Here is a 576,716-nt window from a genome sequence, read left to right as displayed (position 1 = left end):
TGTACAAACTGGATTTAAAAAAGGCAGAGGAACCAGAGATCAAATTGCCAACATCCGTTGGATCTTAGAAAAGCAAGAGAGTTCCAGAAAAACATCTACTTCTGCTTCACTGGCTACACTAAAGCCTTTGACTGTGTGGATCACAACAAACTATGGAACATTCTTAAAGAGATGGAAATACCAGATGACTTTACCTGCCTCCTGCAAAACCTACATGCAGGTCAAGAAGCAACAATTAGAACTGGACGTGGAACAGTGGACTGGTTCCAGACTGGGAAAGGATTATGTCAAGGCTGTATATTGTCACCCTGCTTATTTAGCTTCCATGCAGAGTACATCATGAGAAATCTTGGGCTGGATGAAAAACAAGCTGGAATCAAGGTTGCCGGAAGAAATATCAATAACCTCATGTATGCAGATAACACCACCCTAATGGCAGAAATCAAAGAGGAATTAAAGAGCCTCTTGATGAAGGTGAATGAGGAGAGTATAAAAGTTGGCTTAAAATTCAGCATTCAAAAAAAGAAGATCATGGCATCCAGTCCCATCACTCCATGGCAAAATAGATGGGGAAAAGATGGAAACAGTCAAAGACTGTTTTCCTGGGCTCCAAAATCACTGTGGATGGTGACTGCAGCCAGGAAATTAAAAGATGCTTGCTCCTTGGAAGAAAAGCTATGACAAACCTAGACAGCGTATTAAAAGCACAAACATTACTTGGCCGACAAAGGTCCATCTAGTCAAAGCCATGGTTTTTCCAGTAGTCATGTATGAATGTGAGAGTTGGACAATAAAAAAGGCTGAGTGCCAAAGAATTGATGCCTTCTAACTGTGGTTCTGGAGAAGACTCTTGAGAGTTCCTTGGACAGCAAGGAGATTCAACCAGTCAATATTAAAGGAAATCAACACTGAATATTCATTGGAAGGATTGATGCTGAAGCAAGCTCCAATACTTTGGTGACCTGATGCCCAGAGCTGACTCATTGGAAAAGACTCTGATACTAGGAGAGTTTGAAGGCAGGACAAGATGTTTGGATGGTATCACCAACTCAACTGACATGAGTTTGAGCAAACTCCAGGAAATAGTGAAAGACAGGGAAACCAGGTGTGCTGCAGTCCATGGGGTTGCCAAGAGTCAGACATGACTGAATGACTGAACAATACAACAAAGTTCCAGGTGAGGGAATATGAGGCCTAAACTAGGGATGGCAATTGACAAAGAAGGGTCAAACTTAAAAAATTTTGGAGACAAAGTCGGATCTGTATGAGCAACTGAAAGTAAAGGGTGTGTGAGAAGGAATCTAGGGTGATTCCTGGATTTATGGCCAGAGTGGGCGGAAGTGCTATTAACCATCTAGAAAATACTGGAGGCCAGATAAGCCTGGGCATCTGTCAGAAACTGAAGGGAGACATGGAGTGAGAGGTGCTTCTTAAGCTTTAAATCTGCTGATGTGAAGTGCAGAGGGGCATTGAAGTGGAGATGAGAGAAGTCATGTGGATAGATGACTCAGAAGCTGAGCTAAGACATTAGACCTGGAGTATCACCCACATAAAGTTAGTAATTAAAACCATGGTAGGGGATGAAGGTCTCAAGGGAGAGCAGATGGAGGCCTAGAGAACACCTGCATTTAAAGGGCAAACAGGGAAGGGAAGCTGGAAATTTGTCCATAAAAGACATCTAAGAGGTAGGAGAACAATTTTGGGGAAAAAAAATAGAACCATAAAAGTAGAAATGAGGGAGCAGAGAGTTTCAGGAAGGAGAAAGTGGACATTACATTTAACAAAACAGAAAATTCCGGGAAAAGGACCTAAAGCATCACTTGATTTTGTAATATGTAGTCCCTCACTGACTTTTGACAGGAGAATTCATTGAGGTCATGGGGTAGGGAGACAGAGAGAAGTAAGTGAGGTACCAGCGAAAGGAGTGAATAAGAGGCATGAACACCACTGTAGTGGTTTTTCTTCCAAGTGAGTTGTCTAGACAGGAAAGAAAATACAAAGGACCCAGGATCAAGGGAGAGTCGTTAAGGATTTGAGAAATCGATGTCTCTTAAGGATGAAGAGAAAGACAAAGAGGAAGACGTTGGCGATGGAGGAAAGAGAAAGAAGAACAAGGGAATGAGGTCCTAGGCTGATGGAGATGCGTAGGATCAGGAGATGGTGAGGAGTTGGCCATGCACAGGATGATTCCTTTTTCTGACAGTGAGAATGGATGGGGGGAGAGGAGCATAAATCCAAATGATGAGGACGTCTGAGAGATAATACTCTATCACTTCAAACTTCCTAACTTCTAAATGAAGTCATGATGATAACGGCTTAGACTGTGTAGGAAGAAGGCTGGAAGGATGCTTGAGAAGAGAGAAGAGGATAGAGCAGGGAGTGGGGAGAGTGAGCACTGCCCAGTGACCAAATAACTGACCAAAGCGTCTATGTGCTACTGAACCGGGTTAACACTGGTGACAGGATCTCCCCTTGGAATTCTCAACAGTTCAAGTACAGAGGCAAAGGCAGTAGTCTTCTGGGAGTTTGTCAGTGAATGGAGTACAGAATAGAGCCCATTAGATACATCAACCCCAAGGTGACCTGGCCATGCCCTGGCATACAAAGAGCTAAAACATGGAAGGCACCAAACACGGACACATAGCCCTCAATAAATGTTGGCTCTTCTTAATAGCCATCTGTTGGTGATTTGAAATTATGGAGCCTAATATTCTTTTATCCTGTTAAGGAACAAAAAAATGGAGACCCAGAGTATCGTTTTAACAGGAGAGCTTTCAAAGATTGAAGCCAAAGAAATATCCAACAGGAAGGGCTATTAAAAAGCTCTAAGGGCAATTAAAGAAGATGATAGAATCCTGGATGAAATTAAGATCCTGACAGATTCCTATGTGTCTGAGACAGGTTAGATGCAGCCCTTCCTTGAGACTGGGAGCAACCCCCAATCATCAGAGTGGGTCGTTTCTTCTTTGATGACTCATGATGTTACTACATCCAATCCACTAATAAAGGCTGCCTAGAGCCCTGTGAGGATTCTCCTGGTGGCTCAGATGGTAAAGAACCTGCCTGCCAATGCTGGAGATGCAAGAGATGCAGCTGGGATCCCTGGGTCAGGAAGATCCCCTGGAGTAGGCAATGGCACCCCATTCCAGTATTCTTGCCTGGAGAATCCCATGGACAGAGGAGGCTGGCAGGCTACAGTCCATGGGGTCACAAGAGTCTTGCAGGGCTGAGCAACTGAGGACACTCACAGAGCCCCATGATGATCACAGCTCTCAAGGCGGGAGATGGATTGCTATGTCTGCCACGGGCTTAGGACTGGGAGGTGGCGTGTATCCTCCCCCATCTAGCCCATACCCCTCACTGAACACGAGAAAACAGGACTATAGAAAGCAGATGCCTTGGCTGGCTCTTCAGTGGAAATCTGGACTACTGAGCTTCCCTGGCGGCTCAGCGGTAAAGAATCCACCCACCAATGCAGGAGACGTGGGTTCGATCCCTGGGTCAGGAAGACCCCCTGGAGAAGGAAATAGCAGCCCACTCCAGTATTCTTGCCTGAAAAATCCCATGGACAGAGGAGTCTGGCAGGCTACAGTCCATGCGGTTGCAAAGAGTTGGACACGACTCAGAGATTAAACTACCACCATCACCACCAGACTACCAATCAGGTTTTCCAACTTACAGCCCGGAGTTCTGTCCAACACACACACGTTGCCATTTCCCAAACATTTGCAAGCAATGCAAACCTCACACTGATGATCACTAATGGCCTACAAACTGTAGCGGAGACCAAAAAGCCCGAGATTTATGAATCAAGGCTGTGTTCTCACGTCTGAGCACGGGAGAATCATCTTTTAGCATAAATAAGTCAGAGCATAACCTAGAGTAATCCTCAGCAAAAAAAAAGTGCTCAGAGAGCCTGGGCTCCTGCTGAGAAACACTAAGTTCGCAGTTTAAGTTTATTTGAAGCATGTAAAGGCCTGAGGGCCTACACATGGGCACCAATAGCTTTGAGGAGAGGCTATTTCAGTTGGAACAATGTTGTTTGGCACCTAATGCGTATCAAGCACCCAGGGTGGTCGGCCCAATTAGAGAATTAACATTGCTCATATCTGCTCAGCCAAATAGAAAGGAACTACTCTATAAAGGGGCTAAGCATCCAAAATTAAACAGGGGAAAGCGAGGCCTCTAATTGCTCTCATTTTTTGCCCAGCAGCGTGGTGCCAGTCCCCGAATCTCCCAAGCAGATGGAAGGAAGGGAGGGGTTGAGAGGAATAGGGAATCTCTTCACTTCATCAACTACCTCCTCCCACTCTTGGGGCACCACTCCCCCCACCTCTTTCTCTCTTTCTCCTTTTGTTCAACCTATTCTGTTGCATGCTAAGTCACTTCAGTCATGTCCAGCTCTTTGCGACCCCATGGACTATAGCCCGCCAGGTTCCTCTGTCCATGGGATTTTCCAGGCAAGAATACTGGAGTAGATTGCCATTTCCTCCTCCAGGGGATCTTCCCGACCCAGGGATCAAACCCAAGTCTCCTGCGGCTCTTGCATTATAGGCAGATTCTTTACTGCTGAGCTATTGAGGAAGCCCTTCAATATTTCTGCCCTACTCCCATCAGCCAAGGCACAGGTACATTTTATGTCAGTTTGGTGACATAAAATGAGCATCGGACTCAGAGAAACATGAATTGGAATCACTCTTTTTCTCTAATACAATCTGTGTGACCTTAGACAATTTACTTAACCTCTCTGAGTCACACTTTGCTCTTCTGAAAATAAGAGCTAATACTCTAATGTTTACCTTTCAGGGTCATTCTGAAAAATAAATGATATCTATGAAAGTCTTTAGCAGACTGACTCTTGCCCAGAGCATGCATACACTGATGTCAACAGCAGTCAACTCTGTCCTCCAAGATTCAAATGCAATTGGCCCCCACCCCAACCTTACTTATAGGAGAAAACCCAGGTTTTTCAAAGATGCTTGGAGGAGGCATTTACAGTTCTCCTTGTCACCTCTGAACTCCTTCAGTTTGGAACTCATTTTATCATATAAAGATAAGCAATACCTTCTACTCCAAGCAAAGTCACATTGGACACCACCCTGATTCCTTCTTTCCCCTGAATCCTCTTGCTGAGAGTATGGAGGCAGTGGGCTTTGACTTACATGAAGGAGCAGAGAGCATTTGCATTGTGGTACCCCAAAGAACTTTAATTGATAATGATATCACTCCTATTTTCAAATGTCCTTCAACCCTCCCCAAAGTTTGCCCCGAGGTTTCCTCACTGGCCAGTTCTCTGCACAAACTTCAGTCTCTGCCATCTTCTCTCTCGTTTCCCACCTCTTCCCTTTCATTACCCTCTGTCTTCCCTCTTTACCCTCATGAAAACCGAAAGTGTTAGTCACTCAGCCATGTCTGACTCTTTGCAGCCCCATGGACTATAGCCCAGCAGGCTCCTCTGTCCATGGGATTCTCTAGGCAAGAATACTAGAGTGGGTTGCCATGCCCTGAAGGTCAGATCTTCCCGACCCAGGGATCAAACCTGGGACTCCTGCATTGCAGGCAGATTCTGAGGCACCAAGGAAACCCCGTTCTCCCCAGCCCAAGCTCCAGGTTCATATAGTCTCCCTTACCCAGAGCATTTTGGTTATCTCTTCATGTCAATGCATCTTCCCACACCAGTGTCAGGAGCTTCATTTTTCTCATCCAAAACACCATGTCAGTCCAGAATAAAGTCAGTCCTCCCCCTCGCAAGTCTGGTGCCAGTTGTTAGTGCAACAATTATGTTCTTCCTTCTACATGGAATCTTAGTCAACAGATGTTAGTAGCTCATTACCCCTTCATACTAAAGAACATGTTTTCTGAGACCACCTTTCCCTCCCATGATCTTCTCCCAACTTTGGTAAGACTTAAAGAAATAAACCATCCTTTCCTCTAGACCATCTCTCATTCATTGTTCAGGGGGATGCTCCCACCACTCTTCTGAGACTGCTCTCTGAAAGGTCAGCTTGAATCTGCCAGAACCACTGACCTTATCTCCACTCTCTGTAGCAATTGGCACTGTTGACAATGAACTCTTTCTGACTGGTGTCTTTCCAGTGCTGTCAGGGCTGGTTCTCCTCCCGTCCCTGGCCATTTCTCCTCCACATCTCCCTTCTCCTCTTCCCACTTTGACATCCTCACCACTGGGCTTCCAGCAGTAAACACCTCTCTCCTCTTGTTGTACATGACCTTCCCCATCATCTTTTTCATTCCAACAGCCCAACCTCCCAAGTTGCCTGTAAAGCCCATGTTTCTCTTTAGCTGAGATTCACCCCAAAGCACACAGACACATGTGTGAACACCTGCTGGAAATCTCTGACTGGGTGAGGCGCAGGCACCTCCAGCTCACAAATCCAGACCATGCTCATCATCCCCTCCATCCCCACCAGCAAGCCCAGGCTTCGTTCAGTTAGGGAATCACCAGCCTCCAGCCGTCTCCTGGCATCCATTGATTCATTCAGTAAATGTTGATTGGGTCTTTCTCCCTATGTAATTTCATTCATTCCCTTGGCTCTAAATAACATCTATATGCTGATGACTCCAAAATTTATATCTCAGCCTGAAGCTCTCCTCCAAGCTATAGACTCAAATATCCTACTGCCTACACAACCTCTTCTCCTGTGACTTACCTCACAGCCACCTCAAACTTAACTTACCCAAAATAGAATCCTTACCTCTCTCTACCATGACTGTTCCTTTTCCATTTGAACCCAAATGAGTAAATAGAAACTCCAACCATTCATTTATTTAAGCCTCAAACACTAGCATCTATCTTGAATCCTTCCTCTTCCTCATTCATGTAATTCAGCCTAGCAGCAAACTTCTTCTTCTAAAATGTATACAAAATCTATCCTTTTCCCCTCACTTTCACTTCCACTCCCATGATCTAGGCCATCATCATCCTTTCTGTTGAAAATGCCAATGGCCTCCTGGTAGTCTTTTCCTCTAGCCTCTCTGTCCTCCAAACTCATCCATACCCTGAACAAGACAATAACTTTAAATGTATAAACATGTTTATGCTCATGTCATCCTCCTACTTGAAACCTATCTGTGGCCTCCCGTTTCTTTGAGAATAAACTCCAAATTCTTTCTCATGTCCTGTAAGCGTGTTGCCTCTCCAAAGTCCCTTCATGCCCTCAGGTCTCTCTGTAATCACTACACTTCTTCAAGTTCTTCAAGTAAGGAACAAGCCAAGCTCTTTCTCATCCTGAAGACTTTATTCTTCCTTTCTTCTCTGTGATACTTTCCCCAAGATTGTTCCTTCCTGACCTTCAGTCTCAACATAAATTTGAGCTCGTCATAGAAGCCTTCCTGATACTCCTAGATAGTTTTGTACCTGCTTACCCACCATTATCTTTTTTTTTTTAAACTGTTTATGTTACATTGGAGTATAGCCAATTAACAATGTTGTGATAGTTTCAGGTACATAGCAAAGGGATCCAGTCATACCTATACATGCATCCATTCTCCCCTAAACTCCCCTCCCATCCAGGCTGCCACGTAATATTGAGCAGAGTTCCCTGCCCTATATAGTAGGTTATTGTTAGTTATCCAATTTAAATATAGCAGTGACCCACCATTATTTTTTATTACCTTTTCCTCATAGTATTTAACACAGCAGCATAGTATTTAGCTTCTTTCTGGATTTTTTTTCCTTACTTGTTTATTGCCTGTCTTCTCCATGATAGCAGAGATCTTGTCTGTTTTTTTAATCACTGGATTGCCAACATTGAGAACAATGACACATAGTAATTGCTCAGCAAATATTTGGTGAGTGAATGAATGTATGCTTGGAAAAATGAATGGATCTTTAATATGCACAGTATGTTGGAGAAAACACAGTCCTTGCTATGCAAGGATGATCCACTCAGTAGAATATAAACTCATAATTATAACACAGAGTTATTTCTTCTGTGAGGAGCATAATCCAAATGGTATGGAAATGCAGAGGTAAGTATAACCAGGCCTGCCTGGGGAATTTGTAGAAGACTTCACATAAAACTGATAAATAGATGGGAAGGGTACTGCACAAGATAGAGATTGGGTAGATTTTAATTTTTTATGTGTAGTCGATTGAATCAAAATTGTAATTTATTCTTGTATTTTAGCTTGACGTCAACTCAGGTAATCACCTGATATTGAAGATAAGAGCTGGAAATTTTGAGTATCTGTGTAAAATACAGTCTCAATATCTATAACAAAATTGTTAATCGGCTGGTATATAAAATGCATTTCCCTTCCTCCACCCTCCAAAAAGATAGTCCAAAAATTTCACTCAGTCTGAGGTACCAATATTATGAATGGAAAACCACACACTGCAGGTATAAATTAATGAATTAAGAATGGAACAAGTACCATGTCATATTCAGTACATCTCCTTCTCAGCATATATGTCAATCATCTTAGGCTACATCATGCTGTGGTAGCAAATGATTCCAAAATTTTAGTGGCTTCCACACTAGGAATTTATTCTCACTCCTGTTATGTGGGCTTTAGTTCACCTTTATCACTGATCCAGGCTGAAGTATCAGCTCCTATAATGTTGATCTGGAGGCAGAGGGGAGAAAGAGATGGCAGAACCCAGTCGCGGCTCTTAAAACTTATGCTTGAAAGCAGCTAATATCACATTTCATCGATCAAAGTCGATTACATGGCCAAGATGAGTACCACTGATCAAGGATGTGAAATTCTTGCAAATACTTGGTGATAAAAATACAACCTACCATGACATATATAAGTCAAGCTCATTGCTAACATTATTCCCATTACTATAAGGATGCTAAGAAATATATTATCTACATAGGAAATGCACTTAGAGACAATAGCTGATGGTCTGATAGAGTCATGCAGCAGGAAATATCCTTACAAAGATACAAATTTCAAATCCTACTAATCCCTCAGAGCCAGAATGTCAGATCTCCTGAAATATTTCAGTATATAATAGCTATATGCACAAAGCAACTATCTCCTTTATAAGACTAAATAAAAATAAATTTCAATCCATAAATAAGTAATACTTAAATTTTTTTCAAAACACAAAATTTTTTTTAAAAACTGGAAGCATTTTGTATGCCTATGTATTTTATAAAGTGGCAAATACTGTATACAGATTTGGTTGGCTTTAAGAATTTGAAGGTTTTCCCTGTTATGCCATAGACATATTAAAAAAAAATTTAAGGTCATATCCAGAAGCTTCTCAATCACATTATTAAGTGAAAATTCAAACAGACATTTTAGAGGGGGAGCAGGGGTCTACCATTTAGTTAAAGCAAATTACAAACTCCTTAATAACAGGGAACACATCTTAAAAATTTGGAATCTCCAAGGTAACTAGGTACCCAGTAAGTTCTCAATAAATGTTTCATGTTAACATGTTATATCAAATTTCAAAATGCTCATCAGCTTGACCCTGAAATTCCAATTATAGCAATCCATCCTAAGAAAATAATTGGAGATGTTCACAAAGAAAATAATTGGAGATATAGGCAATGTTTACCTCAGTCCTATATGCAATAGCAAAAATACTAACAACTAAGATAGCCAGAGTACTCATCAAATATATAATAGTATATCATATAATAAATGTTATACAATTATGAAAAACTATATTTTAAAATAACATTGATGGTAAAGGAAAATGAAATATACTATGAAGGAGAAAGAGCAGTTAAAAATGAGTAGGTATAATAAAATCTCATTTTAATAAAATGCAGATATAAATGTACACCTGTATTCACACACACATACCAACATGCATATATGCATATGTATCTGAATGAAACAGATACAAAAAAAATGATCTGTTATATGGGAAAAAACACTTGTTTCTTGCAAGCCCCTTCTGGCTTATAAAGATGGGGGATCTTTTATTGACAGGAGAGATTCACGTGAAGATGTGGAAAGAGGTGAGGCTGGGGCTGGAGACAAGGCAGACTGTCTGTGGCAAGACCCAGAACAGGTAAGGAATTGAGGCAGTTGACAGCTGATGACAGAGAACTCAGATGCCCCTTGAAGATGTTTTATTCCATGTTGCTGTGCCGTATATAATGCATCCTTCTTTACCTTTCCCTGAAAATTTTGGCAAAATCTCCATTTTTCTCTTCTACTTTGTGAAGGTAGATTTACATTGAAGGGAGATGTCCATAGGGTGACTTTCGGTCAGGCGCAAGACACAAGAGTACTAGAGGACCCAGCACTCCTAGGAGATCTTTATGAAAGAAAATGCACCCTAAGCATTAAACAGTCATTAGCTCTGGGTTAAGAGAGAAAAAGGTGATTTTTATTTCCTCTCGGTACTTTAATGGATTTTCCAAATTTATGCAATGAATATGCATTGCTTTTATAATCAGGAAAAAAAGTTATTTTTAAAAAAATAAATTGATGTCAAATGAATGAAGAAGTGAGTAAATCATTGAATGAATTAGCTAATTAGTGAAATGATTGACCTGGGCAACAGAAGCTCAAACTGGATTCTAATAGACAGATTTGTTTGTTCTTATTTCCTGCTGTGGACATTAGTCAGCCTCTATCTTTAGATGAGACATCTTTAAAAAGAGAGAGAGAGAGAAAATAGTCTTCAAATGGAAGCAATATTTTCATGCCTTCTACTCTCTGACATTTGCAAAATGCCTCCATCCCAACCTGGGTCAAGCCTGACACACCTCTTATCTTTTTCCTCAGGGTCTGTGGCCAATACCCCCGGAATTCACGAGCATAGAATTTCATGGAAATCAAAGAAAACAGGAAATGGTAGGATTTACAAAGAAGCCCACTGCCCCATGACTTTGAAATGTTGCGGTTTTGTGTTTATGTGGCCTCATAATATCTGTGTGCTTGTGTATGCATGTGTGTGTGAGACATGGACAGGCATGAAACCAAGACTGCAAATTGAAAATGTACTTAACACACATCCAGACACATTCACCCTGAATCAGTGCCAAACCACATGTGCTCAGCATGTCAACAAACTGTCCGATTTGTTTGAATCACCCACGTAAACACCGTCAGGCAGGGCTGGAAATGGGGTGCGCTGCGCTGGATGGAGCTACAAGGGCCTCTATAGAAAGCATATTGTAAACCCATATGGGCCGGTGGAGATGGCAGCTGGATGGGGACCTTGACGCCTGCCAGGCCGAGAGCAGAGACGTCCGCCCCAGAGTCCCAGCATCCAGGCTGAGGACGGCTCAAGGGCACGAAGAGCTTTCTGGAATATTTGGGGAGGACAGTTACTGGGTGGACTCTTGGAGAGGAGAGGGAGTGTGAGGGAAAGTAGAGCCTCCCTGACCAAGCTGATTTTTTTTTTTCATACAGATGCTGCTGGCAGCAGAACAGGGTGGGAGAGCGTGTTCAGCTACATTAGTCAGGGATAGAGTTTTAATAGGGCTGCAGAAGGAAGTGATGACGGCAAAGTTAGGAGCAGTGAGTAACTCAATTTGAGAGAGCCGAGCTCTCTGGGAGATGACGGTAGAGGAACCATTTTTCTGTTTGGCCCCATGGGGGCTGGGCCATTGTCAAGGTCAAGGCAGACGCTGGCATCGGGTGCTTTTACCTGAATAAACACAAGCCAGGGCGTCTGGGAGGTGACCCCACAGCAACTCCCGCTGTGATCCTGAGACATCCCGGGGCTCATCAGCTATGCCAACCTGTGCGGAGGTGATCCTGAGCAGCAGAGGACAAAGGTGTCATTTATGGTTAGAGGAGGGAGGGGAAGCTGTACCCAGATGGGCAGGGGGAGCCTTTTAATTGCTGCAGATGTAAGGGTGGTGAAGGTGCCACCAAAGGGTGCCAGTGGTCAGCAAGTCTGGTAAAGAGACAAACTGGTGACCAAGCTGTCAGGGCTCAGGCACCTTTGAGTTAGAAAGGCATTCTCCTCCTGGTGAAGGATGCATGGCTTGGTGGAGAGGAGGGAGGGATGGAGTCAGCCTCCACTTGGCCCCCTGGCTGGGCACCTATGATCAGAGTACCATCTGCCCAGCCATATGCAGCAACCCTGAAAACCAGCCTTTGATAACAAACTCCTTAGCCTGGAATTCCTGGCCCTCCCTGAGCCAGCCCCACTCTGACTGTCCAGCTCAAACGCTCATATCCCTTGCCAAAAACCCACCCTCCAGCAGAAGGCAAGTCCTAACCATTCTCCTCGCCTGCCTTTACTTTCTCACATTTATTTATACTTTTGCTACTATTGTTCTTTCAGGCCATAATGCCCTAACCCATATCTTTGCCTAACATTACCATAGGCATATTATACCTCTTATACTCCCTCCTCCAAGAAGCCTCCTCTGATTGCCTCCAAATCAAAACAATCTTGTTGTAACTTGAATTCTTGCAGGACTATCTTTGCATCCTCATGTCATCATTTTGGGATCACTGTTTACCTTTTTCTACCCTGTGCTGTAGTTTTTATGTTTCTTGTCTTCTCTATTAGACAGTGAGCCCCCTGAAGGTAAAACCTGTTTCTTGTTAATATCATATACACCCCACAGCATCAAAGTGGTGTACTTGGTATAGGGAAGATGCTCCCTAGGCTGTCTTACAAGAGTAAGACTTGTAAGAGTAAGACTCTTACAAGAGAAAGAGTATTGGGTAAAGCAGGTTTAGATTCCAGCTCTTGTCATTTGAAGACAATAATAGCTAACCATCACTTATTTTTAGGCATGTCAGGTTCTGTTGAAAGTGCTTAACTTGTAGGAAGTTACTGAATTTCCCTAACTAGTCTAGGTAAGTTCTGTTTTTAATCTTCAAGGGCAGAATAAGAAACAGAGACACTAAGAAGTTAAGTGTTGTAAGGGGCAGAAGTAAGATTTGACCCCAAACCAACAGGTCCTGAGTATACACCTATAACTATTGCTGGGCTATCCATTACTCGTTGATGGACCTTGGGTTTCATTAACCTAATTGCCACCTTCTTTATCTGTAAAATGTGGATAATAATACTTATAAGTTATATAATAATTATAATAATTATATATTAACAGTGTAGATTCCTGGAACCTAATATAGCTCCATAGTCACTATTAATAAATATGTTTTGAATGAAAGAAATACAGAATTTGTCATCCAGAGTAGAATACCCAATAGAAATACAATGCAAGCCACACATGTTATTTAATAAAGGCAAAAAAGATAAAATTAACTTTAATAAAATATCTAATGCAATATATCCAAAATTTTATTATCTCAACATGTAATCAATATAAAAATCACAATAAGGTATTTTACAGTATTTCTTTATAGTAAGTCTTCAAAACCTGACTTGCATTTTACACTTAGAGCATTTCTCACTTTGGACTACACATTTCAAATAATCAAGAGCCACATGGGGCCAGTAACTACCATATCAAACAACACAGATCTGGCAGATCTAAGAAAAAATAGCCCTCTCTGAAAATCCTGTGAGGAAATCAAACTTCTGTTATTTGAGTTATAATAAATTTTCTCTTTTCAAGAGCTCATCACTAAAATGTAAATACCTTTGGGAAATATCAGTTAATGCTGAAGCTGGGCTAATGTTGCATCTCAGACTAGCGGAGATGCTCAGAAACCCCATTTGGTGCTTAAAAGTGTGAATCTGAGACCTGAGTTCAAATCATGGCTTTGCCTCTTAGAATTCCTGTGACCTTGGCCGAATCCATGAATATGACTGAGCCAAGTTTCCTTATCTGTGAGACAACAGAACATTAGGATGGAGTAAGAGGAGGCTTGTAGGGCCAGAACAGGGCTCCAAAAGCATCGGCTCACCTCCTTTTATATTGACTTCTGTGTCCTTGTATGTCCCTCTCCCGGCATGCACGTTCTGTCGCTTCACTCATGTCTGACTCTTTGTGACCCATGGACTGTAGCCCACCAGGCTCCTCTATCCCGGGGATTTTCCAGGCAAGAATACTGGAGTGGGTTGACATTTCCTACCCCAGGGGTCTTCCCAACCCAAGGGTCGAATCCACATCACCTATGTCTCTGGCATTGCAGGTGGATTCTTTACCACTGAGCCAGCCTCTCCCTACTCCTCCTCTATTGCACAGAAACACCCTTAAGGTTTGTTTCAGAGGATTCACTAGGACTGAGTTACTCCACTCAGACTTCTTGAGTATTGATGTCCCTAAAACATGAGGCAGCAAGGAGTCCCCGCAAAGTGCATCATGCTGATAATGGTTTTTCCATGCCAGTACTGACCCCATGATTTTCAAGTCCATTATGACTCTACTTCCTTCCTCCTGAGCCTGATCTCAGTCTCTGTGCCCTCCTCTCCCCATGCCTGGGCCCCTGCTCCTGGGCCGTGGGGTAGAGCAGGCTGGCCTCAGTGTGCTGGGCCATCAGACCCAGTCTGAGAAGTGACTCTCTCTGGTCTGTCCATGGATGCCTCTTCTGATTATCTGCCTCCTATAACCTTCCTCTCTGGGGCCCAGGGCTTGTTCCTGGGCTTGTTCTTGTCACTTGACTTTGTCTTGTTCCACTGACAAGGCAAACTGTGTGAGGGGCCTTCGTGGAGGTGAGCACAGGTGGAATTGCCCTGGGAGCTATGTTCTACACGTTGGGTGTCATCCGAGGGTCAGGGTGGATTTCTGGGATAAATAGTATGGCCATAGCCAAAAGGAAAAGCCCAGAAAAGAGAGCAGACTGCTCTGCGCCACGAAGACCACTGAGGGCCCGAATGGCACAGGAGAGGCATGAGCAGCAGTCTGGGCTCGTCAAGAAGGGAATGCCCCGTGGATGGGGGGTGGCCCTGGAAGCTAAGTGTGCAGTGAGGTGTCAGTTCGGACAATCGTTTCCCTTGAGGCCCATGTGGGATCTTGGGGGTGGGAGCTCCCAGAGTCCCCTTGATTGTTTGCCAGGGATTGCGAACACTTTGAATGCCTTGCAAACACATCTACCCACATGTCCAGAGCAACTGCCCTTCATCCTGAACTTGTCCCCATCCCTGCCAGTCAGGCAGCGAGCCGTGGAAGCTCAGTCAGCACACGTGGCCATCCTGACGATAGTGCCTGTGCCTCCCAGTCCCTCCTGCTGGCAGCCTCGCCAGCCTTGCTCTAATTTACAGGCTGTGTCCACTTAATCCTGAGTCATGACATCATATGCTGACCATTTGGAAGGGTTACATCGATCCAACTAGGAGATAGCATAAGCTATCAGTGAAGGGCTTCATAGTCAGGAAGACCCAAATAGAAATCCCAGCCCTAGCCACTTGTACAACCTTAATCATGTGGTTTCATTTCAATTTTCTCTTCTGTAAAATGGGTGCAACAAGATCTATCTTACAGAGTTGCCAGAAGATATAAATGAGAGAATAATATATGTAAAGTGAGCTTAGTTCCTGGCATGTAGGAATCAGTCTATCCATGGCAGCTTAATTCAAACACAGACATGAACATCTCCAGGGGCTGACAATGGATGGAGTGCAAAATGCTCAGCCTGACCCGAGAGGCCCTGAGCAAGCTGATCCTACATCCCTCGCAGCTCATCTTTCACACTCTCCAGAGATCTGCTTCCCTCCAGTCATGCATTGTTCCAGAATCAGTCACGTTCCCTGCTGCCTCTGAAACTTTGCACAAACCACCTCTCCTTCTTAGGATGCTTTCTTCATGCTTTTCACCTACCTGGCTCTGACTCCCGCCAAGCCATGTCCTCTTAAGCCTTCCCTAAGGGACTGAACTGAACCGAACTGAACCTTATGCCTAAAACTCAGGTTACCCTTCTGCAGAGTCTAAAGCCCCTTGTTGGCCCCTCGGTCATATCTCTGCTCTTTATTCTGAACCCTGTAACCCCAAACTCTGAGAGCAGGGTCACAGATATTCCTGACACAGGAAAAATAGTTAAGAAGAGCAAATATGTAGTGAGATGTAGTGAGTGTTACCCTGTTTCCAAGAAGGATGCTATGCTCTTTACATACATTATCTCATTTAACCCTCCATCACCTATGAAGTGGACACTATTATCAGCTCTGTTTTCCAGCTGGGAAAACTTGAGGCATCCGGACATTAAATAACTCATCCTGGTAAAACCAACCATGTGAGGAGGTGGAGATTCTGAACTGGAGTCTTCTGACTCCAAAGTCTGGACACGTAACCCTGCCACACAAGGACCAATGAAGGAATGAATGAATAACACGATCAAGTTCAATTGGTAGAGCCGTGAAGTAGAGAAGTACCCTCTTTGAACAATCATTTGTGGGCTTTTTATTGCATATTTACAGTTTATGACACATATCATCACTCTCGATGGTGATATATTTAACAAAACAAAAACTCAAAGAGAAATAAAACACTGGATGGTGAGTTTCACTGTCCCTCTGCTCACAGAACACCTGCCCAGCACCTTGGTCGTCAGCAGGTCACCCATGGAGGACACAGTGTGGTGACCAGTCACCTCCCGCCTGTTTTCCTCCTCCTCCTTCCTGTGGGCTGGTGCTGCCTACTGTATCCCTGCAGAAGCTAGTGAGGCACTGGGCACCCACTAGGTCCAGGCACAAGCTGTGGGGATGCCGACTGGCCATCCCACCTCCCTAGGAGGAGACAGGAGGCAAGAAAGAAACATCTGGAAGCTGCAGCATTCCGTTCTGGACCTTGCGCACATGAATGATGCACTAAGACAATTCTCTGCCTTATCATAAATTCTGCAAACTCATGAACTTTGCAATCTCTGAAGCTCAGCGCTGTATGGGAGCCACTTATCTTGTGCTGAAAGCAATATAAAAACAGATGGCAAAGAGTGCATCAGGAGATAAATCAGTGGCCTGGCTGCCAGGAGTTTGTGGACGAACCCAACATGGCCAGACTCTTGACTCTCAGACATGGGGCCCGCTGGGTGGGGCACCTCTAGTGAGGGGACCAAGCTGCAAAGAAAGTGACTGGTGGGGGAGGCAGAACAGAGTCCCATTGGGAAGGGGGAGGGGACAGGGCATTTTCCTAAGCAGCCTTGAGAGCATGGCCAGCCCTTTCCTGGGGAGTAGCTGGAGGATAACGGGCTCTGTCCACAAAACTGCAGCTGAGACTCGAGCTTCCACATTTACAAGTCACTTTCCCATGGTTGACACCCTGAATCCTCACTGCAACACTGTAAGATATTTAAATTTGCAGATAGGGGAACTGAGGCTCAAGGACTGTGACTAGGTGAAGCCACACAGCAGAGGCAGAATTTGAGTCAAGATATCACGCATCAGTGTTTCCCAAGTGGTGCTAGTGGTAAAGAACTCGCCTGCCAAAGCAGGAGACATAAGAGATGCAAGTTCAATCCCTGAGTCGGGAAGATCCCCTGGAGAAAGGCATGGTGACCCACTCCAATATTCTTGCCTGGAGAATCCCATGGACAGAGGAGCCTGGTGGGCTACAATCTGTAGGGTTGCAAAGAGTCAAACACAACTGAAGTGACTTCACAAGGACGCACATCACAGCCCCCAGGGCTCTGCCACTCACATTGCAGGGCCTGCTTTGGCCACATTTGGCTCTCACCATAGTTCTATGAAAAGGTATAACAAAAACGAAAATAGGACTTAGAGTTGAAGTGCCTGCCTGGGGTCTGAAGGCTTGTGTGCAGTTTGGGCAGAAGAATGCCCCATTCGGTATTTCTTCTACCTCTGAGGGCTGCAGGCCCGCCTGATGCATCGTCCACAGCTCCCAGAGCAAAAATGAGCACCCTAGGCTAGGCTCAGACCTGTGGGAGACAGGCCCCAAGCAGAGAGACAGTGAGGAAAGAGGTAATGAGATTCAAGGAAGCCAGAAGAGTTGGAAGAAGATAAAGGGCAAGAGAAACATCAAAGGGCAAGAGTCTGTGGACAAGAGAGTGGGAGATGAAGGGATGAGAGAGATGGAGGCTGCACAGGAACCCAGGAGGTGGGAAGCTGGCTCTACCACGGCCAGAGGGCTGACTCGGTGACACTGGGCTGGGGGCAGCTCGTCCTTGGAACGTGTCTGATGGAGCCAGATAGTAGGGACACGGACTTATGTACCCTGAAGATGCCACAAGTGTTAGAAAGACAGAGCAAAGGGTACACGATGCTTGCCCGTGTGCAGCGTAGATGTAGTCAGCGAGCATCTCCTGGGCGCCCGGCTCCGCTGATATGGAAACGGGATGCTGATACAGATGAGTGTGGTGAGGGACCACAGTAAGCCCAGAGTTTGGACTCGCTCAGGTTCACAGATCCAAAGCCTGAGTAGAGGGGTTCCACTAGGAGTGAATTAGAAACGGAAATGCAGAGACAAGTACTCAGGTTTTGGAGGTGGGGTGAATCCCAGCTCCGTGCTGCTAAGGGTGTGAACCTGAGTCATTCCAGAACCTCTCTGAGCCTCCTCAGTTGCCACCTTGGGCTGGTGCCACCTCTTCAAAGACTTGTTGAGGGATTAGCTGAGGTGACAGATGAGAGCACACATCTGAAGGACAGCCTGCTCCCTCCTCCCACACGGGCTTCCCTGGTAGCTCAGATGGTAAAGTATCTGCCTGCAATATGGGAAACCTGGGTTCAACCCCTGGGTCAGAAAGATTCCCTAGAGAAGGGAAGAGCAACCCACTCCAGTATTCTTGCCTGGGAAATTCCATGGACACAGAAGCCTGTTGGGCTACGGTCCATGGGGTCGGACACAACTGAGCAACTAACACTTTCTTTTCTCCTCCCACATCTACCTGACACGTGCCCTCTTCTGGGTCTTTAATCCTCCCCTCACGCCCATCCTCAACCCCTTCCTACACTGATAACGTCTCCCATCTGCAATGTTCAGCCTTAAGTACGAGGCTCAGCCTTGCCCATGCGTAGGGGCTTGAGATCCTCGAGTCTTTAATGTATTTCTGTTCCTTTGGTTGAACTTCCCCAACATGGAGATGGTACCTCCCATCCCCTTAAAACCTCTGCAGTACATCCCCCCTCCAGGCCTCTGGTCCTGGGGGCATTTGTGCTGAATGACTGTGTCCGTCCAGTGCAAATACTTGACATCAGATCCATCTGATGCCTATGAAGTCCCTGTCCTGCTCCACATACTGCCTGCGTAGGACATGTCAGACTCAGTGCCTTGTTTAATCTTCCCCCAAACCTCAAGAGGGGAGTATGACATCTCTCTTACCAATGAGAGAACTGAGGAGGTCCAGAGAGGTGGGAGTCATTTGCTCAAAACCACACAGATTCTAAGAAGAAGCCAAGCTGAGATTGCCATACTTAACAACAACCACATGATAATGATAATAATGGTGAACATGTAGCATTATTGACATTATCTCATTTGGATCTCTCAACAAACTTATGATATAGGTACTCTTATTTTTCCTCATTTTACAGATGAGGAAACTGAAGCACAGAGAAATAAAGCAATTCTCCCTAGGACTCATGTGGTTGAACCCTGGTGGGGCTGACTACAGCCTGAGGAGGTATTTGATGTCCAAAGACTTCACACAGCCTAAGTCAGGCTTCTGGGACTCTGGATTCAGTGGTGGGCCCAGGATTGCAGAGGCAGGTGCTTCTGGAGCCTCTCTGCACAGAGCGGTGGTTTGGGGAAGGATTCCGCTCTGCTCTGCCCACCCAGCCCTCTCCCAGGAAAGGCTGACTCCAGTTTGGGAAGCAAAGCAGAGAAAGACCAGATGTGGGGAGGGGCTGAGAGGCGCCTGCCTTTCACAGAGGCAACAAACAAGATGCCTGCTCTTGTTTTTGCAAAACATCCCTCCCTTCCCCAAAATGAGCAGGCTTACAGCCACGGCTGTGCCGAGACAATAATCACTAATCAAGTCGAAGTTTCCTTCTAATCAGTTCAGTTGTTGGAGGAAGGAATGCAGCCGGGCTGGTGCTGGGAGGCTGGCCGTTCATCACCGCCGCATGACAGAGGGCTGATGGGTGGCGCCACTGCCCCCGATCATCCTGAGCCCCCAGCCTCTCTTGACATCACTGGGCATCCGACACTGCAGCTGCTCTGCAATGAAGCCTTTTCTGGGTGCTTCTGTCTCCCAGGCTCAAAGAAACTGCAAGAATGAAACCACAGAAGGAGTGTTGCTTCTGAGGTCAGGCGCCTAAGGTTCAAGAGTGGCTCTGCCATTCTCAGCCGGGACCTTAGGAAACATGACTTGACACTGTGGCCCCTCTACTGCAGGAGAGAGAGTAAAAACAAATTGTGAGACTCCCCTGGTGATTCAGTGGTTAAAAATCTGCCTTGCAATGTGGGGGACACAGATTCAATCCCTGGCCAGGGAACTAAGATCCCACATGCTGCAGGCAACTAAGGCTATGTTCTGCAATGACTGAGCCCAAGTGCCACAACTAGGGAATCTGTGCCCTGCAACTAAGATTGGATGCAGCCAAATAAATAAATAAATATTTTAAAAATGAAAAATTAAAAGGTAGCTTAAAAAAATAAAAACAGGTTGTGTCTTCCCAGAAAATTCAACTCAGCCTTTAAAATGCAGTTCAAATATCACTTCCTCTGTGACTCCTTTCCCAACCAGCATCATGTCCCCTGCCTGAATTACTTGTCCCTCTTCTTCGTTTCCCAAAATATGTTGCTCAAATATCTGCCAGAGTACTGTTTTCTAGACCAAAAGCACTTGAAGGGAAGAAGACAGTGCATTCATAACTGTGACCCCTGCACGGGCTCCCCACAATACCCAGCACATAATAGATACTTATTAAATGTTTGTTAAATGAATAGTGAATGAGGAGTAAATCAGTGGTATGTGTACTTGAATCTGTCATTTGTATTCAAATAGGATGCTTCCAGTCTTATCCGATGTTTTTATCAAATGCAAAACCTTTTACAGACTCTGGCACTTTGGCAATAATAATCCACAGGACTTGAGATATGCAGGAAATAAGAAAACTAGGTGATGAACAACTCCCACAAAATTTCATCAAGAGTTTTTCCAGTTACTGGCAAATGCACAGATCCTACTTTATTCAATCTAGATTAAACCTCTTATTGGGAAGACTTTAAATTAAGTGTGACTGAATTAGCTGCTGTTAATTTTTTCCCCCCCAAGATCTGCTAATCTCTGCACCCGGCGGGGCCCTCTCCTTCCGGCCTGATCTGTTTCCTCTCTGGTGTGCTGGGATCGATCTCTATCTTCCGGGATATTGAGTGGCGGGGTCTCAGGCAGGCAGAGATACTGAGCCTGCTGGTGCAGCCGGGCCCTCTGGGCCAGGAGATTCCCCTGCGGGAGGACTGTCTGGCGTTCGGAGAGCCTGGACAATAGGTACAGTGCTTGTGAGGTGCTATCGCTAATAGTAATCTGTGCGCTCGGCTGAGCTTCCGCCGCAAACCCTCATTTCATAAAATGGAGATGCTGGGGAGTTAGCGAGGCCACAAAGCCTCTAACGGCACTAACTCTCCTCAAGGGCAGCAAAGGGCAGATGGATTTGCTGCCTTTCATCCCTTTGCTGCGTTTTCTACCTCCACCCTCCAAAAAGAGGCCCGTGTTCCTCCTCTGTTGATGTTCTGGAGGCTGGAGACCTAACAGAATGCTTGGACATCTTGGCCAGAAGCCCAGGGAGTGCAGCAAATGGCAGTCTGGATGCATGCAAGGGAAGCTTTTATGGGTTGAATTGTGCCCCCCAGAAGGTTGTGGAAGTCCTCACCCCCTTTTTTTGTTGTTCTTTAGTCGCTAAGTTGCATCTGATGTTTTGTGACCCCATGGACTATAGCCCACCAGGTTCCTCAGTCTACAGGATTTCCCAGTCAAGAATACTGGAATGGGTTGCCATTTTCTTCTCCAGGGAATCTTCCTGACCCAGGGATTGAACCGAGTCTCCTGCAGTGGCAGGTGTCTTGAGCCACCCTTAGTTTCTGTCAATATAATCTTCTTTGAAAGTAAGGTCTTTGCAGATTATCAAATTAACATGAGATCATTAGGGTGAGCCTTAATCCAACAGGACTGGGGTCCTTGTTGAAACATGTCCTTACAGGAAATTTGGACAGAGACCTGCAGACCAAGAGAACACCATAGGAAGATTGGAGTTATGCTGCCACGGTCAAGGAACTAACAGGAGGTGGGAGAGAGGCCCAGAACAGAACCTTCTCTAGCGCCTTTGGAGGAGCAGGGCGCTGCTGACAACTTGATCTTGGACTTGTAGCCTCCAGAGCTGTCGACAAGGACTTTCTGTTGTTTAAGCCATGCAGTTTGAGGTGCTTTGTTACAGCCACTCTAGGGAAAATAGTACAGAGCCTAACCAGGTCACTCCTGAGACAGAGGGGCCAATGGAAGCCACCACAGAGGATGTGAAAAAGATGTCTATCCAATCTGTTTCACAGCTACAAAGGCGCAGTAGAAAGGGCTCAGGCACTGTGCTTCAGTTTATCCACCTGTAAGACAGGACTGAAGACTGAGCTTGCATTTCTGCCGAGAAGACCAAACTAGAAAATAAATATAAAGCCTGATTTGACACAAGCACCTGATTCAATCAATTGAAGCAGCTAATTCCTGTTGCTGTGATTTAACTATTAAGCGAATGCTAAAGAAAGATGTCCAAAAGACAGGCATATGTGAGTACTTCACAGAGACCTTGCTGAGAATCTCTGATTCAAAACTGTTGGGGCCTGGCTCCCAGAAGGTGGTTTCTCCCACCCACAGTGCCTCATCCCGCTTTCTCACAGCCATGGCTCCAGTGTCCAGCGTGTAGGAGCAGTTCTGGCGCCTGCCCGTGCTCAGCAGTGTCCTTCGGGTCCTCTTTGGTGGGAGCGGGGTGATGTGGCATTGATGATTCATGACTCGGCCGCAGTAGCGCAAGGACTCCGGGCAGGTTATGAAGCGATCAATCTTGAACTGAGATTTTCTGGAATGCTACAGCCAGCGAGAAAACGTAGCAGAGGCCTGGGGGGTGGGGGTGAGAGACATCTTGCCCAGGAAATGCACACGAAGAGGAAGGAGGCGCCATCAAACCAGAGTCGTTAGAAACATGTTCTAGTCCCATCTTCTCCCATCCCAGCCGCGCCTTCTTTTTCACTTCTGCAGATTTTGTTTTAATTGTAGGATAATTACTTTACAATATCGTGTTGGTTTCTGCCTTACAACAATCTGAGTCAGCTGTGTGTGGTGTTACTTCCTCAGTCGTGTCTGACTCTTTGCAACCCCAAGGACTGTAGCCCTCCTGGCTTCTCTGTCCATGGAATTCTCCAGGCAAGAATACTGGCGTGGGTTGCCACTCCCCTCTCCAGGGGATCTTCCCAATCCAGGGATTGAACTCGGGTCTCCTGGGTTCCTGGAGGCAGATTCTTTACCATCTGAGCCACCAGGGAAGCCACCAGTGAATCAGCCCTAAGTGTACATATATCCCTTACTTCTTGAGCTTCCCTCCTACTACCCCCATCCTACCCTTCTAGGTCATTACCGGGCACCAACCTGAGCTTCCTGAGCTCTCCAGAAACTCCCCACTACCAGCTTCTAATCCCCATCCGGCCCACCCCAAAACACACATACACATACCCAAGCTTGATTCATCTCCCTCCCCCACGGCTAGTGTGGCCCCTGAGAACCTGGCACCCTTGCCAAGCAATCACTGGTTTTGATCATTTGAAAATTTGGAAAATCTTGAGACTTCTCAGCCTTGCAATTAACACTGTCCTCATCTGATTCCAGAATATCTTTCTCCTGCCATTTGCCCACCAAGCCCCCCTCCCTCAGGCCACACACTGGCCTCCAACTCATTCCCACCTCTGTGCTCACAGGTGACCCCCGCTAAGAAAGAATCTAGGCTTTAGAATCAGACTTGGATCGGTGGGGCCCCAGCACAGAACAGGGTGCACTGAAATCAAGGTAATTGATGAGAATTCAATATAGTCCCTGTCTACACATGTGAGGGCAGCCTTGGGGAAACCAACAAGAGGTGGTTAAGATAAGGGCCAGCAGCAACAGGGAAGCTTACCAGCCCGAGGACAGAAGGGCAAGAGAAGGGAAATCTATGGAAGAAGATGTGAAAGGGAAATGAGCAGACCAGCGCTGTGAGATAAGTATCCTGACCTTGCTGCCCGCCCCCCTGCCCCCAGGCAGCAAACTGGCAGAGCCTCCCAGGGCAGGACTCGATAGGAAGCTGAGGGCAAGGAAACACACTGAAGAAACTCCTGAGTCTGATTCCGCAAGGAGCAAAGCAGGGGAGCAAAGCGAAGAGGGGATCCACCTGAGCAAACGGAAGACACCCAGCTTAAGGCCTGAGCCCAAATTTCAGTTGTTCCACTTACCAGCTGTGTGATTTTGGACAAGCAACGCAACTACTCTGTGCTGCAGTTTCTTTACCTATTAAAAACATGGAATAAAGACTTTGTGCGTGTGTGAGAGAAAATAAGGTAATATTTTCTCACTGATTATTTTTAATAAATGAAATAGAAGGTATTTTTTTTTTCACAATCTGAATGTTTTAACCAGCCATTTGCTAAATTCTTTTTTAGCTGTTAATAGTTTTTACAGTGCTGCTCTTACTTTTTCTAGCTTTACACATATCTAAAAACAGTTATTTTGCAATTTCCTTTTCAAAATGTATAACTTCTTCCAGTATGCACATCATTGTCTCCAAAATAATGTTGAATAATCATGGTGACAGTGGGCATCCTTTTCTTATTCCTGACGTTAACAAAAATGATTTTATTTAACTTTTAAGCACGATGTTGGCTTTAATTTACGTGAAGGAAGTGCCCCTCTATTTGGAAGTTAAATAAGGAACAGGTATTGCATTTCGTCAAATGTGTTTTCATTCAGCATGTTTTGAGATAATCCCGAGGAGGATTATCCTGGTTTGACTGCCCCCCTGCTGCAAGCTCACCTCTGAACTCTATCAAGAGTGCCTCCAGAATTCCAGGCTGTCGAAGTTAAGTCTGCTCACCACTGAGCAACCCAATGTGGCTGTGACACAGTCCTCAGAAAATTTAAGGGAAGCCCCTAGGGCTCCATCTAACCCTGATAAGACACCCTGACCCTGTTGTGAAGACATTGCCTGGCAGAGCAATCCCCAGAGGGGCCTACATGTAGACCTGATGAGATATCTTCTGCTGGAGACTTTCAGAGCGAATCTCATCAGACCCTACCACCCCATTTGCCTCCTTTCCCACTCACCTCATTTGCCCACACAAAAATGTTCCAGTACAAATGCTGCTCAATTTCATACCTCTTCAGAAACATGAGACCCTTCCATGTACCTCTGGAACCCATAGTATAGATCATTGGCAATATCCCCATAGGGGATGTTCAAGCTCTTCTCTACTTGCCCAGGGAATCTTGGCTCATCACCTTCTAGCTTGATAAATCCTGGCACAAAACATCCCTTTCCAGGAACACCTCCAGTGGTGGCTGCGGATGGTGCTTCCATAACCCACAACCCACCTACCACAGTCTGGAATGGGGCAAGGATTCCTCCTTTCTCCCTTGATACTTCCAGACCATCACTATAAACAACCAGCTCCTTTGAAGCACACATTATCTGTTGGCCCCAGTTGCCGGCACCTGTTAACCATCCTCACTGGAATAATTTGCTTCACTGTTCTTGTCATTGTTCTTAACCAGTTCAGCATCCACATGGATGATTCACACAACACCCACTCTTTTCATATCCTTGAACCTTTCACTTCCAACAAAGTGAGGAGTGTTCCTCCAACTTCACTCATGCCCTAGACTTTGTCCTTCCAAATAACTGTTCCATCCTTCCACTCTCAGACTCCCAGCTACTCTCCTATATACTCACACCAGAAGCTCTCCTCCAAAATTATTTGAATCCCATCAAAAACATCTATGCATTGACTTCTCTGGTTTTGTTTGCTTGTTTGCTCTGAAACTTCTTCCCATTGTCTCTTGCTCTCTCCTCCCTTGTTTCCCAGCTTAGATCCCAAATCACATCCCTATAATCTCTCCCTTGTGCATATCCTCAACTCCCTTGTTCTCTTCCTCTGTTAAATTCATCTGGCAAAACTCTTAATGCTCCCTACTCACTCATACTGAAGCCATAGGATCTGTCTACTTGAAATTTTTACTATATCTCCTTAATTCTTTATCCCTCTTTCCAAGATAACCCTTTCATATCATGGTACCAACAGGGGGTCATCCCACAATATCTGTAATAACCTTCATGATAAAATCTTTAGTTGGATAATGGTTGCCCAGAAGACGACATTTCCCCATTTTCCTTGCAGCTAGGTGTGGGGCTGTGGCCAAACTTTGGCCCAGTGGAACTTTTATATGGCAACTTTTGGAAACTTTCTTTATATGACTGCAGAACCCAATCAGATTGCATCTTCTCCCTCCTTTATTTTGCTGCTTGAAACATGTACTTGGCAGCTGGAGCATCATTTCAGACTATGAGCATGAGGGCTATGTTCCAAGAATGGTGGAGTGAAAGCTGGAGAAGGGCTCCCACAGCAGCACTGGGTAGCCTACTTCTAAATCTCTAACTTGTGTAAGCCATTGTTGAGTGTCTGCTACTCATAGAAAAATAAAATCTCAACCAATACACACTCTCTCCTTAACCCCCAACATTCCCTTCTTACTCTTGACTCTCAACTGATAACCCTGCTTCTTATTTTTCTGAGGAAATAGAGGCAATCAAAAAGGAATTTCCACTTTCACCCACCACCAGCCTATCAAACTACCTTCATCTGTGTATATATCCTCTCTTATCCCTTCTTGACAGTGGATGAGCCCAGTGGCTCCTGTTTTTCCACTGATGCAAGAGAACTTACCTCTCATCTACTCAAGGATTCTGGTCCTACAGTTAGACATCTCACTCTTGCATCATCCACATTTCCCATTTTAAAAGATCATTCCAAATAACATTAAAAAATGCTTCACTTTCTCGCGTATTAAAAAAAAAGTGCAAAAGCTCTCCAGCCATTTTCCTCTGTTCCTTTACAATAAAACCTCTTCTTTACTAGACATCTGTTCTCCAAGTCTTCTCTCTTCCCATTCTCTCTTGAGCTTCACTCCACTGGGCTTTCACCTCCATGATGTCATGAGAATCCTCTTTTCAAAATGGCCACAACCTCCACTTTTCCAAATCCAAGAGTCAATTCTCAGTCCTCCTGTCTCCTGACATCTCAGCAGTGAGTCAGCATGTGAATTAGCACTTCTAATTGCAAACATTGTCTTCACTTGGTTTGGTGGCACCCCTCTCCTTTCATTTCTTCCTGCTTTACAGGCTGGTCCTTTTCAGTCTCTTGGCTGATTCTTTCTCATTTCTTTGTCCTCTAAGTGATCATGTGTGCTTGGACTCAGGCCACAGACCTTTTCTAATCTCATCCAGCCTGATGGCTTTAGTTACCATCCATATACTGATCCTTTCTCGTTTCATTTCTGTAGGTCTGACCTCTTTTCTGAACTCCAGACTTCTATATCCATCTCCTTATTCCACATCTCCAATTGGATGACTAAGAAGCATTTCAAACTTAATACAGCCAAAATCAAATCCCTGAAAATGCTAGACTTGTGTGAGGAGGGGAAACCAGGCTGGTCTTAGATGGATATGACCACATGGACATCAGATACTCTTCTCCATGGCAGGACCATCTTAAAAAAGCAGTCCCTCCATTTGTTTAGCTGCCCAGGCTCAAAACACTTGGAGTTATTCTTCAATTCTCTTTCCACCCCCCTTTCTTTTTTTCATCATTGGCTCTCTTCTTGACTCCCCATCTAATGTGTCAGCAATCCTTTCAACTCTGCTTTAACAATGAGGCCAGAAATTAATTGCTTTCCCAACTTCCTTGGCTACTACCTTTGTCCAAGCCAGTTATCCCTCTCTGGGATAGCCACATAGACACCATGATATTAGGGTCTGTTTCCTGGCTGCCTCTGGGATCTCACCTATGACTTTTCTGCCCATCTCCCACTCTGCACTAGCCACAGTGCCTCCCTGCTTGTCCTCCAACCTACTGAGCATACTCCTGCTTTAGAACCTTTACCCATGCAGCTCCTGATGCCTAAAATGTTTTCCCCAGATACTCACATTTCCCTCCTTTTGCCTAGGTGTCTGCTTAATGTGTTCCATGTCAGAGAGGCTTTCCCTGACCATCCGATCCAAAATAGCACCCCACTCCCTCCATTATTCCCTGTCTCTTACATTGTTTTACTGTCTTTACAGAATTTATCACTGCCTGATATTATATTATTCATGTATTCATTTCTCTGTTTATTATATATCTCTTCTCACTGAAAATACAAGTTGCATAAAAACAGGCACTTTGTCCCCCTCTCTTCTTGTTATCCTCCAACACCTAGAATAGTGCATGATAACTGAGGCATCAGGAATATTCTTCATTCCTAAAGAAGATATCCACACCCCACTCTAGAATTCTTGCCTGAAGTATCTCGTGGATAGAGGATCCTGGCAGGCTACAGTCCATAGGTCCCACAGAGTCAGACATGACTGAAGTGAATGAACATGCATGCATGCCAAGAAGATATAATATATATTTACAATGGTACAATTGTACAATAAGTACAATTCAGCCATAAAAATAAGGAAGTAATATCACTTGCAATAATATGGATGCAACTAGAGATTGTCATACTAAGTGAAGTCAGACAAAGACAAATATATGGTGCAATCTAAAATATGACACAAATGAACCTATCTATGAATCAGAAACAGAATCATGGGTGTGGACAACAGATTGGTTGTTGCCAAGAGGGAGAGGTTTGAGGAGGGGATGGAGTTTGGAGTTAGCAGATGTAAGCTTTTATATATAGAATGGATCAACAACAAGGCCCTACTGTATGGCACAGAGGACTATATTCAATATCCTATGATATATGTAAAATAGATAGCCAGTGGGAATTTTCTGTATAACACAGGGAGCTCACACCCACTGTTCTGTGAAAACATAGAGAGATGAGATGGAGTAGGAGGTACAGGGGAGTTTCAAGAGGGAGAGAACATATGAATCAACCTATGGCTGATTCATGCTGCTGTATGGCAGAAATCAGCAATGTATTGTAAAGTAATTATCCTCCAAGTAAAAATTTAAAAAAAATTTAATCTTATGATAAACCATAATGGAAAGAATATAAAAAAGAATATATATACATATATATATCTGAATCACTTTCTGTACAGCAGTAATTAACACAACATTGTAAACTATAATTCAATAAAAGAAAAGAATGTTCCTTATTCTTTTTATTCTTTAAACTAAGAACCGTGTGGACAGAAATCAGCCTCAGTCACAGGGCGGGCTGAGAAATGCTGATGACCAGTCCTTCACGAGAAGCTAGCCCCCCGACTGGGAGCTGAGGAGGGAGCCCTGTGTTTTTGGCTGTCCCAGCCTGGAGTAGAATTTCTGTCTCCCCGCACTGGGAAGAGGGAAGAGGTTTTGATTCAAATACCAAGACATCCACTTTTCTTAGAGTTCAGTAGATTTTCTAGAATAAATATTTCTTCATTTGTTATATCCCCTCAGGACCATTTCCAGAGAACTTAATATTTTTTTAAAAATAATTTTCACCAGTTTTGTGAGGGGGCAACTCCTTGGGTCTCCTCATACTGTCATGCCAGAAATGAAACTAATAGTCCATATAGGTCATCCTGCTTTTATCACAGGACCTGCCAATCTATTCCCCTTGCCATTTCTTTAGATGTAGAGAATTGAGTTAATCATAGTTCTCAATGAGTCATCTGCCTATTATCTGTGCAGGGCCCCTCTATATTGATATATTTTAAAGATTTTGTCTCCTTTAATTCCAACTCCTCACTCCCATTCCCATACCAACCTCACAGCCAGCCAGATTATTGTGTTTACTAAGTGTTTTTTGTCCTTTGTGTCATGTAAAATGTGTAGTGCATTATATATCAGCTCCTTTTTTGTTTCACTTGGCACTGTTTTAGGATCTAGCCATGTTTTAGCATCTAACAAACCATCCAGTTTGTTGCTCCTCAGGGCTGCTGGTACCCCGGGGTGGGCACCCTCTCCACTGTATCTGCGCACACTCCCAGCAATGGACAGCAGATTGCCTCAACGCCCCTGCCACAAACAGTGTTGCAACGGATTACCGACCTGAGTCCTTGGGCTCTTTCATCAGGAAACTGGTAAGAGGTCAGATGAGAAGTTCAGGCAAGGCTTTACTGGGACTTGTGCTGCAGCACAGGGAAACGAGAAGAAGAAACAGGTACCCTTGCTCACTCTCCAAGGAGCGTGGACTGGTTTCTTCCATGGGGTGAGCGTAGGGGCAGATGGGTGCATTGGACTGGATCGGAGGCTCAGGGGGTCTGCCCACCGCTTTGGTGGTGCCCTGTGCAGGAATCATCTGCAGTACCCTGCTTTCGCTCCTGCACCTCAGAAGAGGCAGTTGGGTTTTGGGCTTTTTGTATCTTGTTGTCATAATTTGCCCCAACCGCTCATGCATGTAGTTATTTTCAGTCCCTTAGAGTTTCTTTGTATTCTGTTTCTCAAGGAGATGTTTGTCTAAGTGCAAGCCCTACAGTAAAGGGTCCCAGGTCCCACCGTGCTCATTCTTATGGATCTGTGTAAGAATCTGTCTCAGATATATTCCACAAGTGCTGGACGTAATTTACTAGATTGTAATTGGACACACACTAAGTGTGTCCGGACTGCTCTTCAGAACGGCTGCCCCACTCAAGAGGCCTCCAGCCAGGCACAAAGACTCTGATAGCACTCCTTCCCACCAACACTTGGCATTATCCTCATTTTGCCAGTCTACTAGATATAATTTCTATTTCTTTGACCATTAATTTGGCATCTCTCCATATGCTTATTCATCTTTAGTTTTTCTCTATAAATTGCCTATTCATGTCTTTACAGCTAACATTTTTTTGGTGTATAATATGTGTTTGGTACCATATAAGTGCTTTATATTTTCTATATCATTTAATTCTCATAACAACTCTGTGAAGCAAGTAGTATTATTAGCTCCCTTATTATCAAGACTGAAACTGTGATTTAGAAAGCTTTAATAACTCTCCCAATGTCATATGCATTTAATTAGCTGCTGAGCCATGACTCAAACCCAAGTCTCCTTGGCTCTCAAACTTCTGTGCTTATTCCAACACTGTACTGGACTTTCCTGGTGGTTAAGCAGTAAAGAATCCACCTGCAGTGCAGAAGACTCGGGAAACTCGGGTTTGATCCCTGGATTGGGAAGATACTCTGGAGAAGAAAATGGCAACCCACTCCACTATTCTTGCTTGTGAAATTCCATGGACAGAGGAACCTGGCAGGCTGCAGTTTATGGGTTCACAGAGTTGTACACTGCTGAACCCACACACATACACTGCCTAACAGAGGCATCTGGTATTGACTGATGCCTGGACAAGACAGTGTAGTCAGAGCCCATGAGAGGAGAAGCCCCAAGTCAACAGAAGCCACTGGGGACAGAGGTGCGGAGAGACAGAGGCAGGAAGAAGTCTTGAGATTACTGCTGTTGATAGTGTTTATTGACATAACCACTTTGGAAAACAATTTGACAATATCTAGTAAAGCTGAAAATACATACTCTATCGTCTAGCAATTGATTTTCTGCCCACAAGCCCTAAAGACACTGTCACACACGCATACAGGGATGTCATTGCATCAGTGCTTATAATGTGAAATTTTTTTAAGAAAACAAAATGTCCATCAATAGAGGAATGAATATATTGTGATATAGTCATATACAATGGGAGGCAGTACAGTACTAAAAGAATATGTTAGATCTATGTGTATTGACATGAAAATATCTAAAAAACATAAAATAGATACACACAATATAAAAGATTTATACAGATGCTGAAAACCCAAAACAATGCAACATTTATTTTTATAGACATTCTTTTAAGTGGAAAAAGTATAAAAACATGGACTGGAAGGATATGAAGAAAATTCATGATGGGTGTTTTCTCTGAAAAGGAGGGTGAAGAATGGAAAAGAGATGAGAGAAGAAAGGAAACTTTAGTTTCATCTTTATTGTTCTGCTTATTTTATTTAAAAATTTGAAGCAAGATTTGCAAAATGTTAGCATTTAAAAATACTGGATAGTGGGTACATTAATGATAGTTTATTTTCTGAACATTAAAATTTTTCTAGACATTTTGGAAAAAATATGAAACAACAAAATAACCAAGCTTAGTCCATTAAAAATGGTGTAACATGTAAAATGTTAATACCTTTGTCAAAGACACCACAAGTACATCTTTTCCAATAGCAATTCTATTGCTACTGATGAAACTTTTCTACAGGGCAAAGCATCATACTGGCAGAAAGTAATCTTTGGCATTTGTTAGGTTCTTTCAAATTTCAAAAATGATATCCAGGCTATTTTGATGACTGTAGCTTATTGCACTGGAGAAAGAAAGCAGCAATAAGTCACTTGGCATGTCTGGAACAATATAGTTGTAGCCCCCTGTTCTCAGGGTCATCTTCTAGAACCAGCATCTCTTACTTCTTCCTCTATTGCCTCCCTCACAGCTAGTTAGGCTGTTAGGACAATAAGGATCCATGCCTCTAGCAGGATTAGTCCTTGAGATGTTGCACTAAAACATAACAATTGTGAGAATTAGATGTATGAGTCTTAAAAACTCTGATTGATCATGAGACATTGACCATGTCATGAAAACTGAGTACCAAAGTGTAACTGGGCAGGACCCTATGAGGCCTTCCTAGGGCAGACTAGCTTTCCTTGGCATCCTCATATCAGCCTGAAATCCAGACTCAGACTTCTCAATCTCATTCTTGCTAACATTCTAGGCCCTGCTACAACCTGTCCTCCTAAAGCTCTTTTTGTAACCCAGCATGACCCTGTGGGGCCTTTCCAGGACAGACCCCTTCCCACATCCTCTGCTGTGGTTCCTCTCAGTCAGCTCAGTCGCTCAGTCGTGTCCGATTCTTTGTGACCCCATGGACTGCAGCACGCCAGGCCTCCCTGTCCATCACCAACTCCTGGAATTTACTCATATTCATGCCCATTGAGTTGGTAATGCCATCCAACCATCTCATCCTCTGTCATCCCAGTCTCCTCCCACCTTCAATCTTTCGCAGCATCAGGGTCTTTTCAAATGAGTCAGCTCTTTGCATCAGGTAGCCAAAGTATTGGAGTTTCCGCTTCAACATCAGTCCTTCCAATGAATATTCAGGACTCATTTCCTTTAGGATGGACTAGTTGGATCTCCTTGAAGTCCAAGGGACTCTCAAGAATCTTCTTTAACACCACAGTTCAAAAGTATCAATTATTCAGCGCTCAGCTCTCTTTATAGTCCAAATCTCACATCCATATAGGAAAAACCATAGGCTTGAATAAACCGACCTTTGTTGGCAAAGTAATGTCTCTGCTTTTTAATATGCTTTCTAGGTTGGTCATAACTTTCCTTCCAAGGAGTAAGCATCTTTTAATTTCATGGCTGCCATCACCATCTGCAGTGATTTTGGAGACCAAAAAAATAAAGTCTGTCACTGTTTCTCCATCTATCTGCCATGAATTGATGGGACCAGATGCCATGATCTTAGTTTTCTGAATGTTGAGTTTTAAGCCAACTTTTTCACTCTCCTCTTTCACTTTCATCAAGAGGCTCTTTAGTTCTTCTTCACTTTCTGCCATAAGGGTGGTGTCATCTGCCTATCTAAGGTTATTGATATTTCTCCCAGCAATCTTGATTCCAACTTGTGCTTCATCCAGCCCAGCATTTCTTATGATGTACTCTGCATATAAGTTAGATAAGCAGGGTGACAATATACAGCCTTGACGTACTCCTTTTCCTATTTGGAACCAGTCTGTTGGTCCATGTCCAGTTCTGACTGTTGCTTCCCGACCTGCATACAGATTTCTCAGGAGGCAGGTCAGGTGGTCTGGTATTACCATCTCTTAAAGTATTTCCACAGTTTGTTGTGATCCATACAGTGAAAGGCTTTGGCATAATCAATAAAGCAGAAATAGATGTTTTTCTGGAACTCTCTTGCATTTTCGATGATCTTGCAGATGTTGGCAATTTGATCTCTGGTTCCTCTGCCTTTTCTAAAACCAGCTTGAACATCTGGAAGTTCACAGTTCATGTATTGTAGCCTGGCTTGGAGAATTTTGAGCATTACTTTACTAGCATGTGAAATGAGTGCAATTGTGTGGTAGTTTCCTCTCTAAAGTACCTACATAACAATATCTGATGCACATTTCCTGAGTTGTTTTAAGGATGCAAAAACCCCCACCAAATGGAAGATGTTAACTACTTGATGATCATGAGCACATAGTCCTCAGACCTACTGGTGCCTAAGGATTGATAATGTTAACCCCTGTGACACCTCCCTGTTATCTCACTATCAATCAATCAGAGAACTGTGCATGAACTGATCACTTATGTGGCAACTTGCCTCCCTCACCTGGCCTTTAAAAATGCATTCCTAAAACCCATCGAGGAGTTTGAGCCCTAGCTGCCCCAGACTTCTTGTTTGGTGCCTTGCAATGAACTCTGTACTTTCCTTCATCACTGCCTGGTGTTATTAGATTGGCTTTGCAGTGCACGGGCCAGTGGACCCAAGTTTGGTTGGGTAACAAACTGAGTCTAGGTTGCACTCAGAAAGGGAAAACTGGCAAAAAAACATTTAAGCATGGATATACCAGTAGCTTCTCAGTGTCCCTCCAACACCATGCAATTCCTCCCACCAGGGATGGCACACACTACCTGCCTTATTTATAGGATCCATTCTTTGGTGTGTTGAGCTTGGTTATGCCCTCTGAAGACCACAACTTATTCAAAATTTATATAAACCTGGATCCAAGTTTTCTACTGGAAGCCTTTGAAAAAGTTACAAGTATTCTAAAGAAATTACCTAAGAACACAAAAAAGAAAAGAAAAATCACTATTAAATATATGGTCACTCACAGCTATTTTGTTTTGAGGAGATGAAATTGGTGGTTGGTAGAAAACTTGAGATGATGAAAATTTGGTCCAGCAATTCAATTTCTACCCATGAAGCCTACAGACACTGCCACAGTTGTCCCTCAAAATAGACTCATAAACTGAATTAGGTAGAGAGATCGATCTATTTTGATGTTCTGGGACAGTTCATGTAACACAAAGATTATGTGTTTTCTTGAAAGTTGAAAGTATCCACTGGTCAAAGTCCCAGGATTGAGAATCTTTATATCTGAGAAAACAATCTATTGGTCAAGACTTCTTGAAAACTTGAAATGTTTACATACGTTATTCTGAAATAATTATAAAAATGGATAGTCTCAGTTTTCCTCATTTCTAGTTATTTAAGCTATATTTAGTTATTTAAGCTAGTTATCTAGTTATTAGTTATTTAAGCTAGTTATTTAATTATGTCTAAGGCGTTTTGATGTTTATAAGGTTCTTTTGCATAATGAAGTCTTTATTCTTGAATGTATACTTTTATCCCCTCTTAATCAAATGAAGTACATCCTCAAGTAGTTTTCCCAATGAAAAATATTATTATTATTACCAACAATAATAAGAGCTAACACTTTAGAACTGATAGATATGCAAGACATTCCTCTGAATGCTTTATGTGGATTATACCTTTTAAGATTCAAAATAACTCTAAATAACATTGAAATTCTATACAAGGCACTTAATATTATTATTGTCCCCTCTGTGCAATTTACAAGCCCCTGAACACCTGAGAACATAAATAACAACAAGCCAGGGTATATAATTCTTGAGTCAGTCACATTCTTGACTCAAGCAATCCAAATACAAAGGTCCCTATTGATTTTCATATTTAATGTTGCCGAGAGGAAGTCAAAGGTCAGCAGGGTTTTTGTCCCTGGGCAGAAGCTTGTCTTGCTGTTGTCCCCGGGGGTGGTGGCTTGTTTTGTTTTGTTTTCCTTATGCCGCTTACTTACGGTGGCAGCATGATGCACCTTCCCACGGAGCACTTTGTTTCCTAGAACAAAGTGAGCCCCTGTGATCTGCATGTGTAGAGTGTCTTCATTTCTGGGAAGTTTTCTCCCATTCTGCCTTGTTTATCGCTTCTGCTACAGGATGTTAACTGCAGAGCTCTATTCTCTCTCTTCCACATCTAGTCTATTCTCTTTAAACTTTCTCTGTAATAGAGAAGAGTTTTTTTTTAATTGTAATAACGATTGCCATTTTAATTTTCCAGAAAGTCAGATCTACTCCTCATTGCTTCCAATGGGACTCTAATTGTTCCATTGCAATTCTAGTATCCTTGGAATCCGCCCCTAACTCAGCCTGTTTCCTTCTTGGCACATATCTTTATTTAATCTTCTCACCCAAACTTTCTCTTTCCCAGTGACTTTCTGGTCCTATTTCAAGGAGTCCGTGTCATTATATCCCAATGAAAACGCAAGTAACTTGTAGCCCTTTGGATGCTTTGGGTTGCAAATAAGACAAAACCAATTTACACTGTAGCAAAGTATTCCAGGGACATTTTGGACAGCGCTCAACTCCAGGCCTCAGCGCTTTGCTTGTTCTGCCCTCCTTCACATGTCAATTTGTTCATCAGGCTGGCTTTCCGAGATGCCTGCCAGAAGCGACCTGCACAATCCCTCCCAAGCATCCACGCAGAAAAAGAGCATCACTCCCCACACTTAGTGGAAAAAAAAAAAATCCTAAACTTCACTCTGATTGGCCACCTTTGAGCCAATCACTGTGTCTGAGGAAATGCCTGGCTTAGGTCTCTTAAAACAATCACTGTGAAAGGGGATGGTACCCCACCCCCTCCACCCCTGCACCCACAACCCCTCGCCAGGGAAGGGATTAACAGCCTGAAAAATAATCTGAGTATGGTTAGGAAAAGAAAGGAGAGAATTATCTAGAGTTTGTTGATATTTGGTCTAGGTCTTAGTTTTCTGCAGCATTTTGGGGGGTGGGGGTGGGGGGGGTGGAGAATCACAGGTAGCTCTTCTCTTTTTCTCACCCCTCCCACGCCATCCACTGTAAGAACTAGCAACAATAACTCCCAAACATTTCCCGAATCTGACCAGTTGCTACCACAGCTTCTGTTTCCTCTAATTCCAGCTACTGTCATCTCTCACCTAATCATGACCACAGTCGTTTTGACACTCTATTCTTCAGCAGGCAGTGAGAGTACTGTTTTAAAATAGTATCTGGGACTTCCCTGGTGGTCCAGTGGATAAGGCTCTTTGCTCCCAATACAGGGGCCCTGGGTTTGATCCCTGATCAGGGAACTAGATCCCATGTGCTGCAACAAAGACTGAAGGTCCTGCATAAGACCAGGTGCAGCCAAATAAATAAATACATGTTTATTAAAAAAATAAAAAAATAGTATCCAAAATATTCACTGCATTTAGAATAAAATATGGTATATTAATAATAGCACACAGACCCTAGCTAAAATGTAGAACTTTTCACTATATTTTAGCTACAACTGCTTTCTTCTGGTGCCAACTTGAATTCTACCTTGGGAACTTTGCACTGGTTATTCCCTGTATCCCATGGGTCCTCTCCACAGAAAGTTAGAGAGGCTTTTCCTGATCATTCTGTATAAAATCATACCCACTCCATCACTTTATATTCATCTTGTCTTCTTCACAGCATTTCTCCCTTACTGAAATTTGTTTTGCCCCAACGTAGTAAAAGCTTCACTAGGGCAGGACCTTTTTCTATCTTGTTCATTGCTGCGACAGCACCTGGCACATAGCAGTCACTCTACAAATCTCTGCAGAGTGAATGAGTAAATGACAGAGGACAGATTCTCTGGGAGGTTATTGGCTATGCAGAGCCAAAGGAGAAGAAGCACTTACTTCTGAAGTGTATTGATAAGGGTGGGAGGTGAGTGGGGTGGGGGAGAGGGCAGCAGATTGTGGTTACATCTCAGAGAAGGATTTGTTATGTTCAGAATCACTCATCAAGGCAGGAAAGACAGGTGGACCAGAATCCAAGTCTCTTGAACACCATCATGTTCCTCTCCTGCAAGAGGGAATTGTCCCTAACGTGACATGATCAGCATTTGTTCAAAAACAAGAGACAAAAGGCATTAGACAGGAACTCTGATTCCTAGAGCTTGTTTTCCAAGAATGCATGAAATATATAAAAGAAATTGATATGAGGCTCCATGGGGGGGAAAAAATGGTTACAAACAATTCATATAACAAGCCCTGGAAGGCTCCTATATCTTCCTAGATTTATTAAATTTCATTTCAAAAGTTGGTTATAAATCAGCCAACAAAACCCCTTTTCAAACCATCTCCAACATCCTCCATTGCTGTTATTTAGAAACTTAACTGCCATTTGCACAGAAGACATAACACTTTCCATGGCCTTCAACAGCCAATAACCTTGGCTGATTTAGACTCTCCATTTTGGCAGTGGACTTGAATGAGCCCCCAGGAACTTAACACCCAAAAGGCTGAGGAATGGATGGGGAGCATGGGAGGGCTTCCAAGAAGTGGGAGAAGGCAGAGAGCGGAGAAAGCATCGCCAATGCACGTGGAGAAGCATGGAGGGCAGCCCTCGGTGCCCCCTGACCTGCCCCATGCCCTGTGGTGAAGAACAGGAAAAAAAGCCCTAGACAGATCTGGGCTGTACTCCCTGTGTGGCTACGTCTTACAAGCATGTCTTGGTTGGATTAGCAAATCGTTTTGCGCCTTTGTGTTATCATCTGAAATGGGTAGCATCACCTAAATCATTGTGTTGTTGGGAGCATTAAATGAGATCATGCATGTAAAGCACTTAGCTAAGTGCTGGCACATGTAAGCCCTCAATAAATACAGTTTCTCAGGAGCCTTCCTGTCAACTGCACATCTGCCGTCTCTCGGGACAGTCAGCTACTATGGCCCTGGATGAATTTATAGTAAAGCCTCATTAATCTGGACCTTACTCACTTAGAATTTACAATAATTCATCAGTGGTCTAAGCTAAAATTTACTTTTATAAGTGCTATTTAAAAAAAGTAACAGGGAGGTTTGAACGAATTTATGAGGGGACTGTTTAAGTTAATGAACCATTCACTGTTTCTTTAGAAATAGTCATTTACATACAAATAATGGATGTGCTAATTACAAATGATTCTTATCTACATAGGAGGAAAGTGGGCCCTTGATTTGAAGTATAATTCAAATTATTTAAAGTGTAAAAGTTGCTTAAAAACCTAGTTTATCAGATGATGCTAAGAAATTGATATGATTATAAGGTGATAGCAATGTTTTACCAATTTTTAATATAATTATCTTAATATTCAAGTATTGGCCATGTTTAGGAGGAAGTTCTAATGAAGCCCTGTTCAAGTACATGTGGAATAAAGGAGGAAGGGAAGAATGCAGAAAAGGACATAATTCTTCCCTCCAGACTCCCTCTCATTGCTGGTGTCACGTTTTCTTTGCCATTAGAGGAACTCCATTCTCACAATTACAATTTTCCAAGTAAATAATGACCACTTCTCCACTTCTTGAAACTCTACAGCACATTTTATTTTTATTCTGATAAAAACTGACATTTTTTTTGTAACTCTCAGCTTTTATAAGAAAACAATTTATCATTCATCTTTTGAGCTAGAGTTGTTATGAATAAAGAAGATAGTGAATACAGTAAGTCCCTACATATGAACGAGTTTCATTCAGAAAGCATCTTTGTAAGTCCAATCTGTTTGTAAGTCCAATAACGTTAGCCTTGGTACCCAACTACCACAATTGGCTATACAGTTCTGTACTTCAATAGGTTTATAATACTTTTCACACAAGTAATACATAAGAAACAAACACAAAAAATAAGGAAAACATTTTAATTTTACAGAACAGTACCTTGAAAAGTACAGTAGCATAGTCAACAGCTGGCATACAAGGGCTGACATCAGGAGACCAGGCAGGAAGAGTTACTGACTGGAGGAAGGATAGGAGGCGGGAGATGGTAGAGCTGAAGGGAGGTCAGTGATGAGAGACGGAGGGCGAGCTGCAATTTCACTCACGCCTGACACTGATGGAACACATGTTCACATCTTTGAAAGTTCACAACTTGAAGATGCATAGGTAGGGGACTTCCTGTATATATAAACACTGATCATTTGAAAGCATTGATTTGGAATGAAAGAAGCAGGAATAACAAAAAAGATAACGTGGTCAGTTGAAAGAAAGCTTTCATTTTGAGAAAATAGAATCCTGTGGCTTCTACCAACAAGTATTTAAGGGTAAAATAAATCCTTTTTTTCTTCTGACAGAAAGATTAAGAGACCTAGGAGTAGAGGAGACTGTGGAAGACATAGCCCATTTCAACAATATTTTTAAACATAATAAACATTTGGTTAAGGAATTTCGTTCGGGCTAAGATAATGTAATAGGATTGGATTTATCCTCCTACTGAAACACTTTTTAAAAACAACTAAATATATGAAACAACAGTTTTCAAGACAATAAACATCAGACAAAGAAGGACAGTGATCCTTTAGAGATGGGAAACAAACCAGAGCCTTGGGATTGCCCCAGCTTCCTGCCTTAGATGCAGCCCATAGGCGCAGCGGTGGGGAGTGGGAGAAATCCCAATGGGAGCCCAGAGGTGTTCCTGAGGCTTAGTGTCTGGGTAGGCAGAGGTAACTTAAGTTCAAGGGCAGAGTAGTAGAGAGGAGACAGTGGCACAGACAGCCCCTCGCAGATTGCAGAGGATCCCCTTCCAGTCTATAGCTGAGCACTGAATATCCATGTGAAGAAACTACCCGAGGCTCATTCACTAAACTGAAGAGTTGGAGGGCTGGGGAGGAATTTAAGGAGGGATGAGGACAAGAGCTCATGAATAGGTCTCACCTGGAAAGCTATTCAACAAGGTAATCCATGAATATTGCCAGAACCATGAGGCAGAATCACAGTCTAGAGGTTCTGGTTTGTAACTGCTGACGTTCAAGAGGATGATCAAGATCGTGAGAAGTATACACTATTGATATTATGTGTAAAATGGATAACTAATGAGAACATATCATACAGCACAGGGAACTCTACTTAATGCCCTATGGTGACCTTAATGGGAAGGAAGTCCAAAAGGGAGGGAATATATGTATATGTGTGGCTGATGCCTTTTGTTGTATAGTAGAAACTAATAAACATAGTAAAACAACCATGCTCCAATAAAAATTAATTTTAAAAAAAGGTGGTGAGACAAAGGGCAGATAAGCAGATGATGCTGGGCATCTTCCCTTGGGGTCTCTGGTGCTCTGTTGCTAGACTCTTTGTAGAATCATGAATGGTTACTTTAAGGATTGCCCTGGGCTAAATACCTGGAAGCTTCTAATTCTTCAAACTGTTGTTCTGTCACTAAGTCATATCCAACCCTGTGACCTCATGGGCCATAGTCTTCCTATATCTTACCCAAATCAATTGCTCTAAGCAATGGAGAGTGATTAATCTCCCAGGACTCCCTTTTTTCTGCTGGTCAATTGTATCCCTCTCCTTCTACGACCTGGGGCCTGAGTGAGAGTAGTCATCTTCTTACACGAGCCCATAGAAAGTGGACTCTGGGTCCAGCCAAGCCTCTGTGCCAGCCCTAGACCAGAGAGACTCTTCAGGAGGTGGACACGTGGTCTAAGCCAGGATAATCAGAACTCTTCCTTGGAATTTTATTTCACATTAGAACTGCAAGAAGAACTTCTTTCTTCTATGGTGGTAAACCTAGAATGATGGGAGCTTATAAATTCCAAGTGGCCACATCCTCAAGCAGGGCTTTGCAGGTGGCACTAGTTTATAAAGAACCCGCCTGCCAATTCAGGAGACTAAGAGATGTGGGTTCGATCCCTGGGTCAGAAAGATCCCCTGGAGGAGGACATGGCAACAATGCACTCCAGTACTCTTGCCTGGAGAATCCCAGGCAGAGGAGCCTGGTGGTCTGCAGTCCATGGGGTCGCAGAGAATCGAACATGACTGAAGTGACTTAGCACGTAGCATATCCTCAAGGAAAATGCTTTTAATGATTAGAAAGAAAAGATAACAGAAAGAAGCAGAAATGATAAATGGAGTGAAAATTTCCTTCAGGGTTTTAAGTTACTAGATTTGGGCTTTTCTGATGTCATCATTATGTGAGAACAAATTCCCCTTTGGCCTAACCTAATTCAACCTGGCTTTTTAAAATTGCATCAAAAGAAGATACAAGGAGCAAACTGTAATTTCTTATAGCTAACTTCTGGAGTAAGAGGGAATCATTTTTTTCTTTTTTTAAAAAAATTTATTCTTTAATTTGAGGAAAACTACTTTACAATGTTGTGTTGGTTTATGTCATACAACAAAGTGATTCAGCCATAATTACACACATATCGCCTCCCTCTTTTTTTTTTACATTTTTTTTTATTAATTACTAATTTGAGGCTAATTACTTCACAACATTGAAGTGGGTTTTGTCATACATTGACATGGATCAGCCATGGAGTTACATGTATTCCCCATCCCGATCCCCCCTCCCACCTTCCTCTTCACCCGATTCCTCTGGGTCTTCCCAGTGCACCAGGCCCGAGCACTTGTCTCATGCATCCAACCTGGGCTGGTGATCTGTTTCATCATAGATAATATACATGCTGTTCTCCTGAAACATCCCACCCTCGCCTTCTCCCACAGAGTCCAAAAGTCTGTTCTGTACATCTGTGTCTCTTTTTCTGTTTTGCATATAGGGTTATCGCCTCCCTCTTGAGCCTCCCTCCCCTTCCCCAATGGAGACAGTAGCATCGACATATATATACTACCATGTACAAAATATATACTGGTGAGAAATTGCCGTATAACACAAGGAGCCCTGCCTGGCACTCTGTGATGACCTAGAGGAGAGAATATCCTTAATCTTTGTCCCCCGTGGCAATTTCTTTAGATATTTGAAAATTAGTATTATGCTTTTCCTAAATTATGTTATTTTTTTTTCAAGAAATATACTCTAGTTCTTTCAACTAGTCCTAATACCTAATATACCATGGTTTCCAGGTCCCTCTCTATGCTGGTTACCCTACTCTGGATATTTTCTAGTTGCCTATGATCATCCTGAAATATGTAGTCCTGATAAGTAAGGTGCGCCAACTTGGTCTTATCAGTGACTGAACCACACCCTGGGAACAAGTTCTTCTGTTAATGTAAAATAAGACGAGGTCAATATTTTAGGCAACTGCATTATTCTTGGCTAAATTGAGATTATGATCTTTTTGAAATTCCAGTGTTCACATGAATTACTGCAAAGCCAGTTGTTCCCAATCCCACAGTTGTGCAATATACTTTTAAAGACTTTATAGATTTTCCTGTTCGGTTTCATCTCACTTTCTTACCTTTGCACTAAGACAATTAAAAATCTGATTCTTTGACCTTTAATATTAGCTATCATTCTAAATATGGTGGAGCCAACCTTTCTTGTCTAGGATAATGGACAGAACTTTTAAGGTGCCATAGACATACCCTCTGCCTAGCCATACGAGCCCTTAAAAGGTAAACTCCAGATGGGCAGGGGTGACTAGTGTCTTCTCACCATTCCAATGATAAAAACCAGAGCTGCCTGATCTTGTATTTAATCCTATCCACTATCTATTAAAATTCACTAAAGCTTCCTAAGCCTCATTTCCTTGAAAGCCTATCAGGTTTCGGTTTCATCAAAGTCAAGTGTATTTAATTAACACAATCCAATTCATTCTGGAAGTGGTCAGGTTTTCCGAAAGGTACTCAATAGAGCCACTGGTATTTTTATAGGAATTAAGTGTATGATACAACAGACAAAAATAAACATGCTTCATATATGCCATTCCTACCACCTCTTTTGCATACAATTGAATAAATTATCTTTTGTTAGGAAACATTAATCCTCTTTGCTAAGTGGAGTAATTCTCATCTCAGATTCAGCCTGCTAAGGAGTGCCTTGGGAGTCAAACTTTAGTGATCTTGTACTGGCATAATGAGAAGGGGACATAGTCCTTTGGAGAGCGATGCCCATTTTGTAATGTCAAAATTTTGCCCTCTGGCCTGATCTGGGGCGATTAAATCCCTCACTGGTTTTCCCTCCCTGGTACTCCAAATTCTAAGATGAGCTCAGACATGTAGGTATAAGATTGCATGTAGGAAGCCCAGGTAGTTACAATCAAATTAGCCCAGTAGGACTTGGTCAGCAAGAACTGTGTAAGGAATTGGTGTGAATATTTCAGCCCCCAGGCTTCAAGAACTTTTCTGTAATAAATTACCTAAGTAACTTGATAAAGATGTGTCCATGTCCTAATCACTGGAACTTGTGGATGTCATCTTATAGGTTAAAAAGTCAAATGCTATCTTTTTCAAAAGGGTACTTTGTCGATGTAATTAACTAAAGATCTTGAGATGAGGAAACCATCCAGGATGGTCCAAGTGGGTCCTGAAGTCAGTGATGGTGTGCTTATAAAAGAAGAGCAGAAGAGGTGGGATGCTGACAAGAGAAGAGAAGACAGCGGAGAAGTGATATGAAGATGAAGGTAGAGATAGGTGTGATGCAGCCACAAGCTAAGGAAAGCTGACAGTAGAAACTGGAAAAGTCAAGAATGGATTCTCCCCTAGACCCTCCAGGGCAGTGAGGCCCTGTCAACACTTCTTTTCTGTCTCCTGACCTCCAGAACTGTGAGAGAATAGTTTCTGTTGTTTTATTTTTTCTTAAGATTTTTTTTTGATGTGGACCATTTTTGAAATCTTTATTGAATTTCTTACAATACTGCTTCTGCTTCAGGTTTTAGTTTTTTAGCCCTTGGCATGTGGGATCTTAGCTCCCAACCAGGGGTGGAACCTGTACTCCCTGCATTGGAAAGCAAGGTCTTAACCACTGGACCACCAGGAAGTCCCTAATTTCTGTTGTTTTAAAGCACCGAATGTGTACTAGATTGTGACAAAAACTTCAGGAAACTAATAGCATTCCCCTTAGGTGGCTGAGTAATATCTGAGAAAATGTCAAAAGCTAGAATGGGGTGATGCTTCTATCATGTGTCTCCCAAACTGTACATTTCATATTTCATACTCAGCCAAACCTGCCCTCCCTGTTGCCAGCAAGGTCAATGTGTTAAACTGCCCTTCACTCTATGCTGAGATTTCAAAGGCTGTGCACAGCCATCCTCTGACTTAACCCTGCTCAGAGCTGTTAGCTGTTGCTGTTTATGTCAGCCAGTATTCGTATGAAAATACATTTGGGGAGGGAATAGAAGAGACCATTGAGGGGGTTTCCCTAATTTAACTGGCTCTAGGAATGGAAGGAATGGAAGTGGCATCAACTAAGAGCTGGCCAACCAAGCTACGAGTTGCCTGGAACTCCAGTCAATAAGGGCTCTTAAAACATAAGTTGAACTCATTGGAAATACAGGGTCATTTGGGGCTCCTCAGGTGGCTCAGTGGTAAAGAATTTGCCTGCCAAGTGGGAGACGTGCATTTAATCCCTGGGTCAGGATCCCTGGAGAAGGAAATGGCAATCCACTCTGTGATTCTTGCCTAGAAAATCTCATGAACAGAGCAGCCCAGCCTACAGTGCATGGCATTGCAAAGAGTTGGACATGACTTAGCAACTAAACAACACAACTCAGGTTTTTCACACCAAACTCCTGTCATATGTGCAGAAATGTACACGTATTCCTCTCTCACAAGAATAGACAAATTCATTGAGAAGAAATATAGAAAGCTCTGTTTCCACACACCTCTCTTAGATGTGGTTGTCTGTTTCTTTTTCAATGCATACAAACAAATGCAGCCCAGGTCAACATTTTTTTCTTTTAATTTCAGCACTCACTTTTTGTATTTCAAAAGTTCTTTCCTATTTACCCTCCTGTCTCATAACACTCAATTCCTTTTTCTATGGATGTAATATTGCCTTGACTTTGAGCAACACTTATAAGTTTTGAAGCTTTGATCATTTTGTTTTGTTTCATAGAGACTTTCTACTTTTCGAAGAATCTTTATTTTCTCCACGATCTTTAATTTTCTGCTTCTTTCTCTTCATGTTCCTTCAGTTGCAGGTTTTTCTCAAGGGCTTGTAATAATTAACGTGGTAAATTGTGTTTTCCAAAGATGGCTGCAATAATATCCTACACCCTACATGCTTTTCTACAGCATAATCCACTCTCCCCATCAGTCTGGATCTGAATCTGGATCTGGGAACACACTGTGATCACTTTGACCAATAGAGTAAGGCTCAAGTGCTCTGTGACAGTTCTGAGTACACCCTTAATTGGTCCAGTACCTTCTGCTTTCTTTCTCTTGAAAACAAGCCTCCAGGGAATATATGTGGTTACCCTGAGACTGCCATACTATAGAAGGCCAAACCATAAATGCACAGAGAGGAAAGCCATGGAGAAGCAAATCACTAGGCTTGTAAGTAGGAAGCCATTTCTTAGACACTCAGCCCAATAGGAGCACCAGTTGACTCCAGTCCCATGTGCTACTTGATTTCAGTGATATGAGAGACTTCACGGAAGAACCACCTACGTGAGCCCAGGCCAAGTAGAGAGGCAGGAGAAATAAAATAAGCCACTGAATTCTGGAGTGGTTTGTCAAGCAGCAATAGATCGCCACACTTGGTTTCTCATTCATATTTAAAATGTGGCAAGATGAAGACTGAAAGTATCTGGGCTGGGAATATTGAGCTGATGGCCTTCAGCCTAAAGATATTGATTGGACCTTGTCTTTGAGAGCATCAATATATAATGCGGAGAGCTTAGCTCTAGAGTACCAACACCCATACATAGCAGTTGCCCTAGTTCTTCTCCAAGTGTTCTTTAGAAAAGAACCTCATGACTTTTTTCTTTTGGCCTGAGATGAAGGGCCTGCTGCAGTCTTCTCTTTGGGCAGGTGAAGATGAAGGAAGGATGAGACAGGGCATGTAAACTATTCCATACATACACCTCAACTCTGCCTCCAGCTGTCATATCTGCTACTTGGCAAGACTCAGTCCTAAGACTGGAACACTGAAGAGCAGACATACTCGCTTCTAAACAATAGTCACTTGGGTGGATTGTCTCAACTTCATCTTCTTACTTCCGCTGCTTTTCAGCATGACTGTCAGGGGGTGGGGGCCTGGGTTTTGCATCTTCCAGAAGTGTGCTGAGTTCTGTCTCTGGTTAATGGATCATCTCCAACTCTCTGTTTTATTCTTTCTTACATGTGATGGTGGTGGTTGGGTGTGGGAGAGGGGTTATTCATTGTTTTATTCTTTAAAATCATTTTAAATTTGGTTTTAGGTCATTTAAAATTTAGATTAGAAGAGATGTGTTCATATCTACATCCTAGAATCTATGTTTTATCTAAATTTAAAACACTTTAATATGTCTCCTAAGAAGTTTTTTGGCTTGAATATTTGAAAATAATTTTTTAAACTAGAGACCAAAAAATAGAAAAAAAAAAATTTTGATTCTACTTCTTGTTTGGATATAGAACTTTGCAAGAGTCTCCCTTTCAGCCCAACCACCAAAACAGCCCAGGTGATATATGAAACCATAGATTTAAAAAGACCCCAAGAGGAGACCACAAAGAAACCCAAATAAAGTAAGTTCCAGGATACTAGGAATCCTTTAAGGAAAAGAAGATATTTGCTGCTATTCTCATCCCTGGTGAAACTTCAGGAGCCAGAGAAATCCATCATGGTGGGGTAAGGAGAACTCTAAAGGAAAGACCAAAGAACTTGTTAAGGCCATGTGTGCACAAGCATGAAATCCTTAAGAACCCCAGCCACAGAGCAAGGCCTTCCCGTCCTAATTGTATAGGTCTTCACAAAGCACTTGCAGACGGTATGCCAGAAAGAAGGGGCAAAGAAGAGCTGAGAGAGATCCACCATAAGACAGATGAGACCACCACCAAATGTAAGGCATTCGCCAATTGAAATCAGGAGGAAAAAGAAAATAAAAGAGCTGAGAGAAATGCAACAAAAACATTCTAAACACTCAGGCTTTTTTTTTTAATTGAAGGATAATTGCTTTACAGAATTGTGTTGCTTTCTGCCAAACATCAACATGAATCAGCCATAGGTGTTCATATGTCCCCTCCTTGAATTTCCCTCCCACTCTCAGGCTGAAGGGAAGGAGAAGGGTTGAAACAACCAGCATCTTAGGTATTCCAGACTGTAACCTAAGGGAGACTGGAACAGAAAAGAAAAGCAAAAAAAAAAAAAAAAAAAAGACCCTCAGGCAGTTAAGACTTTCAACTACCACAGACTAGGCAAGAGACAGAATTTCTGAAAGAAACCCCTTTATTCAGTCTAGGTTTTTGCAAAAGGTTGGGACTCTGCCCTAAGAAGACCCAGGGGTGAAATAGCAGGACTGATAAAGATATCCCCAGGCTCAGAAAAATGAGGGTTAAACTCAGGAGGAAAGAGAACACCTCAGAGACCCAAAAGACAGGCAGTTGGGTTGTAAACCAAGGAGAGATTTTGCACAGTTCAGAAAGCTTTTATTAGTTTTTAGAGCTCAGGGACTATTGAAGAATATGTCCTAATTTCATCCTCAAAATATTTGAAGTCAGTGATGAATTGAATCAAACCCAAACCACAACAAAGACCAGATCCAGTTCAACTGCAGATCTGGTGGTCTGACATAAAACAGGGTATGCCTTTCCCTGAAGTCAAACATTATTTGTCAAGTTGTTGCTTTGCTTTCATGCAAAATGTCCAGAAAAATTTTTAAACTCACAAAAAGAAAAAAAAAAAGGAAAATGATACCCTTGGTTAACAGAGTAAATAGTAGTCATGGAAGCAGAGACAGAGATGACCCAGAGGACAGAGAGGAATTTTGAAATAACTCTGATAAAAATGCTAAAAAATCTAGCATAAAAGGTGGATAAGATGGATGAAAAGATGGTACATTTCAGTAGAAGCATGGGAACTATAAAATAAAGTAAAAGCAAGAGAAATGATAAATAATATATATATAAAAAGAGATCATTAGAATGGGCTTAACAGAAGAATAAACACAAACAAGGAAGGGATTGTGAACTAGAAGACAAATTAAAAGAAATTATACAAACAAATATAAATACGCACACACACACACAAAAAAAGAGTAGAGGGAAAAAGCAAAAAAGGGCATTCAAGATCAGTGGAGCAATGTCAATAGTCTAATATGTGTAAATAGACTAGAAGAAGGAAATGAAAGAGAAACAAATATTTGAAGAAATAATGTCAGTGGACATGTACCTGGGAAACTGACCTATATCAATGAACTCTGAGATACACACTGTTAATAGTATTAGAAAAACTATTTTAAGCCTACAAGGAACAAAGAATGTTATACTTTTTATTAGCCTTGAGTGAAGTCTACTCAAAGACAATCTTATCCAACAAATAGATGACTGGAGAGTCTTGAGCAAAATGACTGATGGTAAACATTGAATATATTTAAGTATAGAACTAAGGCTAAAACACAGGCTTCCCTGGTGGCTCAGCCAGTAAAGAGTCTGCCTACAACACAGGAGACCCAAGTTTGATACCTGGGTGGGGAAGATCCCCTGGAGAAGGGAATGATAACCCATTCCAGTATTCTTGCCTGGAAAATCCCATGGACAGAGGAGCCTGGCAGGGTACAGTTCATGGGATAGAAAAGAGTCAGACATGACTGAGCAACTAACACACATACCCACACACACACAGCTAAAACAATGATGAAGACAAGAGTGGAAGAATAGTATGTATATGTTATAGATTTTGAATAAGAAAAGAAAACAAACCATGAAAATGGGGAGAAAGGGGAAAAAAATAAGAGAAACAGAATAAACTCGTTGATTGACATATAAACATTAAGTAGGATACAGAGGATAGTATTTAAATATTATAAACTCAGCAGTAGTAGCCCATGTAAGAAAAAAGGGAACTGCTGGCATTAAAATTTATTGGTATAAAGGTAAATTGTTGAACAAATAAAGTGAAACTTTCTAAATAACAAAGGAATTACAAAACAAAGAAAAAAATGTCACATAGAGAAAAAACTTAAATCAGTGAGAAGACATACTAATCTATTTTTTTAGGGGATGAAAGTATTAACAAATATTTTGCAAAAAAAAAAATCCAAATGACCAATATGCATATGAAGAGAGGCACAACAGCAGTAAACCACCTATATAAATGCTTCAGAATGACGAAAATTTAAAAACGAGTGGTGCAAAATGTTGGAGAGACGGAGGAGTAAATTAAAATTGTGTACACTGAAGATTGGTGTGTAAATTGGTACAACTACTTTGAAAAGCTGTGTAAGCAGTGTCTACTAAACCTGACCTAGCAATTAGGCTCTTGGAATGTATGTACCCGACAGAAATGTATCATATGTGCACATATTGACATGAACAAGCATACTTATAGTAGCTTTACTTAGACTGAAGCTGGAAGTAATACAAATATCTACAACTGTAGAACACCTAAACCAGGGGTACTATAGTCATTAAAAGGGAATATATTACAGTCATGATGCGTAGCTAAAAGTAGTCATCACTGAGACATAAATTTGGAGCACAAAGGGGGCTCAGTGGTAAAGAATCTGCCTGCCAATGACATGGGTTCGATCCCTGGTCTGGGAAAATCACGCATGCCATGGAGCAACGAAGCCGGTGCCCCAGGACTCCGGAGTCTGTGCGCTGGAGCTCAGGAACTGCAGCTACTGAAGCCCCGGGGCCAGAGCCTGCACTCCACGACAGGAGAGGCCGCTGCAGAGAGACGCCCACGTGCCACAACTAGAGAAGAGCCCCCTTCTGCCGCAACTAGAGAAAAGTCCATACAACGAAGGCCCAGCACAGCTAAAAATTAATAATAAAAAAACCACCTCATTTTGAGTCAAAAGGCCAGATATGAAAGACTATCAACCGTATCAGTTCATTTACATGAAGTTCTAAAGTAAACAACACTAACTTATAGAACTAAAAGCAGAATTGGAGAGAGATTGGCTACCAAACAATATTCTGAATGCTTCCAGGGTGCAAGTAATAGCTTAGATATTGATCTACCTGGTAGTTACCAGGATTTGGCCACTTCTAAAATTCAGTCTTGTAAAATATGTCTGTATATTTCTGAGTTCAATTAAACTTTTTTTAGAAATCAAGACTGAAAATAAACAAAATGCCCAAACTCAAATGGCAAGAAAAAGAATAATAAACAAAAATAATGCAGAAAGAAGGAAATGGTAATGATAAAACCAGAAATTTTTGAGGTAGAGAGCAGAGAAAGCAATAAATAAACAAATGCTTTTTGCTTAAAAAAAAAAATCAATGTAATGGACAAACCACCACCTAATCTAATCAGTAAAAAGGAATAAAGCATAAATATAAAAACTAATGATTAAAATGTGGAACTAACCATAGAAACAGAGGAAGTAAAAATGAGAGTGGCAAATAAACTGAAAAGTAAAGAGGATAAATTCACAGGACAAGACAATGTACCAAATTTGACCTCAGTGAAAATAGAAAGCCTACATAAACTAATTTCCATAAAAATTCTAAAAAATGATTTTACAGGTGAACTCTACCAAGCCTTCAAAAATCAAAAAATCTGAATGCCACTTAAATTGTTTCAGAGCACAGATTCAGCAATTGACTCAGACTGAATGTTTGTGTCTTCCCAAAATTCACCTCTTGAAGTTCTAATCCCTAAGTGATGGTGTTAGGCGATGGGGCTCTTGTTAGGTGATAAAGTCATGGGGACAGAGCCTTATCAAATGGGATTAGTGCCTTCATAAAAGAAACACCAAAGAGCTCTCTTGTAGCCCTTTTCTGCCGTGTTAGAACACAGCAAGAAGCTGTCTGTCAGCCAGGAAGCAGGCCTTCACCAGATACCAAATCTGCCAACACCATCATCTTGGACTTCCAAGCCTCCAGAACTGTGAGAAAAAAACTCTGTTGTTTAAAACCCATTCAGTCTATGGAATTTTTTTTATATCAGCCTGAAGGGATTAAGATAACATTCAAATTCTTTTTATAAAGCAAATATAACATTTATACCAAAATCTGGTAAAGGCAGTACTCCCACAAAATTACAAACCAATGTCACACAAATACTGATGTGAAAAAACCTAAATAGCATATTAGCAAAGAGAATTAAAGATTACATTAAAAATTTAAAAAGAGAATATGTCATGACTAAACAGAATTTATTCTAGTAAGGAAAGAATAGACCAATATTAAGAAATCTGTATAATTTAACATATTAAGAGAAGCAAATAGAAAATGAGTATGATTTTCTCTAAAAATCCTACAAATGCCTTAGGTAAAATTCCAAACACAATCCTGGTAAGAGTTGATGAATCCTTTCTTAACAAAATTTACAAATGCTTTTCTCAATCCTGAAACTAAATTCTTACTCATTGTGGAAATATCAGAGGTATTGCCTTGAATGTCACGATCAAGGCAAGATTGCCCACTATGAATTAAAAGCATCAAGCAATACAATCAGATAAGTGAAAACCTTTAGAGTTGAAGAATTAGAACTGGAAATGAATGAAGAACTAGAGCTAAAAATACCTGTCTCTCTTCATGTGCTAATCATCTGAAAGTGTATGTCAAAGGACAATCAACACAAAAAATAACATACTTCATTAAGATATCAAGACATTAAAATAGCATACAAATCAATAGCTTTCATGTATATGATCAATTCAAATATATAATGAAGGAGCATAATCAATTCACAAAAGCAATGGAAAAAATCAGGAATTACGTTCAACATAAAATGTGCAAAATGTGTATAAAGAAAACTTTATTTCAGAAAAGAGCCCTGAAATCACAAAAATAGGCTTAAACAGTGGAGATGTCACTTTTCTTGGATAGTGTGGTGGATAGAATAGTTGCCTCCCAAAGATGTCCATGTCCTAATCCCCAGAGCCAGTGATATGTTACTTGATGTGGCAAAAGGGACTTCATAGATGTGATCACACTAAAGATACAGAAGGGAGATTATCCTGGAGTTGTATCTGGGTGGGTCCAACATAATCATAAGAACCTATCTAAGATAGAGGCCCTTTAGTGAAAAAGACCCCTCTTTTGGGTATTAGTTCTAGAAGGTCTTGTAGGTCTTCACAGAACTGTTCAACTTCATCTTCTTCAGCATTACTGGTTGGGGCATAGACTTGGATTACTGTGATATTAAATGGTTGATATTAAATGGTTTGCCTTGGAAACAAACAGAGATCATTCTGTCATCTTTGAGATTGCATACAAGTACTGCATTTAGGACTCTTTTGTTGACAATGATGGCTACTCCATTTCTTCAAAGGGATTCTTGCCACAGTAATAGATAAAATGGTCACCCACTCCAGTCCATTTTAGTTTGCTCATTCCTAAAACAATGAGGTTCATTCTTGCCATCGCCTGTTTGCCAAGAAAGATGTCATTTCATTATAGGGGACTGCAATGCAAAAGTAGGAAATCAAGAAATACCTGGAGTAACAGGCAAATTTGGCCTTGGAGAACAGAATGAAGCAGGGCAAAGGCTAACAGATTTTTGCCAAGAGAACACAATGATCATAGCAAACACTCTCTTCCAACCACACAAGAGAAGACTCTACACGTGGACATCATCAGATGGTCAATACAGAAATCAGATTGATTATATTCTTCACAGCCAAAAATGGAGAAGTTTTATACAGTCAGCAAAAAGAAGACTGGGAGCTGACTGACTCAGATCATGAACTCCTTATTGTCAAATTCAGACTTAAATTGAAGAAAGTAGGGAAAACCACTAGACCATTCAGGTATGACCTAAATCAAATCCCTTATGATTATACAGTGCAAGTGACAAGTAGATTCAAGGGATTAATCTGATAGACAGAATTCCTGAAGAGCTATGGACAGAGGTTCATGACAATGTAGAGGAGGCAGGGATCAAGATCATCCCCAAGAAAAAGAAATGCAAAAAGGCAAAATGGTTGTCTGAGGAGGCCTTACAAATAGCTGTGAAAAGAAGAGAAGTGAAAGGCAAAGGAGAAAAGGAAAGCTATACCCATTTGAATGCAGAGTTCCAAAGAATAGCAAGGAGAGATAAGAAAGCCTTCCTCAGTGATCAATGCAAAGAAATAGGAAAAACAATAGAATGAGAAAGACTAGAGATCTCTTCAAGAAAATTAGAGCTACCAAGGAAATATTTCATGCAAAGATGGGCACAATAAAGGACAGAAATGGTATGGATCTAACAGAAGCAGAAGATATTAAGAAGAGGTGGCAAGAATACACAGAAGGACTGTACAAAAAAGATCTTCATGACCTAGATAATCACAATGGTGTGATCATTCACCTAGAGCCAGACATCCTGGAATGCGAAGTCAAGTGGGCCTTAGGAAGCATCTCTATGAAGAAAGCTAGTAGAGGCGATGGAATTCCAGCTAAGCTATTTCAAATCTTAAAAGATGATGCCATGAAAGTGCTGCACTCAATATGCCAGCAAATTTGAAAAACTCAGCAGTAGCCACAGGACTGGAAAAAGTCAGTTTTCATTCCAATCCCAAAGAAAGGCAATGCCAAAGAATGCTCAAATTACTACACAATTGCACTCATTTCATATGCTAGTGAAGTAATGCTCGTAATTCTCCAAGCCAGGCTTCAATAGTATGTGAACTGTGAACTACCAGCTGTTCAAGCTGGACTTAGAAAAGGCAGAGGAACCAGAGATCAAATTGCCAACATCCGTTGGATCATCAAAAACGCAAGAGAGTTCCAGAAAAACATCTACTTCTGTTTATTGACTATGCCAAAGCCTTTGACTGTGTGGATCACAACAAACTGTGGAAAATTCTTTAAGAGATGGGAATACCAGACCACCTCACCTGCCTCTTGAGAAATCTATATGCAGGTCCGGAAGCAACAGTTAGAACCTGACATGGAACAACGGATTGGTTCCAAATTGGGAAAGAAATGTGTCAAGGCTGTATATTGTCACCCAGCTTATTTAACTTCTATGCAGAGTACATCATGAGAAACGCTGGGCTGGATGAAGCACAAGCTGGAATCAAGATTGCCAGGAGAAATATCAATAAACTCAGATATGCAGATGACACCACCCTTATGGCAGAAAATGAAGCACTAAAGAGCCTCTTGATGAAAGTGAAAGAAGAGAGTGAAAAAGTTGTCTTAAAGCTCAACATTCAGAAAACTAAGATCATAACATCTGGTCCCATCACTTCATGGCAAATAGATGGGGAAACAGTGGAAACAGTGACAGACTATAATTCTGGGGGCTCCAAAATCACTGCAGATGATGACTGCAGCCATGAAATTAAGACGCTTGCTTCTTGGAAGAAAAGTTATGACCAACATAGACAGCATATTAAAAAGCAGAGACATTACTTTGCCAAGAAAGGTCCATCTAGTCAAAGCTATGGCTTTTTTTTTTTTTTTTTTAATTTTATTTTATTAGTTGGAGGCCAATTACTTCACAACATTTCAGTGGGTTTTGACATACATTGACACGAATCAGCCATTGAGTTACACGTATTCCCCATCCCGATCCCCCCTCCCACCTCCCTCTCCACCCGACTCCTCTGGGTCCTCCCAGTGCACCAGGCCCGAGCACTCGTCTCATGCATCCCACCTGGGCTAGTGATCTGATTCACCATAGATAATATACATGCTGTTCTTTTGAAACATCCTTTTACAGTAGTCATGTATGGATGTGAGAGTTGGACTATAAAGAAAGCTGAGCACTGAAGAATTGAGGCTTTTGAACTGTGGTGCTGAAGAAGATCGTTGAGAGTCCCTTGAACTGCAAGGAGATCCAACCAATCTATCCTAAAGGAAAGAGTCCTGAATATTCATTGGAAGGACTGATGTTGAAGCTGAAACTCCAATACTTTGGCCACCTGAATCGAAGAACTGACTCACTAGAAAAGACCCTGATGCTGGGAAAGATTGAAGGCAGGAGGAGAAGGGGACGACAGAGGATGAGATGGTTGGATGCCATCACTGACTCAACAGACACGAGTCTGAGTAAACTCCAGGAGTTGATGATGGACAGGGAGGCCTGGTGTGCTTCAGTCCATGGGATTGCAAAGAGTCAGACATGACTGAACGACTGAACTGAACTGAAGATAGAGGCCAGAAGATCAGAGTCACAGAAGGTAACATGACCACAAATGCAGAGTGGAAATGGGATCTAAAGCTGCTATACCACTGGCTTTGAGGATTGAGGAAGATCACAAGCCAAGAAAGAAGGAAAGGCAAAGAAACAGATTCTCTCCCAAATCTCCAGAAGTAACACAGCCTTGTGACATTTTGATTTTAGCAGAGTGAGACTGACTTAGGACTTCTGAATTGAAGAATCATAAGATGATATATTTGTGTCATTTTAATCTACTAAGTTTGTGATCATTTTTACAGAAATGTTTCATAAGAAAACTAATAAAGACTTAATGACTCAACAGTATTAGAAATACTAGTTCTCCCATATTAACATACATTTTAAATGATCCCAATAAAATATCATTAAATTTTTATTTTTTGAAATTAGACAACTTGAGTTGAATTTATTCACTTCATATATATGTGAAAAACTGAAAAAAGCAGCAAGAGGAAGCCATCCATGACAAAAACTGAAACATACTATAAAGCCACAGTAATGAAAACATTGTGGAAGTGGATTACATAGTAAACAGACCAATAGAAATAAATAGCAAATCAAGAAATAGATCCTAAATAAAATAAATTTTAAAATAAATATAAGTTATTTTTCAAAAAAAGAAATAGACCCAAGTTCATCTAGAAAATTAGTACATGAAAAAGACTTCATTCAAATGACTGGAATAAAAATTATTTTTTAATAAATGATAATGGAACATCTAGTATTCATTCCTCAAACCATGTATAACATAAACTCTAAATGGATCAACATTCCAAATTTAACCTCTTTAAGAACTAAAAGAAAATAAGAGTGAACTCCTTTATAACCTAAATGTGGAGAAACACTCCCTAACCTATAACTCAGAATCCAGGTAAAATAAATTCACCTACTACATTAAAGAGTTTTTGCATGAGCAAAATGAAAAATCAATAAACAAATTTTAAACTAATAAAAACAATTGCAAAATGTATCATGTGTAAAAAGTTAATCTCCCTAATATGCAAAATATTATTTAATTTCAAGCTAAAAATACCAAAATTCTTTAAAAAAAAAAAAAAGATATGAAGCAAAAGGCATGACAGACAGTTCACAGGAAAAGATATACAAATGTCCTTTAAACATAAAAAAGTGATCAGATTCACTCAAAAGAAACTCACAATAAAACTATATCAACACACCTTTTCTCACCATGATTTCCAAGAATTCAGAAACTTGACATTCTGTTAGCAAAGCTGTTGGGAAACCAACAATCTCACATATAGCTAGTAGAAGTGCAAAATAGTATAACCTAGTGATTGAGGAATTCATAATATCAAAAAGAATTATATATATCTTAACCCTTTGACTCTGTAATATCATTTCTAACATTTTATCCTTAAGATATGAAAGAATCTGAAAAACACCATGAAACTCCCTGGCCTGTGTAAATTTTCCACTTGCGCAGAATTTTCCGTTTGCAAAATAAGGATAGAGAAATGTAAACGGAACGTCTATAGGTTTCCCAATAACTGCACAAACAAGCCTGCTGTTTTCCGGAACCAACTGACATCAAGCACCTGTACTCACAGATAAGATGACCCCATATGATACACATTATGTTACTTTTATGTTACTCATTCACTGTACTGGGTGTGCTAACGGTATACATTATGTTATTCATTCACTGTACTGGATGTGCTGACAATGTGACTTCTGCCTATAAAAGTCAGCTTACACTGCTATACGGTGCGACTCTGCCTCCGAGGAGACTAGAGTCGCCCGGCTTGCGCAAACCGACAATAAAGCCTCTTGCATATTGCATCTGCTGGACTGTTTATTGAGTCGCGGGAGCTCCTCTCCGGAACAGAGACCTGACGTTTGGGTCTTACAGATAAACCTTAAGAATCACTATTTAGGTGACGGATGTTAGGTTAACTTATTGGTCATTGTTTTGAAATTTTTTCATCTCTCAAATCATTATGTTGTACACCTTAATGTGATGTTATCTGTCAATTAGATCTCAATAAACTCAGGGGGAAAATACACCTCCAGAATTTATATGAACTTTTGGTTCCCACTGACATGTAAGAAGCTTGAAAATATCACTTTCATCCCCACAATAAGAAAAAATGCTGAACAAACTGAAAATAAACAATTTTTCCTAAGTCCATCAGAGAATTGAGGTCAAAGGAGAAACAACTGCCCTGAAAACTGAACAGGAAAACACAGAGGACCATAGCCTACAGGGAGTAGAAAACAGTGTTGGAACCGGCAACTGGTAGGAAATCAGTAGGAAAACAAACATGACTGACTAATTGCTGGGGACTCAATGTGCACTAGCTTGAGAAAAAAGTCTTAGAGGACATCCATAAGGTTGGCTATATTTTCCTGAGTTTCATCTCCAAGAGGCTCACTGGTTCTGAGTGTAAAGAATTGAGACTAATCCTCTTGTATTTCCAGGAAGGGGGGGTGGGGGTGGGAAATTAACCATTTAAAATATACCCAGTTGTTTTTCTTTTTCTTTAACAAAGGCCTGCCCTCAAGGAAAAATGTTTTGTTGGGGCCTAATTGACAGGAGCTTCCCTGGTGACTCAGAGGGTAAAGAATCCACCTACAATGCACAAGATCTGGGTTCCATCCACAGGATGGGAAGATCCTCTGGAAAAGGGAATTCTAAAGTAAAGTAATTTAGAAGCTGGGAGTAGAAGGATGTGTGCTCATCTTCTCCTGTGAGAACTCCCAAATTGCAACTTGCTGCTGAACAACCATTGACAGGAGAGTGTTGGATACCACCAAAAAAAGATACCCCACGTACAAGGGCAAAGGAGAACACCCCCAACAAGACTGTAGGAGGGGCGAAATCTCATTTAGAATCAAACCCCATACCTTCTAGAGATACTTGGAGGGCTCAAATAAAACCTTGTGCACACCAGGACTCAGAGGTCCCACAGAGACTGAGCCAGACCTGCCTCTGAGTGTTTTTGAGTGTCTCGTGCAGAGGCACGGGTCAGCAGTGGCCTGCTAAGGGGAGGGGCTCTGGCTGCAGCAAACTTGGGACACGCAGCATGTGGCATAAGCTGTCTTGGTTGCCATTAGCCCCACCATAGAGCCGCCAAGCAGATGACCCACAAACTGCAAAAGAATTATACCAAAGAAATCCTCAAACTGTTAAGAAAGTTCTTGGACCCACAATGGATTTCCCAACCTGGGGATCCAGCAAAGGGACTGAGAACCCCAGGGAATCTGACTTTTTAGGCCAGTGGGATTTGATTACAGAGCTTCCACAGGACTGGGGAAACAGACTCTTGGAGGGCACAGACAAAACCTTGTGTGCACCAGGAGCCAGGAGAAAAGAGGAGTGTCCCCACAAGAGACTGAGCCAGACTTGCTTGTGAGTGTCCAGGAGTCTCCAGTGGAGGCATAGGCCTCGGGACAAACAACAGGGAGGGAACAACAGAAAACTGGATTAAAGATTTACTGAGCATGGCCCCACCCATCAGAACAAGACCCAGATTCCCCCACAGTCACTCTCTCCTACCAGGAAGCTTCCATCAGCCTCTTATTCTTATCCATCAGAGGGCAGACAGAATGAAAACCACAGTCACAGAAAACTAACCAAACTGATCACATGGACCACAGCCTTGTCTAACTCAATGAAACTATGAGTCATGCCATATAGGGCCACCCAAGATAGACAGGTCATGGTGGAGAGTTCTGATAAAACATGGTGCACTGGAGAAGGGAATGGGAAACGACTTCAGTCTTCTTGCTTTTAGAACCCCATGAGCAGTATGAAAAGGCGAAAAGATATCACAGTGAAAGATGAACTCCCCAGGTCACTAGGTGCCCAATATGCTACTGGAGAAGAGTGGAGAACTCCAGAAAGAATGAAGAGACAAAGCCAAAGCAAAAACAATGCCCAGCTGTGGATGTGACGGGTGATGAAAGTGAAGTCTGATGCTGTAAAGAACAATATTGTATAGGAAACTGCAATGTTAGGTCCATAAAGCAAAGTAAATAGGAAGTGGTCAAAAAGGAGTTGGCAAGAGTGAATATTGACATTTTAGGAATCGGTGAGCTAAAATGGACTGGAATGGGTGAATTTAATTCAGATGACCACTATCTCTACTACTATGGGCAAGAAATCCAACAGAAAAAATGGACTTTCCCTCATAGTCAACAAGAGTCTGAAATGCAGTACTTGGGTGCAATCTCAAAAATGACAGAATGATCTCTGTTCATTTCCAAGGCAAATAATTCAATATCACAGTAATCCAAGTCTATGTCCCAACCACTAATGCTGAAGAAGCTGAAGCTGAATGGTCCTATGATGACCTACAAGACTTTCTAGAACTAACACCAAAAAGATGTCCTTTTCATCATAGGGGACTGCAATGCAAAAGTAGGAAGTCAAGAGATACATGGAGTAACAGGCAAATTTGCCCTTCAAGTACAAAATGAAGCAGGGCAAAGGCTAACAGACTTTGCCAAGAGAACACAATGATCATAGCAAACACTCTCTTCCAACAACACAAGAGAAGACTCTACACATGGACATCACCAGATGGTCAACACTGAAATCAGATTGATTATATTATTTGCAGCCAAAGATGGAGAAGCTCTATACAGTCAGCAAAAACAAGACCAGGAGCTGACTATGGCTCAGATCATGAGCTCCTTAGTACCAAATTCAGACTTAAATTGAAGAAAGTAGGGAAAACCATTAGACCATTCAGGTATGACTTAAATCAAACCCTTTACAGTTATACAGTGGAAGTGACAAATAGATTCAAGGGATAGAATCCCTTACATCTGATAGAATACCTGAAGAACTATGGACAGAGTTTCATGATATTGTGCAGGAGGCAGTGATCAAGACAATCCCAAGAAAAAGAAACGGAAAAAAGGAAAAATGATTGTCCTAGGAGACCTTACAAATATTTGAGAAAAGAAGAGAAGTGAAAGGCAAAGAAGAAAAGAAAAGATATACCTGTCTGAATACACAGTTCCAAAGAACAGCAAGGAGAGATAAAAAAGACTTCCTCAGTGATCAGTGCAAAGCAATAGAGGAAATCAATAGAATAGGAAAGACTAGAGATCTCTTCAAGGAAATTAGAGATACCAATGGAACATTTTATGCAAAGATGGGCATAATAAAGGACATTAACTGTATGGACCTAACAAAAGCAGAACACATTAAGAAAAGGTGGCAAGAATACACAGAAAAATGACACAAAAAAGATCTTAATGACCCAGATAACCATGATGGTGGTTATCTAGAGCCAGAAATCCTGGAGTGTGAAGTCAAGTGGGCCTTAGGAATCATCACTACGAACAAAGCTAGTGGAGGTGATGGAATTCCAGCTAAGCTATTTCAAGTCCTAAAGTTGATGCTGTTAAAGTGCTGCACTCAATATACCAGTAAATCTGGAAAACTCAGCAGTGACCACAGGACTGGAAAAGGTCAGTTTTCATTCCAATCCCAAAGAAAGGCAATTCCAAAGAATGTTCAGACTACCGCACAATTGCACTCATCTCACATGCTAGCAAAGTAATGCTCAAAATTCTCCAAGCCAGGCTTCAATAGTATGAGAACAGAGAACTTCCAGATGTTCAAACTGGATTTAGAAAAGGCAGAGGAACCAAAGATCAAATTGTCAATATCCACTGGATCATCAAAAAAGCAAGAGTTCCAGACAAGCATCCACTTCTGCTTTATTGACTACACCAAAGCCTTTGACTGTGTGGATCACAAAAACCATGGAAAATTCTTTAAGAGTTGGGAATACCAGACCACCTCACCTGCCTCCTGAGAAATCTGTATGCAGGTCAAGAAGCAACAGTTAGAACCAGACATAGAAAAACCGATGGGTTCCAAATTGGGAAAGTAGTAAGTCAAGGCTGTATATTGCCATTCTGCTTATTTATCCCATATGCAGAGTACATCATGTTGGATGATGGGTTGGATGAACACAAGCAGGAATCAAGATTGCCAAGAGAAATATAAATAACCTCAGATATGCAGATGATACCACCCTTATGGCAGAAAGTGAAGAACTAAAGAGCCTCTTGATGAAAGTGAAAGAGGAGAATGAAAAAGCTGGCTTAAAACTCAGCATTCAAAAAACTAAAATCATGGCACTCAGTCCCATCACTTCATGGCAAATAGATGGGGAAACAGTAGAAACAATGACAGGCTTTAATTTTGGGGGTTCCAAAATCACTGCAGATGGTGACTGCAGCCATGAAATTAAAAGATGTTTGCTCTCTGGAAGAAAAGCTGTGACAGACCTAGACAGCATATTAAAAAGCAGAGACATTACTTTGCCAACAATGTCCGTCTAATCAAAGCTATGGATTTTCCAGTAGTCATGTATGGATGTGAGAGTTGAACCATAAAGAAAGTTGAGCACCAAAGAATTGATGCTTTTGAACTGTGATGTTGGAGAAGATGCTTGAAAGTCCCTTTGACTGCAAGGAAATCAAACCAGTCAATCTTAAAGGAAATCAATCCTGAATATTCATTTGAAGGACTGATGCTGAGGCTGAAGCTCCAATACTTTGGCCACCTGATGTGAGGAACTGACTCATTTGAAAAGACCCTGAGGCTGGGAAAGATTGAAGGCAGGAGGAGAAGTGGACGACAGAGGATGAGATGGTTGGATGGCATCACCGACTTGATGGACATGAGTTTGAGCAAGCTCCAGGAATTGGTGATGGACAGGGAAGCCTGTCATGCTGCAGTCCATGGGGTTGCAAAGATTTAGACATGACTGAGTTGAACTGAACTGAACTAACAGGAAGTAAGGGAAGTACCCAATTTCAGCCTCCTCTGTCCTTAGTGTTCCACCTAAATGTAGGGAAAGGAGAATAAACTGAGAAACACTTATGAAGGCCCCAGCCTTGGTCAAAGACTCAGTAAAAGACTGAGACCTTATCATAGGATTATAGAAAAATTTCCCTCTTTCCCTTCCACCTCTTCACAATTCCATCAACAGGGCTACCATATAACATCAGGGGAATAAAACTGGAAGAACTGCAAGTCTCTGATATTGTTTAAGAAGAAGTCTCTGGGGAAACCCAAAGACAAAGGAGGAGACAAAAGTAGGACGCCTGGGGAAGTTTTAGCCTTTGACACCCACAACCACAGCAAATAGTAAGCACAGCCTAACTCTTAGCCTGATAAACATAAAACCTTATACTAATGGACTGTTTATATCAGTTTCTTTTACTTAATAGAGGATGCCCAATTTTCAACAACAATAGAAAAGAATAAGAAAAGGGAAAAGCATGCTAAAAAGCAAAGCAGACAGTCTGAAGAGACAGAGCAAGCATCAGAACCAGACTCAGATATGGCAGATTTTGGAATTAATCAACCAGGAAGCTAAAATAACTATGATTAATATGTTAAAAGCTCTAAAGGAAAAAGTGGACCACATGTAAGAACAGATGGGCCGTGTAAGCAGAGAGATGGAAGCTCTAAGAAAGAATCAAAAGGAAATGCAGGAAATCAACAACACAGTAAAAGAAACGAAGAATGTCTTTGATGGGCTCTCAGTAGACTGGACACAGCTGAGGGGAGAAACACTTATCTTGAATATATCCCACCAGAAACTTCCCAAATGGAAAGACAAAGAATTAAAAAGAGAGAGAGAAAAAAAGAACAGAATAAGCCCAAAACTAAGGGAAGACATTTACTAAAGTATAACATATGTATAACGAGAATGCCAGGGGAAGAAACAGAGAAAGGAACAGAAGACATATACCTTCACAAATACAAAGCAACATATGCGCACAGCCACTCACTGAAGCACTATATGTAGCAGCAAAATATTGGAAGCAACCAAAATGTCTATCTATAAAAGACTGGATAAATAAACTATGATTTATCCCTTGATGGTGCTGTCCTGCATAGCAGTAAGAAAGAATGGGAAAAATCTCCATTAACTGACATGGAGAGATTTCTGGAATATGTTGTTATATTTTTAAATAAAAAATAATTTATATTTTCTTTAAAAAGCACAAAACATCTTTAAAATAATTTATATCTTTATATAATTATATTATATATTATTCATAGTGTATAGGTATACAAATAGATACAGATATTAGAATATTATTTTTTGTAACAAAGAAGGGCTGATTTTTGCAAAAAGAAACACAAGAAAGATGAATTAGAAACAAATAAAAGTTGTTATCTGCCTGGATGAGTGAGAAAGGGGAGGAAAAGATGGGGATGGAATTAAGACTGTTCTAAATGCAACTTCTGCATGATTTTGACTTTTGAGCCATGTAACAATTTTGCATTCCAAAGTAAAATAACATCCAAAAAAAGATGAAAAAAGTGGATACTCAAAGTGAATGCAAACAGAAATGGATGAACCTAACAAAATATTGGAAGCAACCTAATTGCCTTCCCACAAAAGATTGGATAAAAAAATTGTGATCCTCATAGTGTATCCTATGATCCTCACATAAAAAAACTGTGATCCTCACAGCATATCCTGTGATCCTCACAGCTGTCCTCACAGTATAGCCCTATTTAGCAGTAACATGACCACACACAGAAAAATAATTTTTGAAGTAGCTCTGGAACATAGCACTTTGGTTGTATACACCTTGTGGAATATATTGTAAGATTTTTAAAGAAACAAAAATACCTGAACATTATTTCATAAGTTTGCTATTAGAGGTCATGTTGGTATAGTAAGTCTGAAACTCTATATTGTACATAGTGAATATACAAATGAATAAATATAGGTATGTTTAGGGGAATGAGGTTCTTACTGTGGACAAGAGAATCAAATATGGAAAGAGGGAAAGTGGGTGATGTTTCATTTCCACTGTAGATATCAATGTAAACTCACAATTTTGTTCTGTCCACTGAAAGGGCCTAAAGAAATGACACTCAGCAGATTAAGTGATATCCTCAGAGAAGCCTCATTTCCATGCCTAATTCTCTACTCCATTCCCACCCACTTACCATAAGTGATCATTTCCTTTTGTTTCTGATTCATCCTTATTTAGTTTCTTTTTGCAAAATAAGCAAAGACATATATAAGTATACAAAATATTCTCCTTTCTTACACAGAAGGTGGGATATAATAAAATTTCATGCCCAGAACTTGACTTTTAAATACCAGTCCTCACTAAAAGAAACTAATTCTCCTTGAAGAAATGACCATTTCCAGATCTGAGGTATAAAAGTTACAAAGTGAACTTAGAACACTCTGTGCTAGAAAGCAAGGGAGACAAAGACTTAAGAGGATATATACAAAGGACATAGGAGCGGGATTGAAAGAGCTCTGATTAGAAAAATTTTGGATAACTTGAACATCAAAATTACTAGTGAAGGTAATAGGCCTTAATACATTGACTTTAAAAATCCATAAATTCAGAGTGATACTCAAAAAAGAGACAGAAAAGGTAAAGGAGGTGAAGAATAAAGTTCTTTATGGAAGCATGCCATCTAAGAATGGCATAAAGGATGAGAATTAGAAAAATCAGGATTTTGCAGTCATTGATACAATAATTGCTTCTGGCAAGGATTGTCAATGGATGCTAAAACCACTGAGTTAAAGATTATTGGGGCACAGCATATTTACAAGACTTCAAAGTCTCACTCACTCCTCATCCTCCACCCTAACACCTCAGTTTTACTTCTTAAGTATAAAGATAATGAACTACCTTTAAAATAAAAAAGATCTGGAACACACCACCTTACCTAAATGATCAAATTCAGGAATACCAATAGTAAAACTGTCTAATGTTATATGCCTCCTTATGTGATGCATGAAAGGTATATCACATCAATCATTCAGTACTTTTGCTAAATATATATTCAATATGTATTTTATATTCAATATATATCATGGAATCAGTGACAAACTTTTTTTTCCTTGGGCTCCAAAATCACTGCAGATGGTGACTGCAGCCATGAAATTAAAAGATGCTTGCTCCTTAAAAGAAAAGTTATAACAAACTTAAAATGTATATTAAAAAGCAAAGACATTACTTTGCCAACAGAGGTTCATCTAGTCAAAGCTATAGCTTTCCCAGTAGTCATGTATGGAAGTGAGAGTTGGACCATAAAGAAAGTTGAGCACCAAAGAAATGATGCTTTTGAACTGTGGTGTTGGAGAAGACGCTTGGGAGCCCCTTGGACTGCAAGGAGATCAAACCAGTCAATCCTAAAGGAAATTAATCCTGACTATTCATTGGAAGGACTGATGCTGAAGCTGAAGCTCCAGTACTTTGGCCACCTGATGTGAGGAACTGACTCATTTGAAAAGACCCTGATGCTGGGAAAGATTGAAGGCAGGAGGTAAAGGGGACAACAGAAGACAAGATGGTTGTACGGCATCACCAACTCAATGGACATGAGTTTAAGCAAGTTCTGGGAGATGGGATGGACAGGGAAGCCTGGCATGCTGCAGTCCATGGGGTAACAAAAGTTGGACACTACTGAGCAACTGAACAATGATGATGGTGCGTGTATATATATATATATATATATATATATATATATATATATACACACATACATATATTCTTGCTAAATATATAGACTGAAAATATATATATACTAAACTAAATATATATATGTATATATATGTATATATACACGCTCAACCCAAGTCTCAGCATGAGGAAATAATCATACAAATCCAGATTGAGACACTCTACCAAAAAACTAGCTTAAAATCTTTAAATTGTCAATGTCATAAAACACACATATACACACATATATAGGTGGGGGAGGGTTCTAGATGAAAAAAGACTAAAGATAAATGATAACCACATTCAGAACCTGATCCCTGGTCGGATTTGCTATTAGGGAAGGAGCAACAGCTCTAACGGAATTGCCTGGATCAATCAGAGTAAGTTGAAAATGGGCTATACATTAAATAGTATTATTGTATTAACATAAAATCTTTTGGGTATAATAATGGTGTTGTGGTCATATAGGAAAATAGTCTTATTCTTAGAAGAATCATGCTGATAGTTTAGCGATGAAATGTCAAGTTGTCTGCAACTTACTTGCCAATGATTGAGAAATAAAACTATATGTGCATATAGAGAAAGACACAGAGAAAGCTAAATAAAGCAAGAGCGAGAGGAAGAAAGAAAGTACAAATATGGCAAAATATCAGCAACTGAGAAATTCAATGTGAGTATATATATTGATGTTATTGCAATTTTCCCTAGATTGGAAATTTTTCAAAACAAAATCTTAAGAAAATACAGAAAAGTTAGAAATAGTTTGTAGAGTTGTAAATGAGTAAAAACAGGAAATTTAAATATATTGTATGCATGATTTATAACTATAATCATGTAAATTCCCTCTACTGTAAATAACTGAGTAGTGGAGCTACAGCTAGGAATGAAGGCAAAATTACAAAAATCTAAAAAAAAAATAAAATAAAATGTTCCATGATTTTGAGCATTAAGAAAAAGTGTACAGTTTTAATAAAGGAAATTCAATTTTCTCTTATCTCCACTAATGAAACAGTGAAAAATGTAAAAACTATCATTTGGGGCTTTTAGTTCAATATAGAGGATTTAATGTATGCATTTACCTCTGCTTTTCTCCAGATTCCAGATTTACTTTATTTCAGTTTTTCAAATGAACCTGTTGAGGTCTTAACCTAGAGAGGAAACCACAATAACAAAATTCTGAAAGCCAAAAATGTAGTGCTTGACTCAGCAGTTGACAAGTCACTGCATCCCAAATCTTTGTGATGGGGAAAGCCACAGAGCAACTCCACTCACGCTGCAGAACCCATACAAAGGGCTCAGAAACGACCACCACCAGGTGTTTTGGGAAGTAGGGAGTGAAAGCGGCTAAGAGAGAGAAGGAATGGCTACATGTCTACTTTAAAAAGTTGAATCTCTTTTGCACTCTTAATAATAGTAGCCATGAGTCTGTCCCTTCCCCGTAAACTGAATGTTTATTCTCTGGAAAGCATAAAACAGTCATACTGAGGGTAAAAGTACCATACTGAGAACAGAACCTTTAAACAAAAATTTACATCAGACTATTGAGAACTAGCCTCCAACTTGCTTTTTCCACTCAACTTCCCATAAGCTCGGAGTCAAGTATTTAACCACCAAACAGAGAATCTGAAGTCTATGCTAATGTAAACAGCCCCCAAAGACATTTAAAGATAGTGACACGGGGGGGTCCCCTGTGCTACCGTCCAACAGATCACACTAACAAAAGAATTATAGTTGACAAGTTCCACCACATAAGCAAAGTGATCCAGGCCTAGATATAAGCAACCAAGGATCATGAACATCTGAGAAAATATTTAATGTGAAAAAAGGAGTTCAAAAGAACAGATGGACAAGGGAGGGGGTGACTAAGGAAACAACCAATTCAAGACTACAGACCTTAATTTAAAGAACTATCCTTAAGCTCCTCAGAGAAATAGCAAATGTATCCATGAAACAAGAATAGAATGCTAAGAGAAAGGAACATACAAAAAATTTAAAACTCAATAGAAGTAAAAGATACAATTGAAGGAAAAAAAACCAGAAATCAGAACAGAAAGGCAAATAGAAAATAGGAAGGGAAAAATATAAGAAAACTGGAGAACTAATCCAGCATTCAGAAAATGGAGTTTCAAAGATGACAGAGGGCAGGAAATCATTAAGATAATAATAGTAATTTAAGAAAAATGTCCAGAATTTAAGGTTTTGAATTTCCAATTAGCATGAAAACCTCCTAGTATTTCTCTCAACTTAAAAAAATAAATAAGCTTAACTCCACCTCCTCTGCAGTTACCATCTCATTTCTCTCTATTTACAGTTAAACGATTTGAAAGAGTTGATTTAACAGATTATGATTTCTCCTGGCTCATTTTCCCTTGGGTGCACCCAATCAGAGCTTTGGCTCCACAGCTCTACTGAAACTGATTTTCCTCAAGAACAGCCATGACTTTCAAGTTGCTCAATCCAATGGCCAACTTCCTAGGCTTTATCGTCCACTCCAGATCTGTGACTCCTCAAATCTTGCCTGACTCTTCTAATGACAACTTCCTCTTTGCTGTTGCTCAGAAAAAGAAATTGCCGTCAATTTCTTGTCATTCAATTGTAATCTATTGAATCAATTTCCCTACCCCTCGGAATTCCTTTTCCATCCTCCCCATGTTATTCCCATCCTCCATAGCATTTCCCATGATGTAGCACACCAGCTGTTTTACTGTTTTTATGATCTTTCCCTTTGGGCAGAATGGAAGCTCCCTGAGGGCTAGGAGTTTTCTCTGTTTTGCTCTCTGTTGTGTGACCAGCATGGAGAACAGTGTATAGCTCTTAGGGAGCTCTCAATAAATATTTGAGGACTGCATTACTGAACAAATGATTGCTTACTGAGTGCACAGCACAAGGGATGGAAGTAGATCTATGCTAAAAGTATGATGAGGAGGAAGGGGAAAAACTTCCATAGAGAAAAACACAGGTCATTTATAAAGGATAGAGAATCAGAATGGCATTGGTTTTTAATAGTCATTGTTGTTGTTCAGTCACTAAGTCGTGCCCTAGTTTTTGTGATCCCATGGACTGCGCATGCCAGGCTCCCTTTTCCTTCATTATCTCCAGAGTTTGTTCAAATTCACGTCCACTGAGTCGGTGATGACATCCAGCCATCTCATCATTCTGCCCTCTTCTCAGAAGGTAAAATGCAATGGCATAATTTTTTCAAAACTCCTAAAAAAATTCTTTTCTAGAAATTTATACACAAACTGTCAATTAAATGTATATGTGCACTAAATACACTCACAGACATGCCTTAAGGCCTTGGCACCTGTTATCACCTCTATATGAAACACTCTTCCCCCAAATACCTTTATGGTTAATTGCTGCATCTTCTTTAAGTCTTTGTCAGCTTCTCAACAAGGCTACCCTGAACACCTCTAACTCTGTCCTAGTGCCCCTGATCCCACTACTCCTCTAAGATCCAAACAAGAAAGTCTCTGACCTGGGTGCAGCTTCTGTAGGGCCTTTGGCATTGCAAACACACACACACACACACACACACACACACACACACACACACACACACACACACACACAATTATTAAAGATTATATGCACACCTCTGTCAGTTGGAGTCTGGCCTTCCAAGCTGGCCCAGCACTCTATCTGACTGTAAATGCCCATGCTCAAGACTAACACCATTCAGGCCCCAGAAAAATGCATTTCTCCCTCTCTTTCTTGCTGTCCTTGAAATAAAAGGAAGCTATATCTGAATACGAAGTTCTGTGGATAGGGCCACTGCTGGCATCAAAGAGGAACACTGCTTTGGAGTTTAGGGAGGATTTGAGCTGTAGACACACCGAAACAAGAAACAAATTAATTAACTTGTCAAATCTTTTCTCTCGGATACCATGAATGCAGTAGATTCTTACATAAGCAAGCAACATTTTCTAGCACAAGAGTCTATTACTTTCTTTGAATTTCAATTTTGTGGTTCTAAGGTACTCATAAACTCAAGAGATACCCACAGCAGTTGCATATGACAGCTGAAGAATATTTTGCAAAAAGAAATGATCCATACTGCTCTTAAGTTGGTCTATATCTAGGTCTAGAGAAAACATAAATCAAGTGTGATGCTAGTTAAATGGTTCTCATCTGATCTCCTTACTTCAGGTTCCACATATGTCAGGAGCAGAACTGATTCCCTTTACCCTTCTCTACTTTTTCTTTCTCCTTGGCACTTACCACTTCATATATTAATAATTGACATATTCATTATGTTTGCTTTTGCCATTAGCCTCTCTCTGCTAGAATATAAGGTCCTCAAAGGCAAGCATCTTAGAATATTATTCACTGATGAGTCTCAATACCTAGAATAGTGCTCAAGCCTTAAAACATATTTTTTGTAGAATTCTTAATAAGTGCTCAGTGAAATTGAATTTGTGTGTGAATGAATGGCTTAATTCTGTATGTTTTCTTTCAAGAAGCAACTGGGGCACACGCACTCCTACACAAGAGCTATATCATGGCAAGACATCGAGTTCAGAACCCACGGATCACATATAAGAGAGACTCAAAGGGCCCTTCCAGGATGGTGAGGAAAGAAAAGCCCAACAGCTGTGCAAAAGGCAGAAGGCTAACCAGTCCACACTGAAGCAACTCACAACTCCCAAGAGATATGAAGATGAAACTGACTCAGTGACTAAGATGGTGGAATATATCAAAAAGAAATGTATGCCACTGAGGAAGTACTTGACATTGAAGTATTTGACAATAAGAGGGGAAAACAAACAAGCAAGACAATTATTAACTCCTGGGAAAAACACATCTGACAGAAGAGGAAGAGTTGGCACAGAGTACCACAAGACCTATAATAGTCATAATAACGCAAGCACAGAGCATCAGTAGGAGCATGTCATGGGGAGACCAGAGAGGAAGGCAACCAGACCTTCATATTCCATAAGGGAATTATGCTTAAAACGAAAAGCTCGAGAAGCAGTAATATGAGAAATGTATTTGGTGATCTGGAGATAAATACCCAAAGAATCGGCTAAGAAACTAGAGATTGTTTCCGGAAAGTGCGAAATGGAAGGGTTGGTGTGGGGGAGGATTTCAGTTTCTCATAAGCCTGGAGGAACAACTGTTTCTCTCAACTATATACATAGAAGACTTTGATTAAAAAAATGAAAACTGTTAAACACAAGCCAAGCTCACAACAAATCACACAGGCGTGCATAGACATATAGATGTACGCGGATCAAGAGCAGGCGGGCATGCCAACCATGGGCAGCAGTCACTTTCCTGCTTCCCTCAGAGAAGGGAGTGAGATGTGGACGTGGGAGGAAGGTGGATGGGGAGGAGGTGGATGACTCATGTTTTGCTCCATTTACTTCAATATTGTTTTTCATCTCAATGAGAGAGCACTCATGAGAAATCAAACAAAAAGATACAGTAGATGTGGGCAATAAGAATGACATTTTGAAGAAGTATCAAGCTAACAGTCAATCTGGGGCCACTTCTTATCTAACTGTAGGTTGAAATACGAGACAGAAGAGGGGAAGAAGGAAGAATGTTCAGTGGTGATTGGAAAACGAGAACTAGAGTTCTTCAGGGACTAGCACCCGGGAGAGGACTTTTAACCCTGAACAGAAAATGAAACTTCTATAGAGGCACGGTGCTTCTGCAGAGAGCCTGGTACTCAGGCTGTATTTTAGATAGAAACCAAAATCATTCCCTCCCAGACAAATGCAACAGCAAAGCAACCTCCCTCCCCACCCTATCCCCATCTCCAGAACTTAGGTTTGCCTCACTCTGTGGGTTGGGTTTTTTCTAAAGCAAGGAAAAAGTGCTTTCCTAGGAATAAGCTGTCTGATGTCTGCTTCCTGCCCTCTGGCCAGCCTCACAGATGGGCTACTCTGGCCGGCAGCCACCCAGCGCTGCCCTTGAGTGTTCCTAGCCCACTCGGCCCTGGCCTGCTCCCTTACCAGAGGCCCCCGGGAGCCGTAATGTCGTGGGTCATTACAGCAGAACATTGCCTCTGCTGCAGGGGCAGCTGGCTCGCCCCTGGAGAGCTGGGCTTTGGCAGATGTTATACCTCCCTCCCCACCCTCACCAATGAGCAAGGGGACAAAGGCTCCTACCGGATAGGTCAGGGCCATCCAGCAGGCCAGCCGGAGGCCTGAGAGGTGGTACCTTCGCCTAAAAGAGCACTTCTTACAAAATGGTAGGTCGGAAAAGAGAACAAGATGATTTGTGGGCTTTGCCTGATTTTTGTTTGGGGTGGGGAGACAGAGGAGGAAAAGGAACTGTCAAATCACAACAAATTGTTATCCATCTAGGCCTGCATTAAGCCTTGCTAATTTCATGTATGGACTCAATCAACCCTAATTGAGAACTAGTGTCATAATAGCGAACATTTGTTGAACTGTGTTCTGTCTCATACTGAGTCTCCCTATCTGTTATCTCAGCTAATTATCAAAACTTATGAAGTAGGTGTTGTGATCATCCTAATTTTATAGAGAAGGGCATGAGACTTGGGTTAAAATAACTGGCCCAAGATGACAGAGGCTGTGCCAGGACTGACCCATTTGTCCCTGGTTTTTGGATATACACCCTACCACCTCCCATATGTTAGAAACCAAGTTTTGAGCTAGACACTCTGTGTCAATCGAAAAAGCTTATGTTTACTTTAGACTGTTGTCTTTCCAGGCCATTCGGGGTTGAGGACAATGAAGTTAAGTATACATGGTTGGGATTGGGGAAGAAGAAAGGCACTGGTTTGGTGATAGCCCAGGTGGACTTAGGGAAAAAGGATGAGTCCAGACTCTCCTCACTGGTGGAAAAGGAAATCCATTAACTGCATCCTAGTCCCTCATTGCTTTAGAAACCATGCCAGTCTGAGCACATCAGAAGCTGGCCTTCAGCCCCTGCAGCAGGGCAAGGTGAAGGCAGGGGAAGCAGTGGATGGGAGGGGTTGAAACGGTCAGGGAGGGAGAAGAGAGTCTTAGAGGGTTAGTCAGAGAAGGCTACCTGAGATGCTGTCAGAGCCACTGAAGACTTTTGAGTAGGGCAGAGTCATGATTTAAATTGCTTTTGCCTATCAACTCTGCATGTATAGCATTTGTATGCAGAATGAACTGGAACAAGAAAAGATGGGAATTAAGGAAGAAGTTCAAAGGGTCATGAAGCCATTCTTCTAAGCCTTAAAAACCTCATGGCTATGAAAATCATGGAAATGACATTTAAAATGATCAAAACAGCCTTGCAAAGGAAGGAGAACCTCAGCTTCCACCACCTTCTAAGAGATAGCCTCTGAACTGCCTCCTTGCCGGCCTCGTTCTTCATTCCGTCGCTCCTCCTGCAGGAGGGTTCTCCGTTGACAGTGACCACAGACGGGGCCGAAGGCCAAGGAGGATTTTTGTTCCGTGTGGATGGCTTTGCGATTGCCCAGTGCCAGCAATACACATGCAGTTCTGTGTAGAGAGGAGTTTGCATTGAATTTGGTAGAAAGGAAACTCAAAAAAACCTCTGTCGGAAATGACAGCTCTTGACAAGATGAAAGGAGGTGTCTTGCTCAGATCTTCACTTAAAACAATCTGGAGTTCCATTAGTATTCATGGAGGAGAGGCAGCGTGGAACAAGTGCAGCCCCATGAATAAAATTAAAACTGGTATTGACTCTCTGCGCAGAAGGAGGGTGGGAGGGGGCTGCTGGGAGCTGGCCGGGCTTCCACAGCCTTGATTCTTAGTAGACAGATGGGACCCATTCAAGGCACTGCATGTACATTTCAATCGGGCAATTTATCGCTGTCAACAACTGCCCATCACCGTGCCTTTCAGCCAGTCGCATCCACCTTCTGACTTTGGGGAGTGAACTCGGCCTCGGTCCCTCCTTTGTTCTTCACACCATCATGATGTGTACTCTGTCCGGGAGCTGCCTCCAGCCGGCTTCTGACTCGAGGCTCCATTCTATGTTTTGATTCTTACCTTGACCTTTGGGGTCCTTGCTGGAATTTGTTCTTACAAATTCTAATGCTTGTCTCTTCTTAATGCCTCTCTTTCATGTTTTCCCTTCCCCATCCTGCCACCCCGTTTTACTCCAGAGCACAGAATACCCAGGCCTGGTCTGTCCGCTGAGCTCCAACCCCCAGCTCCAGCCCCACCTGCTTCATGTACCTTAAGCTGACACTTTCTGAGCAAGTGAACAGTACGGTAGGGTCATCCTCCCCAAGCTGTCCCTTGTAAAACCCATCATGCTGGCCCTGCTCAACCTCAGGCATGTCACACCCACCTAAGAAGGATCAGGAAGGAAAAAGGAGATTTTTCCAGGGGGAAAAAAAGTGTTGAAAACGTTCACTTCTCTTGGCTCTCTTTTGCGGTTCCTACAGGGTTAGGGTGACCTCGCTCTTTGGAGGTCTGCTATGACCTCAGCACTTATTTGCAAGGCTGTGTCAGCCCCTAGTTGTGTTTGCAGCTGCAGCTCTAGACTCCAGAAGGTCCTCTGTTCAGAAAAGCACCTCCGTCTGTCGCTGCCACCCGTATGTTTCCCATTTCCTAGACCCGCCTGAGCAGCTGTCTCCAATGAGCCGCAGACAGAATTTCTGCTCCGGAGAGTTCAAGCTGATCAGGGCATTCCTGAGTGCAACGTCCAGCACGGGACATGGGCGGGGGCTGTGAGCACTGGGAGCCTGGGAGAAACAAGCACCACCTGGAAGGAGCCCAGCCCCACTCCAGAGGGACCTCACAAGCTAACTTCCAAAACGACAGAGGCACCATTTCCAGCCACTCTTAATACAATTTTCAAATTTATTTGATGCAAAGAAAAAAAAAATGACTCTCTCAATAATATTCAGGAACTCCAGAAATTTGCTATCGTAGACCCAGTGGGCCTCACCCCCCACCCCCGATTCTCCCTGCCTTCTTACCTGGCTTTACTCCCTGGCCTCCTATGCATATTCTCTTCATGCTACAGCATTCCCCAACTTCTCCTCTGAACCTGAACAGAATAACTGGTCAACTCGACCATGGCTCTGCTTTTCAGGTGACGTGTACGTGGCTCTTGGGCTCACCGAACCCAGAGGCTAAAGCTGTCCATGATGGAATGACAGAGACCCTCTAAAGGTTAAGGCTCAAGAACCCAAGCCCTGGAGGTGCTGGGACTCTGGAGCTCTGTCCAGGTACTGTGCACACACAATTACTCTCACCAGGACTCTCCCATTGCCTGTAGCCTAGACATGAAAAGGATGGATTTGGAACAAGTTTGGAAGGAATGACTAAATGTCTCTCTAGTGGGATCTGGTTAACTTCAGATGTCCTCAAGTCCTTGAAAAATGATTCAGGTCTAATAGATGCCTCTCTTAACTAAGCTGCATTTAACAAGATCACTTCTGCACCCCATCACCTTCCAGAAGCTGCTACCAGAAGACACAGCTGGAAAAGGTGAGTGATGGTCATTTTGGTGATAGAGGTGGAGACGTTGGTGATATCCACCAATCATAAAGACTGAATCTCTCCTCTGAATGATGTAAATACTCTCCTAATGATGCAGATATTTCTGTGGAGCTTACTATGTGCCCTGTACCATACTGCATGCTTTACAAGTATTGTTAACACATTGGATCCCCACAAAGGCACTTCGAAGCAAGTTCTATTACCATCATCTCTATATTTTAGATGTAAAAACTAGCAGAGAAGGGAATTAACTTTCTGTTCTAGCAAGCAGTGATGCCTGAATTGAAGCCTAGCTTTACAGTCTAGGTCCCACAGGCATCAGAATAAAATTCTTTCTATGACAGCTTGTCCTAATCCATTTATTATGTGTTGCTGTTTATTCATTTTTGGTGTCTATGTTTCATCTTTAATGAGATAAAAAGATACTTGAAGGCCAAGACCATGTTTGATGCATCTTTGTATTTCTCACAGCATTATTATTATTTATTATTATTTCTCACAGTGTCTCACATCTATAATTGCTTAATAAATGATTACTATGAACTTGGTGAACAGAAAAAAAAAAAGAATTTAATCTAACCAATTTCAATCTTTTCTATAAGTTATTTTGCCTCCTAAGAATATACTTTACTCCCCCAGGAGAAGTTATTTTAAAAACTAAATAACTCAGTACTTAAGAAAAATTCATCCCTCCTGATGAACTGATGCTCATGCTGTTTCCCTTTTTATTTCTTCTGCCAAGAAGCTCAAGGCTATGTTTTTTTCTTTAGAAGACTTGTTATATTTAGTCTAAATATTCTGGTACAATTATACCCCCCTTTATTATTTGACCTTAAATATATGTTATTCTTGTATTCTTATATTAAGAGCCTTATGAATTTTTTACCCATGTATTTTTTTGTAAGTCACTTCACTTTCTTTTTAGAAGTCTGATAGTAGTCTGGAGTTGGTAGGCCTCAGTTTCCTCATCTGTAAAATGGAGAATACAATAGTCCCTGTATCATAGGGTTGTTGTGAGGATTTTATGGAAAGCTTGAGAAAGAGCCTGGCATGCAACACACACTCACATTTAAGGAAGATGAAGAGAAGGAGGAGGAAGAACCAGAATATCCTTCTAGGTGTCCGTAGAACATTTATGAGCATGTGTGTTGAAAACAATTCATATCTCTAAGTCAAGACTCTTCCTGAATGCCAGGCCTGTTTATCTAACTACTTGTTACCTCCACTACTATATCTAATAGACACCTCAGATGTGTCCCAAACTGATCTCTTTATATTACCATCCCAAATATTTTCTTCCTACAATCTTCCTCTTTGCAGGCAAAATGGTAACCCCACTTTTCCACTTGGGCCAAAAAATTGAAATCATCTTTAACTCTGCTTTGAGAAAAGCACCCCATGTTTAATCCATCAGGAAATCCCTTGGTTCTACCTTCAGAATAGACCCAGAACTCAACCATTTCTCACCTCTTTGTTCCTGCCACCCAACTCAACAATACATGGATCACTGCAATAGCTTTCTAGCAGGTTTCATCTTCCCTGGTCCTCAGTCCCATCCATTTCCAAAGCAGCACCCAGAGTAATCTTACCAAAATATAACTCAGCCTCTCATTCCATTCATAGTAAAGCTTCGGCTTCTACTGCCTCTACTGTGACCTACCAGGCCCTGAATGACCTGCTTGTGGGTCCCTTCTGACCCTCGCTCCTTCCCCGCCACTCACCTCCTGCCCTTTCCGAAGACAGTGAGGCTTGCCCTCACGTCAAGCCTTTCTCTCTTCCCTCCTCCCCAGCTTGCTCAAGGCTCTCCTAAATCACCTTTAGATCTTAAGTATTACCTCATAGGCTCTTCCCTGACCACTCTGCTTAAAATGACAGCCCCCCCAACTCAACCCCCCCACACACACACACCCTACCCTCTGTCCTGCTTTGACTTGCACTTAACACCACATAACATTCTATAGGGAGACAAGATAGAGCTTACTGATCAATTTCACAACCTCTAGAGCCAAATTACCTGGTGGAGCCACAACTCCACCCATTTTAAGCTGTGTGATCTTTGGCAAGTTACTTAACCTTCCTGTGCTTTCATGTCTTCATCTTTAAAAATAGGTTGTTTGGATGATTAAATGAGTTAACACATATGAAGCATCTAGAACAATGCCTGACATAACGTAAGCCCTCTAAGTGTTAGCTACTATGTCATTTGGTTTATTATGTGTCTCTTTCACTAGAATGCAAATTTCCATATAAGAGGCAGTGTGTTGAGTTTGGTTCTTGAATTAGTGTTTATAGTGTTTTTGGATATATGCTGAGGAATACTGGAGGAGGAAATGGAAACCCACTCCAGTATTCTTGCCTGGAGAATCCCATGAACAGAGGAGGCTGGAGGGCTAAAGTCCAAAGAGTCGGACACGACTTAGCAACTAAACCACCACTGAGGAATAGAACTGCTGAGTCATATGGTAGTTCTATTTTTAGAACTACCTTTTAGAGATATACCTCTATTATATACCTCTTAGAGAGGTACATATTAGGGAACTATCTATTTCTCTATTTTTTTAGAAACTTCCATACTGTTTTCATTGTTTCGTGTCTTGTTCATCGCTCTGTTACCAGTATCACAGAAAAGTCCTGACACTTCTTAAGTGCTCAATAAAGCTTTGTCAGATAAATGGAGTTAGACCCTGGGAAAGGGTCATACAGAGGGTCATACACAGACTTTGTAGTCAATTTTTTAAAAAATAAATGACATGAAGTTTAAAACTAAGAAAGAGAGTAGAGTAAAAGAAACTAGAATGTAAAGAGAAATTAAGATCTGAATTTTCATTTCTTTGACATCTACAGTCATGGGACAAGTAGACGAAGAATCAACAAAGGAGGCCAAGAAATGGCCACCAAGCCTGGATGAGACTTGAGATGGTTGAAAAAAAGTCATAAAAGATAGGGAAAAGAAAACTGTAAGAAGCGGGAGGTAAGAACTGTGTTGAACATTAACAAGACTTGGGAACATTAACAAGGGAACAGATGGGGACCCATGTACCACCCCTGGGTCCGGTGTGCAAAAGAGCACCGGTTCCTCTCAAAAGAGCAAAGTTAGTAACAAGGTCGGAAAGAAGCCAAGGCCAGACTAAGCCAAGGAGAAATGGCAGGTTAGGAAGAGGGAAGCAGCAACTATCGACTATTTTTGACAATAAAGAGTGAAAGCAAATGGAAACAAATGGAAAAGGAAAGCTGTCAAAAGAGAACTCTTCTCACTTCACACAAATTTGAAGCCAGGGCTTCACTGTGACTTTCCATGTTGTTTTCAAGGGAAACATTGTGATAATTTACTAATTACATATTCAATATATTTATAGATCACTACTTATGTACTGTTTTTACATGTAGAAACTCTCTCCCTCTCTCTCTCTTTCTAGTTGTATATTAGAAAAGAATTTTTTTTTTTTTTTTTTTTTTTTTTAGGAATAGGTGCAGTCTGGGTATATGGGTATATAACTGGCTTCCAAACAAGATTGGTGGGTAACCTCAATAAACTCTCATTGTCTTTTCCCTCTTAGGACTCAAAAATCTCTTTGTGGATTGAATCTGCTAATAAATGAATATGTCCAGATGGGGAAAAGAAGGGGCTTGGAAGAATACCCGGTCCTCACCTGCCCTACACTGGTTTGTTGTTGTTTAGCTGCCCAATCTTGTCTAATTCTTTGGTGAACCCATGGATTGGGATTCTCCAGGCAAGTGGATTGCCATTTCTTTTCTCCAGGGGATCTTCTCAACCCAGAGATCGAACCCACGTCTCCTGCATTGTAGGTGGGTTCTTTACTGCTGAGCCACTAGGGTACTAACTGGCTTTATAAATCCTTTCGAAGCAACAGAAACCAGCTCCAGGCCATCTTTCTCCATGTCTGTCCTGTGCTACAATCATTGCAACAGTGTTGGGAAGTAGTGTCTCCCACCTACCAGCACCAAGGGGGCCCATGGGCTCCCTGTAATGGGCTACAGAGACCCGGGAGAATGCAGAAGCCAGATCCTGGAAGGCCTCTGGCCTGCACAGAGGCTGGAGGAGTGTGCCAGCTCCCCAGAGTTGTACTCCGGAGTTAAATCCATAACACGGCCAGGTTGTAAATTTCAGGCCATAGTTCATTAACTCCAGAAGTTCAAAACGATACCCCCTGCTTGCCCAGTCAATGCAGCTGAGAGTTTTCCCGGCGTGTGATGATCCATCAACAATTGGATTCCAATATCTTTTGCTTCATTAATAGAGTCACACGGGCCCCTCCTACGGAGCTGAAGAAGGTTCTTGCCTACACGCTGGCTTGTGGCTGCATTTGTGCAGGGCTGTATTTTGAGCCTCAAGCTCCAGGCAGACCCCAGGTGCATATTTTCCTGAACTCTGCTAGCCCAGGATCTCCACTTTGACCAAAGTGGACATGAAAATGCCTTCCATGGGGCTGGTTTAGCTTTAACAAGATGATTCCAGTGCTGATTCAAGGCAACGCAGATCTTAGAAAACCCTATGCAGTTTTAGGAATCTGTGTGTGCATGTTCAGTTATGTCTGACTCTTTTTTGACTCCCAGGGACTGTAGCCCACCAGGATCCTCTGTCCACAGTATTCTCCAGGCAAGAATACTGAAGTGGGTGGCCATGCCCTCCTCCGGGGGATCTTCCCGATCCTGGCATTGAGTTCGCATCTCCTGTGGCTCCTGCATTGGCAGGCAGATTCTTTACCACGGTGCCACCTGGAAGCCCTTAGGAATCTGTATTGCCTCCTACAACTTATCCCCGTGACCTAGGTGACTTTTAGTCCAGTGGGTTTTTATAGTCTAAGAGGCATGTCACTGACTCACTGGACCCCTTGGGAAGTCACCTCCTCTACATGTGTTGAATAAGCAGAGCTCATCCCCCAGAATGGGGCTGGACACAAATCCTGCCAAAAATGGCCTCGTGAGCCACAGCCAAGAAGGGGAGGCTCGGCTCAGAGTTGGTCAGGCCAAGTGTGAGCAAGGGCAGCTGAAAGCGTGGCGAACCCCAGGTGTGAGTACCATCCGTGTGCAGGGGACAGTGGTCACTGTCAAAACAGGAAAACTACAATCTAGCATTAAGTCTAAGGACAAGCTTGAACTTGGAAATTAGGCCAAACCAAAGCCAGAAGCCAAACTATCCAAGATGAAGGGCGGCAGTGGAGACAACGAACTCTAGCTCAGTTCAGTAGCTCAGTTTTGTCCAACGCTTTGCGACCCCATGCACTGCAGCACGCCAGGCCTCCCTATCCATCACCAACTCCTGGAGTCCACCCAATCTCATGTCCATGGAGTTGGTGATACCATCCAACCATATCATCCTCTGTTGTCCTCTTCTCCTCCCACCTTCAATCTTTCCCAGCATCAGGGTCTTTTCAAATAAGTCAGTTCTTCGCATCAGGTGGCCAAAGCATTGGACTCTAAGCTCTGCTATGCTGCTGCTACCGCTAAGTCACTTCAATCGTGTCTGACTCTGTGTGACCCCATAGACGGCAGCCCACCAGGCTCCCCCATCCCTGGGATTCTCCAGGCAAGAACACTGGAGAGGGTTGCCATTTCCTTCTCCAATGCGTGAAAGTGAAGTCGCTCAGTCGTGTCCGACTCTTAGCAACCCCATGGACTGCAGCCTACCAGGCTCCTCTGTCCATGGGCTTTTCCAGGCAAGAATACTGGAGTGGCGTGCCATTGCCTTCTCTGAAGCTCTGCTATAAACATCGCTTATCGGCTTGTGATGCGCACAGAATCACAAGGCTGCCTCTTCTCTTCCCCAAATCCCTTCCCCTACCGCCAACAGTCCTTGAAACCATCAGGGTCCCCAATACAAACAGGAGGGCACCACTGCCATGATTTCCAAAACCTTTGTGAAATTCAAATGAGGTTCTTTTCCTTAGCAACCCGCTCCCACTGGGAATTCATTTTTTTTTCCCCAGCTCTTAAAATCTCTTGCCTTCTAAGCCGCTGAAACAGCATATATTGTGGACCCCATAAACCTCCATTGCCCATAAGCAGTAGTAACATTTTCTGCCTCCTGTTAATAAATTGTTCCTCTCTTTGCACAGCAGAGGAAAGATGAAGACAAAATTGGGGGGAATTATTTCCCAAGTATTGTTTCTCTAACAATAGCAATCCCTGCTCCTGAGAACTCTATTTTGCTTAATACGTTCTTTCTGCAAAGTGGTAAAATGTGACAGTGTAATAACCCAAAAAGCAGCGTGAAGGGCCTGATTCCCCAAGTGTCCACTGAGAAAACACACAAGTGTTTCCATCAAGAAGGAATTGTGTGTATTGAGAGAAGGTAAGTGCACAAAATAAGGGTCTGCTTCAAGTGGGGTCCAGGCGGCAAGGATTAAATGTTTGGATACTTTGCTTCACAATAGAAGCATTTGCAGAAAGAATGGGGCTCCATTTCTTTCCTTAATGGGGATATCATGCGCATACACACACAGCAAGTGCAGTCTTCTTCAGGATAAAAAGAAAATTGGCTGGTTTAAACATTAAAAAAAGCACCTGGCCAAAAAATACACCAATAATGCTGAGCAAAATCAGAACAGACTTCTAAGTGGGCCTCAGAGTTAGATACTGGGGAGAATCTCCGGACGTCATATGTCTGAACACCTGAGACATACAGCCAAGAGGAATTTTGGAGATGGATCCAAGGTGACCTTTGTAAGTCAGTTCAAATAGCTGCCGTCATCAGACTGATGGCATAGACTAGATCATCAAATCTGTGGATTCTAGAAAAGACTTTCTTTTCCCAGTTCCTTATGAGTTTCCCCTTTTCTGGTTCCTGACTCCTCCTCAACATACTTTTGGACCACAACATTTGCTGGTTTCTTCCAGATAGGAAGAAAGCATGTAGGGATAGAGAAGTGATAGAGAGGTGGCGATGCTTCCTAATGGGGGCCGAAGAGTCCATCGAGGAGGAATGGATAGAGATGTGGTACAGTGGATTATCACTCAGCCAGAAAAAAGAATGAAATAATGCCATTTGTGGTGGCATGGATGAACCCACAGACTGTGAAGGGCAGACTGTGAGGGAAGTAAGTTAGACAGAGAAGGCAGATGCTATTCCTTATGGTATCACTTACATGTGAAAACTAAAAAAAAAAAAAAAACAATACAAATGAACCTATTTACAAAACAGAGTCACAGATGTAGGAAACAAATTTATGCTTACCAAGGGGAAAGAGTAGTAGAGGGATAAATTGGGAAATTGGAATTGACATATACACACTACTGTGTATATAAAACAGATAACTAATAAGGACCTATTGTGTAGCACAGGGAAATCTACTCAGTACTCTGTAATGACCTATAAGAGAATAGGATCTAAAAAAAGAGTGCATGTATATATATATATAACTGACTCACTTTACTGTAGAGCAGAAGCTAACACAACACTGTAACATCAACTATACTCCAATAAAAAAATCATTTTAAAAAAGTGGTCAGAGGATGATTTGCCACGAGAGAAAGGCAGGATACTGGTATGAAAAGACGAAAGTCACCAGCAGTAAGACAGGAGTTTGCATCACATCTTAAGTGGTAAAGGTAACTGCTTTGAGGTAGATCCTGATGAAAATTCAGGTTGGGCCTAGAGAGAAGGGCTGAGAAAGAACCTCTGTGCCAGGCAGGACTGCAGGGTCTGGTGAGGTGTACTGTGTCCAGTACACAGTGCCTGTATGTGTTAATGCTACCACTTCACTCTGTACTTTGTGACTCTCTAGTTCCTCTCACCAAAGGGTCCAATTAGTTCCCTACGCCTTGACTTTGGATTTGGCCATGGGACTTGCTCTGGCTGGTGGAATGTTAGCCAACATAGGGGCCAAAGCACTTGGGTCTGCTCTCTGTATTTGAACACTGTCAGGCACAATCTAGCCTGTTAGTCCCAGGAGGATGATGAGGCATGCATCTAACAGGGGTGGACCGCCCAACAGAGCCCTGCCTAAACGCCCACCCCTGGCCACAGCAGCCATGCAAGTGAACCTCTCAGGAGAAGAGCAGAGCCCCTCAGCTGAGCTCAGCCAACCCCTGATTAGCAGCTGGATTCATGACAAGACTGCTGTCTCCGGGTGTGCTCCGTTACATGTCATTTTGTGGCAATAAGTAACTGATACAGAGGTCCAGCTGAGGAGGCTAAAAGGGGGAAAATCCAGCCTGCACTCAGCAGCTGCCTTGCCCTGAAGCCGTGTCACCCTGGCCAAAGACTGTTTTCCAGCTCACACAAAGGATCTGTGTAGGTGAGTGGTAGTCCCTGTAAACTCCGTGCTGACCATTCCCCATCTTCTTCCCCATTTTCCCAGTCTACAAAGCCCCCCTAGCTTTCCTTGGCATCCTCATATCCACTTGAAATCCAGACTCAGCCTTCTCGATCTCATACTAACTAACACTCTAGGCTCTCCTCCTACCTGTCCTTCTAAAGCTCTTTCTGTAACTGAGCAGATTCTACAGGGCCTTCCTGGGACAGACTCCTCCCCTAAAACCCCTCCCGTAGCTCCTCCCTGATGCACATTTCCTAAGTTGTTTCACAGAGGCTGAAACCTCAACCAGATGGAAGAAATGAATTACTTGATGACCTTGAGCGGGAAGCCCCCAGACCAACTGGCGCCTGAGGACTGACATTGCCCTATTACCTCACCATCAGCCAATCAGAGAATCGTGGGTGAGCTGATCCCCTCAGTGACGCCCCTCCCTCACCTGGCCTGTAAAAATGCTTCCGTGAAACCCATCAGAGAATTCCGGTGTTTTGAGAACTGGCTGCCCTTCGATAAACACTGCACTTCCCTTCACCACAACATGATGTCAGAAGATTGGCTTTGCTGAGCACCGGCGAGAAGACCCAAGCTTACTTTGATAATATTTCTGTGTCCCTCCCCAGGCTTTGCTTTCTTTTCCTGCCCCTGCGCAGCTGGATGAAAGGTGTGGCTGACGACTCCCCCGCACTCACCATCCCACAGCCTGGCAGGGCTGTTTTAAGCTGCTCTTTGCAGGAAACCGCCATCAGCAGCATGCCTCTTTCCTTGTCACTTACTAAAGCGGTATTGTATCTAACTTTTAACCAGGCACCCCCATGCTCTACTCATTTTCAACCCGAGCACACCTTTCAAATCTTTTAATCTCACAATTCCTTGCCTAACTTGGTTGTTTCTGTGGATCAAAGAAATAGGAAGGAAGATAAGTAATTAGCAGATGAGCAGATCTCCTCCCTTGGAGAAGGAAATGGCAACCCACTCCAGTGTTCTTGCCTGGAGAATCCCAGGGACGGGGGAGCCTGGTGGGCTGCCGTCTATGGGGTCACACGGAGTCGGACACGATAAAGCGGCTTAGCAGCAGCAGCAGCAGATCTTCTCCCTAGCTTCCCCTTCGGTAATCTCACAAACCAAGTGACCAAACCGGGTGATCAAGATAACATCTAAAGAAAGGTCTTGAGGAGTCCTCCAACCTGCAGGCAGTGGGGGATGTGATCACTCTGAAGCCCTAACTCAGTGATTCACTGACATTACTTCCCTCCTTTCCTTTAAAACTTTCCTCCTCGAACAGATACTTTGGAGCCGGTGTTCATGGGACAGAGTCCACCATCTTTTCAGACTGCTGGCATTCTGATTAAAGACAACTCTCCCCTCCACGGATGTTTGTTTATCAGTTTGACTTTGTAAGTGGCAAGCAGCAGGTTCATCTGGAAACACTGTCCCCGTGCTGAGCAGGCCCTGGGCTGCCCTGGGTTGACTCCCCACTGCCCTGGCCAGCTTCTGTGCCCCAGAGGCCAAGGTCAACCACGTCCTAAGAGCAAAACAGGTCTCAGATGCCCGGTAGGCAGAATGCCAGCACAATTCCTCCCGTTACCTGGGAGGAGAGGCAAGAGGACCCAAAAGAAAGCATTAGTTTATCCATGAGCTCCAGATGAAGGGCTGCTGGCATTCTGGGGAGAAGTTTACTTTTAATTGAGGGTCTCTGGGGAGCTTTCAAAGAAGAGGTGACTTTGAAACTGATCTTGAAGGATGGAAGGGCTTTGCAGATGCAGAGAAGGGGGCCTGGGGCTTCAGGCAAGGGAAGCAGCAGGAGAACAGGCATGGACCCTTCCTCGAAGTTCCAGAATCACCTTAGTGCCGCAGAGAGCTCTCTGGCGCCTGGCCACAGGCAGCATTGGCACATGGGGATGGGGAACCTCCTTCCGGAAACCTAATTTGTCAACACACTGGGCTCAGAGGAGAAAAACAGGAGCCAGAGTCTCGTTAGCTTTGAACGTGCACGGTCCCTTGGCACAGAGTGGCTGCCGTGATGTGGACGCAGCCCGTGTAAATAGCGCCGGACAGGATTGCAGCTAATAGGGTTATTAATACCTGTCACAGCCCCGGATGGCAGAAGAATATGGAGGTTTTCCACTGTAGATTAAAACCAACCAACAGGGACTTTTCCGAGTCTGGCCATCACAGCTCTCTCTTCAGACATCTTTTCCTGCAGCCACGCAGGCTGGGGTAAGTAATTGTCCCAGGGAAGGATTGTCACCGTGGTAAATGCAAAAGCAGGCACAGACTTGCCTCCCTTGGCTTCAGGCAAGAACAAGCATATTTGAAATTCAAAAAGGTCAGTGCCAACCCTGGCTTCTGCGGGCAGCTTTGACCTCTTTCCTGGTCCAGGCAGTCACCCCACAGAAAAGCCACCTTTGTCTGGGCTTCTTGTCCCAGTTCCTGGGAATAATCTGAGCAAGGTGGAGAGCTGAAGGGAGAAGGGAGGAGAATGTAGCATCTGGAGGGTCTGCAGAAAGCCGGGCTCTGGAGCTGGGGCTCAGGCGGGACAGCTTCTTAAGGACAAGATCACTCCTGTCCCCTCTGGGTCCTCAAATAGTGATTGGAGTCTGGTCCTCTCTATTGCACAAAGGTGCCCCAGAACCCCCAAGAAAGGGCTCCGGTAGCAAACAGGCCAAAGTTGTAGACCCCTGCTGGAGGCTTTTCCTTAAACAAGACACACCAGCATCCCACCCCCCACCCCCCACCGGCCACAACCTGAGTGAACTTGCATGTGCAAAGGCACCAGGCGGGGACACAAGCTCCCCTCATTGCTGGGCCCCTGACCGGAGGGTCACCAGGCATTCCGGGAGAGATGGCACATAGCTGCACACAGCTTCGTCTTGCTTCCCCTTCCAGGTCTATGTCACTCCTCTTCTCAAACAGAAAGCTCCGGACACTTATGACAGGGACTTAGGGACCCATGCCACCCTCACAAGCTCTCTGCAGGGTGTCTGTCCCTGGCAGGGCTCCAAGCAAGCCCTGGGGTAAATGGGGCTTGCTTTGGAGAGGGACACTTGGTTCTACCTCTGTTTTGGGGTCCTCCCTTCTTTTCCCTTTGCATTTTCAACTACTCCTGCGAGTCCAGCTCTTCACTCTCTACTATCATGGACTGAATTTCATCATTCCCCCACCCCAGTTATCAATGGAGCCCTAACTCCAGTGTGACCTTATAAACATAGGACCTTTAGGGAGGTAATTAAGGTTAAGACAGGTCATAAAGACAGGGTCTTACTCCAATATAACTGGTGTTTTTATAAGAAGAGATACCAGGAGTGCATATGCCTGCAGGAAAGGCCAGGTGAGAACATGGTGATAAGGTAGTCGACTGAAAGCCAAGGAGCGTCCTCACGGGAAACCGGCTCTGCCGGCACCTTGACCTTGTGTTTCCAGCCTACAGAATTGGAATAAATATCTGCTGTTGAGGCCTCCCAGTCTGTGGTAATTCTGTAAGGCAGCCTGAGCTGACTAAAATACCTGTCTTGCCTCTCTGTTTGATGTCTTACTAGAGAGGAGGGGAAGTCATTCTGACTCTAGAAACCACCCCAGATTGGTGTGGAGGACACAGTACTGCACCCTGGCTTCCAGGGCAGTATTGCCTAATGGTTAAGGCCATGCGCTTTGAATCAATACACTGGGCCCTCGAGAGGTTAATCTTCTATCCTATGCCCAAGGATCCTCATCTGTCAAATGGGATAATAGTTGTTCCATTATCACAGAGTTGTAGTAAAAATAAAAATAAATAGCAGCAGAGAGTAGGAGTTCAATAAAATATCTGTCATGCTTATTGACATCTTGCTGCCTCTGATATACAGTTTGACCTTGGTCCTACTAGGTTCTCCACTCATAAATGATGACGAGAGAGGCTTCTCAGCTCCCAGGTTTGGTGAGAAATTGAAAAGAAGCAAAGATAAGGAAGAGCCAGGGAAGAAAAATGCCTCAGAAATTTAAGATTGCCTCTGTCACCATCCTCACCATCACCATCATCATCACCATCATCACCATCACCATTATCATCACCACCATCATTATCACCACCATCAATATCACCACCACTGTCATCATCATCATTTGGCCCTGATACTACAAGTGATGCTCAGCAGTCTCTTTTTGAGACTCCACCCTATACTCTGGTTCTCGTTCCTGCTGCAGACTCACAGGTATGTCCCAATGGAGGTCTGATGATCTGCTGCTTGCTTCCACAGCCACTTGCACACACAGACATGCCCCCTTCCCCAACTTTCCTGCACCACCCAGCTTCCAGCCACACAAACAGTAGTCAGTGGGAGGGAGGCAAGAAAACAGAGTGAGACCCTCTTGCACCTTCCCACCCCTACCCTGGTGGAGCGTGGTCCCATGCCCACAGGGAGGTCATGCCTTTGCTTCTTCCCCTTCAGCGATGTGAGATAAATGAGGTGGGGGCAGGGGCTGTTGGGGAGCATCCAGGGAACCCACAGGGCACAGTCACCCTCCAAACGTAAGCCAAAGGGCTGGGAATCGAACGACAGGCCTGCCCCCTCTGTGCCCCCACTTCAGCAGGGCTCTGGGAAAACTCTGCCCAGCAACCAGTGGCCCTGAGAGCCATTGTGGGTGGCCACTATTTAGTGGCAGAGAATAGCCCAGCCCATTCCTCCTTTCCTGGTAATCCTTCTGCCCATCCCAGTAGCTGCAGCACCATGCCAGCCCAGGTCCAGCTGAACAGCCTTCTTAGACATTTCCATGGCTTATGGCTCGTGGAGTGGTCCAGAAACTGAAGCCACTGGGTGGGCGGGGTGGGGGCGGTTCCAGGTGCCCTTGAAATCTCAGGAATGAGATCTGGGCTGGCTTTGTTTCCCATGGCCATTTGGCCTTTCCTCCCCCTCTCTCAGAAACTGGGAGGCCCAGAGCAGAGGAAAGCAGGGCCTGCTTGGAAGAACTTTCTAGAATGCATCCTCCATGACCAGGACCAGCTCACCATAAAAAGCTACCTGGCCCCCCTCCCCCAGCTCCTCTCAAAAACAAAGGAAAGAAAGGAAAGTGGTGAGAAGCATGATCAAATCAGCAGGTGACACTGGCATTAATCCCCGGGACCCAGGCACAGGGAACAAGGTAAGAGCTGGTAAAGACGCCCAGGAGAAGTGTCGATTCTGAGTGGGGACTCAACACTGTCGGGATGAGCCAGGCCCACTCGCTGCCCTCCGCCCGGCCTGCTGTTTACAGTAAAACTTCATCACAAGATGCTATTAAGCTTGGCAGTTACTGTAAATGCTCCTGTCGCTGTTGACTTCCACAGCCCCAGGAAATTTTATCCAAGACAGAGTGGCTTCAACAGAGAGGCCCCGAACTACCACTTGTTTCTCTATAGCAAGTAGAAAGTGCCCTGGAGAGAGATGAACCCAGGCTTGGGCTGGAGCACGGCAGCCCCTCCCCCACACTAAGGGCTGGAAGGCCGATAATGAAGTCAGCAGGGCTGGTGGGAGAGATTCCAGAGCAAAATGAAAAGCGGTTTGTCCATTATGAGGAGGCCAGAGAGCATGGTCCAGCCGCTCCTATCTGTCTTCTCGGTTACCTTGATGGAGGCAGAGAAATTGCCTATTCTGGGACCAATAAATAAAAAATGGACACAGGGCCAGTCTGAATTATCTGGGGGAGGGAGGCAACAATAACTGCACTTGCTTGAATGTTGGTGACAAGACACAAGGACACACCTGAATTTGTCAGCCACCCACCCCATTTCCCACCTCCCTTCCCCGAAGCAGGTACAACCTCCAGATATAAGCCACCGAGGGACTTGTTTAAAATTCTCTGATTAATTCATGGCATTTATCTTACTTTCATCTGATTTTTAAAAGGGAGGAAAGCTTTGGTGCCTCACCCAGCTTCCTGAAGCGAAGCCTTATTCATCTCCATATCTCGGGTGACACATCTCCGTGTTCGCTAAACACTGGTTGGTTGGGTGGTGTTGCACATTTGAGCCGGATGTGGAAAGAGCAGTGGAGTTTTTAACAAGAAAACCTGGGGTCAGATCTTGGCTCTGTGATTTGCAAGCTATGTAACTCTGAAGCACAGGTCCAATTTCCTCTTCAGTAATTTGGGAATAATAATACCAACATTAAAAGGCCATTGGGCAGATTAAATGAAATAAAGGTGTTAAAGTGCTTATCACAGTGCCCAACACGTCAATAAACCTTGTTGAATCTGAATCTGAGGGATCAAATCTTGACCTCACCCAGACCCATAGCGAAATGACCCCATACCTCTGAATGGGGCACAGCCAGCTCCTGGGATTATCTGCTACAAATCTAAGGTCAGGAACCACTTCCTCCCAGTGTCTCTGAGCCACGGCTCTCTATTTCCTTCCACCCACTCCCCAGCAGATGTAGGCTCGGGGAAAGCTAACGAATTTTAATAACATCCTAAGTCAAACATCATTATGAAAGTAAACCTGCTGGAAAAAATCATATAATGCATCCCAAGGCCAAATGTAAATGCTTTTTTTAGATTTTCCATTATTTTAGGTTACCTGTGCTCAGGAGAGACCGGGAAGATAGCTTAAATTCATACAGATAATCAAGAACTGATTATTCTCCTAGATGACTTGCTTGTTCTAGATTCTAAAGCAAAGATCTTCAACCTGATCCCACAGAGAATCTACTGGTCACCTCCCAAAATGGTCCCTCAAGTCAGGGATAGTAAGTGATGTGATGACTGCAGCTGTTAAGTGGTGTGATGACTGCAGCTATTTGGTGGTGTGAAAGATACTTTAAGCAGGGGAGGGGTCTCAGGTTCTGGAAGCTTTTGAATGAAGTAATTTACCTAACTCCTTTAATTCTGCATAAATCCTTCTGCAAGCTCCATTCTGCCCCAGTCTCAGAAGATCAGTCTGAACTGTAAACAAGGGAAGACTGGCCCACGTTGGTGGTGGTGTTGTTTTGTCGCTAAGTAGAGTCCAACTCTTTGTGACCCCATGAAGTGCAGCATGCCAGCCTTCACGGTCCTTAACTATCTCCAGGAGTTTGCTCAAACTCGTGTCCATTGAGCTCGTGATGCCATCCAACCATCTTATCCTCTGTCGCCCACTTCTCCCCCTGCCCTCAATCTTTCCCAGCATCAAGGTCTTTTCCAGCGAGTCAGCTCTGGGCATCAGGTGGCCAAAGTACTGGAGCTGCAGCATCACTCCTTCCAATGAATGCTCAGGATTGATTTCCTTTAAGATTGACTGGTTTGATCTCCTTGCTGTCCAAGGGACTCTCAAGAGTCTTCTCCAGAATCACAATTCGAAGGCATCAATTCTTCAGCACTCAGCATTTTTTGTGGTCCAACTCTGAGTTGATCTCTCCCTATCTTGCATCAACTGTCTGTCTCTTCCATGTGGAGCAGTTCCCGAGGCTGGTTTCCTACCTGATAATGTAGCTATGGTGGTGTTCTCCAGTCTGAGCCAGGACCCTAACTCTCCTGTATGCCTGTAGACTGCCACCTCCAGGTATGCCCTGGGAACCTCTGCACATTGTCAATGAGGAGTTTAAATAGACACCCTAGATCTGACATTCAGCTTGGCTCTTGCTTGGTACCACTCTACAGATGATAAACTGAACAAAGGCAAATTTTTATTCCATGCACTTAGGACCATATACCTCATAACTATGATACTAGAATACTACCTTGTACCGAAGAGATCTCAATAAATATTTACTGACAGGATGTGCTTGCTACCTGTTCCTTTCTTTAACCTCCTGGTTTCTCCCAGCCTTTGAACATAGATTCTTGTTTTCCTGTCTCTGGAACAGCCAGTATCTGACTTTCCCAAGAAAGAAGGTGTTAGATACAGTGGAAAGTTCAGGACTTTACAGGCAGAAAGCTTTAGATTTGAGTGTCAACTCTACCACCTTTAAGTTATGTAGATCTGGTAAGTTGATTAATTTTTAATCTGAGATTCCTTGTCTCTGTCTCTAACATGGGTATAATTGCACTCATTAACTTGTTTTAAAAGATTAAATTATATACTTAAAGTCCCTAGTAGAATTTCTGGACCAGAGATCAAGTTCAGAAATTGTTATTCCTTTCTCCACTTTCCCACACACAGAGATGTCACTGACAGTCAATGGATAACTTAGATAACATTCCTTTCATATTTGTGTTGCCTAATAAATGCCACTTCCTTTGTCCCTGTGTTCTTTCAATCATGAGAGAAAGTGTTCACTGGGTCCCACGGCATGCCAGGCATTGTGCTGTGTGTTGGGGTATGATGATGAAAAGACTTAAGCAGGGGAAATTTCCTGATGGTCCAGTGGCTCAGACTTCGAGCTCCCAATGCAGGGGTGGAGCCCCGGACTGATCCCTGATCGGGGAACTAGATCCTAAATGCCGAGACTAAGAGCTCCCATGCTTGGACTAAAAAAGATCCCTCATACTGCACTGCAAGGAAGATCAAAGGTCCCGTGTGCTGCACCTTAAGACTTAGTGCAGATAAATTAAAAAAAAAAAAAAAGGAACTCTTGATCAGGGGTAGGGAGAGGAGCCAAGTCAGCAGAGAATTGCATATGTCTAGGTCAGAACACCAGGAAATGCAAAGCATATATGGAGGTCCTGAAAAGGGTACCCTCCTCTGACCATCTGACTCTACCTGTGCATGAATCTGTGATCTGGCTCAGGCAGCCAGCACCCAGCCCTGACTGTGGAAATGGAGCCGATGATTGACAATAACTGGCTCCATTGAGGTCCAAGATTCACTAACAGCTTCTAGACCTGTAGACATTCAAAGGCAGAGTTTTCCAAAACCCACGGAGCAGATCATTCCAGACAACTGCGACCCCTCTTTCCATTCTCCCCTTGCCTTTCCGTAGAACAAGGGACGGAGGCCAACTCCTCTCTCTTCGTTTACCCCCTCCTGGGGGTAGGTGAGAAGTTTAAAGAAAAGTCTCCAATATTATTTTGTGTGGGAAGAAGAAGGAAACCACCACTTACTATGTGCCTCCTTTATGCCAGGCATTCTGTTGGCATTTCACGTTTGCTGGCTTCCTTCTCACAGCAGCTCTCTAGGACAGACAAGCATCGCTTCACCCATCCCACAGATATGGAAACTAAGAGTTTAAAATACTCCTTTGAAGTTAGTCACCAAGTTACAAGGAAAGCCTGGTCTGGGCAGACCCAGCTGGCCCACACGGTTGTGCAGGATGTCCAGTGGCCAAAGGCAACGCATCTGAGGGGCCAGAATCCAGGCTGGGTTCTGCTCACTCTGATAAGCACCTGGCCTGTGTCTACAACCATTTGAGCGAAAGGAAGCCTGTTTGCAGTTTCACTGGGGCACTATCTGCTCCCCATACCATCATCCATCAGGCTGCACCTGCCTTTATCTCTTTCAGACAATGGTGCCCTATGGGGGAGTAGCAGCCTCATTTGGGAACCCACTTAGCCCATCTCTAGAGTTTGAGAACACCCCACAGTTCCCTGCTGTCTCCCCAGACTTCGACAGCTTCACTTTATAGGTGAGGACACCCGGGGGCTGCCACACACTAGGCATTACCATGCGCCAATTCTTAGCATTAACACTGCAAGTGAGACTTACTGCCCCCACCTAACACAAGAAAACAGGGACTGGAAAAGGCAAAATGGAATGCCCTCCAGTCACATGAGTAATGCCAGAACAAGGATTTGAACTTGGATTTCTTTGGCCCTGAAGCATAAGTTCTTTCCCTTGTTCCAGACTGCCTCAAGAAAAGAATTATTTGCTCAAAGAGCTACCTAGCAGCCCAACTAGCCTTGGAACCTGGTCTTCTGATTCCAGATTCAGTGAACAATTATTACTGAGTGGTTGGGGACAGTCCTGGGCATCTAGTGGTACATAACAAGCCACCCCAAAACACGGCGAGTGAAAACAAAAACAAGGCTTGATTTTGCTCAAAAGCTTGCAGTTTGGACAGGCTTGGTGGAAATGGCTGGTCTCTGATCTATGTGGCTACAGCAGGAATAGCTTGATAGGGGTGAGAGAATGCCCTTCTAAGATGCTGTCACCTGGGAGCCAAGGAGGACTGTCAACCAGGGGTCAGGATTCCAGGTCACATGGACCTCTCCATTGGAATGACTTGGGCTGCCTCACAACACAGTGAACAGGTTCCAAGAACAAATGTCCAAAACTCCACAAGGTTTCTTTCCACCTCGGCTTGGAAGTTCCAGAACATCATTTCCTCTGCCTTCTACTGATCAAGTAAGTCACAAAGACCAACCCAGATTCAAGAGGATAAAAATTAGACCACACTTCTCAAAGGGAAGGTAGAAAAGAATTTGCAGTCATCTTTAATCCACAGAAGGACCTTGGTTCTGTTATTGTTCAGTGGCTAAGTCAAGTCTGATTCTTTGAGACCCCATAGAGCCCAGGGACACCATGGTCCTGGAGAAAGATATCAATGACATTTTCCAAAAATGGGCTTCGCTCAACTGTCACAGCATCAAACTGCCTTAATAAACAGCCAGTTCAAGGTTCATGGGTAAACCATGGGTAAGGATATGGGTGAAGACTGGACAGGCAGCCTCACCCCTGACTTACAGGGAATGTGATACCTGGAGAAGCTGAGCGGATTCTGAGCCCAGAGCTTCAGGGCATGTCACAATCCTGGCTGGCCCTCACTAACAGCGAAAATCACCAGAGCAAAATCAATCCACACAGCATCTGGTCTCCATACACTGGCTGACTCCAGCCAAGCCCTGGGCCCCCCTCACTGTCACAGGTACTAAATTCCCCTGGACATGCATGCCAGAGAAAGCCAGGGTTGAAAACTACTAATAAATCCATCTGAACACTGTGCTCTCTTGGGGCTTATCAGTATTTCAGTTCTAGTCACAAAAATAACATACTGTAAAAGACTGATTAGTCATCGGATAATTGAGTTCTTAAATGTCAAAAACAATATTGTATGAATATTCAACAGATCATGCTACTGAAACTTACCTGTTCCATCAACAATGACTAACATTTCTCCCCCATTTTTCTTTCCCAGAAATTATGTTAATATGACTTTTCCGAGGTGATGAATGTGGTTCTCTTTAAAACATATTGTCTTACAGGTTAATGCATAATGAGCTGGTTAAAGGAAAACAGCTTAGGGGTCAGGCTGGATTTGCATCTCTCTGCATTAGCTTCACCTCCCTGTACAGACAGAGGGGGGATCAGAGCACAATTCCTTCCAGCAACGGATCAACTTCAGAGCTCAATTCTTTGTGGATTTTAGTTCTTATTTATTTATTTACTAGTTGGTTGGTTGGTTTTTGACTGAGATCTGGGAATGATGCACTGTTTTCTTGCAGCTTAAATTGAAACAAGTACTAAATTTCAAGTTTGGTTGGAAGCTGGCATGTAACTGAATTCGGTGGGATGTTAGGGTGCATGCGTATCCGACTCTTTGCGACCCCATGGACTGTAGCCCGCCAGGTTCCTCTGTCCATGGAATTCTCCAGGCAAGATGACTGGAGTGGGTTGCCAAGCCACCCTCCAGGGAATCTTCCCGACCCAGGGACTGAACCCACGTCTCATTATGGTCCCTACATTGGCAAGTGGGTTCTTCACCACCAGCATCACCTGGGAGGTCCGAGAAGTTAGGGTATGGTGGGTTAAATGTATTTGTAAGAACTTATCTATGTTTCTCTGAACTCTTGTGCAAACAATACACACACACAAACAGCCAGGCTGGGAGGGTGTACAGTGTAGCTGAAAGGAATTTTCTGAGCCTAGAGTCCAGCGAGGAGAGAACTCCCCCAAGCAGATCGTCCTTTCTGTTCACCTGGCCTCAGCAGATGCTGCAGCTGATGTTGGGGTCAGCGTGCAGGCCCTGCAGCATGTCAGAGGCCTCGCTCTTGGTGGGAGCGACAGGATATGCCAGGCACTGTCTACTCCTCCAGCAGACTCTGTCGCCCCCGAGGCTGTTCTAGCTCTTTCTAGCCAGAAGCATGAGACCCTCTGACTGGAGTTTTTCATATCCAGCCCTCAGCCAGTCCCAGCCTCAGCCCAGTCCCCTGGGATTATTAATAGAATGTGCACAAATGAAGATGTTTGTTGGTTCAAGAATTTACAATCACGCCCACCATCCTAAATCTCACTCCTGAAAAATCCCCAGCCTATCTCTGCCGGTTCTAATCTTGTTACAGCATCATCTACCTAATAAGCCTTCAAGAACTTTATAATGCTTCTGTCCTCCCACTCCTGTTTCTCCCGGAAGAGCCTTTATTTCTCCCCCAGCCATCCTGGCAAACAGTTATTAAAACTCACACAGATGGAAAAGTGTTTTCAGGTTGGACGATAGGTATGGGCCCAATGGTGGTTTCCAATCCGTCCCCACCCAACTCCACACTTTCCCTGTTCTTCCATCCTACAGATGCCAGCTCCCTGATGAGAAGAGCAATTAAAACATCTGCTTACAACAGGAAACTCTGTTCAGTGTGGCATGGCAGGTTGGCTGGGAGGGGAGTGTGGGGAGAATGGATACATGTATGTGTATGGCTGAGTTGCTCTGCTGTACCCCTGAAACTATCACGACTTTATTAATCAGCTGTTGTTGTTCAGTTGCTCAATCATGTCCCACTCTTTGTGACCTCATGGACTATAGCCCTTCAGGCTCCTCTGTCCATGGGATTTCTAGTCCAATATAAAATAAAAAGTTTTTTTTAAAGATGTTAAAAACAAACAAATAAGCATCTGCTTACAGAAAACACACTGAGAACTTCTTCCCCTGCCCAAGATTCTAGGAGCTCAGAGAATCAAAAGGAGACACTAATTTTTAGTCATTCATCCCAATGCTTCCACCTGCTTCCTGCCCAGTTTCACAGGCACAGGCCCTCCCTGCTTTATGTACAAATAAACTGCTTGACCAGGGACTGTCAGGCAGGCCTTGAGCATTGAGTGCTGACCCCAAAGCTCTCACACTAGGTCATCAAGAACTGGACAGAAGATTCTTCCTGCCCTGGAGGGGCTTACAGCATGGCCCTGCGCAGAGTGACCCTAAGCAAAAGGCAGGCAGATTCCTCCCGCCTCCAAGTAAGGGCCTGGGCTCGGCGGCCAAAACAGAGAGCTGAACCTGGGCCCTCACTCTTGCCAGCCACGTCTTAGAAGCAGAGGGCTCGTGTCTCCCTTAAGCATGTTTTTAATTACTGCAAAATTGTGTCCTCTGAAACGCCAGTGTGGTTCTCAGTTACCCCCATGCAGACTGATGCTCTCAGTATGGAGTGGGGAGCAGACATTTAAAAACAATTAGGATCGTGGTGAGGCGGCTCCAAAGAGCTCATTAGTTAGGTAGGGGAACGGGGAAGGGAAGCCAGTATGCTCACCAGATAACGAAGTTATTTGTACTTTTGATGGGGAGGAGGGAGATGATTGGTTTCTTTATGATTTCCCTTTTGATGTCAGATGGGCGCTCTGGACACACGTGGGCACAGGAAGACACACACACACACACACACACACACACACACACACACGAGCAGCATTCCCAGATGACGAGACAAATGTAATCTGAATGGTTTAGGAGGCACTGCCAGTGAAGAGAGCTAGAGAAACAGCTGATGTCTCTTTGGCAAACCCTCTGACATCCTGCCATGCCCAGCAGGCCGAGTGGGCGCCAAGAGGGAGGGCCAGGCCCAAGAAGAGCTGGGTTTGGGGTGTGGATGAGCCTATGGTGCTGAGAACACCCTCCCTGTACAGGGACCACAGGGAAGTGAATGGCACCTGCCTTCTGACTTGGCTCCTGAAGCCAGGAGCGTGCCTTGCTGGGGGTCGTCTTTAAAGGAGCCAGGTGACACCAGCCCCGCCTCCTCGCCTGTGTCCTTGGTTAAGGCCATGCTGTCCTGCTGTCCTCAGGGGCTCAGGCGTGTCTGACTCTGTGACCACATGGACTGTAGCCCACAAGGCTCCTCTCTCCGTGGGATTCTCCAGGCAAGAATACTGGAGTGGGTTGCCATTTCCTTCTCCAGGGGATCTTCCTGACCCAGCGATTGAACCCACATCTCTTGTGTATCCTGCGTTGGCAGGCGTATTATTTACCCCTGTGCCACCTGGGAAGCTCAGGTAATGCCATGTGTGACCCCAGCCCCCCGGGGGTTCTGAGATGTGGCGGCGGAAGGAAGTGAGGCATCTCTTGCCAGTCTCAGTATGGAGCTCCTCTGTTACTCCAAGAGTCGTCATAACAAGCCTCTGAATCCTGATTAAATTTCTCCCCTCACCCCCCAAATTTCCAGGGGGCAGTGAGCTTTGTCTACCCTGCACAGCACCTAGGCTGACTCTTACTTGCCCATGGGGAGGCCTCATGTTAACCCACTTTGTTCCCATGTATATTCACTCAAGCATTTGCTGAGGGCAGCAGTATGCCAGGAAGTGTGCTAGGAGTGGCTGGAAAGACCCAGAAAGAACTCAGTGTGGTCAACAGACCCAGAAGCTGTGAAATGCCCCTGCTTCAATGCACCACACTCCCCCTGGCCTCCTGATCATGCTCTGTCACTGCAGGCTGTTCCCTGAGGTCCACCCCATGGAAAGACCCCAGTTCAACCACATACAAGCTGTGTGCTGTGGTCAGTGGCCCAGTTGTGTCTGACTCTTTGCGACCCTTTGGACTATAGCGTGCCAGTCTCCTCTGTCTATGGGATTCTCCAAGCAAGAATCCTGGAGTGGGTTGCCCTTTCCTCTTCCAGAGGATCTTCCCAACCCAGGAAGTGAACTCATGTCTCCCCTGTCTCCTGCATTGCAGGTGGATTCTTTATCAATGAGCCATCAGGGAAGCCCATACGAGCTATGAAATCTGGGGTAATTACTTGGCCTGTCAGAGGTTGTTTTCTTGCCTCTAGATAGGCAGCTGTTGGGAAGATGAACTAAGATGATATATAAAATGTAGCGATTGTAATAGTAATGATGAGATGCTGTGTGGTCTCTGCTGCACCTATGTTTTCCTCACTGATGGGAACTCATCGTCCACAAAGATCTGTTGAACTCGTACCTTCCCCAGCTCTGCGCCACATGCCACAGTTCTCAGTCCTTCTGATCACAGGTGAGTGAGACCTCTTGGCCTATCTACTTACATTTTCCATTTACTGGGTATTTTTAAAGGTACCCCAAAATATCAAGTACGTGATGCACATTAACAGATTATTCTCTGATATGCCAGAAATATTATCCCAGCGAAAGGAAAGAATGGTGCAGTTTAAAATAAACACCAGTGCATTTTCAACTCCGCTCTTGCTTGGCATCTGAGTGCACCACAGACCATGCTTCTAGATTTATTTCTAAAAGGTCTCTCTTGGAGCCTTAGGCCAGAAGCAGAGAGCTCCCAGCAGAGGGCGCTAAACCAAGTGATGGGATCCCTCCCCAGGGACAGACCCAGACCCCAGGCCTCCCGGGTGGTCAGCCCCTCTACAGCAGGCCCCCAAGATGTTGGGAGTATTTTTGAACGTTGATGATCTTGTAATTTGCAGAAATGTTGATATCTCCATATGCCGCCTCAGAGTGGGATTGTCTCACAACAAGCATGAGAGAATCACACCTCGGCAAGGAGTTCAGTAAATTCATCTGTGAAACATATTTCAATTCCAAAGGCAATTTTCTAATTAGTAACGACACGCAAAGCCTTGGCAATCTGAAAGCAGTTCTCAGCAGAGCCGGTCTTGAGCTAATCTAAGCCTGAGAATGAGGTACCAGATGCCTCCCTGGTCCACGACAGGCTTCTGAAAACCCTTAGGCCTTGATTTGGAATGAGGTGGGGGCACACTCACCACCAGGCAAAGAAGTGGATCTTCCCCTCCACCAAGACCCTTTATCTTACAGCCAGGGCTGGCAGCCACAGGGGCTTAGAATAGGCAGTGCAGTGTATTTGTTCACTCAGCATTTAATGAAGACTTGTAAAAAGTTTGGACCAGAAAGACATCATTCTTGTACTCCTGGAGCTTATGGTGTACAGGAAAATTCAGACATTACTACACAAATAATTAAGTAACTAAGGAGTAGCAAAAAGGACTCTTACCAGTATCCCAGTTCATCTTCAAGGTGGAGAAAATTTTATCAAAGGACATGATGTTTAAGCATACTAAAGTGGATTTGAATTCCAACTATATGATTTATTTTAGAATACATTGTGATTAGCTGGTCATACTCTCTGGGTCTCTGTATCTTCACCTATAAAATGACTACATAATAACTACTCACAGATTTATTATAAGGATCTACTAAGGTAAAGTACTTAGAGTGCGTGGCATCATTTAAGGCACTTAATAGATGCTCAATAAAAAATACCTCTTGTTACCATTTCAGGAGGACTCCCGACCTGTGGCTGGTGGGATGCCCAGGAAACACAGCTCACTCTTCGATACTCTCCTCCCGAAATGGGGCTGACAAGTTATCTGAGCAGGTTTTCAGGGACCTGGCCGAGAGAGCTAGCCTTGTTTCTAAAGTGAAACTGCGCGACCTTATAGGATGAGCAAATAGATGCAGGAGAGGGCACGTCATTAAGAAGCCCAACTTGTTGATGAATAAAATCCCACCAAGCCTTCCAAGCCTGGAAATGAGGTGAGCACTGTGAGAAGGAAGACCTGGGCCAGGACAGAGGACAGCATTTTTGCACCCAAGCTGCAGGGGTAGATGCCCCTGGCTTCACAGGAGCAGGGCTGACTGACATCCATAATGGGGGATCTTGGATCCTCAGGCTACACTCCCTTGGGAGATAGGAGTTTTAGTCCCAACTTTAATCCTTACTCAATGGTCTTTATCACTCCCCCAACCAGCTTCCCAGGTTCTCAGCTTCCCCATCTCTAAAGTGAAAAATGATCCTTCCCGATTTTGTCCAACATCCTAGGCAGACTGTTAGACAATGAGATCTTGAGTAGAAATGTGTTTTATGCTGGAAAGAAGAAATCCCAAGGAGTGTCACCTGCAACCAATAAATCTTTTCTCTCCAGGTGAAGCAGCTGGCAGCACTGAGCCCCCCAGGGATGGAGGCGCGCCCCCCCACCCCCAGCCCCCGCCTACATCGCTGAGATGCTTGCCTCGCTCGACTGCATCCCGGGCTTGGCATCTCTGGAAAACCTTCGGAGCACTGCCCCCCTCTCTCCTTTACATCTCATTTCATCCCATCTCCCTTCCCCAGGCTGCACTCTCACTCACGGATCCCAGAGCCCCGAGTCCTCTCGAGCTTCTGGCCGCCCTCGTCCGAGGCCCCCGGCATTTGTTTTCTCACTGCACGAGGTTGCACGCTGATACATTTGTACCACAGGAAGCAGAAAACTAGTTTAACATCTCATTTATTTCATAGATGAGAAAGTAATTCCCTGCTGAATGACTGTCCCGAACCAACAATTCAGAGAGGAGGAATTTACAGTGCTGCCAAGGACCGGCCTGCATTACTGTCACGCCGTTATATAACAGAGCTGGAACCTTTTTCTCTCTCTCCTGTTAGCCTGAAGAGAAAAGCCATTAAATATGATTAAGGTTAAGAGATTGCTAAAATTACAAACAGCCGCCATTCAATTATTTTGCTCTATAAAATGCAACACAGATTGGAGTTATTTCTCTGAAATGTGTTTTTAGAAAATAACATAACACAACTAATGTGGTTTGATCTAGCAAATCAGGTTCCAGATACCACTTCTAATGCAAAGCTAAAAGGTTCATAATTTAACTCAAAGTTTGTAACTTAAAGTCGTCAGGTGCTCACTTTATAGAAAGCTTTATAAAGAGAAAAAAAATCAATACCATCCCAACTAATATTCTGAAGTCGTCTACAGCCAGAGATTCAATCAATTTTATCACCTATTAAAGGGACAGACAGAAAAAATTTTTTAAAAAAATTTAAAGAACCAGCAACCCCTTGACCTAATTTGGGGGGCAGGGGAGGAGGGGCAGGAGGTAGTGTTAATCTCTCAGATATTTTCTGGCAATTTTCATAGGGCCAGAGTGGGATACTGAGGGTGTTGGTTTTACAAAGAAGTGGCAGGTAAATGGGAAAGTAACTCTTCTAAATCTGTTCCTCCCAAGAGCAGTCTCAGGGCAGGGAAGAGTCCACAAGGACAGCCTCACGCTGTCCTTGGACTTATAGTCACATTGCAGATGACTTACTCTCAGTTTAGAAAGAATCAGGAGCCCAACTGCATTGAAATGAATTTTCTGTCCAGTTTATATTGAATGCTGAAATAATTGGAAATTTCAAAAAAAAAAAAAAAAAAACCCTCTATGCAGATATATTAGTGGCTGGAGACTTCTGGTTATTATGGTTAATAAAACACAAGAATGATATTACACGCTGCTCACAGACTCTAGCCCGGGCCTCGCAGTCCCTCTAGACAGAATATAAGCCATTTATGAGAGTAAACTTTGTACACAAGCTAAACACATAAAGCCATGTATTAGAATTGGACAAAACATTGCAAGCCAAATAAAAGCTAGCTAAATGCCATATTCCCAAGGGCAGCCGAGGCGACCTCCTGCTTTCATGAACCACACATGGATTTTTCTCTCAGCTGTTGCAGCAACTAGAACACAGCAGCCTCCCACAGCTGATGGGCCGATGCGGAAACTGACAGCTTCTGCCCTCTCTGATCATTTTTTCAAGCCTAGATTCACTCATACCCCAAATCCCAACACAGTGGACAATGTACAGACCTCTGTGAAATGGAACTGGGATTAGGAGTGTCAGAGTTTGTGAGAAAGAAGGCATCCGGGAGGAAGAACCGGGCTGCTCTACAAAGGCTTAAATCACCTTGTTTACAGTGATGATGTTATCTGAAGCAGAAACAGAAGCACACACAGTCAAAGGACTTGATCTGCCTTGTGCATGTACGTACATAAAAAGAAAACAGGAGTAAATGCCTTAAGAGAGGTATGAAAATCAATGACAGGTGACCAACAGGAGCATTGCAAGAAGGCAAATCCGCCTCTTCCAGGCTCCACTCAGCTCCCCATGGACCCACCCCCACATACCCTTCACTTGAATCCTGCAAACTTCCTGTGTTTATTCAATACTGTTGGCTAAGCTACAATCTCTGCCAAGTATCATGCTAGGAGTTGAGTTCCTGTACCCAAGAAGCCCTTTATTTAGTGAGAGAGAACTATACATGAACAAATAATTACAAATCAATGTGAACAAGATGCTACTGGAGCCCAGAGAAAGGCGCCCGGACTCCCAGGCTGGTCCACAGAGGGTTCAGAGAGAAGGGAGGCAATCAACCTAGTCTCAAGGGTAGAGTGTCAGGCAGGTAGGGGAGATGGACGGAGGGAGGAAGGGGAGGGGGTGGAGGACAGAGATGTACAAAAGGCACCTCGATGTGAACAGGAATGGCATGTCAGGAGATGGTGAGGAGTCCAGGGTGGCTAGAGTGCAGGATGGGAATGGGAGAGGGGAAGAAGATGAGTCAAGAAAGACAGACTGAAGCCCAATTGTGAAGGCCCTCAACAGAGACCCCACTAAGGATGATGGAGAGCCACTCAGAGTCTTCCGGCAGGGCAGTGACATGATGAGGTGTGTTTGAGAAAGACAGCTCTGGAGGCGATGCGGTAGATTGAAGGGGGCAGGATGAAGGCAGAGAGACAAGGTGGGAGGAGAAGAGGCGATCACCCTGGAAGGAAACCACGAGCAAAGGCTCTGAGCAGAGGCTGTGGCTGGAGAGATGATCAGATGGTGATTGATTTAAGAGGATTTCAGACAGTAGAATCTATAGCACTTGGTGTTGATTGAATGTGAGCAATAAAGGAAAGGGAGACTTGGAGAATGAATCTGCAGCGGAGATACCCAGCAGGCATTTTGGAAATAAGCGTCTAGGACTCAGGAGGAATTTGGGGCTTCACAGGTGCCATGACCTCTGCTTAAGGTCACAGAGACTCAGGATCATCATCTGTCCTGCAGGACAGTCATAGTTCCCAGAATCAAGGCCCCCCAGGCACCCTGTGCTATGGGTCCAAAGTCCCTAGCTCCAAATCAAAGCAGAGATTGCTGTGAGATGAAAGAGAAAAAGAAATTGGGAAACACAAAGGTCTTCGTGTCAACTGCCTTCTCTGGGCCTCAGTTTCATTTGTTGCTGTTGCGTTGTTCAGTCACCAAGTCATGTCCAACTCTTTGTGACCCCAGGGACTGCAGCATGCCAGGCTTCCCTGTCCTTCACCATCTCCCAGAGCTTGCTCAAACTCATGTGCACTGAATTCAATGATGCCATCCAACCATCTCATCCTCTGTCACCCACTTCTTCTCCTGCTCTCAATCTTTCCCAGCACCAGGGTCTTTTCCAATGAGTCTCCTCTTGGCATTAGGTGGCCAAAGCACTGGGGTTTCAGCTTCAGCATGAGTCCTTCAGCTTCACTTATAAAGGAAGGCAACCCTAAGCCACAGAGGAGGTATACTGAAGTATACTGAACTCAAAAGTAAGGCCCCTTAAAAGTCCAGATGCAGAGTGGAGTGTGTGAGGCCAAGGGGAACACGAGAACAGGGGTGATGTGGTCAGAGGCTCCCACATTCCCCACAACACTGACACAGCATTGACACTTGTTCTGCCAGGTGAGTTCAAGATAATCAGACAGAAAAGACCCTTAACAGAAACAGGTAGGCAAGTGAGTCACAGGGTATTCAGCTTCATGCCTTAGGGAGATACCCTAGGCTCTCCTATGTCTCTCTATAGATTTATCCAGAAAGTCTCCAAGGACCATGCACTGACTCCTTAGCAATTTCTGCCACATTCCACCAGCTCAAGGGCAGCTGGACCAACAAGAGGTCTCACTTCCTGGACCCTGCCTTACCCTTGAGATGCCCAGACTTTGCAGCAACAGACACCTGCCTGAACCTCTGAAAAGGCCATGTCTCTCCTCCGACTCCTTAGCACCTTCCGACTGACAGAGACAGCTGGTGCTGATAAGGCGGGCATGGTATGATCGGCCATGAAAGTCTTGCAGGCATTGGTGCACTCTCAGAAGGGACAGAGAAGAAAGCAGCGTGTGCTCCTGTGGTATCCACACGGGAGAGGGGGAAAGTGTGCTGACCTAGGATGCTGGGCATCCATTCACCTTTGGCATCTCTGTCTGACCCCAGGGCTCTCTTAAAAGCACACTCTCCAAATTCCTTCTCCTTCTCGAGGCTTAATGAAATGTTTTGGGGGTAAAAAAGATAAACAAAGAAGTGTTGCAGCCATGGGTCCATCTGAAATATAGTCAGCCTCTGTGAGAAAACTTTTAAGATGCCAGCATAGCTAACCTGATATGCCTATTTCTGATTTTATTTTGCCCCCAAAGCATCACCCCCCTGCTGACACTCTCCGTGACCCTCCCCACACCCTCCTCCTCCTCCACACTTATCCAGCTTGAGCCAAGGACCCAGCATCACCCACACCATGACAGGCAGGTCTCCCCCTCACCAGGAACGCAAGCGAGAAAAAAAGATGCTCACATCGCCAAGGCTTCTGTTGCATAATGTTGTGGCAGGCAAGGCTGGGGCTTCTTTATATACTTAATCATGTTCCATTTCCAGCTGACATAACTCAACGGTTTATGACACAGCACCACTTAATAAGACTCACTATCAACTTAGGAAGGGGGATGATGAAGCTGGGGGAGGAAGCGATGAGCAAAGAAGCTGAATAGAGAGGATGAAAATGATACGACTTTAAAAAAAAAAAAAAAAAACAGAAAATCTGTTGTCAGTTTAGATTATAGTCTAAGCAACCAGGGCAGGTCCTTGGAGGTTAGAAACATCTCCCAAACAGAGCAGAGTCTTCTATACAAAAGCACTGAGATGGAAGAAGCTAAATTCTTTCCTGAGAAAATGGGGTAACTCTGGGTATAGGGTCAGGATGGCATTTTTCTTGGCTTCTGAGAGCAAAACAGACCAGGGTCAGCAATCGTTCCTTTTCATCATTCCTGGCCTGGACAGTTGCCCAAACTTCTCTCTCCAACTAAAGAGTAATTTCACCAAAGGCAAGAAGGACATCCTTTTCTTATCTTTATAAAACTGTACACCATCAAACAGTTGCTGGCTTCACATTGGGCCACCAGTAAAGACTTGTTGATCTGACAGAAAACACTGTTTCCACCCATAAAGAAGAAAGTGAATTTGCTCAGTCATGTCCGACTCTTTGCGACTCCATGGACTGTAAGCTACCACACTCCTCTGTCCATGGGATTTTCCAGGCAAGGGTACTTGAGTGGGTAGCCATTTCCTTCTCCAGAGGATCTTCCCAACCCAGGGATAGAACCCAGGTCTCCCGCGATGTAGGCAGATGCTTTACCATCTAAGCCACCAGGGGAGTCCACCCAAGGGATGGTCTTTATCTCCCTTGATGAGAGAACAAGTAGAAATTTAGAGTGCAAATGAGCCTTCAAAATCAAATCATTAGATTTTCTCATCTCACTCATTGGAAAAGTGAGCACAAAGAAAATTGCAAACCATGACACAACTCAGCCAGACCCCAAACCCAAGTCTTCTGAGTCCTTATCCCACTGCTCCTTCCATGACATCTGGTTGCCTCTTCATGCATCTGTCCAGGACTTCAGAGGCATTACCTCATCCATCCGTCCATCCATCCATCCATCCATTCTTCCACTTACCCATTCTACCCTCTCGTCTACAAGTCACAGCTGGGTTATGCCTGGGGTAGTGCAAGAGCATAAGAAAATGACTCTAACCACATCACACCCAGTTCCCTGCACCCCTCATTCCTGAGAGGAGAAGGCATATAGACATGAAAAATACACACCAGCCTGATATGATGAGAGTTAGCTTAGGTTAGGTACAAGTGCTATTTAGCACAGAGTGTAGAGTAGGTCAGGTAGAATGAGGGTGGAAGGATTGGGAAAGATTTCATCAAAAAAAGGTCTAATTTTATTTTCTCAAATAAAGAATAGTGGTGATCATATAGAGCAAAGTAAGTCAGAAAAAGAAAAACAAATATTGTATATGAACACATATATGTGGGATCTAGGAAAATGGGACAGATGAACCTATTTGCAGGACAGGAATAGAGCACAGATGTAGAGAACGGACTTGTGGACGCAGGGGCTGGGTTCGGGGAAGAAGAGGTGGGATGAATTGGGAGATTAAGAGTGACCTGTGTGTAAAAGAGACAGCTAGTAGGAAGCTGCTACAGAGCACAGAGCGCTCAGCTCGGCACTCTGTGATGACCCAGAGGGGTGGGATGGGGGTGGTGGGGTGGGGTCCCAGAGGGAGGGGATGGATGTAAACATGTGGCTGATTCACTTCATTGTACAGCAGAAACTAACACAATGAAAAGCAACTATACCCACCCTCCCCCACCAAAAAAAAAAAAAAAAAAAAGAATAGATGGTGCTGGCCAATCACAGGAGGGAAGGAAGGTGATCTGGGCAGAAAGAACCCAGGAATGCCTCTCCCCGCCTCAGCTTCAGGTGAACCACTCTGTCACGGCTCTTCCCCTGCCCTCTGAGCACGCCTTGCCATCTCTCTCAAGGGCAAGCTCACCGTCATCTCACTCCTGTAACGCGTCTGTTGGATTTGGTAACCAGTTGGCCGCTGGACACTGTCCCCGGCCCTCTGGTAGGTTGTGTCGTTGTTGTTGTTATTTAGTCACTAAACAACAAGTTGTGTCCGATTCTTTTGCAACCCCATGGACTGAAGCCCGCCAGGGTCCTGTGTCCATGGGATTTCCCACAGGCAAGAGTACTGGAGTGAGCTGCCATCTCCTACTCCAGGGGATCTATCCTACCGAGGGATTGAACCCACATCTCCATTGCCATTGCCTTCTCCGAGGAAGCACCTAGTAGGTCTTATTTACCTGTTACTTGCTCTTGCAGTCCCACACCCCATGCCTTCTCAGTACTTATCACTGTTGCCATCTGCCATTTGTCTGTCATCTGTCTTAATGTCTGTCTGCCCTCCTAAGTGGGAGGAAGGTCCTAAAGGCAGGAACTGCTTGGCTGTGTCCCCACTACCTGGGTGTGGAGGCTGGGGAGCACACAGTAGATGCTCGGTCAATGTCAGCCAACTGAAGCAGGCATGAACAGTGGGAGCAGAAATTCACTTTCATGAACCACAGAGCAAATGGAATAAAAATGGGGGTAACAAATGTTGATCCCTCTTCCAAGGAAAGATATGCTGAAAGCCAAGAGAGAGTACCGAAGGAAAAGGGAATGCAGGATCTAGGGAGAGTCTTAGAAGGAAAAGACTTTCTAAAGATTGAGAAGCAGCTGCAGTGGCAGGTAGAAGCAGAATTTACAAGGTGATACAAGGTGGGGTGATAACCCTGGGCCTGGTTTCCTGAGGAAAGAGATCATAAACACTGATGAAAGGGGAGGTTGAGGTCAGCAGATGTAAGTTTTCATTCATGGAATGGATAAACAACGAGGTCCTACTATATAACAGAGAGAAATATATTCCATATCTTATGATAAACCATAATGGAAAAGAATATTAAAAGAATGTTTGTATATATACCTATATATGTATGTATAACTGAATCACTTCGCTGTACAGCAGAAGTTAACATAATATTGTAAGTCAACTATACTTCAATAAAAAATAAGAAAATAAAAGCAAAGTCACCAGGTTAAAGACTGAGAGGGGATTCAAACTGAAGTGTTCAGGCTGGTAGTTTATGTGGCCCTAAACCACCAGGAGGGAAAGTCAACCATTCATTAAATAATCAGTAAAAGTTATTGCGCTTCCCAGGTGGCTCAGTGATAAAGAATCCGCCTGCCAATGTAGGAGACGCAGGTTCAATCCTTGGGTCAGGAAGATTCCCCTGGAGAAGGGCGCGGCAACCCACTCCAGTATTCTTGCCTGAGAAGTCTCGAGGACAGAGGAGCCTGGAGGGCTACCATCTATGGAGTTGCAAAAGAGTCAGATACAGTTTAGCTACTCAACAATAACAGGTTATTAACTTGTCATTTCTATAGATTCTTATGTTGGAAGATATTAGCCATGTTTGCTGTCTTCTCAGTTCTTAGGATTGAAAGTTATCAAAGATTGTACTGCTATGTCAACAAGAACCAGAAATCTTCATTTCTGAATTTGTTATTAATCCTAAGCTATTGCATGGCTTTCACTTTTTAAGGTACATGATATTTGAGAGAATAGAATTTAATTCATGGTTCTCATTTTTCTCTTCCCACTCAGTTCCTCAAAATTATTCATTTTATTGTTTAACTTTTTTGTCTTTAGAGAATTTCTCTATTTTTTCACTAATAATAGTTACCAATACAATTTTTAAAAAACACACACACAGATGAGGGCTTTTGCTTAGAACAGGAATGTCTCTTCCAGAACAGAAAGAAGCAGATACAGTACTCCCCACAACAGTTAGGTATCCATAACACCTGTACTGCTATCTTCTCTGTCCTGTCTTGGAGTACTTTTTTCTACTTGAATTTACAAAAAAAGAAGAAGAAGGAGGAGTTATTTGTGGACTTTTTCAACCTTGCTCCCAGAGAAGAGTAAAAAGTGTCTCTCCCCTGGAAAGCCCTGGTCCTCCATCCAATGCCTCGTGGGAGCAGGGCGCATCCTCCCCAGCCAATCAGAAAGCCCTGTCTCAAGGTCCCTCCCTCCCTCCCTGTCCGCTACCTGCCCCACCCGACTCTGCATGGAACCAACACCCTTGGGGGTGAGTCCCGGATCTCAGTCAGTTGAAAGCAAGGCTCCAGGCTCTCGGAGGCCAGAGGTTTGGGATGCTGAAAATCCGTCGTGCCGTCTCAGAACTGGGCGCTGTCCTCCCAGGATGGGTTCTGGGTCCTCCGCCTTCAGTCTCACAGACAGCTCTCTGACCTGGGAGCAGGACCACACTGGATGCCCCCGCTCCTCTCCGGCTTTGCCGTGCAGGCCCCTCTGCCCTGTATCCACATCCCCATGTGACCTGGGCTGCTCCTCAAGAGTGTTTTTATCCAGAGCCATCTCCCTGCTCTTGACTAGAAGAGAAAATGGATTCTCTGCTCAAGAGTCTGGGAACCATGGCGATGGCATCGCTAAGGCGCAGGAAAAGAGGGAAGCTGGTGGGGCCTCCTACAGAACGGGACGTTGGCGCCTGCGTCTGGGCCCACAGAAAAGCCCCACTGGCAGAAAGCGAAAGGACCCCTTCTCCATCCTGCTGTGAAGACAGCATCGTGCGTGCTAACTGTCTTCACTCATGTCCGACTCCTTGTGACCCCATGGACTGTAGCCCACCAGGCTCCTCTGTCCATGGGATTCTCCAGGCAAGGAAACTGGAGTGGGTTGCCATGCCCTCCTCCAGGGGATCTTCCCGACTCAGGGATCGAACCTGCGTCTCTCACGGGCAGGCGGGTTCTTTACCGCTAGTGCCACCTGGGAAGCCACGGGATGAGGGTAAGGATGCCAAGTTGCAGAGTCGCTGGGAGGATTGCAGATAACGTAGGGGAAGCATCCCTCGTTGTGTGTGGCACCTGGTGGGGATTCAGTGCCTGGGAACCAGTTGTTCCAACGGGACTTGGGGGGTCTGCGTGAGAGTCAGACAGCCTGCGTGTGAGCAGGCTCACAGATCCACACAGTCCGTCCTTGGCTCTCTTCTCCCTGATGTGGCTGTGTGCTTGGGAGGGAGGCTCCTTACCAAGGGCCTCGGGGGCGGGTGGGCGGCGGGTTGGGGGGTGGGGGTGGGGGTCAGGACCGGGAGCCACAGCCGAGGATATGGAGGAGGGAGGGCGGCTCCCCCCAGCTCCTCCTTCCCTCACAAACACGACAACAGCAATCAGCTTCTTCTCTTCCCTAACCTGTTTCCATGGTTCCCGCCCAGACTGCCTCTGAAATCTGACACACACTTTTAGCATAATGTGCAGCAAGCGCCGCGGCAAATATCTCTGTGTCGCCCATGGGGTCTGGGCCGAGCCCCGTCCTCCTGTGTCCCGGGGACGCTTCTGGCCCCGGGTGGGGGCGGAGGGGTCAGGCAGGGCAGCTGAAGCCTGGGTCTCCTTTGAGTGCACCACTCTGTCCAAATTGCCCGTGCTCGCCAGGTCCCTCTCACAGGCGGACCCATTAGCAGCGTTGCGTGTGCAGCCTGTCAGCTCCCTAATTACACCTTTCGGTGGAAGGCTGGCTGGGAGAGTTCCAGGCTTTCTGTCGGATACCTTGATCCGTGCTGTTGTCGGAAATCCCTGGGTGGCCCGCCTGTGTTGGGGGAGCGGCTGCCTCTCTTCAGCTGGTGTCTTGTTTGGGTGTTTGTTTTCATTTTTTGCCCTTTTCTGCCTTTAGCTAAGGTGGATTTTGAACTGAAAATGGCAAGCAGAAAGAACACACAAAAGAAACCAGAAAACATGAGTTTAAACCTCGCATTCATCGTTTGTTTGCTGGGTGATGGTGAGCAGACCTTTCTGGGTCTGTGCATCGGGCATATTAAGAAGACCTACCCCGGCAGCATCACTGTGACAATCAGATGTGATAGCACATGAGAAAGTCTTTCTTAACTGTGAAACAATCCATAAGTGCTTATTATTCTTGCAGAACCATGAATTTTGGGCCAGAACAGCTAGTTACCTTGTTGAATGTTTCAGATAAATCACTTAACCTCTCCAAGACTCTGTTTCCTCATCTATGTTATTGTTTAGTCTCTAAGTCCTGTCCAGCTCTTTGCTACTCCACGGACTGTAGCCTGCCAGGCTTCTCTGTCCATGGGATTTCCCAAGCAAGAATACTGGAGTGGGTTGCCATTTCCTTCTCCAGGGATCCTTATCTATTAAAAAAAAAAAGTTTAATATATATACCCTATCTTCTAGAATTTTTGTGAGGACCAACAAAGGTTCAAGACAGGGAATTATTTGAATGTGATTCATTTCTATATTTGAAAAATATGTTTGAAACAATAGAACACGCTCCATTCCTATAAGGCAGTTGTGTTACTTAAAGCAGGCTTGCAAATCAGAATAGGAGGTCTGGGGAGGTGGGGGAGAGATGGGCTGGGAATTTGGGGTTAGCAAATGCAAACTGTTACATATAGAAAGGATAGACAAGGTCCTACTGGATAGCACAGAGAGCTAGATTCACTATACTGTGATAAGCCACAGTGTGAAAGAATATGGAAAAATTATATATATATGTATGTATATACATGTATAACTGAATCCCTTCGATGCACAGAAGAAATTGTTAACCAACTATACTTCAATAAGATAAATTTTTTAAAAAGAATGGGAGACCTCCAGGTTTTGAAGACCTGACTGATGCCACTCTCCCAGGCATGCACCAGTGTGTCTGGGAGTGAATCCCAGCAGGCAGTGCAGGGATCCCTGCATAATACTACACAAAGTAGAAGTTTTGCTGAGTGTTTGCCATGTTCCAGACACTGTTCCACGTACTTCGGGTCCATCGGATCTCATCTAATCCTCCTCCCAGCCCATAAGACAGTCCCATGAGTGTGACCATTCAGCGGATGAGAAACTGAGCCTTAGGGAGACAGAGCAACAACCCAATTTGCCACATCTAATTAGTGGCAGGGCTGGAACTTGATACTTGGTTCTGATACCAAAGCCAAGGAACAGTAATAGCTGCTAACATTTTGTGAGCACCCACTGCATTCCAGTGGCTCCCGTGTACTAACCCAGTTAGTTCTGGTCCAGGTTATAGGGATTGTATGGTCCCCATTTGATAGATGAGAGAACTTGAGGCACGAACAATACAGGTAACTCTCACAAGGTTTCACAGCTGGTGAAACCACAGCATCCTTTATGTCAAATTTGTGTTAAGGGCATCTCTAATGTCACAGAAGGGGCTTCCCAGGTGGCTCAGCGATAAAGAATCCACCTGCAGGAGACTTGAATTCGATCCCTGGGTTGGGGAAATCTGGGGAAGGAAATGGTAACCCACTCCAGTATTCTTGACTGGGAAATCCCATGGACAGCGGAGCCTGCCAGGGCTACAGTCCATGGGGTCTCAAAGAGTCGGACACGACTGAAGTGACTAAACAGCAACAACAAAAAGCCCTGCCTGGACGGGGCAGAAGTCAGGGATTCAGGATTCTGGCTGCTTCCATTCTTCTTCCCAAAGTGAAAATAGCTGCTTACTCAGGATCTAACACAAAAGCTTTGTTACACAGATAAGAGTTTGCTCTTAGCAAAGATCCATTGCCTATGGAAATCATCCTTTCTGTCACACTAGTAAATACTACAAACTTGTGAATGATGATTTAGAGTTAACACATATTTTTCAGCCTATTGCCTTTTTTTCTTTGCAAATGCTCATAAGGACCTTTGTTGGGAGGGCTTCAGGCTAATCTGGAACTAGTTTAGGAATAGGGGGACCACCATTTAGTTAATACCTTGTTATGGTCTGTGTCATGGGATCACCCACAACAGTCCCATTATACAGATGGGAAATCTGAGGCTCAGAGATATTAAGGTCTTATGACTAGTAAAAGGCAAACCAAGGATTTTAATTAATTCACGAACTTTCCACTAAACCCCAAGATACACCGCTGAAAGCACCTCTGAGGTCTGTTACTTAAATCACCCCAGGAGATGGAGGGGATTCAGCCTGGGCACAAAGCTTCTGGGACGGAAGCTAGTAACAAATGCCTGAGGAGGCTGGGAAATCCTTAGCAAAACATGTAGTATCACTCCTCATGGAGAAGCAGCAGATCATGGCCACTGTCCCCAGGGCTGTGTCCCTTCCTCTAATGCGTGTGCGCATGTGCAGGCCAGACAGAGAGCATCCACTCCACGTGACTTCAAGCCCCAGCCTCCGCTAGCCACCTCACCAGGATGTCACCTGCAGAGCCATCGATCAGTGGCTCAGCCCTCATCCTCCCTGACAGCAGGGCAACGCTCTCCACTCACCTCCGAGAGGCCTGTCTCTCTCAATGGACTCTGCCGGACACATACAGAAAGTGAAGTCCACAGCAACCTCCTCGCCCCCAAGATTCCCACTTCCTAAAGAGAGCATTTCTTTTTTAAAAAATTTATTTATTTTTAATTGCAGGATAATTGCTTTACAATGTGGTGTTGGTTTCTGCCATACACCAACACGAATCAGCTCTCAGTATACATACATGCCCTGACTCTTGAACCACCCTCCCAACTCCCCTTTCATCCCACCCCTCTAGGTCCTCACAGAGCACTGGGCTGAACCCCCAGTGTCATGCAGCAGCTTCCCATTAGCCGTCTATTTTACATATGTAGGTGTTTCAATGCTACTCTCTCGACTGGTCCCACCCTCTCTCACTAAAAAGAAAGCTGAGCGCCGAAGAATTGATGCTTTTGAACTGTGGTGTTGGAGAAGACTCTTGAGAGTCCCTTGGACTGCAAGGAGATCCAACCAGTCTGTCCTAAAGGAGATCAGTCCTGAATATTCATTGGAAGGACTAATGTTGAAGCTGAAACTCCAATACTTTGGCCACCTGATGCAAAAAGCTGACTCATTTGAAAAGACGCTGATGCTGGGAAAGATTGAAGGTGGGAGGAGAAGGGGACAACAGAGGATGAAATAGTTGGATGGCATCACTGACTCAATGGATATGAGTTTGAGTAAACTCCAGGAGTTGGTGATGGAGAGAGAGGCCTGGCATGCTGCAGTCCATGGGGTTGCAAAGAGTCGGACACGACTGAGCAACTGAACTGAACTCTCCTTCCCCTACTGTGTCCACAAGTCCGTTTTCTATGTCTGCATCTCTATTCCTGCCCTGAAAATAGGTTCATCTATACCATTTTACTAGATTCCATATATATGCATTAAAATATGCGATAATTGTTTTTCTCTTTCTTAATGCAAAAAAGAGAGCTGGGGAGAGCACCGTCCAGAAGAAAATGCACCCTTTCCTAGGTCAGCTGCTGAACGCCCGTCTCCTGTCTGTCATCAAGGGTGCACTCAGCCCCCATAACTGGCAAAGCAGTATGAAAAGAACCACGCACTCAGGGTCTAGAGAGCTGAGTGCAGGGCTGGGCTTTGCTGCGTGCCATCAAGTAGTTTAGTTGCCCTCTCTAGCCTTCTTTTCCCTTCTCTGCAAAATCAAGAGATGGGACTTTGAGCTGTAAACATCTATACCCTTGGTCTCCATCAGAGCAATTCATTTCCAGTGCCCTGCTTGGAGTGCCAAGGAGCATTCAGGGATGACGAGAAGGCCAGCTTCGCCTCAGAAGCTGGGTATTTGAGACCTTGAAGAGATGCCACAAGTCCCATATTGGGACATATCACACTGATGCCATCCTGAATGGTGGTGAATCCAGCTCCTGGCAAAGTGACAGACTCAGAAAGACTGGCTGGGTGGAAGGATGAGGAAATGAACATACATCTTTGGCTTTTTGGCCCCCTCCCTCCATTATCTCCTGATCTACTCCAAGGTTACCACTTTCCGGAGTCCTCTTGGAGACCCCACCTGGCCCTACGGCCTGCCCTCGAGTGATTACTTCCCCGCAGAGCTGTGGCCCTGGCCTTGCCCATGTCCTGATGGACAGATGCCCTCTGTGCAATGAGTAACCCTTTACCTGACAAGTAATTAGCTATGGAGAAAGCCAATTAAAAGAGACACCATATGAATAAGAGGGTGGGTGTATACTTGACTACAGATGCATATGAATTACTTTAATATGCCAAGAAAACTCTTCTGGTCTGGAGAGCTTGTTTTTGCTGCCAGAAAGATGGAAACCGCCAGAAGATGAGCCCCTACACTTACTCTGCTTCTTTAACCAGGGTTTTAGTCCAACACCCGTACAGCTGCCTGGGTGTCACCGTTCCCAAGTAGCTTGCAGCACCCAGAGGAGCCCCTGGCTGCCCCACCCCCACCAGACCTCAAGCTCTGTCACTACATGTTTATTTCTGCAGGCAGTGCGCTTAGGAGAGGAAGTGAGTCCTGGGAGAGTCTCACCTGGACACTAGAGGATGCCTGAGATTCAAATTGTGTGCATTTCTCTGGGAGTGTGCTCCCCACTCCCCACTCACCACCCCCCATCTCCAACCACCTTGCTATTGAGCTGAACAAATCCAGTGCTTCAGAGGACTCAGCTAAGATTCTGAGGACACCAGAGGACTTGCCCCTTTGGAAGGCCTCCCCTGACTGCCTAAGCTTTGTCAAGAAACCCAAAGCACGTTTGATATTGTTAGTTATCTAGAGGCAGCTGTGGTAAAGCGTGAGCCTTAAGTCTAGGTATCTGGGTTCAAATCCTCGCTCTGTATAACTTGAACCAGTGACTTCTTGGTGCCTGACTGTTTACATCTGTTAAATGGGCCAACAGCATCTTCCTCACTGAGCGGTTATGAAAGCTAAACAGTGCACTAAGGCATCTGGAACAGCATCTGTCACTTGCTAAGTGCCTACTATCACCCAGCCTCATTTTCTGCTAGTTCTTATTAATACCCCTCTGGGAACTTGCCAGTTCTGAGAAGGCAGGACACACACACACGTCTTTCTTGTAGCTCCAGTGACAAAAGGAAGGACTGGGCAGTCTGACCCACCATATCAGAGGCCACCCAGGCTTCAGGAAGCTCACACTTTGCAGGAGAGTCTGACTTATCCATCAGGCTGACTCTCCATCCCCACCTCCTTCCCTGGGAGAGCCGGTTCCTTCCTCCCTCCCTTATAGGTTGTATTTAACGCACTAAAGCAAAGTGAGGAGGAGAGAAAGAGAAACAGCTGAGGTAAATGGCTCTGAGATTCCCAGCCTCCCCAGGAGGGCTGGGGCCTCTGGGGAGGGACTCCAAGGCAACAGCCCCTGGGTGTGGAACCCAGGAGCTGCTGGAAACATTAAGTGCCGATTGCCCCCCGGGCTTGTGGTTACAGCGCTGTGGGAACCCACCCCCTGAAGTGCCTGATTGCTTAAGCATCTCTTTGCAGAATGTTTATTTTATTTATTTTTTCTCCATGAATGTTTAATCAGGTACCTTGACGAGGAGCACAGCGGCCCTCTCCAGAGCAGCTGGAGGCGGCGTGATCAGCCCTGGTTTGTACCGAAGGGGGCAGAATGTGGCCACCACCCGGCACTTGCCTCCTGATTGTCCCCAGCCCATGCCTCCGGGTCCCCCATCCTGCTGTGCCCAGCTCAGGGCATCCAGCCCCCTGGCCAGCAGGAGGACTTGAGGTGCAGCCACTTGGACCCCTGCATCCCAGTCTGGTGGTGATGGGGGTCCTTGCTCTCCCCCAATCTGCTGCCTGCAGAGCCTGGCCTCCTGCAAGGAGGAGGCGGGGGTCCCTCAGGCAGCCCCTCTACTTGGACAACTCTGCCCAGACCAGGCAGGGGAATCCCTGGGGCCTGCCCACTTGAGGATCTTGAAGTAGTTTAATCTCCTTTTCTCCTGGTCTCCCTTCAGTTTTTATCTTTGTCCAAAGCCATCTGCATAAACAGGGGGCTCTCTCTGCCTCAATCCTATTCTGGAGGGAGGTGTCCCCTAGGTGGCTATTTGGACGTCTTCCAACTCCAAGGGATGGGACGCTGGCTTCACTGGGGACTCCCAGATGCAGGGGCAGCCGACATTTCCTCCCTCCTTCTTCCATCCCCGTTCACTCCGCGCTCAGCTCCAGGCGGCCTCCTGGATTCTGCCTCCCCCTCGCTTATCCCCAGCCTCCTGGGATTACGGGCAAAGCCATTACCTCAGGATTAAGCTGCAGTTTGATTCTCATCAAAGACTCTGGTCACCGAGTATTTGCTTAACACCAGACCTTTCAGGCCCCATCAAATTTAACAAGGCCTGACAGATTTGGGATTAAACAGAGAAACCCAGACAAATCCATACTTTCATAGGAGCCCCCGGTGACTGCGGCAGGACAAGCAGGATTCTTGAAAGCCAGAGGCCCTAAAGTTAGCGTGTTCCTCCGGTGACCGCGGCAGGGCCTCTCCTCCCAGGCTGGCAGCCCTCACCTCTGCCCACCTGCCCTGAGACTGGATTTCATGCTTTCACTCTCTCCAGTGAGAAGGTTCGGCATTGATTCAGGAACCAGAGACTGCGGGGGGAGTTGGAGGGGTGGGATGGGCAGGGGACAGCATGGGAGAAACTCCCCTCTGTGGTCCACTCAGTCTGTCCCTACCTCGACCCTGCACTCCGCATGGTCCTCTGGTCTCCGAGGCTCCTCTGGGGTGGGTCTCCCCCACCAAAGATCTGCTCCACCAGCCACAGACCTCCACTATCATCACCCCAATTCCCAGTTCTCCATCAAGCCAGACATAGAACAGCAGCAGCATCAAGCTCTGGGCAGCAGACCCTGCGCAGCCTTGCAAATTGATTTCAAAAATCACTTTGTGACACATGTAATCAAAGAGACAGCAGGATGATGTGGAAAGCTTGGAGGCCGCAAAGCAGGTTTTAAATCTGACCCACTGGTCATGTGGCCTTAAAGCCTTCAGTTTCCTCGCCTCTTATATGAGAGCTGATAGGAAACACCCTCCTCTGAGAACTGTTAGGTGAGCTGGGAGAAGCTCTGTAAAGTTTCCCAGGGCGGTGCCTGGGCAAGCTTGCATGTAGATGCTTTCTGACTTCCTCTCTCCTTTACTTATACTTTGATTATACGTGCATGCGTGCCAAGTCGCTTGGGTGATGTCTGATTCTTTTATGTAGCCCGCCAGGCCCCTCTGTCCATGGAATTTTCCAGGCAAAAATATTGGAGTAAGTCACCATACCCTCCTCCAGGGGATCTTCCCAACCCAGGAATCAAATGGATTCTTTTACTTCTCCTGCATTGGCAGGAGGGTTCCTTACCACTAGCACCCCCTGGGAAGCACCACTATTTGGTTATGCAATTTGATGAATTAAAAAAAATAATAAAACACCTTCACCTCTTGCTTCCTCATTTAGTGTTTCTACCAGAAGCACATACAATAAGCTTTTCCCGTCTCAGCTCCTAAAAGGTGCAGTGTTGGATGAAAATTCTACACCATCAACACCAGAGAATTAACACCAGCGCATTTCTCGGAGGCCTGTTACCGGGTCTCTCCCAGGCTCTCTGCCCAGTTCCTTTGGCCCTGCCTAACTGCTAATTTGCCCTCCTCCCAGTGCCTGGCTTAAGTTCAAACTTCATCCTTAAAAGCCAGAGAGAGGTGGGGGGCGGGGGGCAGCTATGGAGGCTTCGTTTTAACTTTCATCATTGATACAAAGGAAAACAGTGGCTCGTGTTTACTTGAAAATTAATTTTTGGGGGAAATTACTTTGTCATTTGTTTTACTCTTCTTAATTAAAATTTACTTGGTGAAGAGAACACCCCATAAATTAACTCAAATGCAACAGCAAATTAATTAGCATTTAGTGACTAGACATTACTCACAGGCCGGACAAATTGTTTTCAAGCTGTCGTGCAGGGGCGGGGCTGGCAGGGTGCTGTGGGTTACTCTGGCTGGTTCTCCAGACAGTACCTCTTTGTCACCTTGCCCTTCCAGGGGCTTAGGTCACTGTCAGAGCAAGGGCTCTCTGAGTTCAGGTTCAGGCCAGACCTCTGTATCTTCACATGGAGGATACTCACTCCCCACTGGAAAAATCAGGACAAAGGCATCATCGAACAGAAAGGCTGAGCTGGAGCAGCCCTGCCTGGGGCCGGAACACAGCACAGTGACCTCTGGGAGCCCCTTCTAGTCACAGGAACCTGAGGATCTCTACTCGGCTTAGAGGATCCAGGACCAACCACCGTCTAGTCCTAGATCACGTGTGGGATTCCTGGATCCGAGGAAGAGCTTCCCAAAGGAAAGAACTGGAAGGACGGCAGGGAGTTAATACAAGAAACAAGCTGGACCGAACTGTTTCTGATGATGAACTGCCCTTATTTCTTGCAAAAAAGAATTGGAAGCTTCACGTCAGCCAGTTAAAGACCTAGGCAGACTGCCTGGATTGGAATCCCAGCTCATCTTGCTGCTTTGTGACCTTGGGCAAGTAACCTAACCCCTCACCTTTGGTTTCCTTGAACAGGGATAGTTTCTATCTTAGCTGCTGGGCAGAATCAACCAGAAGGAGCATGTAAGGCCCTGAGGAGGAGTCTGGCATGCAGCAAGGGCTTGGGAAGCATTGGCAATGAGTTTGGAACCCAACCTGGCCACTTACCAGTATCTCAACTACTCTATGCCTCAGTTTCCCCTGCATAGTGGACACAAAAGGAAGTTCTTGCTTTGAGGAATAAGTGATTCAATACATGCAAAGTGCTTAAAATAGTTAAATAGTGTCCAGTGCATAATAAATGTTCAATAAGTGATTATTATTATGATTTCATAGATATGTTTTTTGTGACCAAGACAGGGACATGCAACCAGAGGCTCACAAGAGGCCAGTTCTCCTCCATTATTTTCCAGTGTTCAGAAAGCTCCTTGTGAGAGGGAGTAGTCTCCAGGAAGCACCCGGTCCTGCCAATGAATGGACAAGTCAACCCTTGGCTGGTGACAGCAGCAATGCCACCACTAATGCAGCCTGACTCCTTCCTAGCTCTGCAGAGCGGCAGCCCCATAAATAGTCCCCCCTCCTGACAAACAGGAGGAATGGCGTTGCTGGGATGCTTGCTCACTGATAAGTGGTGATGTATGGCGGGTTTCTCCAGCAAAGCAATGCTCCCAGGGGAGGGAGGTGGGCATGGGGGTGACCTGACTCTGTGATCAGAAGGATTGTCACAGGGGGCTCCTGACCCACCCAGAAACTTTCCTCCGCCACCATGGTCTCCTTCATCCACTAGTGAGCTGTGGGGTCCATCAGAAGCAGCTTGAAGGAGTAGCTTTGCTGCGTACTCTGTTAAGAGCAGGTACCCTGAGTCCCCCTGAGCTGGTTCGCCACCTATGAACCACCTACATTCTCAGAGCAAGGCTTCTGTGTCTCAGTAGTTCCAGCTGTAAAGTGGGAATAATTATGGTAGCTAACTCACAATTATAGGAACGAATACGTATAAAGTTTTTCCTTATCCCAACATCTGGAATAGAAGCAGCACTAAGGGAAGCATCTGTGATCATTATTAAATAATAATGTCTTCCATAAAATAAGTGCAATCCACTCACATTTTTGTGGAGCATGTAGGGTGTAGACGATGTTGTATCCCAGGCAGGGAGCATGAGAGTAAGTGAGAACACAGCCCTGACACTCAGCAACCAGTGACTGTTACATAGTGAGCACGTCCACCTAAGGGGTGGTGTCCCATCATATCTCGCTTTTCCTGTGATCTATTTCATTCAACAAATATTTTAGTGGCATCTACAGAGTCCCAGGCACTGTAAAACAGTGGTCCCCAACCCCCAGGCCACAGAACAGTATCAGTCCACAGGAACAGGGCTGCAGAGCAGGAGGTGAGTGGCTGGCAAGTGAGCAAACCTTCATCTGTATTTACAGTTGATCCCCATTGCTTGCATTTTCACCTGAGCTCTACCTGCTGTCAGATAGGTGGCGGCATTAGATTCTCATCATCAATCATAGCGAACCCTACTGTGAACTGCGCATGTGAGAGATCTAGGTTGCATGCTCCTTATGAGAATCATCCCCAAACCATCCCCCACCCCAGTCCATGGAAAAATTGTCTTCATTGAAACCAGTCCCTCATACTAGAAAGGTTGGGGACCACTGCTATAAGAGGCACTGGGGATACACAAGGCCACACAGAAACAGTCCCTACCTTCAGAGCATACAGTCTAATGACAGTAATGATAATTATCGGTACTAGATGCTATGGTATCTACTCAGCATTCATCACCCAGTTTTCTTCCTGTTAGAGCCCCCATGTTCTTCCATACCATCCGGCCTGCAAACCCATGAATTTGACTGGCCCAAGGTTCCCCTGCCTTTGATTGTTGTAGGAATGGATCTATGAACCAATTTTTATAGAAATATGAGAGGAAGGTGCTGGAGGGCTTGGGATAAACTTCCCCTCTCTCCCAAGAGAGAATCACAGGGAGAGAGAGTCTCTCTCCTTCCTCAGAATAGCATTGTCTCTGCAGGTGATGCCTGCATCTGCTAAGTCATTTTAAACTAGGCTACAGATTAAGCTGACATCCAGGATGGCAGAAGAAAGAGACAAAAAGAACCTAGGTGCTGAAGACACCGCTGAGACCTTGAGCCCACCCACCCTGAAGCTTGATCTACCTTTGAATCTCCTGTTATAGGAGATAATAAATTTCCCTGTTGTTAAGCCAGTCTGGGTCCTTTTTTTTTTTTTTTTTTTTTTTTCTGTTCTTTGTTGCTGGAGCATCCTGTGGAATCATAGGCTAATAATAATACATATTACTATTAATAACTAACATTAAAAAGCACCTGACATTTTGCAATATGCTTTCACATTTATTATTTTATTTGATCTTCAAACCAACACCGTCAGAAAGGTCTTCCTTTCATCCTCATTTTGCAGATGAAGCAGCGAAGGCTCAGGAGGTTTGATGACTTGCCAGGTTGTGTTGGCAAGTGAGGAGCTGGTTCTGCCTGCCTGCACTTAGGTATGCTGATTCCACTTTCTGCTTCTTGCTCTTGTCTTTGCTGAGCTACCATTGCTCCAGCATCTTTGGGGAACATCTCTCCTGGAATGCACTGTCATCAATCTAATAAACAACAAACAGCTCCTAAAGGGGCTTTCTGCTGTTTCTAGAGGAATCCAGGCATGCTGGTTTGAACCACTAGGGTCTTTCCTTCCCTAAGGCTTCAATAGATCTCATCAGAAATATGAAACTTTGGAGCCATCCAGAAGGCAGACAAAAGACTGAACCTTAATGTCTTGGGCAGTGACCTCCATTGACTTCTCCCAGTGGACAGATGGAGTTCAGTCCACGGACACTGCTAGATCATTGAAGAAGAGGGATGATTCACTGTTGCCCTTAGCAGTGACACTTGTGTTATCGCTCAGCATGGTTCCAGAGGGATGTGGTGTCAAGTTCACGAAAGGGGGGCATATAATATGAAAGCAGGAGCCACATGAAAGACTATGAACAAGCCCTGGCTCAGAAAGAAGCAGGGGACACAGTGGAGCCAAGCCTGGGCATGGGGGGAGAGTCTTGGGACAAGAGTTGTCGAGATCAGGATTGGATAAAAGGTGCAGCAGGCCAGAGGCCTGCACATGTTTGTGAACAGAGGGAAGCAAGTAACAGAGCAGAGACCAAGGCTGAGCTCAAGGGAAAGACCAGAATCTAACAGTGGGTCTGATGCCAGGAACTCCTCAGATAGTGAGAGGCAGGCCCTGCAGGGACAGTGGAGCTGAGGTCAGTTGCAGGGGAATGAGACGGTCCAGACAATGGCCCTTTTACAAGTAAAGAGCCCAGGCTATCTACTCTCTAGCCTCTCGGCATCTGTAGTTGTCACAACTGTGACTTTTGATCAGGCAGCCCTACTTCATCTTATTTTACGGTCTGGTACCTCTCTCCAAGAGAGGGTCATTTCTGTTTTCTCTTTTGGTCCCTAAACAGTCCTCACCTCCAACAGGAGAGTATCACCCCTTCCTCAGCACCCACCCCATTCCCAGGACTAATGATTCAATAGCAACTCTAATACCCCTTCTTCTAAAACTTTCAGAATCTGTGCATGGCTCCTTTAAGAACTAGAGGAAGATAGCAAATTGGCAATGTGGTCAAAGGGCCACATCAATGAGATAAATCAACATTGTCTTCACTTTTGGTCTTGGTTCACACTTTCTGTAGTCTGAATGGTATTGAAACTCTCCAGGGTATTCGTGGGCTCGTAGATTCCAGCTCAGAGCAGAAATGGCAGCAACAGAGAACACTAACCAGGCACCTTCTCTATGGAAGCTACTAAACTATTATTTGCAGCTAATTTTATGTAACCTTCCCAGCAGGCCAGTGAAGTAAGAATCCTAATTTCCATGTTCTAGAAGAGGAACCCAAGGCTCAAGAGGGAAATTAACTTATCCATGGTTACTTGGCTAGTTGTGGGAAAGGCCAGAGTTAATTCTAATTCCCTCTGGTGCTAATGTTGATGTTGTTGTTCAGTCACTCAGCCATGTCCAACTCTTTGCGACCCCATGAACTGCAACATGCCAGGCTTCCCTGTCCTTCACCATCTCCTGGAGCTTACTCAAACTCATACCCATTGAATCCAGTGATGCCATCCAACCATATCATCCTCTGTCATCCCCTTCTCCTCCCGCCTTCAAACTTGCCTGGCATCAGGGTCTTTTCTAATGAGTCACCTCTTCACATCAGGAGGCCAAAGTATTGGAACTTCGACTTCAGCATCAGGCCTTCTAATGAATATTCAGGATTGATTTCCTTTAGGATGGACTGGTTGGTTCTCCTTGCAGTCCAAGGGACTCTCAAGGGTCTTCTACAGCACCACAGTTCAAAAGCATCAGTCCTTCGGCATTCAGACTTCTTTATGGTCCAACTCTTATATCCATACATGACTACTGGAAAAACCATAGCTTTGATTAGACGGACCTTTGTTGGCAAAGTAATGTCTCTGCTTTTTAATATGCTTTTTAGGTTTGTCACAGTTTTTCTTTCAAGGAGCAAGCGTCTTTTAATTTCATGGCTGCAGTCACCATCTGCAGTGATTTTTTTCCCCATCTATTTGCAATGAAGTGATGGAACCAGATGCCATGATTTTAGTTTTTTGAATGTTAAGTTTTAAGCCAGTTTTTTCACTCTCCTCTTTCACTTTCATCAAGAGACTCTTTAGTTCCTCTTTGCTTTCTGCCACAAGGTGGTGTCATCTGAATATCTGAGGTTATTGATGTTTCTGACAGCAATTTTGATTCCAGCTTGTGCTTCATCCAGCCCAGCATTTCACATGATGTACTCTGCATATAACTTAAATAAGCAGGGTGACAATATACAGCCTTGACATGCTCCTTTCCCAATTTATAACCAGTCCATCGTCCCATGTCTGGTTCTAACTGTTGCTTGTTGATCTGCATATAGGTTTCTCAGGAGGAAGGTAAGGTGGTCTGGTATTCCCATCTCTTTAAGAATTTCCTACAGCTTGCTGTGATCCATACAGTCAAACACTTGACTGTAGTCAATGAAGCAGAAGCAGATGTTTTTCTGGAACTCTCTTGCTTTTTCTATGATCCAGTATATGTTGGCTAATGTTGATACTCTTCTTCAATGCCACACAGCAACCCAAGTTAACTTTTTATATCTCAACACGTATTGTTTCATCTGTCTTCTTAAAATAAAAGTCAGAAATAAAGGCCAAGACTTTATTGTTTCTCTTCATCATTCCAACTGTATAGTAGAAGTAAAAAACTTCTCTCCAGTTCAGATTTCCTTTCAAGAAGAATCTGTCCCTTTATCTAATTTTAATTCTTCAGCCATCCTTTTTCTGAATGTGCAAAATCTCTGACTTTTTCAATATTTCAACTGGGCCATGGGACAGCTGCTCCATGTATCACTATGGACAGCTAGGCTTTGGTCTCCAGAATGTGGGTGCCTTCCCAAAACTGATGCTGACATGATTCCATCTGCCTATGCTGCTTTCAACTTGCCAAGGGTCTCACCTGCAGATTTATTTGCCCTCATCCAAAAACGTGACTTGAAACTTTGGTAAAGCATCAGCCATGTACTTTCTTGTCAACACAGGACAAGATACACTTCTGGTCACCAAAGCTACTTCTTCAAAGACAAAGTGATCTACCATATTTCAGCGAGGGTCTTCATCTTCCACAAACCACTCAAAAATTTCATCTCAGCATTCTAGATTCACAGCACAGAGTGGTACCCAGATCTCTTCACATAATAATGACTCTACTCTCTAATAAAATACAAGCTAAACATCACCCTTTGACTCAGTAATACCACTTCTAATAATCTACCCAAGGAAATAATTGAAATACAGACAAAGATTTATGTGATGTTCACTGCATGTTATATATAACAACCCAAAACTGGAAACCATCTCAATATTAACAGTAAGAGAATAGTTAAATAAATTATAGTATATAACTACAATGGAATAATAGGAAGCTTTAAGGATCATGTTTTCTAAGAATATTTAAAGACACAGGAAAATAGACACAATATAGAAGTAGGGTTTTTTTTTTCTTTTAAAGAAAGAAAACCACTTTCAGATATATAAGTGAAGAGGAAGTTGTAGCTTATTCTGAGTGGTTCTTTGAGGAGAGATAGAAGTAGTAGCAATATGAAAAAGCTACCTAGAAACATATTCGGGGGCAATTATAAGTGTTTACAGTTGTTCAACATTGTAGATTTCCTGGGAAAGAAATGATTTCCCAGATACAGGAGGAATTCAAACCAAGGCTGGGCAATCATTTGAAGGGGACATTGAAAAGCAGACTCGGGCACTGAGTGTGAAATTGACCCAGATAACTCTCAAGGGTCCGTCTTCCCCCGACACTATAAGATTATGTTAGAGATTTTGTATTCTAACTGTGTATCTGAGCATGATCGGTGTTGGAGAAGACTCAACAGAGAAGGCATAAATCAAGGCATGAGCAGGGCAAGCAGGAAGTCCCCAAAAGTTCCCCAGATGACAGCAGGTGGGTCCAGCTTAGAGGCTGCCCTGGGCTGTATTTTATGAAAGCATGGCTGCCCTTCACTCAGCCCACGTGGGCCAGTCTTTGATTCTTTCAAAGAAAGACATTCTTTTCTCTTCCTCAGTGACCTGTTTTGTATGGAACAACCCTCTCGCTCCTGTCCACTTGGAGTCTATGTTCTCCGTTCCAGCATGGAGAGTTATGGTCTTCATTGAAGAGACTTGCAATATAGAGTTGGAGGCACAGCAGTCTGTGGTGACCACTGTTCTTTCTAAACACAGCTTCACTGTGATGTGGCCCACTCCTTCATTAGCGTATACCAGGCTCATTGGATGTATGCTTAGTTATACCAGGGACTTGGGAAAATAGCGGATTGTGAGGCAACTTTAAGTTGATGACAGACCACTGTGATAGATTGGAGAAGTTAAGTTGGAAATGCAAAATAGAGAAGATTTGCATAAGACAAAGAGGGGTCAGTCTGAGCTTTCAAAAGATCTAAGGAACACCCAGCACCCAGATCTTGATTTTTAATACCACTACCCTGTAAAAGGAATGAAACCTCCTTGGAAAAATGGTCGATTCTAAGGCTGGTGCTGGAAAGATGAGCCCAGAGCATCTAATATAGTATCAGAAAATAAGGAAAAGCACAAAAAAATAAAAAGATGAGCAGATCAGAGGGATACAGGAGCCAAGCTGAATAATCTCCCATTGGCCAAAACTGAAAAAAAAAAAAAAAATTGAGCAACCCAATAAATAAAATAACATGCTACTATAACCCAAAATAAACATATAAAATAAATATCCATGAGTCCATACTGGTATAAAGAAATGATTGAATAAATAAACAAATGGGGGAGGAGAGACAAATCTCCCGAGGGAAAGAATTCCAAATAATTTATGTAGATGCTTTCCCTCATGAGAGAATGAGCAGAACTCCTCACTCCCTAAGTGTCTGTTGCAAACAGCAACTCCCTTCCAAAGAATGTCGTGTGGGAAGAAAGAGGACCTTTACAGTGAAGAAACCCGACAAACACGACCTCAGCCAAGGGATCAAGGTCAGCCTCAATGGGGATAGTATATACCCTTGATATAGTTGATAAGAAGGCTCCTTTACCTCTGTGGTCTTCCTCCCCATAATCCCAATCTAACCACGAGGAAAGTGAAAAGTGAAAGTGTTAGCCATTTAGTTGTATCCGACTCTTTGTGACCCCATGGACCATAGCCTGCCAGGCTCCTCTGTCCATGGAATTCTCCAGGCAAGAATACTGGAGTGGGTTGCCATGCCCTTCTCCAGGGGATCTTCCTAAACCAGGGATCGAACCTGGGTCTCCCGTATGGCAGGCAGATTATTTATTGTCTGAGCCACCAAAGCGTAAGAGAAATCCTAACAGAGGCACATTCTACCAAAGAGCTGGCCAGTACTCTTCAAAACTATCAAGGTCATCGAAACTAAGGAGTCTGAAAAATTGTTATAGCTGAGAAGAGCCTAAGGAGATAGACACCTAAGGGTCATGTGGTGTATTGAAAGGAATTCTGGAACAGAAAAAGGACATGGGTGAAAAAAATAACGAAATCTGAATATAACACCAACTCTAGCTAATAACAAGGCATCCACTTGCTTGTTAATTATGACAAATGTTTCACCCTAATGTAAGATATCAGTGGGGGAAATTGAGATGGAGCATGCGGGAACTCTTTGAATTCTCTTCCATTTTTTCTGTAGATCTATAACTATTGGACAAGAAAAACGATTTTTTTAAAAAAGTGTAAAGAAGAAACAGGAGAGGGTTTGACCTTCGTGAGCACTTTGTAGAAATTGACTGAGGCCAAATGCTCAGAGAAAGAAACAAATTGGATGGATTTCCAACACTGGCAAACCAAGAAGAACAAAGCAATAGGCAAGGAGAAGCAGGGTGCTTGGGGGAGAGCTAGTTTCATCCTGAACCTGGGGTTTTGCCCAGCTCCTGCCAGAAATGCTCCAGCTTACTCTGTCCTCTAGATCTGAAAGAGATTGTCTGCCTGCTTATGAGGAAAGCTGGAGCGAAGATCAGAGGCTTTGTGCTAAGCAAGACAAAGCCATGCTCTGAAACCCTGTCGTACACAAGCTATTTGAAAACCGGTGTTGTTCTATAGTCCAAACTCCAGGGCTCACTTACCTGGAATGAAGTCACTCTTTCATTTTTAACAAACAGTGAGCAAGTCGATGGCTCAGACACCTTCCAACAGAGAGGACGGGGGTATAGCCCAGAAGCCAGAGCAAGGTCCACAAGGCATCATTTGGAGTGGCACCAGGCATTTCTTCATTTCCTAGATGCCAATTAGTGATTCTTGGAAGTGGAAAAACCAGGAGCCAAAGGGGATGGATAACAGTCCCTGGCTTCTGCCTTCTGGGAGCTTGAGTGACACTGAAGCCAGAAGACATTCAAGGAATAGGGGACCCAGTAATGAATGAAACACTGGGAAGCCAAACACGCTCCTTGTTCAGAAATCTTAAAGGAAGATTTGCAAAAGTTTCCTGTGATCTAAATGTCTGTGTACTTAGCCCTCGACTGTGGGCTTCCTACTGCCCATTGGGTCAGCCCCGCCTCCCCATCTGCAATCTACCAGGCCTGGGGATTACCACCCTACAGAACACCCTCCTCCCAGAGGCTGATCCGGGGCTGGCTGGCTCTTTGAACCCAGACGGTGCCCTCTGGCAGCACCGCCTCATTTCCCCTGCTTGCTTACATCCCAAGGAAAAGTAGTAGAGAGAAAGTTTGGGGGGTCTTATGATTAAAAAATTGGCTAGGCGATGTTTTATGCATGCATCTGTTATGCTAAAATAACCATCCTTTCTAACCAGGCCCACCTGCTGTCTTTTTCAATTTTAAGTATTTCTAAGTAGCAATCAAATCAGTATAATTTGTTCTTTATCTCGGCAAAACCATTGTGAAAGAAAAATGTGACCATTATGTTACATCAGGGAAAAAATACAAGCCCTTTATTTGCAGCCTTCTCTATATTCTATCAGATCTCACAGTTGTCATTATGCCAGTTGTATTTAATGTTGTTCAAATGAACAGAGCTTTCTTTAATCACTACAGCCTTCTTTCCCCTAAATGCTTTTTTCCAAGGTTATGGTTTTCAGAGATAAATACATAAATACCAATGTTATGAATACGTTAAGGGTATCCAAGAGACAGCTTTCAGGATTTGTAGCAAGAACCTGCTGTCATTGGAGTTACACAATAGCTGGCTGATGTTTTGAGTATGAAGTTACTGGGTATTAGAAGTCCTGATACCCGCACAGAGGCGGAAGGCTATTTTGAGCCGATCACAATAGACCACTCAGCAAATGCTGACTTTATAAAGCTGGTATCAGGATCCTCGCTGCTAATAACCAAAGCCAGCAAGTCCAGACCTGTGAACGTCCATCCTTCAGATCTGGGTTGGGGTGATCTGTCCTGCAGGCTTCTGGACCAAACCTGTAGGCATGGTCCCCCATGACCCCCTGACACCAAAGGCAGGCAGACAAGAGGACTGATGTCAGCCTTTTAGACTGTGATATAATTCCTTTCAAATTAGCAATCAGAAGCATGAAGAAGTTAATGACTTGCCCAAATGCATATGTCTAGTTGGAAGCAGAACTGGGATTTGAACTCAAGACTGTTCCCTGGTGACTCAGACGGTAAAGAATCTGCCTGTCATGTGGGAGACCAGGGTTCAATCGCCGGGTAGGGAAGATTCCCTGGAGAAGGGAATGGCTACCCACTCCAATATTCTTGCCTGGAGAATTCCATGGACAGAGGAGGCTGGCAGGCTATAGTCCATGGGGCCGCAAGGAGTCAGAAATGGCTAAGCAACTAACACACACACAGTTCAACATGCATTTTTCCTTTACTGCCATCTCAGGCACTCTAACTTTTTAGCAGACATTACATGGGATGATTCTGAGGTTATGTGAATCCTACATTTATTCATTTATTCATTCAGTCATTCTGTTAGCAAATATTTACTCTTTGCTGAGATGCTGAGGACAATAGTTACAATTATCAATAGCTAATACTCTTGAGTGCCTGACACCAGTCTCAGCACCTAATATAAATGAGAGCATTTCTCCCCGATGGTAACCCTCAGGGGTAAATGCTGTTCTACTCCCATTTTACAGATGAGGGAGGAAGTCCCCGCAAGGTTAAGACGCTTACCCAAGGTCACACATCGAGGAGACCATGTCATCCACAGCCTGGGTCCAGAGTCAGCACTCCGACTCACTACAGAGGAAAAATGTGCCCATATCATTGCAAGTACTGAATAAATGTTTGCCGAATGAAGCATTGTAACTTGCCCCTGAGAAGCTTACAAATACAGAGAGGAAACATTTATGTAAACAAACAACTGAGATGCAGATATGATATAATGTGTTAGAAGAGAAACATAAACAAGTATAAACCGGAGGCGTGCTGAGGATGGCGTGGTGAGAGCCAATCAGGAAAAGCGGGGAGGAGCATAGTGCAGGGAGGGCGTGGCAGTGGGACGCAGTGGGCGGGGCCAGGAGACCGACCTTCCCTTTGCACAGTCTGTCTGTCATCAGGACAGATCACAAGGTGTCTACGCCTTCCCATGTCTAACAGGAGAATAATGCCTGTACTTTTTATCTCAAGGGGTTAGGTCCAGATTTATAGGAGAGAGTAGAAGCAAAACTGATGTATTGATATAAATTGCAAATGTCTTATCGATTTTATGCATAACTAGTGGTTGGCGAGCTCCTTGAAGGAAGGAGAGACATCTTTTTCACTGATCGTATGATCTTTGCTCAGAGCAGTGTCTGACATACAACAGGCATTGTTGAACCATAGAGAGAAAGTTAGGAGGGGAGAAGGATGGAAGGAAGAAAGGAAGGAAGGGAGAGAAGGAAAAAGGGAAGGAAGGAAGGAAAGGAGGGAGGAAGAAGGGAGGGAGAGGAGGGGGGAGGGAGAAAGGGAAGGAGGGACAATTAATCAAGAGGTCAGAAAAGATGCTGTTCCAGTCAGGGCTTTCCAAAGAAACAAAACCAATAGCATCACTCATTAGGCATCAAATTTCATTAAGAAATTTATTTCAAGTTCTTCATCCAACCAATTGAAGGGGCTGGTAACTTCAAAATTCATAGGGCAGGCTGGCAGACTGGAATCTCAGGCAGCAGTTAATGCTATAATCTGGAGGGAGAATTTCCTCCTTTTTGGACAAGTCTCACTTACTTTTTGCTCGTAATGCCTTCAACTGATTGGATAAGGCCCACCCACACTATTGAAAGTCATCTTTTACTTAAAGGTAACTGTTGATGTTGAGCCCCATCTACAAGTTACCTTCACAGCAGCACCTAGAGTAGCATTTGATTAAATCACTGGGTACTGTAGCCTCGCCAAGTGGACATGAACAAAAACTTTCAAAGAAGCTCTTCCCAAAGAAACTGGAAGAGGGAAGCACAGAGGCAAGGAACAGATCTCAACATTAAAAACTAACTTTTACATTGGGATTTTGGCTAAGGAGCATGGACTGACAACTGGAGACCGTCTCCATCACGATCAGTTGGAGACATCTGAAGGAACATTAGCAGTATGGGTTATCTTCTCTTCCAGAGAGGGGTGGACTCAAAAAACTTGTTAAAAGCACAGCTAGGAAAAATAAAAAAACAAAGCTAGAGACCCCATTCCAAAACTACTTAATCTGAATTGCTAAAGTGAGCCCAGCGATAAGAACTGTAGAGCTTCCAGGTGATTCTAATGTAACCAATGAACACTATTCGGTGAATCACAGATTGGGGAGACTTCCGGTTTCTTTAAGGGGATGGATTGAGGAGTCTCAAATATGTGGGTTCACATTTTGCACCTACCACTCATTAGCTATTTGCCCCTTGGAAAGGTACCTTCCCTAAGCCTCAGTTTCCCCATCTGTAAAATGGACCTTTTCACAATACTTCTGGGGTTGTGAAAGTGAAATAACACATGTAAGAATAAGACCTAGTCCAGGACCTTGAAGGCACCCCTTGGACATTGTGGGACTGGCATTTGGCATCTGGGGACAGTCAGTACCTGGTGCTGCAGGTACCCCACAAAGTCTGCTCCTGAAAGGCTCGGGGATTAGGAGTGTTGGGGGGCATTTGCCCCAACCCAGCACCACAGCCTCCACTGTGCAGAGCACGTTGGTCGTGGCAGAGGATTTGGAGCCCACGCCCAGCTTCCTTCATGTCGCCCTAACCCAACCCTGAGCCCCCTGTTCCCAGCAAACTGCACTTCCCAGAGGTTGGCCTGGCTAGAGGACTTCTCAAAATCTCCTCAGCACTAAAGGAAATTCTGCAAAACACAAAACCAGCCACTGTGAGCCAGAAATCCTTCACTTGTTTATGAATTCAGCTTGCCCACTGCACTTCTCACTCACCTCACCGTGCATTCATATACCTTTGATTCTGAGTTTTCTCAAGACAGAGAAAGCTGGCAAGCTAACAAGTGGGTGTAGGCTTTATTCTGGAATCCATCTTCCGGAGCAGGATATGCTCAGCTCAGAATCTTCCACTCTTTCTATATAGCTCTGTGCAGTGTTTGGAGAGGGGCAATGGGTCATCGAAGAGACAGATAGCCTATTTTGTTGCTTGCACTACTTGCTAAGGTGGGAAAATAGATTATACTCTGTTTTACAAAGATGTGTGGCTGCCCTGGTGAAGACAAAAGGAGTTTTCTCAGTAACATTCAGTTAATCAGAGAATTCAATTCACCGCCACAGACATTGCCACAAACATTGTGTAATTGAGATGTTAGACCCAGCGATTAAGCACTGTCTGGGAGGTGAAAGGGGGGAGAGGAGTGGGATTCATCTAGTTAGATGGTTCTCAGAACTAGGGTGGAATGTGTGCGTGCCTGCTAAGTCACTTTAGTCGTGTCCAACTCTCTGCGACCCCATGGACTTTAGCCCTCCAGGCTCCTCTGTCCATGGGATTCTCCAGGCAAGAATACTAGAGTGGGTTGCCATGCCCTCCTCCAGGGGATCTTCCTGATCCTTGGATCGAACCCCCATCTCTTACGTCTCCTGCATTGGCAGGCAGGTTCTTTACCATTAGCGCTACCTAGGAAGCCCAGGTGAGATAGGGAAATCTCTTAACATAGCAAGCCCCATACATATGAAGCTTGAAGCTGCAAACCTTCAAAGATGTGAATGTGCATTCCATTTCTGGTCATGGAAGTTAGTTCACTGGCGTACACTGCCACATGTGTGCATCCTCTATAAGTGGTTGTGCTTTGGGTACTTTACTGTACCATACTGTATATGGTACAGTAGTACAGTATTTTATTTCAAGGCCAGGATGTCCAGAAGCAAGCATAAAAGCAGCAGTGATGTAGCTGGTACAATACTACCCAGACATCACTGGATTATCTTTTCAAGAGGGTAAATAGAATTAAATCCAGCAAGGAACCAGAACCTCTGCCATCAATGTCAGGCCTGAGTGACATTGCAAGTCACCCTCCGTCTCCTGTTGCTGACGATCCGTCAGCTCTACCATCTCCCACCTCTTCTCCCTCCTCCAGTCGGTAACTCTGCTTGCCTGTTCACTCGATGCCAGCTTCTGTACTGTACTACTGTACATTTCAAGGTACTGTACTATAAGGTTGAAAAATGTTATCTCTGTTTTTACGTTTGTTTTTAATGTGCCACTTGTGTGAAAAGTATTATAAACCTCTACAGTACAGTACTATATAGCAGACTGTGTTAGTTGGGTACTAGGTTAACTTTGTTGGACTTATGAACAAATTGGACTTAGAAACATTTTCTTGGAATGGAACTTGGCTGTATGTAGGAAACTAACTTTAGTAAAAAGAAGACTTCTTCACTGAGCTCCTACCATGCACCAGACACTGCACAAAGCACTTTGGGGATGAGCACATTTGCTTCTGGCAACAAGTCAATCTGCTTTGACTCCCATTGTAAAGATAAAGAAACTGAGGCTCAGAAAGGTGATGTGACTTGCTAAGGTCACAGAAACAGTAGAGTTGTCTGACACCAAATTTCCATATTTTATCCTAGTGATGGAAATGTCAAAGCCAAATAGCAGTTTTCTTCATACTGAATACTAGAACTTTATACAGTGAGAGACTCCATCACAGTTCTTCCAAGTTTATTCTCAGATGCTGTTCCAGCTGAAAAAGAACCAGTTTCAGGGCTGAGGGTCCTTTGTCTGAGGCCCTAAGAGGATCATTGGACCTGGTGGATTGAAGGGAAGGGAAGCAGAGGGAACTCAGCTCAGGAGTAGGGAGGCGGTCAGGTTCAAGAAGAAAAGAGGGGATCCTCTCCCCCTTCTTCCCCAAACCTCTCCGCCTCCTCCTCTGGCTCCTGCTTTTCCAAAATCATCCGTCACTCTCCGATGCTAAGAAAATTCCTTCAGGAACCTCTTGCAGTTGATAAAGATCCAAACTGACTGTGGAGAAAATACAAATCATTAATAACCACAAGCAATAATGCCCAACTTCACTTGTAATACTAGGAAATGGGAATACAAATGAAAATAAGATGCTCTGGAAGATTTTTAAGTGAGGAAGGATATAGTAAAAATGCTCTCTCAATAATACCTCTTTGATTAGGAGTTTTAATGCAGCAAATCCTTCCCAGATGTCTCAGGATGTGAACAATTCCAATTTCATATTTTTCAAACTTTTGAAATAATAGTGCTCAGTATTTATTAGAATATAATAATAATCTCTTTTAAATTTTTTTTATATTATATAAACATTATACTAGTATGTAATAGCATAAGATTATATAAATTATAATAGTTAAATCCTATGATTTTACTATTATAAAAATAACAGTATTTCACACCAACAAAAATACCAGTACTTTTGTACTTAAAAATAGTATAGTACCCGTAATGCTGGAATACCCCAAACCAGGACTGCAGTCATGAATTATATTCTTTTTCTGTATTACCTCCCGTGAAGCCAGTAAATACTGTTATAGCTTCTGGAGAAACACATTAGCTCATTCACTCCTCATATCAATGGTGCAAAGCAGGAGTGAGTTTGATACACATTCTGCAGAATGTGTCACACAGTTTGAAAATGTCCAAGCCGAGCGAGACTTGAACCCAACTTGGAGAATTCCAGACCCCAAACTGTGACTCTGCTTCCCCTGGGGTCTTCGATCCGTGCTTTCTTCCGACACTGGGAGACCCTCTGTCTGAGACTTCCACGCACCCACTCTTGTTATCCAACTGGCTCCATCCCCGGTCCAAGAGCTTTTCCAGGTGGAAAAAGAAAGCAAGAAGAACAGGAGCAGCCAGGCCCCCTGGGTCTGCAGACGTTCCGGACCCTGGCTGGCAACCAAAACCTCCAGATCGCTTCCAGCCAAAGCAGAAGGAGGGTCCCGCTGCTGCCAGGGAAGAAAGGTTACAGTCATTTTCCTGCGAAAGGGTAGAGTGATGGAAAACATGCAGAAATACTTTCTCATGTTGGGAGACCTCTTGACAAGCGCTGGGAGCGGGAGATGCAGATACACTGGGCGGGAAAACATTCTGCTCACCTTTGGCCCCGGTTCCCAGCTGCACACCCACAAGGAGGCTGCACAAGTATAGACAGCGACCCCTTAGGCAGGATTGGGCAGAGGCAGTGGGGGCAGCAATAGGTCAGCCCTTAGGGATTCTGCCCAGCACCCAGGAGTGGCTGGGATAAAGATGGAAGGTCTGGGGGAATTCCCTGTGGGTCCAATCGCTAGGACTTCACCGCGCTGGGTTTGATCCCTGGTCTGTGAACTAAGATCCTGCATGCCACACGGTACGGCCAAAATAAATAAATAAATAAAAAGAGGAGGACGAAGGCTGAGCCAGCAACAGTGGGCTCATGGAAACAGCACTCAGCAGAGTTAGAAGCAGGGTTGGTTCCACACGACTTTCCAGGGACCTGGGCTCTGAAGGGTGCCCCATACTTAGGGTTTCATGCTCTATACTTGTCACCTTGAAATTCTTAATAATTTTATCAATGAATTTGCATTTTATAAGAAAGTCCAGCTGGACCATGGAGCATGTGATGGGGTCTGGAGTATCAGTTCACGTGTGGTCCCAACTCCCCCACCTCCTGCCCCCCCAAGACCAGTTCTCAGCAGCCAGATCCCCCAAGGTGCAGGTATGGGAGGGTCCAGAGAGCCTGCCAAGTCACAGGCCAGGGCCCCGTGTGACTGTGAAGATCTGTATATGCTGCAAATGTTAACATCATGTGTTCAAGTATTTTGTTTAGTCGCTAAGTCGAGTCCAACTTTTTCAACCCCATGGACTGTAGCCTGTCACGCTCCTCTGTTCATGGGATTTTCCAGGCAAGAATACTGGAGTGGGTTGCCATTTCCTTCTCCAGGGGATCTTCCCAACTCAGGGATCCAAGTCGCATCTCCTGCATTGGCAGGCGGGTTCTTTACTGCTGAACCACCGGGGAAGCCATGCCCAAGTGAGCACACACTATACAGCAAATAAAAACACCATGACATGCCCAGAGACAGGAAAAAGCTTTTGAACAAGAAGCACACATTTTTATATCTCACTCATCCCTGGAACTATGTCACCAACCTTGTAAGTGGAATGGACATTAGACAGGGAACCTGAGACAGAGACAGCATCACTCCACAAGCCCCATACAGCAGATGTGACAAATGTGAAGGACAAACCATCTTATTCTACACACCCCCACATCCTCTGGGGATTCCCTGATAGCTCCATTGGTGAAGATTCTGTCTGCAATTCAGGAGACCCTGGTTCAATTCCTGGTTGGGAAGATCTGTTGGAGAGGGGATAGGCTACATCCTCTAGCCAGCACCCTCTTAGCCCCAGGCTTCTTATCTCTAATTCTACTTCTCCTCTCCTCCCCTATCAAAGTCAGATCTTAGCTGACCTCACACTATAAAAGATGTAGTTAGTCATACTCTAAAGATATAAGACAATATTGAAGATGTAGATGATTTCAGATCTTTACCCTTCTCAGGGAAACTAGGGCATTTTTCCCATAAACAATGCCTTAACTCAAAGAAGTGAGTTACTACTAGCAGGATTTCAAATCCTTTAGAAAGTCAGGATGATAATAATGATAATAAAGAGTCATGGTTTATTGAATGCCTATATTGTCAGACACTGATTAAAAACACTATCTTTAATCTTCACATTAACTCTGGAAGGAAGATAATATTGCCTCTATTTTATAGAGGAAGAAACTGAGGTTCAGAGAGGTACCTTGCCAAGAGTCATGCAACCAGTAAGTAGTAAAATGGGGTTTGAACTTGCTTTTCTTCTGACCTTGACAAATTTCAGGCAGAATAAAAGCTTTTAAAAAAATTTTTTTAAACTGGAATATAATTGGTTTGGGCTTCCCTGGTAGCTCAGTGGTCGAGAATCTGCCTGTCAGTGTAGGAGACAGGGTTTGATCCCTGGGTTGGAAAGATCACCTGAGAAGGAAATGGCAACTCACTCCAGTATTCTTGCCTGTGAAATCCCATGGACAGAGGAGCCTGGCATCTGCAGTCCATGGGGTCCAGAAGAGTCGGACATGACTTAGTGACTAAACAACAACAATAACAAAAAATGTCTTACTACCCCTATGCATAAGGATGATACTGGATTTAAGAAGGCCAGGAGGGCCTTGATGAAAAGAAATGGTCCTTCCAGCTTCTAAGCCCAGGCCCAGAGGCCTGCTGAGATGGTAGAGAGCTGCCCAGGTTCATTCAACCTGGTTTAGGAAGCAGGGGCAGTCTTGGCATTGAATGTCTCAGCCTGCATCTCCTCATCAAGGGAAACGAGACTGACAAGTAGCTCACGCCATCCAGGCTGCTTCTAATTAAAGTCCCTGGTAGCTCAGATCACTGAGAATTCATTCATAAGCTAATTTTTTGAAAGCTCCTTGTGCAAGGCACTGTGATAGGCACTGATGGTCCAGGATAAATGAGACTGACTAGCCCCAGGCCACATGGATTTCACAGACCTAGTAGGACTGTCTCTTCAAACAACCACAAAACAGATTAAAAGGTACATTTTACACGTCAACCTATACACAGGACCAATCCACGGACTAAAACAAGCTTCACAGACCTTTACTAATCCTTACTATATATCATATACTCTTTTGTGTCCTAGTAGTTTCAGTTTTTAAAATACTAGACAGAAACAAGTGGACTGACTTTGATGCATCACCAAAAAAACTTCTTGTAGGAGATACAGTCAAGAAAGTTAGTAATGTGCTAAGAGGTTCCAGGTTTATGGAAGCACATGGGATGAAGAGCTCTTCAACCAATCAGAAGGATCAGGGAGGGCTTCCTGGAAGAAATGACCTCTAAGCTGAGATATGAATCTAAGAGAGATAAATAAGAGCCAGATCATGCAGAAATTTTTAGTTCTGTAAAGGAATTTGGACTTAATACCATGAGCCATGGAAAGCCACTGAGGACTATTAAATAGCATGGTCATCATTGGATCTATTAACAGCTCTCCTCCTAGGCTCAGGTTAGCGATGCATTTTCCTCTCCCTTTCGAAGTTAGATGTAGCCATGGACTTATTTTGTCCAATGAAATATGAGGCTTTAGAAGCCAAAGAACAATTTACATATCTATCTCTTCCTGTCATGGTGACCCTCAAGATGGAACTTAGCAATAATACCTGAAATAGAGCAGTAAGTGACCTGATTCACTGAAGTTCATGCTGAGAGCTAAGAAAAAGGTAACAAAGCTTTGGAAAAGGATATCAAAGTGTCTTTTACACGTGAAGGTCCCACTGCAAAGGTAATTTGCAGTAAAAGATTGAAGATGAAGAAGGAGTTGGCCATGTAGCTATCTGGAAGAGGGCACACCAAACAGAAGGAACAGCAAGTGCAAAGGTTCTGAGGCAGGCGTGTGCCTGGCATGTGCAGCAAAGAACTAAGGAGCCAGTTTGACTGGAGTGAACCAAGCGGAGTAGAGGGGACAGTGTTTCCCAGACCTCCTGACTACACAGTACTTTCTCCAGGAGACACAACTTCTGGAACTAACCAGGAACCCTTGCAGAAACAAAGACCTACGCTCTCTCAGTTCAGAAAAGAGGTAATGATATGGATGGATCTTGAAGGCATTATGCTAAGTAAAGGGCTTCCCTGATGCTCAGTGGGTAAAGAACCCATCCACAGTGCAGGAAACATAGGAGACACAGGCTTGAACTCTGAGTCAGGAAGATCCCCTGGAAGAGGAAATGGCAATCCACTCCAGTTTCCTTGCCTGGAAAATCCCATAGACAAAGGAGCCCAGAAGGCTACAGTCCATGGGGTCGCAAAGAGTTGGACATGACTGAGCAACTAAGCACATGTTAAGTGAAATAAGTCAGAGAAAGACAAATACTGTATAAACTCACATGTGAAATCTAAAAAAACAAATTCATAGAAAACGAGATCAGATTAGTGGCTGCCAGAGGGGGCAGGTGAGCTGGTAAAGGTGTTCAAAAGCTGTAAACCTTTAGTTATAAGTAAGTACTGGGGATATAATGTGTAACAAGATGACTATAATTAATGCTGTTTTATGGTATAGTTGAAAGTTGCTAAGAGAATAGGTTCTAAAAGTTCTGATCACAAGGGGAAAAAATGTGTAACTATATGAGGTGATAGATGTCAAGCATAATTATTTTGCAATATATGCATGTCAAGTCATTACATTGTCATCCTTCAACTTACATAGTGTGTGTCAATTACATCTCAATAAAACTGGAAGGAAAAAAAGACACGAGTGGTTGAAGGACTCATGAGAACAGAACACTCCTCCTCTTTCAGAGGGGTCCCCGGAGACTTTCCTGCCAGGGTCAGGACTCTTGGGTGACTTCTGCCAAAGCGATATTACCTCCTTTGGTCACCTCTCTCCTGAAGAGGAGCATGCTTTAAGCAAAAGAGGTTGTACCGAGTTGCTGGGATTTTTAAATCTTTCCTTGCTAAAAATACATCTATTGTGGAAAAATCCCAAAAGATGAAGCACATCACTAACCTCAGGGGGTCGAGCGGTCCTTCCTCACACGCATGGAGCTGTGCTTCCAGCTCTTATCATTAGCAGTAATCTCAGGTCAGGAGGGGTTGCCTGGCTGTTCTCAGCTACGTGGGCTGCTTGCTGATTTCCTGGGGCCCTTGAGAGAGAGAAACACAAATTCTGCTTTAGAACAGTGCCTGTGTTTGTTTATTGGTAATGATCCTTTTCTTAAGATTCTTGAATGCATGGTTGTCCCTATAGTCCCCAAACCTCCACCTCCTCCCTGATCACTCATAATGTCTGCAGTCCGGAGGGTCTAGGAGATCAAGGCCATGCACCCCTCCCTCCCAGCCAGCACCAAAGGGAAAAACAAAAACAGACCCCATGGCTTCTCTTGGGTTTCTGGAAAATAAAGACAAGCAGCTTCTTCTCCCAGAGGCAATCTCCAGTGACAATGGGGCCCAAATCGCCCCTGCTCCTGCTGTCCCAGACTCTGTGGGTACTCACCAGCCTGAACATGTGCGTAATAGTAGGAGCGGCCATGTGTCTGGGCCAGGCTCTGTATGAAGGGTCCATGTTATAGTGATCTTTCTTGGCTCCAAAGCTACACACTTATTCCCAAGTGGTCTACTGGTCACAGCAGGGACCTAGAGCAAGAATACAGGTGGATCAGAGAAACCCCAGTACTAGAAAAGGAGCTTAAGGCACATGTACCAACAGGCATTTAAGCCATTCTATCCTCGCGTATAACATCAATAGAGCAGCTGCTAGATGCTAAAGACTAAATTACGAATGAGGCATAGTCTCTGCTCACTACTACAGATATAGAGGCGTAGATATATATGTAGAGTCAAGATATACAAATATCTATGTATATATGTATGTGCATATATTATGAATGAATGAATAAGTATGATTCATGCCATTCAATTCATGCACAAAAAACTTGAGGAAGGAACAGTTAGAGGTAAGGGGATGTGAAATTGAGGGAGAGAGTCAGAAAGAGCCAAGAAAGCAGCACTGGATTGGGCCTTAAAGGAAGAGAAAGGGTGGGCATCTGAGAGGGAAGAGCAACTTGTTCAAAGACACAGCAGTGTACAAGTCCTTGACCCATGTCACTGGACAGCATGTACTGTTTCCCAGTAGCCAATGTTTAAAGTATATGGGAATCAAGGAACTATCACAAGTGCCTGAACTCTAACACCTCAGAAAGGTTAGCTGCATCATCCTATCACTGTGTAAAAGACTCTTGTCATCACCACACAATTACATATACATCTAAAACCAACCATGTTCAAGGCCCATGCCAAGTAGGGAACCTACAAATACATATAACAATACTGCAAGGAGATCCAACCAGTCCATCCTAAAGGAGATCAGTCCTGGGTATTCATTGGAAGGACTGATGTTGAAGCTGAAACTCCAATACTTTGGCCACCTGATGCGAAGAGCTGACTCATTGGAAAAGACCCTGATGCTGAGAAAGATTGAGGGCAGGAGGAGAAAGGGATGACTGAGGATGAGACAGCTGGATGGCATCACTGACTCAATGGACATGGGTTTGGGTGGATTCTGGGAGTTGGTGATGGACAGGGAGGCCTGGCGTGCTATGGTTCATGAGGTCACAAAGAGCTGGACATGACTGAGCAACTGAACTGAACTGTGCTTTCTCCATTGCATATTCTTGCGCCCTTGTCATAGATTAGGTGACCATGGGTGTGTGGGTTTATCTCTGGGCTCTCTATCCTGTACCACTGATATGTATTTCTGCTTTCGTGCCAGTACCGTACCGTCTTGATTACTATACCTTTGTAGTATAATCTGAAGTAAGGGAGCTTGATTCCTCAAGCTCTTTTTTTTTTCTTTCTCAAGATTGCTTTGGCACTTCATGATCTTTTATGTTTCTATATAAGATGTAACTCACAATGATGCTTAACATTTATTGAGCATTTACCATGTAGCCACTCATAACAATGCCTAACATTTATTGAGCACTCACTTACAATGTTATAGGCGTGGCACCAAGGATTTCACATGCATTAGCTCATGAAGCTTTGCAATGTCCCATAAGGTCGACACTATTATTATACCCATTTCCCAGAGAAGAAAACTGAAGCACAGAGTTCAAGCAGCTTGCCCAACATTACACAGCTAGCCCAACTCTAGAGCCCATGACTCATAAGCTCCTAAGTGTAACTCCTGTAGTTCAGTTCCCCCAACCTCCGCCATGCTCCGGGTGCAGAGAGCAGGTACAATGGAACTTATATGAGGAAACACAGGTTGTTAGCTTTACCAGTGTGCATGGCTAAGCTAAGCCTTCCAGAAGGACAGGCTTTAGATACAAGAAAAAAGCTGGAGTGGGCAGGAATAGGGCACCAACTCATCTTGCTCCAAGTTGGCAGTCTCCACAGGGCTGCTCGGGGGGCATCCATGTCCTTTATGAGTTGCTCCCATCCAGGGTTTGATTGTCAGTCTTGCAGGCTGGAGCACTCGATTTCTCAGCTCACTAAGAAAAGAGTCGTATCTCAGAGGTGAGTTTAGCATATTAGAATCATATTGTCTTGAGACAGAGTAGTTCTGTTTATTTGACTAGTACATCCTCTCCATATGAAGAATGTCAGCTCATAATCAGAATAATAATAACATCTGGTATTTGTTGAGTTCTTACTCTATAGTATGTGCATGAAGCATTATGTAAATAATGAAACAAAAGGGAGTTAAGATAAATGTAATATATAATGGCATCACACTAAGACAAATTGATGTACCCATTTCTCCAACATGGAGGGTCTGGCCAATGAGATGGAAATACTTGAAATATAATGATCATGATGCCTGCTTGAGTCACCATAATGGGGCTCTTGGCCCAAACTCTGTCCTCTTTGTATGGTCATTACCTGGGTGATTGTCTTTTCTTTATGCATTAGGCTGAGCAGTGTCACTTCTGATTAACACATGCTTCCTGTAGGTGTGTTAATACATTCAATCAGGTTACTGTCAAGTCTTACTGCCCAGGGAACCATTCTGTCTCCTGAAGGTGACTTTGCATATCTCTGCTCTGTACAGATCTTAAAGTTTAATCCTCAGCAGACAATCCTAGTTCCCTTATCTACAGATGCTTGGGAGATGCCTCATTTCAGCCCCCACATACAGGCAACATTAAAAAATGATACCAAATATACGAGGAAGCAATGTGTTTTACTGAGTCTTCCCAGGTGGCTCAAGTGGTAAACCTGTCGGCTAATGCAGGAGATGCAAGAGACTCAGGTTTAGTCCCTAGGTTGGGAAGATCCCCTGGAGGAGTCAATGGCAACCCGCTCCAGTATTCTTGTCTGTAAAATCCTATGGAGAGTGGAGCCTGGTGGGCTACACTCCATGGGGTCACAAAGAGTCAGGTACAACGGATCAACTGAGCACACAATGAGTTTTACTGAGGCAGAAAAATTGTGCAGGTGAGTTAAATTTGCAGAGATAGGTTGGATTGTGGAGCGCTGAATGCCAGAATCATCACTGCCCAAACTTAGCCCCAGGGTCCACCATTGCGTTGGACATGTGTGTGGCGGGGGGGGGGGGGGGTGGTTTGGGTGTTTGCTCAGTCACTCAGTCATGTCCCATTCTCTGGGACCCCAAGGACTGTAGCCTTCCAGGTTCCTCTGTCCACGGAATTCTCCAGGCAGGAATACTGGAGTGGGTTGTCATTTCCTTCTCTAGGGATCTTCCCAACCCAGGACTAGAACCCAGGTCTATTGTGTCTCCTATATTGGCAGGTGTATCCCTTACCCTACAAAGCACAAATAAAAGTATCTGTCTGTCTGTCTCTCTCAGAGCATGAGTGTGCACGTGCACACACACACACACACACACACACACACACAGGACCTGCCCTTTATGAACTTCTATTTTAGAGCAGATATCACTGCATTACCAACAGGATTATAAATTCATTCATTCATTCATTTTTACTTCATTCACTCATTCTGCACATATTTATAAAGTGCTTCTTGTGGGTCAAGAACTATTCTCAGAAAGGTATCTTTTGGTCTCACAGAGGCTCCATCTCCTCCCCAGTCTTAACCCTGATAGAATAGGTGCAGAAGAGGGAGGAGGAGGAGGAAGTGTCTACCCTTTGCCAGACCAAGCTCACCTCCTCCACTCCAAACAAGGTTTTGAAGCGGGGAGAGCATGAAAGATGAGGCCATATATCATTTCTGCTCCAATTCCAAAGCCTGGTTAGGACTGAGGGAAGTGGAACAGATGAAGTTTGAGTCTGATTTGGGATTTGAATTTTAAACTCGATTGGAGTTGTTTTTTCCAAAACCAAAGGTCACCGTAAAATTAAAGATTTTACCCAAAGTATCAAGGGGAAGGAAAAAAGCCCAACTGAAAACAGGCTCTACAAAATAAGAAATTTAAACCAACTCCATAAACATTTACATGATTTTTTTAAATTGGTCCGATTCTTCGCAACCTCACTCCCTTCACTATGATTTATCCCCCATCATTTCTCAGGGGGATTCCTGCCAAAGCCTCCCCACAGATTGATCTTTATCCACTGTTGTCCTGATCCAATTCCCTTTCTAGCAAGAGTCAGCCTGATTTTTGAAAAGCCTTCTGATCATGTCAACATCTTGCTTAAAAACCCTCTACTGCATTCCCATTGCTCTGGATAAAGACAAATCTCAACAGTAGAATTTTTTGGTTAAAAGGACATAAAATTTAACAAGCCAAAAAAAAAAAAAGGACATATTTGGGAACCGGATATACTAAGGCATATATTAAATCCATATATGAATTTAGTCATGGCTCTGCCATTCACTAGTTGTTAGTTGGTACCATCTCTGTGCCTCGGTTTCTTCAGTAAAATGGGGATAACCACGGGATCACCACATCATGGGATAGTCACAAGGATCAAAGGAGTAGATACGTGTTAAGATCTTAGAACACTGGCTGGCTCACAGCAGTGAATGTGAAGTGTTCCATGCTGGTGTTTCCTTGGGGAGCTGGAGTGCCGCAGCTTAATTTACAAAGAATGGAGGGAGCTGCCAGCTAAGACTGGAGATCACTCCTGATCCCTCACTACCTGGCCTGGAGCCTGGCATGCAGGAAGTGTTCACTGAATATTTGTCGGATGGAAGGATGGATGAGACAGAGTCCTCCTCCTACTCACATAGGGCACTGAGCCCTTCTGTGCCTCTCCCCTTCCTCAGCTTGAATGGCTGCATGGAAGGGGCTGTGGTAACTTAGCAACAAGGGTTTCTGTAGAGATGAAGCCACAGACAATAAGATCAGGCCCCTGGTCCCACCCTGCACTTGAGAACAGGGCATGTGCAAACAGGCACCTGTACCTCTTCCCTTGCCCCCTTCAGGCCTTGACTCAGCTGTTAGGAGCAGTCCTGGCCCCAGTGATATTCTCTGGGAGGTGAAGGGACAGGATGCCCTATAGGATGTCCCACCAGTCCAGGGGATCTGTGACAGGATGGGAACCTTTGGTACCCTGGACTCAATAGAGAGAAAAACTGAAGGTGAGGGTATTATGGGAGCATCTCCCCCCAAACCCTATTTAAGCCATGATGTGAGGTCCAGGCTGGTAGTCAAAAGAAGGATCCAGGATTCTTCAAAAGCCACAGTTAAACAGACAAGATGATCTCAGGATGAGGCGGCCGAGGCTTGTTATGGCAGGCGGGGCAGAAACAGCATCAAAAGACAATAGGGTGGAATGTGCCAGATAAGATGCCTGCACACAGAAGGTAAGATTCTGGCCTGGGAGTGAAAGGACTGGGGTTCTGATGCTGATTGGCTGTGGGTGTGCCACCACTTTGTTCCAGGGCTCATTCTTTCCTTTGTAAAATAAGTAGCTGGACAAGATCTAGGTCCCTCTAGAGCTATTGGCCACGAATCCAAGCCAATACCCACCCCACACACCCCAAAACAGCTCATTTGTATTCTTTTTTTAAAAGAAGCATGCCAAGTTGTTTTCTCCAGCTCCAAGTTCATTCTACATGTACCGTGCTTGGAGGATACGAGCAATGGCAAAACCAGTTCCCCCATCCTCCCTGCCCACTCCCCAACCTGCACCATCACCAACCAGCACCACTCACTGGAGTAGGAGATGTATTCAGAGTGGCTGCTCCAGAGCCCAGGGTAAGAGAGAGAAGCTGTCAGAACCAGGAGGTGACAAGGTGTCTAGAACCTAAAGGACCCCAGACGGGCCCTTTGACCCAAGCCTTTGAATCAGGAAAGGTCTAGGATCAGATGCTAAGGAGACTCCTGGTGGAGCCATGGCCATTGTGATGGAGCCAGGAATCAGGAGATGGGCTACCATTAAAGGGTAGGAAGTGGTCCTCATACGTCCTACCCAACCTAGGTAATCATTAGTGAAAGTGGAGGCGGAGGGCTTGGTGCGGGGCCAGGAGCAGAGCAAGCTGCGGTGGCGTGAGGGTGACTATGGGGGTGCAATTCAGCACGGCTGCACACCAGAACCTAGCAGGCCTGCCTGCTCCCTTGCCGGTGCTGAGAAGCCTGAGCTGGGAGGAGACCTTCCCAGGGAAATGCCTGCCAAGAGGTGGTCACCCGTAATGAGGCAATAAACGGGGTAATTACTGGGCAATTACTGGCCCTCCAAGTGTCTGGGAAGCTGCAGGTGAGAGAACCTGGCCAACTTGAGGCTCACACATCTCTCGGGAGCAGGAGGCCCAGCTGATAATTAGACAGTGTGGATGGGCGAGGCCGAGGCTTTGAGAACATGCACTTCATCTTTTCTTGCTTCTTTTTTCCTTTCCCTCTCCTTCTGGCCCAAATTCAAGGCAGTCAGCAAGTGCCCGAGGCCTGGGTATTGGCCAGGAGACAGAGCCTGCTGCAGATTTTCTTGGCATCTTTGGAGACCAGAGTCAACCCCACCCTACTTGCTTCCACCCACTCCACCTGCTCCATCCCACCGAGCTGAGTCCCTGCGCTCTTGGATGGAGGCTTCCGGGAATCCCTGTCCAGGACCAAGGCTGGGACAGGCCCAATGAGGCCCCACCTGCCAGCGGAGACAAATTCAACTGTCCCGCTGCAGCCTAGCAACTTGACGTCAAAGTGCAGTTTCTCCGGAGGCCTCAATGGTAAAGAATCCACGTGCCCGTGCAGGAGACACGACTTTGATCCCCGATCTGGAAAGATCCCACATGCCAGGAGACAACCAAGGCAGTGTTCCACAACTATTGAGCCTGTGATCTACAGCCCGGGAGCCAGGACAAGAGGAGCCTCTGCAATTACAGGCCTGTGCGCATCGCAACTAGAGAGTAGCCCCCCACTCACCACAACTAGAGCAAAGCCCACACAGCAACAAAGACCCACCACGGCCAAAAATAAGTAAATCAATAGTTTTTTAAAATGCCACTTCTTTGTAAATGTCTTTTTCTCTTTTCTTATTCAAACTTGGAGGTCTCACCCCTCATAGCTCCTTTCTTCTAGTTAACCAAGTTGGACTAGTTACCCCAGGAAAAAAAAAAATTGAAGTAGTTAAACATGCAAAATGTCTGGAACTGTTGAGGCTATTGAATAAAATGGGTTTGTTTGCTCTGGCTGAGGGCAGGGTGGAGATTTGGGGGGAATGTGAAAATGAATGAGAAAATTTTTTTGGTCTCTTTTATAGATTTCATGTCACTGTGTTAGTTTAGGAGCATTAAAAATGTATAACATAAAGCTTGTTCTGCTCATAAATGATCCTCTTTGGCATATTAAAATTTAAAGTATAGTTTGTTCAGGCAGTAATTACACTTTTACTAATTGAATTTATCTTTAAATATTTCAAAGTTTTGTAATAAGTTGAGCTACAAGATACTAAGCCTCAAGATATTTGTATTCAGTGGTATTTCAGAAATAGGCAAAAGCTGGAGAACAGAAGAAATCACTAGCATTAGATTAAAATGAGAAAAAGGGTTTGTTTTCTGGCATTCTCTAGTGCCCAAAAAGACAACAAGCCAAATAATACATGACACGGTGCTTTACTTTATAAAGCTCCTTTACATACATTACCTTATTTGATTCTCACATCAGAAGTCTAAGCAGGAAAAGAAAAAGTTATGCATCTACAGATAAGGAAAATGAAACTCAGAAAAGCTGAGTGACTTGCCCAAGGTCACACAGGAATGGCAGAGCTTAGATCTGTCCCCTAACCCCAAAGCCCTGGCTCACTCACCCTTAGAAAAGATTCCTGATAAAATGTCCTCAGTGGATGACTGGATTGACAAAATGTGGTCTGTACATACAATGGAATATCGTTCAGCCTTAAAATTCTAATACTTGCTATAACATGGATGAAACCTGAAAGCATCATGTTCAGTGAAATAAGTCAGCAGGAAAGGACAAATATTACAGATTTCCAAATATATGAGCTATCTAGAATAGACAGATTCATAGAAACTGAAAGTAGAAGATGGTGGTTGCAGGTGCTGGTGGGGTGCAAGGAGTAGGAAGTTGTTTAATGGGTGCAAGGTTTCAGTTTGGGACGATGAAAAAGTTCTGCAGATGGACATGGATGACGGTTGGCATAACATTATGAATGTGCTTAATGCCACTGAACATTTTGAAACCACTAAAGTAGTAACTTAAAAGAACATGTCCTGAACACGAATTTTGCCTCCAAGAAATTCATTTAATTTGCTCAACTAGTCTTTTCAGCACATTCTGCTGCCTCCAAACCACCCCCAACTTCCTTCCCATTCACTCACTTCTTGAGAAAGAAAGTTTTGCCTTGGTTACTGTAAGATTCTCTTCCGTGACAAACCAAGCTAAACCAATTTGGTTCTTTAGGTAGATAGTCGAGGGCCGTGTTCTCATTTGCAGATAGTATGTCACAACAAAAAAATAGTTTCAGGCTGGCTTCTCCCGTGCAGACAGATTTATTAGCAAACTGGCCTCAAAGAGCCTGTCCAACAAATTCAGTGAAGTCCGTCTTCTGACCTGTGAGGCCTTGTGACCGCACACTGGATGAATGTGTGGCCAAACTCTAGTGATGGGTTAGGAACTAGGCTTTCAAATCCTGTAAGTGGCTACAAGCAGAACTTGTTTTAAATCTTAGCAGACCATTCCAAAGAGCACACGTTACCACTGGCCTTGGTAAACTGATAGACCTTTCCCGCGCAGGGTGGGGAGAGCTCCTGTCTGATAGTTTGCACATGTCAAAGCCTACTTGTTTCACCAAAGAGAACCATTTCTAACATCCATTATGCTAATGAGCAAGGCCTCTAGTGTTGATAGGAGATAAAAATAACTGAAAGTCTTGGAGTAGCTGCCCAGAGAGTGTGGTTTCTGCTTGGAGTCTTTCAAATGTTAACTAACCAGCCCTGAAGTCTGTATTCCTGATTAGAATTCTTTCCATGTTAACTAACTGGCCCCTAGAATTTGGATCAAAAGCATATCTCACAGTCAGGCTTTGCCAGATGAAATATACATAATATTTGGGACATACTTCCACTAAGAAATTATTTGGTATTTATCTGAAATTCGCATTGAACTCTGTGTTCCATATTTTTAATTGCTAAATTTAACAACTCTGCTCATACTCTATACAGCACCAAAGTATTTTGAAATGAACAACAGACAATATAACACATACCTTTGAGAGGTAAAAAATATTATAAGTTAATGTTTCTCTTGACTTGATTGTGAACATTTCTAAGCCTGACTCTTCTCGGACTGCAGAAGGCAGACAGTTCTGAGCAGGTGTGACAATAAGCTGCTTGTTTTAAAATCCACAGAAATGAAGGGATGTTCCTATCTCTCTCCATGGTCCTTCACTTTCAATCCTCAATGCCCAGGAACACATCCACTGACACTGAGATCAAAATACAGCAAGAGCAGACCCACAAGCAGAGAAAGAAATTCCTGAATCTCCTCTGTGTGTCTGTGTGTAATGGTATTGCCCCTGGATGCAGAAATGTTTCTTTTACTCTTGCCTGTGAGAATGATACTACACTGCTTGTTCCTGGTGGACAAGAATTATAATGATCTGATAGTCCAGGTAGTTTCACATTAAAATCTTTCCCTTGCATCAAGATTTAGAATTCATTGGTAGAAGGTGGGGAGGCAGAGGAATAACAAAGACAGAATAATAGCACCTTATCTGAAAGATTATAGTCATCATTCTAAAACAAAATGAACATAATTTTTGCCCCTAAAATGAATTTTACTTTCCAAAGTGTCACTAATTTTCATTTTTATCATTGCTAGGGTGGGGAGGGGAATGCTAAGAGTAAAAATAAAACAGCATTGTCCCCCATTCCCACCACTGAAGTATTTGGGGAAAGAACAGAGGCAGGAAAGAAACCTTGTCTTTTCTAATTGAGGATTCAATGACTCCTCCTAAAGCCCCCAGAGCAGGTGAATTGTTAAAACAAAAAAACAAACACCCCTCTCTGGCCCCTGTACCTCCAGAGCTCCTGGGAAAGGTCGCCCAGCAGGTCAGCCCCTCTGCGGGGCCCAGGGAGCCTGGACTCCCACCACCTCACTCCCTGCAGCTGCAGCTTAATAAAGCTTAATAAAAGGTGTGATTGCCATGGCAACCTCAGTAACACTTTCAAATAGATAGCCAATTATTATTCACTCATTTACTGTTTATTGTGGCGATGCCAATCACAGTGAACACCGGGAGTGTATTAATGGAGATGTGAGTGGAATTGGGGCCCTGGGGACTGGCATTGTAATGCCTCATTCATTAGCAGCATGGCTTCAAGATGGGTGGGCACACAACCACTCCCTCTGGTCCCTCAGCCCCCAGCCACCCAAGCACACACACAAGCACACACACACACACAGAGACACACACAGAGACACACACAGCACAAGGGACTCGGCCTAGAGGTCGTTGAAGGACTCAGTCCCCTTCAGGGTGGCCCCCAGTGCACACTTAGATCACAAGACAAGCAGATGGACCCAGACCTTGGCTCAGCCCCAGAAGGTATTTTCAGTAGTATTTTTTGTTATTTTTCACCCTTCCCTATGAACCTGTTCCCCATTTCACACCTGATAAATACAGTGCCTCATTAAACTCCACCAAGCTTTTAGGAGAAGATAGATCAGCCCAGGCCCCTTCCAGGAGATCTTAACAGTTGGAGGTTCAGGAGACTAGCAGGGGAAAATACCAGGAGTCCTTCTTTTAAAAACTCTCCACTCTACTCGGGTGCCTGCTCCTTGCAACCTGCCTGCATCTCCTCCCAGCCCAGCAAAGGGTCACAGACCTTCATCTCATTCTGAAGGTAGCCAGGCATTTCCTGAAAGCAGAAGATACAGGAAGACAACTTCCATCCTTGGTTCCTTGGATGGATTTTGCCAGGCCTTCCCAGGTGGGAAGAAAGAGGGCTGGGGGCATAAGAAGAGGGCGTTGAGGAATTTCCAAGGCTAGCAGGGGAGAGGGTCTTCTAGGGCAGGCTTCCATGGTGTAGCTGCAAGCCTCCATAGGTTTCCCTGCTTGTCCCTAGATCTGATGTGAAAGCAACAGGATCACCTACCCTCCCAATCCATGAGGGCCTGGAAATGGCTGTATCAGTGGACCCGTGGGGAACAATGGTGGAAGGCTTCCCATAGCTTCCTTTGTGCCTGACCCTGGTCCAAGGGAAAGAAGGATGGGAAAGTGTCTCTGCCAGGCTGGTGGGATGGGACCCAGCATCAGATCCCCTTTGATTTAAAAAGTCAACACAGCAGAGGGTGTGGTAAAACCCAGACTCACTCCACAGGCTGGCAGCTCCGGTTACCAGGGAGACACCACCCCCAGGCAGCCTGCTTTTCAAGCCAGCAGCTTGTTCTTGCCCTGGCCAGCTCCTTTCTAGGGTCCCAAGGCTCCAGGCCCCACCCCAATGCCTGCAGCAGCTCCCACTCACAGCTCCCGGGCTCTGGTGCCAGGCGGGACCAGAGACAGACGGGGGTGGGAAGGTGTGAGCATGACTCACTCGCTTCTGCTTGTCTCTGTCTTTGCCCAAGCTCAGAATGTGGGGGCAGTGTTAAAGAAAAACATTTTTTTTTCTGACACTCATTAAAGAAAGACTTTATTCAGGACTATCCTGAACCAGTCAGTCCTAAAGGAAATCAACCCTGAATATTCATTGGAAGGACTGGTGCTGAAGCTTCAATCCTTTGGTCACTTGATGCTCAGTGGTAACTCATTGGATAAGATGCGGATGCTGGGAAAGAGTGAAGGCGGGAGGAGAAGGGGATGACAGAGGATGAGATGTTGGATGGCATCACCGACTCAATGGACATGAGTTTAGCAAACTCCAGGAGATAGTGAAGGACAGGGAAACCTGGTGGGCACAGTTCATGGGGCTGCAAAGAGTTGGAGACAATTTAGCAACTTAACAACAATCCTGATAGGAGAGACTGGGACTCAACTGGGAATGTGGCCAGGACAAGTGGGGGTTTGTAGTTAAGGAGCACACTAAGGGGGATCAGTGCGTGAAAAGTTACTAAGAGGAGACTTCCAGGCTCAGGGTCACACCCCGTGGCTTTGGGGATGGCAATTTCCCTACCAGGGATGGAACCGAGTCCTAACCACTGCACCAGCAGAGAATTGCCCAGAGCAGGGGACTCTTGCTGAAGGTAGGCCAGCAAGATCAGAGACCAAAGGACTTGCCCAGTAGTCCAGTGGCTAAGACTCCGAGCTCCTGCAGGGGGCCTGGGTTCAATCCCTGGTGGAGGAACTAAGATCCCACATACTGCAACTGAAGATCCTCCATACCACAGTGAAGACCCAGCACAGCCGATTAAATAAATAAATCTTATTTAAAAACAGATCAGAGATCAAGAGTAAGGGGATTTTCTGGAAGTTGACTTAGCAGCATCCTTGCTAAAACTGAACTCTGCAAGGGACAGACTCGGAAGCCCCAGTGGGGCTTAGAAAAAGAGAGGGCCCAGAGGAGCCTGACTAAAGTCTGGTCAGGAGAGGCTTCATCTCCACCCCTGGGAAGGAGCTGGGGGACAGGTGGGGGAAGGGAGAGCAGAAAGAGAAACCAGATGGGCAGGCAAAGCCATTCAATGGGCAGCCAGCTCGGAAGAGTGGGACTGTGAGGGCAGCTCTGAGAGGGCTGGAAAAACTCAGGGAGCCACTTCCTACAACTGTGTGTAGATCAGACTTGGGGATCTTGGCACCTATCAACATCATAAGTCAAGTCATTTCTGCTACCCAAGAGATTTGATGCCCTAGGCCCTCCCTCAGAAAGGGATTCTAATCCTACCTCAACTTTAAATTTTATTGATACTTATCAAAATTGGAAAACTACAATTCCATTTAAATAGGAGTGTACGTGTGCATGCTCAGTTGCTTAGTCATGTCCAACTCTCTGCTGACCCCATGGACTGTAGCCCTCCAGGCTCTTCTGCCCAAGGGATTTCCCGGGCGAAAATACTGGAGTGGGTAAGCCATTCTGTTCTCCAGAGGATCTTCCCAACCCAGGGATCAAATTCAAAGCTCCTGTGTTGGCAGGCGAGACACTTTACCACTTGGCCACTTTAGCCACTTTACCACTGAGCCACCTGGATTCTCTTCCACTAAGCCTTAAATATGGGTAGAAGGACCCTATTTCTTAACAAAAGTTCAATAATAACATATCTAGATTCTGAACTTTTTACGCAAATGACACCAGAACCTATTGTCCTGCAATGTTTCCTAAAGACTTTTTCGTAAAACACCAATAAACTCATTAAAAGTTTAATATTCTATTTCTTTTTTTAATATATATTATTTTTTAAGTGTAGATGTTTACAATTTGCTAGGTATACAGCAAAGTAACTCTATTATACTCACACACACACACATATATATATATGTTCTTCAGATTCTTTTCCATTATAAGTTATTACAATGTTGGGTATAGTTCCCGGGGCTGTACAGTAGCTCCTTTTTTCTCTATTTTATACATAGTAGTGTGTATCTGTTCATTCCAAACTTCTAATTTATCCCTCTCCCCCTTTCCCCATAAATTCATTTTCCATGTGTGTACGTCCATTTCTATTTTTGTAAATAAGTTCCTTTGCATCATGTTTTTAGACTTTTGCTCTCTGGGGACCATGAGCACCCCCTTCCAGCTCAGTTTCCCTGTCACAGAGGCAAGGTGATGGAGGGACCGCCCTTGGGGTTTGAGTGTATGGTGTTTATGAAGCCCAGGAGAGGCGCTCAGTGAACGTGACCTCTCCATCCTCACCTAGACAGGGAGGACCCAATGAGTCCCAGGGAAGACCTCCAGCCCTTCCGAGGCACAAAACCTTTGTCTCAACAATGAGGGGCTGGACTGGGAAGATCCCCTGGAGAAGGGAAAGGTTACCCACCCCAGTATTCTGGCCTGGAGAATTCCATGGACTGTATAGTCCATGGGGTCACAAAGAGTTGGACACGACTGAGTGACTTTCACTACCACTGCACTACATGTTCATAAAAGATAAAAATGCATGTTCCCTTCTGCTTTCCACAGTGGACGGCCACACTGCTATCTGGTGAAGGTGAGCGACCCTGTCTGGTGAAAGGACTCAGAGAGGCCAGAGTCCCACCACTGCCACAGAGCAACACGGTGGAGCTGCCAGGACTTGACTTTCAGTCAACAGCTCCAGAAGGAATGAGACCCTGGGGGAGGTCTGGAGGGCGCATGGGTGGGCTCATGTATCTCACAAAGAGCAGTGCCCAGAAAGCAGACCACGGCGGGGAGTGTGTAGGGGAATAGCTCTGACAGTCTGATTTTAACTCAGCCCAATAAGCACTCACGTTCTGGCTCCAACACTAGCTCATCATGTGCTGCTGGGCAGGTCCTGGAGTCTTGCTGATCCCCAGGAGCCCTGTCTGTAAAATGAGGATCTCGATAATACCTCCTTTGTGGATGGGCTGAGGATTAACTGAGAGAATATTATCAGCTGCCCAACAGGGTGGTTCTGGCTCACATGAGGCGTTCAAAAAATGATGGTTCGCCTTCAGGCAAAATCATAGGAGGGATGTATTTGAAGTCAAAGTGAAGGATGTAAACGAGTGTCAAGCCAACAGTAGGCTCTCAAAAAAATATTTGTAGAAAGAATAACAAATTAAATCTGAGCGAGGGGGCAGAAAGGAGTCGAAGATGATTCTGAAGGTTCTAGAAGGGTCTCTCGGCTGGGCGTTGAAGGTAGACAGAAGGGGGCTGACACAGCTGCCGGGGGTGTCTCCCCTCCTGCCCTCCTGACTCCCCCCACCCACGCCCCCCAAGGCGGCCTCATCCCGCCACCACAGCCAGACTCGCCCGAGGGGCGATTCCGCCCCATCAACATTTAGTTCCCTTCGGGCTTCCCTGGTGGCTCAGCTGGTAAAGAATCCGCCTGCAATGTGGGAGACCTGGGCTCGACCCCTGGGTTGGGAAGATCCCCTGGAGAAGGGATAGGCTACCCACTCCAGTATTCTTGGGCTTCCCCTGTGGCTCAGTTGGTAAAGAATCCACCTGCAATGCGGGAGACCTAGGCTCCATCCCTGGGTTGGGAAGATCCCCTGGAAAAAGGAAATGGCAATCCACCCCAGTATTCTGGCCTGGAGAATTCCACGGACTGTATAGTCCATGGGGTCGCAAATAAACACAACTGAGTGACTTTCACTACCACTACGCTACATGTTTATAAAAGATAAAAATGTGTGTTCACTTCTGCTTTCCACGGTGGATGGCCACACAGCTATCTGGTGAAGGCGAGAGAGGGCAGAGTCGTGATCAACAGGGGAAGGGGTCAAGGGCATCCATCACATGGCCTCCATGTGCTAGACTTGGGAATTATTCCACTTAATCCCAACAGTAAATTTTAGGTGTCTGGTACTATTACCATCATCCACATCTCACCGAAGAGGAAAATGAGGCTCAGAGAAGCTAAGGGGCTAGCCCAAGATCACACAGCTAGAAAGCAGGGAAGGCAGGGTCCAACCAGGTTACCTGGCTCCAGAACCTTCACTTTTCCATCATCCCTTCTAAAGAGGCAGAGACTGAAAGAGAAAAAGATAGATGATAGTGTCTGAGTCCATTTGGCAGCTATAATAAAATACCATAGACTGGGTGGCATATGAACAACAGAAATTAAATTCTCAAAGTGCTGGAGGCTGGGAAGTTCAAGATGGAGGCACTGGAAGATTCAGAATCAGTGAGGACCCTCTTCCTGGTTCATAGCCCGTGCCTTTTGCTATATTCTCACACAGTGGAAGGGGTGAGGGAGCTTTCTCAGGCTCCTTTTCTAAGGGCACTAATTTCATTTGTGACCTAACCACCTCCCAAAGACCCACCTCCTAATTACCATCCCCTCTGGGGGTAAGGATGCAACATGTGAACTTTGAGGGGGACACAAACTTAGCAGATAATAGCACAGATGCTAAAAGAAGAGGCAGAGTAAGAAAGATTGTAGAGCGGATGTGAAGGTGGTAATTTAGGATGAGTCCTACCTTCCAGCCTTGATGGGGGCAGCTGACACCCACTCACCCTCTTCTTGACAACAGGTGCAGACTGAGCCCTGCACCATCTGCCTGTCTGTGTCATTCTGCTCTGAGTTCATCCCCCGTCCTCCTCCCACCAGTTGTCCCAGGGCCCATGGGAGGCCCACCCTCTTCTCAGAGGCTCCTCCTACTTTCCTGGTCCTAGGGAGGCCAAGTCCATAGACCTGGAACTAATCCCCAAAGAAAAACAGGCTGGAGGAGTCCACCCAGACACCTTGGTGCCCATCTCCTAATATCTGAATGAGCTTCTGGGGTCTCTGAGTCTCAAGAGGCCCCTTTTTGGTGAAGCCCTTGCTGACTGCAGTACCTGGAATAATTATTACTGTTACTATGTTGTTGTTGAGGGTCTAGTCTGCACCAGACATTCTATATATGTCCTTATTTAAGGTAGGTGAGATTGATTCCACCTTAGAGGTGCAATGATAGAGATGTGAAGAGGTTAAATAGGTTAAGAGGTCAAGGTCCACATCAGTTAAGAGGGGCAGAGACAGCATCTGAACCCAGGCTGACCTAACTCTGAAAGGTGCACTCTTGTCCTTTATAATGTACCTGTTCTTACACGCAGCTCTGGGCCCCCCTAGGTGACTGGGCATAGAGTAGATATTTTAAAAAGAAACACACTGTTCTTTTCTACCCACAGGATACTTCTGACACCAATGTGTGGATATTTTCCGCACATCAACTGATTCTCCAACTCTTCAGATGCTAACTGGGTGTCCGTCCATTCAATGCAGTTAGGACACTAACTACCTGAGTTAGTCCAGACCCCACAGGTTAAGGCTCAGCCCCAAATGCCTCCCTCCTCTTCAGATGCCAGCTGCAAATCCAGGTTGTCACCTGAACACCAACCTAGAAACCAGGCATCCCCAGACTCTCTCCTCAGGTTCAATACTTTGCGGTAACGGCTCACAGAACTCTAACCCTTCCATCTGCCTTTGTTATAAAGGATTGGCCCAGCAGCTAAAGAATCCACCTGCAATGAAGGAGACAGGAGATGCAGGTTCGATCCCTGGGCTGGAAAGTTCCCCTGGAGGAGGACATTCGACCCACTGCAGTATTCTTGCCTGAAAAATCCCATTCAGAGAGGAGCCTGGAGAGTTAAGGTCCATGAGGTATCAAAAGAGTCGGACACGACTGAACGGCTAAGCGCACTAAGGATACATAGAACAAAGAATACAGATGAAGAGTCAGATGAACAGGCAGAGAGGATGAGGTGAGAAGAGTTCTGAGCCCAGAAGCTCCTGTCCCTGTGGAGTGGGAGTCCTTCATCCTCCCAGCATGCAGATGTGTTCACCAGTCCAGAAGCTCTCAGTCCCTCTTTAGGAGTGCTGATGGAGGCTCCATCACATAGGCATGATCAGTGATTAACTCCAGCTCCAGCTCCTCCCTGTCCCCAGAGGTCAGGGGGTGGGGCTGGAAGTTCCCACTTTCTAATCACACCGTGGTCCTCCTGGCAACCAGTTCCCATCTTGAAGCTACCTATGGGTCTCCATCCACCAGTCATTCATAAGCTTATAAACTCAGAGGGACTTAGGAGCTGTGTGTCAGGAAATAACACTAAAGGCTAAATACATGTTTCTTTTGTTGCCACGTTATTCAACAAACGTCTGATGAGTGACAAGCTAATAGGGCATGTGGACGGTGGAGCCTCACCATCAGCAGGGGTGACGACTGGGTCCCAGGAAAGAGGACTGAGAGTCCTGCTCAGCCCTCCCCTCATCTCAGCCACTGCCAAGGACGCCAGGTGGGACAGGGTCCCTGGAACAGAACCAGGTGATGCCCTTATCCTCTACCCTGGTGGGCATCCACAAAGCTGAACAAGTCACTTAAATGCTCCAAGTCTTATTTTCTTCATCAGAAAAAATGGAAGTGATAAGACGCACTCTACGTAAGTCACAAGGTTTCATGGGGACTTAATGGGATAATGGATGTGAAACACTTTATAAACTGTAAAGTACCACACAAATGTGAGGCTCTTTCATTAATTATAAATGAGCACACACAGGCCCACACACCCACATCCACAGGCACCCATTCACTCAAAAGCACACACTCTTGCTCCAAAGAGAAATCAATATTGTACTGCAACCCCCTGTGAAATCCCATGCTGGGACCTCCCCCTGCCCTCCATCCTTCCTGGGCCATTACCCACTTAGACTGAGTGGGTTAGGAAGGTTGAGGAGGGGCTGAAGAGCTTTGAGGAGAAGCAGGTGAGTCTGGAGCACAGACTGTTCAACCCACACCTGCCTGTTCTCCCTGGTGTTTGGGTTTGTTTGCATTTCCTTGACTAAGAGACATGTGGGAACCAGAGAAGCAGCCCACCCCCTGGGAGAAAATGCTTGGCGGTGCAGGGCTAACTCTGGGTAAGAGGCTCGGATTCAGCAGCTTTCTTTGGGGGCGGGGGGGGGGGGGGGGTCTACCCTTCATTCATTCACTCTTCCATTCAACAAAATTTATCAAGCATCTACTATATCCCTAGAGAAGCACTCTTTCTGGTGGGAATCCAACGACAAGCAAGTCATCCCTGCCTTCGAGGGTCTCACAGGGGCAGTTACAGAGGAGGACCAGACTGAGGCATACTGTGAGCACATTCGGAAGTGGTCGGCGGCTCTGACTGGACAGAGTAGATGAGTCAAGTCAATGAGGATGATGAGGTCAAAGGCAGGGTCCCGTCCGGAGAGGCCCTGGTGCCAAACTGATGAGTTTGGAGTCTATCCTGTGTGCACTGGGAGCCACTAAAGGAGGTTAGGAAAAGAAGTGACAGAACTAAGCAGATTTCCTTTCTTTCTTTCTTTTTTTTTTGTTTTTAAAGTATCTTTCCCCTCTCTTTGACTGTATTTCTTTTCAAAACTGGTAACATGGCACTGATGAATCTATTTGCAGGGGAGCAACAGAGACGCAGATGTAGAGGGCAGACTTGCAGACACACTGGGGAAGAAGAGGGTGGGACAAATTGAAAGAACTGCATTGAAACAAATACACTACCATATGTAAAGTGGATAACCAGTGGGAATTTGCTGTCTCACACAGGGAGCTCAAACCCAGTGCTCTGTGACAACCGAGAGGGGTAGGAGGTGGGAAGGTTCAAGAGGGATGGGACATGTGTATATCTATGCTGATTCATGTCGATGTATGGCAGAAATCAACACAATATTGTAAAGCAATTATCCAATTAAAAATAAATTAATTTTAAAACACTGGTAACAATTACCTAAGTGTACGAAAAGTGGTGAAAGAACAAAATGCTATGTGAAGAAAATTTTCATCATTTCTTTCACTTCATTTCTATTACTCCTCTACACCAGCGATTCTCAAAGTATGTTCCCTGAGAGAATAGCATTCCATCATCCAGGAGGTTGTTAGAAATGCAATCTGACTGCAATTAACAATTCTGTCTCAAGCACTGGAAAGTTGCTAAGAAAGTAAATCATAAAAGTTCTCATTACAAGAAAAAAAATTATAACTATTTGTGGTGACAGGTGTTAAGTAGACCTATTGTCAGCATTTCACAATATATACAAATATCAAATCACTGTGTTGTACACTTGAAACTAATATAACGTTATGTGTCAATTACACCTCAAAACAACGGAGTAAATGCAAGGATTACCACCATTCAGATGACTTGCAGAGTTGAGAACTGTTGCCCTACACACAGCAATTTTCCACACCGGTCTCTGTGTTCATCAAGCAAATATGAGCATGTACACATATAATGCCATTTTTTGCACTGATTTTTTTTTAAAACTACATCATATCCTTTACTAAGAAAACTGCTTATAGCAACACACCTTCTAGTCAATAGACAGAGAACTAGCTCATTTTTTAAAAATGTCTATTTAATTCTCCAGTTCATGGATGTAGTAAACTTATTCAACCATTTACTGTTGGACATTTAGATCATTTACAATTATGTTGACACCTACAATAGTGCTCCAATAAATAGTCTTACCCACGTAGTAGTACATATAGGTGGTTTTATTCCCATAGGATAGATTAGCAAGAGTGGGAATGCAGAATCAAAGATTACAGTATTTTAAATTTTTATAGAATCACTAGTTTACTTTTCCTAAAATTGTAGCAATATAAAGTCCTATCAGAAAAATAAAGGATATCTGTTTCATCTCATCCTCATCAGTCCTTGATATCATAGCTCTTCACATTTTAGAAAGCTCAATATAGCAGTTCTGTTTAAAATGGATTTGAGCCAATGAGGGGAGGCACAAAATTGGAAGTCAAGAGTCCAGTTGGAGGGCTACTGGATTATTCCAGGTGAGAGATGGGAAAGGCCTGAATTAAGAAAGTGACTATGGGCACTATTTGCAATAGTCAAGACAGAGAAACAACCTAAATGTCCATCAACAGAGGCATGGATAAAGAAGATGTGGTACACATACAATGGAACACCACTCGTCACAAAGAGGAATGAAATAATGCTGTTTGTAGCAACATAAGTGGTCCTAGATATTATACTAAGTGATATAAGTCAGACAGAAAAAGACAAATATCATATGATACCACTCATATGTGGAATCTAATTTTTAAAAAATGATGCAAATGAACTTATTTATGAAACCGAAAGAGACTTACAGATACTGTGAACAACCTTATGGTTAATAAAGGGGAAATGTGGGGGAGGGGGATAAATGAAGAGCTTGGGATTATCATACACACACTACTGTATGTAAGACAGACGATCAACGAGGACCTACTGTATAGCACAGGGAAGTCTATTCAATATTCTGTGATAGCCTACATGGGAAAAGAATCTAAAAAAGAATGAATATATGTATATGTAGGACTGAATCACTTTGCTGTATACTTGAAACTAACTCACAGTTATAAATCAACTATACTCCAATAAAATGAAAAAAAAAAAGAAAGTGGATATGGGGATAGGGAGGAGGGACCTGATTTACCTTGGGCACTTTACTGACTCATTTAATCTACATAAAAATCTATATAATCTACAGATGAGAATTTGGAGAGTTTGGTATTGAGACATTATGACTTCCCTACATGTCTGATGACTGCTGATCACTTCCTAACCCATCTATAGTCCATTCTAAGGGAACTTGCCCCACCTTAAACCCCCATCACTTAAGAAGCACATGACTCCACTCTTCCAGCCTAAGATGAGTCCATAAGAAGTGGGCATGGAACCTAAGAGAAACTGATCCTTAGGCTAGTGATCTATGGTATAGGGGAATAAGGAAGATCAGGTTCTTCCTGGGGTTTGAGCAAAGACTTTCAGAGGAAAACCGCCACTGGTGGTAGTGAGTGGTATAGCAGAAAGCTTGTGCAAAGACAGGGCTGAGGAGGCCATGGGCACAAGTAACCTGAAATAGTTAAGTGAGGAGAAATGATTCGTGAGTAGTGTAAGGTGACTGGATGGAGAAGGAGCAGAGCAGGTGCACAGAGAAAGGCCAGAAGGCTGAGAGGGAACACCAGGCTGCCGAGGGAGACAGGGAAGCAGTTCCCAAGGGCCTCTGTGAACTCAGACTCACCATCACCTTCGTTGCCCATGCAGCCTTGCAGTACTGCAGGCCCTGCCCTCCGACACCTATGAGATGCCTGTTTCCTCAATAACCTTTCCCCTCCCCTCTACACCACTTGAGTGTCCGTTCAGGGATCCCTGCTCTGCCCCACCTAGTTCATAAGTATTTGAGTATATTTTGTTATTATTTAGCTGCTCAGTCGTACACGACTCTTTTGTGACCTCATGGACTGTAGTCCTCCAGGCTCCTCTGTCCATGGGATTCTCCAGGCAAGAATACTGGAGTGGATTGCCATGCCCTTCTCCAGGGGATCTTCCTGACCCAGGGATTGGAACTTCATCTCTTGCGTCTCCTGCATTGGCAGGTGGATTCTTTGCCGCTGAGCCACCAGGGAAGCACTAGTTGAGTATTTACTGAATATAAAATTACTTCACTTCAATCAAAAGCTATGCAAAGCAAAAAATAATGCCTTAGTATGTCATTTACAAAGTGCATTTTTATCTACAATATCTATTTCAGCCTTGCCCCAAAGAGAAAATAGAAGTTTAGAGAAATGAAATACCTTCTCCAAACATGTACCATTAATAGATGGAGGCAATCCTGGAATCTGGGTCATCAGATGCAAATCCCATGTATGTCCTACCTGGCTCTGCTGAGATGGTACCCAGCCCCTGGGGACCTGTTGCCCTGTCTCATTTCAACCCCCCAACCTGTGTCCCCTTTATCACCTAGCTGTAGTTCTAAAGCCTCCTGCTCCATGTTTCAGCTGAGGAGTTCTAATTCAAATCAGGACTGACAGACAGATCCAAACTTCAGCTGGTGATCCATCCCTGGAGCCTATGATGTGCTGTGAAGTTAGCTGAAAGTGAAGTGAAAGGCGTTCAGTCATGTCCAACTCTTTGTGACTCCATGGACTATACAGTCCATGGAATTCTCCAGGCCAAAATACTGGAGTGGGTAGCCTTTCCCTTTTCCAGGGGATCTTCCCAACCCAGGGCTCAAACCCAGGTCTCCCACCTTGCAGGTGGATTCCTTACCAGCTGAGCCACAAGGGAGGCCCAAGAATACTGGAGTGGGTATTCTTCTCCAGTGGATCTTCCCAACCCAGGAATCAAACCAAGGTCTCCTGCATTGCAGGTGGATTCTTTACCAACTGAGCTATCAGAGAAGTCCTTTGAAAGTGAAAGTGAAAGCTGCTCAGTTGTGTCTGACTCTCTGCAACCTATATAGTCCGTGGAATTCTCTATGTGAGAGACACCACGACTCAAAGTGGTTCTGTCCCAGAGGAGTGTCTTGGGACTAAAATCTCCATCTCTTTCTGGTAAGGCCTTTCCTCAATTAGATCTCTGGAAAAACACATCTATTTTAACTTTGGAATGAGTGAATCATTAGCCTCCACCCAAATAGGAATATGAATAGGTTTAAAAACTAAAAATAACTAACATTTATCGAATGTTTATTATGCCTCAGGCATGGTGCTAAGTTCTTTACATAAATTCATTTAAACTCCCAATAACCCTATGAAGTAAGTATGATTAGTCTGTTTCTCAGATAAGGAAACTGCAGCTAAGCTAGGTTAATTAACTTGCCCAGGGATATAGGGCTAATACTTGGTGGAACCCGGATTTGAACCCAGGCAGTCCACCTTCACTAAGCCTGTCAGATTAGTTGGATCCTCTTACAGAGGGCAAGACTTGAAGAAATGGATCAGGAGAGAAGGAAGCTTGCCTGCAAGCAGAGAGGGGTGGGGGATGCCCACAGTATTTGCTGCTCCTGGCTTTCCAGGTGGCATTGGTGGCAAAGAACCCACCTGCCAACACAGGGAGTATAAGAGACATGGGTTCAATACCTGAGTGGGGAAGATCCCCTGGAGGAGGGCATGGCAACCCACTCCAGTCTTCATGCCTGGAGAATCCCATGGAGAGAGGAACCTGACGGGCCACAGTCCATAGGGTCACGAAGAGTCAGGCACAACTGAAGCAACTTAGCATGCAAGGGCACCTGTGAACAGCCTAGAGAGTAAGTATATGGTTCCAAGAGGAGAAGGGAGGGAAGAGTGGTTTCCTTGGGGAAACAGAATAACCCTTCTTCACACATGGTTAGCTGGGGGCCAATGGCCATCCACCCTTCGGATCACAGCCTTATTGTGGTGAAGGGGCTTGCATAACTTAATGAAGCGATCAGCCATGCCATGCCATGTAGACCCAAGACAGATGGGTCATCATGAAGAGTTCTGACAGAGTGTGATCCACTGGAGGAGGAAACAGCAACCCACGCCTGTATTCTTAACCGGAGAACCCTAAGAACAGTATGAAAAGACAAAAAGATATGACTCTTGAGAGTTCCATGGACAGCAAGGAGATCAAACCAGTCAATCCTAAAGGAAATCAACCCTGAATATTCTTTAGAAGGACTGTTGCTAAAGCTAAGTTCTAATACAATGGCACTGTGATGCCAAGAGCTGACTCATTGGAAAAGACCCTGATGCTAGGAAAGATTGAGGGCAGAAGGAGAAGGGGGAAAAAGGATGAGATGGTTGGATGGCATCACTGACTCAACGGATATGAATTTGAGCAAACTTCAGAAGATAGTGAAGGACATCAGAGTCTGGCGTGCTGCAGTCCATGGGGTTACAGAAAAGTTCGACATGACTTAGTGACCGAAGAACAACAAATGGCCATCCCTTCCATCTCTCTGTTATCCTGTGGCTGTCTCGGGTCTGGTCTGAGGGACAAAATGCACCACATCCCTAAATAGGAAGCCAAGGAACAAAACATCCCATCTGGCCCCCAACAATCAGCATCCTAGTTGCTTCCCAGGGGAAATCACACTGGAGGATTCCTAGCTTTTGCTGGGGTTTTGCAGGCATGGCCCTTTCTTTTATTTTTTTAAATTAATTAATTTATTTTAATTGGAGGCTAATTACTTTACAAAATTATCGTGGTTTTTGCCATACACTGACATGAATCAGCCATGGGTATACATGTGTCCCCCATCTTGAATCCCCCCTCCCACCTCCCTCCCAATCCCATCCCTCAGGGTCGTCCCAGTGCACCGGCTCTGAGCACCCTGTCTCAAGGCATGGCCCTTTCAACTAGTTTGGGGCTCAAGAAACCCACACTCTGGACCCTGATAAATTTGGAACCTCAGCTAAATCAGCTCTCCTCTTTGGTCTTGAGATTCCCCTTCTGAAAAACCTAGGCATCTGTGATGATGCCTCACACTGCTACCAGTTCAACGTGTCCTGAAAACAAAAACGATCATTGGCTCTGGAGCCAGAAAGACCTAGGTTCAAGTCCAACCCTGTGATTCTGGGTGAGTTACAGAATGTGTTTGCAACTTGTTCTCTCAGCTCTGGAACAGGACAAGCTACTCTGCTTATTCCCCCAGCTTGCCTGGAGTGAAACCGTGTCTCTGAAAGTGCCCTGAACTTGGGAAAGGCCTTTACATGTACAAGTGTGAGGAACCCAGATCTGTGAATTCTTCCTCCCCTCTCCTAAAGTCAGATCTGCGAGGATGGCATTCATACCCCAGGTCCACAGGGAACAGAATCCAATAGGATGGCATGGAGTCAGAATTACCGTCTTCCGGGCCTGGCCCATTCAAGACCCTTGCTTAGGACGAGCATCCTCCGACACCAGAGGTGACTTTCCTTTGCCCACAGTTCCCTGAGGACGCTTCCTCCCTTCCTCCGCCCAGTGTCCCCTCTGAAAGTCAGATCTGCTCCCTGGACTGTAATCACCTCCGAGCTGAACTTGGGGCCATGTCGGCTTGTGACAGGCGCTGCCCAGGCCCATCTGCTCTGAGAAGCAGAAGGAGCTTACTGCACCACCATCTCACAGTCCATTTTTCAAAGTTTGACGTCAATTTGCGGCCTTAGATTGGTTTTTGTTTCTCTGTACTTTGTTTTCTTTTTTGTGATGAATGGTTATTGTCAAGCCGGCTTAGAAGAAGCGATAGGCAGGAGGCGGGGGGCCCGGGGTGGAGACGGCACAGCGGTGGGCTTTTCGGTTGGGCTATTGTTTACATTTCTTTTTTTAGGAGAGAAAATGGAGTGGGAGGTACCTGAGGTCATGACTGGGTCAGATGAGATGGATACCGGGGTCGGGCAGTGGCTGTCTGGTCCCTTCATCCAGGATGGGAGGTGCGGAGACCTCTACCCTCTGCCTTCCCCACGATCACATGCCTGGTCTGGGGGACGAGCGGCGAGTCACGGCGGCGGCGGTTGATGCTGTCAACTGCAGATAAATACAACCAAAACAGACCCAGAAAATTATTTCCTCTTAATGGAAAAATTATCAGGCCCTGAGCAGCCTGATCTAAGGGCTTTTAGAAGTGCACAGAGAAATATACTTGAGTCTGCTTTCAAGCTCCTCTTTCCTCCCCACTGTCCCTGGGTGGGGAGGGCTCTGCAGAAAGCACCTCCTCCCAGACTCTCTGCTGGGGCAGAGCACACACCTCTGGCTTGGAGACAATAGGATCTCAGAGGTCAGGGCTTAGGATCACAGAGAACGGTGTTGTAGTCTTCAACAATACAAGCTTGAAAGCACATTAGAAATCACCCTGCCCACCTCCCTCATGTCCCAGAAGTTACACTGAGGCCCAGAGAGAAGTGACTTGCCAAAGGTGCACAGTCACTCACAGCAGGACGAGAAACTAAGACTGTTTTTAATTGAAGTATAGTTGAAATGTTGTGTTAGTTTCAGGAGTACAGGCAAGTGGTTCAGACATACATACCCCGGGTGGCACTATGATAAAGAACCTGCCTGCCAATGCAGAAGACTTAAGAGATGCAGGTTTGATCCCTGGGTCAGGAAGATCCCCTGGAGGAGGGCTTGGAAATTGACTCCAGTATTCTTGCCTGGAAAATTCCACGGTCAAAAGAGCCTGGTGGGCTTCAGTCCATAGGGGTCATAAAGAATCAGACATGACTGAGCACACACACACACACAATGCCTTATTAAAGATGGTCCTCATACATTATACAATTTCTCTGCAATCCTTCTTCCCTTCAGACTCTGCCGAGCCTCACAGTCTGCAGGGTAAACATCTCCACCCGATTGACTCTGGGCTTGTGACTTGCTTTGATGAATGGGATGTGAGTGGAGGCACCATGAGTGAGAGCTGAAGCCTGCCTGCCTGGTTTAACTCGGTGGCTTGTGCCTCCGCCATCTGCTACGAGGCTGCGATCCCAGAACTGGAGACACGTGGAGCAGATCTGAACACAGTCCTCAGCCTGACGCAGGGCTGCCACTCTATCTACAAACAAATCTGTGAGTGAGGCCTGTGACTGCCGCTTGTTGTAAACTGGTAGCTTTTCAGTAGCATCACAGCAGAAATCTGACTGACACAGTTACTCTAACTCTCCTCCTCTTCTGCTAGTCATTAGGAGCCACCTCAGGTTTATAGAGGGACAGAGAGGGGCCCACAGAAGCTGATAAGGCTGAGAGATGGTTCTATCCTTATGAAGCAGCCTTCACAAGCCCTCACTGTAGAGGCTATAGGTGGTCCAGTCCACCTGCTTCTTTTTCTTCTGTGTGTTCCTAATGTATACCTAATGTAGGATACCTAATGCATCAGTCAGGACAGATTAACTGCTATCTCAAACAATCCCCAAATCTCAGTGGCTTGGCATAGTGCCTGAGTGAGATCACGTCACAATCCAATATGGTGGTACAGTTGGGAGTTCTGCTTCAGAGACTCAGGATTCATCTGTCTACTGTCTTTGTCATTCTCTAGAGCCTTGGAGTCCTCTCATAGATCCACTTCATTCAGCCAGATGCTGAGCAAAAGACATCGTGTAGAAGGCCTCAGAAGTGACTTTCAGGGCTGGATCTGGAAGTGGCATGCATCGCTTCCACCCACATTTCATTGACCCTATTTATCTGCAGGTGAGTTGAGACAAGGTAAAGACAAACAAACAAAAAACAAACAAACAAACAAAAAAAACGGTGGTTGAACCATGCCAGGATTAAAAGGAGAAATATAGGTATTGGTGAACAACCGATCTTTGCCACAGCTATAGTGTAACTCTCTCTGCATACCAAATTGGTCTCTCCTCTCTGTCCAAGGCAGCAATTACCCTATAAAAATTCCCTGTGGCTAACTTCTCAAGGATCAAAAAGTTTCTCTAAGTATCACCTACAGTTGGATTTCTGCCTCTCTTTTAGATGTCTCAGTTTCTGCTGCCTCAGATCTAAAAGCCACTATACCTAGACTCTTCAAGTGAACTTGTTGTATGGTCTGCCTGACTCTGGTTAGTTCCATGCCAGGAAACTTCTTCTTGGATCCACCTCATCTTGTTTTCTTCTCCAGACACTATAGCTGCTCCTCAACTTAACCAGTCTTCCAAGATACCCTACTCTGCCCACTCCAAGAGGAAGATCTTGCATTTAACCTGAACATTGGAAGTTATTTTGAGCTATTGACCAGGGGTGTAATAGTTACAGTAAAAGTAAAAATTTAAGAAGAGTCATTCATATACAGTGGAGTATTACTCAGCCATAAAAAAGAAGGAAATAATGCCATTTGCACCAACATAGACAGACCTAGAGGTTGTTACACAGAGCGAATTGTCAGAGAGAGAAAGACAGATATCATATGATATCACTTATACGTAGAATCTAAAAAAATGGTACAAATGACTTATCTGCAAAACAGAGTTATAGATGTAGGAAGCAAAGAGTCATTTAGCTGGATGAGTCAGAATGGACTAAAAGAGGGCTTCCCTGGTGGCTCAGTGGTAAAGAATCTGCCTGTCAACGCAGTAGACACAGGTTTGATCCTTGGTCGGGGAGGATCCCATGTGCTGTGGAGCAACTAAGCCCATGAACCACAACAACTGAATCTGTGCTCTAGAGCCGGGGAACCACAGCTACGAAAGTCCACGTGCCCTAGAGCCCTGCTCCGAAACAAGAGAAACCACCACAGTAGAGAATAGTGTAGCAAAGACCCAGCACAGCCAAAAATGAATAAATAAGTAATTTTTTTTAAAAGAATGGACTTAAAGAGATGGAGTCTGGGAAGATAAAGAAATGAGGAGATGGTTGCCATTACCGGGAGACAGATGTCAAGGGTCTGCACTGAAGCTGAGCTTGGGGGATGAAGAGAGAGGAGGCGTTCAAGGGTTGGTGGGAAGGCAGAGTCAATACTTTTGGAGGGACATCTGGCTTCAGAGATGGAGAGAAGAGGAGGCGGGCTGCATCCCAGCATTCTAGCCCTGGGCTGGCAGCACACTTCCCAGTGCCTCTGATTACCTGAGCCCACCTGCTGGCCTCCCTCAACTCAGCCCCACCATGTGGCAAGACTGCCCAGCCCTTCCAATCTATTTGGAAGGAATGTGGAGTTACATTTAATTAAAAGTATCTACACAGAAACGAGATTAATTAAGTCTCTTTTACCCAGGAGCCCTCTCTTTGTGTTCACTTAAATGAGGTTTTAAATGTTGTCTCAATGTTATATCTGGGCAAGATTTCTCCAGACAACACTTCGCATGGTTCCGAGGCTCCCGCCTAGCTGCCTGGAAATTACTTGGTGATGAGAACAATCCAAGGACAGTCTTCTCCCCCCTCATTCAGCCGAGTTCCAGGCAGGTCGAGACCTCGGGCCACAGAAAGTGGAGTTCTATAATGAAACGGAGCGAAGTTCTCTCAGACAAGAGCTGCCTCCCAAGGCCACCTGTGGATGCAGAACAGGTGGCCTGGGACGGTCTTTTGAGTCCTGTTTATGGAGTGCTCACCCGATCAAAAGCTTTTCTGAAGGCAGGCATGCAGATGTGGCCTCTCGGAACCCACTGGCGGAGGCAGCGCCACCTACAGGCAAAGTGTCTCTTGTAGCCAGAATGTCAGCACAGCCCAAGGAGGGGGCCGGGAGACAGGCTGAGTGACAACCCCCCAACCACTCTCACCATCCCTCGGGCTGCTTTCCTTTGCCCTGGTATCTTAAAATTCATTTTCCAGAAAAGTTCATGGGGCTGGGCCATCCTCAGGAGGTATGAGTGGAAAACTGGAGACGCGAAGTGTACCACAGGCATCCACCATCACCCGGAGGAACTGTATGAACTCACAACGAGGCAGTGTGCAGACAGGATCAGGCACAGCTACCATCACTGCCTCAGCCCCATCTTCACTAATGACCAGCCCCAAGGCCAAAGGAGGCTTGTCTGTAAAAGAACCCAGCCCTGAATTCATCCTTGAATCACCCTCATTAGAACAAAGGTCTCTACATAACCAGACGATCTCCACCTCTGAGTTCTACCAGGAAAACACAAAGGAGGTTTCCCTCTATTGGGTCAGATGGTGCCTCTTGCAGTGAAAAATTTAACTGCTTGGTTTTATTTGTATTGCCCAGATTTGGATGATTTATTAATTTAATTTGAAAAGCATTTATTGAGCCCTTCAAAGTGTGAGGTATTGTGCTGCTGCTGCTGCTAAGTCCCTTCAGTCGTGCCTGACTCTGTGCGACCCCATAGACGGCAGCCCACCAGGCTCCCCCGCCCTTGGGATTCTCCAGGCAAGAACACTGGAGTGGGTTGCCATTTCCTTCTCCAATGCATGAAAGCGAAAAGTGAAAGTGAAGTTGCTCAGTCGTGTCTGACTCTTAGCGACCCCGTGAACTGCAGCCCACCAGGCTCCTCCATCCATGGGGTTCTCCAGCCAAGAGTACTGGAGTGGGGTGCCATTACCTTCTCCGGAGGTATTGTGCTGGATGCTAACATTAGGAGAGCAGTGAGTCCAAGGCGTCATTCTTGGGCTTAAGGAACGTACTGTGTCTAAAGACAGAGCAGGCAGCATCAGGGAGGAGGGGGTGGTGCAAGGACAGGACCGGCTCAGACACTGTTAGAGCAGGGGAGAGGGACATCAGGTCTGCCCTGGGGTGTGGGATCTTGGGGGAGCTTCCCAGGAAAAGTGTACATCGACTCCTAAAATATGAACGGGCATGGTCCAGAAAGAGGGGGCTGTCCAAAAGCGTGACACCTGCTCCCTTTGGTTGGGCGTGGTAGGGGTGGGGGCTAAAGGACCTGGAGGGGCATGGCATGGAGCAAAACGCAGAGGAGGAGGGCAGCAACCTGGTTTTCAAAGGGTCTCCACCACATACTGTAGAGCCCACGGCTTCCTCAACTAGAAAGTGTGGGAAATGACTCATTAGGTATTTCAAAGAGCTTTGTAAGAACCAGATAGAACAATTCTGGAGCCCAGTTCATGCTACATTCTCTGGAAACCTGAACTTCCCTCCTGGCATCCTGTTCTGTCAGCTGAAATGCATGATTGTAGTCAAATGTGTTAGCTCCAAGCAAGAGAACCAACTCTGGCAGATTTAGCAGAAAAATGAATTTATTTAAAAGACGTCCAGGGGTTCCTGGTTTTCAGGAAGGTCATCAGGAAAACAAGGCTTGGAAATGGGTGACCATGCAGCCACAGAACTAGAAACTGAAGAGATGCTTGACCCTCCTCGGAGGGCACCAGCGTCACCGCCAGCTTCATGAAACTCCATCACCCGGATCTCCCTTGTTTTCTGTCTTTGACGCTGGGCGGATCAGTCTAAGGTGGGAGGACCAGGTTGACCCACTGGAGGACATGTGCCCACCCTGCTTGGAAAGCAATAGCTAGAATTGTCTCTTTTTAAGAGAAGAGCATGATCTGTGTCCCAACAAGACTCAGAATGTGGGGACTCCCCATCCTACCAGCAAAGTACTCAGGTGCCTCTGACTGCCCTCCCCCCAAAAGAAACCACAGGTGTGCATCACAGCTGTCTACCACCCATCCTCTCTTCCACAGCGTCCCTCTCTGCACATCCCCCTCTGCATGGGATGACCCAGCAGCAGGCATCTTCCTTGCTCTTGCAGCGGGGACACCACCCAGGGAGGGTAACCAGAGCCTGGACCCCAGAAGGATGTAGCTCTCCAGCTCAGAGATCCTGCCTGTCACTGTTTCCCCTTGCCCAGCTCACTCCAGAGCCGCAGGCCCATATTGATATGGTGAGCACGAGCCTCCAGTAGCCAAAGATTAATTGGTGGGGGATTGGGAGATTTCTCTTCCATAACAATGGGCTTTTCAGCTTGTACTAATGAGATGCCAATTAGGATATTTACATTTGGGGTTTTGCCCACTTTCCCAGAGGTGGGCCAGAGGGTTTGTAGTTTGTTGTTTAGTCCCTCTGACTCTTTGGAACCCCATGGATTGTAGCCCACCAGGCTCCTCTGTCCCCGAGATTTCACAGGCAGGAATACTGGAGTGGGTTGCCATTTCCTTCTCCAGGGGATCTTCCTAACTCAACCCGGGGATCAAACCTACATTTGCTGCATTGACAGGTGGATTCTTTACCACGGAGCCACCACGAAAGCCTGGGTCAGAGGGTAGAGAGTTCCTAACTGGGCTGTCCAGGATTGGACATCAGGGTAGTCCTAGGATAGCTGAGGCTTCCCTGGGACCCTGGGAGTTTGGGGGAAGTTCACAGGAAGCTGAGCCCCCTCCTGCTCCATTTTTTTTTTTTAGTTTAGTTCCAACTCCTTGGAGTGGCTTAAGACAGTATCTTATTACATATGCCAAGTGCTATTTCAGAAAAAAACGAAAAGACACAGAGAAAGAAAAACTCCATTAGACACAAGAAACCAATTCTGTTTTAATTTATTTTCACTCTTCTCTTTGTTGCCCCTACCTCCTCCTTGAGATCACATCTAATGTCACCCTCACCATCCCCTCCACTGGGTAGAGTCTGGACATCTGGCACTTGGTCACTGAACCTGCCTGGACATAGTCACTTCCATCCTCAAAACAGAACAGCGCCTGGACTGTAGAGCGCATTGCTTTACACCAATAATATGCCTAAAGCGAAGGGTGTCAGAGGCTCTTGGGGGAACATGCTGTCCATGCAATGCTCGGTCCTCTTCCTGGACCCTCCATGGAGAAGCCAGGGAATTTTCCAAGCTGTGCTAGAAGCTTGATGAACTCAGGAATTAAGGTGCATATGTCATAGGCACTTCATCAAGCACTGTCCTGTTCCCTTGGAGAATTGTTCCAAGCCTCTGTCTCTTTCTTCCTGAGCCAGCCCGTGAGCATCTTGAGGGTATGGACCACAGCTTCCAATTCTCTATGAAGTTCTGAGTATCTCACCAAGGGCTCATTTCATATAAACTAATTGGCTAAGCTCAGCATCATCTCCGGAAGCCTGACCGTCCCGGGGCAGGAGTCCTTCTCCAGGGCATTTTCCACAGGGGAAGATTAAGGATAATGTACCCCATCTCAGAATCCTTAATCACTTTTTCCAAATAAGGACACATTCATGGCTTCCACAATTAAGACCCAATATCTTTGGGGGTCACTATTCACCTCCCACACCCCCTCCCTACCTCTTCTGATCTTGAACGGGTATCCAAATGTCCTAGATCAGACACTCTGAGTCTTGTTTATCCCTCTGTAATACAGGAACAATTTTTATGGATCTGCTGGCTTCTTCACAGAGTGGAGGTGAGGACTGAGAGGTAATATATATATTGAAAGTATTTTCTAAGCTGTAAAGCCCCACACAAATGCAAGACAATATTATTGCACTGGGAGAGTGGCAAGTTCAGCACTTGAGAAAACTATCAGATTTTAAAACATGTGAGGGAACGGGTAACCAATGTTATTCCAAACCTCATTTACACCCACACCAAAGCCTCCCTCTCTGCCTACTTTGACTCTCCCCTGTGGCTACAGGGGTGTGACAGAGGCCTGTCTTGGGGGTGGCTTTGTGGCCTGAAAACAAATCATTCTTCACAGCTTGCTCCCGAGTCCAATAAGCCAGAAGGAATTGGTAGAGAGATTTAACGATATGTATTTCAAGAAAAAGATGAAAATGTGTCTACTTTTAGGAGACGCAGTAAAAATGCATCAGCCCCACAATAAACTTTGCAGTGAAGATGCATAGAGGGGAAACATAATGCAGTCAGGACAGTAATGTCTCATTTATAGGGAAATCCTCTCAGAGATTGATTAGAATTTGCCCTCCACCCATGACCTATCCACAGCCTGAAGATTGTGGGTCCTCACCCCTCCAGCTACCTCCAGCCTCTGCAGGGAGCCTGTTGGCTCAAAGGCACCTTGGCCCTTGGTCTCTCCTTGAAGTCCCCATGAGATAGTCAGGTTGGTACCATGCTGGTCATCCAGTGGCTAAGACTCTGAGCTCCCAATACAGGGGTCTTGGGTTCTATCCCTGGTCAGGGAACTAGATCCCACCTGCCGCAATAAGTAAGTATTTGTTTTAAGGATATTAAAAAAAGAGTTTGCAGACCAATTGCAGTAGAGACATGATAGCCCCCAGAACCTATCTAGCTGGTTTCCTGGTTCTTATGTGTGTGTGTTTAGTCGCTTCAGTCACATCCCACTCTTTTTCTACTCCATGGGCTGTAGTCCACCAGGCTCCTCTGTCCATGGGATACTCCAGGCAAGAATACTGCATTGAGTCGCCATGACCTCCTCCAGGGGATCTTCCCAGCCGAGGGACTGAACGGGTATCTCCTGTGTCTCCGGCATTGCAGGAGGATTCTTTACCTACTGAGACACCTGGGAAGCCTTATGGTAAATCTGTTCTTTAAAATAAAGCTTTATTGAATCACAGCCATGCTAGTTTTGTCTGTGACTGCAACGGTGCTCTAATAAGAGAGTTCAATAATTGCAATTGAGATCATATGGCCTGAAAGTCTAAAATATATATTATTTGGCCTTTACAGAAAAAGTTTGCCTACGCCCGGATGACACCATTAGGTTATAAGTTGTCTTTAGGCAAAACTGCCCGTAAAGCTGATTATAGGACAACAGCTGATATTTTTTGAGCCTTATTCTGTGACACTCATGGTGCTGTGCCTATGGGAATGTTAACCTTGTCTAATTCTCTCACAAGCAGTCCTATGAAGTAGGTAATACTAGTTGTACAGATGGATGAGAAAACTGAGGCTCAGGGAAGTGAAACAACTGTCTCAAGGTCTCAGCAGCGAGAATCTGTCAGAAGTGGGATTCCCAGCCATGTCTGTCTGACTCACGGACCTCACTCTGGTCGTCACTGTTTCCAGGTGGGCAATTCCAAAACCCTCTTCCAGTCTTCAGCACCTTCCCAGTTGTTTGGGATCTTCAGTTCAGTCACTCAGCCGTGCCTGACTCTTTGTGACCCCATGGACTGCAGCACACCAGGCCTCCCTGTCCATCACCAGCTCCTGGAGTTTACTCAAAATCATGTCCATCGAGTCGGTGATGCCATCCAACCATCTCATCCTCTGTCGTCCCCTTCTCCTCCCGCCTTCAATCTTTCCCAGCATTGGGGTCTTTCCAAATGAGTCAGTTCTCCGCATTAGGTGGCCAAAGCATTGGAGTTTCAGCTTACTTTCTGTGTCTAATCCCCATTCATTAGCCTGCACACCATGGTTCCTCTGCTAAGGAGTGGAGGAAAGGAAGTCTTCCTTCCCCTTCCCACCCTCTGCTCCCCACCCCTGTCCACGTGCATGCTCCCACCAGCCCAGCTGATTATGCACCACTTTTCTGCAGGACCCCTGTCTGGCTGTCTTCCCTGCCTGTCCCACTCCTGGGTGAGTTTCTGACTGCTCTGGAGCCTCAGGTCCACGAGCAGCGCAGAGGGGGCGCTGGCAGAGCCCTGGGAAGGGAGGCATTTGCATTCCACTTCCCGGGGCTGTTCTGATCTTTACCTGCAATTCTTCTGACAAATCCTTATCAGCGATGCCCATGGCGAAGTCTGTGGTGACTTTGTTCATTCTTATTAGCTCTGCACAGATTAGCTCTTCACAGCGCTTGGCTGGTTCATACTGATTCCTGATAAATGTTTTGACTGATTTTCCTGACTTGGGAGCGGTTGGGGACTGGAGCTGGGGTGGAGGTGGAGGACCGTGAGGAGAGGGGTGCTGGCAAGGGGAAGGAGAGAAAATTGTGGCCAGGATTACATCTGGGCTATAAAATATTCATCACATTCCTGCAAGAGCAGGGTCAGCACCGCTTCCCCGGAAACAGCTCCCTCCACCCAGGTAGCGCTTTGAAATGCACCAGCCCAGGCCGGCTGCTCCCAGCCAGAGAGGCTTCTGAGAGAAGAGGGCAGAGAAAGTTAAAAGAAAGGAAGAACACGCTGGCTCGCTTGGGCTTTCCTGTCTTCCTGGGTCCCTCCTTTCTCATCTGCTCTTCCAGAACAGCTTTTGATGGCGGAATATTGATGTTCCAGGTGGGATTCCCGGGGTCCTCTGCTGAGTTCCCCCTTCTCCCTCGCTGCTCCAAGAAGCCTTCCCAAGAAATCCAGTGCCCCTCTACTTCCCTTTTCCATGAGCTCCTCCAGCTCCCCTCGTTGAGGACTTTAGACAGTGCTGATTAACAGTGTTTCATCACTATTTCCTGTATTTTCCCGAGTAGGTAGAAGGACTGGACATCTGGGAGCTGCCTGAAGCATGTTTGCTGAGTTAGATACGCCCCTTTCCCTTGGCAGGGCCAACAGACACCACTGACCATGCTTTGCCAGGGCAGACACTGCTAAATGATTTCTACATGCTTTCTTCCTAAACCTAGATGAAGAGTTCCAATTTTCCTTAACACAAGGCTCTAAGCAACCACGTCTAATCAAATGAAATTAAGTAGGAGATTTAAAAGAAAATCGCCATCCAGGTTTTCAGGTACCCCCCTGTACGTTTCTTGCAATCAGGCACTACCTTTATATTCTAAGAACTTAGCACTGTGCCCATACAAGATAGGTGTTCCATACACATCTGGAGATGAAATAGATGACCGTTCCCCTGTTTAAACATATGAGTGTGCATTCTAACCCATCCCTTGACCTTTGTGCACGCTAAGTCGCTTCAGTCATGTCCGACTCTTTGCAACCTTCTAAACTGTAACCCACCATGTAATGTAATGTAATGTAATCCCATGGCTCCTCTGTCCATGGGATTCTCCAGGCAAGGATACTGGAGTGGGTTGCCATGCCCTCCTCCAGGGGATCTTCTAGACCCAGGGATCAAACCCACATTCTTATGTCTCCTGCGTTGGCAGGTGGGTTCTTTACCACTAGCACCGCCTCCCTGGAACTACAAAAGAAAGCTATTTTGCAACTTTTTCTACGTATCTGGTCAAGGCTTATGCTCCAAAAGTCCTTTCATGTATCTAACCCAAATTCCTCATGCTGCAGTGTAAGAACATTGCTGGGCTTCTCTCCCATGGGAGATAAAAGTCAGGTGCTTTGAGAAGTGACATCCTTGCTCACTGCCTTTTGTCACTGCCCGGAAGTTTAAACTCTGGTGCTCAATGCCTCACTGGAAAAACCCAACCCATGTCAACCACACGCCTGCTCACTCCAGCCTCCTGGAAGATGACCGCCCTGCACCCCAGAATCTTGGAGGCCCTCTCTTGCTGCAGCCAAGTTTACTCATTAGCCTTTTGCCAGATTTATCTTTTCCCCGGTAGCCTGCAGGGCTTTGATTTGTCCTCCTGTCACCAGGACTAATGTTGATGGCAGCACCCCCCTGGGGGCATCGGGCTCTCCAGCCTCCTGCCAGAGGCCTCAAGGAAAATGGATGAGCAACTGACCTGCAAAATAAATACCAGGCTTCCCGGTTCTGATAAAGATTAAATATTGGAGGAGTCATTTCAAATGAATATATAAAAGCACATGGAAGAAGCCTTTTAGACACCGACAGAGTGAAATACAGGCAAACAAAGAGAGATGTCTTCGGGGGAAGTTCAGTGGCAGGGAAGTTGGAGGCTCAGAAAGCAATCTGCCCACAAATACCCCTGCTGCAGGAAAGATTCCAAAACCGTCATCCCCGCTTCCCTCTCCCTTTCCCACCCAGATCGCAAGGAAGAGAAAGTGCTAAGCTCCAAAAAGCCGCATGCCAGCATGATGCTGAAGTCAGCTCTGCCGACGCTGGCCCATCCAACCGAGGGAGAAGCCCCATTACTCAACACCATCTGCCTTGGGCGTGGGGCAGCCAAGAGCCAGGATTACTGGCGGAGATGGGGCTCTGGGCCCCAGAGGAGAGAGGTACTGGGGAAGAGCAAGGTCAGGCATTGCTGAGACAGAACGGGGAGCCGGGCGAGAAGCCAGATGACAGCAGATGGAGCCAGTGTTCCTCGAGCCTGGGGCAGAGCGCTGTTTCTGGTCAGAAACGCCTACAGATTGATTGTGCATCCTGAAACCCCAGATAACCAGAATTCCATCTCTAGAGAGGAAGGTTGGGATCCTCTAGGATCAAAGCTGGAAGGGAGGGACTTCCCTCATGGTCCAGTGGTTAAGAAGCTGCCTTCACATGGCAGGGACATGGGTTTGATTCCTGGTTGGGGAACTAAGATCCCACATGCAGCAAAGCAACCAAATCCACAGGCTACAACTGGAGAGAAGCCAGCACGCCACAATGAAAGATCCTGCATGCCACAACAAAGATCGCACGTGCCGCAACTAAGGCCCAATGCAGCCAAAAAGAAATAAATGATTACGTTTGTTTTGTTTCTCAGCTGACAGGGAACAAGCAAGGAGATAGAATAAGAGGAGAGAGGCAGCCTCAATCTGTCTGGCGCCTACAGTGCCAGGCCTTTTGCACCCATGTCCACTTCCTCCTCCCGACAGCCCTGGGAGAACAGTATCAGCACCCACACTTCACAGAAAGGAGGCTGAGGCTGCAGGAGTGGGTGACCACGAGGCGGCGTGCAGAGAGAAGGGGGCGGCTCACTGCCCAAGCGCTCACTCTGGCCTGGGCGCTGTGCAGATTCTTCCTCCAGTTCAGTGACTCCCCACAACCTGGCTGTGGTGACCACCGACCCCATTTTTGCAGAGTAGGCAGCTGGGACTCAGTGAGGTCCAGAGCATGCAGTCTCCAAGCAGAAGTCCCAACTGTGTCCGACTCCAAATGCCATTCTCTTTCTAACAGGGGTGATGTATAGACAGCCCTAAGGGAATGAGGAGGTATAGTGTCACTGAGTCTTAGGCGGTGTTTTTCACTTGGTTTGAGCCATGGAAACTGAGCTAAATGGGTGTGTATGTGGGGGGCAATGGGGGTGAGGACCAGCTCTCCTCATCCTCTTTTTCAAACAATGGAAAGAGTCCAGCTAGCCTCCAGGGCTCTAACTGTCCGGAGTGTTCATCAGGTGGTGGAACTCGAGGCCCAAAGCTTTTGGGCTCCTCAGCTCCTTACTTCCCTGCCCATGCCTCCCCCTCGGAGCTGCCATTGCCTTCAGAGAGTGACGAGCCTGCTTTTGGGTCCCTGGTGACCCTGCAGGGCTCTGGCCGGCCAGGTTTACTTGCCTAGCAATCACAGGAGAGAAGGTCTATTGAGTCAGGGAAGAATGAAGTGTCCAGAACAATTCCCATCTCCTGGCCTTCACCCCCTCCATATTACTGTGTAACTGTTTCCTAGGGTACCCCGGCAATTTAGCAAGTATATTTTGCATCAGTCCAGCAGTTTTCTGATATTGACTTTCCCGGGGCTTTCTGCGTCTCCTGCACAGACGTCACCTCTCCTGGCTACAAGAAGTCAGCAGCAGGCGCCACCTGGGACCAGCCCTGCTTCCTTGGGAGACAGACCCGCTCCAAGCCGGACTCTCCCAGAGCAAGGCCTTGGGGCTCTCACGGAGGGCTGGGATGTTTGATGACAGACTTGCATTGTTCCCAAGAGCTATGGCTACAGATATGCTCAGGCCCATTTTGCAAAGGCTGAAGCCAAGTCACACAAAGCATACTTGACCTGCCCCATTGGGATGCTGCCTCCTGATGGCACTTCCGTTTTTGGTTTTTATTTTCCCATTCTTCTCTCCATCTCCCCTAAGAGAAAAAGCAAAACTGCCCCCGTTTTTTTCCCCATGCTTTGGCCCAAGGTGATATTCAAAATATTCAGCATCCTCTAAGGCAAGGGCACCAACCAAGCAGAACAGATGCCTTAAGGCTCAGCGTGGCCTTGAAAGGCCCCTGTTGCCAGGTTAACCCTTTAGTGTCTAGGCCTGGAATTAATATCCTATGGTATGTTGGCTATACCTCAGTATGAAAAATTTTAAAAAGGAAAAAAAGACCAAGAGTGTGAACTCTTTCTAGGCCCATGAGGTTTCAAGGGACGGACAAGAGCAAGAGGAGTGAGTGAAAACCTCAGGGCAGTGAGTCCATCATCATTTCAATATCCGCTCAACTCCCACAGTCCTATTGCTCCTATGTCAACCCCACCTGTGAACCAATTTCAATCACTTCCATTTCAATCACTCCTTCCCCCACCCTCTCTCTCTCTCTCTTTCCCTCCTCTCTCCTAGCATCCACCATTTCACCTTCTTTCTTTTAAAGATTAAAAAAAAGAGGGAGCTTCCTGCCAATAATTTGAGATCCCCTGCACAGGATGAGGGCACACTAGGATTTGCGAGTGAACAAAAGGGAAAGTTAGAAGAGGCTGAAAATTACCGCATGCCTATTAAAAATCAGCCGGGCTGAAGCAGTCCTGACTAGCAGACAGGGCCTGCAGCCCCAGGGAAGTGGTACTTAAGGGAATTTGCAATTAAGAGAAGCTTGGAGCACTGCCACAGACTGCTTCTCTTGCTTTTATTTATTTATTTAAAAAAGAATCACAATGCAGGGACCTAAATGGAAGATGACAATAATGTAAGGTGACAGATGCCGGTCTGGCAGAAAACACCAGGAAAACCAAGCCACTTACCTGTGGCATCCGCATAGAGGCCACGTGCTCCAGTCTCCGTCTCGGTCTGGAAGGCAGAGTCTTGGTGGCTGTCCAGGGACAGCTGTCCAAATTCCCGAGAACCAGGCTCAGCAACCAGGTCCTTCCAGCTTGCCCTGGGTAAACATGGGCATATGCAGGCAAGAGCCCCAGCCCCGGCGGGCACGCCCGCTCCAGAAACCCTGCCCATCCAGCTGCCTAGTGGGGGTGGGAGCTGCCACCCCCCCAAGCCAGGCTTTCCAGGGACTTGGCAGGTCAGTCTGCCAGGAGTCACACAAATCTGTGAAGAAGGCTCATTTCTGTTTTCAGAAGCAATTGACACAGGGGCCTAGGAGGGACGGATTGTGGGGACACACGGGCTGGGACACTCAGGAGAAAAAGGGGCTGCTTATGATGCTGTCTTTATGAGTCAATGGTCACTCTATTAGGGATTTCCAGCTTGCTGTGTAGCAGAATCATTTGGGACCACTTACAGAATTATAGCAGGAAGATCGCCTGGAGAAGGAAATGGCAACTCATTCCAGGATGCTTGCCTGGGAAATCCCATGGACACAGGAGCCTAGCGGGCTATGGTCCATGGGGTTGCGAAGAGTTGGGCATGACTTAGCGATTAAACAGCAACGACAATAGGATTATAGAGTCCTAGGATGCACCTTCAGATATCTGGATTTAGAGGAGTCTGGGTAGGACCTGTGGGGCTGTGTGTTTGTTTTCTCAAAGCTCCCAAAATGTATGTGACGTGCAGGCAGGTTTGAGAACCAGGGGGCCAACATGACAGGATCTGGAGGCCTTCTCTACCCAAGAGCCCCCCATTCAGGGGGTCTGCCTCAGTGCCTCCTTCTCTGGGGTAACACTTGGTCAAGGTGGAGATACTGTGACACTTTGATTGGCCTTCTTCCACAGTGGCTTCTAGCTGAAGCTGCCATTGCTGGGGAAAGATTGTGTGTGTGTGTGTAGGTCATCATGCGTATATCAGGGGAAGGGATCAGCCACACGGATGGAGCGGGACACTGGCTCAGGCTTGTCTCCCACGGCTCTGGGGCACCCTGGCCTCCCTGACGGGCCTCACTGTCACTCCTTAGCCCAGTCTGATCACCCGCCCGTGACGGTGATTGTCTCCCTCTGGAGCATGTCCAGTCACTTTCCTGGCATCAATTTTTAAGACTTAATCGCAGCCACAGCACCACATAGCACTTTATGGCTTATAATGTAGTTTTCACATACATCGTTTCATTTCCTCTTCACAGCATCTGCTACAGCCTGAAGGTTCGTGCCCCTCCCCAAATTTATCTTTTGAGCTCCCAACCCCAGATGTGATGATATCAGAGGAGGGGGCTTTGGGAAGTGATTAGATCCTGAGAGTGGAGCCCTCAGAAATGGGACTAGTGACCTTATAAAAGAAGCCCCAGAAGCTCCCACATCCCGCCTGCCATGTGAAGACATAGCCAAAAGACTTCATCTATGAACCTGAGAAAGGAGTATGACAAGGCCTTATACTGTCACCCTGCTTATTTACCTTATATACAGAGTGCATCATTGGAAATGCCAGGCTGGAGGAATCACAAGCTGGAATCAAGATTGCTGGGAGAAACATCAACAACCTCAGATATTCAGATACTACCACTCTAATGGCAGAAAGTGAAGAGGAACTAAAGAGCCTCTTGATAAGGGTGAAAGAAGAGAGTGAAAAAAACTGGCTTAAAACTCAACATTCAAAAAACTAAGACCATGGCATCCAGTCCTATCACTTTATGGCAAATAGAAGAAGAAAAAGTGGAAGCAGTGACAGATTTTATTTTCTTGGGCTCCAAAATCACGGTGGCTAGTGGCTGAAGTCATGAAATTAAAAGACACTGGCTCCCTGGAAGGAAAGCTATGACAAACCTAGAGAGCATATTAAAAATCAGAGACATCACTTTGCCAACAAAGGTCCGTATAGTCAAAGCTATGGTTTTTCCAGTAGTCTTGTATAATGTGAGTGTGGGACCATAAAGAAGGCTGAGCACCGAAGAACTGATGCTTTCAAATTGTGGTGCTGGAGAAGACTCTTGAGAGTCCCTTGGACTGCAAAGAGATCAAACCAGTCAGTCCTAAAGGAAATCAACCCTGAATACTGATTGGAAGGACTGATGCTAAAGCTGAAGCTCCAATACTTTGGCCACCTGATGCAAAGACCCAACTCATTGGAAAAGAGCCTGATGCTGGGAAAGATTGAAGGCAGGAGGAGAAGGGGGCGGCAGAGGATGAGATGGTTAGATAGCATCGCCATCTCAATGCACATGAATTTCAGCAAACTCTGGGAGACAGTGAAAGATGGAGGAGTCTGGTATGCTGCAGTCCATGGGGTTACAAAGAGTCAGACATGACTTAGCAACTGAACATCATGAACCTGGAAATGGGCTCTCCCCATATAGAATCTGTTGGCACCTTAATCTGGAGGCTTCCGGTCTCCAGAAGTGAGAAATAAATTTGTGTGCTTTTTAGAAGCCACCCAGTCCATGGTATTTCGTTATATCAGACGGTAACTCTGAGAAAGCTTGCTTATCTCCATTTCACGGGTCAAGAAACAGGTTCAGAAAAGACCAGGGACTTGGCCCAGGCACAGGCCAGGTCAGGATGAGGCAGAGGGGGCCTGACTTTACACGCTGTGTCCTCTCCAAAGACATTTGTAGACATTTGGTGAGCTGGGCTCAGGGCAACAGCACTCTGCAGGCCCGGGGCCCTGGGTGTATCAGGGTTGGAGGTTGGCATCTACCCAGTAGATTACCAGAGTAAGATCTTAAGTTTTCTCGTGAGAAGACAAGAATCAGGCACATTCATCTCTTGCCTGGTTCAGAGGAGAGCGGTCTCTTGTCGGGATATGTAGCCCTTAACAAGATTATCCACTTGTCTCTTTGGGGCCTGAAACCATGGGGTGCATGGGGCTATTCTGGCAAAGTGGTGACTGGGCTGTGGAGACAACACAGGTTCGAGGTCAGGCTGGTGGCTGCCCCCTGCTTCATGATTACAGCTGCTTCCTCAGGGAGCCAAGTCTCAGTGGCGGGGCCAGAGCACACATGTGCAAGTACACACACACACACACACACACACACACACACACACACACACACACACACACACACACACACACACACACACACACACACACACACACACACACACACACACACACACACACACACACACACACACACACACACACACACACACACACACACACACACACACACACACACACACACACACACACACACACACACACCCGCCCCCATCACGCCTCCAGAACGCGGGCACAAAAGCTTGCCCTCACCATAGAGGAGACTAGAAAGGCAAAGACGCAGCTCACTTCCCAGGCAGATGCTCAAAGAGACTGGGTTTGGGGACTTCATGTCCCGGGCATGGGGTTATCATCCTGGACTGATGCAGGAGACTGGCTGAAACACGATGCAGCTGGCTCTGCTGGGAACTAGGGGTCCTGGATTCCAAACCACCTCTGTGCCTAGTGAACTGTGTGGCCTTGCGGTAGCACTTACCCCCTTTTTGTTCAGCTTCCTCATCTGGAAATTGTAGATGAAACATCCTTTCAGGGCCAATGCAGTGAGTCTGTGATGTCTTGAAATCTCTTAAAAAATAACAGCTCATATCTACCGGCTCTACGTGCTAAGTGCCTTGTACCCATGCTTTCATTGAAGGCTCATAATGAGAAGCAGCTTTTATTAACCCTCATGAGTAGGCAGAACACAGGTGCAGAGAGGTTAAGTCACTGACTCAATATCAGATGACTGTCAAGTGGCCCAATGGGGCTTGAGAGTTTTAGGTCTTGCTTAACCATGGTGCTGTGCTTTTTTAAACTGCATATGAAAAGAATTTTTTTTAAATAAAAAACACAAATTTCCACTTCACAGAAATGAAATTAGTTTAGGTAAGAAGCAGAAAACTTGCAGTATAATTACATTCAGTGCTACCATTCAACCAGGACAGTCTCATACATGACAGTTTGCTAAGCTTTTGTTCCAGAAGCTCTTCTTTCAGATTCTATAGTGGGTGCTTTTTGCTTTTACACACCAGCAGTCATTCAGCAGGCTTTCTTTGGGGGAAAAGAACTCCCACTTTCTCTCTGTGGAATCGCCTGTACCCATGCCTTGAATGTGGCTGGCTCCATAGGGTGGGTGTGCTGGGTACCTGGAATAGTCAATTATTTCCCTGGCCACAGTGATGATTTTGGAGATGTTCCTGGGACCTGGGCAGATCCAATGAGACACAAGACATTCAAATATAATTTTTTTTAATGAACCTACTGAGAACTCTTTTCTCTGTATGTGTCACATTGGACTTGGCCTGGCAGGACATGGACTTAGAACTGAGGCCAGTCGTCTTGCCACCACCTAAACCCTGCCTGAGAGAGAAGCTGAGATAAACAGAGAGATTGGTGGGATTTCCCTGGTGGCCCAGTGGCTAAGACTTTGCCTTCCAATGCAGGGTTTGTGGGTTCGATCCCTAGTCAGGCAGCTAAGATCCCACATCCCTGGAGGCCAAAAGACCAAAACATAAAACAGAAACAATATTATAATAAATTCAATATAAACTTTTTAAAAAGAGAAATCAGAGCTCCTAGGTGGAAATGTCATACACCCCTGAAGCCAGCCTCTCCTGAAAATCTAGGTCTATCTACCCACTGGAATTTGCAGTTAGAAAAGCCAAAAAAGGGCTTCCCCAGTGGCTCAGTAGTAAAGAATCCACCTGTAATCCAGGAGCCTCAGAAGACATGGGCTCAACCTCTGGGTTGGGAAGTTTCCCCTAGAGGAGGGCATGGAAACCCACTCCCATATTCTTGCCTGGAGAATCCCATGGACAGAAAGAGGAGCCTGCCAGGCTACAGTTCAGAGGGTTGCAGAGTCAGACAAGACTGAAGCGACTTAGCATGCCTGCACACATGCCAATAAAATCTTTTTCTGATTTTAAGCCTATTGGAGTCTTGTGGTCTGCCACTTACAACCAGAAGAGTCCTAATTGACCGAGAATAAGCACTTACTCGAGTCAAGAAGCCCAATTATCTGGCTTCAGCCTCTATCCTGGTGGGAGGTGAGCCACGTTCAGGGTGGAATCTCCATTCTAGGAAAGACCACAATCTGTCTAGCATTTCTGGGGATCCCCAATCTTCTGAACTGAGGGGTACCTGGGTTTTACCGGATAATCGAGACTGCTTCTGGGACCAGCGGAACAACTGGGCTGAATTGTTCAAAAGCCCAAGAGTTGGTTGTGAGAAGCAGATGGTGACACATGTCACTGCTGCCCTGGGTGGGGAGGGAGGTGCAGTACATGTGGAACAGTGCCGTCCCCTCACATCAGGCCACTGCTGGGAAAGGCTAAGGACTGGGGAGCACTGCTGGAAGAAGCATTAAAATTCATGAATTTATCAAGCAATGTAAATCCATTGTGCCTCACCCCTATTCACATATCGAAGTCCCAACCCCCAGTACCTCAGAATGTAACTGCATTTGGATTTAGGGCCTTTAAAGAGGCCATTATTGGGAAAGGGGCAGGGCGGGATAAACCGGGAGATTGGGATTGACATGTACACGCCACTAGAGTTTCCCAGGTGTCGCTAGTGGTAAAGAACCCGCCTGCAAAGAAGGAGATTAATAGATGCAGATTCCATCCCTGGCTCCGGAAGACCCCCTGGAGGAGGGCATGGCAACCCATTCCAGTATCCATGGAGAATCCCATGAACAAAAGAGCCTGGTGAGTTATGGTCCATGGGGTTGAAAAGAGCTGGACATGACTGAATCAACTTAGCATGCATGCAGCCCAGTATAAAACAAATAACTAATGAGAACCTACTGTGTAACACAGGGAACTCTACTCAATGTTCTGTGGTGACCTCAAAGGGAGGGAAATCCAAAAAAGAGGGGATAGATGTGTACATATAGTTGATTCACTTTGCTGTATAGCAGAAACTAACACAACATGGCAAATCAACTATACTCCAATAATTTTTTTTTTTTTAAAGAGCTCATCATGGTAGCTCAGACTGATGGCTCAAATAGTAAACAATTTGCCTGCAATGCGGGAGACCTGGGTTTGATCCCTGGATTGGGAAGATCCCCTGGAGAAGGGAACAGCTACCCACTCCAGAATTCTGGCCTGGAGAATTCCATGGACAGAGGAGCCTTGCAGGCTGTAATCCACAGGGTTGCAAAGAGTTGCATAGGATGAGCAACTTTTACTCACTCACTCTGTCGTGGAAGAGCTCATGGGGTGGGCCTCAGTCCAGTATGACTGATGTCCTCAGGGAAAGAGGGGATTAGGACCCAGACACACAGAGAAAAGACTTTGTGAGAACACAGGGAAAAGGCAGCTATCTACAAACTAAGAAGAGAGGCCTCAGAAGAAACCAACACTGCAGACACCTTGATCTTGGACTTCCAGCCTCTAGAACTGTGAGAAAGTCTATTTCTGTTGTTTAACTTCCCTGCTGCCCCTTCCTGACCCTCCCTGTCTGTAATACTTTGTTATAGCAACTTTAGCATACTAATATGATATATAAATTAAATCATATGATAGCCATGTAAATATGAAAATAAATATATACTTTAAAACAAAGATGTATATAAGTGTGTACGTATGTGTATCTATATTTCTATCGGGCTGACCAAAGAGTTTGTTTGGATTTTTCTATTGCATCTTGCAGGAAAACCCAAATCAATTGGCCCACCCCAATAGAAATGGCAACCCACTCCAGTATTCTTGCCTGGAGAATCCCATGGACAGAGGAGCCTGGCGGGCTACAGTCCATGAAGTCGCAGAGTCTGACACAACTGAGTGACCACGCAGACACAATATCCCTACATATCTAGGGCCCTACCTCTACCTGTGTATGCATGTATGCTCTTGCATGAAGCCCTTCCATTGCTTTTCCATTGTCAGAACGGGTCCTCATCCGAGAATTGGGGGCCCTCCTTGCCTCCCCAGTGAACGCCACGCCAGCACTCCCCGTTCACAGCTTCACTGGCACCCCACTCGTGGCCGTCTCCGGGACAGGTCACCCTCTTGGCCCCGCTGCCCCGGCTGGGAGCACCGGGTTCTCAGCCTGCTCACTCGATGAACTGCTCACCCTGCGGCTGCAGAAGCTTTCATCAGCTTTCGGAGCGAACACGAGTCACTTCCTCCTCTGCCCTCCCCCACCATCTGGCACACACCTCTATTAAGACATTGATTCCTTTGTGTGGTAGTTATTCGTGTATCGGTTTGTTTCCTCGCAACAGCGGCTCAGTTCCTGAAGGAAGGAGCTGGTTCCTTGTCATCTTGGCAGCGCCGGCCAGGTTTTGCGTAGGAGAGGGATGCTCTTGCCTCTCTGGGCAGCTCGCTTGTGGGGTGCGCTGGGGGACTCAGCCCACGATCAGCCCCTCCTATGTTTTTTCCCTCCCCCTCTAGAGGGGGGATCAAAGGCAAATTCGACGCGCTCCACCCCGAGTGGCGCCCCGCCGGTGGGACAAACAAAAGCCTCGGGTTCAACGACAGGACGGCCGAGAGCGAATTGCAGGAGCTCTCGACAGCAGATTAGGTATTTAGAGCCAAAGCGCTGTGGCTTTCAGAGATTAAAGGCATTATAGATTTGCTAAACGCGAGGCGAGCCAAAGAATAGGTAGACGGAGCATAGCTACCCTTCAGGCAGCCGGGGGCGGGCGGGCGGGGGACGCGCAATCATGCCGGCGTGAACGCGAGACGCGCGGGCTTAATTTTTCATTTGCAATCAAGGCCACGTCCCCCCTTCTCCTAGTTTCAGAAACACCGGTCCTTCCTCGGGCTCCTTTCACAGGCCGAATTGCCGAGAGAAGGGAAAATTATCCAGAGATAATGGTGCTGATTATGGGACAGCAAGTGGCTGCGAAGCGCAGGCGGCGCCTACAGATGAGGAGCGGCGCGGGCCGGGCTGCGGATGGATGCGCCGGGCGGGGATGTGCGGGGCGGGAATGCTGGGTCCCCCAGCCCCGCATCTTTGGCGAGCTCGCGGATCCCAGCGTTCAGGCCCTGACCGAACTGCACTTGGGGATCTCCTGCCTCTTCCTTGAATGGGAAACACGTTTAAGCTTCATGGAAAGTTCTTCTCTACCCACCTCCCGCCTTCAGTTCACCGCCTCCCCTCTTTTAATCCAAGAAAAAAAGCAAAGACTGTTCTATAATGGAGAGAATTCAGAGAAGGCAGAGCGCATGGGATTACAGGAGGCAGGCTCTCAGGAGCTAGACTCCAGGAGTCTGAGGACCTGGGTTCCGCTTCCTGCCCCTGCCGCGGGGGCGCCTTCGTGAATCTGGGTGGGGCAAGTGCCCCTGGGGACCAATAGCCTGCACTTGAGAAGCAGGCCTAGGATCCCGTGAACATCACTGTTATGTGCTTCGCAGTTGGAAGGAAAACGCCTCTATACTCCTGAAGAAAAACCAGAAGGAGATGAGGTGATTGTCATTCTCTTCTGAAAAGGAGACAAGAGATAATTAACTTGAGTTGCAGCCCGATGGATTCAGGCTAGACCTAAAAGAAGAATTCTCACCAGAGGGGCATTGTTAATACATGAAACCGGACCCAACAGGAAGTTTCAAAACTCCCTATTGGGTAGCATTTTCAAGAATCGCAGTGTGGGCTAGACTCCGCACGTGCCTCTTCTGAGAGGCGACGGTGGATGGACCCACTGCCCTCTGAGCTTCCTGACTCACCATAATTCAATCTACGAAGTTCCTCGATGCGCTGGGCGCACATCCAGACACTCTGGGAATACTATTTCATTACCCCTCCATTCAGACCTAGCAGGTGGATGTTTTATCCCTCAAACAAGCATGCAGAATTTGGCGGCTTTTCCAAGGTCACTGCTGGTTGTACATGGGAGCTGAATCTGAAGCCGAGTCTGACTGGTTTCAAAAGTCTCTCTTTCCTGGAGGCCCGCATCCTGTCTTGCTGGAAAGAAGCAGCGGGGATGGTGGGCAGCGAGGGCTCAGCGGGAGTTTCTATGCAGCCTCGGGTAGGACCCGCTCACCACCGCTCACTGCTCACCACTCAGATGAAGAAACCACATTTCAGGGCAAACAGGGGTGACACCTGAGACGCACGTCCTACCTGCTCCCTTTTCCGAGGTGGCTGTAGAGTCCTGGGCGAGGGCTGTGGCCCTGAAGGGGGGGCCCGGTGGACTCCCAGAGGGCGGGAAGCACCCAGCCCAGGACTTCAGAGGCTATGGGCTGACAGCAGCCACCTGTGATCAAATATTCCTTTTGCTGCTTTTTCGGACTTGCAGAATTGCTTCCACGTGCTTCCTGACTGCACGGAGGAGCAGGTCATTAAGTCCTGGGAGACAGAGGCAGGACCATCAGCTCTGAAAGAACCATCAGCTGGGCTCCTAGGCAGCTCCAGAGACCCACTCATAACCCTGGGGGCTCTGAGCACCTCAGTGGCTGCAAGGACCCTTGCCCAGGTCCTGCCACTCAGGCTCCCTGAGGGAAAAAACCCAACTATCCTGCTTCTCCTAACCCCTAGTTCCCATAAGAACACAAAGCTGGAATTGCCTAGTGCTCAATGGGGCTGTCAGGTCAGGGCCCAGAGGCAGGGCAACTAGAGACAGATGATACTGAGTAAATCTCCACCCACTGATGGCAGGCTCTGTGTGCGTAGGCACACTCTCTCATCCTGCTTCTTCACCTGTGAGCAACAATAATAATGCCTGTGGCAAGGAGTAAGGAGACAGTTAACTGGACCTGTGGCTGCCAGGCGGTCAGCACTTTGTGCGGCTCACTGGGATATTGCTGTGACCCCGTGACTACCACCTACAAGACCACTACTGTGAGAGGATCGGAGGGGAAATGGTACAGATGCAGGAGCAGGAGAAAGAAAGACGAGGTCATTTTTTTTCTTTTTAAGATGATCCCTCCCCACTCACCAAAGACCCTGGAGGTTCCATGTGGGATGTGAGAACCCACCCTTGTTTAGACAAGGGCCTTGCTCTGGAACACAGGCTACAAGAGATGGAACCAGGTGGACAAGGACCATCAACTAACTGGTCCTGGTTTGAGCACTGAAAAAGCCCCGTGTCTCAGGAAACTCCTTTGTTGTTGCTCAGTCGCCCAGTCGTATCTGACTCTCTTCGACCCCATGGACGGCAGCACGCCAGGCCTCCCTGTCCCTCACCATCTCCCAGAGTTTGCCCAAGTTCGTGTCCATTGCATCAGTGATGCCATCCAGCCCTCTCATCCTCTGAAGCCCTCCCGTCCTTCTGCCCTCAGTCTTTCCCAGCATCAGGGACTTTTCCAACGAAGGACAAAAAGAAACCTCCCTCTTCCCAGGCACATCCGCAAAGTTGGTCATCCAGTAGCGAGAACCACCTCTGAGAAGACAGCAGTGGGACCAGAAACAGTCACACACGCAGCCGCTTGCTGTGCACTGCGCTGGGAGCACGGCATCCCCCCGCTCCATCTTCCCCTCCTCCCCTCCTCCCCTCACTCCCTCCCTTCCTTCTTGTGTTTATTTATTTAGCCTAGAGTCCCGTCTCCCCTTTGTATGTTTACTCTGGCAGGCGCGGACACACCAGGGCCATCTACGGAGGGGCGAGGAAGCCTGTGGGATTAGCAGGCAGGGCCTGGGGTCCAGAAGGGGGCTCTGCCCACCCTTGTAGCTTTTTAATACAACGGTTCTTGCTGAGGGAAACAGAGGCAGCATTTTATCAAGTCCAAACTCTCTCTGGGTGGCCCTGGAGGTACTGGTGACCAGAGGTGACTGGGGACGTGGAGAGGGGTGGAGAGCTGGAGCACCAGCCCAGCCCTGTGTCCTGAGGCGGCTGGAGAGCTAGCAAAGGGCCGGAGTGCAGGCAGGAGCGAGTGTGTGTGTGCCTCTGCAAGTAGGCAGGAATGATGGACCAGATCTTCCAACACAGCCTGGTCAGCAGTTCTGAGAGGCAATCATGTGAGAGTGCAAGAGAGAACAGGGGCAGGAGATGAGGCAGGAGGTGATCGGATGGGACTCAAAACAGAGGGGTCCCCGGGTTTTGGCCCTCTCTTCCCTGACCTTCCTGGGGTCAGGGATCAGGCGAGGCCGGGTCCTCGGGCCATCACCAGGCCTGTTCTCACCAGGGACGCAGAGCCGCAGCCGGAGAAGCGGCGGTGGGAAACTCTCCCCTCCCAGCACACAGCAGGTGCGTGGCAGGGCTCCTGGCCCTGAGAGAGGGGCCTGGGCTGTTCTTCGTCCCCTCCTGGGGACTTGGTGGGTTATAAGGAACAGGGCGAGCACAGCTCAGCGTCTCTCCTCTGAGGTCCTGCCCTGCCGTGCTAGTGACGAGCAGAGAAGGCCTTCTGGAGGGATGTTTCTGGGATTGCAAGGTTGTCTTCTGCCGCCTGTGTTCGCTGACCTCCTCCTGCACCCCTGGAACCTTTCACAAGGTCCCGCCGTGAACCACTGGGCGGGCGGAAGGGGGTTCCTACCTCCATCATCCAGGGCAGAGCTCTGGGCAGGGACTCCTCTGCTGTCTGCATGGACCCTGAGAGGTACTGCCTCCCCCCAAATCTGGGATGTCACTCAAACTTCTAATGCAAAGGGAACCAGTGGAAGGCTGGCGACACACGTCAGTGCCAGACACCCTACAGGCAGGGTGCTGGCTCGAAGACCTTTCCTGGTTCCAAAGGCTGGGAAGTCAGGTGTGTCGCCCTCGGCTTTGAAGAAGTGCAAGCCCATCACGAGTCCCCCTAGAGGCAGGGGTCTGTCCTCGTCCTACCATCTAATACGGTGGTCCTCAGCCTTTTAGGCACCAGGGACCAGTTTTATGGAAGATAATTTTTCCACGGGGTAGGGGCGGGTGGATGGTTTCTGGATGATCCAAATGTATTAGATTTATTTTGTCACAGCTGATCTGACAGTAGGCAGAGCTTAGGCAGTGGGTGATGGGGGCTATAAATATAGATAAATATAAATATAGATAAAAGCTTCGCTCACTGGTCTGCCACTCACCGCCTGCTATCCAGCCAGGTTCCTAACAGACCATGAACCTATACTGTTCTGTGGCCTCCGGGGCTGAGGATCCCTGATCTAATATACTGGGTATTTGTTTCTATTTCTTTCCCCAAGAAAATGTAAGCTTCATGAGAGCAGAAACTTCATTTTTTTTTCTTAACTTATGTCTCCCCAGCTCCTAGAAGAGTGCTGGGCACGTAGTAGGTCTCAATAAAGATTGTTGGGTGAAGGAATGAACTAGGTGGCATCATCATTCCATTCCACTCCCATTTTACAGATGATGAAACTGAGGTTAAATTGGATGAAATAATTCAAGGATCCCTGGTAGCCTTGGGCTTTGAGGGAAGGCATGTTTACCAACAGTCATTACTCCCTGGAAGTTCTTCTGCTACTCTGACTTGCTTCCCTCCTAATCCAAGGATGGCCCATGTCCAGCAGTGAAGACCAGCTGAGGAGCACATTCCTGGGGGGTGCCCTCTTTAGGTGAAGAGAGAGGGTTCAGGTGAGGCTGCCATCGTGAAGGGAAGGTCCTCAACCCCCATATCCACGTGGCTGGTTGTCCCAGGAATCGCCTCCTCTGTACATCTGCCTGTTACTGTGAGGAAGGGGAGGGAGGCTTTAAATGACTTCAGCTATAGATCTCACAATTACTCTCCCTCTCTCTAATTTGGATGTTAATGTATTAGCTACAGCTTTGCCTTCTAGGCTAGAAATTGTTTTTCCCCCCCGCCCTGAAATTATACATCCAGATAGAGTAGTGTTCATTAAAGTAAGATTAGGAGAGGATAATATGTGAGAGGTATGTAATCTTTTGCAAATGGTTAGTAAATTGGAACTACCCCAATTACAATCTTGTTCATCACACAGGGCTGAATTACTCTGCCTGGGACGGGAGTCTCAGCCACAGCTCTGCTCGGCTCACATTTCATAAATATTGTATACACATGATATTCTCAGCCATCTGCTTCGCTGGTCGCTGAGTACATTTTCTGACTTTCTGGTCGACTGCAGAGAGCGGCGGGCATGAGGCGGCTGTCCTGCCGGCCAGCCTCGGAGCCCAGCCTGGCTGGCCCTCCTGGAGGGCTCTGCCCATGCCAAGTGCCGCAGGCACCTTCCCCCAGGCTGTGCCAGGCCCACTGCCCCCACTAGTGCCTCCTGTGGTTCCCAGGGTCTCACCCAGCAGGGACTGGTGTGCAGTGGGGCTTTGCTGGCAGGAATCAGCTCCAGAAGGGGTGTGTGAGCTGATGGAGCTGACACTGAGGAACTCAGGGTGTGGGGCCTGGGTGACACCCGGGGCATCTGAAGTTTTCCCTCGGCCTTGCAGGTCAGACAGGGAGTGACGCAGCCACGGCTCTCACAGGTTGCTACTCAGCATTAAGGGTGAGTCTGTCCCTTCCTCTCACCCCTTTGGGTTTGGCCAGAGCTGCTCCTTGTGACCACTTTGTGTCCCTAAAATCCTGTGTCTTTCAAAGAGGCAGTGAAATGTCATAATTCAGAGTGAGAATCTGGCCTCAGAGTGTCTGGATTTAAATCCTGCTTTGCTATTGACCAGGCTTCCCAGGTAGCTCTCTGGTAAAGGCCAATGCAGGAGGCACAAGAGACGCAGGTTTGATCCCTGGGTCAGGAAAATCCCCTGGAGAAGCAAATGGCAACCTGCTCCAGTATTCTTGCCTGGGAAATCCCGTGGACAGAGGAAGGCTGTAATCCTTGTGGTCACAAAAGAGTCGGATACGAGTTAGAGACTAAACAGGAGTAATAATCTGGCTCAGAGTGTCTGGATTTAAATCTAGCTCTGCTGTTGACCAGTTATGATCCCGAGCACATAGTTTAAGCACTCTGTGTCTAGGTTTTTCCATCTATAAAAAGGGTATGATAATAATAATACCTATCCCAGAGGATGGTGGTGAGTTAATATTTAGGACAGTATCTGGTATACAGTAAGTGCTCAATAAACATTAGCTATGTTTTTTTTTTTTGCAAAGGTATTTTAAGTCTCTTCCTCAGATCTCAGCATCCCCTGCAAAGAGCATACAGAAGGCTTGTGCAAGAAGTAAACTCCAGGCAGGAGGGAACCAAAGATAAAAGACTGGATCCACCTGGTAGCACATTTCCCAGAGCTTATTTCATTCCATCCTCACAGGTCTTTGAAGCAGTATATTTTTATGCCCATTGCACAGATGAGGAAGGTGAGGCTCAAAGAATTTTTAAGAAGCAGATTTCTTGTTGCTTCCCTGTTCAAAACTTTCAGTTTACCCTTTGTTTTAGAGTAAAGCCTCACATCCTGAACAGCCTATAATATCTTCCGTAATCTTGTTCTCACCCACCTGCTTATTCATCCTCTACTCATGCCTGATCCTATCACCTCGCCAAGTTGTTCTTTATCCACATCACAAACCCCCCTGCTCCAGGTCCTTTGCACACTCTATTTCTTCTGACTGGGTTTGACCTCCCCTTCCTGCTTTGCCAAAATAATTCCTATTCATCCCTAGATTTTTTTTGAAAAATTATTTATTTATTTACTTATTTTGGGGCTTCGCTTGTGGCTTAGCTGGTAAAGAATTCTCTGCAATGTGGGAGACCTAGGTTTGTTCGCTGAGTTGGGAAGGTCCCCTGGAGAAAGGAAAGGTTACCCACTCCAGTATTCTGGCCTGGAGAATTCCATGGACTATATAGTCCGTAGGGTTGCAAAGAGTCGGACACAACTGAGTGACTTTCACATTTTTGGCTGCACTGGGTCGTGGTTGCTGTGTGCGGGCTTCTCATTGCGCTGGCACAGGCTCTAGGACATGCAAGCTTCAGTATTTGTGGCTCTTGGGCTCTAAAGCTCAGACTCAGTAGTGGTGGTGCACAGGCCCAGCTGCCCCATGGCATGTGGGATCTTTCCAGGCCAGGGATCGAACTGGTGTCCCCTGCAATGCAGGGCAGACTCTTAACCCCTGGGCCACCAGGGAAGCCCCATCCCTCGGGTTCTAACCTGCACTTCTCCAGGAAGTCTTCTTGGCCCCACTAATGTATGCTTTGATAGCAACTGCTGTGTCTCCTTCATAGCATCTCTTAGAACTGTGACTAAACACTCAACTGTGTGTTTCTGTCTTATTAGAGTGCAAGACTCATAGGGCACAGCCTGTATTAGTCAGGAGAACCTGGGCTAATCAGTGGAAGCAAAAGTCCCAAATCTCACCTTTCTCTCTGCTGCAGTATGCTCCATGCGGGTCAGTGAAGGCTTCTGCTCCACCTGGTCACTCAGGGATCCAGGACGGTGGAGGCTTTAATGCTTGTGGCTGCACCATCTGGCACCCCGAGAATCCCTGGAGGCTACAGCAGGGGGTGGGAGAGACTGAAGAATCACATGTCAACAGGGGACTCGTGGGCTCAGTCCCAGATGTTGGGTGTCCCTTCTGTTCCATGTCACCTTGTCTGTCCAGCTGGTAGGGGGCTAGGATGTATATAGAGGCCATTTCCTTGTCTGGGGGATTTTCCTGACCCAGGGATTGAACCCGAGTCTCCTGCGTTGCAGGCAGATTCTTTAAACCACCTGAGCTACCAAAGCTCCAGTATACAGGGGAGCAAGAGGAATATTTGATCTGCTGCAAGGACCTCGTCCAGCTAGTTCTCTTGTGTGTTCTCCATGCCGAGTACATTGCTTGGCATGTAGTATGAGCCTCTGACCCCAAGTGTCTGCTGAATGAATGAGGGTGTCCATGAGTGTGGCTCAGGTGTCTCCAGTGAGCGCACAGTGGAAGAGCTTTGGACCGATGGTCCTCCTGGGTTCGAAGCCTTTGGCCTATGCACTCTACCATTTCTTCCCGGGTTTATGACATGCTTTTTCCCCTCAGCATGGAGAAAACAGGATGTCGTGCATTTAGGCACTTAATAGATTTGTTTTTCCTGATGAAAGTGATGAAAGTTGCATGTCCTCCAATCAGTCATGCAATCAGCCATTCAACCACTTACCCAACCCAAGTGGCAATTCAAATTCAGTGAGCGTTTCCTAAATGCCTACTGTGTGTCGGGCGTGTCACCTGGGCTGGTGTCGGGAAAGCCTGGCCAGGTGGGCCCTGCAGCTCGTCTGCTTTGCCAGCGAGGACTCTGATGCTCCCTAGTAAGTAGGACCTGGATTCAACTCGGGTTTGCTGGCTTCCCGTCCAGCGCCCTTTCTCCTACGGTAACCAGAGGCTCTCAGCTTAGAGCAGGCATCAGAATCGCCTAGAGGACCCCTCTGACGTGCAGATGGCTAGACCCCATTCCTGGTTTGTCAATTCCATGGAGATGGGTGGAGCCCGAGAATCTGCATTTTCTAATGAGCTCCAGGTGACGCTCTGCTGTGATTTCGGTTCCTAGCATCTGAGGCCCACTAGCCTGTGGTGTGCTGCCCCCCTGGTGGCGGGCAGCAAGGAGTCCTTCTCTCATGAACTTGGCTCAGGAGTCCTGGCTGGGGGAAGGGGTGAATGGCACAAACTCTGGGGAGCTGCTATTTGGTCCTTGTCTGTGAGGCTGCCTGCTACCCTGGTGTCTAAAATGAGGGGGTTCAGCCCAGGAGCTCTGAGGTGTTCTGCAGATCTGACATTCAGCAGTCTGTGATTGGATGAACTCAACCAGAGCCACAGGTCCACGTGAGCCTCTTCCTAGGTGGGCAGTGGTACAGACGGAAGCGTGTGTAAAGGCCGGTGCCCGGGGGAGTCACGGAGTTGTGCGGTAGTCAGTGAATCCAGGTCCAGTGTGGGCTGTGCCCCCACTGCTGCGAAAGGCACTAATAGCCTGCTGTGGAGACAATACAAATGCTCGAAATCACGAGAAGAAAATGTGTCAGCCTATAATCAGGTGCTAATTGGCGTGAGCCTCTTGAGGGGCTTCCGGCAGGGTTTGGGAAGCCCCAGGGAGGAACCTAGAAGTTTGACAACAACCTGTGATTACCATCTGTGTCACAGCATGGCATTTACCTACATGGTACCCACAGCCTGGTGGTGGGTGGGCATTTTAAGGAGGAAGAAACAGACTTGGAGGCCAGCCCAAAGTCAGCTTTTATTAAGAGAAGTGTTTTGGATCCAAACCCAGGTCTGCTGAGAACAAAGCCCATCTTCCTTGAAAGATTGGGCAGGGGAGCACGAGTGACCGTGCAAGCGAGGAGATGCTGGGTGGGAGGAAGTCACCAAAGAGGTTGGATGGGTGAAGTAATGCCAACTCCGTGAACCCCAGAAGCCTCCCTGAGGTTCCTGAGCATGCTAGGGATGCTCAGGATGGTGGAATGGCTGCAGGAAGTGTTTCGTGTTGCTAACTTTTCCATCCAGGACTGTCCAAGGGGAGCGGCCAGGATTCAGATGGAGCAGAGCATGTAGTAACTGAGCCCCTCTGCAATCTGGAAGCTCTAGGTTTCCACTACTTCTCTCCAGGCCACCAAGAGGTCACACGGCATCTTTGTGTGGAGGGGGAAAAAGGCGCGTCTTCCTCCAAGCAGGTGCAACTGGACATCACATTCCCAAGCTGCACTAGCAGAGTTGGGCTGAATCTCTGTCCACACATACCTGCTCGATCTGACACTCTGGTCAAGGGAATGATCTATACAACTGTGTCTGGGAGCCTGAGCACGTGCGCAGGCGTGCGCACACGCACGCACACACACGTGGACCCGGCACCCTCTTCTTGTCCAAGGAATTCACTTCCCAGAGGGGGACTGGAAACCTCTGTAACTTTAACCTGCTTCATCCCTCCTTCCCCTCAGGCTTTCCAACTGAATCTCTTCTGAGAGGGCTGGTGGTCTGCGCTGGGAGCTGCCAGGAGAATACAATCCACAAGGTCAGGGAGAAGCAGAGCCGGAAGCAGCGATGCTTGTGTGACTTAAGGATGGAGTAACAAAGGAGATAGTGCGCGGAGGCGCCGTCAAGGGCAGACAAGGCTTTCTAGGGGCCCCCTCCCCCATCAGACTGTTAACACGAAATACAAAGCTTAAGTCTTTATTACAAAAAAAAGAAAAGCAAAAGGTGGCAGCGGCTGAAGAGTGCAAGGCAGAGAGAGGGGAGAGCCACAGTGAAATCAATACTGGCCAGGACAAGCATTATCCCATGTGGAACACCTCAAGCCTCTGCCTAGAAAATTTGATTGGATCTTCAGAAAAACCTATTAGTGTGTTGTCAGGACCTTCTGGTGATAACTGACCAGCTCTCTCCAATCGATGCTCTTCACTTGTGGAGCGCCTGATTTTTTAACAGCATAATTGTTTTTTTAATAACCGGCTGGCTCACCCACTCCAGCAAGCGGGGAGTCAAAGTCAGACTCCCAACTTAAAATATAGAGAAACGTGATGCCCCAGCCACTTCTTCCTAATTGCACAATTACTTTATGGAGCACTGGGGACCGAAGGCGGGTGGGGGGGGGGTGGGGACAGGCGGCGAGGATGTTTTTTTTTTGGCTAAGCCAAGTTGTTAAGAAAAGTCACAGAAGTAATTACGCAAGTCAAAATTATTTACTAAATGAAATCCATTCTTCGCAAAGGAACCTTTATTTATTTTTAAAGAAAAATGGCCAAAACGGGGGTGGTTTCAGCATGGCAAGGATACCATAAAGCAACAGTAGAATCAGTCATCAATTATTACAGCATTTTCATTTTCAACTCAAGAACCGACAACACATTTTATTTGGGATTTTAAATGCACTGTAATGACAGCAGTATTTTTTTCTTTTTCTTTTTTTTTTTTTTTTTTGCCGTGCTTTGGATCTGAGATGTCAAAGTACTTCACAAACAAATAACTGGAAACAGTTTGGGGTGAAGGCTCTTTATAACTGAGAGCAGGGCCCACAGAGGAAGCGATTTGCCCAAGGTCACGGGCTGAATCGGAGGGACAGCTGGAAACAGTAGGCATGAATACTAGCTCCCACAGTCGGAGCTCGTCACCACTAATCTACGCTTCCCACACACGCCAAAGCAAGACCCCAAAGTCAGGAGACAGCAGCAGACCAGAGAAGTCACATGCTCTCCAATGCCTACGTTGTCCATGCTGACAATTTGCGGTACAGAATGGAAGCTGGGTGTGCAGGTCAGAGGTCTTTACAGACTGCCGTTGGGCTAAAACCAGGAAAAGCAGTTGCTAGTGAAAATGTATAGGGTCCTATGCTTGTTTGGGGCAGCCTGGCTTTCCACCTGAGCTCCTGAGTGTATTCATCTGATTCTTCAAGGTGTCAGCCTTCCAGGAGGGCCTGATGGCTCATACAAGCATTGTTGTCAGCCCACCTGGCAGGACTCACCTTTCTCTGATCGGTTCCCCCTAGAACCTGGTCTGTGTACCCAGGGTTGGCAGGGGAGATTCAGAGGAGGAGGGGAGAAAGAGCATGGGAGAGGGTGAAAGAGAGAGAGAAAGAGAAGAAAGTGGAAAAGAAAATAACAGAGAGGTGGGCCCATTTTAAAACCTTTGCAGGCCCTAGGACCTCTTTGTAAGGAGGATCTGTCCCACACTGTATCAAATATTTTATAATCCCACACTGAATACAGTTTATTCATGATTATTTACCAGTTGAGTTTAGTTGAAGTTTGCTGGCTGATAATGTTATGGCTTTGTAGATATTTAATTAAACATTTAATAATTTTGATTCTACACTTTGCTTCTCTGCCTTTTAGAGTTCATATTTTTTTCTTTCCAGGCCCTTGAAATGTTTATAAGACATAGGCACTGTATGTATTGACCTTAAAACAGCCCAGAGGGCTAGAAGAAGGGAGAGATGGGGGAAAAATGTTGATTAAGACAGCAAGAAACAGACTCGAAACCACATGGAGACAAATTTCACAAAGCAGACAGAGGGAGTCCTCAAAACTACAGAACTGTTGGTTAGAAAAAAGAAAGAAAGCAGGCTTTACCAGGATATTTCCAGGAAAAAAAGAAGAATAGATAAAAGACCAATCCAACCACAGATGAGAAAAAAAATCTCTCCCTGATTATTCAATAATTTATTGAACACAGGGCCAGATACTGTGCTTGGCTTCTGAGATACACAGTCAGATCAGATACAGCCTCTACTCTCAGGGAATTTACTGTTTTATTGAGGGAGACAGAAAGGTAAACAAACAGTTCAGATATGTGATAAGGACTCAAATTGAAGTAATTGAAAGGTTGGGAAAGCACAGAGAAGTCACCTAAGGCAGGCAGGTGCTCCTGGAAGGTTCAAAGGCACAGAGGTGTGACCAGGAATGAATGGAATAGAACTTGGGGGGAAGTAAGGTGTGGTGTGGGGGGTAGGGGGGCAAGTAGGAAAGTGGGTGTGAGGGGAGATGGAGGGTCACGGGGCAGACTGAAAAGGATCAAACTAAACTGAGAGCAGATCATGAGCACTTGGACTTATTCTGCAGTCTGAGTTCAGCCAAGAATGGTTTCCAAGCAGGGGAGGGACTCCATGCACTCCAGTTAGGGCTGATGTTGGGCTGAGGCACTGGGGATCCAGGGGAGAGACCATTGAATTCCTGCCATTGAAGGAAAGGGCCTGGAGCCAGCCAGTGCCGTGGAAATGGTGAGGTGGGTCATTTGGAGACTATTTAGGGAACAGTGGGCGGGGTTGGTAACCAGTCGGAAGTGGGAGATGAGTGTAACAGAGGACTCAAGAATGACTCCCAGGTTTCTGGTTATTCGTTGAGAAAGGGGATGTAAGAGAAGGAACAGGTTTGAGCAGAGACTTTTCATTTCCCCCAAACCTGATGATCTCAGGCAGGCGCCATGAGTAGGGCCCTTGGAAAGCGGTCAGGAAAACCCACCAAAACTCTTTAAGAGGTGTGGCGAGTAGGGATGCAGAGTCACTAATAGATTATGAGTTTCTCTGTGGGGATTCCTGGCCAAGACAGAAACATGGCCCAGAGACCAGATACTAGAGATCTTTCCATTTGGCCTCAGAAGAAAGGTGCTTGAAACTAGCAGGGATGAAGAAGGAGCATGATGGGCACCTCTAAGACTGTTGAACGCTAGACTGGGGCTCCAGTTGTGATTCATAGTTGGGGAAGGAGTTTGTTGGATGTTAGCTCATGAAAGCTCCAAGCTACATCCAGAAGTCTGTATTTTCCCAGACTAGCAACAGAACCTATGTAACAGCATGTTGAATTGAGACACAGACATCTATCAATTGCACCAAAATTCATTGGCTTAAACTCCATCACCCAGAGCTGACCCTTTGCTACCGCAGGAAGTAATGGGCTAGAAATAAATGCCATCAGAAGCTGAGTCTAAGTAGATCTGTGATCATAGACATTTTGAGACACGGATTCGGTGTGGGCTTTCAAACAGATGGATTCTCTAGCATGAAATTGCCAAGAGTAAAAAGAGAACGCTAGTTTAATACACACGGCTGGGGAAGAGGCCGGGTCCGGATTCCCCAGTCCTGGCCCGGGACTTGCTCAGCATTCACAGCAAGCATGCAGCCCCAGAGCAAAGCAACCACGTTTCTCTCCCCGGTTTTTTATGTTGGCAAAGGGAAGACAAACGAGGGTTCTCTGGTTTGGGGATGGCGTGAATGAACCACACGTGTCCATAAATAAACCAGGAGCCCTCCAAACACACTGCTCATTTGTTCGCACAAAAGCCAGGCTGGCAGCCCTCTCACCGAGCCATGTTCGCAGTTGGATCCTTAATGCATTGTGAGCGTTCAATCAAACTTTTAGTGGTGAAACTCTGGGAGCAGAAAGCCAGCAAAGCCCAAATGGTCCCTTGGCTTTTCCATCTTTTGTGGCTGCCTGGCTGTGTTCTTGTGGGTTTTGTTGTCAACAAACTCCTGGCTTGCCTTTGAGCACTCCAAATTATTGAAAATGACTACAGCTTAAGACTGGCAGGATGATTGTTAAAAAACAGCCCTGGCATTAATCATAGCTTAAGAGCTTTTGGAAAATGATTCTAATTCAGAAGGGGTGGCTTACAAAGAGGCTTGTCGAAAGTGAAGCAGGCATCAGATTCTGAAAGGCAAAAAAAAAACCCTCCTTGGTACCCACACCTGGCTTCTTCCCGAAACCCAGCTGGCAGGAGCGTGGGGGGTGCTGTTCACCCCACCAGCTCATCCTGTCTGAGGCCACCTTGGGCCTGCCACAAGGCCCACAGCATGTGAGGCCCACAGCATGCCTCCCCCTGGATCCAGGGCTCTTGAGATTGGAAAGACTTCTGGGAGCGCCCACAGTCACAAGTTTACTAGCCGTCCTCAGAATAAGGAAGAAGTGGCTGGGCGCCTCATATTCTGTCAACAGTTGGATGCCTTAGAACCGGTGCTAAAATAAGCTGTGTGCACAGAGGCAGCTGCGTGGGCAAACACCCGGTCAGCATTTGCAAGGAGCCAGGCAGGGCAACGAGCTAATCCTTCTGCCACTTGCCTGCCTGGCACAACAAAGGAGAATGATTTTTGCCATCAGCATTCTCCCTATCACGGAATCATTGCACAATTTAGTATGATTAATGGTTTCCATTTAGGAGAAGCTGAGAATGAAAACCGGGGGGGGAGAGACGGCAACCCGGCTGGGGGTGTTTGTGGCTGCACCTCGGGCAGAAGGGTGGGGGAGATCTGGCCAATGGCCTCTACCTTTCCTGCAGGCACGACTGGGGAGGCACTCTGGGGCGAAGAGACACATGGCTTTGGACATGCATTTGCAGGAACAGTCTGAAAGCTGCAACCTTGTGATGCACTGTTTGCTGTTTCCTCCTTGCAGCCTTCCAAATGTTTGCGTAGGAGAAGCTACTCCCTCTTGACCAGCCCAAGGGAGGGCTTTTCCTCCCAGAGGTTCCTAACTAAGGGTTGGCTCTGGGAGGCAGCATGGTGATGGGGCTGGATGGCTGAAATTCGCAGAACTACCTATGCCACTTCTTGGCATTCCTGATGGCCACGTGGGGGTGCCATACAGGGAAAGACCCCACCTTTGCACTAGGACGATAGCTGTGACCTTCAGCACGGCCACCTCTGTCTCTGGAGCTCCGAGGGTGCACCTAGTCTCAGCTCTGAGTGGCTGGCTCCCCCGGGAGTTCTTCTCTGCTCTGCATCGTCCTTCCCTTTCCGCGTCTGCAGGCTCTGCTTCTGGTCAGATTTCACGGCTGCTGGAGGTGAGTGGTGAGACAGAGGCCACCGTAGCCAGAGACTTGTGGGTGCTGATAGAAACCAACCAGGAAAACAGAGGATTCAAGAGGGCATTTTTTTTTTTTTTTTTTTAAGCAATAGCCACTGTTACTGAAGCCAGAGAAGGAGAAAATTGGTGATCTTGGCTGGGTCTAGCGTGACTCAGAACCCTTCTTGATGCATTGGTGTCTCTGCAAGGAAATCTATTATTTTCCATAAGCTGTCTTAAGCATCTCCCAGGCTACATTTCTGGCTGTGTTAAGAATCAAGCCATCAAGAACAGCTGTGAATGTTACACACTTTCAGCAGCAGCAATGGGCTTTGGCAGGGAAGTAGGAGCAAAAAAACCCAAGTAGGACATTTCAGTTGACAGTAATGGCATTTTCCCTTCCTTGTCCAAACGATAAAAGATTCATGCTCCTAATTGCAACACTATAGCTGCCCCCATCACTTTATTCTGGGAGAGGAGGTTAGAGAAAACAGGCCTAGAGAGAGGGAGAGAAAGAAAGAGAGAGAGAGATGGATAGTAATTTCATCACTAGCTAACAGAGACTGATTAGTGCAGAAGGCTTCCTTCCATAGCAATACTTTTTAATCAGGGCTGCTGTGTCTGGGCAAACAGCTTTTGTGGATTAGCTAGACTGGAGCCTGCCAGCATCCGTTGCAAGTTTAAACGATGAAATACACAACTACAGAGAAACAAACCAAAAAGAGTAATAAAGTCACACATTTCAATATTCAGTAACCATTAAGGGATTTAAATATTTGCTTGCTATTAAAGGCTTGCATTAGGCTCTTCCAACACCAGCTCTGGAAGACTGAAATATCAATTACAGATCAATTTTCCCCCTAAGTAAACACTAATGCAGGATAAACAGTATTAGAAGATGCAATCATAACATTGCTGACTTCAGGATGGACTTCCTGCTGGTAACAGCAAGTTTAAGCCTGGTGATTAATTAACCTGAGAAGATAGCACTTAAGGAAGATTTAAGATGATCATGTCTGAAATATGATTGTGAGCAGTGTGCGTCTAGAGGGCAGCTGAAGTCCTGTGTTGATTTCACCCTCAGTGACAGTCTTCATTTTCCCTGGAATCACCACCCACAGCTCAACACCTCCAAGGATTAGGAGGGAGTAAAATGGGAATTGAGGGTGGGTGTGTACATGTGTGTAGAGAAAAAGCAGTAGATTTTAAGTTCCTTGCTGGAATTAATTCCATATTTCAATATACAAGGTTCCAGTTGCATTTCCTGCACTGACCACCAGGGGCAGTAGACATTCTATGTTCACTTAGGAAGGAAAAATAAAAACAAAAAAACAAAACATTTTGCCTAGAAACTGAGGGTTGAAAGACTTGAAAATGATTCTTGATTTAAAGTCTAAGTTTTGGGGTGCTCACATTATTCTTGTGCCTATCAGCCTCTTGCCAGCACGTGGTGTGGGTTGGGGGGGTTGGTGGGGGGTGGGTGGAGGGTTTGGGGGGTTGGTATGGGGGCATTGAATGCTGTGGCTCTTACTGGAGGCACATTTCACAATTTTGAGATGAGCACAAGGCAGAGATTATGGTGTGTATTTTTCCAACATGGCATACCTCATTCTAAAGGCTTCTTACAATATATGTGGGCAAGGGTGAGGGTTTGCTTAGCTGTTTCCCCAAAATGTCATCCCCCACTGGGAAGGACAGATATGCTGTCCCAGCAGCTCCTTGAGAATGATGGGTTGAATAGGGCCAGCTGGCTCATTACTGCAAGTCCAATCTGAAAGCTGCTATATGGAGGATGGACTTATAAATGTCAAGATTGAAATACAGAATTGGTGACCTGTTCAGACTAAGTGGAAAGTGAGATTCAGGCAATCGGATGCTTGGCTATCGCCCTGTAATGATCTACTACTTGCTGAGTGCCTACTACGTGCCCACGACTGCAATTTATTGGCCCACAGGTTCTCTTGGACGACGGCCAAGAGTCGCTTTCCCTTCTCTTGTACAGTGTCAGGACGTCTAAGTGCTTCGTTCTGGAAACACCTCCCAACTATATATGTGCGGCTGTGGGCACAAATTTCACCCTGAAGGAGTTCGGCTGCCAGTTCTTCATGACTAAGGGCCATGTACTTAGTATCCTGAGAAAAGGGTGTGAGTGTAATAAAGGTCTTAGGTAGGCATGATTTTATAATAAAACCAAAATGTCTTTGCTTTAGCAGGGTCCTTCCACCTGTAGCACAGTGACTGCCTGTCACTGTTGTTTAAAGGCTCTGGATGGCAGAATCAAAGGAACATTTCTCCATGGAGTTAAGTCCACAGCAGTGCAAGAATTACATTGCAAGGAGACAGAGGACAGTGAAAGATTGCACCAATTAACACCCGCATAGCACCTCAGGGTTCCAGTTGATGTATTTGGAGAACGCAAGCTGGCCAAAACATTTGTGAAAACTCTCTGGAGGAATTGAGGACCGTTTCACTCCCACACCAAAGGGAGGACCAGGCCACGTATCAAGTTCCTGATGATGTGGGCTGCTTCGGGCACCTTCTTTGCATACCCATGGAACTCAACCACCACCTCACATCTGCCTCAGCTCAGTTAAGGCCTTCTCGGGTCCCCCTTCTCTGCAGGTCACAGCTGAACCTGGAGTCTCATGTTACAGACAAAGGGAGTGGGTGTGGGACACTAAACATTCCATATGCCGTGTGGCCTGGAATAACTACACTAGTGAGTGGTGAGGACTAGGGGATCCTTGCACGTTCTAAGACCAGCTTCACAAGGGCACGGGGTGTCCACATGCATAGGAGCCCAGATAGCTCCCTCCACTTGAGTCCTGACCGCATCTTGGTAGCCTTGGGTAACCTTCTTTCTTTAACCACCATTTGCGTCTATCCTATATTAAGACTAACAAGTAGTGGGTACTTAGTCCACATCTGGCATAGTACTCACTAAGCGCTTCCAGCCAACCTGACTTCTCTGTTAACATGGTGACCCCTCCCTTACAGAGCAGGAAAACAAGGCCAGGTAGGTGGGGGAACTCGCCCAAGGTTTCACAGCTATCAAATGATGGGGTGGGGACAGGGATCCAGGCAGTCTCTTAGATCTCTCCAGTCCTTCTTCTACAGGTCTTTTTACAGAGGTCAAGAATCAGGACTCCCCACTGCTCCCTGCCCTGGGGCAGAGGCTGGGAGAGGTCTCTGGAATCTTAACTCTTGTTTGAGAACAACTTTGAGAACACCCACAAGACTGATCCCACCCTCCACGCCTTCCTTGATTTCGCTTTATTCTTCCCATGCAGCAGGCTGGCTGGGCTTAATGCTGTTTGTACCTCCTTCTGTTTCCACTAAACCATCCTTAAACGTCCAGCTGGGGTCCCAGCTCCTTCCAAGACGCTGTCTTGAGTCTCCGGCCTCCTGGTTTCCCTTCTCCAAGAAATTCCCCTGGCAGTCTCTGGCCTCCTTAATTATATTTGGGATACCTCCCCCATGGCTGGGGACCAATTCACGTTTTCCTGTGGGTGTCACAGATGCCCCGGTTAGTCTCCAGGGACGACCTTACACTTCCCTCTGTTTCTCACAAGGCTGAACGTGCAGCAGGAGCTCCATAACCGTGTGTCTGATTTGCTGATTTTTACAGAGACAGGTGAGAGGCCCGGCCGGGATGGGAGAGGCTGAATTGAGGCCCACAGCCTCATTTGGATTTTCTAGAGCTTACCTTTTCTCCCACTGCCGAGCTCTCCCCGTCACCTGCCTGAAGAGAGAAAAGCGGGACGGACTCAGCCACAGCTGGGTGAGCAGTGGGAAAGGGCCGTCTGGGGCCGCTCACGTGTGATCTGAGCATTTGAGAGATTGGTCGCCGTGCAGTGCGGTCACTGCTTGCCTGGGCCTGCAAGGCAAGGGGGAAGGTGACAGATCGAAGCAGGCGGTCCACCCGGCCTGAAAGCCCTGGCAGCCTAGACAGTAAGTGAGAGCGATCTCCCGCAGGCAGCCAGGCGCGTCCTCTGCAGATCTTGTCTTTTTGTTAAAGGAGAGAGTACTTGAAATGAAGAAGGAAGGATGATTGTGAAGACACGAAATCCCAAAGGAAGAGACAGGTGGAGCAGCCAACACAGGGGGTGGGTGGGGTGATGGGTGGAAACAGGGGAGTGGGGGCAGGAGACGGATCACCGGAGGGGCCGTTCCCCGCTGGCCGGCCACTGCAGCTGGTGCACCTGCACAAAATCACTGGGTCCCCACGCGATGCCAGACACCTGGCCCACCTGTCCGCTGAGTGGGGAGGAGAGAACGAGAACAGGAAGGATGAGCAGAGGAAGAGAAGGTGGATCCAAGAAGCCCGGCCAACTGCACCTCCGAGCACCTACTGCCCGCGTATCCGGCGCTGCGTGCGGTCCTAAGGTGGACGCTGGACCAGGGGCCCATCGCCTCCCAGGCGGAGGCGTCCGTAAGAAGTCCATAATGAGATGAAAGGATCACTTTGTAACATTAATTTTTTTTTTTATTAAGAAGACAGATATTTTATAGTACTTCTTTTTTTTTCTTTTTTTTTTGTAAAAATGGTATACATGAACCAATACAAAATGCGAATGGAACATATGGATATGGAATTTCTTACACCGTAACATCGTTCATGTACACCTTAAAAACAGAACTGGCCTAAAGGGAAAAGTCAGACGTCGGTGTGACTAAAGAACAAGCTTATTTGGCATCAATTATACATCCTTCATTATTTTATATTCCTTTAAAAAACACAAAAAACAAGTTTGTTCTTTCTTCACTCTAAAAAAAGTGATCAACCTGTACAAAGTAATACTCAACAATACATTTCAAACAGTGCACTGTATACTTAAGAAAAAAATACATAAACCAATATACAACTAAAATCCATAATTTCCTGTTTTTGCTTTGTTTTATTATTATTATTATTATTATTATTATTTTTCCAATGCGTGGGGCCTACACTTTGCAATCTACCTGAGACGGAAAACACCAATCAAAACACATGAACCTGAGACATGTCGACATTTTAAGCCATAGAGTCACATCGGAGCACTGCACTACTGTACACTTGTCGAAACAGAAAGATGGGAGGTCCCCAAAAATGAGATGCCAATTCGATGAGCAATGGTTAGGGTTTTTTTTTTTCTTTTTTTTTGTTGTTGTTTTTGTTTTTTTCCTAAAAAGAACAGCTGGAAAAAACCTCTCAACGACATGCTAAATGGTTCTCACCCTTTGATACGATTATACTATGGTCGGAATGGGTGCTAAGGGCTCGGAATAGAGCTGCACATTATAAAATTCATTGAAAAAGGGATGTTCATTGTGGCTTTTTGTCTTGGTTAAGTGCCTAGGGATAGGAGAGGGGAAAACAAAATGCTGCTCGATATGGATTTTCTTTTACATACCAGTCCGTTCCCAAAAGGCCCCCATATTGCAATGGTTCTATCAAAGGTTAAAATAAAGACAAGAAAAATAAACACGCTTTCAAATAACAAAGAGTTGACACTTTTTCCCCTTAAATAAATCAGCGTAAGTTTTCCACATAATGTAACAATAGTAAAAATGCACCTTGCAAAATCCAAAATTACTCACTGAAAATGTTATATAATATATATTTATATATATATAGATCTATCTTTTTTTTTTTTTTTTTTTTTTTGATGCCATCTTTCCATAGGGACTGTATTCTGGAGTCTGGAGCCTTACCAAAGCATATGGTAAGAGTTTAGTTTTCGTCCGTCAGGACTACTTCTAGATTTCCTAGACGTTTCAATGAAAACCCCATTTCTTTAAAAAACGTCAATGGTAACTAGACTCCTCTTCCTTTTCCCAAGGCTCCCCATCTAAGATATGTTCAAGGTAACTTATTTTAGTAGCTATGCACTATGGCTGCCATCATGCGAGGATCAGTAATTTTTTGGCAGATGGTTCTTAAGGCTGAGGAAAGAGGCCAAGGCTAGTGTATGAAAGGTAAAAAGATAAAAACACTCACATCTGAGTTTTGATTAAGTAACTGAAAAACCCCTTCATGCTGCTTTTCCACCTCTGCTCTGACCTTTCGAGAACTGAGATGGACGGCGGATGTGTCTGAGAACAATACCGACCCTTCTTTTGTACCTCCTGCCTTTGTCAAGCCAAATCGTAAGGAATGAAAGTTTCACACGGATTTGAGTTGGAAATCCCAGCATGACAAATATCTGTAATATACAGTACATGCAGGCCACATCCCACTGCCTTCCTAACTAAGCACAAAGGAAAAAAAGAAAAAGAAAAAGGAAAAAAAAAAAACCAAAAACCTGTCCCATTCAGTCATTCGCACACCACATGGACTTGCTTTTTCCTACAAATTAGTGAGAAGTAAGGCCGATTGGGAAAGGTGGATGGAATCATTTGGAACAGAAATAATCAGAGCAGAACTGTCTTTCCCCCCTCCCTACTTCCCCTCCTGTGGCAACTCAAATTCATCCACTTATATAAAAGGAACAGACCTCACCTGTCAGGTCTGTTTAGGGCACTGAAAAAGGAGGAGCCCTTTCTGCCCCAAACCTTTCTGGACAGCGTGGGGTATTATCTATACTGAGCCGTCTACAGATACAGAATTAAAGACAGTTTCAATCTCATTGTGACACACCTCACTTGCAGATAACCCTGTACAGTAATGTAGTTCCACAGCAAACAGAACAGTTTCTGAATCACAGTCTAAGTTTCTAGTCTTCACTGCTCTAAAGTATTTGAAACATGGGCAGCAGCAAAGAGTTCTCATGGTTTGTTCACCCAAATCTTTACGACAACAGAGAAGAATGCATTATGGATACACTAAATTCTGAACTATGAAATCTAAACTGTGCTGGTTCTCCTTTTATGAAACTGAATTTTGAACAGAAAGCTTCAAAAATAGAGGAAAGGAACAACAATAACAAAATAAGGAGGGTCAAAAGGTTCTAAGGAATCCCAGCAGGCAAATTCCAAAATGGGAGATTTTGGGGAAAAAAAAAAATCCAAAAATTTGTTGGGAAAAATAAACTCGCACAAAGGAGGGAGGGAAAAGAAAAAAAGGAACGCAACCAATAAACGAAAAACAAGGCACAGAATTTTCTGCAGTCTATCCAAATTAAATCCAAGCGTCCAAGTTTGACTTGGTAGGAAGAAATAAAAATTGAAAAACCAAACAATCAGAAAAAGAGGTGTCAAACAGCAGAGTGTACTTTTCAAAGAACATTTCTTTTCGTTTTTTTTTTTACACAGCAAATCCCAAGCCTTCCCAGTCTCACACCTTTCCACCCATTCATAAAAAAACACACGAATTTCTCGCAAGTTCCAATATCACTGTCTCTTTATCATCTAAATAGGGCCAGTTGGACACCTCATTGAAACAAAAGGGCTGATCTAGATGAAGTACTCTTTCTTTTCTTCAGAGTTGTTCTGTCCTCCTTCTGCATTGATTATAGCTGTGTCTGCGTCTGCTGCGTCATCGGCTCCTTTGGCTTCATGAGTGAAGTATGTACCTGAAAGATGAAGGGGTAAAGCACCGTGACTGTCTGATGGCCGCTGTGTAAAGTGGTACAGAGATGGCAACTTGCTTTATGGCCATCATCAGCCGAAGTGGTGTGCAGGCAGCAGAGGGGAAAAAACAATTGGAAGAAGAGAGCGAGGTGGGTGAGACAAATGGGGATCCGGGGGTTCCAAAGGCACCACTCCAACTGAACCGCTGCGATATAATTCAGCAAATGAGACATTAGAGCCGTGATTATGACCAGAGGATGTCAGCAGAAGAAGACGTGAGTGGGAGCTAAAAATGCAGGAAGCTGGAGAGCTGCTGACAGTAAACGCCCAGGACCAATGGCCAGATATGTGCACGTACATGGTTAAAGACCAAAGCAAGGAAGAGCAATTAGCCAATAAATGAATTAGGGCCCTGCTGATTTCCTACGCCATCTCACACTGTTTATTTGAACCCTCACCTCCTGTCTTCAGGAGGCACTGGTGCCTGTCCATTAGCGAGCATGTGCTTGAACCTGCACAGGTACGTTTGATTTTTCTTCTCCCTCCCATTGCAGAGTGGGGTTCCAGATTGAGAAATAATTTGATGTCGTAACAGCTGGAAGCAAGGCATGGGATCTGCCTTAAGAAACGAGTGATTCTTGCTTCTGATGTCACTCTAGCCGGGACCCAGATTCATGGATTTGCTAATTGGCACAGCCACTTTATAATGACAATAGACAGAACATTAACGGAGTTGGTGACACTCTTTATCAGCAAGTCCCAACGGTTTACGTGGAGAAAGACAAGGGTTGCACCTCTGTATGAAATATAGGTAGAGCTGGCACTGCCCATGATAATCAAATCACCCTCCTCCCGTTAGGTATCGTGCTTGCAAAGATTCTTAAGTAAGAAAAGGCTGTTGAACTTTCACGTTTTCAGAGTGACAGATCCGAGAAGGCAGGCAGTCGGACGGTCCTCTCATGTCCCTCTTTCCTCTGTAGAGTACGCCCTCCTCCCAGCAACTCCCAGGCATTGTGCAGACTTTAGCCCTGCTCTCTCGCCTGACCTCCCTGGCTCCATCAAGCTTAACACCAAGAGGCTGGGAGTTCTCCGCCAAACAGGCTGCCTCTTGGGGGCGGGCAGAGTAGACAGAGCACTGGGCGTGGGCAGAACCCCCAGTATGGAGGGCCCCAAACTGTTTTACACTCGAGATGGGCACTTTGGATTCTAAAGGTGATTGTCAAGCACCTTGGACCTCCATTGCTGTGCTCAGGGGACCCACCCTGAACCCAAGGTCTACCATGCGGCAGTCTGCCAGCGCCTCGAGTTTATACTACAGGAAAGGCCCGGAAGCCCACTGCACAGCGCTTGAGAAAAATACCCGAGAAAGACCAGGGCCAACAAAGAAAAGGAAGAATAAATTACCGAGAGGGAGAAGAGGCTCAGAGCAGCGTGGGGTAGAGAGGAGGAGCGCTCGCAAAGATGATTGCCCATCTAGACTGCATGGTTGATAAGTGTGATGATTAATGGCAATTTAAATCAATTGCACTGATAATTTTAAAAATACATATTTATGTGGCTTTTAAGGCACATCAAACCAAGGAAGTATTCTAGCCACTGTGACCAGCTTACCCCAGCATTGGGGGCCGGGGCACAGGGCTAGCCCACATATTTCCCGCAAAGCAGAAGGTCATGGGGATGCTTTTATCCTCTTTATCATTGTGGGGTTCACGCCACACCTCACACACCAGCCCCTTATATTTTTTACTCTATCCCCGATGATGGATTGTAGAATAACAAACCTATAAAGCTTTTTATTTAGAGAAAAATCCAAATCAAGGAGTGCTACTCATCAACTCTCAGAGTCCTTCCTAATCAGCGGCTGTTAAGATTGTTTTTTTTCTGTTTTTCTCTCCCAGTTCCAGGAATCGAAGAGGCTGTGTGGCCCCAGAAACCAAACTGCCTATTCAAGGACAAGCTTGCCAAGTCCCGCAAAGGCAGGGGCCATGGTGACACGAGGCCTCCTGGCTGCCCAAGCTTACAGGAGGCCCCCTGGCTTACCTTTATGTCTGGCAAAATAGCGCCCCAGAATGATGAGCAAACACAGCATGGCAAACACCACCACGGCCACGACGCCGCCAATCACGGCGTGGTCCACCGCCCTGATCGCGCCTTCTTCACCTGCTCGAGAATCTGTTGAGATCAGAAGAGGAATAGGGATGTAGAGTCTATTAGGAGACACCAGAAACCCTGGAGACACTGCCTCCAGGATCAGAGGTCACTTTCTCTCTTAATGGAGGAGTCAGGATAGTCGAGATGGATCGAGTGCCACCGAGGGGACCTGTCCAGTGCTGAATTGACCTGTTCTCTCCTCAAGGCAATTTCATCCTAAGCGGCATCGGATCCTAACACGTGTGAACACGCTTAGGGATCAGAGAGAAGAAATAGAGTCTGTTCAATCCTGGCCTGGCCTTGGCGTTCACCTTCTCTGTTAACCAGCTGCAGATCCTATGCAGGAGGCTGACCTAACTATTGAAGGGAGCTCAGAAAGGCACCTTCAAGCAGAGACAGGAGCTGTGGAAGGGCGGCTGGAGCATCTTTCTAGAGATGCCCCGCAACTTATTCCCCATGAGGCATTTGCATGGGAAAAGCAAGGAGCTCAAAAGCCCCAGCTGCCTAGAGATAAAACAAGGATTAGGGGACTAGAGACAAGTGACATGCCTGCTACATTTAGGATGTATGAGGGAGTAAGCCTCTGTCTAAAAACCTAAAAACCTATTTCAAAAAAAGACAGCAAGGAATAATTGTACATTGCCACAGACGGTTTTTCTTTTATTTATTTAACACTCCACGATGCAATTAATTTTCCTTTATAAGCATCACTCCCAGGGGATGTCTTCTTTCGACTGAGGAACGACATGTTTGGCTGGGGAACAACTCCAAAATGAACCCCGAATGAGCTATGGCCATGCAGAATGGATGTATGGCAGTGTAAACAATTTTAATTTAGGAATGTGGCTACATCACCCCTTGCTGAAATTCTAATGGCACCCGAGATTTATAATGTAGTAAAAAACAATTATTCTCCCGTTGATTAATACATTAACATTTTCGAGTGGAAGCTAAACCATTGTCTTTTTTTTTATTGAGTCAAGTACGACACCTCCATTAAAATGATTTACTAGCTGTACCTTACAATTTAAGCACAGCAGCAACAGAAACGGTAAAAATCTTTTAACTTTACATGATTTGTGAAGTCATATGTGAAGGATTTACCATTTAAATCTTTCAGTACAAGAAGCACATGGCCTATAAATCTGTCCCCGTAGCAGTTGCTGGACGCCTAAGAGAAATGCATTTCACCAGGAAGACGGAGAGTGCAAATTCGAGTCAATTTTTAAGAAAGATTTATCTCTGTCTCTCTCCAAAGAACAGAGCAAATCTCTGAAGCCTCCACCTCTAATAATATTTGAAGTTTATCGATCAAGTGTACAGATCCGTGACAGCTAAAGGTAATGGTGCTCTTTTGAGCCGAAACCTGATACAACGCTTTCAGCAGGAGGGCATGATTTACACTTTCTATCGATATTTCCAATTCTGCTCTGAGATTAAGTACTGAAGGATGTGGGGAAATAACTCGTGACTGAGGGTTCCATGAAAAGTGTTTTAATTAAAAGATTTTAAATTAAAAAATGGAGTATTTAAAGTGTTTCATTAAGTTACCATTGGAAGGACGACCAAAAAAAAAAAAAAAAAAAATCCCCACTCCAAACCCAAACAGCAATGTGGATGGAATCGGAGGCAGCAGCGGGTCGCCCAGGACAACAGGATGATGGGAGTTTAATTGGAGAATGGAGATGGGTTGGAGGCAGAGTGCACTGCAGCCAATTAGCCCGCTCTGTGACGCACGGGCCCCTCCAGCCACACGTCTAATAAGCTTGCCTTGAAATGTGGCAGAGAGGAGTCTCCCCCTGTATCCCAAAGTGCTGCCTACTGCAGAAGCGGCAGCCTCCGTGTCTTGAAAGTCATTTCAACAAGGCAGAACTCAGCTACTGAAACTTTTTTTCCTTTTCTTCTTTTAAGACAACAGGGCTTGTTGAAGGGGCGAGCTCCCAGGAGGATGTGCCGTGACACACGGTTATCTGCTGGAGGCCAATGCTTTACACGCCAGAGACTCTCATCCCAACTGCACAGGTTCAAAATTGCTCACAGGGAGACCACGGTCATGGAAAAGCCAGAAAGCTGTGCTTCCCTTAGGGAGCTGTCAAAATAGGGGCTCTTGTGGGAATGAGAAGTAACTCCTCTCCAATGGCCACGAGCTTCAGACCTATTGAAAGATGAGGCTCTTTCAACTAACTCCCTGTGTCTTAGAATGGGGTGAGAAAAACAAAGTGATTCCAGCTACTGAGCAGCGGGGAAAGCTGGGTTCAAGAGGCGAGAGGTGAAGAGAGGTCCCGTCCCAGGAAGATGGAGCAGAGAGAAGTTGCCCCTTCTAGACTTAACCCACTGAGGGAAGCACTCTTGTGCTCTCTGTTCCAAGACTGCCTCCTCCATGCCAAGGTGCAGGACCATCCTAGAAGCCTAGGAAAAGAAAGCCAGAGAGAGAGAAGTTGGGAGGGAGGGAAGAGAGATGAAGAAGGAGGGGGAAGCTCTGATAAGAGAAAAACAACCAACCAATATCATAGGGTATGTATCTGTGGGATTAATTTCTCCAGTCAAAAATCATTCATTTGACCTTTGCTTTCCAGGAACTCAGAGCTGAAGAGGCTCATTTCTTCTTGCCCTGTGCCCACATTAAATACCTAGGTTCTAGTTATCTTTCTCATTCTCAGGGACATACATATTTTATAGATAACTTATTTATAAGGGTAATCTCTCCAGCTATCTTCCAATACTCACTTTGATCAGAAAGTTTACTACCACCACTTAATCACTGAGACATCTCTCCTGCCTTCAATTATTGTGGACGGACACAGAAGGTAAGTGGAGTTAAATTGACAGGGAACAGAGTGGGCTGCAGCTCTGCCCCACCTCGTTCCATCCCTGGCCTGCCCCGGGGTTTACTGCGGGAGGCCCTGATGCAGTTCTGGCCGTCCTCCAGCGTCTGGTGTGGCCTGGCATTCTCTATGAAGAGTGGCGCTGTCTCCAGACTCATCTCATTCCTTTTTGTGTGTCCACGTGCGGGCTGAGTGGGTAGTTTTTCTAGTGTCGTTGATTGGTCCAAGGTGGCAGCTCAGTTAGTAAAGAATCTGCCTGCAATGCAGGAGACCCTGCTTCAATTCCTGGGTCAGGAAGATTCACTGGAGAAGGGGTAGGCTACCCACTCCAGTATTCTGGCCTGGAGAATTCCATGGACAGAGGAGCCTGGCAGATTATAGTTCATGGGATTGCAAAAAATCAGACATGATTGAGCGACTTTCATTTTTCGGGTGGAGGGCCGAGGTGAAGGCTGGTTCCCTACCCCTGGATGCTGTGGGCTGGTGCCTCGCTCACAGCCCTAAGCAGTTACACAGGATGCTACACAGAAGGAACCAGGCTATGGGAGCAGAATGCAAACTGGTCCCCAGAGCAGTGTCACCAACCAATAGAAGCATGGGTCCCACAAGGTCCACTGGCCAAGTGACCTTGTTGTCCTGCTCACAACTGTTCCTTGAGCAATTCCCTCACACAGAAGACTGTGAAAACGCCCGTGCCTTTCACCATCACCCACACATCCTGTGGGGTGCAGAGCCTTTCCCTCGGGTCCCATCAGTTTCTCTGGGGAACATCCTCTCCAGATTTCAGGCTGCTTTTCGAATCAGGCAGAGAAGGAAGCCTACAGACTCTACAGCCGCCCTCAGCTTCTACACTGTTGTTGTTTAGTTGCTAAGTCAGGTCTGACTCTCTGTGACCCCATAGACTGTAGCCTGTCAGGCTCCTTTGTCCATGGGACTTCCCAGGCAAGAATACTGGAGTGGGTTGCTATTTCCTTCTCCAGGGATCTTCCTGACTTGGGGATCGAATGCATGTTTCCTGCATTGGCAGGGGGATTCTTTACCACTGAGCCACCAGGGAAGCCCTAGCTTCTACATTACCTAATGTGTAATATGGCGAGCTGGTGGGGAATTGCCATATAGCACAGAGAGCTCAACCCAGTGCTCTGTGACGATCTAGAGGGGCGGGGGGTGGGTGAGAGGGAGGGAAACACATGTATATTTATGGCCGATTCACATTGTTGGATGGCAGAAACCAACACAACACTGTAAAGCAATTATCCTCCAATTAAAAATTTAAAAATTACTTATTAAAAAAAGTATGTGGGGATTAAAGCACTGGTAAAGCATTGAAGTGCATTAAAGCACCGATCCTCAGGCAGTGGACAGCTCTTGGTTTAGAAGGGAGTGTTTTCCCATCTTTAAGAGACACAACTGTCCCTCTCACTTAGTACGGTATAACTGTTCATTTCTGCTGAGAGTTCCTCATCAATCACTTCTCACGGGACTTCGGGGGACTCAGGCCTCGTCCTTCTGTGAGCCGGATTTTCAGGGGCGCTGTGCAGCTGCTGGGAAGCGTCAGCTCAGAGATGGGGCACAGTCCTTCCCGCATGGTCCCGGGCTGCAGGCCCTGCAGGCTCTGAGTGTGACATGAGCCTCTTTAAGGACAGATCAATCATGGACTGTTTAGTATTCGTGAGTTAGCTCTTCTTTGGGCCAAAAGCTGGAACAACTTGACTCCAGGTGAGGGTTTACGAGCAGCTTACAGAATACTAAGTTGGCTACCACTGCTTGGGTCACAGTTTCAACTACCCGGGGTTCCCATTAGCATCTTAGAAACTGCAAGGACAAAAAACTTCAAAGACTGTCCCAAGAGTGATGCCCGGACCTGCGCAGTTTTCTTTACTTTGGGACCGGGTGACCTGGCTTGACCCTTTCCTCATGGGCAATGTGCAGGGGGTAAGTTCTAAAGACACTCGTTCCCTAGGGCCCAACAAGAAAAGTGATGGTGGGGAACTTCAGTCTCCTTCCTCTCCCTCCAGGGGCCTCCCCTTTCTCTACCTGCTCTTATTCCTCGAATGTCTTGCCAGGGTCTCCTGAGCACCGGACTCTGGCAGTCACACGGCCTGTGTTAAAACGGTGCTGTAACAGACCCCGGTTTCTACGGCTACTTTACCACCTGGCACGGGACGCCTGACATCAACTGCCGAGTGAATGCCTTAATCATGGATCTGGGAAAAGCCTAGAAGCCTCCGCTGCCAGAGGCAGAGATCCATGGATAGCCATGGAATGGCCAGGATGTCCTAGACAAGCTCCTGGCAGACAGGGACCTTGGCTGGGGGGTCACCGAGCCAAGTGCCCACTGCAGCTGCAGCCGGGCTGCTTTCACCTTGGAGGGGCTGAAGTGTGATATAGTCATACAGTTCAAAGGCATGGAGGGGGACGGGACGACCACCCTACCTTGGCTTCCTTCACATTTCAACCCTCCCTTGGCCTCGGCTAGAAGGCATACTCAAAAACTTGGGGAGAGCTAGACACTCCCCTTAAATGCACATACTATTTTTTAACAAAGGTTACAAACTACCCAAGGTCTTATCTTTAAAATTAATACCAAAGACATGGGGGAGGTTCTAAGGAGATGGGTCTTCCTATCCTATATTTATTCCTTCCTACCTGTACTATCCTATATTTAACCTAACCTTCCGCCACTTCTCTATGAATGACTGTTGCCTGTTGACCTTTGGGAAAAGTGAAACTGTTGACTTTTCACAACAGTTCTGTCAGTCACTTGCTTTAGTTCTATTCTTTCTTCCTAGGCTGAGGTCTGATTGGACAAGTGAGTTTAATTAGAAACTTCAAGAAGCAATGTTCATAGCGGAAATGCTGCCCCCTGCTTCCTAGGGCTACAGGGATTACTAGATCTCAGAGGATGCTTAATGGCCATGACGTCATTGGCTACTTCTTACTAGAAAGAAAGAAAAAGCTTGACAGTGGATTTTTCACATCCGAGACGAAACCAGACTCTGACCTCAAAGATAAAACCAGTCCCCAAACCTGGCACCATCTGAGAACTACAGCTTCTCATTCTCTTCACCTATTGTAGCTCCCATCACGACAACAAAAATAAGTGCGCATTTTAAAAAGCACAACTTTATTACTGAAGGGGAACAAACTGAATGGCATGTGCTGACAAAATGCCACATTATTTGCTAATCCTAATATGTTATTCTTCTTTAAGATTTGCTTTTCTCAGCACCAATTCAATTATAGATGCTACAAATCCTTCTGACATTTAATTCCCTCTTGTCAGGGAGTAGTAAATGTATACAGTACATGCACAGCTTTCCCATTAAGATGTTAATACATATTGGAGCACACCGGCCTCCATGCAGCATAACCTTTCTTTTCTGTCTTCTGAGAGAGTGGAAGGGAAGGAATAAATGTGAGGCAAGAAAATCATGAAGGTTCTCATACAGCATCCCAGGCATCTAAGACTATCCTTCAGCTGCATCTCATTCTAGCAGTGTAACTCCAGCTATGCTAACGTTTCAAAAGAACTATGTTAAGCTACTTAAAGAAAAACTGCAGTCATCATCATCACCATCATCCTGCTGCCCAGAGCTCTGTCGGCATTCACTGACATCAGAAGTACTGCGCGCGGGCTCTGGTTGTACAATGATCAGGACCCGTGCTCTTAGGCAGTTACTGTCTATCTTTTCCTCCAGAAAGAGGCCCGAACAGGAGATGCCAGAAGGGGTAGGAGCTCACCTGCTGTGTGGCCTGCTGGAAAATGCCCTGGACGTGCCCACAGCCTTCTAGCCCAGGCTAGAAGCTGGGCTGCACTGCTTTTCTCTGTGGCTTCAGGCAGGTCAATGAGCCACTCTCAGCCACTGAGCACAGACATACAATTCAGAGGACTGTTTTGAGGAGCCAGTGTGTTGCTGAATATGAAGGGGCCTCTCTGGGCTGGGGCTTGGCATGTCATAGACACTCGACAGGTGTTTGTCAAATTGAAACCCACTGTCATAAAGCCCAAGGCGGGCTTTATTCCAGTTCTAATCACTGATTCCAGGTAAATACTTAGAGCACTTTGGAGTAAGGGTTGTACTGCACACTTAGTGCTGTTCTCAGAGGCTAAGATGCCCCAGAGATATTAGCTGAGGTGAAGTCACCAAGCCTCTTTTTTTCATTTATGCAGAACGGCACACAGTGTGACTGGTGGTCTGGGGCGGTGGTCAAGGCTGTGGGCCTGCCGAAGGCCACCCTGTCCAAGTAATAACTCAGGTGTACCATTTAAGCATCAGGATATTAAGCTCTTGTCAGCTAGGCATGAGAACAAGATTTTTTTTTTTAAATGCTGATTTCTCTCCCTTTTCAAGTGACTTGATTTTGTTAATTTAACCAACAGTGGAAATGACTTGATGCAACAGGATGCAAACGCTCCCAAGGCATTAAGCATCACCAGAGAGACCACAAGGCACACTCCTGAGTCCTCTCTACTCTCTAATGATGACGACTTAGAAGTATGATTGCCTTTTCCATTTTAAGCAACAGGAAGGCACTGAGGATGAGACTGGAGTTTTCCTTAAAGGAGTAGACACCTGACAAAGAGGACAGACTTGTGAAGTATTTCCAAACATACATTTCCCACTAGAATCTCTCTGTGGAGAAAGATGCGTCAGTGGACCTTAGGCATTTGGGGGTGTGAGGATGGATTAATGAATATGGTGAAGTCACCCCAAAGCAGTGTCCAACCTGTAGAACTGGAATTCACATTTTGTGCTGGAGCCCGCCAACTTATCAATTTGGAAGGAAAAGTTCCTATTTGATGGTCTCCTTCCTCCCCATGGGGGAAAACAGTAGCATGTTGGATTATGGGAAGATCAGCAACATCATGAAATTCAAACTCATGTTGTGGTAAAGTCATGGCCAAGCTGGCACGGACCCAGTATGATTTGCCAATCTACTGCCTTGTACTAAATGGAATTTTGCAATAAGGGAATCTACATGCTTTAACCCTCTGCAACCCAGCACCTTCCCATGGCATTCAGAACCGACTCAGGGGGAAAATCTATCCCACAATTTAGGAGATCAATGGGATAATGGTGCTGAAAACAGCGGAGCAGAGTTTAAGGTCGCCACTGGATGGGAAAGAGCTTGATTCAATGCTGGGAAAGATCTTTCCTGGTTGTCAGCAATATACCTGATGGGCTCTGGAGAAACCAACTTTCCCTGCCTCTTTCTTTGCAAGCACAGACTGAATCAAAAAGGGCCCAAGAGGAAAAGATTCTCAAGATCCCAGAACAAAGGAAGTGTGGATTTCACAGGGGAAGGATAATCACTTTTTAAACCAAAGTCTCTGTATCCCAAAAACGCAGGAAATTCTATGTTTGAATTCTGATTCTGTCTCTTGAGTAAATCATTTAACCTCAGGAGCCCCAGTGTCTTCATTTGTAAACAACCCTTCCTCAATGATCCCACAGGATTTTCGGGACAATCCTCCCATGCTGGCTCACGCTCGTCTCTTGGTCTTCCTGTCCCACTGGCCTCCCCTTGTGCGTATTTGTACATTCCACCTCTTCCCAGTAAAGTTATTCGCTTTCGTTTTACCCAGGTTTATTTTTCTCATAGCAGTAGTCTGACATTTCATTGTGCTTTGAGCCTGTCTCCCGGACAAGAACGTGACCGCATGAGGGCAGGATCCTGGCGTGTGAAATCTGGGGCACCTCCAGCCCCTGGTTGGTTTTGTTCACTGCTGCATCCCTGGTGCCCAGACCTGTGCCTAGCACACAGGAGCTCAAACAACTGCTGAACGAATGCGGGTCACTGAGATTAGGTGTGTGCCTGAGCGCTCTAAGCACTCAAGCACTATACAAATACAAGCTAAAGAAGACCTCACTTGAAATTTAGGGGCCATATCTTAAATGTGTCTACATAGTCCAGCTGGGTTTTGATGTTTTTCTTTATCATCATCATTATTATTACTAGTCTAACAACAACAAAAAAATGCAATTGCCTGTTTGCCAAGTCTGGGCCATACTTTATGTGGGAGCCAATAAGGAAAGAGTCCCCCTAAATACTAGGTCTACTGACAGTTCCTTACACATATTTTAAGCAAGTTAAGTCAGACTTTGAGGACCCCCACCAGACAGATGGTCGTATATTTCACCCCAGAACTGACAATCTGGATCTGAAGGCCTTTCAGGGCTTCCATTAAATGAAATGCTAGTTGCTCAGTTGTGTCCAACTTCTGGCGACCCCACGGACTATAGCCTGACAGGCTCTTGTGTCCATGAAGTTCTCCAGGCAAGAATACTGGAATGGGTTGCCATTTCCTTCTCTAGGGAATCTTCCCGACCCAGCGATCAAACCCAGGTTTCCTGCAATGCAGGTAGATTCTTCCCGTCTGAGTCACCAGGGTCCATTAACTAAACCAAGACCATATTTTAAGCCCATGTTTCCTCTTTAATCCATTTAAGGGACTAGAGTTAGCTCACCTAGATCCTTCCTTAACAACTAACATGAATTATCAAGGCCACTTAGAATTTGCCTTCCATCCACACTTTCCTATGGATTGTGACGGAGAAGTTTTTTCTTCCAGTATCACTTTCTTGTATTGGGGCCGGAACTGAAGACATGTCTTTGGGAAGCATGAGAGCTCTGAAATTTCTTGTTGGTGCCTTTGCTTCAAAAGCAGAAGCCTGATGGATTGCTCTGATTGTGCCAGAGGGCTATTCTCTGGCACGCTGTATATTTACCACCGTACTCCACTAAACAGTCCCCAAAGGCCCTTCCATTGCTGAAGGGAGCAAGGCAGTTGGGAGACATTTTTTTAAAAGTTTTAAAATAAAATAGAAGGATAAATAGGCTTGAAGCCATTCTATTCCACATGGGTGGCAATAACCACCAGCTGTCACAGGGAAACAGCAGATGTAATTGATAAAACAATTGAAAACTCTTGTGGATCCATCATCAATAAAGTTAACACCCAAAAAGTCAATGAAAGGGTTCAAAGTAGAACTGGAGAAGCTCCCCAGGTCCACCAATAATTAAATCACTGAACTACACACAAGCATAATTTTTTAATGCAGATTAAAGAGGAGGATCAGCTGGGCAACTTGCTTTGCTGGGTGAGGCTGGGGCACCATATGGTGCTTATGAAATTGTCATTAGCTGAGGTGGCAGTGGTGAATGGGGAGGAGGGGAACAGGGGGCGAGCAGAAGACAGACCAGCATTATTTTGAAGGAAAAAGCAGGATGTAACATTTATCCATAACAAGGGAAGAATGAAATTTCTACCCAGATGGAGCAGGGAATGGATGGTAATATTATTCATTACCACAGTTTAGCATTAAATGTGCAACACCTCCTCTAATTTATTGATGGACTGTTTAAGACGGGTGTTAACCTGTTTGTCTTGTCTTATAATTGAATTCAGTCTCCAGGCTACAGAAATTTGAGAAGTTCATCCTTTCTCAATCAATATGCTCCCCTTCAGTGACCCATTTCAAGACAGCTTCATAAAAAATAATGTATTTTGTTTTAATAAATTTAAACACTATGACAGCTGCTCAATTTTTATTGGGTGTTTTTTTTTTTTCCCTTCAGACGTCTCTTTGCTGCCGAGTGAAGCCATGCTCACAATCAATAGCAATTGATTAATCAGCATCCCCTTTGAACAAAGGTGCTAATCAGTTTTTGATTAGTTCATCAAACCAGATGCAAAGGCAGCCCAGCCCCTGCCTGATGGATCATCAGGGTTCTACTTGACTTATGGCTTCCGTGCAATGTGTGACTGCAGTGTTCCTGGATGGGGAGGGGGGAACAACGTAATTATTAATTTAACCGAATTATTATGAACACAAACAGTTGTTGGTTTATTGCTCTCGACTCAGGGGTGATTGATAGAGCTGCGGCAAGGCTGCATCTGACTTGGTGCAGAGCTGAGAGACCCACAGTAGTCTTTAATTGATGATGCTGGAGGAAGGGGTAATGGCTGCTTTAGTCCCATTTTCCTGAGGAGAAAAATGACTTCTGCGAATCTGAGTGATCCTTGTCTGGCTGATATGCCAAGAGGGATCAGGGCCAAGGAAAACTCAGTCCCTTCTTAGGATCCTTGAGATGATCCAATTGCCACTGTGTCACAGGGCTGTTTTATTTAGGGTCAGGGTCAGAAATGAGTGGACTACTTACACTCAGCATGATATTCTAAGCAGGGAGAAGGACTCATCTACTCTCACTTCAAAAGAAAAAGATCAGGCTAATGTTTTTGCAACTTCTCTAAATCCATCACAAACTGGAGGCAAAAATAAAACACTGCTTTGATGGCCAGCTATCTTTCTAATCTTCTATTTATTTATCTATCTAAATTACTTGGGATTTGGAATTCATTTATCCATCCAAAAAGCATCAGTTGAGAGCTTACAACACAACATGTGTACAGCAGTGAACAAAACCGATATGGCCTCCCGGAGCTTCCACTCTGCGGGAAAATCCAACAGTTCAAGTTCAGACTGGGACACGCTACCTAGCAGAAAAATAAAGGCATCCTTGAGGCTTGACAGAAGCACAGAGGAGGCGATAAAGCTATTGACTGTGAAGACAGTGGTACTAGCTCATTCTCTCACTGGGTAAGTAAGACCTGTAGTTAAAGCCACACCTCAACGACCAACTCTTCAAGGGAGCTGCAGTGAAACCTCTCCAAGAAGGGCAACATGGAACCCTTGTTTCCAAATGGCTGGAGTCAGCATCTATGGTCCTATGCCTTGGTTTCTCCTAATGAGGAAGGGCCCTTCCTTACTGACTTACTAAGAAGCAACTGATCAAAATGTTCAGGAGCTATAGCTGGTTGGCAGTGAAGTACCAGGACATCATGGGAGATCATATAATTGTTTAGCTCTGACCATTTTAAATCTCCTTCCCCTCCTTTTTAGGATATGCTTCTTCTTCTGGATTAGTAACACCTAAATCCTGGAATCAAGCATGAAACCTACTTTTGCAAGAGCTCAGTGTGCTGTGAAAAAGGTCTGAGGTGGATAATTAGTTTACATCATGGTGTGTGACAAAACAATTACCCCCCTCCCTTCCTCTCTTCCCCTCCCTGCCCCCACCTTCTAAGATTAACTATGGCCTGGCTTTTCTAGTATATTCCACAGAAGGGGATGATCAATATGAGGTTTTTTTTTTTTTTTAAATAAAGATCTTGTCTCATAATCCAACATCCTTAAAAAGCTTTGAAATGCAACGAATTTTTCATGAACCATTATATACTTAGAACATAAAAATTATTTTAAGCCACTGAACAGAGTGGCTTTAGCACAATCCCAAAGATGATTTGACCTCTACCACTTTACAGAGTCAGCCCCAATCTGAAATATACATGCAATATACAATCAGAGAAATACACAGGGAAGAGAGGTGGGTGGGGAGGAAGAAAGTGTTAATAAAAATCTGTTCTTTCTTTAGTCTCAAAGCCCACAGTTTTGAATTAACTGCTGAGTGATCCAAATGGCCATGTTGTGGAAGTGGACTGAGGGCCCACAGGTTGGACACTGCAGAGCCTTTTACCTAATGACTAGCCCTTACCTGAGAGGTCCTCACTGTCCAGTTCTTCTGCGGAATTGGGCAACTGAGTAAGGCCTTACAAGTAAAAACAAATCGTTTTTCTTTTCATTCCTCAAGGGACATAAACAAAACACTTAAGAACTGAGAATGAATTTCTTAAAATTAAAAAAAAAAAAAAAAAACATGAGCCAAATCTCTTGCCATCTCTCTCTCTTTTTTGGAGAGCTTAAATGTATTAATCCATAAGTACATTTTTCCAATCATTTCATTTTGTTATGGATACACAATCAAGGCAGAAAGATTTCTCAGTCTCCACTTTCAAAGCACATGAAACATGAAGGTGAATGTTTCAAATCACTCATTCATAACAGCATGCAGAAAGAAAAAAAATAAATAAAGCCTGATTGTTCGCTGTGGATGCTCTGATAGAGCTTTTAAATACAAATATATTTAGATGTTACATACTGATGTATGTAACTTTTAGTTCACATTTTACTATAAATTGAAATTCCTGGCCAAGACTGACAAACACAGTTCATTATCAGTTGATGATGATCTTGGTTCATTTATTTCAAAATGGTGCGGCATCTGCTAACTGCAGATTGCAGGTTATGCTTTCATCAGAAAATCTGATTTGCAAAATATTTTTCAAAAAGAGAATTTCAAAAACCAGTGGTATTCCTGAAAAAAAACGAAACCCTCAAAGCTGAAAAAGCAGTTAGGTCAGGAGATAATCAAGTGGAGCCTGAAATGCCTGTATCCGAGTTAGCACCAATGTTGGCCAGCTGGGACGGCTCTCAGCTAGCTGTGTTTGGAGGGGAAAGAGGTGAAGGTGGAAACAGATAAACCATGGGGGGCTTAGTGAGGAGACGGCCTCCCTCTCCTCTTGCTGTATTTGAAGACTACTCCCTTCAATGAAGTTAAAAGCACCACAAAATCTTAGGCAATCAAGGGGCCTTTACTTGTTTCTCCCTGTTTAGCTCAAAGTCGTGTCTGGTTTGAGCAGGCCTGCTCCAGGTCCCCTCGTCTGCACAATAATCGGCTAATATTTCTCTAATGAGATTTGTCACTTTTGAAGATACCTGTGGACCTGTTATAGTGGAATGAGGGGCATGCTTTATTTTTTTTTCCCCATCTTTCTCTTCTCTTATGGTCAAGCACAAAATATACTCAGTGAGTATTTGCTGAATTAATGATTTGGGAGTAATGCTCAGTGAACTGCCAGCAAGAGCATAATAGCAACTAAAACAAATGCTCTGGAAATAAGCAATGTCAAACTGATCACACGATTCAAAAGGTCCCAAATCAACAGAAACACTTATGTAGAAATGGACAGTAAAAGCTTGGATTTTGTAAGTTGTTTTACAAAGAAACCAAATGAATATTGATAGCTCAGTTGTGTCCAACTCTTTGCGACCCCATGGACTATATAGTCCATGGAATTCTCCAGGCCAGAATACTGGAGTGGGTAGTCGTTCCCTTCTCCAGGGGATCTTCCCAATCCAGGGATCGAACCAGGGTCTACTGCATGCAAGCAGATTCTTTACCAGCTGAGCCATGAGGGAAGCCCAAGAATACTGGAGTGGGTAGTCTATCCCTTCTCCAGCAGATCTTCCAGACCCAGGAATTGAACCAGGGTCTACTGCATGCAGGTGGATTCTTTACCAACTGAGCTATCAGGGAAGCCCCTTTATAAAGAAGCCAACTGAATATTGATAGTTAGGTTGGTGCTGTGAAAGAGTCATATGAGCTCTTGAAGAATTTCCATCAAGACCCTTGGGTGCCAATATTCAAGGACATGTGCCAATTAAACATGGGAGGATTCAAAATTCATGGATGTTCCCAAACTATGGATTTAGGCAACCATGGGAAAGCAGTGAGTAATGCAATAAATTACAGAGGCAACTGAGTAGGGATGTTATGCCCTGGTTCTGAAATCTGATTGGTTGAAAGTGTTCCCATTTCTAATTGGCTTTATTCATTGTATAAAGACTGATGAACACAATTATTTGAATAATTGTTATAAATGGGCAACATAAAGAACTTCTTTGTAGTTAATTATGAATTTGCAGTTCTCAGGAGGCTAATCCCTCACTTTTACGTGACCCAATGAATATCAAAGCATTCTACATACGTGCTTGGCACCCACTGAACCATATTAAACGAGGATGTTTCAAGTAGGCAGCTTTACTGCTGAAGGCTTGTTTCCCTGGGGAGGGCATTAGAAAGCTAATTTTACAAAATAAAGACAAATATGTTTATGAAATATCATTGATATGCAAAGTTTCCCATTAAAAAGTGACAGACAGTTTATACACACCTCATTAAAGATGAAACTGTCATTTTTAATGGCATAAACTTTAAAATATACCAAATCATCTGGAATCTACTGCTCATATTACATCTGAAAGTGGGAAGCCATTTAAGTTAGTGGTGTTAAATGTATTTTTGCACTACTATTGCTCATTTTATGAATCTATAGTGCTCCTCCATAGTTGGCTAATTTCAGAATAAATATAATTAGGAAGAGTTTACTGAAGCACTGAGTGTACAAGTAAAGACAAGCAAAATTTACCTCCTAAAATTGCTTTGGCTTAGGTAGTTTTCTTTCATGATAAAAATTATACAGCTCTCATTTTCTCAAAGAAAAAGACAAAGATGCATTTTGTGAGGCAGAAAATAGTCTTCAAAAGGAAACTCCGCCATTTAACAATAAGTGGGAAATTACTTCTGAGTTTTGCTCTTATCACTTGTTGAAGCCTTTCCTCGTCACTTCAATTAAAATGTATTCAACACATTTCTCTAAACTTTGTTAAACAAATGAAAGTTTACTTTTGGTCCATATGGAATTTTCTTTTGAGCAATTAATAAAATCCTGCGGTGCAAACATGATTTAATACATGAGAATCATCTCTTCCACAGACAAGAATCTCACTCTTCGTGATGCTATTATGGGCTGCCTATCCCATGCCTTTCTGCACACAGTGCTTCTGCTGTTGGGATAGTTATTCCTCCTTGCCAGCAGAAATCACTGGTTTCTAAAAATGGTATGAATGGCATGACAATTTTAAACCAGGTTAAGGAAAACTTCAAAAATTAGAAACAGCAAGAAATCCTAGAGGTATTTAAATAAATTCAAGGTCAAGTAAAATCTGAATGTTTGGGGTTGAGTTCTTTAGGGTTTCCCCCTTTTTCCCTGAAACTTCCAAAACAGAATGATCAAATAAAACCTCTAGGAAACAAAAAACTTCCCAATGTCCCTAGTATTATTCCCATTATGAAAAAGTAGGCGATGGTCTCTCTCTTACCTAAGCAGCACACATCTGATCACTTGGTCATATTATGGAATCTGTTACTTCCATCACCAGCCATTAAGAGTTCAGACGCCCCCAGTTGTTTTATTCTAAAAGCTCAGTCAGTCATCCTGTTCTTCCTGCTTTGTCAGCTTTTCTGGAGAGTTTTCCCCTTCATCCCATTAGCAGAAATTTGGTTCACGCCGTTAAACAGTAGCATATTGTTTGCAAACTGCATAGCAAGGCTGAAACACAATCTTCAGGTCCTGCAGCCACTCGTAAACCTCTTTGGCCTGGTTCTTGAGTAGAACACACATGTCTGCAGCGTCCCTGGACTGCATGGCAGCCTTTAAATGCCATGTTGTGTACTCAGACACAGAGGTGTGCAGAGGGGTGCATACACAGATGGCGGATATAGAGGTTGTAATAATGCGCACTGCTGGCTATCGCTCCTTAAAAACGGGCTTCGGAATTTCCCCACAATTGAACAGAAAGATTAGAAATTTCATGTGGTTTTAGACTTCCATCACGGCTTGCGCTACTCAGAAAATAAGTCAGGGAAAGAGAGATTTGTGGGGTAGTTGCCTAAGGGCAGTGGTCTAGGAGAAGAGCATGGATCTAGCACAGGGCACGTTTTGGAGCCAAAACTGAAAATGAAAAATCATGTCAGAGGGGTTCCCGGTGAGAGTCTCGCTACACTTGCAAACTGAATTAAAAACTAGATACCTCATTTGGGGTTATAAATCATGAGACCATCAGCCTCTAATGTAGTAAGAGGTGGAAAGCAAAAGGACAGGTAGCCTTGGGAAAAAAAAAAAACAGCAGGGGGGTAGAGAGAGAGAGAGAGAGAAAGGGCGAGACGGAGAGAGAACCCCAAACCCAGAGGAAGCCAGCTGACTGCAGTGCAGCAAAAGCACAAGCGCTAATCCAGATCACAGGCATGCTGCCACCCAAAGCCTCACGGGAGGGAGGTGGGTGGGGGGGGTACACGGGGCACAAGGACAGGCACACGACACTCACAGAGAGGCGCCCACACGGGGACAGACAGACAAGACCATCACGCGCACCCACACGCCAATAACGCGGGGACGACTGCGCCGTCCGTGCTCACATCACTCATGCATTTCTGCCATCAGTTTCAGACCATATGGTACCAGGATTTGGCAGAGTGTTTTTTTTTTTTTTTTTTTTTTTTGGCATTGCTCAACATGCACACGTGACACAAGATTCTTCCTGTCCAGGCCTTAAGGATGAGCTCCAAAAACACAAATGCTCGAGATCCTTCTTCAAAGAAGACCCCTTCAGTCACCCTAGTCTAGGAGTCCCATTCTTACACACATGTATCTTTACTATCAATTACATCCTTAAAGACACACTGTGGCTGACTGTTGTTTGGTTTCTTTTTGGAGAAAATCCATTTGCTTTTGAATCATGCCCATGCACTTCTAACCTTCCAATACATGCTTATTTCAATCAGATATTGGTAAGAACAAAAGGTCAACATACATCAACAACTGATATACTTCATACATACTCTAGCAACACAAGCTTGAATAAAACATTTTAATGAGTCTTCAAAGGAAAAGCATTTTGTAAAAAAATTTTTTTCCTTTTTAGAAAGGAGAAATATGGAAGGAAATCCACTATGAAAACTTTAGGACGAGTACAATGGTCACAACTGGCTAACCTAGTATGTCTTGTCATTTAAGTTGCCAAGTTATCAAACCACATTTTTCTAGGCCCAGATCCCCAACATGAACACCTCAAGATAAGTCTCGAGTGAATCTTAGTCACATGGGTTTACCGATAAATCACTTCAATAAAATCAGTTCTATATCCTCATCTCCTTGGAAATCTGGTCCCCTGCTTTGTAACTTCCATCACATTCTATTGCCTCTTCTATCCTGGCAACTGACCTGGAAGACTTTTCCCTCTCTGTCAAGTCAAATTCTAGATATTACTTTGGCTTTCATTTAAGCTTTCTGCTGCAGGCTGGAGAGTATGCTGTTTAAAAGTGGTAGGATCCCTTTGTGAGGATGCTATGAGGGTTTTAGATAAGTTGGGGCATGTATTTATGAATGCATTTTATAGGAATTAACCTGGATTATCACTTTTCTCCTCCTGCTGTTAAGGAATCATATGTACATATATGATATTATTCACACATATTATTCTTATTTCCTTTTTTTCTCCCTGAATTTCTTGGCTCAAGGTATACTTTTCATGCATGCTGGTCAATAGTATCCTACCTGAGATATTGCTGGCTTGAACACTATCCCTGAACTAGTAAGAAAGTGCTTGCTTCTCATGGTACACAGGCATCTCTGTTTCCTGTCACAGGAATGTGAGTTCTATTCCAAGTGTCTCTTTATTATACCCTCAAAAGATATCACCTTCACTTTCTCTTTCTCCATAGAGAAATATATGATCATATGGAGAAAGAAAAAGTGAAGGTGATCTTTTTTTGGTCCTATTAGTATCCTAAAATAAGGACTGACCCCAAAGTTAATTTCTCACTTTTCAGGTCAAGGGACATATTTTTTACCTTGATTATCCCACCCAACTCCAAGACCTAAAACTATTAAGAGTCATGTAAGTACACAAATTTTATTAAAGGGACCTAGAAAACAGAAGTCTGGAGCCTTAGGAGATAAATGATCAATATTTCTTCAAAAGAACTCACAGAATTCAGGAATCTTATGGTTACATTTGACCCTGGAGTTAATTATTGAAAGCTCAGAACTTAAAGCATCCTAAAAAGAAAAGAACAAAATCTCTTGAACTACATTAAAATAGCCTTAAAGCTTTGAGAATAATCGATAAAAGTCAGGAAGTGCTCAATTAATGATGAAACCTACAAATAACTGAGCTTAATGGAGTGTGATGCCTACGATGTAGCAAGTACTATGGGGCATTACCTTGGAAAGTGGAAGTTTTATACCTAATTGATTTCTCATGATTGTTGGTGTATCTGGCCCTTTAACTAATTTTATGAACTTTTCCCTTTATGCCAATAACAGAAAAGGGTGGGGGGAGGTGGATTAGGGCCTGAAGGGGTATTACCCCATATCCACCTTTGTTCTGCTTTCTTAGAATTTCTCATCAGAAGGTCCAGGTATGGAGGTGGTCTGCCAAGTATCAAGGCCTGACCTTCACGGTCAGCTTACACAGGTTTTGCCAGAGATTTCTAACTGGTAAGGCCTAAATGTAGGCCTATTTAAGAAGGTCAGTCATGCTAGGAAGAGCTGTTTCTCTAAAAGTTGAATGAACAACATAGGCTTGGCTGATCACCTTTTGTCATTTAAATGATGGATTTCAACTCTGCCACAGTGTGCAAAGTGATTTAAGTAGGCCCTTTACCAAATAATTCCCTTGGATTCAGTTATTAAAATTCAGCCTACTTTTAACTAACATATCTTTCTCCAAAGCACAGTATCAGCAGGGTGAGATTTGAGCTAAGTAATAAAGTAACATACAGATGAAACATGATTCTCATTTTCTAATGGGAGAGACCTAGAAAAGTGAACAGACCTCTTCCAACCTAGGAAGTCAGAGGAGAAATTGGGCAAAGGATTCCCTGATACCCACTCCTGAGCTTCACTTACTTGATTTTTATCCACTTTTGGCTGAAATCATGAGTTAGTTCTTTTAGTATTTAATCTACAAGATGTCCCCCACCCCGGCCCCACCCTGCCACAAATGATCTATTTCAAGTCTCAGTTAACGTTGTTTAAATGTATGTATGGTATCCTTCTTACTCTGGAGATGTTTTCTGCCACATGTTAGCATAAACTTATATGCACATATGGAGATTGAGCTCAAGTGGTCATGGAGGTAAATACGATTGGGAGTATATTAAAGAACAAACTTCTTCCTCATTCCTACATCAGGCATTGAAACAAGAATCTGTCACCCTGATCTGTCCTACAAATGACTCCTCTTCTAGATGTACCTAGGACTCTAGCCTATAAACGAAGAAAGCAACTGGGCCTTTAATTCAGATGCCATGATTTTAAGGCAAATATTAGTTCTTTTTTTGGAGTCCCTTATGTTTCAGGGTCTGGTGGCATTATAGAAATAAGGGCTACATGCAGCTAAAACTTCCTCTAACCCAGCTAGCCGGCGCGGAGGCGGCCTCACCCCAGGCTGCAACCATTGGCCACTTAACTTACAACAGAAATGACAAGACTCAACATCCTTTCAAGCCTCACAAATTAGAGTACATTTATGAGATCAGTCTACTTGGAACACAGTTTCCCTTGAAGACTACATTTCTCTTTTTCCCAGGCTTGCCTTGCCGCTCAGCAGTGCTGAGAAAGTAGATAAACAGTAATGTGGTACCAACCGTGAACTGCTGGTTCTGTCGTCGCCGTGGTGTCTACAGACGGGAACAGAGGATTGGAGGAAGGGAAGAAACAGGAGGAACGGCATGCAAAAAAAGGGAAAATGGAAAAAAATGGAACAGATAATATATGAGCAAGCTTTCAAAGAACATCGCGTGACAAGCAATAATAAATGAAAAGCCAAAAGCATTTGAAGTGAGTTGCACTGTTTTAAGACATGCCTTCAGCTCAAAGCTGCGAACCAGTGAGGATAACAGTAAATTCTTTGGTTTTGGGGACTTGCCAGGACACATTTATTTGCTAGTCAAGAGTCAGGGGAACATGCAAAGTGATGAGAAACACCAGTGCAAACTCAGTGACTGGTGGATGGCTCTGAACGCATCAAGGCTCAGGACTGCGACACAAAAGCTCAGTTGAAAGGCTGGCTGAACAACAGATTCATACATTCAAACATTGCCTTTGTTTTAACCCAACCCACCCGGGCACTTGGGCTTTACGACTCCCAATCAGGCATCACTGAGTCAATTGCATGTTTAGGATCCTTTTACGGCTCACAGGCAGATGCCTGCAGATGAATACAGGGGTTCAAGTTTTTCATTCAGTGTGTTATTTCAGCAGAGTTCAGCTGGAAAGTTCAGTTAACTTGGAGGCCATGGGGATGAACATGTTAAAGGTTTTCGGACTGATCTTTATACACACACACACACACACACACACACACACACACACACACACACTCACCACTCACCCATCCTTCACTCTGTAGATCTTACTATCTTACACTCTTAAGAGCAGAAGTCTGGCATGGAAACAACCAGGTCCACATAATTTGTGAAACGCCACTTCTCATCATGTGACATTCCCAAAGTTAAGGCATCCAGTCATCCCTTAGCTCATGATCCAGAACCGCTTTCACTGTTGTGAGCTGCCAGGAGTCCTGTCTCCAGGGTGAATTAGGAGATGGCACGTGATGCTTTTTCACTGCCAGATGCACTTGCTGTGGAAGAAACCGTGGTTTGTCTCTTTCTTCTTCTATTTCTAATGCTGTTCAAGTTTTCTCCTTCAAAACCTTTCAGGCTTCAAAATCATGCCTGCTGTATTGGCTCCTCTTCATGGAAAATTCCCCAAGGGGCTCCAGAAATTTCCTTTTTCATTCTGGCTACAGGGGAAGTGGGATAAATATCTAACAAAATACATGGTGACATTCTTTTTCCAAAGTCATTTTAATACCACTCTTCTAGCCAACTTCATTCCAACGTCAACCCGTCTGGCCTGGTTTTAATGTTCAGTTCCACTCTCTCAAGGTGTCTGCCTCCATGGTCCCCTTCTGGCCAGAGAGCAGTGGTGACACCCACACACGAGCTGGTCATGTCGAGGGGAAGTGGGATTTTGGGTTAACACTGCGAGTAGTTATCTGTACTTTTTTTTTTTTTTTTTTTAATCATGCAGCTGGTAATTATTCTCATGAGTTTAGGAGACTCCAAAAGACTCTTTCAGACTTGACACAGGCAATGTTTAAATGCACCGTAATGCCAAATGTGACTTTGTTTTTGGTCCAAGGAGCCTGGTGCTTCTGATTTATAAAAGTGACACATGAATTCACACCGATGTTCCCCTTCATTGGCATGCCCTCCTCAGAATCCTAGACCATCAAAAAATTAGAGCCCTTCTAAGGAGCCAGAATTAACTACAAGTCTGAGAGGCCACTGCAGCTTAATATAACTTATAGCTGAGTTTCTGAAGAACAAATGAAGGAAAGAAAAACATAAACCACATCAGAATGCAATACTTACTTACAAGTCTGTATGCATAAAATAGCAGTTAAAAAACAATACCAAAAATTGTACAGTTGAAACATCTCTACATCAGATGCTCACAACACATCCCCTTACTCGAAACATCCAAATCAATGTTAGTTTGCGGTGTTTTCAAATGGAGGGGCAAAATCAAATGCACATTTGTATAGAAACACTTAAATGCAAGTTTATACATTTTATGGCTAGACACTGGCTCTTTTCCAAAATTTAAAAAAAGCAATAAACATTTTGGTTCATTACTTTTGTAGCAGCATTCTAATATGCTTTATTTTCACCAGTTAAATCATTAATATAAAATGAGAGAAAGGGACTGGGGTAAAACCCAAGGGTCCTCAAAAGTGATGTCTTAGCGTTAACAGATGACTTGTAGGAAGACAAGATACTGTCTTCCTACATCACAACATCATGTTGGCTTTATGACAAAAGCAAACGAGCAGAAGCTGGGTGTATACTAGCCTGTGGGTACTAGAGGATAAACAAAAGAAGTTCACAGTGCAGCTTGCCTCCCTGTTCTGGGGATGCAAAATCCATCAATTGCACCCAACAGGGAAGAGAAAGGGAAGTTGAGAAGGAAAACACACGGTTCTAAAACAGTTAAAAGCAAACACATGTTCAAGTAAACAGCACAGTTACTGCAGCTGGGAGTGGCAGAAACCAGAGATCAGCCATGGAGCAGAGACTGCAGCGGACGGACGCACAGGCTGGCTACAGAGTTGAGACCGAAATGGAGGGTATACTGGGGGAGTTGCTGATTCCATTTCTCTAAGAGCATCTGGTGTATCTGAACAGGGGCTATTTCAAGTAAAGAATGGAAAAAAAAACCACAAAACCCTTTAGAAGTGACTTTGTGCTCCCCGCAGGAGAGCACTGTGACAGAATCTAATTCTCCTTCATAATTGCATTACGACTTCACGCAGAAACCACAGACACCCTGGCTCTGAAGTGAGTGTGGCTCTGTGAAGTAGGATTTATTAAGGTATCGTAATCAGAAGGCTGGAGAGATGTGCTAGCCCACCCCTGTGAATCAGCTTGTGGGGTCACTGTTTTGTTTTACAACATTTTAAGTGTACGGGCAAGACGCAAACAGTAACTTTCCAATAGAAGATAACATAGGCTGTAATTAACTTGAAAAATGAGAGTGCCTAATTGCCCTAACGGAGACTTTCTTCAAACTTCATTCTGTGGCTGTCTTTAAAAAATAATCTTTGCACTAAGCCTAGGAGAAAAATAGGTCACAGAAAGTTGAGGTAGACTTAACGGTGGTATAGGGCGATGAAATTAAAAAGGCCTTGTTGAGCTATTGTCTCTATTTTAATTTTAATTACAATGAGGGAGAAATTTATCATACATTTATTTTATATGGTCAAGAAAAAACAATCCCACATTCTTGCAAAGCCAGTGAGTGTGCATGGTCTTAATAGTCACTCTCTAGCTGTTTTATGAGTATAATTAAACAAGGTAACCAAGGGCAGGGCCTGCACTGCGGTTTGAAAGATGAACATTTCGCTAAATATCGACTTTCAGTCTCCCAGCCATACAAACAGTTTATGGAACTCTACCGTGAATAAATTAAACATCACCTATATTTCACATGGCAGTATATTTTCAAAATCAAAAGGTTCGGATGATATGTTAGACTAGAGACACTACCTGTTTAACCAAGAAGCAAAAAAAATAAATCCCCAAAACAAAACCCACCAAAAATTGCGTGTGAGGCAGCTGGACACTATTTAGTTGAAACAGTCATGTGTAAGCTCCACTGTGGCACATTCTAATCCTTTCATATGGATTCTCTCCAACTTAGAATTGTTCATTGAGTGTGACAGACTGGGGGTTTAAAACTAATCCATAAATTAGTCCGTGGTCTCAAACACAACGGGTGCCATAAATGAAAATGAAAATCCAAGAACAAAATTAAATTTACAACCTTAAATACTTTTTCTTCTCCAATTGCTCTGTGGTGCTCCTGCTTTACAATACCCAGACTCACTGCAAGGCTGCCTTTTTTGGGGGGGGCAGGGAGGGGTGGGAGTAGGGTGTACATTAAAAAATGCACAGGGTAATAACCCAGAGAACCCAATCTGCTCGAAAGCAGAGCTTAATTGTAAAGAATTTAAATTCTGCCATTTTGATTGTCATAAGCTTAAATGAAAGCATACTAAGCAGTCCAGACATATTTTAATACACTTTCCCTTGGTTTATTTTCTTAACTAAAGTCAATAAGGAGCCAATGGGTTTTCTTAATTGAATTCCCCTTCAGTTTGTGTTATGGAACTGCTTTAACTCTAGATGCCAGGGCAGGCGAGGAATCCCCCTGACAATTTTATTCTCACAGTTGTGCCGCACTAGCCAATATATAGTTTTTTTCTTGTCTTTTCTTTCTTTGTGACATACTTGAAATCTATTGAAAGCAAACATACATGCTGAAAAATTAAACTTTGAAATTTATTTTCTACCCATTTCCCAGTTAATCTTCTTTCCATCTATGTTAGGTTTTAATTAAACTCCCATTTCTCAGGGATGGGCAAAGCAGATAGGAATAAAGCTAACAGGCCCAAGTAGAAGACTCATGAGAAACTGCCTTCCGTCTTCACGTCACCTCTCCTCTGCAGGAAGAAACTATGCACCAAGGAACTGCAAGAAGGGGACTAGGTTTGGTTTTTCCTTTTGGTTAATTTCAAGTTTTGTTAAAAGCTTCATCATAATTGTGCACGAGTGCTGCTATGCCCCTGAGATCTTTGCATCGGCAAACCAGATATTAAGAAAATAATAGGAATCTGTGCTGTGGTTTCATTTAACATGGAGAACAATTCCTCTCCCATGTTGTATGTCAGTGCTGGGTGGGAAGAGTGGCAGAGAGGGGTGAGGCACAGTGATGGGAGAAGAGAGGGACATAGGCTGATGGTGGAGAGTGGGGAGCAGCTCTAGAAGTAGTAGCTGATACTCATCTCCAGGCATATCCTCCAAGAGCTGGGTCCTTTCTGCCAAGTCCTACGTTTCCCAACACTGAGATAGCTCCAGCTTTCTAACCCTAAGAAACCTGTATTTGAAATGAGATGGGGTTTTTTTGCACTGTTGTGCATCAGTCTTCAGTATGAAAACATGTCAATTCCTTCTATCTTGGATTCTTTTTCAACAGGGAACATAAGAGTATGAATGATGACAGAAATGATGATTAGAAGCATTAGAAAAATTCTCATTTCCTATCCCTCATCCCCCCTTTTAAAAAAAAAAAATGCAGACTCAGGTGACCTTCATCACTAATTTCTCCCATTTGTTAGTAAGTCAATATGGGTCAAAACCAGTTGGCTATTGATGGTATTTGCTTTTTTCTTTTTTTTCATCAAAACTAAAATCTTTTGTGTCTCAAAGAACAATGTTAAAAGAGTGAAATGAAAACCTACAAAATGAAAGAAAATACATACAACTCAAATATCTGATAAGGGATGAGTTGTTGTTCAGTCCCTAAGTCATATCCAATTCTTTCTGATCCCATGGACTGAAGCATTCCTGTCTTCTCTATCCTTCACTATCTCCAGAAGTTTGCTCAAACTCATGTATTGACGGTATTTGTAATAAGCTTATCAGCAGCAGTAAAATAAAATGGACACACTTGAGACAGTATGGAAAAAAAATGGTCAATGCACTTAGGGGGCAAAAGCCTGAAAAGGGAGCTTGTTACAACAAAGATGGCTCATGAATGTCTGCTTCTGCCCTAATAATATTCTTGCCACCAGACATACTGGCATATATATCAGTAACATTTGATAAGTATTCAACAAATGATGAATGAAAAACAGTCTTAATGGAGTAGATACAAACTCAAGAAAAAAGGCAACTGAGTAAACATTCTAGGATGAGAGATGAGCATCTCCTAGCAACAATGGTTTAGTATATAGCCAGGATATAAACACACACAAGACATGCACACACACTGACGACAGATGCCTGAAGTAAAGTTGGGTCTTCATGCTTAATTTCCAAAATGCCATCCTTTCGTGTCCACTTTCTATCCACTCCCTGATGGCACAGACCGAATTCTACTTTGTGATGATCTTGTCAATCTTCTGCATTGGCCCAGAGTGCACAGTATCTCCTGCTATTGAGTTCCAGTGGGTATAATCTATTCCCCCTGCTATATTTCAAGGGGTTCCAGGAATTTACTGTCTCCATGGGTGCTAGCACAGTGCTGTACATATTGTGGGTCCTTGATATTTGGCGAATGAATGCCTTATGAGCGTTACCCTTGACATCATGCAAATGTCAACAGCAGAGTGTAGGCATCGTGAAGGTAGGACCCTGGAGAACAGACAGCTCAATGTGGAGCAAAGCTCTATAGCCAGTCTTAAGACAGGGGTACTTCTTTCCTTTGCATTTAGGAAACTAAAGACATGTGCCAGGGTGTTGAGTTTCCCCAATTTGGCATCTTCTACAAATATCCCCAAAGGATAAAGGCTGTTCTCACCTCCTTTATTTATGTGATCTGACCCACATTACACACAAAAAAGCTTACGAGTAGGAGACTATGAAAGCCAAAATAATGATGTGAGCCTGGGGGACACGCTTTCTCCAAGGTATATTGAATACTGGGTGCTCAGACGCCAATAAGAAAATCCATTCTGTTTTCTTTTCCAAGAAACACAAAATATTTAATTGGATATGTACTTTCAAAAAGAGAAAAACTCATTTAGAAATGACCTACTTCATTCTTATGAAAGGATTTTTAAATGTGTTTCAGATTTTGGCCCTATAGCTATTCATTTCTTATTCTAAGGTGATTTTAATTTTTTAATTTATGACAGTTGCACGTATAAGTGTGACCTACAGGTTGAACTCCTCCCGGCCTGAATTTTATATTTAGGCCACTAAGGGTGTTTAAAACTGAGTGCTGACTGTTTTCTATGGTACTTCTCATCAAGCATCTAACCCAGGGCACAGCCAGGCAGAAACAGTACAATACCCACATTAACCACGGAAGGAAAAACAGGACATTTTTCTAAGGTAACTGACCCAACAGGCAGACAGGGCGAAAACTATCCCCAAACACAAAACAGGTGTTTTTATGTACATCTGATACACAAAATCAACCAATTTCAACGAAAGTTCAAAACAAAATATAACAATGCTCCCCCCTCTATGGCGATAGATTTTTCTTTGATTCTGGTTTCTGAAAGGAATCTCCATGGAGGACTGTTACCATGGGTAATAGTTGGCTGTCTCTGTATTTTAGAAGAGGATGCCAGGGACAATTTAAATTATGCAGTTTGCACTTTCATATTATAGCGTGTATCTTCATGAATGAAACTACACAGACAACTTGATGTTAAAAGATAAAAAATAAGTGGGGGCCTGCCAGTAGCAATAGTCAAAACAGAAATACGTGGTTAGAAGATCAATGTACACGAAAGAGAACAGAGACACCAAAGAATCTTATGGTACATCACAGGAAGCTCTGTGTGGCTCCCATCCCAACTCCATCCCTCAAATGGCTTCTTATTCAGAAAAAGATTCTAATGGTGGGTGAATAGTTACAAAGCCGCCACAATGCTCATATGGCAAACAGACATTAAATCACCCTTTCAGTACTCTAGAGCCTGCAAAAATCTTCCAAAGATGAAGCTACCTTTAGATGTGGCCTTTACATGTAAGTCAGGAGAGCTTCCCCACGCAAAATGGATGTGAGGCAGGGATGCCCTGCTCCTCCACCCAACTATGATTCTGGGTGGGCAGCATCAAGTCAGGCTGTCGTTGTTGAATAGCTAAGTCATATCTGTCTCTTTTCCGATCCCATGGACTGTAGCCCACCAGGCTCCTCTGTCCATGGGACTGCCCATGGCCAGAATACTGGAGTGGTTGCCATTTCCTTCTCCAGGGGATCTTCCTGACGCAAGGATCAAATTTCTTTCTCTTGCATTGGCAGGCAGATTCTTTACCACCGAGCCATGTGGTAAGCCCCAGATTGGGCTCACAATTCCTCTGTTACCAGGGCCTCCAGAATGAAGTGCTAACATATTTTGAGGGAGTCAGGTGAGTGAGAACTCATGAAGGCCTGCCTCCCTAACAAGGGGAACAATTCGATTATTCTGGTTGTGGAAGATAAAAGACAATGCTGGAACACTTCCTTTCAGAGACATCAGAAATCATCTATGACCTTTCGAGTTTAAAAACATTTTTTTGACTGCATTTGTACATTTTGCTTGTAATGAAACTCTGACCTAGGGAATGGGTTTCAGCCATTGCATTTGCCTTGGAGAAAAGAAATAAGATGCCTGTGGGCTTCCTCTTCCCTTTTTTATTTTTAAGCCAACGCTTTATGTTACTGTCACTAGATTTAGCTGTTGAAGCTTTTAAGGCTAATGGTTAGCTGTAATGTACCAAATAGTACAAGAAAGAAAAGGAGTAGAAATTAATTTAGCTCTCCATTTGTCAAGATTCAGTCTGGAAGATTTTTTAGGAACCAATCTAAATCTAGGGGATGGCCTGGACCTTTAAAATGGGACATGGAATCATTCGGCTCCATAACCTTTAATCTGTTTGAAGAAAGGAGCAAATGTTAAATTCCACAAGTACACTTTCTGGGCAAGATAAATATATATAAGACTGCTTGTTAAAGACATAGCAAGCCTGTGAGATCACATCCATTAAGGCAACGGATTCTCCAGTGTTGCTTTAGAGGCACTTTTATTTTAACGACTCTTGGGTGTGCCACTGAGAAACCAGGGCATTCATCAGCACAAATGCATTCTGTGTGTAGACAGGGTTCAGTTAGGAACATCGAGAGGCCGAAAGTGCATCTATGAGATCTCTTTCGTGACCTTGAGCTGAGAGGCCAAGAGAAGAGAAGGAGGAGCAGACAAGTCCCTATAAAGGTACTTGTGATGTGGCCAGAAACACAGCATTGCTTGTTTTTAAAGTTTCCTCTTAAATGGAGTCTCTGTGGTTGGAACTGTGATAACAGTGAGTTGTAGCTGTTTCAGGACATGGGATGAGCTTCAGTCTGGACTGAAGGATTAGGAGTGTGATTGAAGCGCCTCTGTCGAGTTGCTGAGATTGATGGTGAGAGGGGAGGAGTTGAGGGGCTGTTAAGAAGGATCTTTAAAACAAATAAAAATAGCCTAAGCTAGTGAGAGGCCAGCCACAGATGAAAAGTACTGGCTCCACACTATGGAGCAACGTGGCGCTTATGCCGTAAACTTGACTGGTTACCTAGATGGAACCTTCGACAAGGAGAGGTAATCAAGGTGGGCTCATACCTGTGCAACTTCTGTAAAGAAAAAAGACCACAGGCAGGGCAGTGGCGAGTGGGCTGATGTAATTTACAATGACATTCAAAGGGTCGTTCATAGGAAAATTCATGAAAACCGGTAACAGGAGCTCAAGCTTAATTGGCCCGCTACTGGGATAAGAGGGAAGAAATCATGAAAGGCAAACACCTGGTCCACAGCATGGAGAGATGTTAGCGTGGTTGCTCTAGAAATCGAGTCAGGAAGGAGCAGCTTTGCTGTCCTTATTAACAATACAGAAAGTGGGAGCGATCTATTTGCTCTACTGATAAACTGAGTCTACGTAAGAAGCAGAAGAAACTAACAGAAAGCTGAAAGGGAAGTACACACAGATAAGAATTTAGGAAGCGGCCTGGATGGAGCTGAGTTTATAGTAACACACAGACACCAATTGATGGATTTTCAGAAGCTTTTCAATTAAGGGCACACACTGATGTTTTCACAAACACCATTCAGAACCATCCTCACTCGTGGCTTGTTTCAAAGTTCTCTGTTCCACTGGAGTACTTAAGAAAGGTGAAGAAAACTGAAATTAGACCATCTACTGTTATATTTCATAAACTGATGAGGCCTCCTCTTTCACTCACCACTTAGAATTTTCATTTTATCTATCTCACTGAGTCCTGTGAAAACTGAAAACATCTCTAGAAAGTTAATGTGAAGGATGTTTGCCATATCTAGGGTGGTAAGGAGGATAAAGACAAGTATACTATTCAGCGATTTTAAAGAAATTCAGTGATAGGATTGTACAGCAAAGCACATGGCTCAGAGATGGAGTGCAAAAGTTAATTTTTAAAGAGGTTTTTTTTTTTTTTGGTCTCATAGAAAAATTAGTTTTCCGTGTTTCTGGGGGCAGGTACCTGTTGACAGCAGATAGGTGCAGCCTTACGTAAGGAAATCTTGCATGACTGGCTGACATGGTAAGGCTGTAACCTTTCCCACCCTGGTTGGCAGAGAAAACTCCAAGCCTCCCAGACAAGCAACATCAAGCATTGAGAGCTGCTGAGGAACAGGAAGAAGGGGCAGAAAGGCATACCTCCTCCCTCAGTGATGGTCAGAAATAGGAGACAGTGAAATTTTCTGAATAAGTTTCAAAGAGTCCAAAGAGCAAAACCACAGAGTGATAACTGCTGTGGCTGCCTCTCCCACTCCTCCAATGTTTAACGGAGGGCAGTGAGGGGTACAGGAGTGCCCAGCATGGAAAGGACGGTGGGTCCCCAGGAGACACACTGTCAGCAGTACTCTCTGGGACAAAAAGGATGATGCCTTTAGGAACATGGCCCACATAGGCATGGTAAAGGGTGGGTATTTTCTTTCACGTGGATTAAGATGAAATTAAGATAAGGAGAGGATCCAAAGCCAGGATACTTACCATTTTGCCAACCATGGCTAAACACAAGCTATCCAGCATCTAAGAGCCAGGATGCCATTTTTCCTAGCATTTTGCTTTGCACGGTGATGTTTAAAAAAGAATTCTGCAAAATAGCTGATCCTACTGTTAAACTGCTTGGATGTTAAAGATTTTTCTGAGGTCCTTAAGATTCAACCTGAGACCATAGTATCTACTGTCTTTCAAGTTACCAAATGAAGGAATACTTCAATTCCAAGGATTCAAAGAGACCTTTTAAGGCTTCTTTTTTTTATACATACCAGAAAGACAATATACATTCAGGACATTTTCAATGGCAATGAAGGTACCGTACCTGTGATGATGGTGAGGATGGTGGTGGTGGTGGTGGTGGTGGTGGAGGTTGTTGTGGGAGGAGGGATAGTTGTGGGGGGATCTGGATAAAAAAAAAAGGAAAATCAAACCCACAATGCTGAACACAACAATGACCAGTAATGACAAAACAAAGGCATGAAGACACTGAGATGTTTGTTTGATGACTTTCCTCTTTAAAACTCAAAATCCCCACCCCCTCACAAAGATTTATGTCTTCTAAAAATTGCATCCCAAAGCCTTATTTGGAAGAGCTAAGAAAAGAAGAAAAGAAAATTTGTACTAACGAAGTGAACTAGGGATGAGAAGATGAGAAATAGAAAAGGGAGGAAAAAATAAAAACATATGACACCCTCCCATCCGACTTCAAAGGGTGGGGTTAGACTGACTCGGTCCCCGAGAGGGTACAGTGTTTGCAGTTTCTTTTATACTTTTACCAGTGGGAGAAAGGAGATGGCGATGCTCTATCTAAAGGGCTCCTATCGGCCAAGGAAGAGTGCTCGCCTGCCTCTTGCTCTCTGACTGTTAACTTCATTATTCTCCATCAATACATCCCAGCAGGAAGTAAAACTACTTCTATACTTGTAATAAATACAAAGAAGAGAGAATGTCACCACTAAATATCAAGTTCTAGGCATGTGAGATTTTACTGAGATTTTATTTCTTAAAAGTCAATAAATTTTACAACTTATAAATATTAATGAGTTCGTCGCCTTTGCTTAAGCCTGACCTACGTGGGCGACAGTGATAAACACCGAAGAACATTTCCATCTTGTAAACAAGAGAACTAAATATAAACGAGACTTGACCCTCAAAACCAGGAAATCTGATAGGGGATTCTCTGTCAGGTGTTAGATATACTGTATATTCTTCTATCATCTCAAAAATTATTTGGGGGGGAAAAGGGAAGGCAAATATGAAAAAGAAAAAAATTTTCGACCCAAATGATCAAACTGAATGTGTTAAATTGTCAGCAAGACTTTGAACTAAAGCAATCATTCTGCTATAATAGAGCATTAGATGATTTGAAGGCTTTTGATTTTAAATTTTATCTAAAGCCCGTCAACTTTTTCTCCTTGACACATCTGGTGTCCTTTTATCTCCAAGCGAGCTCTCAGACTGTCTAATTAATACATCCAAACTTTAATTATATATTGTACCTTTATTGTTGGCACAACTTCCTGGAAGTTTACAAGAACATTATCTCGGTGTTTGGTTAGATGGTCTGCTTAAAAGATTCTACTGTTGATCAACAATCCGAGGTTTTCATTTTTCTCACAAATTTCTCTCACACATACACAAATGTACAAATCTGACAGGGAAGAATCAACAGCAGACGGGTCTGTTTTAGGGGAGACTCTGTTCATTTAAGTTGAGGGTGCCAGCAAACTACTAGTGAAAACAGCCTCACACAAGCGCCAAAAGGAATCCATTAAAAAAAAAATCATTCTCCTCCAAAAAGTAGAAATGATTAAATTAATAATTTCAAACAACCTTTTTAGAAGAACAGACAGTACATTCAGTTGAGCTTTGTGGATACTTGCTTATGGAGGCCACAGGCGCGGAAGCATTCTGTGACCTGGCAGACCACTGGGTGCACCCACACCCCGTGGCAGATGCAGGCACAGGTGAGGTGGGGACGCAAGGTGAGCAAGGGCCACTGGTCCCTCAAGATATCCTGCTCTGCCCACGCCCCAGCTCAGCTGCACCCAGACACGTGCCTTCTTTGTTCTGATTCAGTGACGATATTTATCACTCAAAAGGAACATCTGTAGTTGGGAGACCTCCCCTGATATACTATAAAGCTATTTCTGTTCCTATTTCTAAATGCATTGGCACAAAAATGTGTGATGTCCACCACACAATCAAAGTGCACCTGAAGGTGATCTGAAACTACGATTACGGACACGGAGAGGTACAGAGACTAACGAGGGCAGAGATTTCAGAAAAAAGGTCACCAGTCCCTTTCAGTTTGTGAAAATCACACACTTTCAATTATTTTTACCACTACTGGGGTAATTTGTCCTTCACATGTGGCTCAAGTGACCTAAATGAATTAGATTCCGTTACCAGGTATAATGCTTAGATCACTTCTAGTGTTAAAAGCAATGTGAGGTCACTATTTAAGAAAATACAGAGTGGAGCTAATAAGCTATTTGACACATTGAGGCTAAAAGAACAAAACCAATTGGGGCTGAGGCACTAACTAGATAGATTCTCCAAGTAAAGAAGTTACTTCCAGAGAATTAAACATTTTAAAGGCACGTTAACTCTGAGTTCATAAAGAACTTTGAAAGTTACTGTAGTAGTGCAATCAACTGGCTTTGAAAAGAAAACCTACTTACCATCTTCTCAAATTGCTAGAATATTTTATCACTAGAGTAGCAGCAACTGGAGTGAGCATTCCAGCCCGCCTTTCCAAGCATTGCTGCTAGCACAGGTTACAGAAGGGGGGCAGCATACTGGGGATCGAGCAAACTGCCTGGATCAGGCGAAGTGCCCCATGCTGGGTTGGGGAGGTAGGTGGATATAGATGCCCTTGCCTAAATGGATGGGTCTCTGCTTCTTGTCTTTTAAATAATGAACTCTGGCCCAGAGAGTTCATTCCCAAAGAACAATCTTGTTCTACCAGCAAGCAGAAAGAAAAAGAGGAATTACAAAGAAAGACACTCATTTCGCTATAGACTTTGGAGTCAAAGTTTAGTGACTCTAAAACATACTTAGTAAACTTGTGCTTGGGCAACTTATGTGACCTTTCTTAGCTTCATTTTATCATCTGCACAATGGGAGGATGATGACATTACCTGGTCATCCTGTTACTATGGAGACTGGAGGTGATCATGCATGTAAGACTGTCATCTTAGCACATGGAAGGAAGTGAGAGAGCCCTTAATAAACGCTAAGCCAGAAGCTGGGATCCAAAATGATTCAAAACTACCTGTCCATCAAATCCACAAAACGTTTCTCATCTTGAGATGTCGGAACAGTGGGTACAATAAATCAAAGTTGTTTTTCCACATAACTTAGTCTTCTGAATCAAGGAAGCATATCATAGACTGGTGAAAATTTGTCTCTGCGTTTTTAACATCTGCCGTTTTTAAAGAGTTGAACGAGAGTCTGTAAACCTGGATAACAGCAAGTTTGGGGCCTTGCATGAGGCCCAAACCCTGATGTTAAGGGGGTTTCACAGAAGTAAAACGAGGGGGTGGCTGAGAATGGGGCACACAGAATTTTTTGCACCTACATGGAGAGCCACTCCTTTCACCCTGATCTCCTTAACTACTGGGGAGAATTAACGCTTAATGTGTGGACAACAGACATCATGAGTTGTGTGTAAAGAAAACACACCTCAGAAGTCTACACATAAAGTGATTAGATGTGAGCTTTTAATTCTGCTTTATGCTAAGGAAAAAAACCTCAGGTATGGTTAAGGACATATTTTAATATCCATGTAAACATGGGGTCAATTATTTCATTAAATGATTTTTCTAGTTCATCAAAAAGATTGTTCTCCTGTTTTCTTCATAGGGGAAGTGGTCAGGTTCTAAGATGTTATGGAGTAGATTTCCCATATGTAGATTTGTGTGTGTATATATCACATACATTTATTCTTCGATTATTTACATGGCTCACATGAGAGAAATGCACATTCCTGCTCATATATTCACATGACACTGAAATTGTCATGTTTATGGTTATTCATTCTGTGTCAAGTCAGCTCATGAGTACTTTCCTGGTGTAAAACTAACTGAGAGATTCAACTGGACAGGAGAGACTCAATTTGTCATCATAAGATTAGACAAGCAGTGCACTCCTCAACTAAATAGAGAATATTCACTAGACACAAAATTGACCGTAAGCTGTAAATGGGAAATAAGTTTAAAATGGCTGGTACAAGTAGATGCACAATACATATTTGTTGATTAGAGAGTGAAATTCCTGATCACGTGCTTTAATAATCCTGCAAAAAGATATTAAAACAGACAAAAAAAAAACAAACCAACATTTGTGTCTAAGGCAGTGGCTATAGTGGTTAAGGGAGCTACCAGGGACCTTCTATTTTTTTCCAAGTATTTACTGGCTTGCGACATCTGGGATGTAATAGCTTCATGCTGAAAATAGGATAGTTCTGCTCATCAAAACAGGAGAAAGGCTAGCCCAGGTATCATCAAGAAATACCACTGGGAATAGACTTTCTGAGCTGAAAAGCCATTAATTGGTAAGGCTGAATTTCGCAGTCATTATTTCTAACATAATCTCCATAGCTTGTGCCTGAGGACACAGCTTTCCTACTCAGCATGACCAGAGTCTGTGATCTAGTGGGAAACCTCCACAGTTAGAAAAGGAAAAGAAAAGGCACTGTCCTCCTAGTGGAGGCACGGGGGTCCACCTCGGGCCAGGCTTCTTTAATTCTTGAAGCAAACAAACTGGTGTTTTGGCTTGCAACTTGACCAAAAGCTTTAGGAGTGAATTACAAGCAGCAGCTACACAGTAAACGAGTCAAATGGAAGAGGGCTTCATCTTCTCACGTACCGTAAACATACAGCATATAATCCGAATGAGCTTTCCCCACTATGTTGGAAGCCTCACAGCGGTATGTCCCATTATCTGTTTTGTTTAGGTTATTGATGAACAGGTTGGGCCCCGACAGCACGGCATGTTGAGGCATTTCATCATCGACTCTCACCCAAGTCACCATCACAGGCCTGCGGAAGGAAGGGAGAGAGACAGGGTGCATTATGACTTCCCACCAAGATGTCTGCATCAAACTTCTCACCCACGAAGTAAATGAATCCCACGCAGGGTGACACAATTAAAGAGGACCTACTGGAGATAATTTTAAGTTCACAGAATTACAGCTGTGAAGGCTCCACAAATCTGTTTGGAATATAATTTTCTTAAAAATATTATCAGATGCTGAAAAACTTTCAACAGGCCACAAGCAGGAGTCTCATTATTTCCAATCCATCTTCAACAAACCAGCAAATAAACCGTGTGCCCTATTTTTATGCCCCGCTGTGTGGTTTCACACCAATTCAGACAGGACAGAGCTCACCCATTGTTAATCATCTCATTAATTAGGGGGAAAAAATCAAATCTTGGGCTAGTGATACATGCATTAATCTCGTGGTTACCAACACACAGAGATACTGGCTTAGAGAGTTGTGATACGTAAGTGGATTTCTTTTTTTACAGAAAGGAATGGACTTTTACCTCTGAATAGTGCTTTCTTTGGCCTCTGCTGTTTGAAAAAGAAAAAAAAAATCACCTCTTCTCATTCTGGAAAGATGCAGTCACTTTGTGTCCCCTTATTCCCTACCCTTAACCTACCTTCCACCAACCCAAGATGCTACCACACCCTCCGAGGCCAAATCCACCGATCTACATGTTCCTTGGCAAAGTGCCTGCCCTCCCTGGCTCTCCAAGGCCCTCAGCGATGCTCCCCTTGCCCAGCGTGTGCACCTGCCGGCGCCTGGGGACAGGCTCCCAGATCAATGGCTGTGGAGTGATGACACCTCCACGTGAACCTCTGGGGGCCTCCAGCACTGGCTCATCAGAGGCAAGTTTGTTTTCATGATCAGAGACCACATTTGTATCCATCAGGAAAAAGCAAATTTCACAAGGTACTCCGGAGCTCCAGCTGCACACACACACACACAGAGTCTCTTTCAAACTCACTGAATTTATGGTCCTTCAAGGCAGACCCTATGAAATCAAGGCCACATGTAGGACCGGGTCTGAAAGCTGCCATTTTCAAGGCAGGGTCACAGGGATCCAAGCACAGAAGTAGCTTTACTTCATGCACGACCTCCAGAAGCAGCATCAGGACCACAGACCCATGCTTCATAACCAACGGACACTCAAGTGAGCCCTGTCAAGCAGCATTCGTTTTCCAGGGGGATGCGAAGTCATGATTTTTCTTTAATTACACGTGGGTTTGTCATCACCACCCAGTAAATTATTTAAAAATGAGCCCTGCATATGTCTTCCTCACAGGCAATGGCGAATGGGTCTGCCTGGCAATCAGATCTACTGTCCCGCTGCTTGACAGCTGAAACCATCAGTGGGGGTAAGCGCCGAGAACATTCACAACATTTAATGGCAAGTTAAATTACCATTTTTATTGTATGCAATTTCTTGAGAAAATAAATAGGTAATATGCTAGGAGGGCCAGCAGCGAGTAACGCGTGCTTGCTCAGAAAACCGTGCACCCAGGCCGATTGGAGAGGAACAAGCAAATACCCTCTCTGGCATCAATGTCCCGAAGGAAACATGTAATTTACTGTCCCCGTGGCACATTCAATTGAACACACTACCTTCTTCAGAGGAAAAAAAAAATACAGAAACAAAATATAGGTTAGCAAGCCATATTCTGTAAATGTGGTTAATGTGGCTGGTACTATGTGTGGCAAGAGGCTGGGGAGAATTTATTCTTTGCCGCCACTGGATGGTTTTAGAGGGGAGGTAAGCTGCTAACGGGGACCTGCCTCAAACAGATTACACAAAGAAACAGCTGAAGCTTTTGCAGTGTTCAAAGGAGAAGAAGACTGCTCTGGTAAAGCTGGAAGCACTTAAAACCAAATAACTTCGAAACACCTGAGGAAAAGGAAAGCAAAAGGAAGACCACCTCCTCCTTCCTAAAGGTCATTTTTACAGCTCCAGACGGTGAGTACAGAGAGAAGTAAATTCTCGGCCCTGGAGAAGTTTGCTTGAAATAGGGAGGGTTGAGGAGGGAAGCGGGCCCACAGGCCCCCTCTGGCTCTCTGTTCGCTCAGAGTTCATTGCTGAGCTGTCACGGGAAGAGTTCCTTCCAAAGACTTGGAGGAAGCTTTGTGAAGATGTGAAGATGCTCTGAGGTCCTTGCATGAAAACTGTGACAAAGATGGTGGTGAGCAAAACACTGAGAGGGGGAGATAACCACAGCGTGGGGACAGCAGAGGGAGCTCAATGCTGGTTTTTGTTGCAGATGAAACAAAATCTGAGTGCTCCGGATCCCCACACTGACCTGTGGTTCCACGTGGTGAGTCCACAGAGTGTCTTTCCCCTCAGTTTGTTTATTCCCAGGTAAAAGCAATCTCTGTTCTCTTAGAAAGATGAAAAGACTCCTCCTCCTCCCCAAATGGAACTAAGAGCTGAAGTGGTACCACCACATGGCTTCTGCTGTATCAGAGGTAACATATGCAGTTTCTCTAATTCACTTTCACTCATTATTCAGCGGGGCAAGTGAAGTAGCTTTTTTATTTTTTTTACACTTTTCAATAAAATAAAGAGTAAAAGTCAGTTCTTTTCCCTTCTGCAATAGTGTGTGTACACACACACACATACACACACATTCCTTGAGAAAAATTCCCAAACCACTCCTTACTAACAAAATATTTCTAGGAGTCACTTTTCCTTGAGGGAAGAAGCAAAATGAAAAGTAAGGCAAATTCATTTGCCTATAGCTGGCCCTAAACACAGCAGCTTAATTTAAGTCTGAAAACCATCTTTTTAGCAGCTTAAGACATTAGCACAGAAGGTAGCAGATATATCATTAGATTGTGGGCACACTAAAAATTTATTAGGATTATTTTATGTGGTAAGAAAAAATAGTTCTGACAATCATGCTGATGATAATAAAATAGAATTAGCTGAGATTTCAATCTTAGCTGGCATTTCATTTTTCTCCCGATCCTCACCCTTAAGAACCACAGATATTTATTCCACTTTTCAGTGAATATTCTTTTTATTTCCTGAAAAAGATCTTCCATCCTTTACAGCAGGAGACAGGTGACAGGCCGATGAGTTGTGAATGCACATGTCTGTGTTGTGACATTTACTGCTCATGACCCTCTGCCAACCTTGGCCTTCAGAACTTACTGGGGCTTCCCGATGGCTTCACATGTTAACTCAAGCGCGTCCCCTTCCCGGGTTAGGCCTTGTAGAGGGTAAGTCATCTGAATATGCACTTGAGGCTTATCTGTGTGACAACAACACAAAGTATAATGTTTAGCAAATGATATCATCAGGCAGAACCAGACTTGCATGCTGTCACAGACCCCATTCTACCAGCACTCACACACTCCCCATCCTCATGCCTTCAGTAACATCCTTCTAATTAATGAGTAATCCTGGCATTTGCTCAAATTAAATTGCCTAATAACTCTAAGGAGTGAACCACAAATAGATAAGAGATTCATAAGCCAACTGTGCCACATCAAACATTTCCTGTGAAACACATTTTGTTACATTGAAGTTTATCTCCAGACTCACTCAAGCTAAAGGAAACTCATTTGCCTTCATGCTGAGGTGAAGCCACAGATATTTGTGGTGCTCAGAATTGATACATTTTATCATAGATCATATATTACTATGTGACAATATGTTGTGACACTGCATATTAATAAGTTTGCCTCTTGTTTTCAAGTGGGAAAGGCAAAACTTCTGAATTCCATTCAAATGGCTCTAAGAATAAAGAACTGGGAGGTTTTGCTGGCCCCTAAAGAAACTCTATGACATCTCAAGGTAAACACATCAGAAGGAAGCAGAGTGACAGTTACTGAGGGTCTACTAAGGGATGAACCACCATTGGTGGTGGAAAATGCCATTTTAGGGATGAGAACACTGGTAGGTACCTAGAGAATGATGTAGGTCATTCAAGGTCATAGAGATAACATAATGAGAAAGTCCCAAGAAATGTATGTTTATAGGAATTCAAACCACATTTCCCAATGGCAATCCATAATTAAAGCCAAGTGTTATAGAGTAGAGCTTCCTAATGCAGTCAAGTACTTAGGTATTCTGAAGTGACACTGTCCTAAGGGAGAGAACTTTCACAACGTGAAAGTTTCACGATGAATAGGTATTCTTACTTCCACTACCTATTTAGAAACTGTGAGTTTGTGGGGGTGTGGGAATGAGTGAGGAATGCTGGGAGGTACCGGGACTAGGGAGAGAAGGGGAGGGGTCAGAATTAATGTGGATACACACACAAATATATTTACAAATAAAACCAGAATGGGTTTGGGAAGGTTTTTTTTCCCCTTATGCTGAACTAACAAGCTAGTAATCCCTAAATCAGTTTTCTCATTTAATTTTGTGACTCCATAAATGTATATTTTTGGAAATGTACTCAAGAGGTAATACATGTGAGAGGGTAAGGCATCAGTTGGCCGAAAGGTCAAGCCAATTTCCATAACTTTACTTTCTTGGACAATCACATCATCCAAACAACAGCCCCTTGGCCTTTTATAAGCAGTGGTTCGCTCATTATCATTCGCCCTATGGAATCAGGATGCAATGAGAAATATGGCAGGGCTCAACCGTCTCAACCTGCACACAGCCAAACAAGCCACAGGAGGTCCTCTCTAGGGATGGCTGCGTTGCAGGTGCATTTTTATATGTGTTGCAAGCACTGGATCTTTCTGACTCTTGAAGACCATGTGGCATCCAAAACCTTTTGAGAGAGGCTTCTTATGCATTGGTGTGCACTGCACACTGAATTGTTAACGCTTTCTGAGGAGCTAAGTCACTTGCCAAAGCACATAAGTTAACGGGACTGAAAACTCCAGCTGACTCCTGCAAGTAACTGCAAGCAACACGATTCTATTCTTGGATTTGTTGGCAAAGGAAAATGGCATAGAGGTCTCCAGATACTGATAACTGGGTGGGGACACTAGTCACTAAATAAAGGCAGAAGTACTCATAAACAGGATGGCCCTGAATGAACACTGACTGCTGGTCAACAGCTCCTGGACACCCTCCTTCGAGAGTTACAAATAATACTGTAGACTATATGCAACCAGTGGTGACATATGGGGGTCTATTATTTTTGGTGGTATAATGCATGTGCACACAGAACTGGGTGGTAAAATTTATTTTAAAAAGCCTCACAAGATATCAAAGAGAAAAGGGGAAGAAGGTTATGCCATTGAAAACACAAACAATAAAATCCTGGCTCCTTTACAATTCATACTCAAAAACAGCAGCACTTCTAGAGTTTCTGGCTAGGAAACCTCTGTCATCCTTACCCAGGAACTGTTCTGAGGAAAGCTAAATTCAAAGCCTCAAATTTGGGCTGAAATGTAATACTTGCTTATAGGTTAATCTCTGATCCACGGAAGGTCTACATTTTCCATGCACTGCTGACTTTGGTCCATTAATTAAGGAGAAGCAGAGTGCTTGCTGGCCGATGTGGAAGGCTTTTTTGGGTCCTTTCTCTTCTTTGTGTAATTTACAAGCAAACACAGAGAGCATATTTTTCAGCACAGTGCACTAAGGGTTTTTACATGCTCAACTTCCATTAATAATAAAGACAGTGTTGAAAATCTATCCACTCTGCCTTTTCAGTACTACTGAGTTTGTTTTAGTTAAATGCCTTTTATGCTCCTAATGGCTATTTACCGGTTGTCAATGGCTCACATAAATTAGGAGGAACATGCTAAGGTCCTGCTATACCTGGGATTTACATTAAAAAAAAAAATCATATACTAAGCCTTAGAAAATACACTTTCAATTTTGATAATTGATTTTCCCAATTTACTCTTTAGGTTTCTGGAGAAACATCCACCATCTACTTACAGGTACAGCTGCCACAGTTACCTTAATAGCTGGCTAGAAAGGTAAACATTAATCTCGCTTGTATTAATACAGAAAAATGTCCTCCTCTGTTGACACATGTAGTATTTATAGGCATATTATTCGACTGTGAGCAGCTGAGCTATATTTACGCCAAACCTAGAAGTCAAACAGAGGGTTTATGTTCCAAGATCCATCTCTGGGTGAAGGAAACTTAGAAAACAAATTTGATCCCCACTCCTTTGTCCTGAAAGAGGAACTTGAGTCTTCTCAACAGGTGGCATAGAAACGCTGGGGCTCTGCTGGCACCTCTAGAACCCAGGGCATTAGATTTCCCCAGGAAGATCCTGACTACAATCTGAGTGTGTCAAAATACTGAACAATCCAGATGGCTGATGGAATAGTCCAGAGCTCATCATTTATGCTTTAATTATGTTCATAAATCAAATGTTATAACCCACCAAATCTTTTCTGAAACAGAACCAGACTCCAAGATTTATTTTTAAGTAATGAGCTAAGTAAGGCCTAGTACATTTTCTGGGTGATCACTTTACGCCTCAGTTGGTGTTGGAAGGCATAAGGCTAAAAGCCAGATGACACTTTCTGCCCAAGTGCAATAACTGTCCAGAAATGTATCGCTCAGAATGGCTTAATGTCATTATAAAATGGAACTGCTGTATAAAAATAAGAAAAATAGTTAGGTCTGTGCACTCATGGAACATTACAGTTACAGAGATGGCATCACCAACAGACAATCAATTAGGTTGAGGGATCTGAGGTTTTCGTAATACACTGTAATTTTTAAAAAACCCCATAAAAGACATTTAGCAAGACTGCTATAGCAGATAAAATTTGGTCATTAGTCAAAGTCACACAGAGGGTTAAATACCAGGAGACTTTAGGTCACACTACAGTAGCAACCAATTAAAAAAATAATATTAGAAAGACATTCTGATTTGATGAGACTTTCCTTAAATGGACTTTGCTTTCTATAAAGGGGGAAAAATTTATATATATATATATATATATATATATATATATATATATGTAAAAGGAAACTCTTAAAGAGGTTAGAATGGCTTCTGGCAGATTACAATTGATTTCATGCCAGTTTGACCTTGCACCATATTCTATGATCTTTTTAGAAGATGAAACTCAAGACTCTGGAACCTGTATTTCACTTTCCCATGTAAATGAAAAGTCACAGTCTCCTTCTCTCTAGATTACTGCGCTAATGTATCAGGTCTTTACAATTTCTTATTTTTAAAAAAAGAACACTGCAGTTTCCTTTTGCCTGGGGTATTATCCTTCCCAGGTACCAGAGAGGAGCATTGCTGAAATAAGACAGCACAGCGGGAGAAGACCTGTTAGCCCAGGGGCTCCTGACACTTTCCCTGCCTGAGAATTTAAGTCAGAGGACCTCACATGTTTGCTGATGTGCTGATGGCAAAGCAGGTCTAGAAACAAAAGTGCCAATGTGCTCCTGCAGGCTCTTCGTTTGACTGAGATTTCCCCCAACATTCTGAAACACCTGTTACAGTGAGACCAGAGGCCTCTGGACCAAGTGTTCATTGTTTTGGGCAAAGACAAGGGCAGGGTGGGGGCCCAGATGAATCAGACTGGCAGGAGGGTAGTGTGGGTCAGTGACTGTGCATTCAGGTGGAGACGCTTTACCTGAGGGTCTCTGTCAATCATGGAGGGTTACTGCAGTTTGGAGGAGCATGGCGATGCCAAGATGAACCTGAGATTTGGTGAGGGGTTAGGGGTAAGAACTGACCCCTATAACACAGCTGCCTAAACTGTTGGGCAAGGCCGCTTTTGCTCTGAAGGAGGGCGATGTCTAGTGACACAAGGAGGTTGGGGCTAGTGAGAGAACAGTCACAGCAAGCTCTCCGAGGAGTTAGAGAGAACATGTTGCAAAAGGCTTGCTTTCCATTGTCATCATACATTCATGAAAAATTTCTACTGCTGTTTATTTTGTTTGTTTGCAAGGTGAAGGCCCTCCTGCTGTTACATCTGCTATATGAATCGGAGCACTTAAACGGCGCTTCTCGAAGAGGGCTGAGCTATGATGAGTGGGATGAGTCAGGTCTTGGAGGGTGGATGTGGGACCGGAGAGCATGTGCCACATCACACAGTAAAATACAACTTCCTCTTGTTGCAACTTGTAAGTAGCTTTGTGGATACTGAAAGACTGTTTACCCAACAGAATCAAATTTTATTCTGTGATGTTGTGGCAGAGAGCTGTTCCCCGTGCCTTTGAAGTGGGGTACACGCTCACTCACACATCACTCTTCCAGATGTTTGAGAAATCTTCAAAATTTGAAAGTGAACACTGGGTGAGAAAACCCTCATAGCAAGTGTCCGCACAAGCTCTGTAACGAGAAAAGTTTTTGTTTTTTGTATTCCTGGTGCCTAGAACAATGTTAGTGAATGGAACATGATAGGCATTTAGTATGTATTTACCAAGTTGATGAATGAATGAAAAAGTTGGGAAATGTTGGGGAATGGACATCTAGCTCTGCTACTGATTAAATGAAAACTAGGAAACCATGAATCCACCTTAACCCTGTTCTAAGATAGACAAGTCACATTAAAATTTTCAAGTGTTTCTTTGAGCACACATCCAATTCAACAGTGCAGTCCAACTGAAAATAATTCAAAAGGAGCTGGGGGAAAGGTTTCTATAAAGACAACATGGAAGAAAAGCAAGGGAATTATTTGATTGGCTAGAGCTAAGCAGTTGCCTTATTTGGGGAGCCTGGTTAGCTACCTGTGATTGGCTAGGTTTTATTGTCCTGGAGTGCATTGGGTTTGGTTTAGGTTTTGGTTTGCTTACATAAGTTACCAAGGATTAGAATCACCTAATTAGACTGGCCTAACGGCCACCTTGTTTAGTCACTTTAACAGCTCTTATTGCCAAACAATCTAGCTCCCCAAATTTGAGGTTCAACCCATGTGTTCTGATTTACATACTTTCATTTCACTACACATTTCTTTAGCATTTTGGGTGTTATTCCAAGGTGGTATCTTAAGGGAAATCATAAAGGATGGTGTTGAGCCATTCTTTTTATTTACTTTTTTTTGTTAATCACCTTAAGTATAGGAAGTTTTCTTTGGTTGTTCAATATTTTTAGAAAACTTTTTGTTTTAAATTGAAGTATAGTTAATTTACAATGCTGTGTTAGTTTCAAGTGTACACCAAAGTGATTCAGTTTTATACACACACATACACACACACACATACATATACATGCTGCTAAGGGGCTGCTAAGTCGCTTCAGTCTCTGACTCTGTGCAACACCACAGATGGCAGCCCACCAGGCTCCCCCGTCTCTGGGATTCTCCAGGCAAGAACACTGGAGTGGGTTGCCATTTCCTTCTCCAATGCATGAAGGCAAAAAGTGAAAGTGAAGTTGCTCAGTCGTGTCCGACTCTTAGCGACCCCATGGACTGCAGACTACCAGGCTCCTCTGTCCATGGGATTTTCCAGGCAAGAGGACTGGAGTGGGGTGCCATTGCCTTCTCTGGAACATATACATATATATATATATGTGTGTATATATATATACACACACACACATATATATATATTCTTTTTCAGATTCTTTTCCATTATAGGTTATTACAAAATACTGAGTATAGTTCCTTGTGCTATACAGTAGGTCCTTGTTGCTTACCTAGTCTATATATACTAGCATGCATATATTAATCCCAATGTCCTAATTTATCTCTCCCACCCCTTATCCCCTGTGATCCCCTTTGGAGCATTCTTTTTAGATTTTGAGATGTTAGCTCTACAACCATTTAAACTTCCACAGACTCAAAATCTGACCTTGAGTTAAAAACCATTGAGTGTGCACATTAAGAAGACTAGTTTCACTACACAGTATTCAACGTTCACAGCCTCAGAGACTCATCTTTCCTAAATACATTAGGTCAGACACTAGGTGAAACGTGGGGAGACAAGCCTCTTTCTACAGGGTGTGCCTGCAGGAGGCAGGGATGACGGCAAAGGCTTTCTTCCCTGGGAGTCATGTCGTTCAAGTCTTGCTCGTGGTGGATGTGGCCCAGTGTTTTCGCTTTGACTTTCCAGTGCTGATGACTCAGCGTCCCACCCCGCTGGGCGCTGTAAAGCGCCTTGCTAACACGCCAGTGTTAACAGCATTGGAAACTTGGACCCACCCCTACTCTGTGCTAACATAGAAAACAACAGCTTAAAACATTTGTTTTAATCAGGGGGTCCCCCATGCCTTCATTAATTTTCAGAAGGAATGGTAAATACTGAAATAACTTCCCTGAGACTCAATTCATCACTTTAAAAAAAATTAAAGAAGGGGAGAGTGGGAAGAAGAGCATATTCTATTTAAAAAAAAAGAGAGAGAGAGATCAGAGAAACAGGCCAAATCTGAAAACGCCAGCTATTATGCTTTGAAGAATACAACCTGGGAATAGAATTGATGCGGGAGAGGATGGGACATGGGAGCTGCCGTGGCAAACCGTGTCTTATCCTCCACTCCAAAGAGGAAAGATTTTCCCATTTCCAGGCTTTTCTCCCTCCTTCACTGCAGGGCTCATCGATACAAGAGAAACATTTGTTTTGGCCCAGATAAAGAACAGGTTTTGATCATCTCCTCAATGCCCAATTTTCCCCCAATTGAGGGAGGGAAAGGAAAAAAAAAAATCTAGCCTTCGGTGGACCCTGGATGAACAAGAATATGGATTTACAAAATACCTGGCTACATCAAGTCAATAAAACTCATTTTGAAAATGATGCCCATGAACACGATTAACTGGCAGATGATAATCAGAGCAGGCAAGGCATTCAAAACACCCATTTTTAGAGTCTTTGTCTTCATTCGCCCTTTCAAAACTCATCTCTTAAATTTTTTTTTCAGATAGGCACACACACAAACCCCTCACTAGATGAGGGTTTTTGCAAAACATTTTAAAGAGCAAGGCCATGATGGGGGAAAGCAAAAGACAAGTAGCAGTAATTCCAGAGCTTCGAATTCACCTCGGTCCAGAGTAAGGCTTCCCCACCTTGCACAGCAATCTGAATTCCATACTGAGGGTCACAGCTTCTCTTTGAATCCCCAGCTTATGTCGCTATGTGTTGCCACCTTGATGCTATTTAGACAGTTTTCTTTTAACGCTCAGACAGTGAACTGTTCTCCTTTAAACAGGCTTTTATTTGACAAGAGTGTTCGCTCAGATCTGAAGCTCCACTAACCGTGCTACAATTCTACCACGTTCTGCTATAATCAACCCTGTTGTAAATTTCAGCAACGCTATACACACAGACACGGGAAAGAAAAAAAAAAACGCACAGAAAGAGTTTAGGGTCATACATTTCAGAACATTAAAGAGCAAAACTGTTCTCTGCCTAACATCTAAGGAAAGAGAGCTTTGAATTCCGGCTCGCGAGCATAATTATTTTCTGTTTTCAACATTTAACCGCGTGCTGCTGCTGTATGCTTGCTGAGTCTCAGAATGAAAGCTGGAAAACTAAGAGCCCTACTGTACGTTCTTCCTTCCCGGCGACGGTCCTGGGAGAAAACCTTATTAATGAGCTTGCAAACGAGCACCCAACAGGGAAATGTCACAAACAAGAGCGGCTAATGCCCCAGAAAATCAAATAACTGAACACTTGGCTGATTGTGGTGCTTTTCATATTTATAATAAAAAAAAAGGGAGGGGGGACTTTAATTCACTAATTTTGAGAGGTCAACACCTTGCTGAACAAAACAACTCATTTATTTATGTTCAGAAATCTCCAGATGATAAATTACATCGATGTTAATCACTTCAATGCATACTACACAATTAATAGCTGTTCTCACCAAAAATGTAAGGATTATTAAAAGTATGACAGCATACACATCTGGCTGATTTTTCATGTAATTGGGCACAACAATTTTTCCTGGTACCACAAATAAGTGTTCTAACAAACAAACACTGCAAAATTCAGTGTTCAATTAATTAGGTCTTAAATCCACAAGACCAAAGGATTTCCAAGTTGGAACTCAAGCCTTGTCTTCCAGGCAACATGGCGGCACTCTGTGTCCAGAGGGGTGGGCAACCCTTCCCTTCATTTTATCCCTCCTCCTTGCTCCTTTTATTTAAAAAGTAAGTTATTTAATGGCATACAGTGTAGGTTTTCATTATTTCATTTCCTTTTTAAAAATAGTGTTTTCTAAAAGGACATAATTTATACAGTATTCAAATCCATTATGTGTCATTTTACTCTGTTCTTATCCTGATTAATATCCATCCATCTTAGAGGAGGCACAGAGAGGCTTCCATAAAATTTCTTGTAGCAAAAGGGCCAGGGTTGAACCGAGTTCATAAAAATACCAATCCTATCAGGTCAGATTTGCCTCTAAGGTAGTCTCATTTACACAGGGTAGAGTAATTCTTAGTCTGAGGTCCATGGACCAGCTCAGGATGTCCTGGTGATAAACTAATGTTTATCACTGACAGTACAAGAAATCTTTTACATGGCAAAGGAAAGGAAATTCAAAAATAATAGTTGTATGCTTATTCTAATGTTTACTGGATAGTATACACATAGCAAGTAAAACTCATAATTTTATAGGCGTTTTTGCACATGTCTTGGTTAGGTTAAAGTAATAAATAAAGTGAAAAATTCTAAATGAGATAAGGACACAGATGACCTGTGGATTTGCTAAAGCTTGTGATGAAATTGGCCCTCGAATAACTAAACTTAGTAAAATGGTATAGGATAAATAGACTCCTTATACTGGAAGCAAAATGTGGTGAATGTTCATCATTTCCAGCTCTATAGCTGGAAAAGGATTTAATTTTTAAAGGGGTCAATGATCCACAAAAGGTTAAGAACTGCTGACGCCAGGGTTTGGGCCAATTAAAAAAATAATGGTCTATTGTAAATAGTGCTGCAGTGAAACAGATAACTAATAAAGACCTAATATATTGCACAGGGAACTCTACTCAATACTCTGGAATGGCCCATATGGGAAAAGAATCTAAAAAAGAGTAGATATATATACATATGACTGATTCACTTTGCTATACACCTGAAACTAATTCAACATTGTAAATGAACTATTGCTGCTGTTGTTTTCGTCCAGTTGTGTCTGACTCTTTTGCTACCCCCTGGACTATATCCTGCCAGACTCCTCTGTGCATGGGATTTCCCAGGCAAGAATACTAGGGTTGCCATTTCCTTCTCCAGAGGACCTTCCTGACCCAGGGATCAAATCAGAGTCTCCTGCTTGATAGGCAGATTCTTTACCACTGAGCCACCTGGGAAATCCATGAACTCCAATTAAAAAAAATAATGGTCTAATGTTACTCCTCACAGAGTATCTGGAATAATTCACCACCCAGGAAGACTGGCTATTGAATCTTATGCGTTCATTCAAGTATCTCTTCTTTTCTCAAGCCATCAAGATATGGTGTGGCTTGTCTGCAGAGTGGGGGCTACCATGAGAGGAATGAAGTTGAACCCCTAACACCACTGGCCAAGGTATGAGAAAGTTCTAGCATACAATGACTGAATGCTTTGGGTATCTGAAGCATGAGGCTTTTTGTTACCCATAGCTGCTGGTGTTCAAGCAGAGTAAAGCTGGTAGGTAATGAAGTACGGAATTCCAATCATGTCTGAAGATGCTACTTAAGAAATTTCTGGTTGACTGGGCAGATTTTTCAGTAGTGCTCTAGGAAGGGAGGGTAAAGAACTGCCAGGTGACCTTCTTGAGAACAGAGCATCTTATTTAAGGTGCCAAACCAGACTATGAATTCCATTCAGATTAATGTAACACTTTGTAATTCTTAACCCTCTTCTACACAAAAAGACATGACATTTTCTCTCACATACATTCCAAGAAGCAGAATATCAAGGATAAGATGTTTGTATGGCTTATGCTGAGTAAAAGAATACAGGCTCCCATAAAAAGGTGCCATGTTAGTGCTAAAAAGGATCCAAAGACGTGTCTTCGATTTGAGGAAGGCATTACAGTCACTTTCCTGCAGTTAAGGGCTAGCAAGACTTTGTAAGATTGAAGTCAAATGGATTCATATATGCAGCTTTATTCCTTTTCTTAGAAGGACAAATCTCACTTGAATCTTCAAAAGAAAAGGCTTTATAAGGATCATTAGCAAGTCTTCCAAGGGGTAGGAGGTGTAGTGCTTGAAATATTTTGCATTTGGGAGTGAGTATAATTTTTTAGGTGGGTGGGGCTATATTCTATTTAGAAGACACCCTGGGAAACTAAGAGTTTAGGGGTGGGAACTGGGTGAATAGCTACTCAAGTCTCACAAAAGAGCTAATGCATTATTAAAGCTAATGGGCCCCTACAAGGAAAGTTAATGGATATTAAGTTTGCTTAAATGAATTACATATTAACAAAGTCACAAGAAATCTACTATCTGCCAATTTAGGTAATATCCGATCATTTCTGTTTTCCCATTATAGGGACATTACACCACAATAGTTTTAGTGATATGAAAATTATAAGCATGATGCCCATAATGAAGGTACATAATGAAGTAGATGAAATGAGTTAACAAGAAAAACCTGTGTTATGTAATGTTAAATTGAGCCAAGCTCACAGGGTAGGTTGCAGTGGGATAGCCTGGTAGAAGCAACTTTTTATAATTTCCCCCATTCCCTGTTTTGCAACTTAAACAAGTGATAAAAATTGTAGGGGGTGTGAATGATGGCCCGCCAAAGATAGACCCACTTCCTAACCTCTGGAACCTGTGACTGTGACCTTATTTGGAAGTGGGATCTTTGCAGATGTAATTAAGCTAAGGATATTGAATTTAGACTATTCTGGGTTATCTGGGAGGGCCCCAAGTCCAATAAGTGTCCTTATAAGAGACACACAGGGAAGAGAAGATAGCTAGGTTAATATGCAGACAGAGACTGGAGTGATGTGGCCACAAGCCAAGGAACACCTGGAGTCACCAGAAGCTGCAGAAGGAAAGGAAAGATCCTTTCCTAGAGCCTTTGGAGGGAGTCTGTCTTGCCAATACCTTTATTTCAGACTTCTGTCCTCTGGAACTGTGAGGGAATAAATGTAAGTTGTTTATTAAGCCACTGAATTTGTGGTAATCTGTTATGGCAGGCCTAGAAGATTAATAGAATAATCATAGAGAGTAATGCTTTTCCTTTATTCAATGCTCTGTCACTGTCATCCACTCAAACTCTTGTAACATTTCACTACGCACACTCAAATAGTGCCTGGATCTGCAGAGGTCAAGTTACAGAAGCCTTTTGATAAAAAGTTGAGAAGCTGACTACTTAGCCGCAACCTTAGTGCAAGAATAATTGTGTGCAGAAAACACATTATTCTTATCCACAAGTAGGAGAGTCCAGAGGAGAAGATGAGGAGACAGGGCTCAGAGAGAAGAGACCTCACTTATCATGATCCAGCTTTTATTGATGAAGCCATCAAACCGTGGCACCCATCCCAAAGAGTTCCACTTTTAAACTCATCAGTATAATTTAAGCTAAAATGGAAGAGAATGTGCAATTTAAAACAAGATGCTGACGTTCATTGAGAATAAAATCCCTTCTATATAAAAATCCAGCATTTATGATGGGGTTAGTAAAGCCAGGGGGTGGAATATTATCCTAGATTTTGAAGTTGGCATAGAAATGATTACAGTCAATATTCACAAAATTTAATTAATTAAGTCATGCGCTAGAGCAGATTGGAAATATTTTCAAGTTTTACATTTGGGTTAAATGTAGCATTTTCAAAATCCTCATTGGCACTCTGTAATATGGCAGTGTTTCAGTAAAATAATCCTTTGATTATTTTTCTACCAAGACAACAAGATAAAAATTCTATCTAAACTACATAAAAACATATGTATTTAATAAGTGGCTTCTGAAGTGTTTAAAAAAAAAAAAAAAACTGCTAATCTATACCCTCAGAATAAAATACTTGGGTAATGCTATGGTTTTAGTATTTGTGTTCCATATGTTGAAATCCGGATCCCCAGTGTGATGATGGAGCCTTGGGGAGGTGATTAGGTCAGGAGGGTGGGACCCTCACAAGTGGGATTAGCGCCCTTATAAAGGTGGTCCAGGGAGATCTCGAGCCCTGCCACCACGCAAGGACATAGCTAGAAGGCACAAGCCACGAACCAGGAAGAGGGATCTCACTGGGACATGATCTTGGTGTTAACTTGACCTTAGACTCCCCAGCCTTCAGAACTGTGAGCAATACATTTCTGCTGTTTATGAGCCGCCAGCCTGTGGCAGCTTGTCACCGCAGCCAGAGAGGACTGAGACAGCTACTCACACTGTACTTCCAGGTACCGCTGGGTCTGCAAGTTTCCGGTGACAGCAGGGTGCTCCACCTGACAAATCACTGGAACCCCGTCATCCTCCTTGTGCACCTTCAGCATCAGTTGACTTGTCACAGTGTACATGTCTGACCACTCCTCCACCTCTGATTTGCCTGGGGGGTGGGGGGTGGACAGGAAACATACCAGGAAACCAGAGCTGAGTGAATTTTACTCTTTTCTTAAATATCCCCTCCTCCCTCCACGTGCCCAATATTACTATTTTAACAAACACACGTAATGGAAGTCACTTGGGATAAGGGTAATCTGGGGGAACATAAATGATAAAAAGATAATTTCCCTACTTTTCAGCCTCATGGGAAAGTATTGAAGATAAAATCACCTCCACATACTATTTACTATTCCTTTATTTATGTTTTTGGCTGTGCTGTGTCTTCATTTATGTGCACCAGCTTTCTCCAGATGTGGTGAGTAGGGGCTGCTCTCTCTCTGCGGCGTATGGGCTGCTCATTGTGGAGCACAGGCTCTAGACTGCTGGCTCAGTAATGGTGCATGGGCTCAGCTGCCCCACAGCATGTGGGATCTTTCCAGGGATTGAACCAGTGCCCCTTGCATTGCAAGGCGAATTCTTATCTACTGGGCCACCAGGGAAGCCTACTATTTACTGTTTTTATTTAAATATATGCTTCTTCTATCTTAAAAATCTCCCACGAAAAGGCAGCTGCAAGTTGACCCATTTTGACAGCTGACTGCTCAAGGCATTTGGGAGGAGGAAGAGAAGCACTTCTTTTCCCTGACAACCATCTGAACTTAGCACATCTACTAGGCTGTCAAGCAGTGGAAAAATTCCAGGACATCATCCACATCCTTAAGTAATTCAATCGGAGTAGAGATATAAACAGCCCCCTTCACCCACCCCCATCACCAACAATTAAGAGGGAAAGTAGCTAAATGGATTGGCATAATTGAAATTGTAATTGAAATGTTTAAACTTGGAGACTTTTGGAAGAACACAACAAAGTGCAGTGGCAGTGGGCAGAGCAAAGTAAGATATAGGCTTCAGGCCAGAAGGGAACCACGTCCAAGAACACCCAAAAAAGGAGGGAGGAGGCTTCCGGATCGGATGAATAGGCCAAGGAGGCCCTTTTCCTGAACTCAGCACTCCCTGGGACATGGCGCACCATTAACTTTCTTTTAATGTTTTGTACTTATCGGTACACATTTAATGGCTCAGTTCACTTAGACAGAAAAGCAGAGGGGAAATGAGAAACTCCTTCCTTCCAAAAACCATACCTAGGAAATAAGAGATTAAAACAGAGCAAGCTTTTTGAAACTTAAGCCATTATATATAGATTTTTCTGTTTCTAGATATAGATTTTTATATCCCCTTTCTAAAAGGACTTCTTTTCTTCCTGGTACTCTTTATTTATTTAACAAGCACATAGAGAGCACTTTACCTCAGCTTAGACATCAGCTCTGTGTTTTACAAATATTCACTCATTTCATCTTTGTAAGAATAACACAAGGTATGTAAACATTAATATCTCCACTGGAGAGGAAACTGAGGCACACAGCAAGCATTTCTGTCAAATGACCAGGCAGGGGTGTTCAGCCCCTGAGTCCTCTGTTCTGGGTACTACTTGCAAGACAACCTTTTGCAAAGAAAGGAATCAGAATGCAGACATGCATGAGAAACTTAGGATAAGTGTCACACACACACACACAAAAAAAGGATCAAAAGGGGACTAGCTATATCCTTCAGCCAATGCAGTGCCTAAGAGCGCAGGTATCCAAGGATCCAGGAATCCAATCTGCGTGGCCCAGTGCCGAGGGAGAGACAATGGAAGCAGGGCTAACGGAGCTGCCTCTGTCGCCAGCACAAAATCAGAACCTTGCAAAAGAACAGGCTGCTCACACGGGCAGCTGAATTACAGATTTCATAAGAACAGTGATGCCTGCAAGTTTACAACGAGGATAAATTCTTAGTCCACTAAGCATAACCACCCTTGCAGGAAAGGAGGTTGTCAAAACAACCAACAGATATTAGAAGGACTTGGTATTCACCATGGCCAAAACTGCTATGCATTGTTTTTTTTTCCAATGTACAACACAAGTTTGGGGTCCTGATCTACTCTGGGTCACAGGGTAAAAGCAAGGAGAACTAAGGGTACAGACAGGGCCAGTCTGAGCTCAGAGGGTATCTCATTGATTCTAACTGGTCTAGAGAGCTCTGGTGGGTTGGCCAGAAAGTTCGTTCGGATTTCCCCATAACATCTCATTCATGGAAAACCTCAAATGAACTTTATGGCCAACCCAATAGTTTATGGGTCTGGTTCTCTCTGAGCCTTTGAGTAGGCATCTAGCAACGTAGATGCTTATTATCACCAAGCATCTTATCTCCGTGAACCCTCAAAACAACAGAATAAGGATATGAACAGAACAATAAAATGCCATTACACTCTGGCCTCAGACACACTTAGTAACTGAATGACAAACCATATATAGATGAGTATTTCTGTTCTGGGGCGTGTTTTGTATTTGCTTTTACGTTCACAAAGATGTTCTCCTTCTGGGACCAAGTGTGGACTGGCTTCCTCAGTCCTGGTTAGTTTGCGCCTTACCTTTGAGCTCCTTGTTCCCTTTGAACCACCGGATGGTCGTGGCTGGCTTGCTGGCCATGGCGGTGCAGTTGACTTCAATCTCCTCACCTTCCACCGCAGTATCTTTCTGGATATCGATCATCAGATTACGTGGTGGGACTACAAATTAAACACAACCTTTTTAAACACAGAATCTTTTTCTGGGCATATTCTTCTATTCATTAGAAATTAGGACCACTGCTCTTAAGAAAAAGAGATAAATAATAGACATTCTTGTTGGGAATTTAAAACAAACTACCACTACAGGGAACAGAAGAAAGACAGAGTCATCATCAAACAAAGTTATGTAAAATTGCTTAAATCAGAATTTGTGTCCTAAAGTTATCTGATAAAATGACCAGTCTTCCACTCCTAAGTTATGAGTAACCAAGCTATAACAATATAGGCACCAGTGAAAGCAGTAAAAGTGTTAGTCACTCAGTTGTGTCTGACTCTTTGTGACCCCATGGACTGTAGCCTACCAGGATTCCTCTGTCCATGGAATTCTCCAGGCAAGAATACTGGAGTGAATTGCCATTCCCTTTCTCCAGGGGATCTTCCTGACCCAGGAATCAAACCCAGGTCTCCAAACCATGTAAAACTACCAGGGAAGCCTGCACAGACACTAGGTTAGTTACCAATCAGTCATTAGAAAATCAACCAGGAAGCAGATTAAAAAAATTAGAGGAAAAAAAAAATAAGAGGAAATCACACTACTGACATCCTCCTTATCTGGAAGTCTCTGAAAAGAATATTTCTCCTTGAATTCAACCCTTAGATTTCACTCTTCATATGAAAAATTCTGCAGTCAACCAGCAAAGATCTAAAACAAGGAATCCCTTAAAAGAATCATTCACTGTAGACATCCATAGAAAAACTGTACCTCATAACCAGTTACATTCAATTAAAATTATTCATAAAATCCAGAATATGATCATGACCTTTGATGGGTGGTATAGTAATAAAATCCGTTAGCTATGAAGATGCAGTAATATAGGAAACGCCAGTTAATTTGCAATGATTTTCCATATGCTGAAAGCCAAAGCTCCAGATTTTGGAAAACCAAAGGTGAAAAGGATTATTGAGTTTGTAAGTAAATTTCCTCTTCCAAATGAAAACCTCCCTTCTCTAAGCATATTAAACATATATGTAATAAAACGATTAGAACAAAAAATTGGGGCTTAAAAGGCTGAATGAAGTATGCAGGATGATGGTGATGATGAAGAAAGCATGTTTTCTTTTCTGAAAGTGAGGTGACAGGGAAGCTTCATACAAGGTGCAACCTTACCTTACAACTGAGCTTCTATAAATAAAAATCAGTGAGAACACTGTTTTCAGCAGACCGAATCTAAGAATATGTGCCCTGACCACCATGAATAAGCTAAAATGGTTCTAAGACTTATGATTAATAAGTTTCTCAACTCAGAAGAGAAACAAGAAATTAAATATGTATAAACATGCCATCCTGATGATCAAGTTGAATAATAAATCTCTGATACAGCTTCAATAAATTATGGGATTAAACCATGTACTTGGGATTTCCAACTGTTCTAGTCCAATGTGAAAATTCTACCCACAGGAAGAATTTTACACTGAATTGAAGCAGTTGAAAATTCCTATAGAGAATGATGGAAAAGGAAAAGGAAAATGATTTGTTGTATATGTTTCTCAGCAAGATAGTTGGGGGGTGGGGGGGAGTATAACCATCAGAGCAAAAGCAAGCCTCTTCTTTGTTTCCTATGTAACAGGAAACTAACACAGTTGCTCAATGGATGTGTTGCTAAAGTGATATTGCCCCAATGAGTAGTTAAACATGGCAAAGAACTAACCTAGTTTACATTTTAAGAAAAAATAAGCATAAAGAGACACAGTCAAAGATCCAATTTGGAGCTGCATGTCTGCCAGTATTCAAGGGGCAGAAGGTGAATGGAATGGCTTCAGCTAGTTATTTCCTCAGGGCACTTTAGTCTTCCTGGATGACAATCAGGTAGGTTATAGATTTTCATTACACGTTCCTAGATGGTTGATATGGAGTACACAAGAGATGTATAGAGAGACTAGATGTGTAGGGCCAACAAATACTACTAAATTCTGAGTGAAGTATAATGGGAATATTGAAAAACATGTTATTGTTGGAGCAAATGTTAGACGAAAAGATTGAGACTAAAGAAAATAAGGTCTCAGTGAGCTCTCAGAGACCGAGGAAGAGGCTTAGACAAAAGGGACCAAGGAGGAAAAGAATCAGGAACGTCTTCTCAACAAATGGAGGGGTGAAAGTCAAACAGTACTCATTCCTTTCAAGGCCCAGGCAGAAATAAAAGAGAGGGATGAGAACAATTCCAGTGTGCATGGATAACTTTGGGAAAAACACCTAGATGGCCATTCTGTGTTAAACTGGGAATCTTCCTGGTGGGAACAGATCCGGGAGTTGTTAAAATGTTCCAGCAAATATCAACCATCAGGTCTTGATGGCATTAAGGTTCAAACATAGTCTTTGTCAGGTATTTGCTTTCTCTGTGTTCCTGGGTATCTTCCCTTCATCTTCTTTTTCGTGTTGATCCTGGAGACTATTGGAGAGCTCTCTCTCCTCACAGGCTCCTTCTAACCTCCACTGGTAATTCACCTTCAGTGGCGGTTCTTAGTGAAAGAAGGACTTAATTCTCTCCATCAGAGGGAGATGGTCATAAGGATGAGTGTGTGTTCTTTCACATGATCAGTAATGTCCGGTGACTCAAAGCAAGGAAATAGCAAGGGGCAGGTATAAATTAGGGCTTCCCTGGTGGCTCAATGGTAAAGAATCCGCCTACCAATGCAGGAGACATGGGTTCAATCCCTGAGTCAGGAAGATCGTCTGGAGGAGGCAATGACAACCCACTCCAGTATTCTTGCCTGGAAAGTCCCATGGACAGAGGAGCCCGGCAGGCTGCAGTTCATGGGGTCACAAAAGGAATCAGACATGACTTAGTGACTAAATTACAACAAAAACATATAAATTAGGCTAGAGGAAAATTTACCAATGTCTCTTAGATTTTGTTTAGGGGCTGACAGCATGACTGGCAGTGAATAGGTCCTTATCTGGATCTGGATAATAGGTATTATCCATGTTAATACTTCCTCTACTGCAGCAGGTACAATCTACATTTCCCTAACCCTTGCTAGTAATTCCTGTACCAAAGCTAGCTGCTTCTGCAGAGCTGATATCACCTTTTCCTTGACAGGTGAGGTAAACATGTGGAAAACTTCAAAAGTATTGGAAAATATGACCAGTGTCGAAAAATAAAGGACTTGTTTATTGTTGAGAAGAGTGTCCTGAGAAATGGCTGAATGACTGTTTCCAAGTCTATAAACAGTTTTCTCAAGATTGTGAGCAGTATTTCTGATCTTTACTGAGTTTAGAAGAATAAACAGTCAAATACAGTAGGGGTTGTTTGGCATACAAATATAAAATAAAATCCAATAATGTGAGTCAGAATGGTTCAGTTATGAAGTTGACTTCTTTCAAATTCTTTTAAAGTAAGAAAGCTTCAGAAAATATGAGGTGATTTAAGTTTATCTTTTGGGGAGAGAAAGGGGGTTTGGACAAGAAAATCTTAAAGTTTATTTTGGTCTATTCATTCTCCCCTGTTTTCCCATTAACTTCATAATGTCTATTCAATATGAAAGAGGTTAGTAAAGTATAAAAATCCATTTATAAGGAAAAATGAATTAAAACTGCTACTAACCAGAGAATACACTTATACATGGTACACTAAACAGACACATTTAGTAAAAACTGCAGCCATTAATGAAAATAACCAAAGATATATGTAAGGAGATGTAAATACGAATAAAAGTCACAGAGAGGGAAATACTAGAAAATAGCAGAGAAATGCCGAGGTTCTTCTTTGCTAACCTCAAATCTATAAGAGTGCTAATTATAAACATTACGCCTACAACATTAAAAAAAATCAGCAATATCAAGATGAGCCACATTAATTACAACAAAAGAGGAGCCTTAAAGCTGATCAGTGCGTGGAATCTCACTCTAAGACCCTTTAAAATAATTAGATTCTCCTGTTCCTGGAATCCTAAGAGGGAACACTAATCTTAGAAGGACAGGATTGTAATAATATTAGTGATTATTATCAGTAACTATATTAATCATAAAGCAGTATATTCTCTCTCTTGTTCATCTCCTCTCATGAACAGTAGTATGAAGAGAGTCCTATACTACGATGCCTGTGGATTCTCAGGCGGCTCAGCAGTAAAGAATCCGCCTGCCAAACAGGAGACATGGGTTCAATCCCTGAGTCGGGAGGACAACCTGGAGAAGGAAATGGTGACTCCAGTACTCTTGCCTGGGAAATCCCACTGACAGAGGAACCTGGTGGGCTACAGTCCATGGAATTCCAAAAGAGTCAGACATGACTAAACAACAACACTATGATCTGGAGACAGGAACAAACTCATAACAAGTGGAAGGAGTGGATGAATATCCTAAGAGGCACCAAAATGCATGTAAAATATCATAGGAGAGTTTTAAGTTTTTACAGGGGTAAGATAATAAACATAATGGTAACTAACAAATCCCCATCTCTATGTCTTATAATCATGCTGAAAGCTTGAAGCAACTAATAAAGATGCATGCACTAAAATGAGCATCTTCAACCAATCAAGAAGTTTGACAGCTGTGTAAGTACATATGGGGTCCTTTTCAGAGAACCACAGATAGAAATGAAGATGATGCTAATAGATCATTCTTCATTCATTATAATATCTGAAAATGCTAAACCTTAGGAGGAAGCTTTGACTATTTGAGTATCAGTGGAAATTGTCAGATTGTGGAATATGAAAGACTCAAGCACTGATGATAACAATTTGACTCCATCAAAGATTCCTAGAATAAATTCAATGGAAGGAATATTAAATGAATGCATAATGTGTGCAAAAGGGGCATCTACCAGTATTACCTTCAAGCACCTTTAAGTTAATGTTTCTATACAATACAAGCAAGAAATCTATTACTTCTAGAATAAGCAGACCTCTGAAAGGATTACAGGCATAATGCCTCTCAAAAGTCTAGTGCTGGGTGTATTCAGTCCAACTGGACTGATCCAGTGGGTCTGAGAACAAATGTACCAAGTACTGAAAACTGACAGGCAGTAACTGCTTGCCAAAGACCAGATACACTCTTGCAAACAAAATAAGTTACCTCTAGAGGGAAAATCTTGAAACAGCAACATTCAGCATTTTATTGAAAACAACCTAGACTAGAAGACCCAGAGGTTATGAGCCAGAAGAGTAAGGTCTGTTTCAAACTCTAAAATTCTTGATTCTCACCATGTACTTTGTCCTGGACAAGATGGCTCACATCTATTGTTATCTATCTCTTTGAAATAAAGACATTCAAACTTAAAGGTATATGACACAAAACATCCTGAAAATTCAAAATGCCTTAAGTATATTCCATCTAGTTTTCTTTTGTGGGCATGCCATAGACAATGGTGGGTCAAAGGGAATATTGTCAATTTGAAGGTTAGATAGCTAATACTCCAATAAGCAAACAAGTGGTTTCAAAGACATCTACTGAAAACTTTTGGTACATCTGCCAAATACCAAAATAGTCATCCCAGGCAAACCTTCCACACTTACTATTTCTGTCAGTCTAAAAGGGATCAAAGGTGCAATTAGAGATAAATATATATACACCATCAAACACAGGTCACAGAAGAAGCAGAATGGCTGGACATAAAACATGACTTTCTAAAATCAGTGTTCCTCTTATCAATAACATATATGTAAGCATTAGGGATACGTTTTAGTTCAATGAATTAAAAAAAATGCTCCCTATTACAGCTGTGTTTAAATAGAGCAATGAGGCAGCAGCTTAATACGTACATCCATAAATACATATATGTTCACACACACTAAGCAAAAACGTCCTTCATATTTATCTTTCCCCTTTAATCTTCATATCATTACACTGAAAAGCTGCAGTCTGCTGCCTCAAATAGACTTTGATTCATCATCTTCCCAAAGGTGTAAATCAGAGATCTTGCCTCTTGTTATATGTACGTCCTTGAAAACTCAGTTTCAAAAATCCAAAGCAGCTGGTGTTATGTACTGGAGCATATATTTGTCTAAAAGGTGACCAGTTCAGACCACCTTTACCACAGGAATATCTGCTCATTCTGTCAAAACACACACATGGAAACCTGGCTACCGGGATTCTGCTGAAAGTCACAACCTAGTGATCATACATGAAGATGGGGTCCCCAACCTCAGGGCCATGAACTGGTATCTCCTGTCAGATCAGTGGCAGCATTAGATTAAAGCGCACAATAAATGCAACGTGCTTGAATCATCCCCAAACTATCCCCCTCCACCCTCAGTTCATGGAAAAATTGTCTTCTATGAAATCAGTCCCTAGTGCCAAAAAGGTTGGGGACCACTGAATGAAGACACTCAACTTGTCAGAGGAAGACATATACCCGACAGCCAGTCCACAGTCCTTGCTCAGTATCAGCCCTCACTCCCTAGAAGCTCTTCATTCTTTTATGTCCAATGGTTGCAATTTGTGGCAAAGTATGTGTTCACGGGGTATGATTTTTACAGCATCATCTTGAGTATGAGCAATAAACAAGGCAATAAGTCAAGCCGAAGAAAAGGAGATCAACAATATTAAACGAGATGTAACTCAGAAGGAAAAATCATTAAGCGGATTTCATCACAGAGCTCTGCCACAGGGTGCAGATGTAGGAGCCCATCACCCTCTCTTTTGCACAGAAGGAAAAAAAAAATCCTGGAAGTTAGAAGCAATGACATTGCATGTGGTGAGTGATTCATTTGAGGGCTCTAAATTCTCTTGATCTTTGCTTCTGAAGCTTGAGGGTTGAAACCCAAGAGCAGGTGGAATCTATAAAGCCTGCTGATTGCCATTCCTTAGAGTGTTTGGTAAAATAGGCTATTTTTAACATTCAGCAAGATGGGCGGTGAGTCTTCCTAAAACAGTAAAATTTACCATTAACCTTTTCCTAGCTGCTGGAAGCCACCTGGCAGTAAGTGCTACCCCTCTCATGTCCTAGGACAAGCCCTGATGCATTCCTTACCCAGGACTGTGATTGTGGTGTAACTTTCCTGCGGGGGGTCAGTGTAGAGCTGGCAGAAGTATCTTCCTTCATCAGAAATGGAGACATTTGTCAGCGACACTTTCAGTTCACTGCTCGAAAAATTCAGCAGCTGGAACCTGCTGTCCTTCAGAGCTGGGAAACAAAACACAGTTAGTGATCGTGAGAAAGACGACCGTCTATTTGCCTTCCGGAGGGGAGGATAAAGCCAGGGGACTAGAAAGCCAGCTACAGAGTAGACACACGGATTAAGTCGTTCTGCACCTGGTGGTTACTGCTTTGCCCTTCTTGAGTTCCTATTTAGAGCTTCTGCATTAACTGCATGTAGACAAACGTCCCTGCTGGAAAAGGAAACTCACACATGTGGGTGTGTGTTTCTGTACACACACACACTCTTGCACACACACCTCTTGCTGTCAGTTTTGAGCACTTATTCATAAGTTGTTTCGAATCGTCTATCAGAGATAGGCAGAATGAAAACAGGAAGAAAGGGCAGGCCAGGAGGCCCCTTTGGGCACTGAAATTTCAGGGAGTAGAATCCAAGGGCTTTTAAATTGTCTCTAAAAATCTGAGGCCTTAAAAGAAACAGAGGTCCTAATGTTATGAGAGAAAATTTTAAAAAAATCATTAGTAATTTCAAAAGCAAAATGAAAATCACTAAAAAAAAAAAAACAAAAACTTTATAGCAAAATAATCCAATTTAACTGGGATGCATCTTTGCGTTTGATGTGATTTGAGGCGGAGCTGCCAACCGTCTGTGACCTGGGGCCCAGGGGCCCCTGAGTCCTGACCCTGTTTTCTATGTATATTCAGCTTCACGGTATGAAACCGATTAGGCATAAAGTAGGAATTCAGAGACATCACAAAAATAACATATGTGGGCTTTTTATTGATTTCTAATATCCACTTAAAATCCTTTTATTAATTTGGCAAAGGTTAGATCAGTATATACTAATGACAAAAATTCATTCTCAGAATGAGAAGCTGGCTTCTCTCCCCTTACTCTCCTTTATCCCCTTAATGTTCCTTAGGTTTGCCGACTCTTTCCACAGGTCATGAATGTTCTGAGGCATCTGGCAAAACGAAGAAAAGCAGGTAGGAAGCGACATGTCCGAACCCGCTTTGCAGGCACCAATGCTCTCAAACAGCAATCTTTCCAAAGACCTGACTCTCGCTCTTGCCAAGCCCTGGCACCCATATGAGCCACTGCTATAGTATACAATTAAGTTTCGATTATTGGCTTTTGTGATCTTACATTTGGAAGGATTTCAGCACATGGGCACCTCCATCTTCCACAGGCTAAGATGACAGGAGATTTGGTTTTGTCTTTATGGGCACAGATTGCCTTGAAAACTTCAATCTTCAAACCAAACAGATTACCTTTGAGAATGCTATATTTTCCTTGCTTAACCCTATTTGAGTTGTTTGTGTCGGTTAAGTATTTGGGACTCAATTGCAATTCACCTTGAATTACTACAATCAATTCCTATTGCAAAGGAAGACTGCCTTACTTTTAAAAAAGACCATTCAAGGTTTCTATTAAGTAGGAAGATTATGATTGCATGTCTCTTCTTCCCTCTGAAGAATTGATTAAACTTTAAGCATCTAACATTAAATTAAAAAAAAAAAAAAAGGCCTTGGCAATCTCTTTATCAAGACAACATGTAGGAAAAAAAATTGTCATCTAATGCTATAGAGATGGAAACTTACGCCGGAAGTCCCTGAAATAAATGGTCTGTCTGTTGGGATTCAGTAGTTGAATAACAGAGTCGTCACTCTTATTGACTTGGCAGCTGATGGTTGCAACTTCTCCTTCAATCACTGTCACGTCTTTCGTAAACAAATTCTGTCCATCACCTTTAAAAAAAGGAGAAAAAAATTTCCATCAATTAAAACTTAGTTAATAGGATCAATTAAAATTAGAAACGAGAAGCAAATTAGAAAATAGACACAATGGGAATCCCCTGGTGGTCCAGTGGTTAGGATTTCATGCTTTCACTGTCAATGGCTCGGGTTCAATCCCTGGTCAGGGAACCAAGATCCTGCAAGCCGCGTGACCAGAAAAGACAATAGACATAAGCAGCAACATTTGCCAAGGCTTGCACACCTTTCTCCATAGTCCACAAAACGAGTCTATTAAGCTGAGATAGATCTAGGGGCAGAATATGAAGCCTGGAATCAACATGCTCCCACAAGTTATGATGCCCATGTTCCAGCCTCTGATCCAGTGTCTTTACTTGTGGTGTGTATGCTGGAGAGGTAAGGAAGGGTCAGAGTACTGGCTGTCATGAGGAACGGCAGCTCTCACAAATGGAGTAAGGGAAATACACACATATCAGCCTTCCTTATCTGAGAGTTGGGCATCTGTAAATCAACCAAGCAGACAGAAAATACTAAAAAAAAAAAAAATTCCAGAAAGTTCTCCAAAGCAAAACTTGACTTTGCACATGCCAGCAACTATTTATATAGTACTTACATTGTATTTACCACTATTTACATAACATTTACATTGCATTGGGTATTGTAAGTCACCAAGAGATGAGTTAAATTACACATTTCAAAGGACTTGAGCATCCTGAGATTTTGGTGTCTATGGGGAACCTGGAACCAATCCCCGTGGATACCAAGGAATGACTGTACTCAACCTCCGCACACATCCTTTAGCTATTTGGTCACCTCACAGAAAATTCAAGGGGCCACTTAGTAGAAACAGGAGGGAGGGCTCAGTAAACAATCTCGCCTTGTTAGTGGATGTCAAGATTCTCCGAACATAGGTAGCTCTGTTATTTATTGTGTAGGGGTGGGGAACTGACTATGACTCTTTAGAATCTCAATAAAATCCTAGGAAGGCTTACAGTTCAGTTTGTTACCCTGTTCTTCATGACTCACCCAAAGGCCCAGGCAATCCTGAACCAGCCCCTTTCTATAGACCACCCTCTTCCAGCCAGTTAGAAACTCCCTTTGTTGCTGTTGTTTAGTGGCTAAGTCGTGTGCGGCTCTTTGCAATCCCATGGTCTCTAGCCTGCAAGGATCCTCTGCCATGGAATTTTCTAGACAACAGTACTGGAGGGGGTTGCCATTTCCTACTCCAGGAGATCTCCCCAACTCAGGGATCAAACCCATGTCTTTTGTGTAACCTGCATTGACAGGTGGATTCTTTACCACCTGGGAAACCCCAGAAAATTTCCAAAAGTCTAGGCTTTCAGTCCACTGATACCTGGATTATCTCTAAATCTGCTCTAGTTTGTTGCTTCTAAGACAAGTGAAGCAACCTGGGCTCCTCAGAAATGTCCTAAATGATCCACAGCACAGGTAGGAGGAGGGGAGACTTCAAAAACAAAAGATGAAATAATGTTGAATGTCCAATTCTGCGCCAGGCATAGCAGGGGATACAGAAGTACATGACATTGTCCTAGCCTGCAAGAAGCTGCAATGTTGGTGAAAACTGATCTCTAATCCCACTTACAGAACAAAAGGTAGAGTACAGGCAGTAGGTATGATGGCCAATCAGGAAGGGGACGGGAGAGATTGCTTTTCGGCTGTAAGATCTTAGGTAAACTATTTCAAGTCCCTGAGACAGTGTCTCATCTGCAAAATGGGGACAGTAATGAAAAGCTATGTCACAGGGCTGCTAGGAGGATTAAGAAAGATAATAAATGTAAAGCATTTAGCCCTGTGTCTGGCTTCTCATAAAACTGAATAAACGGGAGCTGTTATCATCACCGCCATCACTTCTCTAGATGTCAGATCCAAACTAAGCAACTATACGTGTTGGGAGTAGTGTGAATACAAGAATGAAAGCTCATGATCCCTGCACTCAAGGAGCTCTCTAGGTAATTACATATCAACTCAGGGCAGCTTATTCACTCTCTAAAAAAAACTTTGTCACATTAAGAAACAAAGGTCAAAGATAAATACTATTCTAAAAAAAAAAGTGAGATCGCATAAATAGAGGTGCAATTAGAGTAAATGGAGGATTTCCACCTGCTATCATATTTCTGCTGAAGGATCCATTTTTGGCAGGACACAGTGGGGAAGTATGAGAAGGGGTGTCTCTGATGGCTTTAAGCCAAATCCAACTAGAAATAGACCAGCCTCTGGGAGAGGATTAGAAAAGAGGAAACTAGAGGGATAAGGGGAAAAAAAAATTATTAGAGCCACAGATAAACAAAAATTCCTGATGCTTGAGGAGCAAACCAAAATGAAACCCAACCCTGAGGCCTCTGATCCAGGGAATTAGCCTGGGTGTGAGAATGAGGCCCACAGGGCGTGTCGCGAGTAAAAAGGTAAATTTTCCCCAGCTTGATCCAGCAGGGAAAGCTTAGTGGGCTGAAGAGTGTGAGAGAATAACAACAAAGAGGAAGAGTGATCAGAGGAAAAGGAGAGACGTTTATTTTTTCCTCGGTGGATTACTGTGACAAACACAGAATTCAGAACCCAGCCGGAGGGAGCGGCTTATTCCCAGATTTGAGAACAGAACAAGGGACAGGGAATTCCTGCCAATCAAGCGTGCTTTTCATGGTGGTTTTGCTGGCCCTTGAGAAGGTCTGTACAGAAAGGACAATACCCAATTTCCTCCGGTAACCCAATCTAGTACAAAAATTAAGGAAACATTAAACTGCATGATTCCAGTGCTATACTGTGTCAAGTCATGGGACTTGCCTTGAGGAGATCAGAATATCAAACTGGTCCACTGGATTGTGGAGATTTCTTCTACCTCAAGGAAATTTATTAGCAACAAATAAGAATCTTCAGCTTATAAAAAGAACACATGGAAAGGCTATCCAGCAAAAGGCCTTAATCCCTTTGGCCTTATAGATCCTGACTACATCATGCAGAGGTCTTTTCCAGGTGGCTCAGTGGTAAAGAATCCAACTGCCAATGCAGGAGATGCCTTCAATCCCTGGGTTGGGAAGATCCCCTGGAGTAGGAAATGGCCCACTCCAGTATTCTTGACTGGAAAATTCCATGGACAGAGGAGTCTGGTGAGCTACAGTCCATAGGGTTGCAAAGAGTCAGACATGACTGAGCACACACACACACACCATCACAGGTACTAGGACTGCAGGCGACTGCAGTTCAATTATGCTCGAATGGGATGGTTTCTGTGGAAATAACTATCCACTCTAATTTTGGTCTTTATTCAGAATCCTAGTATATTTGGTCTGTATTCATATTAAGGTTATGAAACATTTGCAAAGGAGATGGGAGCAGAGGAGTTGACTGTGATTTTGTATTTTAAGCAAGGTAAGTATTCCAACAGAACCAGAGGAGTTTTCGTTTCTTTGTTCATTTCTTAAAAAGTCTCAACATTCTTATTTATTACTTACAATTAAGTAATATAAGATCAGATCCCTTTAATGTGTCATTACTGAATAAATCATTCAGGTAAAATTTTTGCCATCTGCAAATGTTTGCTTTTGCTGTGCTCTGGCACATAACATGCTCTGCAAATCCATGGCGGTACCATCATCATTACTGTATTTTTTTATGAAACTGCTAAGGCCAACCTAACATCCATTGTCTCAGAAAATGACAGTTACTAGCTATGTTAACATGGTTACAATACTAATGCTAAAAAATTATAAGTGCTGAAGGATATCAAAGTGCCTTGATGGATGGTTGTGGCCCAAGGGTATCAGTCTGTAAAAATCACCAATAAATTATACGGGTCAGTTGGACAGTAGTTAAATTAAACAGAGCTCCACATCTGGAGCATCAGAAGATGGCTGCAATGGAATAATAATGACCTATTTATTGGAGGCAAAGGGAGTGAATGACAGTGATGAAAATACGATATGTATGTCAGTGCTCTTAACCGCCTGAAGCCTTTATGTAAAAATAATTTCTGCTCACATCCTCAAGTATTTCTTCCAAACAGAAGGGTGCACTGTGACTTGATAGATTTCCCCTTGACATAGATATCATGACAATTAGGTTGTTACAAAACACAATGTGATGTGTAGCAGAAGGATACAAACAGCCAACTCTAGTGCCTTTCTTAAATAATCCATTTTAAAAAACCATACTGATTTTCTAAAACTCAATTAGCAGATATACTGTCAAGGTAGAAATAACACCTGTTCTGGGCAAAAGAAATCAAGGAGGCTTCAAGCAGGTACGATATAACCGTAGCCATTAAATAAGGCTGTTAGCAGCAAGGTAATTTATTTTAAGGGTGGAACAATGTCTGACACGTACAGACATTTTTGACTGCTAATTGGTATATGTGGGTGAGGTTTAAGAGACAGAACCAAACTAGATTTTAATTTATACCCTATAACATGCCTATTTGCCCCACAAATTCTAAAAACAAAACTTCAGCATTAGAGAGGCCCATTCACTCACAAGCAAGTCTCCCATAGTATTCTAGAAGTTGCCAAGATATTCATGACAAGAAAGAAAAAGCATCTTATCTAAAGCAGAAAAAAAAGATAAAATTTATTCTGATGATCACTAAAGACCATTTCAGCTGAAGCGGTTAGGGCCGGAGTGGAAGCAGTGGACTCATAAATCCCCCATTAATTCAATCATCAATTGACTTAACTCCTGGATTCCTTCCTGAAACCTCATTTAGTTACAAACACTATGTAAATGGCATCACAGAGAACACTGGCCTGGGTTGGAATCTATTGGACCAATAAGAGAACTGCCTGAACTGGGGGATGACGCAAATCTTCAAACAAGGAGCTGAAAGGAGAAAAGGCGTTCTCAGGCACAGGGACGTGGGGGAAGGAAACATGAGTTGATCTGATGCTAGGTGCTTTCTTAGTGGCTTTGAATGTTTTTCCTTCTCAAACTCCTGGAGTTTTCGATATCCCCACTTTAAGGACCTGAGACACGGAGAAGCTGAAATAAGCTGTCTAATGTAATTAAGCTAAGTGGCCAAGCTGGTGTTAGAATCCAGTTCTGTCAGTTTCTCCAGCCCATACAGCTTGTACTTTTCAACCAGCCAACCTCAGGGTCTGTTGCCAAGGTTCTACTGGCTCTGCCTTGGAAAATTTACTTGTTTTTAAAGAGGGTGATTTCCTTATGAGCAACTTCTGATTTTTTTTTAATTTCCATAATTTATCCAGAACACAATTACACACTTCAAGATGAGAGAGAATCTGTCCTGAATGTAAAACATCTTGTTTACTACCGCTTCCTTCTTTCAGCACTCGGCACACTTTGCCCCTGGAGAATGCTTTTATTACCACTGCATGGCCGGCATTTGCCAGCACCGAGAGCTCTGGCCTCCGCCGCCTGGCTGTTAATAAATAAAGCACTTCATTTACACCGGGGGAGTCTCTCCAGTCAAGTCTATAATAAAAGGGCAAGTCACAGTTAGAACAGGATTCAGCTTATACTATGGCAGCTATGTAAACTCTTAGTGACTTCAAGGAGCACCAATGACTCTTCACTGGGAACAGTTTGCCCAGAGAAAGAGCAAATAAAGTGCCTTGACCTATTCCTTTAGTAGCAAAATCATATTAGGGAAACCTTTTTTTTTTACCCTCTGCTCTATGGAAGACTGAACCTAACATTAAATCAACACAGTCAGTTTGTCTGAATAGACAAAAGTGAAACCAACAGTATAGGCTGTCCAAAAAAAAAACCCAAACAAACAAAAAAACCATCTTGCTAATGATCATGGTAGTTACTAATTTAAAAAAGCCACCAGAGTTCTTGAAATTTCACACCAATTCAAGGTTCAGGATTATCAATTCTTTCCCTTTAAGAGGTATCTGAGTTCAGATTCTCTGGAGTCAAAAAAACTTGCATGATTTTGAAGCCCTTCTTTCCTGTTGTATGTCAGCTCTGTGTCTTAAAACTTCAAATGTTTTCTCCCCCATTCTCATTTTTGTTGGATCCCATTTTTACAACCATGTCAGTGACATACTCAACTTGAAAGAAAAATGCCTTACCCCAACCCAAATACAACCATCACCGCTAAAGGCACTGCAATTCCTGCTAACTTTTCTGACAGCTTGCACTCAAACTGAGTACATTTCAGGAAGAGAAAAAAAAAAGAGGAGATTCTGTCGAAATCCAGAGGGAAAAATCTTTCTAACTGCTTATGTTCCCCCAAGTCAACGTAAACACAGTGTTCACTATAAATCATTAACAAAGCCATTAAGATTTGATTTCTATCTAAGCAATTATTGTCAGCATATTTTGTACATTTCCTTTAAAAGACTCAACCCTATCTTTCATTTCATTAAACTGTTCCTTGCATTTACAGAGTTTTATATCAAATCAGAAACCTATTTGAATTAATAAGAATTACAGTAAAAGTAATTTGAAAATAAATTATATGAAGTTCAAGCCATGAAAGCTTTTGATGAAAGAATTTAGTCCCCTTTAAATATAACAGTAACATTTTCGGTCACCCAGCATGCAAATAAAAGGCAGTAAACCAGTGTCGAAAAAGATGGGACCATCAACCATGGATTAAGGTTAAGGGTGTGCACACTTCAACATAAATACAACTCTTTATTTCATAGAGAGGCACTACTTCAACCTTTGTGAATACTTGAATATTTATTTAAAATCAAAAGCATTCAATCTGTCTGCTGTTTACAAAGCTACTCTTAACCTTTTTGATCCTCACCCATGTTTTGCCATCCCAAACAGTAAAGTAGAATCTGTTGATTGTCTGCTCCAAGGACTGTCTACTCAATGGTCAAAATAATTATGAATGCGAACCATACAGTTCATAAATTTAGAGTTAAAATAAACTAAACCAATTCAATAAATAACTGAGTGGGCAATAGTATATGACATGGAACAAAACATTTCCTTTATGTCATCTTCTTTCTCATAGAACCCTTGTGGAACCAAACCAACACAACTAAAAGGAACCTGCAGATCAATTCTCTCATTTACAGATGAAGACAGTGAGATCAGGGAGGAGACATGTAAGATCATGCAGCAAGTGTGAGGCCATACTTCCTAATGCCTCGTCAAGGTATTTCTATTCTTGGCTCTAACATTTATTGATTTGTTTCTAATGACAAAAGTAATACATGTTCAAGGCTTGTTTATATATTTATTAAAGGCTTGTTTCAAGTGTAGTATTTGTAACACTTTATCCTATGGCATGGAGATAGTCAGGATCTCCTAAGAATCTCATGTAATGTAGTAACTGTTGTATCACTAGAGCTTATGGAGGGGGGGCAAAAATGTTGAATTTAATCTAATCTCCTCTTATAATCAGTAAAAGGTGAGGCAAATTTTTGAACAGCAAGTTAAAGAGTAATCTTCCTTCAGTGCTGGTTTTTTCTTCAATTAAAATTGTTGATTTCCCCTGAATACAAAACAAAAAATATCATCTGACACAACATTAAGCTATTCATGAATATTCTGTATACACATTCTTGTTTAGTTGACTAATGGTAAATTAACGCTCTCTATTTTAGCTTAAACACATACTATAGGTATGTTTGATTAGCATTGAATTCCAAAAGCTGATTACTATGCATGCTTTGATTATGTAATTACATAATAGAGTATAATGGCTCCTTTGGAGTCATTATGATCTATATGGCAAATATGTTTCAGCTTTGCTATAGTTTAAATACACGTTGAGATGACAGCTCATAACAAGGCTCCACTTTTCAGTCTTATCAGCTAAATGGGCACTTCCTCATTCATCCCAACATCTCCTTGACACCAATTAAAGCCTATTGTGTCAAGCTGCACACACTTCTGAGAAATTCCCTTTGTTTTCTTGGCATTCAAGAAAGGACATTAATTTTAAAAGCTGTATGATGCAAAAGCCCTGTGTTTTTTTTTTTCCCCAAAAAAGAGGCTGAAATTCCATCCTTCATCCACCCATTGAAAAGTCTGCAAGGAATCACATCGAGTTCATTAATCACTGTTCAGATAACCACAAGGGGGTTAAAGATGGAATTTCACCTTTAACTCCAAAATGCACATGAAGGAGGGACAGCTGAGAATATTGAAGCTCATAGTGGTGACTTGCCACAGCACATTCAGCCACACCAACTACACAAAGGTCCGGTTCTGCAAATCTCATGTCTTGCAATAATAGCCTTTTTAGAAGGGGTAGCTCTGAAACAGCACAGCCAGGTTTTACCTTCAAATTTCCCAACCCAAGATTTTGATGGTTCCAAGGCCAACAAAGTCTACCTAATGAATAGATTTTGATAATTCCACCATCAACTTACAAACTGTAAAGTGGCCGGGATTGAAAACAGGACAAAGGTTATTGTACAGGATGATGTCAAGATTCTCTTGTCCCCATGAAATCCTTTAATCTTGCATTATTTCATTTGTAAGAAGAGCTGTTTCTGCTTTTCTCTGCCAAGAGAATGAGCCCTTACACCATGCCAAACCCAAGGTGACCCGAGTCTTAACTTTAAAGGCTAATAAGCGTCAAGCTGTTTTTTACCTTTGGGTCTATTGGTTTTCAGCATTAAAGCTGAAGAACTGCGGTCAAGCACTGCCCAACTGATATTTACATATAGGATGAGAATCTCTTTTGTGAAAGGAAACATTGATTAGATGTGCGAAACTCTTTTCCAGGAAGACTGTGACAAAAGAAAGTAGTTATAGCATCTTCGCCTATGCTATTTCAATTTTAACCATCACATTAGCTGCCTTCCTCTTAAAAGACTCTGAGCTCAATAGGACTTTTTAATCAGAGCCCACAGCACTAAGGGGGCCAAGCAATTATGATGCTTATGATCTGAGCTGCCTGATTCCATAAAGTGGAGAGGTGCAATACCCTCTATACAATGTTTGTGGGAAGTGATACCCATCCACTAAACGTGAAGATCTGAATTAGCTTTTCCATTAAAATCCACTTATCCAAGAAGTGAAAGGCAATCAAAGAAAGAGAATAAAGAGTAAACCATACAAGATAATAATAATCACTGAATCCTTTTGCTCCTCACACAGAAATGTTTTTTCTCCTCTTACTCCTTTTCATGGCTGGATGGGTTTTATGGTCTTTTTGTTCATCAAAAAGATAGCATCTTTTTTGGAGAGAAGATATCCTCACCCTGAAGAAAAACTCCCTCCAGTGGACAGGATTTTGGAGAATTAGAGAGAGGGGAAAATTGAGCCAATAAAGTAGGAAAGCCACTGTTTTATTTGCTTGTAAGATGGCATTGAAATCACCTTGTGGAAGAGTCATTTTAAGCCTGCTAAATCTGCTTAGAGGCTCTTGGGAGAAAAGGGGCTCTTAAAAAAATATTAATTAAAAAATAACCACAGCCATCCAACTTGGATTTTGGAGGAGAACAATCTGAAGACAGAAGCTTCTTACAAAACTAATTGTGTTGGCAAAGCAAGGAATTTCTTCTCAATGGATTTGATTCTGTGATGCTCATTTATGGCAAAAGAAGAATAAAAGAGCAGTTTTATATTGAGCTGCTTCAGTAGCAATTCAAAGCTGGGGAGTGTTCCAGCATTTCAAAATACATTGTCTCTTTCAGATGAAACAGTGCTGAAGGCCAACTGTTGATCTTCTGCACCAACCACTTTGCTAATGAACCGATAATACGATATTCTATTCCCTGGGGTGTATTAAATGGTTACTTTGCGAGTGAAAACTAGTTGTACAGTCCTGCTGTCCATGAGCATGGACTATTGGGAAAGAAAATCACATTCTAAAAGGGATGATCTCTGTAGGGAGAAGCTGGTAACTAACGAAGCGCCGACCTTCACAGCACCCAGTGGGGTGGTAACTGGTCCCAAAGTTAGTTGATGGCTGGGGTAATGGGAATGGACAATTTTAATTCACATATAGAACTATCCACACTTCTCAAATCACAAGCTATTCATAACTAAAACAAAAGGTTTACATGATGAAAATGCAAAATACGTATTAAAATATTTGAAAACCACAAACCACAATACACATATTAGGTTGTATTATTACTCTAAAGATTTAAGGGAACTGGGACTTCTTCCATACCCCAAAAGAGATATTGGTAGCCAAGCCATTTACTGTATATACTGAAGCAGTCTCTGATGAACCCTCACTCTGTAAGAAAGTATAACGTTGCCTTTTTTCTAACCATATGAAAAGAAATTCAGGATTTCAAAGCTATGGACACAGCCAACTCTACTATGCTCACTTCTTAACTGCTACTTCTCAATTTCCTTGTGTTCGAAGCATATTAGAGATGGAGATTGTTTGCAATAGTTGCTGTTAGTAACTGTCCCTCTAGAAAGTGCTTTATATTGAATTTCCTTAGAACCTCGATGGAGATAGCACCTGTAGTTCCCTTATTTTTTTATACTCAGCTTTTAAGCAGCTAATTTAATATCACCTTTCCCATTGATAAGAGATACCATTATTAAACCAGGTCACTTGCTTCAACTTAATAAAAGCTATTTTTTTTCCTTTACATTTGCTTTCAGGGTGTTAAAAGACTAACAATTAGTGTAAGATATTTAAAATCACAACGCTATCACATATAACAATAATTACTACACACAGAAAGGAAAAAGGTAAGTGACTGCTTTTCTCCATATCTGGAGGCAAGAGAAACAAATTATTTCTTTTCTATAGGGTTCATTATTATTTTAAGTTTTTTAATATCAAGAAAACTCCCATTATTTCTGGAGGGGGCATTATTTTAATTGTGTGCATGATAACAATAGCTAATATACTTTTTAAATGTTTTCTATGTCCCATGCATTGTTTTTTTATGTTATCTTATATTACCATTTTATGTTATCTTATTTTATTCTCACAACAGTCCTATGTGGTTCAATATATTATCATTATCCCCATTATACAGATCAGGAAACTGAGATTTAGAGAGACCAAGTAAGTGGTTGGAACCAATATCCAAACCTCCCTCTATTTAACAATTACAGTATGCTAATGAGGCTTTATTTTATGATGCTAAAAGAATGGTGGGGAACTAATGAAAGAATCTACTGTATCTCATTTATATGATTTAGGAATAAAACTAAAATAATATTTTCAGCATAGAAGGAATTTGAAGCCTATCAGCAATCAGCATGTTACAATAGGCTCCAGCTATTCAATAGCTCTATAACCGGAGTCTAAATATTGGGCTGTTAGTATTTAGAGAGAGGGTGTCTGTTCTGCCAAATGATTCTGACTCATAAGACAGTTCAACTCCAACTCCAGGCATTTACAGAATCTGCTTCAAGGGCATTCATTAGTATTGACAATCTATGTGACTGAAATTTGGCTGTAATAGCAGTCTCTCTCTACATCTCCTGGTTCATTTTTTCCTTCCAACAAGAGCCATTGAAAACCTTCCAAATTTAAAGCTTAGAGCTGACAGGACAAGAAGTAAGGATATCAGTTGGAGCACATCAGATATGGACTCAGAGTGAATGTCAGCTTCAACTGACATGACTACAGAAACAGAAAATGGGGAGATGGGAGGGGATGGACGTTTCACATTCTTATTCTAGAGAGTATGCCGAGTGAGTGTAATATGGTTTGTTCAAGAAACACCTGTAAAGCCATGATAATCATCATGCTGGATAATGTGGCAACATTCAACTCACTCACGTCTCCTATCAGGAATTCAAGCAGCTTTGAACTATTTTATGAAATGACAATTTCTTAGCTGGAAAGTTGGGTTCTGTGACTAAGGCCCTTATTATTACTAAGGCAAGTGTTTTTTTTTTTAACCTCTGGGCTCTTGAGTTGCTGGTCCCAGTGAGTCTGGGAAGAAATATACAGGTTAGAAGGCGCTTCTTTAGCCAGGGTTTGATGAAAAGATTGCATATGGACAGCGGTCAAAGGAGATTCCAGATTCTACTTTCCTGACTTGTACCAAGTCCCCAGCGCAAAGCCTATGTCAGTCAGACGTGCACTGCAGCTATCCGAAGTGGTGTTATTATGAAAATAACTTGATTAGTATCATCTGAAGGTGGGCTGCTGATTAATCATCATTGAAATTAGAGCTATGTGATAAGGACATCACTTGTGCCTTATTTTTACTTGTTAAGAGGATGTCTAAGGAAAATGAGACCATATGACTTGAAAAACAGGAATAAGTGCTGTAGTTCTGAGCTGACTGGTGATGAAACTGGGAAAAACTCCGAATTTGTTTTCACATTTTAAAAAGGGTAAACGGTGTCTCTCCTCCCAGGGGATTATGAGAATCGAGTCAGAAAATGTGTGTAAAATTATTTTTCAAGCTCTATGAATGCTAACTAAAGGATACAATCTTCTCCTTCTCCAACTTCTTCATTAGCATCATCACTATCTCCATGCAGTCTCTGTCTACACGGCTTCTTAGGAGCTTCCATAACGTGCTGGATTTTTTTTTTCCCCCAATTTCAGAACTTTAGCTATTATTCCTTTCATTCTAAGACTAACTTTAAGAAGCACAGGGTAAATTAAAACACCTCCATCAGTGATCTTAAATTGCAAACTAAGACCATTCTCAGTAAGAAAAGTATAAGGTAAATAGCAGATGTTGGCAGAGGCTTGGACATTTGAAATTAGGTTCAATATGTGATTTATCTTCTGGTTTCCCTCCTTTAATTATATGGCCAGAATGAGTTCAATGAACACCCTCCATTCTCTGAGGTTGCATTAGGTTAGTCATGTAACACACGACATCCTCGCTGGAAAACTTCAACCATCAACACCTCAGATACCTAGCTACCAAATATGCTGTTCCACAAACGTGAGTTTTCCGTATCATTGAATCTTCCTCTGAAGGCCAAAATTAAAACGAAATGAAATGAAACAAAAACGATTTTCACAAAGCTTGCTGACTTGCCACTTTCTTTGTCCTATGCTTCTATCTAGAGAGGATGCCATGAGTTAATGACATATGTAGGACTATGTGGCCCTTCTGTATACAATCACATCCTGTTAGGCTTGTGTATGTCCTTGCTGCTCCCCTCCAATGCTGCCTGTCACTTCGGGAAGATAATTCCTTCCTTGATTACAAAGTGCAAGAGTTTTGAGAAAGCTACTGGTGCTAAGACATTTCCTGCTTACTAATCTGGGATGTCTGAGGTCTCTAGAAACCTAACCTTCACTAAGTGGTGTGTTATGTTACTGCGGCATGAAGGGGGTGTCACTTTACCCCTTCATTTAACACTGAAGGAAAGAAAAGTGTGCACACAAAATTTAATTAACAATAATAGTTGGCTTAGTTTGACAATTATACTTTGACACTAATAGACATTCTCAGGGAAAAATATAGTTTTGAATGCAGGAGGCAAAGCAATAAAAATTGGTAACTGACACTCCTTTGTTACTGACAGTAATTTCTAATACTAGTGCTATTTGATCCAATCCATCTAAGCTGTGTCTAAAGGCAGGTAGACTGACCACGGAGGATGCTGCAGGATTCCACTGGAAGTCATTCGCTTTCCCTATGAAGCTCTGATACCTCCCCATGTTCCTAGACTTCTGCCTCACAGTGCATTTTAATTGTCAGCCTTGGTGCTTGTGACACTGAATAGTTCTTTGATCATTCTTTACAGGCTGGTTTCCTTTTCTCAAAAATTCTGATCTAGATTCAACTGCTAGCACTGCCAGTTATTAGATAAGTTTTGAAAAAGTTACTTAAGCTCTTGCAGCCTCAGGTTTTACACATATAAAATGGGTCTAAAAATCATTATTTTAGCTCCTTGAGAATAGTTATACAATCTTTATCTTTGTATTCTCAAAGCATAACACAGGGTCAGTTTATAGAGCAAGTGTTCAATCAATGCTTGTTGAGTGGAGTTACTAATGAAGGGCTTTAAGACTTTTATGCTGAGGCACTCTCGTTTGTGGAGACAAGTCTCTTAACATCAAACATTAAGTTGTACCTCTGTGTGTGTGTGTGCTCAGTTCAGTTCAGTTCAGTTCAGTTGCTCAGTCCTATCTGACTCTTTGCGACCCCATGAGCTGCAGCACGCCAGGCCTCCCTGTCCAACACCAACTCCCAGAGCCTACCCAAACTCACATCCATTGAGTCGGTGATGCCATCCAGCCATCTCATCCTCTGTCATCCCCTTCTCCTCCTGCCCTCAATTTTTCCCAGCATCAGGGTCTTTTCAAATGAATCAGCTCTTTGCATCAGGTGGCCAAAGTACTGGAGTTTCAGCTTCAACATCAGTCCTCCCAATGAACACTCAGGACTGAGCTCCTTTAGGATGGACTGGTTGGATCTCCTTGCAGTCCGAGGGACTCTCAAGAGTCTTCTCCAACACCACAGTTCAAAAGCATCAATTCTTTGGCTCTCAGGTTTCTTTATAGTCCAACTCTCACATCCATACATGATCACTGGAAAAACCATAGCCTTGACTAGATGGACGTTTGTTGGCAAAGTAATGTCTCTGCTTTCTAATATGCTGTCTAGGTTGGTCATAACTTTCCTTCCAAGGAGTGTTTTATAATTTCACAGCTGCAATCACCATCTGCAATGATTTTGGAGCCCCCCAAAATAAAGTCTCTTGCTGTTTCCCCATCTATTTGCCATAAAGTGATGGGACCAGATGCCATAATCTTAGTTTTCTGAATGTTGAGGTTTAAGCCAACTTATTCACTCTCCTATTTCACTTTCATCAATCAAGAGGCTCTTTAGTTCTTCTTCACTTTCTGCCATAAGGGTGGTGTCATCTGCACATCTGAGGTTATTGATATTTCTCCCAGCAATCTTGATTCCAGCTTGTGCTTCATCCAGCCCAGCGTTTCTCATGATGTACTCTGCATATAAGTTAAATAAGTAGGGTGACAATATTCAGCCTTGACGTACTCCTTTCCCTATTTGGAACCAGTCTGTTGTTCCAGGTCCAGTTCTAACTGTTGCTTTCTGGCCTGCATATAATTTTCTCAAGAGGTGGGTCAGGTGGTCTGGTATTCCCATCTCTTAAAGAATTTTCCACACACACAAAAAAAGAATTTTCCACAGTTTATTGTGATCCATACAGTTGAAGGCTTTGGCGTAGTCAATAAAGCAGAAATAGATGTTTTTCTGGAACTCTCTTGTTTTTTTGATGACCCAGCGGATGTTGGCAATTTGATCTCTGGTTTCTCTGCCTTTTCTAAAACCAGCTTGAACAACTGGAAATTCACGGTCCACATATTGCTATAGCCTGGCTTGGAGAATTTTGAGCATTACTTTACTAGCGTGTGAGATGAGTGCAATTGTGCAGTAGTTTGAGCATTCATTGGCATTGCCTTTCTTTGGGATTGGAATGAAAACTGACCTTTTCCAGTCCTGTGGCCACTGCTGAGTTTTCCAAATTTGCTGACATATTGAGTGCAGCACTTTCACAGCATCATCTTCTAGGATTCGAAATAGGTCAACTGGAATTCCGTTACCTCCACTAGCTTTGTTTGTAGTGATGCTACCTAAGGCCCACTTGACTTCACTTTCCAGGATGTCTGGCTCTAGGTGACTGATCACACCATCATAATTAAATGTGCTCAGTGGTATCCAACTCTTTGTGACCCCACTGACTGTAGCCTGCTAGGCTCCTCTCTTTATGGAATTTTCCAGGCAAGAATAATGGAGGTTACCATTTCCTACTCCAGGTGATCTTCCCGATTCAGGGATTGAACCTGAGTCTCTTGCGTCTCCTATATTGACAGGTGGGTTCTTTACTACTGAGTCACCTGGGAAGCCCTGTACCCATATCTCACATTAAGTAAAATTGTGAGTAAGAATTAAAAATATCAAGAATTTTCATAATTTTGCTTTTGAAATGATTACAATCATCTGTTGTATTCTGAAGCTAACCATTTTCTTTTCCATGGCTTGACCATGTTCATAAGGCCCTTGAAAAGAAAAAGGCCTTAATAATGTGCCTCCAGTGGTCAACAGAGCAAAGAGCTCTGCTTCCTGACATTCTGAAGGAGAAAGACATAGGTATATACAGGCACAGCACAGTGTGGTGAAAACTGCGAATCACAAGGATGTTAACGAACTATGGGAACCTGGAGGAGGCGATCATGACTCTGTGGGGATGGGCGTGCATATTCCAGAGAGGATGAAGAGGAGACCTTGAGAAGAAGGATCATAGCATGTTTAGAACAAAGGGAAGAGTGTGATATGCTCTGAAGAGGGACAGGAAGGGGTGCTTTCTAGAAAGGTCATTAGGTCCAGATATTGAAGGACACTGTATGCCAGGCTAAGGAATTTGCACTTTATCTTGTAATTAATAGGGAGCCATTAAGTGATTTTAATCCAGGGAGTGATATGATCACACCTGTGTTTTGAAAGATAACGTCTGTGCAGAGGGAGGGAAGACAGGAGGTGGGAAAAGGCTGGAGCCAAGAAGATCAGTTAAGAGACTTCAGTCACTGAGTACTCGCAGCTGATAAGAGCCAAGTAAGGGAATCCGGAGGGGGACGGCAGAGCTCAGGGTGGGAAGAGGGAGCGATTAGGAGGGATGGGGAGCCCTTCCAGGTGAGGCACATCAGTGGGCTTTCAGCTTCTTCAAGGGGGCACTGAGTGCTCCTCAGTCACCTCTGCTTAACTCTAGCTAGTGTTTAGTGACCTTCTAAGAAAAGATCAGGAGTTGGAAGGCAGATTACACACCCATTCTCATCACTGATCACCAATGTTCACCGAGAGGGGTTTCTGTAGCCTCACTTGTCCACCCCCACCCCAACCCTCATCTCCAACGTGTGTGTGCGTGTGTGCTAAGTTGCATCAGTCATGTCCAACTCTGTGTGACTCTATGGACTGTAGCCCTCGGGGTTCCTCGGCCCACAGGATTCTCCAGGCAAGAACACTGGAAAGAACCACGCCCTTCTCCAGGGGCTCTTCCCGACCCAGGGATCAAACCCGTATCTCATTATGTCTCTTGCATTAGCAGGGGGGTTCTTTATAACAAGTGCCACCTGGGAAGCCCTCATCCCCAACAGAGCCTTGCTATTTAGTGTGGTCGACCAGCAGTCTTAAAAATCCCTGTGCGAGATGATTGAAAATACAGAATCTTAAATCATACCAGACCAACAGTTACAGACTCTGTAATTTAACTAGAGACCTGGATCATTCATATGGACATTACAGTTGGAGGAGTTCTGGCCTAGAGTACAGTATTCTGTCATGATCATAAACATTGAGACTGATGGCTTAAGCAAGAGAGATCACAGAAAGAAGTGTGTTGTTCCTGGACAACAGTTTTCAAGGAAACTAGTAATAAGTAAGTCATGGGATGAAGAAGAACGTGAGTCTCCATGGCCAAGTGAGGCCCACCTCCAGGGATAAACACAGTTTCAGCAATTTCTCTGTATATAAACACTGACTTAAAAATTCAAGTTTGCATGATGGTGATAAATTGACATGGGTGCTTCGTAAAGTCAACAGGAACTAGAACCTCGGGTTCTTTCTCAAGTTTCACAGAACAACCACTACATAAATGAGAAATCCTCTCTCAAAGCAGCTGGCTGACTGCAACCAAAGCAAATAGATTATTATGCATTCAGTTGCAAAAAAACCCAGCCTCTTCCAGCCAGCGCTCTCACACTCAGCGGGTTTGTCACTTTGCACGCTGCACCCCGGTTAAGTTTTGCTTCTTCAGTTTTATTGTTACTGGATGTTTTGTGCTCGTGTGTGTTGAGCCAGGGAAGACAAAACAACAAACAGGAAAATAAAACAAGTGGTCCAAAATGGAAACTGAAAAGGGGCTGCCTAGGTTTGTTACAAAAGTGATGAGATTCAATTACATGATCTGAAGGGAGGGGGGAAAGAAAGCTACACTATCCCATTTAGAGCAGGCCTTTTCACTCTCTGTCCAGGGGATAAAATTTGCTGCAAAAATACAGGTAATGACATAAACAGACGTTTAAAGAAAATAATAAGAGTCATAAGCTGGAGGCAGAAAAAAGCGGGCAGAGAAAGAGCCTCATAGAATGCTCAGGGGAAGAAAAGGTAAACAAGAGATTCACTTTTCCACAGCCTCTTAATGAACATCCATGGATCAACCTGGACCTGCTGCTGGAGCGAATGTGCCTTGCTTTCCAGATGCAGGCTAACAGCATCCTTAGCAGCTGCTCACTGGAAGAAATGACACTTACCTTGAAAGCAAAGAAGCAAAGCCTTCACCTAAAGCCTAAGAACCTCAGCTTGGAAAGGTTGTCTCCTATCACTGTGAAACTTTATATACTTAGAATTTTAACCAAGTCCATCCCAAACTCCCCAACTACACCTTCCCCCAGCCCAGCAACCATGTTTATTCACTGCTGTGTTTAAAATGGATAGCCGATAAAGACCTACTGCATAGCACATGGAACTCTGCTCAATGTTATATGGCAGCCTGGATGGGAAAGGAGTTCGGGGGAGAATGGATACATATATATGTATGGCTGGGTCTTTTCGCTGTTCACCTTAAACTGTCACAACGTTGTTAACCGTTTATACCACAATACAAAATAAAAAGTTAAAATAAAATGCCTAAAACATACAAAAAAAAAAAAAAGAATTTTGACCACTGTGTAAGTTTCTTAGCAAACTCTTATAATTTCTTTTGACAGGAGGGAAAGAGGATGAACCAGCACAATAGTCATTGCCACCACTGAGTTTCTGTTCTTCTGGCTGCTTAATAAACGGCGACAGCAATCGGTTCTTACTTCACTCCTCTAACTTGTGTGTTATATGAAAGCTTTCAGGATTTTGACTGCTGGCACACCCAGATGCCTTTCTTGCAGTGGGAGCAGATCTCTGAAGGGTTTTCTGTGGGGTTACCAAAGTGCAGTTACAGAGAGAATACTGTCCTGAATTTCAGTCTCTTAAAAATAGTCGTTAGGTTTATGGCCAGTCACGCTTGTCACATTTAGTGGGTGAATTACGGATTTTGGTGGAAAACAGTTAAAACTCCACAGTTGTGCACAGCCATAATTTCTGCAGAGAAAAGACCAACAATTGCGGAACTTTATTACTACTACTTTTCATGTATAAGATGCCAAAATCAACCCTTCCGACATTATAAGGTTTTCCTTTAAAAAAAAAAATACAGAAAAGAAAAAAGAAAACCTCTAATGGGCTACTTGCTGTTCTATTCACTTTTTAGATTTGTCAATTTCTGAGTGACTGCCAGCACCAGGGACTCTTTGTAACACCTTGTACTTGGGGTATAATAAAAACATGAAATGATTAAAAATACTGTGAGTGTAGCCACAGAAGGGACTATATATTCTGGGCCCTAAGGAAGGACGTTTCTTTGCAGAACCAGACAGACTCCATTTATGTTATTAAATTGTTGCACTATTCACTATCCAGGCTGGAAGCTTCCTGACATGTCAAAAGCACTAATATGTCCAAAGCACACATTACAACATTAACCTTTCGGATGCTGCTGTCCTCTAGACTAGTAATTCAGAGTGCTGGAGTCAGATATCCAGTTCTATGGCACTGCTTACATGTCACCAATGTCAATCAGTCAGAAAATATTTCATTTTCCTAATTCATCTGCAAGTCAACAAAAGTATGACAATTGTAGAGTTTGTAAGCAGAATACACTATTAATATAAATGGTAGGGCTAAATAATAATTAAAAAAAAATCAACTAAATGCTGCTTCTCTGAACCATAGCTTTGTGCCAGGCACTGTGATGATCCTTCTGCTGCACCTGTGGTTTTCATCTTGGGCCCCACTCTGGGGTTTTAAATTTGGCAGGTCAGGGCCCAAGGATTTGCATTCGTGGTAAATTCCCAGGCAATGTGATACTGCTACCCTAGGGACCATGGTTTGAGAACTGCCATGTATCATGTTATTGAATCCTTCACTGTGTCCATTTTATGGACGAGGAAACTGAGGCTCTGAGAAGAGCTCTGATACTTCATAGCTGTCTACATCAAGATGCTGAACTTCTCCAGGTCTCTGTGAGGGCGACCATTCCCATGAGGAGTTTACTCATGGCCAAGTCTTGTCCTTTCTCTCTAACCATCCCCCTGACTTTATCCGAATGTTAATCCGTGTCCCTTTACTACCGCCCATTACTAGTACCATATCAGAGCAGATTTATGATCTGCCAGCAGTGTTGTGATTAGATGTCATCCCTGTCTTTCTATTACTTCGATATTGATAGATAAAATTCTGTGGTGATGCATCGCCTGCCCTTTCAAAGGTTACTGCCAGCAGATGCTAGCAATCAATACAGTTCTTATCTGTCACAAACCACAAGAAAAACATGGTAAACAAGGCTCAATGAAAGGCCTGTGAACAGGTCAAAGAGAATTCCAGAGGCACGGTGTCACCATGGTGTCCCTACCTAATCTAGAACCTGCTTTGGAGCTCAACTACCTGTTGAGGATTTGGGCCATATAATATAGTGGGGCTCAAAACTAGGCCCTGGGTCCAACACCATCTCTGGTGACCCTCTGTCATGGAGCTAAGGTCAAAAGAGGTTAAAAATCTGCTTTTATTAAAACACGCGGTCAAGATCGATAAGATATTTGAGCTCTTTGAGGGCAAAGGCTAAATAAATCTAAGGAGATATGGCAGGTTTACATACTTGCTGTTTCCTCCATCCATCTTTCAATAGGAAGAGTCTTAGTTGAGGCAAAAATGAAGATAAAAAGCACAATATTTTCATTTTTTAAATGCTTGTAACTCAATGCATTAAGAAAACCAAATGGTAGTTATAGATGCCCTAGAAAAACTTTTTTTTCTTTGTTTTAATGAAGGCAAGTCAATTTTCTAACTTGATTTTTTTTCTCCAAGGGAGAGTTGCTTTATCTACAAAAAAAAGCAGGCCTAGGATCCCCATGTGCCTCTTAAAAGTCTACACCTTCAAGTCTGAATACAGCCCAAATGGAGCTAAAGGAAGGGTTCCTCAAAGACTACGATCATGTCAGAAATCATGGCATCCAAAGAGCTCTTAGACTCTTCTGCATCCTTGCCTCTGGCTCCACGCCTCTCCTCCACATTTCACCTTGGTTCCAGCCTCCCATTTGCTTAGTTCTGTCTCAAGCACTGGTGCCTTTATCAACTGATAAAGGCTTCTCCATCATCTACTCCATTTTGAAGACGGTACCTCTTCTTCAACCTCGTGTTTGTATGTGCTTGGAAAGGCCTCTCTGGCTTGGTCTTAAAACAGCCTCTAATGATCTCAGGACATAGAATAAATCTGGGCAGATAGGGCTGAGCATTTTAAGAACTGGTCCCTTCCTTGGTTTGAAACCTAAGCATATTGTTATCAGGAAGCTCCCGGTGTGGCCAGTGGACCTCAAGCTTTGTGCCTGATGACCTGAGTGGCCTAGGTCAGACCTAGGTTTTTGGAATAACAATGGCCACAGTTGCTGACCATAGGTGAAATGGCCACATGAGAATGACCGACACTGACAGATGAGGAATCATGCTTATTTACCTGGTTATAATCGATTTTAAGAAAAGATTTCCAGATGCTTTTAATGAGACTATCAGCACCTTTTAGGAATTTGCAATGTAAAATTCACTCATTTGGTATACAGGCCAAATACTTTTCAATGCTTGAGTCTTACAAGCCATGAGACAGGAGCCATGAGGTGGACTAAGTGTCCTGAGAGTGTACCTCAGGTCCGTAGCAATTACCGAAGCAATGTTTTGGTTTTTTTTTTTTTTTTCTGTATGAAACTATCAAAGACATTATTTAAAAGCATACTGAGAAAAGGTACACAAAAATGAAGCTAATATAAACTTATTATTTATGCCACACAAGACGACTGAGGCTAACTTTTCTAAGAATTTTCTGGGAAGGATTCTCATCTTGTGTGTGTGTTAGTTGATCAGTCGTGTACAACTCTTTGTGACTCCATGGACTATAGCCCACCAGGCTCCACTATCCATGGAATTCTCCAGGTAAAAATACTGGAGTGGGTAGCCATTCCCTTCTCCTGGTCTTCCCAACCCAGGGACCAAACCCAGGTCCCCCACATTGCAGACAGATTCTTTACCATCTGAGCCACCAGGGAAGCCCCATCTTACTGAAGGCATTTGTTATTCAACCACTGCATTAGGAGTCCTGGGACCCCTATGTGGACTTCTAAGAACTAATATTCTTCTCAAAAATTTATTCTAATTATAAAAGTTATGCATATTCTGAGTAAAATAAAGTATACACAAAAAAATCCCACAGTTCTGAATTAATCATTATTAATATTTTAGTGGAGTCCTTTACATAAATGGGGTGTACATGTGAATGTGTGTGCGTGCCTGCCTGTGTGTGTATAAAATTCTTAATTACTAAATTATGATACATCATATAAGTATACCAGGAAAGTAATTTAGATATCCTGCTCTTGTTATAAATTTAGATTGCTTCTAAGTTTTATGATTCTAACAAATGCTACAATGAAAATCCTTTTGCAAATATATTTGTTCTGATTTCAGTGTATATCAAGAACATCTTTTTAACATCAAAAATTTCATGGACTCCAATGTAGTTTTACTACTCAATTTTTTAAAAATCACAGTGGCATCAATATAGCCTATATTACATATTTTTTTGTTGTTACAACTCAAAATAATAATGATTGTAACCCAAAGGGATTTGAGGATGCTTCAGCTTCACATAAAAACTATGTAGTGGGACTTCTCTGGTGGTTAAGAACCCACCCTGAAAGGAAGGGGAAACGGGTCCGATCCCTGGTGGCAGAACTAAGATCTCACATGCTGCAGAGCAACTCAGCCCAGGCAGTCACAACTCCTGAGATCATGCATCAGAGAGTTCGTGCACCACAATGAAAGATGCCGCATAATGCAGCGAAGATCCCACATGCTGCCTCTAAGACTCGAAGCAGACAAGTAAATTAACTAAAAAACAGACAAACAAAAAAACTATGGCGCATTCTTCTGGATCTGAGGTGCACAAAAACAATTATGACACTCTTCTTATTTTAAAGGCATTCAGAAACTAAGAAGATGAAATCAACTTCTAAATTTAGGTTGTAAGTATGTTGTTCCTACAGAAAACACTGAAAACCCTTTAACGGAAAGACTAAACAATGAATTTACTCATATCGCAAAGGATGACCAGGGAACCCTTAAAGTCTTCCAGAACTGGGTTAAGTGGCACTCTTACGTGTTCCCATAAGCACACCACTTGTCCTATTTCAGCACCTGTTTAAACCACTACATGCCCCATGAAACTGTGATACTAACAGAAACAAGGGATGACCAAATATTTCCTTTGACCCAAGCACTGTCCATCTAGTCAAGGCTATGGTTTTTCCAGTGGTCATGTATGGATGTGAGAGCTGGACTATAAAGAAAGACGAGAGCCAAAGAATTGATGCTTTTGAACTGTGGGGTTGGAGAAGACTCTTGAGAGTCCCTTGGACTGCAAGGAGATCCAACCAGTCCATCCTAAAGGAAATCAGTCCTGAATAGTCATTGGAAGGACTGATGCTGAAGCTGACACTCCCATACTTTGGCCACCTGATGTGAAGAGCTGACTCACTGGAAAAGACCCTGATGCTGGGAAAGACTGAAGGCAGGAGAAGGGGATGACAGAGGATGAGTTGGTTGGATGGCATCACTGATTCAACGAACATGAGTCTGAGTAAACTCCAGGAGCTGGTGATGGACAGGGAAGCTGGCGTGCTGCAGTCCATGGGGTCGCAAAGAGTCAGACACGACTGAGGCACTGAGCTGAACTGAAGCACTGTCCCAAGCTCTGCAAAGGAAGAGCATGTGTGTATCTTTTATACCACCGCCATATCCTCAGGATTCCATACAGTGTCTGGCAGCAAATATTTGCAGAATGAACGAACAAATAAATAAGTGAATAAAAGAGAATTCAACTGACCATTTTTTTTACCTTAACTTTTCTATGCCCTTGAGGTGTCATATTCTTAATATTTTATTTGGAAATGCTTTAAGACTTACAGAAAAGTTGCAAAAATAGTAGAGCACTTATAACCTCCTTTCCCCTAATGTGAACAATGGCACAATGATCAAAACTGTGAAATTAAGGTTGTAAATGCCTCTTCATCACCTGGACCGTTTGAAGAGTACTGGTCACCTATTTTGTAACATGTCCCTCCACTTAGGTCTCATTGATGTTTTCATATAAATTGACTGAGGTCATGGATCTGGGGGAAGAATACCATAGAGGTCATGTGGCCTTCTCACTACATTTTGCATGCATGTGTGATCAGTCGTGTCCGCCTCTTTGTGATCCCACAGACTGTAGCCCACCAGGCTCCTCTGTCCATGGGATTTTCCAGGCAAGAATACTGGAACGTGCTGCCATTTCCTCCTCCAGGGTATCTTCCCAACTCAGGGATCAAGCCCATGTCTCTTGGATCTCCTGCACTGGCAGACAGTTCTTTACCACTTGAGCCACTGGGGAAGCCCTTCTCACATCACGTCAGCCTAGATTCTACTACGTCAGCCTAGGTTCTACTGGTGATGTTAACCTTGGCCACTTGGTTATGCTGACGTATGCCAGGTTTCACCTTGGAAAATAACCATTCGTTTCACCTTGGAAAATAACCATAACAAACCTCTCTGTTTGTTAGAATTAGAGTCACTAAAGTTTTGTCCATGAGAGGAATTCAGGTCCACCTCCTAGAGAGGGAAATCTATAGAATTTGTGGATATATACACATGTTGAAATCACTAGAGTAATTAATAAACATTTTGGAGGAGATACTTGGAGGCCATGCAACTGTCCTGTTTCTCCATCAACTTTTGCTCATTAATTTTAGCATTCATAGATGGATCTTGCCTGTAGCAATCACTACTATGGTGTTTAAGTGGTAATTTTCTATTTCTCCTACTCCTTTAATTGAATTTCTCTTGCATAGAAGAGTTTTCCCTTTCTTCCTAACCATTTATTTATTCATATTAGTATGGACTCAAATGGATGTTTATTTTATTCTTTGATTTTAATCCAATACTATTATGATTAATATTATTGAGCAAATTGTTCCATCTTGGCCAGGAGGTGCTCTTTCTATTACAGCCGGCTCAAGAAAATTAGGAAAGGCTTAAAACTAAGTTAGCAGGAACCAGTGAAAACAGGCAAACAGTGGGGGGAAAAAAAAAGCCAATTGAACATCAATTTTGAAACAGATTTTAGAAAAAGATAAAGAGAGGAAAAGTACATCATTGCTTCAAAATAAAAACAATAATAACAAAAGATTTGGGAATCTGCCTTAATACTATGTTTACAGAAACCTTTTCTAATTCCAATGAGAAGGACCATTTACTTTCTTATAAAGCAGCTGGCAGGTAAGAACACACTACTAAGAGGAGGAAGATGAGATAGAGAGTCAAACTCTAAGAGACTCAGATGCTCCCTGCAGACTGCAGCCTCCACTGTGTATATTTAAATATTACTCAATTAAGATCAACATTCATTTTTTATTAATGTTCTTCTGAGACAATGGCTCTTTTATCTGTGTTTTATCTTCCAGCTACATTAAGACCAAGGACACTGTCTCAGAAGATCTAAAGGAGGAGACCCTGATGAATTGGGAGTTTAAAATACAAATGGAACTTCCTTTGTCTGTCTTGACTTGTTTTATTAACATCTGAAGGTTGATTTATAGCAGATTAGCAGGCGGGAGAGGACTGTTTGTCCAATCACTTTACTTAACACACACAATTAGAAAAAACAAACATTCAAAAACCAGCTCCCTTCTATGGGCTAATAGGTGGCACATTCAGTTCTAAAATAGTCACTTCCATCCCCGGTACCTACTGCAGTGACCAAGGACAGGTGCACCTTATCTCAAAATCACAGAAAAGCACTGTGTACAAAACACTGGTTTAAGAGACCTAGCTTTTCATAAACACAATGAAAACTCATGTACAAGGATGTCTGTGGTGGGAATGGTGAAGTCAGATGGATCCAGAATCAAATCTTGTTTCCACGTGAAGCTCTGTGACCTTGAGGAAGTAATTTCACCTAAGCCTCAATTTTGTCACCTACAGAAAGGAAACTATTGAGACAAATATTGTAATGATATTGCTATATGTGGAATTAAAAAAAAATAAATAACAGAAATGAATTTACATAGAAAAGAGTAATAGACCCACAGATATAGAAAACAAACTTGTGGTTACCGGTGGGGGGGGCGGGCAGGAAAGGATAAATTAGAAGTTTGGGACTAACATACACACACTGCTAAGTAGGAAACTAGCAAGGACCTACCGAATATCACAGGGGACTATACTCAGCATTTCCAATAACCTGTAAGGGAAAAGAATCTGGAAAAGAATCAATGAATCACTTTGCTGTACACTTGAAACTAACACAATATTGTAAATCAACTCTACTTCAATTTTTAAAAAAGAACCATTGCAGAAGACTAAAGTGAAGATTAAACGCAGGGATGATCATGCCCAGGGCCGACCATACAAGGGTTCAATAAACACTGGGAATGTACAATAATAATGATGATTTCTCTTAAGATCCTCATTTCCTACAATACAAGGATAAGCTGTAAGTGGGGTGACTTCAGTTACCAAATAACAGTGCCATGGGAGTAAGCAGATGGTTGTACTTCTCTATCTCTTAGGAAGGAAATGGATATATGCAAAACCATTACATTAGTAATGAAAAGCTGGTCAGAATGAAGAAAAATTTATGGCATGAAGTAGACTTGTATTTGCACTTGAAATGAAGTAGGTTAGACTGCCTCGGGTTTATCCAGGGAACAACTGTCTGATAATTTTTAAAACCACGGAATCCTAACATCCGTCCACTTGTTTTTAGAAATTCAATAAAGGTGAGTCTAAGCTCTCTGAAGGAAGGAACTTGTATGTTTTGTTCTTGGTTCCTTCTCCAGCACCTAGAAGAGTGCCTGGCTCTTTTTTTAAAAAATTTATTTTCTTAAAGTATAGTTGATTTACAATGTTGTGTTAATTTCTGCTGTATAGCAAAGTGATTCAGTTATACAGATTTATGCATTCTTTTTCAGATTCTTTTCCATGATGGCTTATCACAGGATATTAAATATAGTTCCCTGTGCTACACAGTAGGACCTTGTTGTTTATCCTTCTTATATATAAGTTTGCCTGCGCTAATCCCAAACTCCCAATTCATCCCTCCCCCACCCCACTCCCCCTTGGCAACAGCAAGTCTCTTCTCTATGTCTGAGTCTGTTTCTCTTTTGTAGATAAGCTCATTTGTGTCATACTGTATTTTAACATTCCACATAGAAGTGATGTTGTATGCTATTTGTCTTCCTCTTTCTGACTTACTTCGCTTACTATGATCATCTCTGGGTCCATGCATGTTGCTGCAAATGAGAAGAATGCCTGGCCTCTGTGTCTTATGCCAACAGCTGGGCCCTGTGGCTGCTGCATGCCTACTGTTGTTATGTTTTTAAGTTCCTGCTGTTTTATCCCTCCTAATAGCAGCCACTGCCCTGTTTCCCTCCAAAAAGAAAATGCTTTTCTGCATATATGTCTTATGTTCTTAAAGGCCCCAGCACTGATCCCTCATAAAATTGTAGCAAAGACTTCCTCCTCTCCGCCACTGGCCATCCCTTCCTGTGGCTAAGCACAGAGGCTCCTCCTACAGTACAGAATGTCTTATCAGATGTTTTGGGGCCCATCAGTTCATTGGTCAAAAACTTGGCATCATTAGGAAGCACAGAAAAATAATACATGTTGTAAATATTTTAATTTAAAAGTAATTAGCCTCCAATTAAAATAAATAAATTTAAAAAAAACCATATAGCTGTACTTTCACTGACCAACCTCTTATGTAAAATTCAAGCCTTTTCTTTCAAGTGCTTTGAGAATCAGTGAGGTTGCTTCTTAGTGAGCATATAACTCAACTAGCAGGCCACCATCCTTAAACTGTGGTCCCTGGATCACAGTCTCACAGTATAAGGAAAACTTGTTAAAAATCAAATTCTCAGGCTCCCATCAAGATCTACTGAATCAGTAACTCTCAGGGTGAGACCCGGCCATCTGTTTCAATAAACTTCCAGGTGAGTCTGATGACTTCTGAAGTTTGAGCAGCACTGTGGTGACAGATGAGATGTACAAGTGTAGATGGGTAGCCTCCACCTGCCAACATCCGGTGCACCATGGGCATCAACCAAGGATGTGCAGAGTGTCTGGGTGCACCAGTTACTCCAGTGAAACAGTTACTTACATTAAGATAAACACAGCATTATCAGCTGTGCCTTAATATCAGGCAACTGTCCTTTAGAGTGTCTTTGATAGATGCTGTTCATAACCACAAAATGCATCATTTCTGAGCCATAACTAACATTCACAACTCCTAGTTATTCTGCTTCTCGGCTGGGATCTCTGAACAAGGCTTACTGTGCTACCCAACTCTGCCCATGGCCTCCTATTAGGAGAGATGAGAGAAGCATCCATTAGCCAGTGGGGGTGGTGGGCTCACACCTCCAGCCACACAGGACTGGACCCCAGAGAGGTTGGATACCTTGCCATGAAGCAAACCACGACATACATGGTGTGTTATTTTCCATGTTTACCAACTTAATACCTGCTCCATGCAAACCAAAGAACGGCACTCTTTTCTTCGACTACTTGCTAATTTATAGTCACATGAGTATAAACATTTTCCTGGGTTCTTTTATCATTCATAACTTTGTTCTGTCAGTAATATCTGTCATCCTTTGTAGTTCACTAAGCTCTTTCAAACCTGAGATATCTTTATTTCTAAATGGAATCTGAGATGAATTTTGATAAACATGCATTTTGTAGCTTAATAAAAAAGGGATTTTCCCCCTTAACTACCTGAATACATAAATGTTTAAAAAGTTTCTGAAACCTGCCTTTGCATCAGACATTGAAAATTCAATGTCAAAATAATATTAAAAATACACAAAACTGTAGGAAATTGTTTTAACCATGATGTGCTAAATAATAAATCAGAATACAAGTTACTCTGCGATTATGGGTTTTCTCCATTCTTTAAGCTTCTCTCCTGTTCCACATCAGTGGATCGACAGCCCTTTAGTTTAACAATTATGCACAGAGGCAATCTTGTTAGGACTTGATAAAACACTGTCACTGTCTTTGTTCCTGCCATGCAAAGATGCTATGGTAAAAGCTAGAATGTACCGAGTTGCCTCCACTAAGGCGATGTGCCCAAACAAGAAAGTTAAAGCAGAATTCCAATGGACTGAACGTAAGCTGAAGGGCTTGAGGGCACATGTAGGTGACATCACTCAAATATGATTTTGTTTGTAGGTGACTCTCTATAATTACAGCTCAGACTAACCGTTAGCTGGTTGGGCTGGCTGGTCCACTTTGCCCCCTTTTGGAAGCTAATGCATTTCAGGTGTGGAGCCTTTTCCCGAGCTGAGAGCTGCATTTTGAGCAGTGTGTTCTCAGGCGAGGCCAGCCAGTCTGCTATCTCCTTGAGGGATATTTACCTACATATTCAGTTCAAATTTACAGTGCCTGGCTTGCGAATGAAATGCCACTTAGGAAGAGAATGCCGTACCATTGTGGGAGATAAATCAAACAAGCACTTCTTATTTTAGCCCACGCTGGAAATCACACATTGCTAAAGCTGTATGTAGGTTATCGGCCCAACAGAAACACGTGCCACCCCTTTCAGCGCATTTCCCCAGCTACTACACAAACGAACCTAAAATTGCTTTCTTCCGCAGAAGTCTCCTCCCTGAAGAAACCAATTAACCCCTTTGATTCCTTTAAAGAATATGGTGACTGAAAGGCAATCGAATTGGGTGGAAAGTGTAACCCTTGAGAAGAACACTTTCAAAAGAAGGAAGATTTAGAAACAGCACCCCTCCCCACTCCGCCCCCTGGAGGTCAGAACTGTGTTTATGACACAGTCATGGGACTGAATTCAAACCTCAGGGGAACAAGACTTGGTAACTAAGGTTGGTCTTGTGAGCAGAAGGGTTATTTACTTCGGAGACTATATCGTTAACACATATCAAACTCGGAGGAGTGGTGATGTCACACAGCGGCTCCCTTCTGCCGATGGTTTCACGGAATCATCTTGCAGTGAGTTTTTATTAAGAATTGTTTTGCCGGTGGTGTTGATGGGTTTGCTCTGAATCTCTCACACCGCTGGCCTTGCAGGCGACAGTCCACACATTTGGGGGGCAGCCGGCTAGGGGTAGGAGGGTGGCACCTAGGTTTCTCAGCTGTAGATATCTACTCACAGTACAGAGACGCTCCATGTCCTTTCTTTCTTTCTTTTTTGCTTTTTAAAACTTTACTGCAACATAACTACGCTTACAGAAATATACTCACATGGGTTAATAGCATGCAACTTAACTTATCCTACACCGTTTGTACCAAAAACCTGGTACATAGTTTGCTTCAAAAAACACAAAGGGTTTGCAATCTGGTTTTTCATCTATTACAAATGTATATAAAAGAGTCTTCATCAAATGCTGCTAAAGCAAACAGCTAGAACCTTGAGGAATTAACCTTTGGTTTGCCTCTGAAAACTAACATGTATTGCACTGTAAAAGTTTATAAAACTGGTGCAATAAAACACTGTTGTCATGCTTCAAAGCCAGTTTACAAATTTTAATAACTAATGGATATTGGTTGAAGAGGGTGGGAAGAGCCTATATATACTTGTGGAAACATAAAAGGTATCCAATCTAGTTAACATTACATGTAGATTCCAAATTACTTGAACCAAGATTCAGATAAATTTTAAAAGCTGAATGAACACTACCAGTCCACTGCATCTGCTGAAGTCAACAAGCAAACTCTGCATAGTAGGTGCTTTTCTGATTTATGCAAAAAAAGAAAATTTTCTTCCCCATAAAGACAATCTTGATTTTTACATTTGAGCTTTGGGTCCATTTGACTTGGCCACTGTACTAAAATATTTGCAGACCTGGAGATATGTATTTCAGCTCGGAAAGTGGAAACGATGTTGAAAAAATGATGGAGGCTTATTCTGAGACCATCCTTTTCATGCAAAGAAAAAAAAAACCTCTCACCATCACAACAAAATCAGTTTCTCTCCCTCTCCTCAGTCACTCTTAGACTACCTATTAGTGCTAAGGAAGTGTTAATCACTCAGTCGTGTCTGACTCTTTGCGACCCGCATGGACTGTAGTCTGCTAGGCTCCTCAGTCCATGGGATTTCCCAGGCAAAAACAGTGGAGCGGGTGGCCATTCCCTTCTCCAGGGGATCTTCCCAATGCAGGGATCGAACCCGGTCTCCCGTATTGCAAGCAGATTCTTTATCATCTGAGCCACCAGGGAAGCCTAGGAAAGGGTCCACCAAAAACCTCTGGCTCTGTGCTCAGTGAAAAAGCCCCAGATGTGGGAGGAACAAAGGGCTGCTGGCCCCCCGGCTCAGGGCCCTGCAAGGGGTAATGAGAGGGCCCAGAGCCGGGCCCAGCACTGCGTCTGTTTATTGTCTGCACGTTTTCTTCTTTGCTTTCTTGATGAAACTGTCAATCTTCATAATGGTGTTAGCAATCACAGGGATGTGCTGTGAAGCGGCTTTAAAGGCATCCGATAAAGAGAAAACCTGTGCTCTCCCGGTCCTGAGCCCCTCTTTAGAGTCAGTTACCGGTGATAAGGTTGGGCATTCTGACTTGGCAAGTCAAACTGCCACCACCTCGACAGGCCAGGTGGGCCCCTGGCCCCTTCAGCCCCTCACACGGGTGAACCTGACATCACAGCACCGCCCCGTTTCTGGGTGGCTGCACTGCCCAGCAGGGGGTGACAATGCTCTGGCAGCACAGAGGAACCGGTATGTTTGGATGCCCTGGTTCGAAGTCTTTCTCTTGGCTCCTAGACTGGTGTTCCAAGAATAACTTGTCCCTTGTGGGAATTTCTTGGTGGTCCAGTGGTTCGGACTCTGCGTTTTCACTGCCATAGGCCGGGTTCAATCCCTGGTGGGGGAACTAAGATTCTGCAAGCTATGAGGCGTGTACACACACACACACACACACACACACACACACACACACACGAGAGAGAGAGTGAGAGAGAGAGAGAGAGAAAACAGAATAACTATCCCCACACATGACTGAGCATCATGGTGTGACGTCAGCAGGCCGATTAAGCACCTTCAGCATGCTGGCATTTGAGCAAATTCAAACTAACCCGGTGCCCCATGCTGAGCTCCTGTATGGCAGGACAGGGACCCCGAGTGGTCAGTGAGAATGCCCCAGCTCGCTAAACTCCCCCTAACCACTGTCAGAAACAACCCGCAGACCTGAGAAGCCTGGTGTTCCTTCCCAGGGCAACTCTTCACCAGCAGCTTTCCCTGGCCAAGTGGGCAAACCATCAAACTGCAGCCCGCTTCAATGCCTCCTTTGTCCACCCACCATTTCCGTTATTCAGGTCTCCTAAACTGCAGACCATCCAAGGGCACAGTGAGGTTGGTGCTCCCAATTAGTTATTCTTGAAAACCAGGAGCGGTACTACACATTCAAAAAGGAAAACTGCTTAGTACATACTCCGTGGGGGCCTCCGAACGGCAGGTGATTCCACACGCCATATGTGATCCAACATCTAAAGGCACTGGGGGGGAGCAGAGAGCAGAGCTCGAGCCTCCACTCTGATTCCCAACCACAGAAGCCAAGAAATTCAGGCTCAGAATTGCAAAGTAGTGTGAATTTCACACGCAATAATACCTATAGAGTCACGTGGCTGAAAGCATCTGTCACCTGCCTGGCCCGCTTGCTCTCTGCACAGTGGAAGTACGCATGCACACCGACACAGTTGGATAAGGGGCCCCCGGAAGGGAAGCTGGGTCCCTCTGGATTTTATGAGGCTTTTAAGGAATAACTTCTCTGCTCGAGTATCTTAGAAAGAGTTGACTGCACCAAAATAGGCCATTTGTCAGGCAGTTATGTGCTGTATTTTTTCCTGCTGGAAATTATGCCTTCTGAGAGGAAGGTTTAGGTGACGAAGGATTTGTGTAAAACTGTGCAGTAGTCAGCTCCCATGATTTCCTTCTCAAATGTATCCCAAAAGGGACATGCATTTAAGCAGCGCAGCAGGCCAGTGTGACCAAAATGACAGTGCTCTTTCCAATTTATACTTCTAAAAGAGAATAAGCAGACACGCAATAACAAAAGCCTTTAGTCTAGATTTCATATCAGACACTTTGATGAATAGTAGCCTAAAGGGCAACATATTTATAAGTTTTAAGTCTCTCTTGCAACACAAACTGTCCTGATTTATCCCTATGATAAAGGCAGTTCTGAGAGCTACTTTACTGTATTTATTATTTTACAGAGGGGGGGAAAATGTTGATTCAGCCCTCAATCTGCCACTGTTGGAGATATAAATGTTGGTAAGAGACCAGCGCTGATGTCTATAAATATTAATCTCTTCACCATAAGTTCTCGGCAGCCCCCTCCCCTTTTCTTCCAGAACGTTTCCCCCTTATTCTCGCTGCATCTACAGGATTTGCTTTATTGGCTTAAACCTTAAAAGGACTGGAAAGGGTAGCCTCTTTGAAGCCCATTACTGACTGGGTAGGTGATGGCCCCGTACAGCTCCAATTCAATGTTTATTTAAAAGAAAGCTCTGTGGACAAATGTCGATACCTCTTTTATGAACTGATAAACAGGCACTCTTATCTGTCTGTATATCCTTCCGACTTTCACCTCTACTCCCAATAAAAACTTCAATATGGAGTACAATCTAAGATGATTAAGTTCCTTTATTTAAGATGGAATCCTCCTTACTCTGATCCTAGAACTGAAAAAAAAAAAAAAATAAATAAAACACTCCCACTTTCTCTATAATCCATTTTCTTGGTTTAAGGCAGTTAATAAATCATTTTGGGGACACACCTCAAGTCGTGGTTTCTTTCAGCTACCTGTGAACCATGGGGAGTTTATTCATTAGCAGGTATGAAAAACATCTGAATACAACCAACAGCTTGTGTTTTTCTACAGTGTCAAAGTGAACTGTTCATTAGCATTTGTGAGAAACGACCAAGTCACCAAAGGGTATTAAGCCAACCGAGATGAGGGACAGAGGCTTAGGGGCTGATGTGTTAATTCCCTGTCCTGGATTAAACACCAGAGACAGGTCCTTAACACAGCTTCATCTCTACTGGCCTGAGCACCAGGTTAGAAATGGATGCCTTCCCAGGAAGTAAAGGGCCACGATATATATAATTATAGCCATTGCCAAATTATTAAATTGAAGTTCTTCTACATATAAGATCTGGGGCTAGCTATCGTCAACTACTTACTCTACACTGCTGTATATTTGTACCCATTATAGGTGAACACGAGTTATAAATTATTTCTATTCAAAGAAGTACTTCTTGGAGATGGGGACTCTTAAAAGAGAAGACTCTACAATACAAAGACTAAGGATTTTCAAGGCAGTTTTCAGAAGTTTCACTAATACCATTCTTGGCTAAATTAGAAAAATGCTTGGCACAAACACTCTATGTGCTGGTTGGATTGGCTGCCAAAGATCCACTGAGATGTGGTATTCCATGTGGATATGCATCTTTAATTAGTCTCAATAGATTTTATATGTATTCAACATTAATCTATACCACCTGTCCCAGACTAAAGGCATGAAAATGGTTCTTCCTAACCACTCTTCCACAAAAAATTATTCTGTTCCTTTTTCCAATAAATTCTGAAGGCTCTCTGGAAGGTCTTAAATGTTGGTTTAACATTACTTCTATTATAGATTTTTTTTTTGAAAATTGCAAAGACTATTGCCCTATGATTTTGTTAAAGGCAAAGGAAAGCAGTTCAAAGATGTGTTATTAAAATCCTGACCTGAGACACCAGCAACAGTCTCAAACATGCATTTTAATTGTAGTCAGTGCCTTTCTCATTTCTATTAAGCCTCCTAGCCAAGGGATTATAGTCAGCTGCAACATGTCTTCAACTGTTCTATCTCAGCTCAGAAATCGGTTTTTTGAGCTCAAGCACTATAAACAGAATTTTTGTTTGCTGTCAAATAGTTCGCTAGGGTTTCAGGTTTTGTCAGGTGTACATAAATAGCTGGTGCTCCTATTTTAACATGCAAAAAAAAAAAAAAAAAAAACAAGCAATTAATTTAAAAGTCACTAAGAACTACTGGGTTGTACAAAAAAGTTCGTTTGGGTTTTCCCTGTAAGCCATGGAAAAACCTGAATGAATTTTTTGGCCAACCCAATAAATGAAACTTATTAACTAGATTGTGATGAGTGTAACCTCAAAAGAAGAAAATCTTAACCCCTTCAGAATTCCACGGAGTTTAAGCTTTCAATAGGATCCTACATGAAATGTTTCAGGGTGACAGATTCCACAATATTCATGAATCATTCAGTAATTTTTTTTCAGAAGAGACTCAAAACAAGAATATTTCTATGACCAAACACTTTAGAAGCCACCTATTCTGACTGAGCTTTATTTCTGGGAGAAAGAAAAAAACATCACAAAGTTTATACAATGGAAAAGCAGACAGAGAAGACAACTTTAACTTCTGCTCATTGCTAAGCAGGTCGGAGGCCTTCATTTCGGGGCAGTCGGGTCAAGACAGCGCTGGAAAGATAAACCACTACTATACTAGCCTGTTTCCTTGAAAGCTGCTCAGCTGTCTCCTTGTGAACACACAGTAGATAGCCTAGCCAGATACTGGAAGCTGTATTTCTGGTCTGACATGGAGGCTAAAGAACGAAACTGTTTTGCTATATTAAGTCACCTCCTTTATGACCATAAGTGCTCTGAAACAGTGGTCACCAACCTTTTGGGCACCAGGGACTGGTTTTGTGGAAGACAATTTTTCCACAAACCATGGGTTGGGGGATGGTTTCAGGATGATTCAAGTGTATTACATCTACTGTGCACTTTATTTCTAGTATTATTACATTATGATATATAATGAAATAATTTATACAGTTCACCATAATGCAGAATCAGATCATCAGACATTAGATTCTCCTAAGGAGCCCACAACCTAGATCCTTCACATGCACAGATGACAGGAAGGTTCAAGCTGCTATGAGAATCTAATGCTGCTGCTGATCTGACAAGTAATGGGAGCCATGGGGAGTGGCTATAAATACAGACGAAGCTTTGCTCACTCATCTGCCACTCACCTCCTGCTGTGTGGCCCTGTTCCTAACAGCCATGGATCTGTAGCGGTCTGTGGCCCAGGGGTTGGAGACCTCTGCTCTAAAAGGTCCAAAGGGCTATCTCCAGGCTAGATGTCAGAATACGTGCATGTGTGCTCAGTTGCTCAGTTGTATCCGGCTCTCTGTGACTCCATGGACTGTAGCCCTCCAGGCTCCTATGTCCACGGGACTTCCCAGGCAAGAATACTGGAGTGGGTTGCCATTTCCTCCTCCAGGGGAATCTTCCTGACCCAGGGATGGAACCCATGTCACCAGCATTTCAGGCAGGTTCTTAACTGCTTTACTAGCGACCACGGAAGGCCTAGATGTCAGAATACAGAAAATATCAAATGAAAAAGTAAAAGCCCACAAAACTTGGCCTGGCCACAACCAACAGGCTTGAAACATCATCACTGTCTATCTATACCTCCACGGTGGTTTATCATTTTGCTATCACACTAATTTTAGAAACTCCTCTTAAATGTTCCTCATTAACTGAACACATTATTCAATTCTGTGCTAAATTTCAAAATAGCTCTTTTAACTAGAAATGAGAAACAAGAAGTCATAGCAGATATCAGCTTGATAATTAAATGAGTTCACCCATGTTTCAAAGAACGAGGAGGAAAACACGAAACCCACTGATCTTTGTTACTAGAAGCATCATGATTATCACAGATTTAACCAAAGAACTAGGTACCTTAAATGCCAGATACAAAAATAAATTGTGTTGGGTTTTTAATTAAGTCTTTATCTTTGTGTTAAAAAAAAAAAAATTCAGGCCTGAGGCTTTAGATTGTCATTTTACACAGAAGTAAATGGTAAATGCCTTTCTACATGTGAAGCCATTAGATATAATTATGCAATGGGTAAAGCATGTATCACGCTATAAATGTCATTTGGTTTTACAGTTATAAACTCATCAACATTTATCAAAACATCGCCTGGAGAAAGAAGAAGATGGCTAGAACTAGTGACAAATTTAATGCCATCTTTGAAAGTACATGACAAAGAAGTGTCACTGAAAAACATACAGCTGACATACTGAAGTGGTGATCTTCATACCCATTTAAAGGAAATTTCGTTCTCTCCAGAAAAGTCTCCTGATCACAGTACACTTCAGTGGGGTTTCAAGGTCTATTTTCCTCCCTGGAAAATCATTCCCCCTGCCCCACGCTCCTAAACATTGCCATCAGATGTGTGTAACTCCAGCCAACTTCTGCAGGTAGAGGAACGTGTGAATTCATCTCGATGAGCTTGCGGGTTTGATTTCAATTGCTTATTCAACCACAAACCTTAGTGCTTCTTAGTTAGTAATCTCTTAATGGAGTTGTGTTCAGATGGAAACCCAGGGACTATTCCTGCCAAGTTCTCTGTAGACGGCGGGGGCTCGTTTCCTATTTCTTGCTCTGAATCACGCAACGGCCCAGGTGCTTAAGCACGGGCACCAGCTCGGCTTGCACACTGTGTTAACAGTCCTCCTTTCTGAGTGCCATTTCACGCTCCCCATCAATCCGGTACTTATCACCCAGGGAGATTTGTCCCTTGAAAAACAAAATGGCTGGGCTTAAAAGAGTCTACTTCTCCCCTTGTCCCCATTTCTGTTTCACACAAACTTGTTAATATGAAATCTTGACAAAGGGCCAGGGTAATAATGCTATTGGCAATGCTTCTGTCCTTTATAGCTCGGTGCCTAAGAACTGGGGGGTGGTTGGGTGGGAGGTGGCGGATGACAACAAAGCAACAAAAGCTGGGAGGAACAATAACTAGCTCTTGGACTGGTACAGAAGGGAAGCAAGTAGATCCCTCTGAAGAGATGTTGATGTGTACAGTCCTCACGCTGTTAATAACTTCATTTTATCTTTCCTTACCAGCTGAAGGCTTCAAGCATCTATAAGTACCAGGATTCCCAGGGTGGGGGTGGTAGGCCGCTTCCCAGGGACCCAGCAGCTGCGACGGGAGTGCAGACCTCGTGTCTTCTCCCCAGCCTGGACTTGTGTCACCACGAGCGCTTCTCATTTTGTTCCTGTCCTGACTCCTCGCCCATGGACTGGTTCCTCTTCAAACCCCCTTCCCGTGAGCTTGATTCAAGACACCTTCCATCCCCACCCCGGCCCCTTTCAGCAGAAGCATCTGAGGTCTTTTTTCCCCATCAATCAAGATTACCCATTTGGGGACTTTCCCTGGTGGTCCAGTGGCTGAGATGCTATACTCTCAACGTAGGAGGTCTGGGTTTGATCCCTTATCAGGGCACTAGACCTCACATGTGCAACTAAGAGTTCACATGCCTTATCTAAGACCCAGCAAAGTCAAGTACACACACACACACACGGTTACTCATTTCAACCACTCTAAAGTGTCACACTATTCTCTCAGCCAGCTTGAGAAAGAGAATCAACAAAAAACATTTGGGAAACCCAGCTCCTTTCAGTCCACAAGGAAACCTTTCCTGTGCTGCCTCATTGCTCAGAATCAGGTCCTCTTGCAGCATCATGGCGCCCCTTCAGCTTCGCCATCGTTGCAGGGATTCAGTTATTTCTGTGTGTTCCAAAAGCAACCTGCTCTCTTCCCTACTTCCTTCTCACCCTTTTGCTCATTTTGCAGATCTCAGCTCAGATACCATTTCCTTCACAAGACATGACCAGACTCCATTGTCTCCAGACAGGCTCAGGATCCCTAGAGGGTAGGTCCCACGGCACCCTGTGTTTCCCTGTCCTGGGACTTACAAGCTTTTTAATCACTTTATAACATAACCTCAGGAAACAGATGCTCTAGTACTTCCCATCTATAAGACAGAGAGAAAAATCTGTCAATTAAATTTGCGTGGCAAATAAGATTGAAGATAAAAGGTATCTACAGTTCTTTGATAGCAAAGAAACATAAAAATTCAAAATATTATCATTATTTGCTCCTCTTGTATTTTGTTAGTTCCTTATAAAATAACAAGTGAAGCATAACTAAAAATAAAGGTATTTTTAAAGGGATTTTGGGGGGGTTGGAAGGGAAGGAGTAGAAATGTATTATAGTTAAAGATTCATTTTAACTATTGTAAGAGGACTCAGTAAGCCTTAATAAGGAGACAAATAAGAATGCATTAGAGGATATGGTGCATTTGCTAGTTAAGGTTCTACATTTCTTGTTTTCCACGAACAGAGATATATTTTTTCCTCAAATTCAAGCTGATCCCATTAGCAGCAATTTTCAATTTTCTGTTTCTCCATTTCAAATAGCCACAGACCATCTAGAAAACACAGGAAAGTGTCTATTCCATGACTAAGGTTAGCAGAATCTTAGTTATTACTGTTACTTGTATTTAATTTCAAGCTTGCCAACTCATAGCTTCAGAAAGAGGGAAGGAGAAAACAGGTTATTTAAAATTGATGTGTTTTATCATTACCCATCATTAAAAAATGATGCTGTTGTACCATCTCAGAAGTAGTAGGCAGTGAATATTTAATGCTTATGCTAGTATTTATTAATTTCACATTTCTACAGTTCTATATAGAATGACTATTTTAAATGACTATGATTTCTATTTCTTACAGATTCTCTGGCATTTAACTTCTACGCGCAAAGCATTTGTATCTGTGCTTAAGAAGCTACCCAGTCACACCTATAAATCGAGGAACTGTTTAAAACAACAGGCACCATCAGGATTAGGAGGGAAAAAAGTCACATGTGTGGACATTTGCTAAAGAGGCAGCATATGGGAGAAGAAAAAGGAGGTGCAGCACGCCACTCACAAATCTTTCTGTAGAATACATTAGCCCAACATCACAGAGCCAAGGCAACAGACAAAGCTAGGTGGAGACCGATAGAGAAGAGTATCTGAGAGCAGGCGGATACATCCTCACAATGAAAAACAGAGTATTATACATAAAGTTGTATATGTCCGCCATATCACTTGGAGGGTTATCAACACGCACATTAGTTTTGTGTTCTCATTATATATATACATCTAGAGGGCAAGAGCTGTCACTCACATGTACGGTAAATTTAGTCTTCAGGTATCTAGAAACTAAGTTACTCCATTTTTATTGATAAGAACATTTCCTTGTGATTAGCTGTGGATCAGAACGCCCCCAAAAGCCCCGTGGGCGCCCGTGAACGGTCTCTGCAGCGTGTGCTCAGACCGTCTCCGTGTGAAGCTGGGAGCCCGGTCCCGAGCACCGGAAAGCCCCCGTTCTCCTGTCCCCATCGTCACCTGTCCGTTTCCTCCCCACACTGAGGCATCCTACCAGTCCTGCGGAAGCGGACAGGGAAAAGTCGGTCTGTGCCGCACACTAATAAAGACCACATTTTCTCACCAAGATTGCATCCAGTAAATTGCGAGCCTGAGGGCAGAGTAGAGCGGGGGAGGCTTGTCGGCTCGGGCGCGTCTCACAGCTGGCAGCCAACAGCCAGCCTGAGCAGACAAGAACATATTGCTGACCGCCAACACCATGCCCGCCACAAAGTCGGCCCCAGAAATCTCTTCTGCTGTGACGACTTTTTGCTTTGTTTTCTCTTACCTGTTAGTATTATTATACGGCATGGGTACCCTGAAAGCAGACGTTCAGTCACCACGCTCTAATGGTGCTACAGAGACTTGATGAAAGCACAGCCTGACAAAATACACAGGGCTCACAGCTCTCTGAAATGCAGGCTAGAAGAGTAAGGTATGCTTTCTTCTTCAATTTAGTAGCACAGAATTGCAGGACACCATCATTAATATCGACGACAAAACAGTCCTCTGAAATCATAGCGACCATTCCACTGAATGTCAAGATGAAACCAGAACTTAACTAGTAGGCGTGCTAGTTATAATCACCCCAATCCATCCCTTCTGATAACAGAGGTTACAGTACGAGTGCGGTCAAACTGGTAAAAAGGGAAAACTGGGAAGCCCTTCTCTACTCCGTAAAGTCCCTCCTCCAAACAGGGTCTCCACACTATTCTGCCTGCTTCACAGGCTTCTATTAACAAAGGGAAGGCTGCCTGTCACAATATTTTAATTTTTTGCACCACGGTCATCATCAGATGACACTGATTGTGCATGTAGTACAGAATGAATGCTGAAACAACAAAAATGAATCAGCTATGTTTCCCTTCCTAAAGGACCTCAGGGCTAGGGGTAGAGACAGGATAGACAAGTAAAAAGGAGCAGAAGAATACAAAACTCGTTGTGCTAAGTACTCAGTGAGGGCTGTGGGCACGGAGCTCTGTGGCACTCCTCTCCCTGCTGCTTGCCAAGGTGCAGTATTATTCTCATCAGCGCCTTCTTCAACCCCTGACACCATGCTGACAGTCCCATGTATTTCTCCACCTACTCTGCAACTCTTGCCCCCTCTCTGATCATGTCATCAGCCCCTGTTTCATGGCTGCCCATCTGCACAATACACTTCTTTCCTACTGTACCCCATGGATTATCACGAAGCCTTGCCTGACTATGTTGCAGAGAAGTGAGCTTGTCTGCCTCTTTGAATTCCATGTGCGCTGTTATAAAAGGAAATAACAATAGTAATACCTTTTCATGAACTAAAATGAGAAAAACAAACATGTATGTAAAGCACTTTGAATAGTACTACGATCAGCACATAGTTAATGCTCAGCGAATGTCAGCTGTGTTTATTACTGGCCTGTTGATTACATGGTTAGCTGTGACACGTGGTAGATATAAGTAAACTAAAGAAAAAGAATGTGCTCTCCAGGTACTCAAGAGTTAGGAGGATAGACAAGACGGGTCTTCAGAGAATTAAGATAAAAAATAGGGTGTGATAAAGATTCTGTGAATATTTTAGAGGAGAGTAGGCCTTAAGGTGGGCGAAGCATGGCCTTACTTGGAGATTACTATGGAGGGGTCGGAACATTTGGGAAAAAATAGAAACTAATCTTTGGGTGCTGCAGAGGGAGAGTGTGGATGGAATGGAGTGAGAGGTATCATATACCACACCACTCAGGAAGAGGGATTCTACAGAGGTAAGATGGACAGAATGCTGTGTGTGTGATAAGCACGGGAAGCAGGGGACCAGGGACGTGGGAGACTTTGCTGAGAAGTTACTGGAGCGCCGCCGGGCAAGCCGAGGCCGGCCTGAACAAGGATGGGAGGAGCAGCAGTCATAGATAGCAAAGATCAGATCCTAGAATCACAAAGAAGCTATACAACCTGGTCCATCTCTGAACGGTGGTGTGGGAGAAGCATGGTGACGGTGGAGGAAAGTGCCAAGAGTGAGTCTGAAGGGCTAGGACTCCTCCGTGAAGATGGGAGGCCTGGAGGATATGGGCAGTGAAGAACAGATGGTGTATTCTATAATTGAGTGATGTGTAATTCTACATTTTCACAGGACGAAGAAAGATGCAGATTTGGAAGTCATGTATATCAGCATGACAGTTGAATCAGGCCCTCAGAGGTCACTGGAGAGTAGGCAAAACAGGATCAGGCAAGACAGTCACTAAAAATGTTATCCCTTCCAACCTCACCTCCCACTGGGTCCTTCGTCAACAAACCCTATACCAACCCACAAATCAGAAAATTAGACGCACTACCACTTATTTCTAATTACAGTATCATCATAGAGATGTTTCAAGGTTACAAGAATAGCATTTGGGTGCAATCAATGCCTATCAAAGGGCTATCAAGTGAAATTGGCCAAACTTAACATTTTTGACCCCTTAAGTCAAATATTTCACAAAGGACATTTAACAGAAAAGTGTCAGGCTAAGAAGACGAAAATCCTGTGTTCAGCTTTGACCTTCTCTTGAATATTCAAGATCTACTTCATCCTAAAGTTGCTTTTCTTTTCTAAATGAAAACAAGTTAGAGCCCATGGATCTGTACACAGGATTCTGTATTAGATAATGCAGAATAAAAATAATGCTTTTTTGTTTTCCACCTTATAGGAGAAGCCTGAACTCATATTCCCTATTCATTCAAAGAAGAGAAACATTTCAGAGCTAGGGTAACTGTCACGACTTTCCAGATTTTATTATGCTGTCTGGTATCAATAATGAGATAATTCTTCTACGGCAATTCTCCATGTCAGAGTACTGGAGAGGGTAGCCTTTCCCTTCTCCAGGGGGTCTTCCCAACCCGGGGGTCAAACCCAGCTCTCCCGCACTGCAGGCAGATTCTTTACCAGCTGAGCCCCAAGGGAAGCCCAAGAATACTGGAGCAGGTAGCCTATTCCTTCACCAGGGGATCTTCCTGACCCAGGAATTGAACAGGGATCTCCTGCATTACAGGTGGATTCTTTACCAACTGAGCCCTCTGCAGGGAAGCCCTCTGCATTAGATAATGGAGGAAAAAATAACACTCTTTTGTTTTCCACCTTATAGAAGAAGTTTGAACTCATATTCCCTATTCATCCAAAGAAGAGAAACATTTCAGGCCCAGGGTAACTGTTACGACTTTCCAGATTTTATTATGCTGTCCCGTGTCAGTAATGAAATACTTCTGTGCAAACAATATCCAAAACAAAAGCCCTTCAGCAAGGATGAGAGAGGGAAAAAAACCAATTTATGAAAATACATGTAATTTTTCACACATAGCCCAATATATTAAGCACATACTTTGCCATGGGCACCAGATTCAGTTTAATTAGAACAACATTCCTCCCTCCGTCTGAAATATTTAGCTCCTACCCAGCTCGCCACGCTGCAATGTTCTCTGGTCCCCAAATGAAATCACAGCAAGACCAGTATCCTAGGACGAATATGAGACTTGCATACTGCAGGGTGGTACAAAGCTGAACCCTTCCCATCAAAGTACAATGTACTTGGCCACACTGTACGCTAACATCAAACCACTGCATTTAACCCAGTTAAATACAAGCCTCAATTAGTAAGACATCTGTTATGCAGTTAAGAATGTGAATCTCAAGTTAAAACCTTCTACAAACTATCTTATTTCTGCTTTAAAAACTATGAAGTAAGAGAAGGACAACAGAGAGCAGGGTGTGTGCAGAAAATGCACTGGTAGTGGAAATATCTCAAACAGATTCACCACCTTTTCTGGGTCAGTCTCAGAAGACCAGACACTATTCCCAGTTGCAGCTTGTTGTCCTATGTGTCCAGCACGTGGTCTGAGCAGTACATATAAATGCGGCCACATAATGGAATGACTTCTTTTCACTAAAATGGAATCTGTGCAGTTTCCTTTCTAGAGGGGTTATAAAAATAAGCTTTTTATTGCTTGCATCTCCAAATTGCTTTATTTGGCATAGTGATGAAAAATGCTGGAATTTATATATAATGTAGCCACCAGATAAGAAAGCAGAAAAGAGAAAAACAGGGGATTAATTATCAGTCCGACAGAATGAACTTTACCCTGATATGGTAATATAGTTCCTGCAGGCGGAGAAGATGAAAAAATTACAGCATGCCTAATACACAGACAGTTATTCATATTGTATACAAATCAAAGCGGGCCTAACACAGCAGCGATGACTCAGATCTTCACAGGTCCACAGTGCACCATCATCATCAGGATGGAATAAGGCAGCTGGCTTCGGGTGTGTGGCAGCACTGCAGACCAGGCCGACAGGCAGGAGGATGTCAAAAAGGTACATTTTCTATCAAGATGTGGCTTTATCAACAAGGTTACTGATTTACCTAGGAATGTGGTCCCCCCGTGATTAATGATGAGGAATTCCACCGTGACAAGTAACTTATCCTTAATGTGTCCTGCTCAGAAACAGGCAGCAAAGAGCCACGCAGCTCTGTAGACAGTTTGTCAATTTCAGCTTCTCAATGGAACAGAAATAAGTACTGCTGAGACCATGGCCCTCTGGCCATGACCTAATGTTGGCTGTTAATGGATTGGACTCCCAGTGGATTGGGAAACCCACCCAAGAACCAGGCAGAATCTATTTCCATCATTATGGGAAAGGGCTGAGAAAGAACTGGGCTGTGTCTTTCTACCTGAGCCCTCCTAAAGCCACGGCTCATGGAAGACCCTTGACCACAGTTATGCTAAGCCATTCTGAGCTACCAAACTTCTCTAGAGCCTAGAAGGTGGGCTCTTTTGAAATATAGGGAAGGCCACAGAACCCTCAATGAAAATAAATAAAAAACAATGGGAGTATTAATTTCATCAAATCAAGAGCTTGGCTCTGGGAAATTTTTCCCCCTCAAGACTCAAGCTTAAACAGAATACCAAGATAAATGTTAATTTGACCTTTGATGGGGGGGGGGCGGGGCGGAATGGGCTTTTTAAAAAGGGGGGACATTTTCAAAACAATTTTCCAATATTTTTTAGACACTATCCTATTATTACTAATGCATAAAATTATTTCAAAGTTGCTGAGGTTTAAAAAATCATTGCTCTCCACCTTATGATTCTGAATAGCCACTGCCAGTTTCATCTACCAAATAGTAAAACTTATTCTTCAAGGAAATCACTTAGTTCCATGAGAGTTTGAAATGAGTCTGCTAAAACAAGATGGATCTTCAGATTCAGGGCAAATATGCAGTACAAGGTACACCTTAAGTGGAAATACATGAGCTGTCTGTAACTACAATGACAAAAAAGCTTAGTTCCTAGGACAAAAAAAGAGTTTACTTTTCAGCTAAACAACTGATGTTCAAGGAGTAAAAGTCATAATACTGAACTTATTGGCTAACTGAAGAAAAGAGACAAAACACCACACCATTGACATTTAATCATGGAGTAAATAACTAGTTCATCTTCCACGTGGACCTCTATTTACTCCATGTTCTGAACTGGCCTCATCAGGTACAGCACGGACCAAAGACATCCAAGTCATCCCTCCTGGAGTCCGACTGCAACTCCTGAGTTTATCTGAATTTGCTAATTCAGTGCCTCTCCTTCTGATAGCTATGCCGAAAATGAGTGCTAATAAATAAGAATTGGTGATTATTGTATGCCAAGCACGATTGTGATTTTTATGTGGATTATGTCATGCTTTTTCTTCACAGAAATCTCATAGGATAGGTTCAGCAATTAACTTCATTTTGCACATTAGAAACAGTGAGGTTAAATAACCTGTCTAAGGTATACAGTCGAATAAATGTCTACACCAGGATTCCAACTCAGGTTCATCTATTCTGTAGCCTAAACCCTTAACTTCCAGAATATTATCACATACGGACTTTCTTAAGTGTGATGACCTAGATAACATAATCATGAAGAAACATAAAAGGTCAGACACAGGATCCATACCTTCAGTGTTCAGATATGAATCACACTTCAAGAGGTTTCTTAAGTTTTACTGAGGACACTAAAGTTAGCAAGCTGGGCTAACAGTCAACACTGAGGTTCTACTGTGGACAGCGTTCTTTCATTCATTTCCAGGAAAATGTTGGTTATCTGCCCTCTGGAGAGGTGTGAGGGGAGGACCACAGGTTCTCCCAGGGATTGTCAGAGATGATAAATGACCAAAGTGATTCTCCAAGAGGCTGCACTTTGGGTTTCTAGCCAATGCATCGTCACATACCAACCTCAACAGCTGAAGACAGCAGATATTAGAAGGGCCATGGATGAGGGCACAGTCAGGGTCTTGGCAATAATTTATATGGGAAAGAGAAGGTCTATAAATGAGGACACATCGATATTAAAATGGAAAGGGAAACTAAGCGGGATTAAGAAAGAGCTCAGGGTTTACAGTAAAATAGGGTCTTCCACAGAGCTTAGAAATTACTGGCCTTTACCACAGACCAAGGCAAATGGCCCCATGAATCCATCTTCTGCCTTCTCTGTGGGCTGAATTATACACCATGTGATATGCTAAAGACAGCCATGAACAGTTTTTATAGCTTTGAGGAATGGCTTTTTAGTTTAGGTTGCATTATGAGAACAAAACAAGTGGTCGTGAATCATAACATTTTATGGGTGTACTGCTTCATATAGTTTTCTAAAATTAAGCCCTTAAATTATACTCTACCCTCATTAGGAAAACAGTCCCAGAAAGAGGACACCATTTTAGAGGCTATGCAAAAAAGGGCATGGTAGATCTGAGTCTGGAGAGCCTAAAGTATAATTAAATTGATAGGCCCCAGTAAAGAGTCTGCCTGCAAAGCAGGAGATGTGGGTTCGATCCCTGGGTTGTGAAGATTTCGTGGAGAAGGGAATGGCTACTACTCCAGTATTCTTGCCTGGAGAATTCCATGGACAGAGACACTTGGAGGGCTGCAGTCCATGGGGCTGCAAGAGTTGGACATGACTGAGCAACTAACACTTGCTTTTTCACTTTCACGAGGACGGACGGATGTAATAGCAAAAAAAATTCACATGGCTGCCTGGGAACCAACCTGCTGGAGTTCACTGTCCAGAAGCAAACAAGGGTCAGAAAACAGCCATTTTCAAATTACGGGCCCATGCAGGAATGCAGCCAAGGGAAGCATCCCTGTGCAAAGTCGGAAGAGGAGGGAAGGGAAGAGGTGCTAAGTAAATCGGTGTTTACTGTGTATTTTCCATCCACTGGGTGTTGTGTAAGACCCCTATAGCATTTTTAAAAGCTGCATAAAAAATAAAATAAGGCCATTACCCTCAAAGGAGGTACCATTCAGCTGGGGAGATAGCACACAGGAAAGAGAGCAATGCAAGGCAGCATCAAATTAAACACCAGTTCCCCAGAAGCTTCTAGAGCTACTCCAGGTGTTCAGCGCAAGGTCAGACCTGTGGAAGACTGGGCAAGGTCTGGACAGGGCGCCCCGTCTGAGTTCCCCAAGCACCCTGCGCCCCAAGCCTCAGCGCCTGCCATGCTGCTGCGAAGCCTGGCCTCACCCACCCCTCCCCTGCCCTCAGGTCTCTGAGAGCAGAGGCTAGGCCCGCTTCGTTCAGTGTGGGAACCCCAGGGCCTCCCACACTCGAGAAATACATCTAGAACTGGACTGAACACAATCCAGGGAGGACGAGCAAGGAGGAGGAGCTCTTAAGCGGATTTGGCCTTGGACTAGCTCCTAAAGATGACAGAATAACTGAGGCTGAAGGAGGCATTCCTGGCAGGGGGAGATGCAGGAACCAGGGCAGAGGCTCTTGAGCACAGGCTCTGTATGGGTGTATGTGTGTGCATGTGTGTGCACGTGTGCCCGGGGAGAGAAGGCAAGGCATCTAGACTAGGGCTGGACAGAGAAGCACTTCCGGTGTGCAGACTTTCTGCTCAAGGCCTAGAGATGATGTGTTATTGTGTTATTACTAACAGAAATAGATTGAAATATTTTAATACTACTACTGCTGATGTTGCCTGTTGCCAGAAGAACTCATTCCCACTCAGTAGGAAATGGGGGACAACAGGCTGGCCAGCCCTTTACTAGAATAAAGCTCCCTCCTTCCAGTCTGTTCATTAGATTTTAATGTCAGTTTCAGTGCTTCAGTTTACCAATTATTTAAAGGTTATAGTCAGTCAGACAAGGTTGTGGGGTTTCGGTTTTTTTTAAAGGAAAAACAGGGGAAGAGAGTCATCAAAAAAGAATAAAGCACATTCCCGAAAGTTCAGAATCTGTCACCAGTCACAATGCCAATGGCTGGTTTCTCCTTTCCCATTTTCTGCTCACCACCACTCTACCCCAGCATCCAATAAACAGTCACTTTGATGAATTACAAAAGAAAGACAAGGAAAAAATTTTTCCTAATGCCTTAAAGGTACAATTTAGGTTGCATGCTAAAGTCAAAGGTTACATGTTCCTTCATGTCATAGTAGTTTCCTGATTTCTTTTCTAAGGTGTTAAGTTCAATAACTAACATTCTCCTATTTCCAACATGCCCAAATGGTTAACACAGGGTTTTCTGAGTTCTTTCCTATTAAATGAACTGACCAAAGTCTTTACTTCCTAGTTAAATGGACTCTATCCAAGAATGCCATGGAAGACAAAGAATCCAACTGGTTCAGTGACTCAATCCAATGAAGCGTTCACCCTCAGCCTCTGACAGCTCAATCTCAATGCTTCCTGACAGTATGAAGGATTGCTAATTTCTTACGCTCTCACTGGTGGTTCTTAAATGCTCACCAATGAACGAAATGTTGATCAGTCAATGCCAAGGAATCAGAAACCAAATTGCCAACCCTGTGATTTATACAGTCCAAAGATTCAGGTTTAAAATAAGCTCAGACACATCAGAACTGACTAAAATGTTTTAATAGATGTACAGTAAAAATATTTGTGAATTCCATTTATAAAGGAAAAAAGTATTATAGCTCATCATATTCAGTAATGTCTTGAGCACGTACTCCAATAGGAGCTATTCAAAGTACTTCAGTTGCATTAACTCGTATATCCTCAGCAAAAACCCAACGAAGTAGTGCTCTTATCCCCATTTTACAGATAAGGACACTGAGGCACAACTTGTTCAAGGTCACCAGCTCGTAAGTGTTGAAGCCTGGAAACTTAAATGGAGGTTTATACGTGTGGTATCTGTGATGCAAAGTGGGGTTACCAGGGGAAACAGTAGACTTGGGATAGAAATATAAGAAAAATTAACTTAATGATTATTAAATGTTTTCACTTATTTCATTTAATCCTAGAACAAAGACAAAGTGGGTCTCAGCAGCCTCATTCTGATAGATGAAGAAACAGAGAAATTAAGCCATCTGTATGAGAGCACACAGGTGGTGATGGCTGGGGCCAGAACTCATGACCTCTGATGAACCCCCACTGCAGGTCCCTTCCTGTAGGACAGCGTTTGGCTCTTGGTGACCATGAGTCCTCTGAGCCCAGCCAAAAACTGAAACCTTGACACTCATTATTTGCTTTTACCTGGTGATGTTAACTCTTCTGAGCCTCAGCATTTTTCATCTATAAAATTATCACAGATGTGGCTGTTGTGAGAGGAAATAATTTTTCCACCCAGCTCTTGTTGTTGAGTCACTAAGTCGTGTCTGACTCTTTGCGACTCCAAGGACTGTGACACTCCACGGACTGGACTGTAGCCTGCCAGACTCCTCTGTCCATGGGATTTTCCAGGAAAGAATACTAGAGTGGGTTGCCATTTCCTCCAACAGGGGATCTTCCTGGGCCAGGGAACAAACCTGTGACTCTTGTGTCTCCTGCATTGCAGGTGGATTCTTTACGGCTGAGTCACCAGGGAACCCCCATATATTCAGGTTATACAACACAATTTTCTTTAAAGGTGTACAACATGATAGTTTAATGTACATATACATTGCCACCGTAGACATATAAATTAGCATTATATCCATATAAATTAGCCATTGTCATTGTATACATATAAATGAGCAATCCTTAACACTATCAAGAAGGATTGAGACACATGTACACATACTACAATCAAGGTGATTAACATATCCATCACCTCTCTTAGATACTGCAATAATTTCTCAGAAAGCATCATGGACCCTCTAAAGTCAAAGACATGGGTAAACTGTAAAAGTATAAAGAATAATAATAAGCATAATGAGTTTTTAGTTTTTCTGTTTTTCTTCTGAAGGGAGTGATATTTTAGATGTGCATAACTAATTCTTTTTAGTCTAAAAATTTAAGAACTTAAAATTGTTACTAGGCCTATGCCCATTGAGGCTTATTTTGTATGTTGAGCAAACACGTATCGCTCACTGAAATATTCAGCGAGGGGTAATATAATACTACATTATAATATCTTTTTCCATACACACAGACACACAAATAAACAAAAAAGGACATCAAAGGGGGTTTTCTTTTTCTCAGGCCATGGAAACACCTATTAGTCATTTTGTTAAAGCTCAGGGCATTCAGCTTATATACAAAACTCATTAATGTCTGCATTTTAAGGGAAATTTTAAATGCAGTGAGCCGACCATGGACACAATAATGAAACAAGATTCTCATTACCATGCTCTAAATAATAATCTAAAAAAATTAAACCTTGGTAATATTTTAATGTTCAGATAAACGCCTGCTTTAAACCCAGTCCAGGGATGCTCCTGATTTCTAGTTGAAACAAAACTTGACTCGGGTAAAACATACACTCTGGTAGTTCAATTTGTTATGCTCTGGATAGCGCCTATCTTTAGAGAACTACCTTTCTCTCCAATTAAGGAACAATTTTGCCAATCAGCTTTCCTGGCGACTCAGCGTCACAAAAGAGAGAGGGAAGGGAAGAAGCAGGGGGTGTCAGGAAGGTGGCTGCACCTCCTGACACATCACGACTGATTAAAGAGGCTCTGAAAGAACAGAAGGAAAGTGCGTCTCAAGAACAACAGAACCTTTCCGTCAAAGTACACTCGCCTAATTGAAAAGCGACTCGAAGCTGTTATTTTTATACCCCCAAATGCTGAATTATTCTTCAAACAATTTCACAAAATCAATAAAAGAGAAGTAGTGCTCTCCCGACCCCTCATCCTCACGGTTGCCGGTCTGAGATATCGCCTCTCCTTTTCTCTCCTGTTTAGATTTAGGCCCAAGCATCTAAAGAGAGGCAAGGGCAAACTGGGGTCTCTCGCTTAAGGAAGACACACTTTGGAGAAAAGGACCGTGTATGTCTCGTACCAAAGTTTTTCTTCTAATGTTTCTGCATTGATAACCTACAACACCAATAACAAGGTTCTTGGGGCTGTGACTTCAACACGAGACTTGACAGGGATTGTTTTACTATTAGCGTCGTTATTCTGTTGAAAAGTAGGACGGGAGGAAGAAAGCGGGGGAGGGGAAAGAGGCAAGCCCGGAACGTCTGACTTAAAATCAGAGCCACAGGGTGGTCCTGTGACCATGATCCTGTTCCATGATCTGGTCACACATTGCCAACACTCCAGTCACGTGCCATTGTTCAAATGAAGCAAATTGTACTTGAAGGTGGCATCCTAGAGTCCACCTGGGCATCTGATGGGACAGTACAGGGCCTCAGTTTTGCCAAATAGTTCCTTGGTGTGTTGAAAATGGGAGTAGACTCTGATCTGGTTATAGAGAATTACTGAATTATAAAAGGGAAATACCAGTGATCTTTTCAGACGCTATAAAAAACAATCAAAAGAATAGTTTAACCATTCCCTTTGGAATTGATAATAAATATCAAGATAGAATTTATTCACTCACCATTTACTGAGACCTACCCTATGCATACGCTAGTGCTTATTCATAGAGTGCTCTAGTGAGTGCTGAGCATATGATATTGAACAAATCTGATCGCGGTCTTCATGGTGCTTATGTTCTCAAGATGGGAGTCAGACCACGAAGAGACAGTAACACGTAAAACTCCAGGTGATGATCAGTGCTCTGTAAATACAGCAGGTTAAGGGCAGGTGGGCAGTACCATGGGCGGGAGGCTAATACTCATGCAGGCCTCATATCACTCCTCACATATTATTAATAGATAGGCCTTTATATAGGCAAGGCCTGTGTGATGAAGGAACATTTGAGCAGAACCTGGAGGACAGGTGGGAGAGAGAAAAATGGATATCTGAGAGGAAGCACGTTTTGGTTCCAGGCAAACAGAGCAATAAAGCAAGGGCCCTACGGGGAGAATGGCCTTAGTGTGTTCCAGAAACAGCAAGGGAGCCAGCATGGCCAAGAGTAAGAGATGGCAACAGAGAGAAAAATGGCTCATCTGCTAGGAATTCACACCTAGAACAAAATAAAATAATATTCCCCTTCCAGAACACCAGCAGAAAAGTTACATTTTACAGCAAATATTTCAAATGAACTACTGAACTTTGCTACTTGAAGAATTTTATGATGGCTTCTGTTATTATAATTGACAATCACCAAACCCCGTCTCTACACAGCCTAGATTTTTAACGTAGCTTATGCTAAAGAAGGGCACAGTGAACACAAACCCCACGGAAGCGCAGACCGCCACCCTCCCCCAGGGGCCTCCCCCAACTTCTCGCCCTCTTCCCACCTGCTCGGAAGGTGGGGTCAAGGCCCCAAGAGACTTTCCTGCGTTCCTGCACCACGGCAGCCACCATTCTGTCCTGTTTAAAACTCGCCTCCTTCCACTAGGATACAAGGCTTTTACTTCTTTCACTGCAATGGCCTCTCAATGCTTAAGAGAAGTTTGTGGAAGGGATGGATGAAAAGCTGGATAGGGCTCAGCCCTTCCCATCTTAACCTTGCTCACTCCACCAGGAGGGGGTGATTCAGACAGCTCACAGGCAGCTTCAGCTCTCTTGGGCCTCCTCCCCTCCTGGTTCTGGGAGGGTCCACCTCACACTGCCCCCAGATTACAACGAGCCCCATGTTGATTTTGCTTACAAATAGTGTTTCAGGACGACTCTTCTCAAGAAGAACTGAGAAACCCAAAGAGGCCTAAACATTTCTGGAGGTCAAAGATTAAGAGTGTTCCTTATTTACATATTTGCCCCTTTGATCATTATGTAGTTATAAGAAATGGGGACGTTCCAGAGCAGCCTGGATGGTAGAACTTCCTGTGATAACAGGAAGTTATCCTGTTCTCCCCTGCACCATCCAACAGTGTAGCCACGGGATGCCTGAGGCACTTGGAGTGTGGCTAGAGTAGCTTATAAGCTGAATTTTAATTGTATTCAGCTTTGCTCGACTTAAATTCAAATACCCCTGTGGGGCTGAGTGGCTTCTCTGAGGCACAGCACAGTTCTAGAACTTTCTATCATGATGTTCTCTCCTTCAGACAGGTCCAAATTGATTTGGATGCAAGTTCCACGAGGACCACAGCCTTGTTCATCATGCTCACAGCCCATGTCTAGGGGGTTCTCAGCCGAGTGTCTAAGGAATAACACGTGCACCCACGCACCCATGAATGGCTGAAGGATGCGAGGGCGAGGACTGCGTCTGCAGAGACCCTGCTGCGCTAACAGCGGACACACAGACGTTTTCTACTCCTGGTGGCTCTGAAGTTCTGAGACACCTCCAATGGGGCCGTTTTTCTACTCGGACTCTACAACACACAACTGTGTTTTTTTAAACCATATCTTTAAATGAAAGAACGTTTTCTTATATGAAAGCTGACTCTAACCGCTGACCAATCTTGCTATTAGTGACTGCTGCAAGGAGGCTGGAAGGACACAAGTCACTAGGTTCCCTGCTCTCTCTAAACATTTCAAAAGTTGGATACACAGTGCAGGAGGGCATGCAATTTTTTAACCTCATTTGTGATTTTGAGTAGGAAATTAAAACCTGTACACAGGAAAAGAAAGAAGATCCAATGTATCTGATCAGGGACGCTTTATGAAGAATTTATTATCAGGGAGAAATATCAAACGAGGAGCAGAAACAGCACAGAAGCCCAATAAAACACTAGCATTTGACAAAATAAAACAGATGCTGATGGGCTGGAGCTGTTGATGGCTGAGGGGATAAGGAAAAGAAAAAGAGGAAATTAGAACAAATAAGATGGATGATGTAATTAAGAACTGAAAACAAGTAGAGAGGATGAGAAATTTGAGCTGGTTGGCCACGGGAAGTAAGCTATTTCAACCTTTTTAAATACAAAGGCGGGCAGGTTTAGAGTCTACCTAGATCATAAAAAAAAAAATCTGCTTTAAATATCCAAACATCAAACTGGGCTCAGGGTGGGTTGAGGGTTTGTACTGACCGCCATCCGGTCTTCAGCAAACCAAAACATCTCCAGATGTAATACTGCAGATCCCCTTCGGCAGCCTGACATTAACTCTGCATTGCTCCCCACTCCTTGTTCTCCTCTGATTGCCTTCAAGATAGCGCAGGGCCCAACATGAAAGGATTACTATAGCAACCCGGGAAGCTCTTTTATCGGCCTGGAGGAGGTTGTGCAGAGTGGAGCCGGATGGAAGATCTGGAGGGGAGAGCCCTGAGGACTGCCCACTGTCAAACCTTCCTGGAGATGCTGAGCATGAGGATGCGTGTTCCAGAAAATGATTAATGCTTTGAGGGGGAGAAAATGTTCTAATTGAACATACAGTAATTCTGAATTTTCTTTTTGTGTGACAGATAAGATATAATCATTGAATTTCTTTCTCCAGAGGCTTTGGAGGAAAAAAAGAAAAGAAAAAAAAAACCCTTTGTGGAAGCAGTATCTTCGGTGTCTGAAAGATAGTCTTTTTATATGAAACAAATTCTGCATTGGGTTACTAAAAGCATCCACCTGCTTATCAATCTAAAAGCTGCATCTTTAAAGGTCACAAGTGAAGGAAAATCAGATAGACTCATTCTAATTCCTAGCAAACGGGAGCTCATTTCTCACCAATCCACCCTGCAGCGCTCAGTAGCATGACCTTTCACTTACAAAGAGAACAGCAGATTTCTGTCTCTCATGTGCTACCCTTCCTTCCTCTTCACGAATTAAATGCAGTTTTGATATTATCATTACATCCTTCCAGAATATTCCACTGCAAGTACCCACGAATTAGCATTACTTTGCCAAAATGGCCAGCCAAATCTCACAATCACTTGACCCTGAAAAGGAACATTCATGAACAGTAATAATAATAAACAGAGTTGAATGCTACAGAGTCAGAGAAATCCTATAAACCTGTGATCTGGAGCAGTAAGTGAATTTAAAAAAATAAATAAAAATGGGTATCTAACTCCATGTTGCTCTTTTAAATCTGGCCCAACAAATTCAGCCAGGAAAATAATTCTGAGAGATTACAGAAGAGTCTTTCTTTGGCACTTCTGAGAATATGGGTGTCTGAGTGACATTAGCAAGTAATCTGTATGTTGGGAACCTATGGAAAACACACTGGGCGAATTTCAAGCCTAAGAGTCATGATGACTGGGGGCTTGTCTTGGTTTCTTACCACCCACTGAAACGACAGCTGGAGGGGTCAGTGACCTAGTGTGATGGCAAAAACACTCATTTCTGAACAGTCACTGCCAACCTTGTTCAAGTCTGAAATTCAGGGATTCCAAATACATATATGCACAGCCAGATGGGAGAACTGAACAGAATGCAAGCTGTCCTGTTTACGTTAAAATGGCAGGCATTTGTAAGACTATCGTTTAACTTTCAGAAGAAATTTTTTGTTGTAGCTTCATGCAGCAATTTCAGGCAAGCTGAATTTCATTTCCACTAAGTGTATTAAGTTCATTAACAATAGGCAACAAAAGAAAATGATTCAAATGGAACACAAAAAGCAGTCGATTTCATTTCTACGTGCCTCAGTTTCCCTAACATGAGAGAGTGGAAATCCATCACATCCTTAATCCAAGACCAATATAAATTCTTTGTGGAAGCCAGAACAAATCAGATGCTTCATACATTTTAAATGAGTGATAGTTAAGAATTCAGAGATGACAAAGTTTCTTCTAAAATAGTAATAATCTACGTTTGTCTGGCATATTATGGAGTACTAGGAATGCCATCATATTTGATCCTTCCAGGAACCTGTATTGGGCAGGACAGACAGCAAACAACCGTTCCGTGGATGAGGAAAATGACACTAGAGGTGGCAACTCAGCTAATAGCTCACAGAAGATCACTCGCTGGGGCAGTGAGAACTCAAACCCTGATCAAATCTGGACATCCAGATTTCACTATCCTGAGACAGGATTAACATTTGGTCAAAAATATTGTTTTCTTTTTGCACATGTTGAATCAATATTGATATTCTAATTTAGGAGACAAGGACACCCCTTGCTATTTGCATATTGTAATAGCCTTCAGAATAATTATTGGATAGATCTTTTGAAAAAGGAAGCCACATGTTTACACTACTTCACTGCTTTTAGAAAAGTAGGTGTACATGACATTTACCAAATGCTGCAGCACGATTAGCTGTCATTTAAACTACTGTGAAGAAATCACATGGAAAAAGGGAAATAAGCAGAAAAATCAAAATTTTCAATGACTTTTTTTAATAGCCAAAAGATTAAGTATAACTCTTCTGTTCTGTAGAGATCCCACAAAATCCATTAAAGATCTCAGGAGTTCTTATCCTTTATTCGACTACATGAACAACAAAAGCTAACTTGTACTTAAAGTTTCTACATGACAGTCTCATCTAACTCAAAACCATTAATTTCAAGCAAATAAATAAATGCTATACTGTACTGCTCTGCAGCTAATATTGCTGATGAGATAAACATAATATTTTTTGTCTGATCATCCTTTAATACTATTTCTTATTATCAGCTATAATTAGTTCTGATATTATTATGCTGCTTAAGCTAAAAAACAGCCCTGAATTTTTTTCTGATTTCGATTAGTAATCAACATTATCTAATTTAAATCCTCATTTCAGGCCTTCGAACAGAACAGAAAGCAAATCTTTTTTCTTCTAAACCATTAGGCTGGTTATACCTCATAACCAATCTTTTCGATCAGGCTCTATAATTAAGAGAAGTAAATAAGAAAATCACGACAACACATCTTAAGTTATTTCACAAGCACAAAGAAGAGAGCCAAGTTTTGAGATATGACTTCCCAAAGGCTGCCATAGTACAGTTTAGAGCGCCAGGTGGAGAGAACAGGTACTGACCAGGATGGGGCTCAGATGGTTACTGGCAAGGAAACATCATCAGAGCCAGTCCGCCTCTTCAGATGCTGCCTCTAGGAGGCCCCTACCATGTGCCCCTGAAGACTCCTCATGGAGAATCTCGAGTCATAGACATTTGCAAGGAGAGGAGGCTGAGGCTTGTACCCCACGAAAATCCAGCCTGCTCTTCATTAGTTTCTATACTCTTTGCTTTTACTTCCTCACCAAACACTCCTTCCCTCAGCTTCTACACTTTTCTTTAAAATTGATGTACAGCTGATTTATGACATTGCATTAGTTTCAGGGTATACAGCAAAGTGACTCAGTTTTGTACACACACACACACACAAAATACACATTTATATGTATATGGGCTTCCCAGGTGGCCTAGTGGGTAAAGAACCCGTCTGCAATGCAGGAAATGCAGGAGATATGAGTTCGATGCCTGGGTTGGGAAGATCCCCTGGAGGAGGGCATGGCAACCCACTCCAGTATTCATGCCTGGAGAATCCCATGGACAGAGGAGCCTGGCGGGCAACAGTCCATGGGTCATAAAGAAGTGGACACAGCTGAAGTCACTGAGCACACAGGCACATATGTATACACACACACACATATATGTATATATTTGAATATATATATAGATACACATATATATATTCTTTTTCATACATTCCTTTCCATTTTAGGTTATTATAAGGTACCTAGTTTCCTATGCTATACGGTAAGTCCTTGTTGATTATCTATTTTATATACAGCAGTGTGTATATGTTAATCCCAACTCCTAATTTATCCCTCCGTCCTTCCCCCTTCGGTAACTGTATGTTTGCTTTCTATGTCTGTGAGTCTGTTTATGGTTCATAAACAAGTTCATTTGTATCATTTTTTTAGATTCCACATATAAGTGATATCATATGATTATTTCTTTCTCTAACTTACTTCACTTAGTATGATAATCTCTGTGTTCATCCATGGTGCTGCAAATGACATTATTTCATTCTTTTTCATGGTTGAGTAGTATTCCATTGTACATATGTACCACATCTTTTTTATCCCTTCATCTGTTGGTGGACACTTAGGCTGCTTTCATGTCTTGGCAATAGTAAATAGTGTTGCTATGAACACTGGGGTACACGTATCCTTTCAAATGAAGGGCTGTCATCTTTTCCTGATATGTGCCCAGGAGTGGGATTGCTGGATCATATAGTAACTCTATTTTGAGTTGTTGAAGGAACCTCCATTCTATTCTCCATAGTTGCTGCCAGTTCTTACAACTGCAAACAAAACTCAAAACTTACCCTCTTGAAACAACATCGTCCCAGAATACTACACCCAACAGACTGTTCTCATCTACCTTATTATCTTCCAGTATTTAACTCTGCGCCAACCCACTCTCATCTCAAGATTCCCCCTGCCCTCAACTTTGGGAGTACCCATTTTCCTGCCAGTTTTTCTGGTTTTTTTCCTTCCCTCTCAACTCACCTTCTCTTCCTGTCTGCTAAATGTATCAACAGTTATTCCCGAGGGTCCTGATAAGTAATATAAAGAGAGGAATCTCAGATAATTGTCAAATTTTCAAAATGTATTTGCAATAAAGCTCCTAACTCTTGCATAGCATTAATCAGCTCAATGAGACACAATGTCTATTACTTAATAAATATAGTATCCATAGGCAAATTTTATCAAAAATTTCCTATCAATTCAATTGTTAATTGTATATAGAAGACTCTCAAATCTCTCCCCAACAGCCTAACACACTTCATCCACTCCCATGTCCATAATGACAACAGAGTCTGGGACATTTCCACCTGGGTCAATGAGTGCTCAGTAAGTCAACGACAAAGACTATCACATCCATCCGTCCAGCTGGCCCTCTTCCTGGCTCCTGTTGAGGGCATCCTCTCAAGTCATCTGACTCCTCACATTGCCCTGAGTTTGTGCATTCTACACCCTGGAAGTTATATCTGTCCTTCCCTGTGTTGGCGCTAGTTAAAACTCTCACTACCCCTTGGCTGGACCACCATGATCCTTCAACCTTCAGTTGGTCCCTTCTGCAATTCATAGGTACTTCCACTATTTCCCCTTTTTAAATGTCTTCAACAACTTCTTGGTTTCTACTGAAGAAAATCCAGAGTTGCTAACATAATACCGAAATCTTTAAAGGATCCTCTATAATCCCCCTTTCCAGCACTGTTTCTCCCGATTAGTCTCCCTGGGTTTCAGATAAACTAGCCTATAACACATCGCCTCCCAACATGAGCTGGGATTTTCTGCTTCCATGCTTTATCTCATGCTGGTCCCTCTATTTAGAGTATCTTCAACTAATTGTAATCTTACATGTTACAATCTTCCCCATTTGTCAATGCCAAACTTCAGGGTTTCTTATTTTATGAAGCTGTTTTTGACCTGCTCAACTAGAAGTGAGTTCTTTCTCCACTGAATATCAGACTTTATGAGTACTTTTCTATCAAAATCAACATATAACATTTCTCTTATAATTAATCTGTACATAGCTCATCTCTTTTTAGAATGGGTGCAGTATCTCACTTATGAATGAAGCACACAGTTCTACACATAGTGAGTTTGTCTTAAGTGTTTAACAAATGAACAAACTGAGTAAATTAAATTCCTGCCTTCCTACTGTCATTATTTTAAACAAATAAGTATTTAGTAGATTGCTGCATCTGAGAACGAGCTCCTTCTGTATCCAATAAGCATAATGCTTCCAGTACTCCTAAACCACACTCCCTTCCTTGCTATACAGTATTTGGCTTTGAAGGATAAATTAGCACAAGGGCCTCACTGGATCTGCAATAGAAAATTAACTTCTCCTAACATGGTTTCGTTCATGTTTATTAGAAAGTACTCGGTTTTACTGGTTTGCTTTGCAGAAAATTTTGTGTTAACTACGATCAGAAATGGTAGAAAGCTGAGCTGCATTGACAGAACCGTTGAGGATCAGAGAGACGGGGATGATGCAATTAAAAGGTGGACAGACAGGTAGACAGATGCTCAGCTGCATGATCAGGAACAAGACAGTATAAAAAGGCTTCTTTGATCATTAGAGATACTGCTGTAATGAAGCCCTGGATACCTACTCGGTGTTTCTGCCTGCTCTCATCTCCACCAGGTGTCTTATAGAGAAAATAAGGCAAACACAAACAGATCCACTGCCAGCTAGTCAAAGCCGCTTGGCATTTTTTCCTGTTGATTAAGCCACAAATAAAATCATACATGTTGTGCTTCTGACACAGGCAGAGTATGCAGTTCGTGAATCTTTACAAAATACATCTTTCTGAAATATTTCAGCATCCATTACTCTGCTGAGATCAAGAAACTAATATATATTCAATGGTGTATCCTATGTGATCTGAAACATTCCCAAGGGCCAAGAACACGACACAAACTGTAAGCACCGAAGTGGATTTAAAAGCCAAGCAAACTGCAGGATGGCAAATTTGGAAAATGAAGGTAAACTGTGAGCCAGTAGGCAGGATATGGAGGCTTAAGAAGGACTAACTCTTGATTATTTAGAAGAAAGGAGAGCTGTGCTAATGTGGGCCAGTCAAAATGGCAGCACTAAATATCATTCCTCTTTGCCTCTGGTACGCACTGCATAGTCCCTTAGAAGTAATGCTGGCTTCTCATTTCAGTTCTGCATAGTTTAAAATAAGAGTAGACTCCCTGATCACACAGCAGCTGACAGGGGTGTAGGTGTAATTAGGGATTCTTTGGGGAATCACAGTGGCTGTGAATAATCCACAGGGTAGAGACTTGAGCATGACTCTCAGCACTTCAGCACTGTTACCGACACCCTTCTGTGTTAGGCATTCCAATTCATCTCCTTGTCTTGGGCTCCTCCTCTGACACACGGAGACAACTATAACACTCGCTATCTGTCTGGGAGGGATTTTAGGAATGTAAGTAAGGTGCTGGTATATTGCATCCCACTCTTTAGAAGAAGCTATATGACTCACGACAGCATCATTTCTCACAAAATCTGTTGACTTCTGGCTGTGAGGTTAGGTTGAGGAGGGCAAGGAGAAAGGGAAGGCAGAGAGAGAGAGAGAGATCCAGTCACTAGGACTATTTTTATGGCTTGGGGCAGAGGTGAATGCCCCGGTAAATCATACTTTCAAAGACAGATGGCCTCTTTAACAACAATCTCTCCTTCTAGAGTCATCACTTTATCTTGTAAAAGATTTTGGCTCCATACGTTCATGAATCACTGATCCTGCCACCAACTGTAAGGGCAAGGCTCTGAGAGGTCTGATTTCATTACAGCAGCATGGGGTAGGGCGGGAGTGGGGCTCTTTGATGAGAAAATGAAGAGAAGCAACATTTTCATGTACAGGATGGAAAATCAGCTAAGGCACATCAATGTCTTCCCCTTTCCTTCTCTGCACTTTACGGTTACCAAGCCCATTCCCAACACACTCTAATCAGCCACTCAATATCACACGGCTTTTGCTAAATATAAAATGATGTCACAGAGCACAAGCCCAAGAGAAGAGCATGGCTCTCGTCTTCACTCACTGTGCTGCCGAGATTCCCACGAGCAGCCCTTTGCACAACCGCCTGAAATCTCAATGTGACGGCCCAGTCTGTGATGTTACCTGAATGCTGTCAGGTCGGACTCTCTCGGAATACTGATGCTCAGATACATCTGCCTACTGTAGGTAACAGTGACCAAGCACAAAGGTAATCTTAAATTAGGTTCTCTTTCAAGGTATCAGTAACCCAAATTGCTTTTGTCATAGTTCTTTTCAAAAAAGAATATTTTCAATTTAGACCTGGAAGGCAACATGAAAGAGTAGGCCTGACTGCCCATGAAGCTCACTGCTATTGCAGCGCTAAATGGGCACGGGCTGGGAAGACAAATGAAATAAGACAAATGCACTCTCCCTTATGCTCAAGTACGGTATTTAATACAGTTGAACACTGCATTTATTTTTATCTTTGACAGGTCCAGAAGTGGCCACTTACTTTATCTGCAGCTGGGATAGTCTCAAAAATATGTTTTCTTGCCCTACAGGAAAATAATTTATTTTTTCCAGACTTCATTAGCAGCAAAAATTGGCGAACGCTGAATATGGACTTTTCCCCCCCTTCAACCATCATTAAAGATTTAACATCAGTAACTCTTTAGAAACAAGAGCTAAAAATGAGTGAGACAGCAGCCTAGACACCAACATGCATCACCGTGCAAAAGCCGTTTTAACAGGTATTTCCTCTCAGTTAAGAGATATTTATACAGTATATAGAATCTCAAAGTTGGACTGCTTTATTATTTTGAAATTCATTCTTCCATTCCTGCAGAGTTTTGCAGTCTGACCTATTTGTCTTAAGGTTGGACGGCATTATACATTCTTAAGAAGCAGGAGCAAGTTGGAGATGGCCTTGAAAATCACCATCAACATTGTAATCAGTCTCTTTGATAGAGGTGATACAGAGCACTGACACTTTAGCAGCCATTTTCCCTTAAAATGGTATTCTCATTCATTTGAAGACAGAAGCAGAGGCCCCTATCCTGAATTTGCAATGTTTAAAAATGGGAGAAACATACTGTTGGATTCAATGTTCAAACATTAGCTAAGAGCACTCAAGGAATCTAAATCAGAAAAAAAGGAAAGAAAACTTAGTTTGTAGTAATCTTCCCATAAAGACATTCAATATTCCTTTCTGATTGAAAAGTGTGATTTCAGATTAGCTAGTCTAAATGCATTATAAAAAGCAAATGCAACAGACTTTTCAGCTGATCCAGCCTAAATGAAGCTACAAATAGGGAAGTAAAATAGTAAAATAATAAAAAATAACCCATACCTGCCTAAATAGATGCATAAAACGCACAGTACTATTAGCTGCTCAGTGATAATCGTGAATAACATTACTAGGGACAAGTTATTGCAAAATAAGAATTTTCAGGGGGCTCCTTCAGCTGAAATTAGGGCAATAATTCCTACCCACTTCATCACGAATAGTTTTACAAACAGAAGAAATTCTTTTTCTGGTTTTAGACTTTTAATACTCACATCTTCACTTTAAAAACAGACCTGTCATCTATCTATTCCAATAGAAGGGAAGATCTACAATGCTGCTTTAAGAAGGAAGGATCACATTAAGGATCAAAGAATCTAAAAAAAAGATTCCATGTTAATATCATGCATCTTTCCTTTTTTTCTTACCAATATGAGGTGGATCTTATTTCTTGAGCACATATATATATATCACACAAAGGAAGTACTATCCAAATTCTGTCCTGGAGAAGAACTCGAAACAAAATTTCAGGAGGAATATTACTGAACTTGTAAAGGGGATGCTCATATTTTTTATTTGCAATGTATCTTAGCCTAGATCTATTATGATTGTATTAAAACTAAAACTAGGAGAAGGAAACAAGAGAATGAGAATATGTGGTTTCTCCATGATTATCAGCGATTGTGGCCACCCTAAGGAGGTAAACACTGTTTAGCACGCACGCACACTCTGGTCATAATCACATTTATCCTCGCCGAGCTCGACTTAAGATGGCACTCTACACTAGGAAAGTTTTGAGAAAGGAGCTTCTCTGACCATCTACGAAGCACTTGTCTATCCCTGAACAAAGCATTCTGCCCCCTAATTTTTCTCCAAATACAACTTTACTACTTCCTTTATTGCTCACAGTTTCTTTTGCACTTCAGGGGATTTATACTGAATGATGACAGAAGAATCCCTAGTCTGAAGCAAAACTCTGTATTGATATTTAGGATGATTCGGGCGTCAGCACATTAGAGGGAAAGCGTGGATGAAAGATTCTGGTTATTATTCCTAAAGCTGACTCACCCTCACAGAAGAGCCCACAGCTACGGAAAAAGGTTTTATTTTTGAAAAGAGAGATAGGAGAGTGTGAGCTGACCATAGCTAATGGAAAAGCCCAGCCCTGGTTTCTGTGTAGCTGGGTGACGCAGCCTGCGGGGGAAGGGTAGCATGACAGGAAGGAGATGCGGGTGTTGGGCAGTTTGGTCTGGTCTAGAAAGCATTCATGGTTACTAGGTGAACCAAAACGATGTTCAATTCAGTCCTCTTACCAGTCTTACCTGAAGTCAAAACAAAGGGAGGAGGCCCCAGAGGGAGGGGATATATGTACACATGTGGCTGATTCACTTACTTGTATAGCAGCAACTAAATAACATTGTAAAGCAATTACACTCCAATAAAAAAAAAAAAAAAGATAAAAAATAAAATAAATGCATGAAGCCCTAGTTTACTAAGGTCTTTGGAGAGTGTATCACATAAAAATATCCATGATCCTTTACAAGATGCAACATCCTTTAAAACTCATATGAAGACCTCTGTGCTTTCCTGAGAATATGACCCCAAGTTGCTTTTTGTGATTGGTAATATGAAACAGTGCCTGAGAGCTGGAGTTCTAGACTTTAGACAATCTGGGTCTAAAGTTCCAGGTTTGGGTCCGAATCTTGGCTTTATTCTTTATTAGGTGTACAAACTTGACTCAGTTACTTCATTTCTCTGATGCTTATTTTCCTCATCAAAAAAAAAAAAATAGCAAATTTAAAAAGTTAAAAAGAGAGATAATGGTACTACCCCATAACATCATGAGAATAAAACGCATTCAAAATGTTTATCATGTAACATGATAATCTTTGGAGTGATAGAAATGTTCTGAAGCTTGAATGCATGCACATTTGTTAAAATTTACAGAACTGGACACAACAAAAGGAAAAAATGGAAATCTTACTATATGATAATTTTAAATGAAAATTTAAACATATAATATGTGTGTTATTATAATCAAGTATAACAACCTTGGGTAAAGCATTCAATAAACACAAATAAACAACACAGAACTGACCACAGTTCCTGGCATATACTTAGCACTTAAAAGTGCCCATTACCAATGTGGCCTTTGCTGCTGAGGCTGTTGCTGCGGTTGTTATTAGCAAGTCAGAAGAATATGAGTAACAAGGGGAATAAAAATAAAGAAGGCAACTGGCAGACCAGGTAAAGATCACTGATGAAGGGGGATGGAATGGAAACGGAAACAGAGCTGAACCAACGGCCACTGGGCCCCAGCTGGGAGCCAGGCTATGTGTGAGTGGGGGAGTGCGGTTGTCTCTGTGCTGCTCCCAGGTTAGGAAGAAGACACATTACCAGTTGCAATTACAAGATGCCAGAAGAAAAAGGGAAAAAAAGGAAGAAAAAGAGCAGCTATTTCTGCTGCTAGACATGAAAACAAACCAACTGAGAAAAGTGTGTTGATGAGCAGAGTATATGCTGCTGGGTGTGTGGGCTGGATTCTCCCTCATCCTCCAAAAGGGAGGGGATGAATAATCCTGCAGGTTCAGACTCAGATGGGTGCGGTACAGAAAAGCCAGCCAAGTATACATTCTGTTCTTAATAACCTTAAATTCTGTTCTTTTTGGTGTAAAGGTTCAGCACATAAAGTTAGAAAGAAGCCTCTTTTTTTTAAGGAGGCAAAGGATATGGGAAAAAATTTCAACACCAGATTCCAGTATACATGTAATCACCGAGATTTTCTATGTCTGCATTTTTTTTTTAAAAAATATGATGTTTTTTGCTCAAGAGCCAGTAAGCCATTGGCTGCCACAGACCATATAATGTGTTGACGCTCCCTGAAGGGCAAGCAGACGACAGGAAAGCACTTATCTGGTTGTAAAAATATGTTCCCTCTCAATATGCAAGTCTATTTTTCTTCCTGCAATAAACTACATTTGTTTGATGCTGTATCTGATAGTTTTATAGTATTTGTTCACATACTCACTAATTTGCAAGACTGGGTAATTTGCAATGGGTCTCATAGGTCATTAGTACAAATTAACAGCATTCTGTAAAAGATAAAGAAAGAAAAGCAGACACTTTGTCATACTACATGGCTAAGCATCATATTTCAATTTAGAGATCTGAAGCCTTGTAGTCATTCTTTCATAGTAGAAAAAAATGGATTTCACCACCACCATATCCTGGAAGGGAGAAGGGAAGCATTAATGAAAGAGACTGTAACCCACCTCTTCAGTCTCCAGGTTGCGATATATTTTGAAAATATACAACTGTATTAACATCCCTTCCTGGCACTTGTCCACCCTAAACAGTTTATTTATATTTGAACCTGAAAAGAAGGCACAAAGGCCTTCTTTCCACACAATCCCCTAGGCCTTCTTTTTGGCATGGAACACACACACATTTCTGCAAAATTACTCAATGTATACAGCTGCCTTCTACAGTCTTCATTAAGAATTCAAGAGACGAAAACTGTTGGCTTCCATAAGAAGGTGACCAAATCTACAGGGATATTATGTACAAATAGTCTGGTTAGAATAATAAAATGCTGCATGTGCTTTATAATGTTAGACATGTGCAACATGGATTCCTTTGTGATCTGAGTCTTAGATTTTTAAAAACGGATCCTTACTTGCCTTGAGATAAACTTAAGTAAATAATGTTTGCCATCAACTCTAAATGAAGAATGACAGTTAAATTTTATAATCATCTTCACAGCTTCAGGACTTACTTTATATTTTCTCAGGCTCATGACCCAAAGGTTGCCATAGCAACTAGGAAATCCTACCTTATCAAGCGCTTACATTTACATTCCTTGCAGCAGCTTCCCTTTATGAATTAAATCCATCATGGTTTTCTATTCTCAAAATAAAAAGTTCTTAGGATTATCTTGCAGAAACAAGGATCAAATGCTTTGATAGAAATACACTATGCAAAAGTTAATTCAATGGTGGTTTTCTTTAGGAAGAGATACAACTATGGCATAATAAACAGCTTATGCCCAAACTTCCTAGCTTCAAAGGAAACTTAAATAGAGACATTGTGCTAAAAATGACACATCCACTACCTATGCATTTCATCTTGGAATTATCAAAGAAATAATCTTATTGGATAGCATACTTCAAACAGGCATACACACATACAAAGAATTAAAAACTGCCTACAATAAAGCCCTATTACAAACACACATAAATATCGATAAAATGGGTAACAAACAAATATATTCCAATTCACAACTCAAATAAGGAAAACAAAACAAATGACAAGCTTCAGTTTATTAGGTCCCCATGTTTATGGAGCCAATTTTTGTCCTTGTTTTTAAGGACAAAGTTACCTGGTAATATGCAATTACTGCCTTGTGTCCAAAGTTGTGCACAATAATTATGCAAACAGAGGGAAAATCTATCAACCTGCCATCTCTGATGATAGATGGAGAGTGAAGGAATAACTACTCCTGTTCATGGGTACAACAGTCCAAGATGGCAAAGATCATCTCACCATGGAAGAAACAGAACCTCAGGGGGAAGGCACAGAAGCTCAGATAGTGAAATGAAGACCATTCAACTAAGTGTGAAACCAGCTTTTGACGGTTATGCTAGAATCCAAGTCACTCGGGGCCCTCAAGTCACTGCTTGACAGGTGCTTAATGGAGATGATGTCAAAGATAGAAAAAATTAGATTCTTGCCTCACCTGCCATCCAACTCCCAGAAGGCTGGAAGATTTATCTAGACTCCCATTCATGGGCTTCTTCCAGCTCAGACAAGTCACTGATTATGTACACAGAGCTCAACCCAGTTTGCATTATCCGAAAGAACTTTCTTCTGTTTCTAGTTTCAACATGTATCCATCCAACCCTGTCTTTGAAATGCCTCTCCCTTCTGTGCTGGCAGTCCTGTGCTTCCTCAGTCATTTTTTGCTTTTTTGTCCTTTTGGTCTCTGCTTCTTATCCACACTTTGATTCGCAAGCTTTTCTGTCCCCTCTAGCTTGGAGAGTCACAGCACAATGAGAAAAAGGATAAATACAGCATTGGCTGGCCACAGTGAAAGAGGGATTCTTTAAAGTTCCATTAAAACCTACTTCCTTCCACCATCGCTATCTCCCTCACTTTTGCATTTTCTGTAGCCAATAGGTAACTGGCATCTTGATTTCAAATTTTGGGGGGACGGGCTAAGGCATTCAAAGGGGTGAAGCGCCAAGAGTGCACTCAATGTTTCATCTGTGCCTCATGTTAAAGATAGAAACACTATTCATTATTCATTTTAGGATGTTTATTTCTGAAAAAATTCTGTTTCAAATGAAACTAAAGAATATGCAATGCAAACTTTCAGGCGGTGTAGTATCCTCTTTCTATTATAATTCAATTTCAACATATTTTTCTAAGCATCAAATCACTTTAAGTAATAAGTATTATGTAACCTCAAAATTTTATTTAAGGTATATTTGTGGGAGGAATACACAGATATGCACACACAGCACACACACAGACACACATACATGTCACCTACTAAGACTACTTAGTCATCCATTCACTTTAGCAATGCACCATTTAAAAGATTCCCATATATAGACCATCGATATAGACCAGAATCTGAGGAAACGTTTATTTGTGTACTGAATACAGCTCAAGAGAAAGAGCCTGTAACTGTTTTTTTTTTTTTTTTTTTAGAATTCCAAATCATTAATAATTAGAACTATCTTCTATAAATTGGTGAGCAAGATGAACTGTCACAGGATTAGCGCCCCCTAACCAATTTAGAAGTAAACCAGAAGGGAAAATTCTGGGAAGCTCCTTGATGAACATGATTCCACTCTACAGTAATGAAATTCACAGTCACATCAATAGCCAATATATAGACAGGCAAGAGTTTTAATTTGGCTAATGCACTTTTTATTCATTATTGGGCTTCAGTAAAAACCTGATTTCCAACTTATGGATGCATCATTTAATTACTCATGCTTCACTTTTCAAAATGAGAAAGATTTAAGTTGCCCATAAATAATCGATCGGGTGAGCAAGTGAGGGGTGCAGAGTCAGAATGTCAGAGCTAGCATCATGCTGCTGCAGTAAAACTGTTAAAGTATTTCAGACCCATCACTTGCTTGTTACAAGATATATATAACAAATATTTTAAATGCTTTTATTTCTGTTGATCTGGATTTCCATACTTAAGGGTAGATTTAATTTCCCACATTGTAGAGATATTTTTTATGGATTCTCCCCCAGCCTATTAAAAGTATTTGTTGGTTTTGCTTGCTTGATAAAAACTTCAAGCAGAGGTAAGCATGTATGATCACTAGAGCCTAAATAATTTTTTGACGACATAGTTTTCCTTTGCAAAAAGCAACCTGGAAAGGTAAAATGCCCTTGGTGGCCATATTCTGCAAGTCAGAAAATATGTTCTGCTAAAAGCCTTACCTTCCATCAGTAGGAAGAGGATCAAAGAGCGCTTACTGTTTCCAATGAGACCAGAAGGCAAAAAATATAAACACCAAAGAACAAGGTCAGAAGGAGATTTTTAAACAGATTTTCAACAACTTAAGCCAGAAAAAAAATATGCTGTGGCCCAATTACTCGTGTCATCGAATGCCAAGGCTGATGTTGAACCTTACGTTCTCCTTCACATCTTTCAGACCAACCAGTCCTAAGTGGGCTTCCCAGGTGGTTCAGTGGTAAAGAATCCGCCTGCCAACGCAGGAGACGTGGGTCTGACTCCTGGGCCGGGGAGATCCCCTGGAGAAAGAAATGGGAACCCACTGCAACATTCCTGCCTGGAAAATTCCATGGACAGAGGAACCTGGCGGGCTATAGTCCATGGGGTCACAGAGAATCGGACACAACTGAGCAATGGAACAACAACAGGTCCTAAGGACCTAGGTTCTTCTCATCCTGGTGCTGCACACCACTGTTCAAGTCTTTATAGGGTGAGGCTTTAATTAATTAGGTTAAAACATTCAAGAAAAACCACTGGAATTTATAGATTTAAAAATTTAAATGCATGTTATCCTTAAAATTATATTATTATTATTACTGGCTTTATTTTATGCCTTAAAAAGGTCATCTGCTTACCCAGTTTATGCTGCCCATGACCCCCAGAAAGCTGAACTACTCTTTTATCTTCTTGTCCATGACAGTCAGCGTGACACACTTTTATCCTAGCGTCTCATAGCTACACCTGGCCATTCCTTTGGGAAAAAGCCACAACTACAACCACAACTACAAGGCCCACCTCAAAGCACGATTTCAAGTGACTTTGGGCTGCTTCCAAATACATTAATTTTCCCCAAAGGATAAAGATCTGCTATTGCTGAGACTATTCAAATAATCCAAAATAAAAAGCATAAAGTAAAAAAAAAAGAAAAAAAAAGGTTTTGTTCAATGACAGCCTCAATGAAATATCACTATATGACTTTCTAAAATGACAACTGTAAAAAACACAAAGTATATTATGTATTTTTTTTAACCTACAACAAGATTTTCGCCCTTAACTGGAGAAAGTTTTAAACATCACAACAGAAAATTTCCACACTCTGGAGCAAAACATTCTACCATCAGCTGAATAAATCCAACTCTGTTTTCTAGAAGTAATTTTGGGGAAACCCATGGTTGAAGTTCAGACTTAAGAAGAGTAAGTCATAGACAGCAGTAAATGTACTTAGATATATAGAACCTGTAACCATTATTTATTCTAAATCTGAGTTTTCAATCACTAAATATATTAGAAAGTGTTTAAAAGTCCAGGAGAGAGAACTTCCACTTAGTACAAAGCTGACCTTTGGGGTCTCTTTGGAAAATATTAGAATCAGTGAATTCTTTAACAAAACAACATATTCCATTTTTTTGTACTTGGGTTTTCTTGTAGCAAGGTACAGGTATCAATGACACAAAAAACTTTTTTCTAGGTTTTATCACTAACTTTTGTAAATTATAACTGTTACACATAGCCTAAACGCTAATACATCAATTTTTACTTTTTGAATCAAATTTGTTCATTCATTCTTCTATTTAGTCAATCAACAAATATTTACTGAGGCACTGTGCTGAATATATTTATGGATGGTGATTTACCTCTTTTCACTTTAAATTATCTATATAGACAATGAGCACTGAATTATGCTAAATTTTACACAAAAGGTAGGGATTTGCTTCCACAACCTGGCAGGAAACATTTAAGCAGGGCATAAATGGTATTCACAGTTTTGAATTAAATCAGAAATGCTCTGCTGAAACCAATAATTTGGGGTTTCATTTTTCTTTTTATCTTCTTTATTCTTATTCCAGCTATAAATCATATCACTACCCATTCATTCTTCTAAGACATGGGAACATTTAAGTGAAGGTTCTGTTTATTCTTTCCCCAAACCAGTGACTAAATTTAAATAAAATGTTCTTGAGGTTAAAGGAACATGCCATTTCTTTTAAAGTTGTCAACCCTCTAAAAAAAAGTTTTAAAAAGGAAAACCAAAAGGAGTGTCAACTATAATTTTAAACATACAGATTAGCTCTAACTCATGGGCTTTTCAGTGTATAACCCAAGAATTCTGTCAAAGTAAAGAAAATAAAATAAAAGAGTAGTTGAGTGGGGCGGGGGGTCGGGGGGTGGTTTAAGCATGAAATCTCAGGGCTCTTAAAATAGTTCATTTTCTGAGCTAGGCAGCTATGCCAATTCAATCAACCAGAGAAGTTTAATAATGGATTTCAATCAGTCTTTTTTTTTTTTTCTTTTTGTCAATTAAGAAACAGGAACTCAGTTCTTCTAAGTTATATAGAGTTGAAACGGCAAGTCCAGGAACACTAAGCTTCTCTTGAAGTTGAGCAGTGAGCCTGGCAGCTAATATAACACGGCCTTGGCAGCAGGGGCTACTGCCAATGCTTGATGCGGCTGTACCCTCCGGCTGTGTGACCACCCAGTCTCTCTGAACTTCCAAATCTTCATCTGTAAATGGGGATAAAAACAGTTTCTATCTCAACCAATTGCTGCTGCAGGGATTACTGAGCACTGTCTGTGTGTGGCATGGTGCTAGATTCTGGCGATGCTCTGTGGAATAATCCCTTGCCTCAGGTTTCTAACTGTAGTTACGGAGGGGAAGTGGACATTGATAAGTGCTTTTTTGTGGGTTTTGGTTATTGTTCTGTATTTGGGGTGAGAGTGTTAATGCAGGATGGAATGCTTAACACTAAAAAATCAAACTTTGACAAATTCAAATATTCGAGACACCTTAAGTTTCTCTATAGCTATCTAAATATCTGTTTTAAATCCTTTAAGGGGAAAACCGAGGTTGAGGAGAATCACATATGAACAATGGTGAAAAGCAGAAGAGGACGCTTACTCGAAAATAAAAGACCAAGATTTATGCCTCAGGAATGCCATGCTATTAATAGCAGAAAATGCCAGAGAGAAAGGAGAATTCCTGATTCATCTGGAATCGTCATGAAGTGTTCCATAAAATCAGTTTCTTTCTTATTTAAACTACATTGAGGACAATGTTCTACAAGTTTACATAATACCTATTGCTTTAAATGAGCAAAATAAAAAGAATTTCATTCTCGCAGCCGGTTTAGGTCACATAGGCATCTGGCCCAGTATTACCAGTAACTCTTCTACTTGAGGCTACTAGAATCCAGCAACATCCCCCTACTCTGTACCTCTCAAATCTCCCATCTTCTGACTCCAATGTATGGACACAGGAGAAAAAAAAAATAACAAGATAGATAAGATTTTGTACAAGTTCTATAGGATTGTAAAATTCAGAAATAATTTGGTCTTGGTGAAACCCTAGGGTGCTTTCTTTGAGCGATTTGCATACATTTTAATACAAAAGACTCTGTGACATTTTTTATGGCAGGCAGTTCAAGAAGCTTTTCTGGTTTACTCAGGGCCCCTCTGCCGTGTTCCAGATAGCCGAGGTCATCTGATACTAAGACCTCCAGATAAGCGAGGAGGCACTGCACCGCATCACTAGAGCCTAAACAGAATAGAAAATTCCCTAACACAACTGTCGACCTAGAAATCTGTTCTTTAAAACGAAGGAAAAAAAGAGTAATATTTGTCGGTAACACAAAAGTCTGTGGCATCTTATCATTTCACTGGGCTTTGAGCAAGCTTACAGAACCATCCGACAGGAAGAGATTCTATTCCTTACAGGCATTATATGTTGAAAAAACAAACAACTGCCACTTTACATAGTTCATCCAATGCATAATCTGACCCTCTATAAAGCAGGGAGAAAAGTGATCTTATTACATCCTGCTTTCCGTGACCGAAAAGAACTAACTTCACCTAACTTTCCCTAAGCCCTGTTCCTAGGTATGGAGGATGCCACTTGACTTCTAGGGAAACAGCTCTGTTTAAGAGCATAGTAAAGGAAAACGACCACAAAAACGTAATAGACATTGTAAATAGTTAAACAAGGAAGACTTCTGAGGAAAAGAACAAACCGTAATTATCCTCATTATCTTTGTAACTAATGCACGCTGGAAGCTTAGTATCTGCGGGTCCCTGGACTAAAGTGTCTCCCTCGGTTCACACAGAGCCTGGTGAGGTTGTCAATTTCACAGGGGAGTAAACAGGCTGAGGGTGTGCATGGAGTCTGCCGGGGAGAGGGGTGTGTCAGACACTTGTCATGGGAGAAAATCCCCCCTCCCAAAAAGCTTCTGCTTTTACAACGAGGAGAATTAAAACAACAGATTCATCATTTTAGACCAATCTACCTGGTGTATATTTTTTCTTAATTTTTAAAGAAAAGATTAAGTAAGCAGATGGGCAGGTGAGCAGAGATGGACAATGAAAGATTCTCCGTGTCCAGAAAACATATATATCATTTTTTTCTCCAAACTCTGAGGAAGTGTCTTTAGATTAGTTTCCACTAACTGACATAAGGAAAAGATTTTCCTGCTTGAAGATACTTATCCCTCCTTTAGTTCATTCGTCGCTCATTTATTGAGAAGATGTGCCATGCAAACTTGAAATGAACATGTTGCCTTCTTCCAAGAAGCTCATAGTCTGGTACGGAAGACGGAAATATAAACACAGAGTTACGGAATGATGTGACAGAGCAGTGACAGTCACACGAGATGCTCTAATAAGTGAACAAGGCAAGGTAGCTACTGGTTAAGTATCAGGGGAAAAAAGTGCTCTGTTTCTCGCTCCAATGCTACTTTATTTACATTCCAAGAACTTTGTTTTTGGATAACTCCTATTTTAAGATACCCTAGATATTAAGTACATTCACAGGACACTGAAGACAGGTTAATATTACCACTGGAAGAGTGTCTTTTCTGCCCATCACCTTTAACCAGCCCTTCTACACTGAAGCATCTCATGGTTTGATCACTGGGGGGTAGGAAGCTATATAAACACACTGCAGATATGTACTCATTCACTAACAGTAGCTTCAATATGGCTGAAATCACAGAACTGTGACCTTATAGTGAGTCATACTCAGAGAGCACCTCACTAAACAGCAACTCCGGCTTTAAGCAGTATCAACACGGGAGCAACAAGACGTACCGAATACTGTGCACTTAAAGTGAAACCACCCCACACAAAATAAAGAACGTCTGCTGACCATGGCTCAGAGTACACCTAACTCACTTCCTGGTCCTCTCTCACCAAAACCAAAACAAAACTCAGGGTGATTTGTATCTGCATAAAACCAAAACTGTCTAGTTGAGCTACGACTTAAAAAGTCAGATGACTAGCATTTAAATCCTCTCTTTAAAAATAACATTTCTTGCACAGTAAGAACTGACAATCCCTCGTTTGTGGTAAAGTAGCAAAGGATACTAAGCCAATCTCGACACAGGTTTAAATGCCTCAAAGATCTTGACGTTATTCCATCCTAAAGCATTAGGAAATGGCTGGGAATATAATTTCTCTGAACGATGTGAGCAGAGAATCAGACATTGTCTTCAAAATCTAATCAAGGTAGGCGGAAGTCTGTTGTTGATCCTTGGAGGAAATACACTAGAAAAGTCAAAACCGATAATACTGGCCAAGAATTTCTCATGTCAACTCAAGAACTGTTTCTGAACAAAGATCTTGAATAGAAACCTAATTTAACATTAGGCAGTGACCATCTGTATATACTAGACAATAATATTTGCAGACAACAGTGTGGATGCCTTCCAAGTTTTCCTGAATAATGATGAACATACCAACAGTATGTACAATATCATCCCAGATGAAGAAAAAGGGATTATAAATCTACCAAAATGTCTCTAGGCTACCATGCTTCCCAAAGACAAAAAAGTGGAGGGAAATTACACAAGCATTCCAATGTGATAAAATGGGCAGATAAATTGGTCAGAGGATTGACGTTGCTTTCAAAGTGTAAAAAATATATACGCATTGATATTGACCAGAAGGACAAAAGATAGCTGCTCGACCAGTGATTACATCATCATCTCCATAAACAGCTTGACCCCAAAAGACTAAAGCGGGGAATAATCATTGCAGACAGTGTGAAGTCTATGGTAAACAGGGGAACTTTGCAAGGCCAAGCGAGCCTGTGGCCCAGAGCCTGCTGTCACTCACCCACTCTCTCCTTCATCCAGGCCGCCTGGCACAAGAGTGGCTGTTGCTCTGCGTTTCCCAGCCATCCCGCGGCCAGGTCGGTCGGGCGACTGTGTCCTGCCAGTGTAAGCGGAAGGGCGGTGTGGCCGAAGAGCAGGCTGCTCCCCTCCGCTGCCCCTTTCTCCCTCACAAGAGGCTGAAAGGGTATGACTGGAACGACTCCAGAGTCTCCTTGTAGAAGGTGGCAGAGCCACTGTTAGCCTCAGGCACCGAATGGCTGGGTAGGGCTAGAGTATCCACAGAACTGGAACATCCACCCCAAACTATTAAGCACAGGAAACTGAATTTCTAAATATCCAACTCACTGCAAAATTTGCAGCTTTCTAACTTCACTAATAGGTTCTCAGAGACCTGCTATTAGAGATGCAAGTGTATCCATGACAAAATTATGAATAATGCCCTCAACCGACTCGTCAGGAGCGACCTGTTAATCGTCAAGGTCAACAGAGTGAGTCCACGCAGCACTAGTGCCTCAGGACAGCCCTGCAGAAACGCCGCCACGGCCTCAGCTGGGTGTGGACCCACGAGCACGGGGAAGGGCAGGGCTGGAAGCCTCTCTGCTCAGGATGCTCTAATCCAAGTCCGTGGGTAAACACTGCATAAGGGCAAGAGGGTGCACATGGGGGGAGAAAAGCATTGTCAGGAACCACTACGTAATTAAGTTAACGAGCTCCCATCCCTATTATGCATCAACAGAGTCACTTTTCCTTCTCATTCCCAGTAAATTATTTCTTCTGTGAATGTAAAAAGTTCACACACACCAAATAATTGCCCCTGTCCTTCAACTTCAAAGGACATGCCTCACTATAATTGATACAAGTGACCCTTCCTAATTTCTAAGAAACACGAGCAGGGTAGACAAGTGGGCCCTCGGAGTCAAGAGTCTGAGACGACTGCATGATCATGTAGAAAATGCTCATTCTTCATTCATTGAGTGCCTCCCAGGTATCACGCTGGATGCCCTGGATACAGTAAACAGAGTACATGTAATTCCCATGCTCAGGAACTATTACCAACCAGCAGAATTCCTGGTGCCAGATTGCATGATAGACACAGCACCAGGGGAAAGATGAAAAGTAACAAAAACACCCACCAAACCATCATCCACCAACCCTGCCAGGAGAAATACAGACTGCAGACAGGATTTCGTTTCATAGGCAAAGTGACCGTACGAAAACAAATAACTCTAAAGCTCAATCGATTTTGACCATGACATATTGGCATATAAAACAAATGGTCACTTTGAGTGAGAACTCGTTTCGTAAATTAGGGGAGGAAGTTCATGAAATGTTAGAAATTCCAACCAAGCCACTGGATGTAAATTGTGATCCGATTCAGAGCTGACACGTTCAACAGTTTAATTTAGGTCCAGCTCTAAGCTGCGCTGGGCACATGCAAGAGAAACAGATGCCTTGAATCATTTCAACGTACATTCCTGTCAGAAACGTCCTCTGTGACACTAAAATCAATTTCCTACGCCTTTACTAACTGTTCTACCAAAAGAAAAAGGGGGGAGGAGGAGAGGAAAAAAAGATTCTTTTAATCCAAAGCCTTCCCACTGAGGCAGAATTAAACCCAAACCTATTAAACAGTACAAATTTATGTTCAATTTTTATAATTAGTGTAGCTTTCATAGAAAGGATGGCGATAGGACAGAATGGGACACGATCCGTTATCACTGTGGTGACCGATGTAAGTTTTTGACTTATCCTGGAGAAATGAGGTAAATTTGACAGAGCTGTTATGTGAAAAAGGCAGACTCTGATTCTTGTCCAAACTAGCCCAGAAAACTGCAGGAGAACAGACCTGGTTTTGCTTGGGAATTTCAACTACTGATCCAAACTCAGAACCTGCCCTCCTGCCCCCTGCAGATTCTTAAACTCACATGGCCGCCTCTCCTAAAAATCTGTAAAGCATCTTTAAATATACTTTATGAGGGCACCTGCAGAGTTGGCTTGGAAATTCAATTAAATTCATGTCTCATATATTTAGCCAAAAAAAAAAAAATCAAAACATCACCAAACCAAACAAAAATGGGAACACACACTGAATATCTAAACACTGCAGCATGTCACATCTCTCCTGAAGGACGAAAAAGTTCCCCAATCCCCCTACCTCAAGCCACACCAATTAAACACACAATCATTTTTTCCTTTCCTATTGCAGTTATCTTGTCCTGTACGGATGAGAGAGTAGGACTATAAAGAAAGCTGAGTGCCGAAGAATCGATGCTTTTGAACTGTGGTGTTGGAGAACACTCTTGAGAGTCCCTTGGACTGCAAGGAGATCGAACCAGTCCATCCTAAAGGAAATCAGTCCTGAATATTCATTGGAAGGACTGATGGTAAAGCTGAAACTCCAATACTTTGACCACCTGATGGAAAGAACTGACTCATTTGAAAAGACCCTGATGCTGGGAAAGATTGAAGGCAGGAGGAGAAGGGGATGACAGAGGCGAGATGGTTGGAAGGCATCACTGACTCAATGGACATGAGTTTTGAGTAAGCTCCAGGAGTTGGTGATGGACAGGGAAGCCTGGCATGCTGCAGTCCAGGGGTTGCAGAGAATGGGACACGACTGAGTGACTGAAGTGAAATAAATTGAACTGACCTACCACAAAAGCCCATACTCTAGCTAACAGCAGAAGTGCAGTGTTCCTGAGGCTTGGAAGGTGTTTTCTAGCACATGTCCTCTCTGCCCGCTTTCCACTGTTGATTTAATGCAAAGCCTGCTGCCAGCTCCCCCTGCACCTGGACACTGTGAAGACAGTGCCTGGAAGGTCACATTCCACCAGAACCCAAGTCACTTTGCCAACTGCGACCATGCCTCAGAATACCCTTCAGGAGTTATCATTTACTGGACTGAGATATATGTGTGTGTGTGCATGCACACACACACACACAAACCTTTTTTAAAATGTTCAAAATGTGAGGTTCTTCAAGTTATTTGACTTTTAGGGACTCACCATTTGGGACCAGCAAGCTAGCCTATATCTGAGAATACCTGATCACAACGAATTTGGCTACAAGAATCTCTAGAGTCACTTAACGACAAATGATGAGAAAAGGAGTAAGGAGTTCATCCGAAGTAGGGAGTCAGATGACTCAATAGCCAAGGGAGCATTTCAACATCAGAACAAGGCTCTGTTCATACCTGAACTTGCTGACATTTTTCATTCTCTGTGACAGTCAATGAGGCAAAATGAAGAGGCAGAGGTTTGGGCCACAGTGAGTGAGTGAGTGTGTGTGTGTGTGTGTGTGTGTGTGTGTGTGTGTCTTGGGGGGAGGATGTGTGTGTGTGTATGTGTGTGTATGTGTGTGTGAGAGAGAGAGAGAGAAAGAGAGAGAGAGAGAACTCTCATCCCTTCCATCCAACACCTCTTGCTAAAGCCAAGAGGAGACCCAGGCATCAAAGAAAGCATTAGGCAAATGCAAGAAACACCCAAACACAAGGAGCAAGAAACCCATCCTTCTTATGCACAGTGTCGCCATGAACAGTCATTGTGAACTCAAGCCCAGAAACCCGGTGACATCCCCTCTTTAAGGGTAGGTGATTAACTCTGATGTAATGGCACAAACTCCAGGGATCCCTCCTTAGGGTCCCCAAAAGATTTAGTATCCTGGACAACAAGAGGAGTTGTACTTAAGTTCCTTGGAAGTGTTCAATGAACATCTCTTACAAGGAATAAAACTGACTAGATAGCAAGATAAAGTGAGAGAAAATGCACAGCGTAATACTGACTTCCCAGTCAGCAAAAGTTAATGAGTTGCAGATCACGAGCATCTCAATGTAAAACCACCGTGTGTGCATGTTATGAAATTACTCTACAAAAGATTGCTTAAGCAAATTTACAATGAAAAACAACATCAAAACACCAAGGAAGTGGAATGAATATAAATAGGAAGCACACTTAGACACCTAGGGTGTCTTATTTTAAGAAGAAAAAAAAAGGATCCTCAACCTTCAACAAGGACTTTTCAAACTACAAGGCAAGATCAGACAAGCATCCAGGTCATCCTCAGAACAACATAAATTTTACACAAGCAAATAAACCCAACTACAGAAAATTGATCTTCCATTGGCCCTGCAACCACGCAGACAGCATGCAAAAATCCATCCATGGGCACTCTTCAAAGGGCCGAACTGAATCTACAACACCTGGAGATGAACAAGAAAAATTTAAATGGGGCCTGTGGGTCTCTAAAGAGCAGTTTTTAACTGGCCCATAAGCTAATAAGAGCGGTTATAAACTGTGAACAACCAATGCCCTACCAGGAGGAACATTTATCACACTAACATGCCTGGAAAAGTGGAGAGGGTTCATCTACACACTCTGCAGCTTCTATTAGAATGTTAATTGTTCAAACTGAAGAAAAGGAGACAGAAGGAATGGCTTTTACCATCATGTGTTAAGTTTATTTTTGTTCATCTGACCAGTTCCCAAGGGGCAGGAGGCTAATGACGGTTCTTCATCACCAACTGCAAAGGATATTTACATCCATCCCGTAACCATGACAGCTGTGTCACTAATTCCCTAACTGCTTCCACCACATGAACCAATCATCTGGCATGAAGCTGCAAGATGGAGTGCCCTGCAGTCATTATTCACCAAGCACTTTCATTAACAAACTGCCCTTAATTACAGCGGTAATTGCAAAATTATTTCATAGCAGCAATTATTTTTCTCAGCCAATCCAGGCTATTTAAGTAGGACATTGCCTACGAGAATGGCAAAAGGCCAAGTAATCTATGACCAAAGATATGTTTTAATTGTACTACAAACTTAGTTTTCCAAATATTGCATCAGAGGGCTTTGAAATTATATTATACATCCCGTTAGGCACTCCACACAGAGACACACACAACCTCAATAAAGCTAACCTTCTCTACTTCATTTCAATTTGAAAGCAAAATGCATCCATAGCATTCACATTAAGTACCTAAACTAATGTTATTGTCTAGCAAAGTAAAAATAATGAGTTTCAAGATCTAAACCAATACTTTGAAAATTGCTGAACATGCTAACCTATCCATTTGAGAGACATCAACTCCCCTCCCCCCAAACCCACTCCTTTCACTCAAGAGCCCTTTGTTCTTTTATCCTTACACACTTAGGTACCTAGTTATGATAAGGAGCGCCACGCCGGTGTACCTATCTATCCACTGGCCTCATAAACAAAATCACAAAGTGGTTGCCAGAAAGCAAATCTAGATACTCAAAATTACTGACTGAAATGCATCTGTGCTTAGTTTCCTCATGTTTCAACTTGAGAATTCTTCAACAGTTATCCTGGAGATGAAATGAGAGTCACAATGTCCCATCTGGACAAGAGGGAGTTTTCAATGAAGCTGAGAACAAGAAAGGTGTGATCTGGAAAAACTCGGAGGGAGCGGTTGAATCAAGGCCATGCCAATATTGAAGTCAGTTTATAGGGATACGAAGACTTTGACTACTGTTCTCAGGAGTCTGGATGTTACCTGGTAGATAGTGAAAACCTGTGGAAAGTGAGGGATGGAGACAGCTTGAATTCCGATGGTGGTAATGGACATGGAGGGACAGGGTGGAGAAATCCATGAACAATTCTGTAGGCAAAATCATAGTTGGTGACTGCTGAGTACAAATGGGAACAGAGAGCTATTCAGAGACTGTTCTGTGGTTTCTAGCTTGTAAGACTAGATAGATGGTGAGCAAGGGAAGGCAATAAGGATCTGTAATACATTTGAACATTTCAAGTTTGCAATATCTATGGGATATTAACCTAGAGATATTAAGGAAATAGCTAGAAAGAATAATAACATTTATGGCTTATTTATTATAATGTCAGGCACTGTGTTAAAGGCATTAGATGTATGAACTCACTTGATACTCGAAATAGTAGGGTCTATGAATTAGATTCTATTTTTACAACCATTTTTAAGGACAAGAAGGCTGGGGCTCAATTACTCAAGGTCACTATGACAGAGGATGTTAGTTGCTTAGCAAATATCTATTCTTCCCTTAGTGCTTGGTTAACAGAAGCCTTCTTTTTTAGCTGGCTGTGATGAAGATAGCATTTCCTACCTCCCTCACGGGTAGGTCATGCACTGTCAGTGCAAGGGCTGTGTGGGATGGGAAAAGAAATTGGTTCTGCTTGGAGTATTCATTGTCTTTCCTTCTACCTAAGGGGCAGCAACTCTACCTGAAGCCCCTGCAGTCATCCTGGACTAGAAGGTACCAACTGGGGACTATGAAGCAGAAAGGAGGAGGCTGAGTTCCTGAAGACTGAGTGCAGACCCTGAACTGCCCCCCATCCAGACTACTTTTAGGTGACAAAATAACCTAGTATTTAAGCCATCATTTGGGGGGGTCTACTGTAGAGCCAAAGGAATTCTTAAATGATCTAGTAGCACAGTCAGGATCTGAAGGCAAGTCTAATTCTAAGTCCTATGTTCTCAAGAAAACGGTCAGACTACTCAGGAGAGAATCAGGCGATATGTGCAGATTGTCAATTACTGGTATATGCACATCTTGATAGACTTCATTACTTCCTCTAATACAAAAATAATGCAAACTATTCAGCATCATCATAAAAGGGAAGTATTATCGTTAGATAAACAATCTGGATGCTAGAGAATTAACATATTACTGATTTTAGAGAATGAAAATAAATAATTCTAACGTTCCTAAAATTATCAGGCATGACTTTATCTTCCTGGTAAGGTCTTCTTTTGGAGTCTTGCAGAATGTTAAGAAAAAAAAAAATTATATGGAAAGGATTTCATTTGTTTTTTAAGGGTATTGTCACCACAAAAGCCAAAACTACATCCTTCCAGATAATCTTTGAGGAAACCTTTTAAAATTAATTAAATGAAGCATTCCTTGAGAGTCCCTTGACTCAAGCAAAGAGATCAAACCAGTCAATCCTATAGAAAATCAACCCTGAATATTCATTGGAAGGACTGACGCTCCAATACTTTGGCCACTTGATACAAAGAGCTGACTCACTGGAAAAGACCCTGATGCTGGGAAGAGGAGTCAAGAGGAGAAGGGGACGACAAAGGATGAGATGGTTGGATGGCATCACTGATTCAATGGACGTGAGTTTGAGCAAACTCCAGGAGACAGTGAAGAACAGGGAAGCCTGGCGTGCTGCAGTCCTTTGGGTTGCAAAGAGTTGGACACGACTGAGCGACTGAACATCAAGAATATTTGTACTAAGCAGAACTACAAAAGAACTGGCAAGTTACTTATATACCAAGTAAATGGGGAATGATCTAGTTCCTTCTTTCCTAAATTTTAAAATAAATAAATAAATAAGATAAATATTTAAGATAAATAAAAAGCCAGTTCTGTAAAGAAATGAAATACTACTGATTTTGCAATGAAATATGTTTCCATAACAAAATAATTTGTAATTTCTCCTGTCAAAATCATTAATAATTTACAGGCTAAAATAAGTTATTACATTGGATTTCCTATGCAGTTAGGTGTTTATAGATATTTCCTTATATTACACACTGGTGAATTTCTACTAAAAGGTTAAAAGTCTTGTATTCCTACAAGAAAAATAGCAAGATTAGTGTGTACACCTTCAAGTTCATAATCTCAATGCCGGAATGTGCTGGGGTTGGTGGGAATCCAGAAAAGAAATGCTTCATTTAATTAATTTTAAAAGGGCTTGTAGATTATCTGGAAGGATGATGTAGTTTTGGCTTTTGTGGTGACAACAACCTTAAAAAGCAAAAGAAATTCTTTCTTTATAATTAAAAAAAATTCAGTATAAAACATGGGTTTTCCCAAAGAGAAATTACATCCTGTTTGTTAAAATATTACTTTTGAAGTTCGTGGTTAAACTAGAATCCCAGTCTTTGTAGCAACGAGACAAGACAAATGCTTTCTTCTACCTAAAGCAACGATAGTTATATTTTAAGATATCCACATAGTTCATACTTTTAACAACATTGTAGCCAGTAAGTGATTGTATTTCATTTTGATGATTTCATATATTTTATTAATGAGAAAAATCGAGGTATATTATCTTAGGATCTAAAACATTGTGTAATTACAAGTTTTATACCAGCTTTCAAGTAATTCCATTTTTCAAAGACAGTAAAGGGAAATGAATCTGAACCAGACAGATATTCTCTCTTAATAATAAAGAGAAAGTAATTCAACTTAACATTTCAGTTTTCTCCCCAAAGAGCCACATGATCAGTGAGAAGCAATGGATTAAGCCCATATTCTCCCTGCTTATGTATGTTTTTAAACATCCTCTGGAGTGAATATGCTAGCAGTAAGCACACGTATTTGGGGAGAAAAAAATGCATATTGTGGGACACTCTCTAGGCTCTCCTAGTGACTAAAAGCAAACATAATAAAACAAGCTGCCATAAATTCAACGCTTCCCCATTTACCTATTCTTCTCTGAGCACTTTAAAACATGTAAATCGTATTCCAATGCATTCTTAATGTTTGACCCAGATTACATAAAAGAATACCAGGGTAATAAAAATCTTCCTATGCTCCACCTGCGAATGTTGGGAAATAAAGACAGGCAGTAGACTACTGCAACCATGTCGTGTCCCGGATCCCTTTCGGAACACTCTAGTTCCAGTCGCTGCTGACTATCAGAACTTCCTGCGGTCCTCAGGTCTTGTTGCAAAATGTTCTCTAAGATTTTCTAACTACGTTAATGCCACTTGTTTGTCTTCCAAGTCATTTTGCATCAGTGGTGTGACACTCTAGGCAACGCATTCCATGGGGTTAGAGCCCTGCTTGAGGGAACCAGAGGAATGCAATCATCACCCACAAACGTACCATCTGCTCTGCCTTACTGCTTAATTAAACTAAAACTGGTAGGTTCTTAATTCTCACAGCTCATAAAAATAAAGGTCACAACAGAGTCTGAGCATCGTGCATCATCCGCATAACATACAGTTGCTACAGTATATTTTGTCAACCTGCCGCTCAAAGGAAAAGAGGAAGACAACAACTAGCTGACGTCAAGGTACCGCATGACCCTATCAGTCCTGGTCGCAGATCAATGACAGGACAGCTGAACCGCCAGCCTGAGTGGCCAGAAGGTTCCATCCTTGGCCGTTGTCTTTACCTCTTTCCTGTAGTACTTGCCAAAAAAACTCTTTCGCGTATTATAAGCTGTTGTTGCTGTTCAGTCCCTAAGTCGTGTCAGGCTCATGCAATCCCATTGACTGCAGCATGCCAGGCTCCTCTGTCCTTCACTGTCTCCTGGAGTTTGCCAGTGCACATTATCAGACTACTCAGAATCTTGTTTGTTATTTCATTAACTCATTCACTCATTCATTCATTTTTCAACCATCTATCAAAGGTTTACTTTTGCAAGGCATTCTGTTTAGTACTTTAAAAGATACAAAGATGAATCGGATGCAGACTCTAAGCATGCACAGTTATTAATGAGATATATATGTGCGTGTATGTATATACATATATGCACATATGTATATATATATGTGTTTATGTATTATATAAGAGCTTTAATTAAATACAATTCATAAGCATACAATTTATCCAAAGTATACAACTGTTGTTCATATATTCACAGAGTTGTGCAACTATCACTCTTAATTTCAGAAGATTATCTTCATTTCAAAACTAATTTTACACTCAGTAGCAATTACTTCTGTTCTCTTCCTCCAGCCCCTAGCAGACCACTGATCTATGTTCTGTCTCTATAGACTTCTTATTCTGTATTATATAAGTGGAATCACTTAATAAGTGACCTTTGGGCTTCTTTCACTCCGCATCACGTTTCCAAGGTTTGACCATGTTACAGCATGTGTCAGAACCTCATTCTTTTTTGCTGCTCAATAATATTCCAGTGTGTGTGTTTGTGTGTGTGCATACATTCTGTTTATTTATTCATTGGCTGCTGGACATTTGGGTTCTTTCCACTTTTTTGGTTATTATGAATAATACTGTTATAAACATTCATGTTTTTGTGTGGACGTATGTTTTAGTTCTCTAGGGTATGCAGTTAGGAGTGTAATTGCTGGGTCATATGGTAACTCTATGTTTAACTTTTAAAGGGAAGCCAAGCTTGGCTCAAAACAGCCAAGCTGTTTTCCAAATTAGCTATTTTACATTATCACTAGCAAAGTATGAAAATTCCAATTTCCCCACATCCTTGCCAACACTTATTATTGGCTGTCTTTTTTTAGTTTAGTCATCCTTGTGGATGTGAAATAGTATCTCATTTTGGTTTTGATTTGCATTTCTCTAGTGACTAATAATGTTGAGCTTATGTGTTTATTGGCCAACTATATATCTTCTTTCGAGAGATGTGTTATATATTTTGTGCAACTTTTAATCAACCATTTGGTAGAAATATATGAAGCATTATATTTGTGATATTCCAGCACCAATGTGTGACATTTTCCATCAAACCACGAATATATCTTTTTACCCTAAAGTTCCTTTTGATGTTTAAATGAAAACACTAACATAAACGTCCAAATACAAAAAAAGTCTTAAAATTCTGTAGCATAATTTAATGTGGGTTGGGGAGTAAAAATGGGTGAGTGAAATTTCACTTGACTAGTATGTTCTTTCTAGCCAAAGGCTCATTTTCCAAATCTAGTAAAAGTCAACTAATAAGAATTTCTAAAGAAGATAAGTGCCTCGGAAGTGGCTGAGTTAAGATTCAGTAAGAGGAAATGAGAAGATGGAAATGGCAACCCACTCCAGTATTCTTGCCTGGAGAATCCCATGGACTGAGGAGCCTCGCAGGCTGCAGTCTATGGGGTTGTAAAGAGTCAGACACAACTGAGTGACTAGGCAAGAGGAGATGATGGTGAAGAAAGTGAAGGACAAACTCAACTTCAGAGCAAAGAAATCCAAGAAATGTTAGAGAGGTAAAACAACAGCTCTGGACAGTAGTGTGGAGAGATTTTGTCGATAACTAAGAGTTATTTCCTGGGCTTTCCCAGGTGGCTCAGGGGTAAAGAACCTACCTGTCAATGCAGGAGACCTGGGCTCTATCCCTGGGTCAGGAAGATCCCCTGGAGAAGGAGATCACAACCCACTCCATTATTCTTGCCTGGAAGATCCCATGGACAGAAGAGCCTGAAGGGTTATAGTCTATGGGGTCACAAAAGAGTCAGACATGACTTAACGACTAAATAAGGATAATAACAACAACAAAGAGTTATTTCCCAGGAAAGTGGATGAATTATGGTGTCACTAGCCCATAAAAAGAGGAAGGATCAGGAGCGGGAGGAGATGAGCAAATCAAATAGCAAATCCACTCAAGGAGGACCAGTTATATGGTAATGGGTTTTGTTGCTCTTTTAAAAAAAGGGATATGAAAAAGTAAGATAAATGGGATTAATCCAATTTGGGCCACAGTGGGTTTGGTCTGGTATTTGTAAAGTGCTGTTCCAGGGCAGGAGAGGGGAGAGCCACGTAAAAAACTCTACAAGATAGTGCTTAGGAGAAGGTGTGGGAAAAGAAAGAACTGTAGTCTCTTCACACAACAGAGAAAAGCCCAACATTGTTCTTAACTCCTTTCAAACCAAATCATTCTCATTGAAAACAATGGAGTAGTAGATTCAGTGATATAGTTATGAGATACTGATGAATGAAACCTAACTGATCCTCCGTATTGTGCCTGTAAAAGTGATCATGTGTCTCCCTTTAGACTTCTCTGAACTGACTCATGCATCTTCAACTTTCGTCTCTGTGCAGGTTTTTTAAACTTCACAACATTTCTCTACATGTAAGACAAATTAAAAAAACTAAATAAACGGCATCAACAATAAGGCATGATGATTTGGATGCCACGTTCTCTACAAGAAATGAAAAAAAAAGCAAAATTGTAAAGGAGTCAGCAGTCAGGCGTTATACTCCAGGCTCACAATCCATCTCTGTTCTCTCCTGTTGGGAGAGTCCGTGGATATGGAGCATGACAGCAGAAACATAGGCCTTCAAAATCAATTAAGGGTGAGCAATCTCCTGCTAAACTGCTAGGACAGATGTAACCTTTTTTCCCACTGAGCTTAGCTTCATTCCATGGTCAAGAAGCAGCTTGATAAGTACTATATGATGAACAAGTGATCATATTTACAAAAACTAAAGATGAGGAATGACCAATGGGAGAACCCCAGGTGCTGCGGAGAGTGGCTGCACTGATTTCTGTGCTTCCTGCTGCCGGTAGGTGGCGCCAAACTCCTTGAAGAGGAAACGCAGAGAGCCAAGTTAAAGGGCTGGTGTGTGTCTAGAGTGAAGCGCTAAAGGATTTGCTTGTTAGTTGACAATTTCTCTTTCAGGGCAGCTTTTCTTCACTTGTATTGGCAAGCTTTAAATTTCAGCAGTGATGCACCCGCACCACGTTATTTATGCGCTTCTTTCTTCCCCTCTAATGTGAAGTGCCTAGCTTCACATTAACAGTGTGACCACCTTCACTGCACACAGCTCAACTGTGTCCATCAGATAAATGGAAGGTTCGTTACAGCATCTATTAAAAGGATTTTCAAAGGGAAAATAGCATTTTAAAGCAATTTGGATCCCCAAAGTTAAAATCTACAGGAAGAAATGTTACAAAACTGCTACTTACAACCACCAACCAGAAAGAAAAACAACAAAAAACTGTTTCTGGTCCCCACAATAGCCACAGGTAATCAACAATAGGGTAATCAACCCTCTGAATTACCTTCTCAGAAGGTTCTCATGCCCCGATAAGTTCCCAGTCTTTCAGGCCTTGAGGTGAAAGAGTGTCAACTTCCAGAAATACACTTCAGACATGCATCTCCTGGTGGCCCTGCTCTGGGAGGCAGCCACCGGTCAGATCTCAATGCAACCTCAGTCAGGGTCCTTGCCTCAAACAAGCAGTGATGATGAGCTGGGGGTTGAGTGGGGATGGGATAGGAGGTTTGGTCAAGTTGGGATAAAAGGAGGATGAAGAGAAGGGCGTGTCTCTGAGGACAGAAGCAAGCAGGTTCTTGCTGCTAGAGTTAGATCTTTTGTCCCAGGTTTTCACTACCCTTCCTCTAGATCCAGTTTTTATAACAAACAAACATTTCCTGCCAACCTCCTAAAATTTTCAAATAGCAGCCAAGGCTGACTTCTATTCGGCACAATTACATAAGACCAAGCAGTGCATTGCTCTCATTTTTGGAGCTTTGTTTTAAGCTCCCTCATTAATCTTTCAGTCTTTTGCCATCTCTGCTTGACTATAACTGCCCTGAATTTATCCAAGCCTGCAGCATGCCAGGCTCACTGGTGTCTAAATCACCGGGAGCTGAATACACATGCTACTCATGGGACTCTACACTTCCATCAGAAAGAACCAATCACAGCTCAGGAGAGGTAAACCTCTTTTTAATTGTATTCTATGATACTAACAGGCATTCATTACACATGGACCTTAAAACAAGATTTGCTCTTGGCTGCTCATAATTGTATTTCTACAGCAGTTTAAACCGTTGGCACCTGCAATTGCTAGCAGGCCTAAGCTAAGAATTTCTATTATCCCAGTTTCAAGGGTTACATTTAAAATAAAACTCAGAGGGGCAAAACATTACATACACACATATTTACACAAATTAAATACTATGCACAAGTCAATACCTTCTGCACACAAAACTACATTAAACTCAATTAGCCCTAAGCAAAACTACAGGAAGCAGGTTTTCTGTGAACCAACGTAGGAGCTGTTCTGTATAATGAAGAATATAAAAGCAGCGAGATTACAGAGTTCTGCAGAATTGTCAATAAATGCTTTTAAAAAATCATTACCAAGACTGATTTCTAAATTAATTAACGTAAATGAAATTAACATAAAACAGTCCAAGCCAAGGAATTTATACACAAATAACCTCTGACTTCTGGATTCTAAGAAAGAAGGGCTTTTTAAGCACGTTTCTGTTGTCCAGGCTTTTTCAGGCTATTCCAAATGTTGAGGCACAAAATAGTCACCGAACTACAGTGTCCCTCTTACTGTTTCCTACTTGATTATGGCCAAAATTAAATTATACAAATATTTCACTAAATATCTTCTCAACCTTATAAATATTAATATGAACTCAATCTCCTATGTGCCCAGCATTTAAAAATCCATTTAAAAATCTTGGAAACTAATTTAAGATTTCCATCTAGAATACAAATTAGCACGTCCTCTTCCTCGCTCTGTTTTGCTCAGCACCCATATCTGCACATTTAGTACTGAATGTCAGTTGGTAGCACTTAAAGATGATGAATATTAAAAGCATGCTTCTGCCTGCTAACATATTAGAGCCTAGCAACCACTGCATTTGTCATAAGCTGTGTTTTCGGTGAGCAAACTACTGCCTTGAAAGCACCACAGTGTTCTGTTAATTGCCAAATTGTGAAAAAGCTACACAGAGGGTGAAATTTTACAATACATCAGGTGAGAGTACTGCACGAAACTAAAATCTTTTAAATTTTTAATCTTTGAAAACTTACCACCTTACAGTTCCACTTGGCTGTACCTTCTAAAGTGCTTCCCTGAGGACTACATTTGACCAATGCACACGAACAACACCAACTGCTAAGAACTGAACGGCTATTAAGAGCTGGGCACGGAGCATTTTACCCACACATACATGTGCATGGTTTGGAGCATACATGGTACCCGACTACCTGCCATCTTCACATGTAAACTGTCTGTACCGTGCTGAGCTGCTTCAGGCGTGTCCAACTCTGCAACCCCATGGGCTGTAGCCCGCCAGGCTTCTCTGTCCATGGGATTCTCCAGGCAAGAATCCTGGAGTGGGCTGCCATGCCCTCCTCCAGGGGATCTTCCTGACCCAGGGATGGATCTCTGCATCTCCTGCATTGCTGGTGGTTTCTTTACCACTAAACCACCAGAGAAGCCTGATAAATTATCTTATTTGCATACATTCATGCTATCTTTACATATACATCACAATATGACATTTCCTACGCCACAAGCTAAGCTACTGTTTTCCTTGGAGAAGTCAGATGACTTATGTGAGGTCATGAGCAAATGAAAGGTAGAGCAGAATTCCCCACCCAGGTCTAGCTCTCCAACCCCCTATACACTACTATGCAGCCAATTTTCTGTCATATAAAACCTCCTGAAGGGCTGACACTTGCTGGATACCGCTTACTCTGTTGAGTCCAAAAGTTTAATATCTATTTCTTTTACATTTGCATTAAGTAAGTCTTCTAGTGTACAGAACTTTTTTCTGTAAGGATTCATTCATCCAGAAGACTGAACAAAAATGCAACTTTGATGGGACTACAGAAGAGATTATTATTACTATTATTTTTTACTCAATTAAAAATGGATTGCAGAGATCACCTATTTAGCATATGGAAGAGCAGCTGGTTTACTCTCTCAAATCTCTGCACAATACGCCTGTTCCATACACCCAACTCTGTGCCATAGGATTCAGCTCTCCCACTGCTGAGCATATACTCAGATAAAACTATAGTTTAAAAAGATATGTGATAGTAGCACTGTTTACAATAGCCAAGACATGGAAACAATCTAAACGTCCATCCACAGATGAACAGATAAAGATGTTACATGTGGTTACATCTGGTGGAATATTGCTCAGTCATCAAAAAGAATGAAATAATGCCATTTGTGGCAACATGGGTGGGCCTAGAGCTGGTCATATTGGGTTGGCCAAAAAGTTCGAGTTTTCCTATAAGTTCCAAATGAACTTTTTGGTCAACCCAACACTAAATGAAGTCAGACAGAAAAAGACAAATATCATATGATATCACTAATATATGCAATCTAAAATATGGCACAAATGAACATATTTATGAAACAGAAACAGACTCATAGACATAGTGAACAGACTTGCAGTTGCCAAGCAGAAGGCAAGATTAGGAGTCTGGGATTAGCAGATGCAAAGTATCACATATAGGATGGATACACAACAAGGTCCTACTCTATAGCACAGGGAGCTAGATTCAATATCCTGTGATAAACCATGATGGAAAAGAATATGAAAAAGAACATACATATAACTTAGTCATTTTGCAGTCAGCATAAATACAACACTGTAAATCAGCCATACTTCAATAAAAATTTTTTAAATATACCCAACTCTGTCAAGTTTCTGCAAATTGTATCTGCTCCACATTATCAACAATACATCCAACTGCCTAACTTGGAAGGCAGAAGTATGTGGTAATTGAGATTTGGCTATGTGACAGGAGCTGAAAAATAGGTGCTACTTCCCACCAGCCATGTGACCAAGCCTCAACAAGAACATTTAACAAAGGAGGCAATTAATATCTAGCTTATAGATTACTGAGGAGGTTAAAATGAAGTCATGCATATAGGGTACCGGACACACAGCAAGCACTCAATAAATGTTAGCTGTTGTCTTCCTTTGGGGTATCAGATTTTATCAAAACATCTTTACTACTTGCCTTGGATGCTATGTGGTTCTTTAATTTGTCTATTAAGAACTGTCTTACACTCAATAAGTATTTTTTCTAAATCAATTTTATGCTATCAGCTCTACAGCTCTCCAAATCATTCTAAATTATCCTTCTGTTTCTCTAGGCTTAGAAAGATTCAAATTCTTTTTCCAAATTACAGACTAAGATCTTCTTTTTGAGCCTGATTTTTCTAGTTGCTTAATCATTTCTGTTGACCTCTGATTTCCTACCAGATTGGCCAAATCTTTCTGATATGACGACATCCAGAACAATCTCAATTAACCTTTTGAGAGCCTAAAAATTAAGACTTATTTAAATTCTGATTTCTGCCTTCCCCAGCACTTACCAACATGTTCATTACTGCATGCTAATCTCCACATTTCCTCCATGTCTTACCTCAGGACAGATGTTTCGTCCAAATTTCAGAGTAAAACAAAATTTTTATCTCTCTTATAATGCAAGAGTAACAGAGCAATTACTTATAAAGTTGTTGTTTGTAGATGAAATTACATTTTCCAAGAATATAGTTAGTTAGTTGATATACATCTTTGTCCATTTCTTTAACTAATACCATAGTAGTTGGATCATATACTTTTGCAATGAAAAGATGAAGGCTTAGGCACTAAATTCTGTTGTCTGCCTAGATCACACAAGTTGTATGAAAAGAATATTTAAAACTTTTAAGAGTCAAATTAATTATTCATGTATTATCTAAGAGTATATATGCATATTATATTTCAAAATTTAACCTCTTTGAAAATGAGATATAAAAGTGAGTCTGCAAATAAATAAAAGAAAGAAATATAAAACTATTCTGTATTTCTATCTCTACATGGAATTATTGTGTTCATTTGATTCTATTTTCTGTACTGAGTTTTATAGGCATCCTGTTTTTTTACTTAATCATAAAAACCTTTAATAAATCTTAAAACATTATGTGGGCTTCACATTAAAAAAACTAAGATCATGGCAAACGGTCCCATCACTTCACGGCAAATAGATGGGGAAACAATGGAAACAGTGAGACTTTATTTTCTTGGGCTCCAAAATCACCACAGATGGTGACTGCAGTCATGAAATTAAAAGACGCTTGCTCCTTGGAAGAAAAGTTATGACCAACCTAAACAGTATATTAAAAAGCAGAGACATTACTTTGCCGACAAAGGTTCATCTAGTCAGTGCTATAATTTTCCCAGTAGTCATGTATGGATGTCAAAGTTGGACCATAAAGAAAGCTAAGCACCGAAGAATTGATGCTTTTAAACTGCGGTGTTGGAGAAAACTCTTGAGAATCCCTTGAACTACAAGAAGATCAAACCAGTCAATCCTAGAGGAAATCAGTCCTGAATATTCATTGGAAAGACTGATGCTGAAGCTGACACTCCCATACTTGGCCACCTGATGCAAAGAACTGACTCATTTGAAAAGATGCTGATGCTGGGAAAGACTGAATGCAGAAGAAGGGGATGACAGAGGATGAGACGGTTGGATGGCATCACTGACTCAATGGACAAGAGTTTGAGCAAGCTCTGCGAGCTGGTGATGGACAGGGAGGCCTGCCATGCTGCAGTCCATGAGGTCACAAAGAGTCCGACACAACTTAGCAACTGAACTGAACTGAAAACATTATGTATCTACTCTCAACATAACCCCAAAAGATCACATTAACCTTTTAATGGAAGACTCACAATTTAGCACTTTTATTTCCCTTAGTCTATCTACTAGTTTTCCACTTAAAAAAGAAAAAGTCATCAGAATATTCTTGTGTTGATCTGAAATTAGAAACTCCACCTGGAATGTAGTATCAATACCTAAGATCAAGGTAGATCTGAAAAATGTCCCTCCAATAATTACCACAGTTGATACATTGGTATTGCACTGTCTTTCTCAATACCCCTGTCATTTCTAGGTTGGAGCTGTATCTTTCTGGCTTCTCGGTTGCATTCTGGGCAGTTTCATGAACTTTATTCTCCAACACTGACTGTGTTTTCTTTTTTGATTTGGAGGACAGTGCTTTACAACGCTGTGTTAGGTTCTGCTGCACAACATGAGTCAGCTGTAAGTATACACATATCCCCTCCCTCTGAAGCATTCTTCCCACCTCTCCAACCCACCCCTCTAGGTCATCACAGAGCACCAAGCTGGGCTCCCTGTGCTGGCTGCATTTTCCGAATGAAGTCTCCTTCTAATATTTACAACAAAGATTTATTCTACCTATTATAGTTTTCATTTCATTATACCCTTTCTAAAAATTCTCATTTACTAGATGCAACCTCTTTATGAATCTCATTGAATTTACACAGCAGAGCTTTTCTGACAGATTCTTGTTTTATAAAGTAAATCTATTTCTGAAAGATTTTGCTGTAGATTCCTAGAACCTCTTTGCTTTAGAGCTTTATTGCTTTTTGTTTTAATTAGTCATCTATAATATGTGCATTGCTTCTGTCTTTACATCATTAAGCTTGGTTTGTTGACCTTAGTCTTCAATGCTTACCCTATGTGAGGACTGCTTTAAAGCCCTAACCAATGACTGAGTTTCATTAACGCATCTGACGATCTCTTCAATGATCACCACGTGCTAAGAGCTGAGCAAGTTGCTGGGGTTCAACAAGAAAGGATCCACCACCTCTCCAGCTTCCCTTCCCACCCCTTACGTAGCTTACCAACCCAGGAGATGAACAAAATGTACATTGCGATGAAGGGAGACAAAGGGTGATGGGTAGAAGGTGTGGCAGGTGCAAACGCTGGAGGACCAAAGTTCACAGACCAAGCCAGAAACTGGATGGGGGCCCAGAGGCTATCCGCAGTGAAATCAATCTGTACTCCCTCCCCTAAACCCCACGAAAAAGCTAAGTAGAAGGAGCAGGTAGCTGATGTTTACCAACTCAGCTAAAGCAATGAGCAGCGCTGGAGATGAGTTAAGGAAAACAGGTTGGTGTAGCAGAGAGCAGGATTCCTGACCAGAGGCAGAAAAGGACCAGAGTGGGGATTGCGGGGGCGGTGGGGGTCAGGTCAGGATGGGGGTCGCTGAAGAAGGGGCATCTCTTCCTCTGTTTTCAACCACAAGGAAGAAGCAAAATTCCTCCCAGAAACTAGAATGGGCTCCATGCTTGACTCTCGCTGTGGTCACTTTTGGGGATTTGCTTCCTTTTCAGACAATTTCATGGGTCTTTGAAAGGAAATAAGGAAGACATTATTCACAGCACTTCCACTCACTCTGCTATATTCTTGGAAGTCAGTGGTTCCGTCTCAAAAGAAACTTGCTCACTAACAATATGTTCCGTTATTTATGCAATGAAAACAATGACTGCTGTGGGGCAAAGACTTCCTGGCCCATCCAACTGAACAAGAGTGTTTCCCCGCCCCCTCCCACACACACAGTTCCAGCCTGCAAACCCTGCAGGCACATCTGTGAAGTTTGCCATCATAAGACTCATTTAATTTTAAATTAAATTAAGGGCCCAATAGGTAAGCACATAGTTCGGGTTATTCCAACTAACGTCCTAAACTTACAATTTCAATGATTCTCCATCCAATTGATGACTCCTGCTATAATAAAGAATTCATGAACCATGGAGTTGACTGACAAAAATAAAATAAATAAGTATTGCTTAGAGTTTAGAAATAAGAAAAAGCATCTGCAAATCCCATTCCTAACTAGAAAAGGTTAAGTATCTGGGGGAAATTTTCACCTAGATTTTTATCCCATCTATACCTGTTGAGGAAAAACATGAGGGTACAAAGGCTGATTTTCTAACAAAAACAAAGACCCCAAATTTTCGAGATATCAGTTGATACATACAATATATTTACACACACACACACACACACACACACACACACAAAGATCAAATGAACTAAAATGAAATACAGATCTATTTTCTTTAGCACAGTTCTATTGTTCCCTTCTCCCTGAGTGTGTGTGCATGTGTTGCAAGCAGGGGGGGATGTTGATAGATTCCTTTATTCAGCATATATTTATTGATCCAAATGCCCCAGTTTTTGTGAGGTTTTCTAACAATATCCCATTGCCAGAGAGTAGGAGGGGAAAAACAAACAAAAAAAAAGCAGGTGATAGAAAGGAATCTGAGTTGGAAATTATCAAAGCATCCTGTGTGAGGGAATACACAGCACAATCACGCCAACCATCTGATTATTTCCGAGCTGGACACAACTGAAGGGAGTAACCAGCCTCCTCTGGCCCCATGTCCACCCCACTGCCCGAAAACAAAGGCAGAATAAAGGATGAGAACAAGAGACAGGAAGGAGGAGGAGAGAGAACAGTAAACTCAGGAGCAAAAGTGGGGGCAGGGTGTGGGCAGATAGAAGGAAGGAGGCTTTTTCAAAGTGGAGCCTGATGGAGTTTGAAATATTGAAAGTGGAGCTGGTCTATTAGGTGTGGCATGTGTGTGCACAGCTGAAGTGGACTGGAGATGAAGGTCACTGCAGCGGAGGCAGGAGAACTATGCATCTGGGTATCAGCAGAGTCATCAGAAGGAATGCTACACACATGTAGCGAGGAGCCTGCCTTGAAAATCACTGAAGGGACTGACACACTCGAAGCAACCACGGTTCTGGACTGTTACTGGGAAGGTGAGGACCTATAGGGAGTGGGGAGGTACTTAAAACTGGACTGGTATGATATTACATATGGTTGATACAGTGTCAAAGTACACACCTACGAATATGCATGTGTGTGCTCAGTCGCTTCCAGCGTGCCTGACTCTTGAGACCTATGGACTGTGTATCCCGCCAAGCTCCCCTGTCCACGGGATTCTCCAGGCAAGTATACTGGAGTGGGCTGCTATTTCCTCCTCCAGAGGATCTTCCTGACCCAGGGATCAAACCCATATCTTTGTCATCTCCTGCACTTCAGGCAGGTACTTTACCCACTGAGCCACCTGGGAGTCCTGTCAACACAGCCTTGGCTTGATGTCTCCACTGACTAGAAGACGGGGATATCAGATTTATGGAAACTTTACTAACGCATATATATGGAATTTAGAAAGATGGTAACGACCCTATATGCGAGACAGCAAAAGAGACACAGATGTAAAGAACAGTCTTTTGAACTCTGTGGGAGAAGGCGCGGGTGGGATGATTTGAGAGGGTAGCATTGAAACATGTATATTATCATATGTGAAGCAGATCGCTGGTCCAGGTTCAATGCATGAGACAGGGTGCTGGGGGCTGGTGCACTGGGATGACCCTGGGGAATGGGATGGGGAGGGAGGTGGGAGCTGGTTCAGGATGGGGGACACATGTACACCCATGGCGGATTCAAGTCGATGTATGGCAAAACCCACTACAATTATACCACTATTGTAAACTAATTAGCCTCCAATTAAAATAAATAAATTAAATTTTAAAAAAGTCATTCAGCAATGATGGAGTAATCTGATAGCAAATAAAGAGAGTCAAGAAGAATGTTTAATTCCTACTTCTCTACTCGGGACTAGAGGGAAAAAATGAAGTGATGGTCCTCTTGGATTTCCCAGGGGCTTCCCTAAAATATCACTGGCTGATATCTTCTCACAGTTCTGTCCCTGGCACCCTTCCCTGCTTCGCCTACACACTCAAAGCAATGTCAAGCTCACCTCACCAGTCCCAGCCCAGCACTCTAAATTAATTGCTCATCTTTCTCTCTGGCTGTCCCATCAGTTCTTCAAATCAGCATGATAAACTAAGTTTATAACCTTCCTGCTCTCCCCCCATCAACCCTGCTTGTATTTGCTTCATCAAGAGACAGAAAGTCATCCTCAAAAACTTTTGCCCCCCCTTACACTCCCCTCCCTACAAAACCAGTGAGTGAAAGTCACTCAGTCGTGTTCCAATTCTCCAGGCCAGAATACTGACACGGGTAGCCATTTCCTTCTCCAGGGGATCTTCCCAACTCAGGGATCGAACTCAGGTCTCCCTACACAACCAATGGGTAGATAAGTCCCAAAGATTTCAATGATTTTGCAAATTCATCATGTTTTCAAATCTGACTACCACAAACTTAGGGTCAATCATCTTTTCTCACCTGATCTTCTAAATGACCTTCTAGCCAGCTTTTCACTCTTCAGAAACATCCTCTACACCCTCACCAGGGTATTCGCTCTAAACAATCATCTGATCACATCAATTTCACACTTAAAACTTCCAATGGCTCCCCATGCCTACAGGAGAAAACTCAAATCTACTGAAGCTCCCAGTCATGTTCTGCTTTAAAGTGAGAGAGAGAGAGAGAGAGAATTCCTGCCACGTCTCCCTCAGAACTATTGGGAGAATCAAATAAAAATGTATGTAGAAGCACTTTCAAGGCTATAAAGCATTATTCAGTGGTTCTCAGCCTTCTATGGGGTCACAATCCCTTGGACGAGTCTGATAAAAGCTCTGGAGTTTTCTCCAAAACATAAATATCACCATCTACCTGCATGTACAACTTGGCATCCAGTTTCAGGGCATCTGTGGATGTTCAAAGACAATCCAGATTAAGAACTTACTTGGGTATTTATTATTTTCACGTTGGTACCCAGAATTAGAGTCAGCAGCATCTCGATGGCATTTCCAGCCGCATAAACAAGCAAGTGGCTCTCCTGTGGGCAGTCTGATTATTCATGCAGATGTCTAAAATATTCATCAGCAGGTCACTGGGTACATAGTGAATATAGGCAGAAAATTAGTACAGTAGTTAGAGGGTAGGGCTCACAGTCATTTCATCGGAGTGCAGCTGTCCCTACACACACAACTGTTTGAAAAGAACAGGTTATTTTGAAAACAATCAGCTGAATTGAGTCCAAAAAAAAAAAAAACAGTGGCCAGTGGGCCTTCCTCTAACTGAATGAAAATGAAGCGAGGTTCTTTCCATTTCATGTAGCTCATCGATGCAAAAAACAGGCATATTGAAGCTATTCCATAGCATAAATGTTCATTATTCATGAGCTGGTTTCTTGCAGCTGCATCTTCCGCAATTTGGTTTTGACTCTATCTGTCTGTATGTCCTGCAACATGTTTGTGCATATTTACACAGTATATTTTAGTCCTCAGAAACTAGAAGGCAAGGAACAATGCCTACACTGCATGTCTATACAGGACTCATCACCTGGAGCTGCCAGGACGTATACAATGGCAGCAAATCTAAATTGCACACCAAGTGTGGGCCTAAATTCCTCATCATAAAAAATTGATCACATCCTCCTTCAGAAGAATGTGGTCACCAAAGTTGTGTTACTGACCAAGGACTTAATCTTAATCACAGACGATGATGCCACCAAAATGAAATACCACCCAAAACAGTAGTCAGTAAATTTCAAACAGTAGATAACCTGTTTCACAGCCTATAACACCACATATGAGGCAGCTCTTATATACTTTGAAAAATACATACTGAACACAAACACTAAACATGTTCTTATTTAAGACTGGCCTAAAACCAATGTGAGCCTTCAAAAATAACCGTTTAATTACCTGTTCTTTGCTTGGCTTCTGAAAATTATTTTTGGCACATATATCTCAAGACATATCCCATGGAAATATGAACTGTTGTTTTTTATCTTTTTCTCTTGATTAATTTCCAAAAAGTAGTCATTCTAAACGTTAAAAGGGCCTTTACTGCGGAGTGCTTTAAAAAGCCTGCATTTCCCTATTTTGTCACGAGATGGCGATATCATGCATTAGTAAATGGTAAAAATCATTGTGTCTTAATCTCTCTTTAGAAATAGGGTTCTCAAACTTCAGGATGTCAGGACCCTTTAAAACTCTTCAAAATCACTGAGGACCCCAAAGAGTCCCGTTTATGTGGGTCCCGTGCTCAGGTACTTCAGTCGTGGCTGACCTGGTGCAAACCTATGGACTGGAGCCCTCCAGGCTCCTCTGTCCATGGGATTCTCCAAGGCAAGAGTACTGCAGTGGGTTGCCATGCCCTTCTCCAGGGGATCTTCTCAATCCAGGGATCGAACCCGTGATGTCTCCTGCATTGCAGGAGAATTCTTTACTGCTGAGCCACCTGGGGAGCCCTTAGGTGGGTTATGTCTATCAATTTTACCACATTACTTAAAACCAAAAGTTTACATATTTCTATTAATGAACTTAAAATACCAATAAATCCATTATATGCTAACATAAATAATGTATTTTTTTGTGAAAATAACTACATTGTCCAAAGTAAAAAGAATAGGGAGAGATTTTTGAAAATCTCTTTAGCGTATGCCTAACATAAGAGGCCTGGATTCTTATATCTGCCTCTTTATTCAATCTGTTGTGATATATTGTTTTCACTGAAGTAAATGAAGAAAAATCAGCCTCATGCAGATATGTAGATAAAAAGAGAAAATATTTTAATAGTCTTTTCAGATAATTATGAATATTATTCTTTGATACTATGCCAAAACTCAACAAGGGGCAGTTGCTTAATGCTAAGTTAGAATGTAGAATCAGAAACCCTATCATAAGAACTTTGCTATGCTGCTACACTAAAATCCATTGGGCAAAAATCTTGCATTTTTGAATGGATCTTCTACCTATGCTTGGGGTTTTTTTTAGCATCATGCATTGACCCTTTGAGAAATACTAGTTCACTAAGTTACACAGATCTTCCAAATGTTGACATATTTCTTATTATTTAAAAAAATCACATACATTTATCAGCACCAAGCTTATCAGAAAAGTCTTTAAGTATCTGAAAGATGTCAAGTTCATAGTCAGATTCAAGTTTTCTAAAATTCTTGTTTTCATTCGAAAGCTTGAATTTTACTACTGACAACAAACACTGTCCGTTGTTTCCCCTAAAATGACAGGTTCCCTTTACTTTCAAGAAAATACCTTGCGTAACATCCAAGTTTGAATACCTGTGGTTTGTTAATTGTTCTTTTGAGTAAAACAGCGCTCCATGAAGCATTCAGCTAGTTCAGCTCGTGACTCAATCTCAGGAATGCTCTTCCTTAGACAAGCATCATACAGACATGAGGCAGCAGTGCTTCATCTGTGCCTGCCCTTCATCACAGGGACCATTAAAAAGATGTGTACTCAAGGTCAAGATTTGGTGATAAGTTCTCCTGCTTCCCCAGAACACTCTTTTTTACTGAGAGAGGACTGTGTAGACATGAGGAATATCAGGACTTCTAGAGAGAGGACTGTGTAGATGTGAAGAATATAAGGACTTCTAGAGAGAGGACTGTGTAGACGTGAAGAATATAAGGACTTCTAGAGAGAGGACTGTGTAGATGTGAAGAATATAAGGACTTCTAGAGACAGGACTGTGTAGACGTGTAGAATATAAGGACTTCTGGAGAGAGGACTGTGCAGACGTGAAGAATATAAGGACTTCTAGAGAGGACTGTGCAGACGTGAAGAATATAAGGACTTCTAGGGAGAGGACTGTGCAGACGTGAAGAACATAAGAACTTCTAGAGAGAGGACTGTGCAGACATGAAGAATATAAGGACTTCTAGGGAGAGGACTGTGCAGACGTGAAGAACATAAGAACTTCTAGAGAGAGGACTGTGCAGACATGAAGAATATAAGGACTTCTAGAGAGAGGACTGTGCAGACGTAAAGAATATAAGGACTTCCGGGGCAGTGTGGTTGCCACCGACCCAGGTTATGGCGCCAGTCATTTTACCACCACTGTGTCTGTGCCGTCAGTGTGAATACCAACAAGTCAAAGAGATAAGTGATATCTCTGTACTGTAAGAACAGATCCCATCTTATGGGTCCCCAAAAGGATCTCAAGATTCCCGGGTATCCATGGGTCATGCTTTGAAAACCACACTTGAGTTTATAAAAGATATAAAACATATATTCAGTATATGCTATGTCATATGCTATGCTAAGACTATTGAGTCATGTCTGACTCTTTGTGACCCCATGGACCACAGCCCGCCATGCTCCTCTGTCCATGGGATTCTCCGGGCAAGAATGCTGGAGTGAGTTGCCATGCCCTCCTCCAGGGGCTCTTCCAAACCCAGGGATCGAATCTGTATCTCCTACATTGGCAGGTGGGTTCGTTACCGCTAGTGCCACCTGGGAAGTCTCATATTATATTTATATATACATATATACATATTCAAATATATTATTCTAGTCAATCCTAAATGCTTTGTGAAATACGTAGGTTAAGTATCTTGACCAACCTCATTTTACAGAAAGTGAGACTCAAGTTTATGCTGCTGCTAAGTCGCCTCAGTCATGTCCGACTCTGTGCAACCCCACAGACGGCAGCCTACCAGGCTCCCCCATCCCTGGAATTCTCCAGGCAAGAATACTGGAGTGGGTTACCATTTCCTTCTCCAATGCATGAAAGTGAGAAGTGAAAGTGAAGTGGCTCAGTCACATCTGACTCCTAGCAAACCCATGGACTGCAGCCTACCAGGCTCCTCCATCCATGGGATTTTCCAGGCAAGAGTACTGGAGTGGGTTGCCACTGCCTTCTCTGCAAGTTTATGAAATCTTGAAAAAAGCTTAAAAATGGCTCAGAGAAAATTTAACTTAGGGTTTTGTTCAGTCTGTACTCTTTTCACTTTATTACACTGCACAGAAAATTAAAGTGGACTTATGATGGTATTTAAAAACAAACTGACAAATTTAGGGAGAAATGAGAGAGAGGAATTCATAGTACAGAAAAATCTATTACAAAAATACTTGGTAAAGGGAAACTCTTATTTAATTTTATCCTTAACTCTTCCATATACCTGCTCTTCTGATGCCTACCCTTCTTAAAACAATAAAATATTTCAACTGGAACCAAAACATGAACTTAATAAAATACCAAATGTAAGTCCTTTCCTGAAGTGTTTGTTCACAATTTAGTTCTTTTAAAAGCATTACTATATCTCATAGTCATAACTGGAAGCGCTTTTCATTTCATAGTAGTAAGGCTAAAAATAAGTGTATACCAGGAGTGCTGTTCCAACTTTTTCTTCAAGAAGTGGAACACTAAATAGTTAACATTTTACATGGCATCTCAATATGGGGGAAAAAATGAATCAAAGGTATTCTCTCTAGTTGAAACATACTGTGTTGCTGTTATTAGAAGGTACCCTTAATTAAGTACTCACTATATATGTTTGAATTTGTAAGAGGTTTACATATATTATCCACCTCATTTAATCTTTACATTTCAGAGTTGCCACTTTCCTTTAATATTACCACCATTTTACAGATGAGGCAATTGAGATTCAGAGTAACTGTTTACTAACACAAGTAGTTAGTAGCCAGGCTGAATTTAAAACCAGTCTAAGAACATGGAAGCAACCTAGATGTCCACTGACAGATGAATGGATGAAGCAGCTGTGGTTTCTACACACAGTGGAGTATTACTCAGCCATAAAAGGGAACACATTTGGTCAGTTCTAATGAGGTGGATGAACCTAGAGCTATTATACAGAGCGAAATAAGTCAGAGAAAAACAAACATTGCATACCAACGCATATATATGGAATCTAGAATGACGGTACTCATGAACCTACCTGCAGGGCAGCGGTGGAGACGCAGACATAGTGGATGGTGGGGAGAGAGGGAAGGGGTGGCTGGGAGAGTTGAGACACTAGCATTGAAACACGTACATTACCATATGCAAAAGCAGATAGCCAGTGGAAATTTGCTGTATGATGCCGGGAGCTCAAATCCGATGCTCTGTGATGCTCGGTGACAACCTAGAGGGGTGGGATGGGGTGGGAGGTGGGAAGGAGGTTCAAGAGGGAGGGGACATGTGCATAGCTACGGCTGATCCATGTTGATGTGTGGCAGAAACCAACACAATACTGTAAAGCAATCATCTTCCGATTAAAAATAAATAGTTAACAAAAATAAATAAATAAAACCAGCCTACCTAAGCTTGACTGACTCCAAAGATGAACCCATTAGTTCCTGCCTCTGTTCAGGGGTTCCTGGGCCAGCGGCTCTCATGGGTACCTGCCAAGAGATCCCTGATGTTCTTCAGTGAGCTAGCTTCCTAAGGAGATGTAGTTGGTAGAGTCAGTGCTAAATACATGTATTAATTTGATGTTCTATAGACATTGTCTCATAATTAACACAAATTTCATTCTTTCCACATACTGTATATTTTCACAGCTTCAGTCAGTTCAGTTCAGTCACTCACAGCTTACCAACTTGCTATTCAATTATTCCTCGATATAAACTCTCTTTTCCAGTTAAAACTAGGTGGCTCGTGATTTCTTCAATTACACCACAGTCTTCCTCTACCATTCAACCTGCACCCCTTGATTTTGCCTGTTGAAATCCTGCCTTTTATACTTCTGTGAAGTCTTCCCCAAGACAGGACATAGGTATTCTGTCTCCTTACTATCTACCCCTTCACTCTTTATCTTTCTTTTCTTTTTTTTATTTATTTGGCTGCATCGGGTCTTAGTCTTGGCATGCAGGATCTTCGTTGCATTATGTGGAAACTTTTTTTGAGGCGCACAGACTCTCTGACTGTGGCACACGGGTTTAGTAGCAGCTTTATAGCATGTGGGATCTTAGTTCCCAGACCAGGGATCAAACTCACATCCCCTGCCTTGCAAGGTGGATTCTTAACCTCCAGACCACCAGGGAAGTCTGCCTTTATCTTTCTTAATGCTACTTAACCTTCCATATGCACTTGCTGTATCTTTGCAGTGAAGCTGTAATTGTTTTTGCCCTCTTGTATTCCCTACAACTTCTATCACAACAGTATATATAAACTAAAGGCCTGCAAATGTTGTTGAACTAATACTCTATGGAGCTGTGATAAAGATTTATTAAAAATCCATTTCTTAAGGAACTTGTATTAGATAAACATGCTTTAAGAGGGTCACACTGGTGCTTCTAGTAATAAATCACTTCCGGGATAACCAGAGAAAAGCAACTACCATTACCGAACTGAGACTGAATTTTAAGACTTGCCTCCAAGAGATTAGTTGGGAATAAGCACAAAGCTGGTGACATACTGACTGGTCCTAAATGGACTGTAATTATCTTGGGATAAAAAATGCTAATCTGGAAGCTTGGTTCTCCTAAAGCAGGAAATGACTGAATTAGGAGAAAGCTCACACTTCTATAGGTTTCCCTGGTGGCTCAGGTGGTAAAGAATCTGTCTGCAAGACAGGAGACCTGGGTTTGATCCCTGGGTCAGGAAGATCCCCTGGAGAAGAGAATGGCTACCCACTCCAGTATTCTTGCCTGGAGAATTCCATGGACAGAGGAACCTGGGGGGCTATAGCCCATGGGGTCACAAAGAGCTGGACACGACTGAGCAGCTAACACTTTCACACTTCTATATACACTAGAGGAAGAAGGAGGAAGAGAAGAATACCATCATCCTCATTCTCATCGTCACCACTATCACGGCTAACACATTACAATGGTACTCTTAGCAGGACACTACTCTAGGCACCTGACATGTTCACTCACTTAATACTCACAAAACTCGGAGAATTTGTAACTGGATTTTATAGATGAGAAAACTAAGTCACACTCAAAAAAATATGCACGTGCCTAAAGTTACACAGCTATTAAGTAGTAGAACTGGGATGCAATAAATTCTCTTAAATGTTCAAAATATTTGTCCAGTACTAAATTACCCAGTGTTTTTGTCTCAAATTTTAGAGAAATTACCAATTGGATAAAGATTTAAAGAACTACTAATATCTAGAACACACACTAGTGCACTCTCTCCCCATAACCTTGACGCTGCTGTCTTTTTGAAGAATATTAGAAATCTGTGAACCCAACACGGCTTTCAAGTACCATGACCACTTAAGCCCTCTGAAGGCTCCCAGTGGCCCATGGCAGATGCCCACTCACAGGAGCCACACTGTGCAGGAAGCACTGTCTCTGCCTGCTGCCGTAATTGGTCACAGCATCCCTACGCTGGTCTCTGCCACGGCTCAACTCTCCTTAAATACTGGGCAATTACATCTCACCCTGTGTTCTCTCCAAATATCCAGAATCCTCCGTCTTTCCTGGCATACGGCTGTTGAGGAAGGGGAAGAAGACTGAAAGTGCTGTACATTTTATAAGATCCTATACCTTCGTATTAAAGAGGTTTGTTCCATCTTTTTTACCATGTAAAGATGTAATTTAAAAAGCAAACACATCTCATCTAAGTTTCACGGAGCTTCGGTCACACCTGCTCTAGAGAAGCTGCCCTTATCTTTTGCCTCTTCACTCATTTTACTTAATTCAGAATTTAGTTTTCATTTTTAAACTCTTCATTCAATGATTAATGACCATACAAGTAGATACCTAGTATCAGAATATAGGGAATGCAGAAAAGAGTATTAGCTCCAAAATAAATTACCAGCTGGGGAACTTTAGTTTTACCAAGTCTCTTTTTTTTTTTGCCAACTCTCTTAACCATCAAATAAAAGAACAAATTTCCTTTCAATCTACAACATAGAATGAGAGCATCAAAGCTTTTACCAGAGAGTTCAGGCATGAACCCTCTTCAATCTCCATTTCATAAGCCCAACTGAGATTCACAACGTTTTAGCTGAAAAGAGGTAGAGGAAAAACGTATTGATCTCTCTAGGTATTCTAAATTTTGTCTGTTTTTCTAGTAAGATCATCAAATTACCTGGGATCAAATTTAAAATAAGTTTATTTTACAAAATAAATTTACTTGACATGTCAGCTTCACTACCCTAATCAGAGCATCTAAATTATAAGGACAGGATTCCAAATTACCCAGTGTGCACACTGAACTCTGGCTGACTTCATACATGGTTATTTCCGAGTCCACTCTGATCATGTCTTTCTCCCTCAGTGACTGAAAGGTTGTTTTGAGCATAGTGACTACTTAAAGAGATACCTACCTAACATACCTAAGTGGCTTACTAAATAAAGAGAAAGCTAAAGCAACATGTAGGTTTACGGCTGCATTTTTGTTTTTATGGCATTTGGGCCACAACTACGATTATCTCAGCTGTATCTCTGACTGCAAATGCAAGCTCCATCGCTCCTGAGAGGAGATTCAAACCCTTCAGGACAATGCCTTTTATGATGTGTCTTTCTAGGAACTCTCTGACAAACAGCTCAAATTGGCAACACTGAAAAGAGCTTTAAATAATGAGGCTTATGCAGTAGTCGAAATGTACTATAATTTTAGGGTGGAGCTGCAGAAAGAAAAAAAATCAGAGCATAATCCATGTGACATAGTGAGATGTATTTAAAATCAAATTTCCCATAGTCTGAGAGTTAGAAAACAAAATAAACTTTCAATCCATGCAGGTGGAAGAAAATAGTGGTACGAAGTCCTAAAAGGCAATATATTTCAAAAATAACATGAAGAGGAGCTCTCAAACATAGTTAAGAACTGGTGACATACCCTACCTGAAAAAAAATTAAATCCATACTCACACAAACAGAAAAAGAAAATACCCAACGTTACTCGCTCTCAGACTGATGGACAGGTCTGCATATTTTAAACTACTTTTCTAGGTTTATATCCTCCTAAGTCAGAAATGGAATCTGTTTACTCATTCAACATTTCTTGAGTATTTTCTGTGGCCAGGCACTAGGTATATTTTACTGAGCGGAATGGGCTTATATTCTGATCAATTTAAATAGCCTCCTGCTGGGCTATAACAAAGCAAAAATAAATAAAAGTGAGTAAACAATCAGTAATGACTACTAACTAGTTCAATTAATAAGATTTGAAAGCCTTAAATAGGATATTTATTCCACCTGCAGAAAATTTAGATTTAAGTAGAACAGAAAATAAGCCACTAGATAACCTCTATATAAACAAAGCTCTCCACGGAGGAATGTGAGAACTAGAAAATTCTTTGTTTTGCAGTTTCAGTTTGAGTAAGATAAGAAAGTTTACAAAGAAGCAGTGTGTTTTGCTCAGTAGATAAAACATTAATCTAACTGTTGGCCTTGAAATAACACATAAAATTATAAATTTGTCACATGAAAGCTTTAAGGAAACAAGCAGCTCACAACATTGGTTATTGGTGGATTTGGTTACACTGTGGATTTACCAGTATGTGGCAGAGAATTTTATGAGGATCCTTTTTTCACTGTTTTGAACAGAAATTAAGTAGCAGAACTTCTCCTTTACCTTCTGGAATTTAAGTCTAACACATGCTGAAATGACTGTCAACTCTTATACATGTAGCTTAAGTCTCACAGCAATGCAAAATTACCAATACAAACACAGTGAAATGGTTGCACATGATTATACACACTGGATCAGTAAACAATTTATTTCTCGCTTGTCAACACAAAAGCTTTATATCTAATCTGAAATTTTATGAATTCATAAAAAAATGCACACCTGACATAGAAGATCCCCAGTTAGACCCATCTACAAAGCAAAAATAAATTATGCCAGCCATTTTTCACAACTGTCACTGAAAAAAATAACAACTGCAAAGCTTTAACTTAACAATTTTGACTACATTAAAATACTTCTTCTTGCAAAGTCTCACCATAACACTATAATAAGAGATTAACTTTTCTTCAGAGAAATCAGATACAAAAATCATAAAGAACCTAGAAAATGAATTTCAATTTGAGGAACTCAAGAGTTGCATGTGTAGTCTAGCCTGAATAAGACTTGAGTGACACATGATGTGGGCTTCTGAGGTGGTGCTAATGGTGAAGAACCTGCCTGTCAATGCAGGAGACTAAGAGACATGGGTTCAGTCCCTAGATTGGGAAGATCCCCTGCAGGAGGATATGGCAACCCACTCCAGTATTCTTGCCTGGAGAATCCCATGGACAGAGGAGCCTGGTGGGCTACAGTCCATAGGGTAGCAAAGAGTCGGACAGGACTGAAGTGACTCAGCACACCTGCAACACATGATGTAGTATCATGTCTCTAAGAGAAACTAGGAAACCCGGTAACTGCTTGTGTTCTGAAGGAGATGGAGGGAAGATAAAGAGAAGCTAAGTGGAGGAACAGTGAGTGAGTGGAGAAGATAAGCTTCTCACCAGTTTTTAAGTCTCCAAAGGCAATGACTAGTGTATGTGTTTAAACCCCAGGGCCTCAGTGATGGAAACAGCCACATGGCAAGCCTTGCTCTGTCAAGAGTAACCTTTCTGCTCTCCATCTAGCAAAAGACTAAGTGCCACCCATATTCAATTCTGTCATCTCTTTCATGGAGCCCTTCTTAATTTTCCCCAGGCAAAAAGTAGTCTCTCCAACTGATGTTCCTCCATAGAAACTTCTTCCTGTTCAATGACAAGTGTTATGTTGCACATTTTATCACAGCTAGTTTAATCTCTTAACTCTCACGAGTGTGTGTGTGTGTGTGTGTGTGTGTGTGTGTGTGTGTGTGCACGTGCTCAGTCATGTCCAACTCTTTGCAACCCTATGGACTGTAGCCTACCAGGCTCCTCTGTCTGTGTTATTTTTCCAGGGAAGAATACTGGAGTGAGTTGCCATGCCCTCATCCAGGGTATCTTCCTAACCCAGGGGTCGAATTCATGTCTTTTGCATCTCCTGCATTGGCAGGCAGATTCTTTACCCTGAGCACCATCTGCAAAGCCCATGTTAGACTATAAGCTCATTACAATAAGGGAATGTTCATTCTTGAATAACTTCCTATGCCTAGATCGGTAAATTGCACCCACTATATGCTCAATAGAAATTTACCATTTGTGAAAACATATGAAGGTTTGTTAAGGACATTTTAGAAAGTCAAGAGGAGCACAGCGATTCTACTTCTAAGAATTTACCCTAAGGAAACATTCACAAAGACATGCAAAGGTTTATGTGTGTGGAGGTTCATTACAGCATTATTCATAACTATAATGATTATGATGGCAATAATAAAAACAATTACCATGTATTGTGTCCTTATTTTAAGTCAAGCACTGTGAAAGCACTTTATCTATATTACCTCACTTAATTCTCATAGCTGCCCTATAAGAAAAATATTATTATATAATCTCAGAGAAGTTTAAGGTAACTGTCCAAGGTCAAACAACTGGTATAAGACGGAGCTAGAATTTGAAGCCAAAAGGCCTGACTCCAAAGTCTATGTTCTTACTGTATGTGTGGGTGCATGTCAAGTGGTTTCAGTCGTGTCCGACTCTTTGCGACCCCAAGCACTGTAGCCCACCAGGCTTCTCTGACCACGGGATTCTCCAGGCAAGAATACTAGAGGGGGTTGCCATGCTCTCTCCCAGGGGATCTTCCCGACCCAGGGATAGAACCATGTCTCCTGTATCTCCTGTACTGGCAGAAGGGTTCTTTACCACTACCACCACCTGGGAATTATATAGAGCTTGCCAAGTACCAAAGATTGTCCTGAACACTTGACACATCCATCCTCATTTAACGCTCATAAGAGCCCTCTAAGGTCAGCAGTATTACTGCCCCCATTCTACAGATAAGGAAACTGGGACACAAAGGTTAAGAAACTGATCAGAGATCACACAGACAAGAAACGGTAAGCCCTGTATTAAACCTAGACAGTCTAGGTCTCTTTTCCTACTGAAAAGAGTAAACGACTAGAAACTACCTAAATATCCAAAGACTGGCTTAAATATAAATATTTATTAATATATGGATGAAGAAGCAAAATGTAAAGGGCAAAAAGGCAGGGACTGCCAGTATCTCCATTTCTCTAAATTATTCCATCAGAATATGCACATCATTTATCCTTTATTTTTACACATAAAGTTTATTTCTGTATCATGTACATTCTAGAAAAGATAGCATGGAATAAGAGGAAAAGCACATGGAAGGAGAATCAGAAGACTTGAGTTTCAGATACAAGCTACCACCTATTATCTTGGTGATGTTAGTCAAAATCTTAACCTCTTTGAGCTCTTGTTTTTCCTTCTATATAAGAATTCAGATGGAGTTTCTTCTTGGCATCAATATTCTATATAATCTCATGATAGTAGAGAAGATAACTTTTTTCCAAGTCAACACTTAAATTGACCAATTAATAAACAATATACAGTTCAGGTAAGAGCTTAAAAAAAAATTCAGTGGAGTTTTAACAAAATTTATATGTTGTCCAGATAGAGCACCCTAAACATCTACTTCCAAACGCTTACTACACCAGCATTAATTACAAGATTATTCTTGATCTGTTTGCAATATGACTGGAGATGTAAAAGTATCCACAAGCAGAGTTAAGCACCAATATGGACATAACAACTTGAGTTGTCTCTACTAATTGATCCCTAGCCTTCTGCTCCCCACCCTCAATCAAATCTTAAGAGCAAAATCAATTTCACGTCTCTGCAAACCATCTCCAGTCTAATTCTCTGGCACTGATTTCTGTCCCAAACTTTTAATACTTTAGCTCTATATACTGGATGTTTCTCCTTTAATTGGAATTTTTCTAAGTAAGGTCCAGTCACAGTTTATTACTCCAACATCCTGATTCTCTACTTCAGGCTGTCACTAATCTCTAATATTTCTTCTATTGGATTGTGGGTTATATTTAGCAGGGGCAACATATGCACACAACAGGTGCACCATCCCCTATTCCTTCACCCATGACAGGCATCACTAACAGATCACAGAACTCCCTCAACTGAGCCCAGACATGGCTCTACAATCCACACTATCATAGCACTCCGAGGAGTCATAGCCATTGACTGGAGCTGGGTATAAGATGAAACCCAGTTCTCATCCCTGGTCTCCATGCTGTTAACCATGACTATTCCTGTCTCTTTTCTACAAGCCAGTTATCACGTCACGACTGCACTGCTGCAATGGTCCTCTAACCAGACTCTCCAGGTTATCCTCACACTGTCTCTCTCCAGCCCAGTCGTCCTCAGTGGCTCCCCGTTATCTGTCTGCAGGGAAAATAAAAATATGTTCACCTCTGTCAGATGTTCAGGAGCCTCTATAATTTGGTCCAATCTTCCTTTCCAGGCCTGTCTCTCCTAAGTCTCCAATATCAGAGGCCTTTTCAAATATTTCTCAGTTTCTAAACTCTTTCATCAAATGAAATCTTGGGCAAAAAAACCAGTAAGTTCAAATGACAAAAACATCACTGCCTGGGTTGAAACAGACCTAATGGTCCAGCAGCAGCATGCTACTCAGGGGGCCCTTTGGCTTCTCAGAAGGGGCTGAGGCTCTTCTGTAACCCACCACAAAGAACCAACCGCAGCCATCTGGCCAGAGAACATGAGAAGCCAAATTAAACTCCTAACCAGCACTGATTTATAAGCTCCTCTGAGATGACAAAACAAGCCCAGGACAGAACTAATCAAAAGAGCCCAAACACTTAAGACCAGAGTCTAGCAAAACACACAGACATCCCCCCTCCTCATACATAAATTTAACATGATTTTCCTCTGCTCTGAAAATGTCAGTGCTCAGCAAGGGACAGGACAAGGTTAAGAGCATCTGACAGGAAGGATTGGATGGAGTTGAAAGCTGAAGTCCTGCAAGTTTATCTACACAAGCAGCACAAGTTCTCCTGGCATATTCCCAACTCAGCCCAACGCCCTGCAGCAACATAAGAGCAATAATTTTTTTAAACACCCTCATTCTGTCCTACCACATCTCATAATGTGTAAAGCCCAGCTGGATGGTGTGTAGGATTTTGTCAAGCTGTCTTTAATCTTTAGCTTTACCTCCGTTCCTAACAACTGAGCTGGCGAGCACTTAAGTTGCCGATGTTTGTTTACATCCTGGTTTTTATTATTCTTTCCAAGCAGGGGCCAGGGGCAGGGATGCCATTTGTCTGAGTTTCTTTCACCACGGTGCTCCTCACCCTACCAGAAGCTAAGAACCAGGGACCCTCTTGCTTCACCTTCCAGATGCTCAAGTATTTCTTTACTCAGTTATTTTTGGTTGCACTTCAATTTTATTTATTTATATTTGGAATTCTAAATTTACAAAGAAAATGTATATGCGTCTAACTGATTTCTCTGAAAATATAAGCTGAAATTTTCTTCATTAGATTTTGTGGATGTCCTTTCTTTTTATCCCACATTCAGTACAGTATCTGTTGGTTATCACCACTGAAACCAGACATCGCCTCTGATGAATCCTTTTGCTCATATGAATCCTGTTATCTTAAAAAGTTCCTCTTCCCAGAAACCCTCAGTTTGCAACCCTCCCTAGACAGGGACACAGAAAACACAGTCCCCTCTCAAATATCCACGTGTAGTTTAGCATTATCCCAGACAGCCTTTTTAATCCCACATTGATGCATTGGGCTTCCCACGTGGCACAGTGGTAAAGAATCCTTCTGCAATGGAGGTGACTTGGGAGGCTCAGGTTTGATCCCTGAGTCAGGAAGATCCCCTGGAGAAGGAAACAGCAGCTCACTCCAGTATTCTTGCCTGGGAAATCCCATGGACAGAGGAGCCTGGTGGGCTACACTCCATGGGGTTGCAAAGAGTCACACACAACTGAACATGAGTGTGCACGTGGCATAACTTGTCTTCAGAAGTTTTGGGCTTAAAGACTGTAAATAAATGTCAGTGTGAGAATAAGCAAAACGAGTAAATTTTATAATATATCACAAAATCAACTCTAAATAATTTTAGGGACCCACTGTCAAAACACATTCCACAAAGGTTCTTCTCTGCTGGGGTGAATAATGAGCTGCTATTCTTCTCTGCTGGGGTGAATAACGAGCTGACCAGCATTCTCTTTGGAAGTCCACTCTGCCCTGGCTTCTTTGGGATGAACAGAAGCTGCCGGGGAGAGACCTAGATTGGGCTAGACGGGGAGGTGGACTCCCCTCTGGGGTCCTCCAGAATCCATCATGCTTCATGAGGACTTTATATTTTGTCATTACATTGCTCTAGTTTGGGGCTTTCCTGGCTGTCTAGTGGTTAAGAGTTTGCCTTCCAATGCAGGGAATGTAGGTGTGATCCCTGGTCAGGGAACTAGATCCTACTTGCCTTGCAGCTAAAAAAACAAAACATAAAACAGAAGCAATATTGTAATGAATTCAACAAAGACTTTTAAAAAATTGTTCAGGTTTGGGTTAATGGTCATTACTAGCAACAACTGCTAGCAAACTCTTCAAAGTAATTCCTTCTATCTGATTAGATGATGTACAGCCCTATATAAAAAAGAATAACTTAGTATCCCCTACCTTGTCAGGGGAAAATACCTATAGATTCATTTCAAAAGTCAAAAAGATAGAAGAAAATTGAGGGTACCTAAATAAAATGAGTGTGAAAGTGAAGTCGCTCAATCGTGTCCGACTCTTTGCGACCCCATGGACTGTAGCCTACCACGCTCCTCTGTCCGTGGGATTTTCCAGGCAAGAGTACTGGAGTGGGTTGCCATTTCCTTCTCCAGAGGATCTTCCCAACCCATGGATCGAACCTGGGTCTCCTGCATTGTAGGCAGACGCTTTACCATCTGACTCACCAGGGACGTTATAGAAGTATACATTTTTAATGCAACACCAACCTGAGCCAGGGGTATGGATAAGTAAAACCATCCTTACTGCCAATACATCTATCCATGATAGACTGCTATTAACAATCCAAACTTCTAAGCAAAAGACACCTAGCTTACTCGTAATGATGCAGAGCATCAGCCCCTCTCAGAGCTGCTTCCTAGCATACGTCTCACTCCCCTCCCTCACCATTACACTCACCCATTCAATAACCTAATGAGACTGACATAAAGCAGAGAGCAGGTGTGTGCAATATGTTGTTTGCATCTCCCCACTTGGAGTTATTAGCACCTCCCATCACTCAATTTGGCAGGTCCATTTTAATATTAGCATCACAACACAAGCTGCATCCTTGAGAAAGGAGGCCGTTTCAGACTTTTCTGGTGAACTATTACTCAGATAATAGAACATTTATTTCATGTCATTATAAAATTAAACTTTACCTTTGGGTCTTGAAAAGGCTAACAGTTCAACTTTCCTTTTTGACATGCAGGAAGATAAGATTCTTTTGACATGAAAATAGGAAAGGGCATTTGTAAGCACACTGACAGTTTTACTAGGCCGCTCAGGCCAGTGTATTATTTTTTTCAACTGCATAAACATATGTGCACTAATATACTTTTAAAAACTGCACCATGTCACCCATGTGAAAGAAGCTGAACTCCCTTTCTTTACTGCCATGCTACAACAGTTTTACATCTCAGCTGTGTACCTCCAAAGTAGGTTTCAGAATTATTCACATCAACTGCATATTATGGTTGAGCTTTCAACAACAGTTTTGTCCATTACACACAACTACAATCCGATTAAAAAGAAAGAAAGACATTTGACAAAGTGGGGCATGAAAAATACAATTAATATAATGCTCTGCTTCCTTTTATGCAACACATCATGTATTTTGAGGGAGTTCTTCAGAAATGTATTCAAAAGAAGGGAGCATTCATTTTTGGAAGTTAATTACATTTTATTAAGTTTCAAGTTTCACAGGAATTCAGTTTGAGTGGTTAGATTGTGCTTGAGGACTGAAAAGAGAAATCACACCCAGAATTATTTGTTAAAGGTGAGGTGGGTTCATACCACCTCTGATTTTTCTAGATAAACTACCAGAACAGAGTTGCTGTGAGTAAAAAGATCACTATTAGAAGTTTTCTAAGTTTGCTAATAAAGATGGCAAATTACCAGGCTGAAATCTGTCATTTGTTAATCAAATTGAATAGTAATTCCTTCCTGCAGACACATGGAGAAGACAAATTATCAATTTCTGTAAATCATAATTAGTTCAGAGGCAGATTCCAATTCTCCAAAAGATTAGCTCAGTGCAGTTTAAATGAAAGGCACTCAGTTACCATACACATAGAAAACCTGAGTCTTCAACTGAGGTACTTGAAATCTTGGATTATGACCACTTGAAGGTGTGCGGTAATAATTCAAAATGCTTTCACTTTGTTCTCTTCGCTGAGGCCAATTTTCACTAAGTGTGCAGGCAAGAGACTGTGGAGAGAAGTGTGCACGGCAGCTCCCATCTGCTGTCTGTCCCCCAGCGTGGACGGATGGCCGGGCTGTCACTGCAGCTCCGGGCCCTTCCCAACCTCTAATTTTCTCTAAGAGTGGATAAGCGTCCTGAGCAAAGCGGCTCACCACTGCACTCGAGGTGCTTACTTAAAAAGAAATAAAACATGATTAATTTCAAGGGCTTTACAATTAAAAATATATGACAGGAGGGTTGTCTGGGCAATTTAACTACATCGGGAAGGGTCACAGGGCTACGAAGTTTGAGAAACTCTCAGCGAGCCTCAGCGCGTGGATTCACTGTCACTGGTAGCGTATTAGATTATTAAAAGGGACATGCTAATGTGACATTTTACTATTACAAAGGAAACTCAGTACTAAGATTAGAGCATAAATCAGGCAGATATGCTTCCAGACATGCAATCAACTCTGTCTTCCACTCATTTTCTTTTATGCATCAAGGAGTTATATTAAATTTCATTTTATATTTATTTGTTAACTATGTGTGGCGCTCCTTCCTAAGTTCAATGTGAGTAACAAAAATTTAGCTACATTCTCGTAAAACATCCCAGTAAAGATGAAGTTTAATGCAGACAAAGGTGGGTGATTATGGTGTCACAAAAATATACTTTCTAAACCAAGACTAAAATATAAACCTATTAGTTTTGAATATTTATCCAGATTGCATTTCATATGCAAGAAAGCTCTCCTTTTTATGGCAAGAAAGTATCTACACTCATAAAACAGTAAGATTTGTTTTGGAAAAAGAGCCTGACAGCCCAACCAATTCTGTTCCCAAAACAATGGCTACTTCGCGGGTGTAAACGGCAGACAACATAAAGTAAATCACTGTCATGAAATAATAATTAGCATTGTAAAAATAACCTCCACTGCCTCAGCTGACTAATGCACAATCCCTGCTCAAGCCCATATTTCAAGTCTGAAAGTCACCAAATGAAATTAGCACTTTGGTTCCAAAGGCGGATTCTGTTGGTATTTTTGCCTGGAAGGAAAGGGAAACCATTTCAGACCTCCTCACTAATCCAAAATAGCAAAAACTTGTCATCTTTGTGGCTTAAAGGGAAACCCGTTCCAGGGCTTGGCAAAGAAGATCACAGTTCAGTCCAACAACATTCTCCTCCCTCTCGTCCCCATCCCACTGGTCTAGGTCCTCCCATCAGCAGAGGGATTAATGATGCATTTCTCACTCAGACGGTACATGTCCACAGAACTGTGAGGCTGGGCAGTTCAGTGACAGAGTCCTTAATTACAAGGTCAAAATCATGGGCGTGACACCCACGTGGATCAATTTGTTTTCATTTGTTTCACTGCCTTACCATCTTTAGTGCTAGCCATGCAATGAGAGTCGCATGCTGTTGGTCAAAGGGTGATTTGGGAAGTGCATGAAAATGGTTCAGTGGATTCCAGTCACCAAAGGGAGGGAAGGAAGATGGAAGGGAGGAGGGAAAGAACCAGAGAGAGAGGAAGGACCCTGCAAAATCTTAAAAGTGCTCTGCCTTCCTGTCTCAGAGGCTATGACCACTATCTTTCTATTTAAAAAGGACAACATATTCAGGCCATACATATTTAAACATCAAACAGGGATACACAGTGATAACAAAAATGGCTAGCTAGCTAATTTATTCTGAGTTTGCCCTATACTAACTTTCAAAAAATTAACTAAATCTATATAAAATTAAACAATGCTTATGAATTAAACACTATATTTCATGCCTTAAAAGAACTCAGCACATTAGCAATTAGCATTTTCTTTGTTTTGAATTCATTGAATTTATATCACCCTTCCACACTGTTTAGCTAAAGCAAACAAAAACAAGAAAATCACATTATTCTTTCTAAGCCATATAAAAGTGATCTGGAAAGTCACGTTTAAAATCGCTATCATGGATTAGCTTAAGGCAATTATTTCACTTGCTGCATTCTTTTACGAGAAGTTAAAAAAAAAAAAAATCAAGCTTCTTGCCTAACAAGAAAAATGAAATCCCATTAGTTGTGTCTCCAGTGTATATTAACATTCCTTTTGTTTAGAAAGGTTAATATCCCCCAAATAAAGGAGCATACAGTGCCTGTTAAAATAATTACATCATGACATTTTAGAAAGGTTGGCAGATAGACGTGGTTCCAAGCAAAGAAACAAACAAAAGTAAAAGCTAGTACTTTTTAAAATATCCATGACTTCAAAAAATGGAAAGCACTGGAAATTCCACCATGTGTGCAATTTCCTGCCAGCTTGTCTGAGGTCTGGTATTTGGCTTTTCTCCCTCATCCTCAATATCTTTCTGTCATAGAAACTTAGGAAGGTGTATCTTTATGCTCTAAATCAGATGCTTTATTATCTGAAAAGGAAACTACAAATCTGACAACAAAAGAATTTCACAACAGATAGGTGGCTGAGAGCATGAGGTACCAACATAAGCCCAAGTATTTCATGGCCACTTGGGAATCCCGAAGGACAGTATTTAATGTCCTTAAAGAAAAAATAGCTTTTCTATTCTAGGCAAGTTGATCTGAAGGCCTATCAACAGTAAGACTAAAGCCAGCGAACAATTTAAGTCACCAAACTCACTCCTCTAAATTGTATGCAAATAAAATATGGCACTCTGACTCTGATGCCTGAGGCAAAAAGATGCAATTCTGCACATAAGTAAAACTAATTATTAATCTCTCAAATCTCTGGATTTAGCAAACATTTTTAAATCAAAAATAGGCACAACAGTAATATAAAACCTAACTGGCTCTTCCTCTCTCCTTCTCTAGGGCATGAAAGACCCTCTGGAGCTCTAGAATAGGGTGCCCTGTTCTTCCACTGCTCTGAGGGAGACAGTCAGTAAAACAGGCAACACAAAGGTGAGGAGAAAAACAATGGTTTTCCCCATCACCACTTAAACCATAGAAAGCTTCCTCAGTTAATGATGCCTCAGCCTCTGGACAACAGGTCAGTGAATCTAATTGAACAAGTGCTTTAAGAGGCTTATTAATATTCCCAAAAGTCACAGAATGTTTAACAATGGAAATTCCCAATAACACCCATAACAAATTGTACATGTGCAGTGGTGAAAAGGATGCTGCTTAAAGAATCCAGGGGAAAAAAAAAAACTCATAAAAAAAAAAATTGCAGGTCCCCAAGTTACCATAACAAAAATTCCCAAATAGTATAAATCTACAGAACGGAATTCAGTGCAACATCTCAGCCGAGAGTCTCACAACAGACTTTAAAGGAAAGTCTATCTCAGCTTTGTACAAAGGGTAAATATCCCTTCGGCACAGGGCTCTTCAGCATTGAATGATGCCACTGCGTCCCCAGTTCATGCAAATACAGTGCCCTGCACGCAAGAAGCAATCCCTGCACACTTGTTGAATGAATGAATGAATGAACAATTTATACGGAATAGTCTTCCAAAACAGCCTCTAGCACCTCTAAATTGACACAGGCTATGTAGAGTGCTGGCTGAAATAGATGGATTACTTTTTTTTCCCCAGAAGCCAGATAAGAGCTCATCTCCAGGAGAAAAAAAAAAAACAAAAAACTAGAGAGTGAGCAAAGTAAACTCATTTCTCTTCCATATTCAAGGAGCATGTTTTTCTTAATAAGAAGAGAGAAAATGATGATGATGATGGTGGTGGTGGTGGTGGTGGTGGTGGTGGTGGTGGTGGTGATGACGAGAAACATATAGCATTTGTTTGGTGCTGGGCACTGTTTGAAGTATCTTATACGAATTAACTAGTTTCACCCACTCAGTTGCCTATGGACAGCAAGGAGATCACACCACTCAATCCTAAAGGAAATCAACTCTGAATATTCACTGGAAGGAAAGATTGAAAGCAGGAGGAGAAGGGGGCAACAGAGGATGAGATGGTAGGATGGCATCACTGACTCAATGGACATGACTTTGAGCAAACCCTGGGAGACAGTGAAGGGCAGGGTGTCTGTGTGCTGCAGTCCATTGGGTCACATTGAGTCGGACATGACTTAGTGACTGAACAACAACCGCCTATGAAATTGGTATTATTATGCCCATCTTTCGGCTCAGTTGAGAGAGAGCTAAGTTTCGTTCAACTAGTGCCTGGCACAGCCAGACTGCAAGGCCAGACAGTAAGCTCCAGAGCGTGTTACACTATTTGTAACAGCACTGGTTCAATAGAACTTTCTGTGATGATGGGAATGTCAACATCTGCACTCTCCAATACAAAAACCACTAGCCATGTGTAGCTACTGAGCCTTCAGGATATCACAAGAGCAACTTGGAGAACTGAAGTTTCCCTTTTACTTAAGTCTAAGTGTAAATAGCCACACGCTGCTACTTACACTTCACTAAAACTTCTATAACATAGACAATGTTCAGTTAATGAAATACTAGATGCTGTAGATGTCACTCTTTGTAAAATCATCTCTTAGCAATTTTCTGCCTCTGAGTTCACAAGTCAAAGTTCAATAACTACTCGTTTTGCCATAAAAGTGATAAAAGTATCCTGACATACATAGAGTCTTTGATAATTTGTAAGTGTCATATTTTCTATATTTCCTGCAAGCACATGTGTTTGTTGGTGGGGGGTGATGGAGTCAACAGAAATTCTTTTCATTCTAAGTAGTATTTCTCAAATAATCTTCCAGGAATCTTTCATCTAATTCATTCAAAAATATTACCGGGCAACTACTATAGGCTATGATGAGGATAAACACAAAACATTACAAAAGCACATTGTTATTGCTGTTTAGTCACTAAGTCGTGTCCGACTCTTTGTGACCCTGTGGACTGTAGCACGCCAGGCTTCCTTCACTATCTCCCAGGGTTTGCTCAGATTCATGTCCATTGGGTTGGTGACACCATCCAAACATCTCATCCTCTGCTGCCCTCTTCACCTTTTGCCTTCAATCTTTCCCAGTATCAGGGTGTTTTTCAATGAGTTGGCTCTTCTTATCAGAAGCAAAGATGTACAAAAGCTATACTCACATACTATATACACATTTTTTGGGGGGTGTCCAAATTTGACACATAGTATATATCCAGTAAATGCCTCATTTCATTTGGATCTTTGAGATGGTCTCTGCTCTGAGCTTCCTTCCTCTAGTACTGCCCCTTTAAAATCCATCTTTCACAAAACTCTTAGAATGAATTTCCTAAAATGTAGATCTGACCTGGGCACACTTCCGGTTAAAATCCTTCAGTGAGTTCTCACTCTTATAAAATCCAAGCTCCTTAGTACGGTACCTCCTGGACATAGTAACTTAGCCAGGGATGATCTCTCTAACCTCAACACTCACTTGAATCTTTTGGGGAATTAATAAACACCTTGCAAAATTCTGTTTATATGTTTGTAGACCTTAATTTTTTCAAGGAGCCCTACATTGTATATCTCCAGAATTGAGCACAATAGTTCTCAGGCAGTAGGCATGAAGAGACACTTATTGAACTAAATAAAATATAAGAAAAATGATAATGACAGATGGAAGTTATATTCGCCATAATGGATACAAAGAACTTGTAGACTGCTCTGGGCTGACAGGAAAAGGAATAAAGAATAAATCGGGAAGACATTCTAAGGGGCACATGAGCTACAGTAAATTTTAGGCAAAGGGAATATCACAAACATTATCAATTATCAGCTCATGTCATATAACAGGAGTCAAGAGAATAAAACTTTTATCCCATTTTTTTTCCATGCCATCCACTTTTACCCACTGCCTTTCTAGATACCATCCAGCTCATCTCCAAGAAAGCAGGATTTTTTCACCTATAGTGAGAGCACAGAGTCTACAGCACTGAGGGTTCCAAGTGGATAGGCACTGGATGTTAAAGGTCCAGCACCTATTTTTAATACCCTCTTTAACTCCTTGCTTCCTGCTGCATGTAGCAAGCAGAGCTAGAGAAGGCTTCATCTCTTGAGGCAGACTGGCATCCTATTTGGCTCACTTTCACTTTGGGGCTCCAGCTGTTCCTGCCCTCTTCTCAGTCTCGGTTTGTCTTTCATGTGGCTGCCAAAAAGCAGTGAGATTCCAAGATTCACACTTGGAACAGACAGAGGAGTTGAAGGCATCACTTGGGTTCAGGCCTAAAGCACTGATCCTATCCAGCTTCTATCAGAGCTCCACATTGGAGTCTCGGGTACTAGCACTTAAGATTCCCATCCTGCACCTTCTTGCTCTGGAAAGAGAGGGTAGTAAGTGGATGAGGTGATTGACAGGACAGGCTCTGAACCTATCTGGATCCGTGGATATCTCATCCCAATCCCTAACAACTAGGAAGAACTGAGGGTTCCATTTGTAAGGCTTGCAGAGTGAAGGCAAGTGGTAGAAGATGAGGCTAGATAACTAGATTTGGTTCAGACTGACTACCAACCTAAGTAAATTTTAGTCTCTAGGCCAAAGCAGTGATAGGTTCTTTGTTATTTTGAATCATGAACTGGACAGAAAAAGCCTAGTGCATATCATAGAGTCAATAATTAATAAATATTTAATCTGGCAGCTACATCTAACTTGACCTGAAAGCAGAAGAGACTGAAAACATCAAGAAAAACACTTAAGAGGCTATTATAATCTGGTGTGAAGAAAGACTTTTTAAATTATTGAAGAGGGTTAACTGTTTTATAAAAGGACACTATCATTTGCTGAGGACCCACTATACACAACCATTATGCTGATCATTATTTTTCTTAGCCTTCACAAGTCTACAAACTAAGCATGATGATTCATGCTTTCAAATTAACAAAATGAAGGCATCGAGAATGTGTGACTTACCCAAGGTCACACAGCTGATAGGAGATAAGCAAGCTTAGATTTGTCTGCAGTCTCGAACCAAGGACTCTACGCACCCACACAATCCTGATTCTCAAGTCCTGGGAATCAACTGCTCAAAGCAGAACAAGGGGAAGGATCAAGAAATACGACGAGGTTTTTGAGCATTTTCTGAGGGACCTTTCAGTTAAGTGAGCCAACAATTTCTAAAGCTGACTGTATAAAGGGCCTTGATCAAAGTAGTGGAGACACAAACTTCAATGTGACATAATCTCTGCCTTTAAGAGATTTGCAAGTGGCCAGATAATTACAATTTAAGATAAATTAAACCCTAAATAGCAACAGGGAGGTCATGAGAAACGGCAAGTTTATGTGCATAAGAAATTTCCCTGGGAACTATAGCACTATAATAACTGGAATTTTTCAAAAATACTGAAATTAAGGATAACCACCTTAGAGTCTCCAGAGTGTTTCTCGATATCATTAAAACGAAGGACTCTCTACAAATTAGTGATCATTAACTTAATTATAACATATTATGCATTCATTTTATTCACCGCCGATACACTGTAGAGAGGATTTCCCTAAACATCTCTAATGTATCCACCTATGTCAGTTAAAAGGAATCATGTCCGTGCTAATTTCCGTTCTACTTGAACAAAAACACTCCTATGCATCTTGGAGAAGTATAATTTGGTGAAATGACACTAATTGAAATTATCAAACTCCAAACCACCAAACTTTCAGCATTTTCCATCCAGAACAGAAAGATAAGGAAATAATTAATTCAAAGGTCATCTCAAGAGAAATCAAGTGATAGGCAGACAACCTAGAAATCAAAAACTAAACCAATTTAATTCAGCTTCAGATCTCATGCTTGCACACACACACACACACACACACACACACACACAGTCACATGCACAAACTCAGAAAGTGGGTTAATCACTGAATTATTCTCTTATACCTTGTGAATTTTTACAACTCTCTTCCTGAAGTACATTATTTGTTACATAACTCACATGGGAGAAGCAGTTACTATGCCCATTTTATAAAATAAGAAATGAGGGCAGTAAGGCCAAGCAACTTGACCTAAATAACCTGTGATTTTTGGCAGAGCTGACAAGTCAATATAAAAGGATTAACAATTCTGATGCTTCTAACATCTCCAAAAGCAAAACTACAGGCAGAAAGGACAAATTCCCTCCACGAAAGCAGAAGGCATTTATGAACATACCATATATTGACCATACTTAACACAGACCCTGGCAAGGAATGTGGCCTTGATAAATAGTTTCTGAATGAATAGATGGACAAATAAGAAAATATCAATGAATGATGCATCTAATGAATGGTATATTATACTTTTTTTTTAATGGAGCTATAAAGCATAGGTTTTTGTTTTTTTTTTTGTAAGCAGCACTTACATAAAAAATAACAGTCCACATAAAATCCCAAAGTGACCCCTACCTAGTAGTATATAAGAAATGACACCACTGTTCAGGAACTACTCCTTTTAAACTCAAAAAATGCTGGCAGCTTTTGTAACTTTAATGTACTACCATTAAAAGACACACACACACAAACCAGAGATAAATGGATGTTATAACAGGTTTAAAAAAAAACATAATTACCTAAAAAAGAAAAAAAAGTATGTATTTTCAGCAATGTATCCATTCTTTGTATTCTACGATTCAAACAGGATGGGTATTATAACCAAAAGGGGAAAAGAATGTATTCCAACCATGTTATAATAGTACAATGCAAACATTGTTGTAATCCCTTTTTGGAGTTCTAATGTTAGCTTACAAAAATCAACTGGCTTTTAGAAGAACCTTACAAATAACACAACTGTGAGGAAATTTAATATATGCTCTCTTCGCCCCTCCTGGCACAAACTCACAACATGTCAATGGAGAGGACCTGCTCAGGAGCCCCCCACTGGAGGTGTGGGCAAAAGCCCACCTGGAAGGGCTTGCCTCTGCTTGCCTGGCTCCACACCTCATTCAGGTTTCACATAGTACAAACAGAGAGACGTGTAATATGTCAACTTTGCTCTATTAATACTGGGAAAATAAACAAAAGGAAAAGGATTTTCCTGTAAGAAGACCTTTCAGCACCAGGTTCATTCTTTCATTTTAAAATGTTTACTGAGTGTCTATTGTGTTGAAGGTGAAGTGTCTGGAACTGAGTATTATATTCTTGCAAATTTCCCTGTCATAGCTTCATAAAAAATCCACAGAAGCCATAAAGAAATGCCAAAGGGTTCGAGGGCAAAGGTTATCGGATTAACTCAGACAGCTTGCCCTTAGTTGCCCCTCAAGCCAGTGATGTCCAGCATGTTACCTAACTCTTCCGAACCCTGTTATCCTTTCTGTTAAATGGGACCAAAAAGATTGTCTCTCTCAAAAAGTACGTTGAGAAGATGAATAAAATATCTTAGCAAAGTACTTGGCACACAGCAAGTGATCCGTGAGTGAGGCTGCCTGTGGGTCACGTGACCTGAGTACCACGTCCCCTCAGTCACTCATCACACTCAGATGAGCACTCAGTAGGTTCCACTCACATCAGACACGGAGGACACAGACAGAAACGAAACAGCAAAAGCCTACCTTCCTGGGGCTCACAGTCTAGTATAAGAGAAAGATACTGAAGAAATTAGTGATTGTAAGCAACAGCCCTAAGAATGGATTTTTCCTAGCAACTTTACTGAGCTATAACTGACACACAGTCAACTCCATATATGTAATGGATATGCAGCGGACATACGTAACACAGCTGTGAAACCGTCACCACTATCCAGATAATGAACTGATGCACCAGCCCTTGAATGTCCCTGGACACACTCAGAATCCCTCCTTCTGGGACCACCACCTCCCATCACCTCTCAGTCATTAATCCATTATTTTTTTCCTCACTGTAGTTTCTTTTGCATTTTTCTAGAATTCTATATAACAGGAATCATAGAATATATACTCTTTTTACCTGGCTTATTTCACTCAGAGCAATTACATTGAGATTCATTCATGTTATTGTTTAGTCACTAAGCCGTGTTGCTTGACTGTAGCCCACCAGGCTCTTCTGTCCATGGGATTTCCCAGGCAAGAATACTGGAGTGGGTTGCATTTCCTTCCGCAGGGGATCTTCCCCTCCTAGGGATCAAACCCACATCTTCTGCTTGGATTCTTCACGCACTGAGCCACCTGGGAAATTCTCATTCATATTTCTTCAGTAATTTTAAAAAAACACTGGACAATAAGGTCATCTCATCTACTCCACCACACACAAAACTATACTTTTTGCTTCAAATCTCATCTCTCCCACTAAACTCACCCCTTTAAACCCTGAGGAGTACAAATCAACCTAGAATTAACCACTTTTCAAAAGGTTTGCCTCCCAAATACAACAAGCTGAATACTTTCTCCCCATTATTCAGTGTTTCACATCCCCTTTGAGTATTTCATACAACCACTCTTTTTACTGTCAGAGCAGAAGGAGAAATGTTTTTTGTTTCTCACATCAAGTAGGCAAAACTAAGATGAGTAATCTTGAATCAATCATCAAAGCAGACTCTCAGAATAGCTCTGTATACATATATGCATTAACATTTAAAAAAATATTACAAAATGAGAGACAATCTGTATGGTTTGTCATAAGATGGCAGGGATTTTTTAGAAAGTATTCCATCAGTGTTCTAGGATCTAAAACATTATTCCTGTGAAGAATGACTATTTTCTAGCTGAGTGCTCAAGTACACTGCTCAAAGGCATGGGCTTCCCATAGACAACTAGGTAATATCAGGATATAAAATCTGGATTAAAAATTATCTTTCAACATGAAATTTCTTATAGTTCTAACTAGTGTCATACACCAAGATGAGATGATACATTTCAAGAACTAAGTACAATGGTTGGTACATGATAGGTACCTCAATAGAAGATCAGCCCAAAGTAAAGACAAGACACAGTCATACTGCAAACCTCCTTAGAGAAATGGGTCCCTTTCTTGATTGCAATGAATCCTACATTTTCATTGACTATCTTTTTTCTGCCCCCACTGTGGTGGGATGCAGAACTTTCCCAACCAGGGATCGAATCTATGTCCTACAGTGGAAGCGTGGAGTCTTAACCACTGGACCACCAGGGAAGTCTGTGGATCCTCCATTTTCAGTCATTCTAAAAAACTGCATGTTCCCCATGTACTCAGTCCTGAGCTAGATGGCCAATAAATAACTTACTGAGTGCTTCCTGTGCCTAGCACTGCATAAGGCTCTTTTAGGCACAAGTAAGACAAGATGCTTCCAGGTGGTGAAGTGGTAAACAATCCACCTGCCAGTGCAAGAGATGAAAGAGGTTTGGGTTTGATCCCTGGGTTAGAAGATCCCCCAGAGAAGGAAATGGCAACCCGATCCAGTATTCTTGTCTGGAAAATTCCAAGGACAGAGGAATCTGGTGGGCTACAGTCCATGGGGTTGCAAAGAGTCGGACACAACTGAGCATACATGCACACACATACACATAAGACAAAATGGTCCTGACTCAAACTTTGTCAAATGCTCCAAATTTCTTTAGTTTAAATACACACACACACACACACACACACACTGGCTTTGTACTGTTCCAAACACAATTCTTCTAGTAGAGTTAAGTTTGAGACTCTAGAAAATAAGTCATACACTAAAAAGTGTACTGGGATCTTTCAGTTCCTTGGTCTCTTTCACTCAAACTTATTTTGAGAGGCTTGAATAACAACCACATTAATGGCTGGGTCTATTGTTGTTCTCTGGGTACCTACTACATGACCAGCACTGCTATGTCAACTGGCTAAGAAGATTAATCACACAGAGAAGGGCATACATAAGCCTTTCTTTGGCAACAAAATAATACACCTGTTATTTTGACTTTTGCTTAAAGTCCATAGAAAAAGCTGACATTGATGTTGCACTTGAAATTGAAGACTCAAAAAGCAGCCAAACTATATAAACACAACTACAATACAAATGAGCTACTTGAAAACAACTTAAGCTTTTTGCTGACTTTGTGGCTGCATCCTAACCAAAAATATACGGTGAAATTAAATTATCTTGCTGATCAAAGTTTTCCGTTCTTAGGCATAGATGAAATGGAGCATTTGCCAAAACCTGCTAACACTGCTTACGTGATTATGAATGGTAACGGGGACTGTACATGAACCGCATCCAATGAGTAACTTGAGAGAAAACCGTGCACACACATGCACACTCCAGATGAAATCCTAGAATGAAATGCTGACACCCAAAAGCCGTGCAGGTTCAGTGACTGCAGCAGACGAAAATTATTTCAAAGCTAGATACATTTCCTGTTGCAAATTCCTTACATTCCATGACGGAATCCTAAAGGCCGAGAGCAGCCTGGCAGTCTGGCAGTCTGGTTGTGCCAGCACAGGAAGGGAACTGTAAGTGTGTGGTCGTGCTGTCTGCAGGGCCCCCAGACCAAACGCCGCTGAAAGAAATGAAAGTGTCTGGGAGGCACTTCACAGGTTTTCAAAGAAAGACTGATGACTGTGACCTTGAGCCCCTTCTAAAAGGTATTCTTTCTTTAAAGTCTTACTGGGCCCCTGCAGCCTACTTGCAAGATTCAACAAGAATTTATTTTTGTGAGATGTTCATTTGACAGTAAGATGAAGCTGCCTGGGTACATTTGTGGTCCTCCTGGCGATCACTAATATTTACCAAGTACAAATGGACTTGGCCTTCAAAGTACTCAAGCTATATTTTAACCTATAATTTACATTTTGACCAAGAATCTCTAAAAGACTGTGTCCAAATGTAATTGGGAATGCTCTGCTTCTTGGATTTCAAATTCTGCTAAAGTGACAAAAGGCTGAGGGGCATGGGGTGGGGTTGGGGGGACTTTTGTAAAAAATGAAAATTAAAACAGCACCAAAGCAAGTAAAACACCATTCATACAGCACAAAACACTGAGTCACCCTCCATATCTACTATTTGTCTCTGAAATAGCATTAAACTGGTGCTACAACAGTCTTCCACACATGCAAAGCTGGGTATGCTGGTAATTCTACCAGAGAGAAGTCAGCAGGATTATAATGAAGTAGCAGTCAGTGCTATAGTTAACCTCCAGCTCTTAAAGGAAATCAGACTGTCTAACTCAGGTTCTACCTATGACTAGGCAGGACTCGCTGGAAACATTTTGAGTCCCAGAGTAGATTCAGCACTGTAGTCTCTGAATGTCTTGAGTGACCTGTGTCTTGTTGGAGGTGACCCTGAATCGTGTATACAGCCATTATTTATGACTGCTTATAGTTCTTCACCATATTTTGCATCTGAGTTAGAAGGAAGCAATTCTAAGAACTGAATTTATGCCAAGGAAAATTCAAACTGAATCTTCAGATTGTGCATGCCTGGGGGCACACATGCACCCACACCCACATGCACCTGTACACACACACACACACACACACACACACACACACATACACACACGCAAGCAAGCAAGCAACACTGTCCCAAACCACATACTCAAACCTGATCCTTCTGCATTCAAAACAGGTTTAAACTCTGTTGGTTCAGTATGGGTATAGGTTGGTGCAGTATGTCTCATTTACATGACGGAGTAATATTATTCAAAAACAAGTTCTAACAATGGCTTGTAATAAACTCTTCACTGAGGTTAATGACGCCTACCCCTATGGAATACTGATGAGGCAGAAATGCCTAAGAAGCACTTGGTATAAAATAAAATGAAATCAGGCGCCAAAACATGGTCAACCCCCTTTGCCCCCATCTTGTACCACTGAGAATTAACTAGATTAGCCATTTGGAAAGTTGATTCTCAAAAGAATATACTTTGATATCAGAAAACTGACAGTTTTATGTTTTACCTTTTAAACCTGACAAGATTTTCTTACTATCTTATCTTCAAGAGAAAAAAGAGCAAAAGCCAATTTCCCCAGGCCTCAAGAGTACTGAGACCTAGTCAACAAAAATAGTATTAATTACAGATAAATTTGTGGTTTAGCTGCTAGGAAATTTACTGAAAACTGTTTTATGGAAATGCTTGGAGAATAATAGTATAAACAGATTATTAGAGCTTGTTTGTTGTTGTTTTTTTTTAGTATCTTTATAATACAGTCTTCCATATCTAGGCAGATCTTGTCAGAGACAGATGGCCTAAGCCTATATTTAACAATGAATGATTAAAAGCAAAGCAAAAGAGGCAAGATACTATTTAATACTTCTTCACAAATAAGCATCAATAAAGCTATGAGGTCATTGAGTATTTTTATGCTTATAACCTCAAAAGAAGTATACCTTATTGCTTATTCATAGTTCCATCATCACTCTTGCAAATCCCATGCAGGAATTCATTTTATTAGACATTGACACAAGGAGTCTTACCCAGAAAATGTAGTGCCACTGATCTTTCATTCAATGATCAAGCACCTACTACGTGCTAGGCGACAGGAATGCAGAGAAAACTGCCATTATCTGCTAAAGGATCTGAATTTAATGTTTATCTCATTCACTCGTTTCTTCAAGTTTCTGCCAACAGAAAAATCAGACAGACATGCCCAATCCAGATAAATCTTCCTATAAGGATCAATGGTACAAGCTGAGAGCGCAGGTTCTTTTGCCTCTTGTCGCTACAAAGTTCCTTTGGCCCCACACACTATACCTGGCACCAGTTTCATAATCAGCAGGACACGGCGTAACTAGTGCCAAAGTACCGCATGCATTCAAGCGCCAGTGACCTTAAATGGAGGTCATTATTACCATCTCCTACCGTTTTTTGACAGTTGGCCGCTGTTCTCTGAATGTCAGAACCCTCTAAATTCTACCGAATCACTGAACTTGTGGACCAAGGTTGATGAGGGGTGCTCCAGGTAATGGCTTTTCAATTTTAAAGAAAACAGTTCCTTCTCTTCTTACAAGAAATATGTTAAAAAAGATTCAGAAACCCCAGACAGTGATAGATCTGTTTATTTGCCAAGTTCATTTTAAGGTAATTTTCCTTTTTAAACCTCAATCTGGATGACTAAGTTAAGAATAATGGAAAGAATAAGATGAATGCATGCAAAAACACAATAGAGGAGGTTTAAGATAAACAGAAATTTGTTTCCTTAGATTCAAGGTCCACTGATCAGTTCATCAGTTCAACTAGGAAAAGCTGAAGAATGTACTTTGCTCTTTAATAGGAAAGGCTAAGATTCTTGGACTATTCCAGGGCTTTCACTGGGGCCTGAATCAAATGATCTTGGGACTGTTTCTTCTGGTAATTTTCAATACACGTGTGATCCCTCTCAGTGAAATCTAAGATATGTTCATTCTTATTCTGGCATCAAGTGTCTCTCATTTTCAAAACCTATTTCAGTTCCTGAAATACTTGCTTCTATAAACTCTTTTCTAAGGCCAAGTTTTCCTTTCAACAGTGTTCCTAACATTTACATTTAGACCCATCATTAAGTCTCTTTTATACATGAAACCGTCCCAATCAACACTCTCTTATATCTTTCATTCCTCCTTTTTCTTTTTAAGGAGGTATTTGCTTAAATCAATTCCTTCCTTCCATTCCTAATGAAAACACCTGGACTTGGTCTGGTAGAAACACACATCTATTATGACCAGAAATACCACCATTATGACCAGAAATACCACCATTTTAAAAGTCCCCCATGCGTTTTCTATAGCAGAGTAAGTTATAAAGCAAGAGGAGAAGAAGAAGAAAATGAGGGCGGGGAGGAGGAGAAGTCATTTATGTAACTTGTTTGGTAGGGATCAGATCCACACTGGCAACATCATATTTCAAGTATATAAATATCCATGACACTTCCAGAATCCTGTCACAATCAGTCCCATACTTAAGTTATTAACTACTTCACCTCTCATACTCTATTACACATTTGGCAAGCTATCACTCTGTACTCTTAAAATTTTTTAAATAGCATCACAAATCTAGTAATTAATATGCTATATATAATAAATGCTCAAAGTAGTAAAATTACCAATTCAGAACTTATAATATCAATGTTGACATGTACCTCATTTAATAATAGTTTCCTCAATATCCACATCACTATATCTGACTTTTAATTTGAAAAACAGAAAGGAAAACTGGTAAAAATTAAATCTTTTATCCGTTTTCCGTTGTAGCTCTCTGTAGGTGTTTATAGAAAACCTTGATAGGCTTGATTAAACAATGCTTCCTATTTCCCTGTAGAACATGCTAACCGAAGCTCAGGGTATTCTGAAGAGTCATAACCTGTGAGATTCTCTACCAGCTGAATTGCACATTTACCATGAGTTCACTGGGTTTGCTCCCAAACCTTTTTATTTTAGTTCTCTTTGTTAACGTAATTTCAAAATCTAATTAAATCATATGTGAACAGATGATACCATATAAATCAATGAAATAAGAGTGTAAAAAGAGAGTGATTTGCTGTTTCTATCAAAATTAAGCAGAATATTTGAAAGAATTTCATACAGATGAGTCATTTAACAATTATCACTGACTACATGGAGGTTAGATAAAAGTTTCGGGGAAAATTTAGTAAAAGTCTGGAACGATTCTGCATGTAGGTATTTCACAGTATTTTTAAGTAACGTGCTTGATTCAGACAAATATGGATTAGAAATCAGAGGGACTGCACTGTGGGTGTGGTTTATGCAAGAAAGACACAGGGAAGCCCAACCAGCAAAGAAAATGTTTTGTTTAGTTGCTGTAGATGTTTAGTGGCTGAGTCATGTCTGACTCTTTTGATTTAACATCAAATACTGGCAAATAAAAAATGAAAATATCTATGTGTGTGATAAATGTAACTATAAATGTTAAAAAACTGAAAGTATGTATTTATAATTTTTGGATGGGTCAGAATCTAAAAAATGTTAGAATTTTTTGACTGGTCAACTACTGGAATCAACCAAACTGGACAAGAAAACTTCTACTGTAACTTTTTAATGACCTCATATGATAGCTCAGGTGTCCCTAAAATGGAGCAAAAAAAATTGGAGGGGGGACACAAATTTGTGAGTATTTTCAAAGTATCAAACTCAAAATGCTAAAATGGTCACACTGCTAATATTGCTTAAAGAGAAAGAGAAACGCTCAGTCGTGTCTGACTCTTTGCAATCCCATGGACTGTAGCTGACCAGGCTCCTCCATCCATGGGATTTTCCAGACAAGAATACTGGAATGGGTTGCCGTTTCCTTCTCCAGGAGATCTTCCCGATCCAGGGATCGAACCCAGGTCTCCTGCACTGCAGACAGACTCTTAACCATCTGAGCCACCAGGGAAGCCCCAATCTTGCTTAAACCAGGAAGCAGTTTTCAGAATCAGAACACTTAGAAATTCAGTCTTGATAACATGGGAGGATTTTACCCAAGTGTCTCTGCCCTCCGCCCCCACCCAACCATCCCAGTTAACATGGTTTAGCGATCTAGTGACCGGCAATCTGTGTGAGCATGGAGTAGGTTTTCTGCGTAAGGGCTGCAGCCATGAAGGGCAAGGATTACTCCACACCTGTGTGGTAATATTTTCATCTAGATTAATGGCTCCTTTTTTGCCAGCGCCCAGTGATTTCTGTCACTAGGGTCACATGTTATCATACAGCCTTCCACAGATAGCGCTGGCATGCTCTAGACTCTGCTCTGATCATATAATGCATGAGCATTTGGAATCATCAGAAGCAAACATCACACTTCTCTGCAGCACAAAAACAGGCGAACAAAAAGACTTGCTAAGCAAATTGCCTGTCTCCGTGCCTCCTTGATAGGAAAAGTCAGGAACCTACTTAAATATTTATTTTTAATTCCTCTGGCTAAGATTTTGACATGCAAAAAATCCAAAATGCATAGCTTTTTAGTGTCAAGTGATATCCAAAGCAACAGGCAGTGTATTTTACATGCAGGTCATCTGTACTGCATTCTTGTAAGGCTGTAAAGAGAGTTAGTCTTGTAGGACCTTGAGTCCACATCTCCTGGGATACCTTAAAAAAGTCTCCTTTGAAATGAAGCAAGTTTCTAATCTTTTCTTTTACTCCTCACAACATGCAGAGCAGTAAGTCTTTTTGTTAGTGAGTCTGTGTGATGTAACAAGTGGCACTGGAGAGGAAAAGAAGAGAAATTGCAAACCAAGAAAAGATGTGTTCACATTTCTTAGAACATGCATTTCTTCCAAGTAGGTCAAATAATTTTACCAAAAAAAAAAAAAGCTTCCTTAAGAAATCAAATGAAGAATACAGAGGAAAAGAGAAATATATAATTTGACTTACTCAAGGTACTTTACATGCAGTCAGTCCTTCACCCTAGTATCCTAGCATCATGGCAGTGGGAATGTAGAATATTTCAGACCTTGGATGGGTCATGCCCTCATATATATTGAGGAAAACAAAAGTCTCAATGATTTACATACACAGTGCCAAGAATTACTTTTTGCATGACATTCTGAGTACTGTTAAAGATGAAAACAAATAATAGGAACCAGCTAGACAGTATGCTTTCTTTTAGAAAAGTATGCAGTGCCCACTTGGAACCAGTCTTTGTTCAAAGAAACTCCTTCCCACTTACTTGAGTTAACGTACAAAGTATGGGCCCAAAAATAAAATCAATAGCTCATTTTTTTAAAGTGATAATTTAAATGTTCTTTTTATTGTAATTATAAAATGAATGCATATTCATCATAGAAAATGAAACAGAAAAAAATAAAGGAGCAAAGAGAGATCACAAGAATCTCACCACTCAGAGTCAACCACTGTCAGCATTTTGTTTTACTCCAGGTTTGAACATTTTGTGCATTTTTAGCACATTAATGTATGCATCAATTTTATACATTTTAACAGCATTTTAAGAGGATTATTCAGTTGTCTTCTGATTTCATTTTCATTGGTTTAATAAATTTGAGATGATTCTCCTCTGTGAACAAAAGTGTTTCTCAGAAAAAAAATTCAGTGAGATCATCTCTAGAAGTAGACATTTGATAGGTCCAAATTTAAGTGAATCTTAAAGGTAAGAAAATTTCCCTTTTTTTTCATATGAGATGATCCCCTCAAAAAATGAAGTTTTGTTTTATTTTTAACTTGACTATAGTACCTTTTAGGACTGAGATGGAGATGACATGGCTAAATGTCTAGGTATATTTCCTTCATTTAGTTTTATGTACATGTTCAAAATCACATGGAATATTGCAGAGTATATTTAATTTTAAGAAGTGCTTTGTTGTTTTCTCCTTTCATATTTCATGAAGAACTCCTCAGGCACAAAATTGTCTTTACCATCCCTAGAACTACTTTTTTTTAGGGACACCATCCAGAGCAAATCATTTCTCCTTAGAGGGTGTTTTAGACACAGCACTTTTACAATTCACTCATGACACAGTTGCCACAAACACCAAGTCACTAAACAGTAAGACAGTTTTTCATACATCTTTCAGGTACACAATTGAGATCTTCATAGCAAAGACATTTGCAATACTTTTTATCTGTTCTTTAAAAGACTTGGTTAACAGAGTTGCCATATGCTCTCACCATCCCACTCCTAGTTATATATCTGGACAAAACTATAATTCAAAAAGATACATACACTCCTATGTTCATAACAGCACTGTTCACAATAGCCAAGGCATGGAAGCAGCCTATATATCCACTGACAGATGAATGGATGAAGAAGACGTACAGTGAAAGTGTCCGTCGCTCAGTCACGTGACTCAGTGCAACCTCACAGACTGCAGCCCAGCAGGCTCCCCTGCCTATGAGTTCTCTAAGCAAGAATTCTGGGGTGGGTAGCCATGCCCTTCTCCAGGGGGTCTTTCTGACCCAGGGACTGAACCTGGGTCTCCTGCATGGCAGGCAGATTCTTTACTATCTGAGTCACCAGGGAAGTCCAGTGGAATACTACTCAGTCATAAAAAGAATGAAATAATGACATTTTGCAGCAACATGGATAGACTATAGCGTTAAATTTCTATCTCTCTTTTTGAATCTGACTCTGTATATTCAGCACGCATTCGTGAAGGTTGTTCTGATATTCAAAGTAATTGAGAGACTGATCTATATGATCTATATATGTTTATCTATAATAAACATGAATATATATATAATGACTTCTCTTTTGGAGGAATAATATTTAGGGGGAAGAATCCTAATGTTAGCAGCATATAAAGTGACAAGAACACATCAATAGCCCATGGTAATTTTCCTTGTAGCATGTTTTTGTGTTTTGTTTTCCTGTCTCTCTCCTGGTTACTGTGATTCCAAGACTGAAAACAGCACTATGACAACCACATTTGGGGATAAATGAATTAGTATAATAACCTCTTGTGCAGTGCTATCCAAGAGGACTTTCTGCCATGAGAGAAAGGTTCTTATCTACACTGTCCAACATGGTGGCCAATAACCACATGTAGCTATCAAGCACTTGTCAAGGAGCTAATGCGACTGAGGAAATGAACTTTAGTTTTAAATTTCAATAGCCACAGGTGGCTACTGGCTATCCTGCTTGATAGTGCAGCTCTAGGGAAAAGAAATGTGTCAGTCCTTCTGACAGCTGCCTACCCCTCAACTGTTCAGCAGAGTGAGAGGAACCTTGTTCTTGCTTTATCTTGCAATAATAATTTTTTAGATGAATCCTAAGAAGAGAGGTCTCTTTTTCTTAATAAGGGCATCATGGAATCACTGAAAGGAGCAGAACAACCCAACCTCATTGTGGAGCATCCCCTGAAAGAAAAACAAATTCCACAATCCAAAATTATGTCTTATGGCACCTTCTTTGCAACCCATGGGCAAGCCTTCAAAACACTGGAGAGGCAGTTATTTTTAAACTACCTATGATTCTATGGGCATGGTTAATCATTTGTTCAGAGAAAGAAATATAAACTGGACATGCAAGATTTTATAATCCCATTTGCTACAAGATGCTGGCAGAAGATGCATTAGTTAACAAAACACAGTCATCATTGTATTTTTCAATTAATTGTTAAAACTGCAAAGAAAACTCTCAGACTTCTCAGACTTGCAGAGGAAGACAGCTAACAAGCTAAAGAGTAAATTAAAATACAAAATTCTGATGCCACAAAAAATTCCAAACAAAGCTAAGGGCATACTGGCATCCCAGAATCTCTGTAACAAAACAAGTATATTTGCATTCACAACATTAACAACTGAAATAAAATTCAGCTACCTCACTCACAGATTATTTTTTATTTTATTAATATCCTCACAGATTTCACCTGTCCACAAGCATTGATTAGAAAGAAAAAAACAGGACCGTGTCTGATCAGGCTTCTGACTCTAATATTAACTGAAGGGAGAAGCACAAGCAAAAATCGAGCTACATTATTCTGAAACGCTGCCATAGGAAAAAAGACACAGCACTGATTCCATCCACTTCCATTTTCTTTGCAACAAATCTGTCACTTAAGACTAAGATGTTAAGATATGACTTATCCTTGCCGAAGCCATCTTCTTATAAATGCAGATCTCCCAACAGGCTTCATAGCCCTGATCTCTTCGCACAAGTTGCTCCTGATTCAAGTAGATAATTTTGCTCTCTTTAATCCAGTGGAAGTGAGTTCTTGGCACTTTGAAAAGAATTATGTGAACAAAAAAATCTCTTGCCAGAAAAGCACAGGTAAGGCTCTAGTCTCTTGATGGATAAGTGTTCTTTATTTTGCCACAGAACCTGCTAGAGCAGTAAGAGAGATCAGAGCAGATGTGTGGTTCAGGGGGCCTTAATGATATTCAAGTTATACAGAGAAAGATCCAGGTTCATAGGACACTACACTTCCCTTGGATTCCCTTGTGGCTCAGCTGGGAAAGAATCCACCTGCAATGCAGGAGACCTGGGTTCGATGTCTGGGTTGGGAAGATCCCCTGGAGAAGGGAAAGGCTACCCACTCCCGTATTCTGGCCTGGAGAATTCCATGGACTCTATAGTCCACTGGGTCTCAAAAAGTCGGACCATGACCGAGCGACTTTCACACTTACACTTTCCTTATGGCTGCTATTGTGAACTGAATGCTTGTATCCCCATAAAATTCATATGCTGAAGTCCTAAACACAACCCCCAAACGATGACGTTTAGAGACGGGGTCTGTGGGTGGTAAGGAGGGTTTGATGGGGGTCATCGGTGTGGGGTCCCCACAGTGGAATTCCTGCCTGTATAAGAAGAGACACCAGAGTGCCTCCTCTCCGTCTCTGTGCACAAAGAGGTCACGTGAGCACACAGCAAGAAAGCCCCTCCCCATGGCACTGGTTGCGGGCTGGGGGGAAACTACCTGACATGTCAGAGGGAACGGTGAGCAACACACAGCAGGCTGGAGGTAGTGCCTATTCCCACCAGACAGCCAAAGGAAAGGGTCTCAGAATTCAAGCTGACTAACGCAGCTGCACCCTTCATTTGGATTTACAGTTGGTCTCCCTGATTCCTACGTACCCACCTCTGAAGGAGGAGCTAGAAGAATCCCATGGTGAATACCTAATGTCATCACAACTCCGCTATTAAAGAAGTCAGCATTAATTATTGGCTACTTAACCTACATTTAAAACTAAGTAAGACTTCTGCTTCCTGCCTATATGGAGTCACAGGAACCAGGCTGACCCTCCTACCTGAAACAACAACAACAAAGTGAGTGAAAAAACAATGATTTCCAAGACGCTGGACATGAGGAAACAAAGGACACTGGTTCCTGAGGGACAGGAATCACATGATGCGAGCCTTCTTCTTTCTAGAAGAGCCTCCTGGACACAGCCTAGGGAAGGCAAACTGAGGTGGCGTTCAGAGAGACAAAGGCAGCTGGACCGTGCAGGACCAGGCACTGGGGAGAAAAGAACAGCCTAGCAAGGGAGCCCCGGAGGCCTGCAGAGGGTCCCTCGCAAGTGCTCAGCAGAACACTCATCAGGGCTCAGATGTGATTTACTACTCGGAGCTGGAGAAATAAAACTATCTGAAATGTTGGAGGGAATGGCGAGCAACACACAACAAGCTCTTTCCCATTTGACAGAATAAAAACCTCGTAACTCCCAGGTATTACGTAGAGCACTTAGAAAGGTGTTGCCTCAGTAGTGGGAATAATTGGTCATAAACTAAACACTGCTCCAGTTCCCCCTAACAAATCTTAAAAGCAGAACCAAAAGGATCAAACTATTTCCAAGTAACATTAAGTCCATACCAAAACCAAGCTCAGAGTACACACAAAAATACCCAGCACCAAACAGGAAATATCACAATGTCTAGCAACTAATCAAAGATTAGCAGGCATGCAAAGAAGCAGGAAAATAAACCCATATTGAGAAAAAAAAAAAAAAACTGACACAGATTGACACAAATGATAGAATTAGCAGACAAAGATATTAAAAGACATAATATAACTGCACTACGTGTGTTCAAAATAGAAACAAAGGTTAAAAAAAAAAAAAAGCTCAAATAGGGAATTCCCTGGTTGTCCAATGGTTAGGACTCTACACTTCCAATGCTGGGACGCAGGTTCAATCCCTGGTCAGGGAACTATGATCCTGCAAGGCACACCGTATAGCCACAATAAATGAATAAAATAAAAGCTCAAGTAAAATGTCTAGAAATAGTCTTCAAGAGGTGAAATGAAAAATACACTGGAATTAACAGCTAATTAGACATTCAGAAGAAAAAAAAAGTTTTGAAAATAAAGCAATAAAAACTTTCCAAAATGAAACAGAGACAAAAAAAGAAAAAAACAAAGAAAGAAATCAGAACAAAATAAAACAAAACAAAAATAATCATTAAGCTGTGGGACAACCATAGACATAATATAAGTTCAATGAGCTTCAAGCACAGAAACAAGATGAAAATTACACCCAATCATGTCACTATAAAATTGCTCAAAATCAGTGATAAAGAAAATGACATGCTATTTATATAAAAAGGAAGATAAAGATAACATCAAATTTATCATTAGGATCATGTAGAACAATATCCTTAAAGCATATAAAGAAAGAAAATCTGTCAACTTAGAATTAAATATCCAGTGAATTGCTCTTCTGAAAACAAAAAAAGACAATTTTAGTCATACAAAAGTTGAAACAAGTAATCATCAGTAGATCTGAATTACAAGAAATGTAAAGGAAAGTTGATAAGGCAAAAGGAAGATGGTATCACCTGGATATAACTCTACAAAGAGGAATAGAGTATACCAAAAACAATAAATGGATAAATGAATAGGAATGTTCTATTACTATTTAAAAGATACTTTAAAATATTTATTTTAAAGCAAATTAATAGCTATTTGCACAAAATAATAATGTGCTGTGAAGTTTCTAGCCTATGTTATAAAGTAAAATGTATGGTCAAAATAGCATATAAGCTGGGAAAGAGAATTAGAAGTATAGGATTTAAGGTTCTTGTACATGAAGGATTTAAGGTTCTTGTACATGAAGGGTTATCATATCACTTGCAGATGGATTTTAACAAGTTAAAGATGTATACTATAAACCTGAAATAACCACAAATGTTTCTAAAAACAATTATAGCTATAAGCCAACAGAGGAGATAACTGGCATCATAAAAAGTACTCACTTAACACAAAAGGCAGAAAAAGAAGAAAAGGAGAAAGTACAGATGGGACAGATAAAAACAAATAGCAAGATGAATTAACCTAACTATATCAATAATCACATTAACAGTAAATGATCTAAATACTCCAATTAAAAGGCAGAGATTGTCAGACTGCATGTTTCTCAAAAAGCAAGCCTCAGCTATATACCTACTACATGAAAAATACTTTAAATATAAAGACACAAATAGGTTAAAAATAAAAAAGATGGAAAAAGACTTCTCATGTCAACACTAAAAGCTAGCATAAATGCTTCCCATAAGCACTGTATTTCTAGTGTGTAATATATCTCATACGTAAAACTCTATCAAAGAATTCATATAATAGTGGTTAAGAGAAGTATGAAAGTGACTCTTTTGAATTTATTTTTATATCATTTACAAAATCATCTGGGGAGGTATAATTCATTGTAACAAACATTCTTTAGAGAAACATATATTCAGCTTATATTCTCCTTACATAACTCAGTCCCTGGAAAATGTCTGGATTCCACGTGAATTCATCTGCTTTCTTTAATCAGGTAAGAAGTATAGGAGCCGAAGTGTTTCTTTTATGTCTTGGCTAACAATCAGACAGCCAAAGCTCAATTTAGTGCCAAAGTCTAAAATTAAATCCACTCCCCGGCACTTAGGATTATTTTCACTCTCTCCTTCTAATCGGTTGTTGAAATCTCCTAAAATCATTTTGCTTGCACTATAACACTGGAAACTACTTTGGATTCTTTACAAGTCACAACAGAAAGAATATCAGGAATAAGATATAAGTAAATTTGTTCCACCACTTTTAACATGTGTGACCTAAATTACAAAGGTTGATAACAGCTCTGAAGTTTCATTTTGCACCGTAAAGTGAGAATAACAGTGGCCACTTTGTCTCTCCCTTAAGAACATTAATAAAATGTGGATGTTTACAAATGCAAAACAAAGCTAAATTAATATTAAATGAAGCTAAAGGATTATCAAAATTGTGGTTAGATTTTTAAGCCAAAATCTGATCTTAAGAAGCAGTTATTTCCAGATTAACTCTTTTTCCCCTGTTTTTAATATTAATTCAAAACTGGAGGGACCCATAGAAAACTAGAGCATGTTCTAAGAGAGGAGTAATAAAATGACCAGACACAGTCAGATTTCAGAACTCTGAATGAAGAAAAAAGAACAAGGAAAACGCTGGCACTCTCGGGTGAGCATGGATGAAAGAAGGCATAACCCAAACTAGGACCGGATCCACAAAAATATTAAAGATAGGCCCCCAAAGACTTGTGAATTCAGGTATGCACTTGTTACTCCTTTGATTGTCAATTAACATTTCTGCATAAGAGGAAAGGAAGGGAACAAGGGTACAAGGACATAAACTGCTCTGATATTTTATCAAATGAAGAATTGCCCTTAAGCAAATCTACTCTAGCATCAGGCACTCTGCTCTAAGCAGTGAGAATTCTCCCTCTGGCCTCAGGCACAGTCTTAGTTGTGAGGTTCACCTGTATTTTAGCATTCCAAGTGGTCAAATATAACAGCAGCCTAGCTTTTATGGGAGAGTAATACTAATAATTGTAGTCTTTTCTAGTAGATGTACAGAGCAATGAGTTAAACAAGAAAAGAGACTTCAGATGGTACACAGGTGGCTCATCAGAAATACAGCCAATCAAAAAAGAAAAAGGGTGGGGGAAGAAAAGGGAATTTCTCAGAAGATAATTGGAGACATAGTTAAATATCTAGATCATAAAAGTATTTCATAAAATAGATCTGCAGTTCTTACACATTGGTATTAGAATCACCTATGGAAATTTAAAATGCAGATGCCAAACTTTATCCACGAGAGGTTACATCAGTATGTGACTGATACTGAGAACCTCTAATGTTAATCTCATTAGGAACCAGGATTTGAGACATAAACAAATAAATGAAAATACAAATGCATGCTTTACAGGGCAGAATGCATAAGCCACTTCCAGCTTTGCAGCACTGTTCAAGGAGAAATCAGAAATGGCCACAGAGCTGGTAGATGGGGATAAAATATGTGATTTAAGTAAACATGTGATTTTTAAGTAAAATCTGTGTAGTCGTGAACTAGAAGAGACAAGATGAAGTCATCTTGCATTTTATCCTTACAACAATAACAATGCATCCCCCAGCTCTACACTAAAAAGATCTAAAAACAATGATCTACTTGGAAGCAATAAGCATCCCCTAGTGACCAGATTATAGTTTCTAAATAATATTTCCCACCAAAAGGAACAAGTCCCTAGAAGAAATAACTGATTCCAGGTGTGAGGAGGAAACAAAAATAAACCTTATAAAACAAACCTGGAGTATATCATCACATCAGGAAAAAGTGATATTAACAAAGAATCTAGAGTCACGTTAAAAGTTTCTCAGAAGCCAATATTAACAGGCAAAAACAGGATAATGTGAGCATCAACAGAATAATAATTGCAATAGATGAAAGTGTGTTTCAAGCTATGAGTTTAAAATAATACTAAAACAAAACAAACTCCCCATGATTATCTTTAAAGGATACCAGAGAACCAACTAATTATTTGGAAAATTAAATAATCAATCATTTATTTGTCCTTCCCATACATATTGCATCTTAGGGTAATAAAAGGAAGTTTCTCCTTATGAAGTAGGGATAACAAAGTAAGATTACCACTATCCTGTAGATTCTATTGTAAGAATCTAAACACTGATCTTCAAATAGTTACCAACATCATACAACCCACAAAAGGTACATATATGATGTGCCTACTTACAGAGTATTCTTGCCCTTCATATACTCACCCACCCTCCCCAAAAGAGAAAGAAAACCAAACCCAAATCAGATATACTCCAACTATGATTTATCGGAAATTAAGAAAGGACAAATATGCTGAAGTTGAAGCTCCAATACTTCGGCCGCTTGATGTGAAGAGCCAACTCATTGGAAAAGACCCTGATGCTGGGAAAGATTGAGGGCAGGAGAAGAAGTGGGCAACAGAGGATGAGATGGTTGGATGGCATCACTGACTGAATGGACATGAGCGTGAGCAAACTCTGGGAGATAGTGAAGGACAGGGAAGCCTGGTGTGCTTCAGTGCTGCAGTTCATGGGGTTGCAACGAGTCAGACACGACTCAGCAACTGAACAACAAGAGATAGATACACTAAACAACATCATGAGGACCTAAAAACCAAACTCTGATTGTAGGAAACTCTATAGATCAAACAGTCTAGTTTCTTCAACAAATAAACTTCAAGGGGGGAAAAAGGGTGAGGGAGAAGCTATAGGTTAAAAGAGACAACATTTAAATGATTCAGTGGTGTGAAAGCATAGAAATGGGTGAAATTATTAATGAAACAATGTTGACCTTGAGTTAATAACTGATGAAGTTAAGTGATGGGAACATAAGGGAGTTCAATACACTATTATCTGTACTTCTGTACGTTTGACATTTTTCACAATAAGAAGTTTAAAAATGTCAAAAGCAAAAACTAAGAAAACTAAAAAACTATGGCATTAAAGTTATCTTTGAGGAGACGAAAAGAGTAGTAATTTTGAGAGGGCATGAAGGGAGACTTCTGGAGTATAGGCTAAAGTCTAATTCTTGAGCTGAGTAACAGTTACTCATTGCTTATTTTGTGGTATTGAGCATTTATACTTTGTGCAACTTTCTGTTGTTGTACATCAACCAAAATTAGTTAAGACTAGCATGCAGAATCTAGGTTACTATTCTTCAATATAATTAATCAATAAGATGGGAATACTTAGTATTCCATAATGCATAATATTCCCACAGTGTTTAAGAAATTTATGGATGTTCATCAAAAGGAAAAAAGATAGTGTGTTATGAATGCTATATTGCAGCTTTTAATCTCATAGGAACTAACCATAAGATAGAATCAGGACATATTAAATACAAGGAATACACTAAAAATAATAGGAAATACCTATCATGAATTGAGTTAAAAGATGGTTATAAATTTTTTAACTGTTCTTTTAGATAAAGTATAAATATTCAAATTTGACTTATAATTTTTTTTTGCTGGTATAGTAGCCAGTCTACATTTATTTACTGGTATATTATACAAAGGTAAAACTAATAAAACCACTGTACTGCACAAAGATGAAAGCACAACAAACACGTAGTCTATTGTGAAAAAGCCAAAGTGAGTTGAAAGTCACTGTTGCTAAATGGCTACAAGCAAGATCCTTGGTGTTACTCAGTCTTACACAGGAATCCTCACTCATCTCCACGTTCTGAGACATCAACCAAGTACTTAATCTTTTTGTGCCTTTGTTTCCACATTTGTAAATGGAGTGAGAGCATCACATCTAGTTACTATGAGAATTAAATGAGACAGAAGTCTTAGCTCAGTGCCTGGCATATAGCACCTGCTCATTAAATGCTAATTACCATGTATTTATTACTGTTGCAATTATAAAAGGATACCCCTCTGCAATATCTCCCTTAGTAGTTTCAAAATATTCCTCTCAAAGAAATATGATGAAGAAAATTACAAATACAAAATGTTTATACATCATGGGCTCTGCAAAAAAAAGAGAATGCTTTATTTCAAATCAGAGGGAAAAAAAACCATACACAAAAAAAAAGGGGGATAGGACACAGCATAAGTAAGTAGATGGCTAAAAATGTAAAAGCAAGATACCAGAAAAGCTAGGATCAAAACATAATCACTGGTTTTAGGCTGAAAAAACAAAACTGCAAGGCAGATTTAGAAGAAATTATTCCATAGTCATAAACCACTAGTCAACAGAATCAGGTCATGCAGTGCAAAACCCTTGGGAAACCCACCTGAAGCAGAGAACCATGAAAAGTATATTAGCTCTTGTCTGAAGCAGGTACCCCTTACCTGAGTATGAAGACATAATGCCAGTCACTGGGGATCCGTCAGGTAATTCCAGAGGACAGTGGTGGCCCTTGTCTCTCTCTGAGGCTCCACAGCCTCTCAGAGCCCACAGGACTTCTAAGGTACTTTAAAATATGTGGTATATTTTGACAACAGCATGTTTTATAAGTCATTTGTCATCAGCAAACTTTAGACAAGGTTAATGAAAGTTCTGTCACTTTAATGTCTAGCCGGCTTTAAATTACAAATGTCATGCACCATGACTAAAGAAAGGGCACTGCAATAATACCATAAACCATCATCTCCAGGGACATACAGGTAATTGCATAGCTCATTAAAAAACTGTTTTAATTATTAATTGACCGTGTCAGAGTTGTCCTTTGAAGTCAATTTTAATTTTTTTTTTTCCTTGCAAGCATTATGATTTCAAGCTGACCTACAGAACTTTGTGTACCACCTAAAGACTACTGGCACTAGTTACCAATACTTGGGAGCTACTTTCAAGTTATCTGCAAATAATTTGCTTATGGATGGGGGAAGGAAATGGTAGAATTTTACTGAAAAAGTCAGCTATGTTCTAATCACCTTACGGAGACCACAGGAAAAGAGAAGTGAACCAAAATAAAATGCCAGGAGTTAGAGTAAGCACTCATCTTTTTGTTGATTTTTTCTTCCATGATGATGTGAAACAAGGAATAAAAGTTTTGGCAGGAGACCACAGGTCTATCTGATCAGGAAGGACTTAGCTAAACTTAGAAAAGAGAGAGCTAGATAAATGTTTTAATAAATAATTCTAGAAATAGGCTGGTTGCAATTACCAAAGTTGAATAGTCATCATTCACAAATGTCAATAGTAATAATTCATATACTTAAAGACAACAGAGGATGAGATGGTTGGATAGCATCACTGACTCAATCAACATGAGTTTGAGCAAGTTCTGGGAGTTGGTGATGGATAGGGAAGCCTGGCATACTGCAGTCCATGGGGTCGCAAAGAGTCAGACACGAATGAAAGCTATCTTTAAGTTCCACCAACCAAGGGAGAAAACTAGTAGACTCACTTTTTTTCGAGTAAATCTAGAAGGTATCTTGGGATTCCCCTGGTGACTCAGATGGTAAAGAATTTGCCTGCAGTGCAGGAGACGAGTTCAATCCCAGGGTCAGGAAGATCCTCTGAGAAGGGAATAGCAACCCACTCCAGTACTCTTGCCTGGAGAATTCCATGGACGGAGGAGCTTAGTGGTCTACAGTTCATGGGGTTGCAAAGAGTCAGACATGACTGAGAGACTAACACCTCCATTTTTTTTTCAGAGGTATCTTATTGAAAGACAAGAGCATGTCCACTCTTGCAAAAGATGCCAGTGGCAAGCTTAAATGACTAATCCTATATTTATAAAGAGACAAGCATCCATAATGTCAAATGACAGAGTTTTCACTGATTTACTAGCAAATTGAACTTTCACTATAAGAGAAAATAATTTCTCAAAATCTAGATCTTATAAATTAATCCAGTCCTTCTTGAAAACCATTTTAAAAAGACAACGGCAACCTTAGGTTTCAATGATTCATTGCCTCGTAAAAATTTGAGGTGAATATGTCTGACAGCAAATTTCTGGAACAAGAACCCTATTACAACACAACCTAAAACTCTACTGTCATGGGTACTAAACAGTTAGGTTGCAGTCAGGAAGCCTTGCTCAGAGTATCCATCAACACAAATACTGACAGCAGTTTGTCCACCAAGTTTGCAGGGCCAATAACTTACAACTCAAATCTGGGATCAATTTATGAACTCCGCTGTTGTTAATGACCACGCAGGGTGAGGAACACTGGAAAAATGACAGCATTCTCAGGACTAACATATCATCTCTCAGAATGTGAAAATGAGATAAGTCAATTCTGCTGCATTGTCTGCACCTTGAGAATTAAACAGCAACTACCAACTGATAACAGAAATTACTCTCACTGATGGCTCAACACCAGATTCTCCTTTCCCCCATCAAGCGGAGACTAGCAGATAACGGGATGACAGGAAAAAGTCAGTCGGCCCACATTTCCTGCATTGTGGAAAGTGAACAAACAGAAATACAGAACAAATCACCTAAGAGAAGTCAGTCAGTAAATATACAAATAAATAAAATAAAAATAAAATAATGCCTGGGTCGGGAAAATCCCCTGGAGAAGGGAATGCCAACCCACTCCAGTACTCTTGCCTGGAAAATCCCATGGACAGTGGTGCCTGGCAGACTACACGTCCATGGGGTCACAAAGAGTCGGACTTGACTGAGCAACTAACACACTAATGTTATCTGCAGCAGCAAGGATGGACCTAGCGATTATCATACTAAGTGAAGTCAGACAGAAAAAGACAAATGTTATCACTTATATTCAGAATCTAAAAAAATAAAAAGTTGACACAACAGAAACAGACTTACAGGCTTAGTGAATGAACCAGAGGGGAAGAGTGGTATGGAGGATAGATTGGGAGTTTGGGATTGATATGTACACACTCCTGTATTTAAAATAGAACCTATTGTATAATACAAGTGTATTGTAAACAAGAACCTATTGTATAGTACAAGGGACTCTGCTCAATACTCTATAATAACCTAAATGGGAAAATAATCTGAAAAACGATGGATATACCTGTATGTATAATAAATAGCTAACTAGATAGGTAGGTAGATAGAATAGGAAACAGGATCCGACAGCTCAGGGGTCAATAACTAAGGTTCAGGAACCAAATCCGGCCTGCTGTCTTGTTTGTGTAGAGCCCATGCACCAAGAATAGTTGTTACAATTTTAATTGTTTAAAAGTTTTTAGGAATAATGCTAAAATCACAGGAAAATTGCATGAAATCCACATTTCAGTGTCCATAAATAAAGTTTTACAGGGACATATCCATGCTCATTGGTTGCATATGGCCCCAGGAGTGTAACACATTTACTGCCTCGCCCTTGACAGAAAAAGTTTGCCAATCTCGGCTATAATGAAGTGGTACCTAAACGCCATGCCTTGGATGGCATATCAAGTAAGATAGTCTCATCTTCATACCTTCAAGCAATCCTGATTATTTAATAATTTAAAGACTCCCCCAACCTCAAAGAGAAGAGTTTATAATAAATGATAAAATTCTCTAGCTGGAGGGTGCAGCATGAATGTTTCCAAATTGATGATCAAATTCTGTCTCTGGTATACACATATAAGTACAATACAATGTACAATATTCTAATTAAATTGAAAAATGGCTGCACTAGCCCTGTTTCTATTAGCCAGGTCTTATTTGATTTAGCAGCAGTAATGAATGCTGAATCAGGTCAGGGTTGTTAAGCTTATCTGGCTTTGCCAATCTACTGAAATTAGGATAATAAAACTGAAGATATATAATATGGAAGACATTTAAAAAGAAAACTCGTTTATCTTCAATTAAAATATCCACAATACTGACAATAAACTTATTACTCCTCCCTATAGAAAGGTTAGGTTGAAGAAAACAGCACATTAAAAAGAATTCAGTCCAGCATGGGGACCATGGAATCACATTTTAGAAGACCAAAAATAGCTTGGTTTTCTTGTGATACCAACATTTCACACGTTTGTAGGGGGAAAAAAAACAACAGGCAAAACACGGAAGCTCAAAATATTCCTCTAACTGACAAAAAGCTGCACTAGATTTTTGGCTTCAATATAGCTAAAATTCTCTACATAGAATAGGGAAGGAGCCGTGAACCAGTTTCTTGGAATGAGCAATGTTCTAGGTCGGCATGCTGAATTATTTGCTTGTTTGAGTCATCGGGGGAACTAGGTGGTCACCATCTCTGATTCGCTTTACCTTTTCAGACTAAAAACGAAATTCTGGCTCGTTTCATTTTCCAGATTTTATGTATTTATTGACATAGACACACAGAACATAAAACTCCATACTGAAACTGTATCAGTCAACTTGGTATGTTGACTGATATAAAATATAGTATCTTTAATAATATTTGTTTTAGGCACCAATTAATTTTATGAGGGAATAATAAAACAGCAGCTACAGTATAAACTATATAATAAAATCAACAGATATAGGCCAAATCAATGAGCTGAGAACAACCTATTTGACATTGGCTATGAAGATGCACTAATTCCAACTCTCATGAGACACTGATTCCTAGGACCCAGTACCTCCCATCCCACTTAAAACCAGAGCAGCTAAAATCTATAATCAAAAAGCAAGATATGCAATTCCTCTATTTCCCCACTTCCCACAGTTTAAAAAACATAAAATGAATACAGTAAGGAAACCAGACAGGAAAATCAAGAAGGATACAGTCTGGGAGAAAAAAAATGAAGTATAAAGTGCTCTGGGTCAGCAGCTGACGAGAAGTTCCACAAAAGTGCACTTACACGAGCTGAGATGTCCAACTCAAGCAATTCACATTCCTCACGTACCAGTCCTGATCATTCTCTTAAAAAGTGCTATTGTGTGCTATATTCAAAATACTAAACCACCATCAATGTAAGTGATCCCATTAAACAATCTCTGGATATGCCATCCAGCTGAAGGAAAAGGAAACTCTAATAATGATCTGAAGTGCAAACCAAATAATTTAAAGGGAAATAGAAATTTTTTTTTTTATTTATCAAAAGGCAAATAGTAATTTTAAAACCTTCTTCTATTTTCTACCACCAAAATAAATAAATTAAATAAGCAAGCATTAGGCTATCTTACAACTCTTAAATATTATGAAATTTGTCTTGAAGTATTAAGTTTAGGGTCACCTAAACCCACTATCAGTTTTCACTAACAGTTATAGAGTAGAGAGTGAGACTCCATAATTGGAGGTAATCAAGAAAGGATCATGCATGTGTGCTGAAAAAGGATTCAAGCACTCATTTTGAATAAGGCTGGTGAACTGGATCAGATCATCTCCAAGCTTTATTTCCAAAGTATAACATGATTGAAGCCACATAAAATGAAAACTACAGAGATATTAACTTAAATAAAGAGCTTAATATTTATTTTCAACTCTTAATTAGTGATACTTTTAAAAAATAAAAAATGAGCAGATTTCCTCAGAAGTGCTGAGAGGCTCCCTTTCACACAAGACCTAAAAGGAAGGTGATAACAACAACTTTCAAGATCATGTAAAATGCAATTCCAGAGGAAAATCACAAACTATAAATACCACTCAGAGGAAACTATTTCAACCACAAAGGAGTAACAATGGGTAAAATCAACCATTATATGAATGTATGCATAAGGTTAACTCATTAACCTTATTAGCCAACAGGGAGTCAGCAACATGTAGCAAAAATAGCATAGAATTTGGAATCCAGTGGCCTTGGGTTCATATTTCAGTTCTAATTTTTACTCGGCTATTTAACCTTAGGAATGTCACTTAACCTTTCGGAGCCTTGGGTTTATTTGTAAAATGGTAATATCTTCTTTATTGGAGTTATTAAAAGGATTAAATGAGAAAACATCAGACTATTGAAAACAGTATTTGACACAGTAAGTACACCATAAATCAATTCCCGGCCCCAGTTCAGTTCAGTCCCTCAGTCATGTCCGACTCTTTGCAACCCCATGGACTGCAGCACAACAGGCTTCCCTGTCCATCACCAACTCCTGGAGCTTACTCAAACTCAAGTCCATCATGCTGGTGATTTCACCCAACCATCCCACCCTCTGTCATCCCCTTCTCCTCCCACCTTCAATCTTTCCCAGCATCAGGGTCTTTTCCAGTGAGTCAGTTCTTCGCATCAGGTGGCCAAAGTATTGGAGCTTCAGCTTCAGCATCAGTCCTTCCAATGAATATTCAGGACTAACTTCCTTTAGGATTGACTGGTTGGATTCCCCATCTACACTAAAATAAATATTTGCTCAATGTGCAAGTCTAGGACACTGTTTATCAAATGTGAATCATGAAATAATTTTAAATGGAATCTAAAACTTCAAAAGTTTTAATATTTGATATTTTAATCTAAACATGTATGAAAATACAGCTCCCCCCAAAACCCTGTAATTTCATGGCAAATATTTATTTGGATGAGGGTAAGTAAAAAGATTAATCAACTTAAAGGGAAATAGTACATAAATAATAATTTTGGCAATATAAAGTTAAGGCAAAAAAATAGGAAAGAAACACAATGTTAAATATATACATAATACACACACATATATATACATATATATATGAATACACACACACAAGAGGGTTTCTGTCATCGAAAAGTTTAGTCTAAGGACTGTGTGGTTCACAAGTGAGCAAGCAAAGGAAATATGCCATATATTTCAAGTTCAGAGTCATATTCAGAAGAATGGTGTTAAAGTTCCCCTCTTCTTGGCTCTTTTAACATGTATCACATATAAAAGCTCTTTAAAAATAAATGAGTTTAACAATTGTCGTGCTGAGTTGTAACATAAGCTGATTTGAAAGTTCCTATATAGTAGCATGTTAGGGATTTGTATGTTAAATCTTCTCTTTGAATTATCCAGGAAATCATTCTTTTCTCACCTTTATTTTCTTTATGGGAAACCAAGAAAACAAAGGTTTCTGCTGGTTTAACACCCAAATCACTCAAGACACTTGGAACAAAACAAGGAGCAATCTACTTAAAACTATAAGATCCAAGAATGTGAAATGGTTTTAGATTTCAGCAAGTCTCATCCTTAGAGACTCTACATGCTACAAGAATAAGCTGAATTTGCATTTGAAAATCGAGTAAAATAAACTAAGTGTCCTTTTTCAAGGGAAATGAATAGCAAAATAAGAGAAAAGCACTTCATATGTATTCCCAAGGAAAGTCACAGACTCCTTAAAATCACTCAAAACAGACATCACCTTCTTGAAACTTGTACCTATCTTAAAAACAAAATAAATGTCCTCTTATCATATCATAATTCATGCAATATATTAACTTTTGCTCTTTAATCTCTCTTGAAGTTGTCTTCCTGCATGATTCCTCTACAACATTTTAATAGTAACCCTCCATCACGTCAAAATTCATCTACACACAGTATTAGTTTAAAATATTCTTTGATAAAAAAATAAATAAAAAGCTACATGCAGGCAACTGAAACCACGCTGAAAGAGATTTAATGCCCAGGGAGCACAGAGTTCTATAGCCAAAACATACAAAAGGGGAACATTCTTGCAAAAGGTAATATATAAAACAGAATCAGTAAAAAGATAACTAGCAGTGACATTCTCTGAAACACAAGATATGCCTCTATAGTTTGGACCATACAAGGTGAGAGCAAGTTAATGGCTAATTAGAATCCTGTATTAGCTAACAGGAAAGAGGAATAAAGCCTCAGCATATCACAAAATCACTGTCATATTGACATTCATTCCAAATGTCGCTAGCACATTGATTTTCTTAGAAGCGTCATGATTCAGCTGCCTCTGAACCACGGTCAGAGCAGTGCCCACCTGCATCGCTCGCTAAATACAGCTTTAGAAGAGAAATGGATGGAGGTGGCAGAATTAATAAATTATCATTTTTCTTCACAACTTGCTAGGAAATACGCACAGTGAGAAAAATCTGTAAAAATAGGCTTTGGATTGAACAGAGTTTCTAAAAGAATTTCTTAAGACAGGAATTTTTGAAATATATTTTAAAAAATCCTGTTTTCTTTAAAAGCAATATTTTAGTCCAAACAGCTGATCTTTATTCTGGTTCCTCTGTGTTCAGGCTTTCTTCATCAATCATCCTTAATTATCTTTTGTATCAAGAACCAACAGAAAGGAACTGAAAAAAAAAAAGATGTCAACTCAGGAGACCACGAAAATTCCCTATGAGTTCCTAAAAAAAAAAAATTTAAAAAAAAGCCACTGATTTTCAAATGTGTAGAGAAATACAAACCCCAGGGTCATTGCCACTAAATCGGCGGACCAATATGATGAGTGCTGCTGTCAACGTGGCTAGTCTACCTTGACTTTTGAATGTCAAAAATAATATGGACGGAATTGACTAAGCAGTCTCCGAGGTACTGCCTTTAAAATTTTTAACTTTATGGCCATTAAATATTGAACAGATAATTGGATTTATCCCCTTCAGTGCTTTACGGATGTACAAAGTACCTACCTTCTCCTGTTTTATTCAAATTAATGGTGCTCTTTTAAAGTGTCTGCCCTGAGTGTACACTACAGCTGACTCATTGAAAGGATGCTTCCTCTTCTGCTTACCAACTCTTTTCTCCATTTGTAATAAGAGGGCAAAAACCACACTAAAAATCCACAGGTATATAGGTAAGGGCAAATCTATTGAGAGTCACCCTGAAAACGAGAATTTTCCCTCCCTCAAACTCACGTACACGGTGTGATTTGGCAGTCGATTAGCTGTTATCTTGGAAAACCACAATAGGGAATCCATTTTTTGTTTTTAATTAAAATATTTATAAATGCTTCTTTGCAACTGGATGGCTTACTGTTACATTCTGAAATCAAGTCTGGAGAACATAAGGATGCCAGTATCTCTCTAGAGGATTAGTCAAATGAAACCTTGGATTGTGAACTGGCCAGGGGAAAAAAATATACCCATGGACAGGCTGTGCAATTCACACTAGCGGTAAGGTATTTCTATCAAGTATGACTAACACCTACAAAAGTACCATCTGAAAATAACTCTGGTGGAGATGTGAGTGGAAAGGGGTTAATGGAAATAATGTTTTCATTTTAAACAATATAAATCCACAACTGGCATCCCACTGGCCCGTGACCTCCCCATACCCAATCCTTGTTCAAGTCATTTGCTAGTGTAATTGAAACCTTCTTTGAGAGTCTTTAGATTTCATTTCATGTTTGGGGGACAATACAGCTAAAAGACATTTACCATCCATCTTTCTTAACATTCCTAATCTAAATAGAAGACCCAAATCCAAGACTGTGCTTTTGATGGATCGCTCGCCTTCCTATACAGTAGAGCTTAAAGAGATCCCATTATTGCTTTCAGAACCTTTACGGAAAACATACATTCATACTCATTTTAGTTTTTACCACACAGTTTAACAATATATATTTATTTTTAATGGATTTTTTTAAAGAAACAGATAAGTTTGCAATTAAAATATTCAAAAGAACAAGACAAAAACAACAAACACGTTAAATGTAGGTAAAAAAAAAAGGTTCAGCAACATGACATGTTAAAAAAATATACAAATGCAGAAATAAGACTTGCTGCTCCTGAGTAAAATGCTAAAGAAACTCCAACACTTTTCCTAAATGTGAGTACTTTTCAGTACAGGTTTCCATCTATTCATTTCTCATAGTTGAAACAGGCTTCCTTCTAGCTGTCCAGTGTTATTAATACACCATTACTAAGGGGACAGACCTTTGATGATCACCTCAATTATTCTATTAGACATGCATTCAAAACAATGGGTTTTATTTTAAATTTGTCTTGGAATATATATGAGGGCTATCAATATGAAGCCAAATTTTTAACTGCCATAGCTAGGAAAATTTGAAGGATTGAAGGAAAAAAAAAACCAAACAAGTCACCCACCCCAGTTAGGTACATTTTAGCCTAGTGGCTAACTTAAGAAAATTTCACAATCTGTCAGAAAACCCTCACATCTAAAGCCTTAACATCAACATTCAAATAGGCTCCTCAGAATAGCTAATGGGCTGCACAAACGCAGCCTCCTTTCATATCGATTTCTAATTATTTGACTTACAAGTGTCACAACTATCAAAAATACAAATAAAACTGGCTGACAGCCCCTCAGACACTAATTCTGAAGTGTCTTTGGTGTACAAGCTGCTTTATTGCCTTCTGTGCACTGGGATTTTTCCTATGTAAGAACAGGACAAAATTGGACACATTCTAATATTAAGATTACATAGGTTACCTCTAACAAAATTAACTGCCGGACCGAAAGGAGCAACTGTGAAGTTCATTTCTACAAATCAAGCCTGTCCCGGAACACTATTTCACCTGAAGCTATCTGGCAGTTCATTTAGGCATTTAGGATTAACTGTTGTGAGTCTATCAATCCACAAACCCCAATTGTAATTTTGAACAAAAAGAAGATAAAAGAATATCTCATGGGTAAGTTCACAAATTCCAAATATTTAATAAAGAAAAACTATACTTTTCACCTTGACCCAAAGTAGGAGAACATATTCATATTCCATGTGGAACTAGAGTATATGTCAGTCTTTTCATATTAAACACACTAAACTTTGCTGCTGGGGAAAAAAAAAAAAAAAAAAAAAAAAAGATTTAAATAAGGAGCTTAACTCCTGAAAAATGCACACATACATTTGATTCCCCCACCTCTAAAAGTTGTATTTTTTGAAACTAGAAGGGTGGAAATTAGTAAAATGTATCATTGGTAAGCTTATAAAGGAGTCAGACAAAGAAAAAAGTCAAACAGGTAACAATAGTGTATAGAATCAGGGAACTTGGTCTCCAAGACACACAGACAAATGGGCTAAGAAAGGGCATGTCACAAATTACCAGGCATTCGCCCCATCTGTTAACCAAATGCTTCTGAATATGTTCTCTACCAAAAACTTAGGAGTGGTGCAAGAATCAAGACAGGTTCTTGTTCCCTTTAATTCCCAAGAAATAGCCTTGATTATGAAAAAAAAAGAATTAGAATAATAAAATAAGAGGATAATTTTAAACTTCAAGAGAATGAGCCACACTTCCTTTAAATACATGACCAACTTCCTACAGTGACACATGTCTCAATATACCTTTATACAGAGTCTGGAATTTGGGAAACGTGTTAATAATGTTTTACATATTGCAGCACTATTTACAACAGCCAGGACGTGGAAGCAATCTAGATGTCCAGATGTCCGTTGACAGATGAATAGATAAAGAAGTTGTGGTACATATATACAAAAGGCTATTACTCAGCCACAAAAAGGAATGAATCTGAGTCAGTTCTAGTGAGGTGGATAAACTTAGAGCCTGTTATACAGAGTGAAGTAAATCAGAAAGAGAAAAATAACATGCATTAATGCATATATTTAGAATCTAGAAAAATGCTACTGATGCAACTATTTGCAAGGCAGGAACAGAGATGCAGACATAGAGAACAGACTTAAGGACAGAGCAGGGGCATCGAGGGTGGGACAAACAGAGAGCAGCATTGAGATACATAATTACCAAATGAAAAACAGATGACTAATGGGGAATGCTATGTAGCACAGAGGCTCAACCTGGTGCTCTGTGATAACCCAGGGGTGGGATGGGATGGGAGGTGGGAGGGAGGCTCAGAGGGAGGGAACACATGTATACCTGTGGCTGATTCGGGTTGATACATGGCAGAAACCAACCCAATGTTGTAAAGCAATTATCCTCCAATTAAAAATAAATACATTTAAAAATAAAGACATGGAATCCTAAAAGAATTAATGTTAAACAAGGGTGGGAAAGATAAAAACCTAAAATTGAAAGCACAGTGAACCAAATAAACACAAATGTCCTTCACATTAATGGCACAACCACTAGGAAGGGAGAGGAGAAAAGATACAAATTTACCTCAGTATTTTATTCTCCATGCTGAGGAGGCATGGAGGGAAAACAGCAAACACATCCTGAATGTTTTTAGTAGTTTTCTGTAGTGGCAAGAGTGAGGCAGTTCTGAAAATATTTTTAGACATACTATGCCGCTGATGCTGCCAAGTCGCTTCAGCCGTGTCCGGCTCTGTGCGACCCCAGAGACAGCAGCCCAACAGGCTCCTCTGTCCCTGGCATTCTCCAGGCAAGAACACTATAAAACTGCGCAAATGAGTATCTGTGTTAGGAGCCAGGACTTTCATTGTGGAAGAAGCAGAATCAAATATATTGATAGAGTGGAGGTAAGCATCCTCCTTGATGGTTTCGACTTGGAAGTACTGTAAAGCGTGGGGCAGGCAAGAGCTATAGCAGCCCTGCTCAGCCTTTGGTTGGCACCGCAGTGGGCCTCTCCCCCAAGCAAGAGACTGTTAGGGAGCAACCGTCAACCAGTGACCGTTAGTGGTCCTGCTCAGTGATTGGCTGGTGCCACACTGGGCCCCTCCCCCTTTCCTGTATAAAAGAAGCCTGAATTGGGACTGAGGGGAGATGGTTTTTTGAGATGATAGTCTACCATCTTCTCTGTCTGCTAGCTTTCCAATTAAAATTGTTATTCCTTGTTATAACAACTCGTCTCCCAATTTTTTGGCCTGTCGTGGGGCAAGAAGGATAAGCTTGGGCTCAGTAACAATACTAGTTCAAACACATGATTTCTAAACTATGTACACGTGTACAAGCATGCATGTACGTATTTTTCCTCACTGACTCCTAACGATGGCCTAGAAGCAATTGCCCCATTAGTAAGTTACACCCAGCACTGTATCAGTTTCTAAGACCACTAGCCTCAAAAAGGACCCAGAAATCTCCACAGAAATGGTTGACTACAGGGCTATGGTAGAGAAGGTACAAGATGAGCCTACAGCATCTTATATCAGAAAGTTAGTGCTAAAAAAAAAAAAAAAAATGATGGGGGCATGTCAAATGAACACAGGTGACACAATCTGATTAAATACTGTTATTGATTAAATCTAGAATTCGAGCATAAATATATTTAAGAAAAGTAATAAGTAATAAACCATTAAAATGGTGAGTCTTAAGAGTCAATAGCAGTAACAGAAAAGAGAATGAATGGATAGATGGATGGATGATGGATGGGTTTGTGGGTGGGTGGAAGGATTTCTCTTTGCAAGAGAATGCAGACTGCTAACTGGTAAATGCTGATGCTCTAATTCTAAATCATCATAGGAAAGACTAGTTCATGCAAGAATCATCAAGAGAAGTTAAATCTAAAGGGAAATTGTGGAAGAGGAATAAGATATTTGCATGTTGCCACAGATTGCTTATTAGTTTCAAAGGAAAGTATAGTATCTATACAGTGGAAAATATAAGTTAATCCTTTGAGCAGATAATCAAATTTACTATCAATGAAGGGAAGAACATTACCTCTCGATGTAATGCTCCAATAAGGACATGTCACTTAATTATTTTCAGCTGGGAATGTATGGTCTTAATTTCACCATGAGGAAACATTAGACAAACCCAAATGAACACATTTTTATTAAAAAAAAAAAAAAAAGAGTCCTATATATTTTTTCATGTCAATGTCATAACAAAGAAAGCCCCATTAAATGAGATGTAACAACCAAATGCAATGTGTGATCCTGGAATGGACCTAGTACTATAGGAGGAAAAATGCCAGAAAGGACATCATTAGCTCAATTGACCAATCTGAAATATGAACACAAGATTATACCGTATCAATGTTAAGTTTTCTGGAGTTAGTAAATATACTGTAGTTAGACCAAAAAATATTCTCATTCTTTGGAAAGACACTCCAGTATTTGGAAACCAAGGGACATGATTATGCAGCATAGTCTCAAACTGAATAGAGAAAGATGGGGAAAGAGAACAGAGAAAGGAAATGTTCAAATAGACAATCCATAAAGCATACAGAGCTCAAGGACAGCAAGAGACAAACATGTGTAAAGGGAATATGGGTGCTTTTGGTACTATTTCTGCAACTTTTCAGTAAGTTTCAAACTATTTCCACAAAAAGTTAAAAAAAAAAAACTCCCCCAAATGACCCAGAGAATTTAAAATGACTAATGTAGTGTTCCTAAACTCGTACTTTATTTCTGTTAAGGTCACTTAAATGTGAAGAAAGTGTTACACATAAAGATGCTGGTCACAGTATTTAAAACTGCAAAAAACTGCCATATGTATTTACCAAAAAATGGGATAATAAAATTATGCTACATAAACTCAAGGCTATGCAGCCTTTAAATCTGCATACAAAAGTATATAATAACAACTGGAAATATATAATGAAAAACAGGAGGATTAAGGATGATATATAGTATAATCTCATGTAAGTAAAGCAAAGAGAAAAAAAAAAATCAGAGAAAAGGTTAAAAAAAAAAGAAAATGCCAACACTGGTTTTCTCTCCCAGAAATGGTTTATGGATGACTTTTTTCCCTTCTGCTTTCTTTAGATTTCAAGTATGTAATCCTTGTGTCATAATGCTATGATAAAAATAAGGTTTATTCTTAGAATAATAACATAGTAGAAGTAAACAGAAATAAGTTTTAAGTTCCTCGTGGATATCGACTGTATACTTATGGTGGATGCTCAACCATCCAAACTTAATTTGACCTACTCCTGGTCTCAAAGATGGGAAACAGAACAGAGTCATGCTAGGAGACAGTCCCTAGTGGAATTTATTTAAGGTAGTGAATCTGTACATTCATGAGCCACAGATGCCTCCTTTCTCCTTATTCTGAGCCATGGGAAGATGGTGAGATCACTTTATACCCCTGCAGCCCCCCCACACACCTGACCTGAAGAAGAGGAAAAGAGAAGCAAGGGAGCAACAGGGACTGGCGCGTGATGGGCCTGTCTACTGCACTGTACTGGCTAAGCTCAACAGTACACTTATTACTCCTGCTCAGAGTCGGGCACCACAGCTGAAACCCTTCAGCTCAGTCCTAGGCAACAGCTTCGGTGCTCCACCGGGAAATGGCCCAGCACAACTACTCTGTGCAGAGAACTCGCCTCTGCATACAGGGGTCACTGCGGTAGTCATCGGGGCTGGGGGAAGGTAGAGAAAGGAGGTTTGTGTGCCTGTGTGTATGTTACGGGGGGAAGGGAGGGAAAAGGAGCCGTGGGACTTCCCTGGAGGTCCAGTCATTAATATTAAGATTCTGGGCTTCCACTTCAGAGGGTATGGGTCAGATCCCTGGTCAGGGATCTAATATCGCACATGCCACAGAGCATGGCCAAAAAGTGAAAAAAAGTAGATGAAGATGACGAGATGTAAATGTTTGGTTAACTGAAAGACTGAAAGGAAAACTGAAACACATCACCATTCATTTTCTAACAACACAAGAGTCTCCCACAGTCATTGCCAAAAGGTCAGGTTATTAAAGGATTTTTTTTTTTAAAGAGAATTACAGTAAACAAAAGAGGAAGCTTCTAGATTAAACAATTATGAGAGCTCAGTTCCTGTTTAAGATACACACATTTGGAAGCATTTAATTATATTTATTTCTTAATATACTCTGGTGTGAGTAATCTTGAACTTTGAATCTCATAACTCAGCCAATGAAATAATTAACATTCTTTTGCCAACCTGATTTGGATGAAAAAGTCAAACACTTCATTTAAAATTTATGTGAGGTACATTCATAAGAATACACTAATTTCTCATTCAGATTTCAATTGAATCAGTTTAATGACTGCCGATAGCAAAGCAATAGGAATGCAAAGAAGAAAAATAGTCAGACAATTGACAATTACCCAAAGTTCCTGTCATGTTTTATGAATCAACAATTGTCTCCAAACTTGTGAAAGAAATCAATGTGCATTAATTTCTAGAATCTTATAACCTATCTGCACTTAACTATAAAAAATGAAGACAATTAGACATACAATTTAAAGAATTCATCAATTTGAATGAGCAGAAATAAAGAGCGCCTCTACAATCCCATGTTCCTTTCAAGGCAGCACAACTTACAGGGCTGTTTGGTTTACCACTATTTCTTCTTCGCATTTCCTGTTCTTTATCAGCAAAATGGTTACAATGGCCTTTCAGACTTGAGTGATGCATGACAAAACAACATACTTCCATTCTCAAATATGAATAGCCTGGGAACACAGCTCCAAGAGGCAACCGCAATGGTTATGCCAGAGAATAAATAACACGTAGCAACATTATCAAATTCTAAAATTAAGCACAAAAAGGGGGTAGAAATAAAAGGAGGAGGGAAAGGCAAAAAAAAAAGAGGGGGAGGTGGAACCCCTGCAATTTCAACACATGAAGGGAAAACTCACTCCCATCACTGCTCTTTGTGATTTCCTCTGAAACAGAATACTAACACTAGGACTTACCACGGGATAGATTAGATTTTTTCTTTCCAAGTGTTGCAGGCAGGGGGACCCCTTCCAGGGCCCGAAACTGGGCTCTTGTCTAACACTCAGAAATGAATTGTCCAAGGAGATACATGTGCTGATAAAGCAAGAGATTTTATTGGGAAGGGCACCCGGGTGGAGAGCAGGAGGGTAAGGGAACCCAGGAGAACTGCTCTGCGCGTGGCTCGCAGTCTTGGGTTTTATGGTGATGGGATTAGTTTCCGGGTGGTCTTTGGCCAACCATTCTAATTCAGAGTCTTTCCTGGTGGCGCACGCATCGCTCAGCCAAGATGGATGCTAGCGAGAGGGATTCTGGGAAGTGGACGGACACGCGGTATCTCCTTTTGACCTTTCCCAAACTCTTCCGGCTGGTGGTGGCTTATTAGTTCCGTATTCCTTATCAGCATCTCCTGTCATAAAACAACTCATGCAAATGGTTACTACGGTGCCTGGCCAGGGCGGGCGGTTTCAATCAGTGTGCTTCCCCTAACACAAGTGCTGAATAAATCTCACTCCAGTTTTACCATTTACCACTTGCCTCCCCATACTCCACATTTATAAAACTTATTTTAAGTTATACATAGAGAGGCCACAAAGCCATCACTCTGATGCTGCAGCTGGTGGGGCCCCAAAAGCAGTTTCCAAGGATGAAGGCATTCAGACAAAAAGGAACTACTTCAAAAACCCTCCAGCAATGTGTAAGGTTCTAGACCAAGGTGATGGATTTGTCGGCCATCTTAAAAAAAGAGATAACCTGCATAGCAGAGACTTAAACTGAATTAAACCTAGATTGTTCCTGGCCTACAGGTACAATCCCACCAGTAAGGATACAGTTCTACAGAAGTAAAAACAATAAATTCAAATCTTGCTCAGCTGTCATATATTCTCATTATGCCCAATGCAGATCATCCCATCTAAAATTGCAACCACTTCCCTCCCATTCCCAGCTCTATTTATTTTGTCCATAGTTGTTCCCACATTCTTATAAAATTTATTCATTTATTACGTTAATTGCTTATTTCTCACTCCCCCATCCTCTGCTCTCCTGGATTGTGAGTTCTAGAGGGTGGGATATTTGTTCAGTCCACTAATATATCTCAGTACATAATAGACACTCAATAAATGTCGTACGAATGAATGAATCATTCATCAAACTAAATGATTTCTTAAAGCTCTTCCTATTCAAGTGAAAAGGGCAAGAATTAGGCAAGGAACCTTTAAAGAGTTATAATAGGACAGATAAAGGGTTCAATCCCTGGATAGGGAAGATCCCTTGGAGAAGAAAATGACAACCCACTCCAGTATTCTTGCCTGGAGAATCCCAAGGACAGAGGAGCCTGGAGGGCTACAATCCATTGGGTCGCAAAGAGTCGGACATGACTGAAGCAACTTAGCAGCAGCAGGAAAGGGTTATTATCTTTACTATAAAAACCCTAATTACATTGATTAAAGATCTCTCTCTCTAAAACACTGATTCAGAAATGAGTAAAGATCCTAAAACATCAGCTATTTTAAAAAAAAACAACACCAAGTGGTTAAAAATATTTGAAAAAAAATAAACTCACTAATATCAAATAAACACTAAAACAAAAGGAGATTCCCCCCCCCCAAATAATTAGCAAAGATTTTTAAAACTAAACATTCCTATCACAATGACAGTGCAGTAAGATGATCCTTCCTAGACAGCAGAGATAAAATTAAAACCACCATTCTAGAGAATAATTTGGAAATAAGAATTTAGAGCTCAATAGGTCCATATCTCTAACCCAGGAATTTCATTTTGTAAACTCTTATTGCAAAGAAATACTTTGAAATATAGACAAAGATCAAATACAAAGATGCTCATCAAAGTATTATTTACAATAGCAAAATTCTGGAAACAATCTAGAGGATTAACAATAGAGAAATGGATCAGTCAATCACGGTCTAGCTACTAAATTAAATATTATATAGTCTTTAAAAGGGGCTTCCCTGGTAGCTCAGCTGGTAAAGAATCTGCCTGCAATGCAGGAGACCTCAGTTCGATTCCTGCTTGAAGAACTTTCATAAGGATAAGAATGTGAATAATACACTATCAAATACAGTAAGTTCCCCACATATGAACAAGTTCTGTTCCAAGAGCATATTGGTAAGTCCAACAAAATTAGCCTAGGTACACAACTAACACAATCCGCTATGCAGTACTGTATTATAATAGGTTTCTAATACTTATCACACAAATAATGCATTAAAAAAACACAAACATAAAACATTTTTAACCTTTCAGTACAATACCTTGAAAAGTACAGTAGTACAGTGTAACAGCTGATATACAGGGTCTAGAATCAAGTGAACAGACAAAAAGAGTTCCTGACTGGAGGAGGGGAGAGGAGGTGGAAGATGATAGAGATGGATAGTCAGCAACAGGAGATGGAGGGTAAGCTGCAATTTCACTCACACCTGACATCGATGGCCCAGGTTCTGGTTCTTTGCTGTATTCAACTCTATCTACCCTCTTGAAAAAACAATCCAGTGATGTCTGGGTAGTAGCTCTTTTTCTCTCATCACAAATGACACGGGAGCATTGAATTGCATTCTGAACAGCTGCTGCAACCTTCATGTACCATTCTACATTCAGGTCCTGTGCCTCAAAAGCTAACAGTACCTCCTCAAATAAAGAAAATCCCCCTGCCATTTCCTGCGTCATGAATCTCTTCAATTCTTCAGTTATTTCTTCCTCCTGTCACTCCACTCAATTATTTTCACCCTTGTTTCTATCATTATTGCTTGGCACATCTTAGCAGTACCAGTTACATCACAGTGGCTCTTATGCTTGCTTCTGGATATCCTGGGCTTGAAATAAAAATACTGTATTACTGTACTGGACTGTAATACTGAATTACTGTACTCTAAAGCACGCAAGGGCACAACGTGTAGAGGATGCACGCAAGTGACAAGTTCACATGTGTACCAGACATGTGAACTAACTTATATGACTGGACATAAAAGCACACGTATATACCTTTGAAAGTTCACAACTTGAAGATTTGTATGTAAGGGACTTACTGTAAATGAAAGCATTTCAATCTGTTCTGAACTATGTAGGGTGATAAGCAAGGAAGGCAGAAATATCTAGAGTATTTATCTGAGTGGTAGGACTATAGTTGAATTTTATTCTCTATATGCTCATGGGTTTTCTTATTTATTTTAAACCTTTATAATAGAAAGAAAACTTAAATGAAAGAAAGATTTCATAGAAGAGTTGAGACAAAATATGCTTTTATGAGTTGTCCATATTAGCAAGAAGAAAAAAATTTTGAAAAGTCTTGGGGGAAAAAAAAGGAGTAAATGTTAGAGGAGTATCTGCAAAAACACAGGAGTAGCATTCTTAAGAAAGAGAACACCCTTAATCTCCTTTAAATAAAAAGCAGCAATTAAGAAACCACAGCCCTGAAAAACCTCTATAAGTCCTTTCATTCCAAGAGCATATTCTTAGAATTTTTCTTTTAAAGTTCGATACGAAATTTGATAGGAAATCGTTTTATTTCCTAACTCACGTAGCTATGAAAGAGGAACAAATCTTTAAAAAAGAGGGGCAGAGAAAATACAAAACATTTATGGCATGTGTCCTTTGTCATAAATATAAACAAAGTATTGACAATAAATGGACTTTTGGATAAATCAGCCAAATATAGGGTCACTGATCACAGCTATAAATCATCTGCTAGGAAAAGGCTGAATTTATAAAAACAAAACAAACAAAGCTCTATCTTTATTGGATGGTCAGAAGAAAAACTATCCAAATTCTTAGGAAAGCCTTTTTTTTTTCTCTAAATATCTGTACAGGCAGAATAATCACTTAAACTATTCTAAAACAAATTTAAACATTCAAAACAAAACGTTTGTGCTTACAGATAGAGACCTACCAACGTAACATCTGCACATGATTTTTGGAAAGGAAATCTACAGAACTGTGTCAACAAATATAAATATAAACAAATATAAACATCTGACAGCACTGCTTCATGAAATTACATCAGATCTTTATCTAAACCAAGTTTTAGAGCTATCCATAGAGGCGGCAAAAGTGAATGTGAAGAAAGGTAAGAAAATTCAAGCAAACCTATTACTTTTCTTTTAAGCTCAAATCTATTTCTTAAGGCTAAACATCACAAGCAAGATGCTCAAATACCAAGACTTCCCTTCATAACCTTTGCTTTGAATCTAGCTCCACAGGGAAAAAAGTATGTTTACAAGAACCATGAGACATGTGAAAAGCAATAACCAAGGTAAATGAAAAAATGCCAGGTTAACTTTTAGTTAGAACTTTATTGCAAAAATACTTTGTTTTATGAGATGAAGAAATCTACTTTTCCTCTTCTCCTCTAGCGTTACATATTGAAAAATGAAAACATGATTAAACTATTCTTTTAATGTCATCTCATCATTTATAAAGAGCTTAAAGAAAACAATTTGCATGCAGGCTGAACACGATGGTGTATCATGTGGAACCCAATGTCAAAAACTCAAGTTCAATTTCCAGTGCTAATCAAGTTTCTAAAACAGGAACTCTGTTCTTTTCCCTTCTAGCTGCGTGCTTTGATTTTCTTTTGCAGTCTTAATTCAAAATGTTCTAAAATTTTGGAGTCAATTTTTTTAACAGACAAATGTAGCATGTCAAAGAAAACATCAGAGGTAATTACTTCTCACCCACTGTTCTTATTCCAGAAGAAAAGACAAAATAGGGGATCAGAACTTATGGATTATTTTAATGGTGTGTGTTTATGAAAGAGAAAGTGACAGAGTACCAGGGAGATTCATTCAGCTTAAGTAAGGAGTGACAAAGCAGATTTATAAAAATCATAACACATCTGTGATACTTCAACTTGTCCTTGATATTTAAATTTCTGGCCATTACTACATATAAAACTGAGGATTGCCAAATTTGTCTGGATGTTAGAATCATCTAGAGAGCTCTTAAAAATTCCAAAGCCCAGGTCCAAATAAACTACAATCCTTTTTTTAAAAAACATGCATCAATACATTCAGAATTAATTGCTAACATTTTGTTCCACTTCCTTTTAGCTCTTCCCCCCCCCCTTTTTTAATTGAAGTATAGTTTATTTACATATCATGTTGTATTAGTTTCAGGTGTACAACAAAGTGATTCAATTTCACTTGTTCACAAGAATATATATATACTTTTTCAGATTATTTTCCTTTTTATATTATTACAAGATAACTGAGTATAGTTGCTTGTGCAACTAACTACAAGTAGGTCCTTGGTGGTTATCTAGGTCCTTGGTAGTTGTCTATTATATATATATAGATATATATATACACATATATATATATGTAGTAATGTAGACCACAATCTTTGAGGAATGAAATTAGGCATCAGAGTTTCTAAAGCTCCCCAGGTTTAGGAACCATTGACACACAGTACAGAAACCAAATAAATTATCTCTTCTTTGAAATTTACCATAGCTGTCATTCCAGGGAATTTAAAAAGAAAAGAAAGAAAAATCACTCAACCAATGCATTAATCTATACCTGTTTTTAAAGAAAACCATTTACACATATACTCACTGCTGTTACTAAAGCTGGCTCAACAAAATGCTGGAAAAAATCATTATCTAAGTACATGGCATATTATGCTGACATGAGTTTACACTGCACAGCATCATTCCTTTGAGAGGGATGCTGATTTGGGTGAAGGAGCAGAAGGGAGAGTGTGTTATTATAAACTCAAAATGAGGTGATGTGGATTCCAAGGTGACTATCACAGCTTTCCAGTTGACAAACTGGCAGCAATTAGAGATGTTTGAAGCACATCAACTTGCTTAGCCTCCTACCTTAGTTTTTATTATAATAAGGGAAAGGACATTAAAACCTTCTGTTAAGTACAAATATGCAGAAGGAGAGAGGGAAGAAAATCCCAAACTTTTAATTCCATTAAAAAAAAAAGGATTCATTGCAGCTCATTTTCTGAATGCTCATAATACTTAAAGATGTCCAGAAAGATCTCATTCATTAAATAACATTATCTTCACCTCTCGTTCCTTCTATCCCCTGCATCTCTAAAAAAAACGAGTAAGGTACATGTGTTCTGTTTGTACTACTGGTTCATGACATTCAAAGAGTTCATCATGTACAGAGCACCACCTGTGTACTTAGCTTCAATCTGCAGAAATCTTTCATCCCTAGGAAAGAGTATAGATTATTTTTATGCTATCCAAATGGGAGAATGTCCCAGATACCAGATGATGAAGGGGCCCCAGGGGGACCATAATGCTTACATAATGCTAACATGCTTATGAGCACTATAAAATTTGGCTTCAAAGACACTCTGAGTTTGGCAGTGCTTCCACAGATCTCCGTGAATAGTAAAGACATAGTTGTTATTGGTGGTGGAAGCAAAGGGCAGAAGGCAAGAAGCATGCCCTTGTGCATGCAATCACACTCCATTTAAGATACAAGGAATTCTCTTAGAGAAAACCAGGAGAATCGCTGCATCAGTTTATGTGCTACAAACATGGTTTGCTTCATTACTGTAGCATAGGATTAAACACATAAATCTGGACCACTCTTCAAAGACCTAAGATCAAGCTGCAAAACATTTTTCCTCTGTGCTGGCTTTTGGCATTCTGATGATTTCAACGACATTTATGCCAGACCAACCTTCGACAAAGCACCGTTTAACTATCTTTTTTTTTAATAGCACATGAAGGTGAAGGGAATACTTCTTGGCAGAACAGATATGCTAGAAATTTAGAGTTGTTCTCTTTTGTCCTAAATTTTCTTCTGCCTCAATCCTGCAGTGAAGTCACGATACATCTGTGACAGAATAAGTCCCATGGCAGCAGACTGACATCATAAACACCAGATTAAGACTTGGCTGCAAAGCCAAAGGAGATGATGGGCTGGGAAGGAAGAGGCTATAATTCAAACAAATCTCTTCCATAATAGCTATGGGAATACTAAACATTACTGGCCAAGTAAATTGCTTTTTGTATAAGTGTTCTCTTTTTTGAAGTTTGCCCCAGAGTGAAAGTCTCTCTGTTAAGTCAGAACCTTAGCATTATTTTAATGTACTGTTCTGTATTTAATAATTTTATGCTTTAGACATTAGTCTGTTACCATGGGAATGACAGAAGCACAAATACAGGATTAAGGCTATCAAGCAAGAGAAAAGAAATTATGAGTAAGCCTCGTTATGTTCAATAATTAGCAACGACATGGAAAAAAACAAAACCATGAATTTAGGTTGATGCATTTATCTCAGTGTTTGAATACAACTCTGAGTATGTTATTGCTTTAAAATGAGACTCTAGCAAACTGCCAAAAAAAAAAAAAAAAAAAACTTGACTAGCAGTTGCTACTCAGTGCTATGATCTAAAAACTCATCCTGTCCAGCTCTTTTCTCCTGTTTTAATTCTTCCCTTGCAAAAGGGAACTAATGGATAATACACAACATTCCAAGATGGGTTCTGATCATGCAAACCAACATTTTGGGGGTAAAAGCAAGGAAATGTTGAATAGAACTGGCTCCTCTACCTTCATCGCAAAATGAATGGCTTCCAGGAAAATGATACTGCCTTCTCTCCACAATGAAAAGTCTATTATTAAGTAGGTACAGAAATGGACTGCTAAGCATGAGACATAAAAGTTCAACTAGGATAATGTGAAATCCATATACGCCTCTGTTGCTTCTGAAGTTACAATAAAGAACACTGTACTCCAGGACATTTACTTTAATGACTAAGGAAGAGTTCCATGCATTTAGTGCAAGCCCTGCCATTGCACTAATTGTAGGAAAGATAACCAAAATGGTGGACAAACATTTTGAGATGACCAAAGACTGCTAAAGCAGTAAGTACTTCATTAAGCCAAAGTCTACACCCAAGTATGAAAGAGCAAAGTCATAGTATCCAGTCTTCCCCAAATACGTGGGGAAGTGGGCACATTGCTAGATCTCTGGCATCCTGTGGATTCATTGCCTTCCTCTATAAAAGCAGCAACGTTACCATGATCCATTCTAAATCAGGTGGCAAGAACCAAATTTTAATCTCTCAAACAGGTAAACATTTAATGAAGATTGACAGCTCCTTAGTACTTTCGAACTTCCCTACTTCCCTCTTCTATGAGGTTTTCTGCATTCTAAGGCAACGGTACAACACATCATTGGAGGAAAGTAATTTTAGAAAGTGCCATCCAAATTATCTGGTCGTGAATAGGCTCTGATTAAAATATAAAGAGCTTTTAAAATAATTTAAAATGATTCACTGGAACTAATTTGAAGATATTTTAATCTCTGAATGTGCAATGAACTGTAATCTCCCTTGGTCCTAGCCTCTCCCTAGAGAGGGCCGTTTCTAGTTAGGCCTTTTGCCGTTGGTAAGAGGCATCAGTCATACCATTTCAGATGCACTTCACCTGTGCAGTTTCCCTCCACCTTTTCTGATTTGTGTCTTTCCAACTCTGGCACAGTTCCTTTCTACTCTCCAAACTAGAGATACGTCCCCTTCTCCATGAATATAGCTCTTCTGTTTACTAAAGGCAGATTGCTAGATAATTCTGAACGCAACAATGTGACAATTATTTAAAGAACCACATGAGATCAAAACACCTCAGCTTACATGCTGTAGTCATTTGTTTGAATTCCTTCTTGGCTTAAACAAAGGAATGTTTTCCCAACATAATGTTCCAGCATATTCTCAGAGACTCCACTAAGGTCCACTGTGAATCAACACCTAAGCTGCTCTTAACTAGGCTTTTCTAGTGTGACACGAAGGTCAAGGAGATGTTTGCTGCTTTGAAAAGTTCCTTCTTAGACATACTACAGATTCCTTCACAAAATCCTTTGGTGCTCAGTATGCAAGATTCCCTAACTCTCAGCCAAAGACACTTCAGATAAGAGGACAGCTGATCTCTATTTTCTTGCTTTCTAGACCTTGCAGTTTCTTTCTGAGACTCTAGATAAAGAGCTAGAAGAGTTGAGAAAAAGAAATGAGGGACAAGTCTACATATTGGAATAGTGTGATAAACACAACTATCCCCTGATTTAATCTTCCCAGCAGTCTAAGGAAGCAGGTAATTTTATATGTTCTTCATAAATGAAGATCTTGAGGAAGAAAATACCCAATAATTAGTAATGGAAGAGTGAGATTCAAACTCAATACAATTCCAAAACTCAAATTCTTATTGACTATATCCTTATTGAAATCCAGACTTCTTGAAAGCAAGAATCCTGGCTTTTCATTTTTCTATGTCATCTTGAGAGACTACATGTACAAAGAGTTCTTAATAAACATGTACAACAAGTAAGAGGCAAAGGATTTAAAGGAAACTGTCTAGTTTCTTTTGTCAAGGCAACCCCCTTGCCCACAGGAGACCAGAGCATGTCAACCAAACTTACTGCCACAGCATCGAGACAGCAGACGGAGCCCTCAAACCTCCACCCACTCTGAAGCTGATGCATCCGAGCAGAAGACAGCCACTTACCTAAAAGAAAGATGAGAGAAAACACCATTATTGTTAATAAGGAACACTGACCTCCTAGAACCTAGATCAACAGAAATGTAAAAATTTACTTTCATTTTACAGTTAATGGATCCTGAGCACAGTAAGCATAAAGAGCTAGTTCTTCATATCTCTGTTCTTCAAAAGCCAGCTCTCATTCTTCATTATTGTGTATTTAAATTCATTCACCTTAACTTAGAATAGTCTTAAAGTAGAGTTGGTTTATAATGCTGTGTTAGTTTGAGACATACATAACAAAGTGATTCAGTTATATATATATATATATTTTTTTTTTTTTCTTTTTCAGATTTTCCCTCCTTATATGTTATTACAAAACATACAGCATAGTTCTCTGTGCTATATAGGAGGTCTTTGTTGGTTAGCTATTTTATACATAATGCAGTGTATTTGTTAATGTCAGACTCATTTTGGAAGTCCCAGCCATAGCAATCAGAGAAAAAATAAAAAGAATTCAAACTGGAAGAGAAGTAAAACTGTCATTACAGTGACATGATACTATCCATATAGTATGCTACCATATGCTAAAGATGCTACCAGAAAGGTACTAGAGCTCATCAATGAGTTTGGTAAAGTTGCAGGATACAAAATTAATACACGCACAAAAATCTGTTGCATTTCTATACACTAACAACAAAAGATAAGAGAAATTAAGGAAATAATCCCATTTACCATCAGAGTCTTAATTTTTTGAGATGTCAGAAGACTGATGAATCCTCTCTCCATAAAATGTACACAGAGACATCTCCTTTGTATAGCTTCAGTGGGTTCACAGCCCTCCTGCACCCACTGACCCTATGATTAATATCTGACTGGGATGCAGGATCTCTCTGAAGCTTAAACATGCTTCAAATTGCTTCAGAACCCACATAAACTTTAAATTCTTAAAAATGTTAGCAATCTATGTACAAAAGCTTGTACCCAGCAAATAGATAAAAATTTGAAAAATTTTTGAAATTGGTATTTGAAATTGAAATTTTCAAATTTTTGAAATTTGAAAAACTGGTCAGTACTCGATGGCAAAGAAAGTCTCTGGTAATAGCAAAAAAACTATTTGGATATCAACTAGATCTGTTGGCAATTAAATTCAAAATTTAAATAAGTTAAAAGCAAACAAAGCCAACAAACAAGTATCAAAAAAACCTGAGAAAGAAAAGCTCTGTGCGTGTGTGTGGGTGTGTGTCCTGTATGTCAAGGTGGAGATAGAACAACATATGAGAAAGTTTCTATAAGAAAAATAGTGTGGTTTTGTTCCATAAGAAAATAGACCAATAGAACAAAACAAAAAAGTTCAGAAACTGACTCAAGTATACACGGAAAATTAGTATATGATAAGGTACCATCTCAAATCAATGGAGGAAAAAATGGACTTTTTAATAGTGTTTGGACAACTGGATAGTCACTGGAATAAAATTAATTGCATCTGTATCTCACATCATATATCAGAGTACATTCCAAATGAATCACATATCTAAACTTAAAAGTAAAATCACACAATTATTGAGAGAAAGAAAACTTGAGTGAACTCCATTATAAATTGAGTGAGAAAAGGAAGCTCTATAGATAACAAAAGATTATAAAAATATTGAAAAAAAATATTGAATCACTATGTTGTACACCTGCACTAATATGATACTATAAATCAACTATACCTCAATGAAAAGTAACTAAAAATAAAACGAATATAAAAAAAGATATTATTAGAAAAGACCCTGATGCTGGGAAAGACTGAAGGCAGGAGAAGAGGGGATAACAGAGGATGAGATGGTTGGATGGCATCACCAACTGGATAGACATGAGTTTGAGCAAGCTCTGGGAGTCGGTGATGGACAGGGAAGCCTGATGTGCTGCAGTCTGTGGGGTCGCAAAGAGTAGGACATGACTGAGCAACTGAATTGAATATAAGATAAACAAATATATCTGCATAAAAATGTATTTTAAATTAAAATATTTTGCCTAGCAAAAAAAAATGCCACTGGCCACAAGGGAAATCATATACTTGAAAAAAATATTTGCAATTTACAAAGGGATAATAATTTGTCACATACAAGGCTCCTTAAAAAATCTAAAAGAAAAATACCAACATACCCCCTGCCCCCAAAATAGGCAAGCAATATAAACAGGGAGTATACAGAAGAGTAAGTGAAAATGGCTCAAGACGTATGAACAGATGCTCAATGTTACTCATAATAAGAGAAATGTATTCATTTTTCACTGATTAGACTGGCAAAAATCCACAGGTTTGACAACATACTCTGTTTGTGAGACAAAGGGGAGAGAGCACCTTTGTACACTGCTGGTGCGAAGGCAAATGGAACCACCTCCTAGAGAAAGGGACTTGGCAGATTCCAGCAGAAACGCAGATTTCTAAATCAGCATGGAGGGAAAAGGGGAAGACAGTGAAGAGAAAACAGGCTCTTCAATAAACGGGGCCATGGAACTCCAATAAACAACCAAGAATTAAGGAGATAAAGAAACATTTGACAACCACTGCAAGCAAGAATGGATACTAAAATGGCAATGATAAAAAACGATAACTTTGTGGGAAACTGTGGCTGATACCTCTAAGCCCCCTTTGGTTACATAAGATGTTAATAACTGGGGAACCTGGATGAAAGGTCTATTGGTATTCGTTGTATGATTTTTGAAACTTTTTGCAAGTCTGAACTTATTTTTATGTTAATGTTTTTACTTAAAAAATAAAAAGTCTTCTTAAAAAAAATAGTAACTCAAAAAAAGGCACTGAGACAATCAGACATCCACATGGAAAACATTAAAATTAAATCCTTACTTCATGCCATACACAAAAATTTCTCATCAGTAAACTGAAAGTAAAAAACGCTGAAATTCTTCGAAAAAAGAGGATATTTTCATGACCTTGAGCTTGCCTACATTAAAATTAACTTTGTACAACAAAAAATAGCATAAAGAAAGTAAAAAGGCAAGCCACACTTGAAATGCATATAACCGACAATGGATTAGTATTCAGAACATAAAGAATTTCTACATATCAAACAGACAAAACAATCCAATAGAAAAACAGAAAAGATCTGATCAGGCAACTGACAGGAGAGCAAATCCAAATGACCAATAAATATGAAATGATACTCAACCTCACGAGTCAGGAAAATGCAAATTAAACCAAGAAGATATCTTTTCACTGCCATCAAATCGTCAAAAAAAAGTTATCATCTGGCACTACCAGGATGGAGAGAGAAGAAGGGAAGCAACAGAAGCTCTCACACAGGCCTGTGAGAGGACCAGTGAGCACAATTACACTGGAAAGATACAGACTGATTTATCTAGAAAAGTGAGGGGCGTCCAGAGTAACTCCACTTCCGGGTAGCAGCCTAGAGAAATTCCCACGAGTGTTCAAAAGTAGAAGACTTGTACAGGGTGCTCCATATAAGAACGTTCATCCTATTTCTGGGGATAAGAGTCAAAAACTGGAAAGAACCTAGAAGGTCATCAAAAGGTAAATAAATAGTGGTATATTCACAAAATGACGTATCATACAGCAGTGAGAATAAATAAACTAGGGCTACATGCATCAAAAGGCTTCCCTGGTGATTCAGGCGGTAAAGAATCCGCCTGCAATGCAGGAGACCCAGGTTTGATCCCTGGGTCAGGGAGATACCCTGGAGAAGGAAATGGCACCCACTCCAGTATTCTTGCCTGGAAAAGTACATGGACAGAGGAGCCTGGGGGCTGCAGTCCATGGGGCTGCAAAGAGTCAGACACAACTGAGGGACTAACAATTTCACTTTCACATGCGTCAAAATGAATAAATTTCAATATAAAGGGTAAAGGTAAAAAACAATTTTCAGAATCTGACAGCATGCTGTTTATATCATTTTTAACACTTTATTAAAAACATGCAAAAATTACTGCATACTATTATACATGGTCACATGTTGGCAGGAAAATGACTAAAAGAGATATGGGAGTAAAAAACACTAAATTCAGGATTATAGTTTAACCCTTGGAAAGAGGTAAGGGAAAAGCAAATGCAAAAGAGATTTTTTTGCACACGTGGCAAAGTGTTAAGATGCGACAAAGCTAGATGTACACCTGTGAGTATTTCCTATATTACTTTCCATAAGCTTTTTTAATAAATGCAAAATATATTATTTCAAAAAGAATATGCATAATAATGTATGGGCCTTTATTATTCAATGACTCTTCAATTGAATTTTGCTTACCTATGATGGGGTTTTGCAGTTTTTTAAGGTTATTTCCTTTTTCTTGATTTTTATATTGGTTATATTGGCATAAAAACATACAGGGCATCTTTAGACTCCATATTCTAAAAATAAAGCTGCTTTTTGTTTCCTTAAAAGTACCCAAATACTTCTTCCCTCATTATTCATGTTATTCAGTTGCTTCAGAAAAAAATTAACCAAATCCCTCTGGAGTATGTTAGACCCCAGAATATAATCAGAATGTTAAGATGTTTTAAAGAAATTTGATTTTTTAAAAATCAGCTCATTTACAATGCCTTTAGCAGAGATTAAATAACCAAATAAAATTGCTTTTTCCATAATGAATGTCAGGTTATACATTACTGTACAATTTGTATGTTGAAAAATAATATGCAATTGTGAAATACCCAATGGTTGAGGAAGCATGATAAAAAATTAATAATCTAGCATAAAGTATATATACAAAAGAAGTAGTTTTCCATATCACACTGTGTTATACACTGTTGCTGCTGACTTTCACAAGTAACTATACTGATTCAATACCTAGAAGGTCAACACCTTCTAGCCTTAGAAGTGCTACAAAGTTTTGGGTAAAGGCTAATAAGATCCCCTTTAGCTTTTCATTGCACTTTTCTAAGACTCTGAGCTCAATGGGTTAATAACGTTAACTAAAAATGAGACAAGGAACCTAGGTCCATTTCTCCCACATATTAATTTCACACAGGAAAAAAAAATTCAGGGCTATGGTTTCCTACCCCTGGCTTACTGTCTTTCAAGTTGAACTACTAGCAGTTCAATGCAAATCCACCACCACCATAACGGAAAAGAACTGAAGCACTGGAATGAAGGCTGGACCAGGCGCATCTCAGTGGAGAAAGGCTAGAGCGTGCATTTGAAATGCTGCTAAAACAACTAGATATGCACCAACAACCTGAGAGTCGATGTCAAGAATGTTTCCAAAACCCATGCCAAAAGGAGGACTTTTATTTCAACATTCACTTTGAAATAACAAGCTGTTTTCTAAAGCCAGAGTTTTAGTTCTTGTATATTGAATAAGAATAAGCAATTTTAAATAGCAAATAAGCCCCTCAGCTATCAAATTTCTAAAAAGTGTTCTCTTGCTCTAAAGGTGGGAGGGGGAATAATTTGCCCATGGGCCCAGAAACTGAATGACAAGTTTCGGTCCTAAGCAAATTTTCAGTCAATAGAGTCCTTTAAAAAACGAGGAAGAGGAGGTGGTAAATGTTGGTACTGGCAACAGCTTAAACAAAAACCACAGGTTTTTTTTTTGTTTGTTTGTTTTTCATATGAACACTGGAAATAAGAAGGAAGCAATGATGTTCCCCTTAAAAAAAAATAGCAATCCAATGTATTAACTTCCCTCTGCCTAAAGAAAATGTGTCAATCTTAGTTTCTCAAACAACATATCTTCCCCAACACAATAATAGCTCATTTCTTTATACTACAGCTAGTTGGCCATCCCCGATCAGCTGAAATCACTGCACAGCTCAAGATCTGGGACTGAAACCAAAAGGAATAAATCAGTAAAGGCCTGGATTTCTATCCCACCAAGCAGGCCAGACTCTCCTAAAATGAGGAGTAGCCAAAAACAGCAGGGTAGTTCACAACTGTGCTGGTCAGTGATCTAAAATTACATGACATGGGAAAGGTACATGCCCATCAAAATCCCAGGAAATCTCCTTTAATCTTCCCTTTACTATGCTGTATTGCACTGCAAAGGTTCTATGTAGCTCCTCCTCCTAGCACTTTTGCAGAATCAAATCTACTCTAAGAAAATTAGTGAAGACATCACTCTTATGTGGAAGGGCTTTCTAAGTAATCAAAGTCCTGCAATAAAGGAAGTCAGCGTTATTTCATTGCACAGAAGCTGGGGGCAGGGGGAGATATTGGCCAGAAAATACTTAACTCCAAACAGAAAAGTTACATTCTGAAATTGTTCCAAGAAGAGGATATTGGCAGGAGCTTCAAGATTTTGTGCTTTTTGCTGCTACTAAAATGAAATAGATTTGAGTTCTAATCCAGTAATATGAAACAAACCAAAAGCAGACGGACTGGCAAATACTAACTCTAGCTGCCCAATGTCACACATCAGTTCAAAGAGGTAAGAAAAGAAGTCCAGGCAGTTATAAAGTATATGAAGAAATGAACAGTGCACTTTTTTTTAAATCCTGATCTAGTGAGAAGGCATAAAGGAGTCCACCTGAGCAGAAGACTTCAAAAGCTAGATAAGGGAGGACAAAGAAAGAGGCTTAAATGGAAAACTCATCAACAAGCCAAGAATATAATAAAGCAAAACTAAACTTCAATTTTTGCAAGAATACAGGCGTTTCAGCACTCAAAGGAGACGCTGTCGCTACACCTCTCCGTATACAAAAGAAATGTGAAATCCTGAAATCCCTGTAGCATGTAGTCACTGAAGCAACTGCCAGGTAGGGCTAATCCCCAAACAAGATTTCTTAAGAAATCACACTCTCTACTTTATCCCTTTTTTGTTTTTTGGCTTTTCATTTTGTTTTGTTTTCTCTTTCTCTTCTTTCATTGTTAAATATTAGCATATTAAAGAAAGGAATCTTGAAAAAAGAATCTTGACTCACTCAAGGGGCTAAGTAAAGTCCTCTTCAACCCATGGGGCCCACCAAGATAAAGGGCACTGGAATGATGAGTTTTTAATGAAGCAAAAGACGATGCGTAGGGAGGGGGTGGTGCTGAAACCTGACCTAGTGGCAAAGAGGTAAAGTCAACATAAACCCATGGAGAAAGCATGCAGTTTAAGGAATCTGGGCTCTTTACCCTCAATAGAATCTTATTCAGGGAATGCTTCCACATGCTTAAAAAAAATCCACTGTGCCTGCTCCCAGATATATAGCATTAGGGCAGGGATAAATTTCAAGCTGGCAATAGTCCAAATCCAACAGTTGGCAGCTGTAGTAGCTGCCTTGTTTACAAAGCAATTGAGGAAGCTTTTAGAGGGCAGAGTGCACCAGACAGAAGGGGGTCTGTAAGCAAAACATGGATGGATCCCGATGCAGTCAGAGCAGACAACACATCTGTTCCCAGGTCCCCCTTGGAGACATGCCGACTACAGATCCAAGTCAACCTTTAATGCTCATGTTTTTTCAGGAAAGCATATCTACATAAGCACTCAAATCAAAATTATATGCTGGTAGTTATTGGGCCCTTGGGTCATCTCCCACATTCTAACCAAAACTGAGAACATTCCACACGAGGTTTTGAGCAGACTCCAATCAACTATGACCTGAACTGCTTTGCTCAGTAAGAACACCAAGTGAAAGGATGCCTTCAATTGCTATTTTCCGCCTCTTATCAACTACATTGCTAGCTTCCAGCTGACCATGCCTCTGGCCAGCATAATTACATATGATGTCCCAGAAACAACTCCAGCTCCCCTTGCTACTCTCTCACATCCAGTAGATTTCAATAATCTCACTAGATTCTATTCCCCCTTAGTCCTTTCTAATCCTGTCTCTGCCATTTTTCTACTCTTGACCTAGTTTAAGTCAGAATTCCTCTCTTAAAAACAAATGAAATACACAGTCAAGGGAGGGAAGGGGGCGGATGAGGGAAGAGTAATAGAATAGATGCTTAAAAGGAAACAGTACCTTCTGCAGAGTGCAGAGTACAGAGCTTCAAAAAAATGTGCAACGATGCTGACATGGGTGAGAATGTGATGGGCACAGATGGGTATAATTAAAACAGAAAGGCGCTCTCAAGATACTTACAAAGGGGGTAGTTCAGCTCCCTTAGCTCAAAGTAACCAAACATATTTAAAAGATACAGTTATGTGTACTTGGATGACAATGACTATTTGAATTCACAGGGTTTGGAATTCATGCTATCTGTCTATCCATCTGATCTCCCAGACAGCGGGCCATAGTTTCTACCCACTGCAACTTGATATGTTTGTTCCTGTGAGGCAAAACATCATAAATCAGGTCTACTTACCATATGGAAAAGCCCTCTGTAATCCTGATCTATAAAAGTTTCTGTTCCTTAGTGGTTTAGTATAGTAAATAACTGATGAAAAGATTTTCTGCTAACACATCTGATTGCAAAAAAAAAAAAAAAATTTAATATGGAATTAAAATTTTTCATCAATTAATTAAAATTAAAGATTATAGAGTGGGTATGGAGAAAAAGGAACCCTCTTATATTTCTGATGGGAATGTAAATTGGTGCAGCCACTACAGAAAACAGTACAGAAGTTCCTCAAAAAACTACAAAATAGACTTGACATATGATCCAACAATGCCACTCCTGGAGGACGAACAGTAATATGGAAACCATAATGCTCCCCTATGTTCACAACAGCACTATTTACAATAGCCAAGAGATGGGAACAACCCAAATGTCCACTGACAGAGGAATGGATAAAGAAGATGTGGTACATACATACAGTGGACTATTATTCAGATATAAAAAAAGAGCAAAATAATGCCACTTGTAGAAACATGGATGGATGGACCTAGACATAAACATACGAAGTGAAGTAAGTCAGAGAAAGACAAATACCATATGATATCACTTATATGTGGAATCTAAAATATGATACAAGTGAACTTAATCTATGTAACAGAAACAGACTCAGAGACATAGAGGATAGACTTGGGGTTGCCAAGTGGGATGGTGGATGGAAAGGGGATGGATTGGGAGTTTGGGGTTAGCAGATGCAAACTATTATATACAGAATGGGTAAACAACAAGATCTTACTGTAGCATAGGGAACTATATTAAACATTCTGTGATAAACCATAATGGAAAAGAATATGAAAAGGAATGTGTTTATATATGTGTGTGTGTATATATATATATGTATACATATATATAAATATGTATATAAAATGAATCACTTTGCTCTACAGCAGAAATTAACACAACATTGCAAATCAACTATACTTCAGTAAAATAAAATTTGAGAAAATATAAAAATCTGTATATTCTCAAGTTGGGCTAAGCCTAGCACAGGGTTTACACTCAGGAAGGACCATAGCATCATGCCAAACCTTTCTTCTGTGGACTCCCTGGGTAGAATATTTGACATAGCCATAGTAAAAGACAATCATGACCCAGTCACTCCCAAGACCATAAAAATGCTTCTCCTGCATTCAAATGAAAGAGCATGTACCCCAACGACAAACCACTACAGATTTACAGTGGGAGTAAATGTTGAGCATAAAATGCTAACCACGTCTTTGTGCATGCAGCATTTATACAGTAAATCAGCATAGAACCCAGCACAGTATACCTCTCACTATGTAATTACACATATTAATTACAAGTTTAATCACACATATTAATACCACCTAGTCTACAACTGCAATGTATTCATGTAAACCTAATCAAGGAAAACTAGAATTATTTGCATAAAATTTACAATGAAAACTATAACGACTATACTAACAAGATAGGGATAAGAACGCATATCTGTGACAAACTGTTTGTGTCAAGAAGAATAGAAAGTGATTCTCTTTCCTGAACATTATTTCAGGCCCATTTAACACAATCTGTATCACTCAGTGAATGTGCAGTGTCCTACACACATCAAATCAGATTTGGATAATGTTCCTGACTTCAGATAAAATTTCATTACTATATTTAGTTATGGAATGATAGGAAGTGCTTACATTTTTAAGCTTTAATAAAAAGTGAGATAAGCTAAGAATTAGGAGAGCCTGACTCCAATCTGCCATTGATATTTAAACAACAAAACAAGGCTACCCACTGGTGACTTCATACAGCCTCTGACTTAATTCCACCCTTAAACAGTTTAAAAAGTGTGGTCAAAGAAAGTGGAAGATGATGGAAATCCTATTTAGAAGACTTGCACAAAACCAAAGGCAATCATCAGTCACTTGTTGCATGTCAATGCATTTTTTTTAAAAAAGCTTATTTTGTATTAGGTTATAGCCAATTAACAACACTGTGACAGTTTCAGGTGAACCACAAAGGGACTCAGCCATTCATATATACATGCACCCATATCATTTTATACACCCTCTCGGGCAAATTGGCATTTCTGGGAGATAGTGAAGGACAGGGAAGCCTAATGTGCTGCAGTCCATGGGGTCGCAAAGAGGCAGACACGACTGAGCGACTAAACAACATTGGCAAAGTGGTACTTCCTATGTTTCTGAAGTTTCATTTCTCCAAACAAAACCAGAATTTAATAACAGAACAAACAAAGTCAATTAAAACACTACAAATGCTTTGAAAGCAAATAATAACTTAAGACTATAATTAAGTCTCTTCATTCTAATTGTTGTCTGATTTTTATGAAGCACTTCCTTACCAGACTAAAAACAAAAATGTTTACAAAACCCAAAATGATAGACTTCATGATTTTTTTCTTCATGTAACATTTGGAAATATTCTAGTTTCACTTTTAGTAATATATGCCTTTTGTTTGTTTGTTTATGACTAATCAAGTTAATGTGACAAAGTATAAAACAGGCATATGAAATGGACAGAAGCGATTTACAAAATGAATACTGAATCTGCTCTTATAAACAGCTTTATGAAGCAAACCTTCAGTATTTAAAAAAAAATCTACTGAATCTGCTTTTCAAAAATGATTCACAATTTCATGTCTATATGAGGGAGAAAAACAGAGTCTCCCAATTGATGCTAAAGGAGAGGACCAGGGAGGCAGCGAGCACTTCAGTGACACAGCCCTCCTGTGAGTCATTATCCTTCCGGCAAAAAGAGAAGCAAAGCCTTGTTGCTGAAATTTGTTTTGCACTCAGTCTGTCCTTTAGGACCACCAGCATCTACTTCCACAGCATCATTTACCATTAACGAATCCCAAGCCAATTCAAAACTACAGATGTTTTACAAGCAGCAAGAGCTCTTACCCGTTAAAAATAGCTAATAAATAGCCACGCACCCTGATGGAAGAATGTAATATTTTCCACAAGAAATGATATCATTTATCTTTTCCAAAATTTTATTCACACCTCAATTACTGTTCATCTGTCATCATCACTTCTAAAACCCAAAGTAAGTAATCAACTGAAAGATAAATTCTCACTGAACTTCCACTGTGTTTACACACAAGAAAAGAAATTTTAAAACTACCATTTCCTTCAGTCATTACATTAGTTACCTTAAGGTTTCTTGGTAAAAACTTAAAGAAATGCCTGGTTTTATTTACCCATGGAGGGGAGTTGAGAGAAGGTACATTTATATTTTCAAATATTTAGAAGATCTCAAAATATGTGCTCCAATGTGTGATGAGCTCTCATATGTCATTCAATATATAGCAAATCAATAATGATTTATAAATCATACTTTTTCTTTCAACAAAGGTTTATGAGATTATTATTTTGTGAACAACAAAAACAAAAGATTGGTCAATATTCTCAGCCCAATTTAAACCAGTTTTCTTCAGGGATCCTCTTTTGGCAAAACCTCGAAATTATTCGTAATAATCTGAAACAATGAATCACAACTGCTAACATTTATCGAGTGCTTACAACATGTCAGGCCCCATTCTGGATGCTTGGCAAATATTATTTAATTCTCAAAACAGGTCTGGGAGGATGATTCTGTAAGTATTTCCACAGTCAGACAGGGAAACTGGCACAATGAGACTACATAACCTGAACGTGACCACATAGTTAATAAATGGCAGAGGTAGAACTAGCTCCAGAATTCACCACACAAAAAAAAGATCCATATAAAATTATAGCTCTGATCAAAGAAGCAGAATTTCATGAAATCAATGAAAATGATGATAAAGACTGTTTGGATCACAAGCAAGATTCTAACCAGTCAAAGAGCATCTGGCAAAGTTAGACCAAATAAAACCAGGAGGTTTTGGAAAGTTGGAAAGGATAAAAACAGGCTAAACATTTAGAGATGGGAGGGATATTCAGTCATCCAATCTACCAGGAAAATTGTAAGGCAAAAACAGTTAACACTTGATCCTTTGCTCATCCTAAGAATTACAGACTTGCAATTATATTTTAAATGTTGTCAAATATAAGATAAAATAATATCCCCCCCCTTTACCTTCACTGTCCATGATAAAGTTCAATCAAATCTCTTTAACTCTATTTACTATGAAATTCTGGTACCTGCTTTAAGTGAATTCACTTCAGTGACCTTTTCCAGGCATCAATTATCCTCAAATAAGGAGGATCTCCTGTACCCGACCTGAACTTTTAAAAGAACTCACAACTTCAGAGTGGTATGGAGGGAGAACCAGTATACCTCCTAGCAAAGCAGTCTAATGGGGAAAGAGTCTAGAGTCTGAAAAACTGGTTTCTAACCCCTGCTGAACTGCACAATAGCCACAGTGAGCTTGGGAAAATGTCTTAACCTGTCTCAGGCAGTTTGCATACTTAGAAAGTGGAATATTCTCTACGCCATGGTGCTCATTTGGGAAAACAATGAGATAGCACACATGTCCGTGAACGGCTAGTGAAATGTCGGTTATTCTTAAACACTCAACTGCCATTTCCATGAGCTGATGGTCAATTTCACCAAGCATTCATCATTCATATATTACATATTGATTGACTTTTAGTTATATACCTTAGAGGCTAAGGGAAGTAATCAAAAACTAAAAAAAAAAAAAAAAAAGGTCTGTTCTTAAAAGTCTGCTTGAGTTGTGAGTTTTCAAAGCTTATAAAAAAAGGTTTTCCTTTAAAAATTTAGCACATGAGGCAAATAAGTAATATGATATTCAGTTCAGTTCAGTCACTCAGTCGTGTCCGACTCTTCGCAATCCCATGAACCGCAGCACGCCAAGGCCTCCCTGTCCATCACCAACTCCTGGAGTCCACCCAAACCCGTGTCCATCGAGTCAGTGATGCCATCCAACTATCTCATCCCCTGTCATCCCCTTCTCCTCCTGCCCTCAATCTTTCCCAGCATTGAGGTCTTTTCAAATGAGTTAGCTCTTTGCCTCAGATGGCCAAAATACTGGGAGTTTCAGCTTCAACATCAGTCCTTCCAATGAACACCCAGGACTGATCTACTTTAGGATGGACTGGTTAGATCTCCCTGCAGTCCAAGGGCCTCTCAAGAGTCTTCTCCAACACCACAGTTCAAAAGCATCAATTCTTCGGTGCTCAGCTTTCTTTTTAGTCCAACTCTCACATGTATGCATGACCACTGGAAAAACCATAGCCTTGACTAGATGGACCTTTGTTGGCAAAGTAATGTCTCTGCTTTTTAATATGCTGTCTAGGTTGGTCATAACTTTGTAAAGCTGTAAAAACAGGAAATAGTGGAACTCCTAAGAAATAGTTTGATTCCAACTAAGATAATCAAGGTAGACTTCCTGAAAGAAGCTGCATGAAAGAAAGATTAAATCATAGTGGTTTAAATCAGAAAGACCTTACATTCACTTCACTATATTTTTGTTCATCCTACTCCCTTTCTGTCCCTGTAAAAGGAGTCCCCAAAACACAAATGGTGACAAAGCAATTTGGGCTTGTGAAGACGTCCAATTCATTATTATCTACTGTGCCACCTGCCATATCTGGCATGCAGTGTAAATACTATAGTGGCATAGCTCATCTACTGATAATGCCAAGTCAAGTCATTAATATACAACTCCACTGAAGACAGTGACAGAAAATTTTAGCTTCACATCATGCATTTATGAAGAGATAATCAAAGGCATGTTTCTATGAAAAGCAGGAATCATATTCAAAAGCTGTGCATCTTTGGCCAATCGTTCCCTGCTCTCCTGTATTATATCTCCAGAGTGAAAAAATATGAAACAATATATTTCTATTTTGGCCCATCAGAATCACTAAACCCTGATATGAAGCGAACTGCTCAGATTGTAAACATGGAAGGAAGGAATAAATCTGCTGGGTTACAGTAAACTCAAGTGGCACAAATCACATCGAGTATTCTTGTAGACTCTGCTTATCAGTATTTAAGCAGCAGAGACAGTTAGAACCAACAACCAGATAAAGCACACCACCCTATTTAAATTCATCTGCTGTTCTAGTGTCCTGGTCGTCTGTCCTATACAAACCGAGATGGCTTATTCTCGGATTCAACACACAATCACCAGGCTAACTTGCTGGGTCTACTATCTGAGACTGTAGCCACTGACCCCCTTCATGCTGGTTAATTGCAAGGATTATAGACACATAAGCACAAACTGGCCGATTTTGTACTCAGTCTAAAAACTCAGGCAAGCAACAAGATGTGACCAGCTAGTCAAGAAATAAAATTAGAAAATGTTCTATATACTCTTCTGGCTCTTTTAAACTATTCAAATAATTACCATTTAGACTCAATCTTATCAGCCACAGGGCATTCAATTTAACACAGAGATTAGAAAGGGGAAAAAATCAGTAAAACAATATAGCAAAAGCAGTTTCAATGAATTGAGTGCTTTTTGAGATGGACATTTATTAACTATAAACAGACTTTTAAATAATTTTAATATATAAGTGTAGATGCGGTTACAGAAACACAGAAGAGGGGAAATGTTTAGGTGAAAATGTGGTCCAATACATGTCTTTCTTTCACCATTCAGGGAAAAATAGATTTTAACTCACTTGAAAACTTGCTGGCTGGAGACTACACAATTTCCCTCTGTAGCTCATTAAACTGTTATATCACCTTGACAGTCAATTCCTGCAAAGTTAAATGTAAATCGAAACATTTTTAATTGAATCATGCAATACATGACTAAGGCAACTCACTGTTTAGAGGAAATTTGTGAAGTAATTCATTACTGCACTAAGGTAACTATATCACCCCAGACAGAAATAACTCAGATTTTAACATACCAAGTCAACTAAGAGCCGAGGATACCTGCAGTGAAAAGATGCTGTGTTTCTACTTATCTACCTCAAGGTCTATAACGCTGACTCTCTGACACCTTATTCAGAAGTGGATAAGAAGCAGTGGGACTTCCCTTGTGGTTCGGTGGTTAAGACTTTACCTTCCAATGCAGGGGGTATGGGTTCAACCCCTGGTCAGGGGAATCCCACATGACTTGCATCCAAAAAATACAAAACAGAAAACGGAAACAATACTGCATCAAATTCAATAAAGACTTCAAACAAGTTTTAAACACAATAAAAATAAAAGAAGCAATATTGGTGAGTAGTAAAGGACTTTAACTTGACAAGCAAAAAACCTGCTCCCCTACCCCTCTCCCAGCCTTCACATATAAAAAAAACAAGTCTTTCTTCAACAAAGTAAGATTTAACAAAGACACTAAGAGAGAAACCTTTGCCTGACTCATTCTGGAACATAAAGGTCACCTATTGCTCTATGGTGATGCTCTGTATATTTTGATAATGCACACAAAAAAAGGAAAACTCTTTAACAACACAGCCCAAGGGTGTAAGGGAAGTGGACCACTCAAGAGCTTTAAACGATTAGCTTAACAAGAAGGGACATCCACTCTTCTACTGCTTCATGTGATCTATTTACAGTCAAGATGGCTATATTTAGAAAATTCCTAGAATACATGAGAACTGAGAGATAAATATCAAACTACTACCCTTCCAGGCTTCCCTAAAATTTCTCTTAGCCTCAGGAAAGCATGAGCCATTGGGGGTTTGCTTCAGCAGAATCTGAACCAGTAATATTACTCTATATTATACTTTAAAAAAGAAAAAAAGCACTGCTGCAACTGTATTCAGCGCAACACTTTATATCGCTCCATATTTGAGATCAGAGTTTATACATATTAATGTTAAAGAGCCTATAGCCCAAACTCTACTGTTTATCACTACGTGAAAAATTAAATTAAACATACCACATTAAGCAACCAACCAAATTTGATCTCCATTAAACCCAAGCCAAGAGTGAGGCCTTGACAATAGGATTGAAGAGATTAGGGCTTAATTTAAACAGAGTGACTGCAATAAAGCAATTCAAATGTGAGACTTTATAGGAGCAAGTACTTAAAGCACCTAAAGACAAATATTTACCTAAACTATACAACATCATAATCTACTAAAGATAAAAGATTCAGGAACCTACTAAATCATAATTTAGAATACAAATATTACAGGAGGGAAGGAAAGGAGACTGCACCGCTAACTGGGTCCTATAAATGAATGTGCAGTGAAGGTTCTTTTGAAGGCAAGAGACAGATTAATAAGGGGTGAAAATATAAATGTATTCACACAAGCAAAGTGCGAGTCTTACTTTGCTATGGTCTGCTGCTGACAGTACATTGTACTTCCCAGACAGGCGCCTTTGAAGTTTCTTATCCTTTAAGAATCCCTTTCCCATTTCATTCCATCCTTATATGTCATGATTACATACCTTTATATTTTCTCCAGTTCCTCAAGAATTTCCCATCATTTGCCTCTTCCAACATAGGCTGCCCCTTTTGCTCTGATCTCCTAACCACTCTCTTTTCTCACAATCCCCTAAAAACACTCTTAAATACTCCACTAATTTGAAACATTTCTACCCTTTGCCCTCTTTTCCCAACCCCAAGATAAGGTTAAAAAAAAAAAGAGGCTGGTTGCTCCCTCTGATGCCCATCCCCTGCCTTTAAGAAACACACCATAGAGACTTCGCTGGTGGTCCAGTGGTTAAAAAAAAAAAAAAAAGATGCTCAGTTGTGTCCTACGCTTTGTGACCCCATGGACTACACAGTCCATGGAATTCTCCAGGCCAGAATACTGGAGTGGGTAGCCTTTCCCTTCTACAGGGGGATCTTCCCAACTCAGGGATCGAACCCAGGTCTCCCACATTGCAGGCGGATTCTTTACCAGCTGAGCCACAAGAGAAGCCCCCAGTGGTAAAGACTTCACTTTACAATGCAGGGGGTGTTGTTTCCAGCCCAGGTTGGGGATTCTACATGCCTTGTGGCCAAAAAAACAAAAAATAAACCAAAAGCAATACTGTAACAAATTCAATAGAGACTTTTAAAATGGTCCACATTAAAAAAGAGAAAAAAAAAAAGAACTTTAAAAAAAAACCCTATAAATAGATACATTACTTTTAAAATTTTCTAAACTCCCAACTACTCCTAATAATCATTAAAAATTACTATCACCAGAGATTCCCAGTTTGCAAAAATCTCCCAGTTAATGAAAGCTATGTTTTCAGGTTCATAAAGCCAATACCCCATCTGGTCTTTTAAAGTAGGAAATTAACTGAATCCTCTAGAGAACTAAGAAATCTCTGACCATGAACCTGAAAACGAGCCCCTGAGAGTCAGTAATCTGATTAGTTAAACTGGGTGAACACACGACAGAATGGACCTTACATGGGGGAGATCCAGAGCTGGGAACAGATGCTAGAATCAGGAAGTGGCTTCCATCCAAGCCCAAAGTCAGTCCCGTGGCTCTTCTACAGAGATGAGTCACGGGAACACATTTCCGTCCTTAGCTTCTTTCATATCAATTGTGCCTAAGATCCAAATGATATTGCTCTGCATAATGAGTTGATTTCTTGGTCAATGGATTCAGTGTGAGGCTTCCCATGACCTGGTCAAAAACCTCTTATACTCTCCATTCTCCCTTGGAGACCCTCAGGAGAATAGTTCTCAAATGGTGCAAACGTCAGAATTACCTAGGGGTCTCTAAAGAAGAAAGGCACATGCCCAGGTCCCCTACCACAACTACTGAATCAGACGCTCCAGGAAGAAGCCCCCAAATGGGTATACTTTTTAAGCTCCTTAAACATCTCTGAAGCACAGCACTGCTTGAGCACCACTAACTTGGAATGGAAGACAGTGGGTATAATGTAAGCAAAGACCCACAGGATCGCCACATAAAGAAGGAGGCAGTCATGAGCACAGAGTTTCAAGTTGACTTCCTCCTGATGGTGAGCACCCTCTCCTCCTCTGCTGGTTGACGTGCCAGCCTGGCTCTGGCCGCCTGGGCAAAGCAGGCATCCCGCAGCCTTGGCACCCCTCTGAAATATTCAACAGGCTGCTCCAGGGGGTGTGGACTTCGAAAGGTGCCATTATACCACTAGAGCTGGCATCCTGGAGTGTCACAGGTGTATTGATAATTGACTCAGTCTGTTTTGTTTACAATTTCCTGCCCAACAAATTGCATGTTTCTGCAGATGTCTAACAAATTCAGGACATTTAATTCCTCAGCTGCCACCATCCTGCTGTTTCCGCCCTCCTCATCCATTGGTTACGATGGTGTCCAAAGACACATTCACCGGCATTAGTAAAGGTCATTAAAAAGCTCTTACAACCATCTGTACCCAGATGGACAGGTCTCCAGCCAAAACAAGAGAGGTTCCCCCCCAAAGGAGGCCCAGAGGACCTGACTCGAAGCAGCGCCACAGTTGGTTTTTTAATTATTGTTTGTGGGCCCTGAATTATTTACATTTCAGCTGTAAATCTTAATGACCCATGCCATGTTCTTCTTGGCTTACTGATGGTGAGCAAAGCCAAACGGTTTCATTTACCTGATTCAACGCTGCTGTAGGATGGGGGCCAAAGAAAAGTGTATCTTCCTAAATTGTCTGACACAGGTCCTTGGAGCAAATCGCTCTTGCTTGGATCCTTGGCTAGGTCATTTGCCATACATTTATCAGTTAATTCCCTGATGCATTCACCCTCCTTATCATCCAATGGTGCATATCTACGCAAATGACTCATTTGTGTAGGGTTTTGAATTTTCAAATTTCTTGTTCTTTGAATTCTGCATCCCACACACAAAAAAATCTTGACTTTATGTGAAATCAAACCACATTTTTTTTTTTTTTTTACAATCTTCCTATAACATGTTACAGATACTGAATATGTTGGCACCAGTTTCCAGAACAGAAGTTTAAAAACCATAATGCACCCTGGCAAAGTTTGACAAGATTTTCACAACAAAAACCAAATGCCTAGAAAGACAGGGTCAAAAGGCTTTCCTAGAACACCCTGCACCCTGCCTGGAGAAATCAAATAAATCTGGAGTTTCAGCTAACCTTGATCGAATGAATGAGGGAATAAACGATTCTACAGCTCGCATCTACCTGATAAAACCAGAGATCTCTTTTCTAAGTACTGACCTCCAAAGTACTAGGAAAAGTGAATCCTGCATTCCTGGCTTCCAGCCTCTGAGAGGAGGCTCTCAGCCACCATCAGCCATACCTTTTTCCCATAGCTACACTGCTTTTCCACTCTCTTTCTGCCTGCCCTTCAGAACTCAAAGCAGACGTGCTCATCAGCGGAGCCAAATTGTTAGACTCATCAAGTTTATGAACACTGCATACAAAATGCAAACATTTCCTTCCATTTGGGCAAACATTGGCACAGAAAACTTTCTTTCCAATGTTAACAGCAGGGAGCTTAAATAAAAGTTCAGTTTCTAGAAGGGTGGGGGAAGAGAAAAAGCTAATTCTAAAAATATGTCATCAGCAGCATGCCATTGCCACAGAAAATGGTACATGTTTCCCTCAAGCACAGTTCACTCAAATGAACTTGACAGCTTCAGAGATCACTTAAAAGAAAGAAAATTTGTTGCACGAGCCCTGCCAGATACTAAAGAGATCACGTCTCAACAGATAAGCCTTGATAGATCCTCATCTTAAATATTTCTGTACGATGATTATGTGAACTCAGAACTAGCACTTTGTCACATATCTGCACACAGACGTATGCCCTAAGGGTATTCTTCCAGTCCATTCATGGGAATCCTTACTAGAATCTGGCAATTAACATCTTGCTACTGTTATCAATTCCCCTGAAAATAAATTAAAGGACATCTGGGCATACAAGTAAAATTACACAGCTAAACTTTAAATAAGCAGCTTTCCCCTTGTCCACAAGTGTGTCCAGACGAGGTAAACAATTTTAACTGGGTTACAAATTATAGGTGGCAGTGCCTTCTCTCAAATCCACCAAACGCTGGAAAATGCTGCTCTCCCGGCAGACCATTTCCTAAAAGGGGACTATCCAGAATAGTTTCCCATTTAAACATAATACTCAAGTTACTGAAAATCCTGTACAAATCAGGTGTGATATGCTCGTCTGACCCGAAGCTGCAGCTCTCAACATCTGATTAAAAGGAAAAGCAGGCAGGCATTACAACTCCCCAGAAAGCCACAAAAATAAAAGCCTCCATCTTCGAGAAGATGATCTCCAATTACAACACAGTGCTGGTTTGAAGTAACGCCCAATGTAGTGCTGGGGGGAATCGTACCAATCAAAAGTCTTCCCCATCTCAACAGGGGCAACATGGCGGCTAAGCGATCAAGTCCCTTGTGTAGAACCTGAACACCTCTTATTTGTTTTCTCATCCTCCTAACCATAAACCTAGATTTCTGGATCCCGGTTGAAACTGGATAGACACTTTCACAAGTGCAACTCCTTAGAAGGGCATCGATGGTTAACTTTGCCCTTGGAGAAGATGAGAGAAGAACTATAAGCTGATCTCTAATATTAAATATTTAATGTGTTTTTAACACATCAGCCCTTTAGATTTAATTCCAGGCTTAATGCACCTGACCTGATACTGACTGTGATGGTATTATTGCAACCATATATTTTTCCAGCATTCAGAAAAAGATTTTCAAAAGATTTGCACCCCAGAAAATTCCAAGTAAAGTTCAATTTAACTGTTTTTAAAACACACTTGGAAAAAAGAAAGATTTTTCTCTACAGAAAACATTTTTTCTCCACCCCCTCCCAAAAAAAAGATAGCATGTTACTAAGTACAGTAAAATATAGACCTAGAAAATGCTGCAGGCATTGCTTTTCTAAATATTGCATTTTTGAGATGGCAAAGACAAAAGCTGAGCCTTAGTGACAAGGTAAAGCTTAAGTGTGTTCTAATGTATGTAGCAACCCACCTCCAACATCCAAGGGAACCCCTATGTAGGACAACTGTTAACATCAGTTTGATGCTGGAAGTCCTACAAATTCCATTAAGTGATGAAATGGCAGAATATGCATAAATCATGTGACTGTACTTAGAAACATCAACGGTTGTTTTTGTTTTTTTATCCCTCAAAAGAAAATCTTCAATGGTATGCTTTTTCACTCATCTTTATGGACTGTACTAGCATGTGGATAAACTTAAAATACCCATCACTATGAGGCAGGGGACATGGGGCAGAAGAGACACAAAATTTAGATTAATACATTATGAGCATTTCCAGGAGGGACAACAACATTTTAAATACATAGCAATTGATCCCTTCTTTTTAATTAGAAAGAGAATGTGGTGTGTTCTCTAGCCTTGCATCATGGTCCCTCTCCTCTCCAAGAGTATGATGACAAGCTCACTTTGGACATTATTAACTAATATTGATTTAAGCGGAGAGGGAACTCTTGAAGTTTTTCACTCATCTGAAATGCAGAACACATACATATTTTACCAAAAGGTTTACTATGCATATTAATCTTTTATGCATTTTATTCCTCCAAGCGTGAAAAGAAACAAGCTGAAGTAATAGAGGTTGCCAGGTGTTGGTGGCACCCATTCCACTGTAATGACAGCCATGACTTAAGGTTTTGTCTCGCTCTACACGTCCTATGAATTGCAAATCTTCAGGTTGCCACAGCAACTCTATACACTGACAGGTAAGCTTCCGGAAGCATCCTGGTCATCCTTCCCACCTTGTGTGCTGGGCCTCAGAGCACTGCAAAGCAGGAGGCGATGGGCCCCCTTACAGAGTTACTCCAGCGCACTGTCCGGTCACTGCGATTCATCATTCCTGCTTCTGGAGCTGACAAGTTGAGGTGGGAAATGACTTCCTAAATGAACGGAGCTGATTACCTGGGAAAGCAATTCTTCAAGATAGCACAGCTAACTAATAGCTCCATCTGCTACACATAAACACCTTCCAGAGCCCCCAGAAGTCATGTCAGAATACAACTAACAGAGCTGAGTCCTGGATGCCAGACTTCTGTGTCATCACAGGTGTCTGATGAGCACAGAAAGGGCTTGAACTTTTCTTCCTCTGTGGGGTAACTGGTACTATATCATCTTAGAATCACAGGCTCCCCACAGAAGAAGATATTTCAGTAGGTGTTCCCAGCTCGATGTTTTAAAAAATAAATGTGAGACGTGCTCGCTTCAGCAGCACATACACTAAAAAATAAATGTGAGCTAAAACTTCAGTACGAAGCCATCTGAAGCATACACAAAAAAGCGGTCGGACAGGCCTGGGGCAAAACACACTTCTCTGAAACACAAATGACAGCAAAGCTCCATGATAACCCAAAGAGGAGAAGCTTCTCCATTGCCCCAAATAGATACTGGTATACACTGTGAAAGATTTCCAGCTTGTTTTGAAGTGACTAAATAAAAATAGAAGCTTTAAAAATGGTGACAGTGCATCCTGGTTCTGTAACTTAAACAAACTTAAGAAGGCTGTGTGGTTAGGATGCATCGATAAGCTCAGCAGACAGTTAAATACAATTTGGCGAGGAGAAGCGGAGCTGCACCAAGCTATTATTACAGATACAGACGAAACTATAAATGGCTCTCAGGATTCTTTTTTAGAAATCTAAACAACCAGCCACTTCCTCAGCACCCTAAGGGTTCTGTCTGCTTTTATTATTAATAAACCTTTGATAATATAAATCAAATCCTAACATCTCAATATTGGGTGTTTAAGGAGGCTGCACATGTCTACTCTCCTGACCAAAGTCTCGGCATTTTACAGTAGCTGCATTTAACACTGCTTCTGTATCAAATGGGAACAGGCTCCAGCTCTTTCCACATTAGCTATGATTTTAATAACATGCCAAGCAAAACAGGCTAGCGTAATAAGTTTCATTGCACCCACTCCAATAACAGATAAGCAGTGCATTTTCATACAGTTTCCACTTGTTGCTAGGTAACCACACCATAACGAGACATCTCCTGGCATTATGCATCCTCTTCGCCCAAATTTGATGTGCTTTGGGCATTAAATACTGTTATTTTAACCATACCTATCACTCAAACAGTTTAAAGCTTTGGTTTCGATTGTGACATAGGTTTTGAGGATGTTTGCTTCTGAGGGGATTTTTTATGTGCAGAGATTTATCTAAAAGATACACTACAATAACATCTTTCTCTCTGCCCCAGAGCAAACCCACTGCGTCATCCAATGAATTGATAGCCTGACACTTCACAGAGAAAGTAAACCCTCTCGAAAGATGTCCACACTCTGCCCTCTTAACAGTAGACAATGTCAATTAAAAACTTCCTTACTGCTTTACGTGACCATGAAGGGAACTGTGTAAGCAGGGGTCTGTGTGGAGTTGGGCTTCACCTGCGGGCTTCAAACAGAAACCCTTTAACTAGGCGCATCCAGGCCAAAGCGGGAACCCCATCTGTCAGCCAAACAAACCAGCTTTCTGCTGGAGAAAGGAAAAGCTCTGCGGGAACAGATGCAGCCCGACCTGAGATACTGAAGGACTCGGGCAACGGGGAGGTAGGAGGGGTACCTGCAGGAAAGGCAACAGCCACTGACATTTTAAAAAGAAAATAAATCTTAGCAAGTGGCACGAGGCATCTCCCAAACATGAATTTTCTTTTGAGCTTCAGGAATATTTTATCCTACATGATTAGGGGATGCCAGAAAATGTTTTATCACCTCAGCTTGTCAATGAGGCTAAATGTCTCTCTCACAGATGATATAGAATTGAAGGGAACTAATCAATGGGGCTGAATGATCACTCTCACATAGGATATGAAATTGAAGGATATTAATCACGCTCCGTAGTAGGATGCAGACAAGGCACCAGATTCCGAGCTTCAGCCTCTTGTGGACCCAGAGCCTGTTTCCTGTTCTTTCAGTGCCACTGAAGGTACGGCTCTCTGCTCTCTTCGGAGGGAGAGAGGGGTGGGAGTCCCAGGGCAGCTTTAGTCCCTACCTGAAGTCTTGGCTTGCTGAGCAATCGTTCCCCTCTTACATGCACCCCTGCGGTCAGAGAAGCAGGAGTTCAAAGGGTTTCGCCTCCAGGTGCCCCTAGATACACCTGATGTAGAGGCACCAGGCTAGAGAAGCGCCTTCACTCCCTCGGGGTGGGGGGAGGTGAGGTCTTCGTGGGGTCCGCTGCACCACGCTGGGTGTCACCCATGAAGCTTTTTCCATTCACCATCCCTTTCTTTGCTCCCTCTGGGTCTTTCCACAGCTTAGATGGTTTGACCTATTTTAGTTCTTTTTAAAACCTGGATAATTTTAGGTGGAAAGGCAGGGCTGGATCACTACCATTCACAAGGACAGACTATAAGATGAAACGGAGAGAATGGATGGATAAAGCCAGGAAAACACTGCCATGTCTCCCAAAGTATGTTAACAAACTTTACTTAATTTTTCAAAATTCCAAGAATGTTACAGATCCAGAGGGTGGGGGAACTCAGGAGGGATTAATCATCTTTCTCTCTGCTCCATATGAGAACATCACTTGGTCCATTCTGTTAACTCAAAACAAACCCACCTAGTTACTGACAGAAAGCTTAAAATGACCAACAGTCAGACGTAGAAGATATCAATGAAAATTTTCCATGTGCAGACTCTGTGGTCCAGCAATGCTCTCTGTTGGTGGGTATCCTCGGCGCACGTGCACAAGGAGACACGTACACGAATCTTCACTGAAATATGGTTTACAGTAAGAAAAGTCTGCAAACAACCCATATGCCTATCAATAGGGGGATGGCTAAATAAACAGGTATATGTGCGCTTTGGAATACAAGGTAGCGGGTAAATGGAACAAGCAAGACCTGCATGTAACAACACGGCCAGGCTTCTAGGACACTGCTGAGGAAGGAAGGAAGCTGCAGAATGATGTGTGCAGTCTGCTAGCACACATGCCATCCCCCAGCATTTCCATGAATTAAATGTTTACCTCTACCTCTGGATGGATAGACACAGACACACACAGATAGACAGGTAGGTAGACAGATACATGAAAAAATACAGAAGAAAACAGAAGCTAGCTAAGTTAGCAGACCCCAACTAGGGATCCATCAGTGAGGACTTCAGCCTTTTCTAAAATACTTTTAAAGGGAAATATATTCATATATTTCTTGACTAATTAGAAGTTAAAGAAAAAATATATTTATAATAAACTGGGAGGTAACTGAAGGGGACAACGTCAAGAACTAAAGGAAATAAGTCTGAGTCTTTCAAGTTCTATCAAAGGACTAGCAGATGAACTTATTCTACCTCCTCTGAAAGTGTTAATTTTGAAAAGCATTTCAAGACAAGGATACAGATACCTAGAAAAAAATAGTTTTGGTGGATTGTGAATTTATGTAAGTTTAAAATATCTAGACATTTATTTTAAACACCGAAATATTTATGGACTCCTTTAGAAAAGAGCCAATTTTATCAATATAACTACCTTACCACAGCATGGCAATACATCCATTAAATGGAAAAAAATAATAAAATATTAATTCTTATAACACCTTCAAGATAACTGGCCATGGGAGAAAATATATAAATGGGACTCATTTATATAAAAGTGAATCCATTAAGAATGGCAAGAGTCCTTGCATCTGGTGAAATTTTTGTGTTTGGAAATGTGCCTAGAAGTCATCAGATTTGTTGTTAGTGAACCCCCATCTGTCATAGTTGTATCTGAACTATGGATAGCTCTTATTCCCCAAATCAATATGCTGTGCATTCGTGTAATCTAGCAGCCAGTCTAGAAGCTCTGCAATTGTCTATGAGCTCGATTCTTATTTTCACAACCCTGTGCTTTGTTACAGTTCTTAACATACAACTGACAGAATATAGAAATATCATTTTAAAGACTTCACTCAACAAAGTTTGGCTGTGGAGAAAAAAAAAAGCTACTTCTGTGTGTGCGTGTCTGTCTGTCTGTCTGTCTCCACCCACACATGGAAACTCAGAGAGGATAAAATTATAAACCATTATACTTCATTGTGGTTAAGAGGTTATCACCTCAAAGGACTGGAACGTGTCTCAGGCAAGATACTTTTAGCAGTATCTCATCTATGAGGCCAGGTATCCAGCAAGTCCAGCTTCCCAGAGCATCAGAGGGGAGTGTCAGAGCTCCACGCCGGGCACTAAGTCACTCCAAGCCACAGGCCTACTTATGCCCTAAACAAGTCATGGACAAGATTTTACTCAATGGAAGATGATGCGCCATCACCACTTACTCTATTAACATACTTTCCATATACATCTGGTAGTCTTAGTTATCTAGTTTTCCAGCTTATAACAAAATCGAAACAAATTTTTAAAAAATTAAAAGAAAATGCTGAGGGCCAAAGAAGAGACAAGAAAAACCATTTTTAAAAATTACTGAGAACTAAGAAAAGCATAGCCATCTCTCTGAGTGCAGAATGGACAAAACAGCCAATCCATATGAATGGACTCGAATAAGTTGATTAGCATTCTACAAGAGCCTGGGTTATCCACACAAAACAAAATTCAATCTCCAATTTTTTTAAAAGGCAGAGAATTGTGTATGCCATTTTGGGACAATTTTCATCAAACAGCAGGCATTAAGTTTTTCTGGTGTGCTCTACTGAGTTGTCAATGCCATGACATTAACAAAAAAAAAGAGAAAAAATGGATAAGGTGATTTTAGGTGGTACTAATAATGTATGTGCGTGCTAAGTCGCTTTGGTCATGTCCAACTCTTTGTGACCCTAAGGACTGTAACCCATCAGGCTCCTCTGTCCATGGGATTCTCCAGCAAGAATACTGGAGTGGGTTCCCATGCCCTCCTCCAGGGAATCTTCCTGACCCAGGGATTGAAACTGAGTCTCTATGTCTCCTGCATCGGCAGGCGGGTTCTAATAATAGTAGTGTCCAAAACAAAGATGTCCATGAGGGTAAAGACTTAGTGTAGCTTGTTACCTGCCTAATTCCCATGTGTGGAGCAGTGACTGGAACTCAACACTTCTAGAGGGCATGAATGTATAAATGAAATGAATGAGAGGCTGAAGAAATGTATGAATCAGTAGATTGAAAACAAATGGACTCAGGATCTCTCCAAACTCTACAAACCTAAAGTAGAGTTCAAATGAAATATTAAAAATTTTAATATTTCAGGTTCACCTTAGGAAAAACAACTTGTAAGGAATACCATAAATGGAAAGGTATGAGGAAGGCAATGTGAAACAAATTTACAAAGAGGAGAGGAAAGAAAAAGTTGATGTCTTTAATTGTCTACTTTCTTCCTAAGACTCAAGAGCTCTTGCATTTTCTCTTTTCACCGCCTCATCCCCTCCAGCTGAAGGGTGGACATGCGTGGCACAGGTCCACAGTTCTATAGAGATCTCTAAAATTGGGTGTTGAGAGAGCCTGACAGCCTTTGTTTACTTAAGATTTACCTCAAAACTTCATTTTTTACTTTGAAAGGCTTTCGTCCTATAATGTGTTTCAAAAATAAATTCCATCAACATTAAATCACATCTTCTTGAATTATAAACCTATCAAGTGGAAGGAATTAGCCTTAAGCTGCCAACATCAAAGCAAAGGAGTCCAGCCTTCGGTGAGAACCGCCTACCTGATTGATGGCTCTGTCCCTGCATTCAGAGTCATGCTAAGTAGAAAACAAAGAGGTTATCAAATTTCAGTAATTAATATGAGTAAACATGAGTTGAGCTAACAAAAGCAATTACTTGGAATTTTAGTGCCATTATCTCAACATTTCATGTTTTGCCTATTTCAATGGAAAGCGGAGATTAAAATGAATGCCTCAAGACTGGAGATTTGGTCATTTCAATTCCAAAGTTACCATCCACCTGTGTAGCACAGTTGACAGCTAATTTAATACTCTCTTCCAGATAAAATAAATTACTCTGACTTCAGTTTATAAAGAATAAAAAGACTCCCTAGTATTTTCACTCATTTTTGATATGAGAAAAATCATTTCAATTTTCTGAATTAAAATCGGCAGGGAAGGTGGGAAGGAGCACATGTTTGTTTCTGATGATATCTTTACATTTTGCTGACATTACGGGAAATATTTCACTCTGATATTATCTTCTGGCTTGGGTCTGCATCTTTTTGCACTTCTTTCTGGAGTCATAACTGAGCACTTCTACGGCCTTAATTATACTAAAAGGAACAGGAGGGGTAAGAACTGTGATTTCCTTTCTTAAAGATACAAAAAAAGTCCCAGAAAACTGGAAAACAGATTGACAACTTCTATTAGAAATACTCCCAGTTTGCTCTCAGAGCAGTAAAATATGAATTATTCCGGATTATTTAAGTGTCAGAATGAAGTGTCACTAAACGACCTCTGACTCTATCATCCTGGGACCATCCACCTCCCTCATAAACCCACATTCAGTCCATCACCAGGCTTGCAGATACAGCCCTAAATACTGCTCAACTCCACCCACTTGTCTCCTTGCCCCCACTCCACCACCCTAATACAAGCCACTGCCACCTCTTGTCCAAATAGTAGCCCCACCAGCATCCACTCATAGCCCTTCAAACTGGAGCCGAGTGCTCTTTCTCAGAAAATGACTATGATCACGTTACACCTTCCTAATTTCTTAAACCCTCTCAAAGCCTTTCCATGCTTCTTAGAATAAAGCCCCCACTTTTTCCCAGAGCCTACAGGGCCCTGAGCAGCCTGACCACTACCCACCTCTCCACTCGCCCTCTGACTCCAGCCACAATGGCCTTCTTTCAATCCCTTTAACGTACTTGGTTCCTTCTGGAAAGCACTTCCGGCAATTTATGGCCTGGTTAACTCACACTGGCCCTTCAGTCACAGGTCAATCATCACTTTTCTGTGGTTCCCACTCTGGCCATCCTGACCACATCAAGTTCTCTTAGTTTATGATTTCATTGAGCTATAGGTTTCTCCTCCATGACACTTGCACCACTTTATAATTGTACATTTGTGCAACATTTGCTTAATAAATAATTATATTAAGTATATTTAATAATTGCTCCTTGACTGCAAGGAGCATGAGGGCAGAGGCCAAATCTGCTTTTGCTTACCACTGGCTTCTTCCACTCAGCACCTAGCACATACTCATTAAATAAAAGCATCCTAAATTAATTGCTGCATGCGTTGCAATTATCCATCTGGGATCTGCCTTCCTTGGTGAGCTATGAGGTCAGAGATTATGTCTTTCTCCCCCTTGGCATCCTCATCATCTAGCCTAGAGCCTGGCCCATGGTAGACTGTCGATCAATAAGTGCTTAATGAATGCCTGAGCAGAGTAAACAAATGTTTTTTAAAAAATATAAAAGCAGCAGCTCTGACCATCTCTTGGAATGATTAAGCATCCCAATATTTGTATTGCTCAGGAGAATCAATTATCCAAACTTCCTGCAATGTTGTTGTATGAGAAGAGATTTGTGGAAATGAATAAGGTGGCTCTGATAGCCGGAGGGTCTGACACATCCGCCCACTTAAAACTGCTCCCTTTAGACCAACGCAACATGCCCAGTTCACACACGATAAACAAAAATCTGTCTACACACATTTTCAATGGAACAGGAGTCTATCTGTGCAGGAGAAAGAAATTAATTCACGTGCACTTCTGAGAGTTTGACATCCTACCTAGATTCATACAGCACACTCAGATGATCAAAGCCTAGCTTCCTGGTTAAAATCAGGTGAACAACAACAAAAACACTCATGTTTAAACAACATTCCAAATCATGGAATGTTCAAGGTTCAACTTGTCAAGTTCAAGGTCCCTTCAAGGGCTCTTGTAAGTCTAATGAAGGTATCCAAACGACGTAGCCATACATCTGCACCGGTGTTTGGTGGGGAGAGGTGCACAGCCCCCAAACCATCACAACATCACAAGACTTAATGTGTTGACTGTTGTACGGGGCCTTTTCTTCTTCTGCAAAGCCATGTAGATAATATTTCAACAATAACCACACATTTCTCCCTGCGGTATAGACACATACAAAATGCATTAGGAAAGATGCCAATAACTGAAATGCTTTTCTCCGTAGCTCTATTCAACTGAGTGTCTCCCAGGTGCCACAGAAGTGCACAGCTTTCTGAATCTGGTTCCAAAGGGAGCTCAGAGTCAATAAGCCTCCTCAGCTATCATCCAGCATGACTAAATCACTCCAAGGGCAAACCTTTCTGAGTTATGTGACCATTTCTTTTGCAGAGTTTTACCGAAAATGGCATGCCATAAACCAATTTATCTCAAGGTAACCCACACTGCTAGATGAAAAGGAGCCCCAGAAACGAACAGAAGGAAGAAAATGCTAACGTTTCAGGTTACACAGGATCTTCAATCGCACAGAGAAATGAGCATAAATGAAGAAACCAAGAATGTTTTCAGAACCTACAAGGGATCATTCCAAATGGCAATAGAATTCCCCTATCCCAGGATTAGAATAAACCTGTCACTATGGTGGGGCTTTGCCTTTTAAAGGGGTGCAGCAAGGAAATTCTCTGCTGATTAGAAGCAAGCTGTGCAAACACGTCAGCTGGTTCAATGATGTTCAGAGGACATTCTGGGATGCCTTTTATGTTGTTCTCTTGCGAGCCGTGGACAGGAAGACGAGGGAATTCTCCACTCAGGAAAATACTCCATTATTTTAATAGGATTACATTTTAGATTGACAATGTTTAAAATAGCCCCCTGAATTTATCAGCCTGCCAGCACTTCAAGTAAGTAATTTTAATGCAAAGATCTTTTAAGTTTAAGTAAATGACTGGCAATGAGTCAAAAAATTCCCTCTAGCTTTCTAAAACACGACACTCCAGCCATCAAATGGGAGTTCATGAACTCAGGAGTAAGGACCTTCACACTGGGTTCTCTGCGTCTATGATTTGCCACATTTTTAAATACATGAGCTTCTCTGAACTTTTATTTTTTATGACTCCTCTTTGGTTTCCAAAAGCATATTCTGGCTTGACAAGATACAGGCTGACTGCAAGGTTCAACTGAATCTCTGACAACGATATCGTATTCTTTAGTCTCTAAAGCCTCATTATTCCTTCCCTCATCACCCGTCCCTTCTCCTTTGCAACAGACAAATCAATAATATTAATACATACCCGGGACCTACCATATGCCAGGCCCCCAGCTAAGTGCTCTAAATCAGCCAAGTGACTTTTGTTTCCTACTCCAACTACCCACCTTGCCTCAGAGATCCTGGGTTAGAAATCAGGCTCTGCCATTTACTATTTTACCTCCAAGTTTCCCACTCTATAGCCTTATAGCTTCCTTATCTATACAATGGGTTGAAAACAGTGCTCCCCTCAGGCAAATCTCATGAGGATTAAATGAGGGCACCCGCGCACAGCAACAGCACAGAGTCAGCGGGAGGCAAGGACCCTGCCACTCTGGCTGCTTTTCACCTCTCCTCCCTACTCTTCAAGCCACAGGTCCGAAATCAAATGGAACAAACCACACTCCTTACAAGAGATTTTCTGAAAAGCCGAGTTCCGATTAGAGTATCAGTTCTCCGAGGATTATTATGAATGTTTCACTTTCTCACATAGTTGCTACCACATTCCATTATAATATGATAAAGCTTCAGATTAACCAATAACATGGCTTGGGAAACATAAACAGTAAACGGTCTGGAGTAGGGATTGGCAAACTACCGTTTGTGGGCCAAACCCAGACAGAGCTAAGAGTGATTTTTATGTTGTTTAACGGTTGACAAAAATCAAAAGAGGAATAATATCTCATGACACATGAAAATTGCATGAAATCCAGATTGCCAGTATCCATAATAAAGTTTTATTGGCACGCAGCCACACTCATATGCATTCCCTATGGCTGTTTCGTATTACAAGTGCAGAGTGAACTCAGTGACAGAAATATGTGGTCCAAAAGGTCTCATATATTTACAGAAAACATTTTCCAATTCCTGGTATAGACGAGGATTTTCTGGTTTAGAAAAAGCTTAGTACATGATGATGAACATTGAAGAAATCTACAAAACCCTCTGATAAACCATAAATGGTACTGCTTCAGTATCTCTACAAAGACACTAGGCAACAGGGTTTAGGCTAATAATATATATTGTGGTGATGGGGGCTCTGAATATGAAAAAGTTAACTATCTTCTGCTCTTTATTTTATGCACTAACTCACTTCACTCAAAAAAATAAATTAGGGGAAAAAGTACTTATAAATGTATACATGCGCATATATACATCTCATACAAAACAAACAAGGACCTGTATGGTACAGGGAACGATACTCAGTATCTTGCAATACCTTATAATTGGAAAAGAATTTGAAAAAGTATATGTATGTATATGTATGTACATATTATCTATAGGTTATGTATATAGATAGATACAGATTCAGGCTTCCCAAGTGGCGTTACTGGTAAAGAATCCACCTCTCGATGCAGGAGACATGAAAGACATGGGTTCGATCCCTGGTCGGGAATATCCCCTGGAGGAGGGCACACACACTCCAGTACTCCTGCCTAGAGAGTCCCATGGACAGAGGAGCCTGGTGGCTACATCCCTGGGGTCGCAAGGAGTCAGACACGGCTGAAGTGACTTAGCACACATATAGGTGAACCACTTTGCCATACACTTGGAACTAACACAATACTGTACATCAACTAGACTTCAATTTTAAAAAAATGCTTATTTTATGTCTATCATGACACAAAGGGTCAAGATGGCCACATATCTTCCTTTTTTTCCCCCCAATTCTGAAGTCTTTTATATCCTTTAATTTCAATAAATATTGTTACAGCTTTTTTCAAACGTATTCCTGGAAACATGAGTCACCTACTGAGTGTCTTTTCTGCTTTGCTCTCAGTTAATAAGTGCACTTCTCAAATTCAACTCCCACCTATTTACTGAATTTTGTTGGGGCCGGAAGCCCACCTGGCATTCTCTTCTTGACTCTAGTCTATGTCAAAAGTTCCTCTGTCATGTACTTTGACTCTTTTGGACTTACGTACATCTGAGGTCATAACAATGACAATAAGTGTAATTGTTAAGCTCTGGCCCATGAGTCCAAGTCTTGAACTTAATTCTCAGTGGACCATTTAGCTGCTCTGTCCTGTAATTCAGTAATTCGTGCACTTAGTTTTCAGGAGAAACAACTAAGAAAATGGGCATAAATGAAAGCAAACCCACCCTCCCCAACACCCCAGCAGAAGGACAGCAGTGTCCCATGTATGACGACGCACTTGTTTCTGAAATGAGAGGAACTGGCTTACTGATCATGCCATCCCCTCTACTTCCAACACAGAGCCTGGAATGAAGTGACAGCGCACTTAATTTTTGCTTTAAAAAGGTCCTCTTTCAGTGGTCAGTCAATAAATCAAAGAGCTACTATAAAAGGTACCTGAGTCTGAGTTGAACTTTGTTCTCTTAACTCCCAGCAGCTTCAGCGCTCTAGATAGCACTGGCAATAAAGATATGAAAGAACAATAGAATCCAAGTAATCCTTCTTGTGAGTAAAATGTCTGCTGGAGAAATCTGTGGGGCAGCACCAAGAATTACATGTAGTAACAGACAACAATGGACATGAGTTTGAGCAAACTCCAGGAGAGAGTGAAGGACAGGGAAGCCTGGTGTGCTGCAGTCCACGGGGTCCCAAAGAGTTGGCCACGGCTTAGTGACTGAACAACGACAGACAACAAATCTGGCAGAGTATTAAGCTCTCAGAGTACTTACAGCCTTGGATGGAATATTTCTTCCCACTTAGAGATATTTCTACTCCCAGAAAACTCGATAATGGTAAGAAATGCAAGAATTGCCCAAAGGTAGAATGGAAAGTTCTATCACTTTATTTATCTGTTTGCCTCATCATTCAGCATGTGGGATCCAGTTCCCCAACCAGGGATTAAATCCACACCCTCCGCATTGGAAGCACAGAAAATCTCAACCACTGGCCCACCAGGAAAGTCCCTCTATCACATTATTGAACAAATAATTCTCAGCTTGTTCAGTTCTTCCAGGATCTGAAAAAGAAAGCCTTTCCCTTTTTCTTTTCCTGATTTGAGGGAAAGGGAAGAAAAAACCTAGGCCCAGATTTATTTATAAGACATAAGGACAAGACCAAACGGACTTAAGAAACTAACGCCATTTTAAATTACATTGACAAAACATGCGCCCAAATTTGCCAGTTGTTGCCACCCGATGCATCTTGAATATTTCTATAGTAACAAATCAGCACAAGAAGAAGTGATCATGACTACAGAATGCTGTCCTAAGCCTACCCAAAAGCTGGTGGATATTCAGCAACTTCACTAAAGAGAGGAGCGGAAAAAAGAAAGAGGAATGCCCCCAAAGCAAGAGGCTAGTAATATCCCTGAAGTTCCTCTCCTCCCAAAATATTGAGCTCCCCAGTCCAAATCAGACTGAGATGATAACTTCAAAGTCGGATGAGAGAGGAGCTAAACAAAGGGCACGCTCCTTGCTGGCCAGCTTTCCTTGGGACCCACTTTCCTGCCGCAGATTTTTTATTTATTGCCATGAAATGACACCTGTCACCAGAAGTTGCAGTGTAGACATCACCTCACTCATTATCACAGTGGAGAAAAAGGGAGAATTTGAGGAGGTTTCTCTCCTCTCAATCAAAAGAAGTGTGTACTAGAGAAAGGAAAACAAATACAGGAAAATCTCTGCTAACACCACCTAGCTTTAAGGTTCCACGTGAATTAAAAAAAAAAAAAGAGAGAAAGAAACAGAACTAGGGGAGTATTGTGAAATGCCTGATTGCTGAGCGAATGTATTTTAGCATACTAGTTGTCATAGCAAGTCAGTGGGATTTGAGAGCACATTTCTGTTTTGACATCTGGCCCATAACAAAATTACTATTGATCTGTTGTGAGCTTCCAGCAAAAACAGTATCACCTAGTCTTAGAACAAAGAATCATACACTAAATAACAGGCAATAATCATCCTGTATTTGTGCCTTTGGACCAAAAATCACATCTTTGCTGGTGTTCTGCTTGGTCCATTTTGGGATGAACGTCCTATTCCTGAATCGAGGTGTCCAGATCGTTTCTAAAAGTGAATTTTACCACAATAGGATCAATCCCATCTTTCCAGTAGCCCAGTGGCAGCAGTAGAGCAATGCTGGCACCCACCTTGAACACACACTTTGGTTTGCTGCTGATTCTGGAAACTGACAGGACAAGCATTATTTTCCAATAGATGTTCTACAGGCAGTGGAAGGAAACAATGAAACAAATCAGACAGTCAAAATTGTTCATGAAGGTTTGGAAGGGGCAAAAAACAAATAAAAGAAGAAAAGTAGAACCATCAGCCTTATTTCTAATTTTATTTTCACAGCTCTAAAAATAAGTATAGGCGAGTACCACTCACAAATGATGCAGCTTTCATTAAAATGATCATTTATGATTTTTAGTGAGCTATATTTGTCAATGACAGTAATAAAGTATTAGAGAACTCTGACATAACATTGTGTATGCCAAAGAACCAGGTTTCTCCTATAGCACTGTTTAGCTGGATATTGCCTATTTATTGTCCAGACTGGTAAGTATCTTCTTTGTTTCAGGCCTTGGCCATATGCACCCCTAAATACATCACAGCCTGCTTTTCAGACCAAAGCTGTATTAACCAAGAAGCTATCAAGTATTTTTTTTTTTTTTTTTTTTTGGTCTGCATCAGTCAAAAGAAGACAAACAATATAGATCAAGTGCATCTGTACTCTAGACTGCATTGATTCGTTGCATGTGTGGTTAAATCCTGTCAAGCAGTATTAAAGGTGACACATTATCATCAGAGCACCCACTCCAAGAGAGGCTCAGTGAGTCAGCAGAGGGGCTTCTTCCTGCCATGCAAAGCAGTTACAAAACTTATTCCAACTCAAAGGACTTTTCAAACATGCAACCTATAAGCCTCCAGCACCACTTCGGCAAGGGGCTCTTAGTGCGACGATTTTATAATGACAGGTTAACCACTAGCACCTTGAGGTGGAGGGAGAGATAATATTAGGGGCACAAGAAAGACCATATACCCAAAGATTTGGTGCCACGGCATCTTAAAAAAAGCCTAGTGTGTGCCAAGTTGTTTCAGTCATGTCCGACTTTTTGTGACCCTATGGATTGTAGCCCACCAGGCTCCCCTGTCCCTGGGATTCTCCAGGCAAGAACACTGGAGTGGGTTAACCATGCCCTCCTCCAGAGGATCTTCTCAAGCTAAGGCTCGAACTTGTATCTACTATGTCTCCTGCATTGGCAGGTGGGTTCTTTACCACCAGCACCACCTGGCAAGTTCATCCACCTTTGATGATTCAGGTGTAACCTTGACTGCAGGTAAGAGGTAGACCAGATAGATGCTCTTGTCTAGCGCCCATTCATGACTTTAAATGTTTCCCTTCTAGTTCTTTCACCAGAGACTAGAGACAAGCGACCACTTTTGTTGGTCTGTGGTTCACTGACTGCTGTGGATTAATACACTGAGTCCCTTGAACTGCAAGGAAATCAAAGCAGCCAATCCTAAAGGAAATCAATCCTGAATATTCACTAGAAGGACTGATGCTGAAGCTGAAGCTCCAATACTTTGACCACCTGATTCGAAGAGCTGACTCATTAGAAAAGACCCTGATGCTGGGAAATATTGACAGCAGGAGGAGAAGGGGACAATAGAGGATGAGGTGGTTCAGTGGCATCACCAACTCAATGGACATGAGTTTGAGCAAGATCCAGGAGATGGCGAAGGACAGGAAGGCCTGGTGTGCTGCAGTCCATGGAGTCACAAACAGTTGGACACGACTGAGCATCTGAATAGCAATAACAAATACACTGAAGCACTACACATTTCTATTCGTGGCCTCAAAGGACGTGTTCTGCTGACAGACTGCAGCTTAAGAGAACCAATTCTTTAATTAACAATTTGCAGAGATGTCCACATGCTGACCTCAGCAATATTAAAGGCATACAATTATTATGCAAAGTCATGAATGTGTACTCATTTCAGAGTTATCTATGGGAAATTGTCAGATCAACTCTAGTGACAAAGCACAGCCAAGTGGTGTTTTGAGAGAGGGAATCCATTATACTACAGTAGCACAGAAGGTCTTTTCATAATATCTGCACGAAGAACATGAACAATTGCTCACTTTTTTATACTTTATTTTTTCCCATCAAAACATTGGAGTAGGGTTCAGAATTTCTAAAGTAAATCATATTTTTAATAAATTCTGTTATGTTTTTATTATACACTTGTAAATTTTTTAAAATCTGTTCCCTGTATTAACAGCTCTACAAGTAGCAGAAATCAGAAAGAGCAGCAAACATTTATCCTGAATTTGCCAAGGCAGCACTGATTTCTTAGTACTTGTGTGTGTGTGTGTTAGCTGCTCAGTCGTGTCTGACTGTGTGTAGCCCAATGAACTGTAGCCCGCCAGGCTCGTCTGTCCATGGCATTCTCCAGGCCAGAATACCAGAGTAGGTAGCCATTCCCTTCTCCAGGGGATCTTCCTGACCCAGGGATAGAACCCAGGTCTCCTGCATTGCAGGCAGATTCTTTACCATCTGAGCCCACCAGGGTGACTGAAATGTCCAAGAAATTAATATATTTTAATGTCCAAACTATATTTTCAATATCTCCACCCACATTTGATTTTGTCAGAAAAAAATTATTTGGCATAATCTCCATTTCTCATAATCTTTTGTGGGGTTTTGGTTCAGAATATATCATCACTGCATCAATATGTCAAACAGCACACATTTCATCCCCTGACAGAGATTTTCCCTATACTTATCATACATAATATGCAGTAACTGTTTCAGGGCCTTATTGTCACTAGACTCTGAGCTCTTGGAGGAAAGGCATCCTATCTGTCTGTTAACCAGTATCCCAATATCCAGCATGATGCCTGGTACACAATGGGTGCTCAGCAAATACCTGCTAAATTCTGGAGTGAAAAATAAAGCAAATACAAAGACAGAAATGACATACTCCACCCAGGAAAATCTCTAAGGAATCAACTAAATGCAATAGGGTGCTTTACTACTTCAGAGAGACGTGAACTGTTCCTCCTCACAGGCAAGTATGTGTGCATGAACTCCATAAAGGCAGCAAAGGTGAATTTGGGGCAAAGACCAATACTCCATGGAGTGAGTCGCTAGGTCCAATGGGACCAATGAGACCACCGTTTGGATAATGAGTCAATGGACTCTGCTTCTTGAAGTCTTCCTTCGGAGCTTCTGAGAAAACTGGATACTCAGTGACCCTTTGGCTTTCATTTTTTCAAGGAGTAATCTAAGTGTGGGCTTCCCTGATGGCTCAGTTGGTAAAGAATCCACCTGCAATGCAGGAGACCCCAGTTTGATCCCTGTGTCAAGAAGATCTGCTGGAGAAGGGACAGGCTCCCCACTCCAGCATTCTTGGGCTTCCCTTGTGACTCAGCTGGTAAAGAACCCACCTGCAATGCGGGAGACCTGGGTTTGATCCCCGGGTTGGGAAGATCCCCTGGAGAAAGGAAAGGCCACCCACTCCAGTGTTCTGGCCTGGAGAATTCCAGGGACTGTGTAGTCCATGGGGTCGCAACGAGTCAGACACGACTGAGCGACTTTCACTTTCAATCTAAGTTTAGTTCCAGATTTAGCAGTCACCATTCTTGTAAATAGGGAATAGAAATGTGTCTTTTTCCTAGGAAAAAAAACAACTGTAAAACAGTAAAGTCCCTGTCTTCTCAGGCCTGTTCCTGTAGGTGCTGGTTGAGGGTCTCTCCCTTTATGTGGATAGACGGGGATATGCATCTGGAAGGGTGGAACTCGACAAAGAAGAGAATGCCTTGAAGGTCTGAGCATTCGAATAAAAAATGGAATTTACAGAGATACTTAGTATGCCATGAGATGAAAACAAGATTGAAAGAAAACTAGAACACTCTTTGATTTCTATCAAGACATTTAATAATTTTAACTTCTGCAGGGAACTGCAGAAACACTAGAGAAAAGGTTAGGCTCACTGCTTTAGAGTAACAGGTGAATTTTTCTCATGACATAGAAGATCAGGTAAGGGATTTTTCTGAGCGAAAAAACTGCTCATGGTGCTAGACAATCTGTGAAAATGATTGAACTTTATAGAAAATGAACAAAATACTGGCCCTCGTTTATACCAATTACCTGGATACTGCAGGTTAATATTTTCAGAGGGAAATATGGACTCTGAAGTCGGTGAAAAGTTGTTCAGGGGCCCCTTCAGCATCCCTCTTGTTATTTTACAATCTCTAGTATTATATAAAACCCAGTACCAGGCAACTATGACAGTCCTAAGAGTTTCAACTGATCTTAAGTTCAATGAACAATGCGTAATCAGATATCCTAAAAGTTATACCTATAGGAAAAAACCAAAAGTGATAGTTACTTCAAGCTGATAGGAGGAATACACATTCAGTAACATATATTATTAAGAGCTGGGCACTATATTAGGAACCCCAAATTCTATGATACGTTAAGGTCTGATCCCTGCTTTCACAGAATTCAGTCCAACATGGAGCCCAGTGAACAAATAGCAAAGTATAAAAAAGTATACCGAAATGAAAGGCACATAAGACCACGTGCTATGCGGGAAAGGAAGTGTGAAGCAGGCTGAGAGGAGAGGGGAGTGGGGCACAGCATGGTGAGACCGTTAACTCTACTTGGGGCCAAGGGAATGGAGAAACAACGACAGCAACAGAGGTGCAGAGTAAGTGGCTGCGGAGCTGAATGACTCAATGACCAGGATGACAAGGAAGGTTGAGGGCACAGCCTATGACAATGGCATGGAGATGCTTAAACAGCTGAAATTACATATACAGTGGAATACTACTCAGCCATAATATAAAGAAGTGAACAATGCCATTATCATTCTAAGTGACATCAGTCAGAGCAAGGCAAATATCATACAATATTGCTCATATGTAGAATCTAAAACATGACACAAATGAACACATCTACACAACAGAAACGCACTCACAGACATAGAGAACAGACTTGTTTTGCCAACTCGGGGTGGGGAGGTTGAACTGGCAGCTTGGCTATCAGCAGATGCAAACTATTTTATATAGAATCGATAAACAACAAGACCCTATTGTATAGCACAGGGAACTACAGTAAATATCCTACGACAAACCATAGCGAAAAATAATATGAAAACAAATATATACATATACAGCTGTAAATCATTAACTGACAAAACATTGTAAATCAACTATTCTTCAATTTAAAAAAAATAATGTCTAAAAAATAATCTGATATATAAGAGAAGTTAAGACTGTGCACAGTCAAGACGTCACACTAAATGGACACCTGACAAGCAAGGATTACTCTGGGATGCAAGGAAAGGAAGAGAGGAGTGGATGTTACAGGGGACAATCACTATCATCATAATGTATATAAGACCATTCTAATGTGGCTAGCTAAACACGAAAAGGCCTACTTTTTTAAAAAGTGTATTGACATGTATTCGATTTACAGTGCTGTGTTAGTTTCTGTGGTACAACAAAGGGAATCAGCTGCACATATGCATATATCCATGCTCGTTTTTAGATTCTTTCCCAGATAGGCCATTACAGAGTGTGCATTGAGTAGACTTCCCTATGCTACACAGTAAGAAGGTCCTTATTAGTTCTCTATTTTATATATAGTAGTGTGTATATGTCAACCCCAATCTCCCAATTTATCCTTCACCTGCTCTCCCCCCAGGTAACCACAGACTATTTCCTACATCTGTGACTCTATGAAAAGGCTTCTAAGCTTCACGCTGAGTACAGTCTCTAAGGTCTCTTCCAGCTCTGCAAGAAAAGTTCTCGTTTGTAACACAAGAGAACAGACAGGATATTACCCTCCCTCCATCAGTGCAGGTACATTAGCCAAATCCGAAGTTCTTCCTCCCATCGGAAGACCTAATGTAGCCTTAAAAATAGATACCTACCACAAGCAATGATTTATGACAGATCAGCAATCATGTACATTTATTTCCCAAACTGCTAAGTTTTTTACTCTTTGCCAAGCTAATACCAGGCTGTTAATATTCTCAATAAACAGCTTGTCTAAAGAAACCTCGTACGATGCAACAGGCCATTTGCATCTTCAGAAGCAGAAGTCTGCAGGCATTAATAAGGATAAGTGCAGCTATTTAGCCCAGAACCCCTGAGGACAAGATACATGATCTAACACCTTTTACTTAACAAGTTTCCAAGCCAGGAGTCCTCTCATCAGCATGTTTATAAGCTTACTCACATATTCTAATGGTAACAGTACCAGATGACAGATCTGTATGTAGATATAAAAGGGTAACATTTCTCCTCCAAGCATATGCCAAGGCATAGAGCTGAAGAAAATGCTTCGTATTGCTCACAATACACTCCAGGACCTCTTCTATTGAAAACTAAATTTAACTATTCTGATGCTAACATCAAGCAGACATTCTCCAGCTCTGAGCCAGACTCCCAGGATTTACAAATCAGGTGAATGAAGGGGAAAAGATTTGAAGCAAGAGAAAAAAAAAAATCCACATGTAGATAAACATAGTTAATAGGCCCCATCCATTAACCAGCTCTGTAAAAGACAAACAACCTGGTTTCAAACCATCACTCTGACCACCACTTTATACATTAATTATGCATCAGAAATATATCACTGGTATTTTTGATAATACAGGTAATGGTGGAGTGTACAATCTGAGCACAAAGTCCCAAAGCAGTGTAACTTGGAGCTTTTTTTCCAAACTTCTTTTGGTATGGAAGCCAGAAGTCAATGGTTCTAATCCCAGTGATGCCTCTTTCCAGAGTTCTTTTCTTTTTAAATTGAAGTATAGTTGGAATTACAATGTCATGTTAGTTAATTACTGATACACAGCAAAATGACTCAGTTATACATACATATGCATTCTTTTTCATATTCTTTTCCATTATGGTTTATCACAGGATATTGAACACAGTTCCCCGTGCTGTACAATATGATCTTTTTGTTTTAACCATTTATGCCAGTTTGCATCTGCTAATCCCAAAATTCCAATCCTTCCCTCACCTATCCCTCAACCTCTTGGCAAGCACCAGTCTAATTTCTATGTCCATGTTTCTGTCTCATAGATAGGTTCTTTTGTGTCATATTTTAGATTTCACACATAGTGCTATCACTGGAGTTTTTAATAGTTGGCAAATCATTAGTAACCTGTAATCTCAATTTCTCTCACCTTTAAAATTCAAAGACTACTTGTAATGTGCAAAATTTTTCTAGATGGAATAAAAATGATTAAATACATGGTTATAAAGGATTTTAATGTCCTCAGAAGATGTTGGATTTCAATATTGTTAAAGAACTTTTAATTATAAATATCTCCCAAAGAAGACATAGAAAGCATTGAATCAGGCTTCCAGAAAAATATTTTTTGTCTATCTAACATATACCAGGCATTCTGCTGTGTTTGTAGATGCAAGAATAAAACAGCCAAATTGTAAGGCTGCCCATAGTCCTGAACTTTCAGAATACTTGGGAACAGGAAATCAGATATAATAGTATAACATGACATGTGAAGTGCTACAATAGAAGAATGGGCAAAATGCTATAGGAGCACAGAAGGAAGTACCCATGTTTTTTCAAGTCAAGGTAGAAGATGAGAGGTGAGTGGTTGAGTTTATATAAGTACTATATTTCTAATCAATTCTGAAATCCAAATGAACATAGTCTGTAGCCAACATTAGGAAAATTAACATAACTCTAGTTGAAATTTAAAAAAAACACTGCTCCATGCAATTCTAGTAATCGAAGAACATAAAAGATGAAAATAGCTGCCAGTCAAAATCAAAAGTAAATCCCAACCAACACTCAGTGATAAAGAGAAAATTCATTTGGAAAAACACATTCCAGAAGAAATCAGTAAAGAGTTAATAAAGCTTTCTACAAACTTAAGAGAAAAATATCTCTATAAAAACGTACATGTAATAAGGCTACAGATCATTGGTTAGCTGCCAGAAAAATGATGGAATATGGCATAGTTTACTTATTTCTTTTTAATGGCTCCAACATTCCACCTGAAAAATTGGTCCCAGAGCTGTATAATTGGGGATAAAAATTAAATGACAGTTTCCATTTGTCATGATGAAAGCTGATCACTTGTGTTTTTTCATTTATCCACACTGACTAAAGTGGTTCCTGAAGTCTACCAAGCCAATCTTTTCCCTAACAGTGCAAATCATGCTGGTACTAAAATAAAGGGAGAAACAGAATAAGCTTGTTGGCATCGGAATACATACTTCATTCAGGTTCCTGAGTTCCTGGGTCTCTATGTAGAGGCGGGAGCCAGAAGACAACTTTTGGGGCCTCATTAACGTAATATGAGAATAAACCACTGCTCCCCCCTTTTTTTTAATTCATCAATATTGTGAAATTAAATTACTAATATTTCACATTGTCAGTAGGAAATCAAATCCTCCTTATGGTCCTCATATTTAAAAGACTACTACTACACAGCAAAGACGATGTCAGTGCACAGATTGGGACAGTGCAGGGAGAAACTAACCCTAGACCCCACACAGGGAAGGCGGACAAGCACAGAGCTCGAAGCTGTTACTGCTGCTGTTCTGTTTTCAGGGCCGTGGATATGGAGAGGAGAGGGGAGGCTAAGTGTGAGGGATGTAAGAAGACCAAACTCTACTGCAAGAGACCCTGGTGTCAAAGAGAGTTCGAATATTAAAACATAACAGTTACACATGTTTGGCTTTTGCTCATCCTGATCTCAGAAGTTATTTGGAAGGAGGAAGGCAATCCCCCAGAAATATATTTGAAGGCTTAAAAAAGATTTTCTCAAGCTGCTTTGAAGTATACACCTTCCCTTTCATTCTAGACTGGGCCATTTGAATTTGATTGGATTTTCATCAATGACCTCTGATGAAGTGTTTCAAAACTCAAACTGAACCAGGTAATTCAATATCAGAGTGAAGAACAGAGGCTGGCAAGTCAGATGGCTGCTCCCCCTCATGCTAGCTGCATGACCTGAGGCAAGCTGTTCAACCTGTGGGTGCCTCAGTTTCCCGTATAGAGGTGAAGATTAAAACAAGGGTATAAGTATTAAAGGATCAGTGTACGTAAATTGCCTGGACTAATGACCAACATGTAGTGAATCCTTAATAATGTTACTATTATTACTATTATGCCATATAAGAGTGATTTTTTAAAAAAAAAAATCATGTCATCAGACAGAAAACTGACAAGAAATTTAATAAAATTATAAAGATGTACTGTTAAAGACACAATAATATGTACAATCAAGCTTATAAAATAAACTCCAAGGTGATTATTCCAACAAAAAGTGTTTACTTGACAAAGATACTCAGCTTGGAAAGGACTCTCCTAGTGGATGTAAGCATCTTAGTTCAAAGTAAGGATGTTACTGAGTGCCCACAAGCAATTCAAGGATGACCAAGAGTCCCTTGGACTGCAAGGAGATCAAACCAGTCAATCCTAAAGGAAATCAACCGTGAACACTCATTGGAAGGGCTGATGCTGAAGTTGAAGCTCCAATACTTTGGTCACCTGATGTAAAGAGCTGACTCACTGGAAAAGACACTGATGCTAGGAAAGAATGAGGGCAGGAGGAGAAGGGGACGACAGAGGATGAGATGGTTGGATGACATCATCGATTCAATGGACATGAGTGTGAGCAAACTCCCGGAGACGGTGACGGACAGGAAGGCCTGGCAGCATGTTGCAGTATGGGGGTCGCAAAGAGTTGGACACGACTGAGCGACTGAACTACAATGACGAGATGGGACCCTGGCCTAAAGGAGCTTCACCTACCATGTGCCAGTAGCTATATAAAGAGCTTGAACTGTATCATTTCTCTTACTTCACGTGAATACAATGAGCCAGGCATTGCTGTGGCTATGACACAAAATATCAGTCTAGGATACAGAAAAATAAATTACCGGCCAAGGCCTCCTAACAATGAAGTTTTAATGCTAAGATTTTTACCCCCATGGATCTGACTTCAAAGCCACATTCTCACCAGTACATCATACTGTTTTCCACTTATTTGTAATTCATCAACTACTTGCCAGGGACAGGATCAGGCAACCAAAAGCTCACGTGTTTGGAACTGCTGCCAAAAGATGTTAAACTAGAAATAGCCACTGAGTGCTTTTAGGATGAGAGGAGCGTTAGAGAGGCCACCCCTCTTTACAGACTTAAGAATGGATGAAAGAAAAGAACTAAGCCCCAGAGAGGTTAAGTAATTTACCTCAAGTCAAAAGACAAAGTAGCTGTAAAAATTATAGTGTAAATCAGTATGAAAATAACACTTTTTTTTACAAAAATCTTAAGTAAATCTGTTATCTCAAATGAGATGAAAGTAAGAAGCTTAACAGGACCAGAGAGGTTCCAGAAGAACAGGGTTACAAATTCAGCCTCAACCAGCAAACAAACAAGAGCAGAGTATCCTGGAAAGGCAGTCTTGGGGAGAGAGGCTGGGGTAAGAAAAAGTAACATTTCAAATAAAAAGCCAATTCACTACCATGTTCCCCTACCCTCCAGAGAGCCCAGGTTGAGGCCCTGGGAGCTGTCAACTGGTCAAACAGGTATGGAGCCTGAACTCGATTACGATATGGTTAATAAGAGGCTTCTGGATGCTAATGAAATAGGTACAGCCTATCACTTTAAAACCTAAAATATGATCAACTATAGTAAAAACAGAACAAATGATTGTGCCTCTTGTCCGTAGGTCCAGTGGTACCTGAACTATATGATGAACTAAATATATGATCTCTGATATATTACCTAGACAAGGGTATTTGGTACAATTATCACCTTCCACATTGGACCGTAAACATCTGCACTTCAAAGAGGCCAGTAGAAAGAACATAGGCCTTAAAAGTAATAAATCTGAGTTTGAAGTGTGGCTCTGCCATTTATTAGCTATATGGCCCTGAATACGTCATTTAATCTCTTTGAGTTTAAATTTTCCTGTTGAAGAGGAATAAACAATAGCTAGTCCTCATCTCTTTAGGATTAAATGAGAAGAAGCATAGATTTCCTTGCTGGGTGTTGGCTTGTTGTGGTTCAGTTGCTAAATTGTGTCCGACTCTTTGTAACCCCAGGGACTGTGGCACATCAGGCTTCCCTGTGTCCTTCACTATCTCCTGGAGTTTGCTTAAATTCAAGTCCACTGAGTCAGTGATTCTATCTAAGCATCTCATCCTCTGTTGCCCCCTTCTCCTCTTGCCCTCAATCTTTCCCAGCATCAGGGTCCCTTCCAACGAGTTGGCTCTCCACCTCAGGGTGGCCAAGGTATTGGAGCTTCAGCATCAGTTCTTCCAATGAATATTCATGGTTTATTTCCTTAGGATTGACTGGTTAGATCTCCCTACAGTCCAAAGGACTCCGAGAGTCTTTATTGGTTTATTGCCTCTCGACTTCAAATTCACCCTTTTTGCCTGCTCTGAGAAGATGAATCTGAGCCTTTTAAACGGTCTTCCTTTACCCACTGACACCCTGTTAAGTCTGTCAGTAGAGGGCGCTGGAGGGACACTGCAGAAGGAACTAGGCTTCTCCAGTATCCAGCTCCTGGGGTGCTCACATACTCCTCAGGTCCAACAGAGCTGACTGACCAAGAACATCCAGAGGCTTGCAGCTTCCCCAGCATGCTCTTTAGGCAAATTCTGTATCAAAGTGCCTCCGGAGAGACACACTCTACTGAACAGTTCCCCCAGCATCCTAGAGAAGAGACTCCAGCAAGCTCCGCAGCAGCAGAGCGCTGCGCAGTGTGCCTCAATGTGCCCCCGCAGGACCGCCTGGGCAGGAGGACGGGGCTCTTCCTGGGGTTCTCATCCCAGCCTCGGTACGGTGGCTGCTCTATATCTGCTATTCCTACACGCTAGATTCTCCTTAAATCGTACCAGCAAATCCCTCATTATCCCAACGCCCTGTTCAAGTGAATGAGTCTTTACCTCTTCAAATAACTGTGTGCTTTCTCTCTCTTAGTTGGACCCAGATTAATACAGCTTCATAGACTAGTGCCCGATGTACACAGTTTATGTTCAATAAATAGCACACCCCTGGTGGCTTAAGTGGGTAGAGAGTCTGCATGCAATGCAGGAGGCCCAGGTTTGATCCCTGGGTCAGGAATGATCCCCTGGTGAAGGGAATGGCAAACCACTCCAGTATTCTTGCCTTGGAGAATCCAATGAGCCTGGCGGTTAGAGTCCATGGGGCTGCAAGAGTCAGACATGACTAACTGACTAAACCTGTAACAACCATATATGTTGGAGTTTCTCTCATCCCTATTCCTAAAATGCACTCCTTTCCCTTTTTCATTCTACTGACCAGAACAAGAACTTGTTTCTATTACAAAAATCCCTACTGATGTCAGTGGAGTAATGAATAAGTAGGAAAAGAATGCCCCAAAAGTTTCTGTTCAATATATGAACAGAATAAAAAAGAACACTGCCTTCCAACTAACTGCCCCTTATTCAGCATGCAGCTTAGAAAATGCTTTTTGCAACTACCTTGGTTAACCTAAGACAAAGTGACAAAGTGTGAAAATGACTCTTTTTCATGCCAAGGATATTTCCAAAATGACCTAAAGAATCATATTCATTAATATGTTAAAAAATTAAAATAGCAGACATTTTATTTCCTCTTGTCTCAACTCATGGTAATAATAAACTACAATATTTTGAAAAATCAGAGAAAATACAGAATATTACCTATCCTAGAATAACTGATGAATTTGTGTTAGAGGATGGGGTTGAGAGCTCTACATCCAGGGGAAGAAACAGTGGGTTTAGCAGCAATATTACAAACCCAACATGTATTTCCTCATCTTGCAAATGTACCAGCTTAATTCTTGGGTAAAGGAGTGTAAAAATACATTATTCAAGGTGTCATGTATTATTGGCACATATTTTGAAATGAAATTACTATAAAAACAGAAAATCTCAAATGTATTGTTTCTGTCTTCAAATTCTTTATTTCTAATCCTTAGAATTATTCTTTCTCTGAAAGAAAAGCTATCTCACCTTTGACACAATCCCATGTCATCTGTATTTTCACTTGTGTCTAAAAGTCTCACTTAATTATCTATTTAACAGGAGCAGAAACTGGATGGGGATGAGGGGAACCTCATCATCTTTTAGGCAGGCACCTTGTCCAATTTCAAGAGCTAACCCCCATGTTAAAACACCCCAAAATAGATATTGTGTGCCACCGCAGGACCCCAACATAAAGCAAGGCTCCTCATTAAAAGTTGGAATGGACCCTGCCAGCGATGCCTGCAGGGATGCTCAACAATAGCAGTTCCACCCCATGCCTTTTCCGACCTAGATTAAATTACTGACAAAACGGACAGACTACCCAAAACTGTGAGCAATACATTTTGCCAATGAAAATAATGATCATGCTTGGTATAGCACACATGCTTTCTGCTCAGCCTGTCAGTGTTTCCAGTTAAGGGGCTCAACGGTCTTACCAGTCAACCCTTCCCCTGCCAAAACCAATAAGCTGCCTTCATTTCTTAAGCCCCCTCAGGGCTTTGAATTACTGTCCATTCTGCACTAAGGTCAGTCCTGTAAAACTGTTTTATCCCCCGAGAAGAGCCAGAAGCAGAAGCAGCCCCTACTGAAAACCCAGATGGAGAAAATTTGAGAGTATGTGAGCTTCCTGTAACTTTCCACTGTCAGTGTTGCACATCTGCATTCTTAAAAGTTGCATCTACTGCTTGAGATGGCAAGGTGTGCTTCCCAACAGTGGCATCACTTAATGCTCATGGTGTTTTATATGAAAACATGTATTTCTCTACACCAATGTGTAACAGGGTAAGATTTCAAAACGGCTTAACTTTATAGTTCCAAGCATTCTAGTGAGTTCAACACTCTCTTATATAATACAGTGAAACAAACACATACAAACACAAACACACCCCTTAAAAGTTATGCGTTCTTGTTGGATTTTTCATTTTATACCAGAGAAAACAAGATCATGCCAGATCTCTTGACAGCAAACAAAACCTGTTTAGGAAAAAAACAAACCTTGCCATTTTTTTTTCATCCGTTCATTTAATCATTCAATTCATTTATCCATGAAATAACTGCCCACACTAAAAAGCTGTTAAAGTTTTGGATAGAAAGCGAGCTCCTTCCATCCATCCTGTTTTTCCATACTACACGAGGATCAGACACAGTCACTGTTTGACCTGGCAAGCTCAACTGCTGAAAACAAGATCCTTTCCCCGAAGGAGGGGTCTAACAGATGCCAGTTTCAAAATATGACTTCAAGGCTTCAATAGGAGATGTGACAAGAGAACCATTCTTATAAAATACTAGTCCCCAAAGGCCCATCTTTCGGTCCATTTCTTTCCACCTGCTTCCAAGTTTGGCTTTCCAGGCACAGTCACTGCTACTTACTTTTTACCTCCAGGCCTCCCACGATTCTCAACTTCATTCACAGCTTTTATTCTTGGTTCTAAACTATGCCTCTACTCTGGTAATATGGGAGGAGGAAACCTGCTAAATGTATCCTTGATGCTGATGTGATCTTTCCAGTTATTGAATGTTTCATTGAATTTTACACTATACAACTTCAAACGCAGAAAGCCGCCGATTCATTTTGTTAACTGTTGTTCGGTATAGATAGCCAGCTCCATAACTATATACTTTGATTTGGTACATGAGAAAACGTATTTTTCATTACATCCCTTATCCTCCTAATGACATTTCCAAACAGGATTTTAAGAACTGTGAAGCAGAAATAAAATTACGCTCAAGTTCCAAATTGATCTCATGGAATGGAAAATGGATATCGTTGCCAGTGAGTATTAACAGGACTCTAAGCAGGCAAGTTAAAAGTTCAGAAACATTTCTCAAAGAAGGATCATCTTTCAAATGCCCCTTACATTAGCAATCACAACAGAGATTCTCTGAAAGAACTGAAGAGTCTCTGATGAGACCCAGTCCCCAACCCCTAGGTCCTTTATTCTGTACCTGGACTTCACCATCTGCTTTGGTGTTCTTCCTTCCTTTTCAATAATGAATCAGGGCTAACATTTCAGTTATCTGGATTTGCACAAAAACCTAAAGGAGCCATGAAATTGCTTCTGTAAAGCACATTCTGTGGTGACTTTTAAATAGCTTTAAGAATAATTTGGAAATAAAAATACCACTGTAGCAAGTTTTATGTCTTCTACACACATATGCTAGAGCAATTTCTTTCTCCCGGAGAAAGAAGGGAGGGATATGTCTAAACTTTGTAACGCACAGCCAATTATGGCCCACTGTCATCGTGACTGTATTAATTATCTGCCTTCCCTAAGTTATCAAGACCTGAGAGAAGCCTAACAGCCACTTATTTCACGTGGCCGTGGTTCCACTGTGGAAAGGGCTGTAATTTATCTCAAGGTCTTCCTGCGTTTACACAGGTATGTATACACTCAGCACAATCTCAGAGTTTTACTTGCAGCCTTTGGAGGATGTCAGTTACTCCCAGCCACGAGGCGCGTGCCACCCCCCCATCTGCCTCCCCATTATCCTGCACTGGCTGAGGACTCTCAGGAGATGCAACACAAAAAGGGATTAGATGGTGATCTGCAGCCCAGCCCTACACTTCAATGAGTTATATGAAACAAAAACAGGATTATTCACAGAACAGCAGCAACTATTATTATTTATGCAAATGTCCCTCATAGACCACTTCAAGTTATAGACTATTCATAGGCTTCGGCATAAGGCCCGCGTCATCCTAACAAAGAGGCTACTCTTGAAGTGGAGATACCATGACCTTGCAAGTGTGGGAAGCACTTGTCCTTGCTAATGTAGGCATTAGACGGAGCTCCTCATTGGGTTGGGCCTCTTTCCTAACTACAGGGAAACTATCAGAGGGGAAAATGTGGATAAAAGACCAGTACACAAATTAAGATTACACTCTGGAAAACACTAAAAGCCAGTCTCCTAAGAGGGTCCTGGGTAGAGACAGCAGCGTATCCAGTGCCAGAAGGGACCAGAAAGGTTCTCAAAATAGTTTTAAGGCAAGTGTGAAGGGCTTGAAGCTGACTGCGAAGGACAAGAAATGGAGGGAGAATAAGGAAGAAAATGTGTTAACTTTCTTCACTATGTTAATTTCTTATACCAGAGATTTGGGGAGGATCACCTGCAGAGAAAAACTGATTTACACACAAAATAAAGTCAAAACCTCTGTTTTGGATGCTCTCTCTCATCCAGATGACCCAAGATTTACTCTGATTATGTGAACTAGATTTCAGTACCAATCCCTTTGGCCAAAAGCTATGAAATCCATCTGAATTACAGCTCACCAACTGCACTTTCACCTGGAAACTAGAGGTGAAAGTCAAGTGCTTTATCTGCTCAGACAAGCGGCTTCTTTCCAGATCAGGAGTATTTTAATGAAATGAGACTTAAGTGAATTGTTGACATTAGCATTAAATGTTGTCATTTAATATCAACAGTGTGTTTGATTTGTAAACAGTTATGAAATGTCATTCGGACCAGAGAGTTATATTGAGGTTTACCACATTATAGGAATGGATTTCCAGAGGGAAGTGAACTGATCTGTCTCAAAATAAAATGTATTTACATTAACACTTGGGGGAAGCAGACAGCCCTGCAAACATAGATGGAGAGATAAAAATAAGACCAGAACAAAACTCAACTTGGAAGAATAATAGAGTAAAATACAATTTTTGGGTTCCATGTATATGTAATATTTCACTGTATATTTTTTCTTTGTCTTTTAAAAAAGAAAAAAATATAAGTATGAAGTATATGGGAAAGAAATATCACTACTGGGAATTACCTATTATAATTCAGTCTCCAAAATAATTTTTAAGGGGGGAAGTTGGGAATGATTAACATTTAGATGAAAGAAATGATTCAGAGGTAGTAGACTCACTTCCTTACCAAACCTGTAAACATCTAACATTTGCATGGAAAATTATATTAGTTTAGTTAGATTAATTTTATCTAATCTAATTTCCTAGAAAAAATTACATTAGTTGTAGAGTTAGTCTAGTTGTCACGTAAATACACTGGTCACATGGAATGAAAGACACTCATCACAGGGCAAGTGTCTTTAACTTTCTTCCCAGAGGTGGTTGCAAATTATTAATACACCAAAAACATACTTTCTGGTCACAACTCCAAATCAAAGAGGCAAGGCTTCATGAATATTTTCCCCCAACACACAGCAGCCTAAAAAAGTTGAAACACTATAATTCCTTAGTCCCAAGATTAGTCTTAAGCTAAAAAAATACTGGCGAATTCCAAAATCAACCAACATATAAGATAGCCTCCTAGAACTGGAAGGCACTTTCACTCACTTTTTTTTCTTAAATGACTGTATATAATCTATCGTTAGGTGGCTCAGACAGGAAAGAATCCACCTGCAATGCAAGAGACCCAAGTTCAATCCCTGTGTCAGGAAGATCCTTTGGAGAAGGGAATGGCAACCCACTCCAGTATCCTTGCCTGGAGAATCCCATGAATAGAGGAGCCTGGCGGGCTGCAGTTGATGGGGTCACAAAGAGTTGGAAACGACTGACCGACTCAGCACACATAACATGAGAACAGGGATGGAAGAGTAGCCGTCACTACTACTAGAATATTCTTTTAAAAAAAAAAAAAGCCCTTTCGTCTCCAAGGATTTGGAAGCAAAACTGACCTCTCTCCTAGAAAGTCTAACTCCTCTAGGTTCTAGGCAATTAAAGTTGACTCAAAGGAAAACTTGAAGGAAGCTCTAACGGCAGAAAAACAATTCTGTGATGAGCCTTTGTTTACAACAGATCTTAATTCTTTATCCTTCACTTGAGAAAGCTGTAAGGTCTTTGGCACCTGGCTAAAAATAGCAGAAGTAAAGCAGGTGACAAAGATGAATGGCTCCCAAAGACACAATTCAAACTAGAGGAATTTAAGAAAAACTTCAGTAGAGCCTGCAAGAGATACTCTCCTGCCAGGTAAATCAAGGTGGAAGTAAACTGCTCCTCTTGGAGCAGAATCACAATCTGCCAGGCAGACATTTCTCTTTTAGGGTTTCATATTCACTTTTGTGCTATGTTTTAAAAATATCTTCAAATCCTAAGAAGCTGGTTTTGCCGGGGGGTCAAGGAAAAGAGTTTCAATGTAACCTCATAAAATGCAATGATACTGAATCATATCACGTTTCAAATTCCTTGAAAGCTCCTGGCAAAATGACAAATCAAAAAGCCCATTAAATTCCAGCAGGAGATGGGACGTAAGGTGCATGCCTGCCCTTCCAGTGGAGGCCAGGATCCACCGGCCTGCTGTCAAGACCCCGCCTCCTCTTTGTGAAGCTAAGACTCTGGGTCTTTGCAAGAGTTCACTTCAGGACACTACGAGAGAGGGTCAAAAACCACTTCTCTGGGCAAATTTCATCCTAAAGGATGTGTCATTTACTGTTGCTTTTCTGTCTACCTTCTATCTTAAGGGACAAGTCTTGCAACCCATCTTCTGATATTTTAGAAAGAAACCATATCCTTGCCCCCTACCCAGTTTTCTTGACAGTATATACAATCAGAAGGCTTATAAAATAAAAACTTTTGATCTCTTGGAAGGACTGGAGAGGAAGTTTCAGACCTTCCTTCCATCCAGAGATGGCAGAGGGACTTCCCTAACAAGAGAAACGGGAAAAGGCCTCAAAGGAGGGGAAGTTATTCTTCCTGGGCTCTCTTTTCCAGGTTCTTTTTACCAGTATGGCAACTCCTTCTTGGATTGCACCAGCTCCTAGCTTTAGGCCCTTCCATTTTTTCACAATTGCAAAGTCAAAATAAACTCAAAAAGTCTCATACATGAAGCCTAAAAAAAATGCATGAGAAACCTCCACTGAAAAGTTCAATAATCATTTCTTTGCAAATCTTCAGTGCATTTAGAGAAAAAAAAATGCCTATATGGCAAGGGAGCGGGAGCACCTCTAAGAACAGAAGTACTTTAAAGGAAAAAAAGGGGGGGGGTAAAAAATATAGATAAAAGACACTAAGGAAGTGTCTGGTGAAAAATCGCCATATGTACTCTAAATAAAAATGTGCTAAGAGCTCAAAATGTGTCAGGAACTACATTCAATATCTTATAATAATCCATAGTGGGAAATAACCTGAAAAAATACATATATAAATACATATATGTATAACTGACTCACTGTGATGTACATCTGAAACAAATACAATACTGTAAATCAACTATACTTCAATTTAAAAAATTAAATAAACTTCAGAAGTAGACAACTAACACATGGTCTTAGAATTCCTGATCTGACTAGAATCTAGTTTCACTAGAATCAAGGTTGCCAGGAGAAACATCAACAACCTTAAATATACAGATGATACCACTTTAATGGCAGAAAGTAGAGAGGAACTAAAGAACCTCTTGATGAAGGTAAAAGAGGAGAGTGAAAAAGCTAGTTTAAAACAACACTCAAAAAACTAAGATCATGACATCCGGTCCCATCACTTCATGGCAAATAGATGGGGAAAATGTGGAAACAGTGTCAGATTTCATTTTCTTGGGCTCCAAAATCAATGGGGATGATGACTGTAGCCATGAAATTAAAAAGACACTTGCTCCTTGGAAGGATAGCTATGCCAAACCTAGACAGCATTTTAAAAAGCAGAGACATCACTTTGCTGACAATGATTCATACAGTCAAAGCTATGGTTTTTCCAGTGGTCATGTATGAATGTGAGAGTTGGACTATAAAGAAGGCCAAGCACTGAAGAACTGACACTTTCAAACTGTGGTGCTGGAAAAGACTCTTGAGAGTCCCTTGGACTGCAAAGAGATCAAACCAGTCAATCCTAAAGGAAATCAGTACTGAATATTCACTGAAAGGACCGATGTTGAAGCTGAAGCTCCAATACTTTGGCCACCTCATGCGAAGAGCCAACTCACTGGAAAAGACCCTGATGCTGGGAAAGATTGAGGGCAAGAGGAGAAGGGGGCGACAGAAGATGAGATGATTGGATGGCATCACTGACTCAGTGGACATGAGTATGGGCAAATCAGGGAGATAGTGATGGACAGAGAAGCCTGGCATGCTGCAGTTCGTGGGGTTGCAAGAGTCAGACAGAACTTAGTGACTGAACAACAAGTTTCACTAATAATTCACTTTGTAATACTTCAAGACATACATGAATAATATGTACCTTTTCTATATAGTTCAATAAAATTTTTAACTCACTTTTATCATTTAATAGTTATGCAACTTTAAGCAAGTTATAAATCTTCTAAGTTATACTTTACTCATCTATAAAATGGGAATCATATTTATTACGATGATCAAATCTAACGAAGTACTAAGACAAGTGTTTAATACCAGTGAATGTTAAATAAATATTTCTCTCTCCTAAAAAATTCAAAATGTGAACAAAGCCTCTGGAATGTTCAATGACTCTCTCAACTGTGGAAAAGGTTCCAACAGAGTCAAGTCCCTGAGGAAAATCTTCCAGTATTCCAGGAAGGCTACAGAAGTTCTGTGACCAACGCAGCCAACCCGCATACTTGAGCTACCTCTTTCCTAACTGAAAGGAACAACTGTAAAATATCTTCCCTTCGAGCCCTGAAGCAGCCAGTTCTTGCAAACTCTCTTCCTCAGAAAAGGAAAGAACCTGTTAATTTGCTGTGTCCCAACAAGGTAAAGTATTTCACAGATCGCTGGCACATTAGCATTGCCATCCATTCACAGCAACTTCGTATTCAAAGATCAAGTTGACAGCACGCGCATGTTCTGCATTTTCATTGGGGAAGGCCAATAACTGGCAGAATCCAAAAGCAACCCCCCAGGTTCAAGCAAGTGCTCTATAAGAAGCAGGGCCATGTTTCTGCCTTGCGTACTGAGCATCCTGTAATGGCACGGTGGCACAGCTCCTGTGGAGCAAAGAGGATGCAAGTGGTTGGGGGTGGGGTGAGGGGTGGAAGCGGTTAGTTTCTTGTCCATGCGTTTACTTTTAAAAATCAATGATGGCCCAAGAGCTATAATCTTAAAAATGTCAACAAAAATCCAATGGGTTTGAATCAAGTATAGTGAAACAAAAGTTGGCCTTTAAAGGGAATATCTCCCCCCAAATATTTACTCTTGTCGTTAATGGAGAAGAACAGTCAGAACTGGGTGGATGAGGCTATTCATTGTACACTCAGCAAATCTGAATGTCTAACCAGTGATATGTCCATTCAGTAAGAAAACATAAAACATAATACAAAAAGGAACCTACACTCTAACTAAAATTCAAGGGTGAGATTTTGACTTTACGTTACTCAAGTGAGAGGAAAAGTGAAAGTGAAGTCGCTCAGTCGTGTACGACTCTTTGTGACCCCATGGACTGTAGCCTACCAGGCTCCTCCCAAGTGGGATTTTCCAGGCAAGAGTACTGGAGTGGGTTACCACTTCTTCTCCAGGGGATCTTCCCAGCTAAGGGATCAATCCCAGGTCTCCCGAATTGTAGGCAGATGCTTTACTGTCTGAGCCACCAGCGAAGTCCAAACTATTTATTTTCTTTTTAATTACAAGGTCGCAAGTGACCTATATACAGAGACTAAAGTAAAACCTCAATTTGATTTTGTATGATTTTATCTTAAGTCAGATGAACTTGAATAAAAACAAATTTGAGTTTAGGGGAAAAAAAAACAAATAAGAACATCCTTAAAATCTCATTAAATTATCATTAAAGGCTTAGCATCTGTGTATATAAATGATCTACACCACTAGTTGAATGATACAGTGGAAAGAGCACTGGACAGGAAATGCAAAAACCCAGACTTTGATCCTGGCTCTTCCATTACTTATATGAATGTGGGTAAATCACTCAAATCCCTTATAAAATAGAGAAAGTAATCCCTTTCTGCCACACAGGGGTTTTGCAAGGATCAAATGAAATAATATATGTCATGTGTATTATACACTTCAAAAACACCACATCAATTTAATATTTCCAATTATATTGATGTTAAGATTAAACACACTGGAACATTAACAGTTCACCGAATAACCAACCTCCATGGTTCCAAACCTACCTCTGCTCAGACTAGTCTTGCTTGAAATTTCCTCTGCTTCGCCACTGCCAGACTACCACCAGCTCAGTGAAGACAGGAATCTCTCTGTCTTAACCACCTCAGAATTCCTAAAAGTTGGCAGAGTGCCTGGCATAGAATTCATAGGCACTGAATATTGAGTGTCTACTAACCACTAGATACCATCAGATTTTCCTATACGGTTCCTTAACCCTGTCGCCCCTACCCTATTAGGTGGGTAACAGAAGAGGAAGCTGATGCTCAGACAGTTTAAATAATTCTGCAAAGGTGATAAAGCTACATTAACACCAAGGTTAGGCTCCAAATCCAGGTCTTTCATATTCCAAAACTGTATTCTTTCCACTCTGCTACTCTCCCTTTCACATTGCAGATGCCCAAAGAGCTGTATTTGATTAAAGGCTTCATTTTAACCATGTTACATAATAAGACATAACTTAAAAGTAAGCATTTGACAATAAACTAAAATTGCAAACTGAAATTTTAAAATCCATGAGTTTAAGTCTGGGTAGGATTTCCCCAAAATGCACCTAGATTCACAGATAAAGCAAAAGCAAAACATGAGTGAAAACTTCATTCTTTGTTGGCCAACACAAAATGGGATGGCAAATACTGAGTGAGGGGTAGGAGAGAAAGGGATCTTCTGTCTTGCCAGAAAACCCTTAAATAATTCAGCTCCCGTTTATTTAAATAATTAAGCAATTGCAACTTTATTTAAAGAGCACTTACATGAATCTAAATGCTTAGACTGCCAAGAAAAGTAGAACAGACTTTAACACCTCCCCCCAAACCTCTTTTCTGAGAGGAAAACCAGCCTAAGGAGTTTCAGTCTGATAGGTAATTGTTTTGTAAAATTAAAAGCCACAGAAAATTGGAGTTTCGAATGGAAAATGTCATCTCAACCGTAACACTAATAAAAACAGCTAATGAATAAGTGCATTCTGGCAAGAATATATAAAAATTGCAAAGCCTGATGTGGACAGTACAGAATACAGAAGGAATTCATGTGAGTAAACATCAAATGAAAGATTATCCTTATTTGTGAAGAATCCATTCCAGCAAGAAATTGAACTAGAGACCTTTTGCATCCAGAGCAGCAGGACTACCTGTGGTGCCCACAGAAAACAGTTCTGGGTGAAGCAACAACCTGATGTCCCAGGAGTGCTAAGATACCTCCCACATCTCCAGAGATGCTTCAACCACATCAATTCACTCTCAGATGCAGAAATACTTATAAGTAGTGAGCAACAACATGCCTAAAATAATAAAGGCTTTAAAACAATGAGCTATGCCTTTCCAGCCTGTGCTATGGCAGAGAGCAAGTAGAATCAAGAACCCCTCTTTTTGTTAACTCTGTGATCTTCAGACAGGAAAATGAAATAATCTATCCAAGGCTCAGTTTCCTCATCAGTAAAATGGAAACAACAGTAGACACCGGAATAGCTGTGAAAATTCAGTGAAACAACGAAGGTAAAATGCTTCAGGACAGTGCTTCACAGGCAGTAGGGCTCCCAGGTGTCACAATAGTAAAGAATCCATCTGCCAATGCAGGAAACACAGGAGAGGTGGGTTCAATCCCCTGAGTAGGGAAGATCCTCTGGAGTAGGAACTGGCAACCCACTCCAGTATTCATGACTGGAAAATACCATGGACAAAGGAGCCTGGTGGGATACAGTGTGTGCTTGTAAATTTTAGTTGCAATAACTCTAATAATAATAATAATTATGCTACACCCTGCCCCAGTCTGTACCTGCATGTCATCTTGCAAGTTAGGGGAAAAAGTCTCCAGTATTTACCAACAAGTCCTATATAAGGTCCCTTTTCTCTCCATTCACATTTAGCACCACTCTTATTTATAGGGGTTCAGTCACATCTCTTGAAGGATTCTTGAATTTACACACCACTTCTGCAACTTGAAATCCCACTGCACACACCAATAACATGTGAGCAAGCAGAATTTCCTTGAACAGTGCCTCTGGAATCAGATAAAAGACTAGAAAGTGTTAGTCACTCAGTCATGTCTGACTCTTTGTGACCCCATGGACTGTAGCCCACCAGGCTCCTCTGTCCACGGAATTCTCCAGGCAAGATTACTGGAGTGGGTAGCTATTATTTTCTCCAGGCACCTTCCCGACCCAGGAATCGAACCCAGGTCTCCTTCATTGCAGGAAGATTCTTTACCGTCTAAGCCACAAGGGAAGCCCCATAAAAGTCTAGTCCCGATATCAAACTCAACCGATCCTTCCACTTACATATTTCTAAGTTAAGGCATACCTACTTACAAAGATCTAATAGACTTTTCTTAAATTAATCAAAGCCCTTCAAAGTTAGAGTAGGGCAGATACTCCCTTTTCTCTTCATTTTCGTGGATGATGCCTAGCAAGTCTCCACAATTCAGTTAATCACACATCATGGAAACAAAGAAACCTCTCCAGAGCGATGAGCAGCATGTGCACGGATCGCCGATGCAGAAGGGTTTTTTCAACAGGAACAATGCAATCTATTCACTAGAGAAGAGTACACCGTGCCAATTAAATATGTTGGGTTCCATAATTATAACTGCAATAATGAATGGAAAGAAGTGTTATTGCCACACAATGCCCTCCTGTATCCCGAGCAGTGATTCGTCTCTCTGGTCTGCATCCTCTAGATTCTTCCTCTGATTAGATCTTAGTGCAGACTCCACTCTACCACAAATGTACTAACTGCACCTACTTCCCGCATCCAACCAAAAGCCTAACTCTAAAACTTGACCAAAACCATGTCTAGTCTCTTGACGGAGTTTTATGTTTTTAAAACATAAAATTTCTCAATCCAACGTCACAATTTTCCTCCGAGAGACCAAAAGCTTTGAATAAAACTTCATTCAGATCTGCCTTGCTCTCCAGAAAAGAAATGCAGAGATCTCCTCCCCCACTGCACCCCATTTCTATTCCTAAAAGAGAGAGCAGCCCAGAGTCAAGACGAGAAGGGTCCCATTTCCCTCCTGCAAGTCCCCCTAACCAGATCAATGCCTCATTAGTTGTCTCTCCACCACTAGAGAACCTGAAGAGGCCAGATCAGAAGGACTTTCACACACCAAGTTCATTCAAAATGGCTTAGTCACTGATTGCAACCATCTTAGAAATCGGAAAAATTTCATTCTGGGCCATATGTGCATATGGCTTCTCTTATCCTCAACACTTATGCTTCAGTGGGTTTAATAAATTTTAAAAATAAATTACCTCCTAGTACTTCACCAGAACATTCGGACTTCCCGGCCTCTCCACCCTCAGGCCAGACTATTTCTGTGTGTATATGTATAATTTGTTTAAACTTCTATTAAACCCTCTACTGATTTCCCACAAATAGGATTTAAATTTTGGAACTGGACATGTACTGAGGGGCTTTGGTCGCTGCAAAACAGCCCCAGAACACCTGGCATGTTTTCTCTCCAGTTGGCAGGTAGGCTCACGGGAGACTTCTGTTTCCAGAGGAGCTCTCATCAATGCTAAGGCTTTCCTAAGCTTCTCAATCTTCTCTTCTGGCAACAAACGCTACAGTACAGCCAGTCCGCATAGGGTTAAGGAAGCCACACACCCTCCCTTTTCATTTACGCTGACTCCCAGTGCAAACCTGTCCCTTCGGCCGTGGGTACTGGCTTGCCACAGTTGTAAACAGCTCTTCGGATCAGTCCCAAAGGTCAGGCTTTTCCAGAGGCTGGAAGTGTGTCACACAAAATATTACTTACAAACAGCCCGAAAAAGTACATCTCAGTTACACACAGTGTTACTGGTAAATCTGACAAAAATCCTCCCTCACCAGTAACTTGTAGAAATACGTCTAAAGGCCTAAGAAGCACGCATTAACCTTTTATGACTCAGTTTTCATTATTCCCTCTGAAGTAAATGCACTGTACACAGTATTTTTTTTAAATGACAATAAATGGTGAAAATACAGTGGCAACAGTAATAATAATAATGAAGCTATTTATTGAGTGATTAACATGGTTAGGGCCTTTGTACTTTCTTTCTTTCATGGATCTCATTCTCCCATGTCTCAGCTCTTTTAACCATATGTGGTTCTGGTCTGGGTCACTGGATGTAAAAGCCACCTTATTCTACGCATGTGCCAGAAAACAGAAAAAGAAGATCATATCACTTATATCAACTACTGGTCACTGGTTCTCTGTTCCCCATTTTTCTTTGACTAAAATCTTTTTGCAGTCACAGCCTGGTTTCTTTCAAGTATAGATTAATTTACTTCCGTTTCTAAGTCTATGAACCCATGCTAATTTGCATGGCTAAGTACAAAGACTCCAAAAACAATTAGTCAAGAAATTTTAGTAGGAAGAGGTCTTTAGTAACTTTGGGTTAGACTGCCAACATGAAGCAGAATTTCAGTGTGGGAGTTCATTAATTCTTTCAGTAAATATTCAATGGACTCCCTAACATGTAGACAGTACTGTATTAGGCAGCATATGTATAGATAGATAGATAGATAGAGATAAAGCTCCTAGTCTGTCAGTATTTATAGAAAAGAACCTGCCTGCCAGTGCAGGAGACCTAAGAGCCCAGGGTTCAATCCCTGGGTTGAGAAGATTCCCCTAGAGGAGGGCATGGCAACCCACTTCAGTATTCTTGCCTGGAGAATCCCATGGACAGAGGAGCCTGGTGGGCTACGGTCCATAGAATCGCACAGAGTCTGACACGACTGAAGCAACTTAGCACAGAACAGGATGATAAAATGAAAACACAAATAACTCTAAACAAACTTGAATAGTACAGATCTCATAAAAGATTGAGAATAGTAGTTCTGATAAAGCCAAGGCAATCAGGGAAGGCTCCATCTTCATATAGAAATGTAAAAGATGAAAAAAGATGAAGAGTATCTCAATGCAAGCACATGAAAGAAGATAAAAAAATTTTGTCAGGTGAGAAGTTACAAACCATGGATGATGGCAAGTTGGGTCAACAGGATAACCGCCAGTTCTTGGGTTTCTCCAATCAATAGAAACTGAGGAGATGCCAGACAAGAAACTCAGGCAGTGCTTTACTGGGGACCCTGCTTTTAGCAGGGAGCAGTGAGAACAAACAGCAGGCTCCCCTGCTCACTCCCCATGGCGAGTGAGCTCGTTCCTTAAAATGTGGGTGAGGGTAGGGGTGAGCCCTACCCTCCACCCCACCCCTCCACCCAGGGGTGGAGCTGGAGGGATAGCTTAGGTGGTTTGTCCATCCCTTTGTGGTGCTGAGTGCAGAGGGGCATATGCAGTACCCTGCTTTGGGGTCACGCACCCAGTATTTCTGCTCCAGGCTCTTCAGAAATGGCAGTTGGCTGGGGTTTTTTTTCTTTGTATCTTTTGGTCCACAATTTGCCGGAACTGCACATGCACACAGTTATTTCTAGTCCCACATAATTTCTTTGTATCTTGAGCTCAAGGAGAGGTGTGTCCGGGTGCAAGCTTTGCAGCACAGGGTCCCAGGTCCCAGCCTGTCTCAAACAGACTGGCACAGGGGAGAATCTGGTGAGTCCAGCAGGTCAAAGAATTCTGCTTTTAAAACAAGGAAACTTTGGAACCTGGGAGTGATCAGAAGAGGGTTTAAGGAAGATAAACCCATCCATAGTCCATGGGATGGACAGGGTCTGTAAGGACAAAAGCCACAAGGGAATAAATAGCTGACGGTGAGCCATGGCAATGGGAAGTGTGAGGGGAGAAAGGTTTTATTAGAAAGGTCAAGAGAACCTGGTGCCTGCATGCATACTAAGTACAGAATGAAGACGAAGATGTCTGCAGAGACTTAGGCCTAGGGCTGCCTGGAAAAAGGGTGGTGAGTGATGAAGGAAAAAGGGAAACACAATGACCTGGGGAGCAGGTGCCTGTCTCTGGAGGGGGTTGCAGGGACAGTCTTTCCAATCGGGGATTTTGTCTTTGGTGGGTGTGTTTGTATGTTTGTTTGCGATCTGAGACAAGGAACAGGTGTGGATAAACTGTTAGAAATCAGAGTTTGAAGGGGCAATGGAACTCCCAGGGTTCCAGGGGTGACAAGGACAGCAGGAAGTTGATAATGCAGTGCAGTGTCAGTGCAGGGATTAAATGCAGTGCAGGGATTAAAAAAAACAAAATCAGACTAGAGAGAAAAGCCACACTTGAAGCTATGGGAGTGAATGAGATCCAAAACACCAAAGAGGGCCTCTGGAAAACAAAACCACGAGGACAAAACACTGGGTTAAAAAACGCAGCTGGGAAAACAGTGTGGAGATTTCTTAAAAAACTGGAAATAGAACTGCCATATGACCCAGCAATACCACTTCTGGGCATACACACTGAGGAATCCAGATCTGAAAGAGACACGTGCACCCCAATGTTCATCGCAGCACTGTTTATAATAGCCAGGACATGGAAGCAACCTAGATGCCCATCAGCAGATGAATGGATAAGGAAGCTGTGGTACATATACACCATGGAATATTACTCAGCCGTTAAAAAGAATTCATTTGAATCAGTTCTAATGAGATGGATGAAACTGGAGCCCATTATACAGAGTGAAGTAAGCCAGAAAGATAAAGAACATTACAGCATACTAACACATATATATGGAATTTAGAAAGATGGTAACGATAACCCTATATGCAGAACAGAAAAAGAGACACAGATGTACAGAACAGACTTTTGAACTCTGTGGGAGGAGGTGAGGGTGGGATGTTTCGAAAGAACAGCATGTATATTATTTATGGTGAAACAGATCACCAGCCCAGGTGGGATGCATGAGTCAAGTGCCCAGGCCTGGTGGGCTGGGAAGACCCAGAGGAATCGGGTGGAGAGGGAGATGGGAGGGGGGATCGGGATGGGGAATACATGTAACTCTATGGCTGATTCATTATCAATGTATGACAAAACCCACTGAAAAAAAAAAAAAAAAAAAACGCAGCTGGGAGAGGAAAGAAAAAGGGTCCACACAAGTGCCACCAAAAATGCCAACCTAAAAGGTGGTGCTGCAGAAGGCACGGCGGCAGTTTTCAAAGGAAATAGGAGTTAACAGTGCCAAGGACTTCAAGGCAGGCAAATAAGAAGAGGCCTAAATAAGGACCTCTGGTGCTTGGTGACCTTCAAAAGTATCATTTCAGGACTGCGGATGGGGCAGAAGTTAAACTCCGAGACCCAGTTCAGAAGGCTGACTGCTTCAGCTGGACACAAGGATGGCGGGAGAGCAGCAGAGAAGGCAACAGTTAAATTGGAAAGAGAGAGTCCGGCATCTCACCTGCAGAACAGCCAGAGGCACCTTGGGTTACCAGGAAGTCCTCCCACTCCGCAGCATGAAGCTCCTCTGCTGAGCCACCCAATTTAGGTCTGCCGGCCACGGCGACCTGTGCTCCATCAGGGGGCCCGACATCATCAGTGGCCCCTGCTGACCAGTGGCTCATCTCATCTCATACAGAATGAAAACAGCTAACGCTGGAGCAGAGCCCCATGAACCCATTAAATATTCTACACGCAATTTCTTTTTGATGTGGAGGAGTTGGAGGGAGGAGAGAAAGGGAAGTCAGAATACTGTCATCATGCTGGAAAGTATCAGAGTAGCCATGAGCTAAGGGGTGTAATCAAACAAGCCTTAATGGCTCTGCCCCAACAGAGCCTGGGAGTCAATTTCCTTGACTTGAAGGCAAGGATAGTTTAAGAAAGACCCCTGAAGTTTGTGTGTCAGTCAATCTGGCAAGCACCCAGATCACCCTTTTTTTAAAGCATGCACAAATAAGAGAAGCAGTGGTGTAAAGGATAAAGGAGAAGAAAGAAGGGAAGGGGTGGGGGAGGGGTGGACAGAGGCCTGCTCAGCAGAAGAGGACACTGACAGGCAAGGGAAAGAACGTGATACACAAACTTCATGTCGACCTGTAAAACAGGCACTCGAGATAACTGGCAGGAGTGGCTTCACTTCAGTATATTTATTTATTAAAACATAGATCCTTTCGGAAAAATGCACACCAAACATGGCATGTAATTTAGGAAATTCAAGAGACCTGCTGAAGGCCACGCATCTATCTCCTGAGGGATTTCATGGACCCCACAGAGGAGCCCAATGCTTGATGTCACCTAACTGATTCTTCCCAGCACCTACATTTCTGACCACAGCCACAGAAACAAGTCTATCCCTGCCTCAGTATACTAACACCTCTCCATCCAGAAAAATAGAAAAGTTCAGACTAACTCCTAAGACCAACATTTGCTTCAACATTTATATCTCCTGGTTCTAAGTAATTTCTTACTGTGCCATTAGACTTCTCGGATTAAAAAAAAAAAAAAAAATCAATTCAAAGCCAAAACTGATATCACTGTCACAACTGCCTTTCACCCATACACAGCGACCAACAAAACATCTTCAAGGAAGAATGAAGTCTGTACGTACATTCATATTTCAGAATCACATTATAGGAAACGATGCAGGCTTGCCTCCCTTTCCTTTGTAAAATCCCGGTACCTGACATTTTACTGCCATTGGGTACTCTCTGAAAGGTTATGTTTTTATAATGGAAAAATTCTCTCTGACCCACTGGGGTTTCTGCTTCCTCACTCATCAATTAAAATCATCAGCAAATTTCAGCTTGCTTTAGTGAAGTAGAGGTAAGTGTTTTAATGCTCCCAACATGCAAAAAAGATGACACTGTTGGAAGTCTACATCACCTGCCCATCTCCCAGTCTATATCTGAAGCCTGAAAATAAAAGGCTCTGAGGGAGAAAAAAAAAGTAGAATTAGAGTCAAATTCTCTATAGAAAACAGTTACTCGGTTTTCCAGCTCCCAGGTGGAAGTTAATCTTTTCCCCATTTCAGCCCCATCACCACTTGCAAGAAATGCTATATTATCCAGAGACCGACAGCCTCGGAGATGAATCATCTTCAATTCAGACTTTCCACAGCCTTGTTTCCTCAAGTCGGCTGACAGGGACGCGGGGTATTCTGCCTCTCTTCCTTTTTCCTTTACATTGAATCAATTAGCAATGTTAAATATTTAACACATTAGTCTTATTTCACTGAACAAAACAATTCACAAGCAGCCTGGGGAGTGGCCCTGGGAGATAGGGAATGGACCAGACGTGGAGAAAATTGAATGAAGGGAAAAGCAGGTTTTAGGTGAATGTGTATTTTTAAAAAAATATAAAAATCTATTCACAATTCACTGAAGATGGATCGCTTGTTTCTTTTCTTCTCCTGACAGGTCCTGAATCTTTATAGAGAACGTTAAATTAAAGCACATAATGGGTTTATGTAGCAAAGTGCACACGGCGGACATTAGTCACGTCCCTTAAGCATTTTTCTCATTTTCTAAGCCTGACTTAGGCCCCATTTCCCCATTGATGAGGGAAGTCTGTACTAACCCACAAACCACATCTACAGTCTGGTGGGCCATTTTTCACATTTGGTGTTGTCAACCGGGGCTGTGTCCTGCACTCAAAAGCAGGATTATTACATTTCCAGCATAGTTTATAGGAAAGAGTGAAAAGCTGAGAGGTCATTCAAGAGAGAAGTTTTGTTTTGTTTTTCCCTCTCTCCACTTTAAAACACACAGTGGCATTAAGGAGGAGGGAAAAACCATCTCCCCACCCTGCAGAACCCTGGATGGATGAGCTGAACAATTTTTACTCAAGCACACAACCCAAATTCACCTGTAACACAATCAGAAGCTCAGAATCTGGCTCACTTAGGGATATTGTTTGTGTGGTCCAGAACAGGCTCAACGGTAAAGCACCCACTTGCTAATGCAGGAGACCTAGGTTTAACCCCTGGGTCAGGAAGATCCCCTGGAGAAGGAAATGGCAACCCACTCCAGTGTTCTTGCCTGGGAAATCCAATGGATAGAGGAGCCTGGTGAGCTACAGTCCAAGGGATCGCAACAGAGTTAGACGCAACTGAGAAAGAGTGACTAAACAACAGCAAACCAGCATATTTTATCAGTCTCCTAATCTGGTCCGATACTGGAAAGTGATTCCCGGGAAGCCCTCCTGACTGGCGAGCAGAGCTTCCCATGTTACACGTGAGGCTGACCCCCACAACTGCTTTTCAGAAGACACCCCAACCGTACAGCTGTTTAGCGCTGCAAATCTGATGCTGATGACGAAACTAAAAAGAACAAGTTGCTTGCCACAGAGCTAGATTTCATTAGCATTAGGCAAATTCCTGCGTCATACTATTTTTACTGGGAAATAATTAGAGCCCTTGATCTCCGCCTGGGAGCACTACTCCCTCAGCACACTGTGTCAGTGATGGAAGGAAAAAAAGGCATTTTGATGGGATTCAAAAAGAAAAATAAGATGACTGCAGCAAGCTTCCCCCACAACCTACTGCATGAATCTGGGGGTAGTCTCTCATTACAGCCAATACCGTATCCTCATCAGGAACTTCTCAGTTGTTTTAGACAGCTGTGTTCCAAATGACAGAAGAGGTTTTCATAAAACTTAGTCAATAAAAATAAGATGACTGGTTAATGCCTTGGCATTTGAAGCCCAGTGCCTTTCCATAGGTATCTGAAAGAGGAAATAAATTTACTTTGGTTACAGTAACTGACATTGATGGAGCCTTTCTTTACCAAGTGCCTTGTACTTTGATAAGCATTATATAGACAGAAATATAAATATTGACACAGATACACAGATATTCCCATAACCTCACAAAGGAGGTATTATCCCCATTCTACAGATCAGAAAACTAGGCCACAGACAGGTTAAGTTACTTGCACAAACACACACAACTGGAATGGGGAAAAGTGAGATTTGAATTCTGAAAAGTCTTATTCCAGAGTCTTCACTGATATACTTACTCCTTGTATTCGATATCCTTCGATTCTTTTCTCCCCAAATGGTTAGTTTTGATTAAAAAGCCTCTGCTGCTCTTTCTAAGAAGGACAAGTAAAACCAGAGCTATAAGTTTTAACCTGGGAATTTAGAATGCATTTGCCTAGGTTTTTCTTGATGTTTTGATGAGCACATTAGCATTAATTCTAGAATAGGTTTCTGCTGGAATGGGTACCAAGTAATTTACTGCCTTGCAGATCAGAGTGGGCAACAAATATGATTTCCATGTATCCAATCCATAATGCATTATGGGACTCCAGCAGCAAAACCATGATTTTCAAAGAATGTTCGTTTAACCATACAGGTAATTAATAATTGATACGTTATTTACTTTAAGAGTCAAAAATGCTATGAAAAAGCCTCTATCACTTCTCTCAGTCTGGATCACCCTAAAACCAGGACCATAAGAGCTTGTAGCACCTCGAGTCTACAAGGGTTCTGGCCCACCAGAGTGAACAAAGGCAGAACTGGTTTGACATTTCCTGCTGACTGTGATTAGAACATCTTTTAATGAAGCTCACTTCAAATCATTTTAAATCCATTTGCTCATGTCAACATCAATGTACTCAGCATTATCTACCAATTAGTAAACCGGAAAATATTCTTTAGATAATCTGAAATCTCAGTAAAATATTCAGCATGCCATTCATTTACTATAAACTGCCCTGTAAAAACAAATTAGCAAAACCAGCTGTCACAGGACAACATAAACATCCATTAATACAGCCCAACTACTTCAGTCTCTGGCGAGAATTTTCAGGAAGGAGAAAATGCGGTAGAAATACAAATCAACAAGAATTTCAATGTGCTGCACAATATTAAAGGATCCATTTACCTTCCCCGTGTGTGAGTCCAAACTTGGACTGGGACGAAAGAGGTTAAATGAGACCCTCTTGACAATTCTTTCAGTGAAGGATCTCCAGTCTTTGTGCTGTAGTGAGTCTAGAAGACCAAGAGAGTTCTAACACATGTCATACTTCGGAAAGATCAGAAATGTCAAGGAGCATGAAAGCTGGCCAAATATGAATCTGATTATAAATATGCAAGGGAGCAATCAATTCAATTGCAAAACCCAGATTTTGCACGACTCTCTTATACACTGCAGAAAGCACCTTCCAAACTTACAGGAAGCCAGTGAGTACATCACTTACCAGCCAACATTGACTCGTCCTTTCCACAAATCAGCCTGACAAAATTCTATAATTTAAATACGGCAATATTTCAATAGCCGCCTTCCACTTAGGACCCTTTCAGTATTTTTCATTTTAATGCATTGGTTATAAATAAACTGCAGCAGCACCTGTTAAGAGGGATTAAAAAACGCTTTTATATTATGAGAGACCGGGTGAGAGCTTGTTCTCTGATGAACACACTCATGATATGCAGAAGACGTCTGTAGTGGAGGAGCAGTATTCTTCAACAATGATTTCGATTTAAGAATCTAAATTAGGCTTCAGTCACTGATGACTACTTCGACCTTCTAAACGATACGGAACACTTCAGAGTGGGTGCCTAACACAAAGGCTGCCAGTCACAAGATGGAATATGCTCCAATACACGCACCCAACTGATTGAAGGTAGAAAGTCTTGAGGGGGTGAGGCAAGCTCACTCTTTCCTTAGAAGACCCATGACCCCCCTAGTGATGGACAGAAGCACCAGAACCAGCACCAAAGTTGCCCACAAACAACTTCACATAGGGTTTCCGAAATGCTGGTGGGGCCACCCAAGCGGCTTGATTTCTAGGACACTTCCATTTTGAGTTTTGCTAGGTATTTCAAGATATTAAGATATAAACATGCTGAGCTGAGCATGGAAACGAGAGGACCCATACATAGCAGGGACCACGGACTAACACCATTGCAAGCATACAATTTCTTTAAAGGAGGAAAGAAATCTAAAACATTCTCATCCTTTAGGCAAACGAGTTTATAGGCGCACTAGGGTTGGCTCCGAACTCTACAGCAAGTCAGTGCTGAAGCATAAGGACCTCCAAATCAAACGGGGAAAAAAAAACAAATGAACTGAAAAAAACATTGTTTTAATCAACTCAATCACATCTGTACATCCTCAGGAGAGAAGTCATAAACTTGCCTTAAGTTTACACTTGTCTTCTTGACATTAATTATTAAGAAAAGCTTTTCATCTTGATTATAGCCATTAATAAATTAAAAGTGAATACATTTCTATAAGTATTTCATTTCATAACCAGGTGCGACACTCAGCCTGTGACTTTTATATACAAAGAGACTTCATTAATGCAAAAGCATCCTGTATATAGTATCTATAAGAAAGGTAAGTATAAACTTTAAGAATAATTTGCAATTTTGTAAATGTTAATTCTCTACTTTCAACATTTACCAGAATTTTAACTTTTAAATGAGTTTCCCACCTTGTATAAAACAAATACATGTTCACTGAAAAAAGACTCCAGCCACATAGAAAATTACAAAAAAGAAAGGCTGTAAGTACTGTAATGTCAGTCTTGTACTCCTTGGCACTACATTATATGAGATGAGACAGGAGGACTGGGAAGAAAAAAGCTTAAAGACAGCCAGATCTGGAGCGTTCTCTACAATAATGAAGGCTCTCCTGGAACAAGTGATTTGCCAAATCCAGAAGAAAAGAACAGACAAAATTTCATGAATAGGATATTTGTTTCACTTGCGAAAATCCTAAAAGAAAGACTACAATTTCTAAAGAAACCAATTAACAACTTAGTTATCATGGAAATGGCTAATGTACCTTATTTCTACCCTAGGCTGTGTGTGTGTCTGTGTGTGTGTGTATATGGCATCCATGTGGGTGGTTTGAGTGTGTTTCTTCTTCAGAAGGCAAAAGAGTCTGCTAGTATGGGGGCAGGGGTGCACCTTATTATATTTCTTATATGGGTTGAATTTTTAGAAACAAAATCAGGTACTCCAAATTTTCATTTATCCCAGAGCAGTAAATGAACTAAGTCTATAATGAAAATTCAGATGGGAAATGATACCTGCCTAAAACGCATATATTCTACCATAACAGAGGCTGGCTTACAAATTACACAATTCTGTCAAAATAAACTCTTACAGAAGGAAGCCCTGATTTCCACTTCTATAATTTTAGTTATGTCTAAGGACAATCACTTACCTTTCAAGCAAGGCACTTCAGCCTCTCCACTATAATAATAAAAATAATAGTTAACACTCATATAGTATGTACTATGTCTCAGGATAGTTCTAATAGTTTTATACTTATTAATTTTAACACAACAGTTCTATGAGGTGGATACAAGTATCCTCCCTATTTGACAGATGAGGAAACTGAGGCTCAGAGAGGTTCAATGACTTGCCTAAGGTCACACAGAAAGGAGGCAGCAGGACCAGGATTTGAACCTCACGTGGTCTGACTCCTGTGTCACATAAATAAATTGTGAGAGACAGTGCTTTTTGGATGGCATGAAACTGTACTTCATCTCTATGTCTAACCCCCTGAGGAAGTGGCACTATTAATCATAACCATATGACCTTTAATTTCTGTTTCTGAGATCTTAGATGAGTCATTAATCTGAACGTCATCTCTCTAACCAGCAAAATAAGAAAACAACCATGCTCACTTCAAATGATAGTGAGATATGATACAATGAATGTTAAAGTACTTTGTAAACTATAGCGTTTGTCTGAAACGTTAGTTGTCATTTCATTTGTTGTTTTTCAGTCACCAAGTCGTGTCCGACTCTTTGCAACCCCATGGACTACAGCACGCCAGGCTTCCCTGTCCTTCACCATCTCCCAGAGTTTGCTCAAATTCATGGCCATTGAGTCAGTGATGCCAGCCAACCTTCTTATAATGCCACCTTCTCTTCTTCTTCATGTTATACCACTGGACAGTTCCATTAATTAGATGTGGTAGGAAAAAGAATTAGAACTAAATAAAGAACCAAGTACCCAGCGTAGTTTGAAACTGTCTTCAAATAACACTGATTAAACTAGCCATTGACTATGGAACAACATTCGTGGTAGGGCATTGTGTCAAAAAAAAAAAAGAAACCATTTAGCTAGCCTAATTTATTCTACTAGAAAAAAACATAAAAGCCTTTCAGATACCATTAGAAAGTAACCTATCATTCATTAAAACTAAAGCTGAATGGAAAATTTTTAAGAAATGCAATAGATTTGTCAAGAAGTAATATTTCTTACTATTCATTAACAATTATAAAGCACTAAAAATTCAAAGCTCTGTGCAATCAGGATACCTGCGTACAGAAGGACCACAAAATGCCATATATACCAGCCAACACATTTACCAAGTGCCTACTATGCAGAGAATAGAACTGCTTCTGTGGATTGACATTTTCTTTAAAAATGCCCTGTTCTAGTGGAGTTAATAATAAAAGGTACCATTTATAAATCCCCTAATGTAGGACAGGGATTGTACGGGACATTACCTATGAAATCGCACTTAATCCCCACAATACAACAATCACATTTAGTGGGCTGCATTATCCTGATCTTTCAAATGAGGAAACTAAGGCAAAACATGTACATCAATTACTATAAGTAGTGAAGGACCCAGAAGTCAAGACTAGCCCCACTGTCTGCAGTGCATGTCCCCTTAACTCACGTCATCCAAAGTGCCCTGGCCTTTCAATCCAGGATACCTCAAGCATCATAGGACAGGGAATGAATGATTCTAAGCAGTTTCAGACATAGCCAAATGTTACCGGAATACAGATATCACTGACCTTGAAAAGTCACGCATGTTTTGCATTCTATATGGTAATATATGGGGCTTCCCTGGGGACTACGACAGTTAGGAATCCACCTATAATGCAGAAGACCCAGTTTGGATCCCTGGGTCAGGAAGATCCCCTGGAGAAGGAAATGGAAACCCACTCCAGTATTCTTGCCTGGAGAATTCCATGGACAGAGAAGCCGGGTGGACCACAGTCCATGGGGTCACAAAGAGTCAGACACAACTGAGCGACACATTTTTCACTTTCATTTTTTCATGATAATATGTATTTACTGTTTTTATACTTAATATATTATTTTTCTCAAATATTCCAGTGAAACTGATGTATCAAAAATACGTGCCAAATATATTCTACGCCAGTTTAAGGAAACACCTCACATCATCCTCCCAGTTGAAAAAATGGAGCACACCTATAGCAATCAACCAAAGTCATTCCAAAAGAGCAGGCTCAAGGAGAAATGAGAACTGCACAACGGAACACCTATTACTCAGAGAGTAAGCTGAGCCTTCCTCACGGAAGAGAATTTTCAGCCTGGTATTTTACATGAGGAACTACAAGTGGTTGCAAAAGAGGGAAGAGGGTATTCAAAATGAAAAAAGAGATGCTAAGAAATGGAGGTGACCTAACAAGTAGAGTAACACGATGCAGCATTTTGCACTGAGCACAGAGACACCAGCAGAGAGAGGGCTGTGGTTATCAAAGGAGTGAGCATCAAGGACTGGCTTTTTAAATGGAGATTGCTAGCCGAGGCCCTTCCCATCCCTGCATCAAGTTCCTCTCTGTCTGGAGTTCTGCATTTCTTACAAGTTTCCAGGTGGTGCTGCCGCTGCTGCTGCTGCTGCTACTGGCTGGTGCACCTTGCTGACAGTTTCCAGGATCAGAGGAGGGAAGGAGCATGCCCACTGGAGAGGACCGGAGGGTTTCAAAGATGAGTGGGTAGCTGAGTTATGCCCTCATTTTCAATCTGCAGACACTGAAGAAGGGAAGCGTTCTGGGTGGAATGAGTAGCATGAAAATTAGCTAAAAAAAAGAGAGAGAAAGAGAGATCTGGCTTGGAACGCATGGGGTGCTTGCATAAGAGCTAGTAAGGCTCTGAAGTAAGCTGATGGCCATGAATCAAGGGAGGATAAAGAGGCAAGGGGCCCCGGAAGGAACGGTAAGAAGTCAAGAGGAGCTGGGTCCAAAGCAACCTGTGCAGAAACAACGAACAGAAAATGGCTACGGACTTAACCATGCCAGGGTCAGAAAGAGAGAGATCAAAGTGATTCCGAGGTTCCAAAGAGCAAGACCACCTTACAAAAAATAAAAGGAAAACTGAGAATGGTTACTAATTTGTGAGGGGGAGGAGAAAGAGAACTCAGTTTTGTGTGTAAGTTTCCAGTGTCAAAAGGTCATCCGAACAGCTGTATCCTCTGGTGAATTAGCCATCAGAGGCTGGAGAGCAGAAGCAAGGTTAACAAAGGGATGTAGATATGGGTTTTGGAGTCATTAGTCTTATGAAGCAAGTGAATAAATGGGTTCTCACAGGAGGAGCATATTTAAGAACAGTGAAGTTAAAATGTCAGTAGCTCAGTCGTGTCCAACTCTGTGATTTCATGAACTGTAGCCCGCCAGGCTCCTCTGTCCATGGACCTTCCCAGGCAAGAATATTGGAGTGAGTTGCCATTTCCTTCTTCAGGGAATCTTCCTGACCCAGGAATCAAACTCACGTCTCCTACATTGCACTCAGATTCTTTACCAGCTGAGCTACAAGGGAAGCCATTTAAGAACAGAGTGTCAAAAAAAAAAAAAAAAAAAAAAAGAACAGAGTGTCATGTTAAAAGTACTCAACACAAGAGAAAAAAGAGAAAAATTACTCTAACTATGTTGGTGATGGATATTAACGAGACTTATTATGGTGACCATTTTGCAATGTGTATGAATATCAAATCATTATGTTGTACGTCTGAAATCAATATATTATGTAACATTACATCTTGTTTTAAAAACAAGAAAAATCACAGAGTGCCTAGGCTGAAGTCATTAAAAATAATTCTCAAAAACTACATATTTATAGGTGTCTGTATGTGGTGTGCACGCGCATGCACTCATGCACACACTCCCAGGTATTAACCTATCCATGTACAGCTTGGTTTTTAAAAATCAGAAGGTAACTAAATATGACAGTCTTCAAAATTCCCCAGTTTGCCAATATTGAAATGTTAATTTATTATTCACTGCCACATTAGCGTCACTCTCACCTCTTACTAAGTCCCTTGCATAAGCCATCTGGATTAAGTCACTCTCACCCATCTGTGTTCCCATATTCACAAATCCTAAACATTCTTTTCTTGCCATACAAGAAACATGTATTTCTATTGCTCTCTTTAAAATAAAGGAAAATGACATACCATTACCCTGGGTTTAGGAAAGAAAGTTATACCTTGTTAAAGGTATTGATAACTAATTATAGTCTGGTAATTAATAGCCTCGTAAGGAGAAAAAAATTTTCTATTTCACATTTTAGATAATCCAATGCAATCTACTTCTCATATTGAGCCTTCCAGAAACATACTGAACAAACAGTTCCTTAGAACCAAAAATTTAAACCAGGAGCAAAATAACTAAGATGGCAAAACAACTTCTCAACATAACATGGGTTTTGATGCCAGACAAACCAGTCTGAGCATTGGTTCAACCATTTGCAAGGTATTTAATTTGACTGAAACTCAGTTTTCTCATCAGTAATCTGAAAATTTAAAGTATTTACCACAATTGGCAAAAAGATATTCAATTAAACCAAAAGAAGGTCCAAAAATAGAACCACACAAATATGGCCAATCGATTTTTAACAAAGGTACAAAAACAATTCAAAGGAAAGGATTCTCTTTTCAACAAATGGTTCAGAAACAAGCAAACACTCATATGCAAAAAGATAAATTTCAATCCATACTTACTACATTATACAAAAAGTAACTCAAAATGAATCAGAGACCTAAACATAAAATGCAAAACTATAAAACTTTAACAAGTAAACTGGACAGAACTGTCATGACCTTGGATTAAGCAGTAAGTTCTTAGTTACCTCATCAAAGACACAATCCATAAGAGACAAAACTGATAAATTAGACTTCATAAAAACTAAAAACTCAGTAAAAAGACACTATTAAGAGAATAAAAAGACAAGCTACAAACTGTGACAAAATAAATGCAAACTGCACATCTGACAAAGGGCTTATATCCAGTACTTTCAATATTCAACAGTAAAAAAAAACCAATTTTTTAAAAATGGACAAAATATCTGAATAGACAACATTTCACCAAAGAAGAAATACAGATGGCAAATAAGCACATGAAAAGATGCTCAACAACAGCAGTCATTAGAGAAAGATAAAATAAAACCATAATGGAATACCACTATATATCTATTACAGTGACTAAAATCACACAAACACACACACACACACACACACTGATAATGGAATACCACTATATACCTATTACAGTGACTAAAATCACACACACACACACACACACACACACACACACTGATATTGTTAAGTGCTGGTGAGGATGCACAGCAAATGAAATCCTTAGGCATTCTGGTAGGAATGAAAAATGGTACAGCCACTCTGGAAAGCTTGGGCAGTTCTTATTAAACCTATTAGAAGTTATACTTACTATATGGCCTGGTAATCCCACCTGCAGGCGTATAACCAAGAGAAATGAAAACTTATATCCACAAAAAAAGCTGTACACAAATATTGATAGTTGCATTACTGAGACTGCCGAAACTGGAAACAGCCTAAATGTCTGTCAATAGATGAATGAATAACCTGCAATACATCCACACAATGAAATATAACAGCAATATAAAGGAATGAATTACTGATTGATACATGCAACAACACGGCTGACTTTCAGATAGATGCAAAAGGTTAGGTGACAGAAGACTGAACCAAATGCCTGCGTCCAGTATGACCCCACTTATATGCTGTTGCTGCTGCTGTTTAGTCACTAGGTTGTGTCAGCTCTCTGCGACCCCGTGGACTGTAGACCACCAGGCTCCTCTGTCCATAAGGGTTGCCACTTCCTTCTCCAGGGGATCTTCCTGACCCAGAGGCAGAACAGGCGTCACCTGCTTGGCAGGTGGAGTCTTTACCACTGAGCCGCCTGGGAAGCCCTCCACTTGGATGACATGCTAGAAAAGACACAGAACTACAGGAATGGAGAACAGGTCGGTTGGCTACTTATTTCAGAGCTTAATGAATTAAAGTTAGGTGGACTAAAGTGCATTCTTTAAATGTATACTAAAGGGCTTAGATTAGTAAATTTAACACTAAAGGAAACAGACTTTTTACCCTCTTGAGAAGAGATGCAGATATGCATACATCATAATTAATCACAGTATACTCCAAGTATCAATTCAAAAGATGTCAAAGAACATTTTGGTTTTTTTTTAATTTTTTTCTTTATGGTAGTCTTGGCAAATTTAGTAAACCCTCTGCATAAAGAACAAAATAAAAGTAAAGTATATGAATATTTTTTAACAGCTATGTCTTCTGAATTTAAAAATGTGAATTTTTACTGATTCCTTTATATTTTCACTTTGTGTCACTGCAAAATTTTATTGACTCACATTCAAAATGAAAGGTTTATTTTACCAAATTATTTCATTAAAATACCATACCATGTCTTTTAAAAATTAAATTAAACCGCAAATTCTTTTAAAAGGGTGGGGGAAAGGTTTGACTGCCAAGGGACAGCACAAGGGGGTGTGGGTAAGTGGGGGAGCAGAATCCTGACTGTGGTAGTCACAGTGAAACGATTCTGTGCATTTGCCAAGATTTACAGAACTGCGGCCTTCCCTGGTGGCTCAGCTGGTAAAGAATCCGCCTGCAATGTGGGAGACCTGGGTTCGATCCCTGGGTTGGGAAGATCCTCTGGAGAACGGAAAGGCTACCCACTCCAGTATTCTGGCCTGGCACTCTCAAAAAAAAAAAAAAGAAAATTTAGTTTATGTAAATATTTTTACAATTCCCACAAGTATCAATTAAACAAAGTTATCACTAGAAAAATAACCTCCTTGAGCAGTTGTGAGAACACAATAGGATGAATATGTACTAAGAGTAAGCACTCCATAAATTTTAAAATTCTTATAGTATTAGCAAGTCTCAGGATTTAATATGCAATCACATTCAAATCAAATCAATACATTATCAAGGATCAGTTATGTTCTGACACAGAGCTGGCTTCTACAGTAAATAAAAGATATACCTAGTATCTGTACTCTATCCAGTGTCTCAAGAATATATGTTCTGATTCTATAATCTAAAAACTAAAAATTCAGCTATAGACTTGTTCAGGAGTAAAGTCAACACTAAATTATCACTAATAAAAGAAGACTGAGGCCAGATAATCCAAGGTCATCTCCATGTGGCTTTCAAGTATACTGGGGGGGATTGGTGATTTGCTTGTTTGCTTGCTTCTATTTTCCCCTCAGAGGCATATTTACCTCACTTTTGAGGCTTAGGCCCAGAGGCTTAGTCCAACATGACAACGGATTTCTATTCTCTATGCAAATCAGTAGATGGCAGCAAGGGGGGACCAGAAACACGCTGGGTGTTAGGAGAAACCGATCCTAGAATTAAACACTCTGTAGTGCATCACCCACACGGAGAAAATGCAGACTTTATTAGCATCATTACCTACTCGGACTGTTCAACATTTGCATGATAAGAGACTCCGGATGATAAAGATGTCCTGGTTAAAAATTTTCCCAGAAGAAAGATGGCTTAGAGCAACAATTACATATCTCAAAATGAGGTGGCTTAATGTTTGCATCCTACTACACTCTCAATCAAGCCATGGGGACAAACCATAACTGAAAGCAAACACACTGACTTCCACAGGAAATGGCAGGCAACACTCAAGAAATAAACATAACATCCAAGCCCTTTGGCAATTTCATTTACTGCGATTTGTCATCCTTCCCATGAATGATTTTCAAATGGTGGGCCTTAAATGGAATGGGTCCCACCCAGCATTTGTTTAAATGAAATAGACTAGAAATGGATGGGGAGAAGAGAGTAGGGTACAGCAGCGTAAGACAGGATACAAAAATGAATGGAGAGATTACAGTGGACAAGATACAGAGATAGGTTGGGACTGACAGAAAAGGGAAAAGAAAAACATCAAAGTAGACTCAAAGAGCAAGGCACACTAAACATAGTAATTTATTGTGTATATCACTGCATGGGTTGTGGTCTAAATTTTTTTTGAAGAAACACTGCCTTAAATCTTAACCCATGGTATAATAATCGCTTGTCTTAAAACTTTTTCAAAAGCATGTTTTCACACTCTTTCCAAGGACAAGAATCCAATGGATAATTTTTTTTAAAAAAGGAATTACCTATCCAGCTTTATGTAGCCAAGGCAGAAGGGGAGAAAATAAAAAATGTAAAGCTCAATTTGTATTATGTCACCAGATCTGTCAAACACGCCCACAATGTCAGCAATGTGACCTCAGATCTTCCTCGGGGTGCAGCTTTATCCTCACAGACACCATCACTGTACTGAAGCAGCCTCACTCTCAGCAAGGGTCTCTTCCGATCCACTCTGTGCTCACACATGGAGCTTATACACTGAAAAGGGCAACAAAGGGCTGGCCCATGTGTAGTTTCTTCCTAATCCTATTTGCATTGATGACTCCTCTTCAAAAAACACAAACTGGTTGTACTACACAAGCCTCTTCTCCAGACTGCTGATGCAGCTGGGGTCCAGGCAGAGACTGGGATCCAACAGACAGACAGACAGACACACACACACACACACACACACACAGAGAAACCTAGACATTTGGTACAACAGAGTCAGGAGCTAGCAAATCACAAGCAGATGAAATCCTGAAGAGACCACAAATTCTACTCCTGAATTCCATGGTTTACAGAGTTTATATAACTTTAAAATAAAAGAAAGCCAGTATTTGGGCCATGAAAAAATTCTTTTAACAAAAAAAGCAAGACATCAAAGCATAAATGGTAACAACGAAATAATAGAAATAAAAAAAGGCTGCCTTGCAAAGTGATAATCTATGGAGAAAGGTACACTGGAATGCAAATGAAACATGAGAAAATAAAACAGCTGGTAGATGTCTAGGAAAGAGTTAAATATCAGTCAGTATAAAGGGTTGTTTAGTCGCCCAGTCATGTCCGACTTTTTGCGACCCCATGGACTGCAGCATGCCAGGCCTCTCTTTCCCTCACCATCTCCCAAAGTTTGCCAACTTCATGTCCAAGTGTAAAGGGTATAGAGACATAAACATAACGCGTCTTCGAAGTCCAAACTATCTAGACAAAAACAAACCATAAATATAAGGTTTCTATAAAGCCTACTATATTTACATGCAGTGTCCATTTCAACAGACTTTTTTAGACCTTTTAAACAGCAGGCTTTGCATCTTTTCTTTCTAATTACAAAGGTATTTCATATTCATTATAGAAATTTCATCCATGTTCTTTCCAATAACACTGGCCAAACCAGTCTAGATGGAGTATCTGTTAACTGCATTGAAGAAAATGCATCAAGAGATTGATTCTGTCTTCCTGGGTCATCCAGGGTTTAAAAGTGGGAATGGGGAGACTATATTTTTTGGGTTTTTTTTTCAGACCACTTTTCAGAATTTTGGGGGAGTGTTCATTCTTGTATATAAAAAGTTTGTAATATTTAGGTGTATTTATCTTAACGTTCTCCTGAATAAACAGAAGTGGGATGTTTAAAAAAAAAAAAAAAAGAAATTTCAAACAACATGGAAGTATAACTTAGAAAGTAAAAATCCTTCATAATCCCACTCTCCAGACATACCTTTTTTTAACAGCTTTATGTTTGTTCTTCAAATTTTAAATGAATATACTAATTAGCTAGCATACATTATAGATTATACACAAAACATAAGTTTTTAAGAAAAATAAGATCATTCCTCATACATAGTATTCTGCAAGGTGCTTTTTTGCAACCTACTGGTATACATCTTGAAAATCTTTTCCTGTCAGTAGACATAGATCAACATTACTCCTTTTAATGGCTACACAGTATTCTATTATATGGACAGACCATAATTTATTTAACCAGTCTCTTACTGATGGACATTTGGGTTATTTCCAATTTTTTGCCATTAAAAGCAACGTAGCAGTTACATCCTACTGTGTTTATATTTAAACTATTTCTGTAAGCTGAATTCCTTGAAGTAGGTTTTTGTTTGGGGTCACAGAATATGCTAAAGTTTTTTTTTAATTATCCACTTAACTTTAATTCATACTACCAAAAATCTTCAAGGTAGCAATTGCTTTAATTGCTTAATGATTTTGATTTTCATCTTTAATACTTTTTTGAGAATAATTTATTCTACTCAAAATTAATTGCATAGGAATTAAATCAAAAGGTATGTTTTAACACATTCCTGATCATTTATTAGAAAATACACTTTGTATAATTTTACAGAAAAATATACCAGTTTTAAGAAATTTAATGTACCCCCCCCCCAAATTATTCAAATCCTACTAAGTCCCACATTAGACTTGGTAGTTCTTTTTGATTCAAGTAGATTCACTGTAATCACAGTTTCCTGCTCGTCTACCAAAGAAAGAAAAATACATACATACACAAGGGTCCCATCACACTGCTGCTGCTGCTAAGTCGCTTCAGTCGTGTCCGACTCTGTGCGACCCCATAGATGGCAGCCCACCAGGCTCCCCCATCCCTGGGATTCTCCAGGCAAGAACACCAGAGTGGGTTGCCATTTCCTTCTCCAATGCATGAAAGTGAAAAGTGAAAGTGAAGTCGCTGAGTCATGTCCGACTCCTAACCACCCCATGGACCACAACCTACCAGGCTCCTCGGTCCACGGGATTTTCCAGGCAAGAGTAATGGAGTGGGGCGCCATTGCCTTCTCTGCCCCACCACACACACAGCTTTAAAATCCAACCCCCCAAAAAAATTCTACAAAACTGTCACTCCTAAATGAGTGCCTAAGAAACTCAAATGCAAAAAGTCATGACATTCAGAGTCTGATTTCCAGTAAATCACCCAGGACATATTTCATGGCAAACAAAACACTTGCTGAGAAATAGAGTTACCAGGGCAACCATAACTGACCTTTTTATGTTTTATTTATCAATCATATTGTTCAATAATTCTTATTCTTGGAAACAAAGGAGGAAAATGTATTATAAACAATGGTAATTAATTAAAGGTCTCCTGCTCCACACTAAATAACTCCTGCCAAATCTGTGTTTAACTAAAAGACATGCTGCTATCTGCTTCTTAGTTCTTGCCTAGGCTAAGGCTGGAGGTGGCAGATCCCAAGGAGGCATTCACAAGTTATTGATATTAAACTTGATACCCTAGATGGAGAGGGTATAATAGGAGCACTAACTCTCAACAGACATTCGGACAGATATGGGAATTCACGCTACTACCTTATCACAATGCTTGGCACCTAGCAGGCACTTACTCTGGAAATATGGAATAATTGAAACTTAGAATGAATATATGCATGAATGAATAAATCCATCTATCTTTCAAATTAGATAGTTTCTAAGACTAGAAATTTCAAACATTTCACCATTTAAGCTCTACCTTTTTACAAGTCCCAAATAATATTCTCATCTAATCAAACATCAACTCCACTTAGGAAAAAATAGATAAGCCTACTTATTTTCAGTAGCTGAGAGTACAGTTATAGCTGCTTGAACCTGGCAGAGAGGAGGGGAAGAAAGTTAGAAGAAAAAGAAAATGGCACTGGATTCACAGTGTTCACAACAGGACGTGTGTGTGCTGTGTGCTCAGTCGCTCAGTTGTGTCCGACTCTTTGCGACCCCATGGACTGCAGCCCACCAAACTCCTCTGTCCATGGGATTCTCCAGGCAAGAATACTGGAGTGGGTTGCCACGCCCTCCTCCAGAGGAGCTTTCCGACCCAAGGATCGAACCCAGGTCTCCCACATTGCAGGCGGATTCTTTACCAACTGAGCCACCAGGGAAGCCCAAGAATACTCAAGTGGGTAACCTATCCCTTCTCCAGAGGATCTTCCCGATCCAGGAATCAAACTAGGGGCTCCTGCATTGCAGGTGGATTCTTTACCAACTGAGCTACCAAGGAAGCCCCCATAACAGCATATTAAGGGCATTTACAATGCATGGAATTTATTCATAATCCTTATCAAGGAGGCAGCAAGGGTACAAAAAAGAGCCCCATGCTGCAGGTCAGAGACTGGCACTCAGTCCTGGCCTTGGACTTGAGCAAATCACTTCATTTTTCTGAGCCTTAGTTTCCTGACTTATAAGATGGGAAGGCTAGTCTGTTTGCCCTCTGAAGTCCGTTGGGCTCTAAATGACCATGATATAATGATCCGCCACCCTCTAAAAGAGAAGAATCAAGGACTCCTCAGGGCAAAGTGTCTGTCTGGGAAAGAGGAGGGTTCAGTCTGCTGCCCAGGAGAGGCCAGGGGGACTGTGGCCAGGTCACTGCAATGTGAGGTTGCCACCCACAGCTGGTGTTCTCCATAGTGTTCTGAGCAGCCCCCGCCTCACCCCAGGAGGGACTTTCAAACCTTCCCATGTCTCCCTGCAGCTCCATCTGAGACAGGCTGGGACCCAGGACCTGGAACCCTGTGCTGCTGTGGTTGCACCTGGACAAGCAACTCCTTGAGCAAAGAATACAATGAAACTATAAGGGTCTAAAAATAACCGCACACATGTGCAGTTGGGGCAAATTCTGGGCAACTAGACACAAAAAGGTCAAAAACCCAACCGCCCCTTCTGAAGAACTGGAGCAAAAACAGGATCCTACACATGCCACCTGCACTCAGCATCAACAAAGGAGTGGGCCCCTCTGGCCTGACCCCGGGACATACCCCTACCCTCACCCCACATTAGGAACCAGCTCACCCCACTTTGAGGAGCAAGAAAGGGAACCTGTTAGTTGTTTCTGCTCCCTCCTGCAGCCTCAGAAGCCCCAGTAAAGCCTTGCCTGAATTTCTGGCCTGGCCCCTAGCCCAATTTCTATTGTTTAGGGGAAGGCCAAGAGCCCTGGTCAGTATCACATCCAACGTCAGCAAGTTTACACAACATGGACTCCAACTTTCCCAAAGAGAACCTCCATCTCTTGGGTCCTCAGCTCCTCCACAAACAGTGCAGCCTATACCCATACTTCTTCTAAAGGCTTTCTCATTACCTCCATCCTAAGACAAACGCTCTCTCTCCCTCCTCCTCTCCAAATCAAGGCCCCCGTCCCATCCTGGCCTTCATCATGGCCCTCCTTCCTTCAGTGATCACTGCCACTTCATCTTCTCTATCCCTCTGGTTTTTATATAAACCATCTCAAGTCTTCCCAATTTAAATATATATATTTAAATTCCCCTCAATCCTGCATCTCCTTATTTCCCCTTCTTCCTTTCACCCTAGCTTCACCAGCTGTATTTCCTCAAACACGTATCTATTCTCCTACTCTGTACTCCTATTCCGCACTCCCCATTTGCCTCACCTACTGCTACCCGGTTTCCACACTCACTCAGCACCGAAACTGTTAGACTGAGCTTCCCTGTACATACCTACGTGTTGTGTCCATGAACACAACACAATCTTTCCTTTACTCAATCTGATCCCCCTGTAGCATTTGAGAGTGCTTCTCTTTCTTTCTTAGAACTCCCTTGCCTCTTGGAGCCCAAAAGCCTTGACTGGTTTTCCTCAAAATTTGACAGTTCCTTCTTCATTCCTACCCCTGGTACATCATCTTCTGTCTACCTTTAACTGTTGATGTTCCCTCAGGTTCTGGCCTCTTCTCTCCTTATCCAATCTTAGGAGAGCTCATCATGGCCACGGCTCCAAACAAGTACAGGAGATGTCTCCACCTGGACATGCCACAACTGCCTCCAAAGCTAAGCACAGCATCTTCAACTCCCAACCCTGTCCACCTTCTAAACTTCCTGTCTTGGGTAGTGTATCTATCACCCATTTAGGTGGCCAAGTCAACATTCGTCGAAACTCCCCCTCTTCTCATTCCTCGTTCAGTTATGAAATTCTATGCTCTTCAAAATATCCTGAAACCAATTCCTCCCAAACTATGCAGCACACACCTTAGCTAAAAAGCCCTCATAATCCCAGCTGCCCTCCCACAGCTCTTCCTTAACTGTTCTCCTACCTCTGGTTTCCAATCCCCAATCCATTCCATGCACAGCCAATCAGATTCTCTGCACTCCCACTGACAACCCTCCCCGGGACAAAGCCTTGAGTCCTCATTATCACAAAGTTGATCCTTCAGAATCTGATTCCCATGTGTCTTTCTCCAGCTTCACTTTTTGCTGCACCCGCGAAGGCTTTTTCCCCCTGACCACACCAAACTATGCAGTTCCCAGAACACCCCGTGTATCTTTGATGCTGCGACATCTGTCCACATGTCATCTCTCTACCTGGAAAAATTCCTAATACCACCCGCATGGCTCTCTCTTACTGTTCCTTCAAGATCTAATTCAAGGACCTCTCAAACTCTTTCCTGACTCTAAGTCTCCAAACTGAGTGTAAGAATTCCTCTTCCATACTTATACAGTACTCCCAAACAATGTCTGTTACATTTCTAAGCACAAAGCATTGTTAGTTTTACTATCTCCTGCACAAGAATCTGAAACCCTGCACAAGTCTCTGAAGGAAAGAAGCCCTATATAATTCACCCTTGTAAATCTAGTAGTTATATCAGAGTCCAGCACATATAGGGGATACACATACCCGCACCCACACCCACAACCCACACAGATACGCATGCAGTATTTACTTAAAAGGCTGAGGACAAAATTTAAAGTCACATTAATTTTAACTCTTAGACAAACATCACACCCTGAAGTTTCTCTACACTCACTATAGCACACAGCCTTCTTGAGCTGAGTCGAGTAGGTTCCATTTGTCATGGGAAGTAAAGGTGGGAAACTTATGATTCTGTTTCTCCTATAAAATGGTCAATTTCACTTGAGAAATATAGCTGTGCACTAGCCATCACAGAGTCTCCTAAAGAGTTCACTCCTTTCAGGAGTTTATAGTTTCAGAATCTATAGAATAAATTTCAAGAAAAAATTTGTGGTGAGTTTTTGGTATATATGCATTTCTGTGCATCAGTATTCTTTAAAATGTCATAAAATGAATGGGACCACACGTGAAAATTCTGTTTCCAAATAGAATATTCATTTTTAATGTTAGGTTTTGAAAGTTAACTCCAACGTCCTTCTGCTAATCTCTCAGTTTGGTTCGTTATTAGGCTTCAAATCACTGTCACTGGGCAAGCAGTGAACATGCAATAATTATTTCATATTTTTCTTTCTCCCTTTCTATCATCTTTAAATCCACAATATCTCAATCCAACTGATGTCAGTAAATCCAGGCTGTCGCAACTTTTCTCTAAAACTCTTAAAACTATTTGAATGAGGTGTTGAGCAGCTGTCAGTTATGGATTTGAAAATAAAAAAGAGCCTGAAAATTGTACGTTCAGTATAAAAAGATTAGGTGAAGCAATTCAGAATGTTTAAGAACTTTAAATCAAGTTAAAAGCAGTTACTAAGGCCAGATCTCATGAAGCTCTGCTTAAGAGCCGCATTAACCTGGCAGTCAAAACTATTTAAAATGAATAATGTTTTTTTCACATTTCACTCATTTTTGGCATCATCCAAAAAAAAAAAAAAAAAGATAACAATGTGAATTGGCATATGGCAGTACAGTTGTGTAACAGTAACCTTCAAGATTTCGCTTTCTAAGGACAAAGCTAGAGCTATTAATCTGGACACTAGATAAGCTATACCCTTCTAAGGCCAAAAGGGATAATTCTTCAGATGAAGAAAGGACAATTGAGATATTCCAGAAGCTTTTAAGTATGAAAAGCAAGAGAAGAGCAGAGGAAATGCACAGTTTGGAGACCCACAGCAGCTGAATCCATGATTCAATATGAATCTACTGAGTTTGGCATGAATGTTAATACCCTCTCCCAACCTCTGTACAATAACAGTAAGCACGAGAATTTGGCTTCTTACCTTTTAGTCTAGAGCTATGCTGTCCAATACGGGAGCCACAAGCCATATGGGGCTATTTAAATATAAATCACTTAAAATTAAAAAGAATTATAAAAATGCAGCTCCTCAGTTACAGGAACTACATTTCAAGTGCTCAGTGGTCACAGATGGCCAGTGGCTACGCCACTGGACAGCACAGATTAAGGATCCTTCCATCATCACAGAAAGTTCTACCAAAGAGCGCTGGAGACACACGGCTGGAAAAAAGCGGCTCAAGTTGCTAGATCAGAGCTCCACAGCTACAGCGAGTTCCTTTCCGATCCTTCTTCCTACAGGAGGAGACCCATCATGCCCTGAAGGTAGTATGCAAAAATTCCGTAAGGATTTATAGTTTACAGGGAAGAGTTAAGGAAATGCAGACGACAACTCAGCAGGCTGCCATATCAGGCCTGAGCTACACTCTCACTAGTCAACTGCAAATCAAAATGCTTCCACACATCAATTTAATTCGTGACCCGCTACTGACTAAAATGCTCTAAAGAACCATGCCCAGTCTTTCTGGACTTGACGCTGCATGTTGAAAGCCAGGGTAGCAAACATTCATCTACCTAAAGAATAGGAGTTGCCGGTAAGCTGACCTAGATTCTTCCTGCCATCCTGAAAGTGCTCCCTGCGCTACACTAGGATTTGTTTTTGTTCCCTGGTGGTGGTTGTTAAAGCAGCACACTACCAGAAATGCAGCTTCCGTCTCTTCTGCCTCCTTGCTTAAACCTGCCAAAGTTGTCATTCATTACGTGAAAAACGATGACAACCATGAAGTTCATTCATGTGCTTTTTATGCAACATCACAACCTCCAGAATCATAATCAAGCCCTTCAAGTTCTAGGGACAGACTGAGCAGGCTCTCACAGTCCCCGTACCATACAGAGTGGGGGACTGCTGTAAATACAATGAGAACCGGACTCACTGCAGTACATTCCAGTCCAAAAATCGGGAGTCAGGAATAAGTGTTCCCACATCTCGGCTACTCTCCTTGGTATACCACCCCCTCCCCAGAGTTCATTCACTTCCAAGATCCTCCCTCCTTCAAGTCTCTTCAGCAACTTAGTTAACAAACTTTCATCAACCCTGCCTACAGCTCCCTTCTCCTTTCACAGCATTATCCTGACTAGCTCATTACAGTTCCTTATCCTTTCCCTGTCCCCTAAAAACAGACCCTCCTCAAGGCTCCACCTCTATGATCCTCTTCAGGACCGTGCATACATTCCTCTCCAGCCCCTAACACAATGGCACTCATCGGGCATTTCGGCACATGTGTTATCAAAGAAGTAACTCAAAGAGTGCATCATATAGAATTCAGCGACGGACTCTTTACAGACGACTTTCAACTTCTCTCCTAAACTCAAGTACCATATTTGAAATGACCTGCTAGAATCTCTACTATGTTCTAACGGTAGCTCAAGTTTAACATGTCCACAACCAAGCTCGTTGTCATCCCTTACTAAACCTGCCGTAAGACTCTTATTTCTGTTCATTGGAAGAGCCATTCTTCTAAGCCACTCAAGTTCAAAATCAAAACATGCCTCTTCATTTCTAATCTTCATGTCCCCTCAATTCCCATTCTCTGGTCAATTCCACCTCCATTTTTCCTCCACTACCCTAATGTAAGTTTTCATAAAGTCATACTTGAACTATTATACCCCTAACCAATCTCTCATTTCTAATCTAATCACAAACCATTGCCAGATTCACAGTCCTAAAGCACCAATCTGACATTACTTCCCTGTTCAAAATCCCTTCAATAGTTCCTAGTGACCTCCGGAATTAAATCTAAATTTGGCATTCAAAGTTTTTCCACAATCTGGTCCCCAGCTATCTTTTGCTAATTCCACCTCTCACATGCCATTTTCGCTCTCCTGACTGTAAGCCTATATTCACGTGGTTCTCCCTCAGCCTGGAACGTGCTCTCCTTACCTCTTTCTGGGTGGAAGTCCTCCTTGTGTTTTCAAGACTTGACTTAAATGAAAAGCCAAAAACACCCCAACTCCAGGTTAGCTCCCTTCTTTATAGCCCTCTGAAGTTAAGACAGAGACGAGTGACCTGCAGTCTCAGCTTCTTATCCAGTTCTCTCCTGTGGCCACAATCACACCTTCGGGGGCCCCCAAAGAGAATATGAGGAAAGGAAAGATGAGGGGATGAGCAGTCCTCAGCCTGCTTGTAATCTCAGGATCTGGGGCGTCATTCTCTCCAGCCTTGTTGTTTTGAATCTGAAGGACTCATTCTGTTTCGAGCTTGAAGTTTTCTTACCTTTTTAAAAAGAGTGAAACACTTTCTCAAAGGGACTCCTATAGAGATCCAACATATAAATGTGGGGTTCTCTTACTGAAACAGTAGAGTGCTCTTCGAACTAGCACCAGATAAATGCTATAAAATGAGTTTAACTCTCATCAGTTATTCCATTATAAGTAGATTATATATTCATCTTTTTTTTTTTTTTCAGTCGATCCTTTTCTTGCTCCTTTAGTTCATGAAAAGTTCAGGTCAAAATCTTCAAGGTGATGACCTCATTTTAAAAAAAATACTAAGACCTTGAAAAATATTCTATTAAAGCCTAACTGTAGCACTCACCTTATAAAACAGGGATAAAGGGATGCAATCATGGCTAAATTAATATGAAAATGAGACATCATTTTTTGGTTTAAAAATAAAGGTGAAGAAAAGTTCTGTTACTATGTTAGCCTAAAATTCTAACTTTCCAGACCAGATTCATGCTATTGTATGAATGGAATACAATCCTGGAGGAATAACATTTCAAGAGGAAAAGAAGACTGAAGGTGGTGGTTATTTAAAGAATCATCAACTTGTTTTCATGCAAATGACCAGAATACCAAAAAAAGCAGTCCTGCCAACAGGACCTAGAAGCAATTGTTTTTAAATAGGATGCTTGAAGCATTAGCTAGAAGAAACTGATTTACTGATTGGGTAATACCAATCGTACACTATACATTAACACACTGACAAAATGTGTATTTCAAAGAGACAATTTTTCGTGAACATCGCTATCACATCATTATTAACTTGACAGTAGGTCACAGTGATAAAGATATATTTACCAAGATTTATAGTGGAAAGGAAGGGTTTAATGCCTGTACCTTGAAGGATTTCTTAAGAAGGCAATCCCTGAAAAAATGTCTACTAAGAAAGGAAAAATGGCAAATGGCACAAAATCAAGGAAGATATGTCATTCCACTCAAAACCTCAACTAATTGCAATAATCCATGCACAATGCCTAAGAAATGCAAGCTGTGTAACCTAAGACAATACAGAGCTAGACAGCTACAAGGGAAGCATCGATAAAATGCTACGATTCTCCATAATTCAAAGCATTTAAAGCACCAAACACAGACGAGGCTCAATGCAAGCCTTAGGCAGGGAGAAGACAAGTCTAAATGGATGGATGTGAATATGAAGGAAACACTTTAGAAATAGGCCATAAAAACAAGTTACGATAGGTCCTCCTCCCCTCCCAATACTGTCAGGAAGTTAGAGTTATTGAGCAGACATCACTTATGACAGTGAGAAAAAGGCTAGCCACCCCCTCCCCTTCAAAAACTCCTCGACAAGGTCACAGATATATCAGTGTCACAAATGCATTTAAAAAATATTACAGCAATAAACTCTGGTTAGAGTGGGTTCCACCTCTATATTCACAGTAAAGAACAAACTCCAAACTTCTCCTAAATTAAAAGGTTATGTTAGGAAACTCTCTCCCCCTCTGCCTGTATGTGAAATCTCTACCATCTTCCATGGAAGAACAACAGGAAATCTTCTTTCTGTCTAAAACTAGAGCAGTTGAAGGCAATTAACTTTATTGTAAGTTTAATTTTTGCCATAGTCTTATTTAGCACCAACTATACAGTAACACAAATAATGGAAACATCTCCACAAAACAGACTGCCTTACCCATCTCATTTTTTTTTAAAACACAGCAACAAGCCATTTCTCATGTTTGATCCAACAACTGTGATCCATCTTTTGATCCTGAAGTCACCGACTCCACATATATCTTTATTATGGTACAAGGAAAACTGTTACCCTGGGGCTTAAATTTCCCTATGTGCACCATGCCTCTCCTGAGAATGCATCTGTTTTAAGACAAGACTCTCATGAAAACCAAGGGGCCGAGGGGTAGGCAGATGGCCTCAGAGAGAAGTTTCTCGGTTTGTTCCTGCAACTCTAATGTGCCATCATAGCCTCAGCACTGACACCACGTCCAGCCACACCAGGACTATACAGTGACTAAGTAAATGGGAAGAGGTCCTCTTACTGGGGCTGGTATCTAATTGCCTCCAAGGACCACCCAACAACTAAGGCTGAACAAACACACCAGAAGTCAGTCCTTCAGTCCGTGAAAACATCAGACTGTGACAGCCCCTTATCCATCATGAGAGAACAACTTCTCCCAAGAATTACAGTTCTAAAAACTGATAATTAGACATACACTAAATTCATACACAAAGGCCTAGTGCAAATTCTAAACCCCAACTACCAGTATTCATGACAAATGAGAAAAAATAGGCTACATACATATTGGAAATCAGATTGTATAACAGGAAAACCACAAACTCCAGGAGACAGTGAAGGACAGGGAAGCCTGGCATGCTGCAATCTATGGCATTACAAAGACTCTGACAAGACTAAGCAACTGAACAACAACAGGAAAACAGTGGGTAAATAAACCACCTTTGAAGTGATGCATCTTTACATTGGTCTTCAAGACTGAATTATTATCACCACATTCTCTGCTCACATTTATGGCAGGGCTAGATATGACTTCATGGCTAATGGATACCTAATTTCCAATTCATTCATAGCTTTCAAAGTGTTAGTTGTTCAGCCCTGTCCAACTCTTTGTGACCCCATGGACTATGGCCCGCCAGGCTCCTCTGTCCATGAGATTTCCCAGGCAAGAATACTGGATTAGGTTGCCATTCCCTTCTCCAGGAGATCTTCCCAACCCAGGGATCGAACCCAGGTCTCCAGCACGGCAGGCAGATTCTTTACCGTCTGAGCCATTAGGGAAGCTCTATTCGTTCATAGCTTTAACAAATGTTTATTGAGCACATACTGTGTCTAGGGCATTCACTCTATGCTGTTATGCATAAGAAATAGTCCCTCCTGTAGAAAGGCTAGGAAACACATATCCATGGACACATGTCAACATACAATAATGTGCGTGTGTGTTAAGGCACTTCAGTACTGTCCGATTCTTTGCGAACCACTGGACCGCAGCCCACCAGGCTCCTCTGTCCATGGGATTCTCCAGACAATACTGGAGTGGGTTACCACACCCGCCTCCAGGGGATCTTCCCAACCCAGGGATGGAACCCACATCTCTTAAGTCTCCTGCATTGGCAGGCAGGTTCTTTACCACTAGCACTACCTGGAAAGCATAATAATGTAAGAGGTGTTTAATATCATGAGATGGCTAGAGAAATTGTAACAGAAATTGAAGGAAAATATTACTTTCAGGCTGGAAAGCACATTAAGATTTGAAAAAGCAGCACTGCATTTGGGTCTTATGTATACACAGGATTGAAACCTTGTGAGCTCGAAGACCAGAGAGAGGGGCCTGCTGGTGAAAACAAGCTGGACAAGCATGAAACACACTGGTATAGAGATGGAACCTGGGGCGATTTGGAAAGGAATGTTTGACAGGAAGAAAGAAGATAAGACTGGGAAAGCCCGTAAGGAAGTAGAGAAGAGAGGCACAAGGAAAAGGCACCTAACCCACCTGAGAGGTCGTGTAAGTTTCCTTGAGAAATTGGGAGCTTGATCTTGAAAGATATGTAGGAATCAGCCGTCTTGGTAAGAGTGCTTGAGCTGGAGGAGGTGACATATAAAAAGCCTGAGAGCATGGCGTATCTAGGACACATTTACTTTGGTTAAGCAAAGAGCACCGTGTGTAGCTCCTAAAGCAAATCCTAAAGAAAGAACACCGTGTGCAGAGCTGGCAAGAGGTGCGCTTGAGAAGAAGACAGAAGTGATGAAGGGCTCTGCGGGCCAGGCAGGAAGAGCATAAGCGCCCTCTGCAAGATGCCAAGAAAACATTTCAGGATTTCATGCAAGAAAGGGATGATCCAATGTGTGTTTTAGAAAGATCTTCCTAGAAGCAGTGTAAAGGATGCATTAGAGAGGATCAGACTGCAGGTAAACAGACCAATTAAGGGATTGTTGTTGTTTAGCCACTCAGTCATACCTGATTCTTTTTGCGACTCCATGGACTGTAGCCCACCAGGCTCCTCTGTCCATGGGATTCCCCAGGCAAGAATACTGAAGTGGGTTGCCATTTCCTGTTCTAGGGGATCTTCCCAACCCAGGAATCAAACCGGCATCTCCATCACTGGCAGGTAGATTCTTTCTCACTGGCCACCTGGGAGGCCCTAAGGGGCTATTGCTGCTGCTGCTAAGTCACTTCAGTCGTGTCCGACTCTGTGCAACCCCATGGACTGCAGCCTACCAGGCTCCCCCGTCCATGGGATTTTGCAGGCAAGACTACTGGAGTGGGGTGCCATTGCCTTCTCCAAAGGAACTGTTAGATCAATTTAAATCTACTTTCCTCATCTGTGGAATGAGGATATGGGTAAATTAAGACAGTGGTGGTGAAACTGACAAGAGTGAATGCAAGAGATAAGCAAGACTTAGTTACTAACAGAGAGGGAAAGGGCAGCGAAGGAGGAAGTACTCTAAGATGTCTTGCAGCTTCATTTAACTCATTGGGCGGACAGTGATAATCTCCATCAGGATAGAAAATATAGGACAGCAGGAGGTTTAGGGAGTAAAAATGCTAAGTTCAGTTTTAGACATCTTGAGGTTTAGGAAAATGTAGTTGAATGTTTAAAATGATGGGTTTTGAAGATAGACCTGGTTCTATCCCTTATTATCTGTGCCTCTTGGGCAAGAGACCTATTATTATCCTCTCAGCTTCCTCATCTGTAAAATGAAGCAAGAGAGATTAACTACTTCCAGGGTGACAGTAGGGATTAAATTTCATGAATAAAGTTACTAAATAATAGTTGCTCTTTTGTCATTAATATTATTTGCAATAACTGTGGAATATCAGAATGAGATATTCAATGGGCAGCTTTGGATTATGATCTAAAGGTTTAGATGCAACAGGTTATGCACTTCATAGTAAATAAAGTGTTTACTTACTTTACAGCAAGTAGAGTTGTGTTAACAACCTTTTTAAAGGGGATGTAGGAAGAATTGGGGCACTGGGACTTGAGGCATAGATTTGCCAGTTTATTGGATGAGGAGAAGGGTAAATGATGACTGCTGAGAAGCAAAGTAGGCACAGCTATTAAACATTAGACACATATTGCAGTATTTAAAAAGGGGCAGTCCCTATTTTCTTACAAGCAATTTGGTGAATTAAATGAAAAAAATAGATACAGAATTCTTCTGACTACTTGAAAAGATCTAATACCCTAGAAGGAAGAAATGAAAAGATATGAATGTAGTAAAAAAAAAAAAAAAAAAAAAGAGAGAGAGAGAGAAATGGTCTCCAAAGTAAAATAAAGCCAAATGGGGGTAAATCATCAAATTAATAAGAGAAGCCAGGATGTGTCAAATAAGAAGATATTATAGGCAGACGTCAACATGCTTCATGAAAAAGTATGAAAACAAAGAACAGCACTACTTATTATTTTTTCAAAAGGAAAATAGGAAAAATACACTAGAAAAGAATGAAGGCTACTACAGGAAGATGAGTGGGAATGGGCCAGAAAATACAGGGAAAGGAGTGACACCTCTTTATGCAGTTTTGATTTTCGAGCCATGGTAATAATTTATATATTCAACATAAAAAACTAAATCAAAAAGGATAGGTAAAACACTACAAAAAAAAAAAAAAACACTACAATTGAACAGAAACTAATGATCCTAAGTATACATCTCATTGATCTCACACACATGCGTGCATGCACGCACGCGCATGCACACACACGTGTAGAAGGAACTAACTTGTGAACTTGTGAACACAGTACTCTGATCGCCAACCTTCAAAGGTGGAAAGAATCTATTTTAAAGGCAAAAAGAACGGCAAAAATCTTCAGTTTCACTTGGTAGTTTTGTTGTGTACCTTGTTCTCTGTGGAGTAATTCCAAAACTATTTTTGCATTAATGTTAAGACACTGATACGGCTAGGAACCAAGGTTCACACCATTGGGAAGAAATACAAGTAAGGAAAGACAGAAAGGAAGAAAAAATCTTAGTCTTACACTAGAATTGAAGACATCAGTTATGAACTCATCATTTAAATAAACAAATATAAATTTAAAATGCATACAGATAGATACATGAAATTTATATAATAATAAATATACATGTAATCTCCTAGTTCTGTTCACTGAAACAAGTCAACTGCAATGAAAACAACTCTTTGGTATATAAATACCATTTCTCCACTAAAAGGAGGGGCTTCCCTCAGGGCTCAGACAGTAAAAAATCCGCTTGCAATGAAGGAGACCCAGGTTCAATCCCTGGATGGGGAAGAGCCCTTGGAGAAGGGAACAGCTGCCCAATCCAGTATTCTTGCCTGGAAAGTTCCATGGGCAAAGGAGCTTGGTTGGCTACAGTTTCACTTTTTCACACACTCACTAAAAGGACCCATGACTTCTCGGGTAAATAGCTGATTCCAGATCCGGAACAGGGAAAAGACAAGGTGAGCTTGAACATCTTCTTGCGACCTAAAATAAGAAAGATCTTAAAAATCAACAGACATAAATCAAAAGGATACAAAAAGCAGAATGAAGGGGTTCTCTCTGGCCGAATTTGATGGAAAGGAAATATTATCACATTAATTTTTTTATTTATGAGTCTGTTCTGGTTTAAAAAAAAAAAAGAGAGAGAGAATGGGGGTAAGGCAAGCTCTTCTTTACTCAAGAAAGCTTCTACCCAATGCAGGGGAATGACAATTAGAAAAAGCACAATTTTGTAAACACTGGTGCAATGCTTGATTTAGACAAGGTTTATCAATGCTGCTAAAACCACTAGACGAACTGTTTGAGAACAAGATCTTCAATCTCAAAATATCCCACAAATTACTTATTAATGACAAAGGGACAAAAGTGGAAAATTCTGTAAATCCACTTCCACCAAGTGATTAAACATACAGTTAGCCAAGGGATCAAACCTGTCAGCACGAAAATCAGGACAAAGTACAATTACGTCTCTTTTGATGTGATGTTAAAAAGTGGCAACACCAGCTGTGCAATGTTCTTGCTTATAGTGGAATCAAACTATGAGGAAACAAGAAAACAATCCATAGAACCATGGGACATTCTACAAAACAGCAGATCTGGACTCAACAAAATGTCATTGTCATGAAAGACATCCCCCCCACACGCACTTCTTCAAAGAATCTTAACCAAAAAAACCAAAAAAATTGGAAAAAAAGAGACATGAAAACCATATTCAATATGTGATCTCTGATGGAGTCTAGATCAGGAAGGACGAAGAAACATAGATAAAGAATATTAATGGGACAACCGGGGAAGTCTGAATACGGACTAGACATTAAATAATAATGCTATCGGTCATGTCCGACTCTTTGTGACCACATGGACGGTAGCCCGCCAGGCTCCTCTGTCCATGGGATTTCCCAGGCCAGAATACTGGAGTGGGTTGTCATTTCCTTCTCCAGGAAATCTTTCTGACCTAGGGATTGAACCTGGGTCTCCTGAATTGCAGGCTGACTCTTTACCATCTGAGCCACCAGGAAAGCCCAAATAACAATGGTGAATATTAAATTTCTTGAATGTAATGAGGTTGAGGAGGAAAATGTTCCTATTCTCAGGAATCTCATGCTGAAGTATTCAAGATGACATGTTACTATGCCTGCAACTTGCTTTCACATGGTTCAGGAAAAAAAAAAAAAGATATGTGGATACATTATTTAGAGAGCTAGAGATAAAACAAACGAGCAAAATGTTGACAGTTGATGAACTAAGCAAGGAGTGTACAAGCATTCCTTATACTTTCTACTTTCCTGTGGTTTTGACAGTTTTCAAAATAAAAATTGAGAATAAAATGCAACCATATCCATCAGGAGTCAGCGTACCCCACGATGACTGCACCAAAGACAATGCCTGGTATAAAAACTTGATTTCACAATAATTTTTAAATTCTCACTTTTCTACCAAGTGCCTTATGGGTTAGCTACAGAAATGCAAAGTTCTTGATTTAAATGTAACATACAGAATATAGGGAGTAAGTAAAATCACAAAGTCTTATCTGTATTAAAAGTCCCCAAAACTTGAGATTACAATCACTATTTCTCCAAGGTGACTGGATAATTGTATTTACTTCCAAAAAGTATTCAACTCTGGGTGGGATCTTAATCTTACTGTCACCTTATTCTTCAGTTTCACCTTAGAGACAGTTGACTACATCCTGAATTAATCCTTTCAGCACAGAATTTTTCAATAGTCTCAAATGTGTGAGGGATTTACAAATGCGATTAATAGTAATAGCAGCCAGAAACGTAACGCCCATCACTAAACCATGGCTGTTTTAATAAAAGCCATATATATAAAATACTTCCTTGTCAAGAACATTTATATCTGTGATCTTATTTTATTTGTAACACCCTGTAAGATAGGTTGTTTTTAGCACATAAACAAGCACTAGGTTTATACTGTTCTGTAACCTAAACCGGCCGCATATTCTTCTTGCCAACCCGGCCCAGAGATAGAGAGATTTGCTTCAGGAAAAGGAAACAAACAGCAACTAACATTCATGTGATTACTAACAAAACTAAAAGAAAGGTCTCTTCACAATGATGCACACAAGATATGCAAAAGGAAAAGCGAAGTTCGGTGTCATTTAAGCTAATCTCTATTCAAACCTCAGAGATAAAACCATTTGAGCAGTAATTTAGGACTGAATTAACTTGTTTTTTCCCTCCCTATCTTTGAAGCTTTCGTTATTTAAGTGTTTCTGCAAGAAGCAAGGTCCTCTTCTATTCACAAGTTGATGGTGTGTAGTAACCTCTGCATGGTTCGGCTTATCCCAGGCTGATAATCAACAAACAGCCAAATACATACCACGTCTGACATACAACCTTTTCCCCCAAGACTGTCCCCAAATACTCCATGATAATCAAGTGTTCGTATCACTGAATTCTCTTGCTGTAAAGCCTTCCAGTAGCAAAAACTGAACTCTGTAGGGGCAGGACACCAGCCGAGGAAAAAAGAAATAAGAGAAGAACCGTGGCAGATATTCGTATCAGATAAAAGCTTTGAAAAGACCCTTCAGATAACAAGTTTAGCAGTTAGGCTGAGAAACAAACATTTCCTTTTTTTTTTTTTTTCCTTAAGCCAGTAACAATTCACCCTGGATGTAATCAACTAAAATGCGATCAGCCACCATAGAGGGAGAAGCCTGTGTTTAGAAAGGCAGTGCCTCCCAAAGTCAACGCTATTTAAGGTGTTAGCTAATAAAGACCTGGGCTTCCCTGGTAGCTCAGCTGGTAAAGAATTCACCTGCAATGCAGGAGACCCTGGTTCGATTTGTGAGTCGGGAAGATCCCCTGGAGAAGGGATAGGCTGCCCATTCCAGTATTCTGGGCTTCCCTGGTGACTCACCTGGTAAAGAATTTGCCTGTAATGAGGGGGACCTGGGTTCAATCCCTGGTGTGGGAAGATCCCTGGAGAAAGGAACTGCTACCCACTCCGGGATTCTGGCCTGGAGAATTCCATGGACTGTGTATTCCATGGGGTTGCAAAGACCTGGGTTTAGTGCACTTCCTTCTGGGTCCCTGGGTAGGAACTTCTTAGTAACTGACACAGCACCAAAAGCATGAGCACCAGCTGCTCCTTGAAGGCTGCATCTTTTGGAATCTTCAGAGGGGTTGATCTCATGTGGGCTAAGACGAGGCCCCCTGACTCTGACTCTTCCAAAGTCTTCAACTCCGCAAGGCTTAACATTTTGCCCAAAAATCCTAACTTAGCCAGCTTGTAATTTGTTAATTCAATTACGCTGTTTTCAAGCTATAGTAAATGTGCATATTCCAACACGCACTGCCAAATAGGTAGCATTCTAAGGTTTCAGCATTCTAAGGTTTAAATTTTTCATTAAAATATTGGTGATAATATCTATACACTGTGGCTTACTGGAACGAAATAGTGTCATGTCTACACCTGTAAAGCAGAAAAAGAAACATCTGTGTCGGCATACATTTTAGATAAGCACGTATTAGTTAAACTGGAAGATGCAAAGGAAAGAGATTTATTCTCAAGGTGGGCAAGGGGATTCAGCCATCCTACAATTATAATCCAAAAGAGTTAAGAGAAAAACTGAACAGAGAGCAGATTTATGCAAAGGCAACCAGCTGAAGGCTGATCAGTGGAACCACTTTCTTCCTCAGTTTCACTGGAGAATCACCAGTCTTCCAGTCTCATCAGGATTGGGCTGAAAAGTAATAAGAAACGAGGGGAGTTAGAGAAGGAGTGAAAGAGCAATTGAGGAAGGAACAACCTAAAGACAAAACAGTGTGGATTCTGAATCTGGTGCGAGAAGCAAGAATTTGAGATTAGGTTTTCTGCTAGGGCAGTGTCATGATCCTGTCCAGGAAAAAATTACAGCTGCGGTTGTTGTTGTTTGGTCACTAAGTCGTGTCCAACCCTTTCGCAATCCTGTTAACTGTAGCCCGCCAGGCTCCTCTGTCCATGCGATTTCCCAGGCAAGAATACTGGAGTAGATTGCCATTTCCTTCTCCAGAGATCTTCCCGACCCAGGGGTCGAACCCACATCCCCTGCTTTGGCAGGTGGATTCTTAACCACTGAGCCACGAGGGAAGCCCAGAGCTGTGGAAGGTGGACTTAAATTCTGACTCACAGAGGCTGGGAGAAGGGAAGTCAGCAGGGAGCTTCTGCTAGTAAAAAATGGTTTGGAGATGATGTTGAGGCTTCCCGAAAATATAGTAGAGAAATAATCAGCCCCATTTTATCCCATTTTGTATCTGTCCAAGGGAGAAAGCTAAGGAAGAGAAAAAGAAGACTCCAAATTTCAAGGCCTTGGAGGCCAGGATGACAATGATATCATTCATTGGCAGTCTATAGAGACTCTGAGGAAAGTTGAGACCTAGGATGAAAGGTTCAATTTCTGACATGTTAACTTCTAGCTTATTGCTAGCCAAGTGGAGATGTGCCACAGACAGTAGGAGAGATGGGGCCTGGGAACCTTTTGTTTTTAGGCAGATTCCTCCCTGCCCCCTCGGGGGACCTCATAACTTAATTCTAACTTGATGCTGCTGTCTAGTGCGGGATGGCTCAAGAGGATTTAGAGTGCCTGCCTACCTTACCACGGGAGACTGCCAAGAGCAAGCTACTTACTCTAGGCATTTTTAAAAGTCCATGTCACTAGAATATCAACTTCAAACACTGAGTAGCATTTAAATATATATCAGAGCACTTTCATTTCAAGCCTATTTAACATTTCTGAAATATCTAGATCAAAATGTTGGGTCAAATGACTATATTCCAGTAAAACATCTACTAAAAGAAAAAATTTTCCCCACCCCACATCTCTCATAAGATAATCACCCCATTCAAGACACCTGTCAGTCATAATAGATTTTTCCTTCCTGTTCGTCTTTCTGGAAACCTTACCGTCAAGTTCCTCTTTTGAGTAATAATAAAGGCCACATGTCACTTTTGCTGTGCATGTATATAAATACCTCCATCTCCCTTTCTTCTAACCCTAGTTCAAGGCCAACTGCTCCAAAGCTTTTGAGAACCAGCACTGGAAGATCTTCAAAGAGAAAGTGCCCATTAACCACAACAGCAGCTGCTGGCTAGAACCTGCAATTTAAATCTCTGAAAAAGAAACTGTGGCTTCTGAAATTTAAACAAGGAGGTGCCACTTGTAATTACAAACATTCCAGTGGGTTCCTTCGTTCATTGATGGTTTCCAAACAAAGGCTTTTTATTCGATTTTGGTGGCGCTCCCCAAACCCTGAATGTAGGCATTCCTTTGTGTTTTTCCGGTGCCCAAGCAAACTCAGAAAAGGGGTACAGGAGGTGGGTTTTACCTGGCCAAGGCTGCTCCAACACCCTCCCTCAAAACATCTCATGTGTAATTAGTTGTTTGGCTGGAAACCAAAAACCCAAATGCTTCAGATTTATAGTCTACATTAAAAACATTTGAGTAAGAAGCTCTTAAAAGACAAACACACACTGCGTATGATAACTAATGAGAATCTACTCATTAGTTAGCACAGGGAACTCTACTTTAATGCTCTGCGGTGATTTAAATGGGAAGGAAATCCAAAAAAAAGAGCAGATATACGTATAGCTGATTCACTTTGCTGTAAAGCAGAAAATAGCACATTATAAAGCAACAATACTCCAATAAAAAATAATTTTAAAAATTAAATTAAATAAAGGACACACACACACATCCCCCTCACATTTCAGGAACCTTGGAAAACGGAACCAACCTGTTTTCCGAGAAACCAAAAAAGTTCCGAAATTAACACCGAAATAGTCGAACATTTCTGGCTGAAATTTTTAATTAACATTTTAAATTAATGGACAAATACCGAGAAGTAAAAACAGTTAACATTTTCTCTTCCTACCATCCAGTACCCCCATTCTACAAAAACAAAGCCCAAATACTTACAGCTCCGAATGGGTTTCCCACACCAAAGAAAGCATTTTGTGATAATTTCAGTTACAGAATACAAGCTGAAATTAGCACTTAGCTAATCCAAAAAAACTTTTTTTTTCTTTTAAGCCATATATTCACAAAACACCAAGGCATTTATACCACGGAGACATTTAAAGAAAAATATACTGAATGAGGGTATCTCACAGCCATCGAACTAAAATAGCCTTTCCTGCAGAAGTCTTCCGATGCAGAGTATTCATTATGAGAAAGTCTAGAAATGGCCAATCTCACCAAGGGTGATTTCCATAGCTTGCCACAGTTGAGGGATTAGCTACAATTACTGCATATTTACACAACCATATTTACACAACAATAAAACTCATCTTATCCGATCCAAACAAAACCTTGCTCAAAATAAACCAAACCACACAAAAAGGTCTCTTCAGCGCAGGCAGTAATCACGCTCTGGCTTCTCTACTGCCTGCCTCAGCTCCTACCTACTGTATCAAGCCTTCACTCCACCTTCCTGGGTGCAGCAAGACTAGGGCAAAAATTCCACCAGTGGAGAAAATGTACACTCAGCTAATGATACTATGCTTTCGGGTGTACAGAAAGAGCCGTATCTTAAAGAGATTCGTTCTAAAGTAATTTATGGAAGAACTGGTAGGATATGCAGGATTTGTTAAAAATTACCTGGGATGGGGAGGAGGTATACAGAAGGTTGTGAACCATGGGTAAATAATTATCAAACCAGGTGATTTGCACAGAGGGTTAATATGACATTCATTCTCCTTTTGCATATAATTGAAATTTTCCATAATAAAGTGAAAAAATAAAAGAAAATACAATCAACATAAAAAAGGTCATCTTGCAACAATAACATAATTTTTGTCTTTAAGAAATTCTCAGCTTTGTCCCAGGCTTAATGCAAAGGACAAGTACCTCGTAAGAAAATCAAAGATGCCTTTTTTGTTCTTAAGGGCTGTTCCTTTATTCTTTAGTTACATGGAACCAGTTCTACTGTTAACATTACTCCTTGAAATGACCAAACTGAAGCTTAAAAGTCTAAAGCTGAAGCTTCTGTGAAGCCTGGTTTTCACGCACCTGACTTAGGACCGCAATACAAAGCCAGAGCTCTCCCCTCCGCAGGTGCTTTGAACAACGTTCATGTGGTGGCTGCAGATAAAGTCCACAGGTTTCAAATTCACTTGTCAATACCACAGACAACCTTACCAAAAACTGGTTCTTTCTGCCCAGAGATTACACCTCTGATCCATTAGTTCATTACCGAGAACAACAATTATTCCTGTTGCCTTCAGAATACAAACTCTTCCTACCAGCGATGCTGGCTAACCCACGATGCAAATCCCTTACTGGACATCCTCGATGGGAGAGACAGTTCACAGGCTGGACATCAGGAGACCAGCTCCTCGTCCAGGAAGCACAGCTAACTGAGCCTCAGTTCAGTGGTCCTTCCTTCTTTGGGCTTTGGCTGCCACACTGCAAAATAGTGAGATTTTACCGATGATTTCTAACACCTTTCTCCTTTCCAAAATTCCATGACGGCAAGACTCTTTGTTTCCTCAACAGGTGATATGAAGAAAAAGAACCTTGCATTAAAACGTTACAAGTTTCTATTAAACAATTTTAAATATGACTATGAATACTGGGTGAGCTTCTGTGTAAGTGCATATATATACACATATGCATGTGGCTATATACATATCTGTGTGAGTACACACACACACACACAGGCTAACTGATAACCATTAGGTGCTTAAATGGGACTAATTGCTTGCAACTCAAAGCAGCAAATTTTCAATACTGCAACAGATGTCGCTGTGTGATTTCTCCTTTCTGTCCTGGATTTTCTGTTAAAAATGCCCAGCGTGATGGTCAGTACTATTCTTCCCAAGAAAGAGATACAATATTTGAATCCTTTGGATGTATTTCTTATAAAATTTCTTCATATGCTGGTAGATTTCCATTCAAATCATAGCATTGATTAGTTTGGCCCAATTTAAAAGATTCCCCTGCATAAAAGTGGGCCTTTTGTTAACACGAAGGCACACACAAAACCATTTTTAAAATGTAAATTCTAAGTGGCCAGTTAAGTATCAAAATGTCACATACAGAAACCAAGAGATTGAGTTTATATTCACAGCAATATTATAAAGTTTTTAAAGCCTGAAAATCACTTAGCAATATAGGCCAAGGGAAAATTTAAAAAAAAAACACAAAAAACTTATGCTTAAGGCCAAAACATACCAGGTGTGGGCAAAAGGCACCGAAAACTCCAAAAGCACCTTTCATGATCATGAAAATTTTGGATCTTAGTTTTCAAAGCATTTCTTTAAAAATAAATAATAAGGCTAATACTATAATTGCAAGACCTCTTACCTGTCTGACAGTCACTATCAACCACTTTCTGACACATGTCATAGAAAAGTGATATCTCTTTCCATTCAACCGATATATCCACCAACAACCATCCATCTCAACAGGTAGCTTCCACTTTCTTCCGCTTAAATTCAGAGCTGGGAGAAAGGATTTCAAAATCTCCCTTTTAGACCCAGGAAACCATTACCTTCGGGGGTTTTAGAGGGAGCCGAGCGAGCTGAGCAGAGCAGTCAGGCAGTCCAGGGAGCCGAGGACCAAGTCGGATAAGAACACGAAGTCAGGGAACCAGAGAGGAAGCGCCAATGTCCTGCCTTGGCTTCTTCCCCGTCCCACTCCCCTGTCCCAGGAGGGCCATTGGGGAAAACTGGATAAAGCATGTACAACATCCATATGAATAAAGCTCTTTGTTCCGCAGCACTGCCTGCTCTTTTCTTCCCCCCTTTTTCCGTATTTGTTCATTTCAAAAGATTGTTCAATGGGTCTCTTGTTCCACCAAAATGTCCCAGGCAAATAATGCAAGCTTGTCTCGTCACACAAGTCACTAAATGAAGCCTTGTGCGTCCCCAGTGACACAGTGTAAATATAAAGTGGCATTAATGAGGGGTATTTTATCAAAGCCATCACAGACGAGTGTGAGTCCCTCCCGCGGCTACGGGATTTGATGCAGGGAACGGCGACAATAGCAGGGCGGCACTTTTGTAAAGTCCCTAACCCTCCCCGGTACACAAGCCCCAACAGGCTGCGACAGGCAAAAACTCAGCCCCTGGGCTCCCCAGCAGACTACACATCCCCACCCATTGGCCAGCCTTTCTACAGCTGCAAAGGGAAAAGGAGGGTGACCAACCGGGGGTTCACTGAGGGTCAAAAACAACAGCATGCCCCCAACCCAAACCTAACGGGCATGATTTACACTGAGTGACTTTGATGATCCCATTTTAGCTGCATTCCATTAACATCCATTTCTTCCAAACACCACAGGAAGGAGATTTTCTCCAGGGAATAGATGGGTTCAGTTACAGGGGAAGACAGAACCGGGACCCCATTGCACAATAGCCCTGGATGGCTACCCCAGTGAGGCTGTGAATGAAACAGCCTAATGAAGTTCAAAGGCAATGCCAACAGGTTTCTCTAATCCTGGAGTGGGAACTGGAGACTTCAGAGAAAGCTTAAAGTAAGAAGAGTAAGGAAGAGAAGTCCCTGGGTCCCCACCTGAAATCTAATCTCCAGGTCTAGGACCTGGGGTTAGGCCAAAACCCCTTCTCAAACTGAGCACCAAAATACACATTAAAAGCAAAGAAAAAAGATTTAAAGAAAGTTGTCTCATCCCCTCACTACAAATCAAACCCAATTACTTTCTAATTTGAACACAATCTGATAACCAGGGTACAAACAGGGATGTACACAAGAGCAAGAAGCTGCTTCCATGGTAACTGGCAACAGAATTTTCTTGTAGCTTTGACATGCACGGTTGAGCTCCAGACCGCTCCTTTCCAAGTCAGCATACAGCCCTCGCTGGGGAAGGCAACTTCTTACAGCGAGATACTTACAAATATAGTACTGCCGCTACTACCCCGAGCCTTCAATGAGCAGGCTGGACAGAGGAGGTATAATCTGATCCTGTTCTGCGGCCAAGCGGCATTGCACGGCTCCCATTTTTAGTCCAAAAGCAATATCCCTGGCCAGCGCTCCCCCCACCCCACCTTTTTTTTTTTTTTTTGCAGCCAATACAAGTCTATTGTTGCCTTTATTATGCGCCAGTTACTGAGCCCGTACTCACGCTCACGTTTAAACAGCACTGGCGCTTTTTACAATGCAGCAGCAGAGGGATCTTGTTCAGAACATTTTATTGAACCCATCCAGTCAGAGACATCACCCGAAATGAAGTTGTAACCACAACGGCATCGGCTGAACCCAATTATCTCGTAACTCATAAATTAAGAATTCACAGTGAAAAAACACATAAACAACATCCGGAGACAGTGGCAGGGTCGAAAAAATCCTCAGCTCTGGAACTGAAGCTGCCGCCAGATTTCCACCCCAATGGATCCCCGATAGGTTTCCCAAGCCGAGCTCCCTTGCAGACCTGTCCGGGGAGTGGGGTGAGCAAGCACCCCGGCATTCCCCCTAGTCCAGAACTGGCGCCCGGCAGATCTCCCCATTTCCTACGGTGTGTCTCCTGCGGTGTTTACGTAACTGTGTGTCCTCTAGCGTGTAAACAAAAGGCACAGCCCAAGTGGAGAGGCGCCCCGGGAGCCGCACCGTGGTCCCCAGAGCTGCGCCCGCCCGGGTGGGGGTTCCGCAGGTGGGGGCTGAGCTCTCGATGTCCTCCGCCACTTGTTGCTCGCGGGTCCTGCGGCTCCCGAGCTGTGAGGAGGGGCTTTGCAGGCGCCAAGCCCTGCTGCAGCCCTCCAACACCTCCCCGCCCCCACGGCCCTGAGCCGGGGAGTCCTGGCTCCCGGCTCCCGGCTCCCGGCCCGCGGCTGGCGGCCAGGGGCGCGGGGACGCCGCGCGGCCGCGGAGCGCGGCGGTGGCGGGAAGGGGAGGCAGGGTGCAGCACAGCTCGGCTCTCCGCTGGGGAAGAGCTCCGGCTCCCTTTTGTTAGCAAAAGCAAACACTGCCCTCTTCTTTCCCGACCGCGCCAACGCGTCGCGCACACGGGCAGCCACACAGCGTGCTCCTTGCCGAGTGCTCGGCGTCTTCAGGGAAGGAGCCGGGCGTGCAGAGCCGCCCCTGGGCAAATTCCCAAGAGGGCTCCGCACACAGAAGGCGCCGGGAGGCCCGCAGGGTGCCGGACTGGCCGCAGAGGCCGCGAACGCTCCCTCCCACCACCCCCGAGCTGCCGAAAATGACAGGCGGGCTGGAAATCCGGTGTCCGTACTCGCGGCGGAGGACGCCGTGGGGCAGGCGGGTTGCGGACTCCCGCTTCTGCCCGCAGAGGCGGCGACAGCAACCGCCCCCACCCCCGCATGGGGCCGGGCCCGGGGAACTTTCCCTTCCTGGAGCCCGGCCAAGGAAGCCCGCAGCCGGGCAGAGGGGGCGGGGGGGCCGCGATCCGGCTGGAGGGAGACACGAGGGGCGAGCGGTTGGGGACAGGGGAGGAAAGGCAAAGCGCGGGGAAAGCGGGAGCGATCAAACCAGATGAGTCGGGATGTCCTGTGGACCAGTGAGGAATCGCGCAGAAGGCGGCCGCTAGTCAGCCATGGGGAGGTTACGGGGATGGGGAATGGGGGGGCCCGCTGGAGAGGTGGGGGCGAATGGGCAGTCCTGGAAGGCGGAAAGACCTGCAAGTTACGGGGACGGCAACGAGTTTGGGAGGGTCCGGAAGGTTTGCGGGGGGCGCCTTCGATTCATCCCCTTCCCCTATATTCTCTAGCCCCTGGGGCCCCTCATTCTCACTGCACTCCGCACCAAGCCGGGGAGAAAAGGTGTGGGTGCAGCCATCCCCAAGGGCTCTAATTCGCACCGAGCTGGGCAAGAAAGAGGGTATTTACTGATCCCTTCAACCCTTTCCATCTCAGCCCTTGAGTTTTCTCTCCACACTCCCTTCGATTTAGGAAGTGGGGGAAGGTTGTCATGGAAACGTTTCCCCCCTCCATGGCTACGGCCACTGGAGCGCCTTAAGAGATTTAGGGGGCCAACGGGCCGGTTCCCACACCTACCTGTGGGGATCAGTGCCGCGGCAGAGAGGAGCAACAGCAGAAGCCGGAGCCGGAGCCCGGGAGGCGCCGCCGCCGCCGCCGCCGCCGCCGCCGCCGCACACTGGGGTCCGCTCGGCAGCACAGCACTCGCCATGTCGGGCACCTGCCTCAGACTGGCGGCGGTGGCTTCCTCCGGAGCCCGAGCGGACAGCTAATGAGATGCTAATGACATGCGCTGGAGGCGGAGTCCCGGCCGACCAATCACGTCGCCGCGAGCCGAACCCGGCTCTCGGAGGACTCGCCCCCTCCCCCACCCCGCCCCCTGGCGCTGGCGTTCGGCGGCGCGCCCGCGCCACCTAGGGGCGGGGCCAGGGGGAGGGGCGTATGCAAATATGTGTATGTTAAAATTCGTTTTCGCTTCCCCTGGATCCAGGAAAAAGTGTTCTCCTGGGCCCCTGGCGTGTAAGGGGCTTCAACTCCGGGAGCGGGGTCTAGCTTCCTGTACACCTTTATTAGGAATGTTTATAGCCGTCGCTCCAGGAGACCGACGACGAAAATCTCCCTGGGAGGCTCCCCTGCCCGGTACACCGGGTGCAACCGGCCAGGAAACCAAACGTTGCAGATTTCCGTCACTCACCTTGCACCGAAGGAATAGATCTTTGGGAATCGGGGGCTGTTCGAGAGTAGAGAGTGAGAAGGCAGGTCCCCGGATTGACAAAACAATCTGGGAGAAGTGCATGCGTGCTTTGCACGTCCGGCGGAGCGGGAGAGCCCGCTCAACAGCCTAGCGGTAGACTTGGGCATAGTTGGGAGAAAGGAGCCGGAATCCCGCTCTCGGATTTTCGAGTCGGTGTCTTTGCGGTAGATTCTCGGGAAAAGTAGATCGAGGAGGGTTGACTTAGGACCTCCCCCCCGCCCCCCCCCCCCGCCAGCTTGCTGAAGGCCTCCTGCCTGGCTTTAATATCTGTGTCACAGATGTGTATTTACATGATGCATATGTATTATTAGATATTTACGATTACACACACTCAACAGAAAATCTTTTCTGTGAAGACTTCGGGGTGGAGGGCGGAGGCATGGGATATGAAGAGAGGGTCTGCCATCGTCCTCCTTCATGGCTCAAACCCTCTCCCCTTGCCTCCCCTTTGCCCCTACTGGCGCCTCAAACGGCTGGGGACCAACAGGTGTTCTGAGCTTCCCGCGTCTCTGGGAGAAAGAATCTCTAGGCTGAAGCGACTCGCTTCTCCGGACTCGCTCTCCCTCCCCGAAATTGCCTTTGCTTTCTTCTCAACCAGGCAGCCGGCTCTCTTGTTTGTCTGCTTTTTAATTACTTATTTTCTTCCTCTCTAGAAGATCGTGTGCGCTCTGACCCTCTGTTGCTCAAGCATCAAATTGAAGGACGAGCCATATTAAGTGTAAAGGTTTATAATAATTTAAGTATTCATAGAATGCAGAACAATAAGATGTAGGAAATACAATTTGCATAATAAATATCAATATCACAACAGCTAAAACAAACCATGACAAATTATCTGTGGCTAAATGACCAAGAGATTACTGAATGTAAATTGCTGTCTTGAGCTATAGTCTAGAGGAGCCCTCTGTCCTCATCTTGCTAAAAAAAAATAATAATAAATAAATAAATGTTACATATCAAAAAGGAAATCAAGATCTGCCAACCCACCAAATGAGTTACACTTAAAAACAGCCTCCTATTATCCATTATGCATAAACTAATTTCAAGACTGCCCTGTCTTCGCAGCCCTGGATATTCTGCTCTGTAATTACAGGCCCTAATACATGAACTGCGGGCAGTCCTCCAGAAGTGGGAAAGCTCCAGCAGGCAAACAGCACTAGGGGAGGCTGGAAACCATTACCACATGGTCACTGGGATAATGTCCAGTCGGCAAAGTCCGACCTATTCTTATCACCCCCGGAAGTAAAGTTACCTCAATCAGGCTAAATGCAAAGCAGTGTCCCACCACAATCAGGAGAAAAACACTGACATAATATGTATGCTGACACCAGCCTAGGTGGGATGCATGAGTCAAGTGCTCGGGCCTGGTGCACTGGAAACACCCAGAGGAATCGGGTGGAGAGGGAGGTGGGAGGGGGGATCGGGATGGGGAATACGTGTAACTCTATGGCTGATTCATATCAATGTATGACAAAACCCACTGAAAAATTAAAAAAAAAATATGTATGCTGAAAGATGTGGCTCAGATGCTTAAGAATCTGCCTGCAATGTAAGAGACCAGGGTTTGATCCCTGGGTGGGGAAGATGACCTGGAGAAGAGAATGGCAACCCATTCCGGAATTCTAACCTGGGGAATTCCATGGACAGAGGAGCCTGACAGGCTACAGTCCATGGGGTTACAAAGAGTTGGACACAACTGAGCAACTTAGTTTCAGGTAAACCTAGACCCCTAGTATAAATTTATATTTGCTATTATTATTATTACTACTTTGCATTTATGGAGTTCTAAGTATTTTGCTTGTGTAATCTCATTTAATCCTTAGAACAATCCTCATGGCATAGTATTCTCTCCCATCTTGTATTTTTTAAACGAAGAAAGATTGAGTGATTGCCCCAAGGTCAAAGTTTGTAAGGTGCAGGCAAAGCTTATGCAATTAACCACTGTATTATACCGGGCCTCAATAAATATTTGTTAAATGAATGAATAAATTTCACATTACAGAGCATGAATAATAAGCTACATTTTTAACATAAGGTGAAAATATGCCAGCAACTCAGAAATGTGGTTTTTAAAAAAAGTGAATAAATAACAGGAGCGCATTATACTCCTAAGGAAAAGCATTCCTCATGAGGCTGTAACTCCAAGAGAATCTAGTCAGGCCCCAGCCCTCCCACATGAGGAACACAGTATGGGGACATTGGAAGATGCGGAGTGTTTTCATCTCCCTTCATTCTCTTGGCACATCAAATGAACACCTACGCAGATTTCCAGTTGGCAAAGAACAACACGGGACATTTCTGTAGGAAATGCTAATGCTTATGACTTACCTCCCCAGAAGAATACAAATAGCTTTAGAAACTTCCACCAGAAAATGCCACCCTTGCCATAAGTTTGAGGAACTTGCACTTCTGATTTCTCAGGTCACGGGACATCTTGAGTGCTAGGTCTTCATGGAAAGAACCAGAGCTGAAAATTTAGGATGAAGCTGTTGCAACCCTATCCACTAGCCACACTCCTCTGCCACCCTCAGCTCTTTCACACTGAAGATCTCGCCAAACGATTTAACATATGGAACATGTGAAGAACGTATCAAAATTCCTGCAGCCGCTAAATACAAGTTATGACTACTCTGGCTTTCTCATAGTAAAGCTCGTCATTTTCTGCTTCGTGGACTAGAACTCCTCGCCAGCTACGAGTTCCAACATTTTTCCCCCAGCTACATGAATTTAACCAATTTTGAAAACCAGATGGTGTTTTTGCTATTTATAACTGATAATCAATTGTTTTGTGAATTTAATTTTTTAAGAAAGAGCTGAAATAGTTATCAGAATTACAATCTGGGTGCTGCTTGTATTAGAATAAAATTACCAGAAGCACCAAGAGCCTGGCTCTTTTCTTTTCCATAAGAAAACTTGACAGGGCAAGAGAGAAAGAGACCCTTGATTATTTGCCTTCCCTAAAACAGTGGAGAAACATGGGTAAACATAAATGAAAAATAAACATGAAAGGAAGATTCATGTTTGTGGGGGCACATCAGAGCCAATCAATGAGAACTACTGACATTTTGTTTTTTTTTAAATGCTAATTATTTGAGTGTCTATGTATTGTTGTTTAGTCTCTGAGTCATATACAACTTTTTGAAACTCCATGGACTGCAGCACACCAGGCTTCCCTGTCCTTCACTATCTCCTGGACTTTGCTCAAGCTCATGTGCATTGAGTTGATGACGCCATCCAACCATCTTATCCACTGTCACTGCCTTCTCTTCCTGCCTTCAGTCTTTCCCAGCATCAGAGGTTTTTCCAATGAATCATTGGCTCTTCACAGCAGGTGGCCAAAGTATTGGAGCTTTAGCTTCAGCATCAGTTCTTCCAATGAGTATTCAGGGTTGATTTCCTTTAGGATTGACTGGTTTGATCTTGCTGTCCAGGGGACTCTCAAGAGTCTTCTCTAGCACCATAATTCAAAAGCTTCAATTCTTTGACACTCAGCCTTCTTCATGGTCCAACTCTTACATCCATACATGACTACATGAAATCATGTATTAAAACACAAATTATTAGGGAAAAGAAAACAATATTTGGCATCAGCTTTGGCCTTGCTCCAGGATTATTTGAGTACCCATTAAAGTGGTTTAATGGGTTTATAGACTAAATGCTTTTGTACCCCGACTCCCAAATTTATATGTTGAAGCTCTAACCCCACCCTCTAACGTGGTGGTATTTTGAAGCGGGGCCTTTGGGAGTTATTTAAGTTTAGATAAGGTCATGATTAGCACCCCTGATGGAGCTAATGCCCTACAAAAAGACAGCAGGGTGTTTTCTCTCCAACATGCAGACCTGAGGAGAAGTCATATGAGTACAGCTGGAAAGCAGCCATCCCAAGCCAGGAAGAGGGCTCTCACCAGAATCCAACCACACTGGCACCCTGATCTCAGACTTCCAATCTCCGGAACTGTGAGGAAATAAATGTCTGATATTGAAGCCTCTCAGCTTATGGCATTTTGTTATAACAGCCCAAAGCAGCCCAAAATAATCCCTAGGCCTCAGCTTCCATTGTCAAAAGGTGTATTAAAATTATAACAAATGTCAGATTTTTATGGAAAGTCTTCCATAAATTATATTAGCTGTATGTTAGATATTGGACTCAGAGAAGTCAATGGCACCCCACTCCAGTACTCTTGCCTGGAAAATCCCATGGACGGAGGAGCCTGGTAGTCCATCACCAGCTCCCAGAGTTTACTCAGACTCATGTCCAGCGAGTCGGTGATGCCATCCAGCCATCTTATCCTCTGTTGTCCCCTTCTCCTCCTGCCCCCAATCCCTCCCAGCATCAGGGTCTTTTCCAATGAGTCAACCCTTCACATGAGGTGGCCAAAGTATTGGAGTTTCAGCTTCAGCGTTAGTCCTTCCAATGAATACCCAGGACTGATCTCCTTTAGGATGGACTGGTTGGATGTCCTTGCAGTCCAAGGGACTCTCAAGAGTCTTCTCCAACACCACAGTTCAAAAGCATCAATTTTTTGGTGCTCAGGTAGATACATATTATTATTATTACTATTATTATTATTTTGTCTGTGCTGGATCTTTGTTGTGGCATATGGGCTCTTCATTGCAGTGTCATGAGCTTAGTTGCCCCACAGCATGTGGGATCTTAGTTTCCTTATCAGGGATGAACCCACGTCCCCTGTGTTGGAAAGCAGATTCTTAACCACTAAAGCAGCAGATTAGTCCCCTAGCTCCAAATTTTTAAGTGAGTAGTTAAACACTTTAGCCACAAGTTTACTCTTCTAGAATCATAAAGTTGACAGTAAACCCTTGAATATCAAGAGCTGAATATCAGTGTGAAGGAAAGGGAGGTACCAAAGTAGGTTGCAGAAACTACAATGCATACACCAAGTCAAGAAGCAACCCCAATGGCCATGGAAAGGTAATTTGTCATAGAGACTCATGTCATAGTTTGCTCCATCATATCTAGGAATATGTACAGGTAAACATGGCTGATCCAAATTTATATTCAGTAAAAGGGAAAAAACATACAGCACACCTCAGTGGAACAGTCACTGTTAAGTTATGGAAATACAAAGATGAATAAGAAACTACTGTCAAGGAACTTAAGAGTATAGTTGGAGAGACAGATGAACAGCACAATTTTCATATATGATAAGTGTTTTTATCATATGTGCACAGAACTATGTGACCATAACTATACCCAAGAGGCAAGTGTGAATATCTGTGTATCACGGGGAAATTCACACAGGAAAATGTTCATAAGCTGAGTGCTAGACATTGAAAAAGACACCACAGAGTAGACAAGGATAGAGGGAGAAGATGTGACTAGGGAGGTCATTTACAAGGCCCCAAATCTTAGGAAAATATGGATCTCTTAGGAAAGTTTAGGATCATAGGTTGCCAGAGGACAGGTGCCAAGAGAAGAAGCCGAGGAAAATATACAGGGACCAGGGACTGCCTTGACTGACATGCTAAGAAGTTTTAACTATTGATGATAGGTAATGGGAACCCATTGAATGAAGAGAATTTCATGGTCAGATTTATATTCTGGAAGAATTATGCTAGTGGTATGTGTTATTCACTCAGTTGTGTCTGACTCTTTGCGACCCCATGGACTGTAGCCCACCAGGCTCCTCTGTCCATGGAATTCTCCAGGCAAGAATACTGGAGTGGGTAGCCATTCCCTTCTCCAGGGGATTCTTCTGACCCAGGATCAAACCCGAGTCTCCTGCACTGAAGGCAAATTCTTTACCGACTGAGCCACCAGGGAAGCCTATGCTAGTGGTATCATGGGTTTTTTGGTTTGTTTCTTTTAAGCCTTAAAATGAAGCTTGGATTTGTATTTTCAGCATTTCAGTAAATATTGGTACTCAAGACAAGTACAAGGATATGGAACAAGTCCATTTGATCGCTTCTTCTTTGTTTAGGGGATGGGCAGTAGAAAGAAGATGATGATTTCACTTTGGGACAAATTGGCTTCAAGGAGTCTTTGAAATATTTAGCTAGGCAATAAGTCTGAAATGCTGGTCTAGAACTCAGAAAAGTGACTGAGCTGGGAGTCAAGGACAGGTAGGCAGAAGCTGAGCCATGGACTTGAGTAGGGGGTGGGGAGAAGGGGAAGAGGAAGTCACCTAGAGAGAGTATATCGAAGGACATTTGAAAATGAGCTAGGTGTACCACTCTGATGAAAACCAGTTATTTAAGAAGTGGATGGAGCTTGAGAAAGAGAAAAGTGGGAATGGGGTAAAAATAAAAAGAGAGCTAAATAAGGAAGAGGCAGTGATTAACCATGTTAATTTCTTGCTACAAACAAGTAAAAATCTACATTACAAGAATGATCAAGAGCTGACAATAGAGATGAAATGCTGAGGTCCAGTATGTAACCAATCTCACATTCCATGTAAACAGTTTGATTCAAGTTTGACAGAACAAGGAGAGAGAGATGTGCTAACTTTACTTATCTTGCCAGTAGAACAGGAAGATGTGATTTGCTAGTGATTTTCTAATATGAAGGAAATAGCTTTAGAGTTTTCTCAATTTGACATTCAATTTCATTGACACTGACAGACAGCCTTGGGTGGGATAGAGGGAGCCTTGCAACTGAAGTAACTCAACTAATTATCACATGTAACTTTAGTTTTTATTTCCAAACTAAAATATGATTGGTCATGATGCTGTAAAAGTTTTTCCCAACACTTTTAAAAGTCACATTACCCTGATATGATATCATAATTGTCAGATCTAGCTTTGCGATAATTTCATAGCAGTACAGCATAACTTCCCCGACAGCAGGATTTCAGCAAGATCCATTAAAGACAGATATTGATATCTATAGATTTTCATAAAGCTGCAAATATAAAATAGCCATATTATGAATATGAGATTGTATCACTCATGCTGCTAAAAGATGACAATGGTAATATAACTTTTGTAATGTGAGTTGTAAACAGGACAAGTTCTGAATAGAAATTGTCTTGATCATTTATCTTGCAGTCCCAAATAGGAAAAGCTTTTAGGAAAATGATCTCACAAGCCCATCCTTGGGGGTCTTATGATGGCCCTGTCCAAGTTTTCATGTTTGACCTTCTAATCTCAAATGACATGTAAATCCTTCAACTGCATTTTTAATCGATATTATATTACATTCTTCTTCTTCCTGGTTATCCCTACCTGACTAGTGGGTTACTTTGAGATTTTGAGTTTTGCACCGAAGTGCCCGTGTTTATTCATTCTTCAAACTGTCAAGTTAAACAAAAGAATCATCGGACTTATATCAAACAACCAAACCCACAATTTCCAAAGGACAACACGTAATGTAGCCATGTAGCTTACATTAAAGCTGGTGCCTGCCTACATCCCATGTAACTTTTTGAAACTGTGGTGGCTTGTCCAAAGGGTTCTAGAAGGAGAAGACTCATCTTACTCTTTTGCAGATTTAAGTAACACTTGTTTCCCTTTTTTATAAGTTATTTCAGCTCTCCAAGGATATCCTTCTATCAGTTAGCAAGAACCCTACGTGGTGCTTTGAATATTGTCTTTTACCTGTCCCCAGAGTGAAGAACTGAAGTTTGGTTTGTTTAAAGACCATGTTTTGAAGAAAAGCAAGGCTTAATTTCAGTCTTTCATGTTTGTTGACAGCATTGTCACTTCCTAAGCTATTTCTCTAAGACTTTCGTTACAGTACTAATATTTCTCTATATATTTTATTTATATGGCTTGGTCTGTGATGAATAACACATTTATGCAAAAATCTCAATATATCTACAAGATGCCAATAGGCAGAGCAGGCATACTCTCATATGCTGCAGTTAATAAAATGCAGTAAAAAGCATATAGTTTCAGAGGCAATTAGTACAGTTCATGACTTCAATTACCAAAAAAAAAAAAGAAGTGTTCATGATTTCTAATAATTGTTATTTATCTTTCATCTAAAGTGTTCCTCTTGTCTGTGTCAGCTTTGGCCCAGAAATAGCATTGCCACTGGGAAAAGCATAGAGCTGCCACTTACCACACTAGGATAAAGAAGAGAAATTGAGGATCAGGACCCTAGAAATTCCTGCAGTCTGCCCTTGGTATTCACAGATTCTGAGGGTTGCAGATTCAACCAAATTTGGATAAAAAATATTCAGGGAAAAAAAATTCCACAAAGCTCCAAAAAACAAAACCTGAATTTGCCATGTGCCAGTAAGAATTTACATAGTATTCACATTTTATTAGGTATTATAAGGAATCTAAGAGTGATTTTGCTGGCAGAATCCCATGGACAGAGGAGCCTGGCAGGCCACAGTCCATAGAGTCTCAAAGAATCAGACAGGACTAAGCATACACATGTACACAGAAGTGATTTAAAGTAGGCAGGAGATTATATGCAAATACTATGCTGTTTCATATAAAGGATCTTGGTACCCAGCTGGGTCCTGGAACCAGTCCCCCATGTATCCGGAGGGATAACTATACTTCTCTTAGAGAGCTACTCCAAGGGAAAGTCAATTACCAGCCTTCTCAGTTCATATTGCTGGACTGAGGACTATATTTTGCTTGCTAATGCAAAGGAAAAAAAAAATCTCATGAAGTCAATTCGAACTTAGGAAAGGTTAGCAATTCCAAGTTGATAAGGTCTTTGGCATATTAGTCTCCTAAAGATGCACTTTGTAAAGCAAGATCATCTTAATATCAGATACCACCAACTCCCTCCATCTGACTCCATTCCTGTTTTGAGAATGAAAGAAGCCCAAAGGGGAGGTTCTCAGTCAGTCACTTGTCCAGCCTTCCATCTCCAAGCAGTGCCTGTGGCATTTTTCCTTCTCATAATGGATCTTCCAGGGAGGCTGAAATCACAGAGAACCTAGAAGTCTCATACTTGATGTTTAAATTGTTCTTCCCTTCTTCTCAAACTTACAAGGCATCCATCACACTTGTATTCAACATCACAATGTTATGCTGGTAAATTACATATGTTCAACATCTACTGCAAATAGAATTTCTGATTTACAATTTACAAAATTGTGTCTTCCACCCTCTGGGTTTGCACTGTGGCTCATCCAGGGGCTTTTACGCAATACGTGTTTTGTTATGAAAATGAAAAAGAAAAAAGAAAAAGCCCTCTCCTTCCTTTCCCCCTCCTCCATCATAAGTGCTAATAAAACAAGTCTTTTGATTTAAAAAGAAATCCTATTGAGGACCTAAAGGCGTGTCATCATGGGAGCATCACTTCTTCATTATCTGATTCTTTTCCCAATTGGCAGTGCTTTACAAAAAGCCATATTCTTTCAGAACCAGTGATACAGAGGTATTTGGAATAAATAAAAGAGCCCCTGTCATGAATCCCTCAGACTGTTAGGGATGGTGACTTTTAATGCCAGATCCTAGGAACTCAGTCTTTTTATCTTCCAATGTTCAAAATTAATTTGCCAAGCCATACAGATGGGTTCTCTCCCCTCGCTATAATCATCTTTAAAATCACTGAAGTTTAGTCTTTGCTTTCCATATGGAAACAGAGGGGACAGTATTTCTAGTGTTTCTCCTTTAAAAAAAAAAACAAACAGTATCATTGATTTATTTAGCTTGAATAATTGAGAAAAGAGATCTGTTTTTGCAGAGGGCAAGAGGGCTGCAGCTAAAGCATAAATATCTAGTACACAACTGTAGCTCAACTCAATTATCTGGGGCCTGGGGAGACTCCAACCTGCCCATTTCTGTCTATCCGAGGCAGGCTAAAAACCACCCCATATGGAACTGGTTTGCTGAAACAGGTTACCATGGCCAATTCTATATTCTCATCATTTTCAAAAGATTGCACCTCTACTTTTGAAAAGCACTGCAAATAAATAAGATGAAAAAAAGAAAAAACCCATTTTCTCCCTTGAAAGACCCAACTAAAGAGAGCTTAGTATTCTTTTTTTTAATTAATTTTTATTGTGGTATAGTTGCTTTACAATGTTGTGATATTTTCTCCTGTATAGCAGAATGAATCAGCCATGTGTATACATTTATCCCCTCTTTTACTGTTATTTCCTTTCCGTTTAGATCACCACAGAGCACTGACTAGAGCTCCCTGTGCTATATAGTAGGTTCTCATTAGTTACCTGTTCTGTACACAGAAGTGTGTGTATGCCAACCTCAACCTCCCAGTTCATCCCACTCCCCACTTCTTGCCTTGGGGTCCCTATGTTTGTTCTCTACATCTGTGTCTTTACTTCTGATTTGCAAATAATCTCATCTGTACCATTTGTCTAGATTCCACATATAAGTGATATTATGCCACGTTTGTTTTGCTTTTTCTCTTTCTGAATTACTTCATTATTTCACTCTGAATGACAGTCTGTAGGTCTATCCACATCTCTGCAAATAGCACAGTTTTGTTCCTTTTATGGCTAATATTCCACTGTATATGTACACATCTTCTTTATCCAAGAGAGCTTAATACTCTTGATCCTAGTATTCCCACGAAGCTCCCCAGTTCAAAATCATTGAAAGGACACCAGGAGAACAACTTAGAAATCACTTTAGAAGGATCGTTACCATAGCCCCCTGCGTGTGTGTGTGTCTGTGTGTGATCGTTGCTCGGTAGTGTCTGACTCTTTACGGCACACTTTGTACTGCACCAGGCTCTTCTGTCCATGGTATTTCCAGGCAAGAATACTGGAATGGGTTGCCATTTCCTACCCCAGGGAATCTTCCCAACCCAGGAATCAAAATCCTGTCTCTTCCATCTCCTGCATTGGCAGGTGGATTCTTTACCACTGCACCACCTGGGAATCCCACCATAGCACCCTAGTCATTACTAAATAGTCTTTTTTGTTTCAGAGTATTTACAGGATGTCTTTTTAGGTCTCCCAGTTGCAATAAAACACATTTTAGACACTTTTCATTTCAGTTAAACCTTTAATTCTGGAAGGAATTATAATTTTTCTGAAGGTTAGTTGCTCATTACGTTGACTTTTAAATTTGTTTATTAGGGTGAAAAAGCAGGACAACAGGAGGAAACTGATATTTTAGAACATGATGTGCCAGACTATGTGCTTGTTTGCCTTACGTGGGTCATGCATTCTCTTTTGAAAGCTCTCCACTGATAAGCATATCATACAAAGGTCCCTTCTGGCAGAAAAATTTGAAATAGGCTCATTCTGATCCTAAAAAAAAAAAAAAAAGGTGAATGGAACATTATTTGAAATTTTGTTGAGGGGATTCAGATTGTCAAACTGCTTCATGGATTTATCACTGGATATATGGATATAAGAGAAAATCGGCATTCAAATGCTTTAGAACTATTTTTCTTTGGTTAATTTGAAATTCATTTTGACAAAGGTGTATACGTTTTAATCAAAGCTGAGACACATGGACTAAGAGAGAGAAGCATCAATATTTCCCTTAAGGGTTAAGGTACTTTTTCCTAATATCTCTTTCCATGAAGCTCAAAAGTTAAATGGTTCTGCCTTCATCTTCCTTTACAATTGCTTTCCTGGGTATTTTAAAATTAATCAATCAAGCAAATATTTATTGACGAATATACCAGTTCTGGCACTAAGAAAGATATGAAGTGTACAAGACATGATATCTTATCTTGAAGAATTTATAATTGAATTAAAGAGGCAAGATCTATGGAAAGTTAAGTAACTGCTTCAGGCAGTATATGAAAAACATCTGATATGTAGAAGGGGAAAAGCTAGGCAAATATATTAGAATCCAGTTAAATGATTTCTTATCATACAGATATAGTTATTTCAAAAAACTGCTTATGTCTCTTACATGAATAAAATGAAAAGATCTTATATAATGTAATTGACCATAAACACAACCAAATTTCAAAAAACATTACTACAACTGTACATCCAAATCATATATCTACTCATGAGCATGCATACATGCTAAGTGTCTGACTCTTTGTGACCCCATGGACTATAGCCCGTCAGGCTCCTCTGTCCATGGGATTCTCCCAGCAAGAATACTAGAGTGGGTTGCCATGCCCTCCTCCAGCGGATCTTCCCATATGAGGAATTGAACCTGTGTCTCTTATGTCCCACACTGGCAGGCAGGTTCTTTACCACTAGCGCCACCTGGGAAGCCCATATCTACTCACATTGATACTTTATTATTCTGAGTGGCCAACTTGAGAAAAAAAAAATCAGAACAGGATGCTAAATTTGCATATAGTATCATTTCATAGGAAAAGGTATTCTCTCCTTTTCTACTCTTTTCTCACTCCTTTTCTGCCATTCAAAGGTCCGAAGGACGTTGTAGTATGCTGATGAATGCCCCTCTAGAATTTCCAGCTCCTAATTCTTGGAAATTGTGAACATTCCTTCACAAGCAACTTTCATATTATATAGAAAAGTGATCTTTGCAGACATGATTAAGGTAAGGATCATGAGATGGGGAGATTATCCACATAGGCCCTAAGTGCAATTACAGTTATCTTTATAAAAGGGAGGGAGAAAGAGATGGAACATGCACACAGAGGAGGAGATGCAAAGAAGAAGCAGAAACTGAAAACTGAAGTTGTGTCCGACTCTCTGTGACCCCATGGACTGTAGCCCACCAGGCTCCTCCATCCATGGAATTTTCCAGGCAAGAGTACTGGAGTGGGTTGCCATTTCCTTCTCCAGGGGATCTTACCAACCCAGGGATGGAACCCAGGTCTCCCGCATTGAAAGCAGACACTTTTACCGTCTCAGCTACAGGGAAGCTCACTGTATGTAGAAGGAGGAGAGGGAGATTGAAAGATGTTGGTCTTGCAGACTGATGTGATGCTGCCTCAAACCAAGAAATCAGGGGTCCCCAACTGTTAGGAAGCGGGCCGCCCAGCAGGAGGTGAGCAGTGAGCCAATGAAGCTTCATCTGTGTTTACAGCTGCTCGCTTTACCCATGGCTCTCATTACCACCTGAGCTCCACCTCTATCAGATCAGCAGTGGCATCAGATTTTTGTAGGAGCAGGAAGCTTACTGTGTACTGTGCATACAAGGGATCTAGATTGCACGCTCCTTATGAGAATCATCGAGAAAACATCCTTTTTGCCATGGTCCGTGAAAAAATTATCTTCCACAAAACTGGACCCTGTTGCCAAAAAGGTTGAAGACCACTGCAAAAAAATAATAGTAGAGCCCAGAGACTGGAAGAGGCAAGGAACAGATTCTCCCCTGGAGTTTCTGGAGACTGTGCAGCCTGGCCAGCACCTTGCTTTTGGCAGTGGTACTCACTTCAGCATCTAACTGATGCTGAAGCTAGAGCTCCAATACTTTGGCCACCTGATGCAATGGGCTGACTCACTGAAAAAGACCCTGATGCTGGAAAAGATTAAGGGCAAAAGGAGAAGAGGGCAGCAGAGGATTAGACAGTTGGATAGCATCACCAGCTCAATATGCGTGAATTTGAGCAAGCTGTGGTAGATAGTGAAGGACAGGGAAACCCGGTGTGCTGCAGCCCGTAGGGTTGCAGAAAGTCGGACACGACTTAGTGACTGAACAGCAACAACGACACACTTCAGATTTTTGACCCCTAGAACTGTGAGGAAAACACATTTCTCTTTTACTAAGCTGCCAAGTGTGTGTTGATTTGATTCAGCAGCCTCAAGAAACTAATACAGACACTAATGTTTATTGAATGTTCACTACGAGTCCGTTACTCTCTATAAAACATCTCATTTAATTCTTGCAACAACTGAGTTGTAGTATTATTATGTGAATGAGAAAATTACAGCTCAGAAAGGTTAAACAACTTACACAGATCTATCTGACTTCATAAGCCCATGCTCTTCATATAAGGTCATATTTTCTCAGTGCTTTTCTTTCCTGTTGATTGACAGTCATGCTTGTGTCAGGGGAGGATAACCCAGCCTGAGGTGAAACATAACCAGCTTCAACATGTACATGTGTAGATTTCTTTCCTTCTGTCTGCTTCACAGGTTCTATTCTAGCCCAACACATACCCTCAGATCCTGATAAAACAAAACACCATTGCCTTCTTGCTGTGGAAACTGACAATGATTTGAGGCTGAAGGTCCCCTTTGGGACAGGCGCTGTGGCTTAACCCTTACCTGGCTGCAGGACTTGTATCTTGGCCCCAAACTCCAAATTTCCTCCTGAGCTACTGCTGCAAGTCTCACATATCTGATGGTGACAGCGTGCCATACTAGTTAATATTTTGTCAAAGGAGGCTTTCTAATAGAGAAGGGAGGCTGAGATGGGGAGAGGGAGTTAATTTCATCTCTGTTTCCTCTTCCTCCCTTTGATGACTGCCCTGGCCTTTGAAGTTGGGTAAATACACAGCATGGTGGGAGGGGATGGCAGCTGCCCAGAAACCACTGGCAGAATATGGAAGGGCTGTTGCCTTCCCTCCCCAGCCTGGGAGGTGTGCCCTGTGGCAACACTTTTTCCCTGGGGTAATTCACATGGGAAGCTGTCAGATAACAAGTCCCAACTGGTATACCGCATATGAGGCCCTAAATAGGGATCAGCTTTGGATGAGGGTTTTCTGACTCCAGCGTTGTTTTCTCAGACGATATTCCCCTCTTGAAGTTGTCATCTGTGATGGCAGGAAAAAGAGGAAAAGCCCCTCATCTCTTTTCTTTTGTGCCTTTACCCCCACTTCTTCCCACCACCCTCTTTCCCAATCCTTTTGCAGTTTCGGGGGGTGAGCTCTCTAGGTCTCCTTCTTTCTTTTCTATTAAACTGTAAACATAGCCTATTCAAGCCACAAGCGTTCATCAAGCCCCTACAGTATAGAATACCATGTGTTAAGGTTTGTACTGTCTGAAGGCTTAGCTTGGTGCCAAAGAAGAGAGCCAGAGTGGCTGTGAGTGGAAGGGGCTATAAGAAGGAGCAAGGGGCTGTGAATAGGATCCAACCTAGCTTTTCTTGTAGGAAAAAGAAAAAAGCTTTCAGAGGACAGCTTCCTACTAAAGGAGACACACCTAGATACCAAAGATTGCAATTGGAAAAAAAAAAAAAAGCCCCAAAGAGACAGTTGGACCATACTGACAAGATGATTGGAAACAACCAAAGCACGGGATCAAAGAGTGGAAGAAGGGCAAAATCAAATGCAAGAGGGGAAACTTTTGAAAGGAAGAAAGAGATACAGCCTGCAGTGAATCTAGTAAAGACTCTGTGAAAGGCTGAGGAGAACGGCCCATGCTTAGCAATCCACAGATTAGGAGAAAACGATGATTGAAAAGTCGGTGTCCTCACAAAGGAGACCAGCATCAGCCATGAACAAGCTCGGGTAGAAACTTCTGGGGCCCTGTCACTGGATTCTCTTCAGTACCATCCTTTTCTCCTTGGAGATTCAACTAAAACCTCACCTTTTCCAAGAAACCTTTCTAATTTTAGGAAACAATATTAATGTTGCTACTATGTCTATTAGGAATAATGATAAAAATGTGCTGAACACTTGCCATATACACACCAGAGTTTATCTATCATATCTAATATTATGTTTTATTGTGAAACACTATTCTTATCCACATTTCCTTAACCGCAGATAAGAAACTGTGGGTTGATAACACTAAGTAGTTTATTTAAGATAACCATTAGTAAGTGGTGGAACCAGTTAGGAACTTGGACATAAGTGTGTCTAATATTGAAGTTCATTCTATATTGTCAGATGTATGGTAAATAATATGAAAGAGGAGAGTGAAAAAGTTGGCTTAAAGCTCAATATTCAGAAAACATCATGGCATCTGCTCCCATCACTTCACGGGAAATAGAGGTGGAATAGTGGAAACAGTGTCAGACTTTATTTTGGGGGGCTCCAAAATCACTGCAGATGGTGATTGCAGTCATGAAATTAAAAGACACTCCTTGGAAGGAAAGTTATGACCAACCTAGACAGCATATTAAAAAGCAGAAACATTACTTTGTCAACAAAGGTCCATCTCGTCAAGTCTATGTTTTTTCCAGTGATCATGTATGGATGTGAGAGTTGGACTGTGAAGAAAGCTGAGCGCCAAAGAATTGATGTTTTTGAACTGGGGTGTTGGAGAAGACTCTTGAGAGTCCCTTGGACTACAAGGAGATCCAACCAGTCCATCCTAAAGGAGATCAGTCCTGGGTGTTCATTGGAAGGACTGATGCTGAAGCTGAAACTCCCATACTTTGGCCACCTCATGCGAAGAGCTGACTCATTGGAAAAGACCCTGATGCTGGGAGGGATCGGGGGCAGGAGGAGAAGGGGACGGCAGAGGATGAGATGGCTGGATGGTGTCATCGACTTGATGGACATGAGCTTGAGTAATCTCCAGGAGTTGGTGATGGACAGGCAGGCCTGGCATGCTGCAGTTCATGGGGTCGCAAAGAGTCGGACACGACTGAGCGACTGAACTGAACTGACAGCACACATACACACACATACACATATGTACTGTCTTCAACATCATTTTCATGAAGATGGTTCTCTATAATAGCTCTTTGCTTCTCACTAGATCCTTGGATGTCATGACAAGCCTTCAGTTTCTTCCTGCCACTCTTTTTAGAAATGTTGGTCAGTTGTTCCAGGATACAGTGGGACTTACCTTGGCCTCCAGAATAAAAAAAAAAATGTACCCATCTGTAATTCTGTTTCCTGGATCTTTTATTTTAACACAACTTGATCCTCCATGAAGTCTTTAACACTCAGCAAAATAGTCATTCTCTTTTTTTCCAAGATAAATTCAGTACTATTACATGCACAATTTTTTCTTGGTCATTTCGGTTCAAAACAAGAATACAAATAAATGGCAAGAAGACAAGCCTTTCTTTCCCCTATAGGACAGCAGAGAGCTCAGTGGATGAGCGTATCACAGTCTGGTGCCTTTATAGTCATTGGCTGAGAACAGACCCTGCACCATGTTCGCTTAGTGGTACTCAGTGGCTCTAAGTCTGAAATAGGCATCCGATTCACCTGGATGGCTTGTTAAACACAGATTGCTGGGTGCCACCTCCAGAGTTTCTGATTGTGCAGCCTGGGGGTTGGGGGGGGGGGCTCTAGGATTTGCATCTCTGACAGGTTCCCAGATGCTGCTGAGCTGGGTGCCACATTTTGAAAAGCACTGGTGTCAAGAAATGGATTTATGTGCCTATCTTAGAACTAAATAGCATAACCAGTCTGGGCTGCATGGGATAGTGTTAAATGAATATGTATGTATACACACATATACACACACACTCACACATACACACACACACTCCGTGACCCTAAGAACTGTAACCCGCCAGGTTCCTCTGTTCCTAGATTCTCTAGGCAAGAATACAGGAGAATGCCCTCTTCCAGGGGATCTTCCCGACCCAGGGATCAAACCTGTGTCTCTTATGTCTCTTGATTGGTAGGCAGGTTCTTTATCACTAGTGCCACCCAGGAAGCCTATATACACACATATATATAATAATATATAGCATGTATATGTATATATGTATGTGTATCACAATATGTGAGCATGTATGTATTAATATAACTGTCCAAAACATGTTAGCTCAGATCACTTCTTTTTATCCTCATAACTTCCCTGTGAAGTAGTATCATAACATTGTGTGTCTAAGGCGATGGACTCTAGGGTCAGGCAGACTTATGTTCTCAAACCCAGTCTTCCCATTTCTAGCTCCTTTGAAAAACTCAGTTAGACCCTCATTTTTAAATTGAAAAATGTGAGTGTGTACTTTGTCACGTTGTTATGAGGATTAATTGAGATAAAGCAGGGAAAATACTTCCCACATTGATATTTGATAAATATTCCATGAACACAGGTCCCATCTTTCTCATCCTGCAAGAATAAGGGACTTGCTCAAGGACCCTAACCTGATGGGGGCAGAGCTGAGCTTCTTGAATTCCAGGCCCCAATTCCTGTTTGGGCGATTTCAGCATGTGGCAGATTCTATAGGCAGCTTTGGGGATGGTGGTACCTTGGTTAATGAAGCCTCGGGGAATGGAGCTCTTTTATTTCACATTTTAAAAGCAAACAAAAAATCCTTCATAAATCATTTGAAGAAAAGCTGCATGTATTCACAGCTGCCCATGACAAAAATACCTCTGAGCACAGCTTCTATTTGTCCCTTCCCAGGTGAATGTAAATAGGGCTCATCCTAGGCAAATCTGTTGAAGACGTGGAAGATTCCTTTATTCCACCTTGGTAGCAAATGTCAGGCGTGCTCTTTCCTCCCTCTGCCTTTCAAAACAAGAAAGTGTCTGCTATCAGTCATTTACTCTTATCGGTAGATTGACTTTAGTGTGAATGAGTTGCAATATATAATCACATTTGTATTTTAAGGCTTTCATATTTAATTATGAGAACCAAAACTTTTTCTTCATTAACATAAATTTCAGGCATTAGCTGGCAGACAGAGAGAAATGAGGGAAGTTAAGAGAACCCTGAGCTATCTTTTCTGTCTCCCTGAGACATTAGGAAAATGCTCTGGGAACCGGCAAGTTCTTTCCTCCAAACCAATGACTTGCTGGGGAGTTGGATAAGATGAAGTGGGAGGGGGGCTCCCAAAATTTCCATAACTCATTTCCCAGTCAATTTCCCCAAGTAAACAGAGAGGTAAAAGTCAATGCTTTGCATGGCCAACAGAATTTTGGAGTTAGTCTGCAAACCCCACTCAGATTGTCATCTGTACATCCTTTCTTTATAGAAATTCTGAAATGGTCAATGTTCCAGAACCTATCTCTGCCTCTCCCCGACATCTTAGACTTGACTCCTTTTTCCAGTTTAGGATGTGAACGTGAACAAATTACCGGGCTGGCCAAAAAGTGCATTCAGGTTTCTCACCACATCTTATGGAGAAACCAAACAAATGATTTGGCCAATGGTGAGCAGACACTTGTTCTCCCCGCATGTATGGTCTAGTGCAGTGGTTTCAAGCTGGCTATAAATACATCAGAGCCTCTCTGGAGGGGGCTCTTCCTGAACCCCACCCCAAACCTCCTGACTTGGAGTCTCTGGGAAGAAAACTGATTTATCAAAAGCTCCTCTGATGATTCTGGTGAGCAGCCAACACAGAATCATCCTGAGGCTTCCATCTCTCTTCTTCCTTTCTCCTGCTCCCCCCACAACATTAAATCTGCTCTCCCCCTATCCTTCCCTCTATCCCGGAGAGACTGCACAGTTTAGGTATTCTGATCCATCCTTTGTTATTTTAGTTACCATTTTATATTGTAGTTAGTATTTAATATTGTTTTGGTCATAATCTTTGTGGTCTAGTATTTTGGCACCCACACTTCTACTGTCTATATATTTCTGTGTCAGGTAATAATATTTATGACAGAGAGCTCTGTCATTGAGATCCATCTTTGTTGTTAATAACGGTTCTACCTGTAAACTGAACTATGTTGTCTGGGTTAGAGCTACTGTTTTTCTAGAGCACCAGGATTCCTTCCCAGCCCTCTGCCCTCCAGTTTCACGTCTGATCAGAGCACTGGCTTCTTTTGTTTCATATTAACTACTGTAACAAATTGTGGTAGTTTGGAGGTCAAGTTTCTCATCTGTATAAGGAGAGTTACTGGTTGGCAAATGAGATCTCTAGGCATCAGAGGCCTTATGGTTACTAAGTTCATACCAAGTGTTGTAATTATTGTGATGATTTATCACTCACAAAACCCTTGATCGTACAACCAAGTCCTTCAAAGATCCATCCAATTTAGCTCCAAATCAATACCAAATGTTATCCAAAAGTCAAGTTCTGTTATAAGACACTAGACCCATGACTGATCAATAGACAGATAGACAGATATGCAGGCTATAGGCTGGTCAGTTATAATTCTAAACTGCCAGTTTTTAAAAAAAATTCTTTTTTAAAAAGGAAAAGAAAGGAAGAAAAAGGTTAAAATCCCTAGATTGGATAGAATGAGCTGAAGTGTTTTCAAATGGATTTGAGAAACCAAACTGTTCCCAGGCGGAAAGATAAAATGTGAAGCTACAGTCAGTCTGGCTTTCTGGCTCTCCTAACCTTTTTACTGCCGGATAATGAGGAATCAGCTATAATTTAGACATAGTATTCTTTTCACAGATTATATTGAGGTTTGTGGGGTGGGGAGAGAGAGGGGAAGGGAGAGAGATTCACTTTATAGTCTGGCATCATCTTTCTCCAGGAGAAGAGACAAGCATGCCCTCCTAAAAGCCACCTCAGGGGTACGTGGCCCTTCGCATGCTGTTGTGCAGACGTCCAAGTCAAGAGGGTGCGCCAACTGGATTTATCACAATGGGAAGAAAAGAAATTGTAATCTTTAAAAGCTAGCAATGTGGCGCCTTATAGAAAGAGAATGAAGGATCATTTCACATTTAAAGCAAATTAGATTACTGGGGTCAAATCCTTTAGCAGACACATCATGGATTGATGCTCGTATATTTGACATCCTTCCCTCTTTTCCAAGTTTTGCATTCACATTTAGGTGTTTGTTTGTTTTTTAAAACATATTTATGGAGTGAATTAAAAAGGCCAGATAATGAATGGAAGGGAAAAGGTGAATCGCTGATTCGTGGGCTGAACCAAGGCTTACTTTCATTGCTTCTATACCTGAAAGTCACCTCACAAGATTGTCTGGTCAACTACCAAATGTCGAGGTAGGAGCAAACCCAAGCCACTAAGGAAAGGGTGTCACATTTCCATATGATCATGGAAGGAGATTTTCTAGCTTTTGCAGATGCTTGCTCTGTAAGTAACACCAGGAGATTCTGTCTATTTGAACTCTTACCTTATAGTTTAAGATTTTGCTGCTAATCTGTCCCTCTCATTTCTCTCAACTCTCTCCAAAACACCCACCAGCCACATTGTTCTGATCTGGGATATTGCCTGTAATTAAGCTTCACTCCCATCCAAAGATCTTCCCCATAATATCATTGAACTTTTAAGTAAATATATAAATTGACATCCATATGTGATAAATGCAATACATATTCATCTTGCTAGAGGTCTGTTCTGTTTCTCACCAAAACAGGAGCCAGTAGGGTCTCTCTCCTTCAACCCCAAGGCTAACTCTGCACCCCTGTCCCCTATTCTTGGTCATGATCCCAAGCTTCTAAGGGGTCTATCTACTTCTTTTCCACTTTTGATTCCTTACATCTTTTAAGAAATTACAAAGTAATAAGAAAAAGATTCTAGTTCTAATCCAGCCCTAGTCTGTGATTCATTGAAAACTAAAATGAAGAATTCGAATCCAATTCTGGTCAGGGGTTAGGTGGATTTGGGAGTGCAAGGATGAAAATGAATAGATGACATTTTCCATTCTCCTGCAGTTAGAATAATAGATGGCTGGAAGTTCAAAGTGTTTTCTCTTCAAGCTCCGTCAAGGTCTGTGAGTTTTTATAAACCGCACTGTCTCCTTTC

At 42.1% G+C, this 576,716-nt stretch overlaps 1 protein-coding gene across 4 annotated transcripts; it reads right to left on the bottom strand.

Annotated features, from left to right (window-relative positions):
• Positions 1-208,832: 208,832 nt before the first annotated feature.
• CADM1 (cell adhesion molecule 1) lies at positions 208,833-554,885 on the bottom strand. Of its 4 annotated transcripts, XM_065944567.1 has the most exons (12): positions 554,741-554,885; positions 276,706-276,852; positions 274,978-275,130; positions 267,872-268,009; positions 265,247-265,405; positions 252,252-252,351; positions 248,925-249,097; positions 244,375-244,455; positions 233,574-233,606; positions 225,957-226,010; positions 213,460-213,591; positions 208,833-211,421 (listed from the first exon to the last, which is right to left on the bottom strand). In XM_065944567.1, the coding sequence occupies exons 1-12, from the start codon at positions 554,871-554,873 to the stop codon at positions 211,303-211,305; spliced, it is 1,422 nt and encodes a 473-aa protein (XP_065800639.1). In that variant the 5' UTR covers positions 554,874-554,885; the 3' UTR covers positions 208,833-211,302. The 4 variants fall into 4 exon arrangements, with proteins under 4 accessions (XP_065800639.1, XP_065800640.1, XP_065800641.1 ...); XM_065944568.1 differs by lacking the exon at positions 225,957-226,010; XM_065944569.1 differs by lacking the exons at positions 225,957-226,010; positions 233,574-233,606.
• Positions 554,886-576,716: the final 21,831 nt, after the last annotated feature.

Source organism: Muntiacus reevesi, chromosome 9 (assembly GCF_963930625.1).
Source record: "Muntiacus reevesi chromosome 9, mMunRee1.1, whole genome shotgun sequence".
NCBI lineage: Eukaryota > Metazoa > Chordata > Mammalia > Artiodactyla > Cervidae > Muntiacus > Muntiacus reevesi.
This window is presented reverse-complemented; position numbering and strand designations above follow the sequence as displayed.

Coding starts and splice junctions, on each gene's coding strand:
- CADM1 (XM_065944567.1), bottom strand. CDS start 554,873: ATGGCGAGTGCTGTGCTGCCGAGCGGACCCCAGTGTGCGGCGGCGGCG. Junction 268,010..274,977: donor CACCACAATCACAGTCCTGG/GTAAGGAATGCA, acceptor TTTAATTTGTAG/TCCCACCACGTAATCTGATG. Junction 233,607..244,374: donor CATCCTCACCATCATCACAG/GTACGGTACCTT, acceptor TCCCGTCTGTAG/ACACCACGGCGACGACAGAA.